Raw genomic sequence first — 576716 nt, 5'->3', positions numbered from 1 at the left:
TGTAAGTTCTCCCCCCACACAGCCAGCACTGTCAGTGCTCCACTACACAGCCAGCACTGTCAGTGCTCCCACCACACAGCCAACACTGTCAGTGCTCCCACCACACAGCCAGCACTGTCAGTGCTCCCCCCACACAGCCAACACTGTCAGTGCTCCCACCACACAGCCAGCACTGTCAGTGCACCCACCACACAGCCAGCACTGTCAGTGCTCCCCCCACACAGCCAACACTGTCTGTGCTCCCCCACACAGCCAGCACTGTCAGTGCTCCCCCCACACAGCCAGCACTGTCAGTGCTCCCACCACACAGCCGGCACTGTCAGCGCTCCCACCACACAGCCAGCACTGTCAGTGCCCCCCCCCCCCCCACACAGCCAGCACTGTCAGTGCTCCCACCACACAGCCGGCACTGTCAGTGCTCCCACCACACAGCAAGCACTGTCAGTGCTCCCCCCACACAGCCAGCACTGTCAGTGCTCCACTACACAGCCAGCACTGTCAGTGCTCCCACCACACAGCCAACACTGTCAGTGCTCCCACCACACAGCCAGCACTGTCAGTGCTCCCCCCACACAGCCAACACTGTCAGTGCTCCCACCACACAGCCAGCACTGTCAGTGCTCCCCCACCCAGCCAGCACTGTCAGTGCTCCCCCACACAGCCAACACTGTCTGTGCTCCCCCCACACAGCCAGCACTGTCAGTGCTCCCCCCACACAGCCAGCACTATCAGTGCTCCGCCCACACAGCCAGCACTGTCAGTGCTCCCACTACACAGCCAGCACTGTCAGTGCTCCCACCACACAGCCAGCACTGTCAGTGCTCCCACCACACAGCCAGCACTGTCAGTGCGCCCCCCCCACAGCCAGCACTGTCAGTGCTCCCCCCACACAGCCAGCACTGTCAGTGCTCCCCCACACAGCCAGCACTGTCAGTGCTCCCCCCACACAGCCAGCACTGTCAGTGCTCCCACCACACAGTCAGCACTGTCAGTGCTCCCCACACAGCCAGCACTGTCAGTGCTCCCCCACACGGCCAGCACTGTTAGTGCACCCCCCACACAGCCAGCACTGTCAGTGCTCCCCCCACAAAGCCAGCACTGTCAGTGCTCCCACCACACAGCCAGCACTGTCAGTGCTCCCCCACACAGCCAGCACTGTCAGTGCTCCCACCGCACCGCCAGCACTGCCAGTGCTCCCCACACAGCCAGCACTGTCTATGCTCCTACCACACAGCCAGCACTGTCAGTGCTCCCACCACACAGCCAGCACTGTCAGTGCTCCCACCACACAGCCAGCACTGTCAGTGCTCCCACCACACAGACAGCACTGTCAGTGCTCCCCCCACACAGCCAGCACTGTCAGTGCTCCCCCCATGCAGCCAGCACTGTCAGTGCTCCCCCCACACAGCCAGCACTGTCAGTGCTCCACCCACACAGCCAGCACTGTCAGTGCTCCCACCACACAGCCAGCACTGTCAGTGTTCCCGCCCACACAGCCAGCACTCTCAGTGCTCCCACACACAGCCAGCACTGTCAGTGCTCCCCCCATACAGCCAACACTGTCAGTGCTCCCCTACACAGCCAGCACTGTCAGTGCTCCCACCACACAGCCAACACTGTCAGTGCTCCCACCAGACAGCCAGCACTGTCAGTGCTCCCCCCACACAGCCAACACTGTCAGTGCTCCCACCACACAGCCAGCACTGTCAGTGCACCCACCACACAGCCAGCACTGTCAGTGCTCCCCCCACACAGCCAACACTGTCTGTGATCCCCCACACAGCCAGCACTGTCAGTGCTCCCCCACCCAGCCAGCACTGTCAGTGCTCCCCCACACAGCCAACACTGTCTGTGCTCCCCCCACACAGCCAGCACTGTCAGTGCTCCCCCCACACAGCCAGCACTGTCAGTGCTCCGCCCACACAGCCAGCACTGTCAGTGCTCCCACTACACAGCCAACACTGTCAGTGCTCCCCCACACAGCCAGCACTGTCAGTGCTCCCCCCACACAGCCAGCACTGTCAGTGCTCCCACCACACAGCCGGCACTGTCAGCGCTCCCACCACACAGCCAGCACTGTCAGTGCTCCCCCCACACAGCCAGCACTGTCAGTGCTCCCACCACACAGCCGGCACTGTCAGTGCTCCCACCACACAGCAAGCACTGTCAGTGCTCCCCCCACACAGCCAGCACTGTCAGTGCTCCACTACACAGCCAGCACTGTCAGTGCTCCCACCACACAGCCAACACTGTCAGTGCTCCCACCACACAGCCAGCACTGTCAGTGCTCCCCCCACACAGCCAGCACTGTCAGTGCTCCCACCACACAGTCAGCACTGTCAGTGCTCCCCACACAGCCAGCACTGTCAGTGCTCCCCCACACGGCCAGCACTGTTAGTGCACCCCCCACACAGCCAGCACTGTCAGTGCTCCCCCCACAAAGCCAGCACTGTCAGTGCTCCCACCACACAGCCAGCACTGTCAGTGCTCCCCCACACAGCCAGCACTGTCAGTGCTCCCACCGCACCGCCAGCACTGCCAGTGCTCCCCACACAGCCAGCACTGTCTATGCTCCTACCACACAGCCAGCACTGTCAGTGCTCCCACCACACAGCCAGCACTGTCAGTGCTCCCACCACACAGCCAGCACTGTCAGTGCTCCCACCACACAGACAGCACTGTCAGTGCTCCCCCCACACAGCCAGCACTGTCAGTGCTCCCCCCATGCAGCCAGCACTGTCAGTGCTCCCCCCACACAGCCAGCACTGTCAGTGCTCCACCCACACAGCCAGCACTGTCAGTGCTCCCACCACACAGCCAGCACTGTCAGTGTTCCCGCCCACACAGCCAGCACTCTCAGTGCTCCCACACACAGCCAGCACTGTCAGTGCTCCCCCCATACAGCCAACACTGTCAGTGCTCCCCTACACAGCCAGCACTGTCAGTGCTCCCACCACACAGCCAACACTGTCAGTGCTCCCACCAGACAGCCAGCACTGTCAGTGCTCCCCCCACACAGCCAACACTGTCAGTGCTCCCACCACACAGCCAGCACTGTCAGTGCACCCACCACACAGCCAGCACTGTCAGTGCTCCCCCCACACAGCCAACACTGTCTGTGATCCCCCACACAGCCAGCACTGTCAGTGCTCCCCCACCCAGCCAGCACTGTCAGTGCTCCCCCACACAGCCAACACTGTCTGTGCTCCCCCCACACAGCCAGCACTGTCAGTGCTCCCCCCACACAGCCAGCACTGTCAGTGCTCCGCCCACACAGCCAGCACTGTCAGTGCTCCCACTACACAGCCAACACTGTCAGTGCTCCCCCACACAGCCAGCACTGTCAGTGCTCCCCCCACACAGCCAGCACTGTCAGTGCTCCCACCACACAGCCGGCACTGTCAGCGCTCCCACCACACAGCCAGCACTGTCAGTGCTCCCCCCACACAGCCAGCACTGTCAGTGCTCCCACCACACAGCCGGCACTGTCAGTGCTCCCACCACACAGCAAGCACTGTCAGTGCTCCCCCCACACAGCCAGCACTGTCAGTGCTCCACTACACAGCCAGCACTGTCAGTGCTCCCACCACACAGCCAACACTGTCAGTGCTCCCACCACACAGCCAGCACTGTCAGTGCTCCCCCCACACAGCCAACACTGTCAGTGCTCCCACCACACAGCCAGCACTGTCAGTGCACCCACCACACAGCCAGCACTGTCAGTGCTCCCCCCACACAGCCAACACTGTCTGTGCTCCCCCACACAGCCAGCACTGTCAGTGCTCCCCCACCCAGCCAGCACTGTCAGTGCTCCCCCACACAGCCAACACTGTCTGTGCTCCCCCCACACAGCCAACACTGTCAGTGCTCCCCCCACACAGCCAGCACTGTCAGTGCTCCGCCCACACAGCCAGCACTGTCAGTGCTCCCACTACACAGCCAGCACTGTCAGTGCTCCCACCACACAGCCAGCACTGTCAGTGCTCCCACCACACAGCCAGCACTGTCAGTGCGCCCCCCCACAGCCAGCACTGTCAGTGCTCCCCCCACACAGCCAGCACTGTCAGTGCTCCCCCACACAGCCAGCACTGTCAGTGCTCCCCCCACACAGCCAGCACTGTCAGTGCTCCCACCACACAGTCAGCACTGTCAGTGCTCCCCACACAGCCAGCACTGTCAGTGCTCCCCCACACGGCCAGCACTGTTAGTGCACCCCCCACACAGCCAGCACTGTCAGTGCTCCCCCCACACAGCCAGCACTGTCAGTGCTCCCACCACACAGCCAGCACTGTCAGTGCTCCCCCACACAGCCAGCACTGTCAGTGCTCCCACCGCACCGCCAGCACTGCCAGAGCTCCCCCACACAGCCAGCACTGTCTATGCTCCTACCACACAGCCAGCACTGTCAGTGCTCCCACCACACAGCCAGCACTGTCAGTGCTCCCACCACACAGCCAGCACTGTCAGTGCTCCCACCACACAGACAGCACTGTCAGTGCTCCCCCCACACAGCCAGCACTGTCAGTGCTCCCCCCATGCAGCCAGCACTGTCAGTGCTCCCCCCACACAGCCAGCACTGTCAGTGCTCCACCCACACAGCCAGCACTGTCAGTGCTCCCACCACACAGCCAGCACTGTCAGTGTTCCCGCCCACACAGCCAGCACTCTCAGTGCTCCCACACACAGCCAGCACTGTCAGTGCTCCCCCCACACAGCCAGCACTGTCAGTGCTCCCCTACACAGCCAGCACTGTCAGTGCTCCCACCACACAGCCAACACTGTCAGTGCTCCCACCACACAGCCAGCACTGTCAGTGCTCCCCCCACACAGCCAACACTGTCAGTGCTCCCACCACACAGCCAGCACTGTCAGTGCACCCACCACACAGCCAGCACTGTCAGTGCTCCCCCCACACAGCCAACACTGTCTGTGCTCCCCCACACAGCCAGCACTGTCAGTGCTCCCCCACCCAGCCAGCACTGTCAGTGCTCCCCCACACAGCCAACACTGTCTGTGCTCCCCCCACACAGCCAGCACTGTCAGTGCTCCCCCCACACAGCCAGCACTGTCAGTGCTCCGCCCACACAGCCAGCACTGTCAGTGCTCCCACTACACAGCCAGCACTGTCAGTGCTCCCACCACACAGCCAGCACTGTCAGTGCTCCCACCACACAGCCAGCACTGTCAGTGCGCCCCCCCACAGCCAGCACTGTCAGTGCTCCCCCCACACAGCCAGCACTGTCAGTGCTCCCACCACACAGCCAGCACTGTCAGTGCGCCCCCACACAGCCAGCACTGTCAGTGCTCCCACCGCACCGCCAGCACTGCCAGTGCTCCCCCACACAGCCAGCACTGTCTGTGCTCCTACCACACAGCCAGCACTGTCAGTGCTCCCACCACACAGACAGCACTGTCAGTGCTCCCCCCACACAGCCAGCACTGTCAGTGCTCCCCCCATGCAGCCAGCACTGTCAGTGCCCCCCCACACAGCCAGCACTGTCAGTGCTCCACCCACACAGCCAGCACTGTCAGTGCTCCCACCACACAGCCAGCACTGTCAGTGTTCCCCCCCACACAGCCAGCACTCTCAGTGCTCCCACACACAGCCAGCACTGTCAGTGCTCCCACCACACAGCCAGCACTGCCAGTGCTCCACCACAGCCAGCACTGTCAGTGCTCCCCCCACACAGCCAGCACTGTCAGTGCTCCACCCACACAGCCAGCATTGTCAGTGCTCCCACCACACAGCCAGCACTCTCAGTGCTCCCACACACAGCCAGCACTGTCAGTGCTCCCACCACACAGACAGCACTGTCAGTGCTCCCCCCACACAGCCAGCACTGTCAGTGCTCCACCCACACAGCCAGCACTGTCAGTGCTCCCACACACAGCCAGCACTGTCAGTGCTCCACCCACACAGCCAGCACTGTCAGTGCTCCCCCCACACAACCAGCACTGTCAATGCTCCCCACACAGCCAGCACTGTCAGTGCTCCCCCACACAGCCAGCACTGTCAGTGCTCCCACCACACAGCCAGCACTGTCTGTGCTCCCCCACACAGCCAGCACTGTCAGTGCTCCCACCACACAGCCAGCACTGTCAGTGCTCCCACCACACAGCCCGCACTGTCAGTGCTTCCCCCACACAGCCAACACTGTCAGTGCTCCCAACACACAGCCAGCACTGTCAGTGCTCCCACCACACAGCCAGCACTGTCAGTGCTCCCCCCACACAGCCAACACTGTCTGTGCTCCCCCACACAACCAGCACTGTCAGTGCTCCCCCACACAGCCAGCACTGTCAGTGCTCCCCCCACACAACCAGCACTGTCAGTGCTCCGCCCACACAGCCAACACTGTCAGTGCTCCCACCACACAGCCAGCACTGTCAGTGCTCCCACCACACAGCCAGCACTGTCAGTGCTCCCCCACACAGCCAGCACTGTCAGTGCTCCCACCACACAGCCAGCACTGTCAGTGCGCCCCCCCCCCCCACAGCCAGCACTGTGAGTGCTCCCCCCACACAGCCAGCACTGTCAGTGCTCCGACCACACAGCCAGCACTGTCAGTGCTCCCCCCACACAGCCAGCACTGTCAGTGCTCCCCACACACAGCCAGCACTGTCAGTGCTTTCCCCACACAGCCAGCACTGTCAGTGCTCCCCCCCACACAGCCAACATTGTCAGTGCTCCCAACACACAGCCAGCACTGTCAGTGCTCCCACCACATAGCCAGCACTGTCAGTGCTCCCCCCACACAGCCAACACTGTCTGTGCTCCACCACACAACCAGCACTGTCAGTGCTCCCCCACACAGCCAGCACTGTCAGTGCTCCCCCCACACAGCCAACACTGTCTGTGCTCCCCGCACACAGCCTGCATTGTCAGTGCTCCCCCCACACAGCCAGCACTGTCAGTGCTCCGCCCACACAGCCAGCACTGTCAGTGCTCCCACCACACAGCCAGCACTGTCAGTGCTCCCACCACACAGCCAGCACTGTCAGTGCTCCCCCACACAGCCAGCACTGTCAGTGCTCCCACCACACAGCCAGCACTGTCAGTGCGCCCCCCCACAGCCAGCACTGTGAGTGCTCCCCCCACACAGCCAGCACTGTCAGTGCTCCGACCACACAGCCAGCACTGTCAGTGCTCCCCCACACAGCCAGCACTGTCAGTGCTCCCCACACACAGCCAGCACTGTCAGTGCTTTCCCCACACAGCCAGCACTGTCAGTGCTCCCACCACACAGCCAGCACTGTCAGTGCTCCCACCACGCAGCCAGCACTGTCAGTGCTCTCCCCACACAGCCAGCACTGTCAGTACTCCACCCTCACAGCCAGCACTGTCAGTGCTCCCATCACACAGCCAGCACTGTCAGTGCTCCCCCACACAGCCAGCACTGTCAGTCCTCCCCCCACACAGTCAGCACTGTCAGTGCTCCCCCCACACAGCCAGCACTGTCAGTGCTCCCCGCACACAACCAGCACTGTCAGTGCTCCCACCACACAGCCGGCACTCTCAGTGCTCCCACCACACAGCTAGCACTGTCAGTGCTCCCCCCACACAGCCAGCACTGTCAGTGTTCCCACCACACAGCCGGCACTGTCAGTGCTCCCACCACACAGCCAGCACTGTCAGTGCTCCCCCCACACAGCCAGCACTGTCAGTGCTCCCCCACACAGCCAGCACTGTCAGTGCTCCGACCACACAGCCAGCACTGTCAGTGCTCCCCCCACACAGCCAGCACTGTCAGTGCTTCCCCCACACAGCCAGCACTGTCAGTGCTTCCCCCACACAGCCAGCACTGTCAGTGCTCCCACCACACAGCCAGCACTGTCAGTGCTCCCACCACACAGCCAGCACTGTCAGTGCTCCCCCCACACAGCCAGCACTGTCAGTGCTCCACCCTCACAGCCAGCACTGTCAGCGCTCCCACCACACAGCCAGCACTGTCAGTGCTCCCACACACAGCCAGCACTGTCAGTGCTCCCCCCACACAGCCAGCACTGTCAGTGCTCCCCCCACATAGCCAACACTGTCAGTGCTCCCCCCACACAGCCAGCACTGTCAGTGCTCCCACCACACAGCCGGCACTGTCAGAGCTCCCACCACACAGCCAGCACTGTCAGTGCTCCCCCCACACAGCCAGCACTGTCAGTGCTGCCACCACACAGCCGGCACTGTCAGTGCTCCCACCACATAGCCAGCACTGTCAGTGCTCCCCCCACACAGCCAGCACTGTCAGTGCTCCCACCGCACCGCCAGCACTGTCAGTGCTCCCACCACACAGCCAGCACTGTCAGTGCTCCCATCACACAGCCAGCACTGTCAGTGCTCCCCCCACACAGCCAACACTGTCAGTGCTCCCACCACACAGCCAGCACTGTCAGTGCTCCCACCACACAGCCAGCACTGTCAGTGCTTCCCCCCACACAGCCAACACTGTCTGTGCTCCCCCTCACAGCCAGCACTGTCAGTGCTCCCCCACCCAGCCAGCACTGTCAGTGCTCCCCCACACAGCCAACACTGTCTGTGCTCCCCCACACAGCCAGCACTGTCGGTGCTCCCCCCACACAGCCAGCACTGTCAGTGCGCCGCCCACACAGCCAGCACTGTCAGTGCTCCCACCACACAGCCAGCACTGTCAGTGCTCCCACCACACAGCCAGCACTGTCAGTGCTCCCACCACACAGCCAGCACTGTCAGTGCGCCCCCCCACAGCCAGCACTGTCAGTGCTCCCCCACACAGCCAGCACTGTCAGTGCTCCGACCACACAGCCAGCACTGTTAGTGCTCTCCCCCACACAGCCAGCACTGTCAGTGCTCTCCCTACACAGCCAGCACTGTCAGTGCTTCCCCCACACAGCCAGCACTGTCAGTGCTCCCACCACACAGCCAGCACTGTCAGTACCTTCCCCACACAGCCAGCACTGTCAGTGCACCACCCTCACAGCCAGCACTGTCAGTGCTCCCACCACACAGCCAGCACTGTCAGTGCTCCCCCACTCAGCCAGCACTGTCAGTGCTCCCCCACACAGCCAGCACTGTCAGTGCTCCCTCACACAGCCAGAACTGACAGTGCTCCCCCACACAGCCAGCACTGTCAGTGCTCCCACCACACAGCCGGCACTGTCAGTGCTCCCACCACACAGCCAGCACTGTCAGTGCTCCCCCCACACAGCCAGCACTGTCAGTGCTCCCACCACACATCCGGCACTGTCAGTGCTCCCACCACACAGCCAGCACTGTCAGTGCTCCCCCCACACAGCCAGCACTGTCAGTGCTCCCCCACACAGCCAGCACTGTCAGTGCTCCGACCACACAGCCAGCACTGTCAGTGCTCCCCCCACACAGCCAGCACTGTCAGTGCTCCCCCCACACAGCCAGCACTGTCAGTGCTTCCCCCACACAGCCAGCACTGTCAGTGCTCCCACGACACAGCCAGCACTGTCAGTGCTCCCCCCACACAGCCAGCACTGTCAGTGCTTCCCCCACACAGCCAGCACTGTCAGTGCTCCCACCACACAGCCAGCACTGTCAGTGCTCCCACCACACAGCCAGCACTGTCAGTGCTCCCCCCACACAGCCAGCACTGTCAGTGCTCCACCCTCACAGCCAGCACTGTCAGTGTTCCCACCACACAGCCAGCACTGTCAGTGCTCCCACCACACAGCCAGCACTGTCAGTGCTCCCCCACACAGCCAGCACTGTTAGTGCTCCCACCACACAGCCAGCACTGTCAGTGCTCCCCCACACAGCCAGCACTGTCAGTGCTCCCACCACACAGCCAGCACTGTCAGTGCTCCCACCACACAGCCAGCACAGTCAGTGCTCCCACCACACAGCCAGCACTGTCAGTGCTCCCCCACACAGCCAGCACTGTCAGTGCTCCGCCCACACATCCAGCACTGTCAGTGCTCCCCCCACACAGCCAGCACTGTCAGTGCTCCCCCCACACAGCCAGCACTGTCAGTGCTTCCCCCACACAGCCAGCACTGTCAGTGCTCCCACCACACAGCCAGCACTGTCAGTGCTCCCACCACACAGCCAGCACTGTCAGTGCTCCCACCACACAGCCAGCACTGTCAGTGCTCCACCCTCACAGCCAGCACTGTCAGTGCTCCCCCCACATAGCCAGCACTGTCAGTGCTCCCCCCACACAGCCAGCACTGTCAGTGCACCCACCACACAGCCGGCACTGTCAGCGCTCCCACCACACAGCCAGCACTGTCAGTGCTCCCACCACACAGCCAGCACTGTCAGTGCTCCCACCACACAGCCAGCACTGTCAGTGCTCCCCCACACAGCCAACACTGTCAGTGCTCCCACCACACAGCCAGCACTGTCAGTGCTCCCACCACACAGCCAGCACTGTCAGTGCTCCCCCACACAGCCAACACTGCCTGTGCTCCCCCACACAGCCTGCACTGTCAGTGCTCCCCCACTCAGCCAGCACTGTCAGTGCTCCCCCACACAGCCAGCACTGTCAGTGCTCCCTCACACAGCCAGAACTGACAGTGCTCCCCCACACAGCCAGCACTGTCAGTGCTCCCACCACACAGCCGGCACTGTCAGTGCTCCCACCACACAGCCAGCACTGTCAGTGCTCCCCCCACACAGCCAGCACTGTCAGTGCTCCCACCACACAGCCGGCACTGTCAGTGCTCCCACCACACAGCCAGCACTGTCAGTGCTCCCCCCACACAGCCAGCACTGTCAGTGCTCCCCCACACAGCAAGCACTGTCAGTGCTCCGACCACACAGCCAGCACTGTCAGTGCTCCCCCCACACAGCCAGCACTGTCAGTGCTCCCCCCACACAGCCAGCACTGTCAGTGCTTCCCCCACACAGCCAGCACTGTCAGTGCTCCCACGACACAGCCAGCACTGTCAGTGCTCCCCCCACACAGCCAGCACTGTCAGTGCTTCCCCCACACATCCAGCATTGTCAGTGCTCCCACCACACAGCCAGCACTGTCAGTGCTCCCACCACACAGCCAGCACTGTCAGTGCTCCCCCCACACAGCCAGCACTGTCAGTGCTCCACCCTCACAGCCAGCACTGTCAGTGTTCCCACCACACAGCCAGCACTGTCAGTGCTCCCACCACACAGCCAGCACTGTCAGTGCTCCCCCACACAGCCAGCACTGTTAGTGCTCCCACCACACAGCCAGCACTGTCAGTGCTCCCCCACACAGCCAGCACTGTCAGTGCTCCCACCACACAGCCAGCACTGTCAGTGCTCCCACCACACAGCCAGCACAGTCAGTGCTCCCACCACACAGCCAGCACTGTCAGTGCTCCCCCCACACAGCCAGCACTGTCAGTGCTCCCACCACACAGCCGGCTCTGTCAGTGCTCTCACCACACAGCCAGCACTGTCAGTGCTCCCCCCACACAGCCAGCACTGTCAGTGCTCCCCTACACAGCCAGCACTGTCAGTGCTCCCACCACACAGCCAGCACTGTCAGTGCTCCCACCACACAGCCAGCACTGTCAGTGCTCCCCCACACAGCCAACACTGTCAGTGCTCCCACAACACAGCCAGCACTGTCAGTGCTCCCACCACACAGCCAGCACTGTCAGTGCTCCCCCACACAGCCAACACTGCCTGTGCTCCCCCACACAGCCAGCACTGTCAGTGCTCCCCCACCCAGCCAGCACTATCAGTGCTCACCCCACACAGCCAACACTGTCTGTGCTCCCCCCACACAGCCAGCACTGTCAGTGCTCCCCCACACAGCCAGCACTGTCAGTGCTCCGCCCACACAGCCAGCACTGTCAGTGCTCCCACCACACAGCCAGCACTGTCAGTGCTGCCACCACACAGCCAGCACTGTCAGTGCTGCCACCACACAGCCAGCACTGTCAGTGCTCCCACCACACAGCCAGCACTGTCAGTGCGCCCCCCCACAGCCAGCACTGTCAGTGCTCCCCCCACACAGCCAGCACTGTCAGTGCTCCGACCACACAGCCCGCACTGTCAGTGCTTTCCCCCACACAGCCAGCACTGTCAGTGCTCCCCCCACACAGCCAGCACTGTCAGTGCTTCCCCCACACAGCCAGCACTGTCAGTGCTCCCACCACACAGCCAGCACTGTCAGTGCTCCCACCACACAGCCAGCACTGTCAGTGTTCTTCCCACACAGCCTGCACTGTCAGTGCTCCACACTCACAGCCAGCACTGTCAGTGCTCCCACCACACAGCCAGCACTGTCAGTGCTCCCCCACACAGCCAGCACTGTCAGTGCTCCCCCCACACAGCCAGCACTGTCAGTGCTCCCCCCACACAGCCAGCACTGTCAGTGCTCCCCCACACAGCCAGCACTGTCAGTGCTCCCACCACACAGCCGTCACTGTCAGTGCTCCCACCACACAGCCAGCACTGTCAGTGCTCCCCCCACACAGCCAGCACTGTCAGTGCTCCTACCACACAGCCGGCACTGTCAGTGCTCCCACCACACAGCCAGCACTGTCAGTGCTCCCCCCACACAGCCAGCACTGTCAGTGCTCCCCCACACAGCCAGCACTGTCAGTGCTCCGACCACACAGCCAGCACTGTCAGTGCTCCCCCACACAGCCAGCACTGTCAGTGCTCCACCCACACAGCCATCACTGTCACTGCTTCCCCCACACAGCCAGCACTGTCAGTGCTCCCACCACACAGCCAGCACTGTCAGTGCTCCCCCACACAGCCAGCACTGTCAGTGCTTCCCCCACACAGCCAGCACTGTCTGTGCTCCCACCACACAGCCAGCACTGTCAGTGCTCCCACCACACAGCCAGCACTGTCAGTGCTCCCCCCACACAGCCAGCACTGTCAGTGCTCCACCCTCACAGCCAGCACTGTCTGTGCTCCCACCACACAGCCAGCACTGACAGTGCTCCCACCACAGCCAGCACTGTCAGTGCTCCCCCACACAGCCAGCACTGTCTGTGCTCCCCCCACACAGCCAGCACTGTCAGTGCTCCCCCCACACAGCCAGCACTGTCAGTGCTCCCACCACACAGCCAGCACTGTCAGTGCTCCCCCCTCACAGCCAGCACTGTCAGTGCTCCCACCACACAGCCAGCACTGTCAGTGCTCCCCACGCCCCAGACCCAGCTCCTGATTGGCTGAGAGGCTGTCAGTCAGCGGCTGGAGTTCCTGATTGGCTGAGAGGCTGTTACTCAGCGGCTGGAGCTGCTGATTGGCTGAGAGACTGTCAGTCAGCGGCTGGAGCTCCTGATTGGCTGAGAGGCTGTTAGTAGCGGCTGGAGCTCCTGATTGGCTGAGAGACTGTCAGTCAGCGGCTGGAGCTCCTGATTAGCTGAGAGGCTGTTAGTAGCGGCTGGAGCTCCTGATTGGCTGAGAGACTGTCAGTCAGCGGCTGGAGCTCCTGATTGGTTGAGAGACTGCCAGTCTGCTGCTGGAGCTCCTGATTGGCTGAGAGACTGTCAGTCAGCGGCTGGAGCTCCTGATTGGCTGAGACGCTGTTAGTAGCGTCTGGAGCTCCTGATTGGCTAAGAGGCTGTTACTCAGCGGCTGGAGATGCTGATTGGCTGAGATGGTTTCAGTCAGCGGCTGGAGCTCCTGATTGGCTGAGAGGCTGTTAGTAGCGGCTGGAGCTCCTGATTGGCTGAGAGACTGTTAGTAGCGGCTGGAGCTCCTGATTGGCTGAGAGGCTGTCAGTCAGCGGCTGGAGATGCTGATTGGCTGAGAGGCTGTCAGTCAGCAGATGGAGCTCCTGATTGGCTGAGAGACTGTCAGTCAGCGGCTGGTGCTCCTGATTGGCTGAGAGGCTGTCAGTCAGCGGTTGGAGCTCCTGATTGGCTGAGAGGCTGTCGGTCAGCGGCTGGAGCTCCTGATTGGCTGAGAGACTGTCAGTCAGCGGCTGGAGCTCCTGATTGGCTGAGAGACTGTCAGTCAGCGGCTGGAGCTCCTGATTGGCTGAGGGGTTTTCAGTCAGTTTTATTTTCTCATTAATTTAATAATTGATGTAACCGGATATTTCACCGCGACGTTGATCTGCTCCCTGAACCTGGACTGAGTCACCACATAAATAAATGTGTTTGTGCAGCAATTTAAATCCTGCAGCATCCATCCGACTTTTTGTAAATTATATTGAGAACGGGTGAGGTAATATAATCCTCTCACATCGATACAGAAAAATGCAATAACAGACACGGTCCAGAGGAGGATGAAAGTTCCGGAGATGCTGAAGAGTAAAATCATTGACTTCCTTCTGCTCTCCATCTCTGGGTCGCTGCGATTGTCTCCCTGACTCTGGGCCCTCAGTGCCTTCCGGATCCGACTGCTGAGTAAAATGTGTCTGACTGTCAGAGCGTTGGTCAACAGGATTGAGAAGAACGGCACCAATGGGATTACAACCTGAGCAAACCAGAGATACCCACCCCATCGCGGGTCAGAGAGAACGCTGCTCTTTGTGACGCAGCCCCACTGGACATTGTCGATTATCCTCCCAGGTTCCAATGTAAAGTACCCGGGGATGTTTTTCACACAGAGCAGGAGGCCGCTTGTGGACAGAACCACAGCCACAGTTTTCCCGGTGCAATATTTACTTTTCAGTTTCTGGCAGCGAATGGCCACATATCGATCAAAGGAGAAAGTGAGGGTGAACCAGACAGAACAGTCTCTGGCTGCAGTCCGCAGGACACCGTTAACACGACACACAGGGGTGAGGAACAGGAAATTCCAGGGGAAATAATAACCACTGATCCTGCTCAGTATGGGTTTAGTGATAATAAACAGCAGATCCGCCGTTGCCATGGCCACCAGGTAGCGAGTGGTGCAGGTAGAGAGGCCACATTTCCCCCGACACAGAATCGCAATTCCCAGTATATTAACTGTCAGAGAGAGAAAGGAGAGCCGCGGGAAATTACTGGGTAATGAATCTCCCTGTCTGAACCAGGACACAATTGCAGCATCAATATAATGGACAGTGGGTGGGTGGGGGTGTGGGGAGAGGAGTGGGCACAGAGATTAACATTGCAGAGAGGGGAGTAGGAAATGTATCTCCAGTGTTAAAGGTGGGGAATGGGGGGAAAGTGTGAATTGCAGCCCTGTCAGTTTGATGGCAGTGGGAGGAAAATGTTTATAATTCAGAGACCTTTGGGAGAGGTTACATTTTTCATTTAGTCTGATTTACAGGATTCACTCAGGCCGGCCAGGTTTCCCAAACCGGATACAAACATTCCCGAGATTGTCATCCCAGCTCAATTATTGGACCACACCCCGGATTGGACCATTCCCTGGACTGGATTTCTGATGGGTTGGACCCCACTCCTGGTTTATTTGAATACTCCACGATCAATGGGAAAAATAAAACAAACGCGGGACCTTCCCACTTCATAACCATGGGAGGAATAGAAATATAGAATGTACAGTGCAAAAGGAAGCCATTCGGCCCATCGAGTCTGCAACGGCCCTTGGAAAGAGAAAACCAGTTCAGCCCACCCCATCCCCATAACCCAGTGACCCCATCAAAATTGTCTGGAAACTAAACACAATTTATCTTGGCCAATCCACCTAACCCGCACATCTTTGGACTGTGGGAGGAAACCGGAGCACCCGGAGGAAACCCACGCAGATACGGGGAGGATGTGCAGACTCTGCACGGACAGTCACCCAAGCCGGGAATCGAACCTGGGACCCTGGAGCTGTGAATCAACTGTGCCAAACACTGTGCTACCGTGCAGCCCAGCCTGTCCAGAATAGAGTCTGCCCAGTCTCCAGAACATCCCGAGGGATCACCCCTCCCAGGTTTAGTCATTCGTACAGCACCCGCTCCCAGGAATCCCCCATTGCCATGTCTGGAACATCCCAACATCACTGTTCCCAGGAATCCATCCTCTCCCTGTTTGAAAACAATCCCTGCCAAGCTTTTCTCAGGAATATTCCCGCTCCGGCATTGGACATTCCCCAGGGTTCACTTGGCCGGAATAGACTCTCTCCAGATTCGGACTCATTGCATTCGACGAAAAAGTTGGAACATTCCAAAACAAGAGCGTTAAGATGGAGGAGAAAGTTCCCAGAATAAAGTTGTTTAAATTAAAGTTACATCCTGCGGGACCTAACATCCGAATTGGACGATGAGATGTTGCTCCTCCAGCTTGCATTGGGCTTCACTGCATTCTGGCAGCAGGCCAAGGACAGACATGTGGGCCTGAGAGCAAGGTGCTGAGTTAACATGGCCCCAACAGGAAGGCTGGGGCCATGCTGTGGGCTGAGTGAAGGTGTTCCACAAAGCAGTCTCCCAGTCTGCGTTTAGTCTCCCCAATGTAGAGGAGGCTGTATTGGCAGCAGCGAATACAGGAGAACAAACTGAAGGCACAGAAGTGAAACGCTGCTTCCCCAGAAAGGAGAGTTTGCTGCTGAGAACCGGGAGACGGGAGGAGGTAAAGGGGCAGTTGTTGCACCGTCTGGGATTGCAGGGGAAGGTGCTGGGGGAAGGGAAAGGGGTGTGGGGTGTGAGGGGGAAGTGGAGAAGGGGGAGGGAGCGGTACCTGAGGAATGCAGACATTGAGCGGGGTGGTTGGAGAGAGGTGAAGATGTGTTTGGTGGTGACATCATGCTGGAGTTGGGAGAAATCGAGGATTTTCCTTTCAATGAGAAGGCTGATGGTGTGGAAAGTGAGGAGGGGAACCCTATCATGTTTCCGGGAGGGAGGGGGCTGTGTGAGGACAGAGGTGTGAGAAATGAATTGAACACGATTGAGAGCCCTGTTAACAAAGGAAGGTGGTGGGGACGGCCCGGTTAAGGAAAAGACAGACATGCCAGGGGGGCTACTTTCGAAGACGCCAGCATCAGATCAGAGGCGATGGAGGCGGAGAAAGTTGGAGAATGAGATGCAGTCTTTACAGGAAGCAGGGTATGAGGATCTGAACACAACCCTCGTGTTGGGGAACGGAGGTGCAGAGGGATTGGACGTCCATTGTGAAGATTAGGCGGTTAGGGCCAGGGAAATGGACCTTGTTTATATGACATACGACACCAGAGGAATCAGGAACCATAATATCCCCACAGTGCAGAAGGAGGCCATTCGGCCCATTAAGTCTGTACCAAACCTCTGAAAGCGTACCTCAACCAAGCTCACTCCCCCGCCTATCTCATTAACCCCTTAATCTAACCTACACATCTTTTTGGACACTACGGAGTAATTTAGCGTGGCCAATCCACCTAACCTGCACATCTTTGGGCTATGGGAGGCAACCGGAGACCCGGACGAAACCCACACAGACAGGGAGAGAAAGTGCAGTCTGCACACAGACAGTCACCCAAGGTAGGAATTGATTTCGGGATCCTGCTGCTGTGAGGCAGCAGTGCAAACCACTGTGTCACTGTGCCACCACTGTCTTTGGGAAGGGGCTGAACAGGGAAAGCGGATGGAATCAAGATGGGAAGAAATGATCTTGGAGGGGCGGGAACAGGCCAAAATAATGGGTGCACTGGGACGTTCCTGTTTGTGGATTTTGGGAAGGAGGTAGAAGCGGGAGGTTGATGCAGGATGTGTGGGATTGTGGGACTCTGATGTCTGAGACTGTGGACAGAAGATATCCAGAGTCAACGAGGTCAGTGAAAGCCCTGGAAACAATATCATGATGTTTGGTGGTGTGCTGCTGGTCCAGGGGGAGGTACCAGGATGGGCCTGTGAGCGGACGGTCAGCCTCTGTGAGGAAGAGGTCAGGACACCAGACAATAATGGCACCACCCTTGTGAGCAGCTTAGATCACCAGGCCAGGGTTGAATATCAGAGAGAGGATTGGAGCAAGTTTAGAGTGAGTCAGGATAGAGTTGGTGAGAGGCACAGAGAAATTGAGACGGTCGATGTCGCACTGACAGATCTCAATGAAAAGATCAAGAGCTGATAGGAGGCCAGAGGGTGGGGTCCAGGTAGAGGGAGATTACTGGAGGCGGATGGATTTCACAACAAATATTCATAAAATAGACAGTGAGAAACAGCAGAGACAATATTATCTATTCACTGATCACCATCAGAATAATTACCAAAGAATTGAAAAGCAGAAGTAGGTCTCTGTTATCCTTGAACTTAGAACAGAATATAATCAAATCTTCCAGTCACAATGTCAACAGTTGGAAGCATTGAATTAGAAGTCTGAGTTAAAAGAAATCCAGTAACACAGAGTATACTAAATAGTCGGCACATATTCCAAAGTGAACATTATTCCTGACACATTTCATCCAATTATTTCAATAACTACCAGAAATAATAGATCTGAGTAGTATGATGGATGTTAAACAATTTGATTTTCTAAAGGCCGTCAGTAAGATCCGACATAACAGACTGATGGGTAATCTCAGAGCCAGTGGAGTTAGGGGACACAGCAGCAGGATGGACACATGCTGGCGACACACACAGAAAACAGCGAGAGGAGTTAAAGGGATTTAGGCTGATTGGTGGAAGGTGGGAAGTGGTGTTCCACAAGGATCAGCACTGGGATCACTCTCCTTCACCATTCCCATCAACAGTATGGGATCGGGAAGCAGAATGATAATTACACAATTTACAGACAGAATCAAATTGAGAGTGATAGTGAATACAGAGGCAGAATACAACTAATTACAGGCACACACCATCATTCATTATGAATTTGCAAAGTGGGTATTTCGATGGGACATTAATGTCCCGACAGATCAGTGTCCGCTGCTGCATTTTGTTCAGAACAATAAGTCCCCCAATCGCTCCTTGGAAAACAAGTGTGTGAATGGACTGGAGGGGTTTCTGGCTTCAGGTGAATAGATTCACAAATCGTGTGAAGCAGAAAGACAGTTTAAAAACACCCATACAAATTGATCAAACATGTGAGTTCATTTCAGGATGAATAGGAATGAGAAAATATCACAAAACCTAGTGGAATACTGCACTGTTGTGGGTTTTATGAAACATTAGAGTGTGGGTGATATCTGTTCCTGTTAGAGTAGATCAATAGAAAACAGAGATAGAGACATTTCACTTCATACAATAAACATCAAACATCTTCAAAACACAGCCAAACTCTTCCTGTTTTCAACCTATTCCAAAGTTGAAACACACAGAGAGAACTCCACAGAATGGAGCGACCCCTCACCAATAAAATACATCATTTCCAAACAGAACCAACTAATTTCAGTCCAGTTACTGACCCACACACAATACAATTCCACACGGACAGATAGTCCCAGTAATAGATAGATAATTGGATCAGATATTCCACTCTGGTGAGAGACCCACAGTCAGTACAATTCTACACTGACAGACACTTCCAGTAATCCTTGTTCACCGCTGTCAGATATTCCACTCTGGTTAGTGATCCACACTCAGTACAATTCCACACTGACAGATACTTCCAGTAATCCTTGTTCACCGCTGTCAGATATTCCACTCTGGATAGTGACCCACAGTCAGTACAATTCTACACTGACAGATACCCACACTCAGTGTGATTTAATTCTTTCTCCTCCTAAACCTCCCTTCAAAGAGATTGCCTTTACTGAGATCCAATCTAACATCATACAAGATTCCACTCAATATAATAACTTCCCCGGTCAGAGATCCAGTGAGTTACAAACAGAGGTTTATTGTGAGTTGATGAAAGGGATTCAAACCATTGACAGGCTTAAAGACATTTGACAATTATATCGTTGACCAGGTGTCGATATAACAGTGAGCACGAGATCAGGATCAGATATTTTCAGTCCCAGTTTAAAATCAGAGAGCCGCTCACACACAGATTTACACAACTTCAATGGTGATGGTCACTTACCAGGAACACCAACAATAGCCAGGATTGGGTAGAATATTTTCTCAGCAGTCTGAATTGGATAAAGCATTTTCAGTGTGAAGTGATGTGTCCCTTCCTGCGATTGGCAATCTCTCTGTCTAAAACTCTGAGGTTAAATATTCTCCAAGCTTTTAATTAATACTCTGTGGAACCGCCTCAGGGAAATTGAGGTTGTGACATCGTTTAACTTATTTTTCAAGATGTGAACAAACAGATTACGATATTGTGTTCAGTGAAAGAAAATATTATTTTTCTGAGTGAGTGACCTCTTTGCAAACACTGGACGGTGTTGATCACATTGTTCAACTAACATTAACAGAAAGGATGCTGTCCACTCAGACACCATCAGTCCCATCTCGACATCTCAGATTGTTTCAGTGATAACCCTCACTCCACTGTAACCATTCAGTGATTCAGTTCCAATTATCAGTGTGTTTCTCTGGGTGTGTCTCCTGCACTCTGGGGAGTAGCTGTCTCTGGAACTGTGACCATTCAGTGATTCTGTTCCAATTGTCCGTGTGTTTCTCTGGGTGGTTCCACTGCACTCTGGGATGTAGCTGCCTCTGTAACTGTGACCATTCAGTGATTCAGTTCCAATTGTCAGTGTGTTTCTCTGGGTTATTCCACTGCACTCTGGGGTGTAGCTGCCTCTGTAACTGTGACCATTCAGTGATTCAGTTCCAATTGTCAGTGTGTATCTCTGGGTGGTTCCACTGCACTCTGGGGTGTAGCTGTCTCTGTAACTGTGACCATTCAGTGATTCTGTTCCAATTGTCCGTGTGTTTCTCTGGGTGGTCCCACTGCACTCTGGGATGTAGCTGCCTCTGTAACTGTGACCATTCAGTGATTCAGTTCCAATTGTCAGTGTGTTTCTCTGGGTGGTTCCACAGCACTCTGGGATGTAGCTGCCTCTGTAACTGTGACCATTCCTTTATTTTATTTCCGTTGTTTCTGTTTGAGAATAAGTAGAACATTTCAATGTCTCCAAAATCTGGGACTATTTAAAGTGCAAAGTATGAGATCCCATATCTGAATCTGATTCAGCCCCTCAAACTAAGAAAATATTTAGAATCATTGGAACCTCAGAAAACTCTGAGGCTGCGGCAGCGAAAACTCATCACCTCAGAGAGCAGCATTAAAACATAGTCAGCAGTGAAAACTAATACCCCGTCCCTAACTGACACCGGCCTCCATCTGATACACACTTCAACTGGGAGAGAGGCGGGGTGAGATGTGGAGGAAGAGAGAACTGGTGTGTGAGATGTGCTGATAGAAGACAGCGTGAGAGAGAAAGAGGGTGGGAGGAGAGATATTGGGAGAGAAAGAGGGTGGAGAAATAAAGGATAAAACGGGAGAAAGAGGTGGATTGTCTGAGAGAAAGGGAAGCAGAGAGTGGAGAGGGTGAGTGGCTGAGGGAGGCAGATTGGGTGAGAAGGATGGTGTATTAAATACTCACATAATCTTAGACATAAGTACAGGAGAGAGCGACTGAGTGACTGAGGGAGCGGGAGAGGGAAAGATTGTGAGGGAAAGTGTGAGAGAGGGAAAGAGAGTGAGAGAAAGTGTGATAGAGGGAAAGAGTGTGAGAGAGGGAAAGAGAGTGAGAGAAAGTGTGATAGAGGGAAAGAGTGTGAGAGAAAATGTGAGAGAGGGAAAGAGTGTGAGAGAAAGTGTGATAGAGAGAAAGAGTGTGATAGAAAGTGTGAGAGAGGGAAAGAGTGTGAGAGAAAGTGTGAGAGAGGGAAAGAGAGTCAGAGAAAGTGTGAGAGAGGGAAAGTGTGCGAGAAAGTGTGAGAGACGGAAAATGTGAGAGAGGGAAAGAGTATGAGAGAAAGTGTGAGAGAGGGAAAGAGTTTAAGACAAAGTGTGAGCGAGTGAAAGAGAGCCAGAGAAATTGTGAGAGAGGGAAAGTGTGCGAGAAAGTGTGAGAGACGGAAAATGTGAGAGAGGGAAAGAGTATGAGAGAAAGTGTGAGAGAGGGAAAGAGTTTAAGACAAAGTGTGAGCGAGTGAAAGAGAGCCAGAGAAATTGTGAGAGAGGGAAAGAGAGTGAGAAAAAGTGTGAGAGAGGGAAAGTGTGAGAGAGGGGAAGAATGGGAGAGAACGTGTGAGAGAGAGAAAGAGTGTGAGAGAAATTGTGAGAGAGGGAAAGAGAGTGAGAGAAATTGTGAGAGAGGGAATGAGTGAGAAAATGTGTGAGAGAGGGAAAGAGTGAGAGAGGGAAAGATTGTGAGAGAAATTGTGAGAGAGGGAAAGAGTGTGAGAGAAATTGTGAGAGAGGGATAGAGAGTGAGAGAAATTAAGAGAGGGACAAAGTGTGAGAGAGAGAAAGAGTGTGAGAGTAAGTGTCATTGAGGGAGTTTTGTGAGAGGGAGGGAGGCATGGAGGGAGAGAGATATAGGGATGGAGAGAGAGAGGGACAGAGTGTGAAAGTGTCTGACGGAGATGTGAGAGAGGGAGAGAGGGAGGCATGATGCAGAGAGAGAGAGGGGGAGAGTGAGAGAGAGGGACAGAATGTTAGAGAGGGGTAAGTGTGAGACAAGGGAAATCTGCTAGAGAGAGTGGGAGAGTGGGAGTGAGTATCAATTAAGAAGAAAGTATGTGAGAGGCAGGAATTTGAGAGAGGGAGTGTGAGAGATGGAGGGATTGTGAGAGATGGCGGGTGAGAGAGGGAGAGAGTGTGAGGAAGGGAGAGTGAGTGAGACAGGTAGATTGTGTTAGACAGGGAGAGAGTGTGAGAGAGGCAGATAGTCTGAGAGGGAGACAAAGTGGGAGACAGTGGGAGATAGGGAGGGTGACTGAGGTAGAAAATGTGTCAGAGGGAGAGAATGTGAGGGGGAGAGTGTGAGAGAGGGTGAGAGTGCTAGAGAGGGAGGGAGTACAAAAGAGAGAATGCGAAAGGGGAGAGGGGGAGAGAGTGGGAGAGAGGGAGAAAGTATGAGAGAGGGAGGGTGAGAGAGGGAGGGTGAGAGAGTGAGAGAGTGGGGCACTGTGAGAGAGGGAGGCAGTGTGAGAGGAAGACAGAATGTGATAGAGTGAGAGAGTGTCAGAGATGGAGACAGTGTGAGAGAGGGAGAGAGTGTGAGAGAGGGAGACAGTGTGTGAGAGGGAGAGAGTGTGAGAGAGGGAGACAGTGTGAGAGAGGGAGAGAGTGTGAGAGAGGGAGAGAGTGTGAGAGAGGGAGACAGTGTGGGAGAGGGAGAGAGTGTGAGAGAGGGAGAGATTGTGAGAGAGGGGGAGAGTATGAGAGAGGGAGACAGTGTGGAAGAGGGAGAGAGTGGGAGAGAGGGAGAGAGTGTGAGAGTGGGAGGCAGTGTGGGAGAGGGAGAGAGTGTGAGGGATTGTTGAGAGGGAGAGAGTGTGAGCGAGGGAGAGAGTGTGAGAGAGTGGGAGAGAGGGAGACAGTGTGGGAGAGGGAGAGAGTGTGAGAGAGGGAGAGACTGTGAGAGTGGGAGGTTGTGTGGGAGAGGGAGAGATTGTGAGAGGGGGACAGAGTGTGAGAGAGGGAAACAGTGTGGGAGAGGGAGAGAGTGTCAGAGAGGGAGACAGTGTGAGAGAGGGAGACAGTGTGGGAGAGGGAGAGAGTGTGAGAGAGGGAGAGACTGTGAGAGTGGGAGGTAGTGTGGGAGAGGGAGAGAGTGTGAGAGGGGGACAGAGTGTGAGAGGGAGACAGTGTGGGAGAGGGAGAGAGTGTAAGAGAGGAGGACAGTGTGAGAGTGGGTGACAGTGTGGGAGAGGGAGAGAGTGTGAGAGTGGGTGACAGTGTGGGAGAGGGAGAGAGTACTAGAGAGGGAGACAGTGTGGGCGAGGGAGAGCGTGTGAGAGAGGGAGAGAGTGTGAGAGTGGGTGACAGTGTGGGAGAGGGAGAGAGTGTGAGAGTGGGTGACTGTGTGGGAGAGGGAGAGAGTGTGAGAGAGGGGCAGAGTGTGAGAGAGGGAGACAGTGTGGGAGAGGGAGAGAGGGTCAGAGAGGGAGACAGTGTGAGAGAGGGAGAGAGTGTGAGAGAGGGAGACAGTCTGGGAGAGAGAGAGATTGTGAGAGAGGGAGACAGTGTGAGAGTGGGAGGCAGTGTGGGAGAGGGAGAGAGTGTGAGAGTGGGAGGCAGCGTGGGAGAGGGAGAGAGTGTGAGAGTGGGAGCCAGCGTGGGAGAGGGAGAGAGTGTGAGAGTGGGAGGCAGTGTGGGAAACGGAGAGAGTGTGAGAGTGGGTGACAGTGCGGGAGAGGGAGAGAGTGTGATAGTGGGAGGCAGTGTGGGAGAGGGAGAGAGTGTGAGAGAGGGAGAGAGTGTGAGAGAGGGAGACAGTGTGGGAGAGGGAGAGAGTGTGAGAGAGGGAGACAGTGTGGGAGAGGAAGACAGTGTGAGAGTGGGTGACAGTGTGGGAGAGGGAGAGAGTGTGAGAGAGGGAGAGAGTGAGACACTGTGAGAGAGGAAGGGAGTGTGTGAGAGAGAGAGAGAGAGAGAGTGAGAGAGGGAGACAGTGTGGGAGACGGAGAGAGTGTGAGAGAGGGAGGGATTGTTGAGAGGGAGAGAGTGTGAGAGAGGGAGAGTGTGTGAGCGAGGGAGGGAGTGTGGGAGAGGGAGAGGCTGTGAGAGTGGGTGACAGTGTGGGAGAGGGAGAGTGTGTGAGAGAGGGAGGTATTGTTGCGAGGCAGAGAGTGTGAGCGAGGGAGAGAGTGTGAGAGTGGGTGACAGTGTGGGAGAGGAGAGAGTGTGAGAGAGGGAGACAGTGTGAGAGAGGGAGAGAGTGTGAGAGAGGGCGACAGTGTGAGAGAGGGAGACAGTGTGGGAGAGGGAGAGAGTGTGAGAGTGGGTGACAGTGTGGGAGAGGGAGAGAGTGTGAGAGTGGGAGGGATTGTTGAGAGGGAGAGAGTGTGAGCGAGGGAGAGAGTGTGAGGGAGGGATAGAGTGAGAGAGTGATGGTGAGGGAGGGAGAGAGTGCAAGGGAGAGATAGAGTGTGAGGGAGTGCTCTTGGAGATACAAAGAACAAAGAACAAAGAAATGTACAGCACAGGAACAGGCCCTTCGGCCCTCCAAGCCCGTGCCGACCATGCTGCCCGACTAAACTACAATCTTCTACACTTCCTGGGTCCGTATCCCTCTATTCCCATCCTATTCATGTTTTTGTCAAGATGCCCCTTAAATGTCACTATCGTAAAGATATGTGGAACTGGGTATCAGGGGGAAACACAATCCGGATTAATACATTTGCTGAGGAAACAAACTTGTTCCTAAATTATAAAATCAGATCCTAGATGAAGTAAATGTCCTCCAGGCAGTATTGCACCATTTAAGTTGTGAATAACTGACAGAGTGTGATAGGTCAGTTATTGTGCAGAGCTGGAATAGAACTTGTCTTTCCCCAGTCAGAGGCCAGAAAGCAAACACGTGGCACAGCCGCTTTCAAAAATAATTGTAAAGCAACCTGAAAAAAGATAGACCTCCCTCTAATGATTAAATGTGCGTCTGCTTTTATTGGGAGCAACACAGATGTTTTCAATATTAAAGCACAGGCAGCGCCCAGGGTCAGACAGATTGGAACTTACAATGAAGTTGATGCTGTGAAGTAAGCAGTGAGCTAAAGCGGGCGCTGGGTTCACACATGGACACAGTGAATAGAAAGGATTACAGTGAGAATACTCGCGGTGCTGGGGAACTTGGAGGGAACCTGCAGGTGTTGGTCCCATCATCTCACAGCCAGACCACATCCAAAGCCTTTAAAATGCGTGAAGTCCCGAAGGAGGACATTCATTCCTGGGGCTGGTTTAGCTCACTGGGATATATCGCTGGCTTTTAAAGCAGACCAAGGCAGGCCAGCAGCACGGTTCAATTCCCGTACCAGCCTCCCCGAACAGGCGCCGGAATGTGGCGACTAGGGGCTTTTCACAGTAACTTCATTTGAAGCCTACTTGTGACAATAAGCGATTTTCATTTCATTTCATTCCGTTTCATTTCATTCCGTTTGAACTCAGCGGCTCTGTAGATGAGCAGATGATTCAATCCGACTGCACCGCTCTTTCCCTGGAGACGTACATTTGATTTCTGTCACTCCTACCATTCCCTGTGAAACCACTGTTGTATCTGCCGGCACCAGTGTCCCAGGCCGTGCAGACCAGATCAGAACCACTCGCTGTGTGAATCGTTTAGAAGCAGTTTTCCCTTCGGGATGATTGGATTGGCTGGGGCTGGGTTATTGGGAATAAAAGACGATGATGTGAGATTCGTTCCACACATTTAAGATGATAAAGTTTTGGATAATCTGGATGTAAATGAACTGTTTCCATGAACAATATAAATGTCTGTGGGAAAGATGTAACTGAAATATATGATCATGCAGCTACATTCACCAGGAGTAATGCAGAGCCGGAACTGATAACAAATGGCAACATGGGGAGACTACACGGTCACTCACACCTCCTCCACCATTCAATTTAATCACTGCTCAGCTTCTGCCTCAATGTCATTTCCCGCTTGTTCCTCAGGTCCTTTCATTACCTCATTTTCTGTAAGAATAATGGAGGCAGACACCCAAAGCCATATTTCAAACCGAGTTGGACATTTACGGCCGTAAGACCAGAAGACACAGGAGCTGAACTTGGTCACTAGGCCCAGCGAGCCTGCTCCACCAGTCAATCATGGCTGATATGTTTCTCATCCTCATTCTCCTACCTTCTCACCTTCTCCCCATAACCCCTGATCTCCTTATTAACCAAGAACCTATCTGTCTCTGTCTTAAAGACACTCAGTGATTTGGCCTCCACAGCCTTCTGTGACAGAGAGTTCCACAGATTCAGTACCGTCTGGCTGAATAAATTCCTCCACATCTCTGTTTTAAAGGATCGTGCCGGCGTGGGTGAGGTAAGTACTGCTTAACAACTTCCTTACCTTGCAGGTCAGCTGTTAGTTCGGGAGAGAGAGAGCCGGGACCTTGGAAACAGTGCGGGAGTTTGAAAAAGCGCGGGAGCTGCGAGGCAGAGGGGACAGTTTAAAAGGTCGCGGCCTGGGTGAGGTAAGTACTGCTTAACAACTTCCTTACCTTGCAGGTCAGCTGTTAGTTTCGGGAGATCAGTTTTGGGAGCAGGCCTATTGGCTGACTGTAAATCAGGAAGGATACAAAGGGTGTGGCTGAAGTGCCTTTAGAAACAGTGCTGGAGGCAAACAGAGTGTATCTGAGTTTGGGTAAGGCTGAGTTCGGGTAAGAGGGGAGTGAGGGCTGTGTTTTTTTTGGAGTTCGGTGTTGGGGTTAAGTTCCCCCCCCCCCCCACCCCCCCCCCAAAAAAAAAAGAACAAATCCAATTAATTAATTTAATTAATTAACTAGTTCAGGGAATTTGGTGCTCATCTTAAGGAGGTACAGAGAAGCAGACCTGTGAGGGAGTCTCGGGAGCAATTACATCACAGCCAGCACGTAAGTGATTGGCTTGTGACTGGTAAGTGATTTCTCTCTCTTTGACTTTCTCTTAGCTGTGTAGTGTAGTTCAAATTTAACTTCAGGTTTAAGTCATGGCAGGAGAGCTCAGACTTTTGTCATGCTCCTCTTGTGAGATGTGGCAAGTCAGGGACCCTTCTGGTATCCCTGACTCCTTCATCTGCAAGAAGTGCGTCCAACTGCAGCTCCTGTTAGACCGCTTGACGGCTCTGGAGCTGCGGATGGACTCACTTTGGAGCATCCGCGATGCTGAGGAAGTTGTGGATAGCACATTCAGTGAGTTGGTCACACCGCAGATTAAAATTACTGAGGCAGATAGGGAATGGGTGACCAACAGACAGAGGAAGAGTAGGAAGGCAGTGCAGGGATCCCCTGCGGCCATCTCCCTCCAAAACAGATTTACCGTTTTGGAAACTGTTGGGGGAGATGGCTCACCAGGGGAAGGCAGCAGCAGCCAGGTTCATGGCACCGTGGCTGGCTCTGCTGCGCAGCTGGGCAGGAAGAAGAGTGGCAGAGGGGAATAGACAGGCGTTTCTGTGGACGCAAACGAGAATCCAGGATTGTATGTTGCCTCCCTGGTGCAAGGGTCATGGTTGTCTCGGAGCGGCTGCAGGACATTCTGGGGGGGGGGGGGGGAGGGTGAACAGCCAGCTGTCGTGGTGCATATAGGCACCAACGATATAGGTAAAAAACGGGATGAGGTTCTACAAGCTGAATTTAGGGAGTTAGGAGTTAAACTAAAAAGTAGGACCTCAAAGGTAATAATCTCAGGATTGCTACCAGGGCCACGTGATAGTCAGAGTAGGAATGACAGGATAGCTAGGGTGAATACGTGGCTTGAGGGATGGTGCAAGAGGGAGGGTTTCAAATTCCTGGGACATTGGGACCGGTTCTGGGGGAGGTGGGACCTGTACAAATCGGACGGTCTGTATCTGGGTGGGACCGGAACCAATGTTCTCGGGGGTGTGTTTGCCAGTGCAGTTGGGGAGGGTTTAAACTAATGTGGCAGGGGGATGGGACCCGATGTAGGAAGTCAGTGAGGACGGAAACAAAAGGCAGGAAGGGAGAGTGTGTAAAGCGTGACCTGAGAAAGCAGGGCAGAGAGCAAGGATGGTCTACATTAAACTGCATTTATTTCAATGCAAGGGGCCTGATGGGCAAAGCGGATGAACTCAGGGCATGGACGGGCACATGGGACTGGGATATTATAGCTATGACTGAAACATGGCTAAGGGAGGGGCAGGACTGGCAGCTCAATGTTCCGGGGTACAGACGCTATAGAAAGGATAGAACAGGAGGTAAGAGAGGAGGGGGAGTGGCGTTTTTGATTAGGGAGAACATCACGGCAGTACTTAGAGGGGATATATCCGAGGGTTCGCCCACTGAGTCTATATGGGTGGAACTGAAAAATAAGAAGGGAGAGATCACCTTGGTAGGACTGTACTACAGGCCCCCAAATAGTCAGCGGGAAATTGAGGAGCAAATATGTAAGGAGATTACAGATAGCTGCAAGAATAATAGGGTGGTAGTAGTAGGGGACTTTAACTTTCCCAACATTGACTGGGACAGCCAGAGCATTAGGGGCTTGGATGGAGGGAAATTTGTTGAGTGTATTCAGGAGGAATTTCTCATTCAGTATGTGGATGGACCGACTAGAGAGGGGGCAAAACTTGACCTCGTCTTGGGAAATAAGGAAGGGCAAGTGACAGAAGTGTTAGTGAGGGATCACTTTGGGACAAGTGACCATAACTCCATTAGTTTTAAGATAGCTATGGAGAATGATAGGTCTGGCCCAAGAGTTAAATTTCTTAATTGGGGCAAGGCCAATTTTGATGGTATCAGACAGGAGCTTGCAGAGGTAGATTGGGGGAGACTGTTGGCAGGCAAAGGGACGGCTGGTAAATGGGAGGCTTTTAAAAATGTGTTAACCAGGGTGCAGGGTAAGCACATTCCCTTTAGAGTGAAGGGTAAGGCTGGTAGAAGTAGGGAACCCTGGATGACTCGAGATATTGAGACTCTGGTCAAAAAGAAGAAGGAGGCATATGACGTACATAAGCAACTGGGATCAAGTGGATCCCTTGAAGAGTATAGAGATTGTCGAAATAGAATTAAGAGGGAAATCAGGAGGGCAAAAAGGGGACATGAAATTGCTTTGGCAAATAATGCTAGGGAGAATCCAAAGAGATTCTACAAATACATAAAGGGGAAAAGAGTAACTAGGGACAGAGTAGGGCCTCTTAAGGATCAACAAGGGCATCTATGTGCAGAGCCACAAGAGTTGGGTGAGATCCTGAATGAATATTTCTCATCGGTATTCACGGTGGAGAAAGGCATGGATGTTAGGAAACTAGGGGAAATAAATAGTAATGTCTTGAGAAGTGTGCATATTACAGAGGAGGAGGTGCTGGAAGTCTTAAAGCGCATCAAGGTAGATAAACCCCCGGGACCTGATGAAATGTATCCCAGGGTGTTGTGGGAGGCTAGGGAGGAAATTGCGGGTCCCCTAACAGAGATATTTGAATCATCGGCAGCCACAGGTGAGGTGCCTGAAGATTGGAGAGTGGCGAATGTTGTGCCCTTGTTTAAGAAGGGCAGCAGGGAAAAGCCTGGGAACTACAGACCGGGGAGCCTAACGTCTGTAGTAGGTAAGTTGCTAGAAGGCATTCTGAGAGACAGGATCTATAAGCATTTAGAGAGGCAAGGACTGATTCGGGGCAGTCAGCATAGCTTTGTGCGTGGAAAATCATGTCTCACAAATTTGATTGAGTTTTTTGAGGGGGTGACCAAGAAGGTAGATGAGGGCAGTGCAGTAGACGTTGTCTACATGGATTTTAGCAAAGCCTGTGACAAGGTACCGCATGGTAGGTTGTTGCAGAAGGTTAAAGCTCACGGGATCCAGGGTGAGGTTGCCAATTGGATTCAAAATTGTCTGGACGACAGAAGGCAGAGGGTGGTTGTAGAGGGTTGTTTTTCAAACTGGAGGCCTGTGACCAGTGGTGTGCTTCAGGGATCGGTGCTGGGTCCACTGTTATTTGTGATTTATATTAATGATTTGGATGAGAATTTAGGCGGCATGGTTAGTAAGTTTGCAGATGACACCAAGATTGGTGGCACAGTGGATAGTGAAGAAGGTTATCTAGGATTGCAACAGGATCTTGATCAATTAGGCCAGTGGGCCGGCGAATGGCAGATGGAGTTTAATTTAGATAAATGTGAGGTGATGCATTTTGGCAGATCGAATCAGGCCAGGACCTACTCAGTTAATGGTATGGCGTTGGGGAGAGTTATAGAACAAAGAGATCTAGGAGTACAGGTTCATAGCTCCTTGAAGGTGGAGTCGCAGGTGGACAGGGTGGTGAAGAAGGCATTCGGCATGCTTGGTTTCATTGGTCAGAACATTGAATACAGGAGTTGGGACGTCTTGTTGAAGTTGTACAAGACACTGGTACGGCCACACTTGGAATACTGTGTGCAGTTCTGGTCACCCTATTATAGGAAGGATATTATTAAACTGGAAAGAGTGCAGAAAGGATTTACTAGGATGTTGCCGGGACTTGATGGTTTGAGTTATAAGGAGTAGGTGTACGAGGCAAGTTTTTTACGCAGAGGGTAGTGGGTGCCTGGAACTCGCTACCGGAGGAGGTAGTGGAAGCAGGGACGATAGGGACATTTAAGGGGCATCTTGACAAATATATGAATAGGATGGGAATAGAAGGATACGGACCCAGGAAGTGTAGAAGATTGTAGTTTAGTCGGGCAGCATGGTCGGCACGGGCTTGGAGGGCCGAAGGGCCTGTTCCTGTGCTGTACATTTCTTTGTTCTTTGTTCTTTTTGAGAGGCTGGATAGACTGGGACTTTTTTCCTTGGAGCGTAGGAGGCTTAGGGGTGATCTTATAGAGGTCTATAAAATAATGAGGGGCAGAGTTAAGGTAGATAGTCAACATCTTTTCCCAAAGGTAGGGGAGTCTAAAACTAGAGGGCATAGGTTTAAGGTGAGAGGGGAGAGATTCAGAAGGGCCCAGAGGGGCAATTTCTTCACTCAGAGGGTAGTGAGTGTCTGGAATGGGCTGCCAGAGGTAGTAGTAGAGGCGGGTACAATTGTGTCTTTTAAAAAGCATTTAGATAGTTACATGGGTAAGATGTGTATAGAGGGTTATGGGCCAAGTGCGGGCAACTGGAACTAGCTTAATGGTAAAAACTGGGCGGCATGGACTGGTTGGGCCGAAGAGCCTGTTACCATGCTGTAAACTTCTATGATTCTATGATTCTATGTACAATGTCAATTAGTATTCTGAAGCATTTTGATTAAATCAGCCCTGAGACTGAATTCCAGTGTTTCAGAGTAAAGCTTCATCTACACTGCCCATCAAACACTCACAACCCAAATACTGTCTGGGATTAAATACAGAGTCAAAATCCCTCTGTCCTGTCCAAGAAATTTTTCATTGCAGATAGTTACTTTTATTTTTTGGAAAAGCAGAACTTAAATTGCACCGAATCCCAGGGTGGACTCTTGTTTATTTCAGCCCTTCACATTTAAACGTGAAGTTTAAGCTCCGATTACAGGTGTCTGCTTGTCTCTGTTTGTATATTCAATGATCCTGTAGCTTATTCACTTGTCTGAAGTATTTGAATAATAGGCCTTGGTTAATCAATCCTTTCTCACAGCACATGGAAGTTGTGAATCTTCAAGGCTCTCAGTCTAATGTAGTTAAAAAACAACTGCTTCCTTTGATCCTCAATCCATTTCCCAACCCTAAATAGATCTCACACATTTCCACAATGCAGGAATATCTCCATCAAAACTTCTAATCAGTTCCCCATACACTTGTTAAACTTGCCTGTGTGAAGTAAATTCCACTGACAGATTCCGAAAGCTGCACAGAGCAATGACTGGTTATTTTAAACTTTGAAACGGAACTATTTTAACTTGTGCATCAGTCCCATTAAACAGAAATGTTGTCCCTGTGGGCTGACAGTCTCTCAGCAAGTTTGAAACATTGAGGGACCCCGCGTCCTGCATTTGACAACATTTGTGGCACTTCCACAATCTCCGATACATTGCTGTCTGTATTGTGTGAATCCAGCTGTGAAATATCTGTCCAGTTTAAACTTTGCATCAGTATTCACCAAAGAGAAGGAATTGGTAGATGTTGAGTCTGGAGAAGGGGGTGTAGATAGCCTGGGTCACATTGTGATCCAAAAAGACGAGGTGTTGGGTGTCTTAAAAAATATTAAGGTAGATAAGTCCCCAGGGCCGGATGGGATCTACCCCAGAATACTGAAGGAGGCTGGAGAGGAAATTGCTGAGGCCTTGACAGAAATCTTTGGATCCTCGCTGTCTTCAGGGGATGTCCCGGAGGACTGGAGAATAGCCAATGTTGTTCCTCTGTTTAAGAAGGGTGGCAGGGATAATCCCGGGAACTACAGGCCGGTGAGCCTTACTTCAGTGGTAGGGAAATTACTGGAGAGAATTCTTCGAGACAGGATCTACTCCCATTTGGAAGCAAATGGACGTATTAGTGAGAGGCAGCACGGTTTTGTGAAGGGGAGGTCGTGTCTCACTAACTTGATAGAGTTTTTCGAGGAGGTCACTAAGATGATTGATGCAGGTAGGGCAGTATATGTTGTCTATATGGACTTCAGTAAGGCCTTTGACAAGGTCCCTCATGGTAGACTAGTACAAAAGGTGAAGTCACACGGGATCAGGGGTGAACTGGCAAGGTGGATACAGAACTGGCTAGGCCATAGAAGGCAGAGGGTAGCAATGGAGGGATGCTTTTCTAATTGGAGGGCTGTGACCAGTGGTGTTCCACAGGGATCAGTGCTGGGACCTTTGCTCTTTGTAGTATATATAAATGATTTGGAGGAAAATGTAACTGGTCTGATTAGTAAGTTTGCAGACGACACAAAGGTTGGTGGAATTGCGGATAGCGATGAGGACTGTCTGAGGATACAGCAGGATTTAGATTGTCTGGAGACTTGGGCGGAGAGATGGCAGATGGAGTTTAACCTGGACAAATGTGAGGTAATGCATTTTGGAAGGGCTAATGCAGGTAGGGAATATACAGTGAATGGTAGAACCCTCAAGAGTATTGAAAGTCAAAGAGATCTAGGAGTACAGGTCCACAGATCACTGAAAGGGGCTACACAGGTGGAGAAGGTAGTCAAGAAGGCATACGGCATGCTTGCCTTCATTGGCCGGGGCATTGAGTATAAGAATTGGCAAGTCATGTTGCAGCTGTATAGAACCTTAGTTAGGCCACACTTGGAGTATAGTGTTCAATTCTGGTCGCCACACTACCAGAAGGATGTGGAGGCTTTAGAGAGGGTGCAGAAGAGATTTACCAGAATGTTGCCTGGTATGGAGGGCATAAGCCATGAGGAGCGATTGAATAAACTCGGTTTGTTCTCACTGGAACGAAGGAGGTTGAGGGGCGACCTGATAGAGGTATACAAAATTATGAGGGGCATAGACAGAGTGGATAGTCAGAGGCTTTTCCCCAGGGTAGAGGGGTCAATTACTAGGGGGCATAGGTTTAAGGTGAGAGGGGCAAAGTTTAGAGTAGATGTACGAGGCAAGTTTTTTACGCAGAGGGTAGTGGGTGCCTGGAACTCACTACCGGAGGAGGTAGTGGAGGCAGGGACGATAGGGACATTTAAGGGGCATCTTGACAAATATATGAATAGGATGGGAATAGAAGGATACGGACCCAGGAAGTGTAGAAGATTGTAGCTTAGTCGGGCAGTATGGTCGGCACGGGCTTGGAGGGCCGAAGGGCCTGTTCCTGTGCTGTACATTTCTTTGTTCTTTGTTCTTTGTTCCACTGTTTCCGCCTTCTCATCATTGATAAAGATCACGGTTTGATCACCCCTCTGCCTGAGGTGGGACTGTGACCATCCAGGGCTGCAGACCCAGCCTCCTGTCCTCCCACCCCTCTGCCTGAGGTGGGACTGGGAGCATCCAGGGCTGCAGGCCCAGCCTCCTGTCCTCCCACCCCTCTGCCTGAGGTGGGACTGGGACCATCCAGGGCTGCAGGCCCGTCCTGTCCTCCCACCCCTCTGCCTGAGGTGGGAGTGGGACCATCCAGGGCAGCAGGCCCGGCCTCCTGTCCTCCCACCCCTCTGCCTGAGGTGGGAGTGGGACCATCCAGGGCTGCAGGCCCGGCCTCCTGTCCTCCCACCCCTCTGCCTGAGGTGGGACTGGGAGCATCCAGGGCTGCAGGCCCGTCCTCCTGTCCTCCCACTCCTCTGCCTGAGGTGGGACTGGGACCATCCAGGGCTGCAGGCCCGGCCTCCTGTCCTCCCACCCCTCTGCCTGAGGTGGGACTGGGAGCATCCAGGGCTGCAGGCCCGTCCTCCTGTCCTCCCACCCCTCTGCCTGAGGTGGGACTGGGACCATCCAGGGCTGCAGGCCCGGCCTCCTGTCCACCAACCCCTCTGCCTGAGGTGGGAGCGGGACCATTCGGGGCTGCAGGCCCGGCCTCCTGTCCTCCCACCCCTCTGCCTGAGGTGGGAGTGGGACCATCCAGGACAGCGGACCCTGTCCTCCCACCCCTCTGCCTGAGGTGGGAGTGGGAGCATCCAGGGCTGCAGGTCCAGCCTCCTGTCCTCCCACCCTTCTGTCTGAGGTGGGAGTGGGACGGCCTGGGGCTGCAGGCCCAGCCTCCTGCCCTCCCACCCCTCTGCCTGAGGTGGAAGTGGACCATCCAGGGCTGCAGGCCCAGTCTCCTGTCCCCCCACCCCTCTGCCTGAGGTGGGACTGGGACCATCCAGGGCTGCAGGCCCGGCCTCCTGTCCTCCCACCCCTCTGCCTGAGGTGGGAGTGGGAGCATCCAAGCTGCAGGCCCAGCCTCCTGTCCTCCCACCCCTCTGCCTGAGGTGGGAGCGGGACCATCCAGGGCTGCAGGCCCGGCCTCCTGTCCTCCCACCCCTCTGCCTGAGGTGGGACTGGGACCATGCAGGGCTGCAGGCCCGGCCTCCTGTCCTCCCACCCCTCTGCCTGAGGTGGGAGTGGGACCATCCAGGACTGCAGGCCCGGCCTCCTGTCCTCCCACCCCTCTGCCTCAGGTGGGACTGGGACCATCCAGGGCTGATGGCCCAGCCTCCTGTCCTCCCACCCCTCTGCCTGAGGTGGGACTGGGACCATCCAGGGCTTATGGCCCAGCCTCCTGTCCTCCCACCCCCCTGCCTGAGGTGGGACTGGGACCATCCAGGGCTGCAGGCCCAGCCTCCTGTCCTCCCACCCCTCTGCCTGAGGTGGGACTGGGACCATCCAGGGCTTATGGCCCAGCCTCCTGTCCTCCCACCCCCCTGCCTGAGGTGGGACTGGGACCATCCAGGGCTGCAGGCCCAGCCTCCTGTCCTCCCACCCCTCTGCCTGAGGTGGGACTGGGACCATCCAGGGCTGCAGGCCCAGCCTCCTGTCCTCCCACCCTCTGGCCAGCACCTCGGGGGCATCCTCCACTGCCGGGGGCAGGGCGGACAAGACATTATGTGGGGGCGTCAGCCTCCCGTCGCTCCGCTGCCCCCGCGGCGCCCTCACCCTCCCGCCTGCTCACGCGGCAGCTGGGGGTGAAGTGCTATGCCCACCCTACCATGACCATTGAGGCGGGCACCCGTGCGATGGGCGGGGCTGTCGGCCCCTCGGCCATCGTAGCCGCCTCGCGGATGTACGGCAAGGCCGGGTTCTTCCTGCGGGCCGAGCAGGCGGCCCACCGGGCCCTGGAAAGGGGGCTCACGGTGGGCGGGACACACGTGGCGGTGGAGACGCTGGAGGCCACCGCAGAACGTGTTGTTCTATCAAACGTCCCGCCCTCCCTCCCCACCGAGCTCCTCCTGCCCCATCTCTCCCGTGTTGGTGCCCATCCCCCTGACGCCTGGCCCGGGGCACACAATGAAGAGAAGCAAGGCCGGGGGGGCCTCCGAGGCCCCCGAGCCACTCGAGCTGCTGTCGCCCCCCGAGCAGGAGGACCCGGGGTCGAGCGGAGTCGAAGCCCCTGGGGGCCCGTCCCGCCCGGTGCAAGTTTCCTCCCCGGACGCCTCCTCTTCACCATCGCCGGGGGCCGGCAGTAGCAGCGACCGCTCATCATGCCGCTGTGGGCCGTGGACGGGGGAGGACGGGGAAGGCTCCCCGCCCTCTACACCCGAGCGGGAGATGCCGGAGAGCCCTGTTTTCAACCCGGACATGTTTCCGGGCGGCCTCTCCGAGGTCCCGGAGTCACCGGCGTGGGTGGGGGCGCTGTCCACGGGCCCTGAGCCGCGGGAGGAGCCTGCGAGGGACCTGCCTGAGGACGATCCTGGGGGGTGGGGTCGACTCGGGCCAAGGGTTAGCCGGTGGGCCCGTGCCGCCCGCCATACTCCATGTGGCGGGGGACTCGAGCTCGGGAGGTGACCGTTCGGAGGAGGAAGGCTGCGCGGTGGCGGGTGAGGAGGAGGATTTAGACGCGCTCTGCAGCGAGGCAGAGGGCACCCTCACACCCGGCACCGAGTCTCCCCTCGTCCCCCCTGGGGATCTCCCAACATTTCATGGTAAACATCACGGTCACCCAGACTGTGTGCGGCTGGCCCTGGGCAGCTGGGGAAATCTGGGGCTGCTCCTTGGCCCCGCCCGGGCCTATGTCAGAGAGGCCCGGGAGTTCCATCAAGACCAGGAGGAGCAGTGCCAAGCTGCTCAGTTCCTTGTGGGACTCCTGAGGGAGTGGAGGGGGCGGTACCCCCACTCTGAGCACTGAAGGTGATGGATATCTGTTGCTGCTGACATGGAGGTAACCATGGCCAGCCTCAACATCAACGGCAGCAGCCACGCGCACCACCGGTTCCAGTTCTTCTCTATCCTCCGGGACGGAAAGTACGGGGTGTGCTTCCTGCAGGAAACCCAGGCCATCCGGGTGACGAAGCTCAGTGGACCCTGGAGGGGCAAGGAGGAGTCTTCATGAGTCACCTGGCCCCACGTTCAGGCGGGGTGGCTGTCTTGTTGGCTCCACATTTTCAGCCGGAGATCTTGGGGGGTCAAGGAGCCGGTGCCAGGCCGTCTGCTGCACCTAAAGGCCCGTTTCGGGGCAGCGGTGATTCACTTTGTAAATGTATCCGCTCCCGTGGCCGGACCGCAGCAGGCGACTTTCTTCCAAAAGGTGTCCACTCTTCTCGGCACCATCCTGGTGGGAGAGTTGTTATTGAAAATATGGAAAGGTGTGTCATTTGAAACATGGAAGTCTGGCAATATCTGGTCTGAGAGAAACAAGAGACGATACAGGGAAAGATCCCCCGAAGGGTGAACAGCAGCTGCCAGGAGAGGATTGTAAACTGCAGATAGCGTTGGTCAAGCAGGCTCAGCAAACAAGACAAACAGGATTTAGAATGAAGCCAAAAACAATGGCCCACACCTTCATTAAAAGTAACTGTCTTAGATAGCAGCTGGAAAAAAGGATGAGGTTCAGTTGAATTTGGTGATAATTCTAGGTGTGAAAATTTGCTAAACAAGGTAAATTAAAGAAAGCTGGAGACTATCAGTCTACGAGAAACATAATTCAAAGCCAAAATCAAAGTCGAAATTATGAGCTGAGGACACAATTGGAAAATAAAACTACAGAAATGACAGGAATTAAAAGTGACACCTCTTGAAACCAAAGCATTTTGATCATCACAAAGGAAACACTGTAATCAGATCTCTGAGATGCAGTTATGTCAAAATGAATACTTAGTTGGATTAGAAGGTTTAGTCAAACCTACTTTGTACAATCAAAGTGAAATAAGTTACTTTACAATAAAATCATAAAAACTAGATAACTGTTAGAAAAATATGTAAACCCAGAGACCAGGGCAGGAACTACCAGAACCAGAACCAGAACTCAGAGGGAGGGAGAGAGAGAAGCAGAGAAGAAACAAGCAGCTCAGAGTCAGATTACAGTCAACTCGGCCATGGGAAAGACAAGGCATAGTGGCCGAGCTAAAACAGCTAATACATCTCAGGAAGACTAGAATTCAAAGAGTCAGCTCTATGTCAGCTCAGAGACAGCCAGCAGAGCCAGCTCTCACAGCTCGGTACATGGGAAAGACAGGACACAGCAACCGAGCTCATCAGAGATTACATCTAAAGAAGACCAGACTTTATATAGAAGATTGATTGTCAAGGTGGGCCTGAAGGTCCCTTCAACGAACCAGAAGGATCCAGAAGAAAGGTCTTTTTCCTTTCTGTAAAGAAAGTATTTGCAGCTGTTAAAAGAAAAAATATAATAATAAAATGACTTAATTTAACCTGAAATAGTGGTTATTCCAAAGTCGACTTTACTTACTTAGCAATGCGGGACCCAGGATCGATGGTACTAGGTGGTAAGTAGATGACATCTTCGGTGAAGGCATGGGTTATACCGGGGGATAACTAGAAAACATAGTTTGACCTGAATAGCACCCACTGAAGCCTGCATCGGAGTCGGGGAGTGAGAATCCTGATCACCATTTAGAATCTCGGCCCTTTTTGGTATAGGGGGACTTCTAAGAATAGTGATGAGTTTTCAAAAACATGGCGCCCAACGTTTTAATTAAAACCCTGTCAATTACACCGAATGTGTTGCTTTATTTCCCACATGGCAGCCGTCATGTTAACACCGTGTGAATTGCGCCCAGCCGGTTGTTTTGCTTTCTCCATGGCATCCAGCGTGGAGACCTAGAATATTAGAAGTGTCTAGGTAAAACGAGGCTAGAATAGTAGAAGTTTCTAAATCAGCAGAGGGGGCTTGAATATTAGAAGTTTCTAGTTCCCAACAAACGGTTGGAATATGAGAAGTTTCTAACCGGCACAAAGGCTGGAATATTAGAAGTTTCTGGTCTATTGTGAGTCAGACTTTACCTGCCGAGTTTAGTCTGGAAAGTCATGTGATTAATTTCTGCAAAGATATTCTGTGGATCGAGGGGACATAAAACCCATGTTGGGTGTGAAATCAGCAAATTAGAAGATGCTGACCCTGAGAAAAAGTCTGCAAGACATCTTGGTGACAGCACTAAAAATATTGCATCCATTACTGGTAAAAGGAGGTCAAAAAATAAATCATCCTTAGAGTAAGGCAGATTGTGAGGTTAAATCCTAAAGAAATAGAGGACGCCTCGAATCTTTAGAGACCAATAACCAATCGGCCCTTAACTGAAACAGGAAGATAGTGCCTTAGTTAGCCTTGGGTAGGGCCCAGAAAGGGCACCTATCCTTAATTTCAGATTGCAACTGAAAGGGACAACCAGGAACAGAACTTAGAATTCCGAAAAATGGCAATTAGAATAATCCTCTTGCTGTGAAACACGGTTGAAGCAATGAACCAGAGTGGAAGAAATTAATAGAGGCAAAAAACTCCTGCATAAGTGAAACTTTATCAGCATGGAGGGGTCTCAATTTTTGTTAAAAGTAACTAAAACCCCACTGAATAGAGGTCCAAGATCTCAGTGTATAAACGTGAGTGCGTGTTCAATAAGGGGTTGTGAAACCCTACAAAGTAGACGTCCAAGATCTGAGTGGATGAATGAGTGTGTGTATGTCTAATAAGGAATTGTGAATTTCCTTTGGTGTTTGTATTTTTAAAAAAAATGTTGTATTTTGCAAAACCGAGTTTCACATCAATTAAAAGTTATAAATGGCAGGTAGAAATGTGATCAGTATTATGAGGTGATAAATCAGTATGTTCAGAGTTAAATTGGTCTCAGAATAAACAGATAAAGAGTTTGTACTGGTAGGCAGTCAGCTGCTAGCAGGCTTTGAAACTGAGCGTTGAAATTGACACTGCATAGCTCCGCAGGGTCCTAGAGCCCGATGTGCTCAAAATGTCACCAGCAAAAATAATCATGTTTAGAATGTTAAATACATTGAAGAAGGAGCTTTAGAGAATAAAGATTTTGGATCAAAAGTTAGATTAAGAGAATTACTTGCAGTATAAGGAAAAGGGAATCTGATGGCAGGAAAAGATTTGATAAAAAGAGATGCAGGTAAAATTAAGATATTCAAACAATTGATAACAGAGGAAGTTTGGGTGAAACTACCAAGTAAAACTGCAGGGAAAATAATCAGTGAAGCTGTAAAATGTGAAGACAAGATTGTTCAGAATCTGGGTAAACATACAGTTGACTTAGCGAAGCATGGTGTCTGGAGCAAAAGAAATTATATCACAATTAAAACACATGACCCAATTGGTGGGAAGACAGTGAATTAAAACCCGTTAGCACCATTGGTTGGACAGATCATCAAGTTAAAATTTCATGTTTGGAACTTACCTTCATAGAAATCCGGCCGTAATCAAAATAAAGTAAGTGAAGTAAATGCAGTAGCAATATCAGGAATGTATCAGGGTAAGGTTTCGACAGATTGGATCAGAGTGAGCAAAAGGGGAGGAGTTTGAGATTCTTCGAATCTCACTCAGGGGTGCAATGACAGAAGGAGGAGGCTTAACAGCCCTTCATTGTGTGATGTACATCAATGATAAGGAAGAAAATACGAGTTAAAAAAAAAAAGAAAAGAGACAAAAGAAATGGTAACAAAAGAAATCCGGAAGTCCTGGAGAGGGCACTTCGGGAGTGTTCAAACGAAGATAGAAAGTACAAAGTAAAGAATCGGGCCCTCTCCACCCTTGACCTGCTCATTTGATTTTTCAGATGGAAAAAGTAAATAACAGACAAACCAGTTCACAAGAAGGAAGAGAACTGCACTCCAGAAAGGAATGTTTTAGACAGGATGGGGGGGGGGGGGGAACGAATGATACAATCGCCTACATATTTGAGGGAATTAAATGACTGAGCCCGTAGGAAAACTTTACGGGTTGGAAACAAATCAAAATCTCATATTATTACTGAACAGTGAACCCTCCGGTCAGATATCTCTAACTGGACATCAGCTGATGGATGATCTGCGGTCTCCATGGGGTATGTACTATGTGGTGGAGTTATTAAGGGTCTCGGCAGACAGCAGCGACTGACGAGGAACCCCAATATGATAAACGACAATAGTTTAAGAATTTTTGGAGCTTGATGCCAAGGGGGGAAAATTATTACCAATGCAGCAAACAATATTGCATTGTCGAGCTGTAAACATTATTAAGGAAGAAATGTCATGTCAATTGTTAGGCACTGTTATGTATGTATGATAATGGGGGTATGTGTGCCGTTAGAGAACTTGATCAGCATTTCGAAACTGTGTGAATGTTTTAATAGAGGGGGAATAGTGGTAGTTTAGTGTGCTTTCTTGATTTAACTGCATAGAACATCACAAATAATATTGATGTTGTTAACACGCCATATTTAGTATGTAGTGACTATTGGTTCCAAAGCCACGAAGGGATGTGTCGATATTGTACTTTATTTTTCGTATTGAAATTGTGATAACAGTTGCAATTATGTAAAGTTGTAACACATGGTCTATTTGTGTGGTTAGGTGATGGGTAATGTGTTAAGATAAGACTTAATTTTTTTTTTTACTGTGTATTTAACAATAGGGAGAATTTATTTGGAAAAAGTGACAGTTCGATGTGGTTTTGCGAATACTGTCGGCATATTGTATTGCAAATTTTGTAAGGGAAATGCTAACAGACGAAAGGGGTTTGAAGGAAGTTTGTCGGAAAGATATTCTCTCCTGTACACCAGGGGCTGGCAGACATACATGGTTCAGAACAATATTAGACATTAATGTGGGGAAGTCAGGGTTAGAAGCAGGATCAATTGAACCTTTTAAATTAATGACGCGAGTGAACCAGTGGGTGTACATGATGTCATAATTTACCATTCCAATGAGAAACGGTAAGCAATTTGGATGACAGAAAAATGGACACGAAACAGCCAGTGATGGACAAATGTCCTTTTTGGTGACTGATGGACTGAGTTGTGTGCTGTTTCTAAGGGGCATGAGGAAGCTTCTACGGTGCTGCTACCCGAAGGGAGTAAACTGCTTTGGAGGTAGTGGAACACGGATATAGCTATTGTGTTACCTTCCTGAGCGGCTACGGCTATGGTTCACCGTAATTGGACTTGAGGAAAGAACGAAAAAAGATACTGGTCTGTGATATGGATACATTTACAAATTGATTTTGATGCACAATTTACAATCACAAAACATGTACAAACAAATGAGAAAGATCGGGGATAAATGTTCGTCAGTACAATTAGATGGGGGGGGGGGGGGATAATTGACCAAATGATATAGTTATGTGTCAAATGTCAAAACGGGGTGTGATTGAAAATATGGAAAGATGTGTCATTTGAAACATGGAAGTCTGGCAATATCTGGTCTGGGAGAGACATGAGAGGATACAGGGAAAGATCCCACAAAGGGTTAACAGCAGCTGCCAGGAGAGGATTGCAAAATGCAGCTAGACTTGGCCAAGCAGGCTTAGCAAACAAGACAAACAGGATTTTGAATGAAGCCAAAAACAATGGCTCACACCTTCATTGAAAGTAACTATCTTAGATAGCAGCTGGAAAAAAGGATGAGGTTCAGTTGAATTTGGTGATAATTCTAGGTGTGAAAATTTGCTAAACCAGGTAAATTAAAGAAAACTGGAGACTATCAGTCTACGAGAAACATAATTCAAAGCCAAAATCAAAGTCAAAATTATGAGCTGAGGACACAATTGGAAAATAAAACTACAGAAATGACAGGAATTAAAAGTAACACCTCTTGAAACCAAAGCTTTTTGATCATCACTCAGGAAACACTGTAATCAGATCTATGAGATGCAGTTATGTCAAAATGAATACTTAGTTGGATTAGAATGTTTAGATCAAAGATACTTTTTACAATCAAAGTGAAATAAGTTACTTTACGATATAGTCATAAAAACTAGATAACTGTTAGAAAAATATGTAAACCCAGAGACCAGGGCAGGAACTACCAGAACCAGAACCAGAACTCAGAGGGAGGGAGAGAGAAGCAGAGAAGAAACAAGCAGCTCAGAGTCAGATTACAGTCAGCTCGGCCATGGAAAAGACAAGGCATAGCAGCCGAGCTAAAACAGCTGATACATGTCAGGAAGACTAGAATTCAAAGAGTCAGCTCTATGTCAGCTTAGCGACAGTCTGCAGAGCCAACTCTCACAGCTCGGTACATGGGAAAGACAGGACACAGCAAACAAGCTCATCAGCGATTACATCTAAAGAAGACCAGACTTTAAAAAGAAGAATGATTGTCAAGGTGGGCCTGAAGGTCCCTTCAACCAACCAGAAGGACCCAGAAGCAAGATCTTTTTCCTTTCTGTAAAGAAAGTATTTGCAGCTTTTAAAAGAAAAAATATAATAATAAAATAAATTAATTTAACCTGAAATGGTGGTTATTCCAAAGTCTACTTTACTTACTTAGCAATGCGGGACCCAGGATCGATGCTACTAAGTGGGAAGTAGATGAAATCTTTGGTGAAGGTATGGGTTATACCGGGGGATAACTAGAAAACATAGTTTCACCTGAATAGCACCCACTGAAGCCTGCATCGGAGTCGGGGAGTGAGAATCCTGATCACCATTTAGAATCTCGGCCCTTTTTGGTATTGGGGGAATTCTAAGAATAGTGGTGAGTTTTCAAAAACAGAGTGCATCGTCCTAGGAGGGGATTTTAATTGCACCCTCAAGGACAAGGACCGTGGTGAAGTCCAGCACAGCCCGGCGGCGGTGGTGAAGTTGAGGGACCTGGTTAGGTCCTTTGACTTGGTGGATGTCTGGTGGACTCTCCATCCTGAATTGCGGGGGTGCACCTCTGTGCGGCCCCCGTTCAGAGCGTCCAGCATCGACCGTCTTTACATTTTCAAGACGTACTTGCGCAGCGTTCCGACGGCCTCCATGGAGCAGGTGCCGTGCTCGGATCACCACCTGGTGTGGGCGGGTCTCGCCCCGTCCCGCGCTCAGACACGGTCCGCGTACTGGCACTTTAACAACCTGCTGCTGGAGGGCGAGCGGTTCCTGGACTCGTTCTGCCGTTTCTGGGCCGGCTGGAGAAGGAAGCGGGGTGCCTTCCCCTCCTTGAGGCTATGGTGGGATGTGGGCAAGGCCCAGATCCGTGCCGTCTGTCAGGGGTACACGAAGTGGTCTTCAGCGGGGTGGAACTCCACGATCGCCAAATTGGCTGAGGAACTCCTCGATCTGGAGTCACGTCTCGCTCAGCCCGATGAGGCCCGGCCCTGGGGCTGGTGTACAGGGAGAAGAGGGGCGCACTGCGGGACCTGCAGCTCGCCGGGTCCAGCGGCGCGTACGTGAGGTTGCGGATCCGTCTCCTAACGGACATGGACCGCGGCTCCCGCTTCATCTACTCGCTGGAAAGAGGACGCGGGGCCCGTCGGCAGGTTTCTACGCTGCTGGTCGACGACCGGCCCCTCGTCTCGGATCCGGAGGGGGTCAGGACCCTGATCAGGGATTTTTACTCCGACCTCTTCTCTCCGGGTCCGTCCAGCGAGGACGCTTGCAGAGTTCTGGGGGAGGACCTGCCGCAGGTGGGCCCGGAGGGCGCCGGGAAGCTCGATAATGCCATCAACCTCCAAGAGCTGACCGGCGCCCTGGACAGCCTCTCACGGGGCAAATCCCCAGGGCTGGACGGGCTGACCGTGGAGTTCTTCAGGGCGTGCTGGGACGTCCTGGGGAGCGACTACACGGGGGTCCTGGAGGAATGTACCGCGACCGGGGAGATGCCCCTTTCGTGGCGCAGGGCCGTCATTGCCCTGCTGCCCAAGAAGGGGAATCTCCGCCGACTTAAGACCTGGCGACCGGTCTCCCTCCTCAGCACGTACTATAAAATCTTTGCCAAGGTGCTGTGTTTACGCCTTGGCCCCGAGCTGGACCACATGGTCCACCCTGACCAGTCCTACACAGTCCCGGACCGCACAATCTACAACAATATCCACCTGGCCCGGGACATTATTCACTTTACCCAGCGGACTGGTATGTCGAGCGCCTCCCTGTCTCTTGACCAGGAGAAGGCGTTCAACAGGGTGGGGCCCGGGGATTTGCTCGGGACTCTGCGAGCTGTCGGGTTCGGGTGGTATTTTGTCGCCCGGATCCGGTTACTGTCCGCCGCCTCGGAGAGTCTGATTAAGGTTAACGGGTCCCTGACGGCGCCCCTTCGCTTTGGGAGAGGAGTGCGTCAGGGCTGCCCCCTGTCCGGCCAACATTATTCCCTCTGCGTGGGGCCTTTCCTGTGCCTCCTGCGGAGGGGGTTCACGGGGCTGGTTCTGCGCGAGCCGGACGGGGGGGTGGTCCTCTCGGCGGACGCTGATGCCGTGTTCCTCATGGTCACTGACCCCGGGGACCCCCGGAGGATGCGAGAGAGCCAAGCTGTCTACTCCGCCGCGTCCTCCGCACGGATCAACTGGGCTAAATGTTCCCGACTCCTGGTCGGTCCGTGGCAGGTGGACCCCCTCCCGGAGGAGCTCGGGCCCTTCAGCTGGAGTCGGACCAACAGCCTCGACCTGGGAGTCCATCTTTGCCCGGCAGAGGGAGCCTGGCCGGCGAACGGGCAGGAGCTGGAGACCAAGGTCACCGCTGGCCTGGGACGCTGGACAGGACGGCTCCGAGTGCTGTCCCACAGGGGCCGAGTTCTCGTCATAAACCAGCTGATCGCCTCCATGCTGTGGTCCCGGCTGGTCACTGACTCCCCCCCTGGCTTTGTCCCACCATCCAGAGAGCCCGGCTTCGGTTCCTCCGGGACAATCGACTGCACGGGGTCGCTGCGGAGGTCTGGAGTCTCCCGATGGCGGAGGGCGGTCAGGCGCTGGTGTGCCTCCGCACCCAGACTGCCACTTTCCACCCTCAGACTCTGCAGCGTTACCTGTACGCTGAGCCTCCTCCACGGTGGGGCCCTGGCGACGGATTTCTCCCCCCAGGGGCTCGGCCTGAACTACGACGTGCGGCTCCTGTCTGTGGACCAGCAGGGTCTTCGGAACTCTCTGTTGGCGCTGCCCATCTTGTACCAGGATCTCCTCAAAGTCTGGAACACGGTCTCCAGGCGCCGCAGCTCTCCCCCGTCAGGAGTGGCGGCTGTCGTAAGGGAGCCGCTGCTCAGGAATCCGCACCTCCGCCAATCTCCATTCGGGTGGCTGGCGGAGCGGAGGGCGGTGGGTGCCGTGGGCAGGGCTGGGTGGCGGAGGGCTGTGGGTGCCGTGGGAAGGGCTGGGTGGCGGAGGGCCGGGCTGTGGGTGCCGGGGGAAGGGCTGGGTGGGGGAGGGCTGTGGGTGCCGTGGGCAGGGCTGGGTGGTGGAGGGCTGTGGGTGCCGTGGGCAGGGCTGGGTGGCGGAGGGCTGTGGGTGCCGTGGGAAGGGCTGGGTGGGGAGGGCTGTGGGTGCCGGGGGAAGGGCTGGGTGGCGGAGGGCTGTGGGTGCCGTGGGCAGGGCTGGGTGGCGGAGGGCTGTGGGTGCCGTGGGAAGGGTTGGGTGGCAGAGGGCCGGGCTGTGGGTGCCGTGGGAAGGGCTGGGTGGGGAGGGCTGTGGGTGCCGTGGGAAGGGTTGGGTGGCGGAGGGCCGGGCTGGCAGGGCGCGGGGCGGTGTCTGTCCGGCGCCCGGCCAGTGCCATCCAAGGCCTCAAGACGGCCGTGCCCGGCCCCGCGGGCACACTGGAGCGAGAGGCGGCCTGGTTGTGAGGTTGGCATCCCGGCTGAGCGAACCCCTGCTCGGACGGAGTTCCACATCGGTCCCAGGCCCCGGTGCACCCGCCGGGCGCCGGCGCCCCACAGCCGCCTGGTGGAAATCCCCTCCGGGCCTCTCGGCACCGCGCGGAGGGGTTTCCTGTCCGGCCTGCTGCTGCACATCTTCCACCTCCTTTACCTCGCCCGCCCTCCCCACACGCGTCCGGCAGCGGAGCTCCCTGCTGGGGGGGCCCTCTACCGAGGTGTCCTCCCCATAGAACTGGGGGAGCTGGGGGGGAGGGTGCTGCCCGCGGCAGTGCCGCCCGATCACAGAGTCTATCACTTCTCGGCCTCCCCACAGACCTGCCTCTCCCGCGGCCTGGGGGACACCGTGGAGCGTGTCCATGTTGTATGTCCTCGGCTGCTCTCCCGCTTTGATTTCTCGACCACGTTGTTGTTGAGGTTTTCTTTGCACTTCAGCCCCGCGCTCCTGATCTACGGACACCCGGTGCGGCGGGGGGCGGGGAAGGCGGAGGGTGTCCCCGTGAACCTGCTCCTGGGCCGGGCCGAACTTCCCATTTCTAGGTCCAGGCAGCGGGCGACTGAGGGGGCCGTCCGGCCCGGCTGTCTGCCCCTCTCCCGCGGCCTGGGTGGCGGCCGGGGGTCCCTGGAGCGGGGGCAGGCGCTGCCCACGGGCACACTCGAAGTTTTCCGGGCTGGCTGGGCCCCGCAGCGGGTGGGCTGCCGGACTGACCCCGATGTGGTAGTATGCATTAGGGGTCATGTGGGACTGTGAAGCCGTGATGCCATTGGCTGACAGATCCCGGGTCCTGGTTGGCTGTTGATCTCTAGCTCCGCCCTGAAGGCGGAGTATAAGAACCAGGAGTTCTCCCCGCAGCTCCAGTCTGTTGCTGAACTGCGGGGGAACAGTCACGCTTAATAAAGCCTCATCGACTTCATCGCTATTCGTCTCTCGTGAGTCTTTGTGCGCTACAATTTATTAAGCGTGCTTAAAGGACTATGGAGCTCAGGATCGTCCCGGAATGCCTGAGGATCAGCCCCCACGCAGCGAACTCGGCAGCAGTATTTAAACACTGGCAGACTTGTTTCGAGGCCTACCTCCGAACGGCCCCCGGCCGGATCACAGAAGACCAGAAACTGCAGGTCCTGCACTCGAGGGTAAGCACGGAGATTTTCCCTCTGATCGAAGACGCAGAGGATTTCCAGACGGCGTTCGCAGCACTAAAGAGCATCTACGTTCGCCCCGTGAACCAGGTCTACGCACGCTACCAACTCGCAACGAGATGGCAAAGTCCCAGAGAATCGCTAGACGAATTCTACGCCGCGCTGCTAATTTTGGGACGGACCTGCAGCTGCCCGCCAGTAAACACGGCTGAACACACGGACATGTTAATTCGCGATGCGTTTGTGGCAGGTATGAACTCTCCCCAAATCCGCCAAAGACTTTTAGAAAGAGAGTCGCGAGGACTCTCAGAGGCACGGGCCATTGCAGCCTCACTAGATGTGGCCGCGCACAATGCCCGCGCCTACGGCCCCGACCGTGCGGCAGCCCCTTGGGCTCCGTGGACCCCCGTCGCGACAAACCCTCCCCCCTCACAGGTTTGCGCGGTTAAAGCGGCAGATCATCCCGGGGGGGCCCGCTGCTATTTCTGCGGCCAGGCGAAACACCCCCGGCAGCGCTGCCCGGCCCGCGCAGCGATTTGCAAGAGCTGCGGCAAAAAGGGCCATTTCGCGGCTGTGTGCCGTTCCCGGGGGGTCACCGCTGTCCCCGGAGAAGAAAGAGTCCAGCGCATCCCAAACGCTCCCCAACGCCCCCCCCCCCAGTGCCCCATGTGCGACCCGCAGGTGCCGCCATTTTGGGTCCCGGCCACCACGAGGGGAGGATGGGCGCCGCCATCTTGTGACCCCCCCAGTCATGTGCGATGCATGGGGGCGGCCATTTTGTCCACTCCCGCTGCCATCTTGGGACCCCCCAGCCATGTGCGATGCATGGGGGCGGCCATTTTGTCCACTCCCGCTGCCATCTTGTGACCCCCCCCCCCAGCCATGTGCGATGCATGGGGGCGGCCATTTTGTCCACTCCCGCTGCCATCTTGTGACCCCCCCAGCCATGTGCGATGCATGGGGGCGGCCATTTTGTCCACTCCCGCTGCCATCTTGTGACCCCCCCAGTCATGTGCGATGCATGGGGGCGGCCATTTTGTCCACCCCCGCTGCCATCTTGGGACCCCCCAGCCATGTGCGATGCATGGGGGCGGCCATTTTGTTCACCCCGCCGCCATCTTGGACGACAACAATGGACCCCAGCATCGACGGCTCCACGGGGTTCGAAGAAGACGCTGAGACACTGCGACCACGTCTGGCCTCGGTGACGCTGGACCAAGCACGGCCCCGGACGCTCCAGACGATGACAACAACGGTGCTGATCAACGGACACGAGACACCATGCCTGATCGACTCCGGGAGCACAGAAAGCTTCATCCACCCCGACACGGTAAGACGCTGTTTTTTGACCATCCGTCCCAGTACGCAAAAGGTTTCCCTAGCTGCAGGATCCCACTCCGTACAGATCAAAGGGTTCTGCATAGTGACCCTAACGGTGCAAGGGAGGGAGTTTAAAAACTACAGGCTCTACGTCCTTCCCCAACTCTGTGCGCCCACATTACTGGGATTAGATTTCCAGTGCAGCCAGCAGAGCCTAACGTTTCAATTCGGCGGCCCAATACCCCCACTCACTATCTGCAGCCTCGCGACCCTCAAAGTTGAACCCCCATCCTTGTTTGCAAACCTCACCCCGGATTGCAAACCCGTCGCCACTAGGAGCAGACGGTACAGCGCCCAGGACCGGACATTTATTCGGTCCGAAGTCCAGCGGTTGCTGAAGGAAGGCATAATCCAGGCCAGCAATAGTCCCTGGAGAGCGCAGGTGGTAGTAGTAAAGACAGGGGAGAAGCAAAGGATGGTCATAGACTATAGCCAGACCATCAACAGGTACACACAGCTAGGCGCGTACCCTCTCCCCCGCATATCCGACATGGTCAATCGGATTGCCCAATACAAGGTCTTCTCCACCGTGGACCTCAAGTCCGCCTACCACCAGCTCCCCATCCGCCCAAGTGACCGCAAGTACACAGCCTTCGAGGCAGACGGGCGACTATACCACTTCCTAAGGGCCCCATTTGGCGTCACAAACGGGGTCTCGGTCTTCCAACGGGAGATGGACCGAATGGTTGATCAACACGGGTTGCGGGCCACGTTCCCGTACCTCGACAACGTAACCATCTGCTGTCACGATCAGCAGGACCACGACGCCAACCTCCAAAGATTCCTCCAGACCGCTAAAGCCTTGAACCTCACATACAACGAGGAAAAGTACGTTTTTAGCACAAACCGGCTAGCCATCCTGGGCTACGTAGTGCGCAATGGGATAATAGGCCCCGACCCCGAACGTATGCGCCCCCTCATGGAATTTCCCCTCTCCCACTGCTCCAAAGCCCTGAAACGCTGCCTGGGGTTCTTTTCATATTACGCCCAGTGGGTCCCCCAGTACGCAGACAAGGCCCGCCCCCTAATACAGACCACTACCTTCCCCCTGTCGACAGAGGCTCGCCAGGCCTTCAGCCGCATCAAAGCGGATATCACAAAGGCCACGATGCACGCCATCGACGAGTCCCTCCCCTTCCAGGTCGAGAGCGACGCCTCCGACGTAGCTCTAGCGGCCACCCTTAACCAAGCGGGCAGACCAGTGGCCTTTTTCTCCCGGACCCTCCACGCCTCAGAAATCCGCCACTCCTCAGTGGAAAAGGAGGCCCAGGCCATAGTGGAAGCTGTGCGACATTGGAGGCATTACCTGGCCGGCAGGAGATTCACTCTCCTCACTGACCAACGGTCGGTAGCCTTCATGTTCGATAATGCACAGCGGGGCAAAATTAAAAATGACAAGATCTTAAGGTGGAGGATCGAGCTCTCCACCTTCAACTACGAGATCTTGTACCGGCCCGGAAAGCTGAATGAGCCGTCCGATGCCCTATCCCGCGGCACATGTGCCAACGCACATATAGACCGTCTCCAAACCCTCCACGAGGACCTCTGCCACCCGGGGGTCACTCGGTTCTACCATTTTATAAAGTCCCCAACCTCCCCTACTCTGTGGAGGAGGTCCGTACAGTCACCAGGAACTGCCACATCTGCGCAGAGTGCAAACCGCACTTTTTCAGGCCGGATAGAGCGCACCTGATCAAGGCTTCCCGTCCCTTTGAACGCCTCAGTCTGGATTTCAAAGGGCCCCTCCCCTCCACCGACCGCAACGCATACTTCCTGAACGTGGTGGACGGGTACTCCCATTTCCCCTTCGCCATCCCCTGCCCCGACATGACAGCGGCCACAGTTATTAAAGCCCTTAGCACCATATTCACACTGTTCGGTTGCCCCGCATATATCCATAGCGACAGGGGGTCCTCCTTCATGAGTGACGAGCTGCGCCAGTTCCTGCTCAGCAAGGGTATAGCCTCGAGCAGGACGACCAGCTACAACCCCCAGGGGAACGGGCAAGTAGAGAGGGAGAACGGCACGGTCTGGAAGGCCGTCCTACTGGCCCTGCAGTCCAGGGATCTCCCAGTTTCACGGTGGCAGGAGGTCCTCCCGGACGCTCTCCACTCCATCCGGTCGCTGCTGTGTACCACCACTAACCAAACGCCTCATGAGCGCCTCCTTGTCTTCCCTAGGAGATCCTCCTCTGGAACGTCGCTGCCGACCTGGCTGGCGGCCCCAGGACCCATCTTGCTCCGGAAACATGTGCGGGCGCACAAGTCGGACCCGTTGGTCGAGAGGGTTCACCTCCTCCACGCGAACCCGCAGTACGCCTACGTGGCGTACCCCGACGGCCGACAGGACACGGTCTCCCTGCGGGATCAAGCGCCCGCCGGCAACACGCACACCCCCTTGACACCAATCACCCCCTCCCTGCCACCGGCGCACCCCGCGACCGCCCCCTTCCCGGGAGGATCGGTCCTCCTCCCATGTCCGACCAGGAATGAAGCAGAAGCAGACACCGTAAAGCTCCCGGAGACGACAACGCCGGAACAAGCACCTGCACCACCACCGGGGCTGAGGCGATCGACAAGGAAGACCAGACCGCCCGCTCGACTCGTGGCATCGGCGTGACACCAAGAATGTTGTGGACTTTAACGAGAATGTTCTTTTTCTTCTTACGAATATTGTAAACAGTTCACAAACCCTGTACATAGCCCAGTGTAGGGCAAAGTGTAGGGCACTGTAATGACATGCAAAAAGTTTTTTTTCCTCCCAGGACCAGCCTTGTAAACCCCTACCACCATGCGAAGCACCACCCCACCGGGTTCATTTTTAACAAGGGGTGAATGTGGTAGTATGCATTAGGGGTCATGTGGGACTGTGAAGCCGTGATGCCATTGGCTGACAGATCCCGGGTCCTGGTTGGCTGTTGATCTCTAGCTCCGCCCTGAAGGCGGATTATAAGAACCAGGAGTTCTCCCCGCAGCTCCAGTCTGTTGCTGAAATGCGGGGAACAAGTCACGCTTAATAAAGCCTCATCGACTTCATCTCTGTTCGTCTCTCGTGAGTCATTGTGCGCTACACCCGATTCTCACACTTTCATTTGGCGGCGTTTTGTTGAGTTTTTGTCTCTCCTTTTTGTTCTTTTTGGGTTGTGCTGCGCCCGGCGTTTTGGAGCCCACCCCCTTTTCTTTCTCCATCAGTCACTTTGTGTTCCTTTACTCAGTCGCTCCAATAGGCATCATGCAGCACACTCGTCCCCTGCTGCATGGACAGAAATGTGGCCGGGCTTCACCAAAACAAAAACAAAATGATGTGTTTGCATTCTTTGGCCCTAATTTTATAAATATAGCAGTAACACCTTATAAAAGGTGCTGGGAGTTTGTGTCACTGAGAGGGAGAATCTTGGCCTCTTGCTGTGTTTCTAGTTTAACCATTTTCCTGCGCATGAGTTCATTTTCTCCCTCTTTCCCCCAGGAATTTGAATTTTGAATAAGAACATAAGAACTAGGAGCAGGAGTCGGCCACCTGGCCCCTCGAGCCTGCTCCACCATTTAATGAGATCATGGCTGATCTTTGTGGACTCAGCTCCACTCTCCGGCCCGTACACCATAACCCTTAATCCCTTTATTCTTTAGAAAGGCATCTAACTTTATCTTAAAAACGTTTAAAGAAGGAGCCTCAACTGCTTCACTGGGCAAGGAATTCCAGAGATTCACAACCCTTTGGGTGAAGAAGTTCCCCCTACACTCCGTCCTAAATCTACCTCCCCTTATTTTGAGGCTATGCCCCCTAGTTCTGCTTTCACCCGACCAGTGGAAACAACCTGCCCCCATCTATCCTATCTATTCCCTTCATAATCTTATATGTTTCTATAAGATCCCCCCCCCCCCCGCATCCTTCTAAACTCCAACGGGTACAGTCCCAGTCTACTCAACCTCTCGTCATAATCTAATCCCCTCAACTCTGGGATTAACCTAGTAAATCTCCTCTGCACTCCCTCCAGTGCCAATATGTCCTTTCTCAGGTAAGGAGACCAAAACTGAACCCAATACTCCAGATGTGGCCTCACCAACACCCTATACAATTGCAGCATAACCTCCCTAGTCTTGAACTCCATCCCTCTAGCAATGAAAGACAAAATTCCATTTGCCTTCTTAATCACCTGTTGCACCTGCACACCAACTTTTTGCGACTCGTGCACCAGCACACCCAGGTCCCTCTGCACAGCAGCATGTTTTAACATCTTACCGTTTAAATAATAATCCATTCTGCTGTTAGTCCTCCCAAAATGGATAGTCTCACACTTGGCAACATTGAATTCCATCTGCCAGACCCTAGCCCATTCACCTAACCTATCCAAATCCTTCTGCAGACTTCCGGTATCCTCTGCACTTTTTGCTTTACCCACTCATCTTAGTGTCGTCTGCAAACTTTGACACATTGCACTTGGTCCCCAACTCCAAATCATCTATGCAAATTGTGAACAACTGCGGGCCCAACACTGATCCTTGAGGGACCCCACTAGTTACACGTTGCCAACCAGAGAAACACCCATTTATCCCCACTCTCTGCTTTCTGTTAGTTAACCAATCCTCTACCAATGCTACCACTTTACCCTCAATGCCATGCATCTTTAGTTTATGCAGCAACCTTTTGTGTGGCACCTTGTCAAAAGCTTTCTGGAAATCCAGGTATACCACATCTGCAATGTGAGCAGGAATCTTTGGACAAGGGCTATTCTCCAGAGGACAAGTGGATGGACTGAGGCCTACTCCACAGGCCGCACTCACGTGAGTTGTCTCTTTATTGCCGCCCCGGCCTTACACTTAGACACAAACACATTAACCCTTTGGTGGGTGACAAAGAGTAAATTAAAAATCTGCAATATGAAGCTGTCTAAATTTTGTTTATGAACCCAAAATAACAGGGTTCTTTTAAATCTGGGTGTCCCGAAAGAGAGGGAGGGGTTGGATTTCATTGTCTGAGCCCCGATCACTCTCCGTATAACCTGTTAGCTATTTTAAACGACACTCAACACTGCTGACTGCACCTTCTGGGATCTTTCTGTGTACCAATGGATTTTGTTTTAAAAAGGTTTTTCTCAGTTTTGAGAGGCAGTTTAACTCTTTCAGAGGATTGAAGGGAATTATTTAGACTGGGTCCAATCCACAGACACAGGATGAGGGGGGAGGAAAGGGCTTAGATCCAGGGGGGAGTGGAGCTCGTAGCAGGAGTGAGGGGGGTGGGCGGGGGGAGAGGAAAGACAGCATCCCGCCTGGTTAGGTTCACATTGCTGCTGCTGTGGGATCTTGCTGTTCACGCACAGGCCTGTGGCCTTTGCCCGCAAAGTAATTGAGATCTCAACTCTTAAATTAAAATAGCACACGGACTGCAAAGTAGGTTCGAAGGTCTCACATTTTAAGGACTTGGGAATGAGTGAGTTGCTGAACCGATTTCACAGGGGACTGAGGGGATATTCAGCCAGGATCACACTGCTGCGTGTGGGATCTTACTGTGCAATCAATACTGCTGTCAGTTTGTACAGTGCAACAATGGTGTAGAAACAGAGAGAGATAGAGAAATCCCAGATCAGAAATTCTGAACTCAATTTGCAAAGTGTTATCATTTTGGCGATCTCCCTGTGCACACGTTGCCAGCAGAATTCACAAAATTAATAATATTGGGGTCACTTTAGGGCAGCAGGGTGGCGCAGTGGGTTAGCACTGCAGCCTCACGGCGCTGAGGTCCCAGGTTCGATCCCGTCAGTGTCCGTGTGGAGTTTGCACATTCTCCCCGTGTCTGCGTGTGTTTCACCCCCAGAACCCAAAGGTGTGCTACGTTGGTGAATTGGCCACCCTAAATTGCCCCTTAATTGGAAAAAATGAATTGGGTATTTTAAATTTATTTTCAAAAAATTAAACAATAAAAAAAATAGTGGGGTCACTTTCAAAACAAATTCATTGACTGTAAAGTAATCTCGATGGCTCGGAATAACAGTCCCTTAACTTGAAGCGGGTATAATTCTGGAATGAAGCCTGTATTTTAGGCCGAGACATAAATATGAGGGAGAAATTAAATTGGCAGGGGGCCATTTGAATTCAGGTTACTGTTGTTGTGAGTGTTGGATTCCTGTGCCTGACTCTCTCTCTCTCTCTCCTTCCCAACTACTGGGGTACTGGGGTGAGGGGGAGACAGAGCGCGGAGTACGGAAAGAGTGTGGGGAGGGGTGTGAGGGAGATTAGAGAGAGGGAGAGGAGAAAGACAGAGAGAGCATGAAGGGAGAGGGAGGCTGTGAAAAAGAGAGGCTTTCTCTCCCTCTCTACCTTCTTTCCATTCTTGTCTCTCTCTCTCCCTGTCTCCCCAGCGTTCTGCCACTATCTGTCCATCTCTCCAGCATTTTAGTGTCTCTTTAAACCTTTAATCTATGAAAACCACCCCACAAACTGCAATGGGGAGTCTCATCTCTTCTTTCTGGGGATACCCTGATTTGGGAAAAGAATAGAAATAAATGGTGGGAGGGAGACTTTAAAAAGTCTCTAAACGGACCAGGCAGTGGGTTTCCCAGTTTAAAGAGGGGAGTTTCTCTCTTTCTGGGGACAGTGGATGTGTCTCCAGACTGGGAATACCCATGGTGTTCACGGGGGGGGGGAGTTTAGGGGGGGCAGGGGGAGATGGAAGAACAAATATAGCAGGCAATGGAAGGAATATGTCCCCCCCCCTCCCCGCTCACTTGCCTGTCCCTGACAGGATCACATTGCTGGTTGTGGGATCCTGCTGTGCATCAATGGCCTGCTGCATTTCCTAAACTTCAACTTAGAGACCACACACATTTGAAATTAAACTAGTTGTCTGAGTGTAAAGCAGTCGGGAGGGGGTGAGGGAGTGGGTCTGAAATGAATAGGCCGCAGCCTGGGTAAAGATTTGACCTCAATCCCAGTGGTGTTTGTGTTTTAGACAGGGCGGTGGCATTGGAAGGATTTCGGAGGGGGTTTTGTGGTGAAATATCCCTGTCTCTGTCCCTCCAGCTTTCTATCTCTCCCTCTTTCCAATCTCTCTCTCTTTCCAATCTCTCCCTCCTTCCCAATCTCTCCCTCCTTCCCAATCTCTCCCTCTTTCCAATCTCTCCCTCCTTCCCAATCTCTCCCTCCTTCCCAATCTCTCCCTCTTTCCAATCTCTCCCTCCTTCCCAATCTCTCCCTCCTTCCCAATCTCTCCCTCTTTCCAATCTCTCCCTCTTTCCAATCTCTCCCTCTTTCCAGCCATTTCTTTCTCTATTTCACCTTGTAGTAAATGTAAAAGAAAATCCCAATGTGATTTGTCGAGAGATAAGAGAGAGGGAGAGGGAAAACAGAGAGAGGGTGGAGGGAGAGCGAGAGGAAAAGAGAGGGGAGAGAGAGGTCGGAGGGAGATGGAGAGAAAAAGAGAGGTGGAGAGAGAAAGACAGAGAGAGATACAGTGAGAAGGAAAGGGTCTGTGGGTGGGGTTCTGCTGTGTGCAGTCAAGCTCGGCCCAGTTACATTGTGTTTTAGAAAGTGCGATTTTACACAAACTACAGCCCTGAGACAGTCGATTTGAAAATGTCTCCTGAGGGAAAGAAGCCCTGTGAGAAAATGAGAGGGGGTGTGGGAGAAATTCCCTGTCTCTTTTTTCCCCACCGCACCTCCCCCCTCCCCCACCACAAGCCTCTCTCTCTCTCTCCGGCTACCTCTCTCTATATTTCCTCTTCCAATAAAATGATAGAAACACCAATGTGATTTGTCGTTATTTGAATGGGGGGCTGGCGGGGGTGGGGAATGTGTGTGTGTGGGGCGGGGGGGGAGGTTGAGTGGGAGGTTGTTAAGAGACACAGGATATGGACTGGGCTCCTGTATCCATCATGTTTATTTATTGTGGGATCCTGCTGTGCACACTGCAACATGTAAACGTGAACACACCGCCTTTCCTAATGTTGCCCAGGTGCTGGGATTGAAGTTGTAAATGTGAGGCAGTGTCAGGGACTGTTTCTAATCCCAGAGTATCTCCTGTGCTCAAGATGGGCTGATTAGTGAAGTGTTGGTGATGGGGAGGGGGGTGCATGTGTGTGTGTGTCTGGGGCAGGTTGGGGGGGGGGGAGCAGGCTGGGCTGGGGGGGGGGGGGTAATTCAGTCACCGAGTTCTCCAAAGTCTCCAAACTTTCCCCCACTCCCCCCACCTCACTGCCAGTTTCAAAGAGGGACTTTCATTTCACTTCAATGAGACAATTGGCCAATTGCAGAGTGCCCGTGTTTTACTGGAACGTCAGTGTTGTGTGTGGAAAAGCCCAGGGCAGCGTTTGAATTGACTTTGACAAAATTTCTGCTTGTCAGATTCGCTGTCTCTTTCCCCGTCTTACTCCCCGAGTCAGAGAAATGGGTGAAGAGAGAGTGGCGAGGGAGGGGAGAGAGCGAGGGAAACAGGAATAGAGAACAGAATAGAGGTGGAGTTTGGTGGGAGGGTCAAAGAGGGGATGGGGAGGTGGGGGGGGGGGGGTAGGCACACAGTATATGGGGGTCTCCAGTGTGGAGTCAGTGCCCTGCTCCCAGTCTCAGGGGGGTGGGGCAGGGGAGGGTTAGGTTATGTCCCCCCCCCCCCCCCCAAAGGTGCTTTACAGTCCATGAACTAGTTTAATTTGACATTGTGTGTGGTCACTAAGCTGACAGTCCAGGGAAGGCTGCAGGCCAGTGGTGCACAGCAAGATCCCACAGACAGCAATGTGATCCTATCCGGGTGGGGAGGTGGAAGACACACTTTCCTTCCCCTGCCCGCTGACATCCTCCCTCCCTCTCCCCCGTACCCACACCCTCTCTCTGAACACGCCCCACCCCACCCGTGAACATCATCTGTATTGCCAGTCTGCAGACACTTCCCCTCTGCCCCCAGAAAGAGTTACCCTGCCCTCTGTGCACTGGCAAATCAGCTGCCCATTCCTTTAGGAGTCTTTTTCCAATCGCCCTTCCAGCAAATATTTCTATTCCCCAATCCGGTGCAGAAAGTGGGAGAAGTTAGCGGAAGCTGAGTTGAAAGTTGTTTAACACCAGACTGCATTCTGGATTCATGCTGGCAGGTTTATACATGGCGATGACGTGAGGCTTTAGTGACATTCGCAGGAATCAGTTTGAATTGAGATTTAGTGACAGGCTGACTTTCAATTTGTCCCTTTGTCTCTCTTTACCCATGTCTCTCTCTATTTCCTCAGTCTGTGTCTCGTTCTGTCTCTCTCTGACTGTCTGTCTCTCCCTGTCTCCCGCTCCCTCTGACTGTCTCTCTCTCTTTACCTCTCTCTCTCTCTGACTGTCTCTCTCTCTCTTTACCTCTCTCTCTCTCCCTCCGCTCCTGCCTTTCTGTCTCTGCCAGTCTCTCCCTCGCTTTGTCTCTCTCTCTCTCTGCCTGTCTCTCTCCCTCTCTCTTTACCTCTCTCTCTCTCTCCCTCCGTCCCTGCGTTTATATCTCTGCCAGTCTCTCCCTCAATCTGTCTCTCTCTCTCCCTCTCTCTGACTGTCTCTCTCTCTCTCTTTACCTCTCTCTCTCTCCCTCCGCTCCTGCCTTTCTGTCTCTGCCAGTCTCTCCCTCGCTTTGTCTCTCTCTCTCTCTGCCTGTCTCTCTCCCTCTCTCTTTACCTCTCTCTCTCTCTCCCTCCGGCCCTGCGTTTATGTCTCTGCCAGTCTCTCCCTCACTCTCTCTCTCTGACTGTCTCTCTCTCTCTCTCGCTTTACCTCTCTCTCTCTCTCTGACTGTCTCTCTCCCTCTCTCTTTACCTCTCTCTCTCTCTCCCTCCGTCCCTGCGTTTATATCTCTGCCAGTCTCTCCCTCCCTCTCTCTCTCTCTGACTGTCTGTCTCTCTCTCGCTTTACCTCTCTCTCTCTCTGACTGTCTCTCTCTCTCTCTCTTTACCTCTGTCTCTCTCCCTCCGTCCCTGCGTTTATGTCTCTGCCAGTCTCTCCATCACTGTCTCTCCCTCTCTCACTCTGACTGTCTGTCTCTCTCTCTCTTTACCTCTCTCTCTCTCCCTCCGTCCCTGCGTTTATATCTCTGCCAGTCTCTCCCTCCCTCTCTCTCTCTCCCTCTCTCTCTCTCTGACTGTCTGTCTCTCTCTCTCTGACTGTCTCTCTCCCTCTCTTTACCTCTCTCTCCGTCCCTGTCTTTATATCTCTGCCAGTCTCTCCCTCAATCTGTCTCTCTCTCTCCCTCTCTCTCTGACTGTCTCTCTCTCTCCCTTTACCTCTCTCTCTCTCCCTCCGCTCCTGCCTTTCTGTCTCTACCAGTCACTCTCTCTACCTCCTCCCCACCCGTCTTTTTCTCTCTCTCTCCGTAAACAGTAAACACTTGGAATAGAACATAGAACAGTACAGCAGAGAACAGGCCCTTCGGCCCCTCGATGTTGTGCCGAGCCTTGTCCGAAACCAAGATCAAGCTATCCCACCCCCTGTCATTCTGGTGAGCTCCATGTGACTATCCACTAACCGCTTGAAAGTTCCTAAAGTGTCCGACTGCATTCTCACAGCAGGCAGTCCATTCCACACCCTAACCACTCTCTGAGTAAAGAACCTACCTCGGACATCCCTCCTATATCTCCCACCCTGAATCTTCTCGTTATGCCCCCTTGTAACAGCTACATCCACCCGAGGAAATAGTCTCTGAACGCCCACTCTATCTATCCCCCTCATTTTCTTATAAACCTCTATTCAGTCGCCTCTCATCCCCCTCCGCTCCAAAGACAAAAGCCCTAGCTCCCTCAAACTTCCCTCATAAGACCCATCCTGCAAACCAGGCAGCATCCTGGTAAATCTCCTTTGCACCCTGATGCACGAGCAATGACCACTAAAGCGAGGTTGTCGTCCAACTGAAGGCTTTAATAAGCTGGACGTTTCCCCCAGCAGCTCAGGCTGGGGCGGCACGGGCTCTTATACCCCGCCTAGCAGGGCGGAGCTTTCATACATTCTAACCAATAGAAAGCATTCAGTTTCCACCAATGGTGCTTCAGCCTATCAGGTACCGTAATACCTATAATACCACATTCACCCCCTGTTAAAAAAGAGTCCGGCGGGGGTGGTGGCCTGAAACTACAAAACATGGCACCGTGGTATAATTAGTTATGGAGATACTGTGATACCTCCGTACAGTGTTTAGTAACTATTTACAAGTCTGATAGCTGTGTACATTCGATGGTTTCTATTTACAGATTACAATTAAAATGAAGCAATCAGTCGATCGGGGGCCCTGGCCGTCCTCTCTGACCGTCGGAGCTTTTTCTGACTCCGGTGGAGGCTCGGGCGTCTGAGACTCCGGGAGCGTGGCTTCCATCTCCATGGCTGCTTCGGCACTCCTCGACGGCGCTGGTGGGGAAAACGGTTGACCTGGAAGGGGGCGTCGGTGGGTGGGGGGGGGGTCCTCGGCGGGGCCGATGGAAGGGCCGATCCTCCGGGAAGGTGCTGCCGTGGAGGGGAGGGTGGGACTGGCGGCTGGAATGTACATGGGGTTCCGGCGGGCGCCAGGTCCCATAGGGAGACCGTATCTTGTCGGCCGTCGGGGTATGTCTCGTAGGCGTACTGGGGGTTAGCGTGGAGCAGATGGACCCTCTCGACCAACGGGTCCGACTTGTGTGCCCGCACGTGTTTTCAGGGCAGGATGGGACCGGGTGCTGCCAGCCAGGTCGGGAACGAGGTCCCAGAGGAGGACTTCCTGGGGAAGACAAGGGGACGTTCGTGAGGTGTCTGGTTGGTGGTGGTACAAAGCAGTGACCGGATGGAGTGGAGGGCATCCGGGAGGACTTCTTGCCAGCGGGAGACTGGGAGGTTCCTGGACTGTAGGGCCAGTAGGACGGTCTTCCAGACGGTTCCCTTCTCCCTCTCTACCTGTCCGTTACCCCGGGGGTTGTAACTGGTCGTCCTGCTCGAGGCGATGCGCTTGCTCAGCAGGAATTGACGCAGTTCGTCGCTCATAAAGGAGGACCCCCTATCACTGTGTATGTAAGCGGGGAACCCGAACAGTGTAAAGATACCCTGGAGGGCCTTGATAACGGTCTTTGCGGTCATGTCGGGGCAGGGGATGGCGAACGGGAACAGTCCTCGTCAAACACGTTCAAGAAGTACGTGTTGCGGTCGGTGGAGTGGAGAGGGCCTTTGAAGTCCATGCTGAGGCGTTCAAAGGGACGGGAAGCCTTTATTAGGTGTGCGTTCTCTGGCCGGTGGAAGTGCGGTTTGCACTCCGCGCAGATTTGGCAGTCCCTGGTGGCTGTCCTGACCTCCTCGATGGAGTAAGGCAGGTTGCAGGTCTTGACAAAATGGAAAAGGCGAGTGGCCCCCGGGTGGCAGAGGTCCTCGTGGAGGGCTCGGAGGCGGTCCACTTGTTCGGTGGCACATGTGCCGTGGGACAGGGCGTCAGGAGGTTCGTTTAGCTTCCCGGGACGATACAAGATCTCGGAGTTGTAGGTGGAGAGCTCGATCCTCCACTGCAAGATCTTGTCGTTTATTATCTTGCCCCGCTGTGCATTATTAAATATCAAAGCAACCGACCATTGGTCGGTGAGGAGAGTGAATCTCCTGCCGGCCAGGTAATGCCTCCAATGTCGCACAGCTTCCACTATGGCCTGGGCCTCCTTTTCGACTGAGGAGTGGCGGATTTCGGAGGCATGGAGGGTCCGGGAGAAGAAGGCCACGGGTCTGCCTGCTTGGTTGAGGGTGGCCGCCAGAGCTACATCGGACGCATCGCTCTCGAGCTGGAAGGGGAGGGACCCGTCGATGGTGCGCATCGTGGCCTTTGCAATGTCTGCTTTGGTGCAGCTGAAGGCCCGGCGGGCCTCTATCGACAGGGGAAGAACTGTGGGTTGGATCAGGGGACGGGGCTTTTCCGCGTAGTTGGGGACCCACTGGGCATAGTAGCTCAGGCAACATTTCAGGGCCTTGGAGCAGTGAGGGAGGGTGAACTCCATAAGGGGGCGCATGCGTGCAGGGTCGGGGCCTATAACTCCATTTCGCACCTTGTAGCCGAGGATGGCTAGACAGTCGGTGCTAAACACGCATTTATCCTTGTTGTACGTCAGGTTAAGGATTTTAGCGGTCTGGAGAAATGTTCGGAGGTTGGTGTCGTGGTCCTGCTGGTCGTGGCCGCAGACGTTGACATTATAGAGATACGGGAATGTTGCCCGTAAACCGTACCAGTCAACCATTCGGTCCATCTCGCGCTGGAAGACCGAGACCCCGTTGGCTCATGTCACAACAATGATTACTGGAATTAAAACCTGAGATGTAATTGTTAGTGTCAGCGACATGCAAAATATTTCAAAATGCATATTATTGTAGCAAGTTAAAAAAATTAATACATATCGTTGGTGATCAATGGATTGAATGGAATCAGTTCCTTCCCATGAGCATTCTGTCGGAATATTATCAGCGTTTTAATGGTCTGTCTTTGGTTCTCAGTTCCATCAGGTCCGGTTTCCGAAGCTGCGCGCGGCATTCCCCATTCCCGCAGCCGGTCAGTGAGTTTCCCGTTGTGGCCTCCCCACGGCGTGGGGAAACCCGCGGACATGGGGGCGCTGCCGGCGAAGGGGAGGATCCTGCCCAGGGAGAACCCCATTGATTGGGATTGTGAGCTGAACAAATGCATGTTTAATTGATGTTATTATCGGTGTGTGGTCAGGAATTACAGATTCTATTCCACTGAATAACAATCTCCATTTCATTATTGTATAAACAATAATGAGAAACGGTCTGTGATTATTGGAATGAACAATCCTGCGGCAATCACAGTCAAAGATGCAATGAAATGTTTTCAGTCATTTGCTGTGTTTAATGGACTGAAAACTAATTTTCTATTGATGTTGCGAAATAATAATTGGTTGTAATGTTTGTTGAACTTCAACATAATGAACAAACACGTAATGAATGAATGAGTTAATTGTTTATTCGACCAAGCAGTGAGTTCGAGTTCACTCTAATTATTGGGATAAATTACGTTAACAGGTGACTGATCTTCGACAGAAAATAATTAAATAATTCAAGTAATAAACACTCCATCTGTCATAATTTCACCAGTTTCAAGATATTTAATATCTGGACTCCGGATAGGATTTGGATTTGTTTGTTGTAACGTGTACCGAGGTACAGTTACAATGAATTCTCTATTCCAGATCTAACAGATCATTTAGTCGATGAGAAGAAACCAAAGTCCGTTAATGGGGCAACGAAAGGTCCACACTGCAAATACCGAGACAGCAGCATCGAGTGAAGCATCCAGGAGTAGTATTAATCAGATCAGCCCAGAAGAGGGTCGTTTCGCAGTCCAGTAACAGCGGGGAAGAAGCTGTATTTGAATCTGTTTCTGCGTGTTCTCAGACTTTTGTATCTCCTGACCGATGGCAAAAGTTTGCAGTTAGTAAGCCGGTTGGATGGCTCTTTGATTATGCTGCCCGCTTTCCCAAGGCAGCGGTAGATACAGGCAATGGATGGGAGGTGGGTTCGCCTGATGGACGAGGCGGTGTTCACGACTCTTCGATGTTTCTTGCGGTCTTAGGCTGAGCAATTGCGACACAACGCTGCAATGCAGCCAGATAGGATGCGTTCGATGCTGCACCTGTAAACGTTGGTCAGAGTCAGTGGGGACATGCCGAATTTCCTTAGTTTCATGAGGAAGTATAGGCCCTGTTGTGATTTCTTAGTGGTAGCGTCGACGTGCTTGGAGCAGACAGATTTTTGGTGATGTGCGCAACAAGGAATTTGAAGCTATCAACCATCTCCACCTCGGCCCCGCTGATGCACACAGTAGTGTGTACAGTACTTAGCTTCCTAAAAACAATGACCAGATCTTTAGTTTCCCGTCATTGAGGGAGAGATTGTTGTCGCTGCACCACTCTACTGGATTCTCTATCCCCCTCCCGTATTATGACTTATCGTTGTTCGAGATCTGACCGAGCAGCAAACTTTAAATGGAGTTGGAGCCACATATTGCCACACGTCCTGGCTGTATAGGTAGTGTCGTACGGGGCTAAGCACGCAGCCTTCTGGGCACCGGTAATGAGAACAATCGCGGAGAAGGTCAGAATGATTGTGTCCGAAAGCGGAGCGTTAGTCAATGAATATGAGACTGACGTAGGAGTCCTTGTTGTGGAGATGTTCCAGGGATGAGTGTCGGGCCAGTGAGATGGCGTCTGCTGAGGACCGGTTACGGCACTATGCAAATTGTCGTGGATCGAGGCATCCGAGGAGTGTGGTGTTGATGTGCTTCATGGCCAAACTCTCGAAGCACTTCACTTCGATCGATGTCAAGGCCAACGGACGGTAGCCTTTGAGGCAAGTTGTCTGGTTCTTCTTTCTTCTGGATATTTTATTATTTTTTTCAGTGGTTGCAAAATATCCGTCTCCCATTCAACAACACCTCCACCTGATTGTAACTGTGTGAACAATTGCCCCGCCCGGGCCCCCCTCACCATCGCCACCATATTGTGAATGTGTGTGTGTGAGGTTGTGAACACCGAACACTTCTGTCCGCCCACTCTCCACACCCTCCACGTTATTGTGAACAGATGTGTGAGGTTGTGAACTATTAACCCACCACATGACCTCCTCATCACCTCCCTACTTTACTGTGAGTGCGTATGAGGTTGTGAAAAACTAGCACGTACAAGCGTTCCTAAGTCTGCCCTTCGAAATGACTGTGAGAGTGTTAGTGTGTGAATTGGGGAACAAGTGTTCCGCCCGCCACAACCTCACCGTCCTCTTCAACTGATAGTGATCATGTGTGTGAAGTTGTGAACTATTTCCCGGTTCAATCGACACGACAGCATATCCAATATATTCTGAGAGTGTGAGGTTGAGAACAATTCCCCATACAACCGCGGCCTCAAAACTCCACCCATATTATTGAGAGTGAGTGTGAGGTTCAGAACAACTGCCGGGTCCAACCGCCCTCGTCACAACTCCCTCCACCTCAGCGTGACGGGATTGATGTGGTGCAGAGTTGCCCCTCCCAAAGGCATATCAGCCGACTGTATTGTGAGTGTGTGAGGTTGTGGACAAGTACTCTGTCCAACCGCCCCGAACGACTAATTAGGGAAAATCCCAAGGCTTTTTACACGTACATAAAAAGCAAGAGGGTAGCCAGGGAACGGATTGGCCCACTGAAGGATAGGCAAGGGAATCTATGTGTGAAGCCAAGGAAATGGGCGAGGTCCTAAATGAATACTTTGCATCAGTATTCACCAAAGAGAAGGAATTAGTGGATGTTGAGTCTGGAGAAGGGTGTGTAGATAGCCTGGGAGATAAGTCCCCAGGGCCTGATGGGATCTACCCCAGAATACTGAAGGAGGCTGGAGAGGAAATTGCTGAGGCCTTGACAGAAATCTTTGGATCCTCACAGTCTTCAGGTGATGTCCCCGAGGACTGGAGAATAGCCACTCTTGATCCTTTGTTTAAGAAGGGTAGCAAGGATAATCCAGGGAACTACAGGCCGGTGAGCCTTACGTCAGTAGTAAGGAAATTACTGGAGAGAATTCTTCGAGACAGGATCTACTCCGATTTAGAAGCAAATGGACGTATTAGTGAGAGAGCATAGTTTTGTGAAGGGGAGGTCGTGTCTCACTCAATTGATAAAGTTTTTCGAAGAGGTCACAAAGCTGATTGATGCAGGTAGGGCAGTGGATGTTGTCTATATGGACTTCAGTAAGGCCTTTGACAAGGTCCCTCATGGCAGACTGGTACAAAAGGTGAAGTCACATGGTATCAGGGGTGAGCTGCCAAGGTGGAAACAGCGGGCAGCACGGTAGCATTGTGGATAGCACAATTGTTTCACAGCTCCAGGGTCCAAGGTTCAATTCCGGCTTGGGTCACTGTCTGTGCGGAGTCTGCACATCCTCTCCGTGTGCGCGTGGGTTTCCTCCGGGTGCTCCGGTTTCCTCCCACAGTCCAAAGATGTGCAGGTGAGGTGGATTGGCCATGATAAATTGCCCTTAGTGTCCAAAATTGCCCTTAGTGTTGGGTGGGGTTACTGGGTTATGGGGATAGGATAGAGGTGTTGACCTTGGGTAGGGTGCTCTATCCAAGAGCCGGTGCAGACTCGATGGGCTGAATGGCCTCCTTCTGCACTGTAACTTCTATGAGAACTGGCTAGGTCATAGAAGGCAGAGAGTAGCAATGGAAGGATGCTTTTCTAATTGGAGGGCTGTGACCAGTGGTGTTCCGCAGGGATCAGTGCTGGGACCTTTGTTGTTCGTAGTATATATAAATGATTCGGAGGATAATGTAACTGATCTGATTAGTAAGTTTGCAGACGACACAAAGGTTGGTGGAATTGCGGATAGCGATGAGGACTGTCAGAGGATACAACAGTATTTAGATCGTGTGGAGACTTGGGCGGAGAGATGGCAGATGGAGTTTAATCTGGACAAATGTGAGGGAATGCATTTTGGAAGGTCAAATGCAGGTAGGGAATATACAGTGAATGGTAGAACCCTCAAGAGTATTGAAAGTCAGAGACATCGAGGTGGACAGGTCCACAGGTCACTGAAAGGGGCAACACAGGTGGAGAAGGTAGTCAAGAAGGCATACGGCATGCTTGCCTTCATTGGCCGGGGCATTGAGGAGAAGAATTGGCAAGTCATGTTGCAGCTGTATAGAACCTTAGGCCACACTTGGAGTATAGTGTTCAATTCTGGTCGCCACACTACCAGAAGGATGTGAAGGACTTAGAGAGGGTGCAGAAGAGATTTACCAGAATGTTGCCTGGTATGGAGGGCATTAGCTATGAGGAGCGGTTGAGTAAACTCGGTTTGTTCTCACTGGAACGAAAGAGGTTGAGGGGCGACCTGATAGAGGTATACAAAGTTACGAGGGGCATCGACAAAGTGGAGAGTCAGAGGCTTTTCCCCAGGGTAGAGGGGTCAATTACTAGGGTGCATAGGTTTAAGGTGAGAGGGGCAAGGATTAGAGTAGATGTACGAGGCAAGTTTTTTACACAGAGGGTAGTGGGTGCCTGGAACTCACTACCGGAGGAGGTAGTGGAAGCAGGGACGATAGTGACATTTAAGGGGCAACTTGACAAAATATGAATAGGATGGGAATAGAGGGATACGGACCCAGGAAGTGTAGAAGATTGTAGTTTAGTCGGGCAGCATGGTCGGCACGGGCATGGAGGGCCGAAGGGTCTGTTCCTGTGCTGTATATTTCTTTTTACACCTTCCAACTTATTGTCAGTGTGTGTGTGAGGTTGTCAACTCCTGCCCCATCCACTGGGCTCGTCATCCGCCAGCTTACTGTGAGTGTGTGTGACGCTGTGAACATCTGGCCCATCCAGCCGGTTCCTACTCCCCCGCCTCACTGTGAGTGTGTGTGACGTTGTGAACATCTGGCCCATCCAGCCGGTTCCTACTCCCCCGCCTCACTGTGAGTGTGTGTGACGTTGTGAACATCTGGCCCATCCAGCCGGTTCCTGCTCCCCGCCTCACTGTGAGTGTGTGTGACGTTGTGAACATCTGGCCTATCCAGCCGGTTCCTACTCCCCCGCCTCACTGTGAGTGTGTGCGACGTTGTGAACATCTGGCCCATCCAGCCGGTTCCTGCTCCCCGCCTCACTGTGAGTGTGTGCGACGTTGTGAACATCTGGCTTATCCAGCCGGTTCCTACTCCCCCGCCTCACTGTGAGTGTGTGTGACACTGTGAACATCTGGCCCATCCAGCCGGTTCCTACTCCCCCGCCTCACTGTGAGTGTGTGTGACACTGTGAACATCTGGCCCATCCAGCCGGTTCCTACTCCCCCGCCTCACTGTGACTGTGTGTGACACTGTGAACATCTGGCCCATCCAGCCGGTTCCTACTCCCCCGCCTCACTGTGAGTGTGTGACGTTGTGAACATCTGGCCCATCCAGCCGGTTCCTACTCCCCGCCTCACTGCGAGTGTGTGTGACGCTGTGAACATCTGGCCCATCCAGCCGGTTCCTACTGCCCGCCTCACTGTGAGTGTGTGTGACGCTGTGAACATCTGGCCCATCCAGCCGGTTCCTACTGCCCGCCTCACTGTAAGTGTGTGTGACGTTGTGAACATCTGGCCCGTCCAGCCGGTTCCTACTCCCCCACCTCACTGTGAGTGTGTGTGACGTTGTGAACATCTGGCCCATCCAGCCGTTTCCTACTCCCCCGCCTCACTGTGAGTGTGTGTGACGTTGTGAACATCTGGCCCATCCAGCCGGTTCCTACTCCCCCGCCTCACTGTGAGTGTGTGTGACGCTGTGAATATCTGGCCCATCCAGCCGGTTCCTACTCCCCCGCCTCACTGTGAGTGTGTGTGACGCTGTGAACATCTGGCCCGTCCAGCCGGTTCCTACTCTCCCGCCTCACTGTGAGTGTGTGTGACGTTGTGAACATCTGGCCCATCCAGCCGGTTCCTACTCCCCCGCCTCACTGTGAGTGTGTGCGACGTTGTGAACATCTGGCCCATCCAGCCGGTTCCCACTCCCCCGCCTCACTGTGAGTGTGTGTGACGTTGTGAACATCTGGCCCATCAATCCGATTCCTACTCCCCCGCCTCACTGTGAGTGTGTGTGACGTTGTGAACATCTGGCCCATCCAGCCGGTTCCTGCTCCCCCGCCTCACTGTGAGTGTGTGTGACATTGTGAACATCTGGCCCATCCAGCCGGTTCCTACTCCCCCGCCTCACTGCGAGTGTGTGTGACGTTGTGAACATCTGGCCCATCCAGCCGGTTCCTACTCCCACGCCTCACTGCGAGTGTGTGTGACGTTGTGAACATCTGGCCCATCCAGCCGGTTCCTTCTCCCCCGCCTCACTGTGAGTGTGGGTGACGGTGTGAACATCTGGCCCATCCAGCCGGTTCCTACTCCCCCGCCTCACTGTGAGTGTGTGTGACGTTGTGAACATCTGGCCCATCCAGCCGGTTCCTACTCCCCCGCCTCACTGCGAGTGTGTGTGACGTTGTGAACATCTGGCCCGTCCAGCCGGTTCCTGCTCCCCCGCCTCACTGTGAGTGTGTGCGGCGTTGTGACCATCTGGCCCATCCAGCCGGTTCCTACTCCCCCGCCTCACTGTGAGTGTGTGTGACGTTGTGAACATCTGCCCCATCCAGCCGGTTCCTACTCCCCGCCTCACTGTGAGTGTGTGTGACGTTGTGAACACCTGCCCCATACTGCGGCTCCTCACGCCTTCCATCAGGGTCCCAGTTTCGAATCCAGAATTGGGTCACTGTCTGTAGAGAGGATGCACGTTTTCTCCCTGTCTACGAGGGGCTCCTGCGGGGGGCTCCTGTTCCTTCCCACAATTCCCAAAAGTTAGGAATGTGGCGACCAGGGGCTTTTCACAGTAACTTCGTTGCAGTGTTAAGCCGACTTGTGACAATGACGATTTTTATAATTATTTTACTCATTATTATATTATGACTATTTGTGTGAGGTTATGGAAAATTATCCCGTCCGGCCGCTCCCTCACCTGCACCTATGAATTTGATAGAAATTTGTCTTCCAGTATGTTCATAAATAGAGTTTGCGATGTTTTCGTCCCCTCGCGTGAGCACGGTGGCACAGTTGTTCGCGCTGCTGCCTCACAGCTCCAGGGTCCCAAGGTTCATTTCGGGCCTCGGATGGTTCAATTCCATCCGAGACCGTTGCATGGAATTTTTTCTTTCTCCCCGTGTGTGCGTGGGTTCCCTCCGGGTGCTCCGGTTTCCCCACAGTCCAAAGATGTGCAGGTTAGGTGGATTGGCCGTGATAAATTGTCCCTTGGTGTTCAAAAGGTTGGGTCGGGTTCCTACGTTACGGGGATAGGTTGGACACCTGAGGTTGACTCGTCTGCTTTTCCCACAGCCTGTGCACACTCGATGGGCTGAATGTCCTCCTTCGGCACTGTAAGTTCTATGATTCGATGATCATGTGACCACACAAATTTCTAAATACTGCTACTTACGCGAAAGTGGCGTAAGAGTTTCTCTTCTTCCGATCCGTCACAGCACCTATAAGAAAATGGTACAGAGGCTGAAGAGGGGTTTCTGTGAGAAGCCCAAATAAAACGGTCCAGGGGCAGCATGAAAATTCATTGATGGAGAGTTTACGGCGTCGATTACAGAATCAGTTAAGTTACAGCGCAGAAGGAGGCCATTCAGCCCATCGAGTCTGCACCGGTCCTACTTCAGCCCACACCTCCACCCTATCCCCGTAACCCCACGGAAACCTTTGGGACACTAAGGGCTATTTCTCACGGCCAATTCACCGAACCTGCAAACTTTCGATTCTGGGGGGAAACGGGAGCACCCGGAGGAAACCCACGCAGACACGGGGAGAACGGTGCAGACTCCACACAGACAGTGACCCAAGCCGGAAATCGAGCCTGGGAATCCTTGAGCTGTGACGTAACTGTGCTCGGCGCTCTGGCACCGTGCTACCCTCACCGATAGGTGAACGTGAAATGACAGGACAATTTCTCTCCAGATGGTGCTGACAGCGAGCTGCTGTAAGGTGAAGATGTGCTGAATGGATCAAAGACATAGAGAGGAAATAATAACAGGAAGGGATAACTTATTTTGAAAAAAGTGCCCAAAAAATGCAGCACAAATTTAAATGTTAAGACCTTTGTCATTTTTTGATTTGATTTGATTTGATTTATTATTGTCACAGGTATTAGTATACAGTGAAAAGTAGTGTTTCTTGCCTGCTGTACAAACCCTGCATCAGGAAGGAGGGACTGCAGAATATAATATGACAGTTAAAACAAGGTGTAGCGAAAGGATCAACTTAATACGAGGTAGGTCCATTCAAAAGTCTCATTGCGCTCGGGAAGAAGCTGTTCTTGTGTCGGTTGGTACGTGACCTCAAACTTTGCTATCTTTTACCTGACGGGAGGAGGTGGCAGAGAGTCTGTCCGGGGTGCCTGGGGTCCGTAATTATGCTGGCTGCCTTTCTGAAGCAGCGGGAATTGTAGACAGAGTCAATGGGTGGGAGGCCGGTTCGCGTGATGGACTGGGCTACATTCACCACCTTTCGTAGTTTCCTGCGGTCTTGGGCAGAGCGGGCTCCATACCAAGCTGTGATACTCCCAGAAAGAATGCTGTCCATGGTGCATCGGGAGAAGTTGGTGAGGATCGTAGCTGACATGCCAAATTTCCTCAGTCTTCTGAGAAAGTAGAGTCGTTGGTGGGCTTTCTTAACTATAGTGTCGGCATGGGGGGACCAGGACAGGCTGCTGGTGATCTGGACACCTAAAAACTTGAAGCTCTCGACCCTTTCTACTTCCTTCCCATTGATGTAGACAGGGGCATGTTCTCCACTACGCTTCCTGACGTCGATGACAATCTCCTTCATTTTGTTGACATTGAGGGAGAGATTATTGTCGTCGCACCAGTTCACCAGATTCTCTATCTCATTCCTGTACTCTGTCTCGTCATTGTTTGAAGTCCGACCCACTACGGTGGTGTCATCAGTAAATTTGAGAATCGGGTTGGAGGGGAATTTGGCCGCACAGTCAGAGGTGTATAAGGAGTACAGTAGGGGGCTGAGGACACAGCCTTGTGGGGCACCGGTGTTGAGGATGATCGTGGAGGAGGTGTTGTTGCCTATCCTTACTGATTGTGGTCTGTGGGTTAGAAAGTTCAGGATCCAGTCGCAGAGGGAGGAGCCAAGGCCCAGGCCACGGATTTGGAGATGAGTTTCGTCGGAATGATGGTGTTGAAGGCTGAGCTGTCGTCGATAAATAGGAGTCTGACATAGGAGTCTTTGTTATCTAGTTGTTCCAGGGATCAAGGCAATCCCGTACCTCACACAGACACAAACTCAGACAGGCTGGGTCAGTACATCTTTCAAATGGAGCGAGATCCATTCTCCACCTTTAACTTGGAGAGGTGTATCTGGCCTGTGTGTGACACAAGTCACACACTGACTCTGAACATCCTCACAGCAGCTTGGGGACAGACTTTTCTAAATCACTTTTCATAACCTTTGGGTATCACAAACTGCTTCACAGGCAATGGAGCCCATTTGAAATCTAGTCAGGAGTAATTTAGGAAATGGACCAGCTAATTTCAGAGAGAGAGACACAGAAACAGGATGAGATTGTGCTGTACATGTTTCACAGCTGACACTGAGACACACACGAGATGTACAATATCAATTATTATTCTGAAGCATGTGATTAAATCAGCCCTGAGACTGAATTCCAGTGTTTCAGAGTAAAGCTTCATCTACACTGCCCATCAAACACTCACAACACAAATACTGTCTGGGCTTAAATACAGAGTCAAAATCTCTCTGTCCTGTCCAAGGAATTTTTCATTGCAGATAGTTATTTTTATTTTTTGGAAAAGCAGAACTTAAATTGCACCGAATCCCAGGGTGGACTCTTGTTCATTTCAGCCCTTCACATTCAAACGTGAAGTGTAAGCTCCGATTACAGGTGTCTGCTTGTCTCTGTCTGTATATTCAATGTTCCTGTAGCTTATTCACTTGTCTGAAGTATTTGAATAATAGGCCTTGGTTAATCAATCCTTTCTCACAGCTCATGGAAGTTGTGAATCTTCAAGGCTCTCAGTCTAATGTAGGTAAAAAACAACTGCTTCCTTTGATCCTCAATCCATTTCCCAACCCGAAATAGATCTCACACCTTTCCATAAGGCAGGAATATCTCCATCAAAACCTCTAATCAGTTCCCCATACACTTGTTAAACTTGCCTGTGTGAAGTAAATTCCACTGACAGATTCCGAAAGCTGCACAGAGCAATGACGGGTTATTTTAAACTTTGAAACGGAACTATTTTAACTTGTCCATCAGTCCTATTAAACAGAAATGTTGTCCCTGTGGGCTGACAGTCTCTCAGCAAGATTGAAACATTGAGGGACCCCGCGTCCTGCATTTGACAACATTTGTGGCACTTCCACAATCTACGAGACATTGCTGTCTGTATTGTGTGAATCCAGCTGTGAAAAATCTGTCCAACTAAAACTTCCACTGTCTCCGCCTTCTCATCATTGATAAAGATCACGGTTTGATCACCCCTCTGCCTGAGGTGGGAGTGGGAGCATCGAGGGCTGCAGGCCCAGCCTCCTGTCCTCCCACCCCTCTGCCTGAGGTGGGACTGGGACCATCCAGGGCTGCAGGCCCAGCCTCCTGCCCTCCCACCCCTCTGCCTGAGGTGGGACTGGGACCATCCAGGGCTGCAGGCCTGGCCTCCTGTCCTCCCACCCCTCTGCCTGAGGTGGGAGTGGGACCATCCAGGACTGCAGGCCCAGCCTCCTGCCCTCCCACCCCTCTGCCTGAGGTGAGACTGGGACCATCCAGGGCTGCAGGCCCAATCTCCTGTCCTCCCACCCCTCTGCTTGACGTGGGAGCGGGACCATTCGGGGCTGCAGGCCCGGCCTCCTGTCCTCCCACCCCTCTGCCTGAGGTGGGAGTGGGACCGCCTGGGGCTGCATGCCCGGCCTCCTGTCTCCCACCCCTCTGCCTGAGGTGGGAGTGTGACCATCCAGGGCTGCAGGCCCGGCCTCCTGTCCTCCCACCCCTCTGCCTGAGGTGGGACTGTGACCATCCAGTGCTGCAGGCCCAGCCTCCTGTCCTCCCACCCCTCTGCCTGAGGTGGGAGTGTGACCATCCAGGGCTGCAGGCCGAGCCTCCTGTCCTCCCACCCCTCTGCCTGAGGTGGGAGTGGGACCGCCTGGGGCTGCAGTCCCGGCCTCCTGTCCTCCCACCCCTCTGCCTGAGGTGGGAGTGGGACGATCCAGGGCTGCAGGCCCAAACTCCTGTCTTCCCACCCCTCTGCCTGAGGTGGGAGTGGGACCATCCAGGGCTGCAGGCCCGGCCTCCTGTCCTCCCACCCCTCTGCCTGAGGTGGGAGTGGGACCATCCAGGGCGGCAGGCCCAGTCTCCTGTCCTCCCACCCCTCTGCCTGAGGTGGGACTGGGACCATCCAGAGCGGCAGGCCCGGCCTCCTGTCCTCCCACCCCTCTGCCTGAGGTGGGAGTGGGACCGCCTGGGGCTGCAGGCCCAACCTCCTGTCCTCCCACCCCTCTGCCTGAGGTGGGAGTGGGACCATCCAGGGCTGCAGGCCCAAACTCCTGTCCTCCCACCCCTCTGCCTGAGGTGGGAGTGGGACCATCCAGGGCTGCAGGCCCGGCCTCCTGTCCTCCCACCCCTCTGCCTGAGGTGGGAGTGGGACCATCCAGGGCGGCAGGCCCAGTCTCCTGTCCTCCCACCCCTCTGCCTGAGGTGGGACTGGGACCATCCAGAGCGGCAGGCCCGGCCTCCTGTCCTCCCACCCCTCTGCCTGAGGTGGGACTGGGACCATCCGGGGCTGCAGGCCCAACCTCCTGTCCTCCCTCCCCTCTGCCTGAGATGGGAGTGGGACCATCCAGGGCTGCAGGCCCAGCCTCCTGTCCTCCCACCCCTCTGCCTGAGGTGGGACTGGGACCATCCAGGCTGCAGGCCCAGCCTCCTGTCCCCCACCCCTCTGCCTGAGGTGGGTGGGACCATCCAGGGCTGCAGGCCCGGCCTCCTGTCCCCCACCCCTCTGCCTGAGGTGGGAGTGGGACCATCGAGGTTTGCAGTCCCGGCCTCCTGTCCTCCCACCCCTCTGCCTGAGGTGGGACTGGGACCATCCAGGGCTGCAGGCCCGGCCTCCTGTCCTCCCACCCCTCTGCCTGAGGTGGGACTGGGACCATCCAGTGCTGCAGGCCCAGTCTCCTGTCCTCCCACCCCTCTGCCTGAGGTGGGAGTGGGACCATCCAGGGCTGCAGGCCCGGCCTCCTGTCCCCCACCCCTCTGCCTGAGGTGGGAGTGGGACCATCCAGGGCTGCAGGCCCGGCCTCCTGTCCTCCCACCCCTCTGCCTGAGGTGGGACTGGGACCATGCAGGCTGCAGGCCCAGCCTCCTGTCCTCCCACCCCTCTGCCTGAGGTGGGTCTGGGACCATCCAGGGCTGCAGGCCCGGCCTCCTGTCCTCCCACCCCTCTGCCTGATGTGGGAGTGGGACCATCCAGGGCTGCAGGCCCGGCCTCCTGTCCTCCCACCCCTCTGCCTGAGGTGGGACTGGGACCATCCAGGCTGCAGGCCCAGCCTCCTGTCCTCCCACCCCTCTGCCTGAGGTGGGACTGGGACCATCCAGGGCTGCAGGCCCAGCCTCCTGCCCTCCCACCCTCAGGCCAGCACCTCGGGGGCATCCTCCACTGCCGGGGGCAGGGCGGCCAAGACATTATGTGGGGGCGGCAGCCTCCCGTCGCTCCGCTGCCCCCACGGCGCCCTCGCCCTCCCGCCTGCTCACGCGGCAGCTGGGGGTGAAGTGCTATGCCCACCCTACCATGACCATTGAGGCGGGCACCCGTGCGATGGGCAGGGCTGTCGGCCCCTCGGCCATCGTAGCCGCCTCGCGGATGTACGGCAAGGCCGGGTTCTTCCTGCGGGCCGAGCAGGCGGCCCAGCGGGCCCTGGAAAGGGGGCTCACGGTGGGCGGGACACACGTGGCGGTGGAGACGCTGGAGGCCACCGCAGAACGTGTTGTTCTATCAAACGTCCCGCCCTCCCTCCCCACCGAGCTCCTCCTGCCCCATCTCTCCCGTGTTGGTGCCCATCCCCCTGACGCCTGGCCCGGGGCACACAATGAAGAGAAGCAAGGCCGGGGGGGCCTCCGAGGCCCCCGAGCCACTCGAGCTGCTGTCGCCCCCCGAGCAGGAGGACCCGGGGTCGAGCGGAGTCGAAGCCCCTTGGGGCCCGTCCCGCCCGGTGCAAGTTTCCTCCCCGGGCGCTTCCTCTTCACCATCGCCGGGGGCCGGCAGCAGCAGTGACCGCTCATCGTGCCGCTGTGGGCCGTGGACGGGGGCGGACGGGGAAGGCTCCCCGCCCTCTACACCCGGGCGGGCGACGCCGGAGAGCCCTGTTTTCAAGCCGGACATGTTTCCGGGGGGTCTCTCCGAGGTCCCGGAGTCGCCGGCGTGGGTGTAGGCGCCGTCCATGGCCCCTGAGCTGCGGGAGGAGCCTGCGAAGGACCTGCCTGAGGACGACCCTGGGGGTGGGGTCGACTCGGTCCAAGGGTTTGCTGGTGGGCCCGTGCCGCCCGCCATACTCCATGCGGCGGGGGACTCGAGCCCGGGAGGTGACCGTTCGGAGGAGGAAGGCTGCTCGGTGGCGTTTGAGGAGGAGGATTTAGACTCTCTCTGCAGCGAGGCAGAGGGCACCCTCACACCCGGCACCGAATCTCCCCTCCACCCCCTGGGGAACTCCGGACATTTCTGGGAACGCACCATGGTCACCCGGACTGTGTGCGGCTGGCCCTGGGCAGCTGGGGAAACCTGGGGCTGCTCTTGGCTCCGCCTGGGTCTATGTCAGGGACGCCCGGGAGTTCGATCAAGATCAGGAGGAGCAGCGCCAAGCTGCTCAGTTCCTTGTGGGACTCCTGAGGGAGTGGAGGGGGCGGTACCCCCACTCTGAGCACTAAAGGTGATGGATAACTATTGCTGCTGACATGGAGGTAACCATGGCCAGCCTCAACATCAACGGCAGCAGCCACGCGCACCACCGGTTCCAGTTCTTGTCTATCCTCCGGGACGGAAAGTACGGGGTGTGCTTCCTGCAGGAAACCCAGGCCATCCGGGTGACGAAGCTCAGTGGACCCTGTAGGGGCAAGGAGGAGTCTTCATGAGTCACCTGGCCCCACGTTCGGGCGGGGTGGCTATCTTGTTGGCTCCACATTTTCAGCCGGAGATCTTGGGGGTCAAGGAGCCGGTGCCAGGCCGTCTGCTGCACCTAAAGGCCCGTTTCGGGGCAGTGGTGATTCACTTTGTAAATGTATCCGCTCCCGTGGCCGGACCACAGCAGGCGGCTTGCTTCCAAAAGGTGTCCACTCTTCTCGGCACCATCCCGGTGGGAGAGTTGTTATTGAAAATATAGAAAGATGTGTCATTTGAAACATGGAAGTCTGGCAATATCTGGTCTGGGAGAAACATGAGAGGATACAGGGAAAGATCCCACAAAGGGTTAACAGCAGCTGCCAGGAGAGGATTGTAAAATGCAGATAGATTTGGTCAAGCAGGCTCAGCAAACAAGACAAACAGGATTTAGAATGAAGCCAAAAACAATGGCCCACACCTTCATTGAAAGTAACTATCTTAGTTAGCAGCTGGAAAAAAGGATGAGGTTCAGTTGAATTTGGTGATAATTCTAGGTGTGAAAATTTGCTAAACCAGGTAAATTAAAGAAAACTGGAGACTATCAGTCTACGAGAAACATAATTCAAAGCCAAAATCAAAGTCAAAATTATGAGCTGAGGACACAATTGGAAAATAAAACTACAGAAATGACAGGAATTAAAAGTAACACCTCTTGAAACCAAAGCATTTTGATCATCACACAGGAAACAATGTAATCAGATCTATGAGATGCAGTTATGTCAAAATGAATACGTAGTTGGATTAGAAGGTTTAATCAAACGTACTTTGTACAATCAAAGTGAAATAAGTTACTTTACAATAAAATCATAAAAACTAGATAACTGTTAGAAAAATATATAAACCCAGAGACTTGGGCAGGAACTACCAGAACCAGAACCAGAACTCAGAGGGAGGGAGAGAGAAGCAGAGAAGAAACAAGCAGCTCAGAGTCAGATTACAGTCAGCTCGGCCATGGGAAAGACAAGGCATAGCGGCCGAGCTAAAACAGCTAATACATCTCAGGAAGACTAGAATTTATAGAGTCAGCTCTATGTCAGCTCAGAGATAGCCAGCAGAGCCAGCTCTCACAGCTCGGTACATGGGAAAGACAGGACACAGCAACCGAGCTCATCAGCGATTACATCTAAAGAAGACCAGACTTTAAAAAGAAGATTGATTGTCAAGGTGGGCCTGAAGGTCCCTTCAACCATCCAGAAGGACCCAGAAGCAAGGTCTTTTTCCTTTCTGTAAAGAATGTATTTGCAGCTTTTAAAATAAAAAAATATAATAATAAAATAACTTAATTTAACCTGAAATAGTGGTTATTCCAAAGTCTACTTTACTTACTTAGCAATGCGGGACCCAGGATTGATGGTACTAAGTGGTCAGTAGGTGAAATCTTCGGTGAAGGCATGGGTTATACCGGGGGATAACTAGAAAACATAGTTTGACCTGAATAGCACCCACTGAAGCTTGCATCGGAGTCGGGGAGTGAGAATCCCTGATCACCATTTAGAATGTCGCCCCTTTTTGGTATAGGGGGACTTCTAAGAATAGTGGTGAGTTTTCAAAAACATGGCGCCCAACGTTTTAACTAAAACCCTGTCAATTACGCCGAATGGGTTGCTTTATTTTCCACATGGCAGCCGTCGTGTTAACACCGTGTGAATTGCCCCCAGCCGGTTGTTTTGCTTTCTCCATGGCATCCAGCGTGGAGACCTAGAATATTAGAAGTTTCTAGGTAAAACGAGGCTAGAATAGTAGAAGTTTCTACATCAGCAGAGGGGGCTTGAATATTAGAAGTTTCTAGTTCCCAACAAACGGTTGGAATATGAGAAGTTTCTAACCGGCACAAAGGCGAGAATATTAGAAGTTTCTGGTCTATTTGTGAGTCAGACTTTACCTGCCGAGTTTAGTCTGGAAAGTCATGTGATTGATTTCTGTAAGGATATTCTGTGGATCGAGGGGACATAAAACTCAGGTTGGGTGTGAAATCAGCAAATTAGACGATGCTGACCCTGAGAAAAAGTCTGCAAGACATCTTGGTGACAGCACTAAAAATCTTGCATCCATTACTGGTAAAAGGAGGTCAAAAAATAAATCATCCTTAGAGTAAGGCAGATTGTGAGGTTAAATCCTAAAGAAATAGAGGACGCCTAGAATCTTTAGAGACCAATAACCAATCGACCCTTAGCTAAAAACAGGAAGATAGTGCCTTAGTTAGCCTTGGGTAGGGCCCAGAAAGGGCACCTATCCTTAATTTCAGATTGCAACTGAAAGGGACAACCAGGAACAGAACTTAGAATTCCGAAAAATGGCAATTAGAATAATCCTCTTGCTCTGAAACACGGTCAAGAGAGTTGAAGCAATGAACCAGAGTGGGAGAAATTAATAGAGGCGAAAAACTCCTGCATAAGTGAAACTTTATCAGCATGGAGGGGTCTCAATTTTTGTTAAAAGTAACTAAAACCCCACTGAATAGAGGTCCAAGATCTCAGTGTATAAACATGAGTGCGTGTTCAATAAGGGTTTGTGAAACCCTACAAGATAGAGGTCCAAGATCTGAGCGGATGAATGAGTGTGTGTATGTCTAAGAAGGAATTGTGAATTTCCTTTGGTGTTTGTATTTTTAAAAAATGTTGTATTTTGCAAAACCGAGTTTTACATCAATTAAAAGTTCACATCAATTAAAAGGGCAGCACGGTAGCATTGTGGATAGCACAATTGCTTCACAGCTCCAGGGTCCCAGGTTCGATTCCGGCTTGGGTCACTCTCTGTGCGGATTCTGCACATCCTCCCCGTGAGTGCGTGGGTTTCCTCCGGGTGCTCCGGTTTCCTCCCACAGTCCAAAGGTGTGCAGGTTAGGTGCATTGGCCATGATAAATTGCCCTTCGTGTCCAAAATTGCCCTTAGTGTTGGGTGAGGTTACTGGGTTATGGGGATAGGGTAGAGGTGTTGACCTTGGGTAGGGTGCTCTTTCCAAGAGCCGGTGCAGACTCGATGGGCCGAATGGCCTCCTTCTGCACTGTAAATTCTATGTAATCTATGTAAATAAATGGCAGGTAGAAATGTGATCAGTATTATGAGATGATAAATCAGTATGTTCAGAGTTAAATTGGTCTCAGAATAAACAGATGAAGAGTTTGTACTGGGCAGCAGTCAGCTGTTTGCAGCCTTTGAAACTGAGCGTTGAAATTGACACTGCATAGCTCCACAGGGTCCTAGTGCCCGATGAGCTCAAGAATGTCTCCAGCAAAAATAATCATGTTTAGAATGTTAAATACATTGAAGAAGGAGCTTTAGAGAATAAAGATTTTGGATCTAAAGTTAGATTAGGAGAATTACTTGCAGGATAAGGAAAAGAGAATCTGATGGCAGGAAAAGATTTGATAAAAATAGATGCAGGTAAAATTAAGATATTAAAACAATTGATAACACAGAGGAAGTTTGGGTGAAACTACCAACTAAAACTGCAGGGAAAATAATCAGTGAAGCTGTAAAATGTGAAGATAAGTTTGTTCAGAATCTGGGTAAACATACAGTTGACTTAGAGAAGCATGGTGTCTGGAGCAAAAGAAATTATATCACAATTAAAACACATGACCCAATTGGTGGGAAGACCGTGAATTAAAACCCGTTAGCACCATTGATTGGACAGATCATGAAGTTAAAATGTCGTGTTTGGAACTTACCTTCATAAAAATCCGGCCGTAATCAAAATAAAGTAAGTGAAGTAAATGCAGTAGCAATATCAGGAATGTATCAGGGTAAGGTTTCGACAGATTGGATCAGAGTGAGCAAAAGGGGAGGAGTTTGAGATTCTTCGAATCTCACTCAGGGGTGCAATGACAGAAGGAGGAGGCTTAACAGGCCTTCATTGTGTGATGTACATCAATGATAAGGAAAAAAAACGAGTTAAAAAAAAAAGAAAAGAGACAAAAGAAATGGTGGCAAAAGAAATCCGGAAGTCCTGGAGAGGGCACTTCGGGAGTGTTCAAACGAAGATAGAAAGTACAAATTAAAGAATAGGGCCCTCTCCACCCTTGACCTGCTCATTTGATTTTTCAGATGGAAAAAGTAAATAACAGACAAACCAGTTCACAAGAAGGAAGAGAACTGCACTCCAGAAAGGAATGTTTTAGACAGGATTGGGGGGAAACTAATGATACAATCGCCTACATATTTGAGGGAATTAAATGATAGAGCCCGTAGGAAAACTTTACGGGTTGGAAACACATCAAAATCTCAAATTACTACTGCACAGTGAACCCTCCGGTCAGCCATCTCTAATTGGACATCAGCTGATGGGTGATCTGCGGTCTCCATGGGGTATGTACTATGTGGTGGTGTTATTAAGGGTCTCGGCAGACAGCAGCGACTGACGAGGAACCCCAATATGATAAACGACAATAGTTTAAGAATTTTTGGAGCTTGATGCCAAGGGGGGGGGGGGGGAAATTATTACCAATGCAGCAAACAATATTGCATTGTCGAGCTGTAAACATTATTAAGGAAGAAATGTCATGTCAATTGTTAGCACTGTTATGTATGTATGATCATGGGGGTATGTGTGCCGTTAGAGAACTTGATCAGCATTTCGAAACTGTGAATGTTTTAATAGAGGGGGAATAGTGGTAGTTTAGTGTGCTTTATTGATTTAACTGCATAGAACATCACAAATAATATTGATGTTGTTAACACGCCATATTTAGTATGTAGTGACTATTGGTTCCAAAGCCACGAAGGGATGTGTCGATATTGTACTTTATTTTTCGTATTGAAATTGTGATAACAGTTGCAATTATGTAAAGTTGTAACACACGGTCTATTTGTGTAGTTAGGTGATGGGTAATGTGTTAAGATAAGACTTCATTTTTTTTTTACTGTGTATTTAACATTAGGGAGAATTTATTTGGAAAAAGTGACAGTTCGATGTGGTTTTGCGAATACTGTCGGCATATTGTATTACAAATGTTGTAAGGGAAATGATAACAGACGAAGGGGATTTGAAGGAAGTTTGTCAGAATGATATTCTCTCCTGTACACCAGGGGCTGGCAGACATACACGGTTCAGAACAATATTAGACATTAATGTGGGGAAGTCAGGGTTAGAATCAGGATCAATTGAAACTTTTAAATTAATGAAGCGAGGGAACCAGTGGGTGGTACATGATGTCATAATTTACCATTCCAATGAGAAACGGGAAGCAATTTGGATGACAGAAAAATGGACACGAAACAGCCAGTGATGGACAAATGGCCTTTTTGGTTACTGATGGACTGAGTTGTGTGCTGTTTCTAAGGGACATGAGGAAGCTTCTACGGTGCTGCTACCCGAAGGAAGTAAACTGCTTTGGAGGTAGTGGAACACGGATATAGCTATTGTGTTACCTTCCTGAGCGGCTACGGCTATGGTTCACGGTAATTGGACTTGAGGAAAGAACGAAAAAAGATACTGGTCTGTGATATGGATACATTTACAAATTGATTTTGATGCACAATTTACAATCACAAAACATGTACAAACAAATGTGAAAGATCGGGGATAAATGTTCGTCAGTACAATTAGATGGGGGGGGGGGGATAATTGATCAAATGATATAGTTATGTATCAAATGTCAAAACGGGGTGTGATTGAAAATATGGAAAGATGTGTCATTTGAAACATTGAAGTCTGGCAATATCTGGTCTGGGAGAAACATGAGAGGATACAGGGAAAGATCCCACAAAGGGTTAACAGCAGCTGCCAAGAGAGGATTGTAAAATGCAGATAGCCTTGCTCAAGCAGGCTTAGCAAACAAGACAAACAGGATTTTGAATGAAGCCAAAAACAATGGCCCACACCTTCATTGAAAGTAACTATCTTAGTTAGCAGTTGGAAAAAAGGATGAGGTTCAGTTGCATTTGGTGATAATTCTAGGTGTGAAAATTTGCTAAACCAGGTAAATTAAAGAAAACTGGAGACTATCAGTCTACGAGAAACATAATTCAAAGCCAAAATCAAAGTCAAAATTACGAGCTGAGGACACAATTTGAAAATAAAACTACAGAAATGACAGGAATTAAAAGTAACACCTCTTGAAACCAAAGCATTTTGATCATCACAAAGGAAACACTGCAATCAGATCTATGAGATGCAGTCATGTCAAAATGAATACTTAGTTGGATTCGAAGGTTTAGATCAAAGATACTTTTTACAATCAAAGTGAAATAAGTTACTTTACGACATAGTCATAAAAACTAGATAACTGTTAGAAAAATATGTAAACCCAGAGACCAGGGCAGGAACTACCAGAACCAGAACCAGAACTCAGAGGGAGGGAGAGAAGCAGAGAAGAAACAAGCAGCTCAGAGTCAGATTACAGTCAGCTCGGCCATGGGAAAGACAAGGCATAGCAGCCGAGCTAAAACAGCTAATACATCTCAGGAAGACTAGAATTTAAAGAGTCAGCTCTATGTCAGCTCAGCGACAGTCTGCAGAGTCAGCTCTCACAGCTCGGTACATGGGAAAGACAGGACACAGCAACCAAGCTCATCAGCGATTACATCTAAAGAAGACCAGACTTTATATAGAAGATTGATTGTCAAGGTGGGCCTGAAGGTCCCTTCAACCACCCAGAAGGACCCAGAAGAAAGGTCTTTTTCCTTTCTGTAAAGAAAGTATTTGCAGCTTTTAAAAGAAAAAATATAATAATAAAAAAACAATTTAACCTGAAATAGTGGTTATTCCAAAGTCTACTTTACTTACTTAGCAATGCGGGACCCAGGATCGATGCTTCTAAGTGGTAAGTAGATGAAATCTTCGGTGAAGGTATGGGTTATACCGGGGGATAACTAGAAAACATAGTTTGACCTGAATAGCACCCACTGAAGCTTGCATCGGAGTCGGGAGTGAGAATCCTGATCACCATTTAGAATCTCGGCCCTTTTTGGTAGAGGGGGTTTTCTAAGAACGGTGGTGAGTTTTCAAAAACAGAGTGCATCGTCCTCGGAGGGGATTCTAATTGCACCCTCAAGGACAAGGACCGCACTGGAGTCCAGCGCGGCCCGGCGGCGGTGGTGGAGTTGAGGGACCTGGTTAGGTCCTTTGACTTGGTGGATGTCTGGCGGGCTCTCCATCCTGAATTGCGGGGGCGCACCTCTGTGCGGCCCCAGTTCAGAGCGTCCACCATCGACCGTCTTTACATTTCCAAGACGTACTTGCGCAGCTTTCCGACGGCCTCCATGGAGCAGGTGCCGAGCTCGGATCACCACCTGGTGTGGGCGGGTCTCGCCCCGTCCCGCGCTCAGACACGGTCCGCGTACTGGCACTTTAACAACCTGCTGCTGGAGGGCGAGCGGTTCCTGGACTCGTTCTGCCGTTTCTGGGCCGGCTGGAGAAGGAAGCGGGGTGGCTTCCCCTCCTTGAGGCTACGGTGGGATGTGGGCAAGGCCCAGATCCGTGCCTTCTGTCAGGGGTACAAGGAGGGGTCTTCGGCGTGGCGGAACTCCACGATCGCCAAATTGGCTGAGGAACTCCTCGATCTGGAGTCACGTCTCGCTCTGCCCGATGAGGCCCGGCCCTGGGGGTGGTGAACAGGGAGAAGAGGGGCGCACTGCGGGGCCTGCAACTGGCCGGGTCCAGCGGTGAGCACGTGAGGTCGCGGATCCGTCTCCTAACGGACATGGACCGCGGCTCCCGCTTCTTCTACTCGCTGGAAAGAGGACGCGGGGCCCGTCGGCAGGTTTCTACGCTGCTGGTCGACGACCGGCCCCTCGTCTCGGATCCGGAGGGGGTCAGGACCCTGATCAGGGATTTTTACTCCGACCTCTTCTCTCCGGGTCCGTCCAGCGAGGACGCTTGCAGAGTTCTGTGGGAGGACCTGCCGCAGGTGGGCCCGGAGGGCGCCGGGAAGCTCGATAATGCCATCAATCTCCAAGAGCTGACCGGCGCCCTGGACAGCCTCCCACGGGGCAAATCCCCAGGGCTGGACGGGCTGACCGTGGAGTTCTTCAGGGCGTGCTGGGACGTCCTGGGGAGTGACTACGCGGGGGTCCTGGGGGAATGTACCGCGACCGGGGAGATGCCGCTTTCGGGGCGCAAGGCCGTCATTGCCCTGCTGCCCAAGAAGGGGGATCACCGCCGACTTAAGAACTGGCGACTGGTCTCCCTCCTCAGCACGGACTATAAAATCTTCGCCAAGGTGCTGTGTTTACGCCTTGGCCCCGAGCTGGACCACATGATCCACCCTGACCAGTCCTACACAGTCCCGGACCGCACAATCTATGACAATATCCACCTGGCCCGGGACATTACTCATTTTACCCAGAGGACTGGTATGTCGAGCGCCTCCCTGTCTCTTGACCAGGAGAAGGCGTTCGACAGGGTGGGGCCCGGGGATTTGCTCGGGACTCTGCGAGCTGTCGGGTTCGGGTGGTATTTTGTCGCCCGGATCCGGTTACTGTCCGCCGCCTCGGAGAGTCTGATGAAGGTTAACGGGTCCCTGACGGCGCCCCTTCGCTTTGGGAGAGGAGTGCGTCAGGGCTGCCCCCTGTCCGGTCAACATTATTCCCTCTGCGTGGAGCCTTTCCTGTGCCTCCTGCGGAGGAGGTTCACGGGGCTGGTTCTACGCGAGCCGGACGTGGGGGTGGTCCTCTCGGCGGACGCTGATGCCGTGTTCCTCATGGTCACTGACCCCGGGGACCCCCGGAGGATGCGAGAGAGCCAAGCTGTCTTCTCCGCCGCGTCCTCTGCACGGATCAACTGGGCTCAATGTTCCGGACTCCTGGTCGGTCCGTGGCAGATGGACCCCCTCCCGGAGGAGCTCGGGCCCTTCAGCTGGAGTCGGACCAACAGCCTGGACCTGGGAGTCCATCTTTGCCCGGCAGAGGGAGCCTGGCCGGCGAACGGGCAGGAGCTGGAGACCAAGGTCACCGCTGGCCTGGGACGCTGGACAGGACGGCTCCGAGTGCTGTCCCACAGGGGCCGAGTTCTCGTCATAAACCAGCTGATCGCCTCCATGCTGTGGTCCCGGCTGGTCACTGACTCCTCCCCCTAGCTTTGTCCCACCATCCAGAGAGCCCGGCTTCGGTTCCTCTGGGACAATCGACTGCACGGGGTCGCTGCGGAGGTCTGGAGTCTCCCGATGGCGGAGGGCGGTCAGGCGCTGGTGTGCCTCCGCACCCAGACTGCCACTTTCCACCCTCAGACTCTGCAGCGTTACCTGTACGCTGAGCCTCCTCCACGGTGGGGCCCTGGCGACGGATTTCTCCCCCCAGGGGCTCGGCCTGAACTACGACGTTCAGCTCCTGTCTGTGGACCAGCAGGGTCTTCGGAACTCTCTGTTGGCGCTGCCCGTCTTGTACCAGGACCTCCTCAAAGTCTGGAACACGGTCTCCAGGCGCCGCAGCTCTCCCCCGTCAGGAGTGGCGGCTGTCGTAAGGGAGGCGCTGCTCAGGAATCCGCACCTCCGCCAATCTCCATTCGGGTGGATGGCGGAGCGGAGGGCGGTGGGTGCCGTGGGAAGGGCTGGGTGGCGGAGGGCTGTGGGTGCCGTGGGAAGGGCTGGGTGGCGGAGGGCTGTGGGTGCCGTGGGCAGGGCTGGGTGGCGGAGGGCTGTGGGTGCCGTGGGAAGGGCTGGGTGGCGGAGGGCTGTGGGTGCCGTGGGAAGGGCTGGGTGGCGGAGGGCTGTGGGTGCCGTGGGCAGGGCTGGGTGGCGGAGGGCTGTGGGTGCCGTGGGAAGGGCTGGGTGGCGGAGGGCTGTGGGTGCCGTGGGAAGGGCTGGGTGGCGGAGGGCTGTGGGTGCCGTGGGAAGGGCTGGGTGGCGGAGGGCTGTGGGTGCCGTGGGAAGGGCTGGGTGGCGGAGGGCCGGGCTGGCTGAGCGCGGGGCGGTGTCTGTCCGGCGCCCGGCCAGTGCCATCGAAGGCCTCAAGACGGCCGTGCCTGGCCCCGCGGGCACACTGGAGCTAGAGGCCGCCTGGTTGTGAGGTTGGCGTCCCGGCTGAGCGAACCCCTGCTCAGACGGAATTCCATAGAATCATAGAATCATAGAAGTTTACAGCATGGAAACAGGCCCTTCGGCCCAACCAGTCCATGCCGCCCAGTTTTTACCATTAAGCTAGTCCCAGTTGCCCGCACTTGGCCCATAACCCTCTATACCCATCTTACCCATGTAACTATCTAAATGCTTTTTAAAAGACACAATTGTACCCGCCTCTACTACTACCTCTGGCAGCACATTCCAGACACTCACTACCCTCTGAGTGAAGAAATTTCCCCTCTGGGCCCTTCTGAATCTCTCCCCTCTCACCTTAAACCTATGCCCTCTAGTTTTAGACTCCCCTACCTTTGCTGGAGGAGTTGGAGGGGGACCGCGGCTGCTGGGGAAGGGGGACGGGGACCGCGGCTGCTGGGGGAGCGGGAGGGGGGCCGCGGCTGCTGGGGGAGAGGGGGAGGGGGACCGCGGCTTTGCTAAAGTCCATGTAGACAATGTCCACTGCACTGCCCTCATCTACCTTCTTGGTCACCCCCCTCAAAAAACTCAATCAAATTTGTGAGGCATGATTTTCCACGCACAAAGCCATGCTGACTGCCCCGAATCAATCCTTGCCTCTCTTAATGCTTGTAGATCCTGTCTCTCAGAATACCTTCTCGCAACTTACCTACTACAGACGTTAGGCTCACCGGTCTGTAGTTCCCAGGCTTTTTCCTGCTGCCCTTCTTAAACAAGGGCACAACATTCGCTACTCTCCAATCTTCAGGCACCTCACCTGTGGCTGCCGATGATTCAAATATCTCTGTTAGGGGACCCGCAATTTCCTCCCTAGCCTCCCTCAACATCCTGGGATACATTTCATCAGGTCCCGGGGATTTATCTACCTTGATGCGCTTTAAGACTTCCAGCACCTCCTCCTCTGTAATATGCACACTTCTCAAGACATTACTATTTATTTCCCTTAGTTTCCTAACATCCATGCCTTTCTCCACCGTGAATACCGATGAGAAATATTCATTCAGGATCTCACCCAACTCTTGTGGCTCTGCACATTGATGCCCTTGTTGATCCTTAAGAGGCCCTACTCTGTCCCTAGTTACTCTTTTTCCCTTTATGTATCTGTAGAATCTCTTTGGATTCTCCCTTGCATTATTTGCCAAAGCAATTTCATGTCCCCTTTTTGCCCTCCTGATTTCCCTCTTAACTCTATTTCGACAATCTTTATACTCTTCAAGGGATCCACTTGATCCCAGTTGCTTATGTACGTCATATGCCTCCTTCTTCTTTTTGACCAGAGTCTCAATATCTCGAGTCCACATTGGTCCCAGGCCCCGGTGCACCCGCCGGGCGCCGGCGCCCCACAGCCGCCTGGTGGAAATCCCCTCCGGGCCTCTCGGCACCGCGCGGAGGGGTTTCCTGTCCGGGCTGCTGCTGCACACCTTCCACCTCCTTTACCTCGCCCGCCCTCCCCACACGCGTCCGGCAGCGGAGCTCCCTGCTGGGGGGCCCTCTACCTAGGTGTCCTCCCCATAGAACTTGGGGAGCTGGGGGGGAGGGTGCTGCCCGCGGCAGTGCCGCCCGATCACAGAGTCTATCACTTCTCGGCCTCCCCACAGACCTGCCTCTCCCGCGGCCTGGGGGACACCGTGGAGCTTGTCCATGTTGTCTGTCCTCGGCTGCTCTCCCGCTTTGATTTCTCGACCACGTTGTTGTTGAGGTTTTCTTTGCACTTCAGCCCCACGCTCCTGATCTTTTTTGTTTTGTTGTGTCCCAGCTCCAGGCCGATGCCAGCGGCGGGCGCTGCCTCACCCTGCCCGCGGGAAGAGCGGGCAGGACAGGCGATCTCAGGGAAAACAGATCCAAATAAACATTATATAGACATCAAATAAACAGCACCATCAAACTGTCCGACCCGAGACAATGCTGCTGGGGGAGGGGGACCGCGGCTGCTGGGGGAGGGGGACCGCGGCTGCTGGGGGAGGGGGACCGCGGCTGCTGGGGAGGGGGACCGCGGCTGCTGGGGGAGGGGGACCGCGGCTGCTGGGGGAGGGGGAGGGGGACCGCAGCTGCTGGGGGAGGGGGACCGCGGCTGCTGGGGGAGGGGGACCGCAGCTGCTGGGGGAGGGGGACCGCGGCTGCTGGGGGAGGGGGACCGCGGCTGCTGGGGGAGTGGGACAGCGGCTGTTGGGGGAGGGGGACCGCGGCTGCTGGGGGAGTGGGACCGCGGCTGCTGGGGGGGGGACTGCGGCTGCTGGGGGAGGGGGACCGCGGCTGCTGGGGGAGGGGGACCGCGGTTGCTGGGGGAGGGGGACCGCGGCTGCTGGGGGAGGGGGACCGCGGCTGCTGGGGGAGGGGGATCGCGGCTGCTGGGGGAGGGGAGGGGGACCGCGGCTGCTGGGGGAGGGGTGGACCGCGGCTGCTGGGGGAGGGGGACCGCGGCTGCTGGGGGAGGGGAGGGGGACTGCGGCTGCTGGGGGAGGGGGACCGCGGCTGCTGGGGGAGGGGGAGGGGGACCGCGGCTGCTGGGGGAGGGGGACAGCGGCTGCTGGGGAGGGGGACCGCGGCTGCTGGGGGAGGAGGGCCGCGGCTGCTGGGGGAGGGGACCGCGGCTGCTGGGGGAGGGGGAGGGGGGCTGTGGCTGCTGGGGGAGGGGGACCACGGCTGCTGGGGGAGGGGGACCGCGGCTGCTGGGGGAGGGGGACCGCGGCTGCAGGGGGAGGGGGCGGGGGACTGCGGCTGCTGGGGGAGGGGGACCGCGGCTGCTGGGGGAGGGGAGGGGGACCGCGGCTGCTGGGGGAGTGGGACAGCGGCTGTTGGGGGAGGGGGACCGCGGCTGCTGGGAGAGGGGACCGCGGCTGCTGGGGAGGGGGACCGCGGCTGCTGGGGGAGGGGGATCGCGGCTGCTGGGGAGGGGGAGGGGGACCGCGGCTGCTGGGGAAGGGGGGGACCGCGGCTGCTGGGGGAGGGGGACCGCGGCTGCTGGGGGAGGGGGAGGGGACTCCGGCTGCTGGGGGAGGTGGACTGCGGCTGCTGGGGGAGGGGGAGGGGGACCGCGGCTGCTGGGGGAGGGGGACAGCGGCTGCTGGGGGAGGGGGACTGCGGCTGCTGGGGGAGGGGACCGCGGCTGCTGGGGGGGGGGACCGCGGCAGCTGGAGGAGGGGACCGCGGCTGCTGGGGGAGGGGGAGGGGGGCCGCGGCTGCTGGGGTGGGGGACCGCACTGTCAGTGCTCCCCCCACACAGCCAGCACTGTCAGTGCTCCCCCACACAGCCAGCACTGTCAGTGCTCCCCCCACACAGCCAGCACTGTCAGTGCTTCCCCCACACAGCCAGCACTGTCAGTGCTCCCCCCACAGCCAGCACTGTCAGTGCTGCCCCCACACAGCCAGCACTGTCTGTGCTCCCACCCACACAGCCAGCACTGTCAGTGCTCCCCCACACAGCCAGCACTGTCAGTGCTTCCCCCACAGCCCGCACTGTCAGTGCTCTCCCCACACAGACGGCACTCTCAGTGCTCCCCCCACACAGCCAGCACTGTCAGTGCTCCCCCACACAGCCAGCACTGTCAGTGCTCCCCCAGACAGCCAGCACTGTCTGTGCTCCCCCACACAGCCAGCACTGTCAGTGCTCCCCCCACACAGCCAGCACTGTCAGTGCTCCCCCACACAGCCAGCACTGTCAGTGCTCCCACCACACAGCCAGCACTGTCAGTGCTCCCCCACACAGCCAGCACTGTCAGTGCTCCCACACAGCCAGTACTGTCAGTGCTCCCCTACACAGCCAGCACTGTCAGTGCTCCCCTACACAGCCAGCACTGTCAGTGCTCCACCCTCCCAAGGCCAGCACTGTCAGTGCTCCCCCACAAAGCTAGCACTGTCAGTGCTCCCACCCACACAGCCAGCACTGTCAGTGCTCCCACCACAAATCCAGCACTGTCTGAGCTCCCCCACACAGCCAGCACTGTCAGTGCTTCCCCCACAGCCCGCACTGTCTGTGCTCCACCCTCCCAATGCCAGCACTGCCAGTGCTCCCCCACTCAGCCAGCACTGTCAGTGCTCCCCCACACAGCCAGCACTGTCAGTGCTCCCACCACACAGCCAGCACTGTCAGTGCTCCCACCCACACAGCCAGAACTGTTAGTGCTCCCACCACACAGCCAGCACTGTCAGTGCTCCCCCACACAGCCAGCACTGTCAGTGCTCCCACACAGCCAGTACTGTCAGTTCTCCCCTACACAGCCAGCACTGTCAGTGCTCCCCTACTCAGCCAGCACTGTCAGTGCTCCACCCTCCCAAGGCCATCACTGTCAGTGCTCCCCCCACACAGCCAGCACTGTCAGTGTTCCACCCGCACAGCCAGCACTGTCAGTGCTCCAACACACAGCCAGCACTGGCAGTGCCCCCCCCCGCACAGCCAGCACTGCCAGTGCACTTCCTCCCCCTCAGCCACACTGTCAGTGCTCCCCCCACACAGCCAGCACTGTCAGTGCTCCCACCACACAGCCAGCACTGTCAGTGCTCCCCCCACACAGCCAGCACTGCCAGTGCTCTCCCACACAGCCAACACTGCCAGTGCACTTCCCCCCCCTCAGCCAGCACTGTCAGTGCTCCCACCACACAGCCAGCACTGTCAGTGCTCCCCCACACTGCCAGCACTGTCAGTGCTCCCCCCACACAGCCAGCACTGTCAGTGCTCCCACCACACAGCCAGCACTGTCAGTGCTCCCCCACACAGCCAGCACTGTCAGTGCTCCCCCCACACAGCCAGCACTGTCAGTGCTCCCCCACACAGCCAGCAGTGTCAGTGCTCCCCACACAGCCAGCACTGTCAGTGCTCCCCCACACAGCCAGCACTGTCAGTGCTCCCCCACAGCCAGCACTGTCAGTGCTCCCCCCACACAGCCAGCACTGTCTGTGCTCCCAACACACAGCCAGCACTGTCAGTGCTCCCTCACACAGCCAGCACTGTCAGTGCTCCCCCCACACAGCCAGCACTGTCAGTGCTCCCCCCCACACAGCCAGCACTGTCAGTGCTCCCCCACACAGCCAGCACTGTCAGTGCTCCCCCACACAGCCAGCACTGTCAGTGCTCCCCCGCACAGCCAGCACTGTCAGTGCTTCCCCACACAGCCAGCACTGTCAGTGCTCCCCCCACAGCCAGCACTGTCAGTGCTGCTCCCACACAGCCAGCACTGTATGTGCTCCCACCCACACAGCCAGCACAGTCAGTGCTCCCCCCACACAGCCAGCACTGTCAGTGCTCCCCCCACACAGCCAGCACTGTCTGTGCTCCCCCACACAGCCAGCACTGTCAGTGCTTCCCCCACAGCCCGCACTATCAGTGCTCTCCCCACACAGCCAGCACTCTCAGTCCTCCCCCACACAGCCAGCACTGTCAGTGCTCCCCCACACAGCCAGCACTGTCAGTGCTCCCCCAGACAGCCAGCACTGTCAGTTCTACCCCCACACAGCCAGCACTGTCTGTGCTCCACCCTCCCAAGGCCAGCACTGTCAGTGCTCCCCCCACACAGCCAGCACTGCCAGTGCTCCCCCACACAGCCAGCACTGTCAGTGCTCCCACCACACAGCCAGCACTGTCAGTGCTCCCACCACACAGCCAGCACTGTCAGTGCTCCCCCACACAGCCAGCACTGTCAGTGCTCCCACACAGCCAGTACTGTCAGTGCTCCCCTACACAGCCAGCACTGTCAGTGCTCCCCTACACAGCCAGCACTGTCAGTGCTCCACCCTCCCAAGGCCAGCACTGTCAGTGCTCCCCCACACAGCCAGCACTGTCAGTGCTCCCGCACACAGCCAGCAGTGTCAGTGCTCCCACCCACACAGCCAGCACTGTCAGTGCTCCCCCACACAGCCAGCACTGTCAGTGTTCCCAACACATAGCCAGCACTGTCAGTGCTCCCCACACAGCCAGCACTGTCAGTGCTCCCACCACACAGCCAGCACTGTCAGTGCTCCCACCACACAGCCAGCACTGTCAGTGCTCCCCCCACACAGCCAGCACTGCCAGTGCTCCCACCGCACAGCCAGCACTGTCAGTGCTCCCCCACACAGCCAGCACTGTCAGTGCTCCCCCACACAGCCCGCACTGACAGTGCTCCCACCACACAGCCAGCACTGTCAGTGCACCCCCACACAGCCAGCACTGTCAGTGCTCCCACCACTCAGCCAGCACTGTCAGTGCTCCCCCTACACAGCCAGCACTGTCAGTGCTCCCACCACACAGCCAGCACTGTCAGTATCCCCCCACACAGCCCGCACTGTCAGTGCTCCCCCCACACAGCCAGCACTGTCAGTGCTCCCCCACACAGCCAGCACTCTCAGTGCTCCCCCACACAGCCAGCACTGTCAGTGCTCCCACCACACAGCCAACACTGTTAGTGCTCCCACCACACAGCCAGCAATGTCAGTGCTCCCACCACACAGCCGCAACGGTCAGTGCTCCCCCCACACAACCAACACAGTCAGTGCTCCCCCCACACAGCCAGCACTGTCAGTGCTCCCCCCACACAGCCAGCTCTGTCAGGGCTCCCCCCACACAGCCCGCACTGTCTGTGCTCCCAGCAGACAGCCAGCACTGTCAGTGCTCCCCCCACACAGCCAGCACTGTCAGTGCTCCCACCACACAGCCAGCACTGTCAATGCTCCCACCACACAGCCAGCACTCTCAGGGCTCCCCCACACCGACAGCACTGCCAATGCACTTCCCACGCCCTCAGCCAGCACTGTCAGTGCTCCCCCCACACAGCCAGCACTGTCAGTGATCCCACCACACAGCCAGCACTGTCAGTGCTCCCCCACACTGCCAGCACTGTCAGTGCTCCCCCCACACAGCCAGCACTGTCAGAGCTCCCCCACACAGGCCGCACTGTCAGTGCTCCCACCACACAGCCAGCACTGTCAGTGCACCCCCACACAGCCAGCACTGTCAGTGCTCCCACACAGCCAGTACTGTCAGTGCTCCCCTACACAGCCAGCACTGTCAGTGCTCCACTACACAGCCAGCACTGTCAGTGCACCACCCTCCCAAGGCCAGCACTGTCAGTGCTCCCCCCACACAGCCAGCACTGTCAGTGCTCCCGCACACAGCCAGCACTGTCAGTACTCCCACCCACACAGCCAGCACTGTCAGTGCTCCCCCCACACAGCCAGCACTGCCAGTGCTCCCCCACACAGCCAGCACTGTCAGTGCTCCCACCACACAGCCAGCACTGTCAGTGCTCCCACCACACAGCCAGCACTGTCAGTGCTCCCCCACACAGCCAGCACTGTCAGTGCTCCCACACAGCCAGTACTGTCAGTGCTCCCCTACACAGCCAGCACTGTCAGTGCTCCCCTACACAGCCAGCACTGTCAGTGCTCCACCCTCCCAAGGCCAGCACTGTCAGTGCTCCCCCACACAGCCAGCACTGTCAGTGCTCCCGCACACAGCCAGCAGTGTCAGTGCTCCCACCCACACAGCCAGCACTGTCAGTGCTCCCCCACACAGCCAGCACTGTCAGTGTTCCCAACACATAGCCAGCACTGTCAGTGCTCCCCACACAGCCAGCACTGTCAGTGCTCCCACCACACAGCCAGCACTGTCAGTGCTCCCACCACACAGCCAGCACTGTCAGTGCTCCCCCCACACAGCCAGCACTGCCAGTGCTCCCACCGCACAGCCAGCACTGTCAGTGCTCCCCCACACAGCCAGCACTGTCAGTGCTCCCCCACACAGCCCGCACTGTCAGTGCTCCCACCACACAGCCAGCACTGTCAGTGCACCCCCACACAGCCAGCACTGTCAGTGCTCCCACCACTCAGCCAGCACTGTCAGTGCTCCCCCTACACAGGCAGCACTGTCAGTGCTCCCACCACACAGCCAGCACTGTCAGTATCCCCCCACACAGCCCGCACTGTCAGTGCTCCCCCCACACAGCCAGCACTGTCAGTGCTCCCCCACACAGCCAGCACTCTCAGTGCTCCCCCACACAGCCAGCACTGTCAGTGCTCCCACCACACAGCCAACACTGTTAGTGCTCCCCCCACACAGCCAGCAATGTCAGTGCTCCCACCACACAGCCGCAACGGTCAGTGCTCCCCCCACACAACCAACACAGTCAGTGCTCCCCCCACACAGCCAGCACTGTCAGTGCTCCCCCCACACAGCCAGCTCTGTCAGGGCTCCCCCCACACAGCCCGCACTGTCTGTGCTCCCAGCAGACAGCCAGCACTGTCAGTGCTCCCCCCACACAGCCAGCACTGTCAGTGCTCCCACCACACAGCCAGCACTGTCAGTATCCCCCCACACAGCCCGCACTGTCAGTGCTCCCCCCACACAGCCAGCACTGTCAGTGCTCCCCCACACAGCCAGCACTCTCAGTGCTCCCCCACACAGCCAGCACTGTCAGTGCTCCCACCACACAGCCAACACTGTTAGTGCTCCCACCACACAGCCAGCAATGTCAGTGCTCCCACCACACAGCCGCAACGGTCAGTGCTCCCCCCACACAACCAACACAGTCAGTGCTCCCCCCACACAGCCAGCACTGTCAGTGCTCCCCCCACACAGCCAGCTCTGTCAGGGCTCCCCCCACACAGCCCGCACTGTCTGTGCTCCCAGCAGACAGCCAGCACTGTCAGTGCTCCCCCCACACAGCCAGCACTGTCAGTGCTCCCACCACACAGCCAGCACTGTCAATGCTCCCACCACACAGCCAGCACTCTCAGGGCTCCCCCACACCGACAGCACTGCCAATGCACTTCCCACGCCCTCAGCCAGCACTGTCAGTGCTCCCCCCACACAGCCAGCACTGTCAGTGATCCCACCACACAGCCAGCACTGTCAGTGCTCCCCCACACTGCCAGCACTGTCAGTGCTCCCCCCACACAGCCAGCACTGTCAGAGCTCCCCCACACAGGCCGCACTGTCAGTGCTCCCACCACACAGCCAGCACTGTCAGTGCACCCCCACACAGCCAGCACTGTCAGTGCTCCCACACAGCCAGTACTGTCAGTGCTCCCCTACACAGCCAGCACTGTCAGTGCTCCACTACACAGCCAGCACTGTCAGTGCACCACCCTCCCAAGGCCAGCACTGTCAGTGCTCCCCCCACACAGCCAGCACTGTCAGTGCTCCCGCACACAGCCAGCACTGTCAGTACTCCCACCCACACAGCCAGCACTGTCAGTGCTCCCCCCACACAGCCAGCACTGCCAGTGCTCCCCCACACAGCCAGCACTGTCAGTGCTCCCACCACACAGCCAGCACTGTCAGTGCTCCCACCACACAGCCAGCACTGTCAGTGCTCCCCCACACAGCCAGCACTGTCAGTGCTCCCACACAGCCAGTACTGTCAGTGCTCCCCTACACAGCCAGCACTGTCAGTGCTCCCCTACACAGCCAGCACTGTCAGTGCTCCACCCTCCCAAGGCCAGCACTGTCAGTGCTCCCCCACACAGCCAGCACTGTCAGTGCTCCCGCACACAGCCAGCAGTGTCAGTGCTCCCACCCACACAGCCAGCACTGTCAGTGCTCCCCCACACAGCCAGCACTGTCAGTGTTCCCAACACATAGCCAGCACTGTCAGTGCTCCCCACACAGCCAGCACTGTCAGTGCTCCCACCACACAGCCAGCACTGTCAGTGCTCCCACCACACAGCCAGCACTGTCAGTGCTCCCCCCACACAGCCAGCACTGCCAGTGCTCCCACCGCACAGCCAGCACTGTCAGTGCTCCCCCACACAGCCAGCACTGTCAGTGCTCCCCCACACAGCCCGCACTGTCAGTGCTCCCACCACACAGCCAGCACTGTCAGTGCACCCCCACACAGCCAGCACTGTCAGTGCTCCCACCACTCAGCCAGCACTGTCAGTGCTCCCCCTACACAGGCAGCACTGTCAGTGCTCCCACCACACAGCCAGCACTGTCAGTATCCCCCCACACAGCCCGCACTGTCAGTGCTCCCCCCACACAGCCAGCACTGTCAGTGCTCCCCCACACAGCCAGCACTCTCAGTGCTCCCCCACACAGCCAGCACTGTCAGTGCTCCCACCACACAGCCAACACTGTTAGTGCTCCCCCCACACAGCCAGCAATGTCAGTGCTCCCACCACACAGCCGCAACGGTCAGTGCTCCCCCCACACAACCAACACAGTCAGTGCTCCCCCCACACAGCCAGCACTGTCAGTGCTCCCCCCACACAGCCAGCTCTGTCAGGGCTCCCCCCACACAGCCCGCACTGTCTGTGCTCCCAGCAGACAGCCAGCACTGTCAGTGCTCCCCCCACACAGCCAGCACTGTCAGTGCTCCCACCACACAGCCAGCACTGTCAATGCTCCCACCACACAGCCAGCACTCTCAGGGCTCCCCCACACCGACAGCACTGCCAATGCACTTCCCACGCCCTCAGCCAGCACTGTCAGTGCTCCCCCCACACAGCCAGCACTGTCACTGATCCCACCACACAGCCAGCACTGTCAGTGCTCCCCCACACTGCCAGCACTGTCAGTGCTCCCCCCACACAGCCAGCACTGTCAGAGCTCCCCCACACAGGCCGCACTGTCAGTGCTCCCACCACACAGCCAGCACTGTCAGTGCACCCCCACACAGCCAGCACTGTCAGTGCTCCCACACAGCCAGTACTGTCAGTGCTCCCCTACACAGCCAGCACTGTCAGTGCTCCACTACACAGCCAGCACTGTCAGTGCACCACCCTCCCAAGGCCAGCACTGTCAGTGCTCCCCCCACACAGCCAGCACTGTCAGTGCTCCCGCACACAGCCAGCACTGTCAGTACTCCCACCCACACAGCCAGCACTGTCAGTGCTCCCCCACACAGCAAGCACTGTCAGTGTTCCCAACGCATAGCCAGCACTGTCAGTGCTCCCCACACAGCCAGCACTGTCAGTGCTCCCCCCACACAGCCAGCACTGTCTGTGCTCCCCCACACAGCCAGCACTGTCAGTGCTTCCCCCACAGCCCGCACTATCAGTGCTCTCCCCAGACAGCCAGCACTCTCAGTCCTCCCCCCACACAGCCAGCACTGTCAGTGCTCCCCCACACAGCCAGCACTGTCAGTGCTCCCCCAGACAGCCAGCAGTGTCAGTTCTACCCCCACACAGCCAGCACTGTCTGTGCTCCACCCTCCCAAGGCCAGCACTGTCAGTGCTCCCCCCACACAGCCAGCACTGCCAGTGCTCCCCCACACAGCCAGCACTGTCAGTGCTCCCACCACACAGCCAGCACTGTCAGTGCTCCCACCACACAGCCAGCACTGTCAGTGCTCCCCCACACAGCCAGCACTGTCAGTGCTCCCACACAGCCAGTACTGTCAGTGCTCCCCTACACAGCCAGCACTGTCAGTGCTCCCCTACACAGCCAGCACTGTCAGTGCTCCACCCTCCCAAGGCCAGCACTGTCAGTGCTCCCCCCCACACAGCCAGCACTGTCAGTGCTCCCGCACACAGCCAGCACTGTCAGTGCTTCCCCACACAGCCAGCACTGTCAGTGCTCCCCCCACAGCCAGCACTGTCAGTGCTGCTCCCACACAGCCAGCACTGTCTGTGCTCCCACCCACACAGCCAGCACTGTCAGTGCTCCCCCACACAGCCAGCACTGTCAGTGCTCACCCCACACAGCCAGCACTGTCTGTGCTCCCCCACACAGCCAGCACTGTCAGTGCTTCCCCCACAGCCCGCACTATCAGTGCTCTCCCCACACAGCCAGCACTCTCAGTCCTCCCCCCACACAGCCAGCACTGTCAGTGCTCCCCCACACAGCCAGCACTGTCAGTGCTCCCCCAGACAGCCAGCACTGTCAGTTCTACCCCCACACAGCCAGCACTGTCTGTGCTCCACCCTCCCAAGGCCAGCACTGTCAGTGCTCCCCCCACACAGCCAGCACTGCCAGTGCTCCCCCACACAGCCAGCACTGTCAGTGCTCCCACCACACAGCCAGCACTGTCAGTGCTCCCACCACACAGCCAGCACTGTCAGTGCTCCCCCACACAGCCAGCACTGTCAGTGCTCCCACACAGCCAGTACTGTCAGTGCTCCCCTACACAGCCAGCACTGTCAGTGCTCCCCTACACAGCCAGCACTGTCAGTGCTCCACCCTCCCAAGGCCAGCACTGTCAGTGCTCCCCCCACACAGCCAGCACTGTCAGTGCTCCCGCACACAGCCAGCAGTGTCAGTGCTCCCACCCACACAGCCAGCACTGTCAGTGCTCCCCCACACAGCCAGCACTGTCAGTGTTCCCAACACATAGCCAGCACTGTCAGTGCTCCCCACACAGCCAGCACTGTCAGTGCTCCCACCACACAGCCAGCACTGTCAGTGCTCCCACCACACAGCCAGCACTGTCAGTGCTCCCCCCACACAGCCAGCACTGCCAGTGCTCCCACCGCACAGCCAGCACTGTCAGTGCTCCCCCACACAGCCAGCACTGTCAGTGCTCCCCCACACAGCCCGCACTGTCAGTGCTCCCACCACACAGCCAGCACTGTCAGTGCACCCCCACACAGCCAGCACTGTCAGTGCTCCCACCACTCAGCCAGCACTGTCAGTGCTCCCCCTACACAGCCAGCACTGTCAGTGCTCCCACCACACAGCCAGCACTGTCAGTATCCCCTCAAACAGCCCGCACTGTCAGTGCTCCCCCCACACAGCCAGCACTGTCAGTGCTCCCCCACACAGCCAGCACTCTCAGTGCTCCCCCACACAGCCAGCACTGTCAGTGCTCCCACCACACAGCCAACACTGTTAGTGCTCCCCCCACACAGCCAGCAATGTCAGTGCTCCCACCACACAGCCGCAACGGTCAGTGCTCCCCCACACAACCAACACAGTCAGTGCTCCCCCCACACAGCCAGCACTGTCAGTGCTCCCCCCACACAGCCAGCTCTGTCAGGGCTCCCCCCACACAGCCCGCACTGTCTGTGCTCCCAGCAGACAGCCAGCACTGTCAGTGCTCCCCCATAGAGCCAGCACTGTCAGTGCTCCCACCACACAGCCAGCACTGTCAATGCTCCCACCACACAGCCAGCACTCTCAGGGCTCCCCCACACCGACAGCACTGCCAATGCACTTCCCACGCCCTCAGCCAGCACTGTCAGTGCTCCTCCCACACAGCCAGCACTGTCAGTGATCCCACCACACAGCCAGCACTGTCAGTGCTCCCCCACACTGCCAGCACTGTCAGTGCTCCCCCCACACAGCCAGCACTGTCAGAGCTCCCTCCACACAGGCCGCACTGTCAGTGCTCCCACCACACAGCCAGCACTGTCAGTGCACCCCCACACAGTCAGCACTGTCAGTGCTCCCACACAGCCAGTACTGTCAGTGCTCCCCTACACAGCCAGCACTGTCAGTGCTCCACTACACAGCCAGCACTGTCAGTGCACCACCCTCCCAAGGCCAGCACTGTCAGTGCTCCCCCCACACAGCCAGCACTGTCAGTGCTCCCGCACACAGCCAGCACTGTCAGTACTCCCACCCACACAGCCAGCACTGTCAATGCTCCCCCACACAGCAAGCACTGTCAGTGTTCCCAACGCATAGCCAGCACTGTCAGTGCTCCCCACACAGCCAGCACTGTCAGTGCTCCCACCACACAGCCAGCACTGTCAGTGCTCCCACCACACAGCCAGCACTGTCGGGTCGGTGCTCCCACCACACAGCCAGCACTTTCAGTGCTCCCCCACACAGCCAGCACTGTCAGTGCTCCCCCACACAGCCCGCACTGTCAGTGCTCCCACCACACACAGCCAGCACTGTCAGTGCACCCCCCACACAGCCAGCACTGTCAGTGCTCCCCCACACAGCCCGCACTGCCAGTGCTCCCACCACATAGCCAGCACTGCCAGTGCTCCCCCCACACAGCCAGCACTGTCAGTGCTCCCCAACCAGCCACCACTGTCAGTGCTCCCCCCACACAGCCAGCACTGTCAGTGCTTCCACCACACAGCCAGCTCTGTCAGTGCTTCCACCACACAGCCAGCACTGTCAGTGCTCCCAAACACAGCCAGCACTGTCAGTGCTGCCCCACACAGCCCGCACTTTCAGTGCTCCCACCACACAGCCAGCACTGTCAGTGCTCCCCACACAGCCAGCACTGTCAGTGCACCGCCACACAGCCAGCACTGTCAGTGCTCCCCCACACAGCCCGCACTGTTAGTGCTCCCACCACACAGCCAGCACTGTCAGTGCTCCCCCCACACAGCCAGCACTGTCAGTGCTCCGACCACACAGCCAGCACTCTCAGTGCTCCCCACACAGGCAGCACTGTCAGTGCTCCCCCACACAGCCAGCACTATCAGTGCTCCCACACACACAGCCAGCACTGTCAGTGCTCCCCACACACAGCCAGCACTGTCAGTGCTCCCCCCACACAGCCAGCACTGTCAGTGCTCCACCCGCACAGCCAGCACTGTCAGTGCTCCAACACACAGCCAGCACTGGCAGTGCCCCCCCCCCCCCCGCACAGCCAGCACTGCCAGTGCACTTCCTCCCCCTCAGCCACACTGTCAGTGCTCCCCCCACACAGCCAGCACTGTCAGTGCTCCCACCACACAGCAAGCACTGTCAGTGCTCCCACCACACAGCAAGCACTGTCAGTGCTCCCACCACACAGCCAGCACTGTCGGGTCGGTGCTCCCCCCACACAGTCAGCACTGTCAGTGCTCCCCCACACAGCCAGCACTGTCAGTGCTCCCCCCACACAGCCCGCACTGTCAGTGCTCCCACCACACAGCCAGCACTTTCAGTGCTCCCCCACACAGCCAGCACTGTCAGTGCTCCCCCACACAGCCCGCACGGTCAGTGCTCCCACCACACATCCAGCACTGTCAGTGCTCCCACCACACACAGCCAGCACTGTCAGTGCTCCCCCCACACTGCCCGCACTGTCAGTTCTCCCACCACACAGCCAGCACTGTCAGTGCTCCCCCACACAGCCAGCACTGTCAGTGCTCCCCCACACAGCCCGCACTGCCAGTGCTCCCACCACACAGCCAGCACTGCCAGTGCTCCCCCCACACAGCCAGCACTGTCAGTGCTACCCAACCAGCCACCACTGTCAGTGCTCCCGCCACACAGCCAGCACTGTCAGTGCTTCCACCACACAGCCAGCACTGTCAGTGCTTCCACCACACAGCCAGCACTGTCAGTGCTCCCAAACACAGCCAGCACTGTCAGTGCTGCCCCACACAGCCCGCACTTTCAGTGCTCCCACCACACAGCCAGCACTGTCAGTGCTCCCCCCACACAGCCAGAACTGTCAGTGCACCCCACACAGCAATCACTGTCAGTGCTCCCCCACACAGCCCGCACTGTCAGTGCTCCCACCACACAGCCAGCACTGTCAGTGCTCCTCCCACACAGCCAGCACTGTCAGTGCTCCGACCACTCAGCCAGCACTCTCAGTGCTCCCCACACAGGCAGCACTGTCAGTGCTCCCCCACACAGCCAGCACTGTCAGTGCTCCAACACACACAGCCAGCACTGTCAGTGCTCCCCACACACAGCCAGCACTGTCAGTGCTCCCCCACACAGCCAGCACTGTCAGTGCTCCACCCGCACAGCCAGCACTGTCAGTGCTCCAACACACAGCCAGCACTGGCAGTGCCCCCCCCCGCACAGCCAGCACTACCAGTGCACTTCCTCCCCCTCAGCCACACTGTCAGTGCTCCCCCCACACAGCCAGCACTGTCAGTGCTCCCACCACACAGCCAGCACTGTCAGTGTTCCCCCCACACAGCCAGCACTGTCAGTGCTCTCCCACACAGCCAGCACTGCCAGTGCACTTCCCCCCCCTCAGCCAGCACTGTCAGTGCTCCCACCACACAGCCAGCACTGTCAGTGCTCCCCCACACTGCCAGCACTGTCAGTGCTCCCCCCACACAGCCAGCACTGTCAGTGCTCCCACCACACAGCCAGCACAGTCAGTGCTCCCCCACACAGCCAGCACTGTCAGTGCTCCCTCCACACAGCCAGCACTGTCAGTGATCCCCCCACACAGCCAGCACTGTCAGTGCACCCCCCACACATCCAGCACTGTCAGTGCTCCCACCACACAGCTAGCACTGTCAGTGCTCCCCCACAGCCAGCACTGTCAGTGCTCCCCCCAGACAGCCAGCACTGTCTGTGCTCCCAACACACAGCCAGCACTGTCTGTGCTCCCTCACACAGCCAGCACTGTCAGTGCTCCCCCACACAGCCAGTACTGTCAGTGCTCCCCCCCACACAGCCAGCACTGTCAGTGCTCCCCCACACAGCCAGCACTGTCAGTGCTCCCCCACACAGCCAGCACTGTCAGTGCTCCCCCGCACTCCAGCACTGCCAGTGCTCCCCCACACAGCCAGCACTGTCAGTGCTCCCACCACACAGCCAGCACTGTCAGTGCTCCCCACCCCACAGCCAGCACTGTCAGTGCTGCTCCCACACAGCCAGCACTGTCTGTGCTGCTCCCACACAGCCAGCACTGTCTGTGCTCCCACCCACACAGCCAGCACTGTCAGTGCTCCCCCCACACAGCCAGCACTGTCAGTGCTCCCCCCACACAGCCAGCACTGTCTGTGCTCCCCCACACAGCCAGCACTGTCAGTGCTTCCCCCACAGCCCGCACTATCAGTGCTCTCCCCACACAGCCAGCACTCTCAGTCCTCCCCCCACACAGCCAGCACTGTCAGTGCTCCCCCACACAGCCAGCACTGTCAGTGCTCCCCCAGACAGCCAGCACTTTCAGTTCTACCCCCACACAGCCGGCACTGTCTGTGCTCCACCCTCCCAAGGCCAGCACTGTCAGTGCTCCCCCACACAGCCAGCACAGCCAGTGCTCCCCCACACAGCCAGCACTGTCAGTGCTCCCACCACACAGCCAGCACTGTCAGTGCTCCCACCACACAGCCAGCACTGTCAGTGCTCCCCCACACAGCCAGCACTGTCAGTGCTCCCACACAGCCAGTACTGTCAGTGCTCCCCTACACAGCCAGCACTGTCAGTGCTCCCCTACACAGCCAGCACTGTCAGTGCTCCACCCTCCCAAGGCCAGCACTGTCAGTGCTCCCCCCACACAGCCAGCACTGTCAGTGCTCCCGCACACAGCCAGCAGTGTCAGTGCTCCCACCCACACAGCCAGCACTGTCAGTGTTCCCCCACACAGCCAGCACTGTCAGTGTTCCCAACACATAGCCAGCACTGTCAGTGCTCCCCACACAGCCAGCACTGTCAGTGCTCCCACCACACAACCAGCACTGTCAGTGCTCCCACCACACAGCCAGCACTGTCAGTGCTCCCCCCACACAGCCAGCACTGCCAGTGCTCCCACCGCACAGCCAGCACTGTCAGTGCTCCCCCACACAGCCAGCACTGTCAGTGCTCCCCCACACAGCCCGCACTGTCAGTGCTCCCACCACACAGCCAGCACTGTCAGTGCATCCCCACACAGCCAGCACTGTCAGTGCTCCCACCACTCAGCCAGCACTGTCAGTGCTCCCCCTACACAGCCAGCACTGTCAGTGCTCCCACCACACAGCAAGCACTGTCAGTATCCCCCCACACAGCCCGCACTGTCAGTGCTCCCCACACACAGCCAGCACTGTCAGTGCTCCCCCACACAGCCAGCACTCTCAGTGCTCCCCCACACAGCCAGCACTGTCAGTGCTCCCACCACACAGCCAACACTGTTAGTGCTCCCCCCACACAGCCAGCAATGTCAGTGCTCCCACCACACAGCCGCAACGGTCAGTGCTCCCCCACACAACCAACACAGTCAGTGCTCCCCCCACACAGCCAGCACTGTCAGTGCTCCCCCCACACAGCCAGCTCTGTCAGGGCACCACCCACACAGCCCGCACTGTCTGTGCTCCCAGCAGACAGCCAGCACTGTCAGTGCTCCCCCCACACAGCCAGCACTGTCAGTGCTCCCACCACACAGCCAGCACTGTCAATGCTCCCACCACACAGCCAGCACTCTCAGGGCTTCCCCACACCGCCAGCACTGCCATTGCACTTCCCACGCCCTCAGCCAGCACTGTCAGTGCTCCCCCCACACAGCCAGCACTGTCAGTGATCCCACCACACAGCCAGCACTGTCAGTGCTCCCCCACACTGCCAGCACTGTCAGTGCTCCCACCACACAGCCAGCACTGTCAGTGCTCCCCCACACAGCCAGCACTGTCCGTGCTCCCCCACACAGCCAACACTGTCAGTGCTCCCACCACACAGCCAGCACTGTCAGTGCTCCCCATACAGCCAGAACTGTCAGTGCTCACCCACACAGCCAGCGCTGTCAGTGCTCCCACCACACAGCCAGCACTGTCAGTGCTCCCCCACACAGCCAGCACTGTCACTGCTCCCCCCACACAGCCAGCACTGTCAGTGCTCCCCCACACAGCCAGCACTGTCAGTGCTCCCCCCACACAGCCAGCACTGTCAGTGCTTCCCCCACACAGCCAGCACTGTCAGTGCTCCCCCCACAGCCAGCACTGTCAGTGCTGCCCCCACACAGCCAGCACTGTCTGTGCTCCCACCCACACAGCCAGCACTGTCAGTGCTCCCCCTCAAAGCCAGCACTGTCAGTGCTTCCCCCACAGCCCGCACTGTCAGTGCTCTCCCCACACAGCCAGCACTCTCAGTACTCCCACCACACAGCCCGCACTGTCAGTGCTCCCACCACACAGCCAGCACTGTCAGTGCTCCCCCCACACAGCCAGCACTGCCAGTGCTCCCACCGCACAGCCAGCACTGTCAGTGCTCCCCCCACACAGCCAGCACTGTCAGAGCTCCCCCCACACAGGCCGCACTGTCAGTGCTCCCACCACACAGCCAGCACTGTCAGTGCACCCCCACACAGCCAGGACTGTCAGTGCTCCCAAACAGCCAGTACTGTCAGTGCTCCCCTACACAGCCAGCACTGTCAGTGCTCCACTACACAGCCAGCACTGTCAGTGCACCACCCTCCCAAGGCCAGAACTGTCAGTGCTCCCCCCACACAGCCAGCACTGTCAGTGCTCCCGCACACAGCCAGCACTGTCAGTACTCCCACCCACACAGCCAGCACTGTCAGTGCTCCCCCACACAGCCAGCACTGTCAGTGTTCCCAACGCATAGCCCGCACTGTCAGTGCTCCCCACACAGCCAGCACTGTCAGTGCTCCCACCACACAGCCAGCACTGTCAGTGCTCCCACCACACAGCCAGCACTGTCGGGTCGGTGCTCCCCCCACACAGTCAGCACTGTCAGTGCTCCCCCACACAGCCAGCACTGTCAGTGCTCCCCCACACAGCCCGCACTGTCAGTGCTCCCACCACACAGCCAGCACTTTCAGTGCTCCCCCACACAGCCAGCACTGTCAGTGCTCCCCCACACAGCCCGCACTGTCAGTGCTCCCACCACACAGCCAGCACTGTCAGGGCTCCCCCCACACAGCCAGCACTGTCAGTGCTCCCCCACACAGCCAGCACTGTCAGTGCTCCCCCCACACAGCCAGCACTGTCAGTGCTTCCCCCACACAGCCAGCACTGTCAGTGCTCCCCCCACAGCCAGCACTGTCAGTGCTGCCCCCACACAGCCAGCACTGTCTGTGCTCCCACCCACACAGCCAGCACTGTCAGTGCTCCCCCACACAGCCAGCACTGTCAGTGCTCCCACCACACAGCCAGCACTGTCAGTGCTCCCCCACACAGCCAGCACTGTCCGTGCTCCCCCACACAGCCAACACTGTCAGTGCTCCCACCACACAGCCAGCACTGTCAGTGCTCCCCATACAGCCAGAACTGTCAGTGCTCCCCCACACAGCCCGCACTGTCAGTGCTCCCACCACACAGCCAGCACTTTCAGTGCTCCCCCACACAGCCAGCACTGTCAGTGCTCCCCCACACAGCCCGCACTGTCAGTGCTCCCACCACACAGTCAGCACTGTCAGGGCTCCCCCCACACAGCCAGCACTGTCAGTGCTCCCCCACACAGCCAGCACTGTCAGTGCTCCCCCCACACAGCCAGCACTGTCAGTGCTTCCCCCACACAGCCAGCACTGTCAGTGCTCCCCCCACAGCCAGCACTGTCAGTGCTGCCCCCACACAGCCAGCACTGTCTGTGCTCCCACCCACACAGCCAGCACTGTCAGTGCTCCCCCACACAGCCAGCACTGTCAGTGCTCCCACCACACAGCCAGCACTGTCAGTGCTCCCCCACACAGCCAGCACTGTCCGTGCTCCCCCACACAGCCAACACTGTCAGTGCTCCCACCACACAGCCAGCACTGTCAGTGCTCCCCATACAGCCAGAACTGTCAGTGCTCCCCCACACAGCCAGCGCTGTCAGTGCTCCCATCACACAGCCAGCACTGTCAGTGCTCCCCCACACAGCCAGCACTGTCAGTGCTCCCCCACACATCCAGCACTGTCAGTGCTCCCCCAAACATCCAGCACTGTCAGTGCTCCCCCCACACAGCCAGCACTGTCAGTGCTTCCCCCACACAGCCAGCACTGTCAGTGCTCCCCCCACAGCCAGCACTGTCAGTGCTGCCCCCACACAGCCAGCACTGTCTGTGCTCCCACCCACACAGCCAGGATTGTCAGTGCTCCCCCACACAGCCAGCACTGTCAGTGCTTCCCCCACAGCCCGCACTGTCAGTGCTCTCCCCACACAGCCAGCACTCTCAGTGCTCCCCCCACACAGCCAGCACTGTCAGTGCTCCCCCACACAGCCAGCACTGTCAGTGCTCCCACCCACACAGCCAGCACTGTCAGTGCTCCCACCACAAAGCCAGCACTGTCTGAGCTCCCCCACACAGCCAGCACTGTCAGTGCTTCCCCCACAGCCCGCACTGTCAGTGCTCCCCCCACACAGCCAGCACTCTCAGTGCTCCCCCCACACAGCCAGCACTGTCAGTGCTCCCCCAAAAAACCAGCACTGTCAGTGCTCCCCCAGACAGCCAGCACTGTCAGTGCTCCCCCCACACAGCCAGCACTGTCTGTGCTCCACCCTCCCAATGCCAGCACTGTCAGTGCTCCCCCACACAGCCAGCACTGTCAGTGCTCCCCACACAGCCAGCACTGTCAGTGCTCCCACCACACAGCCAGCACTGTCAGTGCTCCCACCCACACAGCCAGAACTGTCAGTGCTCCCACCACACAGCCAGCACTGTCAGTGCTCCCCCACACAGCCAGCACTGTCAGTGCTCCCACACAGCCAGTACTGTCAGTGCTCCCCTACACAGCCAGCACTGTCAGTGCTCCCCTACACAGCCAGCACTGTCAGTGCTCCACCCTCCCAAGGCCATCACTGTCAGTGCTCCCCCACACAGCCAGCACTGTCAGTGTTCCCAACACATAGCCAGCACTGTCAGTGCTCCCCACACAGCCAGCACTGTCAGTGCTCCCACCACACAGCCCGCACTGTCAGTGCTCCCACCACACAGCCAGCACTGTCAGTGCTCCCCCCACACAGCCAGCACTGCCAGTGCTCCCACCGCACAGCCAGCACTGTCAGTGCTCCCCCCACACAGCCAGCACTGTCAGAGCTCCCCCCACACAGGCCGCACTGTCAGTGCTCCCACCACACAGCCAGCACTGTCAGTGCACCACCCTCCCAAGGCCAGCACTGTCAGTGCTCCCCCCACACAGCCAGCACTGTCAGTGCTCCCGCACACAGCCAGCACTGTCAGTACTCCCACCCACACAGCCAGCACTGTCAGTGCTCCCCCACACAGCCAGCACTGTCAGTGTTCCCAACGCATAGCCCGCACTGTCAGTGCTCCCCACACAGCCAGCACTGTCAGTGCTCCCACCACACAGCCAGCACTGTCAGTGCTCCCACCACACAGCCAGCACTGTCGGGTCGGTGCTCCCCCCACACAGTCAGCACTGTCAGTGCTCCCCCACACAGCCAGCACTGTCAGTGCTCCCCCACACAGCCCGCACTGTCAGTGCTCCCACCACACAGCCAGCACTTTCAGTGCTCCCCCACACAGCCAGCACTGTCAGTGCTCCCCCACACAGCCCGCACTGTCAGTGCTCCCACCACACAGCCAGCACTGTCAGGGCTCCCCCACACAGCCAGCACTGTCCGTGCTCCCCCACACAGCCCGCACTGCCAGTGCTCCCCCCACACAGCCAGCACTGTCAGTGCTTCCACCACACAGCCAGCACTGTCAGTGCTTCCACCACACAGCCAGCACTGTCAGTGCTCCCAAACACAGCCAGCACTGTCAGTGCTGCCCCACACAGCCCGCACTTTCAGTGCTCCCACCACACAGCCAGCACTGTCAGTGCTCCCCCCACACAGCCAGCACTGTCAGTGCTCCCCCACACAGCCAGCACTGTCCGTGCTCCCCCACACACCCAACACTGTCAGTGCTCCCACCACACAGCCAGCACTGTCAGTGCTCCCCCATACAGCCAGAATTGTCAGTGCTCCCCCACACAGCCAGCGCAGTCAGTGCTCCCACCACACAGCCAGCACTGTCAGTGCTCCCCCACACAGCCAGCACTGTCAGTGCTCCCCCCACACAGCCAGCACTGTCAGTGCTCCCCCACACAGCCAGCACTGTCAGTGCTCCCCCACACAGCCAGCACTGTCAGTGCTTCCCCCACACAGCCAGCACTGTCAGTGCTCCCCCCACAGCCAGCACTGTCAGTGCTGCCCCCACACAGCCAGCACTGTCTGTGCTCCCACCCACACAGCCAGCACTGTCAGTGCTCCCCCACACAGCCAGCACTGTCAGTGCTTCCCCCACAGCTCGCACTGTCAGTGCTCTCCCCACACAGACAGCACTCTCAGTGCTCCCCCACACAGCCAGCACTGTCAGTGCTCCCCCACACAGCCAGCACTGTCAGTGCTCCCCCAGACAGCCAGCACTGTCAGTGCTCCCCCACACAGCCAGCACTGTCAGTGCTCCCCCACACAGCCAGCACTGTCAGTGCTCCCCCACACAGCCAGCACTGTCAGTGCTCCCACCACACAGCCAGCACTGTCAGTGCTCCCCCACACAGCCAGCACTGTCAGTGCTCCCACACAGCCAGTACTGTCAGTGCTCCCCTACACAGCCAGCACTGTCAGTGCTCCCCTACACAGCCAGCACTGTCAGTGCTCCACCCTCCCAAGGCCAGCACTGTCAGTGCTCCCCCCACACAGCCAGCACTGTCAGTGCTCCCACCCACACAGCCAGCACTGTCAGTGCTCCCACCACAAAGCCAGCACTGTCTGAGCTCCCCCACACAGCCAGCACTGTCAGTGCTTCCCCCACAGCCCGCACTGTCAGTGCTCCCCCACACAGCCAGCACTCTCAGTGCTCCCCCCACACAGCCAGCACTGTCAGTGCTCCCCCACACAGCCAGCACTGTCAGTGCTCCCCCAGACAGCCAGCACTGTCAGTGCTCCCCCCACACAGCCAGCACTGTCTGTGCTCCACCCTCCCAATGCCAGCACTGTCAGTGCTCCCCCCGCACAGCCAGCACTGTCAGTGCTCCCCACACAGCCAGCACTGTCAGTGCTCCCACCACACAGCCAGCACTGTCAGTGCTCCCACCGACACAGCCAGAACTGTCAGTGCTCCCACCACACAGCCAGCACTGTCAGTGCTCCCCCACACAGCCAGCACTGTCAGTGCTCCCACACAGCCAGTACTGTCAGTGCTCCCCTACACAGCCAGCACTGTCAGTGCTCCACACTCCCAAGGCCATCACTGTCAGTGCTCCCCCACACAGCCAGCACTGTCAGTGTTCCCAGCACATAGCCAGCACTGTCAGTGCTCCCCACACAGCCAGCACTGTCAGTGCGCCCACCACACAGCCAGCACTGTCAGTGCTCCCACCACACAGCCAGCACTGTCAGTGCTCCCCCCACACAGCCAGCACTGCCAGTGCTCCCACCGCACAGCCAGCACTGTCAGTGCTCCCCCACACAGCCAGCACTGTCAGAGCTCCCCCCACACAGGCCGCACTGTCAGTGCTCCCACCACAAAGCCAGCACTTTTAGTGCTCCCCCACAAAGCCAGCACTGTCAGTGCTCCCCCACACAGCCCGCACTGTCAGTGCTCCCACCACACACAGCCAGCACTGTCAGTGCTCCCCCCACACAGCCCGCACTGTCAGATCTCCCACCACACAGCCAGCACTGTCAGTGCTCCCCCACACAGCCAGCACTGTCAGTGCTCCCCCACACAGCCCGCACTGCCAGTGCTCCCACCACACAGCCAGCACTGCCAGTGCTCCCCCCACACAGCCAGCACTGTCAGTGCTCCCCAACCAGCCACCACTGTCAGTGCTCCCCCCACACAGCCAGCACTGTCAGTGCTTCCACCACACAGCCAGCACTGTCAGTGCTTCCACCACACAGCCAGCACTGTCAGTGCTCCCAAACACAGCCAGCACTGTCAGTGCTGCCCCACACAGCCCGCACTTTCAGTGCTCCCACCACACAGCCAGCACTGTCAGTGCTCCCCCCACACAGCCAGCACTGTCAGTGCTCCCCCACACAGCCCGCACTGTCAGTGCTCCCACCACACAGCCAGCACTGTCAGTGCTCCCCCCACACAGCCAGCACTGTCAGTGAACGACCACACAGCCAGCACTCTCACTGCTCCCCACACAGGCAGCACTGTCAGTGCTCCCCCACACAGCCAGCACTGTCAGTGCTCCCACACACACAGCCAGCACTTACAATGCTCCCCACACACAGCCAGCACGGTCAGTGCTCCCTCCACACAGCCAGCACTGTCAGTGCTCCACCCGCACAGCCAGCACTGCCAGTGCACTACCTCCCCCTCAGCCACACTGTCAGTGCTACCCCCACACAGCCAGCACTGTCAGTGCTCCCAAACACAGCCAGCACTGTCAGTGCTGCCCCACACAGCCTGCCCTGTCAGTGCTCCCCCACACAGCCCGCACTGTCAGTGCTCCCACCACACAGCCAGCACTGTCAGTGCTCCCCCACACAGCCAGCACTGTTAGTGCTCCCCCACACAGCCCGCACTGCCAGTGCTCCCACCACACAGCCAGCACTGTCAGTGCTCCCACTACACAGCCAGCACTGTCAGTGCTTCTACCCACACAGCCAGCACTTTCAATGTTCCCACACACACAGCCCGCACTGTCAGTGCACCCCCACACAGCCAGCACTGTCAGTGCTCCCACCACACAGCCAGCACTGTCAGTGCTCCCCCCACACAGCCAGCACTGTCAGTGCTCCACCCGCACAGCCAGCACTGCCAGTGCACTACCTCCCCCTCAGCCACACTGTCAGTGCTACCCCCACACAGCCAGCACTGTCAGTGCTCCCACCACACAGCCAGCACTGTCAGTGCTCCCCCACACAGCCAGCACTGTCAGTGCTCTCCCACACAGCCAGCACTGCCAGTGCACTCCCCCCCCCTCAGCCAGCACTGTCAGTGCTCCCACCACACAGCCAGCACTGTCAGTGCTCCCCCACACTGCCAGCACTGTCAGTGCTCCCCCCACACAGCCAGCACTGTCAGTGCTCCCACCACACAGCCAGCACTGTCAGTGCTCCCCCCACACAGCCAGCATCGTCAGTGCTCCCCCACACAGCCAGCACAGTCAGTGCTCCCCCACACAGCCAGCAGTGTCAGTGCTCCCCCACACAGCCAGCACTGTCAGTGCTCCCCCCACACAGCCAGCACTGTCAGTGCTCCCCCACACAGCCAGCACTGTCAGTGCTCCCCCGCACAGCCAGCACTGTCAGTGCTCCCCACACAGCCAGCACTGTCAGTGCTCCCCTACACAGCTAGCACTGTGTGTGCTCCACCCTCCCAAGGCCAGCACTGTCAGTGCTCCCCCACACAGCCAGCACTGTCAGTGCTCCCCCACACAGCCAGCACTGTCAGTGCTCCCACCCACACAGCCAGCACTGTCAGTGCTCCCCCACACAGCCAGCACTATCAGTGCTCCCACCCACACAGCCAGCACTGTCAGTGCTCCCAACACACAGCCAGCAGTGTCAGTGCTCCCCCACACAGCCAGCACTGTCAGTGCTCCCAACACACAGCCAGCACTGTCAGTGCTCCCACGACACAGCCAGCACTGTCAGTGCTCCCCCACACAGCCAGCACTGCCAGTGCTCCCACCACACAGCCAGCACTGTCAGTGCTCCCCCCATAAAGCCAGCACTGTCAGTGCTCCCACCACACAGCCAGCACTGTCAGTGCTCCCACCACACAGCGAGCACTGTCAGTGCTCCCCACACAGCCAACACTGTCAGTGCTCCCCCACACAGCCAGCACTGTCAGTGCTCCTTCACACAGCCAGCACTGTCAGTGCTCCCACCACACAGCCAGCACTGTCAGTGCTCCCCCCACACAGCCAGCACTGTCAGTGCTCCCAGCACACAGCCAGCAATGTCAGTGCTCCCCCACACAGCCAGCACTGTCAGTGCTCCCCCCACACAGCCAGCACTGTCAGTGCTCCCCCACACAGCCAGCACTGTCAGTGCTCCCCCACACAGCCAGCACTGTCAGTGCTTCCCCACACAGCCAGCACTGTCAGTGCTCCCCCACACAGCCAGCACTGTCAGTGCTCCCCTACACAGCCAGCACTGTCTGTACTCCACCCTCCCAAGGCCAGCACTGTCAGTGCTCCCCCCACACAGCCAGCACTGTCAGTGCTCTCCCACACAGCCAGCACTGTCAGTGCTCCCAACCACACAGCCAGCACTGTCAGTGCTCCCCCACACAGCCAGCACTATCAGTGCTCCCACCCACACAGCCAGCACTGTCAGTGCTCCCAACACACAGCCAGCAGTGTCAGTGCTCCCCCACACAGCCAGCACTGTCAGTGCTCCCAACACACAGCCAGCACTGTCAGTGCTCCCACGACACAGCCAGCACTGTCAGTGCTCCCCCCACACAACCAGCACTGCCAGTGCTCCCACCTCACAGCCAGCACTGTCAGTGCTCCCCCCACACAGCCAGCACTGTCAGTGCTCCCCCACACAGCCAACACTGTCAGTGCTCCCCCACACAGCCAGCACTGTCAGTGCTCCCACCACACAGCCAGCACTGTCAGTGCTCCCCCCACACAGCCAGCACTGTCAGTGCTCCCACCACACAGCCAGCACTGTCAGTGCTCCCCCACACAGCCAGCCCTGTCAGTGCTCCCACCACACAGCCAGCAATGTCAGTGCTCCCACCACACAGCTAGCACTGTCAGTGCTCCCCCAAACAACCAGCACAGTCAGTGCTCCCCCCACACAGCCAGCACTGTCAGTGCTCCCCCCACACAGCCCGCACTGTCTGTGCTCCCACCACACAGCCTGCACTGTCAGTGCTCCCCCCACACAGCCAGCACTGTCAGTGCTCCCACCACACAGCCAGTACTGTTCGTGCTCCCACCACACAGCCAGCACTGTCAGTGCTCCCACCACACAGCCAGCACTGTCAGTGCTCCCCCCACACAGCCAGCACTGTCAGTGCTCCCATCACACAGCCAGCACTGTCAGTGCCCCCCCACACAGCCAGCACTGTCATTGCTCCCACCACACAGCCAGCACTGTCAGTGCTCCCCCACACACAGCCAGCACTGTCTGTGCTCTCCACACAGCCAGTACTGTCAGTGCACCCACCACACAGCCAGCACTGTCAGTGCTCCCCCCACACAGCCCGCACTGTCAGTGCTCCCACCACACAGCCGGCACTGTCAGTGCAACCCCACACAGCCAGCACTGTCAGTGCTCCCACCACACAGCCAGCACTGTCAGTGCTCCCCCTACACAGCCAGCACTGTCAGTGCTTCCACCACACAGCCAGCACTGTCTGTGCTCCCCCACACACAGCCAGCACTGTCAGTGCTCCCCCACACAGCCAGCACAGTCAGTGCTCCCCCCACACAGCCTGCCCTGTCAGTGCTCCCCCACACAGCCCGCACTGTCAGTGCTCCCACCACACAGCCAGCACTGTCAGTGCTCCCCCACACAGCCAGCACTGTTAGTGCTCCCCCACACAGCCCGCACTGCCAGTGCTCCCATCACACAGCCAGCACTGTCAGTGCTCCCACTACACAGCCAGCACTGTCAGTGCTTCTACCCACACAGCCAGCACTTTCAATGTTCCCACACACACAGCCCGCACTGTCAGTGCACCCCCACACAGCCAGCACTGTCAGTGCTCCCACCACACAGCCAGCACTGTCAGTGCTCCCCCCACACAGCCAGCACTGTCAGTGCTCCCACCACAGGCAGCACTGTCAGTGCAGCCCACACACAGCCAGCACTGTCAGTGCTCCACCCGCACAGCCATCACTGTCAGTGCTCCCCCCACACAGCCAGCACTGTCAGTGCTCCCACCCACACAGCCAGCACTGTCAGTGCTCCCCACACAGCCAGCACTGTCAGTGCTCCACCCGCACAGCCAGCACTGTCAGTGCTCCAACAGACAGCCAGCACTGTCAGTGCTCCCCCACACAGCCAGCACTGTGAGTGCTCCCACCGCACAGCCAGCACTGCCAGTGCACTTCCCCCCCTCAGCCAGCACTGTCAGTGCTCCCCCCACACAGCCAGCACTGTCAGTGTTCCCCCACACAGCCAGCACTGTCAGTGCTCTCCCACACAGCCAGCACTGCCAGTGCACCCCCCCCCTCAGCCAGCAATGTCAGTGCTCCCACCACACAGCCAGCACTGTCAGTGCTCCCCCACACTGCCAGCACTGTCAGTGCTCCCCCACACAGCCAGCACTGTCAGTGCTCCCACCACACAGCCAGCACTGTCAGTGCTCCCCCCACACAGCCAGCACTGTCAGTGCTCCACCACACAGGCAGCACTGTCAGTGCTCCCCCCACACAGCCAGCACTGTTAGTGCTCCCCCACACAGCCAGCACTGTCAGTGCTCCCCCACACAGCCAGCACTGTCAGTGCTCCCCCCACACAGCCAGCACTGTCAGTGCTCCCCCCACACAGCCAGCACTGTCAGTGCTCCCACCACACAGCCAGCACTGTCAGTGCTCCCCCACACAGCCAGCACTGTCAGTGGTCCCACCACACAGCCAGCACTGTCAGTGCTCCCCCCACACAGCCAGCACTGTCAGTGTTCCCACCACACAGCCAGCACTATCAGTGCTCCCCCACACAGCCAGCATTGTCAGTGCTCCCACCACACAGCCAGCAATGTCAGTGCTCCCACCACACAGCCAGCACTGTCATTGCTCCCCCCACATAACCAGCACAGTCAGTGCTCCCCCACACAGCCAGCACTGTCAGTGCTCCCCCACACAGCCAGCACTGTCAGTGCTCCCCCCACACAGCCCGCACTGTCTGTGCTCCCACCACACAGCCAGCACTGTCAATGCTCCCCCCACACAACCAGCACTGTCATTGATCCCACCACACAGCCAGTACTGTCCGTGCTCCCACCACAAAGCCAGCATTGTCAGTGCTCCCACCACACAGCCAGCACTGACAGTGCTCCCCCACACAGCCATAACTGTCAGTGCTCCCACCACACAACCACCACTGTCAGTGCCCCCCCCCCCACACAGCCAGCACTGTCAGTGCTCCCACCACACAGCCAGCACTGTCAGTGCTCCCCCACACACAGCCAGCACTGTCAGTGCCCCCACACAGCCAGTACTGTCAGTGCTCCCACCACACAGCCAGCACTGTCAGTGGTCCCCCACACAGCCAGCACTGTCAGTGCTCCCACCACACAGCCAGCACTGTCAGTGCTCCCACCACACAGCCAGCACTGTCCGTGCTCCAACACACAGCCAGCACTGTCAGTGCTCCCACCACACAGCCAGCATTGTCAGTGCTCCCCCACACTGCCAGCACTGTCAGTGCTCCCCCTACACAGCCCGCACTGTCAGTGCTCCCACCACACAGCCAGCACTGTCAGTGCTCCCACCACACAGCCAGCACTGTCAGTGCTCCCACCACACAGCCAGCACTGTCAGTGCTCCCACCACACAGCCAGCACTGTCAGTGCTCCCACCACACAGCCAGCACTGTCAGTGCTCCCACCACACAGCCAGCACTGTCAGTGCACCCCCACACATCCAGCACTGTCAGTGCTCCCCCCACACATCCCGCACTGTCAGTGCTCCCACCACACAGCCAGCACTGTCAGTGCTCCCCCACACAGCCAGCACTCTCAGTGCTCCCCCCACACAGCCAGCAATGTCAGTGCTCCCACCACACAGCCAGCACTGTCAGTGCTCCCCCACACAACCAGCACAGTCAGTGCTCCCCCCAGACAGCCAGCACTGTCAGTGCTCCCCCCACACAGCCAGCACTGTCAGTGCTCCCCCACACAGCCAGCACTGTCAGTGCTCCCACCACACAGCCAGCACTGTCAGTGCTCCCCCCACACAGCCAGCACTGTCAGTGCTCCCCCCACACAGCGAGCACTGTCAGTGCTCCCCACCACACAGCCAGCATTGTCAGTGCTCCAACACACAGCCAGCACTGTCAGTGCTCCCACCACACAGCCAGCACTGTCCGTGCTCCCCCCACACAGCCAGCACTATCAGTGCTCCCCCACACAGCGAGCACTGTCAGTGCTCCCCACCACACAGCCAGCACTGTCAGTGCTCGTCCCACACAGCCAGCACTGTCAGTGCTCCCACCACACAGCCAGCACTGTCAGTGCACCCCACACAGCCAGCACTGTCAGTGCTCCCCCACACAGCCAGCACTGTCAGTGCTCCCCCACACAGCCAGCACTGCCAGTGCACTCCCCCCCTCAGCCAGCACTGTCAGTGCTCCCCCCACACAGCCAGCACTGTCAGTGCTCCCACCACACAGCCAGCACTGTCAGTGCTCCCCCACACAGCCAGCACTGTCAGTGCTCCCCCACACAGCCAGCACTGTCAGTGCTCCCCCACACTGTCAGCACTGTCAGTGCTCCCCCCACACAGCCAGCACTGTCTGTGCTCCCCCACACAGCCAGCACTGTCAGTGCTCCCACCACACAGCCAGCATTGTCAGTGCTCCCCACAGCCAGCACTGTCAGTGCTCCCACCACACAGCCAGCACTGTCAGTGCTCCCCCACACAGCCAGCACTGCCAGTGCACTTCCCCCCCTCAGGCAGCACTGTCAGCGCTCCTCCCACACAGCCAGCACTGTCAGTGCTCCCACCACACAGCCAGCACTGTCAGTGCTCCCCCCACACAGCCAGCACTGTCAGTGCTCCCCCACACAGCCAGCACTGTCAGTGCACTTCCCCCCACCCTCAGCCAGCACTGTCAGTGCTCCCACCACACAGCCAGCACTGTCAGTGCTCCCCCACACTGCCAGCACTGTCAGTGCTCCCCCTACACAGCCCGCACTGTCAGTGCTCCCAGCACACAGCCAGCACTGTCAGTGCTCCCACCACACAGCGAGCACTGTCAGTGCTCCCACCACACAGCCAGCACTGTCAGTGCTCCCACCACACAGCCAGCACGGTCAGTGCTCCCACCACACAGCCAGCACTGTCAGTGCTCCCACCACACAGCCAGCACTGTCAGTGCACCCCCACACATCCAGCACTGTCAGTGCTCCCCCCACTCATCCCGCACTGTCAGTGCTCCCACCACACAGCCTGCACTGTCAGTTCTCCCCCACACAGCCAGCAGTCTCAGTGCTCCCCCCACACAACCAGCAATGTCAGTGCTCCCACCACACAGCCAGCACTGTCAGTGCTCCAACACACAGCCAGCACAGTCAGGGCTCCCCTACACAGCCAGCACTGTCAGTGCTCCCCTACACAGACAGCACTGTCAGTGCTCCCCCCACACAGCCAGCACTGTCAGTGCTCCCCCACACAGCCAGCACTGTCAGTGCTCCCACCCACACAGTCAGCACTGTCAGTGCTCCCCCACACAGCCAGCACTATCAGTGCTCCCACCCACACAGCCAGCACTGTCAGTGCTCCCAACACACAGCCAGCACTGTCAGTGCTACCCCACACAGCCAGCACTGTCAGTGCTCCCAACACACAGCCAGCACTGTCAGTGCTCCCACCACACAGCCAGAACTGTCAGTGCTCCCCCCACACAGCCAGCACTGCCAGTGCTCCCACTGCACAGCCAGCACTGTCAGTGCTTGCCTACACAGCCAGCACTGTCAGTGCTCCCACCACACAGCCAGCACTGTCAGTGCTCCCACCACACAGCCAGCACTGTCAGTGCTCCCCCCACACAGCCAACACTGTCAGTGCTCCCCCACACAGCCAGCACTGTCAGTGCTCCCACTACACAGCCAGCACTGTCAGTGCTCCCACCACACAGCCAGCACTGTCAGTGCTCCCACCACACAGCCAGCACTGCCAGTGCACCCCCACACAGCCAGCATTGTCAGTGTTCCCCCCACACAGCCCGCACTGTCAGTGCTCCCCCCACACAGCCAGCACTGTCAGTGCTCCCACCACACAGCCAGCACTGTCAGTGCTCCCCCACACAGCCAGCACTGTCAGTGGTCCCACCACACAGCCAGCACTGTCAGTGCTCCCCCCACACAGCCAGCACTGTCAGTGTTCCCACCACACAGCCAGCACTATCAGTGCTCCCCCACACAGCCAGCATTGTCAGTGCTCCCACCACACAGCCAGCAATGTCAGTGCTCCCACCACACAGCCAGCACTGTCATTGCTCCCCCCACATAACCAGCACAGTCAGTGCTCCCCCACACAGCCAGCACTGTCAGTGCTCCCCCACACAGCCAGCACTGTCAGTGCTCCCCCCACACAGCCCGCACTGTCTGTGCTCCCACCACACAGCCAGCACTGTCAATGCTCCCCCCACACAACCAGCACTGTCATTGATCCCACCACACAGCCAGTACTGTCCGTGCTCCCACCACAAAGCCAGCATTGTCAGTGCTCCCACCACACAGCCAGCACTGACAGTGCTCCCCCACACAGCCATAACTGTCAGTGCTCCCACCACACAACCACCACTGTCAGTGCCCCCCCCCCACACAGCCAGCACTGTCAGTGCTCCCACCACACAGCCAGCACTGTCAGTGCTCCCCCACACACAGCCAGCACTGTCAGTGCCCCCACACAGCCAGTACTGTCAGTGCTCCCACCACACAGCCAGCACTGTCAGTGGTCCCCCACACAGCCAGCACTGTCAGTGCTCCCACCACACAGCCAGCACTGTCAGTGCTCCCACCACACAGCCAGCACTGTCCGTGCTCCAACACACAGCCAGCACTGTCAGTGCTCCCACCACACAGCCAGCATTGTCAGTGCTCCCCCACACTGCCAGCACTGTCAGTGCTCCCCCTACACAGCCCGCACTGTCAGTGCTCCCACCACACAGCCAGCACTGTCAGTGCTCCCACCACACAGCCAGCACTGTCAGTGCTCCCACCACACAGCCAGCACTGTCAGTGCTCCCACCACACAGCCAGCACTGTCAGTGCTCCCACCACACAGCCAGCACTGTCAGTGCTCCCACCACACAGCCAGCACTGTCAGTGCACCCCCACACATCCAGCACTGTCAGTGCTCCCCCCACACATCCCGCACTGTCAGTGCTCCCACCACACAGCCAGCACTGTCAGTGCTCCCCCACACAGCCAGCACTCTCAGTGCTCCCCCCACACAGCCAGCAATGTCAGTGCTCCCACCACACAGCCAGCACTGTCAGTGCTCCCCCACACAACCAGCACAGTCAGTGCTCCCCCCAGACAGCCAGCACTGTCAGTGCTCCCCCCACACAGCCAGCACTGTCAGTGCTCCCCCACACAGCCAGCACTGTCAGTGCTCCCACCACACAGCCAGCACTGTCAGTGCTCCCCCCACACAGCCAGCACTGTCAGTGCTCCCCCCACACAGCGAGCACTGTCAGTGCTCCCCACCACACAGCCAGCACTGTCAGTGCTCCAACACACAGCCAGCACTGTCAGTGCTCCCACCACACAGCCAGCACTGTCAGTGCTCCCCCCACACAGCCAGCACTATCAGTGCTCCCCCACACAGCGAGCACTGTCAGTGCTCCCCACCACACAGCCAGCACTGTCAGTGCTCGTCCCACACAGCCAGCACTGTCAGTGCTCCCACCACACAGCCAGCACTGTCAGTGCACCCAACACAGCCAGCACTGTCAGTGCTCCCCCACACAGCCAGCACTGTCAGTGCTCCCCCACACAGCCAGCACTGCCAGTGCACTCCCCCCCTCAGCCAGCACTGTCAGTGCTCCCCCCACACAGCCAGCACTGTCAGTGCTCCCACCACACAGCCAGCACTGTCAGTGCTCCCCCACACAGCCAGCACTGTCAGTGCTCCCCCACACAGCCAGCACTGTCAGTGCTCCCCCACACTGTCAGCACTGTCAGTGCTCCCCCCACACAGCCAGCACTGTCTGTGCTCCCCCACACAGCCAGCACTGTCAGTGCTCCCACCACACAGCCAGCATTGTCAGTGCTCCCCACAGCCAGCACTGTCAGTGCTCCCACCACACAGCCAGCACTGTCAGTGCTCCCCCACACAGCCAGCACTGCCAGTGCACTTCCCCCCCTCAGGCAGCACTGTCAGCGCTCCTCCCACACAGCCAGCACTGTCAGTGCTCCCACCACACAGCCAGCACTGTCAGTGCTCCCCCACACAGCCAGCACTGTCAGTGCTCCCCCACACAGCCAGCACTGTCAGTGCACTTCCCCCCACCCTCAGCCAGCACTGTCAGTGCTCCCACCACACAGCCAGCACTGTCAGTGCTCCCCCACACTGCCAGCACTGTCAGTGCTCCCCCTACACAGCCCGCACTGTCAGTGCTCCCAGCACACAGCCAGCACTGTCAGTGCTCCCACCACACAGCGAGCACTGTCAGTGCTCCCACCACACAGCCAGCACTGTCAGTGCTCCCACCACACAGCCAGCACGGTCAGTGCTCCCACCACACAGCCAGCACTGTCAGTGCTCCCACCACACAGCCAGCACTGTCAGTGCACCCCCACACATCCAGCACTGTCAGTGCTCCCCCCACTCATCCCGCACTGTCAGTGCTCCCACCACACAGCCTGCACTGTCAGTTCTCCCCCACACAGCCAGCAGTCTCAGTGCTCCCCCCACACAACCAGCAATGTCAGTGCTCCCACCACACAGCCAGCACTGTCAGTGCTCCAACACACAGCCAGCACAGTCAGGGCTCCCACCACACAGCCAGCACTGTCAGTGCTCCCCCCACACAGCCAGCACTGTCAGTGCCCCCCCACACAGCCAGCACTGTCAGTGCTTCCCACACAGCCAGCACTGTCAGTGCTCCCCCACACAGCCAGCACTGCCAGTGCACTCCCCCCCCCCTCAGCCAGCACTGTCAGTGCTCCCCCCACACAGCCAGCACTGTCAGTGCTCCCACCACACAGCCAGCACTGTCAGTGCTCCCCCTACACAGCCAGCACTGTCAGTGCTCCCCCACACAGCCAGCACTGCCAATGCACTCCCCCCTCAGCCAGCACTGTCAGTGCTCCCACCACACAGCCAGCACTGTCAGTGCTCCCCCACACTGCCAGCACTGTCAGTGCTCCCACCACACAGCCAGCACTGTCAGTGCTCACACCACACAGCCAGCACTGTCAGTGCTACCACAACACACAGCCAGCACTGTCAGAACTCCCCCACACAGCCAGCACTGTCAGTGCTCCCCCACACAGCCAGCACTGTCAGTGCTCCCACCACACAGCCAGCACTGTCAGTGCTCCCCCACACAGCCAGCACTGTCAGTGCTCCCCCGCACTGCCAGCACTGTCAGTGCTCCCCCACACAGCCAGCACTGTCAGTGCTCCCACCACACAGCCAGCACTGTCAGTGCTCCCCACAGCCAGCACTGTCAGTGCTCCCACCACACAGCCAGCACTGTCAGTGCTCCCCCACACAGCCAGCACTGCCAGTGCACTTCCCCCCTCAGGCAGCACTGTCAGCGCTCCTCCCACACAGCCAGCACTGTCAGTGCTCCCACCACACAGCCAGCACTGTCAGTGCTCCCCCACACAGCCAGCACTGTCTGTGCACTTCCCCCCCCTCAGCCAGCACTGTCAGTGCTCCCACCACACAGCCAGCACTGTCAGTGCTCCCCCACACTGCCAGCACTGTCAGTGCTCCCCCTACACAGCCCGCACTGTCAGTGCTCCCACCACACAGCCAGCACTGTCAGTGCTCCCACCACACAGCCAGCACTGTCAGTGCTCCCACCACACAGCCAGCACTGTCAGTGCTCCCACCACACAGCCAGCACTGTCAGTGCTCCCACCACACAGCCAGCACTGTCAGTGCTCCCACCACACAGCCAGCACTGTCAGTGCACCCCCACACATCCAGCACTGTTAGTGCTCCCCCCACACATCCCGCACTGTCAGTGCTCCCACCACACAGCCAGCACTGTCAGTGCTCCCCTACACAGCCAGCACTCTCAGTGCTCCCCACACAGCCAGCAATGTCAGTGCTCCCACCACACAGCCAGCACTGTCAGTGCTCCCCACACAACCAGCACAGTCAGTGCTCCCCCCAGAAAGCCAGCACTGTCACTGCTCCCCCTACACAGCCAGCACTGTCAGTGCTCCCCCACACAGCCAGCACTGTCAGTGCTCCCACCACACAGCCAGCACTGTCAGTGCTCCCCCCACACAGCCAGCACTGTCAGTGCTCCCCCACACAGCGAGCACTGTCAGTGCTCCCCACCACACAGCCAGCACTGTCAGTGCTCCAACACACAGCCAGCACTGTCAGTGCTCCCACCACACAGCCAGCACTGTCAGTGCTCCCCCACACAGCCAGCACTGTCAGTGCTCCCCCACACAGCGAGCACTGTCAGTGCTCCCCACCACACAGCCAGCACTGTCAGTGCTCCTCCCACACAGCCAGCACTGTCAGTGCTCCCACCACACAGCCAGCACTGTCAGTGCACCCCCACGCAGCCAGCACTGTCAGTGCTCCCCCACACAGCCAGCACTGTCAGTGCTCCCCCACACAGCCAGCACTGCCAGTGCACCCCCCCCTCAGCCAGCACTGTCAGTGCTCCCCCCACACAGCCAGCACTGTCAGTGCTCCCACCACACAGCCAGCACTGTCTGTGCTCCCCCACACAGCCAGCACTGTCAGTGCTCCCCCACACAGCCAGCACTGTCAGTGCTCCCCCACACTGCCAGCACTGTCAGTGCTCCCCCCACACAGCCAGCACTGTCTGTGCTCCCCCACACGGCCATCACTGTCAGTGCTCCCCCACACAGCCAGCACTGTCAGTGTTCCCAGCACATAGCCAGCACTGTCAGTGCTCCCCACACAGCCAGCACTGTCAGTGCTCCCACCACACAGCCAGCACTGTCAGTGCTCCCACCACACAGCCAGCACTGTCAGTGCTCCCCCCACACAGCCAGCACTGCCAGTGCTCCCACCGCACAGCCAGCACTGTCAGTGCTGCCCCACACAGCCAGCACTGTCAGAGCTCCCCCCACACAGGCCGCACTGTCAGTGCTCCCACCACACAGCCAGCACTGTCATTGCACCCCTACACAGCCAGCACTGTCAGTGCTCCCACACAGCCAGTACTGTCAGTGCTCCCCTACACAGCCAGCACTGTCAGTGCTCCACTACACAGCCAGCACTGTCAGTGCACCACCCTCCCAAGGCCAGCACTGTCAGTGCTCCCCCCACACAGCCAGCACTGTCAGTGCTCCCGCATACAGCCAGCACTGTCAGTACTCCCACCCACACAGCCAGCACTGTCAGTGCTCCCCCACACAGCCAGCACTGTCAGTGTTCCCAACGCATAGCCAGCACTGTCAGTGCTCCCCACACAGCCAGCACTGTCAGTGCTCCCACCACACAGCCAGCACTGTCAGTGCTCCCACCACACAGCCAGCACTGTCGGGTCGGTGCTCCCCCCACACAGTCAGCACTGTCAGTGCTCCCCCACACAGCCAGCACTGTCAGTGCTACCCCCACACAGCCCGCACTGTCAGTGCTCCCACCACACAGCCAGAACTTTCAGTGCTCCCCCACAAAGCCAGCACTGTCAGTGCTCCCCTAAACAGCCCGCACTGTCAGTGCTCCCACCACACACAGCCAGCACTGTCAGTGCTGCCCCACACAGCCCGCACTTTCAGTGCTCCCACCACACAGCCAGCACTGTCAGTGCTCCCCCCACACAGCCAGCACTGTCTGTGCTCCCCCACACAGCCCGCACTGTCAGTGCTCCCACCACACAGCCAGCACTGTCAGTGCTCCCCCCACACAGCCAGCACTGTCAGTGCTCCGACCACACAGCCAGCACTCTCAGTGCTCCCCACACAGGCAGCACTGTCAGTGCTCCCCCACACAGCCAGCACTGTCAGTGCTCCCACACACACAGCCAGCACTTACAGTGCTCCCCACACACAGCCAGCACGGTCAGTGCTCCCTCCACACAGCCAGCACTGTCAGTGCTCCACCCGCACAGCCAGCACTGCCAGTGCACTACCTCCCCCTCAGCCACACTGTCAGTGCTACCCCCACACAGCCAGCACTGTCAGTGCTCCCACCACACAGCCAGCACTGTCAGTGCTCCCCCACACAGCCAGCACTGTCAGTGCTCTCCCACACAGCCAGCACTGCCAGTGCACTTCCCCCCCCCTCAGCCAGCACTGTCAGTGCTCCCACCACACAGCCAGCACTGTCAGTGCTCCCCCACACTGCCAGCACTGTCAGTGCTCCCCCCACACAGCCAGCACTGTCAGTGCTCCCACCACACAGCCAGCACTGTCAGTGCTCCCCCCACACAGCCAGCATCGTCAGTGCTCCCCCACACAGCCAGCACTGTCAGTGCTCCCCCACACAGCCAGCAGTGTCAGTGCTCCCCCACACAGCCAGCACTGTCAGTGCTCCCCCCACACAGCCAGCACTGTCAGTGCACTCCCCACACATCCAGCACTGTCAGTGCTCCCACATCACAGCTAGCACTGTCAGTGCTCCCCCACAGCCAGCACTGTCAGTGTTCCCCCCACACAGCCAGCACTGTCTGTGCTCCCAACACACAGCCAGCACTGTCAGTGCTCCCTCACACAGCCAGCACTGTCTGTGCTCCCCCACACGGCCATCACTGTCAGTGCTCCCCCACACAGCCAGCACTGTCAGTGTTCCCAGCACATAGCCAGCACTGTCAGTGCTCCCCACACAGCCAGCACTGTCAGTGCTCCCACCACACAGCCAGCACTGTCAGTGCTCCCACCACACAGCCAGCACTGTCAGTGCTCCCCCCACACAGCCAGCACTGCCAGTGCTCCCACCGCACAGCCAGCACTGTCAGTGCTCCCCCACACAGCCAGCACTGTCAGAGCTCCCCCCACACAGGCCGCACTGTCAGTGCTCCCACCACACAGCCAGCACTGTCAGTGCACCCCCACACAGCCAGCACTGTCAGTGCTCCCACACAGCCAGTACTGTCAGTGCTCCCCTACACAGCCAGCACTGTCAGTGCTCCACTACACAGCCAGCACTGTCAGTGCACCACCCTCCCAAGGCCAGCACTGTCAGTGCTCCCCCCACACAGCCAGCACTGTCAGTGCTCCCGCACACAGCCAGCACTGTCAGTACTCCCACCCACACAGCCAGCACTGTCAGTGCTCCCCCACACAGCCAGCACTGTCAGTGTTCCCAACGCATAGCCAGCACTGTCAGTGCTCCCCACACAGCCAGCACTGTCAGTGCGCCCACCACACAGCCAGCACTGTCGGGTCGGTGCTCCCCCCACACAGTCAGCACTGTCAGTGCTCCCCACACAGCCAGCACTGTCAGTGCTCCCCCCACACAGCCCGCACTGTCAGTGCTCCCACCACACAGCCAGCACTTTCAGTGCTCCCCCACAAAGCCAGCACTGTCAGTGCTCCCCTAAACAGCCCGCACTGTCAGTGCTCCCACCACACACAGCCAGCACTGTCAGTGCTCCCCCCCACACAGCCCGCACTGTCAGATCTCCCACCACACAGCCAGCACTGTCAGTGCTCACCCACACAGCCAGCACTGTCAGTGCTCCCTCACACAGCCCGCACTGCCAGTGCTCCCACCACACAGCCAGCACTGCCAGTGCTCCCCCCACACAGCCAGCACTGTCAGTGCTCCCCAACCAGCCACCACTGTCAGTGCTCCCCCACACAGCCAGCACTGTCAGTGCTTCCACCACACAGCCAGCACTGTCAGTGCTTTCACCACACAGCCAGCACTGTCAGTGCTCCCAAACACAGCCAGCACTGTCAGTGCTGCCCCACACAGCCCGCACTTTCAGTGCTCCCACCACACAGCCAGCACTGTCAGTGCTCCCCCCACACAGCCAGCACTGTCAGTGCTCCCCCACACAGCCCGCACTGTCAGTGCTCCCACCACACAGCCAGCACTGTCAGTGCTCCCCCCACACAGCCAGCACTGTCAGTGCTCCGACCACACAGCCAGCACTCTCAGTGCTCCCCACACAGGCAGCACTGTCAGTGCTCCCCCACACAGCCAGCACTGTCAGTGCTCCCATACACACAGCCAGCACTTACAGTGCTCCCCACACACAGCCAGCACGGTCAGTGCTCCCTCCACACAGCCAGCACTGTCAGTGCTCCACCCGCACAGCCAGCACTGCCAGTGCACTACCTCCCACTCAGCCACACTGTCAGTGCTACCCCCACACAGCCGCACTGTCAGTGCTCCCACCACACAGCCAGCACTGTCAGTGCTCCCCCACACAGCCAGCACTGTCAGTGCTCTCCCACACAGCCAGCACTGCCAGTGCACTTCCCCCCCCTCAGCCAGCACTGTCAGTGCTCCCACCACACAGCCAGCACTGTCAGTGCTCCCCCACACTGCCAGCACTGTCAGTGCTCCCCCACACAGCCAGCACTGTCAGTGCTCCCACCACACAGCCAGCACTGTCAGTGCTCCCCCCACACAGCCAGCATCGTCAGTGCTCCCCCACACAGCCAGCACTGTCAGTGCTCCCCCACACAGCCAGCAGTGTCAGTGCTCCCCCACACAGCCAGCACTGTCAGTGCTCCCCCCACACAGCCAGCACTGTCAGTGCACCCCCCACACATCCAGCACTGTCAGTGCTCCCACCTCACAGCTAGCACTGTCAGTGCTCCCCCACAGCCAGCACTGTCAGTGCTCCCCCCACACAGCCAGCACTGTCTGTGCTCCCAACACACAGCCAGCACTGTCAGTGGTCCCTCACACAGCCAGCACTGTCAGTGCTCCCCCCACACAGCCAGCACTGTCAGTGCTCCCCCCACACAGCCAGCACTGTCAGTGCTCCCCCACACAGCCAGCACTGTCAGTGCTCCCCCACACAGCCAGCACTGTCAGTGCTCCCCCGCACAGCCAGCACTGTCAGTGCTCCCCACACAGCCAGCACTGTCAGTGCTCCCCTACACAGCTAGCACTGTCTGTGCTCCACCCTCCCAAGGCCAGCACTGTCAGTGCTCCCCCCACACAGCCAGCACTGTCAGTGCTCCCCCACACAGCCAGCACTGTCAGTGCTCCCACCCACACAGCCAGCACTGTCAGTGCTCCCCCACACAGCCAGCACTATCAGTGCTCCCACCCACACAGCCAGCACTGTCAGTGCTCCCAACACACAGCCAGCAGTGTCAGTGCTCCCCCACACAGCCAGCACTGTCAGTGCTCCCAACACACAGCCAGCACTGTCAGTGCTCCCACGCCACAGCCAGCACTGTCAGTGCTCCCCCACACAGCCAGCACTGCCAGTGCTCCCACCGCACAGCCAGCACTGTCAGTGCTCCCCCCACACAGCCAGCACTGTCAGTGCTCCCACCACACAGCCAGCACTGTCAGTGCTCCCACCACACAGCGAGCACTGTCAGTGCTCCCCCCACACAGCCAACACTGTCAGTGCTCCCCCACACAGCCAGCACTGTCAGTGCTCCCCCACACAGCCAGCACTGTCAGTGCTCCCACCACACAGCCAGCACTGTCAGTGCTCCCCCCACACAGCCAGCACTGTCAGTGCTCCCAGCACACAGCCAGCAATGTCAGTGCTCCCCCACACAGCCAGCACTGTCAGTGCTCCCCCCACACAGCCAGCACTGTCAGTGCTCCCCCACACAGCCAGCACTGTCAGTGCTCCCCCACACAGCCAGCACTGTCAGTGCTCCCCCACACAGCCAGCACTGTCAGTGCTCCCCCACACAGCCAGCACTGTCAGTGCTCCCCTACACAGCCAGCACTGTCTGTACTCCACCCTCCCAAGGCCAGCACTGTCAGTGCTCCCCCCACACAGCCAGCACTGTCAGTGCTCCCACCCACACAGCCAGCACTGTCAGTGCTCCCACACACAGCCAGCACTATCAGTGCTCCCACCCACACAGCCAGCACTGTCAGTGCTCCCAACACACAGCCAGCAGTGTCAGTGCTCCCCCACACAGCCAGCACTGTCAGTGCTCCCAAAACACAGCCAGCACTGTCAGTGCTCCCACGACACAGCCAGCACTGTCAGTGCTCCCCCCACACAGCCAGCACTGCCAGTGCTCCCACCGCACAGCCAGCACTGTCTGTGCTCCCCCCACACAGCCAGCACTGTCAGTGCTCCCACCACACAGCCAGCACTGTCAGTGCTCCCCCCACACAGCCAACTCTGTCAGTGCACCCCCACACAGCCAGCATTGTCAGTGCTCCCACCACACAGCCAGCACTGTCAGTGCTCCCCCCACACAGCCAGCACTGTCAGTGCTCCCACCACACAGCCAGCACTGTCAGTGCTCCCCCCACACAGCCAGCACTGTCAGTGCTCCCACCACACAGCTAGCACTGTCAGTGCTCCCCCAAACAACCAGCACAGTCAGTGCTCCCCCCACACAGCCAGCACTGTCAGTGCTCCCCCCACACAGCCCGCACTGTCTGTGCTCCCACCACACAGCCTGCACTGTCAGTGCTCCCCCCACACAGCCAGCACTGTCAGTGCTCCCACCACACAGCCAGTACTGTCCGTGCTCCCACCACACAGCCAGCACTGTCAGTGCTCCCACCACACAGCCAGCACTGTCAGTGCTCCCCCCACACAGCCAGCACTGTCAGTGCTCCCATCACACAGCCAGCACTGTCAGTGCCCCCCCACACAGCCCGCACTGTCAGTGCTCCCACCACACAGCCAGCACTGTCAGTGCTCCCACCACACAGCCAGCACTGTCAGTGCTCCCACCACACAGCCAGCACTGTCAGTGCTCCCACCACACAGCCAGCACTGTCAGTGCTCCCACCACACAGCCAGCACTGTCAGTGCTCCCACCACACAGCCAGCACTGTCAGTGCACCCCCACACATCCAGCACTGTTAGTGCTCCCCCCACACATCCCGCACTGTCAGTGCTCCCACCACACAGCCAGCACTGTCAGTGCTCCCCTTCACAGCCAGCACTCTCAGTGCTCCCCACACAGCCAGCAATGTCAGTGCTCCCACCACACAGCCAGCACTGTCAGTGCTCCCCCACACAACCAGCACAGTCAGTGCTCCCCCCAGACAGCCAGCACTGTCAGTGCTCCCCCCACACAGCCAGCACTGTCAGTGCTCCCCCACACAGCCAGCACTGTCAGTGCTCCCACCACACAGCCAGCACTGTCAGTGCTCCCCCCACACAGCCAGCACTGTCAGTGCTCCCCCACACAGCGAGCACTGTCAGTGCTCCCCACCACACAGCCAGCACTGTCAGTGCTCCAACACACAGCCAGCACTGTCAGTGCTCCCACCACACAGCCAGCACTGTCAGTGCTCCCCCACACAGCCAGCACTGTCAGTGCTCCCCCACACAGCGAGCACTGTCAGTGCTCCCCACCACACAGCCAGCACTGTCAGTGCTCCTCCCACACAGCCAGCACTGTCAGTGCTCCCACCACACAGCCAGCACTGTCAGTGCACCCCCACGCAGCCAGCACTGTCAGTGCTCCCACCACACAGCCAGCACTGTCAGTGCTCCCCCACACAGCCAGCACTGTCAGTGCTCTCCCACACAGCCAGCACTGCCAGTGCACTTCCCCCCCCTCAGCCAGCACTGTCAGTGCTCCCACCACACAGCCAGCACTGTCAGTGCTCCCCCACACTGCCAGCACTGTCAGTGCTCCCCCCACACAGCCAGCACTGTCAGTGCTCCCACCACACAGCCAGCACTGTCAGTGCTCCCCCCACACAGCCAGCATCGTCAGTGCTCCCCCACACAGCCAGCACTGTCAGTGCTCCCCCACACAGCCAGCAGTGTCAGTGCTCCCCCACACAGCCAGCACTGTCAGTGCTCCCCCCACACAGCCAGCACTGTCAGTGCACCCCCCACACATCCAGCACTGTCAGTGCTCCCACATCACAGCTAGCACTGTCAGTGCTCCCCCACAGCCAGCACTGTCAGTGTTCCCCCCACACAGCCAGCACTGTCTGTGCTCCCAACACACAGCCAGCACTGTCAGTGCTCCCTCACACAGCCAGCAATGTCTGTGCTCCCCCACACGGCCATCACTGTCAGTGCTCCCCCACACAGCCAGCACTGTCAGTGTTCCCAGCACATAGCCAGCACTGTCAGTGCTCCCCACACAGCCAGCACTGTCAGTGCTCCCACCACACAGCCAGCACTGTCAGTGCTCCCACCACACAGCCAGCACTGTCAGTGCTCCCCCCACACAGCCAGCACTGCCAGTGCTCCCACCGCACAGCCAGCACTGTCAGTGCTCCCCCACACAGCCAGCACTGTCAGAGCTCCCCCCACACAGGCCGCACTGTCAGTGCTCCCACCACACAGCCAGCACTGTCAGTGCACCCCCACACAGCCAGCACTGTCAGTGCTCCCACACAGCCAGTACTGTCAGTGCTCCCCTACACAGCCAGCACTGTCAGTGCTCCACTACACAGCCAGCACTGTCAGTGCACCACCCTCCCAAGGCCAGCACTGTCAGTGCTCCCCCCACACAGCCAGCACTGTCAGTGCTCCCACCCACACAGCCAGCACTGTCAGTGCTCCCACACACAGCCAGCACTATCAGTGCTCCCACCCACACAGCCAGCACTGTCAGTGCTCCCAACACACAGCCAGCAGTGTCAGTGCTCCCCCACACAGCCAGCACTGTCAGTGCTCCCAAAACACAGCCAGCACTGTCAGTGCTCCCACGACACAGCCAGCACTGTCAGTGCTCCCCCCACACAGCCAGCACTGCCAGTGCTCCCACCGCACAGCCAGCACTGTCTGTGCTCCCCCCACACAGCCAGCACTGTCAGTGCTCCCACCACACAGCCAGCACTGTCAGTGCTCCCCCCACACAGCCAACTCTGTCAGTGCACCCCCACACAGCCAGCATTGTCAGTGCTCCCACCACACAGCCAGCACTGTCAGTGCTCCCCCCACACAGCCAGCACTGTCAGTGCTCCCACCACACAGCCAGCACTGTCAGTGCTCCCCCCACACAGCCAGCACTGTCAGTGCTCCCACCACACAGCCAGCAATGTCAGTGCTCCCACCACACAGCTAGCACTGTCAGTGCTCCCCCAAACAACCAGCACAGTCAGTGCTCCCCCCACACAGCCAGCACTGTCAGTGCTCCCCCCACACAGCCCGCACTGTCTGTGCTCCCACCACACAGCCTGCACTGTCAGTGCTCCCCCCACACAGCCAGCACTGTCAGTGCTCCCACCACACAGCCAGTACTGTCCGTGCTCCCACCACACAGCCAGCACTGTCAGTGCTCCCACCACACAGCCAGCACTGTCAGTGCTCCCCCCACACAGCCAGCACTGTCAGTGCTCCCATCACACAGCCAGCACTGTCAGTGCCCCCCCACTCAGCCCGCACTGTCAGTGCTCCCACCACACAGCCAGCACTGTCAGTGCTCCCACCACACAGCCAGCACTGTCAGTGCTCCCACCACACAGCCAGCACTGTCAGTGCTCCCACCACACAGCCAGCACTGTCAGTGCTCCCACCACACAGCCAGCACTGTCAGTGCTCCCACCACACAGCCAGCACTGTCAGTGCACCCCCACACATCCAGCACTGTTAGTGCTCCCCCCACACATCCCGCACTGTCAGTGCTCCCACCACACAGCCAGCACTGTCAGTGCTCCCCTTCACAGCCAGCACTCTCAGTGCTCCCCACACAGCCAGCAATGTCAGTGCTCCCACCACACAACCAGCACTGTCAGTGCTCCCCCACACAACCAGCACAGTCAGTGCTCCCCCCAGACAGCCAGCACTGTCAGTGCTCCCCCCACACAGCCAGCACTGTCAGTGCTCCCCCACACAGCCAGCACTGTCAGTGCTCCCACCACACAGCCAGCACTGTCAGTGCTCCCCCCACACAGCCAGCACTGTCAGTGCTCCCCCACACAGCGAGCACTGTCAGTGCTCCCCACCACACAGCCAGCACTGTCAGTGCTCCAACACACAGCCAGCACTGTCAGTGCTCCCACCACACAGCCAGCACTGTCAGTGCTCCCCCACACAGCCAGCACTGTCAGTGCTCCCCCACACAGCGAGCACTGTCAGTGCTCCCCACCACACAGCCAGCACTGTCAGTGCTCCTCCCACACAGCCAGCACTGTCAGTGCTCCCACCACACAGCCAGCACTGTCAGTGCACCCCCACGCAGCCAGCACTGTCAGTGCTCCCACCACACAGCCAGCACTGTCAGTGCTCCCCCACACAGCCAGCACTGTCAGTGCTCTCCCACACAGCCAGCACTGCCAGTGCACTTCCCCCCCCCCTCAGCCAGCACTGTCAGTGCTCCCACCACACAGCCAGCACTGTCAGTGCTCCCCCACACTGCCAGCACTGTCAGTGCTCCCCCCACACAGCCAGCACTGTCAGTGCTCCCACCACACAGCCAGCACTGTCAGTGCTCCCCCCACACAGCCAGCATCGTCAGTGCTCCCCCACACAGCCAGCACTGTCAGTGCTCCCCCACACAGCCAGCAGTGTCAGTGCTCCCCCACACAGCCAGCACTGTCAGTGCTCCCCCCACACAGCCAGCACTGTCAGTGCACCCCCCACACATCCAGCACTGTCAGTGCTCCCACATCACAGCTAGCACTGTCAGTGCTCCCCCACAGCCAGCACTGTCAGTGTTCCCCCCACACAGCCAGCACTGTCTGTGCTCCCAACACACAACCAGCACTGTCAGTGCTCCCTCACACAGCCAGCACTGTCTGTGCTCCCCCACACGGCCATCACTGTCAGTGCTCCCCCACACAGCCAGCACTGTCAGTGTTCCCAGCACATAGCCAGCACTGTCAGTGCTCCCCACACAGCCAGCACTATCAGTGCTCCCACCACACAGCCAGCACTGTCAGTGCTCCCACCACACAGCCAGCACTGTCAGTGCTCCCCCCACACAGCCAGCACTGCCAGTGCTCCCACCGCACAGCCAGCACTGTCAGTGCTCCCCCACACAGCCAGCACTGTCAGAGCTCCCCCCACACAGGCCGCACTGTCAGTGCTCCCACCACACAGCCAGCACTGTCAGTGCACCCCCACACAGCCAGCACTGTCAGTGCTCCCACACAGCCAGTACTGTCAGTGCTCCCCTACACAGCCAGCACTGTCAGTGCTCCACTACACAGCCAGCACTGTCAGTGCACCACCCTCCCAAGGCCAGCACTGTCAGTGCTCCCCCCACACAGCCAGCACTGTCAGTGCTCCCGCACACAGCCAGCACTGTCAGTACTCCCACCCACACAGCCAGCACTGTCAGTGCTCCCCCACACAGCCAGCACTGTCAGTGTTCCCAACGCATAGCCAGCACTGTCAGTGCTCCCCACACAGCCAGCACTGTCAGTGCGCCCACCACACAGCCAGCACTGTCAGTGCTCCCACCACACAGCCAGCACTGTCGGGTCGGTGCTCCCCCCACACAGTCAGCACTGTCAGTGCTCCCCACACAGCCAGCACTGTCAGTGCTCCCCCACACAGCCCGCACTGTCAGTGCTCCCACCACACAGCCAGCACTTTCAGTGCTCCCCCACAAAGCCAGCACTGTCAGTGCTCCCCTAAACAGCCCACACTGTCAGTGCTCCCACCACACACAGCCAGCACTGTCAGTGCTCCCCCCACACAGCCCGCACTGTCAGATCTCCCACCACACAGCCAGCACTGTCAGTGCTCCCCCACACAGCCAGCACTGTCAGTGCTCCCTCACACAGCCCGCACTGCCAGTGCTCCCACCACACAGCCAGCACTGCCAGTGCTCCCCCCACACAGCCAGCACTGTCAGTGCTCCCCAACCAGCCACCACTGTCAGTGCTCCCCCACACAGCCAGCACTGTCAGTGCTTCCACCACACAGCCAGCACTGTCAGTGCTTCCACCACACAGCCAGCACTGTCAGTGCTCCCAAACACAGCCAGCACTGTCAGTGCTGCCCCACACAGCCCGCACTTTCAGTGCTCCCACCACACAGCCAGCACTGTCAGTGCTACCCCCACACAGCCAGCACTGTCAGTGCTCCCCCACACAGCCCGCACTGTCAGTGCTCCCACCACACAGCCAGCACTGTCAGTGCTCCCCCCACACAGCCAGCACTGTCAGTGCTCCGACCACACAGCCAGCACTCTCAGTGCTCCCCACACAGGCAGCACTGTCAGTGCTCCCCCACACAGCCAGCACTGTCAGTGCTCCCATACACACAGCCAGCACTTACAGTGCTCCCCACACACAGCCAGCACGGTCAGTGCTCCCTCCACACAGCCAGCACTGTCAGTGCTCCACCCGCACAGCCAGCACTGCCAGTGCACTACCTCCCCCTCAGCCACACTGTCAGTGCTACCCCCACACAGCCCGCACTGTCAGTGCTCCCACCACACAGCCAGCACTGTCAGTGCTCCCCCACACAGCCAGCACTGTCAGTGCTCTCCCACACAGCCAGCACTGCCAGTGCACTTCCCCCCCCTCAGCCAGCACTGTCAGTGCTCCCACCACACAGCCAGCACTGTCAGTGCTCCCCCACACTGCCAGCACTGTCAGTGCTCCCCCACACAGCCAGCACTGTCAGTGCTCCCACCACACAGCCAGCACTGTCAGTGCTCCCCCCACACAGCCAGCATCGTCAGTGCTCCCCCACACAGCCAGCACTGTCAGTGCTCCCCCACACAGCCAGCAGTGTCAGTGCTCCCCCACACAGCCAGCACTGTCAGTGCTCCCCCCACACAGCCAGCACTGTCAGTGCACCCCCCACACATCCAGCACTGTCAGTGCTCCCACCACACAGCCAGCACTGTCAGTGCACCCCCACACAGCCAGCACTGTCAGTGCTCCCACACAGCCAGTACTGTCAGTGCTCCCCTACACAGCCAGCACTGTCAGTGCTCCACTACACAGCCAGCACTGTCAGTGCACCACCCTCCCAAGGCCAGCACTGTCAGTGCTCCCCCCACACAGCCAGCACTGTCAGTGCTCCCGCACACAGCCAGCACTGTCAGTACTCCCACCCACACAGCCAGCACTGTCAGTGCTCCCCCACACAGCCAGCACTGTCAGTGTTCCCAACGCATAGCCAGCACTGTCAGTGCTCCCCACACAGCCAGCACTGTCAGTGCGCCCACCACACAGCCAGCACTGTCAGTGCTCCCAAAACACAGCCAGCACTGTCGGGTCGGTGCTCCCCCCACACAGTCAGCACTGTCAGTGCTCCCCACACAGCCAGCACTGTCAGTGCTCCCCCCACACAGCCCGCACTGTCAGTGCTCCCACCACACAGCCAGCACTTTCAGTGCTCCCCCACAAAGCCAGCACTGTCAGTGCTCCCCTAAACAGCCCGCACTGTCAGCGCTCCCACCACACACAGCCAGCACTGTCAGTGCTCCCCCCACACAGCCCGCACTGTCAGATCTCCCACCACACAGCCAGCACTGTCAGTGCTCCCCCACACAGCCAGCACTGTCAGTGCTCCCTCACACAGCCCGCACTGCCAGTGCTCCCACCACACAGCCAGCACTGCCAGTGCTCCCCCCACACAGCCAGCACTGTCAGTGCTCCCCAACCAGCCACCACTGTCAGTGCTCCCCCACACAGCCAGCACTGTCAGTGCTTCCACCACACAGCCAGCACTGTCAGTGCTTCCACCACACAGCCAGCACTGTCAGTGCTCCCAAACACAGCCAGCACTGTCAGTGCTGCCCCACACAGCCCGCACTTTCAGTGCTCCCACCACACAGCCAGCACTGTCAGTGCTCCCCCCACACAGCCAGCACTGTCAGTGCTCCCCCATACAGCCCGCACTGTCAGTGCTCCCACCACACAGCCAGCACTGTCAGTGCTCCCCCCACACAGCCAGCACTGTCAGTGCTCCGACCACACAGCCAGCACTCTCAGTGCTCCCCACACAGGCAGCACTGTCAGTGCTCCCCCACACAGCCAGCACTGTCAGTGCTCCCATACACACAGCCAGCACTTACAGTGCTCCCCACACACAGCCAGCACGGTCAGTGCTCCCTCCACACAGCCAGCACTGTCAGTGCTCCACCCGCACAGCCAGCACTGCCAGTGCACTACCTCCCCCTCAGCCACACTGTCAGTGCTACCCCCACACAGCCCGCACTGTCCGTGCTCCCACCACACAGCCAGCACTGTCAGTGCTCCCCCACACAGCCAGCACTGTCAGTGCTCTCCCACACAGCCAGCACTGCCAGTGCACTTCCACCCCTCAGCCAGCACTGTCAGTGCTCCCACCACACAGCCAGCACTGTCAGTGCTCCCCCCACACAGCCAGCACTGTCAGTGCACCCCCCACACATCCAGCACTGTCAGTGCACCCACCTCACAGCTAGCACTGTCAGTGCTCCCCCACAGCCAGCACTGTCAGTGCTCCCCCCACACAGCCAGCACTGTCTGTGCTCCCAACACACAGCCAGCACTGTCAGTGGTCCCTCACACAGCCAGCACTGTCAGTGCTCCCCCCACACAGCCAGCACTGTCAGTGCTCCCCCACACAGCCAGCACTGTCAGTGCTCCCCCACACAGCCAGCACTGTCAGTGCTCCCCCACACAGCCAGCACTGTCAGTGCTCCCCCGCACAGCCAGCACTGTCAGTGCTCCCCACACAGCCAGCACTGTCAGTGCTCCCCTACACAGCTAGCACTGTCTGTGCTCCACCCTCCCAAGGCCAGCACTGTCAGTGCTCCCCCCACACAGCCAGCACTGTCAGTGCTCCCCCACACAGCCAGCACTGTCAGTGCTCCCACCCACACAGCCAGCACTGTCAGTGCTCCCCCACACAGCCAGCACTATCAGTGCTCCCACCCACACAGCCAGCACTGTCAGTGCTCCCAACACACAGCCAGCAGTGTCAGTGCTCCCCCACACAGCCAGCACTGTCAGTGCTCCCAACACACAGCCAGCACTCTCAGTGCTCCCACGCCACAGCCAGCACTGTCAGTGCTCCCCCACACAGCCAGCACTGCCAGTGCTCCCACCGCACAGCCAGCACTGTCAGTGCTCCCCCCACACAGCCAGCACTGTCAGTGCTCCCACCACACAGCCAGCACTGTCAGTGCTCCCACCACACAGCGAGCACTGTCAGTGCTCCCCCCACACAGCCAACACTGTCAGTGCTCCCCCACACAGCCAGCACTGTCAGTGCTCCCCCACACAGCCAGCACTGTCAGTGCTCCCACCACACAGCCAGCACTGTCAGTGCTCCCCCCACACAGCCAGCACTGTCAGTGCTCCCAGCACACAGCCAGCAATGTCAGTGCTCCCCCACACAGCCAGCACTGTCAGTGCTCCCCCCACACAGCCAGCACTGTCAGTGCTCCCCCACACAGCCAGCACTGTCAGTGCTCCCCCACACAGCCAGCACTGTCAGTGCTCCCCCACACAGCCAGCACTGTCAGTGCTCCCCACACAGCCAGCACTGTCAGTGCTCCCCTACACAGCCAGCACTGTCTGTACTCCACCCTCCCAAGGCCAGCACTGTCAGTGCTCCCCCCACACAGCCAGCACTGTCAGTGCTCCCACCCACACAGCCAGCACTGTCAGTGCTCCCACACACAGCCAGCACTATCAGTGCTCCCACCCACACAGCCAGCACTGTCAGTGCTCCCAACACACAGCCAGCAGTGTCAGTGCTCCCCCACACAGCCAGCACTGTCAGTGCTCCCAAAACACAGCCAGCACTGTCAGTGCTCCCACGACACAGCCAGCACTGTCAGTGCTCCCCCACACAGCCAGCACTGCCAGTGCTCCCACCGCACAGCCAGCACTGTCTGTGCTCCCCCCACACAGCCAGCACTGTCAGTGCTCCCACCACACAGCCAGCACTGTCAGTGCTCCCCCACACAGCCAACACTGTCAGTGCTCCCCCACACAGCCAGCATTGTCAGTGCTCCCACCACACAGCCAGCACTGTCAGTGCTCCCCCCACACAGCCAGCACTGTCAGTGCTCCCACCACACAGCCAGCACTGTCAGTGCTCCCCCCACACAGCCAGCAATGTCAGTGCTCCCACCACACAGCCAGCAATGTCAGTGCTCCCACCACACAGCTAGCACTGTCAGTGCTCCCCCAAACAACCAGCACAGTCAGTGCTCCCCCCACACAGCCAGCACTGTCAGTGCTCCCCCCACACAGCCCGCACTGTCTGTGCTCCCACCACACAGCCTGCACTGTCAGTGCTCCCCCCACACAGCCAGCACTGTCAGTGCTCCCACCACACAGCCAGTACTGTCCGTGCTCCCACCACACAGCCAGCACTGTCAGTGCTCCCACCACACAGCCAGCACTGTCAGTGCTCCCCCACACAGCCAGCACTGTCAGTGCTCCCATCACACAGCCAGCACTGTCAGTGCCCCCCCACACAGCCCGCACTGTCAGTGCTCCCACCACACAGCCAGCACTGTCAGTGCTCCCACCACACAGCCAGCACTGTCAGTGCTCCCACCACACAGCCAGCACTGTCAGTGCACCCACCACACAGCCAGCACTGTCAGTGCTCCCACCACACAGCCAGCACTGTCAGTGCTCCCACCACACAGCCAGCACTGTCAGTGCACCCCCACACATCCAGCACTGTTAGTGCTCCCCCCACACATCCCGCACTGTCAGTGCTCCCACCACACAGCCAGCACTGTCAGTGCTCCCCTACACAGCCAGCACTCTCAGTGCTCCCCACACAGCCAGCAATGTCAGTGCTCCCACCACACAGCCAGCACTGTCAGTGCTCCCCCACACAACCAGCACAGTCAGTGCTCCCCCCAGACAGCCAGCACTGTCAGTGCTCCCCCCACACAGCCAGCACTGTCAGTGCTCCCCCACACAGCCAGCACTGTCAGTGCTCCCACCACACAGCCAGCACTGTCAGTGCTCCCCCCACACAGCCAGCACTGTCAGTGCTCCCCCACACAGCGAGCACTGTCAGTGCTCCCCACCACACAGCCAGCACTGTCAGTGCTCCAACACACAGCCAACACTGTCAGTGCTCCCACCACACAGCCAGCACTGTCAGTGCTCCCCCACACAGCCAGCACTGTCAGTGCTCCCCCACACAGCGAGCACTGTCAGTGCTCCCCACCACACAGCCAGCACTGTCAGTGCTCCTCCCACACAGCCAGCACTGTCAGTGCTCCCACCACACAGCCAGCACTGTCAGTGCACCCCCACGCAGCCAGCACTGTCAGTGCTCCCCCACACAGCCAGCACTGTCAGTGCTCCTCCACACAGCCAGCACTGCCAGTGCACCCCCCCCTCAGCCAGCACTGTCAGTGCTCCCCCCACACAGCCAGCACTGTCAGTGCTCCCACCACACAGCCAGCACTGTCAGTGCTCCCCCACACAGCCAGCACTGTCAGTGCTCCCCCACACAGCCAGCACTGTCAGTGCTCCCCCACACTGCCAGCACTGTCAGTGCTCCCCCCACACAGCCAGCACTGTCTGTGCTCCCCCACACGGCCATCACTGTCAGTGCTCCCCCACACAGCCAGCACTGTCAGTGTTCCCAGCACATAGCCAGCACTGTCAGTGCTCCCCACACAGCCAGCACTGTCAGTGCTCCCACCACACAGCCAGCACTGTCAGTGCTCCCACCACACAGCCAGCACTGTCAGTGCTCCCCCCACACAGCCAGCACTGCCAGTGCTCCCACCGCACAGCCAGCACTGTCAGTGCTGCCCCACACAGCCAGCACTGTCAGAGCTCCCCCCACACAGGCCGCACTGTCAGTGCTCCCACCACACAGCCAGCACTGTCATTGCACCCCCACACAGCCAGCCCTGTCAGTGCTCCCACACAGCCAGTACTGTCAGTGCTCCCCTACACAGCCAGCACTGTCAGTGCTCCACTACACAGCCAGCACTGTCAGTGCACCACCCTCCCAAGGCCAGCACTGTCAGTGCTCCCCCCACACAGCCAGCACTGTCAGTGCTCCCGCACACAGCCAGCACTGTCAGTACTCCCACCCACACAGCCAGCACTGTCAGTGCTCCCCCACACAGCCAGCACTGTCAGTGTTCCCAACGCATAGCCAGCACTGTCAGTGCTCCCCACACAGCCAGCACTGTCAGTGCTCCCACCACACAGCCAGCACTGTCAGTGCTCCCACCACACAGCCAGCACTGTCGGGTCGGTGCTCCCCCCACACAGTCAGCACTGTCAGTGCTCCCCCACACAGCCAGCACTGTCAGTGCTCCCCCCACACAGCCCGCACTGTCAGTGCTCCCACCACACAGCCAGCACTTTCAGTGCTCCCCCACAAAGCCAGCACTGTCAGTGCTCCCCTAAACAGCCCGCACTGTCAGTGCTCCCACCACACACAGCCAGCACTGTCAGTGCTGCCCCACACAGCCCGCACTTTCAGTGCTCCCACCACACAGCCAGCACTGTCAGTGCTCCCCCCACACAGCCAGCACTGTCAGTGCTCCCCCACACAGCCCGCACTGTCAGTGCTCCCACCACACAGCCAGCACTGTCAGTGCTCCCCCCACACAGCCAGCACTGTCAGTGCTCCGACCACACAGCCAGAACTCTCAGTGCTCCCCACACAGGCAGCACTGTCAGTGCTCCCCCACACAGCCAGCGCTGTCAGTGCTCCCACACACACAGCCAGCACTTACAGTGCTCCCCACACACAGCCAGCACGGTCAGTGCTCCCTCCACACAGCCAGCACTGTCAGTGCTCCACCCGCACAGCCAGCACTGCCAGTGCACTACCTCCCCCTCAGCCACACTGTCAGTGCTACCCCCACACAGCCAGCACTGTCAGTGCTCCCACCACACAGCCAGCACTGTCAGTGCTCCCCCACACAGCCAGCACTGTCAGTGCTCTCCCACACAGCCAGCACTGCCAGTGCACTTCCCCCCCCCCCTCAGCCAGCACTGTCAGTGCTCCCACCACACAGCCAGCACTGTCAGTGCTCCCCCACACTGCCAGCACTGTCAGTGCTCCCCCCACACAGCCAGCACTGTCAGTGCTCCCACCACACAGCCAGCACTGTCAGTGCTCCCCCCACACAGCCAGCATCGTCAGTGCTCCCCCACACATGCCAGCACTGTCAGTGCTCCCCCACACAGCCAGCAGTGTCAGTGCTCCCCCACACAGCCAGCACTGTCAGTGCTCCCCCCACACAGCCAGCACTGTCAGTGCACCCCCCACACATCCAGCACTGTCAGTGCTCCCACCTCACAGCTAGCACTGTCAGTGCTCCCCCACAGCCAGCACTGTCAGTGCTCCCCCCACACAGCCAGCACTGTCTGTGCTCCCAACACACAGCCAGCACTGTCAGTGCTCCCTCACACAGCCAGCACTGTCTGTGCTCCCCCACACGGCCATCACTGTCAGTGCTCCCCCACACAGCCAGCACTGTCAGTGTTCCCAGCACATAGCCAGCACTGTCAGTGCTCCCCACACAGCCAGCACTGTCAGTGCTCCCACCACACAGCCAGCACTGTCAGTGCTCCCACCACACAGCCAGCACTGTCAGTGCTCCCCCCACACAGCCAGCACTGCCAGTGCTCCCACCGCACAGCCAGCACTGTCAGTGCTCCCCCACACAGCCAGCACTGTCAGAGCTCCCCCCACACAGGCCGCACTGTCAGTGCTCCCACCACACAGCCAGCACTGTCAGTGCACCCCCACACAGCCAGCACTGTCAGTGCTCCCACACAGCCAGTACTGTCAGTGCTCCCCTACACAGCCAGCACTGTCAGTGCTCCACTACACAGCCAGCACTGTCAGTGCACCACCCTCCCAAGGCCAGCACTGTCAGTGCTCCCCCCACACAGCCAGCACTGTCAGTGCTCCCGCACACAGCCAGCACTGTCAGTACTCCCACCCACACAGCCAGCACTGTCAGTGCTCCCCCACACAGCCAGCACTGTCAGTGTTCCCAACGCATAGCCAGCACTGTCAGTGCTCCCCACACAGCCAGCACTGTCAGTGCTCCCACCACACAGCCAGCACTGTCAGTGCTCCCACCACACAGCCAGCACTGTCGGGTCGGTGCTCCCCCCCACACAGTCAGCACTGTCAGTGCTCCCCCACACAGCCAGCACTGTCAGTGCTCCCCCCACACAGCCCGCACTGTCAGTGCTCCCACCACACAGCCAGCACTTTCAGTGCTCCCCCACAAAGCCAGCACTGTCAGTGCTCCCCTAAACAGCCCGCACTGTCAGTGCTCCCACCACACACAGCCAGCACTGTCAGTGCTCCCCCCACACAGCCCGCACTGTCAGATCTCCCACCACACAGCCAGCACTGTCAGTGCTCCCCCACACAGCCAGCACTGTCAGTGCTCCCTCACACAGCCCGCACTGCCAGTGCTCCCACCACACAGCCAGCACTGCCAGTGCTCCCCCCACACAGCCAGCACTGTCAGTGCTCCCAACCAGCCACCACTGTCAGTGCTCCCCCACACAGCCAGCACTGTCAGTGCTTCCACCACACAGCCAGCACTGTCAGTGCTTCCACCACACAGCCAGCACTGTCAGTGCTCCCAAACACAGCCAGCACTGTCAGTGCTGCCCCACACAGCCCGCACTTTCAGTGCTCCCACCACACAGCCAGCACTGTCAGTGCTCCCCCCACACAGCCAGCACTGTCAGTGCTCCCCACACAGCCCGCACTGTCAGTGCTCACACCACACAGCCAGCACTGTCAGTGCTCCCCCCACACAGCCAGCACTGTCAGTGCTCCGACCACACAGCCAGCACCCTCAGTGCTCCCCACACAGGCAGCACTGTCAGTGCTCCCCCACACAGCCAGCACTGTCAGTGCTCCCACACACACAGCCAGCACTTACAGTGCTCCCCACACACAGCCAGCACGGTCAGAGCTCCCTCCACACAGCCAGCACTGTCAGTGCTCCACCCGCACAGCCAGCACTGCCAGTGCACTACCTCCCCCTCAGCCACACTGTCAGTGCTACCCCCACACAGCCAGCACTGTCAGTGCTCCCACCACACAGCCAGCACTGTCAGTGCTCCCCCACACAGCCAGCACTGTCAGTGCTCTCCCACACAGCCAGCACTGCCAGTGCACTTCCCCCCCCTCAGCCAGCACTGTCAGTGCTCCCACCACACAGCCAGCACTGTCAGTGCTCCCCCACACTGCCAGCACTGTCAGTGCTCCCCCACACAGCCAGCACTGTCAGTGCTCCCACCACACAGCCAGCACTGTCAGTGCTCCCCCCACACAGCCAGCATCGTCAGTGCTCCCCCACACAGCCAGCACTGTCAGTGCTCCCCCACACAGCCAGCAGTGTCAGTGCTCCCCCACACAGCCAGCACTGTCAGTGCTCCCCCCACACAGCCAGCACTGTCAGTGCACCCCCCAGACATCCAGCACTGTCAGTGCTCCCACCTCACAGCTAGCAATGTCAGTGCTCCCCCACAGCCAGCACTGTCAGTGCTCCCCCACACAGCCAGCACTGTCTGTGCTCCCAACACACAGCCAGCACTGTCAGTGGTCCCTCACACAGCCAGCACTGTCAGTGCTCCCCCACACAGCCAGCACTGTCAGTGCTCCCCCCACACAGCCAGCACTATCAGTGCTCCCCCACACAGCCAGCACTGTCAGTGCTCCCCCACACAGCCAGCACTGTCAGTGCTCCCCCGCACAGCCAGCACTGTCAGTGCTCCCCACACAGCCAGCACTGTCAGTGCTCCCCTACACAGCTAGCACTGTCTGTGCTCCACCCTCCCAAGGCCAGCACTGTCAGTGCTCCCCCCACACAGCCAGCACTGTCAGTGCTCCCCCACACAGCCAGCACTGTCAGTGCTCCCACCCACACAGCCAGCACTGTCAGTGCTCCCCCACACAGCCAGCACTATCAGTGCTCCCACCCACACAGCCAGCACTGTCAGTGCTCCCAACACACAGCCAGCAGTGTCAGTGCTCCCCCACACAGCCAGCACTGTCAGTGCTCCCAACACACAGCCAGCACTGTCAGTGCTCCCACGCCACAGCCAGCACTGTCAGTGCTCCCCCACACAGCCAGCACTGCCAGTGCTCCCACCGCACAGCCAGCACTGTCAGTGCTCCCCTCACACAGCCAGCACTGTCAGTGCTCCCACCACACAGCCAGCACTGTCAGTGCTCCCACCACACAGCGAGCACTGTCAGTGCTCCCCCCACACAGCCAACACTGTCAGTGCTCCCCCACACAGCCAGCACTGTCAGTGCTCCCCCACACAGCCAGCACTGTCAGTGCTCCCACCACACAGCCAGCACTGTCAGTGCTCCCCCCACACAGCCAGCACTGTCAGTGCTCCCAGCACACAGCCAGCAATGTCAGTGCTCCCCCACACAGCCAGCACTGTCAGTGCTCCCCCCCACACAGCCAGCACTGTCAGTGCTCCCCCACACAGCCAGCACTGTCAGTGCTCCCCCACACAGCCAGCACTGTCAGTGCTCCCCCACACAGCCAGCACTGTCAGTGCTCCCCCACACAGCCAGCACTGTCAGTGCTCCCCTACACAGCCAGCACTGTCTGTACTCCACCCTCGCAAGGCCAGCACTGTCAGTGCTCCCCCCACACAGCCAGCACTGTCAGTGCTCCCACCCACACAGCCAGCACTGTCAGTGCTCCCACACACAGCCAACACTATCAGTGCTCCCACCCACACAGCCAGCACTGTCAGTGCTCCCAACACACAGCCAGCAGTGTCAGTGCTCCCCCACACAGCCAGCACTGTCAGTGCTCCCAACACACAGCCAGCACTGTCAGTGCTCCCACGACACAGCCAGCACTGTCAGTGCTCCCCCCACACAGCCAGCACTGCCAGTGCTCCCACCGCACAGCCAGCACTGTCTGTGCTCCCCCCACACAGCCAGCACTGTCAGTGCTCCCACCACACAGCCAGCACTGTCAGTGCTCCCCCCACACAGCCAACACTGTCAGTGCTCCCCCACACAGCCAGCACTGTCAGTGCTCCCACCACACAGCCAGCACTGTCAGTGCGCCCCCCACACAGCCAGCACTGTCAGTGCTCCCACCACACAGCCAGCACTGTCAGTGCTCCCCCCACACAGCCAGCACTGTCAGTGCTCCCACCACACAGCCAGCAATGTCAGTGCTCCCACCACACAGCTAGCACTGTCACTGCTCCCCCAAACAACCAGCACAGTCAGTGCTCCCCCCACACAGCCAGCACTGTCAGTGCTCCCCCCACACAGCCCGCACTGTCTGTGCTCCCACCACACAGCCTGCACTGTCAGTGCTCCCCCCACACAGCCAGCACTGTCAGTGCTCCCACCACACAGCCATTACTGTCCGTGCTCCCACCACACAGCCAGCACTGTCAGTGCTCCCACCACACAGCCAGCACTGTCAGTGCTCCCCCCACACAGCCAGCACTGTCAGTGCTCCCATCACACAGCCAGCACTGTCAGTGCCCCCCCACACAGCCAGCACTGTCATTGCTCCCACCACACAGCCAGCCCTGTCAGTGCTCCCCCACACACAGCCAGCACTGTCTGTGCTCTCCACACAGCCAATCCTGTCAGTGCACCCACCACACAGCCAGCACGGTCAGTGCTCCCCCCACACAGCCCGCACTGTCAGTGCTCCCACCACACAGCCGGCACTGTCAGTGCACCCCCACACAGCCAGCACTGTCAGTGCTCCCACCACACAGCCAGCACTGTCAGTGCTCCCCCTACACAGCCAGCACTGTCAGTGCTTCCACCAAACAGCCAGCACTGTCTGTGCTCCCCCACACACAGGCAGCACTGTCAGTGCTCCCCCACACAGCCAGCACAGTCAGTGCTCCCCCCACACAGCCTGCCCTGTCAGTGCTCCCCCACACAGCCCGCACTGTCAGTGCTCCCACCACACAGCCAGCACTGTCAGTGCTCCCCCACACAGCCAGCACTGTCAGTGCTCCCCCACACAGCCCGCACTGCCAGTGCTCCCACCACACAGCCAGCACTGTCAGTGCTCCCACCACACAGCCAGCACTGTCAGTGCTTCTACCCACACAGTCAGCACTTTCAATGTTCCCACACACACAGCCCGCACTGTCAGTGCACCCCCACACAGCCAGCACTGTCAGTGCTCCCACCACACAGCCAGCACTGTCAGTGCTCCCCCCACACAGCCAGCACTGTCAGTGCTCCCACCACAGGCAGCACTGTCAGTGCAGCCCACACACAGCCAGCACTGTCAGTGCTCCACCCGCACAGCCATCACTGTCAGTGCTCCAACACAGAGCCAGCACTGTCAGTGCTCCCCCACACAGCTAGCACTGTCAGTGCTCCCACCCACACAGCCAGCACTGTCAGTGCTCCCCACACAGGCAGCACTGTCAGTGCAGCCCACACACAGCCAGCACTGTCAGTGCGCCCCACACAGCCAGCACTCTCAGTGCTCCACCCGCACAGCCAGCACTGTCAGTGCTCCAACAGACAGCCAGCACTGTCAGTGCTCCCCCACACAGCCAGCACTGTGAGTGCTCCCACCACACAGCTAGCACTGTCAGTGCTCCCCCAAACAACCAGCACAGTCAGTGCTCCCCCCACACAGCCAGCACTGTCAGTGCTCCCCCCACACAGCCCGCACTGTCTGTGCTCCCACCACACAGCCTGCACTTTCAGTGCTCCCCCCACACAGCCAGCACTGTCAGTGCTCCCACCACACAGCCATTACTGTCCGTGCTCCCACCACACAGCCAGCACTGTCAGTGCTCCCACCACACAGCCAGCACTGTCAGTGCTCCCCCCACACAGCCAGCACTGTCAGTGCTCCCATCACACAGCCAGCACTGTCAGTGCCCCCCCACACAGCCAGCACTGTCATTGCTCCCACCACACAGCCAGCCCTGTCAGTGCTCCCCCACACACAGCCAGCACTGTCTGTGCTCTCCACACAGCCAATCCTGTCAGTGCACCCACCACACAGCCAGCACGGTCAGTGCTCCCCCCACACAGCCCGCACTGTCAGTGCTCCCACCACACAGCCGGCACTGTCAGTGCACCCCCACACAGCCAGCACTGTCAGTGCTCCCACCACACAGCCAGCACTGTCAGTGCTCCCCCTACACAGCCAGCACTGTCAGTGCTTCCACCAAACAGCCAGCACTGTCTGTGCTCCCCCACACACAGCCAGCACTGTCAGTGCTCCCCCACACAGCCAGCACAGTCAGTGCTCCCCCCACACAGCCTGCCCTGTCAGTGCTCCCCCACACAGCCCGCACTGTCAGTGCTCCCACCACACAGCCAGCACTGTCAGTGCTCCCCCACACAGCCAGCACTGTCAGTGCTCCCCCACACAGCCCGCACTGCCAGTGCTCCCACCACACAGCCAGCACTGTCAGTGCTCCCACCACACAGCCAGCACTGTCAGTGCTTCTACCCACACAGTCAGCACTTTCAATGTTCCCACACACACAGCCCGCACTGTCAGTGCACCCCCACACAGCCAGCACTGTCAGTGCTCCCACCACACAGCCAGCACTGACAGTGCTCCCCCCACACAGCCAGCACTGTCAGTGCTCCCACCACAGGCAGCACTGTCAGTGCAGCCCACACACAGCCAGCACTGTCAGTGCTCCACCCGCACAGCCATCACTGTCAGTGCTCCAACACAGAGCCAGCACTGTCAGTGCTCCCCCACACAGCTAGCACTGTCAGTGCTCCCACCCACACAGCCAGCACTGTCAGTGCTCCCCACACAGGCAGCACTGTCAGTGCAGCCCACACACAGCCAGCACTGTCAGTGCGCCCCACACAGCCAGCACTCTCAGTGCTCCACCCGCACAGCCAGCACTGTCAGTGCTCCAACAGACAGCCAGCACTGTCAGTGCTCCCCCACACAGCCAGCACTGTGAGTGCTCCCACCGCACAGCCAGCACTGCCAGTGCACTTCCCCCCCTCAGCCAGCACTGTCAGTGCTCCCCCACACAGCCAGCACTGTCAGTGTTCCCCCACACAGCCAGCACTGTCAGTGCTCTCCCACACAGCCAGCACTGCCAGTGCACTCCCCCCCCTCAGCCAGCACTGTCAGTGCTCCCACCACACAGCCAGCACTGTCAGTGCCTCCCACACTGCCAGCACTGTCAGTGCTCCCCCACACAGCCAGCACTGTCAGTGCTCCCACCACACAGCCAGCACTGTCAGTGCTCCCCCCACACAGCCAGCACTGTCTGTGCTCCAGCACACAGGCAGCACTGTCAGTGCTCCCCCCACACAGCCAGCACTGTCAGTGCTCCCCCACACAGCCAGCACTGTCAGTGCTCCCCCACACAGCCAGCACTGTCAGTGCTCCCCCCACACATACAGCACTGTCAGTGCTCCCACCTCACAGCCAGCACTGTCAGTGCTCCCCCACAGCCAGCACTGTCAGTGCTCCCAGCACACAGCCAGCAATGTCAGTGCTCCCCCACACAGCCAGCACTGTCAGTGCTCCCCCCCCACACAGCCAGCACTGTCAGTGCTCCCCCACACAGCCAGCACTGTCAGTGCTCCCCCACACAGCCAGCACTGTCAGTGCTCCCCCACACAGCCAGCACTGTCAGTGCTCCCCCACACAGCCAGCACTGTCAGTGCTCCCCTACACAGCCAGCACTGTCTGTACTCCACCCTCCCAAGGCCAGCACTGTCAGTGCTCCCCCCACACAGCCAGCACTGTCAGTGCTCCCACCCACACAGCCAGCACTGTCAGTGCTCCCACACACAGCCAACACTATCAGTGCTCCCACCCACACAGCCAGCACTGTCAGTGCTCCCAACACACAGCCAGCAGTGTCAGTGCTCCCCCACACAGCCAGCACTGTCAGTGCTCCCAACACACAGCCAGCACTGTCAGTGCTCCCACGACACAGCCAGCACTGTCAGTGCTCCCCCCACACATCCAGCACTGCCAGTGCTCCCACCGCACAGCCAGCACTGTCTGTGCTCCCCCCACACAGCCAGCACTGTCAGTGCTCCCACCACACAGCCAGCACTGTCAGTGCTCCCCCACACAGCCAGCACTGTCAGTGCTCCCACCACACAGCCAGCACTGTCAGTGCTCCCCCCACACAGCCAGCACTGTCAGTGCTCCCACCACACAGCCAGCACTGTCAGTGCTCCCCCCACACAGCCAGCACTGTCAGTGCTCCCACCACACAGCCAGCAATGTCAGTGCTCCCACCACACAGCTAGCACTGTCAGTGCTCCCCCAAACAACCAGCACAGTCAGTGCTCCCCCCACACAGCCAGCACTGTCAGTGCTCCCCCCACACAGCCCGCACTGTCTGTGCTCCCACCACACAGCCTGCACTGTCAGTGCTCCCCCCACACAGCCAGCACTGTCAGTGCTCCCACCACACAGCCAGTACTGTCCGTGCTCCCACCACACAGCCAGCACTGTCAGTGCTCCCCCCACACAGCCAGCACTGTCAGTGCTCCCATCACACAGCCAGCACTGTCAGTGCCCCCCCACACAGCCAGCACTGTCATTGCTCCCACCACACAGCCAGCCCTGTCAGTGCTCCCCCACACACAGCCAGCACTGTCTGTGCTCTCCACACAGCCAATCCTGTCAGTGCACCCACCACACAGCCAGCACGGTCAGTGCTCCCCCCACACAGCCCGCACTGTCAGTGCTCCCACCACACAGCCGGCACTGTCAGTGCACCCCCACACAGCCAGCACTGTCAGTGCTCCCACCACACAGCCAGCACTGTCAGTGCTCCCCCTACACAGCCAGCACTGTCAGTGCTTCCACCAAACAGCCAGCACTGTCTGTGCTCCCCCACACACAGCCAGCACAGTCAGTGCTCCCCCCACACAGCCTGCCCTGTCAGTGCTCCCCCACACAGCCCGCACTGTCAGTGCTCCCACCACACAGCCAGCACTGTCAGTGCTCCCCCACACAGCCAGCACTGTCAGTGCTCCCCCACACAGCCCGCACTGCCAGTGCTCCCACCACACAGCCAGCACTGTCAGTGCTCCCACCACACAGCCAGCACTGTCAGTGCTTCTACCCACACAGCCAGCACTTTCAATGTTCCCACACACACAGCCCGCACTGTCAGTGCACCCCCACACAGCCAGCACTGTCAGTGCTCCCACCACACAGCCAGCACTGTCAGTGCTCCCCCCACACAGCCAGCACTGTCAGTGCTCCCACCACAGGCAGCACTGTCAGTGCAGCCCACACACAGCCAGCACTGTCAGTGCTCCACCCGCACAGCCATCACTGTCAGTGCTCCAACACACAGCCAGCACTGTCAGTGCTCCCCCACACAGCCAGCACTGTCAGTGCTCCCACCCACACAGCCAGCACTGTCAGTGCTCCCCACACAGGCAGCACTGTCAGTGCAGCCCACACACAGCCAGCACTGTCAGTGCGCCCCACACAGCCAGCACTCTCAGTGCTCCACCCGCACAGCCAGCACTGTCAGTGCTCCAACAGACAGCCAGCACTGTCAGTGCTCCCCCACACAGCCAGCACTGTGAGTGCTCCCACCGCACAGCCAGCACTGCCAGTGCACTTCCCCCCCTCAGCCAGCACTGTCAGTGCTCCCCCACACAGCCAGCACTGTCAGTGTTCCCCCACACAGCCAGCACTGTCAGTGCTCTCCCACACAGCCAGCACTGCCAGTGCACTCCCCCCCCTCAGCCAGCACTGTCAGTGCTCCCACCACACAGCCAGCACTGTCAGTGCCTCCCACACTGCCAGCACTGTCAGTGCTCCCCCACACAGCCAGCACTGTCAGTGCTCCCACCACACAGCCAGCACTGTCAGTGCTCCCCCCACACAGCCAGCACTGTCTGTGCTCCAGCACACAGGCAGCACTGTCAGTGCTCCCCCCACACAGCCAGCACTGTCAGTGCTCCCCCACACAGCCAGCACTGTCAGTGCTCCCCCACACAGCCAGCACTGTCAGTGCTCCCCCCACACATACAGCACTGTCAGTGCTCCCACCTCACAGCCAGCACTGTCAGTGCTCCCCCACAGCCAGCACTGTCAGTGCTCCCCCCACACAGCCAGCACTGTCTGTGCTCCCACCACACAGCCAGCACTGTCAGTGCTCCCTCACACAGCCAGCACTGTCAGTGCTCCCCCACGCAGCCAGCACTGTCAGTGCTCCCCCCACACAGCCAGCACTGTCAGTGCTCCCCCACACAGCCAGCACTGTCAGTGCTCCCCCACACAGCCAGCACTGTCAGTGCTCCCCCACACAGCCAGCACTGTCAGTGCTCCCCCACACAGCCAGCACTGTCAGTGCTCCCCTACACAGCCAGCACTGTCAGTGCTCCCCTACACTGACAGCACTGTCAGTGCTCCCCCCACACATCCAGCACTGTCAGTGCTCCCCCACACAGCCAGCACTGTCAGTGCTCCCACCCACACAGCCAGCACTGTCAGTGCTCCCCCACACAGCCAGCACTATCAGTGATCCCAGCCACACAGCCAGCACTGTCAGTGCTCCCAACACACAGCCAGCACTGTCAGTGCTACCCCACACAGCCAGCACTGTCAGTGCTCCCAACACACAGCCAGCACTGTCAGTGCTCCCACTACACAGCCAGCACTGTCAGTGCTCCCCCCACACAGCCAGCACTGCCAGTGCTCCCACCGCACAGCCAGCACTGTCAGTGCTCGCCTACACAGCCAGCACTGTCAGTGCTTCCACCACACAGCCAGCACTGTCAGTGCTCCCACCACACAGCCAGCACTGTCAGTGCTCCCCCCACACAGCCAACACTGTCAGTGCTCCCCCACACAGCCAGCACTGTCAGTGCTCCCACTACACAGCCAGCACTGTCAGTGCTCCCACCACACAGCCAGCACTGTCAGTGCTCCCACCACACAGCCAGCACTGCCAGTGCACCCCCACACAGCCAGCACTGTCTGTGCTCCCCCACACACAGCCAGCACTGTCAGTGCTCCCCCACACAGCCAGCACAGTCAGTGCTCCCCCCACACAGCCTGCCCTGTCAGTGCTCCCCCACACAGCCCGCACTGTCAGTGCTCCCACCACACAGCCAGCACTGTCAGTGCTCCCCCACACAGCCAGCACTGTCAGTGCTCCCCCACACAGCCCGCACTGCCAGTGCTCCCACCACACAGCCAGCACTGTCAGTGCTCCCACCACACAGCCAGCACTGTCAGTGCTTCTACCCACACAGCCAGCACTTTCAATGTTCCCACACACACAGCCCGCACTGTCAGTGCACCCCCACACAGCCAGCACTGTCAGTGCTCCCACCACACAGCCAGCACTGTCAGTGCTCCCCCCACACAGCCAGCACTGTCAGTGCTCCCACCACAGGCAGCACTGTCAGTGCAGCCCACACACAGCCAGCACTGTCAGTGCTCCACCCGCACAGCCATCACTGTCAGTGCTCCAACACACAGCCAGCACTGTCAGTGCTCCCCCACACAGCCAGCACTGTCAGTGCTCCCACCCACACAGCCAGCACTGTCAGTGCTCCCCACACAGGCAGCACTGTCAGTGCAGCCCACACACAGCCAGCACTGTCAGTGCGCCCCACACAGCCAGCACTCTCAGTGCTCCACCCGCACAGCCAGCACTGTCAGTGCTCCAACAGACAGCCAGCACTGTCAGTGCTCCCCCACACAGCCAGCACTGTGAGTGCTCCCACCGCACAGCCAGCACTGCCAGTGCACTTCCCCCCCTCAGCCAGCACTGTCAGTGCTCCCCCACACAGCCAGCACTGTCAGTGTTCCCCCACACAGCCAGCACTGTCAGTGCTCTCCCACACAGCCAGCACTGCCAGTGCACTCCCCCCCCTCAGCCAGCACTGTCAGTGCTCCCACCACACAGCCAGCACTGTCAGTGCCTCCCACACTGCCAGCACTGTCAGTGCTCCCCCACACAGCCAGCACTGTCAGTGCTCCCACCACACAGCCAGCACTGTCAGTGCTCCCCCCACACAGCCAGCACTGTCTGTGCTCCAGCACACAGGCAGCACTGTCAGTGCTCCCCCCACACAGCCAGCACTGTCAGTGCTCCCCCACACAGCCAGCACTGTCAGTGCTCCCCCACACAGCCAGCACTGTCAGTGCTCCCCCCACACATACAGCACTGTCAGTGCTCCCACCTCACAGCCAGCACTGTCAGTGCTCCCCCACAGCCAGCACTGTCAGTGCTCCCCCCACACAGCCAGCACTGTCTGTGCTCCCACCACACAGCCAGCACTGTCAGTGCTCCCTCACACAGCCAGCACTGTCAGTGCTCCCCCACGCAGCCAGCACTGTCAGTGCTCCCCCCACACAGCCAGCACTGTCAGTGCTCCCCCACACAGCCAGCACTGTCAGTGCTCCCCCACACAGCCAGCACTGTCAGTGCTCCCCCACACAGCCAGCACTGTCAGTGCTCCCCCACACAGCCAGCACTGTCAGTGCTCCCCTACACAGCCAGCACTGTCAGTGCTCCCCTACACTGACAGCACTGTCAGTGCTCCCCCCACACAGCCAGCACTGTCAGTGCTCCCCCACACAGCCAGCACTGTCAGTGCTCCCACCCACACTGCCAGCACTGTCAGTTCTCCCCCACACAGCCAGCACTATCAGTGCTCCCAGCCACACAGCCAGCACTGTCAGTGCTCCCAACACACAGCCAGCACTGTCAGTGCTACCCCACACAGCCAGCACTGTCAGTGCTCCCAACACACAGCCAGCACTGTCAGTGCTCCCACTACACAGCCAGCACTGTCAGTGCTCCCCCCACACAGCCAGCACTGCCAGTGCTCCCACCGCACAGCCAGCACTGTCAGTGCTCGCCTACACAGCCAGCACTGTCAGTGCTCCCACCACACAGCCAGCACTGTCAGTGCTCCCACCACACAGCCAGCACTGTCAGTGCTCCCCCCACACAGCCAACACTGTCAGTGCTCCCCCACACAGCCAGCACTGTCAGTGCTCCCACTACACAGCCCGCACTGTCAGTGCTCCCACCACACAGCCAGCACTGTCAGTGCTCCCCCACACAGCCAGCACTGTCAGTGCTCCCCCACACAGCCCGCACTGCCAGTGCTCCCACCACACAGCCAGCACTGTCAGTGCTCCCACCACACAGCCAGCACTGTCAGTGCTTCTACCCACAAAGCCAGCACTTTCAATGTTCCCACACACACAGCCCGCACTGTCAGTGCACCCCCACACAGCCAGCACTGTCAGTGCTCCCACCACACAGCCAGCACTGTCAGTGCTCCCCCCACACAGCCAGCACTGTCAGTGCTCCCACCACAGGCAGCACTGTCAGTGCAGCCCACACACAGCCAGCACTGTCAGTGCTCCACCCGCACAGCCATCACTGTCAGTGCTCCAACACACAGCCAGCACTGTCAGTGCTCCCCCACACAGCCAAAACTGTCAGTGCTCCCACCCACACAGCCAGCACTGTCAGTGCTCCCCACACAGGCAGCACTGTCAGTGCAGCCCACACACAGCCAGCACTGTCAGTGCGCCCCACACAGCCAGCACTCTCAGTGCTCCACCCGCACAGCCAGCACTGTCAGTGCTCCAACAGACAGCCAGCACTGTCAGTGCTCCCCCACACAGCCAGCACTGTGAGTGCTCCCACCGCACAGCCAGCACTGCCAGTGCACTTCCCCCCCTCAGCCAGCACTGTCAGTGCTCCCCCACACAGCCAGCACTGTCAGTGTTCCCCCACACAGCCAGCACTGTCAGTGCTCTCCCACACAGCCAGCACTGCCAGTGCACTCCCCCCCCCTCAGCCAGCACTGTCAGTGCTCCCACCACACAGCCAGCACTGTCAGTGCCTCCCACACTGCCAGCACTGTCAGTGCTCCCCCACACAGCCAGCACTGTCAGTGCTCCCACCACACAGCCAGCACTGTCAGTGCTCCCCCCACACAGCCAGCACTGTCTGTGCTCCAGCACACAGGCAGCACTGTCAGTGCTCCCCCCACACAGCCAGCACTGTCAGTGCTCCCCCACACAGCCAGCACTGTCAGTGCTCCCCACCACACAGCCAGCCCTGTCAGTGCTCCCCCCACACATACAGCACTGTCAGTGCTCCCACCTCACAGCCAGCACTGTCAGTGCTCCCCCACAGCCAGCACTGTCAGTGCTCCCCCCACACAGCCAGCACTGTCTGTGCTCCCACCACACAGCCAGCACTGTCAGTGCTCCCTCACACAGCCAGCACTGTCAGTGCTCCCCCACGCAGCCAGCACTGTCAGTGCTCCCCCCACACAGCCAGCACTGTCAGTGCTCCCCCACACAGCCAGCACTGTCAGTGCTCCCCCACACAGCCAGCACTGTCAGTGCTCCCCCACACAGCCAGCACTGTCAGTGCTCCCCCACACAGCCAGCACTGTCAGTGCTCCCCTACACAGCCAGCACTGTCAGTGCTCCCCTACACTGACAGCACTGTCAGTGCTCCCCCCACACAGCCAGCACTGTCAGTGCTCCCCCACACAGCCAGCACTGTCAGTGCTCCCACCCACACAGCCAGCACTGTCAGTGCTCCCCCACACAGCCAGCACTATCAGTGCTCCCAGCCACACAGCCAGCACTGTCAGTGCTCCCAACACACAGCCAGCACTGTCAGTGCTACCCCACACAGCCAGCACTGTCAGTGCTCCCAACACACAGCCAGCACTGTCAGTGCTCCCACTACACAGCCAGCACTGTCAGTGCTCCCCCCACACAGCCAGCACTGCCAGTGCTCCCACCGCACAGGCAGCACTGTCAGTGCTCGCCTACACAGCCAGCACTGTCAGTGCTCCCACCACACAGCCAGCACTGTCAGTGCTCCCACCACACAGCCAGCACTGTCAGTGCTCCCCCCACACAGCCAACACTGTCAGTGCTCCCCCACACAGCCAGCACTGTCAGTGCTCCCACTACACAGCCAGCACTGTCAGTGCTCCCACCACACAGCCAGCACTGTCAGTGCTCCCACCACACAGCCAGCACTGCCAGTGAACCCCCACACAGCCAGCATTGTCAGTGTTCCCCCCACACAGCCCGCACTGTCAGTGCTCCCCCCACACAGCCAGCACTGTCAGTGCTCCCACCACACAGCCAGCACTGTCAGTGCTCCCCCACACAGCCAGCATTGTCAGTGGTCCCACCACACAGCCAGCACTCTCAGTGCTCCCCCCACACAGCCAGCACTGTCAGTGCTCCCACCACACAGCCAGCACTGTCAGTGCTCCCCCACACAGCCAGCATTGTCAGTGCTCCCACCACACAGCCAGCAATGTCAGTGCTCCCACCACACAGCCAGCACTGTCATTGCTCCCCCCACATAACCAGCACAGTCAGTGCTCCCCCACACAGCCAGCACTGTCAGTGCTCCCCCACACAGCCAGCACTGTCAGTGCTCCCCCCACACAGCCCGCACTGTCTGTGCTCCCACCACACAGCCAGCACTGTCAATGCTCCCCCCACACAACCAGCACTGTCATTGATCCCACCACACAGCCAGTACTGTCCGTGCTCCCACCACACAGCCAGCATTGTCAGTGCTCCCACCACACAGCCAGCACTGACAGTGCTCCCCCACACAGCCATAACTGTCAGTGCTCCCACCACACAACCACCACTGTCAGTGCCCCCCCCCCCCACACACAGCCAGCACTGTCAGTGCTCCCACCACACAGCCAGCACTGTCAGTGCTCCCCCACACACAGCCAGCACTGTCAGTGCCCCCACACAGCCAGTACTGTCAGTGCTCCCACCACACAGCCAGCACTGTCAGTGGTCCCCCACACAGCCAGCACTGTCAGTGCTCCTACCACACAGCCAGCACTGTCAGTGCTCCCACCACACAGCCAGCACTGTCCGTGCTCCACCACACATCCAGCACTGTAAATGCTCCCCACACAGCCAGCACTGTCAGTGCTCCCCCCACACAGCCAGCACTGTCAGTGCTCCCACAACACAGCCAGCACTGTCAGTGCTCCCCCCACACAGCCAGCACTGTCAGTGCTCCCACCACACAGCCAGCACTGTCAGTGCTCCCCCTACACAGCCAGCACCATCAGTGCACTTCCACCACCCCCACAGCCAGCACTGTCAGTGCTCCCCCACACAGCCAGCACTGTCAGTGCTCCAACACACAGCCAGCACTGTCAGTGCTCCCACCACACACCCAGCACTGTCAGTGCTCCCCCCACACAGCCAGCACTGTCAGTGCTCCCCCACACAGCGAGCACTGTCAGTGCTCCCCACCACACAGCCAGCACTGTCAGTGCTCCTCCCACACAGCCAGCACTGTCAGTGCTCCCACCACACAGCCAGCACTGTCAGTGCACCCCCACACAGCCAGCACTGTCAGTGCTCCCCCACACAGCCAGCACTGTCAGTGCTCCCCCACACAGCCAGCACTGCCAGTGCACTCCACCCCTCAGCCAGCACAGTCAGTGCTCCCCCACACAGCCAGCACTGTCAGTGCTCCCACCACACAGCCAGCACTGTCAGTGCTCCCCCCACACAGCCAGCACTGTCAGTGCTCCCCCACACAGCCAGCACTGTCAGTGCTCCCCCACACTGCCAGCACTGTCAGTGCTCCCCCCACACAGCCAGCACTGTCTGTGCTCCCCCACACAGCCAGCACTGTCAGTGCTCCCACCACACAGCCAGCATTGTCAGTGCTCCCCACAGCCAGCACTGTCAGTGCTCCCACCACACAGCCAGCACTGTCAGTGCTCCCCCCACACAGCCAGCACTGTCAGTGCTCCCCCACACAGCCAGCACTGTCTGTGCACTTCCAACCCCTCAGCCAGCACTGTCAGTGCTCCCACCACACATCCAGCACTGTCAGTGCTCCCCCACACTGCCAGCACTGTCAGTGCTCCCCCTACACAGCCCGCACTGTCAGTGCTCCCACCACACAGCCAGCACTGTCAGTGCTCCCACCACACAGCCAGCACTGTCAGTGCTCCCACCACACAGCCAGCACTGTCAGTGCTCCCACCACACAGCCAGCACTGTCAGTGCTCCCACCACACAGCCAGCACTGTCAGTGCTCCCACCACACAGCCAGCACTGTCAGTGCTCCCCCACACAACCAGCACAGTCAGTGCTCCCCCCAGACAGCCAGCACTGTCAGTGCTCCCCCCACACAGCCAGCACTGTCAGTGCTCCCCCACACAGCCAGCACTGTCAGTGCTCCCACCACACAGCCAGCACTGTCAGTGTTCCCCCCACACAGCCAGCACTGTCAGTGCTCCCCCCACACAGCGAGCACTGTCAGTGCTCCCCACCACACAGCCAGCACTGTAAGTGCTCCCCCCACACAGCCAGCACTGTCAGTGCTCCCCCACACAGCGAGCACTGTCAGTGCTCCCACCACACAGCCAGCACTGTCAGTGCACCCCACACAGCCAGCACTGTCAGTGCTCCCCCACACAGCCAGCACTGTCAGTGCTCCCCCACACAGCCAGCACTTCCAGTGCACTCCCCACCTCAGCCAGCACTGTCAGTGCTCCCCCCACACAGCCAGCACTGTCTGTGCTCCCCCACACAGCCAGCACTGTCAGTGCTCCCACCACACAGCCAGCATTGTCAGTGCTCCCCACAGCCAGCACTGTCAGTGCTCCCACCACACAGCCAGCACTGTCAGTGCTCCCCCACACAACCAGCACTGCCAGTGCACTTCCCCCCCTCAGGCAGCACTGTCAGCGCTCCTCCCACACAGCCAGCACTGTCAGTGCTCCCACCACACAGCCAACACTGTCAGTGCTCCCCCCACACAGCCAGCACTGTCAGTGCTCCCCCACACAGCCAGCACTGTCAGTGCACTTCCCCCCACCCTCAGCCAGCACTGTCAGTGCTCCCACCACACAGCCAGCACTGTCAGTGCTCCCCCACACTGCCAGCACTGTCAGTGCTCCCCCTACACAGCCCGCACTGTCAGTGCTCCCAGCACACAGCCAGCACTGTCTGTGCTCCCCCACACAGCCAGCACTGTCAGTGCTCCCACCACACAGCCAGCACTGTCAGTGCTCCCCACAGCCAGCACTGTCAGTGCTCCCACCACACAGCCAGCACTGTCCGTGCTCCCCCCACACAGCCAGCACTGTCAGTGCTCCCCCACACAGCCAGCACTGTCTGTGCACTTCCAACCCCTCAGCCAGCACTGTCAGTGCTCCCACCACACAGCCAGCACTGTCAGTGCTCCCCCACACTGCCAGCACTGTCAGTGCTCCCCCTACACAGCCCGCACTGTCAGTGCTCCCACCACACAGCCAGCACTGTCAGTGCTCCCACCACACAGCCAGCACTGTCAGTGCTCCCACCACACAGCCAGCACTGTCAGTGCTCCCACCACACAGCCAGCACTGTCAGTGCTCCCCCACACAGCCAGCACTGTCAGTGCTCCCCCACACAGCCAGCACTGTCAGTGCTCCCCCACACAGCCCGCACTGCCAGTGCTCCCACCACACAGCCAGCACTGTCAGTGCTCCCACCACACAGCCAGCACTGTCAGTGCTTCTACCCACACAGCCAGCACTTTCAATGTTCCCACACTAACAGCCCGCACTGTCAGTGCACCCCCACACAGCCAGCACTGTCAGTGCTCCCACCACACAGCCAGCACTGTCAGTGCTCCCCCCACACAGCCAGCACTGTCAGTGCTCCCACCACAGGCAGCACTGTCAGTGCAGCCCACACACAGCCAGCACTGTCAGTGCTCCACCCGCACAGCCATCACTGTCAGTGCTCCAACACACAGCCAGCACTGTCAGTGCTCCCCCACACAGCCAGCACTGTCAGTGCTCCCACCCACACAGCCAGCACTGTCAGTGCTCCCCACACAGGCAGCACTGTCAGTGCAGCCCACACACAGCCAGCACTGTCAGTGCGCCCCACACAGCCAGCACTCTCAGTGCTCCACCCGCACAGCCAGCACTGTCAGTGCTCCAACAGACAGCCAGCACTGTCAGTGCTCCCCCACACAGCCAGCACTGTGAGTGCTCCCACCGCACAGCCAGCACTGCCAGTGCACTTCCCCCCCTCAGCCAGCACTGTCAGTGCTCCCCCACACAGCCAGCACTGTCAGTGTTCCCCCACACAGCCAGCACTGTCAGTGCTCTCCCACACAGCCAGCACTGCCAGTGCACTCCCCCCCCTCAGCCAGCACTGTCAGTGCTCCCACCACACAGCCAGCACTGTCAGTGCCTCCCACACTGCCAGCACTGTCAGTGCTCCCCCACACAGCCAGCACTGTCAGTGCTCCCACCACACAGCCAGCACTGTCAGTGCTCCCCCCACACAGCCAGCACTGTCTGTGCTCCAGCACACAGGCAGCACTGTCAGTGCTCCCCCCACACAGCCAGCACTGTCAGTGCTCCCCCACACAGCCAGCACTGTCAGTGCTCCCCCACACAGCCAGCACTGTCAGTGCTCCCCCCACACATACAGCACTGTCAGTGCTCCCACCTCACAGCCAGCACTGTCAGTGCTCCCCCACAGCCAGCACTGTCAGTGCTCCCCCCACACAGCCAGCACTGTCTGTGCTCCCACCACACAGCCAGCACTGTCAGTGCTCCCTCACACAGCCAGCACTGTCAGTGCTCCCCCACGCAGCCAGCACTGTCAGTGCTCCCCCCACACAGCCAGCACTGTCAGTGCTCCCCCACACAGCCAGCACTGTCAGTGCTCCCCCACACAGCCAGCACTGTCAGTGCTCCCCCACACAGCCAGCACTGTCAGTGCTCCCCCACACAGCCAGCACTGTCAGTGCTCCCCTACACAGCCAGCACTGTCAGTGCTCCCCTACACTGACAGCACTGTCAGTGCTCCCCCCACACAGCCAGCACTGTCAGTGCTCCCCCACACAGCCAGCACTGTCAGTGCTCCCACCCACACAGCCAGCACTGTCAGTGCTCCCCCACACAGCCAGCACTATCAGTGCTCCCAGCCACACAGCCAGCACTGTCAGTGCTCCCAACACACAGCCAGCACTGTCAGTGCTACCCCACACAGCCAGCACTGTCAGTGCTCCCAACACACAGCCAGCACTGTCAGTGCTCCCACTACACAGCCAGCACTGTCAGTGCTCCCCCCACACAGCCAGCACTGCCAGTGCTCCCACCGCACAGCCAGCACTGTCAGTGCTCGCCTACACAGCCAGCACTGTCAGTGCTCCCACCACACAGCCAGCACTGTCAGTGCTCCCACCACACAGCCAGCACTGTCAGTGCTCCCCCCACACAGCCAACACTGTCAGTGCTCCCCCACACAGCCAGCACTGTCAGTGCTCCCACTACACAGCCCGCACTGTCAGTGCTCCCACCACACAGCCAGCACTGTCAGTGCTCCCCCACACAGCCAGCACTGTCAGTGCTCCCCCACACAGCCCGCACTGCCAGTGCTCCCACCACACAGCCAGCACTGTCAGTGCTCCCACCACACAGCCAGCACTGTCAGTGCTTCTACCCACAAAGCCAGCACTTTCAATGTTCCCACACACACAGCCCGCACTGTCAGTGCACCCCCACACAGCCAGCACTGTCAGTGCTCCCACCACACAGCCAGCACTGTCAGTGCTCCCCCCACACAGCCAGCACTGTCAGTGCTCCCACCACAGGCAGCACTGTCAGTGCAGCCCACACACAGCCAGCACTGTCAGTGCTCCACCCGCACAGCCATCACTGTCAGTGCTCCAACACACAGCCAGCACTGTCAGTGCTCCCCCACACAGCCAACACTGTCAGTGCTCCCACCCACACAGCCAGCACTGTCAGTGCTCCCCACACAGGCAGCACTGTCAGTGCAGCCCACACACAGCCAGCACTGTCAGTGCGCCCCACACAGCCAGCACTCTCAGTGCTCCACCCGCACAGCTAGCACTGTCAGTGCTCCAACAGACAGCCAGCACTGTCAGTGCTCCCCCACACAGCCAGCACTGTGAGTGCTCCCAGCGCACAGCCAGCACTGCCAGTGCACTTCCCCCCCTCAGCCAGCACTGTCAGTGCTCCCCCACACAGCCAGCACTGTCAGTGTTCCCCCACACAGCCAGCACTGTCAGTGCTCTCCCACACAGCCAGCACTGCCAGTGCACTCCCCCCCCTCAGCCAGCACTGTCAGTGCTCCCACCACACAGCCAGCACTGTCAGTGCCTCCCACACTGCCAGCACTGTCAGTGCTCCCCCACACAGCCAGCACTGTCAGTGCTCCCACCACACAGCCAGCACTGTCAGTGCTCCCCCCACACAGCCAGCACTGTCTGTGCTCCAGCACACAGGCAGCACTGTCAGTGCTCCCCCCACACAGCCAGCACTGTCAGTGCTCCCCCACACAGCCAGCACTGTCAGTGCTCCCCACCACACAGCCAGCACTGTCAGTGCTCCCCCCACACATACAGCACTGTCAGTGCTCCCACCTCACAGCCAGCACTGTCAGTGCTCCCCCACAGCCAGCACTGTCAGTGCTCCCCCCACACAGCCAGCACTGTCTGTGCTCCCACCACACAGCCAGCACTGTCAGTGCTCCCTCACACAGCCAGCACTGTCAGTGCTCCCCCACGCAGCCAGCACTGTCAGTGCTCCCCCCACACAGCCAGCACTGTCAGTGCTCCCCCACACAGCCAGCACTGTCAGTGCTCCCCCACACAGCCAGCACTGTCAGTGCTCCCCCACACAGCCAGCACTGTCAGTGCTCCCCCACACAGCCAGCACTGTCAGTGCTCCCCTACACAGCCAGCACTGTCAGTGCTCCCCTACACTGACAGCACTGTCAGTGCTCCCCCCACACAGCCAGCACTGTCAGTGCTCCCCCACACAGCCAGCACTGTCAGTGCTCCCACCCACACAGCCAGCACTGTCAGTGCTCCCCCACACAGCCAGCACTATCAGTGCTCCCAGCCACACAGCCAGCACTGTCAGTGCTCCCAACACACAGCCAGCACTGTCAGTGCTACCCCACACAGCCAGCACTGTCAGTGCTCCCAACACACAGCCAGCACTGTCAGTGCTCCCACTACACAGCCAGCACTGTCAGTGCTCCCCCCACACAGCCAGCACTGCCAGTGCTCCCACCGCACAGCCAGCACTGTCAGTGCTCGCCTACACAGCCAGCACTGTCAGTGCTCCCACCACACAGCCAGCACTGTCAGTGCTCCCACCACACAGCCAGCACTGTCAGTGCTCCCCCCACACAGCCAACACTGTCAGTGCTCCCCCACACAGCCAGCACTGTCAGTGCTCCCACTACACAGCCAGCACTGTCAGTGCTCCCACCACACAGCCAGCACTGTCAGTGCTCCCACCACACAGCCAGCACTGCCAGTGAACCCCCACACAGCCAGCATTGTCAGTGTTCCCCCCACACAGCCCGCACTGTCAGTGCTCCCCCCACACAGCCAGCACTGTCAGTGCTCCCACCACACAGCCAGCACTGTCAGTGCTCCCCCACACAGCCAGCATTGTCAGTGGTCCCACCACACAGCCAGCACTCTCAGTGCTCCCCCCACACAGCCAGCACTGTCAGTGCTCCCACCACACAGCCAGCACTGTCAGTGCTCCCCCACACAGCCAGCATTGTCAGTGCTCCCACCACACAGCCAGCAATGTCAGTGCTACCACCACACAGCCAGCACTGTCATTGCTCCCCCCACATAACCAGCACAGTCAGTGCTCCCCCACACAGCCAGCACTGTCAGTGCTCCCCCACACAGCCAGCACTGTCAGTGCTCCCCCCACACAGCCCGCACTGTCTGTGCTCCCACCACACAGCCAGCACTGTCAATGCTCCCTCCACACAACCAGCACTGTCATTGATCCCACCACACAGCCAGTACTGTCCGTGCTCCCACCACACAGCCAGCATTGTCAGTGCTCCCACCACACAGCCAGCACTGACAGTGCTCCCCCACACAGCCATAACTGTCAGTGCTCCCACCACACAACCACCACTGTCAGTGCCCCCCCCCCACACACAGCCAGCACTGTCAGTGCTCCCACCACACAGCCAGCACTGTCAGTGCTCCCCCACACACAGCCAGCACTGTCAGTGCCCCCACACAGCCAGTACTGTCAGTGCTCCCACCACACAGCCAGCACTGTCAGTGGTCCCCCACACAGCCAGCACTGTCAGTGCTCCTACCACACAGCCAGCACTGTCAGTGCTCCCACCACACAGCCAGCACTGTCCGTGCTCCACCACACATCCAGCACTGTAAATGCTCCCCACACAGCCAGCACTGTCAGTGCTCCCCCCACACAGCCAGCACTGTCAGTGCTCCCCCACACAGCCAGCACTGTCAGTGCTCCCACAACACAGCCAGCACTGTCAGTGCTCCCCCCACACAGCCAGCACTGTCAGTGCTCCCACCACACAGCCAGCACTGTCAGTGCTCCCCCTACACAGCCAGCACCATCAGTGCACTTCCACCACCCCCACAGCCAGCACTGTCAGTGCTCCCCCACACAGCCAGCACTGTCAGTGCTCCAACACACAGCCAGCACTGTCAGTGCTCCCACCACACACCCAGCACTGTCAGTGCTCCCCCCACACAGCCAGCACTGTCAGTGCTCCCCCCACACAGCGAGCACTGTCAGTGCTCCCCACCACACAGCCAGCACTGTCAGTGCTCCTCCCACACAGCCAGCACTGTCAGTGCTCCCACCACACAGCCAGCACTGTCAGTGCACCCCCACACAGCCAGCACTGTCAGTGCTCCCCCACACAGCCAGCACTGTCAGTGCTCCCCCACACAGCCAGCACTGCCAGTGCACTCCACCCCTCAGCCAGCACAGTCAGTGCTCCCCCACACAGCCAGCACTGTCAGTGCTCCCACCACACAGCCAGCACTGTCAGTGCTCCCCCCACACAGCCAGCACTGTCAGTGCTCCCCCACACAGCCAGCACTGTCAGTGCTCCCCCACTCTGCCAGCACTGTCAGTGCTCCCCCCACACAGCCAGCACTGTCTGTGCTCCCCCACACAGCCAGCACTGTCAGTGCTCCCACCACACAGCCAGCATTGTCAGTGCTCCCCACAGCCAGCACTGTCAGTGCTCCCACCACACAGCCAGCACTGTCAGTGCTCCCCCCACACAGCCAGCACTGTCAGTGCTCCCCCACACAGCCAGCACTGTCTGTGCACTTCCAACCCCTCAGCCAGCACTGTCAGTGCTCCCACCACACAGCCAGCACTGTCAGTGCTCCCCCACACTGCCAGCACTGTCAGTGCTCCCCCTACACAGCCCGCACTGTCAGTGCTCCCACCACACAGCCAGCACTGTCAGTGCTCCCACCACACAGCCAGCACTGTCAGTGCTCCCACCACACAGCCAGCACTGTCAGTGCTCCCACCACACAGCCAGCACTGTCAGTGCTCCCACCACACAGCCAGCACTGTCAGTGCTCCCACCACACAGCCAGCACTGTCAGTGCTCCCCCACACAACCAGCACAGTCAGTGCTCCCCCCAGACAGCCAGCACTGTCAGTGCTCCCCCCACACAGCCAGCACTGTCAGTGCTCCCCCACACAGCCAGCACTGTCAGTGCTCCCACCACACAGCCAGCACTGTCAGTGTTCCCCCCACACAGCCAGCACTGTCAGTGCTCCCCCCACACAGCGAGCACTGTCAGTGCTCCCCACCACACAGCCAGCACTGTAAGTGCTCCCCCCACACAGCCAGCACTGTCAGTGCTCCCCCACACAGCGAGCACTGTCAGTGCTCCCACCACACAGCCAGCACTGTCAGTGCACCCCACAAGCCAGCACTGTCAGTGCTCCCCCACACAGCCAGCACTGTCAGTGCTCCCCCACACAGCCAGCACTTCCAGTGCACTCCCCACCTCAGCCAGCACTGTCAGTGCTCCCCCCACACAGCCAGCACTGTCTGTGCTCCCCCACACAGCCAGCACTGTCAGTGCTCCCACCACACAGCCAGCATTGTCAGTGCTCCCCACAGCCAGCACTGTCAGTGCTCCCACCACACAGCCAGCACTGTCAGTGCTCCCCCACACAGCCAGCACTGCCAGTGCACTTCCCCCCCTCAGGCAGCACTGTCAGCGCTCCTCCCACACAGCCAGCACTGTCAGTGCTCCCACCACACAGCCAACACTGTCAGTGCTCCCCCCACACAGCCAGCACTGTCAGTGCTCCCCCACACAGCCAGCACTGTCAGTGCACTTCCCCCCACCCTCAGCCAGCACTGTCAGTGCTCCCACCACACAGCCAGCACTGTCAGTGCTCCCCCACACAGCCAGCACTGCCAGTGCACTCCCCCCCTCAGCCAGCACTGTCAGTGCTCCCCCCACACAGCCAGCACTGTCAGTGCTCCCACCACACAGCCAGCACTGTCAGTGCTCCCCCACACAGCCAGCACTGTCAGTGCTCCCCCACACAGCCAGCACTGTTAGTGCTCCCCCACACTGTCAGCACTGTCAGTGCTCCCCCCACACAGCCAGCACTGTCTGTGCTCCCCCACACAGCCAGCACTGTCAGTGCTCCCCCACACAGCCAGCACTGTCAGTGCACTTCCCCCTACCCTCAGCCAGCACTGTCAGTGCTCCCACCACACAGCCAGCACTGTCAGTGCTCCCCCACACTGCCAGCACTGTCAGTGCTCCCCCTACACAGCCCGCACTGTCAGTGCTCCCAGCACACAGCCAGCACTGTCAGTGCTCCCACCACACAGCGAGCACTGTCAGTGCTCCCCCACACAGCCAGCACTGTCAGTGCTCCCACCACACAGCCAGCACGGTCAGTGCTCCCACCACACAGCCAGCACTGTCAGTGCTCCCCCACACAGCCAGCACTGTCAGTGCTCCCACCACACAGCCAGCACTGTCAGTGTTCCCCCCACACAGCCAGCACTGTCAGTGCTCCCCCCACACAGCGAGCACTGTCAGTGCTCCCCACCACACAGCCAGCACTGTAAGTGCTCCCCCCACACAGCCAGCACTGTCAGTGCTCCCCCACACAGCGAGCACTGTCAGTGCTCCCACCACACAGCCAGCACTGTCAGTGCACCCCACACAGCCAGCACTGTCAGTGCTCCCCCACACAGCCAGCACTGTCAGTGCTCCCCCACACAGCCAGCACTTCCAGCGCACTCCCCCCCTCAGCCAGCACTGTCAGTGCTCCCCCCACACAGCCAGCACTGTCAGTGCTCCCACCACACAGCCAGCACTGTCAGTGCTCCCCCACACAGCCAGCACTGTCAGTGCTCCCCCACACAGCCAGCACTGTCAGTGCTCCCCCACACTGTCAGCACTGTCAGTGCTCCCCCCACACAGCCAGCACTGTCTGTGCTCCCCCACACAGCCAGCACTGTCAGTGCTCCCACCACACAGCCAGCATTGTCAGTGCTCCCCACAGCCAGCACTGTCAGTGCTCCCACCACACAGCCAGCACTGTCAGTGCTCCCCCACACAGCCAGCACTGCCAGTGCACTTCCCCCCCTCAGGCAGCACTGTCAGCGCTCCTCCCACACAGCCAGCACTGTCAGTGCTCCCACCACACAGCCAGCACTGTCAGTGCTCCCCCCACACAGCCAGCACTGTCAGTGCTCCCCCACACAGCCAGCACTGTCAGTGCACTTCCCCCCACCCTCAGCCAGCACTGTCAGTGCTCCCACCACACAGCCAGCACTGTCAGTGCTCCCCCACACTGCCAGCACTGTCAGTGCTCCCCCTACACAGCCCGCACTGTCAGTGCTCCCAGCACACAGCCAGCACTGTCTGTGCTCCCCCACACAGCCAGCACTGTCAGTGCTCCCACCACACAGCCAGCACTGTCAGTGCTCCCCACAGCCAGCACTGTCAGTGCTCCCACCACACAGCCAGCACTGTCAGTGCTCCCCCCACACAGCCAGCACTGTCAGTGCTCCCCCACACAGCCAGCACTGTCTGTGCACTTCCAACCCCTCAGCCAGCACTGTCAGTGCTCCCACCACACAGCCAGCACTGTCAGTGCTCCCCCACACTGCCAGCACTGTCAGTGCTCCCCCTACACAGCCCGCACTGTCAGTGCTCCCACCACACAGCCAGCACTGTCAGTGCTCCCACCACACAGCCAGCACTGTCAGTGCTCCCACCACACAGCCAGCACTGTCAGTGCTCCCACCACACAGCCAGCACTGTCAGTGCTCCCACCACACAGCCAGCACTGTCAGTGCTCCCACCACACAGCGAGCACTGTCAGTGCTCCCACCACACAGCCAGCACTGTCAGTGCACCCCACACAGCCAGCACTGTCAGTGCTCCCCCACACAGCCAGCACTGTCTGTGCTCCCCCACACAGCCAGCACTGCCAGTGCACTCCCCCCCTCAGCCAGCACTGTCAGTGCTCCCCCCACACAGCCAGCACTGTCAGTGCTCCCACCACACAGCCAGCACTGTCAGTGCTCCCCCACACAGCCAGCACTGTCAGTGCTCCCCCACACAGCCAGCACTGTTAGTGCTCCCCCACACTGTCAGCACTGTCAGTGCTCCCCCCACACAGCCAGCACTGTCTGTGCTCCCCCACACAGCCAGCACTGTCAGTGCTCCCACCACACAGCCAGCATTGTCAGTGCTCCCCACCCCCAGCACTGTCAGTGCTCCCACCACACAGCCAGCACTGTCAGTGCTCCCCCACACAGCCAGCACTGCCAGTGCACTTCCCCCCTCAGGCAGCACTGTCAGCGCTACTCCCACACAGCCAGCACTGTCAGTGCTCCCACCACACAGCCAGCACTGTCAGTGCTCCCCCCACACAGCCAGCACTCTCAGTGCTCCCCCACACAGCCAGCACTGTCAGTGCACTTCCCCCCACCCTCAGCCAGCACTGTCAGTGCTCCCACCACACAGCCAGCACTGTCAGTGCTCCCCCACACTGCCAGCACTGTCAGTGCTCCCCCTACACAGCCCGCACTGTCAGTGCTCCCAGCACACAGCCAGCACTGTCAGTGCACCCCACAAGCCAGCACTGTCAGTGCTCCCCCACACAGCCAGCACTGTCAGTGCTCCCCCACACAGCCAGCACTTCCAGTGCACTCCCCACCTCAGCCAGCACTGTCAGTGCTCCCCCCACACAGCCAGCACTGTCTGTGCTCCCCCACACAGCCAGCACTGTCAGTGCTCCCACCACACAGCCAGCATTGTCAGTGCTCCCCACAGCCAGCACTGTCAGTGCTCCCACCACACAGCCAGCACTGTCAGTGCTTCCCCACACAGCCAGCACTGCCAGTGCACTTCCCCCCCTCAGGCAGCACTGTCAGCGCTCCTCCCACACAGCCAGCACTGTCAGTGCTCCCACCACACAGCCAACACTGTCAGTGCTCCCCCCACACAGCCAGCACTGTCAGTGCTCCCCCACACAGCCAGCACTGTCAGTGCACTTCCCCCCACCCTCAGCCAGCACTGTCAGTGCTCCCACCACACAGCCAGCACTGTCAGTGCTCCCCCACACTGCCAGCACTGTCAGTGCTCCCCCTACACAGCCCGCACTGTCAGTGCTCCCAGCACACAGCCAGCACTTTCTGTGCTCCCCCACACAGCCAGCACTGTCAGTGCTCCCACCACACAGCCAGCACTGTCAGTGCTCCCCACAGCCAGCACTGTCAGTGCTCCCACCACACAGCCAGCACTGTCCGTGCTCCCCCCACACAGCCAGCACTGTCAGTGCTCCCCCACACAGCCAGCACTGTCTGTGCACTTCCAACCCCTCAGCCAGCACTGTCAGTGCTCCCACCACACAGCCAGCACTGTCAGTGCTCCCCCACACTGCCAGCACTGTCAGTGCTCCCCCTACACAGCCCGCACTGTCAGTGCTCCCACCACACAGCCAGCACTGTCAGTGCTCCCACCACACAGCCAGCACTGTCAGTGCTCCCACCACACAGCCAGCACTGTCAGTGCTCCCACCACACAGCCAGCACTGTCAGTGCTCCCACCACACAGCCAGCACTGTCAGTGCTCCCACCACACAGCCAGCACTGTCAGTGCTCCCCCACACAACCAGCACAGTCAGTGCTCCCCCCAGACAGCCAGCACTGTCAGTGCTCCCCCCACACAGCCAGCACTGTCAGTGCTCCCCCACACAGCCAGCACTGTCAGTGCTCCCACCACACAGCCAGCACTGTCAGTGCTCCCCCCACACTGCCAGCACTGTCAGTGCTCCCCCACACAGCCAGCACTGTCAGTGCTCCCCACCACACAGCCAGCACTGTCAGTGCTCCCCCACACAGCCAGCACTGTCAGTGCTCCCCCACACAGCGAGCACTGTCAGTGCTCCCACCACACAGCCAGCACTGTCAGTGCACCCCACACAGCCAGCACTGTCAGTGCTCCCCCACACAGCCAGCACTGTCAGTGCTCCCCCACACAGCCAGCACTGCCAGTGCACTCCCCCCCTCAGCCAGCACTGTCAGTGCTCCCCCCACACAGCCAGCACTGTCAGTGCTCCCACCACACAGCCAGCACTGTCAGTGCTCCCCCACACAGCCAGCACTGTCAGTGCTCCCCCACACAGCCAGCACTGTTAGTGCTCCCCCACACTGTCAGCACTGTCAGTGCTCCCCCCACACAGCCAGCACTGTCTGTGCTCCCCCACACAGCCAGCACTGTCAGTGCTCCCCCACACAGCCAGCACTGTCAGTGCACTTCCCCCTACCCTCAGCCAGCACTGTCAGTGCTCCCACCACACAGCCAGCACTGTCAGTGCTCCCCCACACTGCCAGCACTGTCAGTGCTCCCCCTACACAGCCCGCACTGTCAGTGCTCCCAGCACACAGCCAGCACTGTCAGTGCTCCCACCACACAGCGAGCACTGTCAGTGCTCCCCCACACAGCCAGCACTGTCAGTGCTCCCACCACACAGCCAGCACGGTCAGTGCTCCCACCACACAGCCAGCACTGTCAGTGCTCCCCCACACAGCCAGCACTGTCAGTGCTCCCACCACACAGCCAGCACTGTCAGTGTTCCCCCCACACAGCCAGCACTGTCAGTGCTCCCCCCACACAGCGAGCACTGTCAGTGCTCCCCACCACACAGCCAGCACTGTAAGTGCTCCCCCCACACAGCCAGCACTGTCAGTGCTCCCCCACACAGCGAGCACTGTCAGTGCTCCCACCACACAGCCAGCACTGTCAGTGCACCCCACACAGCCAGCACTGTCAGTGCTCCCCCACACAGCCAGCACTGTCAGTGCTCCCCCACACAGCCAGCACTTCCAGCGCACTCCCCCCCTCAGCCAGCACTGTCAGTGCTCCCCCCACACAGCCAGCACTGTCAGTGCTCCCACCACACAGCCAGCACTGTCAGTGCTCCCCCACACAGCCAGCACTGTCAGTGCTCCCCCACACAGCCAGCACTGTCAGTGCTCCCCCACACTGTCAGCACTGTCAGTGCTCCCCCCACACAGCCAGCACTGTCTGTGCTCCCCCACACAGCCAGCACTGTCAGTGCTCCCACCACACAGCCAGCATTGTCAGTGCTCCCCACAGCCAGCACTGTCAGTGCTCCCACCACACAGCCAGCACTGTCAGTGCTCCCCCACACAGCCAGCACTGCCAGTGCACTTCCCCCCCTCAGGCAGCACTGTCAGCGCTCCTCCCACACAGCCAGCACTGTCAGTGCTCCCACCACACAGCCAGCACTGTCAGTGCTCCCCCCACACAGCCAGCACTGTCAGTGCTCCCCCACACAGCCAGCACTGTCAGTGCACTTTCCCCCACCCTCAGCCAGCACTGTCAGTGCTCCCACCACACAGCCAGCACTGTCAGTGCTCCCCCACACTGCCAGCACTGTCAGTGCTCCCCCTACACAGCCCGCACTGTCAGTGCTCCCAGCACACAGCCAGCACTGTCTGTGCTCCCCCACACAGCCAGCACTGTCAGTGCTCCCACCACACAGCCAGCACTGTCAGTGCTCCCCACAGCCAGCACTGTCAGTGCTCCCACCACACAGCCAGCACTGTCAGTGCTCCCCCCACACAGCCAGCACTGTCAGTGCTCCCCCACACAGCCAGCACTGTCTGTGCACTTCCAACCCCTCAGCCAGCACTGTCAGTGCTCCCACCACACAGCCAGCACTGTCAGTGCTCCCCCACACTGCCAGCACTGTCAGTGCTCCCCCTACACAGCCCGCACTGTCAGTGCTCCCACCACACAGCCAGCACTGTCAGTGCTCCCACCACACAGCCAGCACTGTCAGTGCTCCCACCACACAGCCAGCACTGTCAGTGCTCCCACCACACAGCCAGCACTGTCAGTGCTCCCACCACACAGCCAGCACTGTCAGTGCTCCCACCACACAGCCAGCACTGTCAGTGCTCCCCCACACAACCAGCACAGTCAGTGCTCCCCCCAGACAGCCAGCACTGTCAGTGCTCCCCCCACACAGCCAGCACTGTCAGTGCTCCCCCACACAGCCAGCACTGTCAGAGCTCCCACCACACAGCCAGCACTGTCAGTGTTCCCCCCACACAGCCAGCACTGTCAGTGCTCCCCCCACACAGCGAGCACTGTCAGTGCTCCCCACCACACAGCCAGCACTGTAAGTGCTCCCCCCACACAGCCAGCACTGTCAGTGCTCCCCCACACAGCGAGCACTGTCAGTGCTCCCACCACACAGCCAGCACTGTCAGTGCACCCCACAAGCCAGCACTGTCAGTGCTCCCCCACACAGCCAGCACTGTCAGTGCTCCCCCACACAGCCAGCACTTCCAGTGCACTCCCCACCTCAGCCAGCACTGTCAGTGCTCCCCCCACACAGCCAGCACTGTCTGTGCTCCCCCACACAGCCAGCACTGTCAGTGCTCCCACCACACAGCCAGCATTGTCAGCGCTCCCCACAGCCAGCACTGTCAGTGCTCCCACCACACAGCCAGCACTGTCAGTGCTCCCCCACACAGCCAGCACTGCCAGTGCACTTCCCCCCCTCAGGCAGCACTGTCAGCGCTCCTCCCACACAGCCAGCACTGTCAGTGCTCCCACCACACAGCCAACACTGTCAGTGCTCCCCCCACACAGCCAGCACTGTCAGTGCTCCCCCACACAGCCAGCACTGTCAGTGCACTTCCCCCCACCCTCAGCCAGCACTGTCAGTGCTCCCACCACACAGCCAGCACTGTCAGTGCTCCCCCACACTGCCAGCACTGTCAGTGCTCCCCCTACACAGCCCGCACTGTCAGTGCTCCCAGCACACAGCCAGCACTGTCTGTGCTCCCCCACACAGCCAGCACTGTCAGTGCTCCCACCACACAGCCAGCACTGTCAGTGCTCCCCACAGCCAGCACTGTCAGTGCTCCCACCACACAGCCAGCACTGTCCGTGCTCCCCCCACACAGCCAGCACTGTCAGTGCTCCCCCACACAGCCAGCACTGTCTGTGCACTTCCAACCCCTCAGCCAGCACTGTCAGTGCTCCCACCACACAGCCAGCACTGTCAGTGCTCCCCCACACTGCCAGCACTGTCAGTGCTCCCCCTACACAGCCCGCACTGTCAGTGCTCCCACCACACAGCCAGCACTGTCAGTGCTCCCACCACACAGCCAGCACTGTCAGTGCTCCCACCACACAGCCAGCACTGTCAGTGCTCCCACCACACAGCCAGCACTGTCAGTGCTCCCACCACACAGCCAGCACTGTCAGTGCTCCCACCACACAGCCAGCACTGTCAGTGCTCCCCCACACAACCAGCACAGTCAGTGCTCCCCCCAGACAGCCAGCACTGTCAGTGCTCCCCCCACACAGCCAGCACTGTCAGTGCTCCCCCACACAGCCAGCACTGTCAGTGCTCCCACCACACAGCCAGCACTGTCAGTGCTCCCCCCACACTGCCAGCACTGTCAGTGCTCCCCCACACAGCCAGCACTGTCAGTGCTCCCCACCACACAGCCAGCACTGTCAGTGCTCCCCCACACAGCCAGCACTGTCAGTGCTCCCCCACACAGCGAGCACTGTCAGTGCTCCCACCACACAGCCAGCACTGTCAGTGCACCCCACACAGCCAGCACTGTCAGTGCTCCCCCACACAGCCAGCACTGTCAGTGCTCCCCCACACAGCCAGCACTGCCAGTGCACTCCCCCCCTCAGCCAGCACTGTCAGTGCTCCCCCCACACAGCCAGCACTGTCAGTGCTCCCACCACACAGCCAGCACTGTCAGTGCTCCCCCACACAGCCAGCACTGTCAGTGCTCCCCCACACAGCCAGCACTGTTAGTGCTCCCCCACACTGTCAGCACTGTCAGTGCTCCCCCCACACAGCCAGCACTGTCTGTGCTCCCCCACACAGCCAGCACTGTCAGTGCTCCCCCACACAGCCAGCACTGTCAGTGCACTTCCCCCTACCCTCAGCCAGCACTGTCAGTGCTCCCACCACACAGCCAGCACTGTCAGTGCTCCCCCCCTCAGCCAGCACTGTCAGTGCTCCCCCCACACAGCCAGCACTGTCAGTGCTCCCACCACACAGCCAGCACTGTCAGTGCTCCCCCACACAGCCAGCACTGTCAGTGCTCCCCCACACAGCCAGCACTGTCAGTGCTCCCCCACACTGTCAGCACTGTCAGTGCTCCCCCCACACAGCCAGCACTGTCTGTGCTCCCCCACACAGCCAGCACTGTCAGTGCTCCCACCACACAGCCAGCATTGTCAGTGCTCCCCACAGCCAGCACTGTCAGTGCTCCCACCACACAGCCAGCACTGTCAGTGCTCCCCCACACAGCCAGCACTGCCAGTGCACTTCCCCCCCTCAGGCAGCACTGTCAGCGCTCCTCCCACACAGCCAGCACTGTCAGTGCTCCCACCACACAGCCAGCACTGTCAGTGCTCCCCCCACACAGCCAGCACTGTCAGTGCTCCCCCACACAGCCAGCACTGTCAGTGCACTTCCCCCCACCCTCAGCCAGCACTGTCAGTGCTCCCACCACACAGCCAGCACTGTCAGTGCTCCCCCACACTGCCAGCACTGTCAGTGCTCCCCCTACACAGCCCGCACTGTCAGTGCTCCCAGCACACAGCCAGCACTGTCTGTGCTCCCCCACACAGCCAGCACTGTCAGTGCTCCCACCACACAGCCAGCACTGTCAGTGCTCCCCACAGCCAGCACTGTCAGTGCTCCCACCACACAGCCAGCACTGTCAGTGCTCCCCCCACACAGCCAGCACTGTCAGTGCTCCCCCACACAGCCAGCACTGTCTGTGCACTTCCAACCCCTCAGCCAGCACTGTCAGTGCTCCCACCACACAGCCAGCACTGTCAGTGCTCCCCCACACTGCCAGCACTGTCAGTGCTCCCCCTACACAGCCCGCACTGTCAGTGCTCCCACCACACAGCCAGCACTGTCAGTGCTCCCACCACACAGCCAGCACTGTCAGTGCTCCCACCACACAGCCAGCACTGTCAGTGCTCCCACCACACAGCCAGCACTGTCAGTGCTCCCACCACACAGCCAGCACTGTCAGTGCTCCCACCACACAGCGAGCACTGTCAGTGCTCCCACCACACAGCCAGCACTGTCAGTGCACCCCACACAGCCAGCACTGTCAGTGCTCCCCCACACAGCCAGCACTGTCTGTGCTCCCCCACACAGCCAGCACTGCCAGTGCACTCCCCCCCTCAGCCAGCACTGTCAGTGCTCCCCCCACACAGCCAGCACTGTCAGTGCTCCCACCACACAGCCAGCACTGTCAGTGCTCCCCCACACAGCCAGCACTGTCAGTGCTCCCCCACACAGCCAGCACTGTTAGTGCTCCCCCACACTGTCAGCACTGTCAGTGCTCCCCCACACAGCCAGCACTGTCTGTGCTCCCCCACACAGCCAGCACTGTCAGTGCTCCCACCACACAGCCAGCATTGTCAGTGCTCCCCACCCCCAGCACTGTCAGTGCTCCCACCACACAGCCAGCACTGTCAGTGCTCCCCCACACAGCCAGCACTGCCAGTGCACTTCCCCCCTCAGGCAGCACTGTCAGCGCTACTCCCACACAGCCAGCACTGTCAGTGCTCCCACCACACAGCCAGCACTGTCAGTGCTCCCCCCACACAGCCAGCACTCTCAGTGCTCCCCCACACAGCCAGCACTGTCAGTGCACTTCCCCCCACCCTCAGCCAGCACTGTCAGTGCTCCCACCACACAGCCAGCACTGTCAGTGCTCCCCCACACTGCCAGCACTGTCAGTGCTCCCCCTACACAGCCCGCACTGTCAGTGCTCCCAGCGCACAGCCAGCACTGTCAGTGCACCCCACAAGCCAGCACTGTCAGTGCTCCCCCACACAGCCAGCACTGTCAGTGCTCCCCCACACAGCCAGCACTTCCAGTGCACTCCCCACCTCAGCCAGCACTGTCAGTGCTCCCCCCACACAGCCAGCACTGTCTGTGCTCCCCCACACAGCCAGCACTGTCAGTGCTCCCACCACACAGCCAGCATTGTCAGTGCTCCCCACAGCCAGCACTGTCAGTGCTCCCACCACACAGCCAGCACTGTCAGTGCTCCCCCACACAGCCAGCACTGCCAGTGCACTTCCCCCCCTCAGGCAGCACTGTCAGCGCTCCTCCCACACAGCCAGCACTGTCAGTGCTCCCACCACACAGCCAACACTGTCAGTGCTCCCCCCACACAGCCAGCACTGTCAGTGCTCCCCCACACAGCCAGCACTGTCAGTGCACTTCCCCCCACCCTCAGCCAGCACTGTCAGTGCTCCCACCACACAGCCAGCACTGTCAGTGCTCCCCCACACTGCCAGCACTGTCAGTGCTCCCCCTACACAGCCCGCACTGTCAGTGCTCCCAGCACACAGCCAGCACTTTCTGTGCTCCCCCACACAGCCAGCACTGTCAGTGCTCCCACCACACAGCCAGCACTGTCAGTGCTCCCCACAGCCAGCACTGTCAGTGCTCCCACCACACAGCCAGCACTGTCCGTGCTCCCCCCACACAGCCAGCACTGTCAGTGCTCCCCCACACAGCCAGCACTGTCTGTGCACTTCCAACCCCTCAGCCAGCACTGTCAGTGCTCCCACCACACAGCCAGCACTGTCAGTGCTCCCCCACACTGCCAGCACTGTCAGTGCTCCCCCTACACAGCCCGCACTGTCAGTGCTCCCACCACACAGCCAGCACTATCAGTGCTCCCACCACACAGCCAGCACTGTCAGTGCTCCCACCACACAGCCAGCACTGTCAGTGCTCCCACCACACAGCCAGCACTGTCAGTGCTCCCACCACACAGCCAGCACTGTCAGTGCTCCCACCACACAGCCAGCACTGTCAGTGCTCCCCCACACAACCAGCACAGTCAGTGCTCCCCCCAGACAGCCAGCACTGTCAGTGCTCCCCCCACACAGCCAGCACTGTCAGTGCTCCCCCACACAGCCAGCACTGTCAGTGCTCCCACCACACAGCCAGCACTGTCAGTGCTCCCCCCACACTGCCAGCACTGTCAGTGCTCCCCCACACAGCCAGCACTGTCAGTGCTCCCCACCACACAGCCAGCACTGTCAGTGCTCCCCCACACAGCCAGCACTGTCAGTGCTCCCCCACACAGCGAGCACTGTCAGTGCTCCCACCACACAGCCAGCACTGTCAGTGCACCCCACACAGCCAGCACTGTCAGTGCTCCCCCACACAGCCAGCACTGTCAGTGCTCCCCCACACAGCCAGCACTGCCAGTGCACTCCCCCCCTCAGCCAGCACTGTCAGTGCTCCCCCCACACAGCCAGCACTGTCAGTGCTCCCACCACACAGCCAGCACTGTCAGTGCTCCCCCACACAGCCAGCACTGTCAGTGCTCCCCCACACAGCCAGCACTGTTAGTGCTCCCCCACACTGTCAGCACTGTCAGTGCTCCCCCCACACAGCCAGCACTGTCTGTGCTCCCCCACACAGCCAGCACTGTCAGTGCTCCCCCACACAGCCAGCACTGTCAGTGCACTTCCCCCTACCCTCAGCCAGCACTGTCAGTGCTCCCACCACACAGCCAGCACTGTCAGTGCTCCCCCACACTGCCAGCACTGTCAGTGCTCCCCCTACACAGCCCGCACTGTCAGTGCTCCCAGCACACAGCCAGCACTGTCAGTGCTCCCACCACACAGCGAGCACTGTCAGTGCTCCCCCACACAGCCAGCACTGTCAGTGCTCCCACCACACAGCCAGCACGGTCAGTGCTCCCACCACACAGCCAGCACTGTCAGTGCTCCCCCACACAGCCAGCACTGTCAGTGCTCCCACCACACAGCCAGCACTGTCAGTGTTCCCCCCACACAGCCAGCACTGTCAGTGCTCCCCCCACACAGCGAGCACTGTCAGTGCTCCCCACCACACAGCCAGCACTGTAAGTGCTCCCCCCACACAGCCAGCACTGTCAGTGCTCCCCCACACAGCGAGCACTGTCAGTGCTCCCACCACACAGCCAGCACTGTCAGTGCACCCCACACAGCCAGCACTGTCAGTGCTCCCCCACACAGCCAGCACTGTCAGTGCTCCCCCACACAGCCAGCACTTCCAGCGCACTCCCCCCCTCAGCCAGCACTGTCAGTGCTCCCCCCACACAGCCAGCACTGTCAGTGCTCCCACCACACAGCCAGCACTGTCAGTGCTCCCCCACACAGCCAGCACTGTCAGTGCTCCCCCACACAGCCAGCACTGTCAGTGCTCCCCCACACTGTCAGCACTGTCAGTGCTCCCCCCACACAGCCAGCACTGTCTGTGCTCCCCCAAACAGCCAGCACTGTCAGTGCTCCCACCACACAGCCAGCATTGTCAGTGCTCCCCACAGCCAGCACTGTCAGTGCTCCCACCACACAGCCAGCACTGTCAGTGCTCCCCCACACAGCCAGCACTGCCAGTGCACTTCCCCCCCTCAGGCAGCACTGTCAGCGCTCCTCCCACACAGCCAGCACTGTCAGTGCTCCCACCACACAGCCAGCACTGTCAGTGCTCCCCCCACACAGCCAGCACTGTCAGTGCACTTCCCCCCACCCTCAGCCAGCACTGTCAGTGCTCCCACCACACAGCCAGCACTGTCAGTGCTCCCCCACACTGCCAGCACTGTCAGTGCTCCCCCTACACAGCCCGCACTGTCAGTGCTCCCAGCACACAGCCAGCACTGTCTGTGCTCCCCCACACAGCCAGCACTGTCAGTGCTCCCACCACACAGCCAGCACTGTCAGTGCTCCCCACAGCCAGCACTGTCAGTGCTCCCACCACACAGCCAGCACTGTCAGTGCTCCCCCCACACAGCCAGCACTGTCAGTGCTCCCCCACACAGCCAGCACTGTCTGTGCACTTCCAACCCCTCAGCCAGCACTGTCAGTGCTCCCACCACACAGCCAGCACTGTCAGTGCTCCCCCACACTGCCAGCACTGTCAGTGCTCCCCCTACACAGCCCGCACTGTCAGTGCTCCCACCACACAGCCAGCACTGTCAGTGCTCCCACCACACAGCCAGCACTGTCAGTGCTCCCACCACACAGCCAGCACTGTCAGTGCTCCCACCACACAGCCAGCACTGTCAGTGCTCCCACCACACAGCCAGCACTGTCAGTGCTCCCACCACACAGCGAGCACTGTCAGTGCTCCCACCACACAGCCAGCACTGTCAGTGCACCCCACACAGCCAGCACTGTCAGTGCTCCCCCACACAGCCAGCACTGTCTGTGCTCCCCCACACAGCCAGCACTGCCAGTGCACTCCCCCCCTCAGCCAGCACTGTCAGTGCTCCCCCCACACAGCCAGCACTGTCAGTGCTCCCACCACACAGCCAGCACTGTCAGTGCTCCCCCACACAGCCAGCACTGTCAGTGCTCCCCCACACAGCCAGCACTGTTAGTGCTCCCCCACACTGTCAGCACTGTCAGTGCTCCCCCCACACAGCCAGCACTGTCTGTGCTCCCCCACACAGCCAGCACTGTCAGTGCTCCCACCACACAGCCAGCATTGTCAGTGCTCCCCACCCCCAGCACTGTCAGTGCTCCCACCACACAGCCAGCACTGTCAGTGCTCCCCCACACAGCCAGCACTGCCAGTGCACTTCCCCCCTCAGGCAGCACTGTCAGCGCTACTCCCACACAGCCAGCACTGTCAGTGCTCCCACCACACAGCCAGCACTGTCAGTGCTCCCCCCACACAGCCAGCACTCTCAGTGCTCCCCCACACAGCCAGCACTGTCAGTGCACTTCCCCCCACCCTCAGCCAGCACTGTCAGTGCTCCCACCACACAGCCAGCACTGTCAGTGCTCCCCCACACTGCCAGCACTGTCAGTGCTCCCCCTACACAGCCCGCACTGTCAGTGCTCCCAGCACACAGCCAGCACTGTCAGTGCTCCCACCACACAGCGAGCACTGTCAGTGCTCCCACCACACAGCCAGCACTGTCAGTGCTCCCACCACACAGCCAGCACGGTCAGTGCTCCCACCACACAGCCAGCACTGTCAGTGCTCCCACCACACAGCCAGCACTGTCAGTGCACCCCCACACATCCAGCACTGTCAGTGCTCCCCCCACACATCCCGCACTGTCAGTGCTCCCACCACACAGCCTGCACTGTCAGTGCTCCCCCACACAGCCAGCAGTCTCAGTGCTCCCCCCACACAGCCAGCAATGTCAGTGCTCCCACCACACAGCCAGCACTGTCAGTGCTCCAACACACAGCCAGCACAGTCAGGGCTCCCACCACACAGCCAGCACTGTCAGTGCTCCCCCCACACAGCCAGCACTGTCAGTGCCCCCCCACACAGCCAGCACTGTCAGTGCTTCCCACACAGCCAGCACTGTCAGTGCTCCCCCACACAGCCAGCACTGCCAGTGCACCCCCCCCCCCTCAGCCAGCACTGTCAGTGCTCCCCCCACACAGCCAGCACTGTCAGTGCTCCCACCACACAGCCAGCACTGTCAGTGCTCCCCCACACAGCCAGCACTGTCAGTGCTCCCCCACACAGCCAGCACTGCCAATGCACTCCCCCCCTCAGCCAGCACTGTCAGTGCTCCCACCACACAGCCAGCACTGTCAGTGCTCCCCCACACTGCCAGCACTGTCAGTGCTCCCCCCCACACAGCCAGCACTGTCAGTGCTCCCACCACACAGCCAGCACTGTCAGTGCTCACACCACACAGCCAGCACTGTCAGTGCACCCCCACAGCCAGCACTGTCAGTGCTCCCCCCACACAGCCAGCACTGTCAGTGCTCCCCCCACACAGGCAGCTCTGTCAGTGCTCCCATCACACAGCCAGCACTGTCAGTGCTACCACAACACACAGCCAGCACTGTCAGTGCTCACACCACACAGCCAGCACTGTCAGTGCACCCCCACAGCCAGCACTGTCAGTGCACCCCCCACACAGCCAGCACTGTCAGTGCTCCCCCCACACAGGCAGCTCTGTCAGTGCTCCCATCACACAGCCAGCACTGTCAGTGCTCCCCCACACAGCCAGCACTGTCAGTGCTCCCACCACACAGCCAGCACTGTCAGTGCTCCCCCACACAGCCAGCACTGTCAGTGCTCCCCCACACTGCCAGCACTGTCAGTGCTCCCCCACACAGCCAGCACTGTCAGTGCTCCCACCAAACAGCCAGCACTGTCAGTGCTCCCCACAGCCAGCACTGTCAGTGCTCCCACCACACAGCCAGCACTGTCAGTGCTCCCCCACACAGCCAGCACTGCCAGTGCACTTCCCCCCCTCAGGCAGCACTGTCAGCGCTCCTCCCACACAGCCAGCACTGTCAGTGCTCCCACCACACAGCCAGCACTGTCAGTGCTCCCCCAAACAGCCAGCACTGTCTGTGCACTTCCCCCCCCCTCAGCCAGCACTGTCAGTGCTCCCACCACACAGAAAGCACTGTCAGTGCTCCCCCACACTGCCAGCACTGTCAGTGCTCCCCCTACACAGCCCGCACTGTCAGTGCTCCCACTACACAGCCAGCACTGTCAGTGCTCCCACCACACAGCCAGCACTGTCAGTGCTCCCACCACACAGCCAGCACTGTCAGTGCTCCCACCACACAGCCAGCACTGTCAGTGCTCCCACCACACAGCCAGCACTGTCAGTGCTCCCACCACACAGCCAGCACTGTCAGTGCACCCCCACACATCCAGCACTGTTAGTGCTCCCCCCACACATCCCGCACTGTCAGTGCTCCCACCACACAGCCAGCACTGTCAGTGCTCCCCTACACAGCCAGCACTCTCAGTGCTCCCCCCACACAGCCAGCAATGTCAGTGCTCCCACCACACAGCCAGCACTGTCAGTGCTCCCCCACACAACCAGCACAGTCAGTGCTCCCCCAGACAGCCAGCACTGTCAGTGCTCCCCCCACACAGCCAGCACTGTCAGTGCTCCCCCACACAGCCAGCACTGTCAGTGCTCCCACCACACAGCCAGCACTGTCAGTGCTCCCCACACACAGCCAGCACTGTCAGTGCTCCCCCCACACAGCGAGCACTGTCAGTGCTCCCCACCACACAGCCAGCACTGTCAGTGCTCCAACACACAGCCAGCACTGTCAGTGCTCCCACCACACAGCCAGCACTGTCAGTGCTCCCCCACACAGCCAGCACTGTCAGTGCTCCCCCACACAGCGAGCACTGTCAGTGCTCCCCACCACACAGCCAGCACTGTCAGTGCTTCTCCCACACAGCCAGCACTGTCAGTGCTCCCACCACACAGCCAGCACTGTCAGTGCACCCCCACACAGCCAGCACTGTCAGTGCTCCCCCACACAGCCAGCACTGTCAGTGCTCCCCCACACAGCCAGCACTGCCAGTGCACCCCCCTCAGCCAGCACTGTCAGTGCTCCCCCCACACAGCCAGCACTGTCAGTGCGCCCACCACACAGCCAGCACTGTCAGTGCTCCCCCCACACAGCCAGCACTGTCAGTGCTCCCCCACACAGCCAGCACTGTCAGTGCTCCCCACACTGCCAGCACTGTCAGTGCTCCCCCCACACAGCCAGCACTGTCTGTGCTCCCCCACACAGCCAGCACTGTCAGTGCTCCCACCACACAGCCAGCATTGTCAGTACTCCCCACAGCCAGCACTGTCAGTGCTCCCACCACACAGCCAGCACTGTCAGTGCTCCCCCACACAGCCAGCACTGCCAGTGCACTTCCCCCTCTCAGGCAGCACTGCCAGCGCTCCTCCCACACAGCCAGCACTGTCAGTGCTCCCACCACACAGCCAGCACTGTCAGTGCTCCCCCCACACAGCCAGCACTGTCAGTGCTCCCCCACACAGCCAGCACTGTCAGTGCACTTCCCCCCCCCTCAGCCAGCACTGTCAGTGCTCCCACCACACAGCCAGCACTGTCAGTGGTCCCCCACACTACCAGCACTGTCAGTGCTCCCTCTACACAGCCCGCACTGTCAGTGCTCCCACCACACAGCCAGCACTGTCAGTGCTCCCACCACACAGCCAGCACTGTCAGTGCTCCCACCACACAGCCAGCACTGTCAGTGCTCCCACCACACAGCCAGCACTGTCAGTGCTCCCACCACACAGCCAGCACTGTCAGTGCACCCCCACACATCCAGCACTGTCAGTGCTCCCCCCACACATCCCGCACTGTCAGTGCTCCCACCACACAGCCTGCACTGTCAGTGCTCCCCCACACAGCCAGCACTCTCAGTGCTCCCCCCACACAGCCAGCAATGTCAGTGCTCCCACCACACAGCCAGCACTGTCAGTGCTCCCCCACACAACCAGCACAGTCAGTGCTACCCCCAGACAGCCAGCACTGTCAGTGCTCCCCCCACACAGCCAGCACTGTCAGTGCTCCCCCCACACAGCCCGCACTGTCAGTGCTCCCACCACACAGTCAGCACTGTCAGTGCTCCCCCCACACAGCCAGCACTGTCAGTGCTCCCATCACACAGCCAGCACTGTCAGTGCTCCCACCACACAGCCAGCACTGTCAGTGCTCCCACCACACAGCCAGCACTGTCAGTGCTCCCCCCACACAGCCAGCACCGTCAGTGCTCCAACACACAGCCAGCACAGTCAGGGCTCCCACCACACAGCCAGCACTGTCAGTGCTCCCCCCACACAGCCAGCACTGTCAGTGCCCCCCCACACAGCCAGCACTGTCAGTGCTTCCCAAACAGCCAGCACTGTCAGTGCTCCCCCACACAGCCAGCACTGCCAGTGCACTCCCCCCCCTCAGCCAGCACTGTCAGTGCTCCCCCACACAGCCAGCACTGTCAGTGCTCCCACCACACAGCCAGCACTGTCAGTGCTCCCCCCACACAGCCAGCACTGTCAGTGCTCCCCCAAACAGCCAGCACTGCCAATGCACTCCCCCCCCCCTCAGCCAGCACTGTCAGTGCTCCCACCACACAGCCAGCACTGTCAGTGCTCCCCCACACTGCCAGCACTGTCAGTGCTCCCCCCACACAGCCAGCACTGTCAGTGCTCCCACCACACAGCCAGAACTGTCAGTGCTCACACCACACAGCCAGCACTGTCAGTGCACCCCCACAGCCAGCACTGTCAGTGCTCCCCCCACACAGCCAGCACTGTCAGTGCTCCCCCCACACAGGCAGCTCTGTCAGTGCTCCCATCACACAGCCAGCACTGTCAGTGCGACCACAACACACAGCCAGCACTGTCAGAACTCCCCAACACAGCCAGCACTGTCCGTGCTCCCCCACACAGCCAGCACTGTCAGTGCTCCCACCACACAGCCAGCACTGTCAGTGCTCCCCACAGCCAGCACTGTCAGTGCTCCCACCACACAGCCAGCACTGTCAGTGCTCCCCCATACAGCCAGCACTGTCAGTGCTCCCACCACACAGCCAGCACTGTCAGTGCTCCCCACAGCCCGCACTGTCAGTGCTCCCACCACACAGCCAGCACTGTCAGTGCTCCCCCACACAGCCGGCACTGCCAGTCCACTTCCCCCCCCCCCTCAGCCAGCACTGTCTGTGCTCCCCCCACACAGCCAGCACTGTCAGTGCTCCCACCACACAGCCAGCACTGTCAGTGCTCCCACCACACAGCCAGCACTGTCAGTGCTCCCCCACACAGCCAGCACTGTCAGTGCACTTCCCCCACACCCTCAGCCAGCACTGCCAGTGCTCCCACCACCCAGCCAGCACTGTCAGTGCTCCCACCACACATCCAGCACTGTCAGTGCTCCCACCACACAGCCAGCACTGTCAGCGCTCCCACCACACAGCCAGCACTGGCAGTGCTCCCACCCACACAGCCAGCACTGTCAGTGCTCCCAACACACAGCCAGCACTGTCAGTGCTCCCCCCACACAGCCAACACTGTCAGTGCTCCCCGCACACAGCCCGCACTGTCAGTGGTCCCACCACACAGCCAGCACTGTCAGTGCTTCCCCCACACAGCCAGCACTGTCAGTGCTCCCACCACACAGCCAGCACTGTCAGTGCTCCCACCACACAGCCAGCACTGTCAGTGCTCCCACCACACAGCCAGCACTGTCAGTGCTCCCCCACACAGCCAGCACTGTCAGTGCTCACACCACACAGCCAGCACTGTCAGTGCTCCCCCCACACAGCCAGCACTGGCAGTGCTCCCACCCACACAGCCAGCACTGTCAGTGCTCCCAACACACAGCCAGCACTGTCAGTGCTCCCCCCACACAGCCAGCACTGTCAGTGCTCCCACCACACAGCCAGCACTGTCCGTGCTCCCCCCACACAGCCAGCACTGTCAGTGCTCCCTCACACAGCCAGCATTGTCAGTGCACTTCCCCCCCCCCCCCCTCAGCCAGCACTGTCAGTGCTCCCACCACACAGCCAGCACTGTCAGTGCTCCCACCACACAGCCAGCACTGTCAGTGCTCCCACCACACAGCCAGCACTGTCAGTGCTCCCAGCACACAGCCAGCCCTGGCAGTGCTCCCACCCACACTGCCAGCACTGTCAGTGCTCCCAACACACAGCCAGCACTGTCAGTGCTCCCGCCACACAGCCAACACTGTCAGTGCTCCCCCCACACAGTCCGCACTGTCAGTGCTCCCACCACACAGCCAGCACTGTCAGTGCTCCCACCACACAGCCAGCACTGTCAGTGCTCCCACCACACAGCCAGCACTGTCAGTGCTCCCACCACACAGCCAGCACTGTCAGTGCACCCCCACACATCCATCACTGTCAGTGCTCCCCCCACACATCCCGCACTGTCAGTGCTCCCACCACACAGCCAGCACTGTCAGTGCTCCCCCACACAGCCAGCACTCTCAGTGCTCCCCCCACACAGCCAGCAATGTCAGTGCTCCCACCACACAGCCAGCACTGTCAGTGGTCCCCCACACAACCAGCACAGTCAGTGCTCCCCCAGACAGCCAGCACTGTCAGTGCTCCCCCCACACAGCCAGCACTGTCAGTGCTCCCCCACACAGCCAGCACTGTCAGTGCTCCCACCACACAGCCAGCACTGTCAGTGCTCCCCCCACACAGCCAGCACTGTCAGTGCGCCCCCCACACAGCGAGCACTGTCAGTGCTCCCCACCACACAGCCAGCACTGTCAGTGCTCGAACACACTGCCAGCACTGTCAGTGCTCCCACCACACAGCCAGCACTGTCAGTGCTCCCCCCACACAGCCAGCACTGTCAGTGCTCCACCCACACAGCGAGCACTGTCAGTGCTCCCACCACACAGCCAGCACTGTCAGTGCACCCCACACAGCCAGCACTGTCAGTGCTCCTCCCACACAGCCAGCACTGTCAGTGCTCCCACCACACAGCCAGCACTGTCAGTGCACCCCACACAGCCAGCACTGTCAGTGCTCCCCCACACAGCCAGCACTGTCAGTGCTCCCCCACGCAGCCATCACTGCCAGTGCACTCCCCCCCTCAGCGAGCACTGTCAGTGCTCCCCCACACAGCCAGCACTGTCAGTGCTCCCACCACACAGCCAGCACTGTCAGTGCTCCCCCCACACAGCCAGCACTGTCAGTGCTCCCCCACACAGCCAGCACTGTCAGTGCTCCCCCACACTGTCAGCACTGTCAGTGCTCCCCCCACACAGCCAGCACTGTCTGTGCTCCCCCACACAGCCAGCACTGTCAGTGCTCCCACCACACAGCCAGCATTGTCAGTGCTCCCCACAGCCAGCACTGTCAGTGCTCCCACCACACAGCCAGCACTGTCAGTGCTCCCCCACACAGCCAGCACTGCCAGTGCACTTCCCCCCCTCAGGCAGCACTGTCAGCGCTCCTCCCACACAGCCAGCACTGTCAGTGCTCCCACCACACAGCCAGCACTGTCAGTGCTCCCCCCACACAGCCAGCACTGTCAGTGCTCCCCCACACAGCCAGCACTGTCAGTGCACTTCCCCCCCCCTCAGCCAGCACTGTCAGTGCTCCCACCACACAGCCAGCACTGTCAGTGCTCCCCCACACTGCCAGCACTGTCAGTGCTCCCCCTACACAGCCCGCACTGTCAGTGCTCCCAGCACACAGCCAGCACTGTCAGTGCTCCCACCACACAGCCAGCACTGTCAGTGCTCCCACCACACAGCCAGCACTGTCAGTGCTCCCCCACACAGCCAGCAGTCTCAGTGCTCCCCCCACACAGCCAGCAATGTCAGTGCTCCCACCACACAGCCAGCACTGTCAGTGCTCCAACACACAGCCAGCACAGTCAGGGCTCCCACCACACAGCCAGCACTGTCAGTGCTCCCCCCACACAGCCAGCACTGTCAGTGCCCCCCCACACAGCCAGCACTGTCAGTGCTTCCCACACAGCCAGCACTGTCAGTGCTCCCCCACACAGCCAGCACTGCCAGTGCACTCCCCCCCCCCCCTCAGCCAGCACTGTCAGTGCTCCCCCCACACAGCCAGCACTGTCAGTGCTCCCACCACACAGCCAGCACTGTCAGTGCTCCCCCACACAGCCAGGACTGTCAGTGCTCCCCCACACAGCCAGCACTGCCAATGCACTCCCCCCCTCAGCCAGCACTGTCAGTGCTCCCACCACACAGCCAGCACTGTCAGTGCTCCCCCACACTGCCAGCACTGTCAGTGCTCCCCCACACAGCCAGCACTGTCAGTGCTCCCACCACACAGCCAGCACTGTCAGTGCTCACACCACACAGCCAGCACTGTCAGTGCACCACCACAGCCAGCACTGTCAGTGCTCCCCCACACAGCCAGCACTGTCAGTGCTCCCCCCACACAGGCAGCTCTGCCAGTGCTCCCATCACACAGCCAGCACTGTCAGTGCTACCACAACACACAGCCAGCACTGTCAGAACTCCCCCACACAGCCAGCACTGTCAGTGCTCCCCCACACAGCCAGCACTGTCAGTGCTCCCACCACACAGCCAGCACTGTCAGTGCTCCCCCACACAGCCAGCACTGTCAGTGCTCCCCCACACTGCCAGCATTGTCAGTGCTCCCCCACACAGCCAGCACTGTCAGTGCTCCCACCACACAGCCAGCACTGTCAGTGCTCCCCACAGCCAGCACTGTCAGTGCTCCCACCACACAGCCAGCACTGTCAGTGCTCCCCCACACAGCCAGCACTGCCAGTGCACTTCCCCCCCTCAGGCAGCACTGTCAGCGCTCCTCCCACACAGCCAGCACTGTCAGTGCTCCCACCACACAGCCAGCACTGTCAGTGCTCCCCCACACAGCCAGCACTGTCTGTGCACTTCCCCCCCTCAGCCAGCACTGTCAGTGCTCCCACCACACAGCCAGCACTGTCAGTGCTCCCCCACACTGCCAGCACTGTCAGTGCTCCCCCTACACAGCCCGCACTGTCAGTGCTCCCACCACACAGCCAGCACTGTCAGTGCTCCCACCACACAGCCAGCACTGTCAGTGCTCCCACCACACAGCCAGTACTGTCAGTGCTCCCACCACACAGCCAGCACTGTCAGTGCTCCCACCACACAGCCAGCACTGTCAGTGCTCCCACCACACAGCCAGCACTGTCAGTGCACCCCCACACATCCAGCACTGTTAGTGCTCCCCCCACACATCCCGCACTGTCAGTGCTCCCACCACACAGCCAGCACTGTCAGTGCTCCCGCACACAGCCAGCACTCTCAGTGCTCCCCCCACACAGCCAGCAATGTCAGTGCTCCCACCACACAGCCAGCACTGTCAGTGCTCCCCCACACAACCAGCACAGTCAGTGCTCCCCCAGACAGCCAGCACTGTCAGTGCTCCCCCCACACAGCCAGCACTGTCAGTGCTCCCCCACACAGCCAGCACTGTCAGTGCTCCCACCACACAGCCAGCACTGTCAGTGCTCCCACCACACAGCCAGCACTGTCAGTGCTCCCCCCACACAGCGAGCACTGTCAGTGCTCCCCACCACACAGCCAGCACTGTCAGTGCTCCAACACACAGCCAGCACTGTCAGTGCTCCCACCACACAGCCAGCACTGTCAGTGCTCCCCCACACAGCCAGCACTGTCAGTGCTCCCCCACACAGCGAGCACTGTCAGTGCTCCCCACCACACAGCCAGCACTGTCAGTGCTCCTCCCACACAGCCAGCACTGTCAGTGCTCCCACCACACAGCCAGCACTGTCAGTGCACCCCCACACAGCCAGCACTGTCAGTGCTTCCCCACACAGCCAGCACTGTCAGTGCTCCCCCACACAGCCAGCACTGCCAGTGCACCCACCCCCCCTCAGCCAGCACTGTCAGTGCTCCCCCCACACAGCCAGCACTGTCAGTGCTCCCACCACACAGCCAGCACTGTCAGTGCTCCCCCACACAGCCAGCACTGTCAGTGCTCCCCACACAGCCAGCACTGTCAGTGCTCCCCCACACTGCCAGCACTGTCAGTGCTCCCTCCACACAGCAAGCACTGTCTGTGCTCCCCCACACAGCCAGCACTGTCAGTGCTCCCAACACACAGCCAGCATTGTTAGTGCTCCCCACAGCCAGCACTGTCAGTGCTCCCACCACACAGCCAGCACTGTCAGTGCTCCCCCACACAGCCAGCACTGCCAGTGCACTTCCCCCCCTCAGGCAGCACTGTCAGCGCTCCTCCCACACAGCCAGCACTGTCAGTGCTCCCACCACACAGCCAGCACTGTCAGTGCTCCCCCACACAGCCAGCACTGTCAGTGCTCCCCCACACAGCCAGCACTGTCAGTGCACTCCCCCCCCCTCAGCCAACACTGTCAGTGCTCCCACCACACAGCCTGCACTGTCAGTGCTCCCCCACACAGCCAGCACTCTCAGTGCTCCCCCCACACAGCCAGCAATGTCAGTGCTCCCACCACACAGCCAGCACTGTCAGTGCTCCCCCACACAACCAGCACAGTCAGTGCTACCCCCTGACAGCCAGCACTGTCAGTGCTCCCCCCACACAGCCAGCACTGTCAGTGCTCCCCCCACACAGCCCGCACTGTCAGTGCTCCTACCACACAGTCAGCACTGTCAGTGCTCCCCCCACACAGCCAGCACTGTCAGTGCTCCCATCACACAGCCAGCACTGTCAGTGCTCCCACCACACAGCCAGCACTGTCAGTGCTCCCACCACACAGCCAGCACTGTCAGTGCTACCCCCACACAGCCAGCACCGTCAGTGCTCAAACACACAGCCAGCACAGTCAGGGCTCCCACCACACAGTCAGCACTGTCAGTGCTCCCCCCACACAGCCAGCACTCTCAGTGCTCCCATCACACAGCCAGCACTGTCAGTGCTCCCTCCACACAGCCAGCACTGTCAGTGCTCCCACCACACAGCCAGCACTGTCAGTGCTCCCCCCACACAGCGAGCACTGTCAGTGCTCCCCACCACACAGCCAGCACTGTCAGTGCTCCTCCCAAACAGCCAGCACTGTCAGTGCTCCCACCACACAGCCAGCACTGTCAGTGCACCCCCACACAGCCAGCACTGTCAGTGCTTCCCCACACAGCCAGCACTGTCAGTGCTCCCCCACACAGCCAGCACTGCCAGTGCACCCCCCCTCAGCCAGCACTGTCAGTGCTCCCCCCACACAGCCAGCACTGTCAGTGCTCACACCACACAGCCAGCACTGTCAGTGCTCCCCCCACACAGCCAGCACTGTCAGTGCTCCCCCACACAGCCAGCACTGTCAGTGCTCCCCCACACTGCCAGCATTGTCAGTGCTCCCCCCACACAGCCAGCACTGTCTGTGCTCCCCCACACAGCCAGCACTGTCAGTGCTCCCAACACACAGCCAGCATTGTTAGTGCTCCCCACAGCCAGCACTGTCAGTGCTCCCACCACACAGCCAGCACTGTCAGTGCTCCCCCACACAGCCAGCACTGCCAGTGCACTTCCCCCCCCCTCAGGCAGCACTGTCAGCGCTCCTCCCACACAGCCAGCACTGTCAGTGCTCCCACCACACAGCCAGCACTGTCAGTGCTCCCCCCACACAGCCAGCACTGTCAGTGCTCCCCCACACAGCCAGCACTGTCAGTGCACTTCCCCCCCCCCTCAGACAGTACTGTCAGTGCTCCCACCACACAGCCAGCACTGTCAGTGCTCCCCCACACTGCCAGCACTGTCAGTGCTCCCTCTACACAGCCCGCACTGTCAGTGCTCCCACCACACAGCCAGCACTGTCAGTGCTCCCACCACACAGCCAGCACTGCCAGTGCTCCCACCACACAGCCAGCACTGTCAGTGCTCCCACCACACAGCCAGTACTGTCAGTGCTCCCACCACACAGCCAGCACTGTCAGTGCTCCCACCACACAGCCAGCACTGTCAGTGCACCCCCACACATCCAGCACTGTCAGTGCTCCCCCCACACATCCCGCACTGTCAGTGCTCCCACCACACAGCCTGCACTGTCAGTGCTCCCCCACACAGCCAGCACTCTCAGTGCTCCCCCCACACAGCCAGCAATGTCAGTGCTCCCACCACACAGCCAGCACTGTCAGTGCTCCCCCACACAACCAGCACAGTCAGTGCTACCCCCTGACAGCCAGCACTGTCAGTGCTCCCCCCACACAGCCAGCACTGTCAGTGCTCCCCCACACAGCCCGCACTGTCAGTGCTCCCACCACACAGTCAGCACTGTCAGTGCTCCCCCCACACAGCCAGCACTGTCAGTGCCCCCATCACACAGCCAGCACTGTCAGTGCTCCCACCACACAGCCAGCACTGTCAGTGCTCCCACCACACAGCCAGCACTGTCAGTGCTACCCCCACACAGCCAGCACCGTCAGTGCTCCAACACACAGCCAGCACAGTCAGGGCTCCCACCACACAGCAAGCACTGTCAGTGCTCCCCCCACACAGCCAGCACTGTCAGTGCCCCCCCACACAGACAGCACTGTCAGTGCTTCCCACACAGCCAGCACTGTCAGTGCTCCCCCACACAGCCAGCACTGCCAGTGCACTCCCCCCCCCTCAGCCAGCACTGTCAGTGCTCCCCCACACAGCCAGCACTGTCAGTGCTCCCACCACACAGCCAGCACTGTCAGTGCTCCCCCCACACAGCCAGCACTGTCAGTGCTCCCCCACACAGCCAGCACTGCCAATGCACACCCCCCCCCCTCAGCCAGCACTGTCAGTGCTCCCACCACACAGCCAGCACTGTCAGTGCTCCCCCACACAGCCAGCACTGTCAGTGCTCCCCCACACAGCCAGCACTGTCAGTGCACTTCCCCCCCCTCAGCCAGCACTGTCAGTGCTCCCACCACACAGCCAGCACTGTCAGTGCTCCCCCACACTGCCAGCACTGTCAGTGCTCCCCCTACACAGCCCGCACTGTCAGTGCTCCCAGCACACAGCCAGCACTGTCAGTGCTCCCACCACACAGCCAGCACTGTCAGTGCTCCCACCACACAGCCAGCACTGTCAGTGCTCCCACCACACAGCCAGCACGGCCAGTGCTCCCACCACACAGCCAGCACTGTCAGTGCTCCCACCACACAGCCAGCACTGTCAGTGCACCCCCACACATCCAGCACTGTCAGTGCTCCCCCCACACATCCCGCACTGTCAGTGCTCCCACCACACAGCCTGCACTGTCAGTGCTCCCCCACACAGCCAGCAGTCTCAGTGCTCCCCCCACACAGCCAGCAATGTCAGTGCTCCCACCACACAGCCAGCACTGTCAGTGCTCCAACACACAGCCAGCACAGTCAGGGCTCCCACCACACAGCCAGCACTGTCAGTGCTCCCCCCACACAGCCAGCACTGACAGTGCCCCCCCACACAGCCAGCACTGTCAGTGCTTCCCACACAGCCAGCACTGTCAGTGCTCCCCCACACAGCCAGCACTGCCAGTGCACTCCCCCCCCTCAGCCAGCACTGTCAGTGCTCCCCCCACACAGCCAGCACTGTCAGTGCTCCCACCACACAGCCAGCACTGTCAGTGCTCCCCCACACAGCCAGGACTGTCAGTGATCCCCCACACAGCCAGCACTGCCAATGCACTCCCCCCCTCAGCCAGCACTGTCAGTGCTCCCACCACACAGCCAGCACTGTCAGGGCTCCCCCACACTGCCAGCACTGTCAGTGCTCCCCCACACAGCCAGCACTGTCAGTGCTCCCACCACACAGCCAGCACTGTCAATGCTCACACCACACAGCCAGCACTGTCAGTGCACCACCACAGCCAGCACTGTCAGTGCTCCCCCCACACAGCCAGCACTGTCAGTGCTCCCCCCACACAGGCAGCTCTGTCAGTGCTCCCATCACACAGCCAGCACTGTCAGTGCTACCACAACACACAGCCAGCACTGTCAGAACTCCCCCACACAGCCAGCACTGTCAGTGCTCCCCCACACAGCCAGCACTGTCAGTGCTCCCACCACACAGCCAGCACTGTCAGTGCTCCCCCACACAGCCAGCACTGTCAGTGCTCCCCCACACTGCCAGCACTGTCAGTGCTCCCCCACACAGCCAGCACTGTCAGTGCTCCCACCACACAGCCAGCACTGTCAGTGCTCCCCACAGCCAGCACTGTCAGTGCTCCCACCACACAGCCAGCACTGTCAGTGCTCCCCCACACAGCCAGCACTGCCAGTGCACTTCCCCCCCTCAGGCAGCACTGTCAGCGCTCCTCCCACACAGCCAGCACTGTCAGTGCTCCCACCACACAGCCAGCACTGTCAGTGCTCCCCCACACAGACAGCACTGTCTGTGCACTTCCCCCCCCCTCAGCCAGCACTGTCAGTGCTCCCACCACACAGCCAGCACTGTCAGTGCTCCCCCACACTGCCAGCACTGTCAGTGCTACCCCTACACAGCCCGCACTGTCAGTGCTCCCACCACACAGCCAGCACTGTCAGTGCTCCCACCACACAGCCAGCACTGTCAGTGCTCCCACCACACAGCCAGCACTGTCAGTGCTCCCACCACACAGCCAGCACTGTCAGTGCTCCCACCACACAGCCAGCACTGTCAGTGCTCCCCCACACAGCCAGCACTGTCAGTGCTCCCACCACACAGCCAGCACTGTCAGTGCTCCCCCACACTGCCAGCACTGTCAGTGCTCCCCCACACAGCCAGCACTGTCAGTGCTCCCACCACACAGCCAGCACTGTCAGTGCTCACACCACACAGCCAGCACTGTCAGTGCACCACCACAGCCAGCACTGTCAGTGCTCCCCCCACACAGCCAGCACTGTCAGTGCTCCCCCCACACAGGCAGCTCTGTCAGTGCTCCCATCACACAGCCAGCACTGTCAGTGCTACCACAACACACAGCCAGCACTGTCAGAACTCCCCCACACAGCCAGCACTGTCAGTGCTCCCCCACACAGCCAGCACTGTCAGTGCTCCCACCACACAGCCAGCACTGTCAGTGCTCCCCAACACAGCCAGCACTGTCAGTGCTCCCCCACACTGCCAGCACTGTCAGTGCTCCCCCACACAGCCAGCACTGTCAGTGCTCCCACCACACAGCCAGCACTGTCAGTGCTCCCCACAGCCAGCACTGTCAGTGCTCCCACCACACAGCCAGCACTGTCAGTGCTCCCCCACACAGCCAGCACTGCCAGTGCACTTCCCCCCCTCAGGCAGCACTGTCAGCGCTCCTCCCACACAGCCAGCACTGTCAGTGCTCCCACCACACAGCCAGCACTGTCAGTGCTCCCCCACACAGCCAGCACTGTCTGTGCACTTCCCCCCCCCTCAGCCAGCACTGTCAGTGCTCCCACCACACAGCCAGCACTGTCAGTGCTCCCCCACACTGCCAGCACTGTCAGTGCTACCCATACACAGCCCGCACTGTCAGTGCTCCCACCACACAGCCAGCACTGTCAGTGCTCCCACCACACAGCCAGCACTGTCAGTGCTCCCACCACACAGCCAGCACTGTCAGTGCTCCCACCACACAGCCAGCACTGTCAGTGCTCCCACCACACAGCCAGCACTGTCAGTGCTCCCCCACACAGCCAGCACTGTCAGTGCTCCCACCACACAGCCAGCACTGTCAGTGCTCCCACCACACAGCCAGCACTGTCAGTGCTCCCCCCACACAGCGAGCACTGTCAGTGCTCCCCACCACACAGCCAGCACTGTCAGTGCTCCAACACACAGCCAGCACTGTCAGTGCTCCCACCACACAGCCAGCACTGTCAGTGCTCCCCCCACACAGCCAGCACTGTCAGTGCTCCCCCCACACAGCGAGCACTGTCAGTGCTCCCCACCACACAGCCAGCACTGTCAGTGCTCCTCCCACACAGCCAGCACTGCCAGTGCACTTCCCCCCCTCAGGCAGCACTGTCAGCGCTCCTCCCACACAGCCAGCACTGTCAGTGCTCCCACCACACAGCCAGCACTGTCAGTGCTCCCCCCACACAGCCAGCACTGTCAGTGCTCCCCACACAGCCAGCACTGTCAGTGCACTTCCACCCCCCTTAGCCAGCACTGTCAATGCTCCCACCACACAGCCAGCACTGTCAGTGCTCCCCCACACTGCCAGCACTGTCAGTGCTCCCTCTACACAGCCCGCACTGTCAGTGCTCCCACCACACAGCCAGCACTGTCAGTGCTCCCACCACACAGCCAGCACTGTCAGTGCTCCCACCACACAGCCAGCACTGTCAGTGCTCCCACCACACAGCCAGCACTGTCAGTGCTCCCACCACACAGCCAGCACTGTCAGTGCTCCCACCACACAGCCAGCACTGTCAGTGCACCCCCACACATCCAGGACTGTCAGTGCTCCCCCCACACATCCCGCACTGTCAGTGCTCCCACCACACAGCCTGCACTGTCAGTGCTCCCCCACACAGCCAGCATTCTCAGTGCTCCCCCCACACAGCCAGCAATGTCAGTGCTCCCACCACACAGCCAGCACTGTCAGTGCTCCCCCACACAACCAGCACAGTCAGTGCTACCCCCTGACAGCCAGCACTGTCAGTGCTCCCCCCACACAGCCAGCACTGTCAGTGCTCCCCCACACAGCCCGCACTGTCAGTGCTCCCACCACACAGTCAGCACTGTCAGTGCTCCCCCCACACAGCCAGCACTGTCAGTGCTCCCATCACACAGCCAGCACTGTCAGTGCTCCCACCACACAGCCAGCACTGTCAGTGCTCCCACCACACAGCCAGCACTGTCAGTGCTCCCCCCACACAGCCAGCACCGTCAGTGCTCCAACACACAGCCAGCACAGTCAGGGCTCCCACCACACAGCCAGCACTGTCAGTGCTCCCCCCACACAGCCAGCACTGTCAGTGCCCCCCCACACAGCCAGCACTGTCAGTGCTTCCCACACAGCCAGCACTGTCAGTGCTCCCCTACACAGCCAGCACTGCCAGTGCACTCCCCCCCCCTCAGCCAGCACTGTCAGTGCTCCCCCCACACAGCTAGCACTGTCAGTGCTCCCACCACACAGCCAGCACTGTCAGTGTTCCCCCCACACAGCCAGCACTGTCAGTGCTCCCCCACACAGCCAGCACTGCCAATGCACTCCCCCCCCCTCAGCCAGCACTGTCAGTGCTCCCACCACACAGCCGGCACTGTCAGTGCTCCCCACACTGCCAGCACTGTCAGTGCTCCCCCCACACAGCCAGCACTGTCAGTGCTCCCACCACACAGCCAGCACTGTCAGTGCTCACACCACACAGCCAGCACTGTCAGTGCACCCCCACAGCCAGCACTGTCAGTGCTCCCCCCACACAGCCAGCACTGTCAGTGCTCCCCCCACACAGGCAGCTCTGTCAGTGCTCCCATCACACAGCCAGCACTGTCAGTGCTACCACAACACACAGCCAGCACTGTCAGAACTCCCCCACACAGCCAGCACTGTCAGTGCTCCCCCACACAGCAGCACTGTCAGTGCTCCCACCACACAGCCAGCACTGTCAGTGCTCCCCACAGCCAGCACTGTCAGTGCTCCCACCACACAGCCAGCACTGTCAGTGCTCCCCCACACAGCCAGCACTGTCAGTGCTCCCACCACACAGCCAGCACTGTCAGTGCTCCCCACAGATAGCACTGTCAGTGCTCCCACCACACAGCCAGCACTGTCAGTGCTCCCCCACACAGCCGGCACTGCCAGTCCACTTCCCCCCCCCTCAGCCAGCACTGTCTGTGCTCCCCCCACACAGCCAGCACTGTCAGTGCTCCCACCACACAGCCAGCACTGTCAGTGCTCCCACCACACAGCCAGCACTGTCAGTGCTCCCCACACAGCCAGCACTGTCAGTGCACTTCCCCCACACCCTCAGCCAGCACTGCCAGTGCTCCCACCACCCAGCCAGCACTGTCAGTGCTCCCACCACACATCCAGCACTGTCAGTGCTCCCACCACACAGCCAGCACTGTCAGTGCTCCCACCACACAGCCAGCACTGGCAGTGCTCCCACCCACACAGCCAGCACTGTCAGTGCTCCCAACACACAGCCAGCACTGTCAGTGCTCCCCCCACACAGCCAACACTGTCAGTGCTCCCCGCACACAGCCCGCACTGCCAGTGGTCCCACCACACAGCCAGCACTGTCAGTGCTTCCCCCACACAGCCAGCACTGTCAGAGCTCCCACCACACAGCCAGCACTGTCAGTGCTCCCCCACACAGCCAGCACTGTCAGTGCTCCCCCACACTGCCAGCACTGTCAGTGCTCCCCCACACAGCCAGCACTGTCAGTGCTCCCACCACACAGCCAGCACTGTCAGTGCTCCCCACAGCCAGCACTGTCAGTGCTCCCACCACACAGCCAGCACTGTCAGTGCTCCCCCACACAGCCAGCACTGCCAGTGCACTTCCCCCCCTCAGGCAGCACTGTCAGCGCTCCTCCCACACAGCCAGCACTGTCAGTGCTCCCACCACACAGCCAGCACTGTCAGTGCTCCCCCACACAGACAGCACTGTCTGTGCACTTCCCCCCCCCCTCAGCCAGCACTGTCAGTGCTCCCACCACACAGCCAGCACTGTCAGTGCTCCCCCACACTGCCAGCACTGTCAGTGCTACCCCTACACAGCCCGCACTGTCAGTGCTCCCACCACACAGCCAGCACTGTCAGTGCTCCCACCACACAGCCAGCACTGTCAGTGCTCCCACCACACAGCCAGCACTGTCAGTGCTCCCACCACACAGCCAGCACTGTCAGTGCTCCCACCACACAGCCAGCACTGTCAGTGCTCCCCCACACAGCCAGCACTGTCAGTGCTCCCACCACACAGCCAGCACTGTCAGTGCTCCCCCACACTGCCAGCACTGTCAGTGCTCCCCCACACAGCCAGCACTGTCAGTGCTCCCACCACACAGCCAGCACTGTCAGTGCTCACACCACACAGCCAGCACTGTCAGTGCACCACCACAGCCAGCACTGTCAGTGCTCCCCCCACACAGCCAGCACTGTCAGTGCTCCCCCCACACAGGCAGCTCTGTCAGTGCTCCCATCACACAGCCAGCACTGTCAGTGCTACCACAACACACAGCCAGCACTGTCAGAACTCCCCCACACAGCCAGCACTGTCAGTGCTCCCCCACACAGCCAGCACTGTCAGTGCTCCCATCACACAGCCAGCACTGTCAGTGCTCCCCAACACAGCCAGCACTGTCAGTGCTCCCCCACACTGCCAGCACTGTCAGTGCTCCCCCACACAGCCAGCACTGTCAGTGCTCCCACCACACAGCCAGCACTGTCAGTGCTCCCCACAGCCAGCACTGTCAGTGCTCCCACCACGCAGCCAGCACTGTCAGTGCTCCCCCACACAGCCAGCACTGCCAGTGCACTTCCCCCCCTCAGGCAGCACTGTCAGCGCTCCTCCCACACAGCCAGCACTGTCAGTGCTCCCACCACACAGCCAGCACTGTCAGTGCTCCCCCACACAGCCAGCACTGTCTGTGCACTTCCCCCCCCCTCAGCCAGCACTGTCAGTGCTCCCACCACACAGCCAGCACTGTCAGTGCTCCCCCACACTGCCAGCACTGTCAGTGCTACCCATACACAGCCCGCACTGTCAGTGCTCCCACCACACAGCCAGCACTGTCAGTGCTCCCACCACACAGCCAGCACTGTCAGTGCTCCCACCACACAGCCAGCACTGTCAGTGCTCCCACCACACAGCCAGCACTGTCAGTGCTCCCACCACACAGCCAGCACTGTCAGTGCTCCCCCACACAGCCAGCACTGTCAGTGCTCCCACCACACAGCCAGCACTGTCAGTGCTCCCACCACACAGCCAGCACTGTCAGTGCTCCCCCCACACAGCGAGCACTGTCAGTGCTCCCCACCACACAGCCAGCACTGTCAGTGCTCCAACACACAGCCAGCACTGTCAGTGCTCCCACCACACAGCCAGCACTGTCAGTGCTCCCCCCACACAGCCAGCACTGTCAGTGCTCCCCCCACACAGCGAGCACTGTCAGTGCTCCCCACCACACAGCCAGCACTGTCAGTGCTCCTCCCACACAGCCAGCACTGCCAGTGCACTTCCCCCCCTCAGGCAGCACTGTCAGCGCTCCTCCCACACAGCCAGCACTGTCAGTGCTCCCACCACACAGCCAGCACTGTCAGTGCTCCCCCCACACAGCCAGCACTGTCAGTGCTCCCCACACAGCCAGCACTGTCAGTGCACTTCCCCCCCCTTAGCCAGCACTGTCAATGCTCCCACCACACAGCCAGCACTGTCAGTGCTCCCCCACACTGCCAGCACTGTCAGTGCTCCCTCTACACAGCCCGCACTGTCAGTGCTCCCACCACACAGCCAGCACTGTCAGTGCTCCCACCACACAGCCAGCACTGTCAGTGCTCCCACCACACAGCCAGCACTGTCAGTGCTCCCACCACACAGCCAGCACTGTCAGTGCTCCCACCACACAGCCAGCACTGTCAGTGCTCCCACCACACAGCCAGCACTGTCAGTGCACCCCCACACATCCAGGACTGTCAGTGCTCCCCCCACACATCCCGCACTGTCAGTGCTCCCACCACACAGCCTGCACTGTCAGTGCTCCCCCACACAGCCAGCATTCTCAGTGCTCCCCCCACACAGCCAGCAATGTCAGTGCTCCCACCACACAGCCAGCACTGTCAGTGCTCCCCCACACAACCAGCACAGTCAGTGCTACCCCCTGACAGCCAGCACTGTCAGTGCTCCCCCCACACAGCCAGCACTGTCAGTGCTCCCCCCACACAGCCCGCACTGTCAGTGCTCCCACCACACAGTCAGCACTGTCAGTGCTCCCCCCACACAGCCAGCACTGTCAGTGCTCCCATCACACAGCCAGCACTGTCAGTGCTCCCACCACACAGCCAGCACTGTCAGTGCTCCCACCACACAGCCAGCACTGTCAGTGCTCCCCCCACACAGCCAGCACCGTCAGTGCTCCAACACAAAGCCAGCACAGTCAGGGCTCCCACCACACAGCCAGCACTGTCAGTGCTCCCCCCACACAGCCAGCACTGTCAGTGCCCCCCCACACAGCCAGCACTGTCAGTGCTTCCCACACAGCCAGCACTGTCAGTGCTCCCCTACACAGCCAGCACTGCCAGTGCACTCCCCCCCCCTCAGCCAGCACTGTCAGTGCTCCCCCCACACAGCTAGCACTGTCAGTGCTCCCACCACACAGCCAGCACTGTCAGTGTTCCCCCCACACAGCCAGCACTGTCAGTGCTCCCCCACACAGCCAGCACTGCCAATGCACTCCCCCCCCCTCAGCCAGCACTGTCAGTGCTCCCACCACACAGCCGGCACTGTCAGTGCTCCCCACACTGCCAGCACTGTCAGTGCTCCCCCCACACAGCCAGCACTGTCAGTGCTCCCACCACACAGCCAGCACTGTCAGTGCTCACACCACACAGCCAGCACTGTCAGTGCACCCCCACAGCCAGCACTGTCAGTGCTCCCCCCACACAGCCAGCACTGTCAGTGCTCCCCCCACACAGGCAGCTCTGTCAGTGCTCCCATCACACAGCCAGCACTGTCAGTGCTACCACAACACACAGCCAGCACTGTCAGAACTCCCCCACACAGCCAGCACTGTCAGTGCTCCCCCACACAGCAGCACTGTCAGTGCTCCCACCACACAGCCAGCACTGTCAGTGCTCCCCACAGCCAGCACTGTCAGTGCTCCCACCACACAGCCAGCACTGTCAGTGCTCCCCCACACAGCCAGCACTGTCAGTGCTCCCACCACACAGCCAGCACTGTCAGTGCTCCCCACAGATAGCACTGTCAGTGCTCCCACCACACAGTCAGCACTGTCAGTGCTCCCCCACACAGCCGGCACTGCCAGTCCACTTCCCCCCCCCTCAGCCAGCACTGTCTGTGCTCCCCCCACACAGCCAGCACTGTCAGTGCTCCCACCACACAGCCAGCACTGTCAGTGCTCCCACCACACAGCCAGCACTGTCAGTGCTCCCCACACAGCCAGCACTGTCAGTGCACTTCCCCCACACCCTCAGCCAGCACTGCCAGTGCTCCCACCACCCAGCCAGCACTGTCAGTGCTCCCACCACACATCCAGCACTGTCAGTGCTCCCACCACACAGCCAGCACTGTCAGTGCTCCCACCACACAGCCAGCACTGGCAGTGCTCCCCCCACACAGCCAACACTGTCAGTGCTCCCCGCACACAGCCCGCACTGCCAGTGGTCCCACCACACAGCCAGCACTGTCAGTGCTTCCCCCACACAGCCAGCACTGTCAGAGCTCCCACCACACAGCCAGCACTGTCAGTGCTCCCACCACACAGCCAGCACTGTCAGTGCTCCCACCACACAGCCAGCACTGTCAGTGCTCCCCCACACAGCCAGCACTGTCAGTGCTCACACCACACAGCCAGCACTGTCAGTGCTCCCCCACACAGCCAGCAAAGGCAGTGCTCCCACCCACACAGCCAGCACTGTCAGTGCTCCCAACACACAGCCAGCACTGTCAGTGCTCCCCCCACACAGCCAGCACTGTCAGTGCTCCCACCACACAGCTAGCTCTGTCCGTGCTCCCCCCACACAGCCAGCACTGTCAGTGCTCCCCCACACAGCCAGCATTTTCAGTGCACTTCCCCCCCACCCCTCAGCCAGCACTGTCAGTGCTCCCACCACACAGCCAGCACTGTCAGTGCTCCCACCACACAGCCAGCACTGTCAGTGCTCCCACCACACAGCCAGCACTGTCAGTGCTCCCACCACACAGCCAGCACTGGCAGTGCTCCCACCCACACAGCCAGCACTGTCAGTGCTCCCAACACACAGCCAGCACTGTCAGTGCTCCCCCCACACAGCCAACACTGTCAGTGCTCCCCCCACACAGCCCGCACTGTCAGTGCTCCCACTACACAGCCAGCACTGTCAATGCTCCCACCACACAGCCAGCTCTGTCAGTGCTCCCACCACACAGCCAGCACTGTCAGTGCACCCCCACACAGACAGCACTATCAGTGCTCCCCCCACACAGCCAGCACTGTCAGTGCTCCCTCCACACAGCAAGCACTGTCAGTGCTCCCCCACACAGCCAGCACTCTCAGTGCTCCCGCCACACAGCCAGCACTGTCAGTGCTCCCCCAGACAGCCAGCACTGTCAGTGCTCCCCCACACAGCCAGCACTGTCAGTGCTCCCCACACAGCCAGCACTGTCAGTGCTCCCACCACACAGCCAGCACTGTCAGTGCTCCCCCCACACAGCCCGCACTGTCAGTGCTCCCACAACACAGCCAGCACTGTCAATGATCCCCCACACAGCCAGCACTGTCAGTGCTCCCCCACACAAACCGCACTGTCAGTGCTCCCACCACACAGCCAGCACTGTCAGTGCTCCCCCACACAGCCCGCACTGTCAGTGCTCCCACCACACAGCCAGCACTGTCAGTGCTCCCCCACACAGCCAGCAGTGTCAGTGCTCCCCCCACACAGCCAGCACTCTCAATGCTCCCCCACACAGCCAGCAATGTCAGTGCTCCCACCACACAGCCAGCACAGTCCGTGCTCCCCCATACAGCCAGCACTGTCAGTGCTCCCCACACTGCCAGCACTGTCAGTGCTCCCCCCACACAGGCAGCACTGTCAGTGCTCCCCCTACACAGCCAGCACCGTCAGTGCACTTCCACCCCACACAGCCAGCACTGTCAGCGCTCCCACCACACAGCCAGCACTATCAGTGCTCCCACCACACAGCCAGCACTGTCAGTGCTCCCACCACACAGCCAGCACTGTCAGTGCTCCCCCCACACAGCCAGCACTGTCAGTGCTCCCCCACACAGCCAGCACTGTCAGTGCTCCCCCCACACAGCCAGCACTGTAGGTGCTACCACAACACACAGCCAGCACTGTCAGTGCTCCCCCACACAGCCAGCACTGTCAGTGCTCCCACCACACAGCCAGCACTGTCAGTGCTCCCCACAGCCAGCACTGTCACTGCTCCCACCACACAGCCAGCACTGTCTGTGCTCCCCCACACAGCCAGCACTGTCAGTGCTCCCACCACACAGCCAGCACTGTCAGTGCTTCCCACAGCCAGCACTGTCAGTGCTCCCACCACACAGCCAGCACTGTCAGTGCTCCCCACACAGCCAGCACTGCCAGTGCACTTCCCCCTCTCAGGCAGCACTGTCAGCGCTCCTCCCACACAGCCAGCACTGTCAGTGCTCCCACCACACAGCCAGCACTGTCAGTGCTCCCACCACACAGCCAGCACTGTCAGTGCTCCCCCACACTGCCAGCACTGTCAGTGCTCCCCCTACACAGCCCGCACTGTCAGTGCTCCCACCACACAGCCAGCACTGCCAGTGCTCCCACCACACAGCCAGCACTGTCAGTGCTTCCACCACACAGCCAGCACTGTCAGTGCTCCCACCACACAGCCAGCACTGTCTGTGCTCCCACCACACAGCCAGCACTGTCAGTGCACCCCCACACATCCAGCACTGTCAGTGCTCCCCCCACACATCCCGCACTGTCAGTGCTCCCACCACACAGCCAGCACTGTCAGTGCTCCCCCACACAGCCAGCACTCTCAGTGCTCCCCTCACACAGCCAGCAATGTCAGTGCTCCCAACACACAGCCAGCACTGTCAGTGCTCCCCCACACAACCAGCACAGTCAGTGCTCCCCCCAGACAGCCAGCACTGTCAGTGCTCCCCCACTCAGCCAGCACTGTCAGTGCTCCCCCCACACAGCCCGCACTGTCAGTGCTCCCACCACACAGCCAGCACTGTCAGTGCTCCCCCACACAGCCAGCACTGTCAGTGCTCCCACCACACAGCCTGCACTGTCAGTGCTCCCACCACACAGCCAGCACTGTCAGTGCTCCCACCACACAGCCAGCACTGTCAGTGCTCCCCCGACACAGCCAGCACTGTCAGTGCTCCAACACACAGCCAGCACAGTCAGTGCTCCCACCACACAGCCAGCACTGTCAGTGCTCCCCCCACACAGCCAGCACTGTCAGTGCCCCCCCACACAGCCAGCACTGTCAGTGCTCCCCACACAGCCAGCACTGTCAGTGCTCCCCCACACAGCCAGCACTGCCAGTGCACTCCCCCCCCCTCAGCCAGCACAGTCAGTGCTCCCCCCACACAGCCAGCACTGTCAGTGCTCCCTCCACACAGCCAGCACTGTCAGTGCTCCCCACACACAGCCAGCACTGTCAGTGCTCCCACCACACAGCCAGCACTGTCAGTGCTCCCCACACTGCCAGCACTGTCAGTGCTCCCCCCACACAGCCAGCACTGTCAGTGCTCCCACCACACAGGAAGCACTGTCAGTGCTCCCCCACAGCCAGCACTGTCAGTGCTCCCCCCACACAGCCAGCACTGTCAGTGCTCCCCCCACACAGGCAGCTCTGTCAGTGCTCCCATCACACAGCCAGCACTGTCAGTGCTACCACAACACACAGCCAGCACTGTCAGAACTCCCCCACACAGCCAGCACTGTCAGTGCTCCCCCACACAGCCAGCACTGTCAGTGCTCCCACCACACAGCCAGCACTGTCAGTGCTCCCCACAGCCAGCACTGTTAGTGCTCCCACCACACAGCCAGCACTGTCAGTGCTCCCCCACACAGCCATCACTGTCAGTGCTCACACCACACAGCCAGCACTGTCAGTGCTCCCCACAGCCAGCACTGTCAGTGCTCCCATCACACAGCCAGCACTGTCAGTGCTCCCCCACACAGCCGGCACTGCCAGTGCTCTCCCCCCCCGCTCAGCCAGCACTGTCTGTGCTCCCCCCACACAGCCAGCACTGTCAGTGCTCCCACCACACAGCCAGCACTGTCAGGGCTCCCCTCACACAGCCAGCGCTGTCAGTGCTCCCCCACACAGCCAGCACTGTCAGTGCACTTCCCCCACCCCCTCAGCCAGCACTGCCAGTGCTCCCACCACACATCCAGCACTGTCAGTGCTCCCACCACACAGCCAGCACTGTCTGTGCTCCCACCACACAGCCAGCACTGGCAGTGCTCCCACCCACACAGCCAGCACTGTCAGTGCTCCCCCCACACAGCCAGCACTGTCAGTGCCCCCCCACACAGCCAGCACTGTCAGTGCTTCCCACACAGCCAGCACTGTCAGTGCTCCCCCACACAGCCAGCACTGCCAGTGCACTCCCCCCCCTCAGCCAGCACTGTCAGTGCTCCCCCCACACAGCCAGCACTGTCAGTGCTCCCACCACACAGCCAGCACTGTCAGTGCTCCCCCCACACAGCCAGGACTGTCAGTGATCCCCCACACAGCCAGCACTGCCAATGCACTCCCCCCCTCAGCCAGCACTGTCAGTGGTCCCACCACACAGCCAGCACTGTCAGTGCTCCCCCACACTGCCAGCACTGTCAGTGCTCCCCCACACAGCCAGCACTGTCAGTGCTCCCACCACACAGCCAGCACTGTCAGTGCTCACACCACACAGCCAGCACTGTCAGTGCACCACCACAGCCAGCACTGTCAGTGCTCCCCCCACACAGCCAGCACTGTCAGTGCTCCCCCCACACAGGCAGCTCTGTCAGTGCTCCCATCACACAGCCAGCACTGTCAGTGCTACCACAACACACAGCCAGCACTGTCAGAACTCCCCCACACAGCCAGCACTGTCAGTGCTCCCCCACACAGCCAGCACTGTCAGTGCTCCCACCACACAGCCAGCACTGTCAGTGCTCCCCCACACAGCCAGCACTGTCAGTGCTCCCCCACACTGCCAGCACTGTCAGTGCTCCCCCACACAGCCAGCACTGTCAGTGCTCCCACCACACAGCCAGCACTGTCAGTGCTCCCCACAGCCAGCACTGTCAGTGCTCCCACCACACAGCCAGCACTGTCAGTGCTCCCCCACACAGCCAGCACTGCCAGTGCACTTCCCCCACTCAGGCAGCACTGTCAGCGCTCCTCCCACACAGCCAGCACTGTCAGTGCTCCCACCACACAGCCAGCACTGTCAGTGCTCCCCCACACAGCCAGCACTGTCGGTGCACTTCCCCCCCCCCCTCAGCCAGCACTGTCAGTGCTCCCACTACACAGCCAGCACTGTCAGTGCTCCCCCACACTGCCAGCACTGTCAGTGCTACCCCTACACAGCCCGCACTGTCAGTGCTCCCACCACACAGCCAGCACTGTCAGTGCTCCCACCACACAGCCAGCACTGTCAGTGCTCCCACCACACAGCCAGCACTGTCAGTGCTCCCACCACACAGCCAGCACTGTCAGTGCTCCCACCACACAGCCAGCACTGTCAGTGCTCCCCCACACAGCCAGCACTGTCAGTGCTCCCACCACACAGCCAGCACTGTCAGTGCTCCCACCACACAGCCAGCACTGTCAGTGCTCCCCCCACACAGCGAGCACTGTCAGTGCTCCCCACCACACAGCCAGCACTGTCAGTGCTCCAACACACAGCCAGCACTGTCAGTGCTCCCACCACACAGCCAGCACTGTCAGTGCTCCCCCCACACAGCCAGCACTGTCAGTGCTCCCCCCACACAGCGAGCACTGTCAGTGCTCCCCACCACACAGCCAGCACTGTCAGTGCTCCTCCCACACAGCCAGCACTGCCAGTGCTCTTCCCCCCCTCAGGCAGCACTGTCAGCGCTCCTCCCACACAGCCAGCACTGTCAGTTCTCCCACCACACAGCCAGCACTGTCAGTGCTCCCCCCACACAGCCAGCACTGTCAGTGCTCCCCCACACAGCCAGCACTGTCAGTGCACTTCCCCCCCCCCCCTTAGCCAGCACTGTCAGTGCTCCCACCACACAGCCAGCACTGTCAGTGCTCCCCCACACTGCCAGCACTGTCAGTGCTCCCTCTACACAGCCCGCACTGTCAGTGCTCCCACCACACAGCCAGCACTGTCAGTGCTCCCACCACACAGCCAGCACTGTCAGTGCTCCCACCACACAGCCAGCACTGTCAGTGCTCCCACCACACAGCCAGCACTGTCAGTGCTCCCACCACACAGCCAGCACTGTCAGTGCTCCCACCACACAGCCAGCACTGTCAGTGCACCCCCACACATCCAGCACTGTCAGTGCTCCCCCCACACATCCCGCACTGTCAGTGCTCCCACCACACAGCCTGCACTGTCAGTGCTCCCCCACACAGCCAGCACTCTCAGTGCTCCCCCCACACAGCCAGCAATGTCAGTGCTCCCACCACACAGCCAGCACTGTCAGTGCTCCCCACACAACCAGCACAGTCAGTGCTACCCCCTGACAGCCAGCACTGTCAGTGCTCCCCCCACACAGCCAGCAATGTCAGTGCTCCCCCCACACAGCCCGCACTGTCAGTGCTCCCACCACACAGTCAGCACTGTCAGTGCTCCCCCCACACAGCCAGCACTGTCAGTGCTCCCATCACACAGCCAGCACTGTCAGTGCTCCCACCACACAGCCAGCACTGTCAGTGCTCCCACCACACAGCCAGCACTGTCAGTGCTCCCCCCACACAGCCAGCACCGTCAGTGCTCCAACACACAGCCAGCACAGTCAGGGCTCCCACCACACAGCCAGCACTGTCAGTGCTCCCCCACACAGCCAGCACTGTCAGTGCCCCCCCACACAGCCAGCACTGTCAGTGCTTCCCACACAGCCAGCACTGTCAGTGCTCCCCTACACAGCCAGCACTGCCAGTGCACTCCCCCCCCTCAGCCAGCACTGTCAGTGCTCCCCCCACATAGCTAGCACTGTCAGTGCTCCCACCACACAGCCAGCACTGTCAGTGCTCCCCCCACACAGCCAGCACTGTCAGTGCTCCCCCACACAGCCAGCACTGCCAATGCACTCCCCCCCCCCCTCAGCCAGCACTGTCAGTGCTCCCACCACACAGCCGGCACTGTCAGTGCTCCCCCACACTGCCAGCACTGTCAGTGCTCCCCCCACACAGCCAGCACTGTCAGTGCTCCCACCACACAGCCAGCACTGTCAGTGCTCACACCACACAGCCAGCACTGTCAGTGCACCCCCACAGCCAGCACTGTCAGTGCTCCCCCACACAGCCAGCACTGTCAGTGCTCCCCCCACACAGGCAGCTCTGTCAGTGCTCCCATCACACAGCCAGCACTGTCAGTGCTACCACAACACACAGCCAGCACTGTCAGAACTCCCCCACACAGCCAGCACTGTCAGTGCTCCCCCACACAGCAGCACTGTCAGTGCTCCCACCACACAGCCAGCACTGTCAGTGCTCCCCACAGCCAGCACTGTCAGTGCTCCCACCACACAGCCAGCACTGTCAGTGCTCCCCCACACAGCCAGCACTGTCAGTGCTCCCACCACACAGCCAGCACTGTCAGTGCTCCCCACAGATAGCACTGTCAGTGCCCCCACCACACAGCCAGCACTGTCAGTGCTCCCCCACACAGCCGGCACTGCCAGTCCACTTCCCCCCCCCCTCAGCCAGCACTGTCTGTGCTCCCCCCACACAGCCAGCACTGTCAGTGCTCCCACCACACAGCCAGCACTGTCAGTGCTCCCACCACACAGCCAGCACTGTCAGTGCTCCCCACACAGCCAGCACTGTCAGTGCACTTCCCCCACACCCTCAGCCAGCACTGCCAGTGCTCCCACCACCCAGCCAGCACTGTCAGTGCTCCCACCACACATCCAGCACTGTCAGTGCTCCCACCACACAGCCAGCACTGTCAGTGCTCCCACCACACAGCCAGCACTGGCAGTGCTCCCACCCACACAGCCAGCACTGTCAGTGCTCCCAACACACAGCCAGCACTGTCAGTGCTCCCCCCACACAGCCAACACTGTCAGTGCTCCCCGCACACAGCCCGCACTGCCAGTGGTCCCACCACACAGCCAGCACTGTCAGTGCTTCCCCCACACAGCCAGCACTGTCAGTGCTCCCACCACACAGCCAGCACTGTCAGTGCTCCCACCACACAGCCAGCACTGTCAGAGCTCCCACCACACAGCCAGCACTGTCAGTGCTCCCCCACACAGCCAGCACTGTCAGTGCTCACACCACACAGCCAGCACTGTCAGTGCTCCCCCCACACAGCCAGCAAAGGCAGTGCTCCCACCCACACAGCCAGCACTGTCAGTGCTCCCAACACACAGCCAGCACTGTCAGTGCTCCCCCCACACAGCCAGCGCTGTCAGTGCTCCCACCACACAGCCAGCTCTGTCCGTGCTCCCCCCACACAGCCAGCACTGTCAGTGCTCCCCCACACAGCCAGCATTGTCAGTGCACTTCCCCCCCCCTCAGCCAGCACTGTCAGTGCTCCCACCACACAGCCAGCACTGTCAGTGCTCCCACCACACAGCCAGCACTGTCAGTGCTCCCACCACACAGCCAGCACTGTCAGTGCTCCCACCACACAGCCAGCACTGGCAGTGCTCCCACCCACACAGCCAGCACTGTCAGTGCTCCCAACACACAGCCAGCACTGTCAGTGCTCCCCCCACACAGCCAACACTGTCAGTGCTCCCCCCACACAGCCCGCACTGTCAGTGCTCCCACTACACAGCCAGCACTGTCAATGCTCCCACCACACAGCCAGCTCTGTCAGTGCTCCCACCACACAGCCAGCACTGTCAGTGCACCCCCACACAGACAGCACTGTCAGTGCTCCCCCCACACAGGCAGCACTGTCAGTGCTCCCCCTACACAGCCAGCACCGTCAGTGCACTTCCACCCCACACAGCCAGCACTGTCAGCGCTCCCACCACACAGCCAGCACTATCAGTGCTCCCACCACACAGCCAGCACTGTCAGTGCTCCCACCACACAGCCAGCACTGTCAGTGCTCCCCCCACACAGCCAGCACTGTCAGTGCTCCCCCACACAGCCAGCACTGTCAGTGTTCCCCCCACACAGCCAGCACTGTAGGTGCTACCACAACACACAGCCAGCACTGTCAGTGCTCCCCCACACAGCCAGCACTGTCAGTGCTCCCACCACACAGCCAGCACTGTCAGTGCTCCCCACAGCCAGCACTGTCACTGCTCCCACCACACAGCCAGCACTGTCTGTGCTCCCCCACACAGCCAGCACTGTCAGTGCTCCCACCACACAGCCAGCACTGTCAGTGCTTCCCACAGCCAGCACTGTCAGTGCTCCCACCACACAGCCAGCACTGTCAGTGCTCCACACACAGCCAGCACTGCCAGTGCACTTCCCCCTCTCAGGCAGCACTGTCAGTGCCCCCCCACACAGCCAGCACTGTCAGTGCTTCCCACACAGCCAGCACTGTCAGTGCTCCCCTACACAGCCAGCACTGCCAGTGCACTCCCCCCCTCAGCCAGCACTGTCAGTGCTCCCCCCACATAGCTAGCACTGTCAGTGCTCCCACCACACAGCCAGCACTGTCAGTGCTCCCCCCACACAGCCAGCACTGTCAGTGCTCCCCCACACAGCCAGCACTGCCAATGCACTCCCCCCCCCTCAGCCAGCACTGTCAGTGCTCCCACCACACAGCCGGCACTGTCAGTGCTCCCCCACACTGCCAGCACTGTCAGTGCTCCCCCCACACAGCCAGCACTGTCAGTGCTCCCACCACACAGCCAGCACTGTCAGTGCTCACACCACACAGCCAGCACTGTCAGTGCACCCCCACAGCCAGCACTGTCAGTGCTCCCCCACACAGCCAGCACTGTCAGTGCTCCCCCCACACAGACAGCTCTGTCAGTGCTCCCATCACACAGCCAGCACTGTCAGTGCTACCACAACACACAGCCAGCACTGTCAGAACTCCCCCACACAGCCAGCACTGTCAGTGCTCCCCCACACAGCAGCACTGTCAGTGCTCCCACCACACAGCCAGCACTGTCAGTGCTCCCCACAGCCAGCACTGTCAGTGCTCCCACCACACAGCCAGCACTGTCAGTGCTCCCCCACACAGCCAGCACTGTCAGTGCTCCCACCACACAGCCAGCACTGTCAGTGCTCCCCACAGATAGCACTGTCAGTGCTCCCACCACCCAGCCAGCACTGTCAGTGCTCCCCCACACAGCCGGCACTGCCAGTCCACTTCCCCCCCCCCTCAGCCAGCACTGTCTGTGCTCCCCCCACACAGCCAGCACTGTCAGTGCTCCCACCACACAGCCAGCACTGTCAGTGCTCCCACCACACAGCCAGCACTGTCAGTGCTCCCCACACAGCCAGCACTGTCAGTGCACTTCCCCCACACCCTCAGCCAGCACTGCCAGTGCTCCCACCACCCAGCCAGCACTGTCAGTGCTCCCACCACACATCCAGCACTGTCAGTGCTCCCACCACACAGCCAGCACTGTCAGTGCTCCCACCACACAGCCAGCACTGGCAGTGCTCCCACCCACACAGCCAGCACTGTCAGTGCTCCCAACACACAGCCAGCACTGTCAGTGCTCCCCCCACACAGCCAACACTGTCAGTGCTCCCCGCACACAGCCCGCACTGCCAGTGGTCCCACCACACAGCCAGCACTGTCAGTGCTTCCCCCACACAGCCAGCACTGTCAGTGCTCCCACCACACAGCCAGCACTGTCAGTGCTCCCACCACACAGCCAGCACTGTCAGTGCTCCCACCACACAGCCAGCACTGTCAGTGCTCCCCCACACAGCCAGCACTGTCAGTGCTCACACCACACAGCCAGCACTGTCAGTGCTCCCCCCACACAGCCAGCAAAGGCAGTGCTCCCACCCACACAGCCAGCACTGTCAGTGCTCCCAACACACAGCCAGCACTGTCAGTGCTCCCACCACACAGCCAGCACTGTCAGTGCTCCCACCACACAGCCAGCACTGTCAGTGCTCCCACCACACAGCCAGCACTGGCAGTGCTCCCACCCACACAGCCAGCACTGTCAGTGCTCCCAACACACAGCCAGCACTGTCAGTGCTCCCCCCACACAGCCAGCGCTGTCAGTGCTCCCACCACACAGCCAGCTCTGTCCGTGCTCCCCCCACACAGCCAGCACTGTCAGTGCTCCCCCACACAGCCAGCATTGTCAGTGCACTTCCCCCCCCTCAGCCAGCACTGTCAGTGCTCCCACCACACAGCCAGCACTGTCAGTGCTCCCACCACACAGCCAGCACTGTCAGTGCTCCCACCACACAGCCAGCACTGGCAGTGCTCCCACCCACACAGCCAGCACTGTCAGTGCTCCCAACACACAGCCAGAACTGTCAGTGCTCCCCCCACACAGCCAACACTGTCAGTGCTCCCCCCACACAGCCCGCACTGTCAGTGCTCCCACTACACAGCCAGCACTGTCAATGCTCCCACCACACAGCCAGCTCTGTCAGTGCTCCCACCACACAGCCAGCACTGTCAGTGCACCCCCACACAGACAGCACTATCAGTGCTCCCCCCACACAGCCAGCACTGTCAGTGCTCCCTCCACACAGCAAGCACTGTCAGTGCTCCCCCACACAGCCAGCACTCTCAGTGCTCCCGCCACACAGCCAGCACTGTCAGTGCTCCCCCACACAGCCAGCACTGTCAGTGCTCCCCCACACAGCCAGCACTGTCAGTGCTCCCCACACAGCCAGCACTGTCAGTGCTCCCACCACACAGCCAGCACTGTCAGTGCTCCCCCCACACAGCCCGCACTGTCAGTGCTCCCACCACACAGCCAGCACTGTCAATGATCCCCCACACAGCCAGCACTGTCAGTGCTCCCCCACACAAACCGCACTGTCAGTGCTCCCACCACACAGCCAGCACTGTCAGTGCTCCCCCACACAGCCCGCACTGTCAGTGCTCCCACCACACAGCCAGCACTGTCAGTGCTCCCCCACACAGCCAGCAGTGTCAGTGCTCCCCCCACACAGCCAGCACTCTCAATGCTCCCCCCACACAGCCAGCAATGTCAGTGCTCCCACCACACAGCCAGCACAGTCCGTGCTCCCCCATACAGCCAGCACTGTCAGTGCTCCCCACACTGCCAGCACTGTCAGTGCTCCCCCCACACAGGCAGCACTGTCAGTGCTCCCCCTACACAGCCAGCACCGTCAGTGCACTTCCACCCCACACAGCCAGCACTGTCAGCGCTCCCACCACACAGCCAGCACTATCAGTGCTCCCACCACACAGCCAGCACTGTCAGTGCTCCCACCACACAGCCAGCACTGTCAGTGCTCCCCCCACACAGCCAGCACTGTCAGTGCTCCCCCACACAGCCAGCACTGTCAGTGTTCCCCCCACACAGCCAGCACTGTAGGTGCTACCACAACACACAGCCAGCACTGTCAGTGCTCCCCCACACAGCCAGCACTGTCAGTGCTCCCACCACACAGCCAGCACTGTCAGTGCTCCCCACAGCCAGCACTGTCACTGCTCCCACCACACAGCCAGCACTGTCTGTGCTCCCCCACACAGCCAGCACTGTCAGTGCTCCCACCACACAGCCAGCACTGTCAGTGCTTCCCACAGCCAGCACTGTCAGTGCTCCCACCACACAGCCAGCACTGTCAGTGCTCCCCACACAGCCAGCACTGCCAGTGCACTTCCCCCTCTCAGGCAGCACTGTCAGCGCTCCTCCCACACAGCCAGCACTGTCAGTGCTCCCACCACACAGCCAGCACTGTCAGTGCTCCCCCACACAGCCAGCACTGTCAGTGCTCCCCCACACAGCCCGCACTGTCAGTGCACTTCCCCCCCTCAGCCAGCACTGTCAGTGCTCCCACCACACAGCCAGCACTGTCAGTGCTCCCCCACACTGCCAGCACTGTCAGTGCTCCCCCTACACAGCCCGCACTGTCAGTGCTCCCACCACACAGCCAGCACTGCCAGTGCTCCCACCACACAGCCAGCACTGTCAGTGCTTCCACCACACAGCCAGCACTGTCAGTGCTCCCACCACACAGCCAGCACTGTCTGTGCTCCCACCACACAGCCAGCACTGTCAGTGCACCCCCACACATCCAGCACTGTCAGTGCTCCCCCCACACATCCCGCACTGTCAGTGATCCCACCACACAGCCAGCACTGCCAGTGCTCCCCCACACAGCCAGCACTCTCAGTGCTCCCCTCACACAGCCAGCAATGTCAGTGCTCCCAACACACAGCCAGCACTGTCAGTGCTCCCCCACACAACCAGCACAGTCAGTGCTCCCCCCAGACAGCCAGCACTGTCAGTGCTCCCCCCACTCAGCCAGCACTGTCAGTGCTCCCCCACACAGCCCGCACTGTCAGTGCTCCCACCACACAGCCAGCACTGTCAGTGCTCCCCCACACAGCCAGCACTGTCAGTGCTCCCACCACACAGCCTGCACTGTCAGTGCTCCCACCACACAGCCAGCACTGTCAGTGCTCCCACCACACAGCCAGCACTGTCAGTGCTCCCCCGACACAGCCAGCACTGTCAGTGCTCCAACACACAGCCAGCACAGTCAGTGCTCCCACCACACAGCCAGCACTGTCAGTGCTCCCCCACACAGCCAGCACTGTCAGTGCCCCCCCCACACAGCCAGCACTGTCAGTGCTCCCCACACAGCCAGCACTGTCAGTGCTCCCCCACACAGCCAGCACTGCCAGTGCACTCCCCCCCCCTCAGCCAGCACAGTCAGTGCTCCCCCCACACAGCCAGCACTGTCAGTGCTCCCTCCACACAGCCAGCACTGTCAGTGCTCCCCACACACAGCCAGCACTGTCAGTGCTCCCACCACACAGCCAGCACTGTCAGTGCTCCCCACACTGCCAGCACTGTCAGTGCTCCCCCCACACAGCCAGCACTGTCAGTGCTCCCACCACACAGGAAGCACTGTCAGTGCTCCCCCACAGCCAGCACTGTCAGTGCTCCCCCCACACAGCCAGCACTGTCAGTGCTCCCCCCACACAGGCAGCTCTGTCAGTGCTCCCATCACACAGCCAGCACTGTCAGTGCTACCACAACACACAGCCAGCACTGTCAGAACTCCCCCACACAGCCAGCACTGTCAGTGCTCCCCCACACAGCCAGCACTGTCAGTGCTCCCACCACACAGCCAGCACTGTCAGTGCTCCCCACAGCCAGCACTGTCAGTGCTCCCACCACACAGCCAGCACTGTCAGTGCTCCCCCATACAGCCATCACTGTCAGTGCTCACACCACACAGCCAGCACTGTCAGTGCTCCCCACAGCCAGCACTGTCAGTGCTCCCACCACACAGCCAGCACTGTCAGTGCTCCCCCACACAGCCGGCACTGCCAGTGCTCTCCCCCCCCCCCCGCTCAGCCAGCACTGTCTGTGCTCCCCCCACACAGCCAGCACTGTCAGTGCTCCCACCACACAGCCAGCACTGTCAGGGCTCCCCTCACACAGCCAGCACTGTCAGTGCTCCCCCACACAGCCAGCACTGTCAGTGCACTTCCCCCACCCCCTCAGCCAGCACTGCCAGTGCTCACACCACCCAGCCAGCACTGACAGTGCTCCCACCACACATCCAGCACTGTCAGTGCTCCCACCACACAGCCAGCACTGTCTGTGCTCCCACCACACAGCCAGCACTGGCAGTGCTCCCACCCACACAGCCAGCACTGTCAGTGCTCCCCCACACAGCCAACACTGTCAGTGCTCCCCGCACACAGCCAGCACTGTCAGTGCTCCCCCCACACAGCCAGCACTGTCAGTGCTCCCACCACACAGCCAGCACTGTCCGTGCTCCCCCCACACAGCCAGCACTGTCAGTGCTCCCCCGCACAGCCAGCACAGTCAGTGCACTTCCCCCCCCCCCCCTCAGCCAGCACTGTCAGTGCTCCCACCACACAGCCAGCCCTGTCAGTGCTCCCACCACACAGCCAGCACTGTCAGTGCTCCCACCACACAGCCAGCACTGTCAGTGCTCCCACCACACAGCCAGCACTGGCAGTGCTCCCACCCACACAGCCAGCACTGTATGTGCTCCCAACACACAGCCAGCACTGTCAGTGCTCCCCCCACACAGCCAACACTCTCAGTGCTACCCCACAGAGCCAGCAATGTCAGTGCTCCCACCACACAGCCAGCACTGTCAGTGCTGCCCCACACAGCCAGCACTGTCAGTGCCCCCCCACACAGCCAGCACTGTCTGTGCTCCCCACACAGCCAGCACTGTCAAAGCTCCCCCACACAGCCAGTGCACGTCCCCCCCTCAGCCAGCACTGTCAGTTCTCCCCCCACACAGCCAGCTCTGTCAGTGCTCCCATCACACAGCCAGCACTGTCAGTGCTCCCCCACACAGCCAGCACTGTCAGTGCTCCCCCACACAGCCAGTACTGTCAGTGCTCACACCACACAGCCAGCACTGTCAGTGCTCCCCCCACACAGCCAGCACTGGCAGTGCTCCCACCCACACAGCCAGCACTGTCAGTGCTCCCAACACACAGCCAGCACTGTCAGTGCTCCCCCCACACAGCCAGCACTGTCAGTGCTCCCACCACACAGCCAGCACTGTCCGTGCTCCCCCCACACAGCCAGCACTGTCAGTGCTCCCCCGCACAGCCAGCACAGTCAGTCCACTTCCCCCCCCTCAGCCAGCACTGTCAGTGCTCCCACCACACAGCCAGCACTGTCAGTGCTCCCACCACACAGCCAGCACTGTCAGTGCTCCCACCACACAGCCAGCACTGTCAGTGCTCCCACCACACAGCCAGCACTGGCAGTGCTCCCACCCACACAGCCAGCACTGTATGTGCTCCCAACACACAGCCAGCACTGTCAGTGCTCCCCCCACACAGCCAGCACTGTCAGTGCTCCCATCACACAGCCAGCACTGTCAGTGCTCCCACCACACAGCCAGCACTGTCAGTGCTCCCCCCACACAGCCAGCACTGTCAGTGCTCCCACCACACAGCCATCACTGTCAGTGCTCCCACCACACAGCCAGCTCTGTCAGTGCTCCCACCACACAGCCAACACTGTCAGTGCACCCCCATACAGCCAGCACTGTCAGTGCTCCCCCCACACAGCCAGCACTGACATTGCTCCCTCCACACAGCAAGCACTGTCAGTGCTCCCCCACACAGCCAGCACTCTCAGTGCTCCCCCCACACAGCCAGCACTGTCAGTGCTCCCCCACACAGCTAGCACTGTCAGTGCTCCCCCACACAGCCAGCACTGTCAGTGCTCCCCCCACACAGCCAGCACTGTCAGTGCTACCACCACACAGACAGCACTGTCAGTGCTCCCCCCACACAGCCCGTACTGTCAGTGATCCCACCACACAGCCAGCACTGTCAGGGCTCCCCCACACAACCAGCACTGTCAGTGCTCCCCCACACAAACCGCACTGTGAGTGCTCCCTCCACACAGCCAGCACTGTCAGTGCTCCCCCACACAGCCCGCACTGTCAGTGCTCCCACCACACAGCCAGCACTGTCAGTGCTCCCCCACACAGCCAGCACTGTCAGTGCTCCCCCCACACAGCCAGCACTCTCAATGCTCCCCCCACAGAGCCAGCAATGTCAGTGCTCCCACCACACAGCCAGCACAGTCAGTGCTCCCTCATACAGCCAGCACTGTCAGTGCTCCCCACACTGCCAGCACTGTCAGTGCTCCCCCCACACAGGCAGCACTGTCAGTGCTCCCCCTACACAGCCAGCACCGTCAGTGCACTTCCACCCCCCACAGACAGCACTGTCAGTGCTCCCACCACACAGCCAGCACTATCAGTGCTCCCACCACACAGCCAGCACTGCCAGTGCTCCCACCACACAGCCAGCACCGTCAGTGCTCCCACCACACAGCCAGCACTGTCAGTGCTCCCCAACACAGCCAGCACTGCCAGTGCACTTCCCCCCCTCAGCCAGCACTGTCAGTGCTCCCCCCACACAGCCAGCACTGTCAGTGCTCCCACCACACAGCCAGCACTGTCAGTGCTCCCCCACACAGCCAGCACTGTCAGTGCTCCCTCACACAGCCAGCACTGCCAGTGCACGTCCCCCCTCAGCCAGCACTGTCAGTGCTCCCCCACACAGCCAGCACTGTCAGTGCTCACACCACACAGCCAGCACTGTCAGTGCTCCCCCACACAGCCAGCAAAGGCAGTGCTCCCACCCACACAGCCAGCACTGTCAGTGCTCCCAACACACAGCCAGCACTGTCAGTGCTCCCCCCACACAGCCAGCGCTGTCAGTGCTCCCACCACACAGCCAGCTCTGTCCGTGCTCCCCCCACACAGCCAGCACTGTCAGTGCTCCCCCACACAGCCAGCATTGTCAGTGCACTTCCCCCCCCCTCAGCCAGCACTGTCAGTGCTCCCACCACACAGCCAGCACTGTCAGTGCTCCCACCACACAGCCAGCACTGTCAGTGCTCCCACCACACAGCCAGCACTGGCAGTGCTCCCCCCACACAGCCAACACTGTCAGTGCTCCCCGCACACAGCCAGCACTGTCAGTGCTCCCCCCACACAGCCAGCACTGTCAGTGCTCCCACCACACAGCCAGCACTGTCCGTGCTCCCCCCACACAGCCAGCACTGTCAGTGCTCCCCCGCACAGCCAGCACAGTCAGTGCACTCCCCCCCCCCTCAGCCAGCACTGTCAGTGCTCCCACCACACAGCCAGCCCTGTCAGTGCTCCCACCACACAGCCAGCACTGTCCGTGCTCCCACCACACAGCCAGCACTGTCAGTGCTCCCACCACACAGCCAGCACTGGCAGTGCTCCCACCCACACAGCCAGCACTGTCAGTGCTCCCAACACACAGCCAGAACTGTCAGTGCTCCCCCCACACAGCCAACACTGTCAGTGCTCCCCCCACACAGCCCGCACTGTCAGTGCTCCCACTACACAGCCAGCACTGTCAATGCTCCCACCACACAGCCAGCTCTGTCAGTGCTCCCACCACACAGCCAGCACTGTCAGTGCACCCCCACACAGACAGCACTATCAGTGCTCCCCCCACACAGCCAGCACTGTCAGTGCTCCCTCCACACAGCAAGCACTGTCAGTGCTCCCCCACACAGCCAGCACTCTCAGTGCTCCCGCCACACAGCCAGCACTGTCAGTGCTCCCCCACACAGCCAGCACTGTCAGTGCTCCCCCACACAGCCAGCACTGTCAGTGCTCCCCACACAGCCAGCACTGTCAGTGCTCCCACCACACAGCCAGCACTGTCAGTGCTCCCCCCACACAGCCCGCACTGTCAGTGCTCCCACCACACAGCCAGCACTGTCAATGATCCCCCACACAGCCAGCACTGTCAGTGCTCCCCCACACAAACCGCACTGTCAGTGCTCCCACCACACAGCCAGCACTGTCTGTGCTCCCCCACACAGCCCGCACTGTCAGTGCTCCCACCACACAGCCAGCACTGTCAGTGCTCCCCCACACAGCCAGCATTGTCAGTGCTCCCCCCACACAGCCAGCACTCTCAATGCTCCCCCCACACAGCCAGCAATGTCAGTGCTCCCACCACACAGCCAGCACAGTCCGTGCTCCCCCATACAGCCAGCACTGTCAGTGCTCCCCACACTGCCAGCACTGTCAGTGCTCCCCCCACACAGGCAGCACTGTCAGTGCTCCCCCTACACAGCCAGCACCGTCAGTGCACTTCCACCCCACACAGCCAGCACTGTCAGCGCTCCCACCACACAGCCAGCACTATCAGTGCTCCCACCACACAGCCAGCACTGTCAGTGCTCCCACCACACAGCCAGCACTGTCAGTGCTCCCCCCACACAGCCAGCACTGTCAGTGCTCCCCCACACAGCCAGCACTGTCAGTGTTCCCCCCACACAGCCAGCACTGTAGGTGCTACCACAACACACAGCCAGCACTGTCAGTGCTCCCCCACACAGCCAGCACTGTCAGTGCTCCCACCACACAGCCAGCACTGTCAGTGCTCCCCACAGCCAGCACTGTCACTGCTCCCACCACACAGCCAGCACTGTCTGTGCTCCCCCACACAGCCAGCACTGTCAGTGCTCCCACCACACAGCCAGCACTGTCAGTGCTTCCCACAGCCAGCACTGTCAGTGCTCCCACCACACAGCCAGCACTGTCAGTGCTCCCCACACAGCCAGCACTGCCAGTGCACTTCCCCCTCTCAGGCAGCACTGTCAGCGCTCCTCCCACACAGCCAGCACTGTCAGTGCTCCCACCACACAGCCAGCACTGTCAGTGCTCCCCCACACAGCCAGCACTGTCAGTGCACTTCCCCCCCTCAGCCAGCACTGTCAGTGCTCCCACCACACAGCCAGCACTGTCAGTGCTCCCCCACACTGCCAGCACTGTCAGTGCTCCCCCTACACAGCCCGCACTGTCAGTGCTCCCACCACACAGCCAGCACTGCCAGTGCTCCCACCACACAGCCAGCACTGTCAGTGCTTCCACCACACAGCCAGCACTGTCAGTGCTCCCACCACACAGCCAGCACTGTCTGTGCTCCCACCACACAGCCAGCACTGTCAGTGCACCCCCACACATCCAGCACTGTCAGTGCTCCCCCCACACATCCCGCACTGTCAGTGCTCCCACCACACAGCCAGCACTGTCAGTGCTCCCCCACACAGCCAGCACTCTCAGTGCTCCCCTCACACAGCCAGCAATGTCAGTGCTCCCAACACACAGCCAGCACTGTCAGTGCTCCCCCACACAACCAGCACAGTCAGTGCTCCCCCCAGACAGCCAGCACTGTCAGTGCTCCCCCCACTCAGCCAGCACTGTCAGTGCTCCCCCCACACAGCCCGCACTGTCAGTGCTCCCACCACACAGCCAGCACTGTCAGTGCTCCCCCACACAGCCAGCACTGTCAGTGCTCCCCCCACTCAGCCAGCACTGTCAGTGCTCCCCCCACACAGCCCGCACTGTCAGTGCTCCCACCACACAGCCAGCACTGTCAGTGCTCCCCCACACAGCCAGCACTGTCAGTGCTCCCACCACACAGCCTGCACTGTCAGTGCTCCCACCACACAGCCAGCACTGTCAGTGCTCCCACCACACAGCCAGCACTGTCAGTGCTCCCCCGACACAGCCAGCACTGTCAGTGCTCCAACACACAGCCAGCACAGTCAGTGCTCCCACCACACAGCCAGCACTGTCAGTGCTCCCCCCACACAGCCAGCACTGTCAGTGCCCCCCCACACAGCCAGCACTGTCAGTGCTCCCCACACAGCCAGCACTGTCAGTGCTCCCCCACACAGCCAGCACTGCCAGTGCACTCCCCCCCTCAGCCAGCACAGTCAGTGCTCCCCCCACACAGCCAGCACTGTCAGTGCTCCCTCCACACAGCCAGCACTGTCAGTGCTCCCCACACACAGCCAGCACTGTCAGTGCTCCCACCACACAGCCAGCACTGTCAGTGCTCCCCACACTGCCAGCACTGTCAGTGCTCCCCCCACACAGCCAGCACTGTCAGTGCTCCCACCACACAGGAAGCACTGTCAGTGCTCCCCCACACCCAGCACTGTCAGTGCTCCCCCCACACAGCCAGCACTGTCAGTGCTCCCCCCACACAGGCAGCTCTGTCAGTGCTCCCATCACACAGCCAGCACTGTCAGTGCTACCACAACACACAGCCAGCACTGTCAGAACTCCCCCACACAGCCAGCACTGTCAGTGCTCCCCCACACAGCCAGCACTGTCAGTGCTCCCACCACACAGCCAGCACTGTCAGTGCTCCCCACAGCCAGCACTGTCAGTGCTCCCACCACACAGCCAGCACTGTCAGTGCTCCCCCATACAGCCATCACTGTCAGTGCTCACACCACACAGCCAGCACTGTCAGTGCTCCCCACAGCCAGCACTGTCAGTGCTCCCACCACACAGCCAGCACTGTCAGTGCTCCCCCACACAGCCGGCACTGCCAGTGCTCTCCCCCCCCCGCTCAGCCAGCACTGTCTGTGCTCCCCCCACACAGCCAGCACTGTCAGTGCTCCCACCACACAGCCAGCACTGTCAGGGCTCCCCTCACACAGCCAGCACTGTCAGTGCTCCCCCACACAGCCAGCACTGTCAGTGCACTTCCCCCACCCCCTCAGCCAGCACTGCCAGTGCTCACACCACCCAGCCAGCACTGACAGTGCTCCCACCACACATCCAGCACTGTCAGTGCTCCCACCACACAGCCAGCACTGTCTGTGCTCCCACCACACAGCCAGCACTGGCAGTGCTCCCACCCACACAGCCAGCACTGTCAGTGCTCCCCCCACACAGCCAACACTGTCAGTGCTCCCCGCACACAGCCAGCACTGTCAGTGCTCCCCCCACACAGCCAGCACTGTCAGTGCGCCCACCACACAGCCAGCACTGTCCGTGCTCCCCCCACACAGCCAGCACTGTCAGTGCTCCCCCGCACAGCCAGCACAGTCAGTGCACTTCCCCCCCCCTCAGCCAGCACTGTCAGTGCTCCCACCACACAGCCAGCCCTGTCAGTGCTCCCACCACACAGCCAGCACTGTCAGTGCTCCCACCACACAGCCAGCACTGTCAGTGCTCCCACCACACAGCCAGCACTGGCAGTGCTCCCACCCACACAGCCAGCACTGTATGTGCTCCCAACACACAGCCAGCACTGTCAGTGCTCCCCCCACACAGCCAGCACTGTCAGTGCTCCCACCACACAGCCAGCAATGTCAGTGCTCCCACCACACAGCCAGCACTGTCAGTGCTGCCCCACACAGCCAGCACTGTCAGTGCCCCCCCACACAGCCAGCACTGTCTGTGCTCCCCACACAGCCAGCACTGTCAAAGCTCCCCCACACAGCCAGTGCACGTCCCCCCCTCAGCCAGCACTGTCAGTTCTCCCCCCACACAGCCAGCTCTGTCAGTGCTCCCATCACACAGCCAGCACTGTCAGTGCTCCCCCACACAGCCAGCACTGTCAGTGCTCCCCCACACAGCCAGTACTGTCAGTGCTCACACCACACAGCCAGCACTGTCAGTGCTCCCCCCACACAGCCAGCACTGGCAGTGCTCCCACCCACACAGCCAGCACTGTCAGTGCTCCCAACACACAGCCAGCACTGTCAGTGCTCCCCCCACACAGCCAGCACTGTCAGTGCTCCCACCACACAGCCAGCACTGTCCGTGCTCCCCCCACACAGCCAGCACTGTCAGTGCTCCCCCGCACAGCCAGCACAGTCAGTCCACTTCCCCCCCCTCAGCCAGCACTGTCAGTGCTCCCACCACACATCCAGCACTGTCAGTGCTCCCACCACACAGCCAGCACTGTCAGTGCTCCCACCACACAGCCAGCACTGTCAGTGCTCCCACCACACAGCCAGCACTGGCAGTGCTCCCACCCACACAGCCAGCACTGTATGTGCTCCCAACACACAGCCAGCACTGTCAGTGCTCCCCCCACACAGCCAGCACTGTCAGTGCTCCCATCACACAGCCAGCACTGTCAGTGCTCCCACCACACAGCCAGCACTGTCAGTGCTCCCCCCACACAGCCAGCACTGTCAGTGCTCCCACCACACAGCCAGCCCTGTCAGTGCTCCCACCACACAGCCAGCTCTGTCAGTGCTCCCACCACACAGCCAACACTGTCAGTGCACCCCCATACAGCCAGCACTGTCAGTGCTCCCCCCACACAGCCAGCACTGACATTGCTCCCTCCACACAGCAAGCACTGTCAGTGCTCCCCCACACAGCCAGCACTCTCAGTGCTCCCCCACACAGCCAGCACTGTCAGTGCTCCCCCACACAGCTAGCACTGTCAGTGCTCCCCCACACAGCCAGCACTGTCAGTGCTCCCCCCACACAGCCAGCACTGTCAGTGCTACCACCACACAGACAGCACTGTCAGTGCTCCCCCACACAGCCCGCACTGTCAGTGATCCCACCACACAGCCAGCACTGTCAGGGCTCCCCCACACAACCAGCACTGTCAGTGCTCCCCCACACAAACCGCACTGTGAGTGCTCCCTCCACACAGCCAGCACTGTCAGTGCTCCCCCACACAGCCCGCACTGTCAGTGCTCCCACCACACAGCCAGCACTGTCAGTGCTCCCCCACACAGCCAGCACTGTCAGTGCTCCCCCCACACAGCCAGCACTCTCAATGCTCCCCCCACAGAGCCAGCAATGTCAGTGCTCCCACCACACAGCCAGCACAGTCAGTGCTCCCTCATACAGCCAGCACTGTCAGTGCTCCCCACACTGCCAGCACTGTCAGTGCTCCCCCCACACAGGCAGCACTGTCAGTGCTCCCCCTACACAGCCAGCACCGTCAGTGCACTTCCACCCCCCACAGACAGCACTGTCAGTGCTCCCACCACACAGCCAGCACTATCAGTGCTCCCACCACACAGCCAGCACTGCCAGTGCTCCCACCACACAGCCAGCACTGTCAGTGCTCCCCCACACAGCCAGCACTGTCAGTGCTCCCCCACACAGCCAGCACTGTCAGTGCTGCCCCCACACAGCCAGCACTGTCAGTGCTCCCCCCACACAGCCAGCACTGTCTGTGGCCACCCACACAGCCAGCACCGTCAGTGCTCCCACCACACAGCCAGCACTGTCAGTGCTCCCCAACACAGCCAGCACTGCCAGTGCACTTCCCCCCCTCAGCCAGCACTGTCAGTGCTCCCCAACACAGCCAGCACTGCCAGTGCACTTCCCCCCCTCAGCCAGCACTGCCAGTGCTCCCCCCACACAGCCAGCACTGTCAGTGCTCCCACCACACAGCCAGCACTGTCAGTGCTCCCCCACACAGCCAGCACTGTCAGTGCTCCCTCACACAGCCAGCACTGCCAGTGCACGTCCCCCCTCAGCCAGCACTGTCAGTGCTCCCCCACACAGCCAGCACTGTCAGTGCTCACACCACACAGCCAGCACTGTCAGTGCTCCCCCCACACAGCCAGCAAAGGCAGTGCTCCCACCCACACAGCCAGCACTGTCAGTGCTCCCAACACACAGCCAGCACTGTCAGTGCTCCCCCCACACAGCCAGCGCTGTCAGTGCTCCCACCACACAGCCAGCTCTGTCCGTGCTCCCCCCACACAGCCAGCACTGTCAGTGCTCCCCCACACAGCCAGCATTGTCAGTGCACTTCCCCCCCCCCCCTCAGCCAGCACTGTCAGTGCTCCCACCACACAGCCAGCACTGTCAGTGCTCCCACCACACAGCCAGCACTGTCAGTGCTCCCACCACACAGCCAGCACTGTCAGTGCTCCCACCACACAGCCAGCACTGGCAGTGCTCCCACCCACACAGCCAGCACTGTCAGTGCTCCCAACACACAGCCAGAACTGTCAGTGCTCCCCCCACACAGCCAACACTGTCAGTGCTCCCCCCACACAGCCCGCACTGTCAGTGCTCCCACTACACAGCCAGCACTGTCAATGCTCCCACCACACAGCCAGCTCTGTCAGTGCTCCCACCACACAGCCAGCACTGTCAGTGCACCCCCACACAGACAGCACTATCAGTGCTCCCCCCACACAGCCAGCACTGTCAGTGCTCCCTCCACACAGCAAGCACTGTCAGTGCTCCCCCACACAGCCAGCACTCTCAGTGCTCCCGCCACACAGCCAGCACTGTCAGTGCTCCCCCACACAGCCAGCACTGTCAGTGCTCCCCCACACAGCCAGCACTGTCAGTGCTCCCCACACAGCCAGCACTGTCAGTGCTCCCACCACACAGCCAGCACTGTCAGTGCTCCCACCACACAGCCCGCACTGTCAGTGCTCCCACCACACAGCCAGCACTGTCAATGATCCCCCACACAGCCAGCACTGTCAGTGCTCCCCCACACAAACCGCACTGTCAGTGCTCCCACCACACAGCCAGCACTGTCAGTGCTCCCCCACACAGCCCGCACTGTCAGTGCTCCCACCACACAGCCAGCACTGTCAGTGCTCCCCCACACAGCCAGCAGTGTCAGTGCTCCCCCCACACAGCCAGCACTCTCAATGCTCCCCCCACACAGCCAGCAATGTCAGTGCTCCCACCACACAGCCAGCACAGTCCGTGCTCCCCCATACAGCCAGCACTGTCAGTGCTCCCCACACTGCCAGCACTGTCAGTGCTCCCCCCACACAGGCAGCACTGTCAGTGCTCCCCCTACACAGCCAGCACCGTCAGTGCACTTCCACCCCACACAGCCAGCACTGTCAGCGCTCCCACCACACAGCCAGCACTATCAGTGCTCCCACCACACAGCCAGCACTGTCAGTGCTCCCACCACACAGCCAGCACTGTCAGTGCTCCCCCCACACAGCCAGCACTGTCAGTGCTCCCCCACACAGCCAGCACTGTCAGTGTTCCCCCCACACAGCCAGCACTGTAGGTGCTACCACAACACACAGCCAGCACTGTCAGTGCTCCCCCACACAGCCAGCACTGTCAGTGCTCCCACCACACAGCCAGCACTGTCAGTGCTCCCCACAGCCAGCACTGTCACTGCTCCCACCACACAGCCAGCACTGTCTGTGCTCCCCCACACAGCCAGCACTGTCAGTGCTCCCACCACACAGCCAGCACTGTCAGTGCTTCCCACAGCCAGCACTGTCAGTGCTCCCACCACACAGCCAGCACTGTCAGTGCTCCCCACACAGCCAGCACTGCCAGTGCACTTCCCCCTCTCAGGCAGCACTGTCAGCGCTCCTCCCACACAGCCAGCACTGTCAGTGCTCCCACCACACAGCCAGCACTGTCAGTGCTCCCCCACACAGCCAGCACTGTCAGTGCTCCCCCACACAGCCAGCACTGTCAGTGCACTTCCCCCCCTCAGCCAGCACTGTCAGTGCTCCCACCACACAGCCAGCACTGTCAGTGCTCCCCCACACTGCCAGCACTGTCAGTGCTCCCCCTACACAGCCCGCACTGTCAGTGCTCCCACCACACAGCCAGCACTGCCAGTGCTCCCACCACACAGCCAGCACTGTCAGTGCTTCCACCACACAGCCAGCACTGTCAGTGCTCCCACCACACAGCCAGCACTGTCTGTGCTCCCACCACACAGCCAGCACTGTCAGTGCACCCCCACACATCCAGCACTGTCAGTGCTCCCCCCACACATCCCGCACTGTCAGTGCTCCCACCACACAGCCAGCACTGTCAGTGCTCCCCCACACAGCCAGCACTCTCAGTGCTCCCCTCACACAGCCAGCAATGTCAGTGCTCCCAACACACAGCCAGCACTGACAGTGCTCCCCCACACAGCCAGCAGTGTCAGTGCTCCCCCCACACAGCCAGCACTCTCAATGCTCCCCCCACACAGCCAGCAATGTCAGTGCTCCCACCACACAGCCAGCACAGTCCGTGCTCCCCCATACAGCCAGCACTGTCAGTGCTCCCCACACTGCCAGCACTGTCAGTGCTCCCCCCACACAGGCAGCACTGTCAGTGCTCCCCCTACACAGCCAGCACCGTCAGTGCACTTCCACCCCACACAGCCAGCACTGTCAGCGCTCCCACCACACAGCCAGCACTATCAGTGCTCCCACCACACAGCCAGCACTGTCAGTGCTCCCACCACACAGCCAGCACTGTCAGTGCTCCCCCCACACAGCCAGCACTGTCAGTGCTCCCCCACACAGCCAGCACTGTCAGTGTTCCCCCCACACAGCCAGCACTGTAGGTGCTACCACAACACACAGCCAGCACTGTCAGTGCTCCCCCACACAGCCAGCACTGTCAGTGCTCCCACCACACAGCCAGCACTGTCAGTGCTCCCCACAGCCAGCACTGTCACTGCTCCCACCACACAGCCAGCACTGTCTGTGCTCCCCCACACAGCCAGCACTGTCAGTGCTCCCACCACACAGCCAGCACTGTCAGTGCTTCCCACAGCCAGCACTGTCAGTGCTCCCACCACACAGCCAGCACTGTCAGTGCTCCCCACACAGCCAGCACTGCCAGTGCACTTCCCCCTCTCAGGCAGCACTGTCAGCGCTCCTCCCACACAGCCAGCACTGTCAGTGCTCCCACCACACAGCCAGCACTGTCAGTGCTCCCCCACACAGCCAGCACTGTCAGTGCTCCCCCACACAGCCAGCACTGTCAGTGCACTTCCCCCCCTCAGCCAGCACTGTCAGTGCTCCCACCACACAGCCAGCACTGTCAGTGCTCCCCCACACTGCCAGCACTGTCAGTGCTCCCCCTACACAGCCCGCACTGTCAGTGCTCCCACCACACAGCCAGCACTGCCAGTGCTCCCACCACACAGCCAGCACTGTCAGTGCTTCCACCACACAGCCAGCACTGTCAGTGCTCCCACCACACAGCCAGCACTGTCTGTGCTCCCACCACACAGCCAGCACTGTCAGTGCACCCCCACACATCCAGCACTGTCAGTGCTCCCCCCACACATCCCGCACTGTCAGTGCTCCCACCACACAGCCAGCACTGTCAGTGCTCCCCCACACAGCCAGCACTCTCAGTGCTCCCCTCACACAGCCAGCAATGTCAGTGCTCCCAACACACAGCCAGCACTGTCAGTGCTCCCCCACACAACCAGCACAGTCAGTGCTCCCCCCAGACAGCCAGCACTGTCAGTGCTCCCCCCACTCAGCCAGCACTGTCAGTGCTCCCCCCACACAGCCCGCACTGTCAGTGCTCCCACCACACAGCCAGCACTGTCAGTGCTCCCCCACACAGCCAGCACTGTCAGTGCTCCCACCACACAGCCTGCACTGTCAGTGCTCCCACCACACAGCCAGCACTGTCAGTGCTCCCACCACACAGCCAGCACTGTCAGTGCTACCCCGACACAGCCAGCACTGTCAGTGCTCCAACACACAGCCAGCACAGTCAGTGCTCCCACCACACAGCCAGCACTGTCAGTGCTCCCCCCACACAGCCAGCACTGTCAGTGCCCCCCCACACAGCCAGCACTGTCAGTGCTCCCCACACAGCCAGCACTGTCAGTGCTCCCCCACACAGCCAGCACTGCCAGTGCACTCCCCCCCCATCAGCCAGCACAGTCAGTGCTCCCCCCACACAGCCAGCACTGTCAGTGCTCCCTCCACACAGCCAGCACTGTCAGTGCTCCCCACACACAGCCAGCACTGTCAGTGCTCCCACCACACAGCCAGCACTGTCAGTGCTCCCCACACTGCCAGCACTGTCAGTGCTCCCCCCACACAGCCAGCACTGTCAGTGCTCCCACCACACAGGAAGCACTGTCAGTGCTCCCCCACAGCCAGCACTGTCAGTGCTCCCCCCACACAGCCAGCACTGTCAGTGCTCCCCCCACACAGGCAGCTCTGTCAGTGCTCCCATCACACAGCCAGCACTGTCAGTGCTACCACAACACACAGCCAGCACTGTCAGAACTCCCCCACACAGCCAGCACTGTCAGTGCTCCCCCACACAGCCAGCACTGTCAGTGCTCCCACCACACAGCCAGCACTGTCAGTGCTCCCCACAGCCAGCACTGTCAGTGCTCCCACCACACAGCCAGCACTGTCAGTGCTCCCCATACAGCCATCACTGTCAGTGCTCACACCACACAGCCAGCACTGTCAGTGCTCCCCACAGCCAGCACTGTCAGTGCTCCCACCACACAGCCAGCACTGTCAGTGCTCCCCCACACAGCCGGCACTGCCAGTGCTCTCCCCCCCCCCGCTCAGCCAGCACTGTCTGTGCTCCCCCCACACAGCCAGCACTGTCAGTGCTCCCACCACACAGCCAGCACTGTCAGGGCTCCCCTCACACAGCCAGCACTGTCAGTGCTCCCCCACACAGCCAGCACTGTCAGTGCACTTCCCCCACCCCCTCAGCCAGCACTGCCAGTGCTCACACCACCCAGCCAGCACTGACAGTGCTCCCACCACACATCCAGCACTGTCAGTGCTCCCACCACACAGCCAGCACTGTCTGTGCTCCCACCACACAGCCAGCACTGGCAGTGCTCCCACCCACACAGCCAGCACTTTCAGTGCTCCCCCCACACAGCCAACACTGTCAGTGCTCCCCGCACACAGCCAGCACTGTCAGTGCTCCCCCCACACAGCCAGCACTGTCAGTGCTCCCACCACACAGCCAGCACTGTCCGTGCTCCCCCCACACAGCCAGCACTGTCAGTGCTCCCCCGCACAGCCAGCACAGTCAGTGCACTTCCCCCCCCCTCAGCCAGCACTGTCAGTGCTCCCACCACACAGCCAGCCCTGTCAGTGCTCCCACCACACAGCCAGCACTGTCAGTGCTCCCACCACACAGCCAGCACTGTCAGTGCTCCCACCACACAGCCAGCACTGGCAGTGCTCCCACCCACACAGCCAGCACTGTATGTCCTCCCAACACACAGCCAGCACTGTCAGTGCTCCCCCCACACAGCCAACACTCTCAGTGCTACCCCACACAGCCAGCACTGTCAGTGCCCCCCCACACAGCCAGCACTGTCTGTGCTCCCCACACAGCCAGCACTGTCAAAGCTCCCCCACACAGCCAGTGCACGTCCCCCCCTCAGCCAGCACTGTCAGTTCTCCCCCCACACAGCCAGCTCTGTCAGTGCTCCCATCACACAGCCAGCACTGTCAGTGCTCCCCCACACAGCCAGCACTGTCAGTGCTCCCCCACACAGCCAGTACTGTCAGTGCTCACACCACACAGCCAGCACTGTCAGTGCTCCCCCCACACAGCCAGCACTGGCAGTGCTCCCACCCACACAGCCAGCACTGTCAGTGCTCCCAACACACAGCCAGCACTGTCAGTGCTCCCCCCACACAGCCAGCACTGTCAGTGCTCCCACCACACAGCCAGCACTGTCCGTGCTCCCCCCACACAGCCAGCACTGTCAGTGCTCCCCCGCACAGCCAGCACAGTCAGTCCACTTCCCCCCCCTCAGCCAGCACTGTCAGTGCTCCCACCACACAGCCAGCACTGTCAGTGCTCCCACCACACAGCCAGCACTGTCAGTGCTCCCACCACACAGCCAGCACTGTCAGTGCTCCCACCACACAGCCAGCACTGGCAGTGCTCCCACCCACACAGCCAGCACTGTATGTGCTCCCAACACACAGCCAGCACTGTCAGTGCTCCCCCCACACAGCCAGCACTGTCAGTGCTCCCATCACACAGCCAGCACTGTCAGTGCTCCCACCACACAGCCAGCACTGTCAGTGCTCCCCCCACACAGCCAGCACTGTCAGTGCTCCCACCACACAGCCATCACTGTCAGTGCTCCCACCACACAGCCAGCTCTGTCAGTGCTCCCACCACACAGCCAACACTGTCAGTGCACCCCCATACAGCCAGCACTGTCAGTGCTCCCCCCACACAGCCAGCACTGACATTGCTCCCTCCACACAGCAAGCACTGTCAGTGCTCCCCCACAAAGCCAGCACTCTCAGTGCTCCCCCCACACAGCCAGCACTGTCAGTGCTCCCCCACACAGCTAGCACTGTCAGTGCTCCCCCACACAGCCAGCACTGTCAGTGCTCCCCCCACACAGCCAGCACTGTCAGTGCTACCACCACACAGACAGCACTGTCAGTGCTCCCCCCACACAGCCCGCACTGTCAGTGATCCCACCACACAGCCAGCACTGTCAGGGCTCCCCCACACAACCAGCACTGTCAGTGCTCCCCCACACAAACCGCACTGTGAGTGCTCCCTCCACACAGCCAGCACTGTCAGTGCTCCCCCACACAGCCCGCACTGTCAGTGCTCCCACCACACAGCCAGCACTGTCAGTGCTCCCCCACACAGCCAGCACTGTCAGTGCTCCCCCCACACAGCCAGCACTCTCAATGCTCCCCCCACAGAGCCAGCAATGTCAGTGCTCCCACCACACAGCCAGCACAGTCAGTGCTCCCTCATACAGCCAGCACTGTCAGTGCTCCCCACACTGCCAGCACTGTCAGTGCTCCCCCCACACAGGCAGCACTGTCAGTGCTCCCCCTACACAGCCAGCACCGTCAGTGCACTTCCACCCCCCACAGACAGCACTGTCAGTGCTCCCACCACACAGCCAGCACTATCAGTGCTCCCACCACACAGCCAGCACTGCCAGTGCTCCCACCACACAGCCAGCACTGTCAGTGCTCCCCCACACAGCCAGCACTGTCAGTGCTCCCCCACACAGCCAGCACTGTCAGTGCTGCCCCCACACAGCCAGCACTGTCAGTGCTCCCCCCACACAGCCAGCACTGTCTGTGGCCACCCACACAGCCAGCACCGTCAGTGCTCCCACCACACAGCCAGCACTGTCAGTGCTCCCCAACACAGCCAGCACTGCCAGTGCACTTCCCCCCCTCAGCCAGCACTGTCAGTGCTCCCCCCACACAGCCAGCACTGTCAGTGCTCCCACCACACAGCCAGCACTGTCAGTGCTCCCCCACACAGCCAGCACTGTCAGTGCTCCCTCACACAGCCAGCACTGCCAGTGCACGTCCCCCCTCAGCCAGCGCTGTCAGTGCTCCCCCCACACAGCCAGCACTGTCAGTGCTCCCACCACACAGCCAGCACTGTCAGTGCTCCCCCACACAGCCAGCACTGTCAGTGCTCCCCCACACAGCCAGCACTGCCAGTGCACTCCACCACCTCAGCCAGCACTGTCAGTGCTCCCACCACACAGCCAGCACTGTCCGTGCTCCCCCACACTGCCAGCACTGTCAGTGCTCCCCCCACACAGCCAGCACTGTCAGTGCTCCCACCACGCAGCCAGCACTGTCAGTGCTCCCACCACACAGCCAGCACTGTCAGTGCTCCCCTCACACAGCCAGCACTGTCAGTGCTCCCCCACACAGCCAGCACTGTCAGTGCAGTTCCCCCACCCCCTCAGCCAGCACTGCCAGTGCTCACACCACCCAGCCAGCACTGACAGTGCTCCCACCACACATCCAGCACTGTCAGTGCTCCCACCACACAGCCAGCACTGTCTGTGCTCCCACCACACAGCCAGCACTGGCAGTGCTCCCACCCACACAGCCAGCACTGTGAGTGCTCCCCCCACACAGCCAACACTGTCAGTGCTCCCCGCACACAGCCCGCACTGTCAGTGCTCGCATCACACAGTCAGCACTGTCAGTGCTCCCCCACACAGCCAGCACTGTCAGTGCTCCCCCACACAGCCCGCACTGTCAGTGCTCCCACCACACAGCCAGCACTGTCAGTGCTCCCACCACACAGCCAGCAATGTCAGTGCTCCCCCACACAGCCAGCACTGTCAGTGCTCCCCCCACACAGCCAACACTCTCAGTGCTACCCCACACAGCCAGCAATGTCAGTGCTCCCACCACACAGCCTGCACTGTCAGTGCTGCCCCACACAGCCAGCACTGTCAGTGCCCCCCCACACAGCCAGCACTGTCTGTGCTCCCCACACAGCCAGCACTGTCAAAGCTCCCCCACACAGCCAGTGCACGTCCCCCCCTCAGCCAGCACTGTCAGTTCTCCCCCCACACAGCCAGCACTGTCAGTGCTCCCATCACACAGCCAGCACTGTCAGTGCTCCCCCACACTGCCAGCACTGTCAGTGCTCCCCCACACAGCCAGCACTGTCAGTGCTCACACCACACAGCCAGCACTGTCAGTGCTCCCCCCACACAGCCAGCACTGGCAGTGCTCCCACCCACACAGCCAGCACTGTCAGTGCTCCCAACGCACAGCCAGCACTGTCAGTGCTCCCCCACACAGCCAGCACTGTCAGTGCTCCCACCACACAGCCAGCACTGTCAGTGCTACCACCACACAGACAGCACTGTCAGTGCTCCCCCCACACAGCCAGCACTGTCAGTGATCCCACCACACAGCCAGCACTGTCAGGGCTCCCCCACACAGCCAGCACTGTCAGTGCTCCCCCACACAAACCGCACTGTGAGTGCTCCCACCACACAGCCAGAACTGTCAGTGCTCCCCCACACAGCCCGCACTGTCAGTGCTCCCACCACACAGCCAGCACTGTCAGTGCTCCCCCACACAGCCAGCACTGTCAGTGCTCCCCCACACAGCCAGCACTCTCAATGCTCCCCCCACAGCCAGCAATGTCAGTGCTCCCACCACACAGCCAGCACAGTCAGTGCTCCCTCATACAGCCTGCACTGTCAGTGCTCCCCACACTGCCAGCACTGTCAGTGCTCCCCCCACACAGGCAGCACTGTCAGTGCTCCCCCTACACAGCCAGCACCGTCAGTGCACTTCCACCCCCCACAGCCAGCACTGTCAGTGCTCCCACCACACAGCCAGCACTATCAGTGCTCCCACCACACAGCCAGCACTGCCAGTGCTCCCACCACACAGCCAGCACTGTCAGTGCTCCCCCACACAGCCAGCACTGTCAGTGCTCCCCCACACAGCCAGCACTGTCAGTGCTGCCCCCACACAGCCAGCACTGTCAGTGCACCCCCCACACAGCCAGCACTGTCTGTGGCCACCCACACAGCCAGCACCGTCAGTGCTCCCACCACACAGCCAGCACTGTCAGTGCTCCCCAACACAGCGAGCACTGCCAGTGCACTTCCCCCCCCTCAGCCAGCACTGTCAGTGCTCCCCCACACAGCCAGCACTGTCAGTGCTCCCACCACACAGCCAGCACTGTCAGTGCTCCCCCCACACAGCCAGCACTGTCAGTGCTCCCCCACACAGCCCGCACTGTCAGTGCTCCCACCACACAGCCAGCACTGTCAGTGCTCCCACCACACAGCCTGCACTGTCAGTGCTCCCCCACACAGCCAGCACTGTCAGTGCTCCCCCCACACAGCCAACACTCTCAGTGCTAACCCACACAGCCAGCAATGTCAGTGCTCTCACCACACAGCCAGCACTGTCAGTGCTGCCCCACACAGCCAGCACTGTCAGTGCCCCCCCACACAGCCAGCACTGTCTGTGCTCCCCACACAGCCAGCACTGTCAAAGCTCCCCCACACAGCCAGTGCACGTCCCCCCCTCAGCCAGCACTGTCAGTTCTCCCCCCACACAGCCAGCACTGTCAGTGCTCCCATCACACAGCCAGCACTGTCAGTGCTCCCCCACACTGCCAGCACTGTCAGTGCTCCGCCACACAGCCAGCACTGTCAGTGCTCACACCACACAGCCAGCACTGTCAGTGCTCCCCCCACACAGCCAGCACTGGCAGTGCTCCCACCCACACAGCCAGCACTGTCAGTGCTCCCAACACACAGCCAGCACTGTCAGTGCTCCCCCACACAGCCAGCACTGTCAGTGCTCCCACCACACAGCCAGCACTGTCCGTGCTCCCCCCACACAGCAAGCACTGTCAGTGCTCCCCCGCACAGCCAGCACAGTCAGTGCACTTCCCCCCCCCTCAGCCAGCACTGTCAGTGCTCCCACCACACAGCCAGCACTGTCAGTGCTCCCACCACACAGCCAGCACTGTCAGTGCTCCCCCACACAGCCAGCACTGTCAGTGCTCCCACCACACAGCCAGCACTGTCAGTGCTCCCACCCACACAGCCAGCACTGTATGTGCTCCCAACACACAGCCAGCACTGTCAGTGCTCCCCCCACACAGTCAGCACTGTCAGTGCTCCCCCCACACAGCCCGCACTGTCAGTGCTCCCACCACACAGCCAGCACTGTCAGTGCTCCCCTCACACAGCCAGCACTGTCAGTGCTCCCACCACACAGCCAGCACTGTCAGTGCTCCCACCACACAGCCAGCTCTGTCAGTGCTCCCACCACACAGCCAACACTGTCAGTGCACCCCCATACAGCCAGCACTGTCAGTGCTCCCCCCACACAGCCAGCACTGACATTGCTCCCTCCACACAGCAAGCACTGTCAGTGCTCCCCCACACAGCCAGCACTCTCAGTGCTCCCCCCACACAGCCAGCACTGTCAGTGCTCCCCCACACAGCTAGCACTGTCAGTGCTCCCCCACACAGCCAGCACTGTCAGTGCTCCCACCACACAGCCAGCACTGTCAGTGCTACCACCACACAGACAGCACTGTCAGTGCTCCCCCCACACAGCCAGCACTGTCAGTGATCCCACCACACAGCCAGCACTGTCAGGGCTCCCCCACACAGCCAGCACTGTCAGTGCTCCCCCACACAAACCGCACTGTGAGTGCTCCCACCACACAGCCAGCACTGTCAGTGCTCCCCCACACAGCCCGCACTGTCAGTGCTCCCACCACACAGCCAGCACTGTCAGTGCTCCCCCACACAGCCAGCACTGTCAGTGCTCCCCCCACACAGCCAGCACTCTCAATGCTCCCCCCACAGCCAGCAATGTCAGTGCTCCCACCACACAGCCAGCACAGTCAGTGCTCCCTCATACAGCCAGCACTGTCAGTGCTCCCCACACTGCCAGCACTGTCAGTGCTCCCCCCACACAGGCAGCACTGTCAGTGCTCCCCCTACACAGCCAGCACCGTCAGTGCACTTCCACCCCCCACAGCCAGCACTGTCAGTGCTCCCACCACGCAGCCAGCACTATCAGTGCTCCCACCTCACAGCCAGCACTGCCAGTGCTCCCACCACACAGCCAGCACTGTCAGTGCTCCCCACACAGCCAGCACTGTCAGTGCTCCCCCACACAGCCAGCACTGTCAGTGCTGCCCCCACACAGCCAGCACTGTCAGTGCTCCCCCCACACAGCCAGCACTGTCTGTGGCCACCCACACAGCCAGCACCGTCAGTGCTCCCACCACACAGCCAGCACTGTCAGTGCTCCCCAACACAGCCAGCACTGCCAGTGCACTTCCCCCCCCCTCAGCCAGCACTGTCAGTGCTCCCCCCACACAGCCAGCACTGTCAGTGCTCCCACCACACAGCCAGCAGTGTCAGTGCTCCCCCCACACAGCCAGCACTGTCAGTGCTCCCTCACACAGCCAGCACTGCCAGTCCACGTCCCCCCCTCAGCCAGCGCTGTCAGTGCTCCCCCACACAGCCAGCACTGTCAGTGCTCCCACCACACAGCCAGCACTGTCAGTGCTCCCCCACACAGTCAGCACTGTCAGTGCTCCCCCACACAGCCAGCACTGCCAGTGCACTCCACCACCTCAGCCAGCACTGTCAGTGCTCCCACCACACAGCCAGCACTGTCAGTGCTCCCCCACACTGCCAGCACTGTCAGTGCTCCCCCCACACAGCCAGCACTGTCAGTGCTCCCACCACGCAGCCAGCACTGTCAGTGCTCACACCACACAGCCAGCACTCTCAGTGCTCCCACCCACACAGCCAGCACTGTCAGTGCTCCCAACACACAGCCAGCACTGTCAGTGCTCCCCCACACAGCCAGCACTGTCAGTGCTCCCCCCACACAGCCAGCACTGTCAGTGCTCCCACCACACAGCCAGCACTGTCAGTGCTCCCACCACACAGCCAGCTCTGTCAGTGCTCCCACCACACAGCCAGCACTGTCAGTGCACCCCCACACTGCCAGCACTGTCAGTGCTCCCCCCACACATCCAGCACTGTCAGTGCTCCCTCCACACAGCAAGCACTGTCAGTGCTCCCCCACACAGCCAGCACTCTCAGTGCTCCCCCACACAGCCAGCACTGTCAGTGCTTCCCCACACAGCCAGCACTGTCAGTGCTCCCCCACACAGCCAGCACTGTCAGTGCTCCCCCCACACAGCCATCTCTGTCAGCGCTCCCACCACACAGCCAGCACTGTCAGTGCTCCCCCCACACAGCCCGCACTGTCAGTGCTCCCACCACACAGCCAGCACTGTCAGTTCTCCATCACACAGCCAGCACTGTCAGTGCTCCCCCACACAAACCGCACTGTCAGTGCTCCCCCCACACAGCCAGCACTCTCAATGCTCCCCCCACACAGCCAGCAATGTCAGTGCTCCCACCACACAGCCAGCACAGTCAGTGCTCCCCCATACAGCCAGCACTGTCAGTGCTCCCCACACAGCCAGCACTGTCAGTGCTCCCCCCACACAGCCAGCACTGTCAGCGCTCCCCCCACACAGCCAGCACTGTCAGTGCCCCCCCACACAGCCAGCACCGTCAGTGCTCCCCACACAGCCAGCACTGGCAGTGCTCCCCCACACAGCCAGCACTGCCATTGCACTTCCCCCCCCTCAGCCAGCACTGTCAGTGCTCCACCCACACAGCCAGCACTGTCAGTGCTCCCACCACACAGCCAGCACTATCAGTGCTCCCCCACACAGCCAGCATTGTAAGTGCTCCACCACACAGCCAGCACTGCCAGTGCACGTCCCCCCCCTCAGCCAGCGCTGTCAGTGCTCCCCCCACACAGCCAGCACTGTCAGTGCTCCCACCACACAGCCAGCACTCTCAGTGCTCCCCCACACAGCCAGCACTGTCAGTGCTCGCCCACACAGCCAGCACTGCCAGTTCACTCCCCCCCTCAGCCAGCACTGTCAGTGTTCCCACCACACAGCCAGCACTGTCAGTGCTCCCCCACACTGCCAGCACTGTCAGTGCTACCCCCACACAGCCAGCACTGTCAGTTCTCCCACCACACAGCCAGCACTGTCAGTGCTCACACCACACAGCCAGCACTGTCAGTGCTCCCCCCACACAGCCAGCACTGGCAGTGCTCTCACCTACACAGCCAGCACTGTCAGTGCTCCCAACACACAGCCAGCACTGTCAGTGCTCCCCACACACAGCCAGCACTGTCAGTGCTCCCACCACACAGTAAGCACTGTCAGTGCTCCCCCCACACAGCCAGCACTGTCAGTGCTCCCCCACACAGCCAGCACTGTCAGTGCACTTACCCCCCCCTCAGCCAGCACTGTCAGTGCTCCCACCACACAGCCAGCACTGTCAGTGCTCCCACCACACAGACAGCGCTGTCAGTGCTCCCACCCACACAGCCAGCACTGTCAGTGCTCCCAACACACAGCCAGCACTGACAGTGCTCCCCCACACAGCCATTACTGTCAGTGCTCCCCCCACACAGCCCGCACTGTCAGTGCTCCCACCACACAGCCAGCACTGTCAGTGCTCCCACCACACAGCCAGCACTGTCAGTGCTCCCACCACACAGCCATCACTGTCAGTGCTCCCACCACACAGCCAGCACTGTCAGTGCACCCCCACACAGCCAGCACTGTCAGTGCTCCCCCACACAGCCAGCACTGTCAGTGCTCCCTCCACACATCAAGCACTGTCAGTGCTCCCCCCACACAGCCAGCACTGTCAGTGCCCCCCCACACAGCCAGCACTGTCAGTGCTCCCCACACTGCCAGCACTGTCACTGCTCCCCCCACACAGGCAGCACTGTCAGTGCTCCCCCACACAGCCAGCACTGTCAGTGCTCTCCACACAGGCAGCACTGTCAGTGCTCCCCCTACACAGCCAGTACCGTCAGTGCACTTCCACCACCCCCCCACAGCCAGCACTGTCAGTGCTCCCACCACACAGCCAGCACTGTCAGTGCTCCCACCACACAGCCAGCACTGTCAGTGCTCCCACCACACAGCCAGCACTGTCAGTGCTCCACCCACACAGCCAGCACTGTCAGTGCTCCCCCACACAGCCAGCACTGTCAGTGCTCCCCCCACACAGCCAGCACTGTCAGTGCTCCCCCCACACAGCCAGCACTGTCAGTGCCCCCCCACACAGCCAGCACTGTCAGTGCTCCCCACACAGCCAGCACTGCCAGTGCACTCCCCCCTCTCAGCCAGCACTGTCAGTGCTCCCCCACAGAGCCAGCACTGTCAGTGCTCCCCCACACAGCCAGCACTGTCAGTGCTCCCCACACTGCCAGCACTGTCACTGCTCCCCCACACTGGCAGCACTGTCAGTGCTCCCCCCACACAGCCAGCACTGTCTGTGCTCCCCACACAGGCAGCACTGTCAGTGGTCCCCCTACACAGCCAGTACCGTATGTGCACTTCCACCGCCCCCCCCCCACAGCCAGCACTGTCAGTGCTCCCACCACACAGCCAGCACTGTCAGTGCTCCCACCACACAGCCAGCACTGTCAGTGCTCCCACCACACAGCCAGCACTGTCAGTGCTCCACCCACACAGCCAGCACTGTCTGTGCTCCCCCACACAGCCAGCACTGTCAGTGCTCCCCCACACAGCCAGCACTGTCAGTGCTCCCCCCACACAGCCAGCACTGTCAGTGCCCCCCCACACAGCCAGCACTGTCAGTGCTCCCCCACACAGCCAGCACTGCCAGTGCACTTCCCCCCCTCTCAGCCAGCACTGTCAGTGCTCCCCCCACAGAGCCAGCACTGTCAGTGCTCCCACCACCCAGCCAGCACTGTCAGTGCTCCCCCCACACAGCCAGCACTGTCAGTGCTCCCCACACAGTCAGCACTGCCAGTGCACTCCCCCCTTCAGCCAGCACTGTCAGTGCTCCCACCACACAGCCAGCACTGTCAGTGCTCCCCCACACTGCCAGCACTGTCAGTGCTCCCCCACACAGCCAGCACTGTCAGTGCTCCCACCACACAGCCAGCACTGTCAGTGCTCACACCACACAGCCAGCACTGTCAGTGCTCCCCCACACAGCCAGCACAGTCAGTGCTCCCCCCACACAGCCAGCACTGTCAGTGCTCCCCCCCACACAGGCAGCACTGTCAGTGCTCCCATCATACAGCCAGCATTGTAAGTGCTACCACAACACACAGACAGCACTGTCAGTGCTCCCCCACACAGCCAGCACTGTCAGTGCTCCCCCACACAGCCAGCACTGTCAGTGCTCCCACCACACAGCCAGCACTGTCAGTGCTCCCCACACACAGCCAGCACAGTCAGTGCTCCCCCTCACAGCCAGCACTGTCAGTGCTCCCACCACACAGCCAGCACTGTCAGTGCTCCCCCACACAGCCAGCACTGTCAGTGTTCCCCACAGCCAGCACTGTCAGTGCTCCCCCCACACAGCCAGCACTGTCAGTGCTCCCCCACACAGCCAGCACTGTCAGTGCACTTCCCCCCCCTCAGCCAGCCGTGTCAGTGCTCCCACCACACAGCCAGCACTGTCAGCGCTCCCCCACACTGCCAGCACTGTCAGTGCTCGCCCCACACAGCCAGCACTGTCTGTGCTCCCACCACACAGCCAGCACTGCCAGTGCTCCCCCACACAGCCAGCACTGTCAGTGCTCCCCCCACACAGCCAGCACTGTCAGTGCTCCCCCCACACAGGCAGCACTGTCAGTGCTCCCATCACACAGCCAGCACTGTCAGTGCTACCACAACACACAGCCAGCACTGGCAGTGCTCCTCCACACAGGCAGCACTGTCAGTGCTCCCCCACACAGCCAGCACTGTCAGTGCTCCCACCACACAGCCAGCACTGTCAGTGCTCCCCACAGCCAGCACTGTCAGTGCTCCCACCACACAGCCAGCACTGTCAGTGCTCCCCCACACAGCCAGCACTGTCAGTGCTCCCACCACACAGCCAGCACTGTCAGTGCTCCCCACAGCCAGCACTGTCAGTGCTCCCCCACACATAGCCAGCACTGTCAGTGCTCCTCCCACACAGCCAGCACTGTCAGTGCTCCCACCACACAGCCAGCACTGTCAGTGCTCCACCACACAGCCTGCACTGTCAGTGCTCCCACCACACAGCCAGCACTGTCAGTGCACTTCCCACCCCACAGCCAGCACTGAAAGTGCACTCCCCCGCCACAGAGCCAGCACTGCCAGTGTACCTCCCCCCAGAGAGCCAGCACTGCCAGTGCACTCCCCCCCACAGAGCCAGCACTGCCAGTGCACTACCCCCCACACAGCCAGCACTGCCAGTGCACTCCCCCCCACAGAGCCAGTACTGCCAGTGCACTTCCCCCCCCCACAGAGCCAGCATCGCCAGTGCACTTCCCCCCCACAGAGCTAGCACCGCCAGTGCACTCCCCCCCTCAGCCACCACTGTCAGTGCTCCCACCACACAGCCAGTACTGTCAGTGCTCCCCCACATTGCCTGCACTGTCAGTGCTCCCCCCACACAGCCAGCACTGTCAGTGCTCCCACCACACAGCCAGCAGTGTCAGTGCTCACAGCACACAGCCAGCACTGTCAGTGCTCCCCCCACACAGACAGCACAGTCAGTGCTCCCCCACACAGCCAGCACTGTCAGTGCTCCCCCCACACAGCCAGCACTGTCAGTGCTCCCCACACAGCCAGCACTGTCAGTGCTCTCCACACAGGCAGCACTGTCAGTGCTCCCCCTACACAGCCAGTACCGTCAGTGCACTTCCACCACCCCCCCACAGCCAGCACTGTCAGTGCTCCCACCACACAGCCAGCACTGTCAGTGCTCCCACCACACAGCCAGCACTGTCAGTGCTCCCACCACACAGCCAGCACTGTCAGTGCTCCACCCACACAGCCAGCACTGTCAGTGCTCCCCCACACAGCCAGCACTGTCAGTGCTCCCCCCACACAGCCAGCACTGTCAGTGCTCCCCCCACACAGCCAGCACTGTCAGTGCCCCCCCACACAGCCAGCACTGTCAGTGCTCCCCACACAGCCAGCACTGCCAGTGCACTCCCCCCTCTCAGCCAGCACTGTCAGTGCTCCCCCACAGAGCCAGCACTGTCAGTGCTCCCCCACACAGCCAGCACTGTCAGTGCTCCCCACACTGCCAGCACTGTCACTGCTCCCCCACACTGGCAGCACTGTCAGTGCTCCCCCCACACAGCCAGCACTGTCTGTGCTCCCCACACAGGCAGCACTGTCAGTGGTCCCCCTACACAGCCAGTACCGTATGTGCACTTCCACCGCCCCCCCCCACAGCCAGCACTGTCAGTGCTCCCACCACACAGCCAGCACTGTCAGTGCTCCCACCACACAGCCAGCACTGTCAGTGCTCCCACCACACAGCCAGCACTGTCAGTGCTCCACCCACACAGCCAGCACTGTCTGTGCTCCCCCACACAGCCAGCACTGTCAGTGCTCCCCCCACACAGCCAGCACTGTCAGTGCTCCCCCCACACAGCCAGCACTGTCAGTGCCCCCCCACACAGCCAGCACTGTCAGTGCTCCCCCACACAGCCAGCACTGCCAGTGCACTTCCCCCCCTCTCAGCCAGCACTGTCAGTGCTCCCCCCACAGAGCCAGCACTGTCAGTGCTCCCACCACCCAGCCAGCACTGTCAGTGCTCCCCCCACACAGCCAGCACTGTCAGTGCTCCCCACACAGTCAGCACTGCCAGTGCACTCCCCCCTTCAGCCAGCACTGTCAGTGCTCCCACCACACAGCCAGCACTGTCAGTGCTCCCCCACACTGCCAGCACTGTCAGTGCTCCCCCACACAGCCAGCACTGTCAGTGCTCCCACCACACAGCCAGCACTGTCAGTGCTCACACCACACAGCCAGCACTGTCAGTGCTCCCCCACACAGCCAGCACAGTCAGTGCTCCCCCCACACAGCCAGCACTGTCAGTGCTCCCCCCCACACAGGCAGCACTGTCAGTGCTCCCATCATACAGCCAGCATTGTAAGTGCTACCACAACACACAGACAGCACTGTCAGTGCTCCCCCACACAGCCAGCACTGTCAGTGCTCCCCCACACAGCCAGCACTGTCAGTGCTCCCACCACACAGCCAGCACTGTCAGTGCTCCCCACACACAGCCAGCACAGTCAGTGCTCCCCCTCACAGCCAGCACTGTCAGTGCTCCCACCACACAGCCAGCACTGTCAGTGCTCCCCCACACAGCCAGCACTGTCAGTGTTCCCCACAGCCAGCACTGTCAGTGCTCCCCCCACACAGCCAGCACTGTCAGTGCTCCCCCACACAGCCAGCACTGTCAGTGCACTTCCCCCCCCTCAGCCAGCCGTGTCAGTGCTCCCACCACACAGCCAGCACTGTCAGCGCTCCCCCACACTGCCAGCACTGTCAGTGTTCGCCCCACACAGCCAGCACTGTCTGTGCTCCCACCACACAGCCAGCACTGCCAGTGCTCCCCCACACAGCCAGCACTGTCAGTGCTCCCCCCACACAGCCAGCACTGTCAGTGCTCCCCCCACACAGGCAGCACTGTCAGTGCTCCCATCACACAGCCAGCACTGTCAGTGCTACCACAACACACAGCCAGCACTGGCAGTGCTCCTCCACACAGGCAGCACTGTCAGTGCTCCCCCACACAGCCAGCACTGTCAGTGCTCCCACCACACAGCCAGCACTGTCAGTGCTCCCCACAGCCAGCACTGTCAGTGCTCCCACCACACAGCCAGCACTGTCAGTGCTCCCCCACACAGCCAGCACTGTCAGTGCTCCCACCACACAGCCAGCACTGTCAGTGCTCCCCACAGCCAGCACTGTCAGTGCTCCCCCACACATAGCCAGCACTGTCAGTGCTCCTCCCACACAGCCAGCACTGTCAGTGCTCCCACCACACAGCCAGCACTGTCAGTGCTCCACCACACAGCCTGCACTGTCAGTGCTCCCACCACACAGCCAGCACTGTCAGTGCACTTCCCACCCCACAGCCAGCACTGAAAGTGCACTCCCCCGCCACAGAGCCAGCACTGCCAGTGTACCTCCCCCCAGAGAGCCAGCACTGCCAGTGCACTCCCCCCCACAGAGCCAGCACTGCCAGTGCACTTCCCCCCCACACAGCCAGCACTGCCAGTGCACTCCCCCCCACAGAGCCAGTACTGCCAGTGCACTTCCCCCCCCCACAGAGCCAGCATCGCCAGTGCACTTCCCCCCCACAGAGCTAGCACCGCCAGTGCACTCCCCCCCCTCAGCCACCACTGTCAGTGCTCCCACCACACAGCCAGTACTGTCAGTGCTCCCCCACATTGCCTGCACTGTCAGTGCTCCCCCCACACAGCCAGCACTGTCAGTGCTCCCACCACACAGCCAGCAGTGTCAGTGCTCACAGCACACAGCCAGCACTGTCAGTGCTCCCCCCACACAGACAGCACAGTCAGTGCTCCCCCACACAGCCAGCACTGTCAGTGCTCCCCCCACACAGCCAGCACTGTCAGTGCTCCCCACACAGCCAGCACTGTCAGTGCTCCCCCACACAGGCAGCACTGTCAGTGCTCCCCCCACACAGCCAGCACTGTCAGTGCTCCCACCACACAGCCAGCACTGTCAGTGCTCACAGCACACAGCCAGCACTGTCAGTGCTCCGCCCACACAGCCAGCACAGTCAGTGCTCCCCCACACAGCCAGCACTGTCAGTGCTCCCCCCACACAGCCAGCACTGTCAGTGCTCCCCCACACAGCCAGCACTGTCAGTGCTCCCCCACACAGCCAGCACTCTCAGTGCTCCCCCACACAGCCAGCACTGTCAGTGCTCCCCCACACAGCCAGCACTGTCAGTGCTCCCACCACACAGCCAGCACTGTCAGTGCTCCCCAAAGCCAGCACTGTCAGTGCTCCCACCACACAGCCAGCACTGTCAGTGCTCCCCACACAGCCAACACTGTCAGTGCTCCCCCACACAGCCAGCACAGTCAGTGCTCCCCCTCACAGCCAGCACTGTCAGTGCTCCCACCACACAGCCAGCACTGTCAGTGCTCCCCCACACAGCCAGCACAGTCAGTGCTCCCCACAGCCAGCACTGTCAGTGCTCCCCGCACAGCCAGCACTGCCAGTGCACATCCCCCCCCTCAGCCAGCACTGTCAGTGCTCCCCCCACACAGCCAGCACTGTCAGTGCTCCCCCACACAGCCAGCACTGTCAGTGCACTTACCCCCCCCCCTCAGCCAGCACTGTCAGTGCTCCCACCACACAGCCAGCACTGTCAGTGCTCCCACCACACAGACAGCGCTGTCAGTGCTCCCACCCACACAGCCAGCACTGTCAGTGCTCCCAACACACAGCCAGCACTGTCAGTGCTCCCCCACACAGCCAGCACTGTCAGTGCTCCCCCACACAGCCCGCACTGTCTGTGCTCCCACCACACAGCCAGCACTGTCAGTGCTCCCACCACACAGCCAGCACTGTCAGTGCTCCCACCACACAGCCATCACTGTCAGTGCTCCCACCACACAGCCAGCACTGTCAGTGCACCCCCACACAGCCAGCACTGTCAGTGCTCCCCCCACACAGCCAGCACTGTCAGTGCTCCCTCCACACATCAAGCACTGTCAGTGCTCCCCCACACAGCCAGCACTGTCAGTGCCCCCCCACACAGCCAGCACTGTCAGTGCTCCCCACACTGCCAGCACTGTCACTGCTCCCCCACACAGGCAGCACTGTCAGTGCTCCCCCCACACAGCCAGCACTGTCAGTGCTCCCCACACAGGCAGCACTGTCAGTGCTCCCCCTACACAGCCAGTACCGTCAGTGCACTTCCACCCCCCCCCCACAGCCAGCACTGTCAGTGCTCCCACCACACAGCCAGCACTGTCAGTGCTCCCACCACACAGCCAGCACTGTCAGTGCTCCCACCACACAGCCAGCACTGTCAGTGCTCCACCCACACAGCCAGCACTGTCAGTGCTCCCCCACACAGCCAGCACTGTCAGTGCTCCCCCCACACAGCCAGCACTGTCAGTGCTCCCCCACACAGCCAGCACTGTCAGTGCCCCCCCACACAGCCAGCACTGTCAGTGCTCCCCACACAGCCAGCACTGCCAGTGCACTCCCCCCGCTCAGCCAGCACTGTCAGTGCTCCCCCACAGAGCCAGCACTGTCAGTGCTCCCCCCACACAGCCAGCACTGTCAGTGCTCCCCACACTGCCAGCACTGTCACTGCTCCCCCACACAGGCAGCACTGTCAGTGCTCCCCCCACACAGCCAGCACTGTCTGTGCTCCCCACACAGGCAGCACTGTCAGTGCTCCCCCTACACAGCCAGTACCGTATGTGCACTTCCACCCCCCCCCCCCCCACAGCCAGCACTGTCAGTGCTCCCACAACACAGCCAGCACTGTCAGTGCTCCCACCACACAGCCAGCACTGTCAGTGCTCCCACCACACAGCCAGCACTGTCAGTGCTCCACCCACACAGCCAGCACTGTCAGTGCTCCCCCACACAGCCAGCACTGTCAGTGCTCCCCCACACAGCCAGCACTGTCAGTGCTCCCCCAACACAGCCAGCACTGTCAGTGCCCCCCCACACAGCCAGCACTGTCAGTGCTCCCCCACACAGCCAGCACTGCCAGTGCACTTCCCCCCCCTCAGCCAGCACTGTCAGTGCTCCCCCCACAGAGCCAGCACTGTCAGTGCTCCCACCACACAGCCAGCACTGTCAGTGCTCCCCCCACACAGCCAGCACTGTCAGTGCTCCCCACACAGCCAGCACTGCCAGTGCACTCCCCCCTTCAGCCAGCACTGTCAGTGCTCCCACCACACAGCCAGCACTGTCAGTGCTCCCCCACACTGCCAGCACTGTCAGTGCTCCCCCACACAGCCAGCACTGTCAGTGCTCCCACCACACAGCCAGCACTGTCAGTGCTCACACCACACAGCCAGCACTGTCAGTGCTCCCCCCACACAGCCAGCACAGTCAGTGCTCCCCCCACACAGCCAGCACTGTCAGTGCTCCCCCCACACAGGCAGCACTGTCAGTGCTCCCATCATACAGCCAGCACTGTCAGTGCTACCACAACACACAGACAGCACTGTCAGTGCTCCCCCACACAGCCAGCACAGTCAGTGCTCCCCCTCACAGCCAGCACTGTCAGTGCTCCCACCACACAGCCAGCACTGTCAGTGCTCCCCCACACAGCGAGCACTGTCAGTGCTCCCCCACACAGCCAGCACTGTCAGTGCTCCCCCCACACAGCCAGCACTGTCAGTGCCCCCCCACACAGCCAGCACTGTCAGTGCTCCCCACACAGCCAGCACTGCCAGTGCACTCCCCCCCCCTCAGCCAGCACTGTCAGTGCTCCCCCACAAAGCCAGCACTGTCAGTGCTCCCCCCACACAGCCAGCACTGTCAGTGCTCCCCACACTGCCAGCACTGTCACTGCTCCCCCACACAGGCAGCACTGTCAGTGCTCCCCCCACACAGCCAGCACTGTCTGTGCTCCCCACACAGGCAGCACTGTCAGTGCTCCCCCTACACAGCCAGTACCGTATGTGCACTTCCACCCCCCCCCCCCGCAGCCAGCACTGTCAGTGCTCCCACAACACAGCCAGCACTGTCAGTGCTCCCACCACACAGCCAGCACTGTCAGTGCTCCCACCACACAGCCAGCACTGTCAGTGCTCCACCCACACAGCCAGCACTGTCAGTGCTCCCCCACACAGCCAGCACTGTCAGTGCTCCCCCACACAGCCAGCACTGTCAGTGCTCCCCCAACACAGCCAGCACTGTCAGTGCCCCCCCCACACAGCCAGCACTGTCAGTGCTCCCCCACACAGCCAGCACTGCCAGTGCACTTCCCCCCCCTCAGCCAGCACTGTCAGTGCTCCCCCCACAGAGCCAGCACTGTCAGTGCTCCCACCACACAGCCAGCACTGTCAGTGCTCCCCCCACACAGCCAGCACTGTCAGTGCTCCCCACACTGCCAGCACTGTCAGTGCTCCCCCACACAGCCAGCACTGTCAGTGCTCCCACCACACAGCCTGCACTGTCAGTGCTCACACCACACAGCCAGCACTGTCAGTGCTCCCCCCACACAGCCAGCACAGTCAGTGCTCCCCCCACACAGCCAGCACTGTCAGTGCTCCCCCCCCACACAGGCAGCACTGTCAGTGCTCCCATCATACAGCCAGCACTGTCAGTGCTACCACAACACACAGACAGCACTGTCAGTGCTCCCCCACACAGCCAGCACTGTCAGTGCTCCCCCACACAGCCAGCACTGTCAGTGCTCCCACCACACAGCCAGCACTGTCAGTGCTCCCCACACACAGCCAGCACAGTCAGTGCTCCCCCTCACAGCCAGCACTGTCAGTGCTCCCACCACACAGCCAGCACTGTCAGTGCTCCCCCACACAGCGAGCACTGTCAGTGCTCCCCCACACAGCCAGCACTGTCAGTGCACTTCCCCCCCTCTCAGCCAGCAGTGTCAGTGCTCCCACCACAGAGCCAGCACTGTCAGCGCTCCCCCACACTGCCAGCACTGTCAGTGCTCCCCCCACACAGCCAGCACTGTCTGTGCTCCCGCCACACAGCCAGCACTGCCAGTGCTCCCCCACACAGCCAGCACTGTCAGTGCTACCCCCACACAGCCAGCACTGTCAGTGCTCCCCCCACACAGGCAGCACTGTCAGTGCTCCCATCACACAGTCAGCACTGTCAGTGCTACCACAACACACAGCCAGCACTGGCAGTGCTCCTCCACACAGGCAGCACTGTCAGTGCTCCCCCACACAGCCAGCACTGTCAGTGCTCCCACCACACAGCCAGCACTGTCAGTGCTCCCCACAGCCAGCACTGTCAGTGCTCCCACCACACAGCCAGCACTGTCAGTGCTCCCCCACACAGCCAGCACTGTCAGTGCTCCCACCAACAGCCAGCACTGTCAGTGCTCCCCACAGCCAGCACTGTCAGTGCTCCCCCACACATAGCCAGCACTGTCAGTGCTCCTCCCACACAGCCAGCACTGTCAGTGCTCCCACCACACAGCCAGCACTGTCAGTGCTCCACCACACAGCCTGCACTGTCAGTGCTCCCACCACACAGCCAGCACTGTCAGTGCACTTCCCACCCCACAGCCAGCACTGAAAGTGCACTCCCCCGCCACAGAGCCAGCACTGCCAGTGCACCTCCCCCCAGAGAGCCAGCACTGCCAGTGCACTCCCCCCCACAGAGCCAGCACTGCCAGTGCACTTCCCCCCCACAGAGCCAGCACTGCCAGTGCACTCCCCCCCCCACAGAGCCAGCACTGCCAGTGCACTTCCCCCCCACAGAGCCAGCATGGCCAGTGCACTTCCCCCCCCACAGAGCTAGCACCGCCAGTGCACTCCCCCCTCAGCCACCACTGTCAGTGCTCCCACCACACAGCCAGCACTGTCAGTGCTCCCCCACACTGCCTGCACTGTCAGTGCTCCCCCCACACAGCCAGCACTGTCAGTGCTCCCACCACACAGCCAGCACTGTCAGTGCTCACAGCACACAGCCAGCACTGTCAGTGCTCCCCCCACACAGCCAGCACAGTCAGTGCTCCCCCACACAGCCAGCAAAGTCAGTGCTCCCCCCACACAGCCAGCACTGTCAGTGCTCCCCCACACAGCCAGCACTGTCAGTGCTCCCCCACACAGGCAGCACTGTCAGTGCTCCCCCCACACAGCCAGCACTGTCAGTGCTCCCACCACACAGCCAGCACTGTCAGTGCTCACAGCACACAGCCAGCACTGTCAGTGCTCCCCCCACACAGCCAGCACAGTCAGTGCTCCCCCACACAGCCAGCACTGTCAGTGCTCCCCCCACACAGCCAGCACTGTCAGTGCTCCCCCACACAGCCAACACTCTCAGTGCTCCCCCACACAGCCAGCACAGTCAGTGCTCCCCCTCACAGCCAGCACTGTCAGTGCTCCCACCACACAGCCAGCACTGTCAGTGCTCCCCCACACAGCCAGCACAGTCAGTGCTCCCCACAGCCAGCACTGTCAGTGCTCCCACCACACAACCAGCACTGTCAGTGCTCCCCCACACAGCCAGCACTGCCAGTGCACATCCCCCCCCCTCAGCAAGCACTGTCAGTGCTCCCCCCACACAGCCAGCACTGTCAGTGCTCCCCCACACAGCCAGCACTGTCAGTGCTCCCCCACACAGCCAGCACTGTCAGTGCTCCCACCACACAGCCAGCACTGTCAGTGCTCCCACCAGCCAGCACTGTCAGTGCTCCCACCACACAGCCAGCACTGTCAGTGCTCCCCACACAGCCAGCACTGTCAGTGCTCCCCCCACACAACCAGCACAGTCAGTGCTCCCCCTCACAGCCAGCACTGTCAGTGCTCCCACCACACAGCCAGCACTGTCAGTGCTCCCCCACACAGCCAGCCCTGTCAGTGCTCCCACCACACAGCCAGCACTGTCAGTGCTCCCCACTGCCAGCACTGTCAGTGCTCCCCCCACACATAACCAGCACTGTCAGTGCTCCTCGCACACAGCCAGCACTGTCAGTGCTCCCACCACACAGCCAGCACTGTCAGTGCTCCCCCACACAGCCAGCACTGTCAGTGCTCCCACCACACAGCCAGCACTGTCAGTGCTCTTCCCCCCCCACAGCCAGCACTGAATGTGCACTCCCCCGCCACAGAGCCAGCACTGCCAGTGCACCTCCCCCCAGAGAGCCAGCACTGCCAGTGCGCTCCCCCCACAGAGCGAGCACTGCCAGTGCACTTCCCCCCACAGAGACAGCACTGCCAGTGCACTCCCCCACCCACAGAGCCAGCACTGCCAGTGCACTTCCCCCCCACAGAGCCAGCATGGCCAGTGCACTTCCCCCCCACAGAGCGAGCAACGCCAGTGCACTTCCCCCCCACAGAGCCAGCACTGCCAGCACTGTCAGTGCACCCCCACACAGCCAGCACTGTCAGTGCTCCCCCACACAGCCAGCACTGTCAGTGCTCCCTCCACACAGCAAGCACTGTCAGTGCTCCCCCACACAGCCAGCACTCTCAGTGCTCCCCCCACACAGCCAGCACTGTCAGTGCTCCCCCACACAGCCAGCACTGTCAGTGCTCCCCCACACAGCCAGCACTGTCAGTGCTCCCCCCACACAGCCAGCACTGTCAGTGCTCCCCCCACACAGCCCGCACTGTCAGTGCTCCCACCACACAGCCAGCACTGTCATTGCTCCCCCACACAGCCAGCACTGTCAGTGCTCCCCCACACAGCCCGCACTGTCAGTGCTCCCACCACACAGCCAGCACTGTCAGTGCTCCCCACACAGCCAGCACTGTCAGTGCTCCCCCCACACAGCCAGCACTCTCAATGCTCCCCCACACAGCCAGCAATGTCAGTGCTCCCACCACACAGCCAGCACAGTCAGTGCTCCCCATACAGCCAGCACTGTCAGTGCTCCCCACACTGCCAGCACTGTCAGTGCTCCCCCACACAGGCAGCACTGTCAGTGCTCCCCCTACACAGCCAGCACCGTCAGTGCACTTCCACCCCCCACAGCCGGCTCTGTCAGTGCTCCCACCACACAGCCAGCACTATCAGTGCTCCCACCACACAGCCAGCACTGTCAGTGCTCCCACCACACAGCCATCACTGTTAGTGCTCCCCCCACACAGCCAGCACTGTCAGTGCTCCCCCACACAGCCAGCACTGTTAGTGCTCCCCCACACAGCCAGCACTGTCAGTGCTCCCCCCACACAGCCAGCACTGTCAGTGCCCCCCCACACAGCCAGCACTGTCAGTGCTCCCCCACACAGCCAGCACTGCCAGTGCACTTCCCCCTCTCAGCCAGCACTGTCAGTGCTCCCCCACACAGCCAGCACTGTCAGTGCTCCCACCACACAGCCAGCACTGTCAGTGCTCCCCACACAGCCAGCACTGTCAGTGCTCCCCACACAGCCAGCACTGCCAGTGCACGTCCCCCACCCTCAGCCAGCGCTGTCAGTGCTCCCCCACACAGCCAGCACTGTCACTGCTCCCACCACACAGCCAGCACTGTCAGTGCTCCCCCCACCCAGCCAGCACTGTCAGTGCTCCCCACACAGCCAGCACTGCCAGTGCACTCCGCCCCCCTCAGCCAGCACTGTCAGTGCTCCCACCACACAGAAAGGACTGTCAGTGCTCCCCCACACTGCCAGCACTGTCAGTGCTCCCCCCACACAGCCAGCACTGTCAGTGCTCCCACCACGCAGCCAGCACTGTCAGTGCTCACACCACACAGCCAGCACTATCAGTGCTCCCCCCACACAGCCAGCACTGGCAGTGCTCCCACCCACACAGCCAGCACTGTCAGTGCTCCCAACACACAGCCAGCACTGTCAGTGCTCCCCCACACAGCCAGCACTGTCAGTGCTCCCCCACACAGCCAGCACTGTCAGTGCACTTACCCCCCCCTCAGCCAGCACTGTCAGTGCTCCCCCCACACTGCCAGCACTGTCAGTGCTCCCACCACACAGCCAGCACTGTCAGTGCTCCCACCACACAGCCACCACTGTCAGTGCTCCCACCACACAGCCAGCACTGGCAGTGCTCCCACCCACACAGCCAGCACTGTCATTGCTCACAAACACACAGCCAGCACTGTCAGTGCTCCCCCCACACAGCCAGCACTGTCAGTGCTCCCCCCACACAGACCGCACTGTCAGTGCTCCCACCACACAGCCAGCACTGTCAGTGATCCCCCCACACAGCCAGCACTGTCAGTGCTCCCACCACACAGCCAGCACTGTCAGTGCTCCCACCACACAGCCAGCTCTGTCAGTGCTCCCACCACACAGCCAGCACTGTCAGTGCACCACCACACAGCCAGCACTGTCAGTGCTCCCCCCACACAGCTAGCACTGTCAGTGCTCCCTTCACACAGCAAGCACTGTCAGTGCTCCCCCACACAGCCAGCACTCTCAGTGCTCCCCCACACAGCCAGCACTGTCAGTGCTCCCCCACACAGCCAGCACTGTCAGTGCTCCCCCACACAGCCAGCACTGTCAGTGCTCCCCCACACAGCCAGCACTGTCAGTGCTCCCACCACACAGCCAGCACTGTCAGTGCTCCCCCCACACATCCCGCACTGTCAGTGCTCCCACCACACAGCCAGCACTGTCAGTGCTCCCCCACACAGCCAGCACTGTCAGTGCTCCCCCACACAAACCGCACTGTCAGTGCTCCCACCACACAGCCAACACTGTCAGTGCTCCCCCACACAGCCCGCACTGTCAATGCTCCCACCACACAGCCAGCACTGCCAGTGCTCCCCCACACAGCCAGCACTGTCAGTGCTCCCCCCACACAGCCAGCACTCTCAATGCTCCCCCACACAGCCAGCAATGTCAGTGCTCCCACCATACAGCTAGCACTGTCAGTGCTCCCTTCACACAGCAAGCACTGTCAGTGCTCCCCCACACAGCCAGCACTCTCAGTGCTCCCCCCACACAGCCAGCACTGTCAGTGCTCCCCCACACAGCCAGCACTGTCAGTGCTCCCCCACACAGCCAGCACTGTCAGTGCTCCCCCCACACAGCCAGCACTGACAGTGCTCCCACCACACAGCCAGCACTGTCAGTGCTCCCCCCACACATCCCGCACTGTCAGTGCTCCCACCACACAGCCAGCATTGTCAGTGCTCCCCCACACAGCCAGCACTGTCAGTGCTCCCCCACACAAACCGCACTGTCAGTGCTCCCACCACACAGCCAGCACTGTCAGTGCTCCCCCACACAGCCCGCACTGTCAGTGCTCCCACCACACAGCCAGCACTGCCAGTGCTCCCCCACACAGCCAGCACTGTCAGTGCTCCCCCCACACAGCCAGCACTCTCAATGCTCCCCCCACACAGCCAGCACTGTCAGTGCTCCCCCACACAGCCAGCACTGTCAGTGCTCCCCCACACAGCCAGCACTGTCAGTGCTCCCCCCACACAGCCAGCACTGTCAGTGCTCCCCCCACACAGCCCGCACTGTCAGTGCTCCCACCACACAGCCAGCACTGTCAGTGCTCCCCCACACAGCCAGCACTGTCAGTGCTCCCCCACACAGCCCGCACTGTCAGTGCTCCCACCACACAGCCAGCACTGTCAGTGCTCCCCACACAGCCAGCACTGTCAGTGCTCCCCCCACACAGCCAGCACTCTCAATGCTCCCCCACACAGCCAGCAATGTCAGTGCTCCCACCACACAGCCAGCACAGTCAGTGCTCCCCATACAGCCAGCACTGTCAGTGCTCCCCACACTGCCAGCACTGTCAGTGCTCCCCCACACAGGGAGCACTGTCAGTGCTCCCCCTACACAGCCAGCACCGTCAGTGCACTTCCACCCCCCACAGCCGGCACTGTCAGTGCTCCCACCACACAGCCAGCACTATCAGTGCTCCCACCACACAGCCAGCACTGTCAGTGCTCCCACCACACAGCCATCACTGTTAGTGCTCCCCCCACACAGCCAGCACTGTCAGTGCTCCCCCACACAACCAGCACTGTCAGTGCTCTCCCACACAGCCAGCACTGTCAGTGCTCCCCCCACACAGCCAGCACTGTCAGTGCCCCCCCACACAGCCAGCACTGTCAGTGCTCCCCCACACATCCAGCACTGCCAGTGCACGTCCCCCACCCTCAGCCAGCGCTGTCAGTGCTCCCCCACACAGCCAGCACTGTCACTGCTCCCACCACACAGCCAGCTCTGTCAGTGCTCCCACCACACAGCCAGCACTGTCAGTGCACCACCACACAGCCAGCACTGTCAGTGCTCCCCCCACACAGCTAGCACTGTCAGTGCTCCCTTCACACAGCAAGCACTGTCAGTGCTCCCCCACACAGCCAGCACTCTCAGTGCTCCCCCACACAGCCAGCACTGTCAGTGCTCCCCCACACAGCCAGCACTGTCAGTGCTCCCCCACACAGCCAGCACTGTCAGTGCTCCCACCACACAGCCAGCACTGTCAGTGCTCCCCACACACATCCCGCACTGTCAGTGCTCCCACCACACAGCCAGCACTGTCAGTGCTCCCCCACACAGCCAGCACTGTCAGTGCTCCCCCACACAAACCGCACTGTCAGTGCTCCCACCACACAGCCAACACTGTCAGTGCTCCCCCACACAGCCCGCACTGTCAATGCTCCCACCACACAGCCAGCACTGCCAGTGCTCCCACACACAGCCAGCACTGTCAGTGCTCCCCCCACACAGCCAGCACTCTCAATGCTCCCCCACACAGCCAGCAATGTCAGTGCTCCCACCATACAGCTAGCACTGTCAGTGCTCCCTTCACACAGCAAGCACTGTCAATGCTCCCCCACACAGCCAGCAATGTCAGTGCTCCCACCATACAGCTAGCACTGTCAGTGCTCCCTTCACACAGCCAGCACTCTCAGTGCTCCCCCCACACAGCCAGCACTGTCAGTGCTCCCCCACACAGCCAGCACTGTCAGTGCTCCCCCACACAGCCAGCACTGTCAGTGCTCCCCACACAGCCAGCACTGTCAGTGCTCCCCCCACACAGCCAGCACTCTCAATGCTCCCCCACACAGCCAGCAATGTCAGTGCTCCCACCACACAGCCAGCACAGTCAGTGCTCCCCATACAGCCAGCACTGTCAGTGCTCCCCACACTGCCAGCACTCTCAGTGCTCCCCCACACAGCCAGCACTGTCAGTGCTCCCCCACACAGCCAGCACTGTCAGTGCTCCCCCACACAGCCAGCACTGTCAGTGCTCCCCCACACAGCCAGCACTGTCAGTGCTCCCACCACACAGCCAGCACTGTCAGTGCTCCCCCCACACATCCCGCACTGTCAGTGCTCCCACCACACAGCCAGCACTGTCAGTGCTCCCCCACACAGCCAGCACTGTCAGTGCTCCCCCACACAAACCGCACTGTCAGTGCTCCCACCACACAGCCAACACTGTCAGTGCTCCCCCACACAGCCCGCACTGTCAATGCTCCCACCACACAGCCAGCACTGCCAGTGCTCCCACACACAGCCAGCACTGTCAGTGCTCCCCCACACAGCCAGCACTCTCAGTGCTCCCCCCACACAGCCAGCACTGTCAGTGCTCCCCCACACAGCCAGCACTGTCAGTGCTCCCCCACACAGCCAGCACTGTCAGTGCTCCCCCCACACAGCCAGCACTGACAGTGCTCCCACCACACAGCCAGCACTGTCAGTGCTCCCCCCACACATCCCGCACTGCCAGTGCTCCCACCACACAGCCAGCATTGTCAGTGCTCCCCCACACAGCCAGCACTGTCAGTGCTCCCCCACACAAACCGCACTGTCAGTGCTCCCACCACACAGCCAGCACTGTCAGTGCTCCACCACACAGCCCGCACTGTCAGTGCTCCCACCACACAGCCAGCACTGCCAGTGCTCCCCCACACAGCCAGCACTGTCAGTGCTCCCCCCACACAGCCAGCACTCTCAATGCTCCCCCCACACAGCCAGCACTGTCAGTGCGCCCCCACACAGCCAGCACTGTCAGTGCTCCCCCACACAGCCAGCACTGTCAGTGCTCCCCCCACACAGCCAGCACTGTCAGTGCTCCCCCCACACAGCCCGCACTGTCAGTGCTCCCACCACACAGCCAGCACTGTCAGTGCTCCCCCACACAGCCAGCTCTGTCAGTGCTCCCCCACACAGCCCGCACTGTCAGTGCTCCCACCACACAGCCAGCACTGTCAGTGCTCCCCACACAGCCAGCACTGTCAGTGCTCCCCCCACACAGCCAGCACTCTCAATGCTCCCCCACACAGCCAGCAATGTCAGTGCTCCCACCACACAGCCAGCACAGTCAGTGCTCCCCATACAGCCAGCACTGTCAGTGCTCCCCACACTGCCAGCACTGTCAGTGCTCCCCCACACAGGCAGCACTGTCAGTGCTCTCCCTACACAGCCAGCACCGTCAGTGCACTTCCACCCCCCACAGCCGGCACTGTCAGTGCTCCCACCACACAGCCAGCACTATCAGTGCTCCCACCACACAGCCAGCACTGTCAGTGCTCCCACCACACAGCCATCACTGTTAGTGCTCCCCCCACACAGCCAGCACTGTCAGTGCTCCCCCACACAGCCAGCACTGTCAGTGCTCCCCCACACAGCCAGCACTGTCAGTGCTCCCCCCACACAGCCAGCACTGTCAGTGCCCCCCCACACAGTCAGCACTGTCAGTGCTCCCCCACACAGCCAGCACTGCCAGTGCACGTCCCCCACCCTCAGCCAGCGCTGTCAGTGCTCCCCCACACAGCCAGCACTGTCACTGCTCCCACCACACAGCCAGCACTGTCAGTGCTCCCCCCACCCAGCCAGCACTGTCAGTGCTCCCCACACAGCCAGCACTGCCAGTGCACTCCCCCCCCTCAGCCAGCACTGTCAGTGCTCCCACCACACAGAAAGCACTGTCAGTGCTCCCCCACACTGCCAGCACTGTCAGTGCTCCCCCCACACAGCCAGCACTGTCAGTGCTCCCACCACGCAGCCAGCACTGTCAGTGCTCACACCACACAGCCAGCACTATCAGTGCTCCCCCCACACAGCCAGCACTGGCAGTGCTCCCACCCACACAGCCAGCACTGTCAGTGCTCCCAACACACAGCCAGCACTGTCAGTGCTCCCCCCACACAGCCAGCACTGTCAGTGCTCCCCCACACAGCCAGCACTGTCAGTGCACTTACCCCCCCCCCCCCTCAGCCAGCACTGTCAGTGCTCCCCCCACACTGCCAGCACTGTCAGTGCTCCCACCACACAGCCAGCACTGTCAGTGCTCCCACCACACAGCCAGCACTGTCAGTGCTACCACCACACAGCCAGCACTGGCAGTGCTCCCACCCACACAGCCAGCACTGTCAGTGCTCCCAACACACAGCCAGCACTGTCAGTGCTCCCCCCACACAGCCAGCACTGTCAGTGCTCCCCCCACACAGCCAGCACTGTCAGTGCTCCCACCACACAGCCAGCACTGTCAGTGCTCCCACCACACAGCCAGCTCTGTCAGTGCTCCCACCACACAGCCAGCACTGTCAGTGCACCACCACACAGCCAGCACTGTCAGTGCTCCCCCCACACAGCTAGCACTGTCAGTGCTCCCTTCACACAGCAAGCACTGTCAGTGCTCCCCCACACAGCCAGCACTCTCAGTGCTCCCCCCACACAGCCAGCACTGTCAGTGCTCCCCCACACCGCCAGCACTGTCAGTGCTCCCCCACACAGCCAGCACTGTCAGTGCTCCCCCACACAGCCAGCACTGTCAGTGCTCCCACCACACAGCCTGCACTGTCAGTGCTCCCCCCACACATCCCGCACTGTCAGTGCTCCCACCACACAGCCAGCACTGTCAGTGCTCCCCCACACAGCCAGCACTGTCAGTGCTCCCCCACACAAACCGCACTGTCAGTGCTCCCACCACACAGCCAGCACTGTCAGTGCTCCCCCACACAGCCCGCACTGTCAATGCTCCCACCACACAGCCAGCACTGCCAGTGCTCCCCCACACAGCCAGCACTGTCAGTGCTCCCCCCACACAGCCAGCACTCTCAATGCTCCCCCACACAGCCAGCAATGTCAGTGCTCCCACCATACAGCTAGCACTGTCAGTGCTCCCTTCACACAGCAAGCACTGTCAGTGCTCCCCCACACAGCCAGCACTCTCAGTGCTCCCCCCACACAGCCAGCACTGTCAGTGCTCCCCACACAGCCAGCACTGTCAGTGCTCCCCCACACAGCCAGCACTGTCAGTGCTCCCACCACACAGCCAGCACTGTCAGTGCTCCCCCCACACATCCCGCACTGTCAGTGCTCCCACCACACAGCCAGCACTGTCAGTGCTCCCCCACACAGCCAGCACTGTCAGTGCTCCCCCACACAAACCGCACTGTCAGTGCTCCCACCACACAGCCAGCACTGTCAGTGCTCCCCCACATCGCCCGCACTGTCAGTGCTCCCACCACACAGCCAGCACTGCCAGTGCTCCCCCACACAGCCAGCACTGTCAGTGCTCCCCCCACACAGCCAGCACTCTCAATGCTCCCCCACACAGCCAGCAATGTCAGTGCTCCCACCATACAGCCAGCACAGTCAGTGCTCCCCCATACAGCCAGCACTGTCAGTGCTCCCCACACTGCCAGCACTGTCAGTGCTCCCGCCACACAGGCAGCACTGTCAGTGATCCCCCTACACAGCCAGCACCGTCAGTGCACTTCCACCCCCCACAGCCAGCACTGTCAGTGCTCCCACCACACAGCCAGCACTATCAGTGCTCCCACCACACAGCCAGCACTGTCAGTGCTCCCACCACACAGCCAGCACTGTCAGTGCTCCCCCCACACAGCCAGCACTGTCAGTGCTCCCCCACACAGCCAGCACTGTCAGTGCTCCCCCACACAGCCAGCACTGTCAGTGCTCCCCCACACAGCCAGCACTGTCAGAGCCCCCCCACACAGCCAGCACCGTCAGTGCTCCCCACACAGCCAGCACTGTCAGTGCTCCCCACACAGCCAGCACTGCCAGTGCACTTCCCCCCCCTCAGCCAGCACTGTCAGTGCTCCCACCACACAGCCAGCATTGTCAGTGCTCCCCCACACAGCCAGCACTGTCAGTGCACTTACCCCCCCCCCCCCTCAGCCAGCACTGTCAGTGCTCCCCCCACACTGCCAGCACTGTCAGTGCTCCCACCACACAGCCAGCACTGTCAGTGCTCCCACCACACAGCCAGCACTGTCAGTGCTCCCACCACACAGCCAGCACTGGCAGTGCTCCCACCCACACAGCCAGCACTGTCAGTGCTCCCAACACACAGCCAGCACTGTCAGTGCTACCCCCACACAGCCAGCACTGTCAGTGCTGCCCCCACACAGACCGCACTGTCAGTGCTCCCACCACACAGCCAGCACTGTCAGTGCTCCCCCCACACAGCCAGCACTGTCAGTGCTCCCACCACACAGCCAGCACTGTCAGTGCTCCCACCACACAGCCAGCTCTGTCAGTGCTCCCACCACACAGCCAGCACTGTCAGTGCACCACCACACAGCCAGCACTGTCAGTGCTCCCCCCACACAGCTAGCACTGTCAGTGCTCCCTTCACACAGCAAGCACTGTCAGTGCTCCCCCACACAGCCAGCACTCTCAGTGCTCCCCCCACAGAGCCAGCACTGTCATTGCTCCCCCACACAGCCAGCACTGTCAGTGCTCCCCCACACAGCCAGCACTGTCAGTGCTCCACCCACACAGCCAGCACTGTCAGTGCTCCCCCACACAAACCGCACTGTCAGTGCTCCCACCACACAGCCAGCACTGTCAGTGCTCCCCCACATAGCCCGCACTGTCAGTGCTCCCACCACACAGCCAGCACTGCCAGTGCTCCCCCACACAGCCAGCACTGTCAGTGCTCCCCACACTGCCAGCACTGTCAGTGCTCCCGCCACACAGGCAGCACTGTCAGTGCTCCCCCTACACAGCCAGCACCGTCAGTGCTCCCCCTACACAGCCAGCACCGTCAGTGCACTTCCACCCCCCACAGCCAGCACTGTCAGTGCTCCCACCACACAGCCAGCACTATCAGTGCTCCCACCACACAGCCAGCACTGTCAGTGCTCCCACCACACAGCCAGCTCTGTCAGTGCTCCCACCACACAGCCAGCACTGTCAGTGCACCACCACACAGCCAGCACTGTCAGTGCTCCCCCCACACAGCTAGCACTGTCAGTGCTCCCTTCACACAGCAAGCACTGTCAGTGCTCCCCCACACAGCCAGCACTCTCAGTGCTCCCCCCACAGAGCCAGCACTGTCATTGCTCCCCCACACAGCCAGCACTGTCAGTGCTCCCCCACACAGCCAGCACTGTCAGTGCTCCACCCACACAGCCAGCACTGTCAGTGCTCCCCCACACAAACCGCACTGTCAGTGCTCCCACCACACAGCCAGCACTGTCAGTGCTCCCCCACATAGCCCGCACTGTCAGTGCTCCCACCACACAGCCAGCACTGCCAGTGCTCCCCCACACAGCCAGCACTGTCAGTGCTCCCCACACTGCCAGCACTGTCAGTGCTCCCGCCACACAGGCAGCACTGTCAGTGCTCCCCCTACACAGCCAGCACCGTCAGTGCTCCCCCTACACAGCCAGCACCGTCAGTGCACTTCCACCCCCCACAGCCAGCACTGTCAGTGCTCCCACCACACAGCCAGCACTATCAGTGCTCCCACCACACAGCCAGCACTGTCAGTGCTCCCACCACACAGCCAGCACTGTCAGTGCTCCCCCCACACAGCCAGCACTGTCAGTGCCCCCCCACACAGCCAGCACCGTCAGTGCTCCCCACACAGCCAGCACTGTCAGTGCTCCCCACACAGCCAGCACTGCCAGTGCACTTCCCCCCCCCCCCCTCAGCCAGCACTGTCAGTGCTCGCACCACACAGCCAGCACTGTCAGTGCTCCTCCACACAGCCAGCACTGTCAGTGCACTTACCCCCCCCTCAGCCAGCACTGTCAGTGCTCCCCCCACACTGCCAGCACTGTCAGTGCTCCCACCACACAGCCATCACTGTCAGTGCTCCCACCACACAGCCAGCACTGTCAGTGCTCCCACCACACAGCCAGCACTGGCAGTGCTCCCACCCACACAGCCAGCACTGTCAGTGCTCCCAACACACAGCCAGCACTGTCAGTGCTCCCCCCACACAGCCAGCACTGTCAGTGCTCCCCCCACACAGACCGCACTGTCAGTGCTCCCACCACACAGCCAGCACTGTCAGTGCTCCCCCACACAGCCAGCACTGTCAGTGCTCCCACCACACAGCCAGCACTGTCAGTGCTCCCACCACACAGCCAGCTCTGTCAGTTCTCCCACTACACAGCCAGCACTGTCAGTGCACCACCACACAGCCAGCACTGTCAGTGCTCCCCCCACACAGCTAGCACTGTCAGTGCTCCCTTCACACAGCAAGCACTGTCAGTGCTCCCCCACACAGCCAGCACTCTCAGTGCTCCCCCCACACAGCCAGCACTGTCAGTGCTCCCCCACACAGCCAGCACTGTCAGTGCTCCCCACACAGCCAGCACTGTCAGTGCTCCCCCCACACAGCCAGCACTGTCAGTGCTCCCACCACACAGCCAGCACTGTCAGTGCTCCCCCCACACATCCCGCACTGTCAGTGCTCCCACCACACAGCCAGCACTGTCAGTGCTCCCCCACACAGCCAGCACTTTCAGTGCTCCCCCACACAGCCAGCACTGCCAGTGCACTCCCCACTCAGCCAGCACTGTCAGTGCTCCCACCACACAGCCAGCACTGTCAGTGCTCCCCCACTCTGCGAGCACTGTCAGTGCTCCCCCCACACAGCCAGCACTGTCAGTGCTCCCACCACACACCCAGCACTGTCAGTGCTCACACCACACAGCCAGCACTGTCAGTGCTCCCCCCACACAGCCAGCACTGGCAGTGCTCCCACCCACGCAGCCAGCACTGTCAGTGCTCCCAACACACAGCCAGCACTGTCAGTGCTCCCCACACACATCCAGCACTGTCAGTGCTCCCACCACACAGCCAGCACTGTCAGTGCTCCCCCCACACAGCCAGCACTGTCATTGCTCCCCCACACAGCCAGCACTGTCAGTGCACTTACCCCCCCCCTCATCCAGCACTGTCAGTGCTCCCACCACACAGCCAGCGCTGTCTGTGCTCCCACCACACAGCCAACACTGTCAGTGCTCCCACCACACAGCCAGCACTGGCAGTGCTCCCACCCGCACAGCCAGCACTGTCAGTGCTCCCAACACACAGCCAGCACTGTCAGTGCTCCCCCACACAGCCAGCACTGTCAGTGCTCCCCCACACAGCCCGCACTGTCAGTGCTCCCACCACACAGCCAGCACTGTCAGAGCTCCCCCCACACAGCCAGCACTGTCAGTGCTCCCACCACACAGCCAGCACTGTCAGTGCTCCCACCACACAGCCAGCACTGTCAGTGCTCCCGCCACACAGGCAGCACTGTCAGTGCTCCCCCTACAAAGAACAAACAAAGAACAAAGAAATGTACAGCACAGGAACAGGCCCTTCGGCCCTCCAAGCCCGCGCCGACCATACTGCCCGACTAAACTACAATCTTCTACACTTCCTGGGTCCGTATCCTTCTATTCCCATCCTATTCATATATTTGTCAAGATGCCCCTTAAATGTCCCTATCGTCCCTGCTTCCACTACCTCCTCCGGTAGCGAGTTCCAGGCACCCACTACCCTCTGCGTAAAAAACTTGCCTCGTACATCTACTCTAAACCTTGCCCCTCTCACCTTAAACCTATGCCCCCTAGTAATTGACCCCTCTACCCTGGGGAAAAGCCTCTGACTATCCACTCTGTCTATGCCCCTCATAATTTTGTAGACCTCTATCAGGTCGCCCCTCAACCTCCTTCGTTCCAGAGAGAACAAACCGAGTTTATTCAATCGCTCCTCATAGCTTATGCCCTCCATACCAGGCAACATTCTGGTAAATCTCTTCTGCACCCTCTCTAAAGCCTCCACATCCTTCTGGTAGTGTGGCGACCAGAATTGAACACTATACTCCAAGTGTGGCCTAACTAAGGTTCTATACAGCTGCAACATGACTTGCCAATTCTTATACTCAATGCCCCGTCCAATGAAGGCAAGCATGCCGTATGCCTTCTTGACTACCTTCTCCACCTGTGTTGCCCCTTTCAATGACCTGTGGACCTGTACTCCTAGATCTCTTTGACTTTCAATACTCTTGAGGGTTCTACCATTCACTGTATATTCCCTACCTGCATTAGCCCTTCCAAAATGCATTACCTCACATTTGTCCGGATTAAACTCCATCTGCCATCTCTCCGCCCAAGTCTCCAGACAACCTAAATCCTGCTGTATCCTCAGACAGTCCTCATCGCTATCCGCAATTCCACCAACCTTTGTGTCGTCTGCAAACTTACTAATCAGACCAGTTACATTTTCCTCCAAATCATTTATATATACTACAAACAGCAAAGGTCCCAGCACTGATCCCTGTGGAACACCACTGGTCACAGCCCTCCAATTAGAAAAGCATCCCTCCATTGCTACCCTCTGCCTTCTATGGCCTAGCCAGTTCTGAATCCACCTTGCCAGCTCACCCCTGATCCCGTGTGACTTCACCTTTTGTACTAGTCTACCATGAGGGACCTTGTCAAAGGCCTTACTGAAGTCCATGTAGACAACATCCACTGCCCTACCTGCATCAATCATCTTAGTGACCTCCTCGAAAAACTCTATCAAGTTAGTGAGACACGACCTCCGCTTCACAAAACCGTGCTGCCTCTCACTAATACGTCCATTTGCTTCCAAATGGGAGTAGATCCTGTCTCGAAGAATTCTCTCCAGTAATTTCCCTACCACTGAAGTAAGGCTCACCGGCCTGTAGTTCCCGGGATTATCCTTGCTACCCTTCTTAAACAGAGGAACAACATTGGCTATTCTCCAGTCCTCCGGGACATCCCCTGAAGACAGCGAGGATCCAAAGATTTCTGTCAAGGCCTCAGCAATTCCCTCTCCAGCCTCCTTCAGTATTCTGGGGTAGATCCCATCAGGCCCTGGGGACTTATCTACCTTAATATTTTTTAAGACACCCAACACCTCGTCTTTTTGGATCACAATGTGACCCAGGCTATCTACACCCCCTTCTCCAGACTCAACATCTACCAATTCCTTCTCTTTGGTGAATACTGATGCAAAGTATTCATTTAGTACCTCGCCCATTTCCTCTGGCTCCACACATAGATTCCCTTGCCTATCTTTCAGTGGGCCAACCCTTTCCCTGGCTACCCTCTTGCTTTTTATGTAAGTGTAAAAAGCCTTGGGATTTTCCTTAACCCTATTTGCCAATGACTTTTCATGACCCCTTCTAGCCCTCCTGACTCCTTGCTTAAGTTCCTTCCTACTTTCCTTATATGCCACACAGGCTTCGTCTGTTCCCAGCCTTTTAGCCCTGACAAATGCCTCCTTTTTCTTTTTGACGAGGCCTACAATATCACTCGTCATCCAAGGTTCCCGAAAATTGCCGTATTTATCTTTCTTCCTCACAGGAACATGCCTGTCCTGTATTCCCTTCAACTGACACTTGAAAGCCTCCCACATGTCAGATGTTGATTTGCCCTCAAACATCCGCCCCCAATCTATGTTCTTCAGTTCCCGCCTAATATTGTCATAATTAGCCTTCCCCCAATTTAGCACATTCATCCTCGGACCACTCTTATCCTTGTCCACCAGTACTTTAAAACTTACTGAATTGTGGTCACTGTTACCGAAATGCTCCCCTACTGAAACATCTACCACCTGGCCGGGCTCATTCCCCAATACCAGGTCCAGTACCGCCCCTTCCCTAGTTGGACTGTTTACATATTGTTTTAAGAAGCCCTCCTGGATGCTCCTTACAAACTCTGCCCCGTCTAAGCCCCTGGCACTAAGTGAGTCCCAGTCAATATTGGGGAAGTTGAAGTCTCCCATCACCACAACCCTGTTGTTTTTACTCTTTTCCAAAATCTGTCTACCTATCTGCTCCTCTATCTCCCGCTGGCTGTTGGGAGGCCTGTAGTATACCCCCAACATTGTGACTGCACCCTTCTTATTCCTGATCTCTACCCATATAGCCTCACTGCCCTCTGAGGTGTCCTCTCGCAGTATAGCTGTGATATTCTCCCGAACAAGTAGCGCAACTCCGCCTCCCCTTTTACATCCCCCTCTATCCCGCCTGAAACATCTAAATCCTGGAACGTTTAGCTGCCAATCCTGCCCTTCCCTCAACCAGGTCTCTGTAATGGCAATAACATCATAGTTCCAAGTAGTAATCCAAGCTCTAAGTTCATCTGCCTTACCCGTAATGCTCCTTGCATTAAAACATATGCACTTCAGGCCACCAGACCCGCTGTGTTCAGCAACTTTTCCCCGTCTGCTCTGCCTCAGAGCCACACTGTCCCTATTCCCTAGTTCTCCCTCAATGCTCTCACCTTCTGACCTATTGCTCCCGTACCCACCCCCCTGCCATACTAGTTTAAACCCTCCCGTGTGACACTAGCAAACCTCGCGGCCAGGATATTTATGCCTCTCCGGTTTAGATGCAACCCGTGCATCTTATACAGGTCACACCTGCCCCGGAAGAGCTCCCAGTGGTCCAGAAAACGGAAACCCTCCCTCCTACACCAGCTGTTTAGCCACGTGTTTGTCTGCTCTATCTTCCTATTTCTAGCCTCACTGGCACGTGGCACAGGGAGTAATCCCGAGATTACAACCCTCGAGGTCCTGTCCTTTAACTTTCTGCCTAGCTCCCTGAACTCCTGCTGCAGGACCTCATGCCCCTTCCTGCCTATGTCGTTAGTACCAATATGTACAACGACCTCTGCCTGTTTGCCCTCCCCCTTCAGAATTCCCTCTACCCGTTCGGAGACATCCTGGACCCTGGCACCAGGGAGGCAACATACCATCCTGGAGTCTCTTTCACGTCCACAGAAGCGCCTATCTGTGCCCCTGACTATAGAGTCCCCTATTACTATTACTCTTCTGCGCTTTGACCCTCCCTTCTGAACATCAGAGCCAGCCGTGGTGCCACTGCTCTGGCTGCTGGTGTTTTCCCCTGATAGGCTATCCCCCCCGACAGTATCCAAAGGGGTATATCTGTTCGAGAGGGGGACAACCACAGGGGATTCCTGCACTGACTGCCTGCCCTTTCTGGTGGTCACCCATTTCTCTGCCTGCACCTTGGGTGTGACCACATTTACATAACTGCGATCTATGACGCTTTCCGCCACCTGCATGCTCCTAAGTGCATCCAATTGCTGCTCCAACCGAACCATGCGGTCTGTGAGGAGCTCCAGTTGGGTGCACTTTCTGCAGATGAAGCCACCCGGGACGCTGGAAGCCTCCCGGACCTGCCATATCTCACAGTCAGAGCACAGCACCCCTCTAACTGACATTGCGTCAATTAATTAAAATTAAAATTTGTCTATTTTTTTTTTTTTTTTAATACTTTTTTTTTTTAAATTGCAAAGTTACTGTCAACTATCTGTTTCCTAGCACTAAATTTCTAATAGAAATGCGATAGCTAACTATAATACTCTCCGATCTCTGGCTTAGATATCCTCTAAATTATAATTAAGTTATTATGTTTAATTAGTTCCCAAATACTCAAATATTTTTTAAATTTAGGTTAGAATCCCAACCAGCCACTCAGGTCACAGCTTTTCTGTGATGTCGCTTCAATTTCCCCCCGACACACACAATTTGAAAAAAGGTATAAAAGTAAAAATCACTTACTTGCCTTCTGAGTGTCTGAGATGTTCTCAGGTTCTCTCGCTACACAGCCATCACCGTCAGTGCACTTCCACCCCCCACAGCCAGCACTGTCAGTGCTCCCACCACACAGCCAGCACTATCAGTGCTCCCACCACACAGCCAGCACTGTCAGTGCTCCCACCACACAGCCAGCACTGTCAGTGCTCCCCCACACAGCCAGCACGGTCAGTGCTCCCCCACACAGCCAGCACTGTCAGTGCTCCACCACACAGCGAGCACTGTCAGTGCTCCCCCCACACAGCCAGCACTGTCAGTGCCCCCCCACACAGCCAGCACCGTCAGTGCTCCCCACACAGCCAGCACTGTCAGTGCTCCCCACACAGCCAGCACTGCCAGTGCACTCCCCCCCCCCCTCAGCCAGCACTGTCAGTGCTCCCACCACACAGCCAGCACTGTCAGTGCTCCCCCACACAGCCAGCACTGTCAGTGCACTTACCCCCCCCCCCTCAGCCAGCACTGTCAGTGCTCCCCCCACACTGCCAGCACTGTCAGTGCTCCCACCACACAGCCAGCACTGTCAGTGCTCCCACCACACAGCCAGCACTGTCAGTGCTCCCACCACACAGCCAGCACTGGCAGTGCTCCCACCCACACAGCCAGCACTGTCAGTGCTCCCAACACACAGCCAGCACTGTCAGTGCTCCCCCCACACAGCCAGCACTGTCAGTGCTCCCCCCACACAGACCGCACTGTCAGTGCTCCCACCACACAGCCAGCACTGTCAGTGCTCCACCCACACAGCCAGCACTGTCAGTGCTCCCACCACACAGCCAGCACTGTCAGTGCTCCCACCACACAGCCAGCTCTGTCAGTGCTCCCACCACACAGCCAGCACTGTCAGTGCACCACCACACAGCCAGCACTGTCAGTGCTCCCCCCACACAGCTAGCACTGTCAGTGCTCCCTTCACACAGCAAGCACTGTCAGTGCTCCCCCACACAGCCAGCACTCTCAGTGCTCGCCACACAGCCAGCACTGTCAGTGCTCCCCACACAGCCAGCACTGTCAGTGCTCCCCCACACAGCCAGCACTGTCAGTGCTCCCCCCACACAGCCAGCACTGTCAGTGCTCCCACCACACAGCCAGCACTGTCAGTGCTCCCCCCACACATCCCGCACTGTCAGTGCTCCCACCACACAGCCAGCACTGTCAGTGCTCCCCCACACAGCCAGCACTGTCAGTGCTCCCCCACACAGCCAGCACTGCCAGTGCACTCCCCACTCAGCCAGCACTGTCAGTGCTCCCACCACACAGCCAGCACTGTCAGTGCTCCCCCACTCTGCGAGCACTGTCAGTGCTCCCCCCACACAGCCAGCACTGTCAGTGCTCCCACCACACATCCAGCACTGTCAGTGCTCACACCACACAGCCAGCACTGTCAGTGCTCCCCCACACAGCCAGCACTGGCAGTGCTCCCACCCACGCAGCCAGCACTGTCCGTGCTCCCAACACACAGCCAGCACTGTCAGTGCTCCCCACACACATCCAGCACTGTCAGTGCTCCCACCACACAGCCAGCACTGTCAGTGCTCCCCCCACACAGCCAGCACTGTCATTGCTCCCCCACACAGCCAGCATGTCAGTGCACTTACCCCCCCCCCCCTCAGCCAGCACTGTCAGTGCTCCCACCACACAGCCAGCGCTGTCTGTGCTCCCACCACACAGCCAACACTGTCAGTGCTCCCACCACACAGCCAGCACTGGCAGTGCTCTCACCCACACAGCCAGCACTGTCAGTGCTCCCAACACACAGCCAGCACTGTCAGTGCTCCCCCCACACAGCCAGCACTGTCAGTGCTCCCCCCACACAGCCCGCACTGTCAGTGCTCCCACCACACAGCCAGCACTGTCAGAGCTCCCCCCACACAGCCAGCACTGTCAGTGCTCCCACCACACAGCCAGCACTGTCAGTGCTCCCACCACACACCCAGCACTGTCAGTGCTCCCACCACACAGCCAGCACTGTCAGTGCACCCCCACACAGCCAGCACTGTCAGTGCTCCCCCCACACAGCCAGCACTGTCAGTGCTACCTCCACACATCAAGCACTGTCAGTGCTCCCCCACACAGCCAGCACGCTCAGTGCTCCCCCCACACATTCAGCACTGTCAGTGCTCCCCCACACAGCCAGCACTGTCAGTGCTCCCCCACACAGCCAGCACTGTCACTGCTCCCCCACACAGCCAGCACTGTCAGTGCTCCCACCACACAGCCAGCACTGTCAGTGCTCCCCCACACAGCCCGCACTGTCAGTGCTCCCACCACACAGCCAGCACTGTCAGTGCTCCACCACACAGCCAGCACTGTCAGTGCTCCCCCACACAGCCCGCACTGTCAGTGCTCCCACATACAGCCAGCACTGTCAGTGCTCCCCACACTGGCAGCACTGTCAGTGCTCCCCCCACACAGGTAACACTGTCAGTGCTCCCCCCACACAGCCCGCACTGTCAGTGCTCCCCACACAGGCAGCACTGTCAGTGCTCCCCCTACACAGCCAGTACCGTCAGTGCACTTCCACCCCCCCACAGCCAGCACTGTCAGTGCCCCCACCACACAGCCAGCACTGTCAGTGCTCCCACCACACAGCCAGCACTGTCAGTGCTGCCACCACACAGACAGCACTGTCAGTGCTCCCCCCACACAGCCAGCACTGTCAGTGCTCCCCCACACAGCCAGCACTGTCAGTGCTCCCCCCACACAGCCAGCACTGTCAGTGCTCCGCCCACACAGCCAGTACTGTCAGTGACCCCCACACAGCCAGCACTGTCAGTGCTCCCCACACAGCCAGCACTGTCAGTGCTCCCCCACAGAGCCAGCACTGCCAGTGCACTTCCACCCCCCTCAGCCAGCACTGTCAGTGCTCCCCACAGAGCCAGCACTGTCAGTGCTCCCACCACACAGCCAGCACTGTCAGTGCTCCCCCCACACAGCCAGCACTGTCAGTGCTCCCCACACAGCCAGCACTGCCAGTGCACTCCCCCCCTGAGCCAGCACTGTCAGTGCTCCCACCACACAGCCAGCACTGTCAGTGCTCCCCCCACACAGCCAGCACAGTCAGTGCTCCCCCCACACAGCCAGCACTGTCAGTGCTCCCCCACACAGGCAGCACTGGCAGTGCTCCCATCATACAGCCAGCACTGTCAGTGCGACCACAACACACAGCCAGCACCGTCAGTGCTCCCCCACACAGCCAGCACTGTCAGTGCTCCCCCACACAGCCAGCACTGTCAGTGCACCCACCACACAGCCAGCACTCTCAGTGCTCCCCCCACACAGCCAGCACAGTCAGTGCTCCCCCTCACAGCCAGCACTGTCAGTGCTCCCACCACACAGCCAGCACTGTCAGTGCTCCCCCACACAGCCAGCACTGTCAGTGCTCCCCACAGCCAGCACTGTCAGTGCTCCCCCCACACAGCCAGCACTGTCAGTGCTCCCCCACACAGCCAGCACTGTCAGTGCACTTCCCCCCCCCTCAGCCAGCAGTGTCAGTGCTCCCACCACACAGCCAGCACTGTCAGTGCTCCCCCACACTGCCAGCACTGTCAGTGCTCCCACCACACAGCCAGCACTGTCAGTGCTCCCCACACTGCCAGCACTGTCAGTGCTCCGCCCACACAGCCAGCACTGTCAGTGCTCCCACCACACAGCCAGCACTGTCAGTGCTCCCCCCACACAGCCAGCACTGTCAGTGCTCCCACCACACAGCCAGCACTGTCAGTGCTCCCACCACACAGCCAGCTCTGTCAGTGCTCCCACCACACAGCCAGCACTGTCAGTGCACCACCACACAGCCAGCACTGTCAGTGCTCCCCCCACACAGCTAGCATTGTCTGTGCTCCCACCACACAGCAAGCACTGTCAGTGCTCCCCCACACAGCCAGCACTCTTAATGCTCCCCCCACACAGCCAGCACTGTCAGTGCTCCCCCACACAGCCAGCACTGTCAGTGCTCCCCCCACACAGCCAGCACTGTCAGTGCTCCCACCATACAGCCAGCACTGTCAGTGCTCCCCCCACACATCCCGCACTGTCAGTGCTCCCACCACACAGCCAGCACTGTCAGTGCTCCCCCACACAGCCAGCACTGTCAGTGCTCCCCCACACAAACCGCACTGTCAGTGCTCCCACCACACAGCCAGCACTGTCAGTGCTCCCCCACACAGCCCGCACTGTCAGTGCTCCCACCACACAGCCAGCACTGTCAGTGCTCCCCACAGCCAGCACTGTCAGTGCTCCCCCCACACAGCCAGCACTGTCAGTGCTCCCACCACACAGCCAGCACTGTCAGTGCTCCCCCACACTGCCAGCACTGTCAGTGCTCCCCCCACACAGCCAGCACTGTCAGTGCTCCCACCACACAGCCAGCACTGTCAGTGCTCCCCCCACACAGCCAGCACTGTCAGTGCTCCCACCACACAGCCAGCACTGTCAGTGCTCCCACCACACAGCCAGCTCTGTCAGTGCTCCCACCACACAGCCAGCACTGTCAGTGCACCACCACACAGCCAGCACTGTCAGTGCTCCCCCCACACAGCTAGCACTGTCAGTGCTCCCTCCACACAGCAAGCACTGTCAGTGCTCCCCCACACAGCCAGCACTCTTAGTGCTCCCCCACACAGCCAGCACTGTCAGTGCTCCCCCACACAGCCAGCACTGTCAGTGCTCCACCACACAGCCAGCACTGTCAGTGCTCCCCCCACACAGCCAGCACTGTCAGTGCTCCCACCACACAGCCAGCACTGTCAGTGCTCCCCCCACACATCCCGCACTGTCAGTGCTCCCACCACACAGCCAGCATTGTCAGTGCTCCCCCACACAGCCAGCACTGTCAGTGCTCCCCCACACAAACCGCACTGTCAGTGCTCCCACCACACAGCCAGCACTGTCAGTGCTCCCGCACACAGCCCGCACTGTCAGTGCTCCCACCACACAGCCAGCACTGCCAGTGCTCCCCCACACAGCCAGCACTGTCAGTGCTCCCCCCACACAGCCAGCACTCTCAATGCTCCCCCATACAGCCAGCAATGTCAGTGCTCCCACCACACAGCCAGCACAGTCAGTGCTCCCCCATACAGCCAGCACTGTCAGTGCTCCCGCCACACAGGCAGCACTGTCAGTGCTCCCCCTACACAGCCAGCACCGTCAGTACACTTCCACCCCCCACAGCCAGCACTGTCAGTGCTCCCACCACACAGCCAGCACTATGAGTGCTCCCACCACACAGCCAGCACTGTCAGTGCTCCCACCACACAGCCAGCACTGTCAGTGCTCCCCACACACAGCCAGCACTGTCAGTGCTCCCCCACACAGCCAGCACTGTCAGTGCTCCCCCACACAGCCAGCACTGTCAGTGCTCCCCCACACAGCCAGCACTGTCAGTGCCCCCCCACACAGCCAGCACCGTCAGTGCTCCCCACACAGCCAGCACTGTCAGTGCTCCCCCACACAGCCAGCACTGCCAGTGCACTTCCCCCCCCTCAGCCAGCACTGTCAGTGCTCCCCCCACACAGCCAGCACTGTCAGTGCTCCCACCACACAGCCAGCATTGTCAGTGCTCCCCCACACAGCCAGCACTGTCAGTGCTCCCACACACAGCCAGCACTGCCAGTGCACGTTCCCCCCCTCAGCCAGCGCTGTCAGTGCTCCCCCACACAGCCAGCACTGTCAGTGCTCCCACCACACAGCCAGCACTGTCAGTGCTCCCCCCACACAGCCAGCACTGTCAGTGCTCCCCCAAACAGCCAGCACTGTCAGTGCTCCCCCACACTGCGAGCACTGTCAGTGCTCCCCCCACACAGCCAGCACTGTCAGTGCTCCCACCACACAGCCAGCACTGTCAGTGCTCACACCACACAGCCAGCACTGCCAGTGCTCCCCCACACAGCCAGCACTGGCAGTGCTCCCACCCACGCAGCCAGCACTGTCAGTGCTCCCAACACACAGCCAGCACTGTCAGTGCTCCCCACACACAGCCAGCACTGTCAGTGCTCCCACCACACAGCCAGCACTCTCAGTGATCCCCCCACACAGCCAGCACTGTCAGTGCTCCCCACACAGCCTGCACTGTCAGTGCACTTACCCCCCCCCCTCAGCCAGCACTATCAGTGCTCCCACCACACAGCCAGCGCTGTCTGTGCTCCCACCACACAGCCAGTACTGTCAGTGCTCCCCCCACACAGCCAGCACTGTCAGTGCTCCCACCACACAGCCAGCACTGTCAGTGCTCCCCCCACACAGCCAGCACTGTCAGTGCTCCCACCACACAGCCAGCACTGTCAGTGCTCCCACCACACAGCCAGCTCTGTCAGTGCTCCCACCACACAGCCAGCACTGTCAGTGAACCACCACACAGCCAGCACTGTCAGTGCTCCCCCCACACAGCTAGCACTGTCAGTGCTCCCTCCACACAGCAAGCACTGTCAGTGCTCCCCCACACAGCCAGCACTGTCAGTGCGCCCACCACACAGCCAGCACTGTCAGTGCTCCCCCCACACAGCCAGCACTGTCAGTGCTCCCCCAAACAGCCAGCACTGTCAGTGCTCCCCCACACTGCGAGCACTGTCAGTGCTCCCCCCACACAGCCAGCACTGTCAGTGCTCCCACCACACAGCCAGCACTGTCAGTGCTCACACCACACAGCCAGCACTGCCAGTGCTCCCCCCACACAGCCAGCACTGGCAGTGCTCCCACCCACGCAGCCAGCACTGTCAGTGCTCCCAACACACAGCCAGCACTGTCAGTGCTCCCCACACACAGCCAGCACTGTCAGTGCTCCCACCACACAGCCAGCACTCTCAGTGATCCCCCCACACAGCCAGCACTGTCAGTGCTCCCCACACAGCCTGCACTGTCAGTGCACTTACCCCCCCCCCCCTCAGCCAGCACTATCAGTGCTCCCACCACACAGCCAGCGCTGTCTGTGCTCCCACCACACAGCCAGTACTGTCAGTGCTCCCCCCACACAGCCAGCACTGTCAGTGCTCCCACCACACAGCCAGCACTGTCAGTGCTCCCCCACACAGCCAGCACTGTCAGTGCTCCCCCCACACAGCCAGCACTGTCAGTGCTCCCACCATACAGCCAGCACTGTCAGTGCTCCCCCCACACATCCCGCACTGTCAGTGCTCCCACCACACAGCCAGCACTGTCAGTGCTCCCCCACACAGCCAGCACTGTCAGTGCTCCCCCACACAAACCGCACTGTCAGTGCTCCCACCACACAGCCAGCACTGTCAGTGCTCCCCCACACAGCCCGCACTGTCAGTGCTCCCACCACACAGCCAGCACTGTCAGTGCTCCCCACAGCCAGCACTGTCAGTGCTCCCCCCACACAGCCAGCACTGTCAGTGCTCCCACCACACAGCCAGCACTGTCAGTGCTCCCCCACACTGCCAGCACTGTCAGTGCTCCCCCCACACAGCCAGCACTGTCAGTGCTCCCACCACACAGCCAGCACTGTCAGTGCTCCCCCCACACAGCCAGCACTGTCAGTGCTCCCACCACACAGCCAGCACTGTCAGTGCTCCCACCACACAGCCAGCTCTGTCAGTGCTCCCACCACACAGCCAGCACTGTCAGTGCACCACCACACAGCCAGCACTGTCAGTGCTCCCCCCACACAGCTAGCACTGTCAGTGCTCCCTCCACACAGCAAGCACTGTCAGTGCTCCCCCACACAGCCAGCACTCTTAGTGCTCCCCCACACAGCCAGCACTGTCAGTGCTCCCCCACACAGCCAGCACTGTCAGTGCTCCACCACACAGCCAGCACTGTCAGTGCTCCCCCCACACAGCCAGCACTGTCAGTGCTCCCACCACACAGCCAGCACTGTCAGTGCTCCCCCCACACATCCCGCACTGTCAGTGCTCCCACCACACAGCCAGCATTGTCAGTGCTCCCCCACACAGCCAGCACTGTCAGTGCTCCCCCACACAAACCGCACTGTCAGTGCTCCCACCACACAGCCAGCACTGTCAGTGCTCCCGCACACAGCCCGCACTGTCAGTGCTCCCACCACACAGCCAGCACTGCCAGTGCTCCCCCACACAGCCAGCACTGTCAGTGCTCCCCCCACACAGCCAGCACTCTCAATGCTCCCCCATACAGCCAGCAATGTCAGTGCTCCCACCACACAGCCAGCACAGTCAGTGCTCCCCCATACAGCCAGCACTGTCAGTGCTCCCGCCACACAGGCAGCACTGTCAGTGCTCCCCCTACACAGCCAGCACCGTCAGTACACTTCCACCCCCCACAGCCAGCACTGTCAGTGCTCCCACCACACAGCCAGCACTATGAGTGCTCCCACCACACAGCCAGCACTGTCAGTGCTCCCACCACACAGCCAGCACTGTCAGTGCTCCCCACACACAGCCAGCACTGTCAGTGCTCCCCCACACAGCCAGCACTGTCAGTGCTCCCCCACACAGCCAGCACTGTCAGTGCTCCCCCACACAGCCAGCACTGTCAGTGCCCCCCCACACAGCCAGCACCGTCAGTGCTCCCCACACAGCCAGCACTGTCAGTGCTCCCCCACACAGCCAGCACTGCCAGTGCACTTCCCCCCCCTCAGCCAGCACTGTCAGTGCTCCCCCCACACAGCCAGCACTGTCAGTGCTCCCACCACACAGCCAGCATTGTCAGTGCTCCCCCACACAGCCAGCACTGTCAGTGCTCCCACACACAGCCAGCACTGCCAGTGCACGTTCCCCCCCTCAGCCAGCGCTGTCAGTGCTCCCCCACACAGCCAGCACTGTCAGTGCTCCCACCACACAGCCAGCACTGTCAGTGCTCCCCCCACACAGCCAGCACTGTCAGTGCTCCCCCAAACAGCCAGCACTGTCAGTGCTCCCCCACACTGCGAGCACTGTCAGTGCTCCCCCCACACAGCCAGCACTGTCAGTGCTCCCACCACACAGCCAGCACTGTCAGTGCTCACACCACACAGCCAGCACTGCCAGTGCTCCCCCACACAGCCAGCACTGGCAGTGCTCCCACCCACGCAGCCAGCACTGTCAGTGCTCCCAACACACAGCCAGCACTGTCAGTGCTCCCCACACACAGCCAGCACTGTCAGTGCTCCCACCACACAGCCAGCACTCTCAGTGATCCCCCCACACAGCCAGCACTGTCAGTGCTCCCCACACAGCCTGCACTGTCAGTGCACTTACCCCCCCCCCCTCAGCCAGCACTATCAGTGCTCCCACCACACAGCCAGCGCTGTCTGTGCTCCCACCACACAGCCAGTACTGTCAGTGCTCCCCCCACACAGCCAGCACTGTCAGTGCTCCCACCACACAGCCAGCACTGTCAGTGCTCCCCCCACACAGCCAGCACTGTCAGTGCTCCCACCACACAGCCAGCACTGTCAGTGCTCCCACCACACAGCCAGCTCTGTCAGTGCTCCCACCACACAGCCAGCACTGTCAGTGCTCCCCCCACACAGCCAGCACTGTCAGTGCTCCCCCAAACAGCCAGCACTGTCAGTGCTCCCCCACACTGCGAGCACTGTCAGTGCTCCCCCCACACAGCCAGCACTGTCAGTGCTCCCACCACACAGCCAGCACTGTCAGTGCTCACACCACACAGCCAGCACTGCCAGTGCTCCCCCCACACAGCCAGCACTGGCAGTGCTCCCACCCACGCAGCCAGCACTGTCAGTGCTCCCAACACACAGCCAGCACTGTCAGTGCTCCCCACACACAGCCAGCACTGTCAGTGCTCCCACCACACAGCCAGCACTCTCAGTGATCCCCCCACACAGCCAGCACTGTCAGTGCTCCCCACACAGCCTGCACTGTCAGTGCACTTACCCCCCCCCCCTCAGCCAGCACTATCAGTGCTCCCACCACACAGCCAGCGCTGTCTGTGCTCCCACCACACAGCCAGTACTGTCAGTGCTCCCCCCACACAGCCAGCACTGTCAGTGCTCCCACCACACAGCCAGCACTGTCAGTGCTCCCCCCACACAGCCAGCACTGTCAGTGCTCCCACCACACAGCCAGCACTGTCAGTGCTCCCACCACACAGCCAGCTCTGTCAGTGCTCCCACCACACAGCCAGCACTGTCAGTGAACCACCACACAGCCAGCACTGTCAGTGCTCCCCCCACACAGCTAGCACTGTCAGTGCTCCCTCCACACAGCAAGCACTGTCAGTGCTCCCCCACACAGCCAGCACTCTCAGTGCTCCCCCCAGACAGCCAGCACTGTCAGTGCTCCCCCACACAGCCAGCACTGTCAGTGCTCCCCCACACAGCCAGCACTGTCAGCGCTCCCCCACACAGCCAGCCCTGTCAGTGCTCCCACCACACAGCCAGCACTGTCAGTGCTCCCCCACACTGCCAGCACTGTCAGTGCTCCCCCCACACAGCCAGCACTGTCAGTGCTCCCACCACACAGCCAGCACTGTCAGTGCTCCCCCCACACAGCCAGCACTGTCAGTGCTCCCACCACACAGCCAGCACTGTCAGTGCTCCCACCACACAGCCAGCTCTGTCAGTGCTCCCACCACACAGCCAGCACTGTCAGTGCACCACCACACAGCCAGCACTGTCAGTGCTCCCCCCACACAGCGAGCACTGTCAGTGCTCACTCCACACAGCAAGCACTGTCAGTGCTCCCCCACACAGCCAGCACTCTTAGTGCTCCCCCCACACAGCCAGCACTGTCAGTGCTCCCCCACACAGCCAGCACTGTCAGTGCTCCCCCACACAGCCAGCACTGTCAGTGCTCCCCCCACACAGCCAGCACTGTCAGTGCTCCCACCACACAGCCAGCACTGTCAGTGCTCCCCCCACACATCCCGCACTGTCAGTGCTCCCACCACACAGCCAGCATTGTCAGTGCTCCCCCACACAGCCAGCACTGTCAGTGCTCCCCCACACAAACCGCACTATCAGTGCTCCCACCACACAGCCAGCACTGTCAGTGCTCCCCCACACAGCCCGCACTGTCAGTGCTCCCACCACACAGCCAGCACTGCCAGTGCTCCCCCACACAGCCAGCACTGTCAGTGCACGTTCCCCCCCTCAGCCAGCGCTGTCAGTGCTCCCCCACACAGCCAGCACTGTCAGTGCTCCCACCACACAGCCAGCACTGTCAGTGCTCCCCCCACACAGCCAGCACTGTCAGTGCTCCCCCAAACAGCCAGCACTGTCAGTGCTCCCCCACACTGCGAGCACTGTCAGTGCTCCCCCCACACAGCCAGCACTGTCAGTGCTCCCACCACACAGCCAGCACTGTCAGTGCTCACACCACACAGCCAGCACTGCCAGTGCTCCCCCCACACAGCCAGCACTGGCAGTGCTCCCACCCACGCAGCCAGCACTGTCAGTGCTCCCAACACACAGCCAGCACTGTCAGTGCTCCCCACACACAGCCAGCACTGTCAGTGCTCCCACCACACAGCCAGCACTCTCAGTGATCCCCCCACACAGCCAGCACTGTCAGTGCTCCCCACACAGCCTGCACTGTCAGTGCACTTACCCCCCCCCCCTCAGCCAGCACTATCAGTGCTCCCACCACACAGCCAGCGCTGTCTGTGCTCCCACCACACAGCCAGTACTGTCAGTGCTCCCCCCACACAGCCAGCACTGTCAGTGCTCCCACCACACAGCCAGCACTGTCAGTGCTCCCCCCACACAGCCAGCACTGTCAGTGCTCCCACCACACAGCCAGCACTGTCAGTGCTCCCACCACACAGCCAGCTCTGTCAGTGCTCCCACCACACAGCCAGCACTGTCAGTGAACCACCACACAGCCAGCACTGTCAGTGCTCCCCCCCCACAGCTAGCACTGTCAGTGCTCCCTCCACACAGCAAGCACTGTCAGTGCTCCCCCACACAGCCAGCACTCTCAGTGCTCCCCCCAGACAGCCAGCACTGTCAGTGCTCCCCCACACAGCCAGCACTGTCAGTGCTCCCCCACACAGCCAGCACTGTCAGCGCTCCCCCACACAGCCAGCCCTGTCAGTGCTCCCACCACACAGCCAGCACTGTCAGTGCTCCCCCACACTGCCAGCACTGTCAGTGCTCCCCCCACACAGCCAGCACTGTCAGTGCTCCCACCACACAGCCAGCACTGTCAGTGCTCCCCCCACACAGCCAGCACTGTCAGTGCTCCCACCACACAGCCAGCACTGTCAGTGCTCCCACCACACAGCCAGCTCTGTCAGTGCTCCCACCACACAGCCAGCACTGTCAGTGCACCACCACACAGCCAGCACTGTCAGTGCTCCCCCCACACAGCGAGCACTGTCAGTGCTCACTCCACACAGCAAGCACTGTCAGTGCTCCCCCACACAGCCAGCACTCTTAGTGCTCCCCCCACACAGCCAGCACTGTCAGTGCTCCCCCACACAGCCAGCACTGTCAGTGCTCCCCCACACAGCCAGCACTGTCAGTGCTCCCCCCACACAGCCAGCACTGTCAGTGCTCCCACCACACAGCCAGCACTGTCAGTGCTCCCCCCACACATCCCGCACTGTCAGTGCTCCCACCACACAGCCAGCATTGTCAGTGCTCCCCCACACAGCCAGCACTGTCAGTGCTCCCCCACACAAACCGCACTATCAGTGCTCCCACCACACAGCCAGCACTGTCAGTGCTCCCCCACACAGCCCGCACTGTCAGTGCTCCCACCACACAGCCAGCACTGCCAGTGCTCCCCCACACAGCCAGCACTGTCAGTGCTCCCCCCACACAGCCAGCACTCTCAATGCTCCCCCACACAGCCAGCAATGTCAGTGCTCCCCCTACACAGCCAGCACCGTCAGTGCACTTCCACCCCCCACAGCCAGCACTGTCAGTGCTCCCACCACACAGCCAGCACTATGAGTGCTCCCACCACACAGCCAGCACTGTCAGTGCTCCCACCACACAGCCAGCACTGTCAGTGCTCCCCACACACAGCCAGCACTGTCAGTGCTCCCCCACACAGCCAGCACTGTCAGTGCTCCCCACACAGCCAGCACTGTCAGTGCTCCCCCACACAGCCAGCACTGTCAGTGCCCCCCCACACAGCCAGCACCGTCAGTGCTCCCCACACAGCCAGCACTGTCAGTGCTCCCCACACAGCCAGCACTGCCAGTGCACTTCCCCCCCCTCAGCCAGCACTGTCAGTGCTCCCCCCACACAGCCAGCACTGTCAGTGCTCCCACCACACAGCCAGCATTTTCAGTGCTCCCCCCACACAGCCAGCACTGTCAGTGCTCCCACACACAGCCAGCACTGCCAGTGCACGTTCTCCCCCTCAGCCAGCGCTGTCAGTGCTCCCCCACACAGCCAGCACTGTCAGTGCTCCCACCACACAGCCAGCACTGTCAGTGCTCCCCCCACACAGTCAGCACTGTCAGTGCTCCCCCAAACAGCCAGCACTGCCAGTGCACTCCCCCCCTCAGCCAGCACTGTCATTGCTCCCACCACACAGCCAGCACTGTCAGTGCTCCCCCACACTGCGAGCACTGTCAGTGCTCCCCCCACACAGCCAGCACTGTCAGTGCTCCCACCACACAGCCAGCACTGTCAGTGCTCACACCACACAGCCAGCACTGTCAGTGCTCCCCCCACACAGCCAGCACTGGCAGTGCTCCCACCCACGCAGCCAGCACTGTCAGTGCTCCCAACACACAGCCAGCACTGTCAGTGCTCCCCACACACAGCCAGCACTGTCAGTGCTCCCACCACACAGCCAGCACTGTCAGTGCTCCCTCACACAGCCAGCACTGTCAGTGCTCCCCCACACAGCCAGCACTGTCAGTGCACTTACCCCCCCCCTCAGCCAGCACTGTCAGTGCTCCCACCACACAGCCAGCGCTGTCTGTGCTCCCACCACACAGCCAGCACTGTCAGTGCTCCCACCACACAGCCAGTACTGTCAGTGCTCCCCCCACACAGCCAGCACTGTCAGTGCTCCCACCACACAGCCAGCACTGTCAGTGCTCCCCCACACAGCCAGCACTGTCAGTGCTCCCCCACACAAACCGCACTGTCAGTGCTCCCACCACACAGCCAGCACTGTCAGTGCTCCCCCACACAGCCCGCACTGTCAGTGCTCCCACCACACAGCCAGCACTGTCAGTGCTCCCCACAGCCAGCACTGTCAGTGCTCCCCCCACACTGCCAGCACTGTCAGTGCTCCCACCACACAGCCAGCACTGTCAGTGCTCCCCCACACTGCCAGCACTGTCAGTGCTCCCCCCACACAGCCAGCACTGTCAGTGCTCCCACCACACAGCCAGCACTGTCAGTGCTCCCCCCACACAGCCAGCACTGTCAGTGCTCCCACCACACAGCCAGCACTGTCAGTGCTCCCACCACACAGCCAGCTCTGTCAGTGCTCCCACCACACAGCCAGCACTGTCAGTGCACCACCACACAGCCAGCACTGTCAGTGCTCCCCCCACACAGCTAGCACTGTCAGTGCTCCCTCCACACAGCAAGCACTGTCAGTGCTCCCCCACACAGCCAGCACTCTTAGTGCTCCCCCACACAGCCAGCACTGTCAGTGCTCCCCCACACAGCCAGCACTGTCAGTGCTCCACCACACAGCCAGCACTGTCAGTGCTCCCCCCACACAGCCAGCACTGTCAGTGCTCCCACCACACAGCCAGCACTGTCAGTGCTCCCCCCACACATCCCGCACTGTCAGTGCTCCCACCACACAGCCAGCATTGTCAGTGCTCCCCCACACAGCCAGCACTGTCAGTGCTCCCCCACACAAACCGCACTGTCAGTGCTCCCACCACACAGCCAGCACTGTCAGTGCTCCCGCACACAGCCCGCACTGTCAGTGCTCCCACCACACAGCCAGCACTGCCAGTGCTCCCCCACACAGCCAGCACTGTCAGTGCTCCCCCCACACAGCCAGCACTCTCAATGCTCCCCCACACAGCCAGCAATGTCAGTGCTCCCACCACACAGCCAGCACAGTCAGTGCTCCCCCATACAGCCAGCACTGTCAGTGCTCCCGCCACACAGGCAGCACTGTCAGTGCTCCCCCTACACAGCCAGCACCGTCAGTACACTTCCACCCCCCACAGCCAGCACTGTCAGTGCTCCCACCACACAGCCAGCACTATGAGTGCTCCCACCACACAGCCAGCACTGTCAGTGCTCCCACCACACAGCCAGCACTGTCAGTGCTCCCCACACACAGCCAGCACTGTCAGTGCTCCCCCACACAGCCAGCACTGTCAGTGCTCCCCCACACAGCCAGCACTGTCAGTGCTCCCCCACACAGCCAGCACTGTCAGTGCCCCCCCACACAGCCAGCACCGTCAGTGCTCCCCACACAGCCAGCACTGTCAGTGCTCCCCCACACAGCCAGCACTGCCAGTGCACTTCCCCCCCCTCAGCCAGCACTGTCAGTGCTCCCCCCACACAGCCAGCACTGTCAGTGCTCCCACCACACAGCCAGCATTGTCAGTGCTCCCCCACACAGCCAGCACTGTCAGTGCTCCCACACACAGCCAGCACTGCCAGTGCACGTTCCCCCCCTCAGCCAGCGCTGTCAGTGCTCCCCCACACAGCCAGCACTGTCAGTGCTCCCACCACACAGCCAGCACTGTCAGTGCTCCCCCCACACAGCCAGCACTGTCAGTGCTCCCCCAAACAGCCAGCACTGTCAGTGCTCCCCCACACTGCGAGCACTGTCAGTGCTCCCCCCACACAGCCAGCACTGTCAGTGCTCCCACCACACAGCCAGCACTGTCAGTGCTCACACCACACAGCCAGCACTGCCAGTGCTCCCCCCACACAGCCAGCACTGGCAGTGCTCCCACCCACGCAGCCAGCACTGTCAGTGCTCCCAACACACAGCCAGCACTGTCAGTGCTCCCCACACACAGCCAGCACTGTCAGTGCTCCCACCACACAGCCAGCACTCTCAGTGATCCCCCCACACAGCCAGCACTGTCAGTGCTCCCCACACAGCCTGCACTGTCAGTGCACTTACCCCCCCCCCCCTCAGCCAGCACTATCAGTGCTCCCACCACACAGCCAGCGCTGTCTGTGCTCCCACCACACAGCCAGTACTGTCAGTGCTCCCCCCACACAGCCAGCACTGTCAGTGCTCCCACCACACAGCCAGCACTGTCAGTGCTCCCCCCACACAGCCAGCACTGTCAGTGCTCCCACCACACAGCCAGCACTGTCAGTGCTCCCACCACACAGCCAGCTCTGTCAGTGCTCCCACCACACAGCCAGCACTGTCAGTGAACCACCACACAGCCAGCACTGTCAGTGCTCCCCCCACACAGCTAGCACTGTCAGTGCTCCCTCCACACAGCAAGCACTGTCAGTGCTCCCCACACAGCCAGCACTCTCAGTGCTCCCCCCAGCCAGCCAGCACTGTCAGTGCTCCCCCACACAGCCAGCACTGTCAGTGCTCCCCCACACAGCCAGCACTGTCAGCGCTCCCCCACACAGCCAGCCCTGTCAGTGCTCCCACCACACAGCCAGCACTGTCAGTGCTCCCCCACACTGCCAGCACTGTCAGTGCTCCCCCCACACAGCCAGCACTGTCAGTGCTCCCACCACACAGCCAGCACTGTCAGTGCTCCCCCCACACAGCCAGCACTGTCAGTGCTCCCACCACACAGCCAGCACTGTCAGTGCTCCCACCACACAGCCAGCTCTGTCAGTGCTCCCACCACACAGCCAGCACTGTCAGTGCACCACCACACAGCCAGCACTGTCAGTGCTCCCCCCACACAGCTAGCACTGTCAGTGCTCACTCCACACAGCAAGCACTGTCAGTGCTCCCCCACACAGCCAGCACTCTTAGTGCTCCCCCCACACAGCCAGCACTGTCAGTGCTCCCCCACACAGCCAGCACTGTCAGTGCTCCCCCACACAGCCTGCACTGTCAGTGCTCCCCCCACACAGCCAGCACTGTCAGTGCTCCCACCACACAGCCAGCACTGTCAGTGCTCCCCCCACACATCCCGCACTGTCAGTGCTCCCACCACACAGCCAGCATTGTCAGTGCTCCCCCACACAGCCAGCACTGTCAGTGCTCCCCCACACAAACAGCACTATCAGTGCTCCCACCACACAGCCAGCACTGTCAGTGCTCCCCCACACAGCCCGCACTGTCAGTGCTCCCACCACACAGCCAGCACTGCCAGTGCTCCCCCACACAGCCAGCACTGTCAGTGCTCCCCCCACACAGCCAGCACTCTCAATGCTCCCCCACACAGCCAGCAATGTCAGTGCTCCCACCACACAGCCAGCACAGTCAGTGCTCCCCCATACAGCCAGCACTGTCAGTGCTCCCGCCACACAGGCAGCACTGTCAGTGCTCCCCCTACACAGCCAGCACCGTCAGTGCACTTCCACCCCCCACAGCCAGCACTGTCAGTGCTCCCACCACACAGCCAGCACTATGAGTGCTCCCACCACACAGCCAGCACTGTCAGTGCTCCCACCACACAGCCAGCACTGTCAGTGCTCCCCACACACAGCCAGCACTGTCAGTGCTCCCCCACACAGCCAGCACTGTCAGTGCTCCCCCACACAGCCAGCACTGTCAGTGCTCCCCCACACAGCCAGCACTGTCAGTGCCCCCCCACACAGCCAGCACCGTCAGTGCTCCCCACACAGCCAGCACTGTCAGTGCTCCCCACACAGCCAGCACTGCCAGTGCACTTCCCCCCCCTCAGCCAGCACTGTCAGTGCTCCCACCACACAGCCAGCATTTTCAGTGCTCCCCCCACACAGCCAGCACTGTCAGTGCTCCCACACACAGCCAGCACTGCCAGTGCACGTTCTCCCCCTCAGCCAGCGCTGTCAGTGCTCCCCCACACAGCCAGCACTGTCAGTGCTCCCACCACACAGCCAGCACTGTCAGTGCTCCCCCCACACAGTCAGCACTGTCAGTGCTCCCCCAAACAGCCAGCACTGCCAGTGCACTCCCCCCCTCAGCCAGCACTGTCATTGCTCCCACCACACAGCCAGCACTGTCAGTGCTCCCCCACACTGCGAGCACTGTCAGTGCTCCCCCCACACAGCCAGCACTGTCAGTGCTCCCACCACACAGCCAGCACTGTCAGTGCTCACACCACACAGCCAGCACTGTCAGTGCTCCCCCCACACAGCCAGCACTGGCAGTGCTCCCACCCACGCAGCCAGCACTGTCAGTGCTCCCAACACACAGCCAGCACTGTCAGTGCTCCCCACACACAGCCAGCACTGTCAGTGCTCCCACCACACAGCCAGCACTGTCAGTGCTCCCTCACACAGCCAGCACTGTCAGTGCTCCCCCACACAGCCAGCACTGTCAGTGCACTTACCCCCCCCCCTCAGCCAGCACTGTCAGTGCTCCCACCACACAGCCAGCGCTGTCTGTGCTCCCACCACACAGCCAGCACTGTCAGTGCTCCCACCACACAGCCAGTACTGTCAGTGCTCCCCCCACACAGCCAGCACTGTCAGTGCTCCCACCACACAGCCAGCACTGTCAGTGCTCCCCCCACACAGCCAGCACTGGCAGTGCTCCCACCCACGCAGCCAGCACTGTCAGTGCTCCCAACACACAGCCAGCACTGTCAGTGCTCCCCACACACAGCCAGCACTGTCAGTGCTCCCACCACACAGCCAGCACTGTCAGTGCTCCCCCCACACAGCCAGCACTGTCAGTGCTCCCCCACACAGCCAGCACTGTCAGTGCACTTACCCCCCCCCCTCAGCCAGCACTGTCAGTGCTCCCACCACACAGCCAGCGCTGTCTGTGCTCCCACCACACAGCCAGCACTGTCAGTGCTCCCACCACACAGCCAGTACTGTCAGTGCTCCCCCCACACAGCCAGCACTGTCAGTGCTCCCACCACACAGCCAGCACTGTCAGTGCTCCCCCCACACAGCCAGCACTGTCAGTGCTCCCACCACACAGCCAGCACTGTCAGTGCTCCCACCACACAGCCAGCTCTGTCAGTGCTCCCACCACACAGCCAGCACTGTCAGTGCACCACCACACAGCCAGCACTGTCAGTGCTCCCCCCACACAGCTAGCACTGTCAGTGCTCCCTCCACACAGCAAGCACTGTCAGTGCTCCCCCACACAGCCAGCACTCTCAGTGCTCCCCCCACACAGCCAGCACTGTCAGTGCTTCCCCACACAGCCAGCACTGTCAGTGCTCCCCCACACAGCCAGCACTGTCAGCGCTCCCCCCACACAGCCAGCCCTGTCAGTGCTCCCACCACACAGCCAGCACTGTCAGTGCTCCCCCACACTGCCAGCACTGTCAGTGCTCCCCCCACACAGCCAGCACTGTCAGTGCTCCCACCACACAGCCAGCACTGTCAGTGCTCCCCCCACACAGCCAGCACTGTCAGTGCTCCCACCACACAGCCAGCACTGTCAGTGCTCCCCCACACAGCCAGCACTGTCAGCGCTCCCCCCACACAGCCAGCCCTGTCAGTGCTCCCACCACACAGCCAGCACTGTCAGTGCTCCCCCACACTGCCAGCACTGTCAGTGCTCCCCCCACACAGCCAGCACTGTCAGTGCTCCCACCACACAGCCAGCACTGTCAGTGCTCCCCCCACACAGCCAGCACTGTCAGTGCTGCCACCACACAGCCAGCACTGTCAGTGCTCCCACCACACAGCCAGCTCTGTCAGTGCTCCCACCACACAGCCAGCACTGTCAGTGCACCACCACACAGCCAGCACTGTCAGTGCTCCCCCCACACAGCTAGCACTGTCAGTGCTCACTCCACACAGCAAGCACTGTCAGTGCTCCCCCACACAGCCAGCACTCTTAGTGCTCCCCCCACACAGCCAGCACTGTCAGTGCTCCCCCACACAGCCTGCACTGTCAGTGCTCCCCCACACAGCCAGCACTGTCAGTGCTCCCCCCACACAGCCAGCACTGTCAGTGCTCCCACCACACAGCCAGCACTGTCAGTGCTCCCCCCACACATCCCGCACTGTCAGTGCACCACCACACAGCCAGCACTGTCAGTGCTCCCCCCACACAGCTAGCACTGTCAGTGCTCCCTCCACACAGCAAGCACTGTCAGTGCTCCCCCACACAGCCAGCACTCTCAGTGCTCCCCCCACACAGCCAGCACTGTCAGTGCTTCCCCACACAGCCAGCACTGTCAGTGCTCCCCCACACAGCCAGCACTGTCAGCGCTCCCCCCACACAGCCAGCCCTGTCAGTGCTCCCACCACACAGCCAGCACTGTCAGTGCTCCCCCACACTGCCAGCACTGTCAGTGCTCCCCCCACACAGCCAGCACTGTCAGTGCTCCCACCACACAGCCAGCACTGTCAGTGCTCCCCCCACACAGCCAGCACTGTCAGTGCTCCCACCACACAGCCAGCACTGTCAGTGCTCCCCCACACAGCCAGCACTGTCAGCGCTCCCCCCACACAGCCAGCCCTGTCAGTGCTCCCACCACACAGCCAGCACTGTCAGTGCTCCCCCACACTGCCAGCACTGTCAGTGCTCCCCCCACACAGCCAGCACTGTCAGTGCTCCCACCACACAGCCAGCACTGTCAGTGCTCCCCACCCCACAGCCAGCACTGTCAGTGCTGCCACCACACAGCCAGCACTGTCAGTGCTCCCACCACACAGCCAGCTCTGTCAGTGCTCCCACCACACAGCCAGCACTGTCAGTGCACCACCACACAGCCAGCACTGTCAGTGCTCCCCCCACACAGCTAGCACTATCAGTGCTCACTCCACACAGCAAGCACTGTCAGTGCTCCCCCACACAGCCAGCACTCTTAGTGCTCCCCCCACACAGCCAGCACTGTCAGTGCTCCCCCACACAGCCTGCACTGTCAGTGCTCCCCCACACAGCCAGCACTGTCAGTGCTCCCCCCACACAGCCAGCACTGTCAGTGCTCCCACCACACAGCCAGCACTGTCAGTGCTCCCCCCACACATCCCGCACTGTCAGTGCTCCCACCACACAGCCAGCATTGTCAGTGCTCCCCCACACAGCCAGCACTGTCAGTGCTCCCCCACACAAACCGCACTGTCAGTGCTCCCACCACACAGCCAGCACTGTCAGTGCTCCCCCACACAGCCCGCACTGTCAGTGCTCCCACCACACAGCCAGCACTGCCAGTGCTCCCCCACACAGCCAGCACTGTCAGTGCTCCCCCCACACAGCCAGCACTCTCAATGCTCCCCCACACAGCCAGCAATGTCAGTGCTCCCACCACACAGCCAGCACAGTCAGTGCTCCCCCATACAGCCAGCACTGTCAGTGCTCCCGCCACACAGGCAGCACTGTCAGTGCTCCCCCTACACAGCCAGCACCATCAGTGCACTTCCACCCCCCACAGCCAGCACTGTCAGTGCTCCCACCACACAGCCAGCACTATGAGTGCTCCCACCACACAGCCAGCACTGTCAGTGCTCCCACCACACAGCCAGCACTGTCAGTGCTCCCCACACACAGCCAGCACTGTCAGTGCTCCCCCACACAGCCAGCACTGTCAGTGCTCCCCCACACAGCCAGCACTGTCAGTGCTCCCCCACACAGCCAGCACTGTCAGTGCCCCCCCACACAGCCAGCACCGTCAGTGCTCACACCACACAGCCAGCACTGTCAGTGCTCCCCCCACACAGCCAGCACTGGCAGTACTCCCACCCACGCAGCCAGCACTGTCAGTGCTCCCAACACACAGCCAGCACTGTCAGTGCTCCCCACACACAGCCAGCACTGTCAGTGCTCCCACCACACAGCCAGCACTGTCAGTGCTCCCCCCACACAGCCAGCACTGTCAGTGCTCCCACCACACAGCCAGCGCTGGCTGTGCTCCCACCACACAGCCAACACTGTCAGTGCTCCCACCACACAGCCAGTACTGGCAGTGCTCCCACCCACACAGCCAGCACTGTCAGGCCCCCCCCCACACAGCCAGCACTGTCAGTGCTCCCCACACAGCCAGCACTGTCAGTGCTCCCCCACACAGCCAGCACTGCCAGTGCACTTCCCCCCCCCTCAGCCAGCACTGTCAGTGCTCCCCCCACATAGCCAGCACTGTCAGTGCTCCCACCACACAGCCAGCACTGTCAGTGCTCCCCCCACACAGCCAGCACTGTCAGTGCTCCCCACACAGCCAGCACTGCCAGTGCACTCCCCCCCTCAGCCAGCACTGTCAGTGCTCCCACCACACAGCCAGCACTGTCAGTGCACTTCCCCCCCCACAGAGCCAGCATGGCCAGTGCACTTCCCCCCACAGAGCTAGCACCGCCAGTGCACTCCCCCCCTCAGCCACCACTGTCAGTGCTCCCACCACACAGCCAGCACTGTCAGTGCTCCCCCACACTGCCTGCACTGTCAGTGCTCCCCCACACAGCCAGCACTGTCAGTGCTCCCACCACACAGCCAGCACTGTCAGTGCTCACAGCACACAGACAGCACTGTCAGTGCTCCCCCCACACAGCCAGCACAGTCAGTGCTCCCCCCACACAGCCAGCACTGTCAGTGCTCCCCCCACACAGCCAGCACTGTCAGTGCTCCCCCACACAGCCAGCACTGTCAGTGCTCCCCCACACAGGCAGCACTGTCCGTGCTCCCATCATACAGCCAGCACTGTCAGTGCTACCACAACACACAGCCAGCACTGGCAGTGCTCCCCCACACAGCCAGCACTGTCAGTGCTCCCCCACACAGCCAGCACTGTCAGTGCTCCCACCACACAGCCAGCACTGTCAGTGCTCCCCAAAGCCAGCACTGTCTGTGCTCCCACCACACAGCCAGCACTGTCAGTGCTCCCCCACACAGCCAGCACTGTCAGTGCTCCCCCACACAGCCAGCACTGTCAGTGCTCCCCATAGCCAGCACTGTCAGTGCTCCCACCACACAACCAGCACTGTCAGTGCTCCCCACACAGCCAGCACTGCCAGTGCACTTCCCCCCCCCCCCCAGCCAGCACTGTCAGTGCTCCCCCCCACACAGCCAGCACTGTCAGTGCTTCCCCACACAGCCAGCACTGTCAGTGCTCCCCCACACAGCCAGCACTGTCAGTGCTCCCACCACACAGCCAGCACTGTCAGTGCTCCCCACAGCCAGCACTGTCAGTGCTCCCACCACACAGCCAGCACTGTCAGTGCTCCCCCACACAGCCAGCACTGTCAGTGCTCCCCCCACACAGCCAGCACAGTCAGTGCTCCCCCTCACAGCCAGCACTGTCTGTGCTCCCACCACACAGCCAGCACTGTCAGTGCTCCCACCACACAACCAGCACTGTCAGTGCTCCCCCACACAGCCAGCACTGCCAGTGCACTTCCCCCCCCTCAGTCAGCACTCTCAGTGCTCCCCCCACAGAGCCAGCACTGTCAGTGCTCCCACCACACAGCCAGCACTGTCAGTGCTCCCCCCACACAGCCAGCACTGTCAGTGCTCCACACAGCCAGCACTGTCAGTGCTCCCACCACACAGCCAGCACTGTCAGTGCTCCCCCACACAGCCAGCCCTGTCAGTGCTCCCACCACATAACCAGCACTGTCAGTGCTCCCCACTGCCAGCACTGTCAGTGCTCCCCCACACATAGCCAGCACTGTCAGTGCTCCTCCCACACATCCAGCACTGGCAGTGCTCCCACCACACAGCCAGCACTGTCAGTGCTCCCCCACACAGCCAGCACTGTCAGTGCTCCCACCACACAGCCAGCACTGTCAGTGCACTCCCCCCCCCCACAGCCAGCACTGAATGTGCACTCCCCCGCCACAGAGCCAGCACTGCCAGTGCACCTCCCCCCCAGAGAGCCAGCACTGCCAGTGCACTCCCCCCACAGAGCCAGCACTGCCAGTGCACTTCCCCCCACAGAGACAGCACTGCCAGTGCACTCCCCCACCCACAGAGCCAGCACTGCCAGTGCACTTCCCCCCCACAGAGCCAGCATGGCCAGGGCACTTCCCCCCACAGAGCTAGCACCGCCAGTGCACTTCCCCCCCCCCACAAAGCCAGCACTGCCAGCACTGTCAGTGCACCCCCACACAGCCAGCACTGTCAGTGCCCCCCCACACAGCCAGCACTGTCAGTGCTCCCTCCACACAGAAAGCACTGTCAGTGCTCCCCCACACAGCCAGCACTCTCAGTGCTCCCCCACACAGCCAGCATTGTCAGTGCTCCCGCACACAGCCAGCACTGTCAGTGCTCCCCCACACAGCCAGCACTGTCAGTGCTCCCCCCACACAGCCAGCACTGTCAGTGCTCCCCCCACACAGCCCGCACTGTCATTGCTCCCACCACACAGCCAGCACTGTCAGTGCTCCCCCACACAGCCAGCACTGTCAGTGCTCCCCCACACAAACCGCACTGTCAGTGCTCCCACCACACAGCCAGCACTGTCAGTGCTCCCCCACACAGCCCGCATTGTCAGTGCTCCCACCACACAGCCAGCACTGTCAGTGCTCCCCCACACAGCCAGCACTGTCAGTGTTCCCCGCACACAGCCAGCACTCTCAATGCTCCCCCCACACAGCCAGCAATGTCAGTGCTCCCACCACACAGCCAGCACAGTCAGTGCTCCCCATACAGCCAGCACTGTCAGTGCTCCCCACACTGCCAGCACTGTCAGTGCTCCCCCCACACAGGCAGCACTGTCAGTGCTCCCCCTACACAGCCAGCACCGTCAGTGCACTTCCACCCCCCACAGCCGGCACTGTCAGTGCTCCCACCACACAGCCAGCACTATCAGTGCTCCCACCACACAGCCAGCGCTGTCATTGCTCCCACCACACTGCCATCACTGTTAGTGCTCCCCCCACACAGCCAGCACTGTCAGTGCTCCCCCACACAGCCAGCACTGTCAGTGCTCCCCCCACACAGCCAGCACTGTCAGTGCACCCCCACACAGCCAGCACTGTCAGTGCCCCCCCACACAGCCAGCACCGTCAGTGCACTCCCCCCCTCAGCCAGCACTGTCAGTGCTCCCACCACACAGCCAGCACTGTCAGTGCTCCCCCCACACAGCCCGCACTGTCATTGCTCCCACCACACAGCCAGCACTGTCAGTGCTCCCCCACACAGCCAGCACTGTCAGTGCTCCCCCACACAAACCGCACTGTCAGTGCTCCCACCACACAGCCAGCACTGTCAGTGCTCCCCCACACAGCCCGCACTGTCAGTGCTCCCACCACACAGCCAGCACTGTCAGTGCTCCCCCACACAGCCAGCACTGTCAGTGCTCCCCGCACACAGCCAGCACTCTCAATGCTCCCCCCACACAGCCAGCAATGTCAGTGCTCCCACCACACACCCAGCACAGTCAGTGCTCCCCATACAGCCAGCACTGTCAGTGCTCCCCACACTGCCAGCACTGTCAGGGCTCCCCCCACTCAGGCAGCACTGTCAGTGCTCCCCCTACACAGCCAGCACCGTCAGTGCACTTCCACCCCCCACAGCCAGCACTGTCAGTGCTCCCCCACACAGCCAGCACTGTCAGTGCTCCCCCACACAGCCAGCACTGTCAGTGCACCCCCACACAGCCAGCACTGTCAGTGCCCCCCCCACACAGCCAGCACCGTCAGTGCACTCCCCCCTCAGCCAGCACTGTCAGTGCTCCCACCACACAGCCAGCACTGTCAGTGCTCCCCCACACTGCCAGCACTGTCAGTGCTCCCCCCACACAGCCAGCACTGTCAGTGCTCCCACCACACAGCCAGCACTGTCAGTGCTCACACCACACAGCCAGCACTTTCAGTGCTCCCCCCACACAGCCAGCACAGTCAGTGCTCCCCCCACACAGCCAGCACTGTCAGTGCTCCCCCCCACACAGGCAGCACTGTCAGTGCTCCCATCATACAGCCAGCACTGTCAGTGCTACCACAACACACAGACAGCACTGTCAGTGCTCCCCCACACAGCCAGCACTGTCAGTGCTCCCCCACACAGCCAGCACTGTCAGTGCTCCCACCACACAGCCAGCACTGTCAGTGCTCCCCACACACAGCCAGCACAGTCAGTGCTCCCACCACACAGCCAGCACTGTCAGCGCTCCCCCACACTGCCAGCACTGTCAGTGCTCCCCCACACAGCCAGCACTGTCAGTGCTCCCCCCACACAGCCAGCACTGTCAGTGCACTTCCCCCCCCCTCAGCCAGCAGTGTCAGTGCTCCCACCACACAGCCAGCACTGTCAGCGCTCCCCCACACTGCCAGCACTGTCAGTGCTCCCCCCACACAGCCAGCACTGTCTGTGCTCCCACCACACAGCCAGCACTGTCAGTGCTCCCCCACACAGCCAGCACTGTCAGTGCTCCCCCCACACAGCCAGCACTGTCAGTGCTCCCCCCACACAGGCAGCACTGTCAGTGCTCCCATCACACAGCCAGCACTGTCAGTGCTACCACAACACACAGCCAGCACTGGCAGTGCTCCTCCACACAGCCAGCACTGTCTGTGCTCCCCACAGCCAGCACTGACAGTGCTCCCACCACACAACCAGCACTGTCAGTGCTCCCCCACACAGCCAGCACTGCCAGTGCACTTCCCCCCCCCCTCAGTCAGCACTGTCAGTGCTCCCCCCACAGAGCCAGCACTGTCAGTGCTCCCACCACACAGCCAGCACTGTCAGTGCTCCCCCCACACAGCCAGCACTGTCAGTGCTCCACACAGCCAGCACTGTCAGTGCTCCCACCACACAGCCAGCACTGTCAGTGCTCCCCCACACAGCCAGCCCAGTCAGTGCTCCCACCACATAGCCAGCACTGTCAGTGCTCCCCCCACACATAGCCAGCACTGTCAGTGCTCCTCCCACACAGCCAGCACTGTCAGTGCTCCCACCACACAGCCAGTACTGTCAGTGCTCCCCCACACAGCCAGCACTGTCAGTGCTCCCACCACACAGCCAGCACTGTCAGTGCACTCCCCCCCCCACAGCCAGCACTGAATGTGCACTCCCCCGCCACAGAGCCAGCACTGCCAGTGCACCTCCCCCCAGAGAGCCAGCACTTCCAGTGCACTCCCCCCACAGAGCCAGCACTGCCAGTGCACTTCCCCCCCACAGAGACAGCACTGCCAGTGCACTCCCCCACCCACAGAGCCAGCACTGCCAGTGCACTTCCCCCCCACAGAGCCAGCATGCCCAGGGCACTTCCCCCCCACAGAGCTAGCACCGCCAGTGCACTTCCCCCCACAAAGCCAGCACTGCCAGCACTGTCAGTGCACCCCCACACAGCCAGCACTGTCAGTGCTCCCCCCACACAGCCAGCACTGTCAGTGCTCCCTCCACACAGAAAGCACTGTCAGTGCTCCCCCACACAGCCAGCACTCTCAGTGCTCCCCCCACACAGCCAGCATTGTCAGTGCTCCCGCACACAGCCAGCACTGTCAGTGCTCCCCCACACAGCCAGCACTGTCAGTGCTCCCCCCACACAGCCAGCACTGTCAGTGCTCCCCCCCACACAGCCATCACTGTCATTGCTCCCACCACACAGACAGCACTGTCAGTGCTCCCCCACACAGCCAGCACTGTCAGAGCTCCCCCACACAAACCGCACTGTCAGTGCTCCCACCACACAGCCAGCACTGTCAGTGCTCCCACCACACAGCCAGCACTGTCAGTGCTCCCCCACACAGCCAGCACTGTCAGTGCTCCCCGCACACAGCCAGCACTCTCAATGCTCCCCCCACACAGCCAGCAATGTCAGTGCTCCCACCACACAGCCAGCACAGTCAGTGCTCCCCATACAGCCAGCACTGTCAGTGCTCCCCACACTGCCAGCACTGTCAGTGCTCCCCCCACACAGGCAGCACTGTCAGTGCTCCCCCTACACAGCCAGCACCGTCAGTGCACTTCCACCCCCCACAGCCGGCACTGTCAGTGCTCCTACCACACAGCCAGCACTATCAGTGCTCCCACCGCACAGCCAGCGCTGTCATTGCTCCCACCACACTGCCATCACTGTTAGTGCTCCCCCCACACAGCCAGCACTGTCAGTGCTCCCCCACACAGCCAGCACTGTCATAGTGCACTCCCCCCCTCAGCCAGCACTGTCAGTGCTCCCACCACACAGCCAGCACTGTCAGTGCTCCCCCACACTGCCAGCACTGTCAGTGCTCCCCCCACACAGCCAGCACTGTCAGTGCTCCCACCACACAGCCAGCACTGTCAGTGCTCACACCACACAGCCAGCACTTTCAGTGCTCCCCCACACAGCCAGCACAGGTCAGTGCTCCCCCCACACAGCCAGCACTGTCAGTGCTCCCCCCCACACAGGCAGCACTGTCAGTGCTCCCATCATACAGCCAGCACTGTCAGTGCTACCACAACACACAGACAGCACTGTCAGTGCTCCCCCACACAGCCAGCACTGTCAGTGCTCCCCCACACAGCCAGCACTGTCAGTGCTCCCACCACACAGCCAGCACTGTCAGTGCTCCCCACACACAGCCAGCACAGTCAGTGCTCCCCCTCACAGCCAGCACTGTCAGTGCTCCCACCACACAGCCAGCACTGTCAGTGCTCCCCCACACAGCCAGCAATTCAGTGCTCCCCACAGCCAGCACTGTCAGTGCTCCCCCCACACAGCCAGCACTGTCAGTGCTCCCCCACACAGCCAGCACTGTCAGTGCACTTCCCCCCCCCCTCAGCCAGCAGTGTCAGTGCTCCCACCACACAGCCAGCACTGTCAGCGCTCCCCCACACTGCCAGCACTGTCAGTGCTCCCCCCACACAGCCAGCACTGTCTGTGCTCCCACCACACAGCCAGCACTGTCAGTGCTCCCCCACACAGCCAGCACTGTCAGTGCTCCCCCCACACAGCCAGCACTGTCAGTGCTCCCCCCACACAGGCAGCACTGTCAGTGCTCCCATCACACAGCCAGCACTGTCAGTGCTACCACAACACACAGCCAGCACTGGCAGTGCTCCTCCACACAGGCAGCACTGCCAGTGCTCCCCCACACAGCCAGCACTGTCAGTGCTCCCACCACACAGCCAGCACTGTCAGTGCTCCCCACAGCCAGCACTGTCAGTGCTCCCCACAGCCAGCACTGTCAGTGCTCCCCACACATAGCCAGCACTGTCAGTGCTCCTCCCACACAGCCAGCACTGTCAGTGCTCCCACCACACAGCCAGCACTGTCAGTGCTCCACCACACAGCCTGCACTGTCAGTGCTCCCACCACACAGCCAGCACTGTCAGTGCACTTCCCCCCCCCACAGCCAGCACTGAAAGTGCACTCCCCCGCCACAGAGCTAGCACTGCCAGTGCACCTCCCCCAGAGAGCCAGCACTGCCAGTGCACTCCCCCCCACAGAGCCAGCACTGCCTGTGCACTTCCCCCCCCACAGAGCCAGCACTGCCAGTGCACTCCCCCCCACAGAGCCAGCACTGCCAGTGCACATCCCCCCCCACAGAGCCAGCATGGCCAGTGCACTTCCCCCCACAGAGCCAGCACCGTCAGTGCACTCCCCCCTCAGCCACCACTGTCAGTGCTCCCACCACACAGCCAGCACTGTCAGTGCTCCCCCACACTGCCTGCACTGTCAGTGCTCCCCCCACACAGCCAGCACTGTCAGTGCTCCCACCACACAGCCAGCACTGTCAGTGCTCACAGCACACAGCCAGCACTGTCAGTGCTCCCCCACACAGCCAGCACAGTCAGTGCTCCCCCCACACAGCCAGCACTGTCAGTGCTCCCCCCACACAGCCAGCACTATCAGTGCTCCCCCACACAGCCAGCACTGTCAGTGCTCCCCCACACAGGCAGCACTGTCAGTGCTCCCATCATACAGCCAGCACTGTCAGTGGTACCACAACACACAGCCGGCACTGTCAGTGCTCCCCCACACAGCCAGCACTGTCAGTGCTCCCCCACGCAGCCAGCACTGTCAGTGCTCCCACCACACAGCCAGCACTGTCAGTGCTCCCCAAAGCCAGCACCGTCAGTGCTCCCACCACACAGCCAGCACTGTCAGTGCTCCCCCACACAGCCAGCACTGTCAGTGCTCCCCCACACAGCCAGCACTGTCAGTGCTCCCCACAGCCAGCACTGTCAGTGCTCCCACCACACAACCAGCACTGTCAGTGCTCCCCCACACAGCCAGCACTGCCAGTGCACTCCCCCCCCTCAGCCAGCACTGTCAGTGCTCCCCCCACACAGCCAGCACTGTCAGTGCTCCCCCACACAGCCAGCACTGTCAGTGCTCCCCCACACAGCCAGCATTGTCAGTGCTCCCCCACACAGCCAGCACTGTCTGTGCTCCCCACAGCCAGCACTGACAGTGCTCCCACCACACAACCAGCACTGTCAGTGCTCCCCCACACAGCCAGCACTGCCAGTGCACTTCCCCCCCCTCAGTCAGCACTGTCAGTGCTCCCCCCACAGAGCCAGCACTGTCAGTGCTCCCACCACACAGCCAGCACTGTCAGTGCTCCCCCCACACAGCCAGCACTGTCAGTGCTCCACACAACCAGCACTGTCAGTGCTCCCACCACACAGCCAGCACTGTCAGTGCTCCCCACACAGCCAGCCCTGTCAGTGCTCCCACCACACAGCCAGCACTGTCAGTGCTCCCCACTGCCAGCACTGTCAGTGCTCCCCCCACACATAACCAGCACTGTCAGTGCTCCTCCCACACAGCCAGCACTGTCAGTGCTCCCACCACACAGCCAGCACTGTCAGTGCTCCCCCACACAGCCAGCACTGTCAGTACTCCCACCACACAGCCAGCACTGTCAGTGCACTTCCCCCCCCCACAGCCAGCACTGAATGTGCACTCCCCCGCCACAGAGCCAGCACTGCCAGTGCACCTACCCCCAGAGAGCCAGCACTGCCAGTGCACTCCCCCCACAGATCCAGCACTGCCAGTGCACTTCCCCCCCACAGAGACAGCACTGCCAGTGCACTCCCCCACCCACAGAGCCAGCACTGCCAGTGCACTTCCCCCCCACAGACCCAGCATGGCCAGTGCACTTCCCCCCCACAGAGCTAGCACCGCCAGTGCACTTCCCCCCCCACAGAGCCAGCACTGCCAGCACTGTCAGTGCACCCCCACACAGCCAGCACTGTCAGTGCTCCCCCACACAGCCAGCACTGTCAGTGCTCCCTCCACACAGAAAGCACTGTCAGTGCTCCCCCACACAGCCAGCACTCTCAGTGCTCCCCCCACACAGCCAGCACTCTCAGTGCTCCCCCACACAGCCAGCATTGTCAGTGCTCCCCCACACAGCCAGCACTGTCAGTGCTCCCACCACACAGCCAGCACTGTCAGTGCTCCCCCACACAGCCCGCACTGTCAGTGCTCCCACCACACAGCCAACACTGTCAGTGCTCCCCCACACAGCCAGCACTGTCAGTGCTCCCCCACACAGGCAGAACTGTCAGTGCTCCCCCTACACAGCCAGCACCGTCAGTGCACTTCCACCCCCCACAGCCGGCACTGTCAGTGCTCCCACCACACAGCCAGCACTATCAGTGCTCCCACCACACAGCCAGCGCTGTCATTGCTCCCACCACACTGCCATCACTGTTAGTGCTCCCCCCACACAGCCAGCACTGTCAGTGCTCCCCCACACAGCCAGCACTGTCAGTGCTCCCCCCACACAGCCAGCACTGTCAGTGCTCCCCCACACAGCCAGCACTGTCAGTGCCCCCCCACACAGCCAGCACCGTCAGTGCACTCCCCCCCTCAGCCAGCACTGTCAGTGCTCCCACCACACAGCCAGCACTGTCAGTGCTCACCCACACTGCCAGCACTGTCAGTGCTCCCCCCACACAGCCAGCACTGTCAGTGCTCCCACCACACAGCCAGCACTGTCAGTGCTCACACCACACAGCCAGCACTTTCAGTGCTCCCCCCACACAGCCAGCACAGTCAGTTCTCCCCCCACACAGCCAGCACTGTCAGTGCTCCCCCCCACACAGGCAGCACTGTCAGTGCTCCCATCATACAGCCAGCACTGTCAGTGCTACCACAACACACAGACAGCACTGTCAGTGCTCCCCCACACAGCCAGCACTGTCAGTGCTCCCCACACAGCCAGCACTGTCAGTGCTCCCACCACACAGCCAGCACTGTCAGTGCTCCCCACACACAGCCAGCACAGTCAGTGCTCCCCCTCACAGCCAGCACTGTCAGTGCTCCCACCACACAGCCAGCACTGTCAGTGCTCCCCCACACAGCCAGCAATTCAGTGCTCCCCACAGCCAGCACTGTCAGTGCTCCCCCCACACAGCCAGCACTGTCAGTGCTCCCCCACACAGCCAGCACTGTCAGTGCACTTCCCCGCCCTCAGCCAGCAGTGTCAGTGCTCCCACCACACAGCCAGCACTGTCAGCGCTCCCCCACACTGCCAGCACTGTCATTGCTCCCCCACACAGCCAGCACTGTCTGTGCTCCCACCACACAGCCAGCACTGTCAGTGCTCCCCCACACAGCTTGCACTGTCAGTGCTCCCCCCACACAGCCAGCACTGTCAGTGCTCCCCCCACACAGGCAGCACTGTCAGTGCTCCCATCACACAGCCAGCACTGTCAGTGCTACCACAACACACAGCCAGCACTGTCATTGCTCCCCCACACAGCCAGCACTGTCTGTGCTCCCCACAGCCAGCACTGACAGTGCTCCCACCACACAACCAGCACTGTCAGTGCTCCCCCACACAGCCAGCACTGCCAGTGCACTTCCTCCCCCCCTCAGTCAGCACTGTCAGTGCTCCCCCACAGAGCCAGCACTGTCAGTGCTCCCACCACACAGCCAGCACTGTCAGTGCTCCCCCCACACAGCCAGCACTGTCAGTGCTCCACACAGCCAGCACTGTCAGTGCTCCCACCACACAGCCAGCACTGTCAGTGCTCCCCCACACAGCCAGCCCTGTCAGTGCTCCCACCACACAGCCAGCACTGTCAGTGCTCCCCACTGCCAGCACTGTCAGTGCTCCCCGCACACATAGCCAGCACTGTCAGTGCTCCTCCCACACAGCCAGCACTGTCAGTGCTCCCACCACACAGCCAGCACTGTCAGTGCTCCCCCACACAGCCAGCACTGTCAATGCTCCCACCACACAGCCAGCACTGTCAGTGCACTTCCCCCCCCCCACAGCCAGCACTGAATGTGCACTCCCACGCCACAGAGCCAGCACTGCCAGTGCACCTCCCCCCAGAGAGCCAGCACTGCCAGTGCACTCCCCCCACAGAGCCAGCACTGCCAGTGCACTTCCCCCCCACAGAGACAGCACTGCCAGTGCACTCCCCCACCCACAGAGCCAGCACTGTCAGTGCTCCCCCACACAGCCAGCACTGTCAGTGCTCCCCGCACACAGCCAGCACTCTCAATGCTCCCCCCACACAGCCAGCAATGTCAGTGCTCCCACCACACAACCAGCACAGTCAGTGCTCCCCATACAGCCAGCACTGTCAGTGCTCCCCACACTGCCAGCACTGTCAGTGCTCCACCCACACAGGCAGAACTGTCAGTGCTCCCCCTACACAGCCAGCACCGTCAGTGCACTTCCACCCCCCACAGCCGGCACTGTCAGTGCTCCCACCACACAGCCAGCACTATCAGTGCTCCCACCACACAGCCAGCGCTGTCATTGCTCCCACCACACTGCCATCACTGTTAGTGCTCCCCCCACACAGCCAGCACTGTCAGTGCTCCCCCACACAGCCAGCACTGTCAGTGCTCCCCCCACACAGCCAGCACTGTCAGTGCTCCCCCACACAGCCAGCACTGTCAGTGCCCCCCCACACAGCCAGCACCGTCAGTGCACTCCCCCCCTCAGCCAGCACTGTCAGTGCTCCCACCACACAGCCAGCACTGTCAGTGCTCACCCACACTGCCAGCACTGTCAGTGCTCCCCCCACACAGCCAGCACTGTCAGTGCTCCCACCACACAGCCAGCACTGTCAGTGCTCACACCACACAGCCAGCACTTTCAGTGCTCCCCCCACACAGCCAGCACAGTCAGTTCTCCCCCCACACAGCCAGCACTGTCAGTGCTCCCCCCCACACAGGCAGCACTGTCAGTGCTCCCATCATACAGCCAGCACTGTCAGTGCTACCACAACACACAGACAGCACTGTCAGTGCTCCCCCACACAGCCAGCACTGTCAGTGCTCCCCACACAGCCAGCACTGTCAGTGCTCCCACCACACAGCCAGCACTGTCAGTGCTCCCCACACACAGCCAGCACAGTCAGTGCTCCCCCTCACAGCCAGCACTGTCAGTGCTCCCACCACACAGCCAGCACTGTCAGTGCTCCCCCACACAGCCAGCAATTCAGTGCTCCCCACAGCCAGCACTGTCAGTGCTCCCCCCACACAGCCAGCACTGTCAGTGCTCCCCCACACAGCCAGCACTGTCAGTGCACTTCCCCGCCCTCAGCCAGCAGTGTCAGTGCTCCCACCACACAGCCAGCACTGTCAGCGCTCCCCCACACTGCCAGCACTGTCATTGCTCCCCCACACAGCCAGCACTGTCTGTGCTCCCACCACACAGCCAGCACTGTCAGTGCTCCCCCACACAGCTTGCACTGTCAGTGCTCCCCCCACACAGCCAGCACTGTCAGTGCTCCCCCCACACAGGCAGCACTGTCAGTGCTCCCATCACACAGCCAGCACTGTCAGTGCTACCACAACACACAGCCAGCACTGTCATTGCTCCCCCACACAGCCAGCACTGTCTGTGCTCCCCACAGCCAGCACTGACAGTGCTCCCACCACACAACCAGCACTGTCAGTGCTCCCCCACACAGCCAGCACTGCCAGTGCACTTCCTCCCCCCCTCAGTCAGCACTGTCAGTGCTCCCCCACAGAGCCAGCACTGTCAGTGCTCCCACCACACAGCCAGCACTGTCAGTGCTCCCCCCACACAGCCAGCACTGTCAGTGCTCCACACAGCCAGCACTGTCAGTGCTCCCACCACACAGCCAGCACTGTCAGTGCTCCCCCACACAGCCAGCCCTGTCAGTGCTCCCACCACACAGCCAGCACTGTCAGTGCTCCCCACTGCCAGCACTGTCAGTGCTCCCCGCACACATAGCCAGCACTGTCAGTGCTCCTCCCACACAGCCAGCACTGTCAGTGCTCCCACCACACAGCCAGCACTGTCAGTGCTCCCCCACACAGCCAGCACTGTCAATGCTCCCACCACACAGCCAGCACTGTCAGTGCACTTCCCCCCCCCCACAGCCAGCACTGAATGTGCACTCCCACGCCACAGAGCCAGCACTGCCAGTGCACCTCCCCCCAGAGAGCCAGCACTGCCAGTGCACTCCCCCCACAGAGCCAGCACTGCCAGTGCACTTCCCCCCCACAGAGACAGCACTGCCAGTGCACTCCCCCACCCACAGAGCCAGCACTGTCAGTGCTCCCCCACACAGCCAGCACTGTCAGTGCTCCCCGCACACAGCCAGCACTCTCAATGCTCCCCCCACACAGCCAGCAATGTCAGTGCTCCCACCACACAACCAGCACAGTCAGTGCTCCCCATACAGCCAGCACTGTCAGTGCTCCCCACACTGCCAGCACTGTCAGTGCTCCACCCACACAGGCAGAACTGTCAGTGCTCCCCCTACACAGCCAGCACCGTCAGTGCACTTCCACCCCCCACAGCCGGCACTGTCAGTGCTCCCACCACACAGCCAGCACTATCAGTGCTCCCACCACACAGCCAGCGCTGTCATTGCTCCCACCACACTGCCATCACTGTTAGTGCTCCCCCCACACAGCCAGCACTGTCAGTGCTCCCCCACACAGCCAGCACTGTCAGTGCTCCCCCCACACAGCCAGCACTGTCAGTGCTCCCCCACACAGCCAGCACTGTCAGTGCCCCCCCACACAGCCAGCACCGTCAGTGCACTCCCCCCCTCAGCCAGCACTGTCAGTGCTCCCACCACACAGCCAGCACTGTCAGTGCTCCCCCACACTGCCAGCACTGTCAGTGCTCCCCCCACACAGCCAGCACTGTCAGTGCTCCCACCACACAGCCAGCACTGTCAGTGCTCACACCACACAGCCAGCACTTTCAGTGCTCCCCCCACACAGCCAGCACAGTCAGTGCTCCCCCCACACAGCCAGCACTGTCAGTGCTCCCCCCCACACAGGCAGCACTGTCAGTGCTCCCATCATACAGCCAGCACTGTCAGTGCTACCACAACACACAGACAGCACTGTCAGTGCTCCCCCACACAGCCAGCACTGTCAGTGCTCCCCACACAGCCAGCACTGTCAGTGCTCCCACCACACAGCCAGCACTGTCAGTGCTCCCCACACACAGCCAGCACAGTCAGTGCTCCCCCTCACAGCCAGCACTGTCAGTGCTCCCACCACACAGCCAGCACTGTCAGTGCTCCCCCACACAGCCAGCAATTCAGTGCTCCCCACAGCCAGCACTGTCAGTGCTCCCCCCACACAGCCAGCACTGTCAGTGCTCCCCCACACAGCCAGCACTGTCAGTGCACTTCCCCGCCCTCAGCCAGCAGTGTCAGTGCTCCCCCACACAGCCAGCACTGTCAGCGCTCCCCCACACTGCCAGCACTGTCAGTGCTCCCCCCACACAGCCAGCACTGTCTGTGCTCCCACCACACAGCCAGCACTGTCAGTGCTCCCCCACACAGCCAGCACTGTCAGTGCTCCCCCCACACAGCCAGCACTGTCAGTGCTCCCCCCACACAGGCAGCACTGTCAGTGCTCCCATCACACAGCCAGCACTGTCAGTGCTACCACAACACACAGCCAGCACTGTCATTGCTCCCCCACACAGCCAGCACTGTCTGTGCTCCCCTCAGCCAGCACTGACAGTGCTCCCACCACACAACCAGCACTGTCAGTGCTCCCCCACACAGCCAGCACTGCCAGTGCACTTCCCCCCCCTCAGTCAGCACTGTCAGTGCTCCCCCACAGAGCCAGCACTGTCAGTGCTCCCACCACACAGCCAGCACTGTCAGTGCTCCCCCCACACAGCCAGCACTGTCAGTGCTCCACACAGCCAGCACTGTCAGTGCTCCCACCACACAGCCAGCACTGTCAGTGCTCCCCCACACAGCCAGCCCTGTCAGTGCTCCCACCACACAGCCAGCACTGTCAGTGCTCCCCACTGCCAGCACTGTCAGTGCTCCCCCCACACATAGCCAGCACTGTCAGTGCTCCTCCCACACAGCCAGCAGTGTCAGTGCTCCCACCACACAGCCAGCACTGTCAGTGCTCCCCCACACAGCCAGCACTGTCAGTGCTCCCACCACACAGCCAGCACTGACAGTGCACTTCCCCCCCCACAGCCAGCACTGAATGTGCACTCCCACGCCACAGAGCCAGCACTGCCAGTGCACCTCCCCCCAGAGAGCCAGCACTGCCAGTGCACTCCCCCCACAGAGCCAGCACTGCCAGTGCACTCCCCCTCCACAGAGACAGCACTGCCAGTGCACTCCCCCACCCACAGAGCCAGCACTGCCAGTGCACTTCCCCCCCACAGAGCCAGCATGGCCAGTGCACTTCCCCCCCACAGACCTAGCACCGCCAGTGCACTTCCCCCCCCACAGAGCCAGCACTGCCAGCACTGTCAGTGCACCCCCACACAGCCAGCACTGTCAGTGCTCCCCCACACAGCCAGCACTGTCAGTGCTCCCTCCACACAGAAAGCACTGTCAGTGCTCCCCCACACAGCCAGCACTCTCAGTGCTCCCCCCACACAGCCAGCACTGTCAGTGCTCCCCCACACAGCCAGCACTGTCAGTGCTCCCCCATACAGCCAGCACTGTCAGTGCTCCCCCCACACAGCCAGCACTGTCAGTGCTCCCCCCACACAGCCCGCACTGTCAGTGCTCCCACCACACAGCCAGCACTGTCAGTGCTCCCCCACACAGCCAGCACTGTCAGTGCTCCCCCACACAAACCGCACTGTCAGTGCTCCCACCACACAGCCAGCACTGTCACTGCTCCCCACACAGCCCGCACTGTCAGTGCTCCCACCACACAGCCAGCACTGTCAGTGCTCCCCCACACAGCCAGCACTGTCAGTGCTCCCCGCACACAGCCAGCACTCTCAATGCTCCCCCCACACAGCCAGCAATGTCAGTGCTCCCACCACACAGCCAGCACAGTCAGTGCTCCCCACACAGCCAGCACTGTCAGTGCTCCCCACACTGCCAGCACTGTCAGTGCTCCCCCCACACAGGCAGCACTGTCAGTGCTCCCCCTACACAGCCAGCACCGTCAGTGCACTTCCACCCCCCACAGCCGGCACTGTCAGTGCTCCCACCACACAGCCAGCACTATCAGTGCTCCCACCACACAGCCAGCGCTGTCATTGCTCCCACCACACTGCCATCACTGTTAGTGCTCCCCCCACACAGCCAGCACTGTCAGTGCTCCCCCACACAGCCAGCACTGTCAGTGCTCCCCCCACACAGCCAGCACTGTCAGTGCTCCCCCACACAGCCAGCACTGTCAGTGCCCCCCCACACAGCCAGCACGGTCAGTGCACTCCCCCTCTCAGCCAGCACTGTCAGTGCTCCCCCACACAGCCAGCACTGTCTGTGCTCCCCACAGCCAGCACTGACAGTGCTCCCACCACACAACCAGCACTGTCAGTGCTCCCCCACACAGCCAGCACTGCCAGTGCACTTCCTCCCCCGCTCAGTCAGCACTGTCAGTGCTCCCCCCACAGAGCCAGCACTGTCAGTGCTCCCACCACACAGCCAGCACTGTCAGTGCTCCCCCACACAGCCAGCACTGTCAGTGCTCCACACAGCCAGCACTGTCAGTGCTCCCACCACACAGCCAGCACTGTCAGTGCTCCCCCACACAGCCAGCCCTGTCAGTGCTCCCACCACACAGCCAGCACTGTCAGTGCTCCCCACTGCCAGCACTGTCAGTGCTCCCCGCACACATAGCCAGCACTGTCAGTGCTCCTCCCACACAGCCAGCACTGTCAGTGCTCCCACCACACAGCCAGCACTGTCAGTGCTCCCCCACACAGCCAGCACTGTCAATGCTCCCACCACACAGCCAGCACTGTCAGTGCACTTCCCCCCCCCCACAGCCAGCACTGAATGTGCACTCCCACGCCACAGAGCCAGCACTGCCAGTGCACCTCCCCCCAGAGAGCCAGCACTGCCAGTGCACTCCCCCCACAGAGCCAGCACTGCCAGTGCACTTCCCCCCCACAGAGACAGCACTGCCAGTGCACTCCCCCACCCACAGAGCCAGCACTGTCAGTGCTCCCCCACACAGCCAGCACTGTCAGTGCTCCCCGCACACAGCCAGCACTCTCAATGCTCCCCCCACACAGCCAGCAATGTCAGTGCTCCCACCACACAACCAGCACAGTCAGTGCTCCCCATACAGCCAGCACTGTCAGTGCTCCCCACACTGCCAGCACTGTCAGTGCTCCACCCACACAGGCAGAACTGTCAGTGCTCCCCCTACACAGCCAGCACCGTCAGTGCACTTCCACCCCCCACAGCCGGCACTGTCAGTGCTCCCACCACACAGCCAGCACTATCAGTGCTCCCACCACACAGCCAGCGCTGTCATTGCTCCCACCACACTGCCATCACTGTTAGTGCTCCCCCCACACAGCCAGCACTGTCAGTGCTCCCCCACACAGCCAGCACTGTCAGTGCTCCCCCCACACAGCCAGCACTGTCAGTGCTCCCCCACACAGCCAGCACTGTCAGTGCCCCCCCACACAGCCAGCACCGTCAGTGCACTCCCCCCCCTCAGCCAGCACTGTCAGTGCTCCCACCACACAGCCAGCACTGTCAGTGCTCCCCCACACTGCCAGCACTGTCAGTGCTCCCCCACACAGCCAGCACTGTCAGTGCTCCCACCACACAGCCAGCACTGTCAGTGCTCACACCACACAGCCAGCACTTTCAGTGCTCCCCCCACACAGCCAGCACAGTCAGTGCTCCCCCCAAACAGCCAGCACTGTCAGTGCTCCCCCCCACACAGGCAGCACTGTCAGTGCTCCCATCATACAGCCAGCACTGTCAGTGCTACCACAACACACAGACAGCACTGTCAGTGCTCCCCCACACAGCCAGCACTGTCAGTGCTCCCACCACACAGCCAGCACTGTCAGTGCTCCCCACACACAGCCAGCACAGTCAGTGCTCCCCCTCACAGCCAGCACTGTCAGTGCTCCCACCACACAGCCAGCACTGTCAGTGCTCCCCCACACAGCCAGCAATTCAGTGCTCCCCACAGCCAGCACTGTCAGTGCTCCCCCCACACAGCCAGCACTGTCAGTGCTCCCCCACACAGCCAGCACTGTCAGTGCACTTCCCCGCCCTCAGCCAGCAGTGTCAGTGTTCCCAACACACAGCCAGCACTGTCAGCGCTCCCCCACACTGCCAGCACTGTCAGTGCTCCCCCCACACATCCAGCACTGTCTGTGCTCCCACCACACAGCCAGCACTGTCAGTGCTCCCCCACACAGCCAGCACTGTCAGTGCTCCCCCCACACAGCCAGCACTGTCAGTGCTCCCCCCACACAGGCAGCACTGTCAGTGCTCCCATCACACAGCCAGCACTGTCAGTGCTACCACAACACACAGCCAGCACTGTCATTGCTCCCCCACACAGCCAGCACTGTCTGTGCTCCCCACAGCCAGCACTGACAGTGCTCCCACCACACAACCAGCACTGTCAGTGCTCCCCCACACAGCCAGCACTGCCAGTGCACTTCCCCCCCTCAGTCAGCACTGTCAGTGCTCCCCCACAGAGCCAGCACTGTCAGTGCTCCCACCACACAGCCAGCACTGTCAGTGCTCCCCCCACACAGCCAGCACTGTCAGTGCTCCACACAGCCAGCACTGTCAGTGCTCCCACCACACAGCCAGCACTGTCAGTGCTCCCCCACACAGCCAGCCCTGTCAGTGCTCCCACCACACAGCCAGCACTGTCAGTGCTCCCCACTGCCAGCACTGTCAGTGCTCCCCCCACACATAGCCAGCACTGTCAGTGCTCCTCCCACACAGCCAGCACTGTCAGTGCTCCCACCACACAGCCAGCACTGTCAGTGCTCCCCCACACAGCCAGCACTGTCAGTGCTCCCACCACACAGCCAGCACTGTCAGTGCACTTCCCCCCCCACAGCCAGCACTGAATGTGCACTCCCACGCCACAGAGCCAGCACTGCCAGTGCACCTCCCCCCAGAGAGCCAGCACTGCCAGTGCACTCCCCCCACAGAGCCAGCACTGCCAGTGCACTTCCCCCCCACAGAGACAGCACTGCCAGTGCACTCCCCCACCCACAGAGCCAGCACTGCCAGTGCACTTCCCCCCACAGAGCCAGCATGGCCAGTGCACTTCCCCCCCACAGACCTAGCACCGCCAGTGCACTTCCCCCCCCACAGAGCCAGCACTGCCAGCACTGTCAGTGCACCCCCACACAGCCAGCACTGTCAGTGCTCCCCCACACAGCCAGCACTGTCAGTGCTCCCTCCACACAGAAAGCACTGTCAGTGCTCCCCCACACAGCCAGCACTCTCAGTGCTCCCCCCACACAGCCAGCATTGTCAGTGCTCCCCCACACAGCCAGCACTGTCAGTGCTCCCCCACACAGCCAGCACTGTCAGTGCTCCCCCCACACAGCCAGCCATGTCAGTGCTCCCCCCACACAGCCCGCACTGTCAGTGCTCCCCCACACAGCCAGCACTGTCAGTGCTCCCCCACACAGCCCGCACTGTCAGTGCTCCCACCACACAGCCAGCACTGTCAGTGCTCCCCCACACAGCCAGCACTGTCAGTGCTCCCCGCACACAGCCAGCACTCTCAATGCTCCCCCCACACAGCCAGCAATGTCAGTGCTCCCACCACACAGCCAGCACAGTCAGTGCTCCCCACACAGCCAGCACTGTCAGTGCTCCCCACACTGCCAGCACTGTCAGTGCTCCCCCCACACAGGCAGCACTGTCAGTGCTCCCCCTACACAGCCAGCACCGTCAGTGCACTTCCACCCCCCACAGCCGGCACTGTCAGTGCTCCCACCACACAGCCAGCACTATCAGTGCTCCCACCACACAGCCAGCGCTGTCATTGCTCCCACCACACTGCCATCACTGTTAGTGCTCCCCCCACACAGCCAGCACTGTCAGTGCTCCCCCACACAGCCAGCACTGTCAGTGCTCCCCCCACACAGCCAGCACTGTCAGTGCTCCCCCACACAGCCAGCACTGTCAGTGCCCCCCCACACAGCCAGCACGGTCAGTGCACTCCCCCTCTCAGCCAGCACTGTCAGTGCTCCCACCACACAGCCAGCACTGTCAGTGCTCCCCCACACTGCCAGCACTGTCAGTGCTCCCCCCACACAGCCAGCACTGTCAGTGCTCCCACCACACAGCCAGCACTGTCAGTGCTCACACCACACAGCCAGCACTTTCAGTGCTCCCCCCACACAGCCAGCACAGTCAGTGCTCCCCCCACACAGCCAGCACTGTCAGTGCTCCCCCCACACAGGCAGCACTGTCAGTGCTCCCATCATACAGCCAGCACTGTCAGTGCTACCACAACACACAGACAGCACTGTCAGTGCTCCCCCACACAGCCAGCACTGTCTGTGCTCCCCACACCCAGCACTGACAGTGCTCCCACCACACAACCAGCACTGTCAGTGCTCCCCCACACAGCCAGCACTGCCAGTGCACTTCCTCCCCCCCTCAGGCAGCACTGTCAGTGCTCCCCCACAGAGCCAGCACTGTCAGTGCTCCCACCACACAGCCAGCACTGTCAGTGCTCCCCCCACACAGCCAGCACTGTCAGTGCTCCACACAGCCAGCACTGTCAGTGCTCCCACCACACAGTCAGCACTGTCAGTGCTCCCCCACACAGCCAGCCCTGTCAGTGCTCCCACCACACAGCCAGCACTGTCAGTGCTCCCCACTGCCAGCACTGTCAGTGCTCCCCCCACACATAGCCAGCACTGTCAGTGCTCCTCCCACACAGCCAGCACTGTCAGTGCTCCCACCACACAGCCAGCACTGTCAGTGCTCCCCCACACAGCCAGCACTGTCAGTGCTCCCACCACACAGCCAGCACTGTCAGTGCACTTCCCCCCCCCACAGCCAGCACTGAATGTGCACTCCCACGCCACAGATCCAGCACTGCCAGTGCACCTCCCCCCAGAGAGCCAGCACTGCCAGTGCACCCCCCCACAGAGCCAGCACTGCCAGTGCACTTCCCCCCCACAGAGACAGCACTGCCAGTGCACTCCCCCACCCACAGAGCCAGCACTGTCAGTGCTCCCCCACACAGCCAGCACTGTCAGTGCTCCCCGCACACAGCCAGCACTCTCAATGCTCCCCCCACACAGCCAGCAATGTCAGTGCTCCCACCACACAGCCAGCACAGTCAGTGCTCCCCATACAGCCAGCACTGTCAGTGCTCCCCACACTGCCAGCACTGTCAGTGCTCCCCCCACACAGGCAGAACTGTCAGTGCTCCCCCTACACAGCCAGCACCGTCAGTGCACTTCCACCCCCCACAGCCGGCACTGTCAGTGCTCCCACCACACAGCCAGCACTATCAGTGCTCCCACCACACAGCCAGCGCTGTCATTGCTCCCACCACACTGCCATCACTGTTAGTGCTCCCCCCACACAGCCAGCACTGTCAGTGCTCCCCCACACAGCCAGCACTGTCAGTGCTCCTCCCACACAGCCAGCACTGTCAGTGCTCCCCCACACAGCCAGCACTGTCAGTGCCCCCCCACACAGCCAGCACCGTCAGTGCACTCCCCCCCTCAGCCAGCACTGTCAGTGCTCCCACCACACAGCCAGCACTGTCAGTGCTCCCCCACACTGCCAGCACTGTCAGTGCTCCCCCCACACAGCCAGCACTGTCAGTGCTCCCACCACACAGCCAGCACTGTCAGTGCTCACACCACACAGCCAGCACTTTCAGTGCTCCCCCCACACAGCCAGCACAGTCAGTGCTCCCCCCACACAGCCAGCACTGTCAGTGCTCCCCCCCACACAGGCAGCACTGTCAGTGCTCCCATCATACAGCCAGCACTGTCAGTGCTACCACAACACACAGACAGCACTGTCAGTGCTCCCCCACACAGCCAGCACTGTCAGTGCTCCCCACACAGCCAGCACTGTCAGTGCTCCCACCACACAGCCAGCACTGTCAGTGCTCCCCACACACAGCCAGCACAGTCAGTGCTCCCCCTCACAGCCCGCACTGTCAGTGCTCCCACCACACAGCCAGCACTGTCAGTGCTCCCCCACACAGCCAGCAATTCAGTGCTCCCCACAGCCAGCACTGTCAGTGCTCCCCCCACACAGCCAGCACTGTCAGTGCTCCCCCACACAGCCAGCACTGTCTGTGCACTTCCCCGCCCTCAGCCAGCAGTGTCAGTGCTCCCACCACACAGCCAGCACTGTCAGCGCTCCCCCACACTGCCAGCACTGTCAGTGCTCCCCCCACACAGCCAGCACTGTCTGTGCTCAAACCACACAGCCAGCACTGTCAGTGCTCCCCCACACAGCCAGCACTGTCAGTGCTCCCCCCACACAGCCAGCACTGTCAGTGCTCCCCCCACACAGGCAGCACTGTCAGTGCTCCCATCACACAGCCAGCACTGTCAGTGCTACCACAACACACAGCCAGCACTGTCATTGCTCCCCACACAGCCAGCACTGTCTGTGCTCCCCACAGCCAGCACTGACAGTGCTCCCACCACACAACCAGCACTGTCAGTGCTTCCCCACACAGCCAGCACTGCCAGTGCACTTCCCCCCCCTCAGTCAGCACTGTCAGTGCTCCCCCACAGAGCCAGCACTGTCAGTGCTCCCACCACACAGCCAGCACTGTCAGTGCTCCCCCCACACAGCCAGCACTGTCAGTGCTCCACACAGCCAGCACTGTCAGTGCTCCCACCACACAGCCAGCACTGTCAGTGCTCCCCCACACAGCCAGCCCTGTCAGTGCTCCCACCACACAGCCAGCACTGTCAGTGCTCCCCACTGCCAGCACTGTCAGTGCTCCCCCACACATAGCCAGCACTGTCAGTGCTCCTCCCACACAGCCAGCACTGTCAGTGCTCCCACCACACAGCCAGCACTGTCAGTGCTCCCCCACACAGCCAGCACTGTCAGTGCTCCCACCACACAGCCAGCACTGTCAGTGCACTTCCCCCCCCCCACAGCCAGCACTGAATGTGCACTCCCACGCCACAGAGCCAGCACTGCCAGTGCACCTCCCCCAGAGAGCCAGCACTGCCAGTGCACTCCCCCCACAGAGCCAGCACTGCCAGTGCACTTCCCCCCCACAGAGACAGCACTGCCAGTGCACTCCCCCACCCACAGAGCCAGCACTGCCAGTGCACTTCCCCCCCACAGAGCCAGCATGGCCAGTGCACTTCCCCCCCACAGACCTAGCACCGCCAGTGCACTTCCCCCCCCACAGAGCCAGCACTGCCAGCACTGTCAGTGCACCCCCACACAGCCAGCACTGTCAGTGCTCCCCCACACAGCCAGCACTGTCAGTGCTCCCTCCACACAGAAAGCACTGTCAGTGCTCCCCCACACAGCCAGCACTCTCAGTGCTCCCCCCACACAGCCAGCATTGTCAGTGCTCCCCCACACAGCCAGCACTGTCAGTGCTCCCCCACACAGCCAGCACTGTCAGTGCTCCCCCCACACAGCCAGCACTGTCAGTGCTCCCCCCACACAGCCCGCACTGTCAGTGCTCCCACCACACAGCCAGCACTGTCAGTGCTCCCCCACACAGCCAGCACTGTCAGTGCTCCCCCACACAAACCGCACTGTCAGTGCTCCCACCACACAGCCAGCACTGTCACTGCTCCCCCACACAGCCCGCACTGTCAGTGCTCCCACCACACAGCCAGCACTGTCAGTGCTCCCCCACACAGCCAGCACTGTCAGTGCTCCCCGCACACAGCCGGCACTCTCAATGCTCCCCCCACACAGCCAGCAATGTCAGTGCTCCCACCACACAGCCAGCACAGTCAGTGCTCCCCACACAGCCAGCACTGTCAGTGCTCCCCATACTGCCAGCACTGTCAGTGCTCCCCCCACACAGGCAGCACTGTCAGTGCTCCCCCTACACAGCCAGCACCGTCAGTGCACTTCCACCCCCCACAGCCGGCACTGTCAGTGCTCCCACCACACAGCCAGCACAATCAGTGCTCCCACCACACAGCCAGCGCTGTCATTGCTCCCACCACACTGCCATCACTGTTAGTGCTCCCCCCACACAGCCAGCACTGTCAGTGCTCCCCACACAGCCAGCACTGTCAGTGCTCCCCCCACACAGCCAGCATTGTCAGTGCTCCCCCACACAGCCAGCACTGTCAGTGCCCCCCCACACAGCCAGCACCGTCAGTGCACTCCCCCCCTCAGCCAGCACTGTCAGTGCTCCCACCACACAGCCAGCACTGTCAGTGCTCCCCCACACTGCCAGCACTGTCAGTGCTCCCCCCACACAGCCAGCACTGTCAGTGCTCCCACCACACAGCCAGCACTGTCAGTGCTCACACCACACAGCCAGCACTTTCAGTGCTCCCCCCACACAGCCAGCACAGTCAGTGCTCCCCCCACACAGCCAGCACTGTCAGTGCTCCCCCCCACACAGGCAGCACTGTCAGTGCTCCCATCATACAGCCAGCACTGTCAGTGCTACCACAACACACAGACAGCACTGTCAGTGCTCCCCCACACAGCCAGCACTGTCAGTGCTCCCCCACACAGCCAGCACTGTCAGTGCTCCCACCACACAGCCAGCACTGTCAGTGCTCCCCACACACAGCCAGCACAGTCAGTGCTACCCCTCACAGCCAGCACTGTCAGTGCTCCCACCACACAGCCAGCACTGTCAGTGCTCCCCCACACAGCCAGCAATTCAGTGCTCCCCACAGCCAGCACTGTCCGTGCTCCCCCCACACAGCCAGCATTGTCAGTGCTCCCCCACACAGCCAGCACTGTCAGTGCACTTCCCCCCCCCTCAGCCAGCAGTGTCAGTGCTCCCACCACACAGCCAGCACTGTCAGCGCTCCCACACACTGCCAGCACTGTCAGTGCTCCCCCCACACAGCCAGCACTGTCTGTGCTCCCACCACACAGCCAGCACTGTCAGTGCTCCCCCACACAGCCAGCACTGTCAGTGCTCCCCCCACACAGCCAGCACTGTCAGTGCTCCACACAGCCAGCACTGTCAGTGCTCCCACCACACAGTCAGCACTGTCAGTGCTCCCCCACACAGCCAGCCCTGTCAGTGCTCCCACCACACAGCCAGCACTGTCAGTGCTCCCCACTGCCAGCACTGTCAGTGCTCCCCCCACACATAGCCAGCACTGTCAGTGCTCCTCCCACACAGCCAGCACTGTCAGTGCTCCCACCACACAGCCAGCACTGTCAGTGCTCCCCCACACAGCCAGCACTGTCAGTGCTCCCACCACACAGCCAGCACTGTCAGTGCACTTCCCCCCCCCACAGCCAGCACTGAATGTGCACTCCCACGCCACAGAGCCAGCACTGCCAGTGCACCTCCCCCCAGAGAGCCAGCACTGCCAGTGCACCCCCCCACAGAGCCAGCACTGCCAGTGCACTTCCCCCCCACAGAGACAGCACTGCCAGTGCACTCCCCCACCCACAGAGCCAGCACTGTCAGTGCTCCCCCACACAGCCAGCACTGTCAGTGCTCCCCGCACACAGCCAGCACTCTCAATGCTCCCCCCACACAGCCAGCAATGTGAGTGCTCCCACCACACAGCCAGCACAGTCAGTGCTCCCCATACAGCCAGCACTGTCAGTGCTCCCCACACTGCCAGCACTGTCAGTGCTCCCCCCACACAGGCAGAACTGTCAGTGCTCCCCCTACACAGCCAGCACCGTCAGTGCACTTCCACCCCCCACAGCCGGCACTGTCAGTGCTCCCACCACACAGCCAGCACTATCAGTGCTCCCACCACACAGCCAGCGCTGTCATTGCTCCCACCACACTGCCATCACTGTTAGTGCTCCCCCCACACAGCCAGCACTGTCAGTGCTCCCCCACACAGCCAGCACTGTCAGTGCTCCCCCCACACAGCCAGCACTGTCAGTGCTCCCCCACACAGCCAGCACTGTCAGTGCCCCCAAACACAGCCAGCACCGTCAGTGCACTCCCCCCCTCAGCCAGCACTGTCAGTGCTCCCACCACACAGCCAGCACTGTCAGTGCTCCCCCACACTGCCAGCACTGTCAGTGCTCCCCCCACACAGCCAGCACTGTCAGTGCTCCCACCACACAGCCAGCACTGTCAGTGCTCACACCACACAGCCAGCACTTTCAGTGCTCCCCCCACACAGCCAGCACAGTCAGTGCTCCCCCACACAGCCAGCACTGTCAGTGCTCCCCCCCACACAGGCAGCACTGTCAGTGCTCCCATCATACAGCCAGCACTGTCAGTGCTACCACAACACACAGACAGCACTGTCAGTGCTCCCCCACACAGCCAGCACTGTCAGTGCTCCCCACACAGCCAGCACTGTCAGTGCTCCCACCACACAGCCAGCACTGTCAGTGCTCCCCACACACAGCCAGCACAGTCAGTGCTCCCCCTCACAGCCCGCACTGTCAGTGCTCCCACCACACAGCCAGCACTGTCAGTGCTCCCCCACACAGCCAGCAATTCAGTGCTCCCCACAGCCAGCACTGTCAGTGCTCCCCCCACACAGCCAGCACTGTCAGTGCTCCCCCACACAGCCAGCACTGTCAGTGCACTTCCCCGCCCTCAGCCAGCAGTGTCAGTGCTCCCACCACACAGCCAGCACTGTCAGCGCTCCCCCACACTGCCAGCACTGTCAGTGCTCCCCCACACAGCCAGCACTGTCTGTGCTCAAACCACACAGCCAGCACTGTCAGTGCTCCCCCACACAGCCAGCACTGTCAGTGCTCCCCCCACACAGCCAGCACTGTCAGTGCTCCCCCCACACAGGCAGCACTGTCAGTGCTCCCATCACACAGCCAGCACTGTCAGTGCTACCACAACACACAGCCAGCACTGTCATTGCTCCCCCACACAGCCAGCACTGTCTGTGCTCCCCACAGCCAGCACTGACAGTGCTCCCACCACACAACCAGCACTGTCAGTGCTTCCCCACACAGCCAGCACTGCCAGTGCACTTCCCCCCCCTCAGTCAGCACTGTCAGTGCTCCCCCACAGAGCCAGCACTGTCAGTGCTCCCACCACACAGCCAGCACTGTCAGTGCTCCCCCCACACAGCCAGCACTGTCAGTGCTCCACACAGCCAGCACTGTCAGTGCTCCCACCACACAGCCAGCACTGTCAGTGCTCCCCCACACAGCCAGCCCTGTCAGTGCTCCCACCACACAGCCAGCACTGTCAGTGCTCCCCACTGCCAGCACTGTCAGTGCTCCCCCACACATAGCCAGCACTGTCAGTGCTCCTCCCACACAGCCAGCACTGTCAGTGCTCCCACCACACAGCCAGCACTGTCAGTGCTCCCCCACACAGCCAGCACTGTCAGTGCTCCCACCACACAGCCAGCACTGTCAGTGCACTTCCCCCCCCCACAGCCAGCACTGAATGTGCACTCCCACGCCACAGAGCCAGCACTGCCAGTGCACCTCCCCCAGAGAGCCAGCACTGCCAGTGCACTCCCCCCACAGAGCCAGCACTGCCAGTGCACTTCCCCCCCACAGAGACAGCACTGCCAGTGCACTCCCCCACCCACAGAGCCAGCACTGCCAGTGCACTTCCCCCCCACAGAGCCAGCATGGCCAGTGCACTTCCCCCCCACAGACCTAGCACCGCCAGTGCACTTCCCCCCCCACAGAGCCAGCACTGCCAGCACTGTCAGTGCACCCCCACACAGCCAGCACTGTCAGTGCTCCCCCACACAGCCAGCACTGTCAGTGCTCCCTCCACACAGAAAGCACTGTCAGTGCTCCCCCACACAGCCAGCACTCTCAGTGCTCCCCCCACACAGCCAGCATTGTCAGTGCTCCCCCACACAGCCAGCACTGTCAGTGCTCCCCCACACAGCCAGCACTGTCAGTGCTCCCCCCACACAGCCAGCACTGTCAGTGCTCCCCCCACACAGCCCGCACTGTCAGTGCTCCCACCACACAGCCAGCACTGTCAGTGCTCCCCCACACAGCCAGCACTGTCAGTGCTCCCCCACACAAACCGCACTGTCAGTGCTCCCACCACACAGCCAGCACTGTCACTGCTCCCCCACACAGCCCGCACTGTCAGTGCTCCCACCACACAGCCAGCACTGTCAGTGCTCCCCCACACAGCCAGCACTGTCAGTGCTCCCCGCACACAGCCGGCACTCTCAATGCTCCCCCCACACAGCCAGCAATGTCAGTGCTCCCACCACACAGCCAGCACAGTCAGTGCTCCCCACACAGCCAGCACTGTCAGTGCTCCCCATACTGCCAGCACTGTCAGTGCTCCCCCCACACAGGCAGCACTGTCAGTGCTCCCCCTACACAGCCAGCACCGTCAGTGCACTTCCACCCCCCACAGCCGGCACTGTCAGTGCTCCCACCACACAGCCAGCACTATCAGTGCTCCCACCACACAGCCAGCGCTGTCATTGCTCCCACCACACTGCCATCACTGTTAGTGCTCCCCCCACACAGCCAGCACTGTCAGTGCTCCCCACACAGCCAGCACTGTCAGTGCTCCCCCCACACAGCCAGCATTGTCAGTGCTCCCCCACACAGCCAGCACTGTCAGTGCCCCCCCACACAGCCAGCACCGTCAGTGCACTCCCCCCCTCAGCCAGCACTGTCAGTGCTCCCACCACACAGCCAGCACTGTCAGTGCTCCCCCACACTGCCAGCACTGTCAGTGCTCCCCCCACACAGCCAGCACTGTCAGTGCTCCCACCACACAGCCAGCACTGTCAGTGCTCACACCACACAGCCAGCACTTTCAGTGCTCCCCCCACACAGCCAGCACAGTCAGTGCTCCCCCCACACAGCCAGCACTGTCAGTGCTCCCCCCCACACAGGCAGCACTGTCAGTGCTCCCATCATACAGCCAGCACTGTCAGTGCTACCACAACACACAGACAGCACTGTCAGTGCTCCCCCACACAGCCAGCACTGTCAGTGCTCCCCCACACAGCCAGCACTGTCAGTGCTCCCACCACACAGCCAGCACTGTCAGTGCTCCCCACACACAGCCAGCACAGTCAGTGCTACCCCTCACAGCCAGCACTGTCAGTGCTCCCACCACACAGCCAGCACTGTCAGTGCTCCCCCACACAGCCAGCAATTCAGTGCTCCCCACAGCCAGCACTGTCCGTGCTCCCCCCACACAGCCAGCATTGTCAGTGCTCCCCCACACAGCCAGCACTGTCAGTGCACTTCCCCCCCCCTCAGCCAGCAGTGTCAGTGCTCCCACCACACAGCCAGCACTGTCAGCGCTCCCACACACTGCCAGCACTGTCAGTGCTCCCCCCACACAGCCAGCACTGTCTGTGCTCCCACCACACAGCCAGCACTGTCAGTGCTCCCCCACACAGCCAGCACTGTCAGTGCTCCCCCCACACAGCCAGCACTGTCAGTGCTCCCCCCACACAGGCAGCACTGTCAGTGCTCCCATCACACAGCCAGCACTGTCAGTGCTACCACAACACACAGCCAACACTGGCAGTGCTCCTCCACACAGGCAGCACTGCCAGTGCTCCCCCACACAGCCAGCACTGTCAGTCCTCCCACCACACAGCCAGCACTGTCAGTGCTCCCCACAGCCAGCACTGTCAGTGCTCCCACCACACAGCCAGCACTGTCAGTGTTCCCCCATACAGCCAGCACTGTCAGTGCTCCCACCACACAGCCAGCACTGTCAGTGCTCCCCACAGCCAGCACTGTCAGTGCTCCCCCACACATAGCCAGCACTGTCAGTGCTCCTCCCACACAGCCAGCACTGTCAGTGCTCCCACCACACAGCCAGCACTGTCAGTGCTCCACCACACAGCCTGCACTTTCAGTGCTCCCACCACACAGCCAGCACTGTCAGTGCACTTCCCCCCCCCACAGCCAGCACTGAAAGTGCACTCCCCCGCCACAGAGCTAGCACTGCCAGTGCACCTCCCGCCAGAGAGCCAGCACTTCCAGTGCACTCCCCCCCACAGAGCCAGCACTGCCTGTGCACTCCCCCCCCACAGAGCCAGCACTGCCAGTGCACTCCCCCCCCACAGAGCCAGCACTGCCAGTGCACTTCCCCCCACAGAGCCAGCATGGCCAGTGCACTTCCCCCCACAGAGCTAGCACCGCCAGTGCACTCCCCCCTCAGCCACCACTGTCAGTGCTCCCACCACACAGCCAGCACTGTCAGTGCTCCCCCACACTGCCTGCACTGTCAGTGCTCCCCCCACACAGCCAGCACTGTCAGTGCTCCCACCACACAGCCAGCACTGTCAGTGCTCACAGCGCACAGCCAGCACTGTCAGTGCTCCCCCCACACAGCCAGCACAGTCAGTGCTCCCCACACAGCCAGCACTGTCAGTGCTCCCCCCACACAGCCAGCACTGTCAGTGCTCCCCCACACAGCCAGCACTGTCAGTGCTCCCCCACACAGGCAGCACTGTCAGTGCTCCCATCATACAGCCAGCACTGTCAGTGCTACCACAACACACAGCCAGCACTGTCAGTGCTCCCCCACACAGCCAGCACTGTCAGTGCTCCCCCACACAGCCAGCACTGTCAGTGCTCCCACCACACAGCCAGCACTGTCAGTGCTCCCCAAAGCCAGCACCGTCAGTGCTCCCACCACACAGCCAGCACTGTCAGTGCTCCCCCACACAGCCAGCACTGTCAGTGCTCCCCCACACAGCCAGCACTGTCAGTGCTCCCCACAGCCAGCACTGTCAGTGCTCCCACCACACAACCAGCACTGTCAGTGCTACCCCACACAGCCAGCACTGCCAGTGCACTTCCCCCCCCCTCAGCCAGCACTGTCAGTGCTCCCCCCACACAGCCAGCACTGTCAGTGCTCCCCCACACAGCCAGCACTGTCAGTGCTCCCCCACACAGCCAGCACTGTCAGTGCTCCCACCACACAGCCAGCACTGTCATTGCTCCCCACAGCCAGCACTGTCAGTGCTCCCACCACACAGCCAGCACTGTCAGTGCTCCCCCCACACAGCCAGCACTGTCAGTGCTCCCACCACACAGCCAGCACTGTCAGTGCTCACAGCGCACAGCCAGCACTGTCAGTGCTCCCCCCACACAGCCAGCACAGTCAGTGCTCCCCCCACACAGCCAGCACTGTCAGTGCTCCCCCCACACAGCCAGCACTGTCAGTGCTCCCCCACACAGCCAGCACTGTCAGTGCTCCCCCACACAGGCAGCACTGTCAGTGCTCCCATCATACAGCCAGCACTGTCAGTGCTACCACAACACACAGCCAGCACTGTCAGTGCTCCCCATACAGCCAGCACTGTCAGTGCTCCCCCACACAGCCAGCACTGTCAGTGCTCCCACCACACAGCCAGCACTGTCAGTGCTCCCCAAAGCCAGCACCGTCAGTGCTCCCAACACACAGCCAGCACTGTCAGTGCTCCCCCACACAGCCAGCACTGTCAGTGCTCCCCCACACAGCCAGCACTGTCAGTGCTCCCCACAGCCAGCACTGTCAGTGCTCCCACCACACAACCAGCACTGTCAGTGCTCCCCCACACAGCCAGCACTGCCAGTGCACTTCCCCCCCCCCCTCAGCCAGCACTGTCACTGCTCCCCCACACAGCCAGCACTGTCAGTGCTCCCCCACACAGCCAGCACTGTCAGTGCTCCCACCACACAGCCAGCACTGTCAGTGCTCCCCACAGCCAGCACTGTCAGTGCTCCCACCACACAGCCAGCACTGTCAGTGCTCCCCCACACAGCCAGCACTGTCAGTGCTCCCCCCACACAGCCAGCACAGTCAGTGCTCCCCCTCACAGCCAGCACTGTCAGTGCTCCCACCACACAGCCAGCACTGTCAGTGCTCCCCCACACAGCCAGCACTGTCTGTGCTCCCCACAGCCAGCACTGACAGTGCTCCCACCACACAACCAGCACTGTCAGTGCTCCCCCACACAGCCAGCACTGCCAGTGCACTTCCCCCCCTCAGTCAGCACTGTCAGTGCTCCCCCCACAGAGCCAGCACTGTCAGTGCTCCCACCACACAGCCAGCACTGTCAGTGCTCCCCCACACAGCCAGCACTGTCAGTGCTCCACACAGCCAGCACTGTCAGTGCTCCCACCACACAGCCAGCACTGTCAGTGCTCCCCCACACAGCCAGCCCTGTCAGTGCTCCCACCACACAGCCAGCACTGTCAGTGCTCCCCACTGCCAGCACTGTCAGTGCTCCCCCCACACATAGCCAGCACTGTCAGTGCTCCTCCCACACAGCCAGCACTGTCAGTGCTCCCACCACACAGCCAGCACTGTCAGTGCTCCCCCACACAGCCAGCACTGTTAGTGCTCCCACCACACAGCCAGCACTGTCAGTGCTCCCCCACACAGCCCGCACTGTCAGAGCTCCCACCACACAGCCAGCACTGTCAGTGCTCCCCCACACAGCCAGCAATGTCAGTGCTCCCCGCACAGAGCCAGCACTCTCAATGCTCCCCCACACAGCCAGCAATGTCAGTGCTCCCACCACACAGCCAGCACAGTCAGTGCTCCCCATACAGCCAGCACTGTCAGTGCTCCCCACACAGCCAGCACTGTCAGTGCTCCCCCCACACAGCCAGCACAGTCAGTGCTCCCCCTCACAGCCAGCACTGTCAGTGCTCATACCACACAGCCAGCACTGTCAGTGCTCCCCCACACAGCCAGCACTGTCTGTGCTCCCCACAGCCAGCACTGACAGTGCTCCCACCACACAACCAGCACTGTCAGTGCTCCCCCACACAGCCAGCACTGTCAGTGCTCCCCCCACACAGCCAGCACTGTCAGTGCTCCACACAGCCAGCACTGTCAGTGCTCCCACCACACAGCCAGCACTGTCAGTGCTCCCCCACACAGCCAGCCCTGTCAGTGCTCCCACCACACAGTCAGCACTGTCAGTGCTCCCCACTGCCAGCACTGTCAGTGCTCCCCCCACACATAGCCAGCACTGTCAGTGCTCCTCCCACACAGCCAGCACTGTCAGTGCTCCCACCACACAGCCAGCACTGTCAGTGCTCCCCCACACAGCCAGCACTGTTAGTGCTCCCACCACACAGCCAGCACTGTCAGTGCTCCCCCACACAGCCCGCACTGTCAGTGCTCCCACCACACAGCCAGCACTGTCAGTGCTCCCCCACACAGCCAGCAATGTCAGTGCTCCCCGCACACAGCCAGCACTCTCAATGCTCCCCCACACAGCCAGCAATGTCAGTGCTCCCACCACACAGCCAGCACAGTCAGTGCTCCCCATACAGCCAGCACTGTCAGTGCTCCCCACACTGCCAGCACTGTCAGTGCTCCCCCCACACTGGCAGCACTGTCAGTACTCCCCCTACACAGCCAGCACCGTCAGTGCACTTCCACCCCCCACAGCCGGCACTGTCAGTGCTCCCACCACACAGCCAGCACTATCAGTGCTCCCACCACACAGCCAGCACTGTCAGTGCTCCACCACACAGCCATCACTGTTAGTGCTCCCCCCACACAGCCAGCACTGTCAGTGCTCCCCCACACAGCCAGCACGGTCAGTGCTCCCCCCACACAGCCAGCACTGTCAGTGCTCCCCCACACAGCCAGCACTGTCAGTGCCTCCCCACACAGCCAGCACCGTCAGTGCTCCCCACACAGCCAGCACTGTCAGTGCTCCCCACACAGCCAGCACTGCCAGTGCACTTCCCCCCCTCAGCCAGCACTGTCAGTGCTCCCGCCACACAGCCAGCACTGTCAGTGCTCCCACCACACAGCCAGCACTGTCAGTGCTCCCCCCACACAGCCAGCACTGTCAGTGCTCCCCACACAGCCAGCACTGCCAGTGCACGTCCCCCCCCTCAGCCAGCGCTGTCAGTGCTCCCCCCACACAGCCAGCACTGTCACTGCTCCCACCACACAGCCAGCACTGTCAGTGCTCCCCCCACACAGCCAGCACTGTCAGTGCTCCCCCACACAGCCAGCACTGCCAGTGCACTTCCCCCCCCCCCTCAGCCAGCACTGTCAGTGCTCCCACCACACAGAAAGCACTGTCAGTGCTCCCCCACACTGCCAGCACTGTCAGTGCTCCCCCCACACAGCCAGCACTGTCAGTGCTCCCACCACGCAGCCAGCACTGTCAGTGCTCACACCACACAGCCAGCACTGTCAGTGCTCCCCCCACACAGCCAGCACTGTCAGTGCTCCCCACACAGCCAGCACTGCCAGTGCACGTCCCCCTCCCTCAGCCAGCGCTGTCAGTGCTCCCCCCACACAGCCAGCACTGTCACTGCTCCCACCACACAGCCAGCACTGTCAGTGCTCCCCCCACACAGCCAGCACTGTCACTGCTCCCACCACACAGCCAGCACTGTCAGTGCTCCCCCCACACAGCCAGCACTGTCAGTGCTCCCCCACACAGCCAGCACTGCCAGTGCACTCCCCCCCCTCAGCCAGCACTGTCAGTGCTCGCACCACACAGAAAGCACTGTCAGTGCTCCCCCACACTGCCAGCACTGTCAGTGCTCCCCCCACACAGCCAGCACTGTCAGTGCTCCCACCACGCAGCCAGCACTGTCAGTGCTCACACCACACAGCCAGCACTGTCAGTGCTCCCCACACAGCCAGCACTGGCAGTGCTCCCACCCACACAGCCAGCACTGCCAGTGCTCCCAACACACAGCCAGCACTGTCAGTGCTCCCCACACACAGCCAGCACTGTCAGTGCTCCCCACACAGCCAGCACTGTCAGTGCACTTACCCCCCCCCTCAGCCAGCACTGTCAGTGCTCCCCCATACAGCCAGCACTGTCAGTGCTCCCACCACACAGCCAGCACTGTCAGTGCTCCCCACAGCCAGCACTGTCAGTGCTCCCACCACACAGCCAGCACTGTCAGTGTTCCCCCATACAGCCAGCACTGTCAGTGCTCCCACCACACAGCCAGCACTGTCAGTGCTCCCCACAGCCAGCACTGTCAGTGCTCCCCCACACATAGCCAGCACTGTCAGTGCTCCTCCCACACAGCCAGCACTGTCAGTGCTCCCACCACACAGCCAGCACTGTCAGTGCTCCACCACACAGCCTGCACTGTCAGTGCTCCCACCACACAGCCAGCACTGTCAGTGCACTTCCCCCCCCACAGCCAGCACTGAAAGTGCACTCCCCCGCCACAGAGCTAGCACTGCCAGTGCACCTCCCGCCAGAGAGCCAGCACTTCCAGTGCACTCCCCCCCACAGAGCCAGCACTGCCTGTGCACTCCCCCCCCACAGAGCCAGCACTGCCAGTGCACTCCCCCCCACAGAGCCAGCACTGCCAGTGCACTTCCCCCCCACAGAGCCAGCATGGCCAGTGCACTTCCCCCCACAGAGCTAGCACCGCCAGTGCACTCCCCCCTCAGCCACCACTGTCAGTGCTCCCACCACACAGCCAGCACTGTCAGTGCTCCCCCACACTGCCTGCACTGTCAGTGCTCCCCCCACACAGCCAGCACTGTCAGTGCTCCCACCACACAGCCAGCACTGTCAGTGCTCACAGCGCACAGCCAGCACTGTCAGTGCTCCCCCCACACAGCCAGCACAGTCAGTGCTCCCCCACACAGCCAGCACTGTCAGTGCTCCCCCCACACAGCCAGCACTGTCAGTGCTCCCCCACACAGCCAGCACTGTCAGTGCTCCCCCACACAGGCAGCACTGTCAGTGCTCCCATCATACAGCCAGCACTGTCAGTGCTACCACAACACACAGCCAGCACTGTCAGTGCTCCCCCACACAGCCAGCACTGTCAGTGCTCCCCCACACAGCCAGCACTGTCAGTGCTCCCACCACACAGCCAGCACTGTCAGTGCTCCCCAAAGCCAGCACCGTCAGTGCTCCCACCACACAGCCAGCACTGTCAGTGCTCCCCCACACAGCCAGCACTGTCAGTGCTCCCCCACACAGCCAGCACTGTCAGTGCACCCCACAGCCAGAACTGTCAGTGCTCCCACCACACAACCAGCACTGTCAGTGCTCCCCCACACAGCCAGCACTGCCAGTGCACTTCCCCCCCCCCCTCAGCCAGCACTGTCAGTGCTCCCCCCACACAGCCAGCACTGTCAGTGCTCCCCCACACAGCCAGCACTGTCAGTGCTCCCCCACACAGCCAGCACTGTCAGTGCTCCCACCACACAGCCAGCACTGTCAGTGCTCCCCACAGCCAGCACTGTCAGTGCTCCCACCACACAGCCAGCACTGTCAGTGCTCCCCCCACACAGCCAGCACTGTCAGTGCTCCCACCACACAGCCAGCACTGTCAGTGCTCACAGCGCACAGCCAGCACTGTCAGTGCTCCCCCCACACAGCCAGCACAGTCAGTGCTCCCCCCACACAGCCAGCACTGTCAGTGCTCCCCCCACACAGCCAGCACTGTCAGTGCTCCCCCACACAGCCAGCACTGTCAGTGCTCCCCCACACAGGCAGCACTGTCAGTGCTCCCATCATACAGCCAGCACTGTCAGTGCTACCACAACACACAGCCAGCACTGTCAGTGCTCCCCCATACAGCCAGCACTGTCAGTGCTCCCCCACACAGCCAGCACTGTCAGTGCTCCCACCACACAGCCAGCACTGTCAGTGCTCCCCAAAGCCAGCACCGTCAGTGCTCCCACCACACAGCCAGCACTGTCAGTGCTCCCCCACACAGCCATGACTGTCAGTGCTCCCCCACACAGCCAGCACTGTCAGTGCTCCCCACAGCCAGCACTGTCAGTGCTCCCACCACACAACCAGCACTGTCAGTGCTCCCCCACACAGCCAGCACTGCCAGTGCACTTCCGCCCCCCTCAGCCAGCACTGTCAGTGCTCCCCCCACACAGCCAGCACTGTCAGTGCTCCCCCACACAGCCAGCACTGTCAGTGCTCCCCCACACAGCCAGCACTGTCAGTGCTCCCACCACACAGCCAGCACTGTCAGTGCTCCCCACAGCCAGCACTGTCAGTGCTCCCACCACACAGCCAGCACTGTCAGTGCTCCCCCACACAGCCAGCACTGTCAGTGCTCCCCCCACACAGCCAGCACAGTCAGTGCTCCCCCTCACAGCCAGCACTGTCAGTGCTCCCACCACACAGCCAGCACTGTCAGTGCTCCCCCACACAGCCAGCACTGTCTGTGCTCCCCACAGCCAGCACTGACAGTGCTCCCACCACACAACCAGCACTGTCAGTGCTCCCCCACACAGCCAGCACTGCCAGTGCACTTCCCCCCCTCAGTCAGCACTGTCAGTGCTCCCCCCACAGAGCCAGCACTGTCAGTGCTCCCACCACACAGCCAGCACTGTCAGTGCTCCCCCCACACAGCCAGCACTGTCAGTGCTCCACACAGCCAGCACTGTCAGTGCTCCCACCACACAGCCAGCACTGTCAGTGCTCCCCCACACAGCCAGCCCTGTCAGTGCTCCCACCACACAGCCAGCACTGCCAGTGCTCCCCACTGCCAGCACTGTCAGTGCTCCCCCCACACATAGCCAGCACTGTCAGTGCTCCTCCCACACAGCCAGCACTGTCAGTGCTCCCACCACACAGCCAGCACTGTCAGTGCTCCCCCACACAGCCAGCACTGTTAGTGCTCCCACCACACAGCCAGCACTGTCAGTGCTCCCCCACACAGCCCGCACTGTCAGTGCTCCCACCACACAGCCAGCACTGTCAGTGCTCCCCCACACAGCCAGCAATGTCAGTGCTCCCCGCACACAGCCAGCACTCTCAATGCTCCCCCACACAGCCAGCAATGTCAGTGCTCCCACCACACAGCCAGCACAGTCAGTGCTCCCCATACAGCCAGCACTGTCAGTGCTCCCCACACAGCCAGCACTGTCAGTGCTCCCCCCACACAGCCAGCACAGTCAGTGCTCCCCCTCACAGCCAGCACTGTCAGTGCTCCCACCACACAGCCAGCACTGTCAGTGCTCCCCCACACAGCCAGCACTGTCTGTGCTCCCCACAGCCAGCACTGACAGTGCTCCCACCACACAACCAGCACTGTCAGTGCTCCCCCACACAGCCAGCACTGCCAGTGCGCTTCCCCCCCTCAGTCAGCACTGTCAGTGCTCCCCCCACAGAGCCAGCACTGTCAGTGCTCCCACCACACAGCCAGCACTGTCAGTGCTCCCCCACACAGCCAGCACTGTCAGTGCTCCACACAGCCAGCACTGTCAGTGCTCCCACCACACAGCCAGCACTGTCAGTGCTCCCCCACACAGCCAGCCCTGTCAGTGCTCCCACCACACAGCCAGCACTGTCAGTGCTCCCCACTGCCAGCACTGTCAGTGCTCCCCCCACACATAGCCAGCACTGTCAGTGCTCCTCCCACACAGCCAGCACTGTCAGTGCTCCCACCACACAGCCAGCACTGTCAGTGCTCCCCCACACAGCCAGCACTGTTAGTGCTCCCACCACACAGCCAGCACTGTCAGTGCTCCCCCACACAGCCCGCACTGTCAGTGCTCCCACCACACAGCCAGCACTGTCAGTGCTCCCCCACACAGCCAGCAATGTCAGTGCTCACCGCACACAGCCAGCACTCTCAATGCTCCCACCACACAGCCAGCACAGTCAGTGCTCCCCATACAGCCAGCACTGTCAGTGCTCCCCACACTGCCAGCACTGTCAGTGCTCCCCCCACACTGGCAGCACTGTCAGTGCTCCCCCTACACAGCCAGCACCGTCAGTGCACTTCCACCCCCCACAGCCGGCACTGTCAGTGCTCCCACCACACAGCCAGCACTATCAGTGCTCCCACCACACAGCCAGCACTGTCAGTGCTCCACCACACAGCCATCACTGTTAGTGCTCCCCCCACACAGCCAGCACTGTCAGTGCTCCCCCACACAGCCAGCACGGTCAGTGCTCCCCCCACACAGCCAGCACTGTCAGTGCTCCCCCACACAGCCAGCACTGTCAGTGCCCCCCCACACAGCCAGCACCGTCAGTGCTCCCCACACAGCCAGCACTGTCAGTGCTCCCCACACAGCCAGCACTGCCAGTGCACTTCCCCCCCTCAGCCAGCACTGTCAGTGCTCCCGCCACACAGCCAGCACTGTCAGTGCTCCCACCACACAGCCAGCACTGTCAGTGCTCCCCCCACACAGCCAGCACTGTCAGTGCTCCCCACACAGCCAGCACTGCCAGTGCACGTCCCCCCCCTCAGCCAGCGCTGTCAGTGCTCCCCCCACACAGCCAGCACTGTCACTGCTCCCACCACACAGCCAGCACTGTCAGTGCTCCCCCCACACAGCCAGCACTGTCAGTGCTCCCCACACAGCCAGCACTGCCAGTGCACTTCCCCCCCCTCAGCCAGCACTGTCAGTGCTCCCACCACACAGAAAGCACTGTCAGTGCTCCCCCACACTGCCAGCACTGTCAGTGCTCCCCCCACACAGCCAGCACTGTCAGTGCTCCCACCACGCAGCCAGCACTGTCAGTGCTCACACCACACAGCCAGCACTGTCAGTACTCCCCCCACACAGCCAGCACTGTCAGTGCTCCCCACACAGCCAGCACTGCCAGTGCACGTCCCCCTCCCTCAGCCAGCGCTGTCAGTGCTCCCCCCACACAGCCAGCACTGTCACTGCTCCCACCACACAGCCAGCACTGTCAGTGCTCCCCCCACACAGCCAGCACTGTCAGTGCTCCCCCACACAGCCAGCACTGCCAGTGCACTCCCCCCCCTCAGCCAGCACTGTCAGTGCTCGCACCACACAGAAAGCACTGTCAGTGCTCCCCCACACTGCCAGCACTGTCAGTGCTCCCCCCACACAGCCAGCACTGTCAGTGCTCCCACCACGCAGCCAGCACTGTCAGTGCTCACACCACACAGCCAGCACTGTCAGTGCTCCCCACACAGCCAGCACTGGCAGTGCTCCCACCCACACAGCCAGCACTGCCAGTGCTCCCAACACACAGCCAGCACTGTCAGTGCTCCCCACACACAGCCAGCACTGTCAGTGCTCCCCACACAGCCAGCACTGTCAGTGCACTTACCCCCCCCCCCCTCAGCCAGCACTGTCAGTGCTCCCACCACACAGCCAGCACTGTCAGTGCTCCCACCACACAGCCAGCGCTGTCAGTGCTCCCACCACACAGCCAGCACTGTCAGTGCTCCCACCACACAGCCAGCACTGGCAGTGCTCCCACCCACACAGCCAGCACTGTCTGTTCTCCCAACACACAGCCAGCACTGTCAGTGCTCCCCCCACGCAGCCAGCACTGTCAGTGCTCCCCCCACACAGCCAGCACTGTCAGTGCTCCCACCACACAGCCAGCACTGTCAGTGCTCCCACCACACAGCCAGCACTGTCAGTGCTCCCACCACACAGCCAGCACTGGCAGTGCTCCCACCCACACAGCCAGCACTGTCAGTGCTCCCAACACACAGCCAGCACTGTCAGTGCTCCCCCCACACAGCCAGCACTGTCAGTGCTCCCCCCACACAGACCGCACTGTCAGTGCTCCCACCACACAGCCAGCACTGTCAGTGCTCCCCCACACAGCCAGCACTGTCAGTGCTCCCACCACACAGCCAGCACTGTCAGTGCTCCCACCACACAGCCAGCTCTGTCAGTGCTCCCACCACACAGCCAGCACTGTCAGTGCACCACCACACAGCCAGCACTGTCAGTGCTCCCCCCACACAGCTAGCACTCTCAGTGCTCCCCCCACACAGCCAGTACTGTCAGTGCTCCCCCACACAGCCAGCACTGTCAGTGCTCCCCCACACAGCCAGCACTGTCAGTGCTCCCCCCACACAGCCAGCACTGTCAGATCTCCCAACACACAGCCAGCACTGTCAGTGCTCCCCCCACACATCCCGCACTGTCAGTGCTCCCACCACACAGCCAGCACTGTCAGTGCTCCCCCACACAGCCAGCACTGTCAGTGCTCCCCCACACAAACCGCACTGTCAGTGCTCCCACCACACAGCCAGCACTGTCAGTGCTCCCCCACACAGCCCGCACTGTCAGTGCTCCCACCACACAGCCAGCACTGCCAGTGCTCCCCCACACAGCCAGCACTGTCAGTGCTCCCCCCACACAGCCAGCACTCTCAATGCTCCCCCACACAGCCAGCAATATCAGTGCTCCCACCATACAGCCAGCACAGTCAGTGCTCCCCCATACAGCCAGCACTGTCAGTGCTCCCGCCACACAGGCAGCACTGTCAGTGTTCCCCCTAGACAGCCAGCACCGTCAGTGCACTTCCACCCCACACAGCCAGCACTGTCAGTGCTCCCACCACACAGCCAGCACTATCAGTTCTCCCACCACACAGCCAGCACTGTCAGTGCTCCCACCACACTGCCAGCACTGTCAGTGCTCCCCCCACACAGCCAGCACTGTCAGTGCTCCCCCACACAGCCAGCACTGTCTGTGCTCCCCCACACAGCCAGCACTGTCAGTGCTCCCCCCACACAGACAGCACTGTCAGTGCCCCCCCACACAGCCAGCACCGTCAGTGCTCCCCACACAGCCAGCACTGTCAGTGCTCCCCCACACAGCCAGCACTGCCAGTGCACTTCCCCCCCATCAGCCAGCACTGTCAGTGCTCCCCCCACACAGCCAGCACTGTCAGTGCTCCCACCACACAGCCAGCATTGTCAGTGCTCCACCCACACAGCCAGCACTGTCAGTGCTCCCACACACAACCAGCACTGCCAGTGCACGTCCCCCCCCCTCAGCCAGCGCTGTCAGTGCTCCCCCACACAGCCAGCACTGTCAGTGCTCCCACCACACAGCCAGCACTGTCAGTGCTCCCCCCACACAGCCAGCACTGTCAGTGCGCCCCCACACAGACAGCACTGCCAGTGCACTCCCCCCTCAGCCAGCACTGTCAGTGCTCCCACCACACAGCCAGCACTGTCAGTGCTCCCCCACACTGCGAGTACTGTCAGTGCTCCCCCCACACAGCCAGCACTGTCAGTGCTCCCACCACACAGCCAGCACTGTCAGTGCTCACACCACACAGCCAGCACTGTCAGTGCTCCCCCCACACAGCCAGCACTGGCAGTGCTCCCACCCACGCAGCCAGCACTGTCAGTGCTCCCAACACACAGCCTGCACTGTCAGTGCTCCCCACACACAGCCAGCACTGTCAGTGCTCCCATCACACAGCCAGCACTGTCAGTGCTCCCCCACACAGCCAGCACTGTCATTGCTCCCCCACACAGCCAGCACTGTCAGTACACTTACCCCCCCCCCTCAGCCAGCACTGTCAGTGCTCCCACCACACAGCCAGCGCTGTCTGTGCTCCCACCACAAAGCCAACACTGTCAGTGCTCCCACCACACAGCCAGCACTGGCAGTGCTCCCATCCACACAGCCAGCACTGTCAGTGCTCCTAACACACAGCCAGCACTGTCAGTGCTACCCCCACACAGCCAGCACTGTCAGTGCTCCCCCCACACAGCCCGCACTGTCAGTGCTCCCACCACACAGCCAGCACTGTCAGAGGTCCCCCCACAAAGCCAGCACTGTCAGTGCTCCCACCACACAGCCAGCACTGTCAGTGCTCCCACCACACAGCCAGCACTGTCAGTGCTCCCACCACATAGCCAGCACTGTCAGTGCACCCCCACACAGCCAGCACTGTCAGTGCTCCCCCCACACAGCCAGCACTGTCAGTGCTACCTCCACACATCAAGCACTGTCAGTGCTCCCCCACACAGCCAGCACTCTCAGTGCTCCCCCCACACATTCAGCACTGTCAGTGCTCCCCCACACAGCCAGCACTGTCAGTGCTCCCCCACACAGCCAGCACTGTCACTGCTCCCCCCACACAGCCAGCACTGTCAGTGCTCCCACCACACAGCCAGCACTGTCAGTGCTCCCCCACACAGCCCGCACTGTCAGTGCTCCCACCACACAGCCAGCACTGTAAGTGCTCCCCCACACAGCCAGCACTGTCAGCGCTCCCCCACACAGCCCGCACTGTCAGTGCTCGCACATACAGCCAGCACTGTCAGTGCTCCCCACACTGCCAGCACTGTCAGTGCTCCCCCACACAGGCAACACTGTCAGTGCTCCCCCCACACAGCCCGCACTGTCAGTGCTCCCCACACAGGCAGCACTGTCAGTGCTCCCCCTACACAGCCAGTACCGTCAGTGCACTTCCACCCCCCCACAGCCAGCACTGTCAGTGCTCCCACCACACAGCCAGCACTGTCAGTGCTCCCACCACACAGCCAGCACTGTCAGTGCTCCCACCACACAGCCAGCACTGTCAGTGCTCCCCCCACACAGCCAGCACTGTCAGTGCTCCCCCACACAGCCAGCACCGTCAGTGCTCCCCCCACACAGCCAGCACTGTCAGTGCTCCCCCACACAGCCAGCACTGTCAGTGCCCCCCCCACACAGCCAGCACTGTCAGTGCTCCCCACACAGCCAGCATTGTCAGTGCTCGCCCACACAGCCAGCACTGCCAGTGCACTTCCACCCCCCTCAGCCAGCACTGTCAGTGCTCCCCCACAGAGCCAGCACTGTCAGTGCTCCCACCACACAGCCAGCACTGTCAGTGCTCCCCCCACACAGCCAGCACTGTCAGTGCTCCCCACACAGCCAGCACTGCCAGTGCACTCCCCCCCTCAGCCAGCACTGTCAGTGCTCCCACCACACAGCCAGCACTGTCAGTGCTCCCCCCACACAGCCAGCACAGTCAGTGCTCCCCACACAGCCAGCACTGTCAGTGCTCCCCCACACAGGCAGCACTGTCAGTGCTCCCATCATACAGCCAGCACTGTCAGTGCTACCACAACACACAGCCAGCACCGTCAGTGCTCCCCCACACAGCCAGCACTGTCAGTGCTCCCCCACACAGCCAGCACTGTCAGTGCTCCAACCACACAGCCAGCACTGTCAGTGCTCCCCCCACACAGCCAGCACAGTCAGTGCTCCCCCTCACAGCCAGCACTGTCAGTGCTCCCCACAGCCAGCACTGTCAGTGCTCCCCCCACACAGCCAGCACTGTCAGTGCTCCCCCACACAGCCAGCACTGTCAGTGCTCCCCCACACTGCCAGCACTGTCAGTGCTCCCACCACACAGCCAGCCCTGTCAGTGCTCCCCCACACTGCCAGCACTGTCAGTGCTCCCCCACACAGCCAGCACTGTCAGTGCTCCCACCACACAGCCAGCACTGTCAGTGCTCCCCCCACACAGCCAGCACTGTCAGTGCTCCCACCACACAGCCAGCGCTGTCAGTGCTCCCACCACACAGCCAGCTCTGTCAGTGCTCCCACCACACAGCCAGCACTGTCAGTGCACCACCACACAGCCAGCACTGTCAGTGCTTCCCCACACAGCTAGCACTGTCAGTGCTCCCTCCACACAGCAAGCACTGTCAGTGCTCCCCCACACAGCCAGCACTCTCAGTGCTCCCCCCACACAGCCAGCACTGTCAGTGCTCCCCCACACTGCCAGCACTGTCAGTGCTCCCCCACACAGCCAGCACTGTCAGTGCACCCCCCACACAGCCAGCACTGTCAGTGCTCCCACCACACAGCCAGCACTGTCAGTGCTCCCCCCACACATCCCGCACTGTCAGTGCTCCCCCACACAGCCAGCACTGTCAGTGCTCCCCCACACAAACCGCACTGTCAGTGCTCCCACCACACAGCCAGCACTGTCAGTGCTCCCCCACACAGCCCGCACTGTCAGTGCTCCCACCACACAGCCAGCACTGCCAGTGCTCCCCCACACAGCCAGCACTCTCAATGCTCCCCCACACAGCCAGCACCGTCAGTGCTCCCCCCACACAGCCAGCACTGTCAGTGCTCCCCCCACACAGCCAGCACTGTCAGTGCCCCCCCACACAGCCAGCACTGTCAGTGCTCCCCACACAGCCAGCATTGTCAGTGCTCGCCCACACAGCCAGCACTGCCAGTGCACTTCCACCCCCCTCAGCCAGCACTGTCAGTGCTCCCCCACAGAGCCAGCACTGTCAGTGCTCCCACCACACAGCCAGCACTGTCAGTGCTCCCCCCACACAGCCAGCACTGTCAGTGCTCCCCACACAGCCAGCACTGCCAGTGCACTCCCCCCCTCAGCCAGCACTGTCAGTGCTCCCACCACACAGCCAGCACTGTCAGTGCTCCCCCCACACAGCCAGCACAGTCAGTGCTCCCCCACACAGCCAGCACTGTCAGTGCTCCCCCACACAGGCAGCACTGTCAGTGCTCCCATCATACAGCCAGCACTGTCAGTGCTACCACAACACACAGCCAGCACCGTCAGTGCTCCCCCACACAGCCAGCACTGTCAGTGCTCCCCCACACAGCCAGCACTGTCAGTGCTCCCCACAGCCAGCACTGTCAGTGCTCCCCCCACACAGCCAGCACTGTCAATGCTCCCCACACAGCCAGCACTGTCAGTGCTCCCCCACACTGCCAGCACTGTCAGTGCTCCCACCACACAGCTAGCACTGTCAGTGCTCCCCCACACTGCCAGCACTGTCAGTGCTCCCCCACACAGCCAGCACTGTCAGTGCTCCCACCACACAGCCAGCACTGTCAGTGCTCCCCCCACACAGCCAGCACTGTCAGTGCTCCCCCTCACAGCCAGCACTGTCAGTGCTCCCCACAGCCAGCACTGTCAGTGCTCCCCCACACAGCCAGCACTGTCAGTGCTCCCCCACACTGCCAGCACTGTCAGTGCTCCCACCACACAGCCAGCACTGTCAGTGCTCCCCCACACTGCCAGCACTGTCAGTGCTCCCCCACACAGCCAGCACTGTCAGTGCTCCCACCACACAGCCAGCACTGTCAGTGCTCCCCCCACACAGCCAGCACTGTCAGTGCTCCCACCACACAGCCAGCGCTGTCAGTGCTCCCACCACACAGCCAGCTCTGTCAGTGCTCCCACCACGCAGCCAGCACGGTCAGTGCACCACCACACAGCCAGCACTGTCAGTGCTTCCCCACACAGCTAGCACTGTCAGTGCTCCCTCCACACAGCAAGCACTGTCAGTGCTCCCCCACACAGCCAGCACTCTCAGTGCTCCCCCCACACAGCCAGCACTGTCAGTGCTCCCCCACACTGCCAGCACTGACAGTGCTCCCCCACACAGCCAGCACTGTCAGTGCACCCCCCACACAGCCAGCACTGTCAGTGCTCCCACCACACAGCCAGCACTGTCAGTGCTCCCCCCACACATCCCGCACTGTCAGTGCTCCCCCACACAGCCAGCACTGTCAGTGCTCCCCACACAGCCAGCACTGCCAGTGCACTCCCCCCCTCAGCCAGCACTGTCAGTGCTCCCACCACACAGCCAGCACTGTCAGTGCTCCCCCCACACAGCCAGCACAGTCAGTGCTCCCCCACACAGCCAGCACTGTCAGTGCTCCCCCACACAGGCAGCACTGTCAGTGCTCCCATCATACAGCCAGCACTGTCAGTGCTACCACAACACACAGCCAGCACCGTCAGTGCTCCCCACACAGCCAGCACTGTCAGTGCTCCCCCACACAGCCAGCACTGTCAGTGCTCCAACCACACAGCCAGCACTGTCAGTGCTCCCCCCACACAGCCAGCACAGTCAGTGCTCCCCCTCACAGCCAGCACTGTCAGTGCTCCCCACAGCCAGCACTGTCAGTGCTCCCCCCACACAGCCAGCACTGTCAGTGCTCCCCCACACAGCCAGCACTGTCAGTGCTCCCCCCACACTGCCAGCACTGTCAGTGCTCCCACCACACAGCCAGCACTGTCAGTGCTCCCCCCACACTGCCAGCACTGTCAGTGCTCCCCCACACAGCCAGCACTGTCAGTGCTCCCACCACACAGCCAGCACTGTCAGTGCTCCCCCCACACAGCCAGCACTGTCAGTGCTCCCACCACACAGCCAGCGCTGTCAGTGCTCCCACCACACAGCCAGCTCTGTCAGTGCTCCCACCACACAGCCAGCACTGTCAGTGCACCACCACACAGCCAGCACTGTCAGTGCTTCCCCACACAGCTAGCACTGTCAGTGCTCCCTCCACACAGCAAGCACTGTCAGTGCTCCCCCACACAGCCAGCACTCTCAGTGCTCCCCCCACACAGCCAGCACTGTCAGTGCTCCCCCACACTGCCAGCACTGTCAGTGCTCCCCCACACAGCCAGCACTGTCAGTGCACCCCCCACACAGCCAGCACTGTCAGTGCTCCCACCACACAGCCAGCACTGTCAGTGCTCCCCCCACACATCCCGCACTGTCAGTGCTCCCCCACACAGCCAGCACTGTCAGTGCTCCCCCACACAAACCGCACTGTCAGTGCTCCCACCACACAGCCAGCACTGTCAGTGCTCCCCCACACAGCCCGCACTGTCAGTGCTCCCACCACACAGCCAGCACTGCCAGTGCTCCCCCACACAGCCAGCACTGTCAGTGCTCCCCCACACAGCCAGCACTCTCAATGCTCCCCCACACAGCCAGCACCGTCAGTGCTCCCCCCACACAGCCAGCACTGTCAGTGCTCCCCCCACACAGCCAGCACTGTCAGTGCCCCCCCCACACAGCCAGCACTGTCAGTGCTCCCCACACAGCCAGCATTGTCAGTGCTCGCCCACACAGCCAGCACTGCCAGTGCACTTCCACCCCCCTCAGCCAGCACTGTCAGTGCTCCCCCACAGAGCCAGCACTGTCAGTGCTCCCACCACACAGCCAGCACTGTCAGTGCTCCCCCCACACAGCCAGCACTGTCAGTGCTCCCCACACAGCCAGCACTGCCAGTGCACTCCCCCCCTCAGCCAGCACTGTCAGTGCTCCCACCACACAGCCAGCACTGTCAGTGCTCCCCCCACACAGCCAGCACAGTCAGTGCACCCCCACACAGCCAGCACTGTCAGTGCTCCCGCACACAGGCAGCACTGTCAGTGCTCCCATCATACAGCCAGCACTGTCAGTGCTACCACAACACACAGCCAGCACCGTCAGTGCTCCCCCACACAGCCAGCACTGTCAGTGCTCCCCCACACAGCCAGCACTGTCAGTGCTCCCCACAGCCAGCACTGTCAGTGCTCCCCCCACACAGCCAGCACTGTCAGTGCTCCCCCACACAGCCAGCACTGTCAGTGCTCCCCCACACTGCCAGCACTGTCAGTGCTCCCACCACACAGCCAGCACTGTCAGTGTTCCCCCACACTGCCAGCACTGTCAGTGCTCCCCCACACAGCCAGCACTGTCAGTGCTCCCACCACACAGCCAGCACTGTCAGTGCTCCCCCCACACAGCCAGCACTGTCAGTGCTCCCCCTCACAGCCAGCACTGTCAGTGCTCCCCACAGCCAGCACTGTCAGTGCTCCCCCACACAGCCAGCACTGTCAGTGCTCCCCCACACTGCCAGCACTGTCAGTGCTCCCACCACACAGCCAGCACTGTCAGTGCTCCCCCACACTGCCAGCACTGTCAGTGCTCCCCCACACAGCCAGCACTGTCAGTGCTCCCACCACACAGCCAGCACTGTCAGTGCTCCCCCCACACAGCCAGCACTGTCAGTGCTCCCACCACGCAGCCAGCGCTGTCAGTGCTCCCACCACACAGCCAGCTCTGTCAGTGCTCCCACCACACAGCCAGCACTGTCAGTGCACCACCACACAGCCAGCACTGTCAGTGCTTCCCCACACAGCTAGCACTGTCAGTGCTCCCTCCACACAGCAAGCACTGTCAGTGCTCCCCCACACAGCCAGCACTCTCAGTGCTCCCCCCACACAGCCAGCACTGTCAGTGCTCCCCCACACTGCCAGCACTGTCAGTGCTCCCCCACACAGCCAGCACTGTCAGTGCACCCCCCACACAGCCAGCACTGTCAGTGCTCCCACCACACAGCCAGCACTGTCAGTGCTCCCCCCACACATCCCGCACTGTCAGTGCTCCCCCACACAGCCAGCACTGTCAGTGCTCCCCCACACAAACCGCACTGTCAGTGCTCCCACCACACAGCCAGCACTGTCAGTGCTCCCCCACACAGCCCGCACTGTCAGTGTTCCCACCACACAGCCAGCACTGCCAGTGCTCCCCCACACAGCCAGCACTGTCAGTGCTCCCCCACACAGTCAGCACTCTCAATGCTCCCCCACACGGCCAGCAATGTCAGTGCTCCCACCACACAGCCAGCACAGTCAGTGCTCCCCCATACAGCCAGCGCTGTCAGTGCTCCCCCTACACAGCCAGCACCGTCAGTGCACTTCCACCCCCCACAGCCAGCACTGTCAGTGCTCCCACCACACAGCCAGCACTATCAGTGCTCCCACCACACAGCCAGCACTGTCAGTGCTCCCACCACACAGCCAGCACTGTCAGTGCTCCCCCACACAGCCAGCACTGTCAGTGCTCCCCCACACAGCCAGCACTGTCAGTGCTCCCCCACACAGCCAGCACTGTCAGTGCTCCCCCACACAGCCAGCACTGTCAGTGCCCCCCCACACAGCCAGCACCGTCAGTGCTCCCCACACAGCCAGCACTGTCAGTGCTCCCCCACACAGCCAGCACTGCCAGTGCACTTCCCCCCCCCCTCAGCCAGCACTGTCAGTGCTCCCCCACACAGCCAGCACTGTCAGTGCTCCCCCCACACAGCCAGCACTGTCAGTGCTCCCACACACAGCCAGCACTGCCAGTGCACGTCCCCCCTCAGCCAGCGCTGTCAGTGCTCCCCCCACACAGCCAGCACTGTCAGTGCTCCCACCACACAGCCAGCACTGTCAGTGTACCCCCCACACAGCCAGCACTGTCAGTGCTCCCCCACACAGCCAGCACTGCCAGTGCACTCCCCCCCTCAGCCAGCACTGTCAGTGCTCCCACCACACAGCCAGCACTGTCAGTGCTCCCCCACACTGCGAGCACTGTCAGTGCTCCCCCCACACAGCCAGCACTGTCAGTGCTCCCACCACACAGCCAGCACTGTCAGTGCTCACAACACACAGCCAGCACTGTCAGTGCTCCCCCCACACAGCCAGCACTGGCAGTGCTCCCACCCACGCAGCCAGCACTGTCAGTGCTCCCAACACACAGCCAGCACTGTCAGTGCTCCCCACACACAGCCAGCACTGTCAGTGCTCCCACCACACAGCCAGCACTGTTAGTGCTCCCCCCACACAGCCAGCACTGTCAGTGCTCCCCACACAAACCGCACTGTCAGTGCTCCCACCACACAGCCAGCACTGTCAGTGCTCCCCCACACAGCCCGCACTGTCAGTGCTCCCACCACACAGCCAGCACTGCCAGTGCTCCCCCACACAGCCAGCACTGTCAGTGCTCCCCCACACAGCCAGCACTCTCAATGCTCCCCCACACAGCCAGCACCGTCAGTGCTCCCCCCACACAGCCAGCACTGTCAGTGCTCCCCCCACACAGTCAGCACTGTCAGTGCCCCCCCACACAGCCAGCACTGTCAGTGCTCCCCACACAGCCAGCATTGTCAGTGCTCGCCCACACAGCCAGCACTGCCAGTGCACTTCCACCCCCCTCAGCCAGCACTGTCAGTGCTCCCCCACAGAGCCAGCACTGTCAGTGCTCCCACCACACAGCCTGCACTGTCAGTGCTCCCCCCACACAGCCAGCACTGTCAGTGCACCCCACACAGCCAGCACTACCAGTGCACTCCCCCCCTCAGCCAGCACTGTCAGTGCTCCCACCACACAGCCAGCACTGTCAGTGCTCCCCCACACAGGCAGCACTGTCAGTGCTCCCATCATACAGCCAGCACTGTCAGTGCTACCACAACACACAGCCAGCACCGTCAGTGCTCCCCCACACAGCCAGCACTGTCAGTGCTCCCCCACACAGCCAGCACTGTCAGTGCTCCAACCACACAGCCAGCACTGTCAGTGCTCCCCCCACACAGCCAGCACAGTCAGTGCTCCCCCTCACAGCCAGCACTGTCAGTGCTCCCCACAGCCAGCACTGTCAGTGCTCCCCCCACACAGCCAGCACTGTCAGTGCTCCCCCACACAGCCAGCACTGTCAGTGCTCCCCCACACTGCCAGCACTGTCAGTGCTCCCACCACACAGCCAGCACTGTCAGTGCTCCCCCACACTGCCAGCACTGTCAGTGCTCCCCCACACAGCCAGCACTGTCAGTGCTCCCACCACACAGCCAGCACTGTCAGTGCTCCCCCCACACAGCCAGCACTGTCAGTGCTCCCTCCACACAGCCAGCGCTGTCAGTGCTCCCACCACACAGCCAGCCCTGTCAGTGCTGCCACCACACAGCCAGCACTGTCAGTGCACCACCACACAGCCAGCACTGTCAGTGCTTCCCCACACAGCTAGCACTGTCAGTGCTCCCTCCACACAGCAAGCACTGTCAGTGCTCCCCCACACAGCCAGCACTCTCAGTGCTCCCCCCACACAGCCAGCACTGTCAGTGCTCCCCCACACTGCCAGCACTGTCAGTGCTCCCCCACACAGCCAGCACTGTCAGTGCACCCCCCACACAGCCAGCACTGTCAGTGCTCCCACCACACAGCCAGCACTGTCAGTGCTCCCCCACACATCCCGCACTGTCAGTGCTCCCCCACACAGCCAGCACTGTCAGTGCTCCCCCAAACAAACCGCACTGTCAGTGCTCCCACCACACAGCCAGCACTGTCAGTGTTCCACCACACAGCCCGCACTGTCAGTGCTCCCACCACACAGCCAGCACTGCCAGTGCTCCCCCACACAGCCAGCACTGTCAGTGCTCCCCCACACAGCCAGCACTCTCAATGCTCCCCCACACAGCCAGCAATGTCAGTGCTCCCACCACACAGCCAGCACAGTCAGTGCTCCCCCATACAGCCAGCACTGTCAGTGCTCCCCCTACACAGCCAGCACCGTCAGTGCACTTCCACCCCCCACAGCCAGCACTGTCAGTGCTCCCACCACACAGCCAGCACTATCAGTGCTACCACCACACAGCCAGCACTGTCAGTGCTCCCACCACACAGCCAGCACTGTCAGTGCTCCCCCCACACAGCCAGCACTGTCAGTGCTCCCCCACACAGCCAGCACTGTCAGTGCTCCCCCACACAGCCAGCACTGTCAGTGCTCCCCCACACAGCCAGCACTGTCAGTGCCCCCCCACACAGCCAGCAAAGTCAGTGCTCCCCACACAGCCAGCACTGTCAGTGCTCCCCCACACAGCCAGCACTGCCAGTGCACTTCCCCCCCCCTCAGCCAGCACTGTCAGTGCTCCCCCCACACAGCTAGCACTGTCAGTGCTCCCACCACACAGCCAGCATTGTCAGTGCTCCCCCCACACAGCCAGCACTGTCAGTGCTCCCACACACAGCCAGCACTGCCAGTGCACGTCCCCCCTCAGCCAGCGCTGTCAGTGCTCCCCCACACAGCCAGCACTGTCAGTGCTCCCACCACACAGCCAGCACTGTCAGTGTTCCCCCCACACAGCCAGCACTGTCAGTGCTCCCCCACACAGCCAGCACTGCCAGTGCACTCCCCCCCTCAGCCAGCACTGTCAGTGCTCCCACCACACAGCCAGCACTGTCAGTGCTCCCCCACACTGCGAGCACTGTCAGTGCTCCCCCCACACAGCCAGCACTGTCAGTGCTCCCACCACACAGCCAGCACTGTCAGTGCTCACAACACACAGCCAGCACTGTCAGTGCTCCCCCCACACAGCCAGCACTGGCAGTGCTCCCACCCACGCAGCCAGCACTGTCAGTGCTCCCAACACACAGCCAGCACTGTCAGTGCTCCCCACACACAGCCAGCACTTTCAGTGCTCCCACCACACAGCCAGCACTGTTAGTGCTCCCCCCACACAGCCAGCACTGTCAGTGCTCCCCCACACAGCCAGCACTGTCAGTGCACTTACCCCTCCCCCCCTCAGCCAGCACTGTCAGTGCTCCCACCACACAGCCAGCGCTGTCTGTGCTCCCACCACACAGCCAACACTGTCAGTGCTCCCACCACACAGCCAGTACTGTCAGTGCTCCCCCCACACAGCCAGCACTGTCAGTGCTCCCACCACACAGCCAGCACTGTCAGTGCTCCCACCACACAGCCAGCACTGTCAGTGCTCCCACCACACAGCCAGCACTGTCAGTGCTCCCACCACACAGCCAGCTCTGTCAGTGCTCCCACCACACAGCCAGCACTGTCAGTGCACCACCACACAGCCAGCACTGTCAGTGCTCCCCCCACACAGCTAGCACTGTCAGTGCTCCCCCACACAGCCAGCACTGTCAGCGCTCCCCCCACACAGCCAGCACTGTCAGTGCTCCCACCACACAGCCAGCACTGTCAGTGCTCCCCCCACACATCCCGCACTGTCAGTGCTCCCACCACACAGCCAGCACTGTCAGTGCTCCCCCACACAGCCAGCACTGTCAGTGCTCCCCCACACAAACCGCACTGTCAGTGCTCCCACCACACAGCCAGCACTGTCAGTGCTCCCCCACACAGCCCGCACTGTCAGTGCTCCCACCACACAGCCAGCACTGCCAGTGCACCCTCACACAGCCAGCACTGTCAGTGCTCCCCCCACACAGCCAGCACTCTCAATGCTCCCCCACACAGCCAGCAATGTCAGTGCTCCCACCACACAGCCAGCACAGTCAGTGCTCCCCCATACAGCCAGCACTGTCAGTGCTCCCCACACTGCCAGCACTGTCAGTGCTCCCGCCACACAGGCAGCACTGTCAGTGCTCCCCCTACACAGCCAGCACCGTCAGTGCACTTCCACCCCCCACAGCCAGCACTGTCAGTGCTCCCACCACACAGCCAGCACTATCAGTGCTCCCACCACACAGCCAGCACTGTCAGTGCTCCCACCACACAGCCAGCACTGTCAGTGCTCCCCCCACACAGCCAGCACTGTCAGTGCTCCCCCACACAGCCAGCACTGTCAGTGCTCCCCCACACAGCCAGCACTGTCAGTGCTCCCCCCACACAGCCAGCACTGTCAGTGCCCCCCCACACAGCCAGCACCGTCAGTGCTCCCCACACAGCCAGCACTGTCAGTGCTCCCACCACACAGCCAGCACTGCCAGTGCACCCTCACACAGCCAGCACTGTCAGTGCTCCCCCCACACAGCCAGCACTCTCAATGCTCCCCCACACAGCCAGCAATGTCAGTGCTCCCACCACACAGCCAGCACAGTCAGTGCTCCCCCATACAGCCAGCACTGTCAGTGCTCCCCCTACACAGCCAGCACCGTCAGTGCACTTCCACCCCCCACAGCCAGCACTGTCAGTGCTCCCACCACACAGCCAGCACTATCAGTGCTCCCACCACACAGCCAGCACTGTCAGTGCTCCCACCACACAGCCAGCACTGTCAGTGCTCCCCCCACACAGCCAGCACTGTCAGTGCTCCCCCACACAGCCAGCACTGTCAGTGCTCCCCCACACAGCCAGCACTGTCAGTGCTCCCCCCACACAGCCAGCACTGTCAGTGCCCCCCCACACAGCCAGCACCGTCAGTGCTCCCCACACAGCCAGCACTGTCAGTGCTCCCACCACACAGCCAGCATTGTCAGTGCTCCCCCACACAGCCAGCACTGTCAGTGCTCCCACACACAGCCAGCACTGCCAGTGCACGTCCCCCCCTCAGCCAGCGCTGTCAGTGCTCCCCCCACACAGCCAGCACTGTCAGTGCTCTCACCACACAGCCAGCACTGTCAGTGCTCCCCCCACACAGCCAGCACTGTCAGTGCTCCCCCACACATCAAGCACTGTCAGTGCTCCCCCACACAGCCATCACTCTCAGTGCTCCCCCCACACATTCAGCACTGTCAGTGCTCCCCACACAGCCAGCACTGTCAGTGCTCCCCCACACAGCCATCACTGTCACTGCTCCCCCAGACAGCCAGCACTGTCAGTGCTCCCACCACACAGCCAGCACTGTCAGTGCTCCCCCACACAGCCCGCACTGTCAGTGCTCCCACCACACAGCCAGCACTGTCAGTGCTCCCCCACACAGCCAGCACTGTCAGTGCTCCCCCACACAGCCCGCACTGTCAGTGCTCCCACATACAGCCAGCACTGTCAGTGCTCCCCACACTGCCAGCACTGTCACTGCTCCCCCCACACAGGCAACACTGTCAGTGCTCCCCCCACACAGCCCGCACTGTCAGTGCTCCCCACACAGGCAGCACTGTCAGTGCTCCCCCTACACAGCCAGCACCGTCAGTGCACTTCCACCACCCCCACAGCCAGCACTGTCAGTGCTCCCACCACACAGCCAGCACTGTCAGTGCTCCCACCACACAGCCAGCACTGTCAGTGCTCCCACCACACAGCCAGCACTGTCAGTGCTCCCCCACACAGCCAGCACTGTCAGTGCTCCCCCACACAGCCAGCACTGTCAGTGCTCCCCCCACACAGCCAGCACTGTCAGTGCTCCCCCCACACAGCCAGCACTGTCAGTGCCACCCCCACACAGCCAGCACTGTCAGTGCTCCCCACACAGCCAGCACTGTCAGTGCTCCCCCACACAGCCAGCACTGCCAGTGCTCCCACCACACAGCCAGCACTGTAAGTGCTCCCCCCACACAGCCAGCACTGTCAGTGCTCCCCACACAGCCAGCACTGCCAGTGCACTCCCCCCCTCAGCCAGCACTGTCAGTGCTCCCACCACACAGCCAGCACTGTCAGTGCTCCCCCCACACAGCCAGCACTCTCAGTGCTCCCCCCACACAGCCAGCACTGTCAGTGCTCCCCCACACAGGCAGCACTGTCAGTGCTCCCATCATACAGCCAGCACTGTCAGTGCTACCACAACATACAGCCAGCACTGTCAGTGCTCCCCCACACAGCCAGCACTGTCAGTGCTCCCCCACACAGCCAGCACTGTCAGTGCTCGCACCACACAGCCAGCACGGTCAGTGCTCCCCACACAGCCAGCACAGTCAGTGCTACCCCTCACAGCCAGCACTGACAGTGCTCCCACCACACAGCCAGCACTGTCAGTGCTCCCCCACACAGCCAGCACTGTCAGTGCTCCCCACAGCCAGCACTGTCAGTGCTCCCCCCACACAGCCAGCACTGTCAGTGCTCCCCCACACAGCCAGCACTGTCAGTGCTCCCCCACACAAACCGCACTGTCAGTGCTCCCACCACACAGCCAGCACTGTCAGTGCTCCCCCACACAGCCCGCACTGTCAGTGCTCCCACCACACAGCCAGCACTGCCAGTGCACCCTCACACAGCCAGCACTGTCAGTGCTCCCCCCACACAGCCAGCACTCTCAATGCTCCCCCACACAGCCAGCAATGTCAGTGCTCCCACCACACAGCCAGCACAGTCAGTGCTCCCCCATACAGCCAGCACTGTCAGTGCTCCCCACACTGCCAGCACTGTCAGTGCTCCCGCCACACAGGCAGCACTGTCAGTGCTCCCCCTACACAGCCAGCACCGTCAGTGCACTTCCACCCCCCACAGCCAGCACTGTCAGTGCTCCCACCACACAGCCAGCACTATCAGTGCTCCCACCACACAGCCAGCACTGTCAGTGCTCCCACCACACAGCCAGCACTGTCAGTGCTCCCCCCACACAGCCAGCACTGTCAGTGCTCCCCCACACAGCCAGCACTGTCAGTGCTCCCCCACACAGCCAGCACTGTCAGTGCTCCCCCCACACAGCCAGCACTGTCAGTGCCCCCCCACACAGCCAGCACCGTCAGTGCTCCCCACACAGCCAGCACTGTCAGTGCTCCCACCACACAGCCAGCACTGCCAGTGCACCCTCACACAGCCAGCACTGTCAGTGCTCCCCCCACACAGCCAGCACTCTCAATGCTCCCCCACACAGCCAGCAATGTCAGTGCTCCCACCACACAGCCAGCACAGTCAGTGCTCCCCCATACAGCCAGCACTGTCAGTGCTCCCCACACTGCCAGCACTGTCAGTGCTCCCGCCACACAGGCAGCACTGTCAGTGCTCCCCCTACACAGCCAGCACCGTCAGTGCACTTCCACCCCCCACAGCCAGCACTGTCAGTGCTCCCACCACACAGCCAGCACTATCAGTGCTCCCACCACACAGCCAGCACTGTCAGTGCTCCCACCACACAGCCAGCACTGTCAGTGCTCCCCCCACACAGCCAGCACTGTCAGTGCTCCCCCACACAGCCAGCACTGTCAGTGCTCCCCCACACAGCCAGCACTGTCAGTGCTCCCCCCACACAGCCAGCACTGTCAGTGCCCCCCCACACAGCCAGCACCGTCAGTGCTCCCCACACAGCCAGCACTGTCAGTGCTCCCACCACACAGCCAGCATTGTCAGTGCTCCCCCACACAGCCAGCACTGTCAGTGCTCCCACACACAGCCAGCACTGCCAGTGCACGTCCCCCCCTCAGCCAGCGCTGTCAGTGCTCCCCCCACACAGCCAGCACTGTCAGTGCTCTCACCACACAGCCAGCACTGTCAGTGCTCCCCCCACACAGCCAGCACTGTCAGTGCTCCCCCACACATCAAGCACTGTCAGTGCTCCCCCACACAGCCATCACTCTCAGTGCTCCCCCCACACATTCAGCACTGTCAGTGCTCCCCACACAGCCAGCACTGTCAGTGCTCCCCCACACAGCCATCACTGTCACTGCTCCCCCAGACAGCCAGCACTGTCAGTGCTCCCACCACACAGCCAGCACTGTCAGTGCTCCCCCACACAGCCCGCACTGTCAGTGCTCCCACCACACAGCCAGCACTGTCAGTGCTCCCCCACACAGCCAGCACTGTCAGTGCTCCCCCACACAGCCCGCACTGTCAGTGCTCCCACATACAGCCAGCACTGTCAGTGCTCCCCACACTGCCAGCACTGTCACTGCTCCCCCCACACAGGCAACACTGTCAGTGCTCCCCCCACACAGCCCGCACTGTCAGTGCTCCCCACACAGGCAGCACTGTCAGTGCTCCCCCTACACAGCCAGCACCGTCAGTGCACTTCCACCACCCCCACAGCCAGCACTGTCAGTGCTCCCACCACACAGCCAGCACTGTCAGTGCTCCCACCACACAGCCAGCACTGTCAGTGCTCCCACCACACAGCCAGCACTGTCAGTGCTCCCCCACACAGCCAGCACTGTCAGTGCTCCCCCACACAGCCAGCACTGTCAGTGCTCCCCCCACACAGCCAGCACTGTCAGTGCTCCCCCCACACAGCCAGCACTGTCAGTGCCACCCCCACACAGCCAGCACTGTCAGTGCTCCCCACACAGCCAGCACTGTCAGTGCTCCCCCACACAGCCAGCACTGCCAGTGCTCCCACCACACAGCCAGCACTGTAAGTGCTCCCCCCACACAGCCAGCACTGTCAGTGCTCCCCACACAGCCAGCACTGCCAGTGCACTCCCCCCCTCAGCCAGCACTGTCAGTGCTCCCACCACACAGCCAGCACTGTCAGTGCTCCCCCCACACAGCCAGCACTCTCAGTGCTCCCCCCACACAGCCAGCACTGTCAGTGCTCCCCCACACAGGCAGCACTGTCAGTGCTCCCATCATACAGCCAGCACTGTCAGTGCTACCACAACATACAGCCAGCACTGTCAGTGCTCCCCCACACAGCCAGCACTGTCAGTGCTCCCCCACACAGCCAGCACTGTCAGTGCTCGCACCACACAGCCAGCACGGTCAGTGCTCCCCACACAGCCAGCACAGTCAGTGCTACCCCTCACAGCCAGCACTGACAGTGCTCCCACCACACAGCCAGCACTGTCAGTGCTCCCCCACACAGCCAGCACTGTCAGTGCTCCCCACAGCCAGCACTGTCAGTGCTCCCCCCACACAGCCAGCACTGTCAGTGCTCCCCACACAGCCAGTACTTTCAGTGCACTTCCCCCCCCTCAGCCAGCAGTGTCAGTGCTCCCACCACACAGCCAGCACTGTCAGTGCTCCCCCACACTGCCAGCACTGTCAGTGCTCCCCCCACACAGCCAGCACTGTCAGTGCTCCCACCACACATCCAGCACTGTCAGTGCTCCCCCACACAGCCAGCACTGTCAGTGCTCCCCCCACACAGCCAGCACTGTCAGTGCTCCCCCCACACAGGCAGCACCGTCAGTGCTCCCATCACACAGCCAGCACTGTCAGTGCTACCACAACACACAGCCAGCACTGGCAGTGCTCCTCCACACAGCCAGCACTGTCAGTGCTCCCCCACACAGCCAGCACTGTCAGTGCTCCCACCACACAGCCAGCACTGTCAGTGCTCCCCACAGCCAGCACTGTCAGTGCTCCCACCACACAGCCAGCACTGTCAGTGCCCCCCCACACAGCCAGCACTGTCAGTGCTCCCACCACACAGCCAGCACTGTCAGTGCTCCCCCACACAGCCAGCACTGTCAGTGCTCCCAGCACACTGCCAGCACTGTCAGTGCACTTCCCCTTTCCACAGCCAGCACTGAAAGTGCACTCCCCCGCCACAGAGCCAGTACTGCCAGTGCACCTCCCCCCCCGAGAGCCACCACTGCCAGTGCACTCCCCCCACAGAGCCAGAACTGCCAGTGCACTTCCCCCCCACAGAGCCAGCACTGCCAGTGCACTCCCACCCCACAGAGCCAGCACTGCCAGTACACCTCCCCCCACAGAGCCAGCATGGCCAGTGCACTTCCGCACCACAGAGCTAGCACCGCCAGTGCACTCCCCCCCTCAGCCACCACTGTCAGTGCTCCCACCACACAGCCAGCACTGTCAGTGCTCCCTCCACACATCAAGCACTGTCAGTGCTCCCCCACACAGCCATCACTCTCAGTGCTCCCCCCACACATTCAGCACTGTCAGTGCTCCCCACACAGCCAGCACTGTCAGTGCTCCCCCACACAGCCATCACTGTCACTGCTCCCCCAGACAGCCAGCACTGTCAGTGCTCCCACCACACAGCCAGCACTGTCAGTGCTCCCCCGCACAGCCCGCACTGTCAGTGCTCCCACCACACAGCCAGCACTGTCAGTGCTCCCCCACACAGCCAGCACTGTCAGTGCTCCCCCACACAGCCCGCACTGTCAGTGTTCCCACATACAGCCAGCACTGTCAGTGCTCCCCACACTGCCAGCACTGTCACTGCTCCCCCCACACAGGCAACACTGTCAGTGCTCCCCCCACACAACCCGCACTGTCAGTGCTCCCCACACAGGCAGCACTGTCAGTGCTCCCCCTACACAGCCAGTACCGTCAGTGCACTTCCACCACCCCCACAGCCAGCACTGTCAGTGCTCCCACCACACAGCCAGCACTGTCAGTGCTCCCACCACACAGCCAGCACTGTCAGTGCTCCCACCACACAGCCAGCACTGTCAGTGCTCCCCCACACAGCCAGCACTGTCAGTGCTCCCCCACACAGCCAGCACTGTCAGTGCTCCCCCCACACAGCCAGCACTGTCAGTGCTCCCCCCACACAGCCAGCACTGTCAGTGCCACCCCCACACAGCCAGCACTGTCAGTGCTCCCCACACAGCCAGCACTGTCAGTGCTCCCCCACACAGCCAGCACTGCCAGTGCTCCCACCACACAGCCAGCACTGTAAGTGCTCCCCCCACACAGCCAGCACTGTCAGTGCTCCCCACACAGCCAGCACTGCCAGTGCACTCCCCCCCTCAGCCAGCACTGTCAGTGCTCCCACCACACAGCCAGCACTGTCAGTGCTCCCCCCACACAGCCAGCACTCTCAGTGCTCCCCCCACACAGCCAGCACTGTCAGTGCTCCCCCACACAGGCAGCACTGTCAGTGCTCCCATCATACAGCCAGCACTGTCAGTGCTACCATAACATACAGCCAGCACTGTCAGTGCTCCCCCACACAGCCAGCACTGTCAGTGCTCCCCCACACAGCCAGCACTGTCAGTGCTCGCACCACACAGCCAGCACGGTCAGTGCTCCCCACACAGCCAGCACAGTCAGTGCTACCCCTCACAGCCAGCACTGACAGTGCTCCCACCACACAGCCAGCACTGTCAGTGCTCCCCCACACAGCCAGCACTGTCAGTGCTCCCCACAGCCAGCACTGTCAGTGCTCTCCCCACACAGCCAGCACTGTCAGTGCTCCCCACACAGCCAGTACTTTCAGTGCACTTCCCCCCCCTCAGCCAGCAGTGTCAGTGCTCCCACCACACAGCCAGCACTGTCAGTGCTCCCCCCACACAGCCAGCACTGTCAGTGCTCCCCCCACACAGCCAGCACTGTCAGTGCTCCCACCACACAGCCAGCACTGTCAGTGCTCCCCCACACAGCCAGCACTGTCAGTGCTCCCCCCACACAGCCAGCACTGTCAGTGCTCCCCCCACACAGGCAGCACTGTCAGTGCTCCCATCACACAGCCAGCACTGTCAGTGCTACCACAACACACAGCCAGCACTGGCAGTGCTCCTCCACACAGCCAGCACTGTCAGTGCTCCCCCACACAGCCAGCACTGTCAGTGCTCCCACCACACAGCCAGCACTGTCAGTGCTCCCCACAGCCAGCACTGTCAGTGCTCCCACCACACAGCCAGCACTGTCAGTGCCCCCCCACACAGCCAGCACTGTCAGTGCTCCCACCACACAGCCAGCACTGTCAGTGCTCCCCCACACAGCCAGCATTGTCAGTGCTCCCAGCACACTGCCAGCACTGTCAGTGCACTTCCCCTTTCCACAGCCAGCACTGAAAGTGCACTCCCCCGCCACAGAGCCAGTACTGCCAGTGCACCTCCCCCCCGAGAGCCACCACTGCCAGTGCACTCCCCCCACAGAGCCAGAACTGCCAGTGCACTTCCCCCCCACAGAGCCAGCACTGCCAGTGCACTCCCACCCCACAGAGCCAGCACTGCCAGTACACCTCCCCCCACAGAGCCAGCATGGCCAGTGCACTTCCGCACCACAGAGCTAGCACCGCCAGTGCACTCCCCCCCTCAGCCACCACTGTCAGTGCTCCCACCACACAGCCAGCACTGTCAGTGCTCCCCACACTGCCAACACTGTCAGTGCTCCCCCCACACAGCAAGCACTGTCAGTGCTCCCACCACACAGCCAGCACTGTCAGTGCTCACAGCACACAGCCAGCACTCTCAGTGCTCTCCCCACACAGCCAGCACAGTCAGTGCTCCCCCCACACAGCCAGCTCTGTCAGTGCTCCCCCACACAGCCAGCACTGTCAGTGCTCCCCCACACAGCCAGCACTGTCAGTGCTCCCCCACACAGGCAGCACTGTCAGTGCTCCCATCATACAGCCAGCACTGTCAGTGCTACCACAACACACAGCCAGCACTGTCAGTGCTCCCCCACACAGCCAGCACTGTCAGTGCACTTACCCCCCCCCCCCCTCAGCCAGCACTATCAGTACTCCCACCACACAGCCAGCGCTGTCTGTGCTCGCACCACACAGCCAACACTGTCAGTGCTCCCACCACACAGCCAGTACTGGCAGTGCTCCCACCCACACAGCCAGCACTGTCAGTGCTCCCAACACACAGCCAGCACTGTCAGTGCTCCCCCCACACAGCCAGCACTGTCAGTGCTCCCCCCACACAGCCCGCACTGTCAGTGCTCCCACCACACAGCCAGCACTGTCAGACCTCCCCCCACACAGCCAGCACTGTCAGTGCTCCCACCACACAGCCAGCACTGTCAGTGCTCCCACCACACAGCCAGCACTGTCAGTGCTCCCACCTCACAGCCAGCACTGTCAGTGCACCCCCACACAGCCAGCACTGTTAGTGCTCCCCCCACACAGCCAGCACTGTCAGTGCTCCCTCCACACATCAAGCACTGTCAGTGCTCCCCCACACAGCCAGCACTGTCAGTGCTCCCCCCACACATTCAGCACTGTCAGTGCTCCCCCACACAGCCAGCACTGTCAGTGCTCCCCCACACAGCCAGCACTGTCACTGCTCCCCCACACAGCCAGCACTGTCAGTGCTCCCACCACACAGCCAGCACTGTCAGTGCTCCCCACACAGCCCGCACTGTCAGTGCTCCCACCGCACAGCCAGCACTGTCAGTGCTCCCCCACACAGCCAGCACTGTCAGTGCTCCCCCACACAGCCCGCACTGTCAGTGCTCCCACATACAGCCAGCACTGTCAGTGCTCCCCACACTGCCAGCACTGTCACTGCTCCCCCCACACAGGCAACACTGTCAGTGCTCCCCCCACACAGCCCGCACTGTCAGTGCTCCCCACACAGGCAGCACTGTCACTGCTCCCCTACACAGCCAGTACCGTCAGTGCACTTCCACCCCCCCACAGCCAGCACTGTCAGTGCTCCCACCACACAGCCAGCACTGTCAGTGCTCCCACCACACAGCCAGCACTGTCAGTGCTCCCACCACACAGCCAGCACTGTCAGTGCTCCCCACATACAGCCAGCACTGTCAGTGCTCCCCACACAGCCAGCACTGTCAGTGCTCCCCCCACACAGCCAGCACTGTCAGTGCTCCCCCCACACAGCCAGCACTGTCAGTGCCACCCCCACACAGCCAGCATTGTCAGTGCTCCCCACACAGCCAGCACTGTCAGTGCTCCCCCACACAGCCAGCACTGCCAGTGCACTTCCCCCCCCTCAGCCAGCACTGTCAGTGCTCCCCCACAGAGCCAGCACTGTCAGTGCTCCCACCACACAGCCAGCACTGTCAGTGCTCCCCCCACACAGCCAGCACAGTCAGTGCTCCCCACACAGCCAGCACTGCCAGTGCACTCCCCCCCTCAGCCAGCACTGTCAGTGCTCGCACCACACAGCCAGCACTGTCAGTGCTCCCCCCACACAGCCAGCACTGTCAGTGCTCCCCCCACACAGCCAGCACTGTCAGTGCTCCCCCACACAGGCAGCACTGTCAGTGCTCCCATCATACAGCCAGCACTGTCAGTGCTACCATAACACACAGCCAGCACTGTCAGTGCTCCCCCACACATCCAGCACTGTCAGTGCTCCCCCCATACAGCCAGCACTGTCAGTGCTCCCCACACAGCCAGCACTGTCAGTGCTCCCCCACACAGCCAGCACTGTCAGTGCTCCCCCCACACAGCCAGCACTGTCAGTGCCACCCCCACACAGCCAGCATTGTCAGTGCTCCCCACACAGCCAGCACTGTCAGTGCTCCCCCACACAGCCAGCACTGCCAGTGCACTTCCCCCCCCCCCTCAGCCAGCACTGTCAGTGCTCCCCCACAGAGCCAGCACTGTCAGTGCTCCCACCACACAGCCAGCACTGTCAGTGCTCCCCCCACACAGCCAGCACAGTCAGTGCTCCCCACACAGCCAGCACTGCCAGTGCACTCCCCCCCTCAGCCAGCACTGTCAGTGCTCGCACCACACAGCCAGCACTGTCAGTGCTCCCCCCACACAGCCAGCACAGTCAGTGCTCCTCCCACACAGCCAGCACTGTCAGTGCTCCCCCACACAGGCAGCACTGTCAGTGCTCCCATCATACAGCCAGCACTGTCAGTGCTACCACAACACACAGCCAGCACTGTCAGTGCTCCCCCACACAGCCAGCACTGTCAGTGCTCCCCCACACAGCCAGCACTGTCAGTGCTCCCACCACACAGCCAGCACGGTCAGTGCTCCCCCCACACAGCCAGCACAGTCAGTGCTCCCCCTCACATCCAGCACTGTCAGTGCTCCCACCACACAGCCAGCACTGTCAGTGCTCCCCCACACAGCCAGCACTGTCAGTGCTCCCTACAGCCAGCACTGTCAGTGCTCCCCCCACACAGCCAGCACTGTCAGTGCTCCCCCACACAGCCAGCACTGTCAGTGCACTTCCCCCCCCCCCTCAGCCAGCAGTGGCAGTGCTCCCACCACACAGCCAGCACTGTCAGTGCTCCCCCACACTGCCAGCACTGTCAGTGCTCCCCCCACACAGCCAGCACTGTCAGTGCTCCCACCACACAGCCAGCACTGTCAGTGCTCCCCCACACAGCCAGCACTGTCAGTGCTCCCCCCACACAGCCAGCACTGTCAGTGCTCCCCCCACACAGGCAGCACTGTCAGTGCTCCCATCACACAGCCAGCACTGTCAGTGCTACCACAACACACAGCCAGCACTGGCAGTGCTCCTCCACACAGCCAGCACTGTCAGTGCTCCCCCACACAGCCAGCACTGTCAGTGCTCCCACCACACAGCCAGCACTGTCAGTGCTCCCCACATCCAGCACTGTCAGTGCTCCCACCACACAGCCAGCACTGTCAGTGCTCCCCGACACAGCCAGCACTGTCAGTGCTCCCACCACACAGCCAGCACTGTCAGTGCTCCCCACAGCCTGCACTGTCAGTGCTCCCCCCACACATAGCCAGCACTGTCAGTGCTCCTCCCACACAGCCTGCACTGTCAGTGCTCCCACCACACAGCCAGCACTGGCAGTGCTCCCCCACACAGCCAGCACTGTCAGTGCACTTCCCCTTTCCACAGCCAGCACTGAAAGTGCACTCCCCCGCCACAGAGCCAGCACTGCCAGTGCACCTCCCCCCCCGAGAGCCACCACTGCCAGTGCACTCCCCCCCACAGAGCCAGCACTGCCAGTGCACTTCCCCCCCACAGAGCCAGCACTGCCAGAGCACTCCCCCCCCACAGAGCCAGCACTGCCAGTGCACTTCCCCCCCACAGAGCCAGCATGGCCAGTGCACTTCCACACCACAGCTAGCACCGCCAGCGCACTCCCCCCCTCAGCCACCACTGTCAGTGCTCCCACCACACATCCAGCACTGTCAGTGCTCCCCCACACTGCCAACACTGTCAGTGCTCCCCCCACACAGCCAGCACTGTCAGTGCTCCCACCACACAGCCAGCACTGTCAGCGCTCACAGCACACAGCGAGCACTGTCAGTGCTCCCCCCACACAGCCAGCACAGTCAGTGCTCCCATCACACAGCCAGCACTGTCAGTGCTACCACAACACACAGCCAGCACTGGCAGTGCTCCTCCACACAGCCAGCACTGTCAGTGCTCCCCACACAGCCAGCACTGTCAGTGCTCCCACCACACAGCCAGCACTGTCAGTGCTCCCCACATCCAGCACTGTCAGTGCTCCCACCACACAGCCAGCACTGTCAGTGCTCCCCGACACAGCCAGCACTGTCAGTGCTCCCACCACACAGCCAGCACTGTCAGTGCTCCCCACAGCCTGCACTGTCAGTGCTCCCCCCACACATAGCCAGCATTGTCAGTGCTCCTCCCACACAGCCAGCACTGTCAGTGCTCCCACCACACAGCCAGCACTGGCAGTGCTCCCCACACAGCCAGCACTGTCAGTGCTCCCACCACACAGCCAGCACTGTCAGTGCACTTCCCCTTTCCACAGCCAGCACTGAAAGTGCACTCCCCCGCCACAGAGCCAGCACTGGCAGTGCACCTCCCCCCCGAGAGCCACCACTGCCAGTGCACTCCCCCCCACAGAGCCAGCACTGCCAGTGCACTTCCCCCCCACAGAGCTAGCACTGCCAGAGCACTCCCCCCCCACAGAGCCAGCACTGCCAGTGCACTTCCCCCCCACAGAGCCAGCATGGCCAGTGCACTTCCACACCACAGAGCTAGCACCGCCAGTGCATTCCCCCCTCAGCCACCACTGTCAGTGCTCCCACCACACAGCCAGCACTGTCAGTGCTCCCCCACACTGCCAACACTGTCAGTGCTCCCCCCACACAGCCAGCACTGTCAGTGCTCCCACCACACAGCCAGCACTGTCAGTGCTCACAGCACACAGCGAGCACTGTCAGTGCTCCCCCCACACAGCCAGCACAGTCAGTGCTCACCCCACACAGCCAGCACTGTCAGTGCTCCCCCCACACAGCCAGCACTGTCAGTGCTCCCCCACACAGCCAGCACTGTCAGTGCTCCCCACACAGGCAGCACTGTCAGTGCTCCCATCATACAGCCAGCACTGTCAGTGCTACCACAACACACAGCCAGCACTGTTAGTGCTCCCCCACACAGCCAGCACTGTCAGTGCTCCCCACACAGCCAGCACTGTCAGTGCTCCCACCACACAGCCAGCACTGTCAGTGCTCCCCCCACACAGCCAGCACTGTCAGTGCTCCCCCACACAGCCAGCACTGTCAGTGCTCCCCCCACACAGAAAGCACTGTCAGTGCTCCCCCCACACAGCCAGCACTGTCAGTGCCACCCCCACACAGCCAGCACTGTCAGTGCTCCCCCAAACAGCCAGCACTGCCAGTGCACTTCCCCCCCCCTCAGCCAGCACTGTCAGTGCTCCCCCACAGAGCCAGCACTGTCAGTGCTCCCACCACACAGCCAGCACTGTCAGTGCTCCCCCCACACAGCCAGCACTGTCAGTGCTCCCCACACAACCAGCACTGCCAGTGCACTCCCCCCCTCAGCCAGCACTGTCAGTGCTCCCACCACACAGCCAGCACTGTCAGTGCTCCCCCACACAGCCAGCACACTCAGTGCTCACCCCACACAGCCAGCACTGTCAGTGCTCCCCCACACAGGCAGCACTGCCAGTGCTCCCATCATACAGCCAGCACTGTCAGTGCTACCACAACACACAGCCAGCACTGTCAGTGCTCCCCCACACAGCCAGCACTGTCAGTGCTCCCCCCACACAGCCAGCACTGTCAGTGCTCCCCCCACACAGGCAGCACTGTCAGTGCTCCCATCACACAGCCAGCACTGTCAGTGCTACCACAACACACAGCCAGCACTGGCAGTGCTCCTCCACACAGCCAGCACTGTCAGTGCTCCCCCACACAGCCAGCACTGTCAGTGCTCCCACCACACAGCCAGCACTGTCAGTGCTCCCCACAGCCAGCACTGTCAGTGCTCCCACCACACAGCCAGCACTGTCAGTGCTCCCCCACACAGCCAGCACTGTCAGTGCTCCCATCACACAGCCAGCACTGTCAGTGCTCCCCACACATAGCCAGCACTGTCAGTGCTCCTCCCACATAGCCAGCACTGTCAGTGCTCCCACCACACAGCCAGCACTGTCAGTGCTCCCCCACACAGCCAGCACTGTCAGTGCTCCCACCACACAGCCAGCACTGTCAGTGCACTTCCCCTTTCCACAGCCAGCACTGAAAGTGCACTCCCCCGCCACAGAGCCAGCACTGCCAGTGCACCTCCCCCCCGAGAGCCACCACTGCCAGTGCACTCCCCCCCACAGAGCCAGCACTGCCAGTGCACTTCCCCCCCACAGAGCCAGCACTGCCAGTGCACTCCCACCCCACAGAGCCAGCACTGACAGTACACCTCCCCCCCACAGAGCCAGCATGGCCAGTGCACTTCCACACCACAGAGCTAGCACCGCCAGTGCACTCCCCCCCTCAGCCACCACTGTCAGTGCTCCCACCACACAGCCAGCACTGTCAGTGCTCCCCACACTGCCAACACTGTCAGTGCTCCCCCCACACAGCCAGCACTGTCAGTGCTCCCACCACACAGCCAGCACTGTCAGTGCTCACAGCACACAGCCAGCACTCTCAGTGCTCCCCCCACACAGCCAGCACAGTCAGTGCTCCCCCCACACAGCCAGCACTGTCAGTGCTCCCCCCACACAGCCAGCACTGTCAGTGCTCCCCCACACAGCCAGCACTGTCAGTGCTCCCCCACACAGGCAGCACTGTCAGTGCTCCCATCATACAGCCAGCACTGTCAGTGCTACCACAACACACAGCCAGCACTGTCAGTGCTCCCCCACACAGCCAGCACTGTCAGTGCACTTACCCCCCCCCTCAGCCAGCACTGTCAGTACTCTCACCACACAGCCAGCGCTGTCTGTGCTCCCACCACACAGCCAACACTGTCAGTGCTCCCACCACACAGCCAGTACTGGCAGTGCTCCCACCCACACAGCCAGCACTGTCAGTGCTCCCAACACACAGCCAGCACTGTCAGTGCTCCCCCCACACAGCCAGCACTGTCAGTGCTCCCCCCACACAGCCCGCACTGTCAGTGCTCCCACCACACAGCCAGCACTGTCAGACCTCCCCCCACACAGCCAGCACTGTCAGTGCTCCCACCACACAGCCAGCACTGTCAGTGCTCCCACCACACAGCCAGCACTGTCAGTGCTCCCACCACACAGCCAGCACTGTCAGTGCACCCCCACACAGCCAGCACTGTTAGTGCTCCCCCCACACAGCCAGCACTGTCAGTGCTCCCTCCACACATCAAGCACTGTCAGTGCTCCCCCACACAGCCAGCACTGTCAGTGCTCCCCCCACACATTCAGCACTGTCAGTGCTCCCCCACACAGCCAGCACTGTCAGTGCTCCCCCACACAGCCAGCACTGTCACTGCTCCCCCACACAGCCAGCACTGTCAGTGCTCCCACCACACAGCCAGCACTGTCAGTGCTCCTCCACACAGCCCGCACTGTCAGTGCTCCCACCACACAGCCAGCACTGTCAGTGCTCCCCCACACAGCCAGCACTGTCAGTGCTCCCCCACACAGCCCGCACTGTCAGTGCTCCCACATACAGCCAGCACTGTCAGTGCTCCCCACACTGCCAGCACTGTCACTGCTCCCCCCACACAGGCAACACTGTCAGTGCTCCCCCCCACACAGCCCGCACTGTCAGTGCTCCCCACACAGGCAGCACTGTCAGTGCTCCCCCTACACAGCCAGTACCGTCAGTGCACTTCCACCCCCCCACAGCCAGCAGTGTCAGTGCTCCCACCACACAGCCAGCACTGTCAGTGCTCCCACCACACAGCCAGCACTGTCAGTGCTCCCCCACACAGCCAGCACTGTCAGTGCCACCCCCACACAGCCAGCATTGTCAGTGCTCCCCACACAGCCAGCACTGTCAGTGCTCCCCCACACAGCCAGCACTGCCAGTGCACTTCCCCCCCCCTCAGCCAGCACTGTCAGTGCTCCCCCACAGAGCCAGCACTGTCAGTGCTCCCACCACACAGCCAGCACTGTCAGTGCTCCCCCACACAGCCAGCACAGTCAGTGCTCCCCACACAGCCAGCACTGCCAGTGCACTCCCCCCCTCAGCCAGCACTGTCAGTGCTCGCACCACACAGCCAGCACTGACAGTGCTCCCCCCACACAGCCAGCACAGTCAGTGCTCCCCCCACTCAGCCAGCACTGTCAGTGCTCCCCCACACAGGCAGCACTGTCAGTGCTCCCATCATACAGCCAGCACTGTCAGTGCTACCACAACACACAGCCAGCACTGTCAGTGCTCCCCCACACAGCCAGCACTGTCAGTGCTCCCCCACACAGCCAGCACAGTCAGTGCTCCCACCACACAGCCAGCACGGTCAGTGCTCCCCCCACACAGCCAGCACAGTCAGTGCTCCCCATCACATCCAGCACTGTCAGTGCTCCCACCACACAGCCAGCACTGTCAGTGCTCCCCCACACAACCAGCACTGTCAGTGCTCCCCACACAGCCAGCACTGTCAGTGCTCCCCCCATACAGCCAGCACTGTCAGTGCTCCCCCACACAGCCAGCACTTTCAGTGCACTCCCCCCCCCCCCCTCAGCCAGCAGTGGCAGTGCTCCCACCACACAGCCAGCACTGTCAGTGCTCCCCCACACTGCCAGCACTGTCAGTGCTCCCCCACACAGCCAGCACTGTCAGTGCTCCCCCCACACAGGCAGCACTGTCAGTGCTCCCCCACACAGCCAGCACTGTCAGTGCTCCCCCCACACAGCCAGCACTGTCAGTGCTCCCCCCACACAGGCAGCACTGTCAGTGCTCCCATCACACAGCCAGCACTGTCAGTGCTCCCACCACACAGCCAGCACTGGCAGTGCTCCTCCCCACATCCAGCACTGTCAGTGCTCCCACCACACAGCCAGCACTGTCAGTGCTCCCCGACACAGCCAGCACTGTCAGTGCTCCCACCACACAGCCAGCACTGTCAGTGCTCCCCACAGCCTGCACTGTCAGTGCTCCCCCCCCACACATAGCCAGCACTGTCAGTGCTCCTCCCACACAGCCAGCACTGTCAGTGCTCCCACCACACAGCCAGCACTGTCAGTGCTCCCCCACACAGCCAGCACTGTCAGTGCTCCCACCACACAGCCAGCACTGTCAGTGCACTTCCCCTTTCCACAGCCAGCACTGAAAGTGCACTCCCCCGCCACAGAGCCAGCACTGCCAGTGCACCTCCCCCCGAGAGCCACCACTGCCAGTGCACTCCCCCCCACAGAGCCAGCACTGCCAGTGCACTTCCCCCCCACAGAGCCAGCACTGCCAGAGCACTCCCCCCCACAGAGCCAGCACTGCCAGTGCACTTCCCCCCCACAGAGCCAGCATGGCCAGTGCACTTCCACACCACAGAGCTAGCACCGCCAGTGCACTCCCCCACTCAGCCACCACTGTCAGTGCTCCCACCACACAGCCAGCACTGTCAGTGCTCCCCCACACTTCCAACACTGTCAGTGCTCCCCCCACACAGCCAGCACTGTCAGTGCTCCCACCACACAGCCAGCACTGTCAGTGCTCACAGCACACAGCGAGCACTGTCAGTGCTCCCCCCACACAGCCAGCACAGTCAGTGCTCCCCCCACACAGCCAGCACTGTCAGTGCTCCCCCCACACAGCCAGCACTGTCAGTGCTCCCCCACACAGCCAGCACTGTCAGTGCTCCCCCACACAGGCAGCACTGTCAGTGCTTACATCATACAGCCAGCACTGTCAGTGCTACCACAACACACAGCCAGCACTGTCAGTGCTCCCCCACACAGCCAGCACTGTCAGTGCTCCCCCACACAGCCAGCACTGTCAGTGCTCCCACCACACAGCCAGCACTGTCAGTGCTCCCCACAGCCAGCACTGTCAGTGCTGCCACCACACAGCCAGCACTGTCAGTGCTCCCCCACACAGCCAGCACTGTCAGTGCTCCCCCCACACAGCCAGCACAGTCAGTGCTCCCCCTCAGAGCCAGCACTGTCAGTGCTCCCACCACACAGCCAGCACTGTCAGTGCTCCCCCACACAGCCAGCACTGTCAGTGCTCCCCACAGCCAGCACTGTCTGTGCTCCCACCACACAACCAGCACTGTCAGTGCTCCCCCACACAGCCAGCACTGCCAGTGCACTCCCCCCCCCTCAACCAGCACTGTCAGTGCTCCCACCACACAGCCAGTACTGTCAGTGCTCCCCCACACAGCCAGCACTGTCAGTGCTCCCCCACAAAGCCAGCACTGTCAGTGCTCCCACCACACAGCCAGCACTGTCAGTGCTCCCCACAGCCAGCACTGTCAGTGCTCCCACCACACAGCCAGCACTGTCAGTGCTCCCCACACAGCCAGCACTGTCAGTGCTCCCCACAGAGCCAGCACAGTCAGTGCTCCCCTCACAGCCAGCACTGTCAGTGCTCCCACCACACAGCCAGCACTGTCAGTGCTCCCCCACACAGCCAGCACTGTCAGTGCTCCCCAGAGCCAGCACTGTCTGTGCTCCCACCACACAACCAGCACTGTCAGTGCTCCCCCACACAGCCAGCACTGCCAGTGCACTTCCCCCCCCTCAGCCAGCACTGTCAGTGCTTCCCCACAGAGCCAGCACTGTCAGTGCTCCCACCACACAGCCAGGACTGTCAGTGCTCCCCCCACACAGCCAGCACTGTCAGTTCTCCCCCACACAGCCAGCACTGTCAGTGCACTCCTCCCCCCCTCAGCCAGCACTGTCAGTGCTCCCACCACACAGCCAGCACTGTCAGTGCTCCCCCACACTGCCAGCACTGTCAGTGCTCCCCCACACAGCCAGCACTGTCAGTGCTCCCACCACACAGCCAGCACTGTCAGTGCTCCCCCACACAGCCAGCACTGTCAGTGCTCCCCCACACAGCCAGCACTGTCAGTGCTCCCCCCACACAGGCAGCACTGTCAGTGCTCCCATCACACAGCCAGCACTGTCAGTGCTACCACAACACACAGCCAGCACTGGCAGTGCTCCTCCACACAGCCAGCACTGTCAGTGCTCCCCCACACAGCCAGCACTGTCAGTGCTCCCACCACACAGCCAGCACTGTCAGTGCTCCCCACAGCCAGCAAAGTCAGTACTCCCACCACACAGCCAGCACTGTCAGTGCTCCCCCACACAGCCAGCCCTGTCAGTGCTCCCACCACACAGCCAGCACTGTCAGTGCTCCCCACAGCCAGCAATGTCAGTGCTCCCCCACACATAGCCAGCACTGTCAGTGCTCCTCCCACACAGCCAGCACTGTCAGTGCTCCCACCACACAGCCAGCACTGTCAGTGCTCCCCCACACAGCCAGCACTGTCAGTGCTCCAACCACACAGCCAGCACTGTCAGTGCACTTCCCCCCCCCACAGCCAGCACTGAAAGTGCACTCCCCCGCCACAGAGCCAGCACTGCCAGTGCACATCACCCCCCAGAGAGCCAGCACTGCCAGTGCACTCCCCCCACAGAGCCAGCACTGCCAGTGCACTTCCCCCCCACAGAGACAGCACTGCCAGTGCACTCCTCCCCACAGAGCCAGCACTGCCAGTGCACTCCCCCCCACAGAGCCAGCATGGCCAGTGCACTTCCCCCCACAGAGCTGGCACCGCCAGTGCACTTCCCCCCACAGAGCCAGCACTGCCAGCACTGCCAGTGCACTCCCCCCCCACAGAGCCCGCACTGCCAGTGCACTTCCCCCGCCCACAGAGCCAGCACTGTCAGTGCTCACCCACACAGCCAGCAGTGTCAGTGCTCCCCACAGCCAGCAGTGTCAGTGCTCCCACCACACAGCCAGCACTGTCAGTGCTCCCACCACACAGCCAGCACTGTCAGTGCTCCCACCACACAGCCAGCACTGGCAGTGCTCCCACCCACACAGCCAGCACTGTCAGTGCTCCCAAAACACAGCCAGCACTGTCAGTGCTCCCCCACACAGCCAGCACTGTCAGTGCTCCCCCACACAGCCCGCACTGTCAGTGCTCCCACCACACATCCAGCACTGTCAGAGCTCCCCCCACACAGCCAGCACTGTCAGTGCTCCCACCACACAGCCAGCACTGTCAGTGCTCCCACCACACAGCCAGCACTGTCAGTGCTCCCACCACACAGCCAGCACTGTCAGTGCTCCCTCCACACAGCCAGCACTGTCAGTGCTCCCCCACACAGCCAGCACTGTCAGTGCACTCCTCCCCCCCTCAGCCAGCACTGTCAGTGCTCCCACCACACAGCCAGCACTGTCAGTGCTCCCCCACACTGCCAGCACTGTCAGTGCTCCCCCACACAGCCAGCACTGTCAGTGCTCCCACCACACAGCCAGCACTGTCAGTGCTCCCCCACACAGCCAGCACTGTCAGTGCTCCCCCACACAGCCAGCACTGTCAGTGCTCCCCCACACAGGCAGCACTGTCAGTGCTCCCATCACACAGCCAGCACTGTCAGTGCTACCACAACACACAGCCAGCACTGGCAGTGCTCCTCCACACAGCCAGCACTGTCAGTGCTCCCCCACACAGCCAGCACTGTCAGTGCTCCCACCACACAGCCAGCACTGTCAGTGCTCCCCACAGCCAGCAAAGTCAGTACTCCCACCACACAGCCAGCACTGTCAGTGCTCCCCCACACAGCCAGCCCTGTCAGTGCTCCCACCACACAGCCAGCACTGTCAGTGCTCCCCACAGCCAGCAATGTCAGTGCTCCCCCCACACATAGCCAGCACTGTCAGTGCTCCTCCCACACAGCCAGCACTGTCAGTGCTCCCACCACACAGCCAGCACTGTCAGTGCTCCCCCACACAGCCAGCACTGTCAGTGCTCCAACCACACAGCCAGCACTGTCAGTGCACTTCCCCCCCCCACAGCCAGCACTGAAAGTGCACTCCCCCGCCACAGAGCCAGCACTGCCAGTGCACATCACCCCCCAGAGAGCCAGCACTGCCAGTGCACTCCCCCCACAGAGCCAGCACTGCCAGTGCACTTCCCCCCCACAGAGACAGCACTGCCAGTGCACTCCTCCCCACAGAGCCAGCACTGCCAGTGCACTCCCCCCCACAGAGCCAGCATGGCCAGTGCACTTCCCCCCACAGAGCTGGCACCGCCAGTGCACTTCCCCCCACAGAGCCAGCACTGCCAGCACTGCCAGTGCACTCCCCCCCCCACAGAGCCAGCACTGCCAGTGCACTTCCCCCGCCCACAGAGCCAGCACTGTCAGTGCTCACCCACACAGCCAGCAGTGTCAGTGCTCCCCACAGCCAGCAGTGTCAGTGCTCCCACCACACAGCCAGCACTGTCAGTGCTCCCACCACACAGCCAGCACTGTCAGTGCTCCCACCACACAGCCAGCACTGGCAGTGCTCCCACCCACACAGCCAGCACTGTCAGTGCTCCCAAAACACAGCCAGCACTGTCAGTGCTCCCCCACACAGCCAGCACTGTCAGTGCTCCCCCACACAGCCCGCACTGTCAGTGCTCCCACCACACATCCAGCACTGTCAGAGCTCCCCCCACACAGCCAGCACTGTCAGTGCTCCCACCACACAGCCAGCACTGTCAGTGCTCCCACCACACAGCCAGCACTGTCAGTGCTCCCACCACACAGCCAGCACTGTCAGTGCACTCCCACACAGCCAGCACTGTCAGTGCTCCCCCCACACAGCCAGCGCTGTCAGTGCTCCCTCCACACATCAAGCACTGTCAGTGCTCCCCCACACAGCCAGCACTCTCAGTGCTACCCCAACACAGCCAGCACTGTCAGTGCTCCCCCACACAGCCAGCACTGTCAGTGCTCCCCCACACAGCCAGCACTGTCAGTGCTCCGCCCACACAGCCAGCACTGTCAGTGCTCCCACCACACAGCCAGCACTGTCAGTGCTCCCCCACACATCCCGCACTGTCAGTGCTCCCACCACAGAGCCAGCACTGTCAGTGCTCCCCCACACAGCCAGCACTGTCAGTGCTCCCCACACAGCCCGCACTGTCAGTGCTCCCACCACCCAGCCAGCACTGTCAGTGCTCCCCCACACAGCCCGCACTGTCAGTGCTCCCACCACACAGCCAGCACTGTCAGTGCTCCCACCACACAGCCAGCACTGTCAGTGCTCACCCACACAGCCAGCACTTTCAGTGCTCCCACCACACAGCCAGCACTGTCAGTGCACTTCCCCCCCCCCCACAGCCAGCACTGAAAGTGCACTCCCCCGCCACAGAGCCAGCACTGCCAGTGCACATCACCCCCCAGAGAGCCAGCATGGCCAGTGCACTACCCCCCCACAGAGCTAGCACCGCCAGTGCACTCCCCCCTCAGCCACCACTGTCAGTGCTCCCACCACACAGCCAGCACTGTCAGCGCTCCACCACACTGCCAGCACTGTCAGTGCTCCCCCACACAGCCAGCACAGTCAGTGCTCCCCCCACACAGCCAGCACTGTCAGTGCTCCCCCCACACAGCCAGCACTGTCAGTGCTCCCCCACACAGCCAGCACTGTCAGTGCTCCCCCCACACAGCCAGCACTGTCAGTGCTCCCCCCACACAGGCAGCACTGTCAGTGCTCCCATCACACAGCCAGCACTGTCAGTGCTACCACAACACACAGCCAGCACTGGCAGTGCTCCTCCACACAGCCAGCACTGTCAGTGCTCCCACCACACAACCAGCACTGTCAGTGCTCCCCCACACAGCCAGCACTGCCAGTGCACTTCCCCCCCCCCTCAGCCAGCACTGTCAGTGCTCCCCCCACAGAGCCAGCACTGTCAGTGCTCCCACCACACAGCCAGCACTGTCAGTGCTCCCCCCACACAGCCAGCACTGTCAGTGCTCCCCCACACAGGCAGCACTGTCAGTGCTCCCATCATACAGCCAGCACTGTCAGTGCTACCACAACACACAGCCAGCACTGTTAGTGCTCCCCCACACAGCCAGCACTGTCAGTGCTCCCCCACACAGCCAGCACTGTCAGTGCTCCCACCACACAGCCAGCACTGTCAGTGCTCCCCCCACACAGCCAGCACTGTCAGTGCTCCCCCACACAGCCAGCACTGTCAGTGCTCCCCCCACACAGAAAGCACTGTCAGTGCTCCCCCCACACAGCCAGCACTGTCAGTGCCACCCCCACACAGCCAGCACTGTCAGTGCTCCCCCAAACAGCCAGCACTGCCAGTGCACTTCCCCCCCCCTCAGCCAGCACTGTCAGTGCTCCCCCACAGAGCCAGCACTGTCAGTGCTCCCACCACACAGCCAGCACTGTAAGTGCTCCCCCCACACAGCCAGCACTGTCAGTGCTCCCCACACAACCAGCACTGCCAGTGCACTCCCCCCCTCAGCCAGCACTGTCAGTGCTCCCACCACACAGCCAGCACTGTCAGTGCTCCCCCACACAGCCAGCACACTCAGTGCTCACCCCACACAGCCAGCACTGTCAGTGCTCCCCCACACAGGCAGCACTGCCAGTGCTCCCATCATACAGCCAGCACTGTCAGTGCTACCACAACACACAGCCAGCACTGTCAGTGCTCCCCCACACAGCCAGCACTGTCAGTGCTCCCCCCACACAGCCAGCACTGTCAGTGCTCCCCCCACACAGGCAGCACTGTCAGTGCTCCCATCACACAGCCAGCACTGTCAGTGCTACCACAACACACAGCCAGCACTGGCAGTGCTCCTCCACACAGCCAGCACTGTCAGTGCTCCCCCACACAGCCAGCACTGTCAGTGCTCCCACCACACAGCCAGCACTGTCAGTGCTCCCCACAGCCAGCACTGTCAGTGCTCCCACCACACAGCCAGCACTGTCAGTGCTCCCCCACACAGCCAGCACTGTCAGTGCTCCCATCACACAGCCAGCACTGTCAGTGCTCCCCACACATAGCCAGCACTGTCAGTGCTCCTCCCACATAGCCAGCACTGTCAGTGCTCCCACCACACAGCCAGCACTGTCAGTGCTCCCCCACACAGCCAGCACTGTCAGTGCTCCCACCACACAGCCAGCACTGTCAGTGCACTTCCCCTTTCCACAGCCAGCACTGAAAGTGCACTCCCCCGCCACAGAGCCAGCACTGCCAGTGCACCTCCCCCCGAGAGCCACCACTGCCAGTGCACTCCCCCCCACAGAGCCAGCACTGCCAGTGCACTTCCCCCCCACAGAGCCAGCACTGCCAGTGCACTCCCACCCCACAGAGCCAGCACTGACAGTACACCTCCCCCCCACAGAGCCAGCATGGCCAGTGCACTTCCACACCACAGAGCTAGCACCGCCAGTGCACTCCCCCCCTCAGCCACCACTGTCAGTGCTCCCACCACACAGCCAGCACTGTCAGTGCTCCCCACACTGCCAACACTGTCAGTGCTCCCCCCACACAGCCAGCACTGTCAGTGCTCCCACCACACAGCCAGCACTGTCAGTGCTCACAGCACACAGCCAGCACTCTCAGTGCTCCCCCCACACAGCCAGCACAGTCAGTGCTCCCCCCACACAGCCAGCACTGTCAGTGCTCCCCCCACACAGCCAGCACTGTCAGTGCTCCCCCACACAGCCAGCACTGTCAGTGCTCCCCCACACAGGCAGCACTGTCAGTGCTCCCATCATACAGCCAGCACTGTCAGTGCTACCACAACACACAGCCAGCACTGTCAGTGCTCCCCCACACAGCCAGCACTGTCAGTGCACTTACCCCCCCCTCAGCCAGCACTGTCAGTACTCTCACCACACAGCCAGCGCTGTCTGTGCTCCCACCACACAGCCAACACTGTCAGTGCTCCCACCACACAGCCAGTACTGGCAGTGCTCCCACCCACACAGCCAGCACTGTCAGTGCTCCCAACACACAGCCAGCACTGTCAGTGCTCCCCCCACACAGCCAGCACTGTCAGTGCTCCCCCCACACAGCCCGCACTGTCAGTGCTCCCACCACACAGCCAGCACTGTCAGACCTCCCCCCACACAGCCAGCACTGTCAGTGCTCCCACCACACAGCCAGCACTGTCAGTGCTCCCACCACACAGCCAGCACTGTCAGTGCTCCCACCACACAGCCAGCACTGTCAGTGCACCCCCACACAGCCAGCACTGTTAGTGCTCCCCCCACACAGCCAGCACTGTCAGTGCTCCCTCCACACATCAAGCACTGTCAGTGCTCCCCCACACAGCCAGCACTGTCAGTGCTCCCCCCACACATTCAGCACTGTCAGTGCTCCCCCACACAGCCAGCACTGTCAGTGCTCCCCCACACAGCCAGCACTGTCACTGCTCCCCCACACAGCCAGCACTGTCAGTGCTCCCACCACACAGCCAGCACTGTCAGTGCTCCTCCACACAGCCCGCACTGTCAGTGCTCCCACCACACAGCCAGCACTGTCAGTGCTCCCCCACACAGCCAGCACTGTCAGTGCTCCCCCACACAGCCCGCACTGTCAGTGCTCCCACATACAGCCAGCACTGTCAGTGCTCCCCACACTGCCAGCACTGTCACTGCTCCCCCCACACAGGCAACACTGTCAGTGCTCCCCCCACACAGCCCGCACTGTCAGTGCTCCCCACACAGGCAGCACTGTCAGTGCTCCCCCTACACAGCCAGTACCGTCAGTGCACTTCCACCCCCCCACAGCCAGCAGTGTCAGTGCTCCCACCACACAGCCAGCACTGTCAGTGCTCCCACCACACAGCCAGCACTGTCAGTGCTCCCCCACACAGCCAGCACTGTCAGTGCCACCCCCACACAGCCAGCATTGTCAGTGCTCCCCACACAGCCAGCACTGTCAGTGCTCCCCCACACAGCCAGCACTGCCAGTGCACTTCCCCCCCCCCTCAGCCAGCACTGTCAGTGCTCCCCCACAGAGCCAGCACTGTCAGTGCTCCCACCACACAGCCAGCACTGTCAGTGCTCCCCCACACAGCCAGCACAGTCAGTGCTCCCCACACAGCCAGCACTGCCAGTGCACTCCCCCCCTCAGCCAGCACTGTCAGTGCTCGCACCACACAGCCAGCACTGACAGTGCTCCCCCACACAGCCAGCACAGTCAGTGCTCCCCCCACTCAGCCAGCACTGTCAGTGCTCCCCCACACAGGCAGCACTGTCAGTGCTCCCATCATACAGCCAGCACTGTCAGTGCTACCACAACACACAGCCAGCACTGTCAGTGCTCCCCCACACAGCCAGCACTGTCAGTGCTCCCCCACACAGCCAGCACAGTCAGTGCTCCCACCACACAGCCAGCACGGTCAGTGCTCCCCCCACACAGCCAGCACAGTCAGTGCTCCCCCTCACATCCAGCACTGTCAGTGCTCCCACCACACAGCCAGCACTGTCAGTGCTCCCCCACACAGCCAGCACTGTCAGTGCTCCCCACAAAGCCAGCACTGTCAGTGCTCCCCCCATACAGCCAGCACTGTCAGTGCTCCCCCACACAGCCAGCACTGTCAGTGCACTTCCCCCCCCCCCCCTCAGCCAGCAGTGGCAGTGCTCCCACCACACAGCCAGCACTGTCAGTGCTCCCCCACACTGCCAGCACTGTCAGTGCTCCCCCCACACAGCCAGCACTGTCAGTGCTCCCCCCACACAGGCAGCACTGTCAGTGCTCCCCCACACAGCCAGCACTGTCAGTGCTCCCCCCACACAGCCAGCACTGTCAGTGCTCCCCCCACACAGGCAGCACTGTCAGTGCTCCCATCACACAGCCAGCACTGTCAGTGCTCCCACCACACAGCCAGCACTGGCAGTGCTCCTCCCCACATCCAGCACTGTCAGTGCTCCCACCACACAGCCAGCACTGTCAGTGCTCCCCGACACAGCCAGCACTGTCAGTGCTCCCACCACACAGCCAGCACTGTCAGTGCTCCCCACAGCCTGCACTGTCAGTGCTCCCCCCCACACATAGCCAGCACTGTCAGTGCTCCTCCCACACAGCCAGCACTGTCAGTGCTCCCACCACACAGCCAGCACTGTCAGTGCTCCCCCACACAGCCAGCACTGTCAGTGCTCCCACCACACAGCCAGCACTGTCAGTGCACTTCCCCTTTCCACAGCCAGCACTGAAAGTGCACTCCCCCGCCACAGAGCCAGCACTGCCAGTGCACCTCCCCCCGAGAGCCACCACTGCCAGTGCACTCCCCCCCACAGAGCCAGCACTGCCAGTGCACTTCCCCCCCACAGAGCCAGCACTGCCAGAGCACTCCCCCCCACAGAGCCAGCACTGCCAGTGCACTCCCCCCCCACAGAGCCAGCATGGCCAGTGCACTTCCACACCACAGAGCTAGCACCGCCAGTGCACTCCCCCACTCAGCCACCACTGTCAGTGCTCCCACCACACAGCCAGCACTGTCAGTGCTCCCCCACACTTCCAACACTGTCAGTGCTCCCCCCACACAGCCAGCACTGTCAGTGCTCCCACCACACAGCCAGCACTGTCAGTGCTCACAGCACACAGCGAGCACTGTCAGTGCTCCCCCCACACAGCCAGCACAGTCAGTGCTCCCCCCACACAGCCAGCACTGTCAGTGCTCCCCCCACACAGCCAGCACTGTCAGTGCTCCCCCACACAGCCAGCACTGTCAGTGCTCCCCCACACAGGCAGCACTGTCAGTGCTTACATCATACAGCCAGCACTGTCAGTGCTACCACAACACACAGCCAGCACTGTCAGTGCTCCCCAACACAGCCAGCACTGTCAGTGCTCCCCCACACAGCCAGCACTGTCAGTGCTCCCACCACACAGCCAGCACTGTCAGTGCTCCCCACAGCCAGCACTGTCAGTGCTGCCACCACACAGCCAGCACTGTCAGTGCTCCCCCACACAGCCAGCACTGTCAGTGCTCCCCCCACACAGCCAGCACAGTCAGTGCTCCCCCTCAGAGCCAGCACTGTCAGTGCTCCCACCACACAGCCAGCACTGTCAGTGCTCCCCCACACAGCCAGCACTGTCAGTGCTCCCCACAGCCAGCACTGTCTGTGCTCCCACCACACAACCAGCACTGTCAGTGCTCCCCCACACAGCCAGCACTGCCAGTGCACTCCCCCCCCTCAACCAGCACTGTCAGTGCTCCCACCACACAGCCAGTACTGTCAGTGCTCCCCCACACAGCCAGCACTGTCAGTGCTCCCCCACAAAGCCAGCACTGTCAGTGCTCCCACCACACAGCCAGGACTGTCAGTGCTCCCCACAGCCAGCACTGTCAGTGCTCCCACCACACAGCCAGCACTGTCAGTGCTCCCCACACAGCCAGCACTGTCAGTGCTCCCCACAGAGCCAGCACAGTCAGTGCTCCCCTCACAGCCAGCACTGTCAGTGCTCCCACCACACAGCCAGCACTGTCAGTGCTCCCCCACACAGCCAGCACTGTCAGTGCTCCCCAGAGCCAGCACTGTCTGTGCTCCCACCACACAACCAGCACTGTCAGTGCTCCCCCACACAGCCAGCACTGCCAGTGCACTTCCCCCCCTCAGCCAGCACTGTCAGTGCTTCCCCACAGAGCCAGCACTGTCAGTGCTCCCACCACACAGCCAGCACTGTCAGTGCTCCCCCCACACAGCCAGCACTGTCAGTGCTCCCCCACACAGCCAGCACTGTCAGTGCACTCCTCCCCCCCTCAGCCAGCACTGTCAGTGCTCCCACCACACAGCCAGCACTGTCAGTGCTCCCCCACACTGCCAGCACTGTCAGTGCTCCCCCACACAGCCAGCACTGTCAGTGCTCCCACCACACAGCCAGCACTGTCAGTGCTCCCCCACACAGCCAGCACTGTCAGTGCTCCCCCACACAGCCAGCACTGTCAGTGCTCCCCCCACACAGGCAGCACTGTCAGTGCTCCCATCACACAGCCAGCACTGTCAGTGCTACCACAACACACAGCCAGCACTGGCAGTGCTCCTCCACACAGCCAGCACTGTCAGTGCTCCCCCACACAGCCAGCACTGTCAGTGCTCCCACCACACAGCCAGCACTGTCAGTGCTCCCCACAGCCAGCAAAGTCAGTACTCCCACCACACAGCCAGCACTGTCAGTGCTCCCCCACACAGCCAGCCCTGTAAGTGCTCCCACCACACAGCCAGCACTGTCAGTGCTCCCCACAGCCAGCAATGTCAGTGCTCGCCCCACACACAGCCAGCACTGTCAGTGCTCCTCCCACACAGCCAGCACTGTCAGTGCTCCCACCACACAGCCAGCACTGTCAGTGCTCCCCCACACAGCCAGCACTGTCAGTGCTCCAACCACACAGCCAGCACTGTCAGTGCACTTCCCCCCCCCCACAGCCAGCACTGAAAGTGCACTCCCCCGCCACAGAGCCAGCACTGCCAGTGCACATCACCCCCCAGAGAGCCAGCACTGCCAGTGCACTCCCCCCACAGAGCCAGCACTGCCAGTGCACTTCCCCCCACAGAGACAGCACTGCCAGTGCACTCCTCCCCACAGAGCCAGCACTGCCAGTGCACTCCCCCCCACAGAGCCAGCATGGCCAGTGCACTTCCCCCCACAGAGCTGGCACCGCCAGTGCACTTCCCCCCACAGAGCCAGCACTGCCAGCACTGCCAGTGCACTCCCCCCCCACAGAGCCAGCACTGCCAGTGCACTTCCCCCGCCCACAGAGCCAGCACTGTCAGTGCTCACCCACACAGCCAGCAGTGTCAGTGCTCCCCACAGCCAGCAGTGTCAGTGCTCCCACCACACAGCCAGCACTGTCAGTGCTCCCACCACACAGCCAGCACTGTCAGTGCTCCCACCACACAGCCAGCACTGGCAGTGCTCCCACCCACACAGCCAGCACTGTCAGTGCTCCCAAAACACAGCCAGCACTGTCAGTGCTCCCCCACACAGCCAGCACTGTCAGTGCTCCCCCACACAGCCCGCACTGTCAGTGCTCCCACCACACATCCAGCACTGTCAGAGCTCCCCCCACACAGCCAGCACTGTCAGTGCTCCCACCACACAGCCAGCACTGTCAGTGCTCCCACCACACAGCCAGCACTGTCAGTGCTCCCACCACACAGCCAGCACTGTCAGTGCTCCCCCCACACAGCCAGCACTGTCAGTGCTCCCCCACACAGCCAGCACTGTCAGTGCACTCCTCCCCCCTCAGCCAGCACTGTCAGTGCTCCCACCACACAGCCAGCACTGTCAGTGCTCCCCCACACTGCCAGCACTGTCAGTGCTCCCCCACACAGCCAGCACTGTCAGTGCTCCCACCACACAGCCAGCACTGTCAGTGCTCCCCCACACAGCCAGCACTGTCAGTGCTCCCCCACACAGCCAGCACTGTCAGTGCTCCCCCCACACAGGCAGCACTGTCAGTGCTCCCATCACACAGCCAGCACTGTCAGTGCTACCACAACACACAGCCAGCACTGGCAGTGCTCCTCCACACAGCCAGCACTGTCAGTGCTCCCCCACACAGCCAGCACTGTCAGTGCTCCCACCACACAGCCAGCACTGTCAGTGCTCCCCACAGCCAGCAAAGTCAGTACTCCCACCACACAGCCAGCACTGTCAGTGCTCCCCCACACAGCCAGCCCTGTCAGTGCTCCCACCACACAGCCAGCACTGTCAGTGCTCCCCACAGCCAGCAATGTCAGTGCTCCCCCCACACATAGCCAGCACTGTCAGTGCTCCTCCCACACAGCCAGCACTGTCAGTGCTCCCACCACACAGCCAGCACTGTCAGTGCTCCCCCACACAGCCAGCACTGTCAGTGCTCCAACCACACAGCCAGCACTGTCAGTGCACTTCCCCCCCCCACAGCCAGCACTGAAAGTGCAGTCCCCCGCCACAGAGCCAGCACTGCCAGTGCACATCACCCCCCAGAGAGCCAGCACTGCCAGTGCACTCCCCCCACAGAGCCAGCACTGCCAGTGCACTTCCCCCCCACAGAGACAGCACTGCCAGTGCACTCCTCTCCACAGAGCCAGCACTGCCAGTGCACTCCCCCCCACAGAGCCAGCATGGCCAGTGCACTTCCCCCCACAGAGCTGGCACCGCCAGTGCACTTCCCCCCACAGAGCCAGCACTGCCAGCACTGCCAGTGCACTCCCCCCCCCCACAGAGCCAGCACTGCCAGTGCACTTCCCCCGCCCACAGAGCCAGCACTGTCAGTGCTCACCCACACAGCCAGCAGTGTCAGTGCTCCCCACAGCCAGCAGTGTCAGTGCTCCCACCACACAGCCAGCACTGTCAGTGCTCCCACCACACAGCCAGCACTGTCAGTGCTCCCACCACACAGCCAGCACTGGCAGTGCTCCCACCCACACAGCCAGCACTGTCAGTGCTCCCAAAACACAGCCAGCACTGTCAGTGCTCCCCCACACAGCCAGCACTGTCAGTGCTCCCCCACACAGCCCGCACTGTCAGTGCTCCCACCACACATCCAGCACTGTCAGAGCTCCCCCCACACAGCCAGCACTGTCAGTGCTCCCACCACACAGCCAGCACTGTCAGTGCTCCCACCACACAGCCAGCACTGTCAGTGCTCCCACCACACAGCCAGCACTGTCAGTGCACTCCCACACAGCCAGCACTGTCAGTGCTCCCCCCACACAGCCGGCACTGTCAGTGCTCCCTCCACACATCAAGCACTGTCAGTGCTCCCCTACACAGCCAGCACTCTCAGTGCTACCCCAACACAGCCAGCACTGTCAGTGCTCCCCCACACAGCCAGCACTGTCAGTGCTCCCCCACACAGCCAGCACTGTCAGTGCTCCGCCCACACAGCCAGCACTGTCAGTGCTCCCACCACACAGCCAGCACTGTCAGTGCTCCCCCACACATCCCGCACTGTCAGTGCTCCCACCACAGAGCCAGCACTGTCAGTGCTCCCCCACACAGCCAGCACTGTCAGTGCTCCCCACACAGCCCGCACTGTCAGTGCTCCCACCACCCAGCCAGCACTGTCAGTGCTCCCCCACACAGCCCGCACTGTCAGTGCTCCCACCACACAGCCAGCACTGTCAGTGCTCCCACCACACAGCCAGCACTGTCAGTGCTCACCCACACAGCCAGCACTTTCAGTGCTCCCACCACACAGCCAGCACTGTCAGTGCACTTCCCCCCCCCCCCCACAGCCAGCACTGAAAGTGCACTCCCCCGCCACAGAGCCAGCACTGCCAGTGCACATCACCCCCCAGAGAGCCAGCATGGCCAGTGCACTACCCCCCCACAGAGCTAGCACCGCCAGTGCACTCCCCCCTCAGCCACCACTGTCAGTGCTCCCACCACACAGCCAGCACTGTCAGCGCTCCACCACACTGCCAGCACTGTCAGTGCTCCCCCACACAGCCAGCACAGTCAGTGCTCCCCCCACACAGCCAGCACTGTCAGTGCTCCCCCCACACAGCCAGCACTGTCAGTGCTCCCCCACACAGCCAGCACTGTCAGTGCTCCCCCCACACAGCCAGCACTGTCAGTGCTCCCCCCACACAGGCAGCACTGGCAGTGCTCCCATCACACAGCCAGCACTGTCAGTGCTACCACAACACACAGCCAGCACTGGCAGTGCTCCTCCACACAGCCAGCACTGTCAGTGCTCCCACCACACAACCAGCACTGTCAGTGCTCCCCCACACAGCCAGCACTGCCAGTGCACTTCCCCCCCCCCCTCAGCCAGCACTGTCAGTGCTCCCCCCACAGAGCCAGCACTGTCAGTGCTCCCACCACACAGCCAGCACTGTCAGTGCTCCCCCACACAGCCAGCACTGTCAGTGCTCCCCCCACACAGCCAGCACTGTCAGTGCTCCCCCCACACAGGCAGCACTGTCAGTGCTCCCATCACACAGCCAGCACTGTCAGTGCTACCACAACACACAGCCAGCACTGGCAGTGCTCCTCCACACAGCCAGCACTGTCAGTGCTCCCCCACACAGCCAGCACTGTCAGTGCTCCTACCACGCAGCCAGCACAGTCAGTGCTCCCCCCACACAGCCAGCACTGTCAGTGCTCCTCCCACACAGCCAGCACTGTCAGTGCTCCCCACACAGCCAGCACTGTCAGTGCTCCCCCACATAGGCAGCACTGTCAGTGCTCCCATCATACAGCCAGCACTGTCAGTGCTACCACAACACACAGCCAGCACTGTCAGTGCTCCCCCACACAGCCAGCACTGTCAGTGTTCCCCTACACAGCCAGCACTGTCAGTGCTCCCACCACACAGCCAGCACTGTCAGTGCTCCCCACAGCCAGCACTGTCAGTGCTCCCACCACACAGCCAGCACTGTCAGTGCTCCCCCACACAGCCAGCACTGTCAGTGCTCCCCCACACAGCCAGCACAGTCAGTGCTCCCCCTCACAGCCAGCACTGTCAGTGCTCCCACCACACAGCCAGCACTGTCAGTGCTCCCCACACAGCCAGCACTGTCAGTGCTCCCCACAGCCAGCACTGTCAGTGCTCCCACCACACAACCAGCACTGTCAGTGCTCCCCCACACAGCCAGCACTGCCAGTGCACTCCCCCCCCTCAGCCAGCACTGTCAGTGCTCCCCCCTCAGAGCCAGCACTGTCAGTGCTCCCACCACACAGCCAGCACTGTCAGTGCTCCCCCCACACAGCCAGCACTGTCAGTGCTCCCCCACACAGCCAGCACTGTCAGTGCACTTCCCCCCCCCCCAGCCAGCACTGTCAGTGCTCCCACCACACAGCCAGCACTGTCAGTGCTCCCCCATACTGCCAGCACTGTCAGTGCTCCCCCACACAGCACGCACTGTCAGTGCTCCCACCACACAGCCAGCACTGTCAGTGCTCCCCCACACAGCCAGCACTGTCAGTGCTCCCCCACACAGCCAGCACTGTCAGTGCTCCCCCCACACAGGCAGCACTGTCAGTGCTCCCATCACACAGCCAGCACTGTTAGTGCTACCACAACACACAGCCAGCACAGTCAGTGCTCCCCCCACACAGCCAGCACTGTCAGTGCTCCCCCCACACAGCCAGCACTGTCAGTGCTCCCCCACACAGCCAGCACTGTCAGTGCTCCCCCACACAGGCAGCACTGTCAGTGCTCCCATCACACAGCCAGCACTGTCAGTGCTACCACAACACACAGCCAGCGCTGTCAGTGCTCCCCCACACAGCCAGCACTGTCAGTGCTCCCCTACACAGCCAGCACTGTCAGTGCTCCCACCACACAGCCAGCACTGTCAGTGCTCCCCACAGCCAGCACTGTCAGTGCTCCCACCACACAGCCAGCACTGTCAGTGCTCCCCACACAGCCAGCACTGTCAGTGCTCCCACCACACAGCCAGCACTGTCAGTGCTCCCCACACAGCCAGCACTGTCAGTGCTCCCCACAGCCAGCACTGTCAGTGCTCCCACCACACAACCAGCACTGTCAGTGCTCCCCCACACAGCCAGCACCAGTGCACTTCCCCCCCCTCAGCCAGCACTGTCAGTGCTCCCCCCACAGAGCCAGCACTGTCAGTGCTCCCACCACACAGCCAGCACTGTCAGTGCTCCCCCCACACAGCCAGCACTGTCAGTGCTCCCCCACACAGCCAGCACTGTCAGTGCACTTCCCCCCCCCCCAGCCAGCACTGTCAGTGCTCCCACCACACAGCCAGCACTGTCAGTGCTCCCCCACACTGCCAGCACTGTCAGTGCTCCCCCACACAGCCAGCACTGTCAGTGCTCCCACCACACAGCCAGCACTGTCAGTGCTCCCCCACACAGCCAGCACTGTCAGTGCTCCCCCCACACAGCCAGCACTGTCAGTGCTCCCCCCACACAGGCAGCACTGTCAGTGCTCCCATCACACAGCCAGCACTGTCAGTGCTACCACAACACACAGCCAGCACTGGCAGTGCTCCTCCACACAGCCAGCACTGTCAGTGCTCCCCCACACAGCCAGCACTGTCAGTGCTCCCACCACGCAGCCAGCACAGTCAGTGCTCCCCCCACACAGCCAGCACTGTCAGTGCTCCTCCCACACAGCCAGCACTGTCAGTGCTCCCCCACACAGCCAGCACTGTCAGTGCTCCCCCACACAGGCAGCACTGTCAGTGCTCCCATCATACAGCCAGCACTGTCAGTGCTACCACAACACACAGCCAGCACTGTCAGTGCTCCCCCACACAGCCAGCACTGTCAGTGCTCCCCTACACAGCCAGCACTGTCAGTGCTCCCACCACACAGCCAGCACTGTCAGTGCTCCCCACAGCCAGCACTGTCAGTGCTCCCACCACACAGCCAGCACTGTCAGTGCTCCCCCACACAGCCAGCACTGTCAGTGCTCCCCCCACACAGCCAGCACAGTCAGTGCTCCCCCTCACAGCCAGCACTGTGAGTGCTCCCACCACACAGCCAGCACTGTCAGTGCTCCCCACACAGCCAGCACTGTCAGTGCTCCCCACAGCCAGCACTGTCAGTGCTCCCACCACACAACCAGCACTGTCAGTGCTCCCCCACACAGCCAGCACTGCCAGTGCACTCCCCCCCCCTCAGCCAGCACTGTCAGTGCTCCCCCCTCAGAGCCAGCACTGTCAGTGCTCCCACCACACAGCCAGCACTGTCAGTGCTCCCCCACACAGCCAGCACTGTCAGTGCTCCCCCACACAGCCAGCACTCTCAGTGCACTCCCCCCCCCCCAGCCAGCACTGTCAGTGCTCCCACCACACAGCCAGCACTGTCAGTGCTCCCCCATACTGCCAGCACTGTCAGTGCTCCCCCCACACAGCCAGCACTGTCAGTGCTCCCCCCACACAGGCAGCACTGTCAGTGCTCCCATCACACAGCCAGCACTGTCAGTGCTACCACAACACACAGCCAGCACTGGCAGTGCTCCTCCACACAGCCAGCACTGTCAGTGCTCCCCCACACAGCCAACACTGTCAGTGCTCCCACCACACTTCCAGCACTGTCAGTGCTCCCCACAGCCAGCACTGTCAGTGCTCCCACCACACAGCCAGCACTGTCAGTGCTCCCCCACACAGCCAGCCCTGTCAGTGCTCCCACCACACAGCCAGCACTGTCAGTGCTCCCCACAGCCAGCACTGTCAGTGCTCCCCCCACACATAGCCAGCACTGTCAGTGCTCCTCCCGCACAGCCAGCACTGTCAGTGCTCCCACCACACAGACAGCACTGTCAGTGCTCCCCCACACAGCGAGCACTGTCTGTGCTCCCACCACACAGCCAGCACTGTCAGTGCACTTCCCCCCCCCCACGGCCAGCACTGAAAGTGCACTCCCCCGCCACAGAGCCAGCACTGCCAGTGCACCTCCCCCCAGAGAGCCAGCACTGCCAGTGCACTCCCCCCGACAGAGCCAGCACTGCCAGTGCACTTCCCCCCCACAGAGACAGCACTGCCAGTGCACTCCCCCCCACAGAGCCAGCACTGCCAGTGCACTTCCCCCCCCACAGAGCCAGCATAGCCAGTGCACTTCCCCCCCACAGAGCTAGCACCGCCAGTGCACTCCCCCCCACAGAGCCAGCACTGCCAGCACTGCCAGTGCACTTCCCCCCCACAGAGCCAGCACTGCCAGTGCACTTCCCCCGACCACAGAGCCAGCACTGCCAGTGCTCCCCACACAGCCAACACTGTCAGTGCCCCCCCAGAGCCAGCACTGTCAGTGCTGCCCCACACAGCCAGCAGTTTCAGTGCTCCCCCACACAGTCAGCTCTGTCAGTGCACCCCCCACACAGCCAGCACTGTCAGTGCTCCCCCCACACAGCCAGCACTGTCAGTGCTCCCCCACACAGCCAGCACTGTCAGTGCTCCCACCACACAGCCAGCACTGTCAGTGCACTTCCCCCCCCCCCACGGCCAGCACTGAAAGTGCACTCCCCCGCCACAGAGCCAGCACTGCCAGTGCACCTCCCCCCAGAGAGCCAGCACTGCCAGTGCACTCCCCCCCACAGAGCCAGCACTGCCAGTGCACTTCCCCCCACAGAGACAGCACTGCCAGTGCACTCCCCCCCACAGAGCCAGCACTGCCAGTGCACTTCCCCCCCACAGAGCTAGCACCGCCAGTGCACTCCCCCCCCACAGAGCCAGCACTTCCAGCACTGCCAGTGCACTTCCCCCCCACAGAGCCAGCACTGCCAGTGCACTTCCCCCGACCACAGAGCCAGCACTGCCAGTGCTCCCCACACAGCCAACACTGTCAGTGCCCCCCCCAGAGCCAGCACTGTCAGTGCTCCCCCACACAGCCAGCAGCTTCAGTGCTCCCCCACACAGTCAGCTCTGTCAGTGCACCCCCCACACAGCCAGCACTGTCAGTGCTCCCCCCACACAGACAGCTCTGTCAGTGCTCCCACCACACAGCCAGCACTGTCAGTGCTCCCCACACACAGCCACCACTGTCAGTGCTCCCGCCACACAGCCAGCTCTGTCAGTGCTCCCACCACACAGCCAGCACTGTCAGTGCTCCCCACAAACTGCCAGCACTGTCAGTGCTCCGCCACACAGCCAGCACTGTCAGTGCTCCCCCACACAGCCAGCACTGTCGGTGCTCCGCCACACAGACAGCATTATCAGTGCTCCCACCACACAGCCAGCACTGTCAGTGCTCCCACCACACAGCCAGCACTGTCAGTGCTCCGCCACACAGACAGCACTATCAGTGCTCCCACCACACATCCAGCACTGTCAGTGCTCCCACCGCACAGCCAGCACTGTCAGTGCTCCCCCACAAAGCCAGCACTGTCAGTGCTCCCCACACAGCCAGCACTGTCAGTGCTCCCCCCACACAGCCAGCACTGTCAGTGCTCCCCCACACAGCCAGCACTGTCAGTGCTCCCACCACACAGCCAGCACTGTCAGTGCTCTCCCCACACAGCCAGCACTGTCAGTGCTACCACCACACAGCCAGCACTGTCAGTGCTCCCACCACACAGCCAGCACTGTCAGTGCTCCCCCACACAGCCAGCACTGTCAGTGCTCCCCACACAGCCAGCACTGTCAGTGCTCCCCACACAGCCAGCACTGTCAGTGCTCCCACCACACAGCCAGCACTGTCAGTGCTCCCCCACAAAGCCAGCACTGTCAGTGCTCCCCACACAGCCAGCACTGTCAGTGCTCCCCACACAGCCAGCACTGTCAGTGCTCCCACCACACAGCCAGCACTGTCAGTGCTCCGCCACACAGACAGCATTATCAGTGCTCCCACCACACAGCCAGCACTGTCAGTGCTCCCACCACACAGCCAGCACTGTCAGTGCTCCGCCACACAGACAGCTCTATCAGTGCTCCCACCACACATCCAACACTGTCAGTGCTCCCCCACACAGCCAGCACTGTCAGTGCTCCCCACACAGCCAGCACTGTCAGTGCTCCCCCCACACAGCCAGCACTCTCAGTGCTCCCCCACACAGCCAGCACTGTCAGTGCTCCCACCACACAGCCAGCACTGTCAGTGCTCCCCCCACACAGCCAGCACTATCAGTGCTTCCCCCACACAGCCAGCACTGTCAGTGCTCCCACCACACAGCCAGCACCCTCAGCGCTCCCACCACACAGCCAGCACTGTCAGTGCTCCCCCACACAGCCAGCACTGTCAGTGCTCCCCACACAGCCAGCACTGTCAGTGCTCCCCACACAGCCAGCACTGTCAGTGCTCCCACCACACAGCCAGCACTGTCAGTGCTCCCCCACAGAGCCAGCACTGTCAGTGCTCCCACCACACAGCCAGCACTGTCAGTGCTCCCACCACACAGCCAGCACTGTCCGTGCTCCCCCCACACAGCCAGCACTATCAGTGCTCCCCCACACAGCCAGCACTGGCAGTGCTCCCCACACAGCCAGCACTGTCAGTGCTCCCCCCACACAGCCAGCACTATCAGTGCTCCCCCACACAGCCTGCACTGTCAGTGCTCCCCACACAGCCAGCACTGTCAGTGCTCCCACCGCACAGCCAGCACTGTCAGTGCTCCCCCACAGAGCCAGCACTGTCAGTGCTCCCCCCACACAGCCAGCACTGTCAGTGCTCCCACCACACAGCCAGCACTGTCAGTGCTCCCCCCACACAGCCAGCCCTATCAGTGCTCCCCCCACACAGCCAGCATGGCAGTGCTCCCCCACACAACCAGCACTGGCAGTGCTCCCCCACACTCGGTCTGTGTCTGTGTCTGTGTCTCTGTCTCTGTCCCTGTCTCTGTCTCTGTCCCTGTCTCTACCCCTGTACCTGTCCCTGTCTCTGTCTGTGTCCCTGTCTCTGTCTGTGTCCCTGTCTCTGTCTCTGTCTGTGTCTGTGTCTCTGTCCCTGTCTCTCTCTGTGTCCCTGTCTCTGGCTGTGTCTCTGTCTGTGTCCCTGTCTCTGTCTGTCTCTGTCTGCGTCTCTGTGTCTGTCTGTGTCTGTGTCTCTGTCTGTGTCTCTGTCTGTGTCTCTGTCTGTCTGTGTGTCTCGCTGTGTCTCTGTGTCTGTCTGTGTCTCAGTCTCTGCCTCTGTCTGTGTCTCTCTGTCTGTCGGTGTCTGTGTCTCACTCTCTGTCTCTGTCTGTATCTCCGTGTCTGTCTGTGTCTCAGTCTCTGTCTCTGTCTGTGTCCCTGTCTCTGTCTGTGTCTCTGTCTCTATCTGTGTCTCTGTCTGTGTCTCTGTCTGTTTATGTGTCTCTGTCTGTTTCTGTGTCTCTGTCTGTGTCTGTTTCTGTGTCTCTGTCTCTGCCTCTGTCCGTGTCTGTGTCTCTGTCTGGGGCACATTCTGCTGCACAGACTGTGTTTAAGTGTGAGGCACACATCCAGCTGATCGGCAATGCGGGGAAGCACACACCCAGCTGATCGGCCATGGTGGGAGCACATACCCAGCTGATCGGCAATGGGGGAGTCACACTGACCCAGCTGATCGGCAATGCGGGTGAAGCACACACCCAGTTGATCGGCAATGGGGGCAAGCACACGCACAGCTGATCGGCAATGGGGGGAAGCACATCCCAGCTGATCGGCAATGGGGGGAAGCACACACACAGCTGATGGGCCATGGGGGAGTCACACTGAACCAGCTGATCGGCCATAGGGGAGTCACACTGAACCAGCTGAGCGGCCATGGGGGAGTCACAATGACCCAGCTGATCGGCCATGGGAGAGTCACACTGAACCAGCTGATCGGCATTGGGGGAGTCACACTGACCCAGCTTATCGGCCATGGGGGAGTCACACTGACCCAGCTGATCGGCCATAGGGAAGTCACACCCACCCACCGACAGTCTCTCCTGGTAATGCAGAATGGTAAATCTCTGCCTGTGTCTCTGCCTGTATCTGTCCAATTCTCTCTCTGTCTGTGTTTCTGTCTGTTTCTCTGTCTGTGTCCTTGTCTGTGTCTGTGCCTGTATCTGTGTCTATGCCTCTGTCTGTGTCTCCGTCTGTGTCGCTGACTCTGTCTGTGTCCCTGTCTCTGTCTGTGTCCCTGTCTCTGTCTTTGTCTCTGTCTGTGTCTGTGTCCCTGTCTCTGTCTGTGTCTCTGTCTGTGTCTCTGTCTGTGTCTCCGTCTGTGTCGCTGACTCTGTCTCTGCCTGTGTCTCTGCCTGTGTCTCTGCCTGTGTCTCTGTCTGTGTCTCTGTCTCGGTGTCTGTGTCGGTGTCGGTGTCTCTGTCTCTGTCTCTGTCTCTGTCTCGGTGTCTGTGTCGGTCTCGGTGTCTCTGTGTCTGCCTGTGTCCCTGAATCTGACTGCGTTTCTGTCTGTGTCTCTGCCTGTGTCTTTTTCTCTCTCTCGGTCTGTGTCTGTCTGTGTTTCTGTCTGTGTCTCTGTCTCTGTCTGTATATCTGTCTGTGTCCCTGTCTCTGTCTTTGTTGGTGTCTGTGTTTCTGTGTCTGCCTGTGTCCCTGTCTGTGTCTCAGCCCGGGTCTCTGTCTGTGTCTCTGAATATGACTGCGTTTCTTCCTGTGTCTCTGCCTGTGTCTTTTTCTCTCTCTCGGTCTGTGTCTGCCTGAGTTCCTGTCTGTGTCTCTTTCTCTGTCTGTGTCTGTGACTCTGTCTGTGTCTCTGTCTGTGTCTCTGTCTGTGCCTGTGTCTATGCCTGTGTCTGTGTCTCTGCCTGTGTCTGTGTCTCTGTCTCTGTCGCTGTTTCTGTCTGTTTCTCTGCCTCTGTCTGTGTCTGTGTCTCTGTCTATATCTGTGCCTGTGTCTCTGTCTGTGCCTGTGTCCCTGTCTCTGTCTGTGTCTCTGTCTGTGTCTATGCCTCTGTCTGTGTCTCCGTCTGTGTCTGTCTCTGTCGCAGTCTCTGCCGCTGTCTGTGTCTCTGTCTGTGTCTCTGTCTGTGCCTCTGTCTGTGCCTGTGTCGGTGCCTGTGTCGATGTCTGTGTCTCTGTGTCTGCCTGTGTCCCTGTATATGTCTGTGTCTCTGAATCTGACTGTGTTTCTGTCTGTGTCTCTGCCTGTGTCTTTCTCTCTCTCTCGGTCTGTGTCTGTCTGTGTCTCTGTCTGTGTCTCTGTCTGTGTCTCTGTCTGTGTCTCCGTCTGTGTCGCTGACTCTGTCTCTGCCTGTGTCTCTGCCTGTGTCTCTGCCTGTGTCTCTGTCTGTGTCTCTGTCTCGGTGTCTGTGTCGGTGTCGGTGTCTCTGTCTCTGTCTCTGTCTCTGTCTCGGTGTCTGTGTCGGTCTCGGTGTCTCTGTGTCTGCCTGTGTCCCTGAATCTGACTGCGTTTCTGTCTGTGTATCTGCCTGTGTCTTTTTCTCTCTCTCGGTCTGTGTCTGTCTGTGTTTCTGTCTGTGTCTCTGTCTCTGTCTGTATATCTGTCTGTGTCCCTGTCTCTGTCTTTGTTGGTGTCTGTGTTTCTGTGTCTGCCTGTGTCCCTGTCTGTGTCTCAGCCCGGGTCTCTGTCTGTGTCTCTGAATATGACTGCGTTTCTGCCTGTGTCTCTGCCTGTCTCTTTTTCTCTCTCTCGGTCTGTGTCTGCCTGAGTTCCTGTCTGTGTCTCTTACTCTGTCTGTGTCTGTGACTCTGTCTGTGTCTCTGTCTGTGTCTCTGTCTGTGTCTGTGTCTATGCCTGTGTCTGTGTCTCTGCCTGTGTCTGTGTCTCTGTCTCTGTCGCTGTTTCTGTCTGTTTCTCTGCCTCTGTCTGTGTCTGTGTCTCTGTCTATATCTGTGCCTGTGTCTCTGTCTGTGCCTGTGTCCCTGTCTCTGTCTGTGTCTCTGTCTGTGTCTATGCCTCTGTCTGTGTCTCCGTCTGTGTCTGTCTCTGTCGCAGTCTCTGCCGCTGTCTGTGTCTCTGTCTGTGTCTCTGTCTGTGCCTCTGTCTGTGCCTGTGTCGGTGCCTGTGTCGATGTCTGTGTCTCTGTGTCTGCCTGTGTCCCTGTATATGTCTGTGTCTCTGAATCTGACTGTGTTTCTGTCTGTGTCTCTGCCTGTGTCTTTCTCTCTCTCTCGGTCTGTGTCTGTCTGTGTCTCTGTCTGTGTCTCCGTCTGTGTCGCTGACTCTGTCTCTGCCTGTGTCTCTGCCTGTGTCTCTGCCTGTGTCTCTGTCTGTGTCTCTGTCTCGGTGTCTGTGTCGGTGTCGGTGTCGGTGTCTCTGTCTCTGTCTCTGTCTCTGTCTCGGTGTCTGTGTCGGTCTCGGTGTCTCTGTGTCTGCCTGTGTCCCTGAATCTGTCTGCGTTTCTGTCTGTGTCTCTGCCTGTGTCTTTTTCTCTCTCTCGGTCTGTGTCTGTCTGTGTTTCTGTCTGTGTCTCTGTCTCTGTCTGTATATCTGTCTGTGTCCCTGTCTCTGTATTTGTTGGTGTCTGTGTTTCTGTGTCTGCCTGTGTCCCTGTCTGTGTCTCAGCCCGGGTCTCTGTCTGTGTCTCTGAATATGACTGCGTTTCTGCCTGTGTCTCTGCCTGTGTCTTTTTCTCTCTCTCGGTCTGTGTCTGCCTGAGTTCCTGTCTGTGTCTCTTTCTCTGTCTGTGTCTGTGACTCTGTCTGTGTCTCTGTCTGTGTCTCTGTCTGTGTCTGTGTCTATGCCTGTGTCTGTGTCTCTGCCTGTGTCTGTGTCTCTGTCTCTGTCGCTGTTTCTGTCTGTTTCTCTGCCTCTGTCTGTGTCTGTGTCTCTGTCTATATCTGTGCCTGTGTCTCTGTCTGTGCCTGTGTCCCTATCTCTGTCTGTGTCTCTGTCTGTGTCTATGCCTCTGTCTGTGTCTCCGTCTGTGTCTGTCTCTGTCGCAGTCTCTGCCGCTGTCTGTGTCTCTGTCTGTGTCTCTGTCTGTGCCTCTGTCTGTGCCTGTGTCGGTGCCTGTGTCGATGTCTGTGTCTCTGTGTCTGCCTGTGTCCCTGTATATGTCTGTGTCTCTGAATCTGACTGTGTTTCTGTCTGTGTCTCTGCCTGTGTCTTTCTCTCTCTCTCGGTCTGTGTCTGTCTGTGTCTCTGTCTGTGTCTCTTTCTCTGTCTGTGCCTGTTTCTCTGTCTGTGTCTCTGTCTGCGTCGCTGTCTTTGTCTGCGTCGCTGTGTCTGCCTGTGTCTCTGTCTCTGTTTGTATATCTGTCTGTGTCCCTGTCTCTGTTTGTGTTGGTGTCTGTGTCTCTGTGTCTGCCTGTGTCCCTGTAACTGTCTGTGTCTCAGCCCGGGTCTCTGTCTGTGTCTCTGAACCTGACTGCGTTTCTGTCTGTGTCTCTGTGTCTTTTTCTCTCTCTCGGTCTGTGTCTGTCTGTGTTTCTGAGTCAGTGTCTGTGTCTGTGTCTGTGTCTGTACCTGTGTCTGTGTCTGTACCTGTGCCTGTGTCTGTGTCTCTGTCTCTGTCTGTGTCTCTGTCTGTGTCTCTGTGTCACTGTATCTGTGTCTCTGTGTCTCTCTGTATCTGTGTCTCTGCCTGTGTGTCTGTGTCTCTGTGTCTCTGTGTCTGTGTCTCTGTGTCTATGTCTGTGTCTCTGTATCTGTCTCTGTGTCTCTGTGTCTGTGTCTCTGTCTCTGTGTCTGTGTCTCTGTGTCTGTCTCTGTGTCTGTCTCTGTGTCTGTCTCTGTCTCTGTGTCTCTGTGTCTCTGTGTCTGTGTCTCTGTGTCTCTGTGTCTGTCTCTGTCTCTGTGTCTGTGTCTCTGTGTCTGTGTCTCAGTGTCTGTGTCTGTGTCTCTGTCTCTGTGTCTCTGTGTCTCTGTGTCTGTCTCTGTGTCTGTGTCTGTGTCTCTGTCTCTGTGTCTCTGTGTCTGTGTCTGTGTCTCTGTGTCTGTGTCTCTGTGTCTGTGTCTCTGTGTCTGTGTCTGTGTCTGTGTCTGTGTCTCTGTCTCTGTGTCTCTGTGTCTCTGTGTCTGCGTCTCTGTGTCTCTGTGCCTCTGTGTCTGTGTCTGTGTCTCTGTGTCTGTGTCTCTGTCTCTGTCTCTGTGTCTCTGTGTCTGAGCCTCTGTCTGTGTCTCTGTCTCTGTGTCTGTGTCTCTGTGTCTCTGTCTGAGTCTCTGTCTGTGTCTCTGTGTCTGTGTCTGTGTTTCTGTCTGTGTCTGTGTCTGTGTCTCTGTCTGTGTCTGTGTCTCTGTGTCTCTGTGTCTGTGTCTGTGTGTCTGTGTGTCTGTGTATGTGTCTCTGTGTCTGTGTCTCTGTCTGTGTCTGTGTTTGTGTCTCTGTCTGTGTCACATTCTGCTGCACAGACTGTGTTTAGGTGTGAGGCACCCACCCAGCTGATCAGCCATGGTGGGGGCACACATCCAGCTGATCGGCAATGGGGGAAAGCACACTCCCAGCTGATCGGCAATGGGGGGAAGCACACACCCAGCTGATTGGCAATGCGGGGAAGCACACACCCAGCTGATCGGCAATGGGGGGAAGCACACACCCAGCTAATCGGCAATGCGGGGAAGCACACTCCCAGCTGATCGGCAATGCGGGGAAGGACAGACCCAGCTGATCGGCACTGCGGGTAGGCACACACCCAGCTGATCGGCAATGGGGGGCAGCACATACCCAGCTGATCGGCAATGGGGGGAAGCACACATCCAGCTGATCGGCAATGGGGTGAAGCACACACCCAGCTGATCGGCAATGGGGGGAAGCACACACCCAGCTGATCGGCAATGGGCGGAAGCACACACCCAGCTGATCGGCAATGCGGGGAAGGACAGACCCAGCTGATCGGCAATGCGGGGAAGGACACACCCAGCTGATCGGCAATGGGGGGAAGCACACACCCAGCTGATCGGCAATGGGGGGAAGTACAAACCCAGCTGATCGGCAATAGGGGGAATGACACACCCAGCTGATCGGCAATGCGGGGAAGGACACACCCAGCTGATCGACAATGCGGGGAAGCACACTCCCAGCTGATCGGCAATGGGGGGAAGTACACACCCAGCTGATCGGCAATGGGGGGAAGTACACACCCAGCTGATCCGCAATGGGGGGAAGCACACACCCAGCTGATCGGCAATGGGGGGAAGCACACTCCCAGCTGATCAGCAATGGGGGGAAGCACATAACCAGCTGATCGGCAATGGGGGGAAGCACACACCCAGCTGATCGGCAATGCGGGGAAAGCACACACCCAGCTGATCGGCAATGCGGGGAAGGACAGACCCAGCTGATCGGCAATGGGGGGAAGCACACACCCAGCTGATCGGCAATGCGGGGAAGCACACACCCAGCTGATCGGCAATGCGGGGAAGCACACACCCAGCTGATCGGCAATGCGGGGAAAGCACACACCTAGCTGATCAGCAATGGGGGGAAGCACACACCCAGCTGATCGGCAATGGGGGGAAGGACAGACCCAGCTGATCGGCAATGGGGGGAAGACACTCCCAGCTGATCGGCAATGCGGGGAAAGCACACACCCAGCTGATCGGCAATGCGGGGAAGGGCAGACCCAGCTGATCGGCAATGGGGGGAAGCACACACCCAGCTGATCGGCAATGGGGGGAAGCACACACCCAGCTGATCGGCAATGGGGGGAAGCACAGACCCAGCTGATCGGCAATGGGGGAAGGACACTCCCAGCTGATCGGCAATGCGGGGAAAGCACACACCCAGCTGATCGGCAATGGGGGGAAGCACACACCCAGCTGATCGGCAATGGGGGGAAGCCCACACCCAGCTGATCGGCAATGCGGGGAAGGACACTCCCAGCTGAACGGCAATGGGGGGAAGCACATACCCAGCTGATAGGCAATGGGGGGAAGCACACACCCAGCTGATCGGCAATGGGGGGAAGCACACACCCAGCTGATCGGCAATGCGGGGAAGGACACTCCCAGCTGATCGGCAATGGGGGGAAGTACATACCCAGCTGATCGGCAATGGGGGGAAGCACACACCCAGCTGATCGGCAATGCGGGGAAGCACACTCCCAGCTGATCGGCAATGCGGGGAAGGACAGACCCAACTGATCGGCAATGCAGGGAAGCACACACCCAGCTGATCGGCAATGGGGGGAAGCACATACCCAGCTGATCGGCAATGGGGGGAAGCACACATCCAGCTGATCGGCAATGGGGGGAAGCACACACCCAGCTGATCGGCAATGGGGGGAAGCACACACCCAGCTGATCGGCAATGGGGGGAAGCACACACCCAGCTGATCGGCAATGCGGGGAAGGACAGACCCAGCTGATCGGCAATGCGGGGAAGGACACACCCAGCTGATCGGCAATGGGGGGAAGCACACACCCAGCTGATCGGCAATGGGGGGAAGTACACACCCAGCTGATCGGCAATGGGGGGAAGGACACACCCAGCTGATCGGCAATGCGGGGAAGCACACACCAGCTGATCGGCAATGGGGGGAAGTACAAACCCAGCTGATTGGCCATTGGGGGAAGTACACACCCAGCCGATCGGCAATGGGCGGAAGCACACACCCTCTGATCGGCATTGGGGGGAAGCACACTCCCAGCTGATCGGCAATGCGGGGAAGCACACACCCAGCTGATCGGCAATGGGGGGAAGCACACACCCAGCTGATCGGCAATGGGGGGAAGCACACACCCAGCTGATCGGCAATGGGGGGAAGGACAGACCCAGCTGATCGGCAATGGGGGGAAGGACAGACCCAGCTGATTGGCAATGGGGGGAAGGACAGGCCCAGCTGATCGGCAATGCGGGGAAGCACCCACCCAGCTGATCGGCAATGGGGGGAAGGACAGAACCAGCTGATCGGCAATGGGGGGAAGGACAGACCCAGCTGATCGGCAATGGGGGGAAGAACACTCCCAGCTGAACGGCAATGCGGGGAAGCACACACCCAGCTGATTGGCAATGGGGGAAAGCACACACCCAGCTGATCGGCAATGGGGAGAATTACACACCCAGCTGATCGGCAATGGGGGGAAGGACACACCCAGCTGATCGGCAATGGGGGGAAGCACACACCCAGCTGATCGGCAATGGGGGGAAGGACAGACCCAGCTGATCGGCAATGGGGGGAAGGACAGATCCAGCTGATCGGCAATGCGGGGAAGCACACACCCAGCTGATCGGCAATGGGGGGAAGGACAGACCCAGCTGATCGGCAATGGGGGGAAGCACAGACCCAGCTGATCGGCAATGGGGGGAAGGACAGACCCAGCTGATCGGCAATGCGGGGAAGCACACACCCAGCTGATCGGCAATGGGGGAAGCACACACCCAGCTGATCAGCAATGGGGGGAAGGACACACCCAGCTGATCGGCAATGGGGGGAAGGACAGACCCAGCTGATCGGCAATGGGGGAAGCACACACCCAGCTGATCAGCAATGGGGGAAAGACACACCCAGCTGATCAGCAATGGGGGAAGGACACACCCAGCTGATCGGCAGTGGGGGGGGGGGGGAGGACACACCCAGCAGATCGGAAATGCGGGGAAGGACAGACCCAGCTGATCGGCAATGGGGGAAGCACACACCCAGCTGATCAGCAATGGGGGGAAGGACACACCCAGCAGATCGGCAATGCGGGGAAGGACAGACCCAGCTGATCGGCAATGGGGGAAACACACACCCAGCAGATCGGCAATGGGGGGAGGACATACTCAGGTGATCGGCAATGGGGGGAGTCACACCCACCCACCGATAGTCCCGGTAATGCAGAATGGTAAATCAGGGTGAGGGTCAGTTTTACCGGCAGTGCGAGGAGAGAGATGCCGAGTGGGTGGGGTTTCCTCTCAGGATTTAATAAATTGAAGAATTGAACTAAAGGTAACTTTCAGCACATTTTTCAACTGCTGCCTGAACTGAGTCTGTGTTACGGCGTAAATCGCAGTGTTTGTGCAGCAACTCAGGAGCTGCAGCATGAAGCCCAATTCCAGAACATAATGATCTAACCATACAGAGTCATACCCCATAAACAACATCCGGTTCCATATAGAAAAAACCATTAACGTTGACCATAACAGGATGAAGTTGGCGGAGATAATGAAGAGTAACATGATGGATTTGCTGCGACTCTCCATCTCTGGGTCTCTGGCACTGTGCCCACTGCTGTGAGCCCGGAGTCTCCTGCGGGCCCTGCTGCTCAGGACAATGTGTCTGACGGTGAGAACATTGAGCAGCAGAATCAGGGCGAATGGAACACACGGGGTTAGAATGTGGTGGAGGAACTCGATTGTTGTCCAGACCGGAGATTCCCCAACACCCTCTGTGACATCACAAAACCAGGGGATGTTCTCCAGCCAATACAGACCGGACATCATAAACCCCCAGGAAATGTCCTTCAGACAGCTCAGCACAGCCACTGTTCCCAGAACCACAGCCGCCGTTTTCTCGCTGCAATATTTTATTTTCAGCCTCGGGCAACAAATGGCCACAAATCGATCAAAGGTGAAAGTGACGGTGAACCAGACAGAACAGTCAGTGGCTGCAAAAAGCAGGGCGGCGTGGATATTACACACGGGGATGGAGTACAGGAAATTAAACTGTTCCCTAAAAACAATGGGAATGTGTCTGAATATCAGGTCGAGAATCACGACCAGGAGATCCCCCACTGCCATGGCCAACAGGTAACAAGTCACACATTTGGACAGCCCACAGTTTCTTCTCTTCAGGATCACAATTGTGATGAGGTTCACTGTGAGGAAGGGAAATACACAATGAAATTATACATCAGCCTGGGAAAGACATCACAAGTATGGTCGGCGTGGTGTTCAGGAAGTCAAATAAATATAAACAAATACACACACTCACACTCACACAGAGACAGTAACACACACACACACAGACAGAGACACTCACACACAAAGACAGTAACACACACACACACACTAATACACACACACACTAACACACAGACACATACGCACACACATACAGAGACAGTAATACACTCACACAGACACTAACACACATGCACACAGTAATACACTCACACACACAGACAGAGACAGTATTACACTCACTCTCACACAGACACTAACACAGACACATACACTAATACACTCACACACACAGCGAAAGATACAGTAATACACTCACACACACAGAGACACTGACACACACTCACACACAGACAGAGACAGTAATGCCCTCACACTCACACAGGCACTGACACACTCATACACACACACACAGACAGAGACACTAATACACACACACAGACAGTAACACACTCTGTCTCACACACTAACACACACACACATACAGAGACAGTAATACACTCACACTCACACTTTCACTAACTAACACACACACACAGTAATACACACACACACAGACAGAGACAGTAATACACTCACACTCACACACACTAACACACACACATACAGTAATACACTCACACACACAGAGACACTGACACACACTCACACACACACACACAGACAGTAATACCCTCACACTCACACAGACACTAACACAAACACACACACAGACAGTAACACACTCACACATAGAGACAGTAATACACTCACACACATGCAGGGACATTAATACACTCACACACACACACATACACTGACACACACTCACAGTGAGCTGGGTGTCTGATGTGGGTGTGGTACATTGCGTACGGTCAGTGGCGTGCGGTGTGCTGGGTGTTTGATGGGGTTGTGGTACATTGTGTACTGTCAGTGGTGTGTGGTGTGCTGGGTGTCTGATGGGGGTGTGGTATACTGTGTACTGTCAGTGGTGTGTGGTGTGCTGGGTGCCTGATGGGGGTGTGGTACATTGTATACTGTCAGTGGTGTGCGGTGTGCTGGGTACCTGATGGGGGTGTGGAACATTGTGTACTGTCAGTGGTGTGCGGTGTGCTGGGCGTCTGATGGGGGTGAGGTACATTGTGTACTGTCAGTGGTGTGCGGTGTGCTGGGTGCCTGATGAGGGTGTGGTACATTGTGTACTGTCAGTGGTGTGTGGTGTGCTGGGTGTCTGATGGGGGTGTGGTACATTGTGTACTGTCAGTGGTGTGCGGTGTGCTGGGTGTCTGATGGGGGTGTGGTACATTGTGTACTGTCAGTGGTGTGCGGTGAGCTGGGTGTCTGATGGGGGTGTGGTACATTGTGTACTGTCAGTGGTGTGCGGTGTGCTGGGTGTCTGATGGGGGTGTGGTACATTGTGTACTGTCAGTTGTGTGCGGTGAGCTGGGTGTCTGATGGGGGTGTGGTACATTGTGTACTGTCAGTGGTGTGCAGTGAGCTGGGTGTCTGATGGGGCTGTGGTACATTGTTTAATGTCAGTGGTGTGTGGTGTGCTGGGTGTCTGATGGGGGTGTGGTACATTGTGTACTGTCAGTGGTGTGCGGTGTGCTGGGTGTCTGATGGGGGTGTGGCACATTGTGTACTGTCAGTGGTGTGTGGTGTGCTGGGTGTCTGATGGGGGTGTGGTACACTGTGTACTGTCAGTGGTGTGTGGTGTGCTGGGTGCCTGATGGGGGTGTGGTACATTGTGTACTGTCAGTGGTGTGCGGTGAGCTGGGTACCTGATGGGGGTGTGGAACTTTGTGTACTGTCAGTGGTGTGCGGTGTGCTGGGTGTCTGATGGAGGTGAGGTACATTGTGTACTGTCAGTGGTGTGCGGTGTGCTGGGTGCCTGATGGGGGTGTGGTACATTGTGTACTGTCAGTGGTGTGTGGTGTGCTGGGTGTCTGATGGGGGTGTGGTACATTGTGTACTGTCAGTGGTGTGCCGTGTGCTGGGTGTCTGATGGGGGTGTGGTACATTGTGTACTGTCAGTGGTGTGCAGTGAGCTGGGTGTCTGATGGGGCTGTGGTACATTGTGTAATGTCAGTTGTGTGTGGTGTGCTGGGTGTCTGATGGGGGTGTGGTACATTGTGTACTGTCAGTGGTGTGCGGTGTGCTGGGTGTCTGATGGGGGTGTGGCACATTGTGTACTGTCAGTGGTGTGTGGTGTGCTGGGTGTCTGATGGGGGTGTGGTACATTGTGTACTGTCAGTGGTGTGTGGTGTGCTGGGTGTCTGATGGGGGTGAGGTACATTGTGTACTGTCAGTGGTGTGCGGTGTGCTGGGTGTCTGATGGGGGTGTGGTACATTGTGTACTGTCAGTGGTGTTTGGTGTTCTGGGTGCCTGATGGGGGTGTGGTACATTGTGTACTGTCAGTGGTGTGTGGTGTGCTGGGTGTCTGATGGGGGTGTAGTACATTGTGTACTGTCAGTGGTGTGCGGTGTGCTGGGTGCCTGATGGGGTGTGGTACATTGTGTACTGTCAGTGGTGTGTGGTGTGCTAGGTGTCTGATGGGGGTGTGGTACATTGTGTACTGTCATTGGTGTGTGGTGAGCTGGGTATCTGATGGGCCTGTGGTACATTGTGTGCTGTCAGTGGTGGGCGGTGAGCTGGGTGTCTGATGGTGGTTTGGTACATTGTGTACTGTCAGTGGTGTGCGGTGTGCTGGGTGTCTGATGGGGATGTCGTACATTGTGTACTGTCAGTGGTGTGCGGTGTGCTGGGAGTCTGATGGGGGTGTGGTACATTGTGTACTGTCAGTTGTGTGCGGTGAGCTGTGTGTCTGATGGGGGTGTGGTACATTGTGTACTGTCAGTGGTGTGCAGTGAGCTGGGTGTCTGATGGGGCTGTGGTACATTGTGTAATGTCAGTTGTGTGTGGTGTGCTGGGTTTCTGATGGGGGTGTGGTACATTGTGTACTGTCAGTGGTGTGCGGTGTGCTGGGTGTCTGATGGGGGTGTGGCACATTGTGTACTGTCAGTGGTGTGTGGTGTGCTGGGTGTCTGATGGGGGTGTGGTACATTGTGTACTGTCAGTGGTGTGTGGTGTGCTGGGTGTCTGATGGGGGTGAGGTACATTGTGTACTGTCAGTGGTGTGCGGTGTGCTGGGTGTCTGATGGGGGTGTGGTACATTGTGTACTGTCAGTGGTGTTTGGTGTTCTGGGTGCCTGATGGGGGTGTGGTACATTGTGTACTGTCAGTGGTGTGTGGTGTGCTGGGTGTCTGATGGGGGTGTAGTACATTGTGTACTGTCAGTGGTGTGCGGTGTGCTGGGTGCCTGATGGGGTGTGGTACATTGTGTACTGTCAGTGGTGTGTGGTGTGCTAGGTGTCTGATGGGGGTGTGGTACATTGTGTACTGTCATTGGTGTGTGGTGAGCTGGGTATCTGATGGGCCTGTGGTACATTGTGTGCTGTCAGTGGTGGGCGGTGAGCTGGGTGTCTGATGGTGGTTTGGTACATTGTGTACTGTCAGTGGTGTGCGGTGTGCTGGGTGTCTGATGGGGATGTCGTACATTGTGTACTGTCAGTGGTGTGCGGTGTGCTGGGTGTCTGATGGGGTGTGGTACATTGTGTACTGTCAATGGTGTGTGGTGTGCTGGGTGCCTGATGGGGGTGTGGTACATTGTGTACTGTCAGTGGTGTGCGGTGTGCTGGGTGTCTGATGTGGCTGTTGTACATGTGTACTGTCAGTGGTGTGTGATGTGCTGGGTGTCTGATGGGGGTGTGGTACATTGTGTACTGTCAGTGGAGTGCGGTGTGCTGGGTGTCTGATGGGGCTGTGGTACATTGTGTACTGTCAGTGGTGTGTGGTGTGCTGGGTGTCTGATGTGGGTGAGGAATATTGTGTACTGTCAGTGGTGTGTTGGGTGCCTGATGGGGGTGTGGTACATTGTGTACTGTCAGTGGAGTGCGGTGTGCTGGGTGTCTGATGGGGCTGTGGTACATTGTGTACTGTCAGTGGCGTGTGGTGTGCTGGGAGTCTGATGGGGGTGTGGTACATTGTGTACTGTCAGTGGTGTGCGGTGAGCTGGGTGCCTGATGGGGGTGTGGTACATTCTGCACTGTCAGTGGTGTGCGGTGAGCTGGGTGCCTGATGGGGGTGTGGTACATTGTGTACTGTCAGTGGTGCGAGGTGTACTGGGTGCCTGATGGGGGTGTGGTACATTGTGTACTGTCAGTGATGTGCGGTGTGCTGTGTGTCTGATTGGGGTGTGTTACATTGTGTACTGTCAGTGGTGTGTGGTGTGCTGGGTCTGATGGGGGTGTGGTACATTGTGTACTGTCAGTGGTGTGCGGTGAGCTGGGTGCCTGATGGGGGTGTGGTACATTGTGTACTGTCAGTGGTGCGAGGTGTGCTGGGTGCCTGATGGGGGTGTGGTACATTGTGTACTGTCAGTGATGTGCGGTGTGCTGTGTGTCTGATTGGGGTGTGGTACATTGTGTACTGTCAGTGGTGTGTGGTGTGCTGGGTGCCTGATGGGGCTGTGGTACATTGTGTACTGTCAGCGGTGTGCGGTGAGCTGGGTGCCTGATGGGGGTGTGGTACATTGTGTACTGTCAGTGGTGTGCGGTGTGCTGGGTGCCTGATGGGGGTGTGGTACATTGTGTACTTTCAGTGGTGTGTGGTGAGCTGTGTGTCTCATGGGGGGTGTGGGACATTGTGTACTCTCAGTGGTGTGCGGTGTGCTGCGTGTCTGATGGGTCTGTGGTAAATTGTGTACTGTCAGTGGTGTGCGGTGTGCTGGGTGCCTGATGGGGCTGTGGTACATTGTGTACTGTCAGTGGTGTGCGGTGTGCTGGGTGTCTGGTGGGGGTGTGGTACATTGTGTACTGTCAGTGGTGTGCGGTGTGCTGGGTGCCTGATGGGGCTGTGGTACATTGTGTACTGTCAGTGGTGTGTGGTGTGCTGAGTGTCTGATGGGGGTGTGGTACATTGTGTACTGTCAGTGTTGTGTGTTGTGCTGGTTGTCTGACGAGGATGCGGTACATTGTGTACTGTCAGTGGTGTGTGGTGTGCTGGGTGTCTAATGGGGGTGTGGTACATTGTGTACTGTCAGTGGTGTGCGGTGTGCTGGTTGTCTGACGAGGATGCGGTACATTGTGTACTGTCAGTGGTGTGCGGTGTGCTTGGTGTCTGATGGGGGTGTGGTACATTGTGTACTGTCAGTGGTGTGCGGTGTGCTGGGTGTCTGATGGGGGTGTGGTACATTGTGTACTGTCAGTGGTGTGCGGTGTGCTGGGTGTCTGATGGAGTTGTGGTACATTGTGTACTGTCAATGGCGTGTGGTGTGCTGGGTGTCTGATGGGGCTCTGGTACATTGTGTACTGTCAGTGGTGTGCGGTTTGCTGGTTATCTGATGGGGGTGTGGTACATTGTGTACTGTCAGTGGTGTGCGGCGTGCTGGGTGCCTGATGGGGCTGTGGTACATTGTGTACTGTCAGTGGTGTGCGTTGTACTGGGTGCCTGATGGGGCTGTTGTATATTGTGTACTGACAGTGGTGTGCGGTGTGCTGGGTGTCTGATGGGGGTGTGGTACATTGTGTACTGTCAGTGGTGTGCGGTGTGCTGGGTGTCTGATGGGGGTGTGGTACATTGTGTACTGTCAGTGGTGTGCGGTGTGCTGGGTGCCTGATGGGGGTGTGGTACATTGTGTACTGTCAGTGGTGTGTGGTGTGCTGGGTGCCTGATGGGGCTGTGATACATTGTGTACTGTCAGTGGTGTGCCGTGTCCTGGGTGTCTGATGGGGGTGTGGTACAGTGTGAACTGTCAGTGCTGTGCGGTGGCTGTGTGTCTGATGGGTCTGTGGTACATTGTGTACTGTCAGTGGTGTGCGGTGTGCTGGGTGTCTGTTGGGGGTGTGGCACATTGTGCACTGTCAGTGGTGTGCGGTGTGCTGGGTGCCTGATGGGGCTGTGGTACATTGTATACTGTCAGTGGTGTGTGGTGCGCTGGGTGTCTGATAGGGGTGTGGTACATTGTGTACTGTCAGTGGTGTGTGGTGTGCTGGGTGCCTGATGGGTGTGTGGTACATTGTGTACTGTCAGTGGTGCGCGGTGTGCTGGGTGTCTGATGGGGGTGTGGTACATTGTGAACTGTCAGTGGTGTGCGGTGTGCTGGGTGTCTGATGGGGGTGTGGTACATTGTGTACTGTCAGTGGTGTGTGGTGTGCTGGGTGCCTGATTGGGGTATGGTACATTGTGTACTGTCAGTGATCTGTGGCGTGCGGGGTGTCTGATGGGGTTGTGGTACATTGTGTACTGTCAGTGGAGTGCGGTGAGCTGGGTGTCTGATGGGGCTGTGGTACATTGTGTACTGTCAGTGGTGTGCAGTGTGCTGGGTGTCTGATGGGGTTGTGGTACATTGTGTACTGTCAGTGGAGTGCGGTGAGCTGGGTGCCTGATGGGGGTGTGGTACATTGTGTACTGTCAGTGGTGTGCGGTGAGCTGGGTGTCTGATGGGGCTGTGGTACATTGTGTACTGTCAGTGGTGTGCGGTGTGCTGGGTGTCTGATGGGGGTGTGGTACATTGTGTACTGTCAGTTGTGTGCCGTGTGCTGGGTGTCTGATGGGGATGTGGTACATTGTGTACTGTCAGTTGTCTGTGGCGTGCGGGTTGTCTGATGGGGTTGTGGTACATTGCGTACTGCCAGTGGTGTGCGGTGTGCTGTGTGCCTGATGGGGGTGTGGTACATTGTGTACTGTCAGTGGTGTGCGGTGTGCTGGGTGTCTGATGGGGCTGTGGTACATTGTGTACTGTCAGTGGTGTGCTGGGTGTCTGATGGGGGTGTGGTACATTGTGTACTGTCAGTTGTGTGCGGTGTGCTGGGTGTCTGATGGGGATGTGGTACATTGTGTACTGTCAGTTGTCTGTGGCGTGCGGGTTGTCTGATGGGGTTGTGGTACATTGTGTACTGCCAGTGGTGTGCGGTGTGCTGTGTGCCTGATGGGGGTGTGGTACATTGTGTACTGTCAGTGGTGTGCGGTGTGCTGGGTGTCTGATGGGACTGTGGTACATTGTGTACTGTCAGTGGTGTGCGGTGTGCTGGATGTCTGATGAGGGTACGGTACATTGTGTAATGTCAGTGGTCTGTGGTGTGCGGGGTGTCTGATGGGGTTGTGGTACATTGTGTACTGTCAGTGGTGTGCGGTGTGCTGGGTGCCTGTTGGGGGTGTGGTACATTGTGTACTGTCAGTGGTGTGCGGTGTGCTGGGTATCTGATGGGCCTGTGGTACATTGTGTACTGTCAGTGGTGTGCGGTGTGCTGGGTGTCTGATGGGGGTGCGGTACATTGTGTACTGTCAGTGGTGTGCGGAGTGCTGGGTGTCTGATGGGGGTGTGGTACATTGTGTACTGCCAGTGGTGTGTGGTGTGCTGGGTGCCTGATGGGACTGTGGTACATTGTGTATCATAGATCATAGATCATAGAATTTACAATGCAGAAGGAGGCCATTCGGCCCATCGAGTCTGCACCGGCTCTTACAAAGAGCACCCTACCCAAGGTCAACACCTCCACCCTATCCCAATAAACTAGTAACCCCACCCAACACTAAGAGCACTCTTGGACATTAAGGGCAATTTATCATGGCTAATCCACATAACCTGCACATCTTTGGACTGTGGGAAGAAACCGGAGCACCCGGAGGAAACCCACGCGCACACGGTGAGGATGTGCAGACTCCACACAGACAGTGACCCAAGCCAGAATCGAACCTGGGACCCTGGAGCTGTGAAGCAATTGTGCTATTCACAATGCTACTGTGCTGGGTTCCTGATGGGGCTCTGAGAGTCGCGGAGCTTAAAAAAGAGCGGGAGCTGAGAGTCGCGGAGATTTGAAAAGAGCGGGACCTGAGAGTCGCGGAGATTTGACAAGAGCGGGAGCTGATAGTCGCGGCGGTTTGAAAAGAGCGGGAGCTGAGAGTCGCGGTGTTTTGAAAAGAACGGGAGCTGAGAGTCGCAGAGGTTTGAAAAGAGCGGGACCTGAGAGTCGCGGATGTTTGAAAAGAGCGGGACCTGAGAGTCGCGGACGTTTGAAAAGAGCCGGACCTGAGAGTCGCGGAGGTGTGAAAAGAGCGGGAGCTGAGAGTCGCGGAGGTTTGAAAAGAGCGGGAGCTGAGAGTCGCGGAATTTTGAAAAGATCGGGAGCTGAGTGTCGCGGAGGTTTAAAAAGAGCGGGAGCTGAGAGTCGCAGAGGTTTGAAAAGAGCGGGAGCTGAGAGTCGCGGAATTTTGAAAAGAGCGGGAGCTGAGAGTCGCAGAGGTTTTAAAAGAGCGGGAGCTGAGAGTCGCGGAGATTTGAAAAGAGCGGGAGCTGAGAGTCGCGGAGGTTTAAAAGAGCGGGAGCTGAGAGTCGCGGAGGTTTGAAAAGAGCGAGCGCTGAGAGTCGCGGAGGTTTGAAAAGAGCGGAGGTGAGAGACGCGGAGGTTTGAAAAGAGCGGGAGCTGAGAGTCGCAGAGGTATGAAAAGAGCGGGAGCTGAGAGTCGCGAAGGTTTGAAAAGAGCGAGACCTGAGAGTCGAGGATGTTTGAAAAGAGCGGGACCTGAGAGTCGCGGAGGTTTGAAAAGAGCGGGACCTGAGAGTCGCGGAGGTGTGAAAAGAGCGGGAGCTGAGAGTCGCGGAGGTTTGAAAAGAGCGGGAGCTGAGAGTCGCGGAATTTTGAAAAGAGCGGGAGCTGAGAGTCGCGGAGGTTTAAAAAGAGCGGGAGCTGAGAGTCGCAGAGGTTTGAAAAGAGCGGGAGCTGAGAGTCGCGGAATTTTGAAAAGAGCGGGAGCTGAGAGTCGCAGAGGTTTGAAAGAGCGGGAGCTGAGAGTCGCGGAGATTTGAAAAGAGCGGGAGCTGAGAGTCGCGGAATTTTGAAAAGAGCGGGAGCTGAGAGTCGCTGAGGTTTGAAAAGAGCGGGAGCTGAGAGTCGCGGAGATTTGAAAAGAGCGGGAGCTGAGAGTCGCGGAGGTTTGAAAGAGCGGGAGCTGAGAGTCGCGGAGGTTTGAAAAGAGCGGGCGCTGAGAGTCGCGGAGGTTTTAAAAGAGCGGGACCTGAGAGTCGCGGAGGTTTGAAAAGAGTGGGAGCTGAGAGTCGCGGAGGTATGAAAAGAGCGGGAGCTGAGAGTCGCGGAGGTTTGAAAAGAGCGGAAGCTGAGATTCGCGGAGGTTTGATAAGAGCTGGAGCTGAGAGTCGCGGAGGTTTGGAAAGAGCTGGGGCTGAGAGTAGCGGAGGTTTGAAAAGAGCGGGAGCTGAGAACCGCGGAGGTTTGCAAAGAGCGGGAGCTGAGAGTCGTGGAGGTTTGAAAAGGGCGGGAGCTGAGAGTCGCGGAGGTTTGAAAAGAGCGGGAGCTGAGAGTCGCGGAGGTTTGAAAAGAGCGGGACCTGAGAGTCCCGGAGGTTTGAAAAGAGCTGGAGCTGAGAGTCGCGGAGGTTTGAAAAGAGCGGGAGCTGAGAGTCGCGGAGGTTTAAAAAGAGCGAGACCTGAGAGTCGCGGAGGTTTGAAAAGAGCGGGAGCTGAGAGTCGCAGAGATTTGATAAGAGCGGGAGCTGAGAGTCGTGGATGTTTGAAAAGAGCGTGAGCTGAGAGTCGCAGAGGTTTGAAAAGAGTAGGAGCTGAGAGTCGCGGAGGTTTGAAAAGAGCGGGAGCTGAGAGTCGTGGAGGTTCGAAAAGAGCGGGAGCTGAGAGTCGCGGAGGTTTGAAAAGAGCGGGAGCTGAGAGTCGCGGAGGTTTGAAAAGTGCGGGACCTGCGAGTCGCGGAGGTTTGAAAAGAGCGGGACCTGCGAGTCGCGGAGGTTTGAAAAGAGCGGGAGCTGAGATTCGCGGAGGTTTGCAAAGAGCGGGAGCTGAGAATCGCGGAGGTTTGAAAAGAGCGGGAGCTGAGAGTCGCGGAGGTTTGAAAAGAGCGGGAGCTGAGAGTCGCGGAGGTTTGAAAAGAGCGGGAGCTGAGAGTCGCGGAGGTTTGAAAAGAGCGGGAGCTGAGAGTCGCGGAGGTTTGAAAAGACCTGGAGCTGAGAGTCGCGGAGATTTGAAAAGAGCAGGAGCTGAGAGTCGCGGAGGTTTGAAAAGAGTGGGAGCTGAGAGTCGCGGATGTTTGAAAAGAGCGGGAGCTGAGAGTCGCGGAGGTTTGAAAAGAGCGGGAGCTGAAAGTCACGGAGGTTTGAAAAGAGCGGGAGATGAGAGTCGCGGAGGTTTGAAAAGAGCGGGAGCTAAGAGTCGCGGAGGTTTGAAAAGAGCGGGAGCTGAGAGTCGAGGAGGTTTGAAAAGAGCGGGAACTGAGAGTCACAGAGGTTTGAAAACAGCGGGAGCTGAGAGTCGCGGAGGTTTGAAAACAGCGGGAGCTGAGAGTCACGGAGGTTTGAAATGAGCGGGAGCTGAGAGTCGCGGAGGTTTGAAAAGAGCGGCAGCTGAGAGTAGCGGGGATTTGAAAAGAGCGGGAGCTGAGAGTCGCGGAGGTTTGAATGAGCGGGAGCTGAGAGTCGCGGGGGTTTGAAAAGAGCGGGAGCTGAGAGTCGCGGAGGTTTGAAAAGAGCGGAGGTGAGAGACGCGGCGGTTTGAAAAGAGCGGGAGCTGAGAGTCGCGGAGGTATGAAAAGAGCGGGAGCTGAGAGTCGCGGAGGTTTGAAAAGAGCGGGACCTGAGAGTCGCTGAAGTTTGAAATGAGCGGGAGCTGAGAGTCGCGGAGGTATGAAAAGAGCGGGAGCTGAGAGTCGCGGAGGATTGAAAAGAGCGGAACATGAGAGTCGCGGAGGTTTGAAAAGAACGGGAGCTGAGAGTCGCGGAGGTTTGAAAAGAGCTGGAGCTGAGAGTAGCGGAGGTTTGAAAAGAGCGGGAGCTAAGAGTCGCGGAGGTTTGCAAAGAGCGGGAGCTGAGAGTCGTGGAGGTTTGAAAAGAGCGGGAGTTGAGAGTCGCGGAGGTTTGAAAAGAGCGGGAGCAGAGAGTCACGGAGGATTGAAAAGAGCGGGAGCTGACAATCGCGGAGGTTTGAAAAGAGCGGGACCTGAGAATCCCGGATGTTTGAAAAGAGCTGGAGCTGAGAGTCGTGGAGATTTGAAAAGAGCGGGAGCTGAGAGTCGTGGAGATTTGAAAAGAGCGGGAGCTGAGATTCGCGGAGGTTTGCAAAGAGCGGGAGCTGAGAATCGCGGAGGTTTGAAAAGAGCGGGAGCTGAGAGTCGCGGAGGTTTGAAAAGACCGGGAGCTGAGAGTCGCGGAGGTTTGAAAAGAGCGGGAGATGAGAGTCGCGGAGGTTTGAAAAGAGCGGGAGCTGAGAGTCGCGGAGGTTTGAAAAGACCTGGAGCTGAGAGTCGCGGAGATTTGAAAAGAGCAGGAGCTGAGTGTCGCGGAGGTTTGAAAAGAGCGGGAGCTGAAATTCGCGGAGATTTGAAAAGAGCGGGAGCTGAGAGTCGCGGAGGTTTAAAAGAGCGGGAGCTGAGAGTCGCGGAGGTTTGAAAAGAGCGAGCGCTGAGAGTCGCGGAGGTTTGAAAAGAGCGGAGGTGAGAGACGCGGAGGTTTGAAAAGAGCGGGAGCTGAGAGTCGCAGAGGTATGAAAAGAGCGGGAGCTGAGAGTCGCGAAGGTTTGAAAAGAGCGAGACCTGAGAGTCGAGGATGTTTGAAAAGAGCGGGACCTGAGAGTCGCGGAGGTTTGAAAAGAGCGGGACCTGAGAGTCGCGGAGGTGTGAAAAGAGCGGGAGCTGAGAGTCGCGGAGGTTTGAAAAGAGCGGGAGCTGAGAGTCGCGGAATTTTGAAAAGAGCGGGAGCTGAGAGTCGCGGAGGTTTAAAAAGAGCGGGAGCTGAGAGTCGCAGAGGTTTGAAAAGAGCGGGAGCTGAGAGTCGCGGAATTTTGAAAAGAGCGGGAGCTGAGAGTCGCAGAGGTTTGAAAGAGCGGGAGCTGAGAGTCGCGGAGATTTGAAAAGAGCGGGAGCTGAGAGTCGCGGAATTTTGAAAAGAGCGGGAGCTGAGAGTCGCTGAGGTTTGAAAAGAGCGGGAGCTGAGAGTCGCGGAGATTTGAAAAGAGCGGGAGCTGAGAGTCGCGGAGGTTTGAAAGAGCGGGAGCTGAGAGTCGCGGAGGTTTGAAAAGAGCGGGCGCTGAGAGTCGCGGAGGTTTTAAAAGAGCGGGACCTGAGAGTCGCGGAGGTTTGAAAAGAGTGGGAGCTGAGAGTCGCGGAGGTATGAAAAGAGCGGGAGCTGAGAGTCGCGGAGGTTTGAAAAGAGCGGAAGCTGAGATTCGCGGAGGTTTGATAAGAGCTGGAGCTGAGAGTCGCGGAGGTTTGGAAAGAGCTGGGGCTGAGAGTAGCGGAGGTTTGAAAAGAGCGGGAGCTGAGAACCGCGGAGGTTTGCAAAGAGCGGGAGCTGAGAGTCGTGGAGGTTTGAAAAGGGCGGGAGCTGAGAGTCGCGGAGGTTTGAAAAGAGCGGGAGCTGAGAGTCGCGGAGGTTTGAAAAGAGCGGGACCTGAGAGTCCCGGAGGTTTGAAAAGAGCTGGAGCTGAGAGTCGCGGAGGTTTGAAAAGAGCGGGAGCTGAGAGTCGCGGAGGTTTAAAAAGAGCGAGACCTGAGAGTCGCGGAGGTTTGAAAAGAGCGGGAGCTGAGAGTCGCAGAGATTTGATAAGAGCGGGAGCTGAGAGTCGTGGATGTTTGAAAAGAGCGTGAGCTGAGAGTCGCAGAGGTTTGAAAAGAGTAGGAGCTGAGAGTCGCGGAGGTTTGAAAAGAGCGGGAGCTGAGAGTCGTGGAGGTTCGAAAAGAGCGGGAGCTGAGAGTCGCGGAGGTTTGAAAAGAGCGGGAGCTGAGAGTCGCGGAGGTTTGAAAAGTGCGGGACCTGCGAGTCGCGGAGGTTTGAAAAGAGCGGAGTTGAGAGACGCGGAGGTTTGAAAAGTGCGGGAGCTGAGAGTCGCGGAGGTATGAAAATGAGCGGGAGCTGAGAGTCGCGGAGGTTGGAAAAGAGCGTAGTTGAGAGACGCGGAGGTTTGAAAAGAGCAGGAGCTGTGAGTCGCGGAGGTATGAAAAGAGCGGGAGCTGAGAGTCGCGGAGGTTTGAAAAGAGCGGTACCTGAGAGTCGCGGAGGTTTGAAAAGAGGGGGAGCTGAGAGTCGCGGACGTATGAAAGGAGCGGGAGCTGAGAGTCGCGGATATTTGAAAAGAGCGGAACCTGAGAGTCGCTGAAGTTTGAAAAGACCGGGAGCTGTGATTCGCGGAGGTTTCAAAAGAGCGGGAGTTGAGAGTCGCAGAGGTTTGAAAAGAGCGGGACCTGCGAGTCGCGGAGGTTTGAAAAGAGCGGGAGCTGAGATTCGCGGAGGTTTGCAAAGAGCGGGAGCTGAGAATCGCGGAGGTTTGAAAAGAGCGGGAGCTGAGAGTCGCGGAGGTTTGAAAAGAGCGGGAGCTGAGAGTCGCGGAGGTTTGAAAAGAGCGGGAGCTGAGAGTCGCGGAGGTTTGAAAAGAGCGGGAGCTGAGAGTCGCGGAGGTTTGAAAAGACCTGGAGCTGAGAGTCGCGGAGATTTGAAAAGAGCAGGAGCTGAGAGTCGCGGAGGTTTGAAAAGAGTGGGAGCTGAGAGTCGCGGATGTTTGAAAAGAGCGGGAGCTGAGAGTCGCGGAGGTTTGAAAAGAGCGGGAGCTGAAAGTCACGGAGGTTTGAAAAGAGCGGGAGATGAGAGTCGCGGAGGTTTGAAAAGAGCGGGAGCTAAGAGTCGCGGAGGTTTGAAAAGAGCGGGAGCTGAGAGTCGAGGAGGTTTGAAAAGAGCGGGAACTGAGAGTCACAGAGGTTTGAAAACAGCGGGAGCTGAGAGTCGCGGAGGTTTGAAAACAGCGGGAGCTGAGAGTCACGGAGGTTTGAAATGAGCGGGAGCTGAGAGTCGCGGAGGTTTGAAAAGAGCGGCAGCTGAGAGTAGCGGGGATTTGAAAAGAGCGGGAGCTGAGAGTCGCGGAGGTTTGAATGAGCGGGAGCTGAGAGTCGCGGGGGTTTGAAAAGAGCGGGAGCTGAGAGTCGCGGAGGTTTGAAAAGAGCGGAGGTGAGAGACGCGGCGGTTTGAAAAGAGCGGGAGCTGAGAGTCGCGGAGGTATGAAAAGAGCGGGAGCTGAGAGTCGCGGAGGTTTGAAAAGAGCGGGACCTGAGAGTCGCTGAAGTTTGAAATGAGCGGGAGCTGAGAGTCGCGGAGGTATGAAAAGAGCGGGAGCTGAGAGTCGCGGAGGATTGAAAAGAGCGGAACATGAGAGTCGCGGAGGTTTGAAAAGAACGGGAGCTGAGAGTCGCGGAGGTTTGAAAAGAGCTGGAGCTGAGAGTAGCGGAGGTTTGAAAAGAGCGGGAGCTAAGAGTCGCGGAGGTTTGCAAAGAGCGGGAGCTGAGAGTCGTGGAGGTTTGAAAAGAGCGGGAGTTGAGAGTCGCGGAGGTTTGAAAAGAGCGGGAGCAGAGAGTCACGGAGGATTGAAAAGAGCGGGAGCTGACAATCGCGGAGGTTTGAAAAGAGCGGGACCTGAGAATCCCGGATGTTTGAAAAGAGCTGGAGCTGAGAGTCGTGGAGATTTGAAAAGAGCGGGAGCTGAGAGTCGTGGAGATTTGAAAAGAGCGGGAGCTGAGATTCGCGGAGGTTTGCAAAGAGCGGGAGCTGAGAATCGCGGAGGTTTGAAAAGAGCGGGAGCTGAGAGTCGCGGAGGTTTGAAAAGACCTGGAGCTGAGAGTCGCGGAGATTTGAAAAGAGCAGGAGCTGAGTGTCGCGGAGGTTTGAAAAGAGTGGGAGCTGAGAGTCGCGGATGTTTGAAAAGAGCGGGAGCTGAGAGTCGCGGAGGTTTGAAAAGAGCGGGAGCTGAAAGTCACGGAGGTTTGAAAAGAGCGGGAGATGAGAGTCGCGGAGGTTTGAAAAGAGCGGGAGCTAAGAGTCGCGGAGGTTTGAAAAGAGCGGGAGGTGAGAGTCGAGGAGATTTGAAAAGAGCGGGAACTGAGAGTCACGGAGGTTTGAAATGAGCGGGAGCTGAGAGTCGCGGAGGTTTGAAAAGAGCGGCAGCTGGGAGTAGCGGGGATTTGAAAAGAGCGGGAGCTGAGAGTCGCGGAGGTTTGAATGAGCGCGAGCTGAGAGTCGTGGGGGTTTGAAAAGAGCGGGAGCTGAGAGTCGCGGAGGTTTGAAAAGAGCGGAGGTGAGAGACGCGGAGGTTTGAAAAGAGCGGTAGCTGAGAGTCGCGGAGGTATGAAAAGAGCGGGAGCTGAGAGTCGCGGAGGTTTGAAAAGAGCGGGACCTGAGAGTCGCTGAAGTTTGAAATGAGCAGGAGTTGAGAGTCGCGGAGGTATGAAAAGAGCGGGAGCTGAGAGTCGCGGAGGTTTGAAAAGAGCGGAACATGAGAGTCGCGGAGGTTTGAAAAGAACGGGAGCTGAGAGTCGCGGAGGTTTGAAAAGAGCTGGAGCTGAGAGTAGCGGAGGTTTGAAAAGAGCGGGAGCTAAGAGTCGCGGAGGTTTGCAAAGAGCGGGAGCTGAGAGTCGTGGAGGTTTGAAAAGAGCGGGAGCTGAGAGTCGCGGAGGTTTGAAAAGAGCGGGAGCAGAGAGTCACGGAGGATTGAAAAGAGCGGGAGCTGACAATCGCGGAGGTTTGAAAAGAGCGGGACCTGAGAATCCCGGATGTTTGAAAAGAGCTGGAGCTGAGAGTCGTGGAGATTTGAAAAGAGCGGGAGCTGAGAGTCGTGAAGATTTGAAAAGAGCGGGAGCTGAGATTCGCGGAGGTTTGAAAAGAGCAGGAGCTGAGAGTCACGAAGGTTTCAAAAGAGCGGGAGCTGACAGTCGCGCAGGTTTGAAAAGAGCGGGACCTGAGAGTCGCGGAGATTTGAAAAGAGCGGGAGCTGAGAGTCGCAGAGATTTGAAAAGAGCGGGAGCTGAGAGTCACGAAGGTTTGAAAATAGCAGGACCTGTCAGTCGCGGGGGTTTGAACAGAGTGGGAGCTGAGAGTCGCGCAGGTTTGAAACGAGCAGGAGCTGAGAGTCGCGGATGTTTGAATATAGCTGGAGCTGAGAGTCGCGGAGGTTTCATAAGAGCGGGAGCTGACAGTCGCGCAGGTTTGAAAAGAGCGGGACCTGAGAGTCGCTGAGATTTGAAAAGAGCGGGAGCTGAGAGTCGCAGAGATTTGAAAAGAGCGGGAGCTGAGAGTCGCGGTGGTTTGAAAAGAGCGGGAGCTGAGAGCCGCGGAGGGTTGAAAAGAGCGGGAGCTGAGAGTCGCGGAGGTTTGAAAAGAGCGGGAGCTGAGAGTCGCGGAGGTTTGAAAAGAGCCGGAGCTGAGAGTCTAGGTGGTTTGACAAGAGCGCGAGCTGAAAGTCGCGGAGGTTTGAAAAGAGCGGGAGCTGAGAGTCGCGGAGGTTTGAAAAGAGCGGGAGCTGAGAGTCTCGGAGGTTTGAAAAGAGCGGGAGCTGACAGTCGCGGAGGTTTGAAAAGAGCGGGAGCTGAGAGTCGCGGAGGTTTGAAAAGAGCGGGACCTGAGAGTCGCGGAGGATTGAAAAGAGTGGGAGCTGAGGGTCGCGGAGGTTTGCAAAGAGCGGAACCTGAGAGTCGCGAAGGTTTGAAAAGAGCGGGAGCTGAGAGTCGCGGAGGTTTGAAAAGAGCGGGAGCTGAGAGTCGGGGAGGATTGAAAAGAGCGGGAGCTGACAATCGCGGAGGTTTGAACAGAGCGGGACCTGAGAGTCCCGGATGTTTTAAAAGAGCGGGAGCTGAGAGTCGTGGAGATTTGAAAAGAGCGGGAGCTGAGAGTCGCGGAGGTTTGAAAAGAGCGGGAGCTGAGAGTCGCGGAGGTTTGCAAAGAGCGGGAGCTGAGAGTCGTGGAGGTTTGAAAAGAGCGGGAGCTGAGAGTCGCGGAGGTTTGAAAAGAGCTGGAGCTGAGAGTCGCGGAGGATTGAAAAGAGTGGGAGCTGACAATCGCGGAGGTTTGAAAAGAGCGGGACCTGAGAGTCCCGGATGTTTGAAAAGAGCGGGAGCTGAGAGTCGTGGAGGTTTGAAAAGAGCGGGAGCTGAGAGTCGCGGAGGATTGAAAAGAGTGGGAGCTGACAATCGCGGAGGTTTGAAAAGAGCGGGACCTGAGAGTCCCGGATGTTTGAAAAGAGCGGGAGCTGAGAGTCGTGGAGATTTGAAAAGAGCGGGAGCTGAGAGTCGTGGAGATTTGAAAAGAGCGGGAGCTGAGAGTCGCGGAGGTTTGAAAAGAGCGGGAGCTGAGAGTCGCAGAGGTTTGAAAAGAGCAGGACCTGAGAGTCGCGGGGGTTTGAAAAGAGCAGGAGCTGAGAGTCGCGGAGGTTTGAAAAGAGCGGGAGCTGAGAGTCGCGGAGGTTTGAATATAGCTGGAGCTGAGAGTCGTGGAGGTTTGAAAAGAGCGGGAGCTGAGAGTCGCACAGGTTTGAAAAGAGATGGACCTGAGCGTCGCGGAGGTTTGAAAAGAGCGGGAGCTGAGAGTCACAGAGATTTGAAAAGAGCGGGAGCTGAGAATCGCGGAGGTTTGAAAAGAGCGGGAGCTGAGAGTCGCGGAAGTTTGAAAAGAGCGGGAGCTGAGAGTCGCGGAGGTTTGAAAAGAGCGGGAGCTGAGAGTCGCGGAGGTTTGAAAAGAGCGGGACCTGAGAGTCGCTGAAGTTTGAAATGAGCGGGAGCTGAGAGTCGCGGAGGTATGAAAAGAGCGGGAGCTATGAGTCGCGGAGGTTTGAAAAGAGCGGAACATGAGAGTCGCGGTGGTTTGAAAAGAACGGGAGCTGAGAATCGCGGAGGTTTGAAAAGAGCTGGAGCTGAGAGTAGCGGAGGTTTGAAAAGAGCGGGAGCTGAGAGTCGCGGAGGTTTGCAAAGAGCGGGAGCTGAGAGTCGTGGAGGTTTGAAAAGAGCGGGAGCTGAGAGTCGCGGTGGTTTGAAAAGAGCGGGAGCAGAGAGTCGCGGAGGATTGAAAAGAGCGGGAGCTGACAATCGCGGAGGTTTGAAAAGAGCGGGACCTGAGAGTCCCGGATGTTTGAAAAGAGCTGGAGCTGAGAGTCGTGGAGATTTGAAAAGAGCGGGAGCTGAGAGTCGTGGAGATTTGAAAAGAGTGGGAGCTGAGATTCGCGGAGGTTTGAAAAGAGCGGGAGCTGAGAGTCGCGAAGGTTTGAAAATAGCAGGACCTGTCAGTCGCGGGGGTTTGAACAGAGCGGGAGCTGACAGTCGCGCAGGTTTGAAAAGAGCGGGACCTGAGAGTCGCGGAGGTTTGAAAAGAGCGGGAGCTGAGAGTCGCAGAGATTTGAAAAGAGCGGGAGCTGAGAGTCGCGGTGGTTTGAAAAGCGTGGGAGCTGAGAGCCGCGGAGGGCTGAAAAGAGCGGGACTGAGAGTCGCGGAGGTTTGAAAAGAGCGAGAGCTGAGAGTCGCGGAGGTTTGAAAAGAGCCGGAGCTGAGAGTCGAGGTGGTTTGACAAGAGCGGGAGCTGAAAGTCGCGGAGGTTTGAAAAGAGTGGGAGCTGAGAGTCGCGGAGGTTTGAAAAGAGCGGGAGCTGAGAGTCTCGGAGGTTTGAAAAGAGCGAGAGCTGACAGTCGCGGAGGTTTGAAAAGAGCGGGAGCTGAGAGTCGCGGAGGTTTGAAAAGAGCGGGAGCTGAGAGTCGCGGAGGTTTGAAAAGAGCGGGAGCTGAGAGTCGCGGAGGATTGAAAAGAGCGGGAGCTGACAATCGCGGAGGTCTGAAAAGAGCGGGACCTGAGAGTCCCGGATGTTTTAAAAGAGCGGGAGCTGAGAGTCGTGGAGATTTGAAAAGAGCGGGAGCTGAGAGTCGCGGAGGTTTGAAAAGAGCGGGAGCTGAGAGTCGCGGAGGTTTGCAAAGAGCGGGAGCTGAGAGTCGTGGAGGTTTGAAAAGAGCGGGAGCTGAGAGTCGCGGAGGTTTGAAAAGAGCGGGAGCTGAGAGTCGCTGAGGATTGAAAAGAGTGGGAGCTGACAATCGCGGAGGTTTGAAAAGAGCGGGACCTGAGAGTCCCGGATGTTTGAAAAGAGCGGGAGCTGAGAGTCGTGGAGGTTTGAAAAGAGCCGGAGCTGAGAGTCGCGGAGGATTGAAAAGAGTGGGAGCTGACAATCGCGGAGGTTTGAAAAGAGCGGGAGCTGAGAGTCGTGGAGATTTGAAAAGAGCGGGAGCTGAGAGTCGTGGAGATTTGAAAAGAGTGGGAGCTGAGATTCGCGGAGGTTTGAAAAGAGCGGGAGCTGAGAGTCGCGAAGGTTTGAAAATAGCAGGACCTGTCAGTCGCGGGGGTTTGAACAGAGCGGGAGCTGACAGTCGCGCAGGTTTGAAAAGAGCGGGACCTGAGAGTCGCGGAGGTTTGAAAAGAGCGGGAGCTGAGAGTCGCAGAGATTTGAAAAGAGCGGGAGCTGAGAGTCGCGGTGGTTTGAAAAGCGCGGGAGCTGAGAGCCGCGGAGGGCTGAAAAGAGCGGGACTGAGAGTCGCGGAGGTTTGAAAAGAGCGGGAGCTGAGAGTCACGGAGGTTTGAAAATAGCCGGAGCTGAGAGTCTCGGAGGTTTGAAAAGAGCGAGAGCTGACAGTCGCGGAGGTTTGAAAAGAGCGGGAGCTGAGAGTCGCGGAGGTTTGAAAAGAGCGGGAGCTGAGAGTCGCGGAGGTTTGAAAAGAGCGGGAGCTGAGAGTCGCGGAGGAGTGAAAAGAGCGGGAGCTGACAATCGCGGAGGTCTGAAAAGAGCGGGACCTGAGAGTCCCGGATGTTTTAAAAGAGCGGGAGCTGAGAGTCGTGGAGATTTGAAAAGAGCGGGAGCTGAGAGTCGCGGAGGTTTGAAAAGAGCGGGAGCTGAGAGTCGCGGAGGTTTGCAAAGAGCGGGAGCTGAGAGTCCCGGATGTTTGAAAAGAGCGGGAGCTGAGAGTCGTGGAGGTTTGAAAAGAGCCGGAGCTGAGAGTCGCGGAGGATTGAAAAGAGTGGGAGCTGACAATCGCGGAGGTTTGAAAAGAGCGGGAGCTGAGAGTCGTGGAGATTTGAAAAGAGCGGGAGCTGAGAGTCGTGGAGATTTGAAAAGAGTGGGAGCTGAGATTCGCGGAGGTTTGAAAAGAGCGGGAGCTGAGAGTCGCGAAGGTTTGAAAATAGCAGGACCTGTCAGTCGCGGGGGTTTGAACAGAGCGGGAGCTGACAGTCGCGCAGGTTTGAAAAGAGCGGGACCTGAGAGTCGCGGAGGTTTGAAAAGAGCGGGAGCTGAGAGTCGCAGAGATTTGAAAAGAGCGGGAGCTGAGAGTCGCGGTGGTTTGAAAAGCGCGGGAGCTGAGAGCCGCGGAGGGCTGAAAAGAGCGGGACTGAGAGTCGCGGAGGTTTGAAAAGAGCGGGAGCTGAGAGTCACGGAGGTTTGAAAATAGCCGGAGCTGAGAGTCTCGGAGGTTTGAAAAGAGCGAGAGCTGACAGTCGCGGAGGTTTGAAAAGAGCGGGAGCTGAGAGTCGCGGAGGTTTGAAAAGAGCGGGAGCTGAGAGTCGTGGAGGTTTGAAAAGAGCGGGAGCTGAGAGTCGCGGAGGAGTGACAAGAGCGGGAGCTGACAATCGCGGAGGTCTGAAAAGAGCGGGACCTGAGAGTCCCGGATGTTTTAAAAGAGCGGGAGCTGAGAGTCGTGGAGATTTGAAAAGAGCGGGAGCTGAGAGTCGCGGAGGTTTGAAAAGAGCGGGAGCTGAGAGTCGCGGAGGTTTGCAAAGAGCGGGAGCTGAGAGTCGTAGAGGTTTGAAAAGAGCGGGAGCTGAGAGTCGCGGAGGTTTGAAAAGAGCGGGAGCTGAGAGTCGCTGAGGATTGAAAAGAGTGGGAGCTGACAATCGCGGAGGTTTGAAAAGAGCGGGACCTGAGAGTCCCGGATGTTAGAAAAGAGCGGGAGCTGAGAGTCGTGGAGGTTTGAAAAGAGCGGGAGCTGAGAGTCGCGGAGGATTGAAAAGAGTGGGAGCTGACAATCGCGGAGGTTTGAAAAGAGCGGGACCTGAGAGTCCCGGATGTTTGAAAGGAGCGGGAGCTGAGAGTCGTGGAGATTTGAAAAGAGCGGGAGCTGAGAGTCGTGGAGATTTGAAAAGAGCGGGAGCTGAGAGTCGCGGAGGTTTGAAAAGAGCGGGAGCTGAGAGTCGCAGAGGTTTGAAAAGAGCAGGACCTGAGAGTCGCGGGGGTTTGAATAGAGCGGGAGCTGAGAGTCGCGGAGGTTTGAAAAGAGCGGGAGCTGAGAGTCGCGGAGTTTTCAATATAGCTGGAGTTGAGAGTCGTGGAGGGTTGAAAAGAGCGGGAGCTGAGAGTCGCACAGGTTTGAAAAGAGATGGAACTGAGCGTTGCGGAGGTTTGAAAAGAGCGGGAGCTGAGAGTCGCAGAGATTTGAAAAGAGCGGGAGCTGAGAGTCGTGGAGGTTTGAAAAGAGCGGGAGCTGAGAGTCGCGGAAGTTTGAAAAGAGCGGGAGCTGAGAGTCGCGGTGGTTTGAAAAGAGCGGGAGCTGAGAGTCGCGGAGGTTTGAAAATAGCCGGAGCTGAGAGTCGCGGAGGTTTGACAAGAGCGGGAGCTGAGAGTCGTGGAGGTTTGAAAAGAGCGGGAGCTGAGAGTCGCGGAGGTTTGAAAAGAGCCGGAGCTGAGAGTCGCGGAGGTTTGACAAGAGCCGGAGCTGAGAGTCGCGGAGGTTTGACAAGAGCGGGAGCTGAAAGTCGCGGAGGTTTGAAAAGAGCAGGAGCTGAGAGTCGCGGAGGTTTGAAAAGAGCAGGAGCTGAGAGTCGCGGAGGTTTGAAAAGAGCGGGAGCTGAGAGTCGCGGAGGTTTGAAAAGAGCGGTAGCTGAGAGTCGCGGAGGTTGGAAAAGAGCGGGACCTGAGAGTCGCGGAGGTTTGAAAAGAGCGGGAGCTGAGAGTCGCGGAGGTTTGCAAAGAGCGGGACCTGAGAGTCGCGAAGGTTTGAAAAGAGCGGGACATTAGAGTCGCGGAGGTTTGAAAAGAGCGGGAGCTGAGATTCGCCGAGGTTTGAAAAGAGCTGGAGATGAGAGTCGCGGAGGTTTGAAAAGAGCGGGAGCTGAGAGTCGTGGAGGTTTGAAAAGAGCGGGAGCTGAGAGTCGCGGAGGTTTGAAAAGAGCGGGAGCAGAGAGTCGCGGAGGATTGAAAAGAGCGGGAGCTGACAATCGCGGAGGTTTGAAAAGAGCGGGACCTGAGAGTGCCGGATGTTTGAAAAGAGCTGGAGCTGAGAGTCGTGGAGATTTGAAAAGAGCGGGAGCTGAGAGTCGTGGAGATTTGAAAAGAAAGGGAGCAGAGATTCGCGGAGGTTTGAAAAGAGCGGGAGCTGAAAGTCGCGAAGGTTTGAAAATAGCAGGACCTGTCAGTCGCGGGGGTTTGAACAGAGTGGGAGCTGAGAGTCGCGGAGGTTTGAAAAGAGTGGGAGCTGAGAGTCGCGGATGTTTGAATATAGCTGGAGCTGAGAGTCGCGGAGGTTTCAAAAGAGCGGGAGCTGAGAGTCGCGCAGGTTTGAAAAGAGCGGGACCTGAGAGTCGCGGTGGTTTGAAAAGAGCGGGAGCTTTGAGCCGCGGAGCTTTGAAAAGAGCGGGAGCTGAGAGTCGCGGAGGTTTGAAAAGAGCGGGAGCTGAGAGTCAAGGAGGTTTTAAAAGAGCCGGAGCTGAGAGTCGAGGTGGTTTGACAAGAGCGGGAGCTGAAAGTCGCGGAGGTTTGAAAAGAGCGGGAGCTGAGAGTCGCGGAGGTTTGAAAAGAGCGGGAGCTGAGAGTCTCGGAGGTTTGAAAAGAGCGGGAGCTGACAGTCGCGGAGGTTTGAAAAGAGAGGGAGCTGAGAGTCGCGGAGGTTTGAAAAGAGCGGGACCTGAGAGTCGCGGAGGTTTGAAAAGAGCAGGAGCTGAGAGTCGCGGAGGTTTGCAAAGAGCGGAACCTGAGAGTCGCGAAGGTTTGAAAAGAGCGTGAGCTGAGAGTCGCGGTGGTTTGAAAAGAGCGGGAGCTGAGAGTCGCAGAGGATTGAAAAGAGCGGGAGCTGACAATCGCAGAGGTTTGAAAAGAGCGGGACCTGAGAGTCCCGGATGTTTGAAAAGAGCGGGAGCTGAGAGTCGTGGAGATTTGAAAAGAGCGGGAGCTGAGAGTCGTGGAGATTTGAACAGAGCGGGAGCTGAGAGTCGTGGAGATTTGAAAAGAGCGGGAGCTGAGACTCGCGGAGGTTTGAAAAGAGCGGGAGCTGAGAGTCGCGGAGGTTTGCAAAGAGCGGGAGCTGAGAGTCGTGGAGATTTGAAAAGAGCGGGAGCTGAGAGTCGTGGAGATTTGAAAAGAGCGGGAGCTGAGAGTCGTGGAGATTTGAAAAGAGAGGGAGCTGAGAGTCGCGGAGGTTTGCAAAGAGCGGGAGCTGAGAGTCGTGGAGGTTTGAAAAGAGCGGGAGCTGAGAGTCGTGGAGATTTGAAAAGAGCGGGAGCTGAGAGTCCTGGAGATTTGAAAAGAGAGGGAGCTGAGAGCCGCGGAGGTTTGAAAAGAGCGGGAGCTGAGAGTCGCGGAGGTTTGAAAAGAGCGGGAGCTGAGAGTCGTTGAGGTTTGAAAAGAGCCGGAGCTGAGAGTCGAGGTGGTTTGACAAGAGCGGGAGCTGAAAGTCGCGGAGGTTTGAAAAGAGCGGGAGCTGAGAGTCGCGGAAGTTTGAAAAGAGCGGGAGCAGAGAGTCTCGGAGGTTTGAAAAGAGCGGGAGCTGAGAGTCGCGGAGGATTGAAAAGAGCGGGAGCTGACAATCGCGGAGGTTTGAAAAGAGCGGGACCTGAGAGTCCCGGATGTTTGAAAAGAGCGGGAGCTGAGAGACGTGGAGATTTGAAAAGAGCGGGAGCTGAGAGTCGTGGAGATTTGAAAAGAGCGGGAGCTGAGAGTCGCGGAGGTTTGAAAAGAGCGGGAGCTGAGAGTCGCGGAGGTTTGCAAAGAGCGGGAGCTGAGAGTCGTGGAGGTTTGAAAAGAGCGGGAGCTGAGAGTCGTGGAGATTTGAAAAGAGAGGGAGCTGTGATTCGCGGAGGTTTGAAAAGAGCGGGAGCTGAGAGTCGCGAAGGTTTGAAAATATCAGGACCTGTCAGTCGCGGGGGTTTGAACAGAGTGGGAGCTGAGAGTCGCGGAGGTTTGAAAAGAGCGGGAGCTGAGAGTCGCGGATGTTTGAATATAGCTGGAGCTGAGAGTCGCGGAGGTTTCAAAAGAGCAGGAGCTGACAGTCGCGCAGGTTTGAAAAGAGCGGGACCTGAGAGTCGCGGAGATTTGAAAAGAGCGGGAGCTGAGAGTCGCAGAGATTTGAAAAGAGCGGGAGCTGAGAGTCGCGGCGGTTTGAAAAGAGCGGGAGCTGAGAGCCGCGGAGGTTGGAAAAGAGCGGGAGCTGAGAGTCGCGGAGGTTTGAAAAGAGCGGGAGCTGAGAGTCGCGGAGGTTTGAAAAGAGCCGGAGCTGAGAGTCGAGGTGGTTTGACAAGAGCGGGAGCTGAAAGTCGCGGAGGTTTGAAAAGAGCGGGAGCTGAGAGTCGCGCAGGTTTGAAAAGAGCGGGAGCTGAGAGTCTCGGAGGTTTGAAAAGAGCGGGAGCTGAGAGTCGCGGAGGATTGGAAAGAGCGGGAGCTGACAATCGCGGAGGTTTGAAATGAGCGGGACCTGAGAGTCCCGGATGTTTGAAAAGAGCGGGAGCTGAGAGTCGTGGAGATTTGAAAAGAGCGGGAGCTGAGAGTCGTGGAGATTTGAAAAGAGCGGGAGCTGAGAGTCGTGGAGATTTGAAAAGAGCGGGAGCTGAGAGTCGCGGAGATTTGAAAAGAGCGGGAGCTGAGAGTCGCGGAGGTTTGCAAAGAGCGGGAGCTGAGAGTCGTCGAGGTTTGAAAAGAGCGGGAGCTGAGAGTCGCGGAGGTTTGAAAAGAGCGGGACCTGAGAGTCCCGGATGTTTGAAAAGAGCGGGAGCTGAGAGTCGTGGAGGTTTGAAAAGAGCGGGAGCTGAGAGTCGAGGAGGATTGAAAAGAGTGGGAGCTGACAATCGCGGAGGTTTGAAAAGAGCGGGAACTGTGAGTCCCGGATGTTTGAAAAGAGCGGGAGCTGAGAGTCGTGGAGATTTGAAAAGAGCGGGAGCTGAGAGTCGTGGAGGTTTGCAAAGAGCGGGACCTGAGAGTCGCGAAGGTTTGAAAAGAGCGGGACATTAGAGTCGCGGAGGTTTGAAAAGAGCGGGAGCTGAGATTCGCCGAGGTTTGAAAAGAGCTGGAGCTGAGAGTCGAGGAGGATTGAAAAGAGCGGGAGCTGAGAGTCGCGGAGGTTTGAAAAGAGCGGGAGCAGAGAGTCGCGGAGGATTGAAAAGAGCGGGAGCTGACAATCGCGGAGGTTTGAAAAGAGCGGGACCTGAGAGTGCCGGATGTTTGAAAAGAGCCGGAGCTGAGAGTCGTGGAGATTTGAAAAGAGCGGGAGCTGAGAGTCGTGGAGATTTGAAAAGAGAGGGAGCAGAGATTCGCGGAGGTTTGAAAAGAGCGGGAGCTGAGAGTCGCGAAGGTTTGAAAATAGCAGGACCTGTCAGTCGCGGGGGTTTGAACAGAGTGGGAGCTGAGAGTCGCGGAGGTTTGAAAGGAGCGGGAACTGAGAGTCGCGGATGTTTGAATATAGCTGGAGCTGAGACTCGCGGAGATTTCAAAAGAGCGGGAGCTGAGAGTCGCTCAGGTTTGAAAAGAGCGGGACCTGAGAGTCGCGGTGGTTTGAAAAGAGCGGGAGCTGAGAGCCGCGGAGGTTTGAAAAGAGCGGGAGCTGAGAGTCGCGGAGGTTTGAAAAGAGCGGGAGCTGAGAGTCGCGGAGGTTTGAAAAGAGCCGGAGCTGAGAGTCGAGGTGGATTGACAAGAGCGGGTGCTGAAAGTCGCGGAGGTTTGAAAAGAGCGGGAGCTGAGAGTCGCGGAGGTTTGAAAAGAGCAGGAGCTGAGAGTCTCGGAGGTTTGAAAAGAGCGGGAGCTGACAGTCGCGGAGGTTTGAAAAGAGCGGGAGCTGAGAGTCGCGGAGGTTTGAAAAGAGCGGGACCTGAGAGTCGCGGAGGTTTGAAAAGAGCAGGAGCTGAGAGTCGCGGAGGTTTGCAAAGAGCGGAACCTGAGAGTCGCGAAGGTTTGAAAAGAGCGGGAGCTGAGAGTCGCGGAGGTTTGAAAAGAGCGGGAGCTGAGAGTCGCGGAAGATTGAAAAGAGCGGGAGCTGACAATCGCGGAGGTTTGAAAAGAGCGGGACCTGAGAGTCCCGGATGTTTGAAAAGAGCGGGAGCTGAGAGTCGTGGAGATTTGAAAAGAGCGGGAGCTGAGAGTCGTGGAGATTTGAAAAGAGCGGGAGCTGAGAGTCGTGGAGATTTGAAAAGAGCGGGAGCTGAGACTCGCGGAGGTTTGAATAGAGCGGGAGCTGAGAGTCGCGGAGGTTTGCAAAGAGCGGGAGCTGAGAGTCGTGGAGGTTTGAAAAGAGCGGGAGCTGAGAGTCGTGGAGATTTGAAAAGAGCGGGAGCTGAGAGTCGTGGAGATTTGAAAAGAGAGGGAGCTGAGAGTCGCGGAGGTTTGCAAAGAGCGGGAGCTGAGAGTCGTGGAGGTTTGAAAAGAGCGGGAGCTGAGAGTCGTGGAGATTTGAAAAGAGCGGGAGCTGAGAGTCGTGGAGATTTGAAAAGAGAGGGAGCTGAGATTCGCGGAGGTTTGAAAAGAGCGGGAGCTGAGAGTCGCGAAGGTTTGAAAATATCAGGACCTGTCAGTCGCGGGGGTTTGAACAGAGTGGGAGCTGAGAGTCGCGGAGGTTTGAAAAGAGCGGGAGCTGAGAGTCGCGGATGTTTGAATATAGCTGGAGCTGAGAGTCGCGGAGGTTTCAAAAGAGCGGGAGCTGACAGTCGCGCAGGTTTGAAAAGAGCGGGACCTGAGAGTCGCGAAGGTTTGAAAAGAGCGGGAGCTGAGAGTCGCAGAGATTTGAAAAGAGCGGGAGCTGAGAGTCGCGGTGGATTGAAAAGAGCGGGAGCTGAGAGTCGCGGAGGTTTGAAAAGAGCGGGAGCTGAGAGTCGCGGAGGTTTGAAAAGAGCCGGAGCTGAGAGTCGCGGAGGTTTGAAAAGAGCGGGAGCTGAGAGTCTCGGAGGTTTGAAAAGAGCGGGAGCTGAGAGTCGCGGAGGATTGAAAAGAGCGGGAGCTGACAATCGCGGAGGTTTGAAAAGAGCGGGACCTGAGAGTCCCGGATGTTTAAAAGAGCGGGAGCTGAGAGTCGTGGAGATTTGAAAAGAGCGGGAGCTGAGAGTCGTGGAGATTTGAAAAGAGCGGGAGCTGAGAGTCGTGGAGATTTGAAAAGAGCGGGAGCTAAGAGTCGCGGAGATTTGAAAAGAGCGGGAGCTGAGAGTCGCGGAGGTTTGCAAAGAGCGGGAGCTGAGAGTCGTGGAGGTTTGAAAAGAGCGGGAGCTGAGAGTCGCGGAGGTTTGAAAAGAGCGGGAGCTGAGAGTCGCGAAGGATTGAAAAGAGTGGGAGCTGGCAATCGCGGAGGTTTGAAAAGAGCGGGACCTGAGAGTCCCGGATGTTTGAAAAGAGCGGTAGCTGAGAGTCGTGGAGATTTGAAAAGAGCGGGAGCTGAGAGACGTGGAGATTTGAAAAGAGCGGGAGCTGAGAGTCGCGGAGGTTTGAAAAGAGCGGGAGCTGAGAGTCGCGGAGGTTTGAAAAGAGCCGGAGCTGAGAGTCGAGGTGGTTTGACAAGAGCGGGTGCTGAAAGTCGCGGAGGTTTGAAAAGAGCGGGAGCTGAGAGTCGCGGAGGTTTGAAAAGAGCGGGAGCTGAGAGTCTCGGAGGTTTGAAAAGAGCGGGAGATGACAGTCGCGGAGGTTTGAAAAGAGCGGGAGTTGAGAGTCGCGGAGGTTTGAAAAGAGCGGGACCTGAGAGTCGCGGAGGTTTGAAAAGAGCAGGAGCTGAGAGTCGCGGAGGTTTGCAAAGAGCGGAACCTGAGAGTCGCGAAGGTTTGAAAAGAGCGGGAGCTTAGAGTCGCGGAGGTTTGAAAAGAGCGGGAGCTGAGAGTCGCGGAGGATTGAAAAGAGCGGGAGCTGACAATCGCGGAGGTTTGAAAAGAGCGGGACCTGAGAGTCCCGGATGTTTGAAAAGAGCGGGAGCTGAGAGTCGTGGAGATTTGAAAAGAGCGGGAGCTGAGAGTCGTGGAGATTTGAAAAGAGCGGGAGCTGAGAGTCGTGGAGATTTGAAAAGAGCGGGAGCTGAGACTCGCGGAGGTTTGAAAAGAGCGGGAGCTGAGAGTCGCGGATGTTTGCAAAGAGCGGGAGCTGAGAGTCGTGGAGGTTTGAAAAGAGCGGGAGCTGAGAGTCGTGGAGATTTGAAAAGAGCGGGAGCTGCGAGTCGTGGAGATTTGAAAAGAGAGGGAACTGAGAGTCGCGGAGGTTTGCTAAGAGCGGGAGTTGAGAGTCGTGGAGGTTTGAAAAGAGCGGGAGCTGAGAGTCGTGGAGATTTGAAAAGAGCGGGAGCTGAGAGTCGTGGAGATTTGAAAAGAGAGGGAGCTGAGATTCGCGGAGGTTTGAAAAGAGCGGGAGCTGAGAGTCGCGAAGGTTTGAAAATATCAGGACCTGTCAGTCGCGGGGGTTTGAACAGAGTGGGAGCTGAGAGTCGCGGAGGTTTGAAAAGAGCGGGAGCTGAGAGTCGCGGATGTTTGAATATAGCTGGAGCTGAGAGTCGCGGAGGTTTCAAAAGAGCGGGAGCTGACAGTCGCGCAGGTTTGAAAAGAGCGGGACCTGAGAGTCGCGAAGGTTTGAAAAGAGCGGGAGCTGAGAGTCGCAGAGATTTGAAAAGAGCGGGAGCTGAGAGTCGCGGTGGATTGAAAAGAGCGGGAGCTGAGAGCCGCGGAGGTTGGAAAAGAGCGGGAGCTGAGAGTCGCGGAGGTTTGAAAAGAGCGGGAGCTGAGAGTCGCGGAGGTTTGAAAAGAGTGGAGCTGAGAGTCGCGGAGGTTTGAAAAGAGCGGGAGCTGAGAGTCTCGGAGGTTTGAAAAGAGCGGGAGCTGAGAGTCGCGGAGGATTGAAAAGAGCGGGAGCTGACAATCGCGGAGGTTTCAAAAGAGCGGGACCTGAGAGTCCCGGATGTTTGAAAAGAGCGGGAGCTGAGAGTCGTGGAGGTTTGAAAAGAGCGGGAGCTGAGAGTCGTGGAGATTTGAAAAGAGCGGGAGCTGAGAGTCGTGGAGATTTGAAAAGAGAGGGAACTGAGAGTCGCGGAGGTTTGCAAAGAGCGGGAGCTGAGAGTCGTGGAGGTTTGAAAAGAGCGGGAGCTGAGAGTCGTGGAGATTTGAAAAGAGCGGGAGCTGAGAGTCGTGGAGATTTGAAAAGAGAGGGAGCTGAGATTCGCGGAGGTTTGAAAAGAGCGGGAGCTGAGAGTCGCGAAGGTTTGAAAATATCAGGACCTGTCAGTCGCGGGGGTTTGAACAGAGTGGGAGCTGAGAGTCGCGGAGGTTTGAAAAGAGCGGGAGCTGAGAGTCGCGGATGTTTGAATATAGCTGGAGCTGAGAGTCGCGGAGGTTTCAAAAGAGCGGGAGCTGACAGTCGCGCAGGTTTGAAAAGAGCGGGACCTGAGAGTCGCGAAGGTTTGAAAAGAGCGGGAGCTGAGAGTCGCAGAGATTTGAAAAGAGCGGGAGCTGAGAGTCGCGGTGGATTGAAAAGAGCGGGAGCTGAGAGCCGCGGAGGTTGGAAAAGAGCGGGAGCTGAGAGTCGCGGAGGTTTGAAAAGAGCGGGAGCTGAGAGTCGCGGAGGTTTGAAAAGAGTGGAGCTGAGAGTCGCGGAGGTTTGAAAAGAGCGGGAGCTGAGAGTCTCGGAGGTTTGAAAAGAGCGGGAGCTGAGAGTCGCGGAGGATTGAAAAGAGCGGGAGCTGACAATCGCGGAGGTTTCAAAAGAGCGGGACCTGAGAGTCCCGGATGTTTGAAAAGAGCGGGAGCTGAGAGTCGTGGAGATTTGAAAAGAGCGGGAGCTGAGAGTCGTGGAGATTTGAAAAGAGCGGGAGCTGAGAGTCGTGGAGATTTGAAAAGAGCGGGAGCTGAGAGTCGCGGAGATTTGAAAAGAGCGGGAGCTGAGAGTCGCGGAGGTTTGCAAAGAGCGGGAGCTGAGAGTCGTGGAGGTTTGAAAAGAGCGGGAGCTGAGAGTCGCGGAGGTTTGAAAAGAGCGGGAGCTGAGAGTCGCGAAGGATTGAAAAGAGTGGGAGCTGACAATCGCGGAGGTTTGAAAAGAGCGGGACCTGAGAGTCCCGGATGTTTGAAAAGAGCGGTAGCTGAGAGTCGTGGAGATTAGAAAAGAGCGGGAGCTGAGAGACGTGGAGATTTGAAAAGAGCGGGAGCTGAGAGTCGCGGAGGTTTGAAAAGAGCGGGAGCTGAGAGTCGCAGAGGTTTGAAAAGAGCAGGACCTGAGAGTCGCGGGGGTTTGAAAACAGCGGGAGCTGAGAGTCGCGGAGGTTTGAAAAGAGCGGGAGCTGAGAGTCACGGAGGTTTGAATATAGCTGGAGCTGAGAGTCGTGGAGGTTTGAAAAGAGCGGGACCTGAGAGTCCCGGATGTTTGAAAAGAGCGGGAGCTGAGAGTCGTGGAGATTTGAAAAGAGCGGGAGCTGAGAGTCGTGGAGATTTGAAAAGAGCGGGATCTGAGAGTCGTGGAGATTTGAAAAGAGCGGGAGCTGAGAGTCGCGGAGGTTTGAAAAGAGCGGGAGCTGAGAGTCGCGGAGGTTTGCAAAGAGCGGGAGCTGAGAGTCGTGGAGGTTTGAAAAGAGCGGGAGCTGAGAGTCGCGAAGGTTTGAAAATATCAGGACCTGTCAGTCGCGGGGGTTTGAACAGAGTGGGAGCTGAGAGTCGCGGAGGTTTGAAAAGAGCGGGAGCTGAGAGTCGCAGATGTTTGAATATTGCTGGAGCTGAGAGTCGCGGAGGTTTCAAAAGAGCGGGAGCTGACAGTCGCGCAGGTTTGAAAAGAGCGGGACCTGAGAGTCGCGGAGATTTGAAAAGAGCGGGAGCTGAGAGTCGCAGAGATTTGAAAAGAGCGGGAGCTGAGAGTCGCGGTGGTTTGAAAAGAGCGTGAGCTGAGAGCCGCGGAGGTTGGAAAAGAGCGGGAGCTGAGAGTCACGGAGGTTTGAAAAGAGCGGGAGCTGAGAGTCGCGGAGGTTTGAAAAGAGCCGGAGCTGAGAGTCGAGGTGGTTTGACAAGAGCGGGAGCTGAAAGTCGCGGAGGTTTGAAAAGAGCGGGAGCTGAGAGTCTCGGAGGTTTGAAAAGAGCGGGAGCTGAGAGTCGCGGAGGATTGAAAAGAGCGGGAGCTGACAATCGCGGAGGTTTGAAAAGAGCTGGACCTGAGAGTCCCGGATGTTTGAAAAGAGCGGGAGCTGAGAGTCGTGGAGATTTGAAAAGAGCGGGAGCTGAGAGTCGCGGAGATTTGAAAAGAGCGGGAGCTGAGAGTCGTGGAGATTTGAAAAGAGCGGGAGCTGAGAGTCGCGGAGATTTGAAAAGAGCGGGAGCTGAGAGTCGCGGAGGTTTGCAAAGAGCGGGAGCTGAGAGTCGTGGAGGTTTGAAAAGAGCGGGAGCTGAGAGTCGCGGAGGTTTGAAAAGAGCGGGACCTGAGAGTCCCGGATGTTTGAAAAGAGCGGGAGCTGAGAGTCGTGGAGGTTTGAAAAGAGCGGGAGCTGAGAGTCGCGGAGGATTGAAAAGAGTGGGAGCTGACAATCGCGGAGGTTTGAAAAGAGCGGGACCTGAGAGTCCCGGATGTTTGAAAAGAGCGGGAGCTGAGAGTCGTGGAGATTTGAAAAGAGCGGGAGCTGAGAGTCGTGGAGATCTGAAAAGAGCGGGAGCTGAGAGTCGCACAGGTTTGAAAAGAGATGGACCTGAGCGTCGCGGAGGTTTGAAAAGAGCGGGAGCTGAGAGTCGCAGAGATTTGAAAAGAGCGGGAGCTGAGAGTCGCGCAGGTTTGAAAAGAGCGGGAGCTGAGAGTCGCGGAAGTTTGAAAAGAGCGGGAGCTGAGAGTCGCGGAGGTTTGAAAAGAGCGGGAGCTGAGAGTCGCGGAGGTTTGAAAAGAGCGGGACCTGAGAGTCCCGGATGTTTGAAAAGAGCGGGAGCTGAGAGTCGTGGAGATTTGAAAAGAGCGGGAGCTGAGAGACGTGGAGACTTGAAAAGAGCGGGAGCTGAGAGTCGCGGAGGTTTGAAAAGAGCGGGAGTTGAGAGTCGCAGAGGTTTGAAAAGAGCAGGACCTGAGAGTCGCGGGGGTTTGAAAAGAGCGGGAGCTGAGAGTCGCGGAGGTTTGAAAAGAGCGGGAGCTGAGAGTCGCGGAAGTTTGAATATAGCTGGAGCTGAGAGTCGTGGAGGTTTGAAAAGAGCGGTAGCTGAGAGTCGTGGAGGTTTGAAAAGAGCGGGAGCTGAGAGTCACGGAGGTTTGAAAAGAGCGGTAGCTGAGAGTCGCAGAGGTTGGAAAAGAGCGGGACCTGAGAGTCGCGGAGGTTTGAGAAGAGCGGGAGCTGAGAGTCGCGGAGGTTTGCAAAGAGCGGGACCTGAGAGTCGGGAAGGTTTGAAAAGAGCGAGACATTAGAGTCGCGGAGGTTTGAAAAGAGCGGGAGCTGAGATTCGCCGAGGTTTCAAAAGAGCTGGAGCTGAGAGTCGCGGAGGTTTGAAAAGAGCGGGAGCTGAGAGTCGTGGAGGTTTGAAAAGAGCGGGAGCAGAGAGTCGCGGAGGATTGAAAAGAGCGGGAGCTGACAATCGCGGAGGTTTGAAAAGAGCGGGACCTGAGAGTCCCGGACGTTTGAAAAGAGCTGGAGCTGAGAGTCGTGGAGATTTGAAAAGATCGGGAGCTGAGAGTCGTGGAGATTTGAAAAGAGAGGGAGCTGAGATTCGCGGAGGTTTGAAAAGAGCGGGAGCTGAGAGTCGCGAACGTTTGAAAATAGAAGGACCTGTCAGTCGCGGGGGTTTGAACAGAGTGGGAGCTGAGAGTCGCGGAGGTTTGAAAAGAGCGGGAGCTGAGAGTCGCGGAGGTTTGAAAAGAGCGGGAGCTGAGAGTCGCGGATGTTTGAATATAGCTGGAGCTGAGAGTCGCGGAGGTTTCAAAAGAGCGGGAGCTGACAGTCGCGCAGGTTTGAAAAGAGCGGGACCTGAGAGTCGCGGAGGTTTGAAAAGAGCGGGAGCTGAGAGTCGCAGAGATTTGAAAAGAGCGGGAGCTGAGAGTCGCGGTGGTTTGAAAAGAGCGGGAGCTGAGAGCCGCGGAGGTGTAAAAAGAGCGGGAGCTGGGAGTCGCGGAGGTTTGAAAAGAGCGGGAGCTGAGAGTCGAGGTGGTTTGACAAGAGCGGGAGCTGCAAGTCGCGGAGGTTTGAAAAGAGCGGGAGCTGAGAGTCGCGGAGGTTTGAAAAGAGCGGGAGCTGAGAGTCTCGGAGGTTTGAAAAGAGCGGGAGCTGAGAGTCGCGGAGGATTGAAAAGAGCGGGAGCTGAGAGTCGTGGAGATTTGAAAAGAGCGGGAGCTGAGAGTCGCGGAGGTTTGAAAAGAGCGGGAGCTGCGAGTCGCGGAGGTTTGCAAAGAGCGGGAGCTGAGAGTCGTGGAGGTTTGAAAAGAGCGGGAGCTGAAAGTCGCGGAGGTTTGAAAAGAGCGGGAGCTGAGAGTCGCGGAGGTTTGAAAAGAGCGGGAGTTGAGAGTCGCAGAGGTTTGAAAAGAGCAGGACCTGAGAGTCGCGGGGGTTTGAAAAGAGCGGGAGCTGAGAGTCGCGGAGGTTTGAAAAGAGCGGGAGCTGAGAGTCGCGGAAGTTTGAATATAGCTGGAGCTGAGAGTCGTGGAGGTTTGAAAAGAGCGGTAGCTGAGAGTCGTGGAGGTTTGAAAAGAGCGGGAGCTGAGAGTCACGGAGGTTTGAAAAGAGCGGTAGCTGAGAGTCGCAGAGGTTGGAAAAGAGCGGGACCTGAGAGTCGCGGAGGTTTGAGAAGAGCGGGAGCTGAGAGTCGCGGAGGTTTGCAAAGAGCGGGACCTGAGAGTCGGGAAGGTTTGAAAAGAGCGAGACATTAGAGTCGCGGAGGTTTGAAAAGAGCGGGAGCTGAGATTCGCCGAGGTTTCAAAAGAGCTGGAGCTGAGAGTCGCGGAGGTTTGAAAAGAGCGGGAGCTGAGAGTCGTGGAGGTTTGAAAAGAGCGGGAGCAGAGAGTCGCGGAGGATTGAAAAGAGCGGGAGCTGACAATCGCGGAGGTTTGAAAAGAGCGGGACCTGAGAGTCCCGGACGTTTGAAAAGAGCTGGAGCTGAGAGTCGTGGAGATTTGAAAAGATCGGGAGCTGAGAGTCGTGGAGATTTGAAAAGAGAGGGAGCTGAGATTCGCGGAGGTTTGAAAAGAGCGGGAGCTGAGAGTCGCGAACGTTTGAAAATAGAAGGACCTGTCAGTCGCGGGGGTTTGAACAGAGTGGGAGCTGAGAGTCGCGGAGGTTTGAAAAGAGCGGGAGCTGAGTGTCGCGGAGGTTTGAAAAGAGCGGGAGCTGAGAGTCGCGGATGTTTGAATATAGCTGGAGCTGAGAGTCGCGGAGGTTTCAAAAGAGCGGGAGCTGACAGTCGCGCAGGTTTGAAAAGAGCGGGACCTGAGAGTCGCGGAGGTTTGAAAAGAGCGGGAGCTGAGAGTCGCAGAGATTTGAAAAGAGCGGGAGCTGAGAGTCGCGGTGGTTTGAAAAGAGCGGGAGCTGAGAGCCGCGGAGGTGTAAAAAGAGCGGGAGCTGGGAGTCGCGGAGGTTTGAAAAGAGCGGGAGCTGAGAGTCGAGGTGGTTTGACAAGAGCGGGAGCTGCAAGTCGCGGAGGTTTGAAAAGAGCGGGAGCTGAGAGTCGCGGAGGTTTGAAAAGAGCGGGAGCTGAGAGTCTCGGAGGTTTGAAAAGAGCGGGAGCTGAGAGTCGCGGAGGATTGAAAAGAGCGGGAGCTGAGAGTCGTGGAGATTTGAAAAGAGCGGGAGCTGAGAGTCATGGAGATTTGAAAAGAGCGGGAGTTGAGAGTCGTGGAGATTTGAAAAGAGCGGGAGCTGAGAGTCGCGGAGGTTTGAAAAGAGCGGGAGCTGCGAGTCGCGGAGGTTTGCAAAGAGCGGGAGCTGAGAGTCGTGGAGGTTTGAAAAGAGCGGGAGCTGAAAGTCGCGGAGGTTTGAAAAGAGCGGGAGCTGAGAGTCGCGGAGGATTGAAAAGAGTGGGAGCTGACAATCGCGGAGGTTTGAAAAGAGCGGGACCTGAGAGTCCCGGATGTTTGAAAAGAGCGGGAGCTGAGAGTCGTGGAGATTTGAAAAGAGCGGGAGCTGAGAGACGTGGAGATTTGAAAAGACCGGGAGCTGAGAGTCGCGGAGGTTTGAAAAGAGCGGGAGCTGAGAGTCGCAGAGGTTTGAAAAGAGCAGGACCTGAGAGTCGCGGGGGTTTGAAAAGAGCGGGAGCTGAGCGTCGCGGAGGTTTGAAAAGAGCGGGAGCTGAGAGTCGCGGAGGTTTGAATATACCTGGAGCTGAGAGTCGTGGAGGTTTGAAAAGAGTGGGAGCTGAGAGTCGCGCAGGTTTCAAAAGAGATGGACCTGAGCGTCGCGGAGGTTTGAAAAGAGCGGGAGCTGAGAGTCGCAGAGATTTGAAAAGAGCGGGAGCTGAGAGTCGCGGAGGTTTGAAAAGTGCGGGAGCTGAGAGTCGCGGAAGTTTGAAAAGAGCGGGAGCTGAGAGTCGCGGAGGTTTGAAAAGAGCGGTAGCTGAGAGTAGCGGAGGTTTGAAAAGAGCCGGAGCTGAGAGTCGCGGAGGGTTGTCAAGAGTTGAAGCTGAAAGTCGCGGACGTTTGAAAAGAGCAGGAGCTGAGAGTCGCGGAGGTTTGAAAAGAGCAGGAGCTGAGAGTCGCGGAGGTTTGAAAAGAGCAGGAGCTGAGAGTCGCGGAGTTTTGAAAAGAGCGGTAGCTGAGAGTCGCGGAGGTTAGAAAAGAGCGGGACCTGAGAGTCGCGGAGGTTTGAAAAGAGCGGGAGCTGAGAGTCGCGGAGATTTGCAAAGAGCGGGACCTGAGAGTCGCGAAGGTTTGAAAAGAGCGGGACATTAGAGTCGCGGAGGTTTGAAAAGAGCGACAGCTGAGAGTCGCAGAGATTTGAAAAGAGCGGGAGCTGAGAGTCGCGGAGGTTTGCAAAGAGCGGGAGCTGAGAGTCGCCGAGGTTTGAAAAGAGCCGGAGCTGAGAGTCGCGGAGGTTTGAAAAGAGCGTGAGCTGACAGTCGCGGAGTTTTGAAAAGAGCGGGAGCTGAGAGTCGCGGAATTTTGAAAAGAGCGGAGGTGAGAGTCGCGTAGGTTTGAAAAGAGCGGGAGCTGAGAATCGCGGAGGTTTGAAAAGAGCGGGAGCTGAGAGTCGCGGAGGTTTGAAAAGAGCGGGACCTGAGAGCCCCGAAGGTTTGAAAAGAGCGGGAGCTGAGAGTCGAAGAGATTTGAAAAGAGCGGGAGCTGAGAGTCGCGGAGGGATGAAAAGAGCGGGAGCTGAGAGTCGCGGAGGTTTGAAAAAAGCAAGACCTGAGAGTCGCGGAGGTTTGAAAAGAGCGGGAGCTGAGAGTCTCGGAGGTTTGAAAAGAGCTGCAGCTGAGTGTCGCGGAGGTTTGAAAAGAGCGGGAGCTGAGAGTCGCGGAGGTTTGAAAAGAGCGGGACCTGAGAGTCGCGGAGGTTTGAAAAGCGCGGGAGCTGAGAGTCGCACAGATTTGAAAACAGCGGGAGCTGAGAGTCGCGGAGGTTTGAAAAGAGCAGGAGCTGAGAGTCGCGGAGGTTTGCAAAGAGCGGGAGCTGAGAGTCGCGGAGTATTGAAAAGAGCGGGACCTGAGAGTCACGGGGTTATGAAAAGAGCGGGAGCTGAGAGTCGCGGAGGTTTGAAAAGAGCTGGAGCTGAGAGTCGCGGAGGTTGGAAATGAGCGGGAGCTGTGAGTCGCGGAGGTTCGAAAAGAGCGGGACCTGTGAGTCCCGGATGTTTGAAAAGAGCGGGAGCTGGGAGTCGTGGAGATTTGAAAAGAGCGGGAGCTGAGAGTCGTGGAGATTTGAAAAGAGCGGGAGCTGAGAGTCGCGGAGGTTTGAAAAGAGCGGGAGCTGAGAGTCGCGGAGGTTTGAAAAGAGCGGGAGCTGAAAGTCGCAGAGGTTTGAAAAGAGCAGGACCTGAGAGTCGCGGGGGTTTGAAAAGAGCGGGAGCTGAGAGTCGCGGAGGTTTGAAAAGAGCGGGAGCTGAGAGTCGCGGAGGTTTGCAAAGAGCGGGACCTGAGAGTCGCGAAGGTTTGAAAAGAGCGGGACATTAGAGTCGCGGAGGTTTGAAAAGAGCGGGAGCTGAGATTCGCCGAGGTTTGAAAAGAGCTGGAGCTGAGAGTCGCGGAGGTTTGAAAAGAGCGGGAGCTGAGAGTCGTGGAGGTTTGAAAAGAGCGGGAGCTGAGAGTCGCGGAGGTTTGAAAAGAGCGGGAGCAGAGAGTCGCGGAGGATTGAAAAGAGCGGGAGCTGACAATCGCGGAGGTTTGAAAAGAGCGGGACCTGAGAGTGCCGGATGTTTGAAAAGAGCTGGAGCTGAGAGTCGTGGAGATTTGAAAAGAGCGGGAGCTGAGAGTCGTGGAGATTTGAAAAGAGAGGGAGCAGAGATTCGTGGAGGTTTGGAAAGAGCGGGAGGTGAGAGTCGCGAAGGTTTGAAAATAGCAGGACCTGTCAGTCGCGGGGGTTTGAACAGAGTGGGAGCTGAGAGTCGCGGAGGTTTGAAAAGAGCGGGAGCTGAGAGTCGTGGATGTTTGAATATAGCTGGAGCTGAGAGTCGCGGAGATTTCAAAAGAGCGGGAGCTGAGAGTCGCGCAGGTTTGAAAAGAGCGGGACCTGAGAGTCGCGGTGGTTTGAAAAGAGCGGGAGCTGAGAGCCGCGGAGGTTTGAAAAGAGCGGGAGCTGAGAGTCGCGGAGGTTTGAAAAGAGCGGGAGCTGAGAGTCGCGGAGGTTTGAAAAGAGCCGGAGCTGAGAGTCGAGGTGGTTTGACAAGAGCGGGTGCTGAAAGTCGCGGAGGTTTGAAAAGAGCGGGAGCTGAGAGTCGCGGAGGTTTGAAAAGAGCGGGAGCTGAGAGTCTCGGAGGTTTGAAAAGAGCGGGAGCTGACAGTCGCGGAGGTTTGAAAAGAGCGGGAGCTGAGAGTCGCGGAGGTTTGAAAAGAGCGGGACCTGAGAGTCGCGGAGGTTTGAAAAGAGCAGGAGCTCAGAGTCGCGGAGGTTTGCAAAGAGCGGAACCTGAGAGTTCCGAAGGTTTGAAAAGAGCGGGAGCTGAGAGTCGCGGAGGTTTGAAAAGAGCGGGAGCTGAGAGTCGCGGAGGATTGAAAAGAGCGGGAGCTGACAATCGCGGAGGTTTGAAAAGAGCGGGACCTGAGAGTCCCGAATGTTTGAAAAGAGCGGGAGCTGAGAGTCGTGGAGATTTGAAAAGAGCGGGAGCTGAGAGTCGTGGAGATTTGAAAAGAGCGGGAGCTGAGAGTCGTGGAGATTTGAAAAGAGCGGGAGCTGAGACTCGCGGAGGTTTGAAAAGAGCGGGAGCTGAGAGTCGCGGAGGTTTGCAAAGAGCGGGAGCTGAGAGTCGTGGAGGTTTGAAAAGAGCAGGAGCTGAGAGTCGTGGAGATTTGAAAAGAGCGGGAGCTGAGAGTCGTGGAGATTTGAAAAGAGAGGGAGCTGAGAGTCGCGGAGGTTTGCAAAGAGCGGGAGCTGAGAGTCGTGGAAGTTTGAAAAGAGCGGGAGCTGAGAGTCGTGGAGATTTGAAAAGAGCGGGAGCTGAGAGTCGTGGAGATTTGAAAAGAGAGGGAGCTGAGATTCGCGGAGGTTTGAAAAGAGCGGGAGCTGAGAGTCGCGAAGGTTTGAAAATATCAGGACCTGTCAGTCGCGGGGGTTTGAACAGAGTGGGACCTGAGAGTCGCGGAGGTTTGAAAAGAGCGGGAGCTGAGAGTCGCGGATGTTTGAATATAGCTGGAGCTGAGAGTCGCGGAGGTTTCAAAAGAGCGGGAGCTGACAGTCGCGCAGGTTTGAAAAGAGCGGGACCTGAGAGTCGCGAAGGTTTGAAAAGAGCGGGAGCTGAGAGTCGCAGAGATTTGAAAAGAGCGGGAGCTGAGAGTCGCGGTGGATTGAAAAGAGCGGGAGCTGAGAGCCGCGGAGGTTGGAAAAGAGCGGGAGCTGAGAGTCGCGGAGGTTTGAAAAGAGCGGGAGCTGAGAGTCGCGGAGGTTTGAAAAGAGCCGGAGCTGAGAGTCGCGGAGGTTTGAAAAGAGCGGGAGCTGAGAGTCTCGGAGGTTTGAAAAGAGCGGGAGCTGAGAGTCGCGGAGGATTGAAAAGAGCGGGAGCTGACAATCGCGGAGGTTTCAAAAGAGCGGGACCTGAGAGTCCCGGATGTTTGAAAAGAGCGGGAGCTGAGAGTCGTGGAGATTTGAAAAGAGCGGGAGCTGAAAGTCGTGGAGATTTGAAAAGAGCGGGAGCTGAGAGTCGCGGAGATTTGAAAAGAGCGGGAGCTGAGAGTCGCGGAGGTTTGCAAAGAGCGGGAGCTGAGAGTCGTGGAGGTTTGAAAAGAGCGGGAGCTGAGAGTCGCGGAGGTTTGAAAAGAGCGGGAGCTGAGAGTCGCGAAGGATTGAAAAGAGTGGGAGCTGACAATCGCGGAGGTTTGAAAAGAGCGGGACCTGAGAGTCCCGGATGTTTGAAAAGAGCGGTAGCTGAGAGTCGTGGAGATTTGAAAAGAGCGGGAGCTGAGAGACGTGGAGATTTGAAAAGAGCGGGAGCTGAGAGTCGCGGAGGTTTGAAAAGAGCGGGAGCTGAGAGTCGCAGAGGTTTGAAAAGAGCAGGACCTGAGAGTCGCGGGGGTTTGAAAAGAGCGGGAGGTGAGAGTCGCGGAGGTTTGAAAAGAGCGGGAGCTGAGAGTCACGGAGGTTTGAATATAGCTGGAGCTGAGAGTCGCGGAGGTTTGAAAAGAGCGGGACCTGAGAGTCCCGGATGTTTGAAAAGAGCTGGAGCTGAGAGTCGCGGAGGTTTGAAAAGAGCGACAGCTGAGAGTCGCAGAGATTTGAAAAGAGCGGGAGCTGAGAGTCGCGGAGGTTTGCAAAGAGCGGGAGCTGAGAGTCGCCGAGGTTTGAAAAGAGCCGGAGCTGAGAGTCGCGGAGGTTTGAAAAGAGCGTGAGCTGACAGTCGCGGAGTTTTGAAAAGAGCGGGAGCTGAGAGTCGCGGAATTTTGAAAAGAGCGGAGGTGAGAGTCACGGAGGTTTGAAAAGAGCGGGAGCTGAGAGTCGCGGAGGTTTGAAAAGAGCAGGAGCTGATAGTCTCGGAGGTTTGAAAAGAACGGCGCCTGAGAGTAGCGGAGGATTGAAAAGAGCGGGAGGTGAGAGTCGCGGACGTTTGAAAACAGCGGGAGCTGAGAGTCGCGGAGGTTTGAAAAGAGCGGGACCTGAGTGTCGTGGTGGTTTGAAAAGAGCGGGAGCTGAGAGTCGCGTAGGTTTGAAAAGAGCGGGAGCTGAGAGTCGCGGAGGTAGGAAAAGAGCTGGAGCTGAGAGTCGCGGAGGTTTGAAAAGAGCGGGAGCTGAGAATCGCGGAGGTTTGAAAAGAGCGGGAGCTGAGAGTCGCGGAGGTTTGAAAAGAGCGGGACCTGAGAGCCCCGAAGGTTTGAAAAGAGCGGGAGCTGAGAGTCGAAGAGATTTGAAAAGAGCGGGAGCTGAGAGTCGCGGAGGGATGAAAAGAGCGGGAGCTGAGAGTCGCGGAGGTTTGAAAAAAGCAAGACCTGAGAGTCGCGGAGGTTTGAAAAGAGCGGGAGCTGAGAGTCTCGGAGGTTTGAAAAGAGCTGCAGCTGAGTGTCGCGGAGGTTTGAAAAGAGCGGGAGCTGAGAGTCGCGGAGGTTTGAAAAGAGCGGGACCTGAGAGTCGCGGAGGTTTGAAAAGCGCGGGAGCTGAGAGTCACACAGATTTGAAAACAGCGGGAGCTGAGAGTGGCGGAGGTTTGAAAAGAGCAGGAGCTGAGAGTCGCGGAGGTTTGCAAAGAGCGGGAGCTGAGAGTCGCGGAGTATTGAAAAGAGCGGGACCTGAGAGTCACGGGGTTATGAAAAGAGCGGGAGCTGAGAGTCGCGGAGGTTTGAAAAGAGCTGGAGCTGAGAGTCGCGGAGGTTGGAAACGAGCGGGAGCTGTGAGTCGCGGAGGTTCGAAAAGAGCGGGACCTGTGAGTCCCGGATGTTTGAAAAGAGCGGGAGCTGGGAGTCGTGGAGATTTGAAAAGAGCGGGAGCTGAGAGTCGTGGAGATTTGAAAAGAGCGGGAGCTGAGAGTCGCGGAGGTTTGAAAAGAGCGGGAGCTGAGAGTCGCGGAGGTTTGAAAAGAGCGGGAGCTGAAAGTCGCAGAGGTTTGAAAAGAGCAGGACCTGAGAGTCGCGGGGGTTTGAAAAGAGCGGGAGCTGAGAGTCGCGGAGGTTTGAAAAGAGCGGGAGCTGAGAGTCGCGGAGGTTTGCAAAGAGCGGGACCTGAGAGTCGCGAAGGTTTGAAAAGAGCGGGACATTAGAGTCGCGGAGGTTTGAAAAGAGCGGGAGCTGAGATTCGCCGAGGTTTGAAAAGAGCTGGAGCTGAGAGTCGCGGAGGTTTGAAAAGAGCGGGAGCTGAGAGTCGTGGAGGTTTGAAAAGAGCGGGAGCTGAGAGTCGCGGAGGTTTGAAAAGAGCGGGAGCTGAGAGTCGCGGAGGATTGAAAAGAGCGGGAGCTGACAATCGCGGAGGTTTGAAAAGAGCGGGACCTGAGAGTGCCGGATGTTTGAAAAGAGCTGGAGCTGAGAGTCGTGGAGATTTGAAAAGAGCGGGAGCTGAGAGTCGTGGAGATTTCAAAAAGAGAGGGAGCAGAGATTCGTGGAGGTTTGAAAAGAGCGGGAGGTGAGAGTCGCGAAGGTTTGAAAATAGCAGGACCTGTCAGTCGTGGGGGTTTGAACAGAGTGGGAGCTGAGAGTCGCGGAGGTTTGAAAAGAGCGGGAGCTGAGAGTCGCGGATGTTTGAATATAGCTGGAGCTGAGAGTCGCGGAGATTTCAAAAGAGCGGGAGCTGAGAGTCGCGGAGGTTTGAAAAGAGCGGGAGCTGAGAGTCGCGGAGGTTTGAAAAGAGCCGGAGCTGAGAGTCGAGGTGGTTTGACAAGAGCGGGTGCTGAAAGTCGCGGAGGTATGAAAAGAGCGGGAGCTGAGAGTCGCGGAGGTTTGAAAAGAGCGGGAGCTGAGAGTCTCGGAGGTTTGAAAAGAGCGGGAGCTGACAGTCGCAGAGGTTTGAAAAGAGCGGGAGCTGAGAGTCGCGGAGGTTTGAAAAGAGAGGGACCTGAGAGTCGCGGAGGTTTGAAAAGAGCAGGAGCTGAGAGTCGCGGAGGTTTGCAAAGAGCGGAACCTGAGAGTCGCGAAGGTTTGAAAAGAGCGGGAGCTGAGAGTCGTGGAGATTTGAAAAGAGCGGGAGCTGAGAGTCGTGGAGATTTGAAAAGAGCGGGAGCTGAGACTCGCGGAGGTTTGAAAAGAGCGGGAGCTGAGAGTCGCGGAGGTTTGCAAAGAGCGGGAGCTGAGAGTCGTGGAGGTTTGAAAAGAGCAGGAGCTGAGAGTCGTGGAGATTTGAAAAGAGCGGGAGCTGAGAGTCGTGGAGATTTGAAAAGAGAGGGAGCTGAGAGTCGCGGAGGTTTGCAAAGAGCGGGAGCTGAGAGTCGTGGAGGTTTGAAAAGAGCGGGAGCTGAGAGTCGTGGAGATTTGAAAAGAGCGGGAGCTGAGAGTCGTGGAGATTTGAAAAGAGAGGGAGCTGAGATTCGCGGAGGTTTGAAAAGAGCGGGAGCTGAGAGTCGCGAAGGTTTGAAAATATCAGGACCTGTCAGTCGCGGGGGTTTGAACAGAGTGGGAGCTAAGAGTCGCGGAGGTTTGAAAAGAGCGGGAGCTGAGAGTCGCGGATGTTTGAATATAGCTGGAGCTGAGAGTCGCGGAGGTTTCAAAAGAGCGGGAGCTGACAGTCGCGCAGGTTTGAAAAGAGCGGGACCTGAGAGTCGCGAAGGTTTGAAAAGAGCGGGAGCTGAGAGTCGCAGAGATTTGAAAAGAGCGGGAGCTGAGAGTCGCGGTGGATTGAAAAGAGCGGGAGCTGAGAGCCGCGGAGGTTGGAAAAGAGCGGGAGCTGAGAGTCGCGGAGGTTTGAAAAGAGCGGGAGCTGAGAGTCGCGGAGGTTTGAAAAGAGCCGGAGCTGAGAGTCGCGGAGGTTTGAAAAGAGCGGGAGCTGAGAGTCGCGGTGGATTGAAAAGAGCGGGAGCTGAGAGCCGCGGAGGTTGGAAAAGAGCGGGAGCTGAGAGTCGCGGAGGTTTGAAAAGAGCGGGAGCTGAGAGTCGCGGAGGTTTGAAAAGAGCAGGAGCTGAGAGTCGCGGAGGTTTGAAAAGAGCGGGAGCTGAGAGTCTCGGAGGTTTGAAAAGAGCGGGAGCTGAGAGTCGCGGAGGATTGAAAAGAGCGGGAGCTGACAATCGCGGAGGTTTCAAAAGTGCGGGACCTGAGAGTCCCGGATGTTTGAAAAGAGCGGGAGCTGAGAGTCGTGGAGATTTGAAAAGAGCGGGAGCTGAGAGTCGTGGAGATTTGAAAAGAGCGGGAGCTGAGAGTCGTGGAGATTTGAAAAGAGCGGGAGCTGAGAGTCGCGGAGATTTGAAAAGAGCGGGAGCTGAGAGTCGCGGAGGTTTGCAAAGAGCGGGAGCTGAGAGTCGTGGAGGTTTGAAAAGAGCGGGAGCTGAGAGTCGCGGAGGTTTGAAAAGAGCGGGAGCTGAGAGTCGCGAAGGATTGAAAAGAGTGGGAGCTGACAATCGCGGAGGTTTGAAAAGAGCGGGACCTGAGAGTCCCGGATGTTTGAAAAGAGCGGTAGCTGAGAGTCGTGGAGATTTGAAAAGAGCGGGAGCTGAGACGTGGAGATTTGAAAAGAGCGGGAGCTGAGAGTCGCGGAGGTTTGAAAAGAGCGGGAGCTGAGAGTCGCAGAGGTTTGAAAAGAGCAGGACCTGAGAGTCGCGGGGGTTTGAAAAGAGCGGGAGCTGAGAGTCGCGGAGGTTTGAAAAGAGCGGGAGCTGAGAGTCACGGAGGTTTGAATATAGCTGGAGCTGAGAGTCGTGGAGGTTTGAAAAGAGCGGGACCTGAGAGTCCCGGATGTTTGAAAAGAGCGGGAGCTGAGAGTCGTGGAGATTTGAAAAGAGCGGGAGCTGAGAGTCGTGGAGATTTGAAAAGAGCGGGAGCTGAGAGTCGTGGAGATTTGAAAAGAGCGGGATCTGAGAGTCGCGGAGGTTTGAAAAGAGCGGGAGCTGAGAGTCGCGGAGGGTTGCAAAGAGCGGGAGCTGAGAGTCGTGGAGGTTTGAAAAGAGCGAGAGCTGAGAGTCGCGAAGGTTTGAAAATATCAGGACCTGTCAGTCGCGGGGGTTTGAACAGAGTGGGAGCTGAGAGTCGCGGAGGTTTGAAAAGAGCGGGAGCTGAGAGTCGCGGATGTTTGAATATTGCTGGAGCTGAGAGTCGCGGAGGTTTCAAAAGAGCGGGAGCTGACAGTCGCGCAGGTTTGAAAAGAGCGGGACCTGAGAGTCGCGGAGATTTGAAAAGAGCGGGAGCTGAGAGTCGCAGAGATTTGAAAAGAGCGGGAGCTGAGAGTCGCGGTGGTTTGAAAAGAGCGGGAGCTGAGAGCCGCGGAGGTTGGAAAAGAGCGGGAGCTGAGAGTCGCGGAGGTTTGAAAAGAGCGGGAGCTGAGAGTCGCGGAGGTTTGAAAAGAGCCGGAGCTGAGAGTCGAGGTGGTTTGACAAGAGCGGGAGCTGAAAGTCGGGGAGGTTTGAAAAGAGCGGGAGCTGAGAGTCGCGGAGGTTTGAAAAGAGCGGGAGCTGAGAGTCTCGGAGGTTTGAAAAGAGCGGGAGCTGAGAGTCGCGGAGGATTGAAAAGAGCGGGAGCTGACAATCGCGGAGGTTTGAAAAGAGCTGGACCTGAGAGTCCCGGATGTTTGAAAAGAGCGGGAGCTGAGAGTCGTGGAGATTTGAAAAGAGCGGGAGCTGAGAGTCGCGGAGATTTGAAAAGAGCGGGAGCTGAGAGTCGTGGAGATTTGAAAAGAGCGGGAGCTGAGAGTCGCGGAGATTTGAAAAGAGCGGGAGCTGAGAGTCGCGGAGGTTTGCAAAGAGCGGGAGCTGAGAGTCGTCGAGGTTTGAAAAGAGCGGGAGCTGAGAGTCGCGGAGGTTTGAAAAGAGCGGGACCTGAGAGTCCCGGATGTTTGAAAAGAGCGGGAGCTGAGAGTCGTGGAGGTTTGAAAAGAGCGGGAGCTGAGAGTCGCGGAGGATTGAAAAGAGTGGGAGCTGACATTCGCGGAGGTTTGAAAAGAGCGGGACCTGAGAGTCCCGGATGTTTGAAAAGAGCGGGAGCTGAGAGTCGTGGAGATTTGAAAAGAGCGGGAGCTGAGAGTCGTGGAGATTTGAAAAGAGCGGGAGCTGAGAGTCGCACAGGTTTGAAAAGAGATGGACCTGAGCGTCGCGGAGGTTTGAAAAGAGCGGGAGCTGAGAGTCGCAGAGATTTGAAAAGAGCGGGAGCTGAGAGTCGCGCAGGTTTGAAAAGAGCGGGAGCTGAGAGTCGCGGAAGTTTGAAAAGAGCGGGAGCTGAGAGTCGCGGAGGTTTGAAAAGAGCGGGAGCTGAGAGTCGCGGAGGTTTGAAAAGAGCGGGACCTGAGAGTCCCGGATGTTTGAAAAGAGCGGGAGCTGAGAGTCGTGGAGATTTGAAAAGAGCGGGAGCTGAGAGACGTGGAGACTTGAAAAGAGCGGGAGCTGAGAGTCGCGGAGGTTTGAAAAGAGCGGGAGCTGAGAGTCGCAGAGGTTTGAAAAGAGCAGGACCTGAGAGTCGCGGGGGTTTGAAAAGAGCGGGAGCTGAGAGTCGCGGAGGTTTGAAAAGAGCGGGAGCTGAGAGTCGCGGAAGTTTGAATATAGCTGGAGCTGAGAGTCGTGGAGGTTTGAAAAGAGCGGTAGCTGAGAGTCGTGGAGGTTTGAAAAGAGCGGGAGCTGAGAGTCACGGAGGTTTGAAAAGAGCGGTAGCTGAGAGTCGCAGAGGTTGGAAAAGAGCGGGACCTGAGAGTCGCGGAGGTTTGAGAAGAGCGGGAGCTGAGAGTCGCGGAGGTTTGCAAAGATCGGGACCTGAGAGTTGGGAAGGTTTGAAAAGAGCGAGACATTAGAGTCGCGGAGGTTTGAAAAGAGCGGGAGCTGAGATTCGCCGAGGTTTCAAAAGAGCTGGAGCTGAGAGTCGCGGAGGTTTGAAAAGAGCGGGAGCTGAGAGTCGTGGAGGTTTGAAAAGAGCGGGAGCAGAGAGTCGCGGAGGATTGAAAAGAGCGGGAGCTGACAATCGCGGAGGTTTGAAAAGAGCGGGACCTGTGAGTCCCGGATGTTTGAAAAGAGCGGGAGCTGAGAGTCGTGGAGATTTGAAAAGAGCGGGAGCTGAGAGTCGCGGAGATTTGAAAAGAGCGGGAGCTGAGAGTCGTGGAGATTTGAAAAGAGCGGGAGCTGAGAGTCGCGGAGATTTGAAAAGAGCGGGAGCTGAGAGTCGCGGAGGTTTGCAAAGAGCGGGAGCTGAGAGTCGTCGAGGTTTGAAAAGAGCGGGAGCTGAGAGTCGCGGAGGTTTGAAAAGAGCGGGACCTGAGAGTCCCGGATGTTTGAAAAGAGCGGGAGCTGAGAGTCGTGGAGGTTTGAAAAGAGCGGGAGCTGAGAGTCGCGGAGGATTGAAAAGAGTGGGAGCTGACATTCGCGGAGGTTTGAAAAGAGCGGGACCTGAGAGTCCCGGATGTTTGAAAAGAGCGGGAGCTGAGAGTCGTGGAGATTTGAAAAGAGCGGGAGCTGAGAGTCGTGGAGATTTGAAAAGAGCGGGAGCTGAGAGTCGCACAGGTTTGAAAAGAGATGGACCTGAGCGTCGCGGAGGTTTGAAAAGAGCGGGAGCTGAGAGTCGCAGAGATTTGAAAAGAGCGGGAGCTGAGAGTCGCGCAGGTTTGAAAAGAGCGGGAGCTGAGAGTCGCGGAAGTTTGAAAAGAGCGGGAGCTGAGAGTCGCGGAGGTTTGAAAAGAGCGGGAGCTGAGAGTCGCGGAGGTTTGAAAAGAGCGGGACCTGAGAGTCCCGGATGTTTGAAAAGAGCGGGAGCTGAGAGTCGTGGAGATTTGAAAAGAGCGGGAGCTGAGAGACGTGGAGACTTGAAAAGAGCGGGAGCTGAGAGTCGCGGAGGTTTGAAAAGAGCGGGAGCTGAGAGTCGCAGAGGTTTGAAAAGAGCAGGACCTGAGAGTCGCGGGGGTTTGAAAAGAGCGGGAGCTGAGAGTCGCGGAGGTTTGAAAAGAGCGGGAGCTGAGAGTCGCGGAAGTTTGAATATAGCTGGAGCTGAGAGTCGTGGAGGTTTGAAAAGAGCGGTAGCTGAGAGTCGTGGAGGTTTGAAAAGAGCGGGAGCTGAGAGTCACGGAGGTTTGAAAAGAGCGGTAGCTGAGAGTCGCAGAGGTTGGAAAAGAGCGGGACCTGAGAGTCGCGGAGGTTTGAGAAGAGCGGGAGCTGAGAGTCGCGGAGGTTTGCAAAGATCGGGACCTGAGAGTTGGGAAGGTTTGAAAAGAGCGAGACATTAGAGTCGCGGAGGTTTGAAAAGAGCGGGAGCTGAGATTCGCCGAGGTTTCAAAAGAGCTGGAGCTGAGAGTCGCGGAGGTTTGAAAAGAGCGGGAGCTGAGAGTCGTGGAGGTTTGAAAAGAGCGGGAGCAGAGAGTCGCGGAGGATTGAAAAGAGCGGGAGCTGACAATCGCGGAGGTTTGAAAAGAGCGGGACCTGTGAGTCCCGGACGTTTGAAAAGAGCTGGAGCTGAGAGTCGTGGAGATTTGAAAAGAGCGGGAGCTGAGAGTCGTGGAGATTTGAAAAGAGAGGGAGCTGAGATTCGCGGAGGTTTGAAAAGAGCGGGAGCTGAGAGTCGCGAAGGTTTGAAAATAGAAGGACCTGTCAGTCGCGGGGGTTTGAACAGAGTGGGAGCTGAGAGTCGCGGAGGTTTGAAAAGAGCGGGAGCTGAGAGTCGCGGAGGTTTGAAAAGAGCGGGAGCTGAGAGTCGCGGATGTTTGAATATAGCTGGAGCTGAGAGTCGCGGAGGTTTCAAAAGAGCGGGAGCTGACAGTCGCGCAGGTTTGAAAAGAGCGGGACCTGAGAGTCGCGGAGGTTTGAAAAGAGCGGGAGCTGAGAGTCGCAGAGATTTGAAAAGAGCGGGAGATGAGAGTCGCGGTGGTTTGAAAAGAGCGGGAGCTGAGAGCCGCGGAGGTGTAAAAAGAGCGGGAGCTGGGAGTCGCGGAGGTTTGAAAAGAGCGGGAGCTGAGAGTCGAGGTGGTTTGACAAGAGCGGGAGCTGCAAGTCGCGGAGGTTTGAAAAGAGCGGGAGCTGAGAGTTGCGGAGGTTTGAAAAGAGCGGGAGCTGAGAGTCTCGGAGGTTTGAAAAGAGCGGGAGCTGAGAGTCGCGGAGGATTGAAAAGAGCGGGAGCTGAGAGTCGTGGAGATTTGAAAAGAGCGGGAGCTGAGAGTCATGGAGATTTGAAAAGAGCGGGAGCTGAGAGTCGTGGAGATTTGAAAAGAGCGGGAGCTGAGAGTCGCGGAGGTTTGAAAAGAGCGGGAGCTGCGAGCCGCGGAGGTTTGCAAAGAGCGGGAGCTGAGAGTCGTGGAGGTTTGAAAAGAGCGGGAGCTGAAAGTCGCGGAGGTTTGAAAAGAGCGGGAGCTGAGAGTCGCGGAGGATTGAAAAGAGTGGGAGCTGACAATCGCGGAGGTTTGAAAAGAGCGGGACCTGAGAGTCCCGGATGTTTGAAAAGAGCGGGAGCTGAGAGTCGTGGAGATTTGAAAAGAGCGGGAGCTGAGAGACGTGGAGATTTGAAAAGAGCGGGAGCTGAGAGTCGCGGAGGTTTGAAAAGAGCGGGAGCTGAGAGTCGCAGAGGTTTGAAAAGAGCAGGACCTGAGAGTCGCGGGGGTTTGAAAAGAGCGGGAGCTGAGCGTCGCGGAGGTTTGAAAAGAGCGGGAGCTGAGAGTCGCGGAGGTTTGAATATAGCTGGAGCTGAGAGTCGTGGAGGTTTGAAAAGAGTGGGAGCTGAGAGTCGCGCAGGTTTGAAAAGAGATGGACCTGAGCGTCGCGGAGGTTTGAAAAGAGCGGGAGCTGAGAGTCGCAGAGATTTGAAAAGAGCGGGAGCTGAGAGTCGCGGAGGTTTGAAAAGTGCGGGAGCTGAGAGTCGCGGAAGTTTGAAAAGAGCGGGAGCTGAGAGTCGCGGAGGTTTGAAAAGTGCGGTAGCTGAGAGTAGCGGAGGTTTGAAAAGAGCCGGAGCTGAGAGTCGCGGAGGTTTGTCAAGAGTTGAAGCTGAAAGTCGCGGAGGTTTGAAAAGAGCAGGAGCTGAGAGTCGCGGAGGTTTGAAAAGAGCAGGAGCTGAGAGTCGCGGAGGTTTGAAAAGAGCGGGAGCTGAGAGTCGCGGAGTTTTGAAAAGAGCGGTAGCTGAGAGTCGCGGAGGTTAGAAAAGAGCGGGACCTGAGATTCGCGGAGGTTTGAAAAGAGCGGGAGCTGAGAGTCACGGAGATTTGCAAAGAGCGGGACCTGAGAGTCGCGAAGGTTTGAAAAGAGCGGGACATTAGAGTCGCGGAGGTTTGAAAAGAGCGGGAGCTGAGATTCGCCGAGGTTTGAAAAGAGCTGGAGCTGAGAGTCGCGGAGGTTGGAAACGAGCGGGAGCTGAGAGTCGCGGAGGTTTGAAAAGAGCTGGAGCTGAGAGTCGCGGAGGTTTGAAAAGAGCGACAGCTGAGAGTCGCAGAGATTTGAAAAGAGCGGGAGCTGAGAGTCGCGGAGGTTTGCAAAGAGCGGGAGCTGAGAGTCGCCGAGGTTTGAAAAGAGCCGGAGCTGAGAGTCGCGGAGGTTTGAAAAGAGCGTGAGCTGACAGTCGCGGAGTTTTGAAAAGAGCGGGAGCTGAGAGTCGCGGAATTTTGAAAAGAGCGGAGGTGAGAGTCACGGAGGTTTGAAAAGAGCGGGAGCTGAGAGTCGCGGAGGTTTGAAAAGAGCAGGAGCTGAGAGTCTCGGAGGTTTGAAAAGAGCGGGACCTGAGAGTAGCGGAGGATTGAAAAGAGCGGGAGGTGAGAGTCGCGGACGTTTGAAAACAGCGGGAGCTGAGAGTCGCGGAGGTTTGAAAAGAGCGGGACCTGAGTGTCGTGGTGGTTTGAAAAGAGCGGGAGCTGAGAGTCGCGTAGGTTTGAAAAGAGCGGGAGCTGAGAGTCGCGGAGGTAGGAAAAGAGCTGGAGCTGAGAGTCGCGGAGGTTTGAAAAGAGCGGGAGCTGAGAATCGCGGAGGTTTGAAAAGAGCGGGAGCTGAGAGTCGCGGAGGTTTGAAAAGAGCGGGACCTGAGAGCCCCGAAGGTTTGAACAGAGCGGGAGCTGAGAGTCGAAGAGATTTGAAAAGAGCGGGAGCTGAGAGTCGCGGAGGGATGAAAAGAGCGGGAGCTGAGAGTCGCGGAGGTTTGAAAAAAGCAAGACCTGAGAGTCGCGGAGGTTTGAAAAGAGCGGGAGCTGAGAGTCTCGGAGGTTTGAAAAGAGCTGCAGCTGAGTGTCGCGGAGGTTTGAAAAGAGCGGGAGCTGAGAGTCGCGGAGGTTTGAAAAGAGCGGGACCTGAGAGTCGCGGAGGTTTGAAAAGCGCGGGAGCTGAGAGTCGCACAGATTTGAAAACAGCGGGAGCTGAGAGTCGCGGAGGTTTGAAAAGAGCAGGAGCTGAGAGTCGCGGAGGTTTGCAAAGAGCGGGAGCTGAGAGTCGCGGAGTATTGAAAAGAGCGGGACCTGAGAGTCACGGGGTTATGAAAAGAGCGGGAGCTGAGAGTCGCGGAGGTTTGAAAAGAGCTGGAGCTGAGAGTCGCGGAGGTTGGAAACGAGCGGGAGCTGTGAGTCGCGGAGGTTCGAAAAGAGCGCAAGCTGAGAGTCGCGGAGGTTTGAAAAGAGCGGGAGCTGAGAGTCGTGGAGGTTTGAAAAGAGCGGGAGCTGCGTGTCGCGGAGGTTTGAAAAGAGCGGGAGCTGAGAGTCGCGGAGGTTTGAAAAGAGCGGGACCTGAGAGTCACGGAGGTTTGAAAAGAGCGGGAGCTGAGAGTCGCGGAGGTTTGAAAAGAGCGGGAGCTGAGAGTCGCGGAGATTTGATAATAGCTGGAGCTGAGAGTCACGGAGGTTTGAAAAGAGCGGGAGCTGAGATCCGCGAAGGTTTGAAAAGTGCGGGGCCTGAGAGTCGCGGAGATTTGAAAAGAGCGGGAGTTGTGAGTCGCGGAGGTTTGCAAAGAGCGGGAGCTGAGAGTCGCGGAGGTTTGAAAAGAGTGGGACCTGAGAGTCGTGGAGGTTTGAAAAGAGCGGGAGCTGAGAGTCGCGGAGGTTTGAAAAGAGCGGGACCTGAGTGTCCCCGAGGTTTGAAAAGAGCTGCAGCTGAGTGTCGCGGAGGTTTGAAAAGAGCGGGAGCTGAGAGTCGCGGAGGTTTGAAAAGAGCGGGACCTGAGAGTCGCGGAGGTTTGAAAAGCGCGGGAGCTGAGAGTCGCACAGATTTGAAAACAGCGGGAGCTGAGAGTCGCGGAGGTTTGAAAAGAGCAGGAGCTGAGAGTCGCGGAGGTTTGCAAAGAGCGGGAGCTGAGAGTCGCGGAGTATTGAAAAGAGCGGGACCTGAGAGTCACGGGTTTATGAAAAGAGCGGGAGCTGAGAGTCGCGGAGGTTTGAAAAGAGCTGGAGCTGAGAGTCGCGCAGGTTGGAAACGAGCGGGAGCTGTGAGTCGCAGAGGTTCGAAAAGAGCGCAAGCTGAGAGTCGCGGAGGTTTGAAAAGAGCTGGAGTCGAGAATCGCGGAGGTTTGAAAAGAACGGGAGATGAGAGCCGCGGAGGTTTGAAAAGAGCTGGAGCTGAGAGTTGCGGAGGTTTGAAAGAGCGGGAGCTGAGAGTCGCGGAGGTATGAAAAGAGCGGGAGCTGAGAGTCGCGGAGGTTTGAAAAGAGCGGGAGCTGAGAGTCGTGGAGGTTTGAAAAGAGCGGGAGCTGAGAGTCGCGGAGGTTTGAAATGAGCGGGAGCTGAGAGTCGCGGAGGTTTGAAAAGAGCTGGAGCTGTGAGTCGCGGAGGTTTGAAAAGAGCGGGAGCTGAGAGTCGCGGAGGTTTGCAAAGAGCGGGAGCTGAGAGTCGCGGAGGTTTGAAAAGAGCGGGACCTGAGAGTCACGGAGGTTTGAAAAGAGCGGGAGCTGAGAGTCGCGGAGGTTTGAAAAGAGCGGGAGCTGAGAGACGCGGAGGTTTGAAAAGAGCGGGAGCTGAGAGTCGCGGAGATTTGATAATAGCTGGAGCTGAGAGTCACGGAGGTTTGAAAAGAGCGGGAGCTGAGATCCGCGAAGGTTTGAAAAGTGCGGGGCCTGAGAGTCGCGGAGATTTGAAAAGAGCGGGAGTTGTGAGTCGCGGAGGTTTGCAAAGAGCGGGAGCTGAGAGTCGCGGAGGTTTGAAAAGAGCGGGACCTGAGAGTCGTGGAGGTTTGAAAAGAGCGGGAGCTGAGAGTCGCGGAGGTTTGAAAAGAGCGGGACCTGAGTGTCCCCGAGGTTTGAAAAGAGCGGGAGCTGAGAGTCGCGGAGATTTGAAAAGAGTGGGAGGTGAGAGTCGCGGAGGTTTGAAAAAAAAGCGTGAGCTGAGAGTCGCGGAGTTGTGAAAATAGCAGGCCCTGAGAGTCGCGGAAGTTTGAAAAGAGCGGGAGCTGAGAGTCGCGGAGGTTTGAAAAGAGCGTGAGCAGAGAGTCGCGGAGGATTGAAAAGCGCGGGAGCTGAGAGTCGCGGAGGATTGAAAAGTGCGGGACCAGAGAGTCCCGGAGGTTTGAAAAGAGCGGGAGCTGAGAGTCGCAGTGATTTGAAAAGAGCGGGAGCTGAGAGTTGCGGAGGTTTGAAAAGAGCGGGAGCTGAGAGTCGCGGAGGTTTGAAAACAGCGGGAGGTAAGAGTCGCACAGATTTGAAAAGAGCGGGAGCTGAGAGTCGTGGAGGTTTGAAAAGAGCCGGAGCTTAGAGTCGCGGAGGTTTGAAAAGAGCGGGAGCTGAGAGTCGCGGAGGTTTGAAAAGAGAGGGAGGTGAGAGTCGCGGAGGTTTGAAAAGTGCGGGAGCTGAGAATCGCGGAGGTTTGAAATGAGCGGGAGCTGAGAGCCACGGAGGGTTGAAAAGAGCGGGAGCTGAGAGTCACGGAGGTTTGAAAAGAGTGGGAGCTGAGAGCCGCGGAGGTTTGAAAAGAGCGGGAGCTGAGAGTCGCGGAGGTTTGAAAAGAGCGGGACCTGAGAGTCGCGGAGGTTTGAAAAGAGCGGGAGCTGAGAGTCGCACAGATTTGAAAAGAGTGGGAGCTGAGAGTCGCGGAGGTTTGAAAAGAGCCGGAGCTCAGAGTCGCGGAGGTTTGAAAACAGCGGGAGCTCAGAGTCGCGGAGGTTTGAAAAGAGCAGGAGCTGAGAGTCGCGGAGGTTTGCAAAGAGCGGGAGCTGAGAGTCGCGGAGTATTGAAAAGAGCGGGACCTGAGAGTCGCGGAGGTTTGCAAAGAGCGGGAGCTGAGAGTCGCGGAGGTTTGAAAAGAGCGGGACCTGAGAGTCACGGAGGTTTGAAAAGAGCGGGAGCTGAGAGTCGCGGAGGTTTGAAAAGAGCGGGAGCTGAGAGTCGCGGAGGTTTGAAAAGAGCGGGAGCTGAGAGTCGCGGAGATTTGATAATAGCTGGAGCTGAGAGTCACGGAGGTTTGAAAAGAGCGGGAGCTGAGATCCGCGAAGGTTTGAAAAGTGCGGGGCCTGAGAGTCGCGGAGATTTGAAAAGAGCGGGAGTTGTGAGTCGCGGAGGTTTGCAAAGAGCGGGAGCTGAGAGTCGCGGAGGTTTGAAAAGAGCGGGACCTGAGAGTCGTGGAGGTTTGAAAAGAGCGGGAGCTGAGAGTCGCGGAGGTTTGAAAAGAGCGGGACCTGAGTGTCCCCGAGGTTTGAAAAGAGCGGGAGCTGAGAGTCGCGGAGATTTGAAAAGAGCGGGAGGTGAGAGTCGCGGAGGTTTGAAAAAAAAGCGTGAGCTGAGAGTCGCGGAGGTGTGAAAATAGCAGGCCCTGAGAGTCGCGGAAGTTTGAAAAGAGCGGGAGCTGAGAGTCGCGGAGGTTTGAAAAGAGCGTGAGCAGAGAGTCGCGGAGGATTGAAAAGCGCGGGAGCTGAGAGTCGCGGAGGATTGAAAAGTGCGGGACCAGAGAGTCCCGGAGGTTTGAAAAGAGCGGGAGCTGAGAGTCGCAGTGATTTGAAAAGAGCGGGAGCTGAGAGTTGCGGAGGTTTGAAAAGAGCGGGAGCTGAGAGTCGCGGAGGTTTGAAAACAGCGGGAGGTAAGAGTCGCACAGATTTGAAAAGAGCGGGAGCTGAGAGTCGTGGAGGTTTGAAAAGAGCCGGAGCTTAGAGTCGCGGAGGTTTGAAAAGAGCGGGAGCTGAGAGTCGCGGAGGTTTGAAAAGAGAGGGAGGTGAGAGTCGCGGAGGTTTGAAAAGTGCGGGAGCTGAGAATCGCGGAGGTTTGAAATGAGCGGGAGCTGAGAGCCACGGAGGGTTGAAAAGAGCGGGAGCTGAGAGTCACGGAGGTTTGAAAAGAGTGGGAGCTGAGAGCCGCGGAGGTTTGAAAAGAGCGGGAGCTGAGAGTCGCGGAGGTTTGAAAAGAGCGGGACCTGAGAGTCGCGGAGGTTTGAAAAGAGCGGGAGCTGAGAGTCGCACAGATTTGAAAAGAGTGGGAGCTGAGAGTCGCGGAGGTTTGAAAAGAGCCGGAGCTCAGAGTCGCGGAGGTTTGAAAACAGCGGGAGCTCAGAGTCGCGGAGGTTTGAAAAGAGCAGGAGCTGAGAGTCGCGGAGGTTTGCAAAGAGCGGGAGCTGAGAGTCGCGGAGTATTGAAAAGAGCGGGACCTGAGAGTCGCGGAGGTATGAAAAGAGCGGGAGCTGAGAGTCGCGGAGGTTTGAAAAGAGCTGGAGCTGAGAGTCGCGGAGTTTGGAAACGAGCGGGAGCTGTGAGTCGCGGAGGTTCGAAAAGAGCGCAAGCTGAGAGTCGCGGAGGTTTGAAAAGAGCTGGAGTTGAGAATCGCGGAGGTTTGAAAAGAACGGGAGCTGAGAGCCGCGGAGGTTTGGAAAGAGCGGGAGCTGAGAGTCGCGGAGGTTTGAAAAGAGCGGGAGCTGAGAGTCGTGGAGGTTTGAAAAGAGCGGGAGCTGAGAGTCGCGGAGGTTTGAAAAGAGCGGGAGCTGAGAGTCGCGGAGGTTTGAAAAGAGCTGGAGCTGTGAGTCGCGGAGGTTTGAAAAGAGTGGGAGCTGAGAGTCGCAGAGGTTTGAAAAGAGCGGGAGCTTAGAGTTGCGGAGGTTTGAAAAGAGCGGGAGCTGAGAATCGCGGAGGTTTGAAAAGAGCGGGAGCTGAGAGTCGCGGAGGTTTGCAAAGAGCGGGAGCTGAGAGTCGCGGAGTATTGAAAAAAGCGGGACCTGAGAGTCGCGGTTGTATGAAAAGAGCGGGAGCTGAGAGTCGCTGAGGTTTGAAAAGAGCTGGAGCTGAGAGTCGCGGAGTTTGGAAACGAGCGGGAGCTGTGAGTCGCGGAGGTTCGAAAAGAGCGCAAGCTGAGAGTCGCGGAGGTTTGAAAAGAGCTGGAGTTGAGAATCGCGGAGGTTTGAAAAGAACGGGAGCTGAGAGCCGCAGAGGTTTGAAAAGAGCGGGAGCTGAGAGTCGCGGAGGTTTGAAAAGAGCGGGAGCTGAGAGTCGTGGAGGTTTGAAAAGAGCGGGAGCTGAGAGTCGCGGAGGTTTGAAAAGAGCGGGAGCTGAGAGTCGCGGAGGTATGAAAAGAGCTGGAGCTGTGAGTCGCTGAGGTTTGAAAAGAGCGGGAGCTGAGAGTCGCGGAGGTTTGAAAAGAGCGGGAGCTGAGAGTTTCTGAGGTTTGAAAAGAGCGGGAGCTTAGAGTTGCGGTGGTTTGAAAAGTGCGGGAGCTGAGAATCGCGGAGGTTTGAAAAGAGCGGGAGCTGAGAGTCGCTGAGGTTTGAAAAGAGCTGGAGCTGAGAGTCGCGGAGTTTGGAAACGAGCGGGAGCTGTGAGTCGCGGAGGTTCTAAAAGAGCGCAAGCTGAGAGTCGCGGAGGTTTGAAAAGAGCTGGAGTTGAGAATCGCGGAGGTTTGAAAAGAACGGGAGCTGAGAGCCGCGAAGGTTTGAAAAGAGCGGGAGCTGAGAGTCGCGGAGGTTTGAAAAGAGCGGGAGCTGAGAGTCGTGGAGGTTTGAAAAGAGCGGGAGCTGAGAGTCTCGGAGGCTTGAAAAGAGCGGGAGCTGAGAGTCGCGGAGGTATGAAAAGAGCTGGAGCTGTGAGTCGCGGAGGTTTGAAAAGAGCGGGAGCTGAGAGTTGCTGAGGTTTGAAAAGAGCGGGAGCTTTGAGTTGCGGAGGTTTGAAAAGAGCGGGAGCTGAGAATCGCGGAGGTTTGAATAGAGCGGGAGCTGAGAGTCGCGGAGGTTTGCAAAGAGCGGCAGCTGAGAGTCGCGGAGGTTTGAAAAGTGCGGGAGCTGCGGGTTGCGGAGATTTGAAAAGAGCGGGACCTGAGAGCCGCGGAGATTTGAAAAGAGCGGGAGCTGAGAGTCGCGGAGGTTTGAAAAGAGCAGGAGCTGAGAGTCGCGGAGGTTTGAAAAGAGCGGGAGCTGCGAGTCGCGGAGGTTTGAAAAGAGTGGGAGCTGAGAGTCGCGGAGGTTTGAAAAGATCGGGAGCTGAGAGTCGCGGATGTTAGAAATGAGCGGGAGCTGAGAATCGCGGTGGTTTGAAAAGAGCGGGAGCTGAGAGTCACAGAGGTTTGAAAAGAGCGGGAGCTGAGAGTCTCGGAGGTTTAAAAATAGCGGGAGCTGAGAGTCGCGGAGGTTTGAAAAGGGGGGGTGCTGTTAGTCGCGGAGGTTTGAAAAGAGCGGGAGCTGAGAGTCGCGGAGGTTTGAAAAGAGCGGGAGCTGAGAGTCGCGGAGGTTTGCAAAGAGCGGGAGCTGAGAGTCGTGGAGGTTTGAAAAGAGCGGGAGCTGAGAGTCGCGGAGGTTTGAAAAGAGCGGGAGCTGAGAGTCGTGGAGGTTTGAAAAGAGCGGGAGCTGAGAGTCGCGGAGGTTTGAAAAGAGCGGGAGCTGAGAGTCGCGGAGGTATGAAAAGAGCTGTAGCTGTGAGTCGCGGAGGTTTGAAAAGAGCGGGAGCTGAGAGTCGCGGAGGTTTGAAAAGAGCGGGAGCTGGGAGTTGCTGAGGTTTGAAAAGAGCGGGAGCTTAGAGTTGCGGAGGTTTGAAAAGAGCGGGAGCTGAGAATCGCGGAGGTTTGAAAAGAGCGGGAGCTGAGAGTCGCGGAGGTTTGCAAAGAGCGGCAGCTGAGAGTCGCGGAGGTTTGAAAAGTGCGGGAGCTGCGAGTTGCGGAGATTTGAAAAGAGCGGGACCTGAGAGCCGCGGAGGTTTGAAAAGAGCGGGAGCTGAGAGTCGCGGAGGTTTGAAAAGAGCAGGAGCTGAGAGTCGCGGAGGTTTGAAAAGAGCGGGAGCTGCGAGTCGCGGAGGTTTGAAAAGAGTGGGAGCTGAGAGTCGCGGAGGTTTGAAAAGATCGGGAGCTGAGAGTCGCGGATGTTAGAAATGAGCGGGAGCTGAGAATCGCGGTGGTTTGAAAAGAGCGGGAGCTGAGAGTCACAGAGGTTTGAAAAGAGCGGGAGCTGAGAGTCTCGGAGGTTTAAAAATAGCGGGAGCTGAGAGTCGCGGAGGTTTGCAAAGAGCGGGAGCTGAGAGTCGTGGAGGTTTGAAAAGAGCGATAGCTGAGAGACGCGGAGGTTTGAAAAGAGCGGGAGCTGGGAGTCGCAGAGGTTTGAAAAGAGCGGAAGCTTAGAGCCACGGAGGTTTGAAAAGAGCGGGAGCTGAGAGTCGCGGAGGTTTGAAAAGAGCGGAACCTCAGAGTCGCGGAGGATTGAAAAGAGCGGGAGCTGAGAGTCGCGGAGGTTTGAAAAGAGCGGGAGCTGAGAGTCGCGGATGTTTGAAAAGAGCAGGAGCTGAGAGTCGCAGAGGTTTGAAAAGAGCGGGAGCTGAGAGTCACGGAGATTTGAAAAGAGCGGGAACTGGGAGTCGCGGAGGTTTGAAAAGAGCGGGAGCTGAGAGTCGCGGAGGTTTGAAAAGAGCGGGAGCTGAGAGTCGCGGAGGTTTGAAAAGAGCGGGAGCTGAAAGCCGCGGAGATTTGAAAAGAGCAGGACCTGAGAGTCGCGGAGGTTTGAAAAGAGCGGGAGCTGAGAGTCGCGGAGGTTTGAAAAGAGCTGGAGCTGAGAGTCGCGGAGGTTGGAAACGAGCGGGAGCTGAGAGGCGCGGAGGTTCGAAAAGAGCGCGAGCTGAGAGTCGCGGTGGTTTGAAAAGAGCTGGAGCTGAGAGTCGCGGTGGTTTGAAAAGAGAGGGAGCTGAGAGTCGCGGAGGCTTGAAAAGAGCGGGAGCTGAGAGTGGCGGAGGTTTTAAAGAGCGGGAGCTGAGAGTCCCGGAGATTTGAAAAGAGCGGGAGCTGAGAGTCATGAAGGTTTGAAAAGAGCGGGAGCTGATAGTCACGGAGGTTTGAAAAGAGCGGGAGCTGAGAGTCGCGGAAGTTTGAAAAGAACAGGAACTGAGAGTCGCGGAAGTTTGAAAAGAGCGGCAGCTGAGAGTCGCGGAGGTTTGCAAAGAGCGGGAGCTGAGAGTCGCGGAGGTTTGAAAAGAGCGGGACCTGAGAGTCGCGGAGATTTGAAAAGGGCGGGAGCTGAGAGTCGCGGAGGTTTGAAAAGAGCGGGAGCTGAGAGTCGCGGAGGTTTGAAAAGAGCGGGACCTGAGAGTCCCGGAGGTTTGAAAAGAGCGGGAGTTGAGAGTCGCGGAGATTTGAAAAGAGCCGGAGCTGAGAGTCGCGGAGGTTTGAAAAGAGCGGGAGCTGAGAGTCGCGTAGGATTGAAAAGAGCAGGATCTGAGAGTCGCGGAGGTTGGAAAAGAGCGGTAGCTGAGATTCGCGGAGGTTTGAAAACAGCGGGGCTTGAGAGTCGCGGAGGTTTGAAAAGAGCGGGAGTTGTGAGTCGCGGAGGTTTGAAAAGAGCGTGAGCTGAGAGTCGCGGAGGTTTGAAAAGAGCGGGACCTGAGTGTCCCGGAGGTTTGAAAAGAGCGGGTGCTGTGAGTCGCGGAGATTTGAAAAGAACGGGAGCTGAGAGTCGCGGAGGTTTGAAAATAGCGTGAGCTGAGAGTCGCGGAGGTGTGAAAATAGCAGGAACTGAGAGTCGCGGAGGTTTGAAAAGAGCGGGAGCTGAGAGTCGCGGAGGTTTGCAAAGAACGGGAGCTGAGAGTCGCGGAGGTTTGAAAAGAGCTGGACCTGAGAGTCGCGGAGGTTTGAAAAGAGCGGGAGCTGAGAGTCGCGGAGTTTTCAAAAGAGAGCGAGCTGAGAGTCGCGGAGGTTTGAAAAGAGAGGGACCTGAGAGTCCCGGAGGTTTGAAAAGAGCGGGAGCTGAGAGTCGCGGAGGTTTCAAAAGAGCGGGAGCTGAGGCTCGCAGAGGTTTGAAAAGAGCAGGACCTGAGAGTCGCGGAGGTTTGAAAAGAGCGGGAGCTGAGAGTCGCGGAGGTTTGAAAAGAGCGGGAGCTGAGAGTCGCGGAGGTTTGAAAAGAGCGGGAGCTGAGAGTCGCGGAGGTTTGAAAAGAGCGGGAGCTAAGAGTCACGGAGGTTTCAAATGAGCGGGAGCTGAGAGTCGCGGAGGTTTGCAAAGAGCGGGAGCTGAGAGTCGCGGAGGGTTGAAAAGAGCAGGACCTCAGAGTCGCGGAGGTTTGAAAAGAGCGGGAGCTGAGAGCCGCGGAGGTTTGAAAACAGCGGGAGATGAGAGTCGCGAAGGTTTGAAAAGAGCGGGAGCTTAGAGTCGCGGAGGTTTGAAAAGAGCGGGAGCTGAGAGTCGCGCAGGTTTGAAAAGAGCGGGAGCTGAGAGTCGCGGAGGTTTGCAAAGAGCGGGAGCTGAGAGTCGCGGAGGTTTGAAAAGAGCGGGAGCTGAGAGTCGCGGAGGTTTGAAAAGAGCGGGAGCTGTGAGTCGCGGAGGTTTGAAAAGAGTGGGAGCTGAGAGTCGCGGAGGTTTGAAAAGAGCGGGTGCTGAGAGTCGTGGAGGTTTGAAAAGACCGGGAGCTAAGAGTCGCGGAGGTTTGAAAAGAGCGGGAGCTGAGAGTCATGGAGGTTTGAAAACTGCGGGAGCTGAGAGTCGCGGAGGTTTGAAAAGAGCGGGAGCTGAGAGTCGCGGAGGTTTGAAAAGAGTGGGAGCTGAGAGTCGCGGAGTTTTGAAAAGAGCGGGAGCTGAGAGTCGCGGAGGTTTGAAAAGAGCGGGAGCTGAGAGTCCCGGAGATTTGAAAAGAGCGGGAGCTTAGAGTCGCGGAGGTTTGAAAAGAGCGGGAGCTGAGAGTCGCGGAGGTTTGAAAAGAGCGGGACCTGAGAGTCGCGGATGTTTGAAAAGAGCGGGAGCTGAGAGTGGCGGAGGTTTGAAAAGAGCGGGTGCTAAGAGTCGCGAAGGTTTGAAAAGAGCGGGAGCTGAGAGTCGCGGAAGTTTGCAAAGAGCGGGAGCTGAGAGTCGCGGAGGTTTGAAAAGAGCGGGAGCTGAGAGTCGCTGAGGTTTGAAAAGAGCGGGAGCTGAGAGTCGCGAAGGTTTGAACACAGCGGGAGCTAAGGGGGACAACTCTGGACACCAGGCTGTAATTAAAAAGCAATTCAGGAGTGACATCACAGCAAAACAATAAGTTCATTGGCTGGTGTTATCATGCGGGGCGCAGAGTTTGCTGAGTGAGTGCTTGCTGAGAAGGGGAGTGAATAACAGGTTAGCTCTTTCTTTTTCTTTTTTTATCTAAGGGGATGGCAGGGAAGGTAGTGCAGTGTTCCTCCTGCAGAATGTTTGAGGTGAGGGACGTCGACAGTGTCCCTGCTGATTTCACCTGTGAGAAGTGCACCCATCTCCAGCTCCTCAGAAAGCGCGTTAGGGAACTGGAGCTGGAGCTGGATGAACTTCCGAACATTCGGGAGGCAGAGGTGGTCATAGATAGAAGCTTCAGGGATGTAGTTACTCCGATGTCTGTGGCACAGAGTCTGTCCCTGTTGCTCAGATGGTAAGGGGGGAGAGGAGTAAAGCATTAGTCATTGGAGGCTCCATAGTTTGGGAAATAGATATGAGATTCTGTTGGAAGGTGAGAGACTCGTAGTTGGTGTGTTGCCTCCCAGGTGCCAGGGTGCGTGATGTCTCGGATCATGTTTTCGGGATCCTTAAGGGGGAGGGGGAGCAGCCCCAAGTCATGGTCCACATAGGTACCAACGACATAGGTAGGAAAAGGGATAGGGATGTAAGGCAGGAATTCAGGGAGCTCGGGTGGAAACTTAGATCTAGGACAAACAGAGTTATTATCTCTGGGTTGTTACCCGTGCCACGTTATAGCGAGACGTGGAATAGGGAGAGAGAGGAGTTGAACACATGGCTACAGGGATGGTGGAGGAGGGAGGGTTTCAGATTTCTGGATAAATGGGGCTCATTCTGGGGTCGGTGGGACCTCTACAAATGGGATGGTCTACACTTGGACCAGAGGGGTACCAGTATCTTTGGGGGGAAATTTGCTAATGCTCTTTGGGAGGGTTTAATCTAGTTCAGCAGGGGCTTGGGAACCTGAATTGGAACTCCAGTATACAGGAGGTTGAGAGTAGTGAGGTCATGAGTAAGGTTTCAAAGTTGCAGGAGTGTACCGGCAGGCAGGAAGGTGGTTTAAAGTGTGTCTTCTTCAATGCCTTGAGCGTCCGGAATGGGTGGGTGAACTTGCAGCATGGGTTGGTACCTGGCACATCGATGTTGTGGCCATTTCGGAGACATGGATAGAGTAGGGACAGGAATGGTTGTTGCAGGTGCCGGGGTTTAGATATTTCAGTAAGCTCAGGGGACTGTTGACCAGGAGCTGCAGGGGTTATACAGAGGACAGCCTGGCCACACAGAGATGGGAATGTTGACCAGGAGCTGCAGGAGTTATACAGAGCACACCCTGGCCACACAGAGATGGGAATGTTGACCAGGAGCTGCAGGGGGTATACAGAGCACACCCTGGCCACAAAGAGATGGGAATGTTGACCAGGAGATGCAGGGGTTATACAGAGCACATACTGGCCACACGGAGATGGGAATGTTGACCAGGAGCTGTAGGGGTTATACAGAGCACACTCTGGCCACACAGATATGGAAATGTTGACCAGGTGCTGCTGGGGTTATACAGAGCACACACTGGACACACACACAGATGGGAATGTTGACCAGGAGCTGCAGGGGATATACAGAGCACATCCTGGCCACACAGAGATGGGAATGTTGACCAGGAACTGCAGGGGTTATACAGAGCACACCCTGGACACACACAGAGATGGGAATGTTGACCAGGAGCTGCAGGGGTTATACAGTGCGCACGCTGTCCACACACAGATGGGAGCGTTGACCAGGAGCTGCTGGGGTGAGACAGAGCACACCCTGGACACACACACAGATGGGAATGTGGACCAGGAGCTGCAGGGGTTGTCCAGAGCACACCCTGGCCACACACTGATGGGAATGTTGACCAGGAGCTGCAGGGATTATACAGAGCACACCCTGGCACACAGAAATGGGAATATTGACCAGGAGCTGCAGGGGTTATACAGAGCGCCACCTGGCCTCACAGAGAACGACATGTTGACCAGGAGCTGCAGGAGTTATACAGAGCACACCCTGGCCACACAGAGATGGGAATGTTGACCAGGAGCTGCAGGGGTTATACAGAGCACACCCTGGCCACACAGAGATGGGAATGTTGACCAGGAGCTGCAGGGGTTATACAGAGCACACCCTGGCCACACAGAGATGGGAATGTTGACCAGGAGCTGCAGGAGTTATACAGAGCACATCCTGGCCACACACAGAGATGGGAATGTTAACCAGGAGCTGCATGGGTTATACAGAGCACACCCTGGCCACACAGAGATGGGAATTTTGACCAGGAGCTGCAGGAGTTATACAGAGCACACCCTGACCACACACAGAGATGGGAATGGTGACCAGGAGCTGCAGGAGTATACAGAGCACATCCTGGCCACACAGAGATGGGAATGTTGACCAGGAGCTGCAGGAGTTATACAGAGCACATCCTGGCCACACACAGAGATGGGAATGTTGATCAGGAGCTGCTGGGGTTATACAGTGCACATCCTGGCCACAGAGAGTTGGGAATGTTGACTAGGCGCTGCAGGGGTTATACAGAGCGCACTCTGGCCACACAGAGATGGGAATGTTGACCAGGAGCTGCAGGGGTTAAACAGAGCACACCCTGACCACACAGAGATGGGAATGTTGACCAGGAGCTGCTGGAGTTATACAGAGCACACCCTGGATACACTGAGATGGGAATGTTGACCAGGAGCTGCTGGGGCTATACAGAGCACACCCTGGCCACACAGATATGGGAATGTTGACCAGGAGCTGCAGGGGTTATACAGAGCACACCCTGGCCACACAGAGATGAGAATGTTGACCAGGAGCTGCAGGTGTTATACAGTGCACACACTGGCCACACAGAGATGGGAATGTTGACCAGGAGCTGCAGGAGTTATACAGAGCACACCCTGGCCACACAGAGATGGGAATGTTGACGAGGAGCTGCAGGGGGTATAGAGAGCACACCCTGGCCACACAGAGATGGGAATGTTGACCACGAGCTGCAGGAGTTATACAGAGCACACCGTGGCCACACATAGAGGGGAATGTTGACCAGGAGCTGCTGGGGTTATACAGAGCACACCCTGGATACACTGAGATAGGAATGTTGACCAGGAGCTGCAGGGGTTATACAGAGCACATCCTGGCCACACAGAGATGGGAATGTTGACCAGGAGATGCTGGGGTCATACAGAGCACACTCTGGCCACACAGAGATGGGAATGTAATCCAGGAGCTGCAGGGGTTATACAGAGCACACCCTGGACACACACAGAGAGGGAATGTTGACCAGGAGCTGCAGGGGTTATACAGAGCACACCCTGGACACACACAGAGATGGGAATGTTGACCAGGAGCTGCAGGGGTTATACAGTGCGCACGCTGTCCACACACAGATGGGAGCGTTGACCAGGAGCTGCTGGGGTTATACAGAGCACACCGTGGACACACACACAGATGGGAATGTGGACCAGGAGATGCAGGGGTTATACAGAGCACACCCTGGCCACACACAGATGGGAATGTTGACCAGGAGCTGCACGGATTATATAGAGCACACCCTGGCACACAGAAATGGGAATATTGACCAGGAGCTGCAGGAGTTATACAGAGCACAACCTGGCCACACACAGATGGGAATGTTAACCAAGAGCTGCAGGAGTTATACAGAGCATACCCTGGGCACACACAGATGGGAATGTTGACCAGGAGCTGCAGGGGTTATACAGAGCGCCACCTGGCCTCACAGAGAACGACATGTTGACCAGAAGCTGCAGGAATTATACAGAGCACACCCTGGCCACACAGAGATGGGAATGTTGACCAGGAGCTGCAGGTGTTATACAGAGCACACCCTGGCCACACAGAGATGGGAATGTTGACCAGGAGCTGCAGGGGTTATACAGAGCACATCCTGGCCACACACAGAGATGGGAATGTTAACCAGGAGCTGCAGGGGTTATACAGAGCACACCCTGGGCACACAGAGATGGGAATGTTGACCAGGAGCTGCAGGAGTTATACAGAGCACACCCTGACCACACACAGAGATGGGAATGTTGACCAGGAGCTGCAGGGGTTATACAGAGAACATCCTGACCACACAGTGATGGGAATGTAGACCAGGAGTTGCAGGGGTTATACAGAGCACATCCTGACCACACAGTGATGTGAATGTTGACCAGGAGCAGGGGTATACAGAGCACACCCTGGCCACACACAGATGGGAATGTTGACCAGGAGCTGCTGGGGTTAGACAGAGCACACCCTGGCCACACAGTGATGGGAATGTTGACCAGGAGCAGGGGTATACAGAGAACCCTGGCCACACAGATGGGAATGTTGACCAGGAGTTGCAGGGGATATACAGAGCACATCCTGCCCACACAGATGGGAATGTTGACCAGGAGTTGCAGGGGTTATACAGATCCCACACTGGCCACACAGAGATGGGAATGTTGACCAGGAGCTGCAGGGGTTATACAGAGCACACCCTGGCCACACACAGATGGGAATGTTGACCAGGAGCTGCTGGGGTTAGACAGAGCACACCCTGATCACACAGTGATGGGAATGTTGACCAGGAGCAGGGGTTAACAGAGCACACCCTGGCCACACAGATGGGAATGTTGACCAGGAGCTGCTGGGGTTAGACAGAGCACACCCTGATCACACAGTGATGGGAATGTTGACCAGGAGCAGGGGTTATACAGAGCACACCCTGGACACACACAGAGATGGGAATGTTGACCATGAACTGCAGGGGTTATACAGAGCACAGCTTGGCCATACAGAGATGGAAATGTTGACTAGACCTTGCAGCGGTTATACAAAGCACACCCTGGCCACACAGAGAGGGGAATGTTGACCAGGAGCTGCAGGGGTTATAAGGAGCACATCCTGGCCACACAGAGATGGGAATGTTCACCAGGTGCTGCAGGGGTTATACAGAGCACACCCTGGCCACACAGAGTTGGGAATGTTCACCAGGAGCTGCAGGTGTTATACAGAGCACACCCTGGCCACACAGAGATGGGAATGTTGACCAGGAGCTGCAGTGGTTATACAGAGCACACCCTGGACACACACAGAGATGGGAATGTTGACCATGAACTGCAGGGGTTATACAGAGCACACCCTGGCCATACAGAGATGCAAATGTTGACCAGGAGCTGCAGGAGTTATACAGAGCACACCCTGACCACACACAGAGATGGGAATGGTGACCAGGAGCTGCAGGAGTATACAGAGCACATCCTGGCCACACAGAGATGGGAATGTTGACCAGGAGCTGCAGGAGTTATACAGAGCACATCCTGGCCACACACAGAGATGGGAATGTAGATCAGGGGCTGCTGGGGTTATACAGTGCACATCCTGGCCACAGAGAGTTGGGAATGTTGACCAGGCGCTGCAGGGTTTATACAGAGCGCACTCTGGCCACACAGAGATGGGAATGTTGACCAGGAGCTGCAGGGGTTAAACAGAGCACACCCTGACCACACAGAGATGGGAATGTTGACCAGGAGCTGCTGGGGTTATACAGAGCACACCCTGGATACACTGAGATGGGAATGTTGACCAGGAGCTGCTGGGGTTATACAGAGCACACCCTGGCCACACAGATATGGGAATGTTGACCAGGAGCTGCAGGGGTTATACAGAGCACACCCTGGCCACACAGAGATGAGAATGTTGACCAGGAGCTGCAGGTGTTATACAGTGCACACACTGGCCACACAGAGATGGGAATGTTGACCAGGAGCTGCAGGAGTTATACAGAGCACACCCTGGCCACACAGAGATGGGAATGTTGACGAGGAGCTGCAGGGGGTATAGAGAGCACACCCTGGCCACACAGAGATGGGAATGTTGACCACGAGCTGCAGGAGTTATACAGAGCACACCGTGGCCACACATAGAGGGGAATGTTGACCAGGAGCTGCTGGGGTTATACAGAGCACACCCTGGATACACTGAGATAGGAATGTTGACCAGGAGCTGCAGGGGTTATACAGAGCACATCCTGGCCACACAGAGATGGGAATGTTGACCAGGAGATGCTGGGGTCATACAGAGCACACTCTGGCCACACAGAGATGGGAATGTAATCCAGGAGCTGCAGGGGTTATACAGAGCACACCCTGGACACACACAGAGATGGGAATGTTGACCAGGAGCTGCAGGGGTTATACAGAGCACACCCTGGACACACACAGAGATGGGAATGTTGACCAGGAGCTGCAGGGGTTATACAGTGCGCACGCTGTCCACACACAGATGGGAGCGTTGACCAGGAGCTGCTGGGGTTATACAGAGCACACCGTGGACACACACACAGATGGGAATGTGGACCAGGAGATGCAGGGGTTATACAGAGCACACCCTGGCCACACACAGATGGGAATGTTGACCAGGAGCTGCACGGATTATATAGAGCACACCCTGGCACACAGAAATGGGAATATTGACCAGGAGCTGCAGGAGTTATACAGAGCACAACCTGGCCACACACAGATGGGAATGTTAACCAAGAGCTGCAGGAGTTATACAGAGCATACCCTGGGCACACACAGATGGGAATGTTGACCAGGAGCTGCAGGGGTTATTCAGAGCGCCACCTGGCCTCACAGAGAACGACATGTTGACCAGAAGCTGCAGGAATTATACAGAGCACACCCTGGCCACACAGAGATGGGAATGTTGACCAGGAGCTGCAGGTGTTATACAGAGCACACCCTGGCCACACAGAGATGGGAATGTTGACCAGGAGCTGCAGGGGTTATACAGAGCACATCCTGGCCACACACAGAGATGGGAATGTTAACCAGGAGCTGCAGGGGTTATACAGAGCACACCCTGGGCACACAGAGATGGGAATGTTGACCAGGAGCTGCAGGAGTTATACAGAGCACACCCTGACCACACACAGAGATGGGAATGTTGACCAGGAGCTGCAGGGGTTATACAGAGAACATCCTGACCACACAGTGATGGGAATGTAGACCAGGAGTTGCAGGGGTTATACAGAGCACATCCTGACCACACAGTGATGTGAATGTTGACCAGGAGCAGGGGTATACAGAGCACACCCTGGCCACACACAGATGGGAATGTTGACCAGGAGCTGCTGGGGTTAGACAGAGCACACCCTGGCCACACAGTGATGGGAATGTTGACCAGGAGCAGGGGTATACAGAGAACCCTGGCCACACAGATGGGAATGTTGACCAGGAGTTGCAGGGGATATACAGAGCACATCCTGCCCACACAGATGGGAATGTTGACCAGGAGTTGCAGGGGTTATACAGATCCCACACTGGCCACACAGAGATGGGAATGTTGACCAGGAGCTGCAGGGGTTATACAGAGCACACCCTGGCCACACACAGATGGGAATGTTGACCAGGAGCTGCTGGGGTTAGACAGAGCACACCCTGATCACACAGTGATGGGAATGTTGACCAGGAGCAGGGGTTAACAGAGCACACCCTGGCCACACAGATGGGAATGTTGACCAGGAGCTGCAGGGGTTATACAGAGCACACCCTGGACACACACAGAGATGGGAATGTTGACCATGAACTGCAGGGGTTATACAGAGCACAGCTTGGCCATACAGAGATGGAAATGTTGACTAGACCTTGCAGCGGTTATACAAAGCACACCCTGGCCACACAGAGAGGGGAATGTTGACCAGGAGCTGCAGGGGTTATAAGGAGCACATCCTGGCCACACAGAGATGGGAATGTTCACCAGGTGCTGCAGGGGTTACACAGATCACACCCTGGCCACACAGAGTTGGGAATGTTCACCAGGAGCTGCAGGTGTTATACAGAGCACACCCTGGCCACACAGAGATGGGAATGTTGACCAGGAGCTGCAGTGGTTATACAGAGCACACCCTGGACACACACAGAGATGGGAATGTTGACCATGAACTGCAGGGGTTATACAGAGCACACCCTGGCCATACAGAGATGCAAATGTTGACCAGGAGCTGCAGGAGTTATACAGAGCACATCCTGGTCACACAGAGATGGAAATGTTGACCAGGAGCTGCAGGAGTTATACAGAGCACATCCTGGCCACACACAGAGAGGGGAATGTTGACCAGGAGCTGCAGGGGTTACACAGAGCACACCCTGGCCACACAGAGATGGGAATATTGACAAGGAGCAGGGGTTATACAGAGCACACTCTGCCCACACAGAGAAGGGAATGTTGACCAGGATCTGGGGGTATACAGAGCACACCCTGGGCACACAGAGATGGGAATGTTGACCAGGAGTTGCTGGGTTTATAAAGAGCACACCCTGGCAACACAGAGATGGGAATGTTGACCAGGAGCTGCAGGAGTTATACAGAGCACACCCTGGCCATACAGAGATGTGAGTGTTGAACAGGATTTGCAGGGGTTATACAGAGCACTGTCTCACACACAGAGATGGGAATGTTGACCAGGAGCTGCAGGGGTTATACAGAGCACACCCTGGCCACACAGAGATGGAAATGTTGACCAGGAGCTGCAGGAGTTATACAGAGCACATCCTGGCCACACACAGAGATGGAAATGTTGACCAGACGTTGCAGTGGTTATACAGAGCACACCCTGGCCACACAGAGAGGGGAATGTTGACCAGGAGCTGCAGGGGTTACACAGAGCACACGCTGGCCACACAGAGATGGGAATATTGACAAGGAGCAGGGGTTATACAGAGCACACCCTGCCCACACAGAGAAGGGAATGTTGACCAGTATCTGGGGTTATACAGAGCACACCCTGGGCACACAGAGATGGGAATGTTGACCAGGAGTTGCTGGGTTTATAAAGAGCACACCCTGGCCACACAGAGATGGGAATGTTGACCAGGAGCTGCAGGAGTTATACAGAGCACACCCTGGCCATACAGAGATGTGAGTGTTGAACAGGATTTGCAGGGGTTATACAGAGCACTGTCTCACACACAGAGATGGGAATGTTGACCAGGAGCTGCAGGGGTTATACAGAGCACACCCTGGCCATACAGAGATGCAAATGTTGACCAGGAGCTGCAGGAGTTATACAGAGCACACCCTGGCCACACAGAGATGGGAATATTGACAAGGAGCAGGGGTTATACAGAGCACATTCTGCCCACACAGAGAAGGGAATGTTGACCAGGATCTGGGGTTATACAGATCATACCCTGGGCACACAGAGATGGGAATGTTGACCAGGAGTTGCTGGGTTTATAAAGAGGACACCCTGGCCACACAGAGATGGGAATGTTGACCAGGAGCTGCAGGAGTTATACAGAGCACACCCTGGCCATACAGAGATGTGAGTGTTGAACAGGATTTGCAGGGGTTATACAGAGCACTGTCTCACACACAGAGATGGGAATGTTGACCAGGAGTTGCTGGGTTTATAAGGAGCACACCCTGGCCACACAGAGATGGGAATGTCGACCAGGAGCTGCAGGGGTTATACAGAGCACACCCTGGCCACACAGAGATGGGAATATTCACCAGGAGCTGCAGGGGTTATACAGAGCACCTCCTGGCCACACACAGATGGGAATGTTCACCAGGAGCTGCAGGGGTTAAACAGAGTTCACCCTGGCCACCCAGTGTAGGGAATTTTGACCAGGAGCTGCAGGGATTATACAGAGCACACCCTGGCCACACAGAGATGGGAATGTTGACCAGGAGCTGCTGGGGTTATACAGAGCACACCCTGGACACACACAGAGATGGGAATGTTGACCATGAACTGCAGGGGTTATACAGAGCACACCTTGGCCATACAGAGATGGAAATGTTGACTAGACGTTGCAGCGGTTATACAGAGCACACCCTGGCCACACAGAGAGGGGAATGTTGACCAGGAGCTGCAGGGGTTATACAGAGCACATCCTGGCCACACAGAGATGGGAATGTTCACCAGGAGCTGCAGGGGTTATACAGAGCACACCCTGGCCACACAGAGATGGGAATGTTGACCAGGAGCTGCAGGGGTTATACAGAGCACACCCTGGACACACACAGAGATGGGAATGTTGACCATGAACTGCAGGGGTTATACAGAGCGACCCTGGCCATACAGAAATGGAAATGTTGACCAGGAGCTGCAGGAGTTATACAGAGCACATCCTGGCCATACAGAAATGGAAATGTTGAACAGGATTTGCAGGGGCTATACAGAGCACTCTCTCACACACAGAGATGGGAATGTTGACCAGGAGCTGCAGGAGTAATACAGAGCACACCCTGGCCATACAGAGATGGGAGTGTTGAACAGGATTTGCAGGGGCTATACAGAGCACTCTCTCACACACAGAGATGGGAATGTTGACCACGAGCAGCAGGAGTTATACAGAGCACATCCTGGCCACACACAGAGATGGAAATGTTGACCAGACGTTGCAGTGGTTATACAGAGAATACCCTGGCCACACAGTGATGGGAATATTGACAAGGACCAGGGGTTATGCAGAGCACACCCTGGCCACACAGAGATGGGAATGTTAACCAGGAGCTGCTGGGGTTAGACAGAGCACACCCTGATCACACAGTGATGGGAATGTTGACCAGGAGCAGGGGTTAACAGAGCACACCCTGGCCACACAGATGGGAATGTTGACCAGGAGTTGCAGGGGTTATTCAGAGAACACCCTGATCACACAGAGATGGGAATGTTGACCAGGAGCAGGGATTATGCAGAGCACACCCTGGCCACACACAGATGGGAATGTTTACCAGGAGCTGCTGGGGTTGGACAGAGCACACCCTGGCCACACAGTGATGGGAATCTTGACCAGGAGATGCAGGGGTTATACAGAGCGACCCTGGCCACACAGATGGGAATGTTGACCAGGAGTTGCAGGGGTTATACAGAGCACATCCTGACCACTCAGATGGGAATGTTGACCAGGAGTTGCAGGGGTTATACAGATCCCAAACTGGCCACACAGAGATGGGAATGTTGACCAGGAGCTGCAGGGGTTATACAGAGCACACCCTGGCCACACACAGATGGGAATGTTGACCAGGAGCTGCTGGGGTTAGACATAGCACACCCTGATCAGACAGTGATGGGAATGTTGACCAGGAGCAGGGGTTAACAGAGCACACCCTGGCCACACAGATGGGAATGTTGACCGGGAGTTGCAGGGGTTATACAGAGAACACCCTGACCACACAGTGATGGAAATGTTGACCAGGAGCAGCAGGAGTTATACAGAGCACACCCTGATCACACAGTGATGGGAATGTTGACCAGGAGCAGGGGTTAACAGAGCACACCCTGGCCACACAGATGGGAATGTTGACCAGGAGCAGGGGTTAACAGAGCACATCCTGGCCACACGCAGAGATGGAAATGTTGACCAGACGTTGCAATGGTTATACAGAGCACACCCGGGCCACTCAGAGATGGGAATATTGACAAGGAGCAGGGGTTATACAGAGCACACCCTGTCCACACAGAGAAGGGAATGTTGACCAGGAGCAGGGTTTATACAGAGGACACCCTGGCCACACAGAGATGGGAATGTTGACCAGGAGCTGCAGGGGTTATACAGCGCACACCCTGGCCACACACAGATGGGAATGTTGACCAGGAGCTGCTGGAGTTAGACAGAGCACACCCTGATCACACAGTGATGGGAATGTTGACCAGGAGCAGGGGTTAACAGAGCACACCCTGGCCACACAGATGGGAATGTTGACCAGGAGTTGCAGGGGTTATTCAGAGAACACCCTGATCACACAGAGGTGGGAATGTTGACCAGGAGCAGGGATTATGCAGAGCACATCCTGGCCACACGGAGATGGGAATGTTGACCAGGAGCTGCAGGGGTTAGACAGAGCACATCGTGGCCACAAACAGATGGGAATCTTGACCAGGAGATGCAGGGGTTATACAGAGAACATCCTGACCACACAGTGATGGGAATGTAGACCAGGAGTTGCAGGGGTTATACAGAGCACATCCTGACAACACAGTGATGTGAATGTTGACCAGGAGCAGGGGTATACAGAGCACACCCTGGCCACACACAGATGGGAATGTTGACCAGGAGCTGCTGGGGTTAGACAGAGCACACCCTGGCCACACAGTGATGGGAATGTTGACCAGGAGCAGGGGTATACAGAGCTACCCTGGCCACACAGATGGGAATGTTGACCAGGAGTTGCAGGGGTTATACAGAGCACATCCTGGCCACACACAGATGGGAATGTTCAACAGGAGCTGCAGGGGTTAAACAGAGCACACCCTGGCCACACAGAGTAGGGAATGTTGACCAGGAGCTGCAGGGGTTGTACAGAGCACACCCTGGCCACACGGAGATGGGAATGTTGACCAGGAGCTGCAGGGGTTATACAGAGCACACCCTGGACACACACAGAGATGGGAATGTTGACCATGAACTGCAGGGGTTATACAGTGCACACCTTGGCCATACAGAGATGGAAATGTTGACTAGACGTTGCAGCGGTGAGACAGAGCACACCCTGGCCACACAGAGATGGGAATGTTGACCAGGAGCTGCAGGGGTTATACAGAGCACACCCGGGCCACACAGAGATGGGAATGTTGACCATGAACTGCAGGGGTTATACAGAGCGACCCTGGCCATACAGAGATGGAAATGTTGACCAGGAGCTGCAGGAGTTATACAGAGCACATCCAGGCCACACAGTGATGGAAATGTTGACCAGGAGCAGCAGGAGTTATACAGAGCACATCCTGGCCACACACAGAGATGGAAATGTTGACCAGACGTTGCAGTGGTTATACAGAGCACACCCGGGCCACACAGAGATGGGAATATTGACAAGGAGCAGGGGTTATCCAGAGCACACCCTGTCCACACAGAGAAGGGAATGTTGACCAGGATCTGGGGTTATACAGAGCACACCTTGGCCACACAGAGATGGGAATGTTGACCAGGAGCTGCAGAAGTAATACAGAGCACACCCTGGCCATACAGAGATGGGAGTGTTGAACAGGATTTGCAGGGGTTATACAGAGCACTCTCTCACACACAGAGATGGGAATGTTGACCAGGAGCAGCAGGAGTTATACAGAGCACATCCTGGCCACACACAGAGATGGAAATGTTGACCAGACGTTGCAGTGGTTATACAGAGCACACCCTGGCCACACAGAGATGGGAATATTGACAAGGAGCAGGGAATATGCAGAGCACACCCTGGCCACACAGAGATGGGAATATTGACAAGGAGCAGGGGTTATGCAGAGCACACCCTGGCCACACAGAGATGGGAATGTCGACCAGGAGCTGCAGGGGTTATACAGAGGACACCCTGACGACACAAAGATGGGAATGTTGACCAGGAGCTGCAGGGGTTATACAGAGCAGACCCTGACCACACAGAGGTGGGAATGTTGACCAGAAGCTGCAGGGTTTATACAGAGCACACCCTGGCCACACACAGAGGTGGGAATGTTGACCAGGAACAGGTGTTATACAGAGCACACCCACGCCACACAGAGATGGGAATGTTGACCAGGAGCAGGGTTTATACAGAGGACACCCTGGCCACACAGAAATGTGAATGTTGACCAGGAGCTGCTGGGGTTAGACAGAGCACACCCTGATCACACAGTGATGGGAATGTTGACCAGGAGCAGGGGTTAACAGAGCACACCCTGGCCACACAGATGGGAATGTTGACCAGGAGTTGCAGGGGTTATTCAGAGAACACCCTGATCACACAGAGGTGGGAATGTTGACCAGGAGCAGGGATTATGCAGAGCATATCCTGGACACACGGAGATGGGAATGTTGACCAGGAGCTGCAGGGGTTAGACAGAGCACATCGTGGCCACACACAGATGGGAATCTTGACCAGGAGATTCAGGGGTTATACAGAGAACATCCTGACCACACAGTGATGGGAATGTAGACCAGGAGTTGCAGGGGTTATACAGAGCACATCCTGACCACACAGTGATGTGAATGATGACCAGGAGCAGGGGTATACAGAGCACACCCTGGCCACACACAGATGGGAATGTTGACCAGGAGCTGCTGGGGTTAGACAGAGCACACCCTGGCCACACAGTGATGGGAATGTTGACCAGGAGCAGGGGTATACAGAGCGACCCTGGCCACACAGATGGGAATGTTGACCAGGAGTTGCAGGGGTTATACAGAGCACATCCTGACCACACAGATGGGAATGTTGACCAGGAGTTGCAGTGGTTATACAGATCCCACACTGGCCACACAGAGATGGGAATGTTGACCAGGAGCTGCAGGGGTTATACAGAGCACACCCTGGGCACACAGAGATGGGAATGTTGACCAGGAGCTGCTGGGGTTAGACAGAGCACACCCTGATCACACAGTGATGGGAATGTTGACCAGGAGCAGGGGTTAACAGAGCACACCCTGGCCACACAGATGGGAATGTTGACCAGGAGTTGCAGGGGTTATACAGAGAACACCCTGACCACACAGAGGTGGGAATGTTGACCAGGAGCTGCAGGGGTTATACAGCGCACACCCTGGCCACACACAGCGGTGGGAATGTTGACCAGGAACAGGGGTTATACAGAGCACACCCTGGCCACACAGAGAAGGGAATGTTGATCAGGAGCAGGGGTTATACAGAGCACACACTGGCCATACAGAGATGGAAATGTTGACCAGGAGCAGCAGGAGTTATAAAGAGCACATCCTGGCCACACACAGAGATGGAAATGTTGACCAGACGTTGCAGTGGTTATACAGAGCACACCCTGGCCACACAGAGATGGGAATATTGACAAGGAGCAGGGGTTATACAGAGTACACCCTGGCCACACAGAGATGGGAATGTCGACCAGGAGCTGCAGGGGTTATACAGAGGACACTCTGACGACACAGAGATGGGAATGTTGACCAGGAGCTGCAGGTGTTATACAGAGCACACCCTGACCACACAGAGGTGGGAATGTTGACCAGGAGCTGCAGGGGTTATACAGAGCACACCCTGGCCACACACAGAGGTGGGAATGTTGACCAGGAGCAGGTGTTATACAGAGCACACCCTCGCCACACAGAGAAGGGAATGTTGACCAGGAGCAGGGTTTATACAGAGGACACCCTGGCCACACAGAGATGGGAATGTTGACCAGGAGCTGCAGGGGTTATACAGAGCACACCCTGGCCACACACAGATGGGAATGTTGACCAGGAGCTGCTGGGGTTAGACAGAGCACACCCTGGCCACACAGAGAAGGAAATGTAAACCAGGAGCTGCAGGTGTTATACAGAGCACACCCTGCCCACACAGAGAAGGGAATGTTGACCAGGACCTGGGGAAATACAGAGCACACCCTGGCCACAAAGAGATGGGAATGTTGACCAGGAGCTGCTGGGGTTATAAAGAGCACACCCTGGCCACACAGAGATGGGAATGTTGACCAGGAGCTGCAGGAGTTATACAGAGCACACCCTGGCCATACAGAGATGGGAGTGTTGAACAGGATTTGCAGGGGTTATACAGAGCACTCTCTCACACACAGAGATGGGAATGTTGACCAGGAGCTGCAGGGGTTATACAGAGCACATCCTGGCCACACAGAGATGGGAATGTTGACCAGGAGCTGCAGGGGTTATACAGAACACACCCTGACCACACACAAATGGGAATGTTGACCAGGAACTGCAGAAGTTATACAGAGCACATCCTGGCCACAGAGAGATGGAAATGTTGACCAGGAGCTGCAGGGGTTATACAGAGCACACCCTGGCCACACAGAGATGGGAGTGTTGACCAGGAGTTGCAGGGGATATTCAGAGAACACCCTGATCACACAGAGGTGGGAATGTTGACCAGGAGCAGGGATTATGCAGAGCACATCCTGGCCACACGGAGATGGGAATGCTGACCAGGAGCTGCAGGGGTTAGACAGAGCACATCGTGGGGAATCTTGACCAGGAGATGCTGGGGTGAAACAGAGCACATCCTGACCACACAGTGATGTGAATGTTGACCAGGAGCAGGGGTATACAGAGCACACCCTGGCCACACACAGATGGGAATGTTGACCAGGAGCTGCTGGGGTTAGACAGAGCACACCCTGGCCACACAGTGATGGGAATGTTGACCAGGAACAGGGGTATACAGAGCAACCCTGGCCACACAGATGGGAATGTTGACCAGGAGTTGCAGGGGTTATACAGAGCACATCCTGACCACACAGATGGGAATGTTGACCAGGAGTTGCAGGGGTTATACAGATCCCAAACTGGCCACACAGAGATGGGAATGTTGACCAGGAGCTGCAGGGGTTATACAGAGCACACCCTCGCCACACACAGATGGGAATGTTGACCAGGAGCTGCTGGGGTTAGACAGAGCACACCCTGATCACACAGTGATGGGAATGTTGACCAGGAGCAGGGGTTAACAGAGCACACCCTGGCCACACAGATGGGAATGTTGACCAGGAGTTGCAGGGGTTATACAGAGAACACCCTGACCACACAGTGATGGAAATGTTGACCAGGAGCAGCAGGAGTTATACAGAGCACATCCTGGCCACACGCAGAGATGGAAATGTTGACCAGACGTTGCAATGGTTATACAGAGCACACCCGGGCCACTCAGAGATGGGAATATTGACAAGGAGCAGGGGTTATACAGAGCACACCCTGTCCACACAGAGAAGGGAATGTTGACCAGGAGCAGGGTTTATACAGAGGACACCCTGGCCACACAGAGATGGGAATGTTGACCAGGAGCTGCAGGGGTTATACAGAGCACACCCTGGCCACACACAGATGGGAATGTTGACCAGGAGCTGCTGGAGTTAGACAGAGCACACGCTGATCACACAGTGATGGGAATGTTGACCAGGAGCAGGGGTTAACAGAGCACACCCTGGCCACACAGATGGGAATGTTGACCAGGAGTTGCAGGGGTTATTCAGAGAACACCCTGATCACACAGAGGTGGGAATGTTGACCAGGAGCAGGGATTATGCAGAGCACATCCTGGCCACACGGAGATGGGAATGTAGACCAGGAGCTGCAGGGGTTAGACAGAGCACATCGTGGCCACAAACAGATGGGAATCTTGCCAAGGAGATGCAGGGGTTATACAGAGAACATCCTGACCACACAGTGATGGGAATGTAGACCAGGAGTTGCAGGGGTTATACAGAGCGCATCCTGACAACACAGTGATGTGAATGTTGACCAGGAGCAGGGGTATACAGAGCACACCCTGGCCACACACAGATGGGAATGTTGACCAGGAGCTGCTGGGGTTAGACAGAGCACACCCTGGCCACACAGTGATGGGAATGTTGACCAGGAGCAGGGGTATACAGAGCGACCCTGGCCACACAGATGCGAATGTTGACCAGGAGTTGCAGGGGTTATACAGAGCACATCCTGGCCACACACAGATGGGAATGTTCAACAGGAGCTGCAGGGGTTAAACAGAGCACACCCTGGCCACACAGAGTAGGGAATGTTGACCAGGAGCTGCAGGGGTTATACAGAGCACACCCTGGACACACACAGAGATGGGAATGTTGACCATGAACTGCAGGGGTTATACAGTGCACATCTTGGCCATACAGAGATGGAAATGTTGACTAGACGTTGCAGCGGTGAGACAGAGCACACCCTGGCCACACAGAGAGGGGAATGTTGACCAGGAGCTGCAGGGGTTATACAGAGCACATCCTGGCCACACAGAGATTGGAATGTTCACCAGGAGCTGCAGGGGTTATACAGAGCACGCCCTGGCCACACAGAGATGGGAATGTTGACCAGGAGCTGCAGGGGTTATACAGAGCACACCCGGGCCACACAGAGATGGGAATGTTGACCATGAACTGCAGGGGTTATACAGAGCGACCCTGGCCATACAGAGATGGAAATGTTGACCAGGAGCTGCAGGAGTTATACAGAGCACATCCAGGCCACACAGTGATGGAAATGTTGACCAGGAGCAGCAGGAGTTATACAGAGCACATCCTGGCCACACACAGAGATGGAAATGTTGACCAGACGTTGCAGTGGTTATACAGAGCACACCCGGGCCACACAGAGATGGGAATATTGACAAGGAGCAGGGGTTATCCAGAGCACACCCTGTCCACACAGAGAAGGGAATGTTGACCAGGATCTGGGGTTATACAGAGCACACCTTGGCCACACAGAGATGGGAAAGTTGACCAGGTGCTGCAGAAGTAATACAGAGCACACCCTGGCCATACAGAGATGGGAGTGTTGAACAGGATTTGCAGGGGTTATACAGAGCACTCTCTCACACACAGAGATGGGAATGTTGACCAGGAGCAGCAGGAGTTATACAGAGCACATCCTGGCCACACACAGAGATGGAAATGTTGACCAGACGTTGCAGTGGTTATACAGAGCACACCCTGGCCACACAGAGATGGGAATATTGACAAGGAGCAGGGGATATGCAGAGCACACCCTGGCCACACAGAGATGGGAATATTGACAAGGAGCAGGGGTTATGCAGAGCACACCCTGGCCACACAGAGATGGGAATGTCGACCAGGAGCTGCAGGGGTTATACAGAGGACACCCTGACGACACAAAGATGGGAATGTTGACCAGGAGCTGCAGGGGTTATACAGAGCAGACCCTGACCACACAGAGGTGGGAATGTTGACCAGAAGCTGCAGGCTTTATACAGAGCACACCCTGGCCACACACAGAGGTGGGAATGTTGACCAGGAACAGGTGTTATACAGAGCACACCCACGCCACACAGAGATGGGAATGTTGACCAGGAGCAGGGTTTATACAGAGGACACCCTGGCCACACTGAAATGGGAATGTTGACCAGGAGCTGCTGGGGTTAGACAGAGCACACCCTGATCACACAGTGATGGGAATGTTGACCAGGAGCAGGGGTTAACAGAGCACACCCTGGCCACACAGATGGGAATGTTGACCAGGAGTTGCAGGGGTTATTCAGAGAACACCCTGATCACACAGAGGTGGGAATGTTGACCAGGAGCAGGGATTATGCAGAGCATATCCTGGCCACACGGAGATGGGAATGTTGACCAGGAGCTGCAGGGGTTAGACAGAGCACATCGTGGCCACACACAGATGGGAATCTTGACCAGGAGATTCAGGGGTTATACAGAGAACATCCTGACCACACAGTGATGGGAATGTAGACCAGGAGTTGCAGGGGTTATACAGAGCACATCCTGACCACACAGTGATGTGAATGATGACCAGGAGCAGGGGTATACAGAGCACACCCTGGCCACACACAGATGGGAATGTTGACCAGGAGCTGCTGGGGTTAGACAGAGCACACCCTGGCCACACAGTGATGGGAATGTTGACCAGGAGCAGGGGTATACAGAGCGACCCTGGCCACACAGATGGGAATGTTTACCAGGAGTTGCAGGGGTTATACAGAGCACATCCTGACCACACAGGTGGGAATGTTGACCAGGAGTTGCAGTGGTTATACAGATCCCACACTGGCCACACAGAGATGGGAATGTTGACCAGGAGCTGTAGGGGTTATACAGAGCACACCCTGGGCACACAGAGATGGGAATGTCGACCAGGAGCTGCTGGGGTTAGACAGAGCACACCCTGATCACACAGTGATGGGAATGTTGACCAGGAGCAGGGGTTAACAGAGCACACCCTGGCCACACAGATGGGAATGTTGACCAGGAGTTGCAGGGGTTATACAGAGAACACCCTGACCACACAGAGGTGGGAATGTTGACCAGGAGCTGCAGGGGTTATACAGCGCACACCCTGGCCACACACAGCGGTGGGAATGTTGACCAGGAACAGGGGTTATACAGAGCACACCCTGGCCACACAGAGAAGGGAATGTTGATCAGGAGCAGGGGTTATACAGAGCACACACTGGCCATACAGAGATGGAAATGTTGACCAGGAGCAGCAGGAGTTATAAAGAGCACATCCTGGCCACACACAGAGATGGAAATGTTGACCAGACGTTGCAGTGGTTATACAGAGCACACCTGGGCCACACAGAGAAGGGAATATTGCCAAGGAGCAAAGGTTATACAGAGCACACCCTGTCCACACAGAGAAGGGAATGTTGACCAGGATCTGGGGTTATACAGAGCACACCCTGGCCACACAGAGATGGGAATGTTGACGACGAGCTACAGGAGTAATACAGAGCACACCCTGGCCATACAGAGATGGGAGTGTTGAACAGGATTTGCAGGGGTTATACAGAGCACTCTCTCACACACAGAGATGGGAATGTTGACCAGGAGCAGCAGGAGTTATACAGAGCACATCCTGACCACACACAGAGATGGAAATGTTGACCAGACGTTGCAGTGGTTATACAGAGCACACCCTGGCCACACAGAGATGGGAATATTGACAAGGAGCAGGGGTTATACAGAGTACACCCTGGCCACACAGAGATGGGAATGTCGACCAGGAGCTGCAGGGGTTATACAGAGGACACTCTGACGACACAGAGATGGGAATGTTGACCAGGAGCTGCAGGTGTTATACAGAGCACACCCTGACCACACAGAGGTGGGAATGTTGACCAGGAGCTGCAGGGGTTATACAGAGCACACCCTGGCCACACACAGAGGTGGGAATGTTGACCAGGAGCAGGTGTTATACAGAGCACACCCTCGCCACTCAGAGAAGGGAATGTTGACCAGGAGCAGGGTTTATACAGAGGACACCCTGGCCACACAGAGATGGGTATGTTGACCAGGTGCTGCAGGGGTTATACAGAGCACATCCTGGCCACACACAGATGGGAATGTTGACCAGGAGCTGCTGGGGTTATAAAGAGCACACCCTGGCCACACAGAGATGGGAATGTTGACCAGGAGCTGCAGGAGTTATACAGAGCACACCCTGGCCATACAGAGATGGGAGTGTTGAACAGGATTTGCAGGGGTTATACAGAGCACTCTCTCACACACAGAGATGGGAATGTTGACCAGGAGCAGCAGGGTTTATACAGAGCACATCCTGGCCACACAGAGATGGGAATGTTGACCAGGAGCTGCAGGGGTTATACAGAACACACCCTGACCACACACAAATGGGAATGTTGACCAGGAACTGCAGAAGTTATACAGAGCACATCCTGGCCAAAGAGAGATGGAAATGTTGACCAGGAGCTACAGGGGTTATACAGAGCACACCCTGGCCACACAGAGATGGGAGTGTTGACCAGGAGTTGCAGGGGATATTCAGAGAACACCCTGATCACACAGAGGTGGGAATGTTGACCAGGAGCAGGGATTATGCAGAGCACATCCTGGCCACACGGAGATGGGAATGCTGACCAGGAGCTGCAGGGGTTAGACAGAGCACATCGTGGGGAATCTTGACCAGGAGATGCAGGGGTGAAACAGAGAACATCCTGACCACACAGTGATGGGAATGTAGACCAGGAGTTGCAGGGGTTATACAGAGCACATCCTGACCACACAGTGATGGGAATGTTGACCAGGAGCAGGGGTATACAGAGCACACCCTGGCCACACACAGATGGGAATGTTGACCAGGAGCTGCTGGGGTTAGACAGAGCACACCCTGGCCACACAGTGATGGGAATGTTGACCAGGAGCAGGGGTATACAGAGCGACCCTGGCCACACAGATGGGAATGTTGACCAGGAGTTGCAGGGGTTATACAGAGCACAGCTGAACACACAGATGGGAATGTTGACCAGGAGTTGCAGGGTTTATACAGATCCCACACTGGCCACACAGAGATGGGAATGTTGACCAGGAGCTGCAGGGGTTATACAGAGGACACCCTGGCCACACACAGATGGGAATGTTGACCAGGAGCTGCTGGGGTTAGACAGAGCACACCCTGATCACACAGTGATGGAAATGTTGACCAGGAGCAGGGGTTAACAGAGCACACCCTGGCCACACAGATGGGAATGTTGACCAGGAGTTGCAGGGGTTATACACAGAACACCCTGACCACACAGAGGTGGGAATTTTGACCAGGAGCTGCAGGGGTTATACAGAGCACACCCTGGCCACACAGTGCGGTGGGAATGTTGACCAGGAACAGGGGTTATACAGAGCACACCCTGGCCACACAGAGAAGGGAATGTTGACCAGGAGCAGGGGTTATACAGTGCACACCCTGGCCATACAGAGATGGGAATGTTGACCAGGAGATGCAGGGGTTATACAGAGCACACCCTGGCCACACAGAGGTGGGAATGTTGACCAGGAGCTGCAGGTGTTATACAGAGCACACCCTGGCCACAAAGAGATGGGAATGTTGACCAGGAGCTGCAGAGGATATACAGGGCACACCCTGGCCACACAGAGAAGGGAATGTTGACCAGGAGCTGCAGGGGTTAAACAGAGCACACCCTGGCCACACACAGAGATGGAAATGTTGACCAGACGTTGCAGTGGTTATACAAAGCACACCCTGGCCACACAGAGAGGGGAATGTTGACCAGGAGCTGCAGGGGTTACACAGAGCACACCCTGGCCACACAGAGATGGGAATATTGACAAGGAGCTGGGGTTATACAGAGCACACCCTGCCCACACAGAGAAGGGAATGTTGACCAGGATCTGGGGTTATACAGAGCACACCCTGGGCACACAGAGATGGGAATGTTGACCAGGAGTTGCTGGGTTTATAAAGAGCACACCCTGGCCACACAGAGATGGGATTGTTGACCAGGAGCTGCAGGACTTATACAGAGCACACCCTGGCCATACAGAGATGTGAGTGTTGAACAGGATTTGCAGGGGTTATACAGAGCACTGTCTCACACACAGAGATGGGAATGTTGACCAGGAGCTGCAGGGGTTATATAGAGCACACCCTGGCCACACAGAGCTGGGAATGTCGACCAGGAGCTGCAGGGGTTATACAGAGCACACCCTGGCCACACAGAGATGTTAATGTTGGCCAGGAGCTGCAGGGGTTATACAGAGCACACACTGGCCACACAAAGAAGGGAATGTTCACCAGGAGCTGCAGGGGTTATACAGAGCACATCCTGGCCACACACAGATGGGAATGTTCACCAGGAGCTGCAGGGGTTAAACAGAGCACACCCTGGCCACACAGAGATGTGAATGTTGACGAGGAGCTGCTGGGGTTATACAGAGCACACCCTGGACACACACAGAGATGGGAATGTTGACCATGAACTGCAGGGGTTATACAGAGCACACCTTGGCCATACAGAGATGGAAATGTTGACTAGACGTTGCAGCGGTTATACAGAGCACACCCTGGCCACACAGAGAGGGGAATGTTGACCAGGAGCTGCAGGGGTTATACAGAGCACATCCTGGCCACACAGAGATGGGAATGTTCACCAGGAGCTGCAGGGGTTATACAGAGCACACCCTGGCCACACAGAGATGGGAATGTTGACCAGGAGCTGCAGGGGTTATACAGAGCACACCCTGGCCACACAGAGATGGGAATGTTGACCATGAACTGCAGGGGTTATACAGAGCGACCCTGGCCATACAGAGATGGAAATGTTGACCAGGAGCTGCAGGAGTTATACAGAGCACATCCTGGCCACACACAGAGATGGAAATGTTGACCATACGTTGCAGTGGTTATACAGAGCACACCTGGGCCACACAGAGATGGGAATATTGACAAGGAGCAGGGGTTATACAGAGCACACCCTGTCCACACAGAGAAGGGAATGTTGACCAGGATCTGGGGTTATACAGAGCACACCCTGGCCACACAGAGATGGGAATGTTGACCAGGAGCTGCAGGAGTAATACAGAGCACACCCTAGCCATACAGAGATGGGAGTGTTGAACAGGATTTGCAGGGGTTATACAGAGCACTCTCTCACACACAGAGATGGAAATGTTGACCAGACGTTGTAGTGGTTATACAGAGCACACCCTGGCCACACAGAGATGGGAATATTGACAAGGAGCAGGGGTTATGCAGAGCACACCCTGGCCACACAGAGATGGAAATGTCGACCAGGAGCTGCAGGGGTTATACAGAGGACACCCTGACGACACAGAGATGGGAATGTTGACCAGGAGCTGCAGGGGTTATACAGAGCACAGCCTGACCACACAGAGGTGGGAATGTTGACCAGGAGCTGCAGGGGTTATACCGAGCACACCATGGCCACACACAGAGGTGGGAATGTTGACCAGGAGCAGGTGTTATACAGAGCACACCCTGGCCACACAGATGGGAATGTTGACCAGGAGTTGCAGGGGTTATTCAGAGAACACCCTGATCACACAGAGGTGGGAATGTTGACCAGGAGCAGGGATTATGCAGAGCACATCCTGGCCACACGGAGATGGGAATGTTGAACAGGAGCTGCAGTGGTTAGACAGAGCACATCGTGGCCACACACAGATGGGAATCTTGACCAGGAGATGCAGGGCTTATACAGAGAACATCCTGACCACACAGTGATGGGAATGTAGACCAGAAGTTGCAGGGGTTATACAGAGCACATCCTGACCACACAGTGATGTGAATGTTGACCAGGAGCAGGGGTATACAGAGCACACCCTGGCCACACACAGATGGGAATGTTGACCAGGAGCTGCTGGGGTTAGACAGAGCACACCCTGGCCACACAGTGATGGGAATGTTGACCAGGAACAGGGGTTATACAGAGCACACCCGGGCCACACAGAGATGGGAATATTGACAAGGAGCAGGGGTTATATAGAGCACACCCTGTCCACACAGAGAAGGGAATATTGACCTGGAGCAGGGTTGATACAGAGGACACCCTGGCCACACAGAGATGGGAATGTTGACCAGGAGCTGCAGGGGTTATACAGAGCACACCCTGGCCACACACAGATGGGAATGTTGACCAGGAGCTGCTGGGGTTAGACAGAGCACACCCTGATCAGACAGTGATGGGAATGTTGACCAGGAGCAGGGGTTAACAGAGCACACCCTGGCCACACAGATGGGAATGTTGACCAGGAGTTGCAGGGGTTATTCAGAGAACACCCTGATCACACAGAGGTGGGAATGTTGACCAGGAGCAGGGATTATGCAGAGCACATCCTGGCCACACACAGATGGGAATGTTCACCAGGAGTTGCAGGGGTTATTCAGAGAACACCCTGATCACACAGAGGTGCGAATGTTGACCAGGAGCAGGGATTATGCAGAGCACATCCTGGCCACACGGAGATGGGAATGTTGACCAGGAGCTGCAGGGGTTATACAGAGCACACCCTGGATACACACAGAGATGGGAATGTTGACCATGAACTGCAGGGGTTATACAGAGCACACCTTGGCCATACAGAGATGGAAATGTTGACTAGACGTTGCAGCGGTTATACAGAGCACACCCTGGCCACACAGAGAGGGGAATGTTGACCAGGAGCTGCAGGGGTTATACAGAGCACATCCTGGCCACACAGAGATGGGAATGTTCACCAGGAGCTGCAGGGGTTATACAGAGCACACCCTGGCCACACAGAGATGGGAATGTTGACCAGGAGCTGCAGGGTTTATACAGAGCACACCCTGGACACACACAGAGATGGGAATGTTGACCATGAACTGCAGGGGTTATACAGAGCACACCCTTGCCACACAGAGATGGGAATGTTGACCAGGAGCTGCAGGGGTTATACAGAGCACACCCTGGCCACACAGAGATGGGAATGTTGACCATGAACTGCAGGGGTTATACAGAGCGACCCTGGCCATACAGAGATGGAAATGTTGACCAGGAGCTGCAGGAGTTATACAGAGCACATTATGGCCACACAGTGATGGAAATGTTGACCAGGAGCAGCAGGAGTTATACAGAGCACATCCTGGCCACACACAGAGATGGAAATGTTGACCAGACGTTGCAGTGGTTATACAGAGCACACCTGGGCCACACAGAGATGGGAATATTGACAAGGAGCAGGGGTTATACAGAGCACACCCTGTCCACACAGAGAAGGGAATGTTGACCAGGATCTGGGGTTATACAGAGCACACCCTGGCCACACAGAGATGGGAATGTTGACCAGGAGCTGCAGGAGTAATACAGAGCACACCCTAGCCATACAGAGATGGGAGTGTTGAACAGGATTTGCAGGGGTTATACAGAGCACTCTCTCACACACAGAGATGGAAATGTTGACCAGACGTTGTAGTGGTTATACAGAGCACACCCTGGCCACACAGAGATGGGAATATTGACAAGGAGCAGGGGTTATGCAGAGCACACCCTGGCCACACAGAGATGGGAATGTCGACCAGGAGCTGCAGGGGTTATACAGAGGACACCCTGACGACACAGAGATGGGAATGTTGACCAGGAGCTGCAGGGGTTATACAGAGCACAGCCTGACCACACAGAGGTGGGAATGTTGACCAGGAGCTGCAGGGGTTATACCGAGCACACCATGGCCACACACAGAGGTGGGAATGTTGACCAGGAGCAGGTGTTATACAGAGCACACCCTGGCCACACAGATGGGAATGTTGACCAGGAGTTGCAGGGGTTATTCAGAGAACACCCTGATCACACAGAGGTGGGAATGTTGACCAGGAGCAGGGATTATGCAGAGCACATCCTGGCCACACGGAGATGGGAATGTTGAACAGGAGCTGCAGGGGTTAGACAGAGCACATCGTGGCCACACACAGATGGGAATCTTGACCAGGAGATGCAGGGCTTATACAGAGAACATCCTGACCACACAGTGATGGGAATGTAGACCAGAAGTTGCAGGGGTTATACAGAGCACATCCTGACCACACAGTGATGTGAATGTTGACCAGGAGCAGGGGTATACAGAGCACACCCTGGCCACACACAGATGGGAATGTTGACCAGGAGCTGCTGGGGTTAGACAGAGCACACCCTGGCCACACAGTGATGGGAATGTTGACCAGGAACAGGGGTTATACAGAGCACACCCGGGCCACACAGAGATGGGAATATTGACAAGGAGCAGGGGTTATATAGAGCACACCCTCTCCACACAGAGAAGGGAATATTGACCTGGAGCAGGGTTGATACAGAGGACACCCTGGCCACACAGAGATGGGAATGTTGACCAGGAGCTGCAGGGGTTATACAGAGCACACCCTGGCCACACACAGATGGGAATGTTGACCAGGAGCTGCTGGGGTTATACAGAGCACACCCTGATCAGACAGTGATGGGAATGTTGACCAGGAGCAGGGGTTAACAGAGCACACCCTGGCCACACAGATGGGAATGTTGACCAGGAGTTGCAGGGGTTATTCAGAGAACACCCTGATCACACAGAGGTGGGAATGTTGACCAGGAGCAGGGATTATGCAGAGCACATCCTGGCCACACACAGATGGGAATGTTCACCAGGAGTTGCAGGGGTTATTCAGAGAACACCCTGATCACACAGAGGTGCGAATGTTGACCAGGAGCAGGGATTATGCAGAGCACATCCTGGCCACACGGAGATGGGAATGTTGACCAGGAGCTGCAGGGGTTATACAGAGCACACCCTGGACACACACAGAGATGGGAATGTTGACCATGAACTGCAGGGGTTATACAGAGCACACCTTGGCCATACAGAGATGGAAATGTTGACTAGACGTTGCAGCGGTTATACAGAGCACACCCTGGCCACACAGAGAGGGGAATGTTGACCAGGAGCTGCAGGGGTTATACAGAGCACATCCTGGCCACACAGAGATGGGAATGTTCACCAGGAGCTGCAGGGGTAATACAGAGCACACCCTGGCCACACAGAGATGGGAATGTTGACCAGGAGCTGCAGGGTTTATACAGAGCACACCCTGGACACACACAGAGATGGGAATGTTGACCATGAACTGCAGGGGTTATACAGAGCACATCCTGGCCACACAGTGATGGAAATGTTGACCAGGAGCAGCAGGAGTTATGCAGAGCACATCCTGGCCACACACAGAGATGGAAATGTTGACCAGACGTTGCAGTGGTTATACAGAGCACACCCTGTCCACACAGAGAAGGGAATGTTGACCAGGATCTGGGGTTATACAGAGCACACCCTGGCCACACAGAGATGGGAATGTTGACCAGGAGCTGCAGGAGTAATACAGAGCACACCCTGGCCATACAGAGATGGGAGTGTTGAACAGGATTTGCAAGGGGTTATACAGAGCACTCTCTCACACACAGAGATGGGAATGTTGACCAGGAGCAGCAGGAGTTATACAGAGCACATCCTGGCCACACACAGAGATGGAAATGTTGACCAGACGTTGCAGTGGTTATACAGAGCACACCCTGGCCACACAGAGATGGGAATATTGACAAGGAGCAGGGGTTATGCAGAGCACACCCTGGCCACACAGAGATGGGAATGTCGACCAGGAGCTGCAGGGGTTAAACAGAGGACACCCTGACGACACAAAGATGGGAATGTTGACCAGGAGCTGCAGGGGTTATACAGAGCACACCCTGACCACACAGAGGTGGGAATGTTGACCAGGAGCTGCAGGGGTTATACAGAGCACACCCTGGCCACACACAGAGGTGGGAATGTTGACCAGGAGCAGGTGTTATACAGAGCACACCCACGCCACACAGAGATGGGAATGTTGACCAAGAGCAGGGTTTATACAGAGGACACCCTGGCCACACAGAGATGGGAATGTTGACCAGGAGCTGCTGGGGTTAGACAGAGCACACCCTGATCACACAGTGATGGGAATGTTGACCAGGAGCAGGGGTTAACAGAGCACACCCTGGCCACACAGATGGGAATGTTGACCAGGAGTTGCAGGGGTTATTCAGAGAACACCCTAATCACACAGAGGTGGGAATGTTGACCAGGAGCAGGGATTATGCAGAGCACATCCTGGCCACACGGAGATGGGAATGTTGACCAGGAGCTGCAGGGGTTAGACAGAGCACATCGTGGCCACACATAGATGCGAATCTTGACCAGGAGATGCAGGGGTTATACAGAGAACATCCTGACCACACAGTGATGGGAATGTAGACCAGGAGTTGCAGGGGTTATACAGAGCACATCATGACCACACAGTGATGTGAATGTTGACCAGGAGCAGGGGTATACAGAGCACACCCTGGCCACACACAGATGGGAATGTTGACCAGGAGCTGCTGGGGTTAGACAGAGCACACCCTGGCCACACAGTGATGGGAATGTTGACCAGGAGCAGGGGTATACAGAGCGACCCTGGCCACACAGATGGGAATGTTGACCAGGAGTTGCAGGGGTTATACAGAGCACATCCTGACCACACAGATGGGAATGTTGACCAGGAGTTGCAGGGGTTATACAGATCCCACACTGGCCACACAGAGATGGGAATGTTGGCCAGGAGCTGCAGGGGTTATACAGAGCACACCCTGGCCACACACAGATGGGAATGTTGACCAGGAGCTGCTGGGGTTAGACAGAGCACACCCTGATCACACAGTGATGGGAATGTTGACCAGGAGCAGGGGTTAACAGAGCACACCCTGGCCACACAGATGGGAATGTTGACCAGGAGTTGCAGGGGTTATACAGAGAACACCCTGACTACACAGAGGTGGGAATGTTGACCAGGAGCTGCAGGGGTTAAACAGCGCACACCCTGGCCACACACAGCGGTGGGAATGTTGACCAGGCACAGGGGTTATACAGAGCACACCCTGGCCACACAGAGAAGGGAATGTTGATCAGGAGCAGGGGTTATACAGAGCACACACTGGCCATACAGAGATGGAAATGTTGACCAGGAGCTGCAGGAGTAATACAGAGCACACCCTGGCCATACAGAGATGGGAGTGTTGAACAGGATTTGCAAGGGGTTATACAGAGCACTCTCTCACACACAGAGATGGGAATGTTGACCAGGAGCAGCAGGAGTTATACAGAGCACATCCTGGCCACACACAGAGATGGAAATGTTGACCAGACGTTGCAGTGGTTATACAGAGCACACCCTGGCCACACAGAGATGGGAATATTGACAAGGAGCAGGGGTTATGCAGAGCACACCCTGGCCACACAGAGATGGGAATGTCGACCAGGAGCTGCAGGGGTTAAACAGAGGACACCCTGACGACACAAAGATGGGAATGTTGACCAGGAGCTGCAGGGGTTATACAGAGCACACCCTGACCACACAGAGGTGGGAATGTTGACCAGGAGCTGCAGGGGTTATACAGAGCACACCCTGGCCACACACAGAGGTGGGAATGTTGACCAGGAGCAGGTGTTATACAGAGCACACCCACGCCACACAGAGATGGGAATGTTGACCAGGAGCAGGGTTTATACAGAGGACACCCTGGCCACACAGAGATGGGAATGTTGACCAGGAGCTGCTGGGGTTAGACAGAGCACACCCTGATCACACAGTGATGGGAATGTTGACCAGGAGCAGGGGTTAACAGAGCACACCCTGGCCACACAGATGGGAATGTTGACCAGGAGTTGCAGGGGTTATTCAGAGAACACCCTGATCACACAGAGGTGGGAATGTTGACCAGGAGCAGGGATTATGCAGAGCACATCCTGGCCACACGGAGATGGGAATGTTGACCAGGAGCTGCAGGGGTTAGACAGAGCACATCGTGGCCACACACAGATGGGAATCTTGACCAGGAGATGCAGGGGTTATACAGAGCACATCCTGACCACACAGTGATGTGAATGTTGACCAGGAGCAGGGGTATACAGAGCACACCCTGGCCACACACAGATGGGAATGTTGACCAGGAGCTGCTGGGGTTAGACAGAGCACACCCTGGCCACACAGTGATGGGAATGTTGACCAGGAGCAGGGGTATACAGAGCGGCCCTGGCCACACAGATGGGAATGTTGACCAGGAGTTGCAGGGGTTATACAGAGCACATCCTGACCACACAGATGGGAATGTTGACCAGGAGTTGCAGGGGTTATACAGATCCCACACTGGCCACACAGAGATGGGAATGTTGGCCAGGAGCTGCAGGGGTTATACAGAGCACACCCTGGCCACACACAGATGGGAATGTTGACCAGGAGCTGCTGGGGTTAGACAGAGCACACCCTGATCACACAGTGATGGGAATGTTGACCAGGAGCAGGGGTTAACAGAGCACACCCTGGCCACACAGATGGGAATGTTGACCAGGAGTTGCAGGGTTTATACAGAGAACACCCTGACTACACAGAGGTGGGAATTTTGACCAGGAGCTGCAGGGGTTATACAGCGCACACCCTGGCCACACACAGCGGTGGGAATGTTGACCAGGCACAGGGGTTATACAGAGCACACCCTGGCCACACAGAGAAGGGAATTTAGATCAGGAGCAGGGGTTGTACAGAGCACACACTGGCCATACAGAGATGGAAATGTTGACCAGGAGCTGCAGGAGTTATACAGAGCACATCCTGGCCACACAGTGATGGAAATGTTGACCAGGAGCAGCAGGAGTTATACAGAGCACATCCTGGCCACACACAGAGATGGAAATGTTGACCAGACGTTGCAGTGGTTATACAGAGCACACCCGGGCCACACAGAGATGGGAATATTGACAAGGAGCAGGGGTTATATAGAGCACACCCTGCCCACACAGAGAAGGGAATGTTGACCAGGAGCAGGGTTTATACAGAGGACACCCTGGCCACACAGAGATGGGAATGTTGACCAGGAGCTGCAGGGGTTATACAAAGCACACCCTGGCCACACACAGATGGGAATGTTGACCAGGAGCTGCTGGGGTTAGACAGAGCACACCCTGATCACACAGTGATGGGAATGTTGACCAGGTGCAGGGGTTAACAGAGCACACCCTGGCCACACAGATGGGAATGTTGACCAGGAGTTGCAGGGGTTATTCAGAGAACACCCTGATCACACAGAGGTGGGAATGTTGACCAGGAGCAGGGATTATGCAGAGCACATCCTGGCCACACGGAGATGGGAATGTTGACCAGGAGCTGCAGGGGTTAGACAGAGCACATCGTGGCCACACACAGATGGGAATCTTGACCAGGAGATGCAGGGGTTATACAGAGAACATACTGACCACACAGTGATGGGAATGTAGACCAGGAGTTGCAGGGGTTATACAGAGCACATCCTGACCACACAGTGATGTGAATGTTGACCAGGAGCAGGGGTATACAGAGCACACCCTGGCCACACACAGATGGGAATGTTGACCAGGAGCTGCTGGGGTTAGACAGAGCACACCCTGGCCACACAGTGATGGGAATGTTGACCAGGAGCAGGGGTATACAGAGCGACTCTGGCCACACAGATGGGAATGTTGACCAGGAGTTGCAGGGGTTCTACAGAGCACACCTTGGCCATACAGAGATGGAAATGTTGACTAGACGTTGCAGCGGTTATACAGAGCACACCCTGGCCACACAGAGAGGGGAATGTTGACCAGGAGCTGCAGGGGTTATACAGAGCACATCCTGGCCACACAGAGATGGGAATGTTCACCAGGAGCTGCAGGGGTTATACAGAGCACACCCTGGCCACACAGAGTTGGGAATGTTGACCAGGAGCTGCAGGGGTTATACAGAGCACACCCTGGACACACACAGAGATGGGAATGTTGACCATGAACTGCAGGGGTTATACAGAGCGACCCTGGCCATACAGAGATGGAAATGTTGACCAGGAGCTGCAGGAGTTATACAGAGCACATCCTGGCCACACAGTGATGGAAATGTTGACCAGGAGCAGCAGGAGTTATACAGAGCACATCCTGGCCACACACAGAGATGGAAATGTTGACCAGACGTTGCAGTGGTTATACAGAGCACACCCTGGCCACACAGAGATGGGAATATTGACAAGGAGCAGGGGTTATGCAGAGCACACCCTGGCCACACAGAGATGGGAATGTCGACCAGGAGCTGCAGGGGTGAAACAGAGGACACCCTGACGACACAAAGATGGGAATGTTGACCAGGAGCTGCAGGGGTTATACAGAGCACACCCTGACCACACAGAGGTGGGAATGTTGACCAGGAGCTGCAGGGGTTATACAGAGCACACCCTGGCCACACACAGAGGTGGGAATGTTGACCAGGAGCAGGTGTTATACAGAGCACATCCACGCCACACAGAGATGGGAATGTTGACCAGGAGCAGGGTTTATACAGAGGACACCCTGGCCACACAGAGATGGGAATGTTGACCAGGAGCTGCTGGGGTTAGACAGAGCACACCCTGATCACACAGTGATGGGAATGTTGACCAGGAGCAGGGGTTAACAGAGCACACCCTGGCCACACAGATGGGAATGTTGACCAGGAGTTGCAGGGGTTATTCAGAGAACACCCTGATCACACAGAGGTGGGAATGTTGACCAGGAGCAGGGATTATGCAGAGCACATCCTGGCCACACGGAGATGGGAATGTTGACCAGGAGCTGCAGGGGTTATACAGAGAACATCCTGACCACACAGTGATGGGAATGTAGACCAGGAGTTGCAGGGGTTATACAGAGCACATCCTGACCACACAGTGATGTGAATGTTGACCAGGAGCAGGGGTATACAGAGCACACCCTGGCCACACACAGATGGGAATGTTGACCAGGAGCTGCTGGGGTTAGACAGAGCACACCCTGGCCACACAGTGATGGGAATGTTGACCAGGAGCAGGGGTATACAGAGCGACCCTGGCCACACAGATGGGAATGTTGACCAGGAGTTGCAGGGGTTATACAGAGCACATCCTGACCACACAGATGGGAATGTTGACCAGGAGTTGCAGGGGTTATACAGATCCCACACTGGCCACACAGAGATGGGAATGTTGGCCAGGAGCTGCAGGGGTTATACAGAGCACACCCTGGCCACACACAGATGGGAATGTTGACCAGGAGCTGCTGGGGTTAGACAGAGCACACCCTGATCACACAGTGATGGGAATGTTGACCAGGAGCAGGGTCTAACAGAGCACACCCTGGCCACACAGATGGGAATGTTGACCAGGAGTAGCAGGGGTTATACAGAGAACACCCTGACTACACAGAGGTGGGAATGTTGACCAGGAGCTGCAGGGGTTATACAGCGCACACCCTGGCCACACACAGCGGTGGGAATGTTGACCAGGCACAGGGGTTATACAGAGCACACCCTGGCCACACAGAGAAGGGAATGTTGATCAGGAGCAGGGGTTATACAGAGCACACACTGGCCATACAGAGATGGAAATGTTGACCAGGAGCTGCAGGAGTTATACAGAGCACATCCTGGCCACACAGTGATGGAAATGTTGACCAGGAGCAGCAGGAGTTATACAGAGCACATCCTGGCCACACACAGAGATGGAAATGTTGACCAGACGTTGCAGTGGTTATACAGAGCACACCCGGGCCACACAGAGATGGGAATATTGACAAGGAGCAGGGGTTATATAGAGCACACCCTGTCCACACAGAGAAGGGAATGTTGACCAGGATCTGGGGTTATACAGAGCACACCCTGGCCACACAGAGATGGGAATGTTGACCAGGAGCTGCAGGAGTAATACAGAGCACACCCTGGCCATACAGAGATGGGAGTGTTGAACAGGATTTGCAAGGGGTTATACAGAGCACTCTCTCACACACAGAGATGGGAATGTTGACCAGGAGCAGCAGGAGTTATACAGAGCACATCCTGGCCACACACAGAAATGGAAATGTTGACCAGACGTTGCAGTGGTTATACAGAGCACACCCTGGCCACACAGAGATGGGAATATTGACAAGGAGCAGGGGTTATGCAGAGCACACCCTGGCCACACAGAGATGGGAATGTCGACCAGGAGCTGCAGGGGTTAAACAGAGGACACCCTGACGACACAAAGATGGGAATGTTGACCAGGAGCTGCAGGGGTTATACAGAGCACACCCTGACCACACAGAGGTGGGAATGTTGACCAGGAGCTGCAGGGGTTATACAGAGCACACCCTGGCCACACACAGAGGTGGGAATGTTGACCAGGAGCAGGTGTTATACAGAGCACACCCACGCCACACAGAGATGGGAATGTTGACCAGGAGCAGGGTTTATACAGAGGACACCCTGGCCACACAGAGATGGGAATGTTGACCAGGAGCTGCTGGGGTTAGACAGAGCACACCCTGATCACACAGTGATGGGAATGTTGACCAGGAGCAGGGGTTAACAGAGCACACCCTGGCCACACAGATGGGAATGTTGACCAGGAGTTGCAGGGGTTATTCAGAGAACACCCTGATCACACAGAGGTGGGAATGTTGACCAGGAGCAGGGATTATGCAGAGCACATCCTGGCCACACGGAGATGGGAATGTTGACCAGGAGCTGCAGGGGTTAGACAGAGCACATCGTGGCCACACACAGATGGGAATCTTGACCAGGAGATGCAGGGGTTATACAGAGAACATCCTGACCACACAGTGATGGGAATGTAGACCAGGAGTTGCAGGGGTTATACAGAGCACATCCTGACCACACAGTGATGTGAATGTTGACCAGGAGCAGGGGTATACAGAGCACACCCTGGCCACACACAGATGGGAATGTTGACCAGGAGCTGCTGGGGTTAGACAGAGCACACCCTGGCCACACAGTGATGGGAATGTTGACCAGGAGCAGGGGTATACAGAGCGACCCTGGCCACACAGATGGGAATGTTGACCAGGAGTTGCAGGGGTTATACAGAGCACATCCTGACCACACAGATGGGAATGTTGACCAGGAGTTGCAGGGGTTATACAGATCCCACACTGGCCACACAGAGATGGGAATGTTGGCCAGGAGCTGCAGGGGTTATACAGAGCACACCCTGGCCACACACAGATGGGAATGTTGACCAGGAGCTGCTGGGGTTAGACAGAGCACACCCTGATCACACAGTGATGGGAATGTTGACCAGGAGCAGGGGTTAACAGAGCACACCCTGGCCACACAGATGGGAATGTTGACCAGGAGTTGCAGGGGTTATACAGAGAACACCCTGACTACACAGAGGTGGGAATGTTGACCAGGAGCTGCAGGGGTTATACAGCGCACAGCCTGGCCACACACAGCGGTGGGAATGTTGACCAGGCACAGGGGTTATACAGAGCACACCCTGGCCACACAGAGAAGGGAATGTTGATCAGGAGCAGGGGTTATACAGAGCACACACTGGCCATACAGAGATGGAAATGTTGACCAGGAGCTGCAGGAGTAATACAGAGCACACCCTGGCCATACAGAGATGGGAGTGTTGAACAGGATTTGCAAGGGGTTATACAGAGCACTCTCTCACACACAGAGATGGGAATGTTGACCAGGAGCAGCAGGAGTTATACAGAGCACATCCTGGCCACACACAGAGATGGAAATGTTGACCAGACGTTGCAGTGGTTATACAGAGCACACCCTGGCCACACAGAGATGGGAATATTGACAAGGAGCAGGGGTTATGCAGAGCACACCCTGGCCACACAGAGATGGGAATGTCGACCAGGAGCTGCAGGGGTTAAACAGAGGACACCCTGACGACACAAAGATGGGAATGTTGACCAGGAGCTGCAGGGGTTATACAGAGCACACCCTGACCACACAGAGGTGGGAATGTTGACCAGGAGCTGCAGGGGTTATACAGAGCACACCCTGGCCACACACAGAGGTGGGAATGTTGACCAGGAGCAGGTGTTATACAGAGCACACCCACGCCACACAGAGATGGGAATGTTGACCAGGAGCAGGGTTTATACAGAGGACACCCTGGCCACACAGAGATGGGAATGTTGACCAGGAGCTGCTGGGGTTAGACAGAGCACAACCTGATCACACAGTGATGGGAATGTTGACCAGGAGCAGGGGTTAACAGAGCACACCCTGGCCACACAGATGGGAATGTTGACCAGGAGTTGCAGGGGTTATTCAGAGAACACCCTGATCACACAGAGGTGGGAATGTTGACCAGGAGCAGGGATTATGCAGAGCACATCCTGGCCACACGGAGATGGGAATGTTGAACAGGAGCTGCAGGGGTTAGACAGAGCACATCGTGGCCACACACAGATGGGAATCTTGACCAGGAGATGCAGGGGTTATACAGAGAACATCCTGACCACACAGTGATGGGAATGTAGACCAGGAGTTGCAGGGGTTATACAGAGCACATCCTGACCACACAGTGATGTGAATGTTGACCAGGAGCAGGGGTATACAGAGCACACCCTGGCCACACACAGATGGGAATGTTGACCAGGAGCTGCTGTGGTTAGACAGAGCACACCCTGGCCACACAGTGATGGGAATGTTGACCAGGAGCAGGGGTATACAGAGCGACCCTGGCCACACAGATGGGAATGTTGACCAGGAGTTGCAGGGGTTATACAGAGCACATCCTGACCACACAGATGGGAATGTTGACCAGGAGTTGCAGGGGTTATACAGATCCCACACTGGCCACACAGAGATGGGAATGTTGGCCAGGAGCTGCAGGGGTTATACAGAGCACACCCTGGCCACACACAGATGGGAATGTTGACCAGGAGCTGCTGGGGTTAGACAGAGCACACCCTGATCACACAGTGATGGGAATGTTGACCAGGAGCAGGGGTTAACAGAGCACACCCTGGCCACACAGATGGGAATGTTGACCAGGAGTTGCAGGGTTTATACAGAGAACACCCTGACTACACAGAGGTGGGAATGTTGACCAGGAGCTGCAGGGGTAATACAGCGCACACCCTGGCCACACACAGCGGTGGGAATGTTGACCAGGCACAGGGGTTATACAGAGCACACCCTGGCCACACAGAGAAGGGAATGTTGATCAGGAGCAGGGGTTATACAGAGCACACACTGGCCATACAGAGATGTAAATGTTGACCAGGAGCTGCAGGAGTTATACAGAGCACATCCTGGCCACACAGTGATGGAAATGTTGACCAGGAGCAGCAGGAGCTATACAGAGCACATCCTGGCCACACACAGAGATGGAAATGTTGACCAGACGTTGCAGTGGTTATACAGAGCACACCCGGGCCACACAGAGATGGGAATATTGACAAGGAGCAGGGGTTATATAGAGCACACCCTGCCCACACAGAGAAGGGAATGTTGACCAGGAGCAGGGTTTATACAGAGGACACCCTGGCCACACAGAGATGGGAATGTTGACCAGGAGCTGCAGGGGTTATACAAAGCACACCCTGGCCACACACAGATGGGAATGTTGACCAGGAGCTGCTGGGGTTAGACAGAGCACACCCTGATCACACAGTGATGGGAATGTTGACCAGGTGCAGGGGTTAACAGAGCACACCCTGGCCACACAGATGGGAATGTTGACCAGGAGTTGCAGGGGATATTCAGAGAACACCCTGATCACACAGAGGTGGGAATGTTGACCAGGAGCAGGGATTATGCAGAGCACATCCTGGCCACACGGAGATGGGAATGTTGACCAGGAGCTGCAGGGGTTAGACAGAGCACATCGTGGCCACACACAGATGGGAATCTTGACCAGGAGATGCAGGGGTTATACAGAGAACATACTGACCACACAGTGATGGGAATGTAGACCAGGAGTTGCAGGGGTTATACAGAGCACATCCTGACCACACAGTGATGTGAATGTTGACCATGAGCAGGGGTATACAGAGCACACCCTGGCCACACACAGATGGGAATGTTGACCAGGAGCTGCTGGGGTTAGACAGAGCACACCCTGGCCACACAGTGATGGGAATGTTGACCAGGAGCAGGGGTATACAGAGCGACTCTGGCCACACAGATGGGAATGTTGACCAGGAGTTGCAGGGGTTCTACAGAGCACACCTTGGCCATACAGAGATGGAAATGTTGACTAGACGTTGCAGCGGTTATACAGAGCACACCCTGGCCACACAGAGAGGGGAATGTTGACCAGGAGCTGCAGGGGTTATACAGAGCACATCCTGGCCACACAGAGATGGGAATGTTCACCAGGAGCTGCAGGGGTTATACAGAGCACACCCTGGCCACACAGAGTTGGGAATGTTGACCAGGAGCTGCAGGGGTTATACAGAGCACACCCTGGACACACACAGAGATGGGAATGTTAACCATGAACTGCAGGGGTTATACAGAGCGACCCTGGCCATACAGAGATGGAAATGTTGACCAGGAGCTGCAGGAGTTATACAGAGCACATCCTGGCCACACAGTGATGGAAATGTTGACCAGGAGCAGCAGGAGTTATACAGAGCACATCCTGGCCACACACAGAGATGGAAATGTTGACCAGACGTTGCAGTGGTTATACAGAGCACACCCTGGCCACACAGAGATGGGAATATTGACAAGGAGCAGGGGTTATGCAGAGCACACCCTGGCCACACAGAGATGGGAATGTCGACCAGGAGCTGCAGGGGTTAAACAGAGGACACCCTGACGACACAAAGATGGGAATGTTGACCAGGAGCTGCAGGGGTTATACAGAGCACACCCTGACCACACAGAGGTGGGAATGTTGACCAGGAGCTGCAGGGGTTATACAGAGCACACCCTGGCCACACACAGAGGTGGGAATGTTGACCAGGAGCAGGCGTTATACAGAGCACACCCACGCCACACAGAGATGGGAATGTTGACCAGGAGCAGGGTTTATACAGAGGACACCCTGGCCACACAGAGATGGGAATGTTGACCAGGAGCTGCTGGGGTTAGACAGAGCACACCCTGATCACACAGTGATGGGAATGTTGACCAGGAGCAGGGGTTAACAGAGCACACCCTGGCCACACAGATGGGAATGTTGACCAGGAGTTGCAGGGGTTATTCAGAGAACACCCTGATCACACAGAGGTGGGAATGTTGACCAGGAGCAGGGATTATGCAGAGCACATCCTGGCCACACGGAGATGGGAATGTTGACCAGGAGCTGCAGGGGTTATACAGAGAACATCCTGACCACACAGTGATGGGAATGTAGACCAGGAGTTGCAGGGGTTATACAGAGCACATCCTGACCACACAGTGATGTGAATGTTGACCAGGAGCAGGGGTATACAGAGCACACCCTGGCCACACACAGATGGGAATGTTGACCAGGAGCTGCTGGGGTTAGACAGAGCACACCCTGGCCACACAGTGATGGGAATGTTGACCAGGAGCAGGGGTATACAGAGCGACCCTGGCCACACAGATGGGAATGTTGACCAGGAGTTGCAGGGGTTATACAGAGCACATCCTGACCACACAGATGGGAATGTTGACCAGGAGTTGCAGGGGTTATACAGATCCCACACTGGCCACACAGAGATGGGAATGTTGGCCAGGAGCTGCAGGGGTTATACAGAGCACACCCTGGCCACACACAGATGGGAATGTTGACCAGGAGCTGCTGGGGTTAGACAGAGCACACCCTGATCACACAGTGATGGGAATGTTGACCAGGAGCAGGGGTTAACAGAGCACACCCTGGCCACACAGGTGGGAATGTTGACCAGGAGTTGCAGGGGTTATACAGAGAACACCCTGACTACACAGAGGTGGGAATGTTGACCAGGAGCTGCAGGGGTTATTCAGCGCACACCCTGGCCACACAAAGCGGTGGGAATGTTGACCAGGCACAGGGGTTATACAGAGCACACCCTGGCCACACAGAGAAGGGAATGTTGATCAGGAGCAGGGGTTATACAGAGCACACACTGGCCATACAGAGATGGAAATGTTGACCAGGAGCTGCAGGAGTTATACAGAGCACATCCTGGCCACACAGTGATGGAAATGTTGACCAGGAGCAGCAGGAGTTATACAGAGCACATCCTGGCCACACACAGAGATGGAAATGTTGACCAGACGTTGCAGTGGTTATACAGAGCACACCCGGGCCACACAGAGATGGGAATATTGACAAGGAGCAGGGGTTATATAGAGCACACCCTGCCCACACAGAGAAGGGAATGTTGACCAGGAGCAGGGTTTATACAGAGGACACCCTGGCCACACATAGATGGGAATGTTGACCAGGAGCTGCAGGGGTTATACAAAGCACACCCTGGCCACACACAGATGGGAATGTTGACCAGGAGCTGCTGGGGTTAGACAGAGCACACCCTGATCACACAGTGATGGGAATGTTGACCAGGTGCAGGGGTTAACAGAGCACACCCTGGCCACACAGATGGGAATGTTGACCAGGAGTTGCAGGGGTTATTCAGAGAACACCCTGATCACACAGAGGTGGGAATGTTGACCAGGAGCAGGGATTATGCAGAGCACATCCTGGCCACACGGAGATGGGAATGTTGACCAGGAGCTGCAGGGGTTAGACAGAGCACATCGTGGCCACACACAGATGGGAATCTTGACCAGGAGATGCAGGGGTTATACAGAGAACATACTGACCACACAGTGATGGGAATGTAGACCAGGAGTTGCAGGGTTTATACAGAGCACATCCTGACCACACAGTGATGTGAATGTTGACCAGGAGCAGGGGTATACAGAGCACACCCTGGCCACACACAGATGGGAATGTTGACCAGGAGCTGCTGGGGTTAGACAGAGCACACCCTGGCCACACAGTGATGGGAATGTTGACCAGGAGCAGGGGTATACCGAGCGACTCTGGCCACACAGATGGGAATGTTGACCAGGAGTTGCAGGGGTTCTACAGAGCACACCTTGGCCATACAGAGATGGAAATGTTGACTAGACGTTGCAGCGGTTATACAGAGCACACCCTGGCCACACAGAGAGGGGAATGTTGACCAGGAGCTGCAGGGGTTATACAGAGCACATCCTGGCCACACAGAGATGGGAATGTTCACCAGGAGCTGCAGGGGTTATACAGAGCACACCCTGGCCACACAGAGTTGGGAATGTTGACCAGGAGCTGCAGGGGTTATACAGAGCACACCCTGGACACACACAGAGATGGGAATGTTGACCATGAACTGCAGGGGTTATACAGAGCGACCCTGGCCATACAGAGATGGAAATGTTGACCAGGAGCTGCAGGAGTTATACAGAGCACATCCTGGCCACACAGTGATGGAAATGTTGACCAGGAGCAGCAGGAGTTATACAGAGCACATCCTGGCCACACACAGAGATGGAAATGTTGACCAGACGTTGCAGTGGTTATACAGAGCACACCCGGGCCACACAGAGATGGGAATATTGACAAGGAGCAGGGGTTATACAGAGCACACCCTGTCCACACAGAGAAGGGAATGTTGACCAGGATCTGGGGTTATACAGAGCACACCCTGGCCACACAGAGATGGGAATGTTGACCAGGAGCTGCAGGAGTAATACAGAGCACACCCTGGCCATACAGAGATGGGAGTGTTGAACAGGATTTGCAGAGGTTATACAGAACACTCTCTCACACACAGAGATGGGAATGTTGACCAGGAGCAGCAGGAGTTATACAGAGCACATCCTGGCCACACACAGAGATGGAAATGTTGACCAGACGTTGCAGTGGTTATACAGAGCACACCCTGTCCACACAGAGATGGGAATATTGACAAGGAGCAGGGGTTATGCAGAGCACACCCTGGCCACACAGAGATGGGAATGTCGACCAGGAGCTGCAGGGGTTATACAGAGGAAACCCTGACGACACAAAGATGGGAATGTTGACCAGGAGCTGCAGGGGTTATACAGAGCACACCCTGACCACACAGAGGTGGGAATGTTGACCAGGAGCTGCAGGGGTTATACAGAGCACACCCTGGCCACACACAGAGGTGGGAATGTTGACCAGGAGCAGGTGTTATACAGAGCACACCCTCGCCACACAGAGATGGGAATGTTGACCAGGAGCAGGGTTTATACAGAGGACACCCTGGCCACACAGAGATGGGAATGTTGACCAGGAGCTGCTGGGGTTAGACAGAGCACACCCTGATCACACAGTGATGGGAATGTTGACCAGGAGCAGGGGTTAACAGAGCACACCCTGGCCACACAGATGGGAATGTTGACCAGGAGTTGCAGGGGTTATTCAGAGAACACCCTGATCACACAGAGGTGGGAATGTTGACCAGGAGCAGGGATTATGCAGAGCACATCCTGGCCACACGGAGATGGGAATGTTGACCAGGAGCTGCAGGGGTTAGATAGAGCACATCGTGGCCACACTCAGATGGGAATCTTGACCAGGAGATGCAGGGGTTATACAGAGAACATCCTGACCACACAGTGATGGGAATGTAGACCAGGAGTTGCAGGGGTTATACAGAGCACATCCTGACCACACAGTGATGTGAATGTTGACCAGGAGCAGGGGTATACAGAGCACACCCTGGCCACACACAGATGGGAATGTTGACCAGGAGATGCTGGGGTTAGACAGAGCACACCCTGGCCACACAGTGATGGGAATGTTGACCAGGAGCAGGGGTATACAGAGCGACCCTGGCCACACAGATGGGAATGTTGACCAGGAGTTGCAGGGGTTCTACAGAGCACACCTTGGCCATACAGAGATGGAAATGTTGACTAGACGTTGCAGCGGTTATACAGAGCACACCCTGGCCACACAGAGAGGGGAATGTTGACCAGGAGCTGCAGGGGTTATACAGAGCACATCCTGGCCACACAGAGATGGGAATGTTCACCAGGAGCTGCAGGGGTTATACAGAGCACACCCTGGCCACACAGAGTTGGGAATGTTGACCAGGAGCTGCAGGGGTTATACAGAGCACACCCTGGACACACACAGAGATGGGAATGTTGACCATGAACTGCAGGGGTTATACAGAGCACATCCTGGCCACACAGAGATGGGAATGTTCACCAGGAGCTGCAGGGGTTATACAGAGCACATCCTGGCCACACAGTGATGGAAATGTTGACCAGGAGCAGCAGGAGTTATACAGAGCACATCCTGGCCACACACAGAGATGGAAATGTTGACCAGACGTTGCAGTGGTTATACAGAGCACACCCGGGCCACACAGAGATGGGAATATTGACAAGGAGCAGGGGTTATACAGAGCACACCCTGTCCACACAGAGAAGGGAATGTTGACCAGGATCTGGGGTTATACAGAGCACACCCTGGCCACACAGAGATGGGAATGTTGACCAGGAGCTGCAGGATTAATACAGAGCACACCCTGGCCATACAGAGATGGGAGTGTTGAACAGGATTTGCAGAGGTTATACAGAACACTCTCTCACACACAGAGATGGGAATGTTGACCAGGAGCAGCAGGAGTTATACAGAGCACATCCTGGCCACACACAGAGATGGAAATGTTGACCAGACGTTGCAGTGGTTATACAGAGCACACCCTGGCCACACAGAGATGGGAATATTGACAAGGAGCAGGGGTTATGCAGAGCACACCCTGGCCACACAGAGATGGGAATGTCGACCAGGAGCTGCAGGGGTTATACAGAGGACACCCTGACGACACAAAGATGGGAATGTTGACCAGGAGCTGCAGGGGTTATACAGAGCACACCCTGACCACACAGAGGTGGGAATGTTGACCAGGAGCTGCAGGGGTTATACAGAGCACACCCTGGCCACACACAGAGGTGGGAATGTTGACCAGGAGCAGGTGTTATACAGAGCACACCCTCGCCACACAGAGATGGGAATGTTGACAAGGAGCAGGGTTTATACAGAGGACACCCTGGCCACACAGAGATGGGAATGTTGACCAGGAGCTGCTGGGGTTAGACAGAGAACACCCTGATCACACAGTGATGGGAATGTTGACCAGGAGCAGGGGTTAACAGAGCACACCCTGGCCACACAGATGGGAATGTTGACCAGGAGTTGCAGGGGTTATTCAGAGAACACCCTGATCACACAGAGGTGGGAATGTTGACCAGGAGCAGGGATTATGCAGAGCACATCCTGGCCACACGGAGATGGGAATGTTGACCAGGAGCTGCAGGGGTTAGATAGAGCACATCGTGGCCACACTCAGATGGGAATCTTGACCAGGAGATGCAGGGGTTATACAGAGAACATCCTGACCACACACTGATGGGAATGTAGACCAGGAGTTGCAGGGGTTATACAGAGCACATACTGACCACACAGTGATGTGAATGTTGACCAGGTGCAGGGGTATACAGAGCACACCCTAGCCACACACAGATGGGAATGTTGACCAGGAGCTGCTGGGGTTAGACAGAGCACACCCTGGCCACACAGTGATGGGAATGTTGACCAGGAGCAGGGGTATACAGAGCGACCCTGGCCACACAGATGGGAATGTTGACCAGGAGTTGCAGGGGTTATACAGATCCCACACTGGCCACACAGAGATGGGAATGTTGACCAGGAGCTGCTGGGGTTAGACAGAGCACACCCTGATCACACAGTGATGGGAATGTTGACCAGGAGCAGGGGTTAACATAGCACACCTTGGCCACACAGATGGGAATGTTGACCAGGAGTTGCAGGGGTTATACAGAGAACACCCTGACCACACAGAGGTGGGAATGTTGACCAGGAGCTGCAGGGGTTATACAGCGCACACCCTGGCCACACACAGCGGTGGGAATGTTGACCAGGAACAAGGGTTATACAGAGCACACCCTGGCCACACAGAGAAGGGAATGTTGATCAGGAGCAGGGGTGATACAGAGCACACACTGGCCATACAGAGATGGAAATGTTGACCAGGAGCTGCAGGAGTTATACAGAGCACATCCTGGCCACACAGTGATGGAAATGTTGACCAGCAGCAGCAGGAGTTATACAGAGCACATCCTTGCCACACACAGAGATGGAAATGTTGACCAGACGTTGCAGTGGTTATACAGAGCACACCCGGGCCACACAGAGATGGGAATATTGACAAGGAGCAGGGGTTATATAGAGCACACCCTGTCCACACAGAGAAGGGGATGTTGACCAGGAGCAGGGTTTATACAAGAGGACACCCTGGCCACACAGAGATGGAAATGTTGACCAGGAGCTGCAGGGGTTATACAGAGGACACCCTGACGACACAAAGATGGGAATGTTGACCAGGAGCTGCAGGGGCTATACAGAGCACACCCTGACCACACAGAGGTGGGAATGTAGACCAGGAGCTGCAGGGGTTATACAGAGCACACCCTGGCCACACACAGAGGTGGGAATGTTGACCAGGAGCAGGTGTTATACAGAGCACACCCACGCCACACAGAGATGGGAATGTTGACCAGGAGCTGCAGGGGTTATACAGAGCACACCCTGGCCACACACAGATGGGAATGTTGACCAGGAGCTGCTGGGGTTAGACAGAGCACACCCTGATCACACAGTGATGGGAATGTTGACCAGGAGCAGGGGTTAACAGAGCACACCCTGGCCACACAGATGGGAATGTTGACCAGGATTTGCAGGGGTTATACAGAGAACACCCTGACCACACAGAGGTGGGAATGTTGACCAGGAGCTGCAGGGGTTATACAGCGCACACCCTGGCCACACACAGCGGTGGGAATGTTGACCAGGAACAGGGGTTATACAGAGCACACCCTGGCCACACAGAGAAGGGAATGTTGATCAGGAGCAGGGGTTATACAGAGCACACACTGGCCATACAGAGATGGAAATGTTGACCAGGAGCTGCAGGAGTTATACAGAGCACATCCTGGCCACACAGTGATGGAAATGTTGACCAGGAGCAGCAGGAGTTATAAAGAGCACATCCTGGCCACACACAGAGATGGAAATGTTGACCAGACGTTGCAGTGGTTATACAGAGCACACCCGGGCCACACAGAGAAGGGAATATTGACAAGGAGCAAAGGTTATACAGAGCACACCCTGTCCACACAGAGATGGGAATGTTGACCAGGAGCTGCAGGGGTTATACACAGCACACCCTGGACACACACAGAGATGGGAATGTTGACCATGAACTGCAGGGGTTATACAGAGCGACCCTGGCCATACAGAGATGGAAATGTTGACCAGGAGCTGCAGGAGTTATACAGAGCACATCCTGGCCACACAGTGATGGAAATGTTGACCAGGAGCAGCAGGAGTTATACAGAGCACATCCTGGCCACACACAGAGATGGAAATGTTGACCAGACGTTGCAGTGGTTATACAGAGCACACCCGGGCCACACAGAGATGGGAATATTGACAAGGAGCAGGGGTTATACAGAGCACACCCTGTCCACACAGAGAAGGGAATGTTGACCAGGATCTGGGGTTATACAGAGCACACCCTGGCCACACAGAGATGGGAATGTTGACCAGGAGCTGCAGGAGTAATACAGAGCACACCCTGGCCATACAGAGATGGGAGTGTTGAACAGGATTTGCAGGGGTTATACAGAGCACTCTCTCACACACAGAGATGGGAATGTTGACCAGGAGCAGCAGGAGTTATACAGAGCACATCCTGGCCACACACAGAGATGGAAATGTTGACCAGACGTTGCAGTGGTTATACAGAGCACACCCTGGCCACACAGAGATGGGAATATTGACAAGGAGCAGGGGTTATGCAGAGCACACCCTGGCCACACAGAGATGGGAATGTCGACCAGGAGCTGCAGGGGTTATACAGAGGACACCCTGACGACACAGAGATGGGAATGTTGACCAGGAGCTGCAGGGGTTATACAGAGCACATCCTGGCCACACACAGAGATGGAAATGTTGACCAGACGTTGCAGTGGTTATACAGAGCACACCCTGGCCACACAGAGATGGGAATATTGACAAGGAGCAGTGGTTATGCAGAGCACACCCTGGCCACACAGAGGTGGCAATGTTGACCAGGAGCTGCAGGGGTTATACAGAGCACACCCTGGCCACACACAGAGGTGGGAATGTTGACCAGGAGCAGGTGTTATACAGAGCACACCCTCGCCACACAGAGATGGGAATGTTGACCAGGAGCATGGTTTATACAGAGGACACCCTGGCCACACAGAGATGGGAATGTTGACCAGGAGCTGCTGGGGTTAGACAGAGCACACCCTGATCACACAGTGATGGGAATGTTGACCAGGAGCAGGGGTTAACAGAGCACACCCTGGCCACACAGATGGGAATGTTGACCAGGAGTTGCAGGGGTTATTCAGAGAACACCCTGATCACACAGAGGTGGGACTGTTGACCAGGAGCAGGGATTATGCAGAGCACATCCTGGCCACACGGAGATGGGAATGTTGACCAGGAGCTGCAGGGGTTAGATAGAGCACATCGTGGCCACACACAGATGGGAATCTTGACCAGGAGATGCAGGGGTTATACAGAGAACATCCTGACCACACAGTGATGGGAATGTAGACCAGGAGTTGCAGCGGTTATACAGAGCACATCCTGACCACACAGTGATGTGAATGTTGACCAGGTGCAGGGGTATACAGAGCACACCCTAGCCACACACAGATGGGAATGTTGACCAGGAGCTGCTGGGGTTAGACAGAGCACACCCTGGCCACACAGTGATGGGAATGTTGACCAGGAGCAGGGGTATACAGAGCGACCCTGGCCACACAGATGGGAATGTTGACCAGGAGTTGCAGGGGTTATACAGATCCCACACTGGCCACACAGAGATGGGTATGTTGACCAGGAGCTGCAGGGGTAATACAGAGCACACCCTGGCCACACACAGATGGGAATGTTGACCAGGAGCTGCTGGGGTTAGACAGAGCACACCCTGATCACACAGTGATGGGAATGTTGACCAGGAGCAGGGGTTAACAGAGCACACCTTGGCCACACAGATGGGAATGTTGACCAGGAGTTGCAGGGGTTATACAGAGAACACCCTGACCACACAGAGGTGGGAATGTTGACCAGGAGCTGCAGGGGTTATACAGCGCACACCCTGGCCACACACAGCGGTGGGAATGTTGACCAGAAACAGGGGTTATACAGAGCACACCCTGGCCACACAGAGAAGGGAATGTTGATCAGGAGCAGGGGTTATACAGAGCACACACTGGCCATACAGAGATGGAAATGTTGACCAGACGTTGCAGTGGTTATACAGAGCACACCCGGGCCACACAGAGATGGGAATATTGACAAGGAGCAGGGGTTATATAGAGCACACCCTGTCCACACAGAGAAGGGAATGTTGACCAGGAGCAGGGTTTATACAGAGGACACCCTGGCCACACAGTGATGGGAATGTTGACCAGGAGCTGCAGGGGTTATACAGAGGACACCCTGACGACACAAAGATGGGAATGTTGACCAGGAGCTGCAGGGGTTATACAGAGCACACCCTGGCCACACACAGAGGTGGGAATGTTGACCAGGAGCAGGTGTTATACAGAGCACACCCACGCCACACAGAGATGGGAATGTTGACCAGGAGCAGGGTTTATACAGAGGACACCCTGGCCACACAGAGATGGGAATGTTGACCAAGAGCTGCTGGGGTTAGACAGAGCACACCCTGATCACACAGTGATGAGAATGTTGACCAGGAGCAGGGGTTAACAGAGGACACCCTGGCCACACAGATGGGAATGTTGACCAGGAGTTGCAGGGGTTATTCAGAGAACACCCTGATCACACAGAGGTGGGAATGTTGACCAGGAGCAGGGATTATGCAGAGCACATCCTGGCCACACGGAGATGGGAATGTTGAGCAGGAGCTGCAGGGGTTAGACAGAGCACATCGTGGCCACACACAGATGGGAATCTTGAACAGGAGATGCAGGGGTTATACAGAGAACATCCTGACCGCACAGTGATGGGAATGTAGACCAGGAGTTGCCGGGGTTATACAGAGCACATCCTGACCACACAGTGATGTGAATGTTGACCAGGAGCAGGGGTATACAGAGCACACTCTGGCCACACACAGATGGGAATGTTGACCAGGAGCTGCTGGGGCTAGACAGAGCACACCCTGGCCACACAGTGATGGGAATGTTGACCACGAGTTGCAGGGGTTAAACAGAGCACACCCTGGCCACACAGAGTAGGGAATGTTGACCAGGTGCTGCAGGGGATATACAGAGCACACCCTGGCCACACAGAGATGGGAATGTTGACCAGGAGCTGCAGGGTTTATACAGAGCACACCCTGGACACACACAGAGATGGGAATGTTGACCATGAACTGCAGGGGTTATACAGAGCACACCTTGGCGATACAGAGATGGAAATGTTGACTAGACGTTGCAGCGGTTATACAGAGCACACCCTGGCCACACAGAGAGGGGAATGTTGACCAGGAGCTGCAGGGGTTATACAGAGCACATCCTGGCCACACAGAGATGGGAATGTTCACCAGGAGCTGCAGGGGTTATACAGAGCACACCCTGGCCACACAGAGATGGGAATGTTGACCAGGAGCTGCAGGGGTTATACAGAGCACACCCTGGGCACACACAGAGATGGGAATGTTGACCATGTACTGCAGGGGTTATACAGAGCGACCCTGGCCATACAGAGATGGAAATGTTGACCAGGAGCTGCAGGAGTTATACAGAGCACATCCTGGCCACACAGTGATGGAAATGTTGACCAGGACCAGCAGGAGTTATACAGAGCACATCCTGGCCACACACAGAGATGGAAATGTTGACCAGACGTTGCAGTGGTTATACAGAGCACACCCGGGCCACACAGAGATGGGAATATTTACAAGGAGCAGGGGTTATGCAGAGCACACCCTGGCCACACAGAGATGGGAATGTCGACCAGGAGCTGCAGGGGTTATACAGAGGACACCCTGACGACACAAAGATGGGAATGTTGACCAGGAGCTGCAGGGGTTATACAGAGCACACCCTGACCACACAGAGGTGGGAATGTTGACCAGGAGCTGCAGGGGTTATACAGAGCACACCCTGGCCACACACAGAGGTGGGAATGTTGACCAGGAGCAGGTGTTATACAGAGCACACCCTCGCCACACAGAGATGGGAATGTTGACCAGGAGCAGGGTTTATACAGAGGACACCCTGGCCACACAGAGATGGGAATGTTGACCAGGAGCTGCTGGGGTTAGACAGAGCACACCCTGATCACACAGTGATGGGAATGTTGACCAGGAGCAGGGGTTAACAGAGCACACCCTGGCCACACAGATGGGAATGTTGACCAGGAATTGCAGGGGTTATTCAGAGAACACCCTGATCACACAGAGGTGGGAATGTTGACCAGGAGCAGGGATTATGCAGAGCACATCCTGGCCACACGGAGATGGGAATGTTGACCAGGAGCTGCAGGGGTTAGATAGAGCACATCGTGGCCACACTCAGATGGGAATCTTGACCAGGAGATGCAGGGGTTATACAGAGAACATCCTGACCACACAGTGATGGGAATGTAGACCAGGAGTTGCAGGGGTTATACAGAGCACATACTGACCACACAGTGATGTGAATGTTGACCAGGTGCAGGGGTATACAGAGCACACCCTAGCCACACACAGATGGGAATGTTGACCAGGAGCTGCTGGGGTTAGACAGAGCACACCCTGGCCACACAGTGATGGGAATGTTGACCAGGAGCAGGGGTATACAGAGCGACCCTGGCCACACAGATGGGAATGTTGACCAGAAGTTGCAGGGGTTATACAGATCCCACACTGGCCACACAGAGATGGGTATGTTGACCAGGAGCTGCAGGGGTAATACAGAGCACACCCTGGCCACACACAGATGGGAATGTTGACCAGGAGCTGCTGGGGTTAGACAGAGCACACCCTGATCACACAGTGATGGGAATGTTGACCAGGAGCAGGGGTTAACAGAGCACACCTTGGCCACAAAGATGGGAATGTTGACCAGGAGTTGCAGGGGTTATACAGAGAACACCCTGACCACACAGAGGTGGGAATGTTGACCAGGAGCTGCAGGGGTTATACAGCGCACACCCTGGCCACACACAGCGGTGGGAATGTTGACCAGGAACAGGGGTTATACAGAGCACACCCTGGCCACACAGAGAAGGGAATGTTGATCAGGAGCAGGGGTTATACAGAGCACACACTGGCCATACAGAGATGGAAATGTTGACCAGGAGCTGCAGGAGTTATACAGAGCACATCCTGGCCACACAGTGATGGAAATGTTGACCAGGAGCAGCAGGAGTTATACAGAGCACATCCTTGCCACACACAGAGATGGAAATGTTGACCAGACGTTGCAGTGGTTATACAGAGCACACCCGGGCCACACAGAGATGGGAATATTGACAAGGAGCAGGGGTTATATAGAGCACACCCTGTCCACACAGAGAAGGGGATGTTGACCAGGAGCAGGGTTTATACAAGAGGACACCCTGGCCACACAGAGATGGGAATGTTGACCAGGAGCTGCAGGGGTTATACAGAGGACACCCTGACGACACAAAGATGGGAATGTTGACCAGGAGCTGCAGGGGTTATACAGAGGACACCCTGACCACACAGAGGTGGGAATGTAGACCAGGAGCTGCAGGGGTTATACAGAGCACACCCTGGCCACACACAGAGGTGGGAATGTTGACCAGGAGCAGGTGTTATACAGAGCACACCCACGCCACACAGAGATGGGAATGTTGACCAGGAGCAGGGTTTATACAGAGGACACCCTGGCCACACAGAGATGGGAATGTTGACCAAGAGCTGCTGGGGTTAGACAGAGCACACCCTGATCACACAGTGATGAGAATGTTGACCAGGAGCAGGGGTTAACAGAGGACACCCTGGCCACACAGATGGGAATGTTGACCAGGAGTTGCAGGGGTTATTCAGAGAACACCCTGATCACACAGAGGTGGGAATGTTGACCAGGAGCAGGGATTATGCAGAGCACATCCTGGCCACACGGAGATGGGAATGTTGACCAGGAGCTGCAGGGGTTAGACAGAGCGCATCGTGGCCACACACAGATGGGAATCTTGAACAGGAGATGCAGGGGTTATACAGAGAACATCCTGACCGCACAGTGATGGGAATGTAGACCAGGAGTTGCCGGGGTTATACAGAGCACATCCTGACCACACAGTGATGTGAATGTTGACCAGGAGCAGGGGTATACAGAGCACACTCTGGCCACACACAGATGGGAATGTTGACCAGGAGCTGCTGGGGCTAGACAGAGCACACCCTGGCCACACAGTGATGGGAATGTTGACCACGAGTTGCAGGGGTTAAACAGAGCACACCCTGGCCACACAGAGTAGGGAATGTTGACCAGGAGCTGCAGGGGATATACAGAGCACACCCTGGCCACACAGAGATGGGAATGTTGACCAGGAGCTGCAGGGGTTATACAGAGCACACCCTGGACACACACAGAGATGGGAATGTTGACCATGAACTGCAGGGGTTATACAGAGCACACCTTGGCGATACAGAGATGGAAATGTTGACTAGACGTTGCAGCGGTTATACAGAGCACACCCTGGCCACACAGAGAGGGGAATGTTGACCAGGAGCTGCAGGGGTTATACAGAGCACATCCTGGCCACACAGAGATGGGAATGTTCACCAGGAGCTGCAGGGGTTATACAGAGCACACCCTGGCCACACAGAGATGGGAATGTTGACCAGGAGCTGCAGGGGTTATACAGAGCACACCCTGGGCACACACAGAGATGGGAATGTTGACCATGTACTGCAGGGGTTATACAGAGCGACCCTGGCCATACAGAGATGGAAATGTTGACCAGGAGCTGCAGGAGTTATACAGAGCACATCCTGGCCACACAGTGATGGAAATGTTGACCAGGACCAGCAGGAGTTATACAGAGCACATCCTGGCCACACACAGAGATGGAAATGTTGACCAGACGTTGCAGTGGTTATACAGAGCACACCCGGGCCACACAGAGATGGGAATATTTACAAGGAGCAGGGGTTATGCAGAGCACACCCTGGCCACACAGAGATGGGAATGTCGACCAGGAGCTGCAGGGGTTATACAGAGGACACCCTGACGACACAAAGATGGGAATGTTGACCAGGAGCTGCAGGGGTTATACAGAGCACACCCTGACCACACAGAGGTGGGAATGTTGACCAGGAGCTGCAGGGGTTATACAGAGCACACCCTGGCCACACACAGAGGTGGGAATGTTGACCAGGAGCAGGTGTTATACAGAGCACACCCTCGCCACACAGAGATGGGAATGTTGACCAGGAGCAGGGTTTATACAGAGGACACCCTGGCCACACAGAGATGGGAATGTTGACCAGGAGCTGCTGGGGTTAGACAGAGCACACCCTGATCACACAGTGATGGGAATGTTGACCAGGAGCAGGGGTTAACAGAGCACACCCTGGCCACACAGATGGGAATGTTGACCAGGAATTGCAGGGGTTATTCAGAGAACACCCTGATCACACAGAGGTGGGAATGTTGACCAGGAGCAGGGATTATGCAGAGCACATCCTGGCCACACGGAGATGGGAATGTTGACCAGGAGCTGCAGGGGTTAGATAGAGCACATCGTGGCCACACTCAGATGGGAATCTTGACCAGGAGATGCAGGGGTTATACAGAGAACATCCTGACCACACAGTGATGGGAATGTAGACCAGGAGTTGCAGGGGTTATACAGAGCACATACTGACCACACAGTGATGTGAATGTTGACCAGGTGCAGGGGTATACAGAGCACACCCTAGCCACACACAGATGGGAATGTTGACCAGGAGCTGCTGGGGTTAGACAGAGCACACCCTGGCCACACAGTGATGGGAATGTTGACCAGGAGCAGGGGTATACAGAGCGACCCTGGCCACACAGATGGGAATGTTGACCAGAAGTTGCAGGGGTTATACAGATCCCACACTGGCCACACAGAGATGGGTATGTTGACCAGGAGCTGCAGGGGTAATACAGAGCACACCCTGGCCACACACAGATGGGAATGTTGACCAGGAGCTGCTGGGGTTAGACAGAGCACACCCTGATCACACAGTGATGGGAATGTTGACCAGGAGCAGGGGTTAACAGAGCACACCTTGGCCACAAAGATGGGAATGTTGACCAGGAGTTGCAGGGGTTATACAGAGAACACCCTGACCACACAGAGGTGGGAATGTTGACCAGGAGCTGCAGGGGTTATACAGCGCACACCCTGGCCACACACAGCGGTGGGAATGTTGACCAGGAACAGGGGTTATACAGAGCACACCCTGGCCACACAGAGAAGGGAATGTTGATCAGGAGCAGGGGTTATACAGAGCACACACTGGCCATACAGAGATGGAAATGTTGACCAGGAGCTGCAGGAGTTATACAGAGCACATCCTGGCCACACAGTGATGGAAATGTTGACCAGGAGCAGCAGGAGTTATACAGAGCACATCCTTGCCACACACAGAGATGGAAATGTTGACCAGACGTTGCAGTGGTTATACAGAGCACACCCGGGCCACACAGAGATGGGAATATTGACAAGGAGCAGGGGTTATATAGAGCACACCCTGTCCACACAGAGAAGGGGATGTTGACCAGGAGCAGGGTTTATACAAGAGGACACCCTGGCCACACAGAGATGGGAATGTTGACCAGGAGCTGCAGGGGTTATACAGAGGACACCCTGACGACACAAAGATGGGAATGTTGACCAGGAGCTGCAGGGGTTATACAGAGGACACCCTGACCACACAGAGGTGGGAATGTAGACCAGGAGCTGCAGGGGTTATACAGAGCACACCCTGGCCACACACAGAGGTGGGAATGTTGACCAGGAGCAGGTGTTATACAGAGCACACCCACGCCACACAGAGATGGGAATGTTGACAAGGAGCTGCAGGGGTTATACAGAGCACACCCTGGCCACACACAGATGGGAATGTTGACCAGGAGCTGCTGGGGTTAGACAGAGCACACCCTGATCACACAGTGATGGGAATGTTGCCCAGGAGCAGGGGTTAACAGAGCACACCCTGGCCACACAGATGGGAATGTTGACCAGGAGTTGCAGGGGTTATACAGAGAACACCCTGACCACACAGAGGTGGGAATGTTGACCAGGAGCTGCAGTGGTTATACAGCGCACACCCTGGCCACACACAGCGGTGGGAATGTTGACCAGGAACAGGGGTTATACAGAGCACACCCTGGCCACACAGAGAAGGGAATGTTGATCAGGAGCAGGGGTTATACAGAGCACACACTGGCCATACAGAGATGGAAATGTTGACCAGGAGCTGCAGGAGTTATACAGAGCACATCCTGGCCACACAGTGATGGAAATGTTGACCAGGAGCAGCAGGAATTATAAAGAGCACATCCTGGCCACACACAGAGATGGAAATGTTGACCAGACGTTGCAGTGGTTATACAGAGCACACCCGGGCCACACAGAGAAGGGAATATTGACAAGGAGCAAAGGTTATACAGAGCACACCCTGTCCACAAAGAGATGGGAATGTTGACCAGGAGCTGCAGGGGTTATACACAGCACACCCTGGACACACACAGAGATGGGAATGTTGACCATGAACTGCAGGGGTTATACAGAGCGACCCTGGCCATACAGAGATGGAAATGTTGACCAGGAGCTGCAGGAGTTATACAGAGCACATCCTGGCCACACAGTGATGGAAATGTTGACCAGGAGCAGCAGGAGTTATACAGAGCACATCCTGGCCACACACAGAGATGGAAATGTTGACCAGACGTTGCAGTGGTTATACAGAGCACACCCGGGCCACACAGAGATGGGAATATTGACAAGGAGCAGGGGTTATACAGAGCACACCCTGTCCACACAGAGAAGGGAATGTTGACCAGCATCTGGGGTTATACAGAGCACACCCTGGCCACACAGAGATGGGAATGTTGACCAGGAGCTGCAGGAGTAATACAGAGCACACCCTGGCCATACAGAGATGGGAGTGTTGAACAGGATTTGCAGGGGTTATACAGAGCACTCTCTCACACACAGAGATGGGAATGTTGACCAGGAGCAGCAGGAGTTATACAGAGCACATCCTGGCCACACACAGAGATGGAAATGTTGACCAGACGTTGCAGTGGTTATACAGAGCACACCCTGGCCACACAGAGATGGGAATATTGACAAGGAGCAGGGGATATGCAGAGCACACCCTGGCCACACAGAGATGGGAATGTCGACCAGGAGCTGCAGGGGTTATACAGAGGACACCCTGACGACACAGAGATGGGAATGTTGACCAGGAGCTGCAGGGGTTATACAGAGCACACCCTGACCACACAGAGGTGGGAATGTTGACCAGGAGCTGCAGGGGTTATACAGAGCACACCCTGGCCACACACAGAGGTGGGAATGTTGACCAGGAGCAGGTGTTATACAGAGCACACCCTCGCCACACAGAGATGGGAATGTTGACCAGGAGCAGGGTTTATACAGAGGACACCCTGGCCACACAGAGATGGGAATGTTGACCAGGAGCTGCTGGGGTTAGACAGAGCACACCCTGATCACACAGTGATGGGAATGTTGACCAGGAGCAGGGGTTAACAGAGCACACCCTGGCCACACAGATGGGAATGTTGACCAGGAGTTGCAGGGGTTATTCAGAGAACACCCTGATCACACAGAGGTGGGAATGTTGACCAGGAGCAGGGATTATGCAGAGCACATCCTGGCCACACGGAGATGGGAATGTTGACCAGGAGCTGCAGGGGTTAGATAGAGCACATCGTGGCCACACACAGATGGGATTCTTGACCAGGAGATGCAGGGGTTATACAGAGAACATCCTGACCACACAGTGATGGGAATGTAGACCAGGAGTTGCAGCAGTTATACAGAGCACATCCTGACCACACAGTGATGTGAATGTTGACCAGGTGCAGGGGTATACAGAGCACACCCTAGCCACACACAGATGGGAATGTTGACCAGGAGCTGCTGGGGTTAGACAGAGCACACCCTGGCCACACAGTGATGGGAATGTTGACCAGGAGCAGGGGTATACAGAGCGACCCTGGCCACACAGATGGGAATGTTGACCAGGAGTTGCAGGGGTTATACAGATCCCACACTGGCCACACAGAGATGGGTATGTTGACCAGGAGCTGCAGGGGTAATACAGAGCAGACCCTGGCCACACACAGATGGGAATGTTGACCAGGAGCTGCTGGGGTTAGACAGAGCACACCCTGATCACACAGTGATGGGAATGTTGACCAGGAGCAGGGGTTAACAGAGCACACCTTGGCCACACAGATGGGAATGTTGACCAGGAGTTGCAGGGGTTATACAGAGAACACCCTGACCACACAGAGGTGGGAATGTTGACCAGGAGCTGCAGGGGTTATACAGCGCACACCCTGGCCACACACAGCGGTGGGAATGTTGACCAGGAACAGGGGTTACACAGAGCACACCCTGGCCACACAGAGAAGGGAATGTTGATCAGGAGCAGGGGTTATACAGAGCACACACTGGCCATACAGAGATGGAAATGTTGACCAGGAGCTGCAGGAGTTATACAGAGCACATCCTGGCCACACAGTGATGGAAATATTGACCAGGAGCAGCAGGAGTTATACAGAGCACATCCTTGCCACACACAGAGATGGAAATGTTGACCAGACGTTGCAGTGGTTATACAGAGCACACCCGGGCCACACAGAGATGGGGATATTGACAAGGAGCAGGGGTTATATAGAGCACACCCTGTCCACACAGAGAAGGGAATGTTGACCAGCTGCAGGGTTTATACAGAGGACACCCTGGCCACACAGAGATGGGAATGTTGACCAGGAACTGCAGGGGTTATACAGAGGACACCCTGACGACACAAAGATGGGAATGTTGACCAGGAGCTGCAGGGGTTATACAGAGCACACCCTGGCCACACACAGAGGTGGGAATGTTGACCAGGAGCAGGTGTTATACAGAGCACACCCACGCCACACAGAGATGGGAATGTTGACCAGGAGCAGGGTTTATACAGAGGACACCCTGGCCACACAGAGATGGGAATGTTGACCAAGAGCTGCTGGGGTTAGACAGAGCACACCCTGATCACACAGTGATGGGAATGTTGACCAGGAGCAGGGGTTAACAGAGGACACCCTGGCCACACAGATGGGAATGTTGACCAGGAGTTGCAGGGGTTATTCAGAGAACACCCTGATCACACAGAGGTGGGAATGTTGACCAGGAGCAGGGATTATGCAGAGCACATCCTGGCCACACGGAGATGGGAATGTTGACCAGGAGCTGCAGGGGTTAGACAGAGCACATCGTGGCCACACACAGATGGGAATCTTGACCAGGAGATGCAGGGGTTATACAGAGAACATCCTGACCGCACAGTGATGGGAATGTAGACCAGGAGTTGCCGGGGTTATACAGAGCACATCCTGACCACACAGTGATGTGAATGTTGACCAGGAGCAGGGGTATACAGAGCACACCCTGGCCACACACAGATGGGAATGTTGACCAGGAGCTGCTGGGGCTAGACAGAGCACACCCTGGCCACACAGTGATGGGAATGTTGACCACGAGTTGCAGGGGTTAAACAGAGCACACCCTGGCCACACAGAGATGGGAATGTTGACCAGGAGCTGCAGGGGTTATACAGAGCACACCCTGGACACACACAGAGATGGGAATGTTGTCCATGAACTGCAGGGGTTATACAGAGCACACCTTGGCGATACAGAGATGGAAATGTTGACTAGACGTTGCAGCGGTTATACAGAGCACACCCTGGCCACACAGAGAGGGGAATGTTGACCAGGAGCTGCAGGGGTTATACAGAGCACATCCTGGCCACACAGAGATGGGAATGTTCACCAGGAGCTGCAGGGGTTATACAGAGCACACCCTGGCCACACAGAGATGGGAATGTTGACCATGAGCTGCAGGGGTTATACAGAGCACACCCTGGGCACACACAGAGATGGGAATGTTGACCATGAACTGCAGGGGTTATACAGAGCGACCCTGGCCATACAGAGATGGAAATATTGACCAGGAGCTGCAGGAGTTATACAGAGCACATCCTGGCCACACAGTGATGGAAATGTTGACCAGGACCAGCAGGAGTTATACAGAGCACATCCTGGCCACACACAGAGTTGGAAATGTTGACCAGACGTTGCAGTGGTTATACAGAGCACACCCGGGCCACACAGAGATGGGAATATTGACAAGGAGCAGGGGTTTTGCAGAGAACACCCTGTCCACACAGAGAAGGGAATGTTGACCAGGATCTGGGGTTATACAGAGCACACCCTGGCCACACAGAGATGGGAATGTTGACCAGGTGCTGCAGGAGTAATACAGAGCACACCCTGGCCATACAGAGATGGGAGTGTTGAACAGGATTTGCAGGGGTTATACAGAGCACTCTCTCACACACAGAGACGGGAATGTTGACCAGGAGTAGCAGGAGTTATACAGAGCACATCCTGGCCACACACAGAGATGGAAATGTTGACCAGACGTTGCAGTGGTTATACAGAGCACACCCTGGCCACACAGAGATGGGAATATTGACAAGAAGCAGGGGTTATGCAGAGCACACCCTGGCCACACAGAGATGGGAATGTCGACCAGGAGCTGCAGGGGTTATACAGAGGGCACCCTGACGACACAAAGATGGGAATGTTGACCAGTAGCTGCAGGGGTTATACAGAGCACACCCTGACCACACAGAGGTGGGAATGTTGACCAGGAGCTGCAGGGGTTATACAGAGCACACGCTGGCCACACACAGAGGTGGGAATGTTGACAAGGAGCAGGTGTTATACAGAGCACACCCACTCCACACAGAGATGGGAATGTTGACCAGGAGCAGGGTTTATACAGAGGACACCCTGGCCACACATAGATGGGAATGTTGACCAGGAGCTGCTGGGGTTAGACAGAGCACACCCTGATCACACAGTGATTGGAATGTTGACCAGGAGCAGGGGTTAACAGAGCACACCCTGGCCACACAGATGGGAATGTTGACCAGGAGTTGCAGGGGTTATTCAGAGAACACCCTGATCACCCAGAGGTGGGAATGTCGACCAGGAGCAGGGATTATGCAGAGCACATCCTGGCCACACGGAGATGGGAATGTTGACCAGGAGCTGCAGGGGTTAGACAGAGCACATCGTGGCCACACACAGATGGGAATCTTGACCAGGAGATGCAGGGGTTATACAGAGAACATCCTGACCACACAGTGATGGGAATGTAGACCAGGAGTTGCAGGGGTTATACAGAGCACATCCTGGCCACACACAGAGATGGAAATGTTGACCAGACGTTGCAGTGGTTATACAGAGCACACCCGGGCCACACAGAGATGGGAATATTGACAAGGAGCAGGGGTTATACAGAGCACACCCTGTCCACACAGAGAAGGGAATGTTGACCAGGATTAGGGTTATACAGAGCACACCCTGGCCACACAGAGAAGGGAATGTTGACCAGGTGCTGCAGGAGTAATACAGAGCACACGCTGGCCATACAGAGATGGGAGTGTTGAACAGGATTTGCAGGGGTTATACAGAGCACTCTCTCACACACAGAGACGGGAATGTTGACCAGGAGCAGCAGGAGTTATACAGAGCACATCCTGGCCACACACAGAGATGGAAATGTTGACCAGACGTTGCAGTGGTTGTACAGAGCACAGCCTGGCCACACAGAGATGGGAATATTGACAAGGAGCAGGGGTTATGCAGAGCACACCCTGGCCACACAGAGATGGGAATGTCGACCAGGAGCTGCAGGGGTTATACAGAGGACACCCTGACGACACAAAGATGGGAATGTTGACCAGTAGCTGCAGGGGTTATACAGAGCACACCCTGACCACACAGAGGTGGGAATGTTGACCAGGAGCTGCTGGGGTTATACAGAGCGCACCCTGGCCACACACAGAGGTGGGAATGTTGACCAGGAGCAGGTGTAATACAGTGCACACCCACGCCACACAGAGATGGGAATGTTGACCAGGAGCAGGGTTTATACAGAGGACACCCTGGCCACACATAGATGGGAATGTTGACCAGGAGCTGCTGGGGTTAGACAGAGCACACCCTGATCACACAGTGATGGGAATGTTGACCAGGAGCAGGGGTTAAAAGAGCACACCCTGGCCACACAGATCGGAATGTTGACCAGGAGTTGCAGGGGTTATTCAGAGAACACCCTGATCACACAGAGGTGGGAATGTTGACCAGGAGCAGGGGTATACAGAGCACATCCTGGCCTCACACAGATGGGAATGTTGACCAGGAGCTGCTGGGGTTAGACAGAGCACACCCTGGCCACACAGTGATGGGAATGTTGACCAGGAGCAGGGGTATTCAGAGCGACCCTGGCCACACAGATGGGAATGTTGACCAGGAGTTGCAGGGGTTATACAGAGCACATCCTGACCACACAGATGGGAATGTTGACCAGGAGTTGCAGTGGTTATACAGATCCCACACTGGCCACACAGAGATGGGAATGTTGACCAGGAGCTTCAGGGGTTATACAGAGCACACCCTGGCCACACACAGATGGGAATGTTGACCAGGAGCTGCTGGGGTTAGACAGAGCACACCCTGATCACACAGTGATGGGAATGTTGCCCAGGAGCAGGGGTTAACAGAGCACACCCTGGCCACACAGATGGGAATGTTGACCAGGAGTTGCAGGGGTTATACAGAGAACACCCTGACCACACAGAGGTGGGAATGTTGACCAGGAGCTGCAGGGGTTATACAGCGCACACCCTGGCCACACACAGCGGTGGGAATGTTGACCAGGAACAGGGGTTATACAGAGCACACCCTGGCCACACAGAGAAGGGAATGTTGATCAGGAGCAGGGGTTATACAGAGCACACACTGGCCATACAGAGATGGAAATGTTGACCAGGAGCTGCATGCGTTATAAAGAGCACATCCTGGCCACACAGTGATAGAAATGTTGACCAGGAGCAGCAGGAGTTATAAAGAGCACATCCTGGCCACACACAGAGATGGAAATGTTGACCAGACGTTGCAGTGGTTATACAGAGCACACCCGGGCCACACAGAGAAGGGAATATTGACAAGGAGCAAAGGTTATACAGAGCACACCCTGTCCACACAGAGAAGGGAATGTTGACCAGGATCTGGGGTTATACAGAGCACAACCTGTCCACACAGAGATGGGAATGTTGACCAGGAGCTACAGGAGTAATACAGAGCACACCCTGGCCAAACAGAGATGGGAGTGTTGAACAGGATTTGCAGGGGTTATACAGAGCACTCTCTCACACACAGAGATGGGAATGTTGACCAGGAGCAGCAGGAGTTATACAGAGCACATCCTGGCCACACACAGAGATGGAAATGTTGACCAGACGTTGCAGTGGTTATACAGAGCACACCCTGGCCACACAGAGATGGGAATGTCGACCAGGAGCTGCAGGGGTTATACAGAGGACACCCTGACGACACAGAGATGGGAATGTTGACCAGGAGCTGCAGGTGTAATACAGAGCACACCCTGACCACACAGATGTGGGAATGTTAACCAGGAGCTGCAGGGGTTATACAGAGCACACCCTGGCCACACACAGAGGTGGGAATGTTGACCAGGAGCAGGTGTTATTCAGAGCACACCCTCGCCATACAGAGATGGGAATGTTGACCAGGAGCAGGGTTTATACAGAGGACTCCCTGGCCACACAGAGATGGGAATGTTGACCAGGAGCTGCAGGGGTTATACAGAGCACACCCTGGCCACACACAGATGGGAATGTTGACCAGGAGCTGCTGGGGTTAGACAGAGCACACCCTGGCCACACAGAGAAGGAAATGTTGACCAGGAGCTGCAGGTGTTATACAGAGCACACCCTGCCCACACAGAGAAGGGAATGTAGACCAGGACCTGGGGATATACAGAGCACACCCTGGCCACACAGAGATGGGAATGTTGACCAGGAGCTGCTGGGGTTATAAAGAGCACACCCTGGCCACACAGAGATGGCAATGTTGACCAGGAGCTGCAGGAGTTATACAGAGCACACCCTGGCCATACAGAGATGGGAGTGTTGAACAGGGTTTGCAGGGGTTATACAGAGCACTCTCTCACACACAGAGATGGGAATGTTGACCAGGAGCTGCAGGGGTTATACAGAGCACATCCTGGCCACACAGAGATGGGAATGTTGACCAGGTGCTGCTGGGGTTATACAGAGCACATCCTGGCCACACAGAGATGGGAATGTTGACCAGGAGCTGCAGGGGTTATACAGAGCACACCCTGACCACACACAAATGGGAATGTTGACCAGGAACTGCAGAAGTTATACAGAGCACACCCTGGACACAGAGAGATGGGAATGTTGACCAGGGGCTGCAGGGGTTATACAGAGCACACCCTGGCCACACAGAGATGGGAGTGTTGACCAGGAGTTGCAGGGGATATTCAGAGAACACCCTGATCACACAGAGGTGGGAATGTTGACCAGGAGCAGGGATTATGCAGAGCACATCCTGGCCACACGGAGATGGGAATGCTGACCAGGAGCTGCAGGGGTTAGACAGAGCACATCGTGGCCACACACAGATGGGAATCTTGACCAGGTGATGCAGGGGTTATACAGAGAACATCCTGAACACACAGTGATGGGAATGTAGACCAGGAGTTGCAGGGGTTATACAGAGCACATCCTGACCACACGGTGATGGGAATGTTGACCAGGAGCAGGGGTATACAGAGCACACCCTGGCCATGCAGAGATGGGAGTGTTGAACAGGATTTGCAGTGGTTATACAGAGCACTCTCTCACACACAGAGATGGGAATGTTGACCAGGAGCTGCAGGGGTTATACAGAACACACCCTGACCACACAGAGGTGGGAATGTTGACCAGGAGCTGCAGGGGTTATACAGAGCACACCCTGGCCACACAGAGATGGGAATGTTCACCAGGAGCTGCAGGGGTTATACAGAGCACACCCTGACCACACACAAAAGGGAATGTTGACCAGGAACTGCAGAAATTATACAGAGCACACCCTGGCCACAGAGAGATGGGTATGTTGACCAGGAGCTGCAGGGGTTATACAGAGCACATGCTGAACACACAGATGGGAATGTTGACCAGGAGTTGCAGGGATTATACAGATCCCACACTGGCCACACAGAGATGGGAATGTTGACCAGGAGCTGCAGGGGTTATACAGAGCACACACTGGCCACACACAGATGGGAATGTTGACCAGGAGCTGCTGGGGTTAGACAGAGCACACCCTGATCACACAGTGATGGGAATGTTGACCAGGAGCAGGGGTTAACAGAGCACACCCTGGCCACACAGATGGGAATGTTGACCAGGAGTTTCAGGGGTTATACAGAGAACACCCTGACCACACACAGGTGGCAATGTTGACCAGGAGCTGCAGGAGTTATACAGAGCACACCCTGGCCTCACACAGCGGTGGGAATGTTGACCAGGAACAGGGGTTATACAGAGCACACCCTGGCCACACAGAGAAGGGAATGTTGACCAGGAGCAGGGGTTATACAGTGCACACCCTGGCCACACAGAGATGGGCATGTTGACCAGGAGATGCAGTGGTTATACAGAGCACACCCTGGCCACACAGAGGTGGGAATGTTGACCAGGAGCTGCAGGTGTTATACAGAGCACACCCTGGCCACACAGAGATGGGAATGTTGACCAGGAGCTGCAGAGGTTATACTTGGCACACCCTGGCCACACAGAGAAGGGAATGTTGACCAGGAGCTGCAGGTGTTATACAGAGCACACCCTGCCCACACAGAGAAGGGAATGTTGACCAGGACCGGGGGATATACAGAGCACACCCTGGCCACACAGAGATGGGAATGTTGACCAGGAGCTGCTAGGTTTATAAAGAGCACATCCTGGCCACACAGAGATGGGAATGTTGACCAGGAGCTGCAGGAGTTATACAGAGCACACCCTGGCCATGCAGAGATGGGAGTGTTGAACAGGATTTGCAGTGGTTATACAGAGCACTCTCTCACACACAGAGATGGGAATGTTGACCAGGAGCTGCAGGGGTTATACAGAACACACCCTGACCACACAGAGGTGGGAATGTTGACCAGGAGCTGCAGGGGTTATACAGAGCACACCCTGGCCACACACAGACGTGGGAATGTTGACCAGGAGCAGGTGTTATACAGAGCACACCCTCGCCACACAGAGATGGGAATGTTGACCAGGAGCAGGGTTTATACAGAGGACACCATGGCCACACAGGGATGGGAATGTTGACCAGGAGCTGCAGGGGTTATACAGAGCACACCCTGGCCACACACAGATGGGAATGTTGACCAGGAGATGCTGGGGTTAGACAGAGCACACCCTGATCACACAGTGATGGGAATGTTGACCAGGAGCAGGGATTATGCAGAGCACATCCTGGCCACACGGAGATGGGAATGTTGACCAGGATCTGCAGGGGTTAGACAGAGCACATCGTGGCCACACACAGATGGGAATCTTGACCAGGAGATGAAGGGGTTATACAGAGAACATCCTGACCACACAGTGATGGGAATGTAGACCAGGAGTTGCAGGGGTTATACAGAGCACATCCTGACCACACAGTGATGGGAATGTTGACCAGGAGCAGGGGTATACAGAGCACACCCTGGCCACACACAGATGGGAATGTTGACCAGGAGCTGCTGGGGTTAGACAGAGCACACCCTGGACACACAGAGATGGGAATGTTGACCAGGAGCAGGGGTATACAGAGCGACCCTGGCCACACAGATGGGAATGTTGACCAGGAGCTGCAGGGGTGATACAGAGCACATCCTGACCACACAGATGGGAATGTTGACCAGGAGTTGCAGGGGTTATACAGATCCCACACTGGCCACACAGAGATGGGAATGTTGACCAGGAGCTGCAGGGGTTATAAAGAGCACACCCTGGCCACACACAGATGGGAATGTTGACCAGGAGCTGCTCGGGTTAGACAGAGCACACCCTGATCACACAGTGATGGGAATGTTGACCAGGTGCAGGGGTTAACAGAGCACACCCGGGCCACACAGATGGGAATGTTGACCAGGAGTTGCAGGGGTTATACAGAGAACACCCTGACCACACAGAGGTGGGAATGCTGACCAGGAGCTGCAGGGGTTATACAGAGCACACCCTGGCCACACACAGCGGTGGGAATGTTGACCAGGAGCTGCAGGTGTTATACAGAGCACACCCTGGCCATACAGAGATGGGAATGTTGACCAGGAGCTGCAGAGGTTATACAGAGCACACCCTGGCCACACAGAGAACGGAATGTTGACCAGGAGCTGCAGGTGTTATACAGAGCACACGCTGCCCACACAGAGAAGGGAATGTTGACCAGGACCTGGGGATATACAGAGCACACCCTGGCCACACAGAGATGGGAATGTTGACCAGGAGCTGCTAGGGTTATAAAGAGCACACCCTGGCCACACAGAGATGGGAATGTGGACCAGGAGCTACAGGAGTTATACAGAGCACACCCTGGCAATACAGAGATGGGAGTGTTGAACAGGATTTGCAGGGGTTATACAGAGCACTCTCTCACACACACAGATGGGAATGTTGACCAGGCGCTGCAGGGGTTATACAGAGCACATCCTGGCCACACAGAGATGGGAATGTTCACCAGGAGCTGCAGGGGTTATACAGAGCACACCCTGACCACACACAAAAGGGAATGTTGACCAGGAACTGCAGAAATTATACAGAGCACACCCTGGCCACAGAGAGATGGGTATGTTGACCAGGAGCTGCAGGGGTTATACAGAGCACACCCTGGCCACACAGAGATGGGAGTGTTGATCAGGAGCTGCAGGGGTTATGCAGAGCACATCCTGGCCAGACAGAGATGGGAATGTTGACCATGAGCTGCAGGGGTTATAAAGAGCACATCGTGGCCACACAGAGATGGGAATGTTGACCAGGAGATGCAGGGGTTATGCAGAGCACATCCTGACCACACAGTGATGGGAATGTTGATCTGGAGCAGGGGTATACAGAGCACACACTGGCCACACAATTGGGAATGTTGACAAAGAGTTGCAGGGATTATACAGAGCACACACTGGCCACACAGAGATGGGAATATTGACAAGGAGCAGGGGTTATACAGAGCACACCCTGGCAACACAGAGATGGGAATGTCGACCAGGAGCTGCAGGGGTTATACAGAGCACACCCTGGCCACACAGAGATGGGAATGTTGGCCAGGAGCTGCAGGGGTTATACAGAGCACACACTGGCCACACAAAGAAGGGAATATTGACCAGGAGCTGCAGGGGTTATACAGAGCACATCCTGGCCACACAGAGATGGGAATGTTCACCAGGAGCTGCAGTGGTTAAACAGAGCACACCCTGGCCGCACATAGTTGGGAATGTTGACCAGGAGCTGCAGGGGTTATACAGAGCACACCCTGGCCACACAGAGATGGGAATGTTGACCAGGAGCTGCAGGGGTTATACAGAGCACACCCTGGACACACACAGAGATGGGAATGTTGACCATGAACTGCAGGGGTTATACAGAGCACACCTTGGCCATACAGAGCTGGAAATGTTGACTAGACGTTGCAGCGGTTATACAGAGCACACCCTGGCCACACAGAGAGGGGAATGTTGACCAGGAGCTGCAGGGGTTATACAGAGCACACCCTGGCCACACAGAGATGGGAATGTTGACCAGGAGCTGCAGCGGTTATACAAAGAACACCCTGGACACACACAGAGATGGGAATGTTGACCATGAACTGCAGGGGTTATACAGAGCGACCCTGGCCATACAGAGATGGAAATGTTGACCAGGAGCTGCAGGAGTTATACAGAGCACATCCTGGCCACACAGTGATGGAAATGTTGACCAGGAGCAGCAGGAGTTATACAGAGCACATCCTGGCCACACACAGAGATGGAAATGTTGACCAGATGTTGCAGTGATTATACAGAGCACACCCTGGCCACACAGAGATGGGAATATTGACAAGGAGCAGGGATTGTACAGAGCACACCCTGTCCACACAGAGAAGGGAATGTTGACCAGGATCTGGGGTTATACAGAGCACACCCTGGCCACACAGAGATGGGAATGTTGATCAGGAGCTGCAGGAGTAATACAGAGCACACCCTGGACGTACAGAGATGGGAGTGTTGAACAGGATTTGCAGGGCTTATACAGAGCACTCTCTCACACACAGAGATGGGAATGTTGACCAGGAGCAGCAGGAGTTATACAGAGCACATCCTGGCCACACACAGAGATGGAAATGTTGACCAGACGTTGCAGTGGTTATACAGAGCACACCCTGGCCACACAGAGATGGGAATATTGACAAGGAGCAGGGGTTATACAGAGCACACCCTGGCCACACAGAGATGGGAATGTCGACCAGGAGCTGCAGGCGTTATACAGAGCACACCCTGACGACACAGAGATGGGAATGTTGACCAGGAGCTGCAGGGGTTATACAGAGCACACCCTGACCACACAGAGGTGGGAATGTTGACCAGGAGCTGCAGAGGTTATACAGAGCACACCCTGGCCACACACAGAGGTGGGAATGTTGACCAGGAGCAGGTGTTATACAGAGCACACCGTCGCCACACAGAGATGGGAATGTTGACCAGGAGCAGGGTTTATACAGAGGACACCCTGGCCACACAGAGATGGGAATGTTGACCAGGAGCTGCAGGGGTTATACAGAGCACACCCTGGCCACACAATGATGGGAATGTTGACCAGGAGCTGCAGGGGTTAGACAGAGCACACCCTGATCACACAGTGATGGGAATGTTGACCAGGAGCAGGGGTTAACAGAGCACACCCTGGCCACACAGATGGGAATGTTGACCAGGAGCTGCTGGGGTTAGACAGAGCACACCCTGATCACACAGTGATGGGAATGTTGACCAGGAGCAGGGGTTAACAGAGCAGACCCTCATCACACAGAGGTGGGAATGTTGACCAGGAGCAGGGATTATGCAGAGCACATCCTGGCCACACGGAAATGGGAATGTTGACCAGGAGCTGCAGGGGTTAGACAGAGCACATCGTGGCCACACACAGATGGGAATCTTTACCAGGAGATGCAGGGGTTATACAGAGAACATCCTGACCACACAGTGATGGGAATGTAGACCAGGAGTTGCAGGGGTTATACAGAGCACATCCTGAGCACACAGTGATGGGAATGTTGACCAGGAGAAGGGGTATACAGAGCACACCCTGGCCACACACAGATGGGAATGTTGACCAGGAGCTGCTGGGGTTAGACAGAGCACACCCTGGCCACACAGTGATGGGAATGTTGACCAGGAGCAGGGGTATACAGAGCGACCCTGGCCACACAGATGGGAATGTTGACCAGGAGTTGCAGGGGTTATAGAGAGCACATCCTGACCACACAGATGGGAATGTTGACCAGGAGTTGCAGGGGTTATACAGATCCCACACTGGCCACACAGAGATGGGAATGTTGACCAGGAGCTGCCGGGGTTATACAGAGCACACCCTGGCCACACACAGATGGGAATGTTGACCAGGAGCTGCTGGGGTTAGACAGAGCACACCCTGATCACACAGTGATGGGAATGTTGACCAGGAGCAGGGGTTAACAGAGCACACCCTGGCCACACAGATGGGAATGTTGACCAGGAGTTGCAGTGGTTATACAGAGAACACCCTGACAACACAGAGGTGGGAATATTGACCAGGAGCTGCTGGGGTTAGACAGAGCACACCCTGATCACACAGTGATGGGAATGTTGACCAGGAGCAGGGGTTAACAGAGCACACCCTCGCCACACAGATGGGAATGTTGACCAGGAGTTGCAGGGGTTATACAGAGCACAACCTGGCCACACAGAGAAGGGAATGTTGACCAGGAGCAGGGGTTATACAGAGCACACACTGGCCACACAGAGATGGGAATGTTGACCAGGAGATGCAGGGGTTATACAGAGCACACCCTGGCCACACAGGTGGGAATGTTGACCAGGAGCTGCAGGTGTTATACAGAGCACACTCTGGCCACACAGAGATGGGAATGTTGACCAGGAGCTGCAGAGGTTATACAGAGCGCACCCTGGCCACACAGAGAAGGGAATGTTGACCAGGAGCTGCAGGTGTTATACAGAGCACACCCTGCCCACACAGAGAAGGGAATGTTGACCAGGACCTGGGGATATACAGAGCACACCCTGGCCACACAGAGATGGGAATGTTGACCAGGAGCTGCTGGGGTTATAAAGAGCACACCCTGGCCACACAGAGATGGGAATGTTGACCAGGAGCTGCAGGAGTTATACAGAGCACACCCTGGTCATTCAGAGATGGGAGTGTTGAACAGGATTTGCAGGGGTTATACAGAGCACTCTCTCACACACAGAGATGGGAATGTTGACCAGGAGCTGCAGGGGTTATGCAGAGCACATCCTGGCCAGACAGAGATGGGAATGTTGACCATGAGCTGCAGGGGTTATACAGAGCACATCGTGGCCACACAGAGGTGGGAACGTTGACCAGGAGCGGCAGGGGTTATACAGAGCTCACTATAACCACTCACAAATGGGAATGTTGACCAGGAGCTGCAGGGGTTATGCAGAGCACATCCTGGCCAGACAGAGATGGGAATGTTGACCATGAGCTGCAGGGGTTATACAGAGCACATCGTGGCCACACAGAGGTGGGAACGTTGACCAGGAGCTGCAGGGGTTATACAGAGCACACCCTGGCCACACAGAGAAGGGAATGTTGACCAGGAGCAGGGGTTATACAGAGCACACCCGGGCCACACAGAGAAGGGAATGTTGACCAGGAACAGGGTTTATACAGAGCACACCCTGGCCACACAGAGATGGGAATGTTGACCAGGAGATGCAGGGGTTATGCAGAGCACATCCTGGCGACACAGAGATGGGAATGTTGACCAGGAGCATCAGGGGTTAGACAGAGCACATCGTGGCCACACACAGATGGGAATCTTGACCAGGAGATGCAGGGGTTATACAGAGAACATCCTGCCCACACAGTGATGGGAATGTAGACCAGGAGTTGCAGGGGTTATACAGAGCACATCCTGACCACACAGTGATGTGAATGTTGACCAGGAGCAGGGGTATACAGAGCACACCCTGGCCACACACAGACGGGAATGTTGACCAGGAGCTGCTGGGGTTAGACAGAGCACATCCTGATCACACAGTGATGGGAATGTTGACCAGGAGCAGGGGTTAACAGAGCACACCCTGGCCACACAGATGGGAAAGTTGACCAGGAGATGCAGGGGTTATACAGAGCACACCCTGGCCACACAGAGGTGGGAATGTTGACCAGGAGCTGCAGGTGCTATACAGAGCACACCCTGGCCACACAGAGATGGGAACGTTGACCAGGAGCTGCAGAGGTTATACAGAGCACCCCCTGGCCACACAGAGAAGGGAATGTTGACCAGGAGCTGCAGGTGTTATACAGAGCACACCCTGCCCACACAGAGAAGGGAATGTTGACCAGGACCTGGGGATATACAGAGCACACCCTGGCCACACAGAGATGGGAATATTGACCAGGAGCTGCTGGGGTTATAAAGAGCACACCCTGGCCACACAGAGATGGGAATGTTGACCAGGAGCTGCAGGAGTTATACAGAGCACACCCTGGCCATACAGAGATGGGACTGTTGAACAGGATTTGCAGGGGTTATACAGAGCACTCTCTCACACACAGAGATGGGAATGTTGACCAGGAGCTGCAGGGGTTATGCAGAGCACATCCTGGCCAGACAGAGATGGGGATGTTGACCATGAGCTGCAGGGGTTTTACAGAGCACATCGTGGCCACACAGAGGTGGGAACGTTGACCAGGAGCGGCAGGGGTTATACAGAGCTCACTATAACCACACACAAATGGGAATGTTGACCAGGAGCTGCAGGGGTTATGCAGAGCACATCCTGGCCAGACAGTGATGTGAATGTTGACCAGGAGCAGGGGTATACAGAGCACACCCTGGCCACACACAGACGGGAATGTTGACCAGGAGCTGCTGGGGTTAGACAGAGCACATCCTGATCACACAGTGATGGGAATGTTGACCAGGAGCAGGGGTTAACAGAGCACACCCTGACCACACAGATGGGAAAGTTGACCAGGAGTTGCAGGGGTTATACAGAGCACACCCTGGCCACACACAGCGGTGGGAATGTTGACCAGGAACAGGGGTTATACAGAGCACACCCTGGCCACACAGAGAAGGGAATGTTGACCAGGAGCAGGGGTTATACAGAGCACACCCTGGCCACACAGAGAAGGGAATGTTGACCAGGAGCAGGGGTTATACAGAGCACACACTGGCCACACAGAGATGGGAATGTTGACCAGGAGATGAAGGGGTTATACAGAGCACACCCTGGCCACACAGAGGTGGGAATGTTGACCAGGAGCTGCAGGTGTTATACAGAGTTTACAGAGTAACCCCTGCTCCTGGTCAACATTCCCTTCTGTGTGGCCAGAGTGTGCTCTGTATAACCCCTGCTCCTGGTCAACATTCCCTATACAGTCGATTCATTCCCTCGCTCGACGCCTTCCTCCCTGTGGTTCGTCAGTTTCAGCGGGAGCATTGCGGAAGGAGAGTGCTGGGAGGTAAGTCAACCTTTAAAAGCACTTCTCTTTGCAGGGGCAGGCCAGTCGATTTCGGCGGCGTGAGAGCAGCTGGTTAGTCAGTTTCAGCGGGAGCATTGCGGAAGGAGGTTGCTGGGAGGTAAGTCAACCTTTAAAAGCACTTCTCTTTGCAGGGGCAGGCCAGTCGATTTCGGCGGCGTGAGAGCAGCTGGTTAGTCAGTTTCAGCGGGAGCATTGCGGAAGGAGGGTGCTGGGAGGTAAGCCAACCTTTAAAAGCACTTCTCTTTGCAGGGGCAGGCCAGTCGATTTCGGCGGCGTGAGAGCAGCTGGTGAGTCAGTTTCAGCGGGAGCATTGCGGAAGGAGGGTGCTGGGAGGTAAGTCAACCTTTAAAAGCACTTCTCTTTGCAGGGGCAGGCCAGTCGATTTCGGCGGCGTGAGAGCAGCTGGTTAGTCAGTTTCAGCGGGAGCATTGCGGAAGGAGGTTGCTGGGAGGTAAGTCAACCTTTAAAAGCACTTCTCTTTGCAGGGGCAGGCCAGTCGATTTCGGCGGCGTGAGAGCAGCTGGTGAGTCAGTTTCAGCGGGAGCATTGCGGAAGGAGGGTGCTGGGAGGTAAGTCAACCTTTAAAAGCACTTCTCTTTGCAGGGGCAGGCCAGTCGATTTCGGCGGCGTGAGAGCAGCTGGTGAGTCAGTTTCAGCGGGAGCATTGCGGAAGGAGGGTGCTGGGAGGTAAGTCAACCTTTAAAAGTACTTCTCTTTGCAGGGGCAGGCCAGTCGATTTCGGCGGCGTGAGAGCAGCTGGTGAGTCAGTTTCAGCGGGAGCATTGCGGAAGGAGGTTGCTGAGAGGTAAGTCAACCTTTAAAAGCACTTCTCTTTGCAGGGGCAGGCCAGTCGATTTCGGCGGCGTGAGAGCAGCTGGTGAGTCAGTTTCAGCGGGAGCATTGCGGAAGGAGGGTGCTGGGAGGTAAGTCAACCTTTAAAAGCACTTCTCTTTGCAGGGGCAGGCCAGTCGATTTCGGCGGCGTGAGAGCAGCTGGTTAGTCAGTATCAGCGGGAGCATTGCGGAAGGAGGTTGCTGGGAGGTAAGTCAACCTTTAAAAGCACTTCTCTTTGCAGGGGCAGGCCAGTCGATTTCGGCGGCGTGAGAGCAGCTGGCGAGTCAGTTTCAGCATGAGCATTGCGGAAGGAGGTTGCTGGGAGGCAAGTCAACCTTTAAAAGCACTTCTCTTTGCAGGGGCAGGCCAGTCGATTTCGGCGGCGTGAGAGCAGCTGGTGAGTCAGTTTCAGCGGGAGCATTGCGGAAGGAGGGTGCTGGGAGGTAAGTCAACCTTTAAAAGTCCTTCTCTTTGCAGGGGCAGGCCAGTCGATTTCGGCGGCGTGAGAGCAGCTGGTGAGTCAGTTTCAGCGGGAGCATTGCGGAAGGAGGGTGCTGGGAGGTAAGTCAACCTTTAAAAGCACTTCTCTTTGCAGGGGCAGGCCAGTCGATTTCGGCGGCGTGAGAGCAGCTGGTTAGTCAGTTTCAGCGGGAGCATTGCGGAAGGAGGTTGCTGGGAGGTAAGTCAACCTTTAAAAGCACTTCTCTTTGCAGGGGCAGGCCAGTCGATTTCGGCGGCGTGAGAGCAGCTGGTGAGTCAGTTTCAGCGGGAGCATTGAGGAAGGAGGGTGCTGGGAGGTAAGTCAACCTTTAAAAGCACTTCTCTTTGCAGGGTCAGGCCAGTCGATTTCGGCGGCGTGAGAGCAGCTGGTGAGTCAGTTTCAGCGGGAGCATTGCGGAAGGAGGGTGCTGGGAGGTAAGTCAACCTTTAAAAGCACTTCTCTTTGCAGGGGCAGGCCAGTCGATTTCGGCGGCGTGAGAGCAGCTGGTGAGTCAGTTTCAGCGGGAGCATTGCGGAAGGAGGGTGCTGGGAGGTAAGTCAACCTTTAAAAGCACTTCTCTTTGCAGGGGCAGGCCAGTCGATTTCGGCGGCGTGAGAGCAGCTGGTGAGGCAGTTTCAGCGGGAGCATTGCGGAAGGAGGGTGCTGGGAGGTAAGTCAACCTTTAAAAGCACTTCTCTTTGCAGGGGCAGGCCAGTCGATTTCGGCGGCGTGAGAGCAGCTGGTGAGTCAGTTTCAGCGGGAGCATTGCGGAAGGAGGGTGCTGGGAGGTAAGTCAACCTTTAAAAGCACTTCTCTTTGCAGGGGCAGGCCAGTCGATTTCGGCGGCGTGAGAGCAGCTGGTTAGTCAGTTTCAGCGGGAGCATTGCGGAAGGAGGTTGCTGGGAGGTAAGTCAACCTTTAAAAGCACTTCTCTTTGCAGGGGCAGGCCAGTCGATTTCGGCGGCGTGAGAGCAGCTGGTGAGTCAGTTTCAGCGGGAGCATTGAGGAAGGAGGGTGCTGGGAGGTAAGTCAACCTTTAAAAACACTTCTCTTTGCAGGGTCAGGCCAGTCGATTTCGGCGGCGTGAGAGCAGCTGGTGAGTCAGTTTCAGCGGGAGCATTGCGGAAGGAGGGTGCTGGGAGGTAAGTCAACCTTTAAAAGCACATCTCTTTGCAGGGGCAGGCCAGTCGATTTCGGCGGCGTGAGAGCAGCTGGTGAGTCAGTTTCAGCGGGAGCATTGCGGAAGGAGGTTGCTGGGAGGTAAGTCAACCTTTAAAAGCACTTCTCTTTGCAGGGGCAGGCCAGTCGATTTCGGCGGCGTGAGAGCAGCTGGTGAGTCAGTTTCAGCGGGAGCATTGCGGAAGGAGGGTGCTGGGAGGTAAGTCAACCTTTAAAAGTACTTCTCTTTGCAGGGGCAGGCCAGTCGATTTCGGCGGCGTGAGAGCAGCTGGTGAGTCAGTTTCAGCGGGAGCATTGCGGAAGGAGGGTGCTGGGAGGTAAGTCAACCTTTAAAAGCACTTCTCTTTGCAGGGGCAGGCCAGTCGATTTCGGCGGCGTGAGAGCAGCTGGTGAGTCAGTTTCAGCGGGAGCATTGCGGAAGGAGGGTGCTGGGAGGTAAGTCAACCTTTAAAAGCACTTCTCTTTGCAGGGTCAGGCCAGTCGATTTCGGCGGCGTGAGAGCAGCTGGTGAGTCAGTTTCAGCGGGAGCATTGCGGAAGGAGGGTGCTGGGAGGTAAGTCAAGCTTTAAAAGCACATCTCTTTGCAGGGGCAGGCCAGTCGATTTCGGCGGCGTGAGAGCAGCTGGTGAGTCAGTTTCAGCGGGAGCATTGCGGAAGGAGGTTGCTGGGAGGTAAGTCAACCTTTAAAAGCACTTCTCTTTGCAGGGGCAGGCCAGTCGATTTCGGCGGCGTGAGAGCAGCTGGTGAGTCAGTTTCAGCGGGAGCATTGCGGAAGGAGGGTGCTGGGAGGTAAGTCAACCTTTAAAAGTACTTCTCTTTGCAGGGGCAGGCCAGTCGATTTCGGCGGCGTGAGAGCAGCTGGTGAGTCAGTTTCAGCGGGAGCATTGCGGAAGGAGGGTGCTGGGAGGTAAGTCAACCTTTAAAAGCACTTCTCTTTGCAGGGGCAGGCCAGTCGATTTCGGCGGCGTGAGAGCAGCTGGTGAGTCAGTTTCAGCGGGAGCATTGCGGAAGGAGGGTGCTGGGAGGTAAGTCAACCTTTAAAAGCACTTCTCTTTGCAGGGGCAGGCCAGTCGATTTCGGCGGCGTGAGAGCAGCTGGTGAGTCAGTTTCAGCGGGAGCATTGCGGAAGGAGGGTGCTGGGAGGTAAGTCAACCTTTAAAAGCACTTCTCTTTGCAGGGGCAGGCCAGTCGATTTCGGCGGCGTGAGAGCAGCTGGTGAGTGGTGAGTCAGTTTCAGCAGGAGCTGAGACTTTTTCTCTTTTCTTTAAATTAGTTTTTTAGGCGGGATCAGGAAGTCGACCCGCGGACGTCTGGGAAGACCCTCACCAATAAATTCTGGTGGAGAGGAAACCCGAGACACTACACGTGTAGTGTCTCCCACCCGCCCTCCTCCTCTAACCTAATAATAAAATCAATTGGTCTGAGGTAAGTACCATATTTTTATTATATTATTATTATTTTTTATAAAAATTTAATTTAGTTGTTAGCCAGATCTTGGTAGAAAGTTAGAGGAATGGCAGGGAAGGGAGTACAATGTTCCTCCTGCAGGATGTTTGAGGTGAGGGATGCAGTTAGTGTCCCTGCTGATTTTACCTGCAGGAAGTGCTGCCATCTCCAGCTCCTCCAAGACCGAGTTAGGGAACTGGAGCTGAGTTGGAAGAACTTCGGATCATTCGGGAGGCAGAAGGGGTCATAGATAGCAGCTTCAGGGAATTAGTTACACCAAAGATTGGAGATAGGTGGGTAACTGTAAGAGGGACTGGGAAAAAACAGTCAGTGCAGGGATCCCCTGCGGTCGTTCCCCTGAGAAACAAGTATACCGCTTTGGATACTTGTGGGGGGGACGACTTACCAGGGGTAAGCCATGGGGTACGGGCCTCTGGCACGGAGTCTGTCCCTGTTGCTCAGAAGGGAAGGGGGGAGAGGAGCAGAGCATTAGTAATTGGGGACTCTATAGTCAGGGGCACAGATAGGAGATTTTGTGGGAGCGTGAGAGACTCACGTTTGGTATGTTGCCTCCCAGGTGCAAGGGTACGTGATGTCTCGGATCGTGTTTTCCGGGTCCTTAGGGGGGAGGGGGAGCAGCCCCAAGTCGTGGTCCACATTGGCACCAACGACATAGGTAGGAAAGGGGACAAGGATGTCAGGCAGGCTTTCAGGGAGCTAGGATGGAAGCTCAGAACTAGAACAAACAGAGTTGATATCTCTGGGTTGTTGCCCGTGCCACGTGATAGTGAGATGAGGAATAGGGAGAGAGAGCATTTAAACACGTGGCTACAGGGATGGTGCAGGCGGGAGGGTTTCAGATTTTTGGATAACTGGGGCTCTTTCTGGGGAAGGTGGGACCTCTACAGACAGGATGGTCTACATCTGAACCTGAGGGGCACAAATATCCTGGGGGGGAGATTTGTTAGTGCTCTTTGGGGGGGTTTAAACTAATGCAGCAGGGGCATGGGAACCTGGATTGTAGTTTTAGGGTAAGGGAGAATGAGAGTATAGAGGTCAAGAGCACAGATTTGACGTCGCAGGAGGGGGCCAGCGTTCAGGTAGGTGGTTTGAAGTGTGTCTACTTCAATGCCAGGAGTATACGAAACAAGGTAGGGGAACTGGCAGCGTGGGTTGGTACCTGGGACTTCGATGTTGTGGCCATTTCGGAGACATGGATAGAGCAGGGACAGGAATGGATGTTGCAGGTTCCAGGGTTTAGGTGTTTTAGTAAGCTCAGAGAAGGAGGCAAAAGAGGGGGAGGTGTGGCACTGCTAGTCAAGAGCAGTATTACGGTGGCGGAGAGGATGCTAGATGGGGACTCTTCTTCCGAGGTAGTATTGGCTGAAGTTAGAAACAGGAAAGGAGAGGTCACCCTGTTGGGAGTTTTTTATAGGCCTCCTAATAGTTCTAGGGATGTAGAGGAAAGGATGGCGAAGATGATTCTGGATATGAGCGAAAGTAACAGGGTAGTTATTATGGGAGACTTTAACTTTCCAAATATTGACTGGAAAAGATATAGTTCGAGTACAATAGATGGGTCGTTTTTTGTACAGTGTGTGCAGGAGGGTTTCCTGAAACAATATGTTGACAGGCCAACAAGAGGCGAGGCCACGTTGGATTTGGTTTTGGGTAATGAACCAGGCCAGGTGTTGGATTTGGAGGTAGGAGAGCACTTTGGGGACAGTGACCACAATTCGGTGACATTTACGTTAATGATGGAAAGGGATAAGTATACACCGCAGGGCAAGAGTTATAGCTGGGGGAAGGGCGATTATGATGCCATTAGACGTGACTTGGGGGGGGATAAGGTGGAGAAGTAGGCTGCAAGTGTTGGGCACACTGGATAAATGGGGCTTGTTCAAGGATCAGCTACTGCGTGTTCTTGATAAGTATGTACCGGTCAGACAGGGAGGAAGGCGTCGAGCGAGGGAACCGTGGTTTACCAGGGAAGTGGAATCTCGTGTTAAGAGGAAGAAGGAGGCCTATGTGAAGATGAAGTGTGAAGTTTCGGTTGGGGCGATGGATAGTTACAAGGTAGCGAGGAAGGATCTAAAGAGAGAGCTAAGACGAGCAAGGAGGGGACATGAGAAGTATTTGGCAGGAAGGATCAAGGAAAACCCAAAAGCTTTCTATAGGTATGTCAGGAATAAGCGAATGACTAGGGAAAGAGTAGGACCAGTCAAGGACAGGGATGGGAAATTGTGTGTGGAGTCTGAAGAGATAGGCGAGATACTAAATGAATATTTTTCGTCAGTATTCACTCAGGAAAAAGATAATGTTGTGGAGGAGAATGCTGAGCCCCAGGCTAATAGAATAGATGGCATTGAGGTACGTAGGGAAGAGGTGTTGGCAATTCTGGACAGGCTGAAAATAGATAAGTCCCCGGGACCTGATGGGATTTATCCTAGGATTCTATGGGAGGCCAGGGAAGAGATTGCTGGACCTTTGGCTTTGATTTTTATGTCATCATTGGCTACAGGAATAGTGCCAGAGGACTGGAGGACAGCAAATGTGGTCCCTTTGTTCAAAAAGGGGAGCAGAGACAACCCCGGCAACTATAGACCGGTGAGCCTCACGTCTGTAGTCGGTAAAGTCTTGGAGGGGATTATAAGGGACAAGATTTATAATCATCTAGATAGGAATGATATGATCAGGGATAGTCAGCATGGCTTTGTGAAGGGTAGGTCATGCCTCACAAACCTTATTGAGTTCTTTGAGAAGGTGACTGAACAGGTAGACGAGGGTAGAGCAGTTGATGTGGTGTTTATGGATTTCAGCAAAGCGTTTGATAAGGTTCCCCACGGTAGGCTATTGCAAAAAATACGGAGGCTGGGGATTAAGGGTGATTTCGAGATGTGGATCAGAAATTGGCTAGCTGAAAGAAGACAGAGGGTGGTGGTTGATGGGAAATGTTCAGAATGGAGTACAGTCACAAGTGGAGTACCACAAGGATCTGTTCTGGGGCCGTTGCTGTTTGTCATTTTTATCAATGACCTAGAGGAAGGCACAGAAGGGTGGGTGAGTAAATTTGCAGATGATACTAAAGTCGGTGGTGTTGTCGATAGTGTGGAAGGATGTAGCAGGTTACAGAGGGATATAGATAAGCTGCAGAGCTGGGCTGAGAGGTGGCAAATGGAGTTTAATGTAGAGAAGTGTGAGGTGATTCACTTTGGAAGGAATAACAGGAATGCGGAATATTTGGCTAATGGTAAAGTTCTTGAAAGTGTGGCTGAGCAGAGGGATCTAGGTGTCCATGTACACAGATCCCTGAAAGTTGCCACCCAGGTTGATAGGGTTGTGAAGAAGGCCTATGGAGTGTTGGCCTTTATTGGTAGAGGGATTGAGTTCCGGAGTCGGGAGGTCATGTTGCAGCTGTACAGAACTCTGGTCCGGCCGCATTTGGAGTATTGCGTACAGTTCTGGTCACCGCATTATAGGAAGGACGTGGAGGCTTTGGAGCGGGTGCAGAGGAGATTTACCAGGATGTTGCCTGGTATGGAGGGAAAATCTTATGAGGAAAGGCTGACGGACTTGAGGTTGTTTTCGTTGGAGAGAAGAAGGTTAAGAGGAGACTTAATAGAGGCATACAAAATGATCAGGGGGTTGGATAGGGTGGACAGTGAGAGCCTTCTCCCGCGGATGGATATGGCTGGCACGAGGGGACATAACTTTAAACTGAGGGGTAATAGATATAGGACAGAGGTCAGAGGTAGGTTCTTTAAGCAAAGAGTAGTGAGGCCGTGGAATGCCCTACCTGCTACAGTAGTGAACTCGCCAACATTGAGGGCATTTAAAACTTTATTGGATAAACATATGGATGATAATGGCATAGTGTAGGTTAGATGGCTTTTGTTTCGGTGCAACATCGTGGGCCGAAGGGCCTGTACTGCGCTGTATTGTTCTATGTTCTATGTTCTAGAGCACACCCTGGCCACACAGAGATGGGAATGTTGACCAGGAGCTGCAGAGGTTATACAGAGCACACCCTGGCCACACAGAGAAGGGAATGTTGACCAGGAGCTGCAGGTGTTATACAGAGCACACCCTTCCCACACAGAGAAGGGAATGTTGACCAGGACCTGGGGATATACAGAGCACACCCTGACCACACAGAGATGGGAATGTTGACCAGGAGCTGCTGGGGTTATAAAGAGCACACCCTGGCCACACAGAGATGGGAATGTTGACCAGGAGCTGCAGGAGTTATACAGAGCACACCCTGGCCATACAGAGATGGGAGTGTTGAACAGGATTTACAGGGGTTATACAGAGCACTCTCTCACACACAGAGATGGGAATGTTGACCAGGAGCTGCAGGGGTTATACAGAGCACATCCTGGCCACACAGAGATGGGAATGTTGACCAGGAGCTGCAGGGGTTATACAGAGCACACCCTGACCACACACAAATGGGAATGTTGACCAGGAACTGCAGAAGTTATACAGAGCACACCCTGGCCACAGAGAGATGGGAATGTTGACCAGGAGCTGCAGGGGTTATACAGAGCACACCCTGGCCACACAGCGATGGGAGTGTTGACCAGGAGTTGCAGGGGTTATTCAGAGAACACCCTGATCACACAGAGGTGGGAATGTTGACCAGGAGCAGGGATTATGCAGAGCACATCCTGGCCACACGGAGATGGGAATGTTGTCCAGGAGCTGCAGGGGTTAGACAGAGCACATCGTGGCCACACACAGATGGGAATCTTGACCAGGAGATGCAGAAGTTATACAGAGAACATCCTGACCACACAGTGATGGGAATGTAGACCAGGAGTTGCAGGGGTTATACAGAGCACATCCTGACCACACAGTGATGGGAATGTTGACCAGGAGCAGGGGTATACAGAGCACACCCTTGCCACACACAGATGGGAATGTTGACCAGGAGCTGCTGGTGTGAGACAGAGCACACCCTGGCCACACAGTGATGGGAATGTTGACCAGGAGCAGGGGTATACAGAGCGACCCTGGCCACATAGATGGGAATGTTGACCAGGAGTTGCAGGTGTTATACAGAGCACATCCTGACCACACAGATGGGAATTTTGACCAGAAGTTGCAGGGTTATACAGATCCCACACTGGCCACACAGAGATGGGAATGTTGACCAGGAGCTGCAGGGGTTATACAGAGCACACCCTGGCCACACATAGATGGGAATGTTGACCAGGAGCTGCTGGGGTTAGACAGAGCGCACCCTGGCCACACAGAGAAGGGAATGTTGACCAGGAGCTGCAGGTGTTATACAGAGCACACCCTGCCCACACAGAGAAGGGAATGTTGACCAGGACCTGGGGATATACAGAGCACACCCTGGCCACACAGAGATGGGAGTGTTGACCAGGAGCTGCTGGGGTTATAAAGAGCACACCCTGGCCACACAGAGATGGGAATGTTGACCAGGAGCTGCAGGAGTTATACAGAGCACACCCTGGCCATACAGAGATGGAAGTGTTGAACAGGATTTGCAGGGGTTATACAGAGCACTCTCTCACACACAGAGATGGGAATGTTGACCAGGAGCTGCAGGGGTTATGCAGAGCACATCCTGGCCAGACAGAGATGGGAATGTTGACCATGAGCTGCAGGGGTTATACAGAGCACATCGTGGCCACACAGAGGTGGGAACGTTGACCAGGAGCGGCAGGGGTTATACAGAGCTCACTATAACCACACACAAATGGGAATGTTGACCAGGAGCTGCAGGAGTAATGCAGAGGACATCCTGGCCAGACAGAGATGGGAATGTTGACCATGAGCTGCAGGGGTTATACAGAGCACATCATGGCCACACAGAGGTGGGAACGTTGACCAGGAGCTGCAGGGGTTATACAGAGCACACCCTGGCCACACACAGAGGTGGGAATGTTGACCAGGAGCAGGGGTTATACAGAGCACACCCTGTCCACACAGTGAAGGGAATGTTGACCAGGAGCAGGGGTTATACAGAGCACACCCGGGCCACACAGAGAAGGGAATGTTGACCAGGAACAGGGTTTATACAGAGCACACCCTGGCCACACAGAGATGCGAATGTTGACCAGGAGATGCAGGGGTTATGCAGAGCACATCCTGGCCACACAGAGATGGAATTGTTGACCAGGAGCAGCAGGGGTTAGACAGAGCACATCGTGGCCACACACAGATGGGAATCTTGACCAGGAGATGCAGGGGTTATACAGAGAACATCCTGACCACACAGTGATGGGAATGTAGACCAGGAGTTGCAGGGGTTATACAGAGCACATCCTGACCACACAGTGATGTGAATGTTGACCAGGAGCAGGGGTATACAGAGCACACCCTGGCCACACACAGACAGGAATGTTGACCAGGAGCTGCTGGGGTTAGACAGAGCACATCCTGATCACACAGTGATGGGAATGTTGACCAGGAGCAGGGGTTAACAGAGCACACCCTGGCCACACAGATGGGAAAGTTGACCAGGAGATGCAGGGGTTATACACAGCACACCCTGGCCACACAGAGGTGGGAATGTTGACCAGGAGCTGCAGGTGTTATACAGAGCACACCCTGGCCACACAGAGATAGGAATGTTGACCAGGAGCTGCAGAGGTTATACAGAGCACACCCTGGCCACACAGAGAAGGGAATGTTGACCAGGAGCTGCAGGTGTTATACAGAGCACACCCTGCCCACACAGAGAAGGGAATGTTGACCAGGACCTGGGGATATACAGAGCACACCCTGGCCACACAGAGATGAGAATGTTGACCAGGAGCTGCTGGGGTTATAAAGAGCACACCCTGGCCACACAGAGATGGGAATGTTGACCAGGAGCTGCAGGAGTTATACAGAGCACACCCTGGCCATACAGAGATGGGAGTGTTGAACAGGATTTGCAGGGGTTGTACAGAGCACTCTCTCACACACAGAGATGGGAATGTTGACCAGGAGCTGCAGGGGTTATGCAGAGCACATCCTGACCAGACAGAGATGGGAATGTTGACCATGAGCTGCAGGGGTTATACAGAGCACATCGTGGCCACACAGAGGTGGGAACGTTGACCAGGAGCGGCAGGGGTTATACAGAGCTCACTATAACCACACACAAATGGGAATGTTGACCAGGAGCTGCAGGGGTTATGCAGAGCACATCCTGGCCAGACAGAGATGGGAATGTTGACCATGAGCTGCAGGGGTTATACAGAGCACATCGTGGCCACACAGAGGTGGGAACGTTGACCAGGAGTTGCAGGGGTTATACAGAGCACACCCTGGCCACACACAGAGATGGGAATGTTGACCAGGAGCAGCAGGAGTTATACAGAGCACATCCTGGCCACACACAGAGATGGAAATGTTGACCAGACGTTGCAGTGGTTATACAGAGCACACCCTGGCCACACAGAGATGGGAATATTGACAAGGAGCAGGGGATATGCAGAGCACACCCTGGCCACACAGAGATGGGAATATTGACAAGGAGCAGGGGTTATGCAGAGCACACCCTGGCCACACAGAGATGGGAATGTCGACCAGGAGCTGCAGGGGTTATACAGAGGACACCCTGACGACACAAAGATGGGAATGTTGACCAGGAGCTGCAGGGGTTATACAGAGCAGACCCTGACCACACAGAGGTGGGAATGTTGACCAGAAGCTGCAGGCTTTATACAGAGCACACCCTGGCCACACACAGAGGTGGGAATGTTGACCAGGAACAGGTGTTATACAGAGCACACCCACGCCACACAGAGATGGGAATGTTGACCAGGAGCAGGGTTTATACAGAGGACACCCTGGCCACACTGAAATGGGAATGTTGACCAGGAGCTGCTGGGGTTAGACAGAGCACACCCTGATCACACAGTGATGGGAATGTTGACCAGGAGCAGGGGTTAACAGAGCACACCCTGGCCACACAGATGGGAATGTTGACCAGGAGTTGCAGGGGTTATTCAGAGAACACCCTGATCACACAGAGGTGGGAATGTTGACCAGGAGCAGGGATTATGCAGAGCATATCCTGGCCACACGGAGATGGGAATGTTGACCAGGAGCTGCAGGGGTTAGACAGAGCACATCGTGGCCACACACAGATGGGAATCTTGACCAGGAGATTCAGGGGTTATACAGAGAACATCCTGACCACACAGTGATGGGAATGTAGACCAGGAGTTGCAGGGGTTATACAGAGCACATCCTGACCACACAGTGATGTGAATGATGACCAGGAGCAGGGGTATACAGAGCACACCCTGGCCACACACAGATGGGAATGTTGACCAGGAGCTGCTGGGGTTAGACAGAGCACACCCTGGCCACACAGTGATGGGAATGTTGACCAGGAGCAGGGGTATACAGAGCGACCCTGGCCACACAGATGGGAATGTTTACCAGGAGTTGCAGGGGTTATACAGAGCACATCCTGACCACACAGGTGGGAATGTTGACCAGGAGTTGCAGTGGTTATACAGATCCCACACTGGCCACACAGAGATGGGAATGTTGACCAGGAGCTGTAGGGGTTATACAGAGCACACCCTGGGCACACATAGATGGGAATGTCGACCAGGAGCTGCTGGGGTTAGACAGAGCACACCCTGATCACACAGTGATGGGAATGTTGACCAGGAGCAGGGGTTAACAGAGCACACCCTGGCCACACAGATGGGAATGTTGACCAGGAGTTGCAGGGGTTATACAGAGAACACCCTGACCACACAGAGGTGGGAATGTTGACCAGGAGCTGCAGGGGTTATACAGCGCACACCCTGGCCACACACAGCGGTGGGAATGTTGACCAGGAACAGGGGTTATACAGAGCACACCCTGGCCACACAGAGAAGGGAATGTTGATCAGGAGCAGGGGTTATACAGAGCACACACTGGCCATACAGAGATGGAAATGTTGACCAGGAGCAGCAGGAGTTATAAAGAGCACATCCTGGCCACACACAGAGATGGAAATGTTGACCAGACGTTGCAGTGGTTATACAGAGCACACCTGGGCCACACAGAGAAGGGAATATTGCCAAGGAGCAAAGGTTATACAGAGCACACCCTGTCCACACAGAGAAGGGAATGTTGACCAGGATCTGGGGTTATACAGAGCACACCCTGGCCACACAGAGATGGGAATGTTGACGACGAGCTACAGGAGTAATACAGAGCACACCCTGGCCATACTGAGATGGGAGTGTTGAACAGGATTTGCAGGGGTTATACAGAGCACTCTCTCACACACAGAGATGGGAATGTTGACCAGGAGCAGCAGGAGTTATACAGAGCACATCCTGACCACACACAGAGATGGAAATGTTGACCAGACGTTGCAGTGGTTATACAGAGCACACCCTGGCCACACAGAGATGGGAATATTGACAAGGAGCAGGGGTTATACAGAGTACACCCTGGCCACACAGAGATGGGAATGTCGACCAGGAGCTGCAGGGGTTATACAGAGGACACTCTGACGACACAGAGATGGGAATGTTGACCAGGAGCTGCAGGTGTTATACAGAGCACACCCTGACCACACAGAGGTGGGAATGTTGACCAGGAGCTGCAGGGGTTATACAGAGCACACCCTGGCCACACACAGAGGTGGGAATGTTGACCAGGAGCAGGTGTTATACAGAGCACACCCTCGCCACTCAGAGAAGGGAATGTTGACCAGGAGCAGGGTTTATACAGAGGACACCCTGGCCACACAGAATGGGAATGTTGACCAGGTGCTGCAGGGGTTATACAGAGCACATCCTGGCCACACACAGATGGGAATGTTGACCAGGAGCTGCTGGGGTTAGACAGAGCACACCCTGGCCACACAGAGAAGGAAATGTAAACCAGGAGCTGCAGGTGTTATACAGAGCACACCCTGCCCACACAGAGAAGGGAATGTTGACCATGACCTGGGGAAATACAGAGCACACCCTGGCCACACAGAGATGGGAATGTTGACCAGGAGCTGCTGGGGTTATAAAGAGCACACCCTGGCCACACAGAGATGGGAATGTTGACCAGGAGCTGCAGGAGTTATACAGAGCACACCCTGGCCATACAGAGATGGGAGTGTTGAACAGGATTTGCAGGGGTTATACAGAGCACTCTCTCACACACAGAGATGGGAATGTTGACCAGGAGCTGCAGAGTTTATACAGAGCACATCCTGGCCACACAGAGATGGGAATGTTGACCAGGAGCTGCAGGGGTTATACAGAACACACCCTGACCACACACAAATGGGAATGTTGACCAGGAACTGCAGAAGTTATACAGAGCACATCCTGGCCAAAGAGAGATGGAAATGTTGACCAGGAGCTACAGGGGTTATACAGAGCACACCCTGGCCACACAGAGATGGGAGTGTTGACCAGGAGTTGCAGGGGATATTCAGAGAACACCCTGATCACACAGAGGTGGGAATGTTGACCAGGAGCAGGGATTATGCAGAGCACATCCTGGCCACACGGAGATGGGAATGCTGACCAGGAGCTGCAGGGGTTAGACAGAGCACATCGTGGGGAATCTTGACCAGGAGATGCAGGGGTGAAACAGAGAACATCCTGACCACACAGTGATGGGAATGAAGACCAGGAGTTGCTGGGGTTATACAGAGCACATCCTGACCACACAGTGATGGGAATGTTGACCAGGAGCAGGGGTATACAGAGCACACCCTGGCCACACACAGATGGGAATGTTGACCAGGAGCTGCTGGGGTTAGACAGAGCACACCCTGGCCACACAGTGATGGGAATGTTGACCAGGAGCAGGGGTATACAGAGCGACCCTGGCCACACAAATGGGAATGTTGACCAGGAGTTGCAGGGGTTATACAGAGCACAGCTGAACACACAGATGGGAATGTTGACCAGGAGTTGCAGGGTTTATACAGATCCCACACTGGCCACACAGAGATGGGAATGTTGACCAGGAGCTGCAGGGGTTATACAGAGGACACCCTGGCCACACACAGATGGGAATGTTGACCAGGAGCTGCTGGGGTTAGACAGAGCACACCCTGATCACACAGTGATGGAAATGTTGACCAGGAGCAGGGGTTAACAGAGCACACCCTGGCCACACAGATGGGAATGTTGACCAGGAGTTGCAGGGGTTATACACAGAACACCCTGACCACACAGAGGTGGGAATTTTGACCAGGAGCTGCAGGGGTTATACAGAGCACACCCTGGCCACACAGTGCGGTGGGAATGTTGACCAGGAACAGGGGTTATACAGAGCACACCCTGGCCACACAGAGAAGGGAATGTTGACCAGGAGCAGGGGTTATACAGTGCACACCCTGGCCATACAGAGATGGGAATGTTGACCAGGAGATGCAGGGGTTATACAGAGCACACCCTGGCCACACAGAGGTGGGAATGTTGACCAGGAGCTGCAGGTGTTATACAGAGCACACCCTGGCCACAAAGAGATGGGAATGTTGACCAGGAGCTGCAGAGGATATACAGGGCACACCCTGGCCACACAGAGAAGGGAATGTTGACCAGGAGCTGCAGGGGTTAAACAGAGCACACCCTGGCCACACACAGAGATGGAAATGTTGACCAGACGTTGCAGTGGTTATACAAAGCACACCCTGGCCACACAGAGAGGGGAATGTTGACCAGGAGCTGCAGGGGTTACACAGAGCACACCCTGGCCACACAGAGATGGGAATATTGACAAGGAGCTGGGGTTATACAGAGCACACCCTGCCCACACAGAGAAGGGAATGTTGACCAGGATCTGGGGTTATACAGAGCACACCCTGGGCACACAGAGATGGGAATGTTGACCAGGAGTTGCTGGGTTTATAAAGAGCACACCCTGGCCACACAGAGATGGGATTGTTGACCAGGAGCTGCAGGACTTATACAGAGCACACCCTGGCCATACAGAGATGTGAGTGTTGAACAGGATTTGCAGGGGTTATACAGAGCACTGTCTCACACACAGAGATGGGAATGTTGACCAGGAGCTGCAGGGGTTATATAGAGCACACCCTGGCCACACAGAGCTGGGAATGTCGACCAGGAGCTGCAGGGGTTATACAGAGCACACCCTGGCCACACAGAGATGTTAATGTTGGCCAGGAGCTGCAGGGGTTATACAGAGCACACACTGGCCACACAAAGAAGGGAATGTTCACCAGGAGCTGCAGGGGTTATACAGAGCACATCCTGGCCACACACAGATGGGAATGTTCACCAGGAGCTGCAGGGGTTAAACAGAGCACACCCTGGCCACACAGAGATGTGAATGTTGACGAGGAGCTGCTGGGGTTATACAGAGCACACCCTGGACACACACAGAGATGGGAATGTTGACCATGAACTGCAGGGGTTATACAGAGCACACCTTGGCCATACAGAGATGGAAATGTTGACTAGACGTTGCAGCGGTTATACAGAGCACACCCTGGCCACACAGAGAGGGGAATGTTGACCAGGAGCTGCAGGGGTTATACAGAGCACATCCTGGCCACACAGAGATGGGAATGTTCACCAGGAGCAGCAGGGGTTATACAGAGCACACCCTGGCCACACAGAGATGGGAATGTTGACCAGGAGCTGCAGGGGTTATACAGAGCACACCCTGGCCACACAGAGATGGGAATGTTGACCATGAACTGCAGGGGTTATACAGAGCGACCCTGGCCATACAGAGATGGAAATGTTGACCAGGAGCTGCAGGAGTTATACAGAGCACATTATGGCCACACAGTGATGGAAATGTTGACCAGGAGCAGCAGGAGTTATACAGAGCACATCCTGGCCACACACAGAGATGGAAATGTTGACCAGACGTTGCAGTGGTTATACAGAGCACACCTGGGCCACACAGAGATGGGAATATTGACAAGGAGCAGGGGTTATACAGAGCACACCCTGTCCACACAGAGAAGGGAATGTTGACCAGGATCTGGGGTTATACAGAGCACACCCTGGCCACACAGAGATGGGAATGTTGACCAGGAGCTGCAGGAGTAATACAGAGCACACCCTAGCCATACAGAGATGGGAGTGTTGAACAGGATTTGCAGGGGTTATACAGAGCACTCTCTCACACACAGAGATGGAAATGTTGACCAGACGTTGTAGTGGTTATACAGAGCACACCCTGGCCACACAGAGATGGGAATATTGACAAGGAGCAGGGGTTATGCAGAGCACACCCTGGCCACACAGAGATGGAAATGTCGACCAGGAGCTGCAGGGGTTATACAGAGGACACCCTGACGACACAGAGATGGGAATGTTGACCAGGAGCTGCAGGGGTTATACAGAGCACAGCCTGACCACACAGAGGTGGGAATGTTGACCAGGAGCTGCAGGGGTTATACCGAGCACACCATGGCCACACACAGAGGTGGGAATGTTGACCAGGAGCAGGTGTTATACAGAGCACACCCTGGCCACACAGATGGGAATGTTGACCAGGAGTTGCAGGGGTTATTCAGAGAACACCCTGATCACACAGAGGTGGGAATGTTGATCAGGAGCAGGGATTATGCAGAGCACATCCTGGCCACACGGAGATGGGAATGTTGAACAGGAGCTGCAGTGGTTAGACAGAGCACATCGTGGCCACACACAGATGGGAATCTTGACCAGGAGATGCAGGGCTTATACAGAGAACATCCTGACCACACAGTGATGGGAATGTAGACCAGAAGTTGCAGGGGTTATACAGAGCACATCCTGACCACACAGTGATGTGAATGTTGACCAGGAGCAGGGGTATACAAAGCACACCCTGGCCACACACAGATGGGAATGTTGACCAGGAGCTGCTGGGGTTAGACAGAGCACACCCTGGCCACACAGTGATGGGAATGTTGACCAGGAACAGGGGTTATACAGAGCACACCCGGGCCACACAGAGATGGGAATATTGACAAGGAGCAGGGGTTATATAGAGCACACCCTGTCCACACAGAGAAGGGAATATTGACCTGGAGCAGGGTTGATACAGAGGACACCCTGGCCACACAGAGATGGGAATGTTGACCAGGAGCTGCAGGGGTTATACAGAGCACACCCTGGCCACACACAGATGGGAATGTTGACCAGGAGCTGCTGGGGTTAGACAGAGCACACCCTGATCAGACAGTGATGGGAATGTTGACCAGGAGCAGGGGTTAACAGAGCACACCCTGGCCACACAGATGGGAATGTTGACCAGGAGTTGCAGGGGTTATTCAGAGAACACCCTGATCACACAGAGGTGCGAATGTTGACCAGGAGCAGGGATTATGCAGAGCACATCCTGGCCACACGGAGATGGGAATGTTGACCAGGAGCTGCAGGGGTTATACAGAGCACACCCTGGATACACACAGAGATGGGAATGTTGACCATGAACTGCAGGGGTTATACAGAGCACACCTTGGCCATACAGAGATGGAAATGTTGACTAGACGTTGCAGCGGTTATACAGAGCACACCCTGGCCACACAGAGAGGGGAATGTTGACCAGGAGCTGCAGGGGTTATACAGAGCACATCCTGGCCACACAGAGATGGGAATGTTCACCAGGAGCTGCAGGGGTTATACAGAGCACACCCTGGCCACACAGAGATGGGAATGTTGACCAGGAGCTGCAGGGTTTATACAGAGCACACCCTGGACACACACAGAGATGGGAATGTTGACCATGAACTGCAGGGGTTATACAGAGCACACCCTGGCCACACAGAGATGGGAATGTTGACCAGGAGCTGCAGGGGTTATACAGATTACACCCTGGCCACACAGAGATGGGATTGTTGACCATGAACTGCAGGGGTTATACAGAGCGACCCTGGCCATACAGAGATGGAAATGTTGACCAGGTGCTGCAGGAGTTATACAGAGCACATTATGGCCACACAGTGATGGAAATGTTGACCAGGAGCAGCAGGAGTTATACAGAGCACATCCTGGCCACACACAGAGATGGAAATGTTGACCAGACGTTGCAGTGGTTATACAGAGCACACCTGGGCCACACAGAGATGGGAATATTGACAAGGAGCAGGGGTTATACAGAGCACACCCTGTCCACACAGAGAAGGGAATGTTGACCAGGATCTGGGGTTATACAGAGCACACCCTGGCCACACAGAGATGGGAATGTTGACCAGGAGCTGCAGGAGTAATACAGAGCACACCCTAGCCATACAGAGATGGGAGTGTTGAACAGGATTTGCAGGGGTTATACAGAGCACTTTCTCACACACAGAGATGGAAATGTTGACCAGACGTTGTAGTGGTTATACAGAGCACACCCTGGCCACACAGAGATGGGAATATTGACAAGGAGCAGGGGTTATGCAGAGCACACCCTGGCCACACAGAGATGGGAATGTCGACCAGGAGCTGCAGGGGTTATACAGAGGACACCCTGACGACACAGAGATGGGAATGTTGACCAGGAGCTGCAGGGGTTATACAGAGCACAGCCTGACCACACAGAGGTGGGAATGTTGACCAGGAGCTGCAGGGGTTATACCGAGCACACCATGGCCACACACAGAGGTGGGAATGTTGACCAGGAGCAGGTGTTATACAGAGCACACCCTGGCCACACAGATGGGAATGTTGACCAGGAGTTGCAGGGGTTATTCAGAGAACACCCTGATCACACAGAGGTGGGAATGTTGACCAGGAGCAGGGATTATGCAGAGCACATCCTGGCCACACGGAGATGGGAATGTTGAACAGGAGCTGCAGGGGTTAGACAGAGCACATCGTGGCCACACACAGATGGGAATCTTGACCAGGAGATGCAGGGCTTATACAGAGAACATCCTGACCACACAGTGATGGGAATGTAGACCAGAAGTTGCAGGGGTTATACAGAGCACATCCTGACCACACAGTGATGTGAATGTTGACCAGGAGCAGGGGTATACAGAGCACACCCTGGCCACACACAGATGGGAATGTTGACCAGGAGCTGCTGGGGTTAGACAGAGCACACCCTGGCCACACAGTGATGGGAATGTTGACCAGGAACAGGGGTTATACAGAGCACACCCGGGCCACACAGAGATGGGAATATTGACAAGGAGCAGGGGTTATATAGAGCACACCCTGTCCACACAGAGAAGGGAATATTGACCTGGAGCAGGGTTGATACAGAGGACACCCTGGCCACACAGAGATGGGAATGTTGACCAGGAGCTGCAGGGGTTATACAGAGCACACCCTGGCCACACACAGATGGGAATGTTGACCAGGAGCTGCTGGGGTTAGACAGAGCACACCCTGATCAGACAGTGATGGGAATGTTGACCAGGAGCAGGGGTTAACAGAGCACACCCTGGCCACACAGATGGGAATGTTGACCAGGAGTTGCAGGGGTTATTCAGAGAACACCCTGATCACACAGAGGTGGGAATGTTGACCAGGAGCAGGGATTATGCAGAGCACATCCTGGCCACACACAGATGGGAATGTTCACCAGGAGTTGCAGGGGTTATTCAGAGAACACCCTGATCACACAGAGGTGCGAATGTTGACCAGGAGCAGGGATTATGCAGAGCACATCCTGGCCACACGGAGATGGGAATGTTGACCAGGAGCTGCAGGGGTTATACAGAGCACACCCTGGACACACACAGAGATGGGAATGTTGACCATGAACTGCAGGGGTTATACAGAGCACACCTTGGCCATACAGAGATGGAAATCTTGACTAGACGTTGCAGCGGTTATACAGAGCACACCCTGGCCACACAGAGAGGGGAATGTTGACCAGGAGCTGCAGGGGTTATACAGAGCACATCCTGGCCACACAGAGATGGGAATGTTCACCAGGAGCTGCAGGGGTAATACAGAGCACACCCTGGCCACACAGAGATGGGAATGTTGACCAGGAGCTGCAGGGTTTATACAGAGCACACCCTGGACACACACAGAGATGGGAATGTTGACCATGAACTGCAGGGGTTATACAGAGCACATCCTGGCCACACAGTGATGGAAATGTTGACCAGGAGCAGCAGGAGTTATGCAGAGCACATCCTGGCCACACACAGAGATGGAAATGTTGACCAGACGTTGCAGTGGTTATACAGAGCACACCCTGTCCACACAGAGAAGGGAATGTTGACCAGGATCTGGGGTTATACAGAGCACACCCTGGCCACACAGAGATGGGAATGTTGACCAGGAGCTTCAGGAGTAATACAGAGCACACCCTGGCCATACAGAGATGGGAGTGTTGAACAGGATTTGCAAGGGGTTATACAGAGCACTCTCTCACACACAGAGATGGGAATGTTGACCAGGAGCAGCAGGAGTTATACAGAGCACATCCTCGCCACACACAGAGATGGAAATGTTGACCAGACGTTGCAGTGGTTATACAGAGCACACCCTGGCCACACAGAGATGGGAATATTGACAAGGAGCAGGGGTTATGCAGAGCACACCCTGGCCACACAGAGATGGGAATGTCGACCAGGAGCTGCAGGGGTTAAACAGAGGACACCCTGACGACACAAAGATGGGAATGTTGACCAGGAGCTGCAGGGGTTATACAGAGCACACCCTGACCACACAGAGGTGGGAATGTTGACCAGGAGCTGCAGGGGTTATACAGAGCACACCCTGGCCACACACAGAGGTGGGAATGTTGACCAGGAGCAGGTGTTATACAGAGCACACCCACGCCACACAGAGATGGGAATGTTGACCAGGAGCAGGGTTTATACAGAGGACACCCTGGCCACACAGAGATGGGAATGTTGACCAGGAGCTGCTGGGGTTAGACAGAGCACACCCTGATCACACAGTGATGGGAATGTTGACCAGGAGCAGGGGTTAACAGAGCACACCCTGGCCACACAGATGGGAATGTTGACCAGGAGTTGCAGGGGTTATTCAGAGAACACCCTGATCACACAGAGGTGGGAATGTTGACCAGGAGCAGGGATTATGCAGAGCACATCCTGGCCACACGGAGATGGGAATGTTGACCAGGAGCTGCAGGGGTTAGACAGAGCACATCGTGGCCACACATAGATGCGAATCTTGACCAGGAGATGCAGGGGTTATACAGAGAACATCCTGACCACACAGTGATGGGAATGTAGACCAGGAGTTGCAGGGGTTATACAGAGCACATCCTGACCACACAGTGATGTGAATGTTGACCAGGAGCAGGGGTATACAGAACACACCCTGGCCACACACAGATGGGAATGTTGACCAGGAGCTGCTGGGGTTAGACAGAGCACACCCTCCCTGGCCACACAGTGATGGGAATGTTGACCAGGAGCAGGGGTATACAGAGCGACCCTGGCCACACAGATGGGAATGTTGACCAGGAGTTGCAGGGGTTATACAGAACACATCCTGACCACACAGATGGGAATGTTGACCAGGAGTTGCAGGGGTTATACAGATCCCACACTGGCCACACAGAGATGGGAATGTTGGCCAGGAGCTGCAGGGGTTATACAGAGCACACCCTGGCCACACACAGATGGGAATGTTGACCAGGAGCTGCTGGGGTTAGACAGAGCACACCCTGATCACACAGTGATGGGAATGTTGACCAGGAGCAGGGGTTAACAGAGCACACCCTGGCCACACAGATGGGAATGTTGACCAGGAGTTGCAGGGGTTATACAGAGAACACCCTGACTACACAGAGGTGGGAATGTTGACCAGGAGCTGCAGGGGTTAAACAGCGCACACCCTGGCCACACACAGCGGTGGGAATGTTGATCAGGAGCAGGGGTTATACAGAGCACACACTGGCCATACAGAGATGGAAATGTTGACCAGGAGCTGCAGGAGTAATACAGAGCACACCCTGGCCATACAGAGATGGGAGTGTTGAACAGGATTTGCAAGGGGTTATACAGAGCACTCTCTCACACACAGAGATGGGAATGTTGACCAGGAGCAGCAGGAGTTATACAGAGCACATCCTGGCCACACACAGAGATGGAAATGTTGACCAGACGTTGCAGTGGTTATACAGAGCACACCCTGGCCACACAGAGATGGGAATATTGACAAGGAGCAGGGGTTATGCAGAGCACACCCTGGCCACACAGAGATGGGAATGTCGACCAGGAGCTGCAGGGGTTAAACAGAGGACACCCTGACGACACAAAGATGGGAATGTTGACCAGGAGCTGCAGGGGTTATACAGAGCACACCCTGACCACACAGAGGTGGGAATGTTGACCAGGAGCTGCAGGGGTTATACAGAGCACACCCTGGCCACACACAGAGGTGGGAATGTTGACCAGGAGCAGGTGTTATACAGAGCACACCCACGCCACACAGAGATGGGAATGTTGACCAGGAGCAGGGTTTATACAGAGGACACCCTGGCCACACAGAGATGGGAATGTTGACCAGGAGCTGCTGGGGTTAGACAGAGCACACCCTGATCACACAGTGATGGGAATGTTGACCAGGAGCAGGGGTTAACAGAGCACACCCTGGCCACACAGATGGGAATGTTGACCAGGAGTTGCAGGGGTTATTCAGAGAACACCCTGATCACACAGAGGTGGGAATGTTGACCAGGAGCAGGGATTATGCAGAGCACATCCTGGCCACACGGAGATGGGAATGTTGACCAGGAGCTGCAGGGGTTAGACAGAGCACATCGTGGCCACACACAGATGGGAATCTTGACCAGGAGATGCAGGGGTTATACAGAGAACATCCTGACCACACAGTGATGGGAATGTAGACCAGGAGTTGCAGGGGTTATACAGAGCACATCCTGACCACACAGTGATGTGAATGTTGACCAGGAGCAGGGGTATACAGAGCACACCCTGGCCACACACAGATGGGAATGTTGACCAGGAGCTGCTGGGGTTAGACAGAGCACACCCTGGCCACACAGTGATGGGAATGTTGACCAGGAGCAGGGGTATACAGAGCGACCCTGGCCACACAGATGGGAATGTTGACCAGGAGTTGCAGGGGTTATACAGAGCACATCCTGACCACACAGATGGGAATGTTGACCAGGAGTTGCAGGGGTTATACAGATCCCACACTGGCCACACAGAGATGGGAATGTTGGCCAGGAGCTGCAGGGGTTATACAGAGCACACCCTGGCCACACACAGATGGGAATGTTGACCAGGAGCTGCTGGGGTTAGACAGAGCACACCCTGATCAAACAGTGATGGGAATGTTGACCAGGAGCAGGGGTTAACAGAGCACACCCTGGCCACACAGATGGGAATGTTGACCAGGAGTTGCAGGGTTTATACAGAGAACACCCTGACTACACAGAGGTGGGAATTTTGACCAGGAGCTGCAGGGGTTATACAGCGCACACCCTGGCCACACACAGCGGTGGGAATGTTGACCAGGCACAGGGGTTATACAGAGCACACCCTGGCCACACAGAGAAGGGAATGTAGATCAGGAGCAGGGGTTGTACAGAGCACACACTGGCCATACAGAGATGGAAATGTTGACCAGGAGCTGCAGGAGTTATACAGAGCACATCCTGGCCACACAGTGATGGAAATGTTGACCAGGAGCAGCAGGAGTTATACAGAGCACATCCTGGCCACACACAGAGATGGAAATGTTGACCAGACGTTGCAGTGGTTATACAGAGCACACCCGGGCCACACAGAGATGGGAATATTGACAAGGAGCAGGGGTTATATAGAGCACACCCTGCCCACACAGAGAAGGGAATGTTGACCAGGAGCAGGGTTTATACAGAGGACACCCTGGCCACACAGAGATGGGAATGTTGACCAGGAGCTGCAGGGGTTATACAAAGCACACCCTGGCCACACACAGATGGGAATGTTGACCAGGAGCTGCTGGGGTTAGACAGAGCACACCCTGATCACACAGTGATGGGAATGTTGACCAGGTGCAGGGGTTAACAGAGCACACCCTGGCCACACAGATGGGAATGTTGACCAGGAGTTGCAGGGGTTATTCAGAGAACACCCTGATCACACAGAGGTGGGAATGTTGACCAGGAGCAGGGATTATGCAGAGCACATCCTGGCCACACGGAGATGGGAATGTTGACCAGGAGCTGCAGGGGTTAGACAGAGCACATCGTGGCCACACACAGATGGGAATCTTGACCAGGAGATGCAGGGGTTATACAGAGAACATACTGACCACACAGTGATGGGAATGTAGACCAGGAGTTGCAGGGGTTATACAGAGCACATCCTGACCACACAGTGATGTGAATGTTGACCAGGAGCAGGGGTATACAGAGCACACCCTGGCCACACACAGATGGGAATGTTGACCAGGAGCTGCTGGGGTTAGACAGAGCACACCCTGGCCACACAGTGATGGGAATGTTGACCAGGAGCAGGGGTATACAGAGCGACTCTGGCCACACAGATGGGAATGTTGACCAGGAGTTGCAGGGGTTCTACAGAGCACACCTTGGCCATACAGAGATGGAAATGTTGACTAGACGTTGCAGCGGTTATACAGAGCACACCCTGGCCACACAGAGAGGGGAATGTTGACCAGGAGCTGCAGGGGTTATACAGAGCACATCCTGGCCACACAGAGATGGGAATGTTCACCAGGAGCTGCAGGGGTTATACAGAGCACACCCTGGCCACACAGAGTTGGGAATGTTGACCAGGAGCTGCAGGGGTTATACAGAGCACACCCTGGACACACACAGAGATGGGAATGTTGACCATGAACTGCAGGGGTTATACAGAGCGACCCTGGCCATACAGAGATGGAAATGTTGACCAGGAGCTGCAGGAGTTATACAGAGCACATCCTGGCCACACAGTGATGGAAATGTTGACCAGGAGCAGCAGGAGTTATACAGAGCACATCCTGGCCACACACAGAGATGGAAATGTTGACCAGACGTTGCAGTGGTTATACAGAGCACACCCTGGCCACACAGAGATGGGAATATTGACAAGGAGCAGGGGTTATGCAGAGCACACCCTGGCCACACAGAGATGGGAATGTCGACCAGGAGCTGCAGGGGTTAAACAGAGGACACCCTGACGACACAAAGATGGGAATGTTGACCAGGAGCTGCAGGGGTTATACAGAGCACACCCTGACCACACAGAGGTGGGAATGTTGACCAGGAGCTGCAGGGGTTATACAGAGCACACCCTGGCCACACACAGAGGTGGGAATGTTGACCAGGAGCAGGTGTTATACAGAGCACATCCACGCCACACAGAGATGGGAATGTTGACCAGGAGCAGGGTTTATACAGAGGACACCCTGGCCACACAGAGATGGGAATGTTGACCAGGAGCTGCTGGGGTTAGACAGAGCACACCCTGATCACACAGTGATGGGAATGTTGACCAGGAGCAGGGGTTAACAGAGCACACCCTGGCCACACAGATGGGAATGTTGACCAGGAGTTGCAGGGGTTATTCAGAGAACACCCTGATCACACAGAGGTGGGAATGTTGACCAGGAGCAGGGATTATGCAGAGCACATCCTGGCCACACGGAGATGGGAATGTTGACCAGGAGCTGCAGGGGTTATACAGAGAACATCCTGACCACACAGTGATGGGAATGTAGACCAGGAGTTGCAGGGGTTATACAGAGCACATCCTGACCACACAGTGATGTGAATGTTGACCAGGAGCAGGGGTATACAGAGCACACCCTGGCCACACACAGATGGGAATGTTGACCAGGAGCTGCTGGGGTTAGACAGAGCACACCCTGGCCACACAGTGATGGGAATGTTGACCAGGAGCAGGGGTATACAGAGCGACCCTGGCCACACAGATGGGAATGTTGACCAGGAGTTGCAGGGGTTATACAGAGCACATCCTGACCACACAGATGGGAATGTTGACCAGGAGTTGCAGGGGTTATACAGATCCCACACTGGCCACACAGAGATGGGAATGTTGGCCAGGAGCTGCAGGGGTTATACAGAGCACACCCTGGCCACACACAGATGGGAATGTTGACCAGGAGCTGCTGGGGTTAGACAGAGCACACCCTGATCTCACAGTGATGGGAATGTTGACCAGGAGCAGGGGTTAACAGAGCACACCCTGGCCACACAGATGGGAATGTTGACCAGGAGTAGCAGGGGTTATACAGAGAACACCCTGACTACACAGAGGTGGGAATGTTGACCAGGAGCTGCAGGGGTTATACAGCGCACACCCTGGCCACACACAGCGGTGGGAATGTTGACCAGGCACAGGGGTTATACAGAGCACACCCTGGCCACACAGAGAAGGGAATGTTGATCAGGAGCAGGGGTTATACAGAGCACACACTGGCCATACAGAGATGGAAATGTTGACCAGGAGCTGCAGGAGTTATACAGAGCACATCCTGGCCACACAGTGATGGAAATGTTGACCAGGAGCAGCAGGAGTTATACAGAGCACATCCTGGCCACACACAGAGATGGAAATGTTGACCAGACGTTGCAGTGGTTATACAGAGCACACCCGGGCCACACAGAGATGGGAATATTGACAAGGAGCAGGGGTTATATAGAGCACACCCTGTCCACACAGAGAAGGGAATGTTGACCAGGATCTGGGGTTATACAGAGCACACCCTGGCCACACAGAGATGGGAATGTTGACCAGGAGCTGCAGGAGTAATACAGAGCACACCCTGGCCATACAGAGATGGGAGTGTTGAACAGGATTTGCAAGGGGTTATACAGAGCACTCTCTCACACACAGAGATGGGAATGTTGACCAGGAGCAGCAGGAGTTATACAGAGCACATCCTGGCCACACACAGAAATGGAAATGTTGACCAGACGTTGCAGTGGTTATACAGAGCACACCCTGGCCACACAGAGATGGGAATATTGACAAGGAGCAGGGGTTATGCAGAGCACACCCTGGCCACACAGAGATGGGAATGTCGACCAGGAGCTGCAGGGGTTAAACAGAGGACACCCTGACGACACAAAGATGGGAATGTTGACCAGGAGCTGCAGGGGTTATACAGAGCACACCCTGACCACACAGAGGTGGGAATGTTGACCAGGAGCTGCAGGGGTTATACAGAGCACACCCTGGCCACACACAGAGGTGGGAATGTTGACCAGGAGCAGGTGTTATACAGAGCACACCCACGCCACACAGAGATGGGAATGTTGACCAGGAGCAGGGTTTATACAGAGGACACCCTGGCCACACAGAGATGGGAATGTTGACCAGGAGCTGCTGGGGTTAGACAGAGCACACCCTGATCACACAGTGATGGGAATGTTGACCAGGAGCAGGGGTTAACAGAGCACACCCTGGCCACACAGATGGGAATGTTGACCAGGAGTTGCAGGGGTTATTCAGAGAACACCCTGATCACACAGAGGTGGGAATGTTGACCAGGAGCAGGGATTATGCAGAGCACATCCTGGCCACACGGAGATGGGAATGTTGACCAGGAGCTGCAGGGGTTAGACAGAGCACATCGTGGCCACACACAGATGGGAATCTTGACCAGGAGATGCAGGGGTTATACAGAGAACATCCTGACCACACAGTGATGGGAATGTAGACCAGGAGTTGCAGGGGTTATACAGAGCACATCCTGACCACACAGTGATGTGAATGTTGACCAGGAGCAGGGGTATACAGAGCACACCCTGGCCACACACAGATGGGAATGTTGACCAGGAGCTGCTGGGGTTAGACAGAGCACACCCTGGCCACACAGTGATGGGAATGTTGACCAGGAGCAGGGGTATACAGAGCGACCCTGGCCACACAGATGGGAATGTTGACCAGGAGTTGCAGGGGTTATACAGAGCACATCCTGACCACACAGATGGGAATGTTGACCAGGAGTTGCAGGGGTTATACAGATCCCACACTGGCCACACAGAGATGGGAATGTTGGCCAGGAGCTGCAGGGGTTATACAGAGCACACCCTGGCCACACACAGATGGGAATGTTGACCAGGAGCTGCTGGGGTTAGACAGAGCACACCCTGATCACACAGTGATGGGAATGTTGACCAGGAGCAGGGGTTAACAGAGCACACCCTGGCCACACAGATGGGAATGTTGACCAGGAGTTGCAGGGGTTATACAGAGAACACCCTGACTACACAGAGGTGGGAATGTTGACCAGGAGCTGCAGGGGTTATACAGCGCACAGCCTGGCCACACACAGCGGTGGGAATGTTGACCAGGCACAGGGGTTATACAGAGCACACCCTGGCCACACAGAGAAGGGAATGTTGATCAGGAGCAGGGGTTATACAGAGCACACACTGGCCATACAGAGATGGAAATGTTGACCAGGAGCTGCAGGAGTAATACAGAGCACACCCTGGCCATACAGAGATGGGAGTGTTGAACAGGATTTGCAAGGGGTTATACAGAGCACTCTCTCACACACAGAGATGGGAATGTTGACCAGGAGCAGCAGGAGTTATACAGAGCACATCCTGGCCACACACAGAGATGGAAATGTTGACCAGACGTTGCAGTGGTTATACAGAGCACACCCTGGCCACACAGAGATGGGAATATTGACAAGGAGCAGGGGTTATGCAGAGCACACCCTGGCCACACAGAGATGGGAATGTCGACCAGGAGCTGCAGGGGTTAAACAGAGGACACCCTGACGACACAAAGATGGGAATGTTGACCAGGAGCTGCAGGGGTTATACAGAGCACACCCTGACCACACAGAGGTGGGAATGTTGACCAGGAGCTGCAGGGGTTATACAGAGCACACCCTGGCCACACACAGAGGTGGGAATGTTGACCAGGAGCAGGTGTTATACAGAGCACACCCACGCCACACAGAGATGGGAATGTTGACCAGGAGCAGGGTTTATACAGAGGACACCCTGGCCACACAGAGATGGGAATGTTGACCAGGAGCTGCTGGGGTTAGACAGAGCACAACCTGATCACACAGTGATGGGAATGTTGACCAGGAGCAGGGGTTAACAGAGCACACCCTGGCCACACAGATGGGAATGTTGACCAGGAGTTGCAGGGGTTATTCAGAGAACACCCTGATCACACAGAGGTGGGAATGTTGACCAGGAGCAGGGATTATGCAGAGCACATCCTGGCCACACGGAGATGGGAATGTTGACCAGGAGCTGCAGGGGTTAGACAGAGCACATCGTGGCCACACACAGATGGGAATCTTGACCAGGAGATGCAGGGGTTATACAGAGAACATCCTGACCACACAGTGATGGGAATGTAGACCAGGAGTTGCAGGGGTTATACAGAGCACATCCTGACCACACAGTGATGTGAATGTTGACCAGGAGCAGGGGTATACAGAGCACACCCTGGCCACACACAGATGGGAATGTTGACCAGGAGCTGCTGTGGTTAGACAGAGCACACCCTGGCCACACAGTGATGGGAATGTTGACCAGGAGCAGGGGTATACAGAGCGACCCTGGCCACACAGATGGGAATGTTGACCAGGAGTTGCAGGGGTTATACAGAGCACATCCTGACCACACAGATGGGAATGTTGACCAGGAGTTGCAGGGGTTATACAGATCCCACACTGGCCACACAGAGATGGGAATGTTGGCCAGGAGCTGCAGGGGTTATACAGAGCACACCCTGGCCACACACAGATGGGAATGTTGACCAGGAGCTGCTGGGGTTAGACAGAGCACACCCTGATCACACAGTGATGGGAATGTTGACCAGGAGCAGGGGTTAACAGAGCACACCCTGGCCACACAGATGGGAATGTTGACCAGGAGTTGCAGGGTTTATACAGAGAACATGCTGACTACACAGAGGTGGGAATGTTGACCAGGAGCTGCAGGGGTTATACAGCGCACACCCTGGCCACACACAGCGGTGGGAATGTTGACCAGGCACAGGGGTTATACAGAGCACACCCTGGCCACACAGAGAAGGGAATGTTGATCAGGAGCAGGGGTTATACAGAGCACACACTGGCCATACAGAGATGGAAATGTTGACCAGGAGCTGCAGGAGTTATACAGAGCACATCCTGGCCACACAGTGATGGAAATGTTGACCAGGAGCAGCAGGAGTTATACAGAGCACATCCTGGCCACACACAGAGATGGAAATGTTGACCAGACGTTGCAGTGGTTATACAGAGCACACCCGGGCCACACAGAGATGGGAATATTGACAAGGAGCAGGGGTTATATAGAGCACACCCTGCCCACACAGAGAAGGGAATGTTGACCAGGAGCTGCAGGGGTTATACAAAGCACACCCTGGCCACACACAGATGGGAATGTTGACCAGGAGCTGCAGGGGTTAGACAGAGCACACCCTGATCACACAGTGATGGGAATGTTGACCAGGTGCAGGGGTTAACAGAGCACACCCTGGCCACACAGATGGGAATGTTGACCAGGAGTTGCAGGGGTTATTCAGAGAACACCCTGATCACACAGAGGTGGGAATGTTGACCAGGAGCAGGGATTATGCAGAGCACATCCTGGCCACACGGAGATGGGAATGTTGACCAGGAGCTGCAGGGGTTAGACAGAGCACATCGTGGCCACACACAGATGGGAATCTTGACCAGGAGATGCAGGGGTTATACAGAGAACATACTGACCACACAGTGATGGGAATGTAGACCAGGAGTTGCAGGGGTTATACAGAGCACATCCTGACCACACAGTGATGTGAATGTTGACCATGAGCAGGGGTATACAGAGCACACCCTGGCCACACACAGATGGGAATGTTGACCAGGAGCTGCTGGGGTTAGACAGAGCACACCCTGGCCACACAGTGATGGGAATGTTGACCAGGAGCAGGGGTATACAGAGCGACTCTGGCCACACAGATGGGAATGTTGACCAGGAGTTGCAGGGGTTCTACAGAGCACACCTTGGCCATACAGAGATGGAAATGTTGACTAGACGTTGCAGCGGTTATACAGAGCACACCCTGGCCACACAGAGAGGGGAATGTTGACCAGGAGCTGCAGGGGTTATACAGAGCACATCCTGGCCACACAGAGATGGGAATGTTCACCAGGAGCTGCAGGGGTTATACAGAGCACACCCTGGCCACACAGAGTTGGGAATGTTGACCAGGAGCTGCAGGGGTTATACAGAGCACACCCTGGACACACACAGAGATGGGAATGTTAACCATGAACTGCAGGGGTTATACAGAGCGACCCTGGCCATACAGAGATGGAAATGTTGACCAGGAGCTGCAGGAGTTATACAGAGCACATCCTGGCCACACAGTGATGGAAATGTTGACCAGGAGCAGCAGGAGTTATACAGAGCACATCCTGGCCACACACAGAGATGGAAATGTTGACCAGACGTTGCAGTGGTTATACAGAGCACACCCTGGCCACACAGAGATGGGAATATTGACAAGGAGCAGGGGTTATGCAGAGCACACCCTGGCCACACAGAGATGGGAATGTCGACCAGGAGCTGCAGGGGTTAAACAGAGGACACCCTGACGACACAAAGATGGGAATGTTGACCAGGAGCTGCAGGGGTTATACAGAGCACACCCTGACCACACAGAGGTGGGAATGTTGACCAGGAGCTGCAGGGGTTATACAGAGCACACCCTGGCCACACACAGAGGTGGGAATGTTGACCAGGAGCAGGCGTTATACAGAGCACACCCACGCCACACAGAGATGGGAATGTTGACCAGGAGCAGGGTTTATACAGAGGACACCCTGGCCACACAGAGATGGGAATGTTGACCAGGAGCTGCTGGGGTTAGACAGAGCACACCCTGATCACACAGTGATGGGAATGTTGACCAGGAGCAGGGGTTAACAGAGCACACCCTGGCCACACAGATGGGAATGTTGACCAGGAGTTGCAGGGGTTATTCAGAGAACACCCTGATCACACAGAGGGGGGAATGTTGACCAGGAGCAGGGATTATGCAGAGCACATCCTGGCCACACGGAGATGGGAATGTTGACCAGGAGCTGCAGGGGTTATACAGAGAACATCCTGACCACACCGTGATGGGAATGTAGACCAGGAGTTGCAGGGGTTATATAGAGCACATCCTGACCACACAGTGATGTGAATGTTGACCAGGAGCAGGGGTATACAGAGCACACCCTGGCCACACACAGATGGGAATGTTGACCAGGAGCTGCTGGGGTTAGACAGAGCACACCCTGGCCACACAGTGATGGGAATGTTGACCAGGAGCAGGGGTATACAGAGCGACCCTGGCCACACAGATGGGAATGTTGACCAAGAGTTGCAGGGGTTATACAGAGCACATCCTGACCACACAGATGGGAATGTTGACCAGGAGTTGCAGGGGTTATACAGATCCCACACTGGCCACACAGAGATGGGAATGTTGGCCAGGAGCTGCAGGGGTTATACAGAGCACACCCTGGCCACACACAGATGGGAATGTTGACCAGGAGCTGCTGGGGTTAGACAGAGCACACCCTGATCACACAGTGATGGGAATGTTGACCAGGAGCAGGGGTTAACAGAGCACACCCTGGCCACACAGATGGGAATGTTGACCAGGAGTTGCAGGGGTTATACAGAGAACACCCTGACTACACAGAGGTGGGAATGTTGACCAGGAGCTGCAGGGGTTATTCAGCGCCCACCCTGGCCACACACAGCGGTGGGAATGTTGACCAGGCACAGGGGTTATACAGAGCACACCCTGGCCACACAGAGAAGGGAATGTTGATCAGGAGCAGGGGTTATACAGAGCACACACTGGCCATACAGAGATGGAAATGTTGACCAGGAGCTGCAGGAGTTATACAGAGCACATCCTGGCCACACAGTGATGGAAATGTTGACCAGGAGCAGCAGGAGTTATACAGAGCACATCCTGGCCACACACAGAGATGGAAATGTTGACCAGACGTTGCAGTGGTTATACAGAGCACACCCGGGCCACACAGAGATGGGAATATTGACAAGGAGCAGGGGTTATATAGAGCACACCCTGCCCACACAGAGAAGGGAATGTTGACCAGGAGCAGGGTTTATACAGAGGACACCCTGGCCACACATAGATGGGAATGTTGACCAGGAGCTGCAGGGGTTATACAAAGCACACCCTGGCCACACACAGATGGGAATGTTGACCAGGAGCTGCTGGGGTTAGACAGAGCACACCCTGATCACACAGTGATGGGAATGTTGACCAGGTGCAGGGGTTAACAGAGCACACCCTGGCCACACAGATGGGAATGTTGACCAGGAGTTGCAGGGGTTATTCAGAGAACACCCTGATCACACAGAGGTGGGAATGTTGACCAGGAGCAGGGATTATGCAGAGCACATCCTGGCCACACGGAGATGGGAATGTTGACCAGGAGCTGCAGGGGTTAGACAGAGCACATCGTGGCCACACACAGATGGGAATCTTGACCAGGAGATGCAGGGGTTAAACAGAGAACATACTGACCACACAGTGATGGGAATGTAGACCAGGAGTTGCAGGGTTTATACAGAGCACATCCTGACCACACAGTGATGTGAATGTTGACCAGGAGCAGGGGTATACAGAGCACACCCTGGCCACACACAGATGGGAATGTTGACCAGGAGCTGCTGGGGTTAGACAGAGCACACCCTGGCCACACAGTGATGGGAATGTTGACCAGGAGCAGGGGTATACAGAGCGACTCTGGCCACACAGATGGGAATGTTGACCAGGAGTTGCAGGGGTTCTACAGAGCACACCTTGGCCATACAGAGATGGAAATGTTGACTAGACGTTGCAGCGGTTATACAGAGCACACCCTGGCCACACAGAGAGGGGAATGTTGACCAGGAGCTGCAGGGGTTATACAGAGCACATCCTGGCCACACAGAGATGGGAATGTTCACCAGGAGCTGCAGGGGTTATACAGAGCACATCCTGGCCACACAGAGTTGGGAATGTTGACCAGGAGCTGCAGGGGTTATACAGAGCACACCCTGGACACACACAGAGATGGGAATGTTGACCATGAACTGCAGGGGTTATACAGAGCGACCCTGGCCATACAGAGATGGAAATGTTGACCAGGAGCTGCAGGAGTTATACAGAGCACATTCTGGCCACACAGTGATGGAAATGTTGACCAGGAGCAGCAGGAGTTATACAGAGCACATCCTGGCCACACACAGAGATGGAAATGTTGACCAGACGTTGCAGTGGTTATACAGAGCACACCCGGGCCACACAGAGATGGGAATATTGACAAGGAGCAGGGGTTATACAGAGCACACCCTGTCCACACAGAGAAGGGAATGTTGACCAGGATCTGGGGTTATACAGAGCACACCCTGGCCACACAGAGATGGGAATGTTGACCAGGAGCTGCAGGAGTAATACAGAGCACACCCTGGCCATACAGAGATGGGAGTGTTGAACAGGATTTGCAGAGGTTATACAGAACACTCTCTCACACACAGAGATGGGTATGTTGACCAGGAGCAGCAGGAGTTATACAGAGCACATCCTGGCCAAACACAGAGATGGAAATGTTGACCAGACGTTGCAGTGGTTATACAGAGCACACCCTGTCCACACAGAGATGGGAATATTGACAAGGAGCAGGGGTTATGCAGAGCACACCCTGGCCACACAGAGATGGGAATGTCGACCAGGAGCTGCAGGGGTTATACAGAGGAAACCCTGACGACACAAAGATGGGAATGTTGACCAGGAGCTGCAGGGGTTATACAGAGCACACCCTGACCACACAGAGGTGGGAATGTTGACCAGGAGCTGCAGGGGTTATACAGAGCACACCCTGGCCACACACAGAGGTGGGAATGTTGACCAGGAGCAGGTGTTATACAGAGCACACCCTCGCCACACAGAGATGGGAATGTTGACCAGGAGCAGGGTTTATACAGAGGACACCCTGGCCACACAGAGATGGGAATGTTGACCAGGAGCTGCTGGGGTTAGACAGAGCACACCCTGATCACACAGTGATGGGAATGTTGACCAGGAGCAGGGGTTAACAGAGCACACCCTGGCCACACAGATGGGAATGTTGACCAGGAGTTGCAGGGGTTATTCAGAGAACACCCTGATCACACAGAGGTGGGAATGTTGACCAGGAGCAGGGATTATGCAGAGCACATCCTGGCCACACGGAGATGGGAATGTTGACCAGGAGCTGCAGGGGTTAGATAGAGCACATCGTGGCCACACTCAGATGGGAATCTTGACCAGGAGATGCAGGGGTTATACAGAGAACATTCTGACCACACAGTGATGGGAATGTAGACCAGGAGTTGCAGGGGTTATACAGAGCACATCCTGACCACACAGTGATGTGAATGTTGACCAGGAGCAGGGGTATACAGAGCACACCCTGGCCACACACAGATGGGAATGTTGACCAGGAGATGCTGGGGTTAGACAGAGCACACCCTGGCCACACAGTGATGGGAATGTTGACCAGGAGCAGGGGTATACAGAGCGACCCTGGCCACACAGATGGGAATGTTGACCAGGAGTTGCAGGGGTTCTACAGAGCACACCTTGGCCATACAGAGATGGAAATGTTGACTAGACGTTGCAGCGGTTATACAGAGCACACCCTGGCCACACAGAGAGGGGAATGTTGACCAGGAGCTGCAGGGGTTATACAGAGCACATCCTGGCCACACAGAGATGGGAATGTTCACCAGGAGCTGCAGGGGTTATACAGAGCACACCCTGGCCACACAGAGTTGGGAATGTTGACCAGGAGCTGCAGGGGTTATACAGAGCACACCCTGGACACACACAGAGATGGGAATGTTGACCATGAACTGCAGGGGTTTTTCAGAGCGACCCTGGCCATACAGAGATGGAAATGTTGACCAGGAGCTGCAGGAGTTATACAGAGCACATCCTGGCCACACAGTGATGGAAATGTTGACCAGGAGCAGCAGGAGTTATACAGAGCACATCCTGGCCACACACAGAGATGGAAATGTTGACCAGACGTTGCAGTGGTTATACAGAGCACACCCGGGCCACACAGAGATGGGAATATTGACAAGGAGCAGGGGTTATACAGAGCACACCCTGTCCACACAGAGAAGGGAATGTTGACCAGGATCTGGGGTTATACAGAGCACACCCTGGCCACACAGAGATGGGAATGTTGACCAGGAGCTGCAGGATTAATACAGAGCACACCCTGGCCATACAGAGATGGGAGTGTTGAACAGGATTTGCAGAGGTTATACAGAACACTCTCTCACACACAGAGATGGGAATGTTGACCAGGAGCAGCAGGAGTTATACAGAGCACATCCTGGCCACACACAGAGATGGAAATGTTGACCAGACGTTGCAGTGGTTATACAGAGCACACCCTGGCCACACAGAGATGGGAATATTGACAAGGAGCAGGGGTTATGCAGAGCACACCCTGGCCACACAGAGATGGGAATGTCGACCAGGAGCTGCAGGGGTTATACAGAGGACACCCTGACGACACAAAGATGGGAATGTTGACCAGGAGCTGCAGGGGTTATACAGAGCACACCCTGACCACACAGAGGTGGGAATGTTGACCAGGAGCTGCAGGGGTTATACAGAGCACACCCTGGACACACACAGAGATGGGAATGTTGACCATGAACTGCAGGGGTTATACAGAGCGACCCTGGCCATACAGAGATGGAAATGTTGACCAGGAGCTGCAGGAGTTATACAGAGCACATCCTGGCCACACAGTGATGGAAATGTTGACCAGGAGCAGCAGGAGTTATACAGAGCACATCCTGGCCACACACAGAGATGGAAATGTTGACCAGACGTTGCAGTGGTTATACAGAGCACACCCGGGCCACACAGAGATGGGAATATTGACAAGGAGCAGGGGTTATACAGAGCACACCCTGTCCACACAGAGAAGGGAATGTTGACCAGGATCTGGGGTTATACAGAGCACACCCTGGCCACACAGAGATGGGAATGTTGACCAGGAGCTGCAGGATTAATACAGAGCACACCCTGGCCATACAGAGATGGGAGTGTTGAACAGGATTTGCAGAGGTTATACAGAACACTCTCTCACACACAGAGATGGGAATGTTGACCAGGAGCAGCAGGAGTTATACAGAGCACATCCTGGCCACACACAGAGATGGAAATGTTGACCAGACGTTGCAGTGGTTATACAGAGCACACCCTGGCCACACAGAGATGGGAATATTGACAAGGAGCAGGGGTTATGCAGAGCACACCCTGGCCACACAGAGATGGGAATGTCGACCAGGAGCTGCAGGGGTTATACAGAGGACACCCTGACGACACAAAGATGGGAATGTTGACCAGGAGCTGCAGGGGTTATACAGAGCACACCCTGACCACACAGAGGTGGGAATGTTGACCAGGAGCTGCAGGGGTTATACAGAGCACACCCTGGCCACACACAGAGGTGGGAATGTTGACCAGGAGCAGGTGTTATACAGAGCACACCCTCGCCACACAGAGATGGGAATGTTGACAAGGAGCAGGGTTTATACAGAGGACACCCTGGCCACACAGAGATGGGAATGTTGACCAGGAGCTGCTGGGGTTAGACAGAGAACACCCTGATCACACAGTGATGGGAATGTTGACCAGGAGCAGGGGTTAACAGAGCACACCCTGGCCACACAGATGGGAATGTTGACCAGGAGTTGCAGGGGTTATTCAGAGAACACCCTGATCACACAGAGGTGGGAATGTTGACCAGGAGCAGGGATTATGCAGAGCACATCCTGGCCACACGGAGATGGGAATGTTGACCAGGAGCTGCAGGGGTTAGATAGAGCACATCGTGGCCACACTCAGATGGGAATCTTGACCAGGAGATGCAGGGGTTATACAGAGAACATCCTGACCACACACTGATGGGAATGTAGACCAGGAGTTGCAGGGGTTATACAGAGCACATACTGACCACACAGTGATGTGAATGTTGACCAGGTGCAGGGGTATACAGAGCACACCCTAGCCACACACAGATGGGAATGTTGACCAGGAGCTGCTGGGGTTAGACAGAGCACACCCTGGCCACACAGTGATGGGAATGTTGACCAGGAGCAGGGGTATACAGAGCGACCCTGGCCACACAGATGGGAATGTTGACCAGGAGTTGCAGGGGTTATACAGATCCCACACTGGCCACACAGAGATGGGTATGTTGACCAGGAGCTGCAGGGGTAATACAGAGCACACCCTGGCCACACACAGATGGGAATGTTGACCAGGAGCTGCTGGGGTTAGACAGAGCACACCCTGATCACACAGTGATGGGAATGTTGACCAGGAGCAGGGGTTAACATAGCACACCTTGGCCACACAGATGGGAATGTTGACCAGGAGTTGCAGGGGTTATACAGAGAACACCCTGACCACACAGAGGTGGGAATGTTGACCAGGAGCTGCAGGGGTTATACAGCGCACACCCTGGCCACACACAGCGGTGGGAATGTTGACCAGGAACAAGGGTTATACAGAGCACACCCTGGCCACACAGAGAAGGGAATGTTGATCAGGAGCAGGGGTTATACAGAGCACACACTGGCCATACAGAGATGGAAATGTTGACCAGGAGCTGCAGGAGTTATACAGAGCACATCCTGGCCACACAGTGATGGAAATGTTGACCAGCAGCAGCAGGAGTTATACAGAGCACATCCTTGCCACACACAGAGATGGAAATGTTGACCAGACGTTGCAGTGGTTATACAGAGCACACCCGTGCCACACAGAGATGGGAATATTGACAAGGAGCAGGGGTTATATAGAGCACACCCTGTCCACACAGAGAAGGGGATGTTTACCAGGAGCAGGGTTTATACAAGAGGACACCCTGGCCACACAGAGATGGGAATGTTGACCAGGAGCTGCAGGGGTTATACAGAGGACACCATGACGACACAAAGATGGGAATGTTGACCAGGAGCTGCAGGGGCTATACAGAGCACTCCCTGACCACACAGAGGTGGGAATGTAGACCAGGAGCTGCAGGGGTTATACAGAGCACACTCTGGCCACACACAGAGGTGGGAATGTTGACCAGGAGCAGGTGTTATACAGAGCACACCCACGCCACACAGAGATGGGAATGTTGACCAGGAGCTGCAGGGGTTATACAGAGCACACCCTGGCCACACACAGATGGGAATGTTGACCAGGAGCTGCTGGGGTTAGACAGAGCACACCCTGATCACACAGTGATGGGAATGTTGACCAGGAGCAGGGGTTAACAGAGCACACCCTGGCCACACTGATGGGAATGTTGACCAGGAGTTGCAGGGGTTATACAGAGAACACCCTGACCACACAGAGGTGGGAATGTTGACCAGGAGCTGCAGGGGTTATACAGCGCACACCCTGGCCACACACAGCGGTGGGAATGTTGACCAGGAACAGGGGTTATACAGAGCACACCCTGGCCACACAGAGAAGGGAATGTTGATCAGGAGCAGGGGTTATACAGAGCACACACTGGCCATACAGAGATGGAAATGTTGACCAGGAGCTGCAGGAGTTATACAGAGCACATCCTGGCCACACAGTGATGGAAATGTTGACCAGGAGCAGCAGGAGATATAAAGAGCACATCCTGGCCACACACAGAGATGGAAATGTTGACCAGACGTTGCAGTGGTTATACAGAGCACACCCGGGCCACACAGAGAAGGGAATATTGACAAGGAGCAAAGGTTATACAGAGCACACCCTGTCCACACAGAGATGGGAATGTTGACCAGGAGCTGCAGGGGTTATACACAGCACACCCTGGACACACACAGAGATGGGAATGTTGACCATGAACTGCAGGGGTTATACAGAGCGACCCTGGCCATACAGAGATGGAAATGTTGCCCAGGAGCTGCAGGAGTTATACAGAGCACATCCTGGCCACACAGTGATGGAAATGTTGACCAGGAGCAGCAGGAGTTATACAGAGCACATCCTGGCCACACACAGAGATGGAAATGTTGACCAGACGTTGCAGTGGTTATACAGAGCACACCCGGGCCACACAGAGATGGGAATATTGACAAGGAGCAGGGGTTATACAGAGCACACCCTGTCCACACAGAGAAGGGAATGCTGACCAGGATCTGGGGTTATACAGAGCACACCCTGGCCACACAGAGATGGGAATGTTGACCAGGAGCTGCAGGAGTAATACAGAGCACACCCTGGCCATACAGAGATGGGAGTGTTGAACAGGATTTGCAGGGGTTATACAGAGCACTCTCTCACACACAGAGATGGGAATGTTGACCAGGAGCAGCAGGAGTTATACAGAGCACATCCTGGCCACACACAGAGATGGAAATGTTGACCAGACGTTGCAGTGGTTATACAGAGCACACCCTGGCCACACAGAGATGGGAATATTGACAAGGAGCAGGGGTTATGCAGAGCACACCCTGGCCACACAGAGATGGGAATGTCGACCAGGAGCTGCAGGGGTTATACAGAGGACACCCTGACGACACAGAGATGGGAATGTTGACCAGGAGCTGCAGGGGTTATACAGAGCACATCCTGGCCACACACAGAGATGGAAATGTTGACCAGACGTTGCAGTGGTTATACAGAGCACACCCTGGCCACACAGAGATGGGAATATTGACAAGGAGCAGGGGTTATGCAGAGCACACCCTGGCCACACAGAGGTGGCAATGTTGACCAGGAGCTGCAGGGGTTATACAGAGCACACCCTGGCCACACACAGAGGTGGGAATGTTGACCAGGAGCAGGTGTTATACAGAGCACACCCTCGCCACACAGAGATGGGAATGTTGACCAGGAGCATGGTTTATACAGAGGACACCCTGGCCACACAGAGATGGGAATGTTGACCAGGAGCTGCTGGGGTTAGACAGAGCACACCCTGATCACACAGTGATGGGAATGTTGACCAGGAGCAGGGGTTAACAGAGCACACCCTGGCCACACAGATGGGAATGTTGACCAGGAGTTGCAGGGGTTATTCAGAGAACACCCTGATCACACAGAGGTGGGACTGTTGACCAGGAGCAGGGATTATGCAGAGCACATCCTGGCCACACGGAGATGGGAATGTTGACCAGGAGCTGCAGGGGTTAGATAGAGCACATCGTGGCCACACACAGATGGGAATCTTGACCAGGAGATGCAGGGGTTATACAGAGAACATCCTGACCACACAGTGATGGGAATGTAGACCAGGAGTTGCAGCGGTTATACAGAGCACATCCTGACCACACAGTGATGTGAATGTTGACCAGGTGCAGGGGTATACAGAGCACACCCTAGCCACACACAGATGGGAATGTTGACCAGGAGCTGCTGGGGTTAGACAGAGCACACCCTGGCCACACAGTGATGGGAATGTTGACCAGGAGCAGGGGTATACAGAGCGACCCTGGCCACACAGATGGGAATGTTGACCAGGAGTTGCAGGGGTTATACAGATCCCACACTGGCCACACAGAGATGGGTATGTTGACCAGGAGCTGCAGGGGTAATACAGAGCACACCCTGGCCACACACAGATGGGAATGTTGACCAGGAGCTGCTGGGGTTAGACAGAGCACACCCTGATCACACAGTGATGGGAATGTTGACCAGGAGCAGGGGTTAACAGAGCACACCTTGGCCACACAGATGGGAATGTTGACCAGGAGTTGCAGGGGTTATACAGAGAACACCCTGACCACACAGAGGTGGGAATGTTGACCAGGAGCTGCAGGGGTTATACAGCGCACACCCTGGCCACACACAGCGGTGGGAATGTTGACCAGAAACAGGGGTTATACAGAGCACACCCTGGCCACACAGAGAAGGGAATGTTGATCAGGAGCAGGGGTTATACAGAGCACACACTGGCCATACAGAGATGGAAATGTTGACCAGGAGCTGCAGGAGTTATACAGAGCACATCCTGGCCACACAGTGATGGAAATGTTGACCAGGAGCAGCAGGAGTTATACAGAGCACATCCTTGCCACACACAGAGATGGAAATGTTGACCAGACGTTGCAGTGGTTATACAGAGCACACCCGGGCCACACAGAGATGGGAATATTGACAAGGAGCAGGGGTTATATAGAGCACACCCTGTCCACACAGAGAAGGGAATGTTGACCAGGAGCAGGGTTTATACAGAGGACACCCTGGCCACACAGTGATGGGAATGTTGACCAGGAGCTGCAGGGGTTATACAGAGGACACCCTGACGACACAAAGATGGGAATGTTGACCAGGAGCTGCAGGGGTTATACAGAGCACACCCTGGCCACACACAGAGGTGGGAATGTTGACCAGGAGCAGGTGTTATACAGAGCACACCCACGCCACACAGAGATGGGAATGTTGACCAGGAGCAGGGTTTATACAGAGGACACCCTGGCCACACAGAGATGGGAATGTTGACCAAGAGCTGCTGGGGTTAGACAGAGCACACCCTGATCACACAGTGATGAGAATGTTGACCAGGAGCAGGGGTTAACAGAGGACACCCTGGCCACACAGATGGGAATGTTGACCAGGAGTTGCAGGGGTTATTCAGAGAACACCCTGATCACACAGAGGTGGGAATGTTGACCAGGAGCAGGGATTATGCAGAGCACATCCTGGCCACACGGAGATGGGAATGTTGACCAGGAGCTGCAGGGGTTAGACAGAGCACATCGTGGCCACACACAGATGGGAATCTTGAACAGGAGATGCAGGGGTTATACAGAGAACATCCTGACCGCACAGTGATGGGAATGTAGACCAGGAGTTGCCGGGGTTATACAGAGCACATCCTGACCACACAGTGATGTGAATGTTGACCAGGAGCAGGGGTATACAGAGCACACTCTGGCCACACACAGATGGGAATGTTGACCAGGAGCTGCTGGGGCTAGACAGAGCACACCCTGGCCACACAGTGATGGGAATGTTGACCACGAGTTGCAGGGGTTAAACAGAGCACACCCTGGCCACACAGAGTAGGGAATGTTGACCAGGAGCTGCAGGGGATATACAGAGCACACCCTGGCCACACAGAGATGGGAATGTTGACCAGGAGCTGCAGGGGTTATACAGAGCACACCCTGGACACACACAGAGATGGGAATGTTGACCATGAACTGCAGGGGTTATACAGAGCACACCTTGGCGATACAGAGATGGAAATGTTGACTAGACGTTGCAGCGGTTATACAGAGCACACCCTGGCCACACAGAGAGGGGAATGTTGACCAGGAGCTGCAGGGGTTATACAGAGCACATCCTGGCCACACAGAGATGGGAATGTTCACCAGGAGCTGCAGGGGTTATACAGAGCACACCCTGGCCACACAGAGATGGGAATGTTGACCAGGAGCTGCAGGGGTTATACAGAGCACACCCTGGGCACACACAGAGATGGGAATGTTGACCATGTACTGCAGGGGTTATACAGAGCGACCCTGGCCATACAGAGATGGAAATGTTGACCAGGAGCTGCAGGAGTTATACAGAGCACATCCTGGCCACACAGTGATGGAAATGTTGACCAGGACCAGCAGGAGTTATACAGAGCACATCCTGGCCACACACAGAGATGGAAATGTTGACCAGACGTTGCAGTGGTTATACAGAGCACACCCGGGCCACACAGAGATGGGAATATTTACAAGGAGCAGGGGTTATGCAGAGCACACCCTGGCCACACAGAGATGGGAATGTCGACCAGGAGCTGCAGGGGTTATACAGAGGACACCCTGACGACACAAAGATGGGAATGTTGACCAGGAGCTGCAGGGGTTATACAGAGCACACCCTGACCACACAGAGGTGGGAATGTTGACCAGGAGCTGCAGGGGTTATACAGAGCACACCCTGGCCACACACAGAGGTGGGAATGTTGACCAGGAGCAGGTGTTATACAGAGCACACCCTCGCCACACAGAGATGGGAATGTTGACCAGGAGCAGGGTTTATACAGAGGACACCCTGGCCACACAGAGATGGGAATGTTGACCAGGAGCTGCTGGGGTTAGACAGAGCACACCCTGATCACACAGTGATGGGAATGTTGACCAGGAGCAGGGGTTAACAGAGCACACCCTGGCCACACAGATGGGAATGTTGACCAGGAATTGCAGGGGTTATTCAGAGAACACCCTGATCACACAGAGGTGGGAATGTTGACCAGGAGCAGGGATTATGCAGAGCACATCCTGGCCACACGGAGATGGGAATGTTGACCAGGAGCTGCAGGGGTTAGATAGAGCACATCGTGGCCACACTCAGATGGGAATCTTGACCAGGAGATGCAGGGGTTATACAGAGAACATCCTGACCACACAGTGATGGGAATGTAGACCAGGAGTTGCAGGGGTTATACAGAGCACATACTGACCACACAGTGATGTGAATGTTGACCAGGTGCAGGGGTATACAGAGCACACCCTAGCCACACACAGATGGGACTGTTGACCAGGAGCTGCTGGGGTTAGACAGAGCACACCCTGGCCACACAGTGATGGGAATGTTGACCAGGAGCAGGGGTATACAGAGCGACCCTGGCCACACAGATGGGAATGTTGACCAGAAGTTGCAGGGGTTATACAGATCCCACACTGGCCACACAGAGATGGGTATGTTGACCAGGAGCTGCAGGGGTAATACAGAGCACACCCTGGCCACACACAGATGGGAATGTTGACCAGGAGCTGCTGGGGTTAGACAGAGCACACCCTGATCACACAGTGATGGGAATGTTGACCAGGAGCAGGGGTTAACAGAGCACACCTTGGCCACAAAGATGGGAATGTTGACCAGGAGTTGCAGGGGTTATACAGAGAACACCCTGACCACACAGAGGTGGGAATGTTGACCAGGAGCTGCAGGGGTTATACAGCGCACACCCTGGCCACACACAGCGGTGGGAATGTTGACCAGGAACAGGGGTTATACAGAGCACACCCTGGCCACACAGAGAAGGGAATGTTGATCAGGAGCAGGGGTTATACAGAGCACACACTGGCCATACAGAGATGGAAATGTTGACCAGGAGCTGCAGGAGTTATACAGAGCACATCCTGGCCACACAGTGATGGAAATGTTGACCAGGAGCAGCAGGAGTTATACAGAGCACATCCTTGCCACACACAGAGATGGAAATGTTGACCAGACGTTGCAGTGGTTATACAGAGCACACCCGGGCCACACAGAGATGGGAATATTGACAAGGAGCAGGGGTTATATAGAGCACACCCTGTCCACACAGAGAAGGGGATGTTGACCAGGAGCAGGGTTTATACAAGAGGACACCCTGGCCACACAGAGATGGGAATGTTGACCAGGAGCTGCAGGGGTTATACAGAGGACACCCTGACGACACAAAGATGGGAATGTTGACCAGGAGCTGCAGGGGTTATACAGAGGACACCCTGACCACACAGAGGTGGGAATGTAGACCAGGAGCTGCAGGGGTTATACAGAGCACACCCTGGCCACACACAGAGGTGGGAATGTTGACCAGGAGCAGGTGTTATACAGAGCACACCCACGCCACACAGAGATGGGAATGTTGACAAGGAGCTGCAGGGGTTATACAGAGCACACCCTGGCCACACACAGATGGGAATGTTGACCAGGAGCTGCTGGGGTTAGACAGAGCACACCCTGATCACACAGTGATGGGAATGTTGCCCAGGAGCAGGGGTTAACAGAGCACACCCTGGCCACACAGATGGGAATGTTGACCAGGAGTTGCAGGGGTTATACAGAGAACACCCTGACCACACAGAGGTGGGAATGTTGACCAGGAGCTGCAGGGGTTATACAGCGCACACCCTGGCCACACACAGCGGTGGGAATGTTGACCAGGAACAGGGGTTATACAGAGCACACCCTGGCCACACAGAGAAGGGAATGTTGATCAGGAGCAGGGGTTATACAGAGCACACACTGGCCATACAGAGATGGAAATGTTGACCAGGAGCTGCAGGAGTTATACAGAGCACATCCTGGCCACACAGTGATGGAAATGTTGACCAGGAGCAGCAGGAGTTATAAAGAGCACATCCTGGCCACACACAGAGATGGAAATGTTGACCAGACGTTGCAGTGGTTATACAGAGCACACCCGGGCCACACAGAGAAGGGAATATTGACAAGGAGCAAAGGTTATACAGAGCACACCCTGTCCACACAGAGATGGGAATGTTGACCAGGAGCTGCAGGGGTTATACACAGCACACCCTGGACACACACAGAGATGGGAATGTTGACCATGAACTGCAGGGGTTATACAGAGCGACCCTGGCCATACAGAGATGGAAATGTTGACCAGGAGCTGCAGGAGTTATACAGAGCACATCCTGGCCACACAGTGATGGAAATGTTGACCAGGAGCAGCAGGAGTTATACAGAGCACATCCTGGCCACACACAGAGATGGAAATGTTGACCAGACGTTGCAGTGGTTATACAGAGCACACCCGGGCCACACAGAGATGGGAATATTGACAAGGAGCAGGGGTTATACAGAGCACACCCTGTCCACACAGAGAAGGGAATGTTGACCAGCATCTGGGGTTATACAGAGCACACCCTGGCCACACAGAGATGGGAATGTTGACCAGGAGCTGCAGGAGTAATACAGAGCACACCCTGGCCATACAGAGATGGGAGTGTTGAACAGGATTTGCAGGGGTTATACAGAGCACTCTCTCACACACAGAGATGGGAATGTTGACCAGGAGCAGCAGGAGTTATACAGAGCACATCCTGGCCACACACAGAGATGGAAATGTTGACCAGACGTTGCAGTGGTTATACAGAGCACACCCTGGCCACACAGAGATGGGAATATTGACAAGGAGCAGGGGATATGCAGAGCACACCCTGGCCACACAGAGATGGGAATGTCGACCAGGAGCTGCAGGGGTTATACAGAGGACACCCTGACGACACAGAGATGGGAATGTTGACCAGGAGCTGCAGGGGTTATACAGAGCACACCCTGACCACACAGAGGTGGGAATGTTGACCAGGAGCTGCAGGGGTTATACAGAGCACACCCTGGCCACACACAGAGGTGGGAATGTTGACCAGGAGCAGGTGTTATACAGAGCACACCCTCGCCACACAGAGATGGGAATGTTGACCAGGAGCAGGGTTTATACAGAGGACACCCTGGCCACACAGAGATGGGAATGTTGACCAGGAGCTGCTGGGGTTAGACAGAGCACACCCTGATCACACAGTGATGGGAATGTTGACCAGGAGCAGGGGTTAACAGAGCACACCCTGGCCACACAGATGGGAATGTTGACCAGGAGTTGCAGGGGTTATTCAGAGAACACCCTGATCACACAGAGGTGGGAATGTTGACCAGGAGCAGGGATTATGCAGAGCACATCCTGGCCACACGGAGATGGGAATGTTGACCAGGAGCTGCAGGGGTTAGACAGAGCACATCGTGGCCACACACAGATGGGAATCTTGACCAGGAGATGCAGGGGTTATACAGAGAACATCCTGACCACACAGTGATGGGAATGTAGACCAGGAGTTGCAGGGGTTATACAGAGCACATCCTGACCACACAGTGATGTGAATGTTGACCAGGTGCAGGGGTATACAGAGCACACCCGGGCCACACAGAGATGGGAATATTGACAAGGAGCTGCTGGGGTTAGACAGAGCACACCCTGGCCACACAGTGATGGGAATGTTGACCAGGAGCAGGGGTATACAGAGCGACCCTGGCCACACAGATGGGAATGTT

The sequence above is a fragment of the Scyliorhinus torazame genome, chromosome 5 (assembly GCF_047496885.1).
Source record: "Scyliorhinus torazame isolate Kashiwa2021f chromosome 5, sScyTor2.1, whole genome shotgun sequence".
Taxonomy (NCBI): domain Eukaryota; kingdom Metazoa; phylum Chordata; class Chondrichthyes; order Carcharhiniformes; family Scyliorhinidae; genus Scyliorhinus; species Scyliorhinus torazame.
Note: the sequence above shows the minus strand (reverse complement) of the source record.